The sequence below is a fragment of the Caloenas nicobarica genome, chromosome Z (genome assembly GCF_036013445.1).
Source record: "Caloenas nicobarica isolate bCalNic1 chromosome Z, bCalNic1.hap1, whole genome shotgun sequence".
In the NCBI taxonomy this organism is placed as follows: Eukaryota; Metazoa; Chordata; class Aves; order Columbiformes; family Columbidae; genus Caloenas; species Caloenas nicobarica.
The window spans coordinates 103,637,122-104,123,596 of NC_088284.1; the positions used below are offsets into that span (position 1 = coordinate 103,637,122).

The 486,475-nt window shown below is 41.3% G+C and overlaps 10 protein-coding genes and 1 long non-coding RNA gene across 14 annotated transcripts; 6 read left to right on the forward strand and 5 right to left on the reverse strand.

Moving 5' to 3' along the window:
- Positions 1 to 235: 235 nt before the first annotated feature.
- LOC136002001 (protein zyg-11 homolog B) lies at positions 236 to 22,753 on the forward strand. The gene is made up of 14 exons (XM_065656790.1): positions 236 to 344; positions 6,225 to 6,390; positions 8,735 to 9,489; positions 12,112 to 12,252; positions 13,472 to 13,648; positions 13,813 to 13,877; positions 14,495 to 14,594; positions 14,676 to 14,726; positions 15,375 to 15,536; positions 15,644 to 15,691; positions 16,305 to 16,502; positions 16,596 to 16,648; positions 17,265 to 17,362; positions 19,670 to 22,753. The coding sequence occupies exons 1-14, from the start codon at positions 342 to 344 to the stop codon at positions 19,858 to 19,860; spliced, it is 2,208 nt and encodes a 735-aa protein (XP_065512862.1). The 5' UTR covers positions 236 to 341; the 3' UTR covers positions 19,861 to 22,753.
- A 181-nt stretch (positions 22,754 to 22,934) lies between these two features.
- ECHDC2 (enoyl-CoA hydratase domain containing 2) lies at positions 22,935 to 30,280 on the reverse strand. The gene is made up of 10 exons (XM_065655701.1): positions 30,099 to 30,280; positions 28,582 to 28,649; positions 27,883 to 27,970; positions 27,250 to 27,336; positions 25,982 to 26,074; positions 25,284 to 25,340; positions 24,694 to 24,881; positions 24,208 to 24,258; positions 23,837 to 23,884; positions 22,935 to 23,194 (listed from the first exon to the last, which is right to left on the reverse strand). The coding sequence occupies exons 1-10, from the start codon at positions 30,217 to 30,219 to the stop codon at positions 23,117 to 23,119; spliced, it is 879 nt and encodes a 292-aa protein (XP_065511773.1). The 5' UTR covers positions 30,220 to 30,280; the 3' UTR covers positions 22,935 to 23,116.
- Positions 30,281 to 30,314: 34 nt separating this feature from the next.
- Positions 30,315 to 50,711, forward strand: SCP2 (sterol carrier protein 2). The gene is made up of 16 exons (XM_065655700.1): positions 30,315 to 30,459; positions 32,289 to 32,343; positions 32,915 to 32,986; positions 34,262 to 34,393; positions 35,350 to 35,414; positions 36,420 to 36,546; positions 37,417 to 37,480; positions 37,737 to 37,823; positions 38,440 to 38,590; positions 39,476 to 39,623; positions 41,552 to 41,659; positions 43,657 to 43,807; positions 46,265 to 46,358; positions 46,972 to 47,101; positions 48,508 to 48,587; positions 49,800 to 50,711. Exons 1-16 carry the CDS (start codon positions 30,418 to 30,420, stop codon positions 49,893 to 49,895), a joined length of 1,602 nt encoding a protein of 533 aa, XP_065511772.1. The 5' UTR covers positions 30,315 to 30,417; the 3' UTR covers positions 49,896 to 50,711.
- Positions 50,712 to 57,768: 7,057 nt separating this feature from the next.
- PODN (podocan) lies at positions 57,769 to 84,571 on the forward strand. Of its 3 annotated transcripts, none has more exons than XM_065655712.1 (12): positions 57,769 to 57,896; positions 58,392 to 58,456; positions 60,860 to 61,101; positions 62,803 to 62,896; positions 64,568 to 64,632; positions 68,849 to 68,958; positions 71,208 to 71,364; positions 73,325 to 73,440; positions 75,402 to 76,059; positions 78,509 to 78,657; positions 80,525 to 80,732; positions 82,013 to 84,571. In XM_065655712.1, exons 1-11 carry the CDS (start codon positions 57,874 to 57,876, stop codon positions 80,697 to 80,699), a joined length of 1,854 nt encoding a protein of 617 aa, XP_065511784.1. In that variant the 5' UTR covers positions 57,769 to 57,873; the 3' UTR covers positions 80,700 to 80,732; positions 82,013 to 84,571. The 3 variants fall into 3 exon arrangements, with proteins under 3 accessions (XP_065511784.1, XP_065511783.1, XP_065511785.1); XM_065655711.1 differs by lacking the exon at positions 57,769 to 57,896 and adding an exon at positions 57,921 to 58,296; XM_065655713.1 differs by lacking the exons at positions 57,769 to 57,896; positions 58,392 to 58,456 and adding an exon at positions 57,922 to 58,342.
- A 9,571-nt stretch (positions 84,572 to 94,142) lies between these two features.
- SLC1A7 (solute carrier family 1 member 7) lies at positions 94,143 to 144,113 on the reverse strand. The gene is made up of 11 exons (XM_065656074.1): positions 143,973 to 144,113; positions 142,813 to 142,892; positions 128,461 to 128,676; positions 116,877 to 116,919; positions 115,768 to 115,987; positions 112,889 to 112,988; positions 111,593 to 111,826; positions 103,674 to 103,868; positions 100,399 to 100,533; positions 96,459 to 96,558; positions 94,143 to 94,379 (listed from the first exon to the last, which is right to left on the reverse strand). Exons 1-11 carry the CDS (start codon positions 144,111 to 144,113, stop codon positions 94,143 to 94,145), a joined length of 1,701 nt encoding a protein of 566 aa, XP_065512146.1.
- A 1,489-nt stretch (positions 144,114 to 145,602) lies between these two features.
- CPT2 (carnitine palmitoyltransferase 2) lies at positions 145,603 to 153,771 on the forward strand. Its single transcript, XM_065655829.1, has 5 exons — positions 145,603 to 145,736; positions 146,561 to 146,641; positions 146,764 to 146,870; positions 149,065 to 150,369; positions 151,294 to 153,771. The coding sequence occupies exons 1-5, from the start codon at positions 145,603 to 145,605 to the stop codon at positions 151,623 to 151,625; spliced, it is 1,959 nt and encodes a 652-aa protein (XP_065511901.1). The 3' UTR covers positions 151,626 to 153,771.
- A 265-nt stretch (positions 153,772 to 154,036) lies between these two features.
- On the reverse strand, positions 154,037 to 161,292 carry CZIB (CXXC motif containing zinc binding protein). The gene is made up of 8 exons (XM_065655830.1): positions 161,086 to 161,292; positions 160,909 to 160,992; positions 160,282 to 160,338; positions 159,452 to 159,533; positions 158,924 to 158,955; positions 158,401 to 158,478; positions 155,131 to 155,196; positions 154,037 to 154,303 (listed from the first exon to the last, which is right to left on the reverse strand). The coding sequence occupies exons 1-8, from the start codon at positions 161,089 to 161,091 to the stop codon at positions 154,226 to 154,228; spliced, it is 483 nt and encodes a 160-aa protein (XP_065511902.1). The 5' UTR covers positions 161,092 to 161,292; the 3' UTR covers positions 154,037 to 154,225.
- A 1,014-nt stretch (positions 161,293 to 162,306) lies between these two features.
- Positions 162,307 to 163,998, reverse strand: MAGOH (mago homolog, exon junction complex subunit). The gene is made up of 5 exons (XM_065656761.1): positions 163,911 to 163,998; positions 163,738 to 163,796; positions 163,530 to 163,640; positions 163,154 to 163,236; positions 162,307 to 162,567 (listed from the first exon to the last, which is right to left on the reverse strand). Exons 1-5 carry the CDS (start codon positions 163,996 to 163,998, stop codon positions 162,468 to 162,470), a joined length of 441 nt encoding a protein of 146 aa, XP_065512833.1. The 3' UTR covers positions 162,307 to 162,467.
- A 107-nt stretch (positions 163,999 to 164,105) lies between these two features.
- On the forward strand, positions 164,106 to 194,325 carry LOC136001473 (uncharacterized). Its single transcript, XR_010607803.1, has 4 exons — positions 164,106 to 164,190; positions 176,357 to 176,453; positions 177,595 to 177,637; positions 194,253 to 194,325. It is a non-coding gene; the product is annotated as an uncharacterized LOC136001473 (long non-coding RNA).
- On the reverse strand, positions 187,286 to 370,177 carry LRP8 (LDL receptor related protein 8). 2 transcript variants are annotated; one of them, XM_065655815.1, is made up of 19 exons: positions 370,108 to 370,177; positions 369,137 to 369,256; positions 259,651 to 259,773; positions 227,680 to 227,808; positions 210,498 to 210,860; positions 203,914 to 204,036; positions 203,451 to 203,573; positions 200,450 to 200,569; positions 200,195 to 200,320; positions 199,154 to 199,325; positions 196,122 to 196,349; positions 195,485 to 195,603; positions 193,842 to 193,981; positions 192,314 to 192,455; positions 191,713 to 191,865; positions 190,809 to 191,039; positions 188,750 to 188,818; positions 188,348 to 188,520; positions 187,286 to 187,324 (listed from the first exon to the last, which is right to left on the reverse strand). In XM_065655815.1, exons 1-19 carry the CDS (start codon positions 370,175 to 370,177, stop codon positions 187,286 to 187,288), a joined length of 2,763 nt encoding a protein of 920 aa, XP_065511887.1. The 2 variants fall into 2 exon arrangements, with proteins under 2 accessions (XP_065511887.1, XP_065511888.1); XM_065655816.1 differs by lacking the exon at positions 203,451 to 203,573.
- Positions 370,178 to 444,142: 73,965 nt separating this feature from the next.
- Positions 444,143 to 451,490, forward strand: DMRTB1 (DMRT like family B with proline rich C-terminal 1). The gene is made up of 4 exons (XM_065657605.1): positions 444,143 to 444,545; positions 446,242 to 446,474; positions 448,153 to 448,297; positions 451,387 to 451,490. The coding sequence occupies exons 1-4, from the start codon at positions 444,143 to 444,145 to the stop codon at positions 451,488 to 451,490; spliced, it is 885 nt and encodes a 294-aa protein (XP_065513677.1).
- Positions 451,491 to 486,475: the final 34,985 nt, after the last annotated feature.

Sequence of the window (486,475 nt, forward strand, 5' to 3'; positions counted from 1 at the left end):
CTTAGGATGAGGGGCCCAAACCTGCAGGCAGTCGGGGCGGCCTCCCGCAGGCTGTAACACGCGAGGCCGATGCCCTTTGCTGCGTAACCGCCTCTTCTCCCCGCGCTTTCCGCTTTCCCTCCTCACACCTGGTCTCAGGGCTCCCGCGGCCCCCGGCAGCGCGTTCCTGGCGCGGCCCCTTTAAAGGAGGCGGGCTCGGCGGCCGGCTGAGGCCGATTAACTTCCAGGTCGAGGGGATTAAAAAAAAAAAAAAAAACAACGGGGAGAAGGCGAAAAAAAAGGGGGAGCTAAACTCCGGCACCCGGCTCACTGGGCGCTCGCCTCCGGCACCCAGCGCCGCGATGGTGAGTGAGCGCCGCGGGCAGCGCCGGGCCGAGGAGCTGCTGAGGGGATGGGGGGGGGTCGCCGTCGCACCGGTGGGGCCGGGCAGGCCGGCCTCCTCGCCCCAGGGTGACGGAGCCCGGCGGACGGGGCTGAGGTGAAGCAGCGCCGCAGCCCCGGGGGAAGGGGCCACGATGGCGGCGGCGCGATCCCCCCTCTGTCAGGCGGCGGCCGCCGCGCGCGGGCAGGTGAGGCCGTTGGCCGGAGCGGCGCCTCCCCCCGCCCCCGCTGAGGGGCAGAGCGGGAGCGACCCGGCGGGGCCGCGGCGGCTGCGTCCCCTCTCGCAGGTACCCCCGGGCCGGCTGCCCCCGCTCCCCCATCGCTGTTGTGTAACCGGCGCGGCTGCCGCCCTACCCATTATATAAAAGGGCGATCGAGACCCGGCGGAGGGGAGTTTCGAGGCCGGCGCGGTGCGGAGGGGCAGCGGCGGGGCCGCCCGGCATCCCCACAGCGCTGCGCGGGGCACGGCCGGCCTGGCCTGGCCTCGCTGCCCCGCTCCTCTCACAGCACCTTGGCGGGGCCGAGGGGAGCGGCTGCGGCCGAATCCCCGCCACACGGGAGCGGGGGCGGCCCGGCGGGACCAGCCCCTCAGCCGGCGGCGCGAAGGGCAGAGCAGGACAGGACAGGGCCGGGCAGCCGCCTCGGCGGCCCGGGTGCAGCGCAGCCGTCCGTGTCCCGCAGCGCGGGGTCGCGGGGTGCCCGGTACGCGGGCCCTGCTGCTCCGTGCCGTGGCCGGCTGTGTGCTCTCACAGCTGTGACAGGCGGGCCTGAGCAGAACCTGTGGGTGCTGCTCTGAGTGCCCCTCTCTTGGAGAAATGAGTGTGCATATTTGCCTTTAAAGGGCTAGCAGGAGCTCCGTGGGTTATCTAGTCTCATCGCTTGTTAATGAAAGCATAATTTCGTTTAATTCCCTAATAAAGCTGTTGATTTTTATTTCAAAAGTAGAGACCTTTTGCACCTGCTGTTCTGTTCAGTAGACTAGGTTAGAACGTTGTTGTTTGATACTGGTTTTGGAGCTATATACTGACATCTGAATTTATGGCAAAATTCTAATTAATGACATTTCAATGCACCTTTGTTGCTGTGCTGGCACTGTGTTTCACCTTAATAGTTTTTTTCCCCTGTGTGGTTTTTATTCGCTGTGCAATATTCATAGGCGGCATTCATATCTTTCACCTTTTAATCTGCCCAGCTAAGAAAAGCTGGTTTTGTTTCCTACTCCCAACATGACTCTTTCCCCAGAGCATTCTACATTCTGCTAGCTGTTATGTTCAAACTGAAACGGTGCAGATATCTCTTAACATAAATAGCCCCATGAGAACTCCAAGTGTCCTGAAAACTATATAATTCTTCCTATTTTTGCTTGATGCTTCTCCTCATACCTTCTTTGGCTGCTTCACACTGTTTTCTTGTGGTTAAGCAAGCCCTTCAGGTTCTTCTAATTGATGAACTAATATCTGAAGTTATTCCTGTTAATCTTGAAATACCTGGCCTTTCTATGTAGTTTTGATGTGGCACTATTTAACTTTAGACCTCTCGTGACCTCTGCTAACTTTGTACCACTAGCAACTTCAATCAGGGTGTTCCCAGTTGTTGTGCCAGAATAGTTAATATTAAATTTGAGTTTTGAGCATAATCTTTCCTTGACTCTGGTTAATAAATTGCCTACATCTCTTTCTTTCCATTTAGTTTAGGTAGAAAAATCATAAAGAACTGTTTATTTTTTGCTGCCTTTTCTTAATGAGCACTCAGAAGGATTTTGATAACTGTTACTTGAGTTGCTATTTCTTGAGCATTTTAAGAATGTTCACTTTAAGAAAGTAAGGAAACTGTTGGGGCTGTGGAGAGGTGGAAAACAGTGAGAAACACACATGGTATGCCCAAGACCAAAGATTAACTCTCTAAACTACCTCTGATTTGCCTGCTAACTTTTTGAGAGAAATAACTGCCACAATTTGAAAAGTCCCTTATCCTGTACCCCGTCTCCTTCTTTGAGACTTGGGAGAGAGAAAAAGGAACATGAGCCTGACATACACAGAGCTTACGCATTTGGGGTTTGTCATACTGAGTCTGCAAATTGGTGTAAAAATTGAGGAGTATATCATAGAAATGGTTCTGTTGGAACCGAAATTGGTATTTGTCTTAGAATCATAGAATTTCTCAAGTTGGAAGGGACCCATAAGGATCATCAGGTCAAACTCCTTCCAGTGTTTTGTAGCGGCTTATTGAGGAGGAAAAAAAATAATAAAATATTGTCTATGGAGGAAAAAAAAAAGACTTTTAAAGAGCGTCAGACACAAAGTCAGAAGGAACCGAATCTTTCAGGCTGGAGATGGTAGGATCTCAATACCTGTAGTGAAAAAGGCCCACACAGCAGTGAAAATACTTTTTGTGCGAAGTTACTTTGCAATTACTGATGGAAAACACTAGTTAAACCTGTCTCTTTCAGTTGTTGTATAAGCAGGTGGTTGTGTGGTGAAGCTCCCCCAAAGGAACAGGATTTTGGTTTTATACTTGTGCTTAGCTGGTTAATCTAGGCATAACATTGGGTTTAAGTAACTTATTCCAGCTACTTTAAGATGTATCCTTAAGCTCTTTTTTTGTTGTTGTTGTTTTTAACTGCATTTTGAAATATAAGGTAAACATATTCTAGCAATATTTAAAGTTCATTCAAGGAGTTTTTAGAAGAAAACATGGAGGATAGTGTTCTTTGTGAGAACCTTTCCAAGTGCACTCGTGTCTGAGCTGTGAGCTGAACTGGGGAACATAGCACTGGAGCTGGTGTTGCGTTTCAGTCCGCTGGTGTATTGGATTACTGGTAGATGGTGCTTCCCGTGCAGCTTCCTCCCCCCTTACCTTCCCAGACACTTTGTTTTGTTTGCCTTGATTGTATTAAGCACTTAGAAAGTTATATTTTCTTTTTAAATAATTGAAACATGCCTTAAAGTCCATCTAAATGAGAGCATTCTACTTTTTTTTTCACTCTTCCATAAATTAGTTGATTTTAGATGTGTCACATTACTCTTAGTAGTATGTGTGTTAGCTAATGGAGACACCCAGACTTGCATAATGTAATGCATAATTTAATGTTTTAGGGAATTAATTTTTCTATTTATTTTCTGGCCACTGAATTAATTTGATAGAATGAAAGAAGCTGTGAGGTTACATGGAAGTATCAGAGTTAAGATGGCTCTGAAAAGTCCAATATACATAATAAAAGTTCTAGTCAAATATTGCTGAACGATCTTTATTAAATTAAAACAAAAAAAAATTCCTATGCTGTGATTCACACACATTTACAGGGTTTCAGTAGAGTATTAGAACCACAAAGTGAAACGAGCTGAAAACAGATGCCAGGTTTGTTTCAAAAGCATAGCTAGAGAAAGGAACCACTTAAATCTGAACCTTGGAAGAGCTTAAGTACAACTAAACACTTCTACTATGAGGTCTTTAATGGGGCAATATTCTCGTTAAGTCAAGAGAAGTTGAGAAGCAGAATGCCAGGGCTCACATAAAAGGTTTACAGGCTGCATTCAAGCTGTTCTGCTTCAGTAGCAGACAGTCTAGGAAATGGGTTTTATGATCCTTGTTAAGGGACTTTATTAGATACAGATAAAAATGTTTCTCCTATCTGCCCAGGTTAGCTCAGGAGCCCGTGTTAGGTGTGTTTTATCAGCTTTTTTGCAGCAAGTTGAAGAAATATTACAGATGTCTCCTATAACTGGTATATGTGGAGTTAATAAAAATGATAGTGTTGTTTGCAAGTGTAATCTATCGCTGCTTGTGGATTTTGTTCCTTTATTGTATTGAGGTGTCCCTGTATGGACTTCCAAAGTGATTGTTTTATACAAAAATTAAAGCAATATATTCCAATTGTAGACTGGCCAGTTGGAGGTATTGGTTGAAAAAACCAGTTTTCTGAATCATATGCTAGCGGCCAATCTGCAAAGCTAAAAATTCTCATTGGAGTTTGCTTACTGATATATAAAAGTGTTCTAGCTTTTCTGGGAGAAATTATGGAATGGTGCCAGAAGAAATGAAGAGAGCCAGTATGCTGCTTTTGTCATATTTAAACATCGAATTAGAAGCCCAAGATGTAATGGGAGATGAGGATGTCTTTGCTTCAGTGGGAATAATTTTCATGTGCCTTTGAGTAAGGATTCTGATTTTAATTTGAATCAGCAGCTGTCGCGTAAGTCCTGGGTGTGTGTATTAATTTCAGGTTGAAAAGAAAATTTTCCCCTTTCCTTCAAATAAATGTACTATTTTAAAGTAATTAGTTGTTTTTTCTCTTTAGAACTATTTCATGCGTTGTTGTATGTTATAAAGAAACGAAAGACATTAACAGTTCCAAATTCTGCCCTTCATTTTCATATCAGCTTAAGTTTGGAGGCAGCCAAAATTGCTGTTTTCTGGTAATGCGAGCAAGTCACATCACAAAATAACTCCTGCTTCCTCAACAATAAAATATAGTAATCAAGCTTTAAAATAAATTAAGCACTTAGCAAAACTGGGTCAAAGGAGTTGAAAGCTGTGTGTCAAAAGCTGCAGAGCGAGCTTGTATTTCAATAATTTGGAGTTTCTGGTTCCCAAATCTGTAGTTAAGTCTTCAGGAGCTATTAAACTGCAGTCTTTGTTGTCAATACCCGATTTATTAAAGATAAGCTCCACTCCGTCTTCGCCCTGATGTGGTACCTCCCAGTCTTCAAATACATGCACCTTATTTTAGAAGACTTATTTCTGTCATTTTCTTTATATTTCTTCTATATAACCTTTTATATAGTTCTGTACTTCTGTTATGAGCATATTAGGCAGATGAAGCAATAGAAAAGAAGTTAAATGAGCTAGGAAAGACAGATGAGTTATCCAGAACTTTCAGTTTAAAAGGCAAGCTACAGTTTTTCCTGCAGATGAAATCTGGCAAGGGTTGGTGCTGTTATTTTCAAAATTGTCTGGGGGAGTAAGTACCAGTCACTCGGCTGCCTTTTGTGTAGTGCTGGGGATGACTCACAGTGCTGCGAGTCATTCTTTATGTTGATTAATCTATGTGACTGAAAACAGTAGGCTTTTATTAGACATTGAGTAAAAAAACCTTGGAGATTCTCATGTATCAATGTATGATCTCAACCTCTGAAGGAAAAGTTCCAAGTTGGTATTCTGCCTTGTCCTTGGCACCCAGGGTTCTACTATAGGTGATTTCCAGGTGCTTGGCTTAAAAAGGAGGGAATCAGTATCTGTAATCAGAAGGAATACTGTAATAGTTGTTACCTTAATTCTGAATTTTGTGCAGCAATATAATAGTTCTTTTTGAGTTTCCTTTTTTGACCTGAAGCACTAGTTGCCCTTTTCAGTACCAAAAATTGCTCTGAACAATGTATGAAATTTATCTACATTTCTCATGTAGGTTCCTGATAGACTTCAAGTGTGGGTTGACCTCAATCAAAGATTAAAATAAATAGTTTCAATTAAGAAGTAAAATTTGATTTAAATCTTCATTTGGTCTCTCTTGATTAATTCCCAGTAGAGTTCATAAATTCGAATAATCCTGTCAGCAATTCCTTTCCTTTCTCTGTGGACACAAGCCCAGCAGCCCAGGCTGGATGTGATTCTGGAGGAGGAGACTGACCATCAGTTTGGCCAGTTGGTTATTGTGTGACCTGACTTAGACCTTTCCGTGGCTCTAAGGGGGATGTCTCCTTTTGTAGTATTTTCCTGATCCAATGAGAATTCGACTAACAAAAAGAATGATTTGCCGAAACCTGACATTATAGAGAAATGAAAGATTCATAGACAGGATGATTTGACTAAATCTCCTTTGTTTCATTGTGTTTTGCATATGACAGGAGGAAGCTTCTCCTTATTCTTTACTTGATATCTGTTTGAATTTCCTGACTGCCAACCTAGAGAAGTTTTGCACAGAAAGGCAGGATGGAACGCTGTGCCTGCAGGAGCCAGGAATGTTTCCTCAAGAAGTGGCTGATCGATTGCTGCAGACAATGGCTTTTCATGGTAAGAACAATTATTTGTGGGTCATCAGTGACAATATTTTACTGGAATGTGACACTGCAATTCTGGTGTATTTTCTAGTAGATTATGCTGTTGCAGCTGTTAAAACTGTTCCTTAATCTCTTTATAGAGAATTTATGTTTGTTTTTTTTTTTCCGCCGTTTCAGCTGAATGTTCCATTGCCATGTAGATAGTTCTAAATAGAAAGTCCTTTGTCTTGGGTTTATTATTTTAATTTAATGTTCTTTTAATTTAATATTCTTTAATAGATCTTATTTCAATTGCTTTAAAAAAAGATTTATTTGATTTACTACTTCTAGCAGCACTCAAATATTTCAATATATCTCAAAGAGCAATTATTGAATTTTCTTTACTGTGTGTCCTTGTGATTAAACTAGGAGATAATCCTATGATTTTCATTAAAATAGTTTCTCTCATCTTTTGGTGCTTTTGTTGAAGTGGAATTATTTTCTCAATAGCAGGCAGTTCCAAGAGTAGAATGAACATCCAAAAGCACATTGTGCTGTTCTTACATTTTAGGTACTGGCCTATCATGTTCTCTGTCGGCACATCTTTGAGGAGGGAGCGTCCCTCTCCTTTCCTTGCTTTAAGCATGAGGAAGGAAAGTGTTGTGTCAATAAAAGCTTCTTAGCATGAAAAGAGTAAATGTATAGAGTACCCCAGAGAAGAGGCAGGAGACCCATTTCTGGAGATCCTGGAAACTTTTACTTTGACATGAGATGTTCCACTAGAAAAATTACTTTAAACAGACCAAGCACCCTCTGCTATAGGTGCAGATTTGATTGAATCTTATTGTGCGAATATTGGTGTTCTTGTTTTCTCAAGTTGTTCTAATCAAATATCACAGAAAGAATGGTCCTAAAAAAAAAAAAGCAGCAAACCAAGAAGCCTCTTAATCATCAACATACATGACTTTCTGATAAGTAATTATTTAGAGTAGTCCTGAGAAATCAGATTCAAGGAAACTGAATTACCAGAAACTTATTAGCAGTGCTAATAGTCAGGAAGGCTGTTCCAGACACTGCGTCAGGGTGCAGGATGTCAAAATGTGCGGCAGGTAAACAGGGTGTGGGTGAGGTAGGCCAGTGAGAAAGCCTACCTTGATCCTTAAATAAAAACGTTAGCAAAAATTTAGTAATTTAGCAATGCTTTACCAAATTATGATTATTTACCACACTTAATTTTTTTTGCTGGGTACCAGTTGTTTCACCCCATATTTTTGCTTTCTCTGCAAAAGAGGAATGTGACTTTGTCACAGAGGTAATTACTAGCTCATTACTTAAATCGAAACTGTAGTGGCAATGGTGTTTTTATTCAAATATATTGCATTTTCTGTGTTCGGTATGCTTGAAGGTAAATAAAAACAGGGAGTGTTGACATTTGTAACCCTCTAGAGTGAGACTTGAAGGACATGTTCTACTCCTTTTGTGTGCATGCTTGTGCAACCATACCCTTCTCATATGGCTTTCTATAAAGGAGTAATTCTGCTGTTGATAAGATGCAATAAGAAATCTTGATGTCAATACATTTTGCATAATCCTGTGTATGGAACCAAACGTATTACTTGGGTTTGAACGTTGCCAATATGCTGCAAGAGAAGACTGCTTTTGCAGTAGTCTTGCTACAGAGCAAAAAGATAATCTCAAACAAGACTATTGCATTTCCTTTTATTCATAGCTGTCTTTCTCTCCTTCCCACCCTTTCCTTGTCCTCTCCCTTCTTCTCATTGAATCACTTTTTAGGTTTTTCTCACATTCAGCTTGTTTCTGAGCAACACTCCTACCTTCTTCATGAGCGATAAAGGAACTTAATTGGCTTAGTTTAATGTATTGATCCTGCTTATGAATTCAGTCAAATGCTAAATTATTCAATTGAGTTAAAGCAAGATGAGAACTGGTCATTGATTGCTGGTATTATGTGAGGTTAACAGAACTGTGACCAGGCAAGAGTAGCTTTCAGAAATTTTTAAATTCTGTTTTTAGAACATTTCTAGCCAGTTCAGTGAGAAAATCCAGAAAATGCGGGCAGCAGTCTGAATGTTTTTGAATAATACGCACATTTTATTTATCGCATGTTCCATGTTCTGAACCAGACAGGTAATGTGTATATACTGTATCTTAACACATCTGTCCTACGTACCTGACATTTTTCCAAAAGTGAAATCGTAATCTTAAAAGCTGAATGCCAAATATAGAATTTTGGGATTCATGGCATAATGATCCAAGATAAACTACTGTGCAATTAAATTTCTTTGTTAATACTTGGTACCGTTTGGGTTCTTAAAATAAAAGTGGTGTTCTATAACACTAATGCTGTTTTCCAACAGGGCTTCTGAATGATGGAACTGTGGGCATCTTCCGAGGTAACCAGATGCGTTTGAAACGAGCTTGTATCCGGAAAGCGAAAATCTCTGCTGTGGCTTTCCGGAAAGCGTTCTGCCATCACAAACTGGTAGAACTTGACGCTACTGGGGTAAATGCTGATATAACAATCACAGACATTATAAGTGGACTCGGCAGCAATAAATGGATCCAACAAAATCTGCAATGCCTTGTGCTGAACTCACTGACTCTTTCTTTGGAAGACCCGTACGAGAGGTGCTTCAGTCAGTTGTCTGGGCTTCGTGCGTTGAGTATTACCAATGTTCTGTTCTACAACGAGGACTTGGCAGATGTTGCTTCACTTCCTAGGCTAGAAAGTCTGGATATATCGAACACCTCTGTCACTGACATAACGGCACTCCTCACCTGCAAAGACCGACTCAAGTCTTTGACCATGCACCACCTGAAATGCTTGAAAATGACCACAACCCAGATTCTGGATGTTATAAGAGAACTAAAATACCTGAATCACCTTGATATTTCAGATGACAAACAGTTCACATCAGACATAGCACTTCGTTTACTGGAACAGAAAGACATCTTGCCTAACCTTGTGTCTTTGGACATTTCTGGAAGAAAACATGTTACAGATAAAGCTGTAGAAGCGTTTATTCAACAACGGCCCACAATGCAGTTTGTAGGACTGCTAGCTACGGATGCTGGCTACTCAGAATTCCTAACAGGAGAAGGAAACTTAAAGGTTAAGTGGGGGGAATTAATTTTACTGAAAAATTACATTGTGTGGAAAAAAGTAGAACTAACAATTTCTAACAAATGTATGTGGGTGTTTCAGAAGGAGGCTGTAGGTTCATTTTTTTCAAACTGTTGATTGTAATTACTGACTTCATGTCAAATTCCTACTTAATTCTTGCACAGAAACTGCTAAATTTACATAATAGTATTGTAAGAGGCATCTGGTTTTTGTGTGTTTTCAGTGAGCCTTGGGTCCTGATTTAACATATCAGTTTTAAGAGAGCTGAACTTTGTCTAGTCTGAAGTCATCTACTGGAATGATATTCTCTAGATTCCACCACAGTAGCTAGTGCAAGGCAGCAATATGTAAGAGGTGGAGGTACAATTTGCATAAGCTTTGAGCAGTTCATGATTAACACAGCAGATATAATAAAACTTAATAACTGAGCTGCTCTTTCACTCCATCACTACTTCTATTTCCTACTACAATATTTCTACCCACCTTGAAAGGCCATTTGGTGATGAACATGTAAGAAGCAATTACTTAGGATGAAAAACTTCCTTTTGAATAACTCTTAAATTACTTAGCTCCTTAGGATGAGATGATATTTGCTGAGGTGCATTTATTTATATTTTAGTGCTGGGCAACAAGATGTCGTTCCCTGTTGTGTAGAATATGCATGCACTTACTAGAGAATGAGCCTATCCTGTCCCTGCTATGAAGGGGTCAGAATTAAAGAAGGAGAGATGTTTTAGTCATGTCAGTGGTATATCATCTTTGCCTCTTTGAGGTTGGTTGTTTTTGTTTTGTTTTTCCTACTGTGCCATGAGGATGATGGAAACTGCAGAGGGAATGAGAAAAGGTTTGCATAATGTGTCCGTAGTTTAGTCTGTCTCCCATGCAAGCTGAATTTTGCACTTCAGTTTTAAAATTCAGAATGCTCGTGTTATAGGCAAGTGAGGTAACACAGCCACACAATTTTACATATATATTTTTTTTCCTGGAACTTTTGACAGTTGTTAGTGGTCAAGTCTCTTGAGTACTTGGTTGTCACAGCTAATAGCTATGTGTATGAATGTTGAAATGTGTTGTTGGAGAAATCAAGTTCTCCTTTGGCATGATTGATGTACGGTATCAGGAAATTATACCTCATGTGGTATCAAACAATTCAGTGCAATCCTTACTATTTAGAATATGTGCTTCATACAAGTGACTGTGCTATGGAAAGGCAGGAAGGAACAAGGTTCTAGTAATGTGAAAATAATGATGGACTTGTAGCAGTGGAGTTAGCAAAAAGCAGTTTGCTTTTTTTGTTTTTTTTAAAGGCATAGTTTAAGAAGAGACTGTAGGCAATGATTTGGTTTCTTTGCTTTTTTTGTGTGTGTCTGACCTGAAATTCATTAGTGACTACACTGAATTATTCAGCTTCTTAGTCTAGACACTGCTAAAGAATAAACAGGACACAGCACTCATGGAGACAGCAGAAGTAAAATATTACTGTCTTTACAGCAGTCCTCTGAAATCTGATTATAGAAAATTCTTGAAAGATTGACCACTAGGCAGGCATTATGGTTGAGAACATGAAGTGGAAATTCTTCGTATAGTGTATAATTGGCTGCAATACATGTCAGTAAATGTGATTGCCCTGTTCTAATCAGTAGAGAATATACAATGAAATCCAAGATGGAATCAGTTCTCTCAGGGCTGTAATATATCCCTGATCTAGCAAGTTTAAAAAAAAATGGATCCATATAATACAGGCTGCACTTCGATCTATGAACATTTGCTTTCCCTTACTTGACACATTAAGTAGAACAAGTTCTGCATACTTCCCTAAGAATTTCAAAAAAATAGTGATTGCAGCAATGATTCATTAAATAGTAGGACTGAGGAACAAACCATCTGCAGTTATACAACTTACAGTTATAAAGTAGATAAAATATAGTTAAATGGAAAATATAGCAGACTGGGAAGTGGGAAAAAATTGCAGCCAGCTGCTGATTTAATATTCTGAACTTAAGCTCATGTAAGTCAACAGCTCATAGCTTCTAATGCAGCCTTTGCCTAAGTTAGCTCATTGTTTAGTTTTCGCATGTATTTAAAGTCTGGTTTTAAAAATTAGTTCTTTTGCAGAGAGCATGAGTTTAAGATGGTGCTGCAAAGCTATTGCTACAGATAGATCTTATAGGAAACTTGATGTAGTCAAAGAATGGATTTTTTGTTGTTGTTGTTAGAGCTAGAACGTAGAGCCAAAAACTTACAGGCAAAGTACGATCTTCATTGGTTTATCAGCTGCATTTGGCAGAGCATTCAGTTACAAATAATGCTTTTAGGCATTTGGTGCATCATAAGCAGCTTTTGTGAGTGAAAAAGCACTACTTTTACTTAGTGTTTTCATACTGTTCTTAAAGACATGACTGAAGCCTGATTTTGGCTTACAATGTGGTTCTTCTTTATGAAGAATGTTTGAAGACTGTGTAGTTCTGGATTAATATGGCCAGATAAAGTCATATTCCCTTTGGCTAAAAAAAATGGCACCTTTGAAGCTGCAGCTTTGCACTTGTCATCATTTTATTTAAAAATATTGTTCTTAACATCTTGAACTAAAGGTTATTTCTCGGTTTGTAGGTGTCAGGAGAAGCAAATGAAACTCAGATTTCTGAAGCACTGAAGCGTTACAGTGAACGAGCCTTCTTCGTGAGAGAAGCACTCTTTCATTTATTCAGCCTGACGCATGTAATGGAAAAAACAAAGCCTGAAATTTTAAAGGTAAAATAATGTAGTTTTGATGGTTGTCACACATTGTTCTGTAAACTGAGCCTATCTCCAAAACTCTAGTATAAAATATTTTATAAGCTTTTACATTTTTGGTTGTGATTTTTTTAAGATTAAAATTGCAATGTTGGATAAAAATTAACTATTTAAATAATAGTGATGTAGAAGATGCTCTGTAGTGTTTTATGTTGGGTAAAATTGATCTGGACTAATGTATAGTAGCTAAATTTAGTAGCATCTTTTTTTTTCATGTAATTTTGAATATAATATGAAGTTTTCTTCAGATACCGAATTCTGTCATGAGAACATATCTGTACTGGGTCAAATCAAAGATCTGTCTAGTCTTATTCCCCAGGTGCTACAGTGCTTTCTGCTGATTCTTACGAAACTGTAATAATAAGGAAGGCATTTAGTGACACTTCTCTCCACTGTCCCCTTCCAGTACGATAGCAAGTGAATAAACATCATTGTTAGTGTTCAATATTGGGCTCTAACCTGGAAAATCCTAGAAACTTCCTTAGAAATCCATTCTAGGCATTAGCTTTCCATGTCTAAACCACCAGAGATGGCTTAATTTCTGTGATCATAAAGAGAGACATCAGTAGGTCAGATGACTTTTGTTTTTTACTATCCTCTTTGACAATGAACAAGTGACCTTGATTTTGTTGGCTTCAATATCAAAAAGACTTGGTCAATCAATAATCAACAAGAAAAATATTTTGTTAGGTGAGATCACAACATACATAGCCAAAAACATAATTCAGGAAGAAGATGCAAAATATATCCTGGCCTAGCAGCTCAGGATGTGATCTGAAATGGCTGATCACCAAACAAACCACCACATCATTACCATTACCCTGCAGAAACTCTGTCCTACCTCTTTCATCTCTGAAAGGATTTAGTGACTTTTATACCAAAGCAAACCCTGGTTCTTTCTAGGAATCTCTTGCATCCTGTGCAGCCTCTCCTTTGGGAGGCTGCCATAAGCAGTGCAATAGGACTTGGAGAAATAGAAGTTGTCAGCTTTGAATCACTGAGCAGAAGGAAATGTGATTTTAATTCTCAGGGGGAACACCAGATGGATTTTTCACTTAAGTAAAAGGGAGGCAGAAATTGGGTGCTGTGAGTCTTTGTGGCCCAAAGCAACAGTGGATTTCTTTTGGGGTATGAGAGTAAACACACAACTAACGTGGGCAAAACTCTTATGTTTCAGCTTGTGGTTATTGGAATGAGAAATCACCCCCTGAACTTGCCTGTGCAGTTGGCAGCAAGTGCGTGTGTCTTCAACCTGACCAAACAAGATTTAGCAGCGGGGATGCCTGTGCGACTTCTGGCTGATGTCACTCACTTGCTCCTGAAGGCCATGGAACACTTCCCGAATCATCAGCAGGTAAAATATGACATTTCTTTATTTTCTATAGGATTCTCTGTCTTATGGATCTTAAAGTTTTCTCCACATCTCATTACCTCGTGGAAGTATATTTAATGATGCATAGCAAGGAAGTATTGTGAAATATGTATGTCTCTGAAGTAATTCTTCTTCATTTGTCATAGCTGCAAAAGAATTGCCTGCTTTCACTATGCAGTGACAGAATCCTTCAGGATGTTCCATTTAACAGGCAAGTTTTATGTCAGTTAAAATGAGTTGTAGCATTGCAGAATATTTTTCTTTGTCTGTTCCTTCAGAAGGTTTCTTTCTGTTCTCAGTTTTAATCATTTCACTGTGCTGAATTTGTCTGGCCTATATGACTTTGGGTTTATAATTCACAATGGAATATAGGTCTGAAAAAATCCTTTTGTATACAGGTATTTTTTACTATGCCTGGATGGGGGTCTATCACTAATTGTGTGTAAGAGAAGTCAGGATTTCTCTGGGGAACTATGGGATTCTTTCTGCAGAGGTTTTTCTACTTCAGTGTTTTGCCCAAATGCTTTGAAGTGTGTTGGTCTGATGTTTGAGAAGCTTGTGCTAAATTTTTCTTCCTCCTTTGGAAACAATTCCTGTGCACTTTGATATATAATTATAGAAGGAAGAAACCCTAAGCAAACAACTCAAAACTGACTGAGGCTCATACAATACCTGTAATTTCATTGTATGTTTCTACTTCTTTTTGGTATGAGGCATACTTCTTAAAGTTTTTCTCTTGCATGCATTTTTATCTGGTGTGTTGTCTGTGTAATCTTTCTCTTACTAAGACTTAAACTTCTGAAAATTAGATTTATCTTTAATTTCCAGGTTCGAAGCAGCCAAACTTGTTATGCAGTGGCTATGTAATCATGAAGATCAAAACATGCAAAGGATGGCTGTAGCCATAATTTCCATTCTTGCTGCAAAGGTATGAAACTTAAGCTTTAAGATGACAGGATAATATTTCTGAAGTCTAAAAAATTGTTGATATGGTTTTGTTTGTTTACAGCTTTCAACAGAGCAAACAGCTCAACTTGGTGCAGAACTCTTCATTGTTAGGGTAAGTCACATATTTTCCTGACAATCAAAAATACCATCTTCTCTAGCTATTCATGCTAACGCTATTCCTAAAGATGGAAAGTGAACGTAAGGAGATAGAATTCTAAGAACACATTACCCTGTATTCATTTTAAAGGTCTTTAGAAGAGCTTAGAGAATGTTAGAAGTAATAGCAGAGATGGTAGCCATGAAACACATTAGCATAGATGAAAAGAGGCCAAAGTGGAAAAACTTGACACGATTAATACAAAGTAAAAAAATCGAGAGACCTGTTGATTTGAAATCCATTGTATAAGACAAAGGATGCTAAAAAAAAAAAAAAAATTGAAGTATGTGGTTAGTGCTGTCAATGTTCACATGGGGTCCAGAGCTCCGTGGATGGCTTTGCACCATCCGCAATAGTACTGCACATGTAGTTACAGTGAAAACAAAGGAGTTCCTCTAGCAGGCAACTATGTTCAAAGAGAAAGTAGAAAGTTTAATAGCTATTTTGTTTTGTATAGTTTGACCCTAAACGTTTAGATCTTTACTCTGCACGTAAATGGTAGCTATGCTTTTACCCCAGTCAGCACAGAAAGAAGCAGAGGAGCTAATACATTTTTTCATATGCAATTGTATGATATTTTGACTGTTTCTTTTTTTTCCCCAGCAACTTCTACAAATAGTTAAACAGAAAACAAATCAGAATCTTGTAGATACTACACTCAAGTTCACACTGAGCGCGCTTTGGAACCTCACCGATGAATCTCCGACAACGTGTCGGCACTTCATTGAAAATCAAGGGCTAGAACTTTTCATGAGAGTCTTAGAGGTGAGGAGTGCAGTTTCAGTGGTGGATTATCAACATAGGTTTATAATTAACATTGTTTCAATAATAAGTATCACTAGTTACCTGTAGTTTGTTTCTTTTTTCCACAGTCTTTTCCATCTGAATCATCTATCCAACAGAAAGTTCTTGGACTTCTGGTGAGATGAAAAAAAAAGTCTGAAATATATACTTTTCAAAATGGATTTTTAGAATTTTTTTACCCCATGTTAATCTGAAAACTTGCCTAATAGTTTTACATTCTTATTTAATCTTTATAGTGTGCAGTATTCGCTATTGACTTTTTTTACTGTTTTGCCGATTCTCTGAAAGCACTAGTTGCATTGAAATTGACTGTTACAGAAAACAAAAAGAGCTTTTAAGAAAGGATGGTGAGTGAGGCTTCAGATGAGTCCAAATGCAAAAAGTAGGTTTAAAATCATTGGAATTCAGAATTGTGCACTGCAGAAGTTTACTGAAATTGTGGTTGGGAATGTTAAAACTAGTGTTAAATGTGGTGTAGTCTGCATGCTAATGGCCTAAAACTACTTGCGCGAGAACCTCTTTGTTTTGAGGCAAATTCTTGCATTAAACTGGAAAAATTTTCAGAAGTAAAAGTAGTATTTTGGGCATCTGGTGGTAACCTGGATGTGTGGAGATCTCATCCTGGCATTTGTGTGTTTACTTAAGCAATGTAGTTCAAGCTTATGTTCTGTCTTCCTCATATCCTATTCTTTCTGTTGATATTTTCTTTTCTTTCCCCCCCACTTCCAGAACAACATAGCTGAAGTTAAAGAACTCCATTCTGAATTAATGTGGAAGGACTTTATAGACCACATCAGTAAATTATTGCACAGTGTGGAGGTGGAAGTTAGCTACTTTGCAGCAGGGATTATTGCTCACTTGATATCGCGAGGAGAGCAGGCCTGGACATTAAGTCGCAGCCAGAGGACATCTCTCCTTGAACAGCTGGTACAGAAATGATGGTGAATTTTATCATACTCTCTTCTATTTTTTTTGATGTTTATATTTAACAGTGAGTGTTCTTGGTTCTGTATTTTGCAGCATTCTGCCATTTTGAATTGGCCAACCCCAGAATGTGAGATGGTGGCTTACAGGTAACTGTTCTCTGGATTTAGAGTTTGGAAAATAAACTGAACTAGATTTAAAACTTGTTCCCAAAGTGGAGTGAGCTGCTAATCAGACATGGTTTTGTCCAGTGGAAAAACACCTATCAGCCTAAAATATAAAACAGTGTGTTAGTTATCCCTTTGTGACCAAAGAAGGTTAGATACTCCTGGGTCAAAAAACAAAATAGTGTTCTTCTGCTGCTTTTCTATTAAAGGTATTTGGCTGCATGCCTAAAAGAGACACAAAGATTAACCACTAGGTTAGCACTATCTGTCCTAGATAAAGAATCTTGAGGCCAAAAAGTACGATTAGATAATTACTGGCCATAGAGTCCTTGTAATTTCCACTGTGTTTACTCCTGTTTTGAAGGAGCAGGAGGTATCCAAATGCTATGGTAAAAGCATACCACATATCCACTATATATGGGTTTTGCTAGTAATTGTCTTAAACATTAAAAGGCTCGCCTGCTGCGTCTAAAATTCTAGTTTATCAAGTGTGTCTCCTAGTTAAACCCGTAGCTGAATGTGTAGGCAACATGTGACCTCTGAAGTAATAATACCTAGTAGTAAACAGAGCTGCTGTTCCTCTCCTTTTTTTTTATAGGTCTTTCAATCCGTTTTTTCCACTACTTGGCTGCTTCATGACACCTGGTGTCCAGTTATGGGCAGTGTGGGCCATGCAGCATGTCTGCAGCAAAAATCGTATGTACTAAGATAATATTACCCTTAAAATCCTTATTTCTTAGCATGTTACTCACTGCTGTGAAGTGGGGAAAAATAAGAATTCCTAGGATATTGACTTCTAGTCCTCTGGAGAAACTACACTTGGGCTTTGACTAAATGGGGCAGGAAAAGGGGGTAATAAGTTCTTTATATTCTTTTTATTTACTGGAATTTTACTGTTAAATGCACAGTATTAATTCCAAATTGTGGACATGTTTTAAGATTAACTACATTTTTGGCTTGCACAGGTGTTTTTATTCAGAAATATAAATATTAATAATGGGCAACAAATTTCTTTTAAATTAAAAACAATGATTGTAGCAGGTAGCTATGTCTTATGAGAACAGAAGTTTTGGGTAATCCTCATCTCTTATCACCTTTTTGCAATAACTTGCTGTGACATGAAGGTCAGTTTTTTCATCTGTCCCATCTGCAAAATGAGAACAGCAATGTCTTGTTTGTAAAATGATTTGAGAGCATGTGATGAAATGCACAAGTGTTGGGATAGGAAACAATAATGTGCACATACCTGAATATAAGACTGGACAAACCTTCCTGGCTTTTAATACCTTTTTTTTTTAAATGTAAATTTGTATGACATGAATGTGTGTATTGTCACTAACTTCTACTAGATATAAAGCAGCTTTCCTCTGAAGTATGGAAAGTATTTTCTCTGCCAGTTTTTTAATCTTGACAGCAGCGTATCTGTGCTTGTTTAGCGCTGTCCCATAAATCGCTATTTCTACAGTGAAAAAACTATCTATTCAGGACCAAACAATAACATGGCATAATAGAGTTGCACAAAAAATACTGGTTTTCTGCTCTTTATAGAGCTCGTAAATGTAGTGAGACGCTGTTTCCCAGGGTACACTGTCCAGAGATCTGTGAGGACTTTTCTCATGTTAAAGGACTGTTCTGACAAAGTCGATTTACTGGTCAGACTCTGGATAACAGTTTTTGATTAAGACCTTGTGATTTCTTTTTGTGCCTCAGTGCTGTTTACTTAGTATGGTCCTACTTGTTCTATTTATTTTTTATGTTTATTTTGTGCTGCCCTAACCTCTGAGCTTTCAACATGCCACAGAGGTTTGTATTGACAGTGATCAAGCACTCTGCAGAATGGAGAGGCTGGAAATATTTGCATGGCGTACTCCTGATTTGAGTTCAGGACGGTATTCCTGAAGTTGAGTTCTGACGGTAGTTGAAGCTTCTGGACAAAGCTGCAGAGAAACCATTTCCCTCTGAGGGGAAAATGTGTTTAATTCTGAAATACGAAGATTTATTTAGGGGGAAAGTTTTTGGTGCTTCACACCGAGAAGGTATTTTCTCCTGGAGATGAGATGCATTTTTTGACCTCCTCTTTTAGATGAGGGTGAAAAGTAGTCTGGAATTAATTGGATTAATTTTTCTTTATTTTTTTTTTCCTCATCTTGCTGCTTCTGTGTCATATCCACCTTAGCGAGCTAACTTAAATATTAGCAGCACTGCAGTAAATGTGATCCCCAGTGTAATGCTTAATGTCAGCATTTAAACAACTCTGGCGTTGCTTCACTGAGATGAGTGGTGAAATGGGGCACAGTTGAGGTAATGCTCTGCGGATTGCGTTACAGTCATCCTGACCTTTTTGTAACAACTTCTGAAGCTTGCATTAAACATGCGGCTCTTTATAGCTGGTCCTTGCACGTAGTAACACTGGAGCCAATGTAGGTGCACTTTCAACGATGGAACTGGAAAGAAAAGTATAATTTTATCCCTGAAAAGGCATTCATAGCAACTTATAATTAGTTAAAGGCCACCATCAACAGTATTTGGCAAACTATTTTGGAAGGAGCTAGTTCCTGTTAACTCTACAAGCCTGTACAAATGATGTGGTATATCTGATACCAGTTTTGGCAACTGTTCTGTACTGAGGTTTTTGCTAAAGGTGATATTTTTACCTGGATGCTCACAGATACAGTACTTCTGATTCCCATTTCTTAAAATTTATGTGTGCGCACTTAAAATGGAGGAGGTGGGAGGGGAGAGAGAATGCTGTGCATGTTACAAGGCACTTCCCAGTCAGCTGAGGCAGACGTGGAAACAGACCTGATTACAATTGGAGTCCTGTTCAAACATCTCTGTTCTGTTGTCACTTGTTGAAGTGCACTTGTGTAGACAGTTTAGGGAGTGTCCTAAATGCTGCCTCGTCTAGGAGATAAAACTGGATTTGAATTAGCATTTTACACTATCTGCTACATTTATCCTAGATAACTTTCAAAAAATTCCCTTTCTTTAATCTTATTACAGCTGCCAGATATTGCAGCATGTTAATTGAAGAAGGTGGTTTACAGCACTTATACAACATCAAGGAAAACGTCCAGACTGATCCACACGTCCAAAGGATTGCTATTGCCATCCTAGATAGTTTGGAAAAACACATTATGCGTCACGGGAGACCACCGCCGTGTAGAAAACCGCAACAAAATAAACCAAACTGAAAGTCACAGGTATAGGAGTGTAAAGTACTGTCTCTGTAATAATCCTTTCCGGTGTGTGTGTGTGTGTGTAGTTGGAGTAACTTGTAATATAGTGGTCACCATTAAAGTGATTTGCCAATAATTGTGGTACCCAGAACCATGTACGGTAACCTTTGGTGAATGCCAACTTTAATGGCAACTGCATATGCAACTTGTAAAGGGTCACTCGCTGCTTGAGCTGGTCACACCTCTAAGATTTCTGCTGGCTACAGAGAGATGGGACTTGTACAGATCAATATGCACATCTGAAAAAGAGACTTCTAGGAATATCTTGTTTGGTGATTTCTGGGACAGAAAATTATATCATCCCTATGATTGCTGTTGATAACACTGTTTACTGGTTTGGTGTTTGAATAGAACTGTGTGTGGTTGTGAGATTCAACACTTTTACTGACTAAAACAAAAGTACATGCATGCAGGTTACAGTGAGACTTGTAACTAAGGCGACCAAAATGTCCGTTGTCTCGTAACCCTTCTAAACACAAATGGGGTCTTAATTTTCCTTTTGCCTGCAAGTGTGTTCTTTTGTTTTCCTTACTGCTAGGAATGCCTTTTTGCAGTTCTGCTCTGAATCCTCCCTGCTCTTGGTAAGGTGGGGATCAGCATTGCATCAGGGAAAAGGGAAACCTGCTTAACTAAAGCAATAGAAACAGGATTAAAAGGAGACACAATACTAAAAGGATAAACTAAGCTTGAGATTTTAAACTTGATAGCAAGAAGGGGGTTTTGTTGTTGTTTGACTGCTTTAGATTGCGTGTGATATCTCTCTTTCAATTTTAGAATACAGATAGGGAAGGAGAAGGCTTGTCAGAACAAAATACTGACTTGTGTTCATCATGAGGGGGATTGCATGTCTTCATAGGAGGCCCAGGATATTTGGTCACCTTATTTATAAGAGACTAATGATAGCTCTGTTTTCTGTAAATATTCTGTCAGTATTGTGCAGTGAGTTATATTCCAGGTCATCACAGTGCAAAATATCACCCAATGTCCTATGTAAGCCCCGCGTCAATTGCATTGTTTTGTGGAGTGTGAAATTTTACATGAAGATGCTAATTGTAACAACTTCTTTCTTTCTTGGTTACCTATGGGTTTCAAATGATGTGTTGAATGAAATATACTGCACAGCATACAGATGCCTGATAAAATACAAGTGATGGAAGCAAACTCCATGTTGGTTCAAATTTGGTTTTATTTCAAGTGTTTTTGTTTAGCTGGTTAGTCTCCATATTTCTGTGGCAGGTGATTTGATATTCAGAGACTCTTCTGTAACATATTGGTGAGTTTAAAAAGAAAACTCCTGTTTGGTAGCTTACTAGCAGGGGTGGCTTCTTCATGATGACCATATTTTACTATTTTTAACTCCTTCCCTCTCCCACCTCCCATCCTTCAAGTAAAAACATCACCTCTAATCTTCAATAATCTAGTTATTTTGTATTTCAGCAATTTCAAAAGGTACTGATCCAGTAATTTAATCAATGTTGTGTAATTGCTTTTTGTATTAAGGTATAATTTGACGAGCATCATTTTCATGTGTGTATCTGGTTATATACAGTTTTCTTGATTTGGAAATAAATTAAATTGGCTGTAGCTTTGAATTATGAAGGTGGTTTTAAAAGTGAAAAATGGCCTACAAGCCTTTACCCACCACCCTTCTGAGATGTCTGCTATGGTACTTCTGCTACGAAATTTCCGTTACATGAAATGGAACACAAAGCTTGTTGAAATTGGTGTTAATAAAATGAATAGAAATCAATTGCTGCAAGATTTTAAAATAAAGATGACAATTCTCCTTTACAGTACTGGCTTTTTATAATACCAGGAGAATGTGCTGAAGCATCTTAACTAAAACTGGAGAAAAAAAAAGTTACTACTCCATGCAGCACAAAATGAATATGATACTGGCATCAGCCAGATGGTGAAGATGTCATTTCATGAAGTTCTGCAGCCAGCAAGCACAGAGACTGTAAATTATTTTCCATACCCTTCTTGTTTTGTTCCTACATGCTTCATGCAAACAAGCTTTTAAGCTGAAAAGTATGAATGCCTACAAGGTATAAATAAACTAAAGTTAGTTGCATGTGCCAGTTACAGAAAGGTCTGTTCCTGAAGCTGCACAGGAATGTGAAGTCCTGTCAGGGTAGAATAATTCTGGAAGCAACTTTTTAAACTCTTGTATTTTACCTGTGGCATTTGCCATCTTTTTGTGAAGGCCTAAGAGTGTGACTATGCTTCACCTTTGCAGATCTTTTCATAGGGAACTCATTTATGTATAATCTGATAAGATTATATCTCAGAATCATTCAGTTAACTTTTGGCACAAGTGAAATTGTGGCGTGCTGCGAGACCCTCATAGCATGAAGTGACACTGTTGCAGTGTGGTAAGCCATGCTTTCTAAAGTGTATTTTGATAACCTATAAAGAAATTACTGAAAATACATTTCTCTAACTATATTAATTCTCTTTTGCTTGAAAGCCCCAGTCTAGGGAAGTAAGAAGCCATAAGCTAAACTGTGTGGTGTGTCTTGGTGCTGGAGAACCTCTAAGCAGGTGGAGAAAACAACTTCCAGTCAGGCAACAAGAGGCGAACAGGTCATGGGAGAGAAGTGACATGCTCAAGATGTCTGGGATAGACCAATAACAGTGGCCATACGTATGTACACGTACAGGCCTTGCCAAAGAGAAGTTCTGTTGGCTGGGGTGATAACTTGATGTTTTGCACTATTCACAGCAGATCTGGGGTCAAACACCATTGCTCTGTTAATACCACTTGTTCTGTGTGATTAGTTGGAAGAGCACTGATAATGGAAAGCAAGCTTAGGAAGGTTTTTTTCTTTGTAAGTTGACTTTCTCTCCAGAGTGATTTTTTTTTTTTTTTTTTTTTTGTATCAATGTTTAGATGCAGCATGTTGTCTGCCTTTTTTTTTTTTAATTTGCTTATGGTGAGCAAAAGCTTCTCCATACTCCTTACTTGACATCTATTTGAGAGCCATAACCAATGACTTAAGATGTATGCTCTTGAAAAAGATCAGATGTACAAAGTTAAATCTTTATTTGGGAATTCTTACAGCAAAATGATCCAGTGGAGTACAGATCCAGTCCAAGGCAAAGAGCTAAGTACACAGAATGCAGTCACAGAAATAATAATAATAAAAAAAATCAGTAGGTCCTCTTCAGCCCTCCTTTACCTTCAAAATGAAGGGGAAGGTAGGAAGCATTATTTGCCAATAAACTGAGGTGGTCGTTTCTCCCTGAAGGCAGCCATCCCTTCCTGACGGTCTCTTGTGGGAATGTTCTAAATTAAAAAAAAATAAAAGTATGTTTTTTCATTCACAAATCTGACTTAGGTGCTGACTAATCTGGCAATAGTGGTCTAAGACTAAGATTGCTTTTCTTTAATGATACATTAAGGAAAATAAGGAGACTGTCTTGTAATGTAAATCACAAGCAAAGTGACCAAGACCATAGAACTATATAGGAACACAGTTTTCCATTTTTAAGTTTACCATCCTAATGATGGACCAGCGACTACATTGTTCCAATAACTGAGAAAGGTCCACGCTCTCAAAACTTGTCAGAAAGAATGACTACAGAAGAATGTGTTGTGTGGTTGGTTTTTTTTTTAATTTGTTAAAGCTATTGGTAAACTCATGTTGTAATTAACATATGGTTGAAACTAAGAATATACAATTATTTCAGACAGAAGGGTATTTAACGAAGGACTCTGGTCTTGGGCAGGCTGAGAGGCAGCTATGCATGACATAACAGTTAATATTCTGAAACAGGAATCTGGAACTGCACTCGAGTATGTTCTCAAAGCTTTAGATTTAGCTGTGAAGTGTTCCATCATAGGAAAAAACAAGAGGACACTCTGAATATCTGGCTTTAGAAAATGTACGGTTGTTCCTTTCAGGAACGTATTCTGAAGGTAACCTACCTGGGCATAACACATCCCCTCGATAGCCATCCCTGATGCAATGTCAACCTGGGGGTGAGAGGGAAGGAGTGAGATCTGTCTGAAGTACAGCCCTCAAAACTATTTCATAGCCCTCAAATCAATAAACATCCTCTTGTAATGAGTGACCTTCACTCCTGTATTAGAATTACACTGGTAGCATCTGTAGAAAAAAAAACCCTGCTGTATTAATTTTGTCTTTAAAGAAAGTCTTCAAAACCCCTGAAATGGTTTTAAATGTCTTGTCTAAACAGGGATTATAAACTCGACTATTCTAAATGTTTTTACTGCAGTAATTTCTAAGAGCTGCCTGTCTGCTTCATTTACCTCAGTATTTAAAAAAAAGTTATTACCTCTATTCCTCTGTTTATTGCCAGTTTTCCCATTTTCACAGCAAATGGAGCCTTAATTAAAAAACAGCACACATTTTAACATAATTAAAGCCACATCAGTTCATAGTAGTGTAGTTACATCATTATCCTACCTCCAAATGACCTTTTAGTCTATAGATATTTGCAGTAAGTTAATAAGTATTTAAAAAAACCCAATTTGTTGTTATCTACAGTCAACAGATGTACGTGGTGCAAGGTTACAATATGTCCTGCAGGTCTGCATAACTGCAGCTGGGAGGTAAAACTGTCCTATGGGTTAAGGAGCTGGATGTTAACACTTGTTCGTACAGAAATTGCATTCACAATAAAGGACAGAGTTAAGAGGCTTAAACATCAGGAACCAAGACTTTAATATTTCATAGAATGGAATTTTGAATGTTTGTTTGCTCTCTCTTAAGGGAAGCAGAAATGCCTTCTTCGCATTGACCATGTGAATAACCCGCTTACCTGAGGAAGGATTTCTTTAGCCAAAGTTAGTGCTCTCCGGTAGGCTGCATCTCCCTCGCTGTTTTGTGGCACTGTGTGATTTACTAATCCTATTGAGGCAGCTTCTTCCCCATCAATTTGTCTACCAGTGAAAATGAGTTCCTTTGCAAGACCTATTCCAACACAGCGAGGCAGGCGCTGGGTTCCACCTTATGACAACAGCAAAAACACCATTTTCCACTTCTGAGAAATACCCCCAAAAATAAAAGTATTTTTTTTCTCCTTATATAACCAGGAGATTTGAAAAATAAAGGGATCACATGTTTCTTTAATAACTGCTACCTGAATGTGTCAACATTTTGCAAGGCATCTGCAAGGCATTAGCATCCTTTCCAGGATTCTGATAAGCCAGAAAAGGTATAAAGGGACTTTACAAAATTCATAGCAAGTCCGAGACAGGGCTTGGAACAGAACTGTGGATTCATAAATCTCTTGGGTCGCTGTAAGATGCTACTTCCAATTTACCTTCGAAACACTCCCAAGTGCTCTAGTGGCAAAATATTTACTATATAGCTGAGAAAGTACGAGACTGAAGATTTAATGAAGGTTACCTGCTCCTGGAAGAAGCCCTCTTGTAGTCTCAATAAGGCCCATTTTAGCTGATGAAGCTATTAAAAAAAAAAAAAAATTATAGGGTTTAGTTACTTTTTGATCCCTGTAACTACAACTTTTCCATACTGAACTGATTAATAAACCTACAAGCTGTCAGTACTGCACTGACACTCTGTTTCTCCAGGTAGCTACAAAGTCTGAATACTACAGTGCTTAATGAACATCTGTCTCAAGTCAGATAAGGGATGCGTAGTATGACTCTTTACCCCTCATGTAGCAATTTTATCTAGAAAAATGAACCTTAGGTCCATCCTAGATAAAATGCAATGCATGGAAGAATGGAAATAGAAGGAGGAAGACTTCCAAGTCCAAACTGATTTAAGTAGACAAGGTTAGATCTAGCCAGAGTGCCGATCCAATATTGCATGATAACTATTTAATTCTACCAATAAATAGCTTTCTGATGGAATCCTAATCTTGTCTAAAAATAGGCTTTAATTTTTAAGCAAGGAAACTGCTTTCCCAATAGTAACTAAATGTCACAGTTTCTGGACAAATACTTACTCATTTCCTGAACAATGAAGTTTCTCTCTTAGCCTACTGGATTCCATTAACAGCCAGATATTATGCACATAAGTTCTCTTTAAAATATAGTCACTAGTTACAAGAAGAATCCTATATTAAGCAACACACAAACCTGCTACTCGAAGGTCACAAGCTAACGCCAGTTCTAGTCCACCACCCAGTGCGTAGCCATCTATTGCGGCAATTGTGGGTACAGGCAGGGCAGCTAGAGAAGATAATAGAGATTATATAGTTGTATTCCAGAAGTTCTGCTCTGTTCATTTCTGGAATTTAAATACTGTAATTCTAAAGCTTTTCGTAGTTCTCCAGTTCAAAATTGTTCAAGAATTCATCTTCTGCCACAAACTTTCTGTCTCTAAAGAGCAGAAAATGTCTTTTTGCACTTCTCCCTTCTTTTCAAGAATGCAAAATATTCTTCTTACGTGCAAAGCTGCATGCAAATACAAAACTGGATGGATTGTCTCCTTGCAAATTTATGATGCAAATATCCAGCTGTTGCAGTTAAACAGTCAACACAAAGACACCATCCCTAGTCACTGTTAGAAGTATTGGCTTTTCTGGTGCTTTTGTTAGCCAGGGCTCCTGAATTTGGTCAACACTTGTCACCTCACAGTTGAGGAACCTGAGATATCTAGTGATTAGTTGCTTGGTAAGATACCTTTTTAAATACTCAGGGAGCTGGAAGCAGACTTCAGACACCTGCTAGTTCTGTGCTCTAAGTACTCCACCCAACTGCTTCTGTGGTTTGGGAGACAGGGTCATTATCTCTACATTGTTGTTTAATTACTGCAATTCTGATTGGTATTTTAGTCAGCTTTCACTTTGGTATTCTTCTCTAGTGAGAGCAGAATAATTCATAAATAGGGGAAGAAAATAAATTGCAGAAGTCCATATTCCTTTCACAAAAAAGGTGTGTGTGGGAGAATTCTAGGTACAAACCCCCTGACATTCAACAAATCCATTCAGAGATCTAAATCTATATTTTTAGGTCGTTGCTGTATCGTGGGTGTTTCTGAGCGTGTATTGAAAGCAGGACAAGCAACATGTCTCATTTTGCCTGGCACTGTCTCCCAAGGATCACACAGAACTACGTAGAATGGTTTGTTATAGCAGGTACTTATTATGTGTGTGTGTGCTGCTCTTTGTCGTGGAAAAGGCAGCACTGAAATGCAGCTTGGCCTTGAAGTAGCAGCAGGGTAGTTGATATTTAATTCTAATTAAATCTTTGTTTCAGGCATAAGCTGGTGCCCTTTGGGAAGCTACTCCTGAACGGATAACCCACGGGGATTATCCAGCTGCATCATTCCCCTCCTGCAGCAGTTCTGCATGTCTCAGTACAGGCAGTCTAGGATAAACGTCCCACCTGAGATAATAATTTACCTATTTCATCCATGAGATTTCTCAGCCTTTTAACGAAGTGTCCAACTTCCGCATCATCCATCTTTGCACGTTCCTTTAAGTCTGCACCTAAATAGAGGAGCAAAAAAGTTAGAATCCAGGAACAGGGAAAACACATCTGACCTATGTTCCCTCTTGCCCATCCCAGAGGACAGACCACTTCAGAAGTCTTGAAATAGAGTGTTCTGGTCAAGTAAGCTCAATAGAACTTGGAGCATGGACATTTGGGCTGGAGCAGTGGCTAAGGCTCTGTGCCCTTCAAAGATTCTACAGAGGAGCACCAGTCATTGTATATAAGGATGATAATCTATAAAACTGGAAACCAAGGGCTCCAACACTAGAGGTGCCTGTGCTTGAAGATGGTTATAAATAGAAAACAAACAGCAGCAGCTTGCGGCCTGTGTGGCTCACTCCATCACACACATCTTCAGCACTGAACCCGAGAGGCAGACCGGCAAAAGAGATAGCGATGTGTTTGTTATTTGCTACACAAAAGCCAGCCCGTTTTTCTTTTAGCAGGCATTTCCAACTGCTTTTCTGCACAATCTGATCAGCACATAGCCCTAAGAGCCACCAAATTTTTCAACAATAGTTTGCAGAGCCTTTGTTACTTACCAGCACAAAACACACCCTTCACCTCACTCTTGAACACCGCCACGCGAACCTTCTCATCAAGGCGGAGTTGTTCCAGAGCACTGAAGAGCTGTGAGGGAGGGAGTACAAACAAGAGGAGAAAAACCTTAAGCATATAGATGTATATACCTAAATTATAGCAAGCTCCTAATCTATGATTAAAGTTTGTTTGTTTTTTTCCTGCAGGTGCCAGGAATTTCCTGGAAAATATATATATGGGGCCAGCAGGATCCTTCCATGACAGCCTCAGAATGACACATTTCCCCATCTCTTTTTTTCTTCTATTCCAAGATGAACTTTAAACCTTAAACTGTACCTTCGACTCCCCTTCCAGGCATGAGCCAGACTTTCCTTAGAATGTATCAGCCTTGAACAGATCATCTGCTAAGGTCTGACAATGAGTATGTTTTTGTTGTAATTACGCAAGTGAGGATGTTAACTTGCATCCGAGTTAGCTAACTTAATTAACTCCAATATCTCTGTCCAGTCCGCATCTGAAGTTACTGCAGTATGGACAAATCACCATCTTTTTCTTCAGGCCAACCTGCCTCACCCCAATGCAGTCTCCCAGACCTTCAGCAAGAGATTAAGTTTTTGTTTCAGATCTCCCACAACTATTCTTTGTGCACTTAGTTATTGATCATGATTCCAAACATGTTTACAAGCCAGGCCCATACTCACTTCATTTACAAATACTTTTCCCAATGAATTTCTCGCGTGGGGTCGGTTCATTAGGATTTCAGCAATACCTTAGTAATAGGAGACAATTTCAGTTATACTTCATTTAATTCTCTGACACAGTAATTCAACTGGGAACAATATCTGCATATGCTGCATCTTCTCTGTCCTGAAAATGCATATAAAGTATATTCTAAAACAATCAGTTATTTTAAAAGTGGAGGTGGTAGACCGTGTCTTTTAAACCCAGTTATGCAGGACAACTGTAAAATTCAATAGCACTGTGAATAATATAAATAAGCAGACTTTAAAAAATGAACATGACATCCAAGAATATATGTCTTAAAATCACTGCAGGAATGGAAGAAAAAATTATCCAGATTAGGTTTCTGTTTTGAATATTATTTCAGTTGTTATTGTACCATCTTACTATGTTTGAGTATATTCCTTAATGAAGGAAACCATCCGCTTGGGATTGCTGTTTACATGAGAATAGCACAAACTGGTCACTCTCTGTGTTCCAGAACCATTTTGAAATTGCAGCTCCATTTAAGTTAATAAGCCCATCAATGGAAAGGACTTCACTAAAAGATCCTAAGTCCAAGCAGAAAAATCAGACCACAGCATCTACCTACTTCCTCCTTGCACTTGTGTTTTGTAAATGATTATCCAACGGTTCCTGTATGCTTTGGAGAGAAAAAAAAAACATCTCCAGTTTCCTTGGCTGGACTTCTACTCCCTTCCCAGGCCGTAACATTGTGAGATGCTGCTGCTGTAGGTGCACAGATGCACCTGTATCTGCCGTCCCTGGTCCTGCTCTGCCAGCAGGTCTCTGTCTTTATACCTCCAATGCCAGCAGCTGGTTAGTGAACAAGAGATGTGTCACACAGAACAAAGACACAGCGGGCACTGGCAAATACGGGAAAGTCACAATTCTGGTAACTACATTCAGGTATATGTAACTAGCAAAACTACCAAGAGTCATTCATACGCTCCCACAATAGTTGCCCTTAGCAAAAAGTAATTCCGTTGGCAATGTGGACCAAAACTCCCGTTGCTCAGTGACCCATAAGCACAGACACATCCTGATGCTGTCCTGCCTTTAGCACTGTACATCACTGGTACCGGAAAAACCTGAGGAATGCAAACCAGAACTTCTTGTATTGAGATCTCCTGCAGACATGCCTTTTTCTAAAAATGCATCTAGCTATTTATTCGGTAGCTGTGCTCTTGAGAGAAGTACCAAGGCATAACTTAGACTCTTAGCAACCTGCCTGCTATGGACTCCACAGGCGGTCAGTCCCCTTTTGGGGTACACGGGCAGCAGAGCAGGGGACAGGAGCTGACGTGTTTTTTCCAGGAATTGGCAACAACAGGTCGATCTCCACGCCCCCTCCCCGCAGCGCCAAAAAACCGGCTCCGACACCCTCTCAGCTCCACGACCTCCTCAGAACAGGCGACAAGCGGGCGCGGCGGCCCCGCGCCGGCCCCCCGCTCCCCCGGGCGGAGCCGCCACTCACCGCTGCTCCCCCCGCCGGCCGCCCCCACCAGCACCTCCGCCCCCCGCCGCGGGGCGGCCCCGGGGGACCCGCCGCGGCCCCAGCGCAGCAGCTCCCGGCCCGGCCGCCCCAGCCGCATCATGGCGCCGCTCCCCGCGTCCCGCTGCGGGCAGCGAGGGGCCGGGCGGCGGGGCGGGGCCGCGGGGCGCTGCGCCTCTAAGGAGGAGGGCTCAGAGGGGGGTGGTTCTCCACCTCCCGCCCCTCGGCTCGGCTGCCGCCCGCCGCCGTCCGTGCGAGGGGTCTCGGCGGAGGAGGGGGGTGTGCGTGTGCCGCCGCCATCATGCAGCGCCGGGTGTTCGTGGTGGGCGTCGGTATGACCAAGGTACGGGGAGGGGCAGAGAGAAACCGGCGCCTGTGCGTGTGTGTGTGTGGGGGGGGGTCGGCCCCAGCGGGTCGTGTCTCGGCGGCGATGCTGAGGCGTCTCCCGCGGGGGTGTCCCCGGTCGGCGGCTGCGGGGGGCGCTGTGGGAGCCGTTCTGTTCCCCCCCGCAGCGGGCGAGGCCCCTCACGAAACGCCCTCCGGAGGACACGGGCGGGGGGAGCGCGGGGCAGGCCCGGCGGCAGCGGCCCCGCGCAAAGTTCACCCTTGCGCGGCGGGTGGGGAGGACGGGCCGCCGGGCACGTTAACCCGGGGGGGCCGGGTCGCGTCCCCTGTCACCGTGCCCGGCGCCGACACGGAGCTCGCGCAGCAACGCGCGTTTTCAGAGCAGCAAAAGCGAGAGGAACGTTTTTTATCTTGGGGGCGAAACTTAAGGTGGCTTTGATGTTTGCCAGCGTAGTCAGAAAAAAAAACCAAACCAAACCAAAACAGAGTGACACTTTTAAAATAACTTTTTGTTGCTACACGGGTGTTTCTCCAGCACGTGATGTGAGACGGGAGGAAATAAAAGGGAAAAGACTGAATTCCACCAGCTGTGGGCCTCACCTCAAACTCCTTTGTGATGTTCTCCAGGAACAGTAGCACGGGAGAGACACCTGAAACCTGTCAGACACCGTATTAAATGTTAAACATTTTATTGTGAAGTCTTCTAGGATTGCGTCGTTTCTCTTTTTTTTTTTTTTTAATTCTTAATGATGTAGTGTCTGCTAAAAATTGATACACCATCCTAACACAACCGCCTGTGTTCCCTGTGTGTGCACTTGTCAGTTCCACAGGCCATGCCTTTCGTTTTCAAAAGCGGTTCATCTCAGTTACCAGTTTAGTGGTAACTAAATGACAGTTCAGTGTCACTTCAGAAATTTTCAATACCCTTTTTAAAAATTTTTTCCTGTCTTTGTCAGCCCAAGTAACATGAGTTGCTCTTACAGACTTTGACAGTGCTCAGTTCACTGACTGATTTTTTCTTATGACCTTCGGTATGAAGGTTCTCTGGCTAAATTAAGGAACGGAAGCGCTACAGAAAGTACAGCTAAGTGTTGTGAAAGACTGGAGTTGGGGAGGCAAGCATAAGGAGGTACTAGATTAGCTCCTATATACTAAACAATGTCGAATAATTTGTAGAAATGTAAGTAGTTAGTATGAAGGTGGTTTTTTTTTTTTTTTTTAGCGGTCACACTTTTTCTTAATCTCGTAGCAACGCAAAACATGTCGGTGGACTCTAGTGAGTCGTAGTACTAAGAAAATTACCACCTCTACTCCAACAGTGAGACGTAAGGTAGAATATGATTTGTAACAAAGTGAAATAAGGCTTGGGAAAGGGAGGCTTATGTAGAATTAAGTTCCATACCAAGAACAAGCATTTTCCTGTTACAATTAGGATTATAACAAAATGAAGTGAAACTATTTATCAAAGCTTTAGTGAAGATTAAGTCGTCTATTGTAATGGATCGGTGAAGGTGACAGTTATTCTCCGTCCCAACCACAGGCTTTGGACAGGGTTATTTTGCATCTCCATGCAAGTCATGGATCTTCTTTAAGGCTGAGCAAAAATGGCCCTCAGCTTCCATAAGGTTGCACTATTTTTTGCTTTTAGGCATCACAGAGTGTGGCAGTATTACTTGGGAATTGTGCAGATTTTGTCAATTAAATTGTTTGCATTATTTAAAACTGGTTGTTACAAACCTTTTTCTAAGTGAAATAAAAGCCTTTAAATATACCAATCTGAGCAAAAAATGTATTACATCTCACTGTGATATTTTTTTTCCTTGTCAGTTTTCGAAGCCTGATGCAAACAGTGTTGATTATCCTGAAATGGCTAAGGAGGCAGGTAATTTAACAATAAAGAAAGCATTTAGTTTGATTGCTGACACTTATTTTAAGTCTTACAGTTAATCGTTTTATTATACATATGAAGGAACAGCTACTGTTCAGTAAATAGATACATAAAAAAGGCAAATCTAAAACTGATAGAACACTTTCCCAAAATCCATAACTGACCGTTCGTTTCACTGCCTTCCAGAAGTGAAGTCAAAAGGATAGCTTAAAACTGAATTGGATGTTTGAAATAATTTCATAACTACCTATATTATTCAAATGTAATTTTATTCGAACAAAGAACCTTCGTGCGTGAACACAGAATTGATTGCATGACATTTTCTGGTAAAGGAGCTTGTTCAGAACTCAAAATACCACAAAATTGTTCTTGTGAGAATTAAGGTGCAAGACTGTATTAAGCATTCACTTAATCTAATAAGGAATTTTGGCAGCTTTCTCTTTCTTGTTTGTGAATGCGCAAATCATACATACCGAGCTAGGTTTGCTTGTTGTGGTTGTGACGGCTGCCTTTTTTTTTTTTACCTTCAACTTTTGAACTTTTTTTCAACTTTTAAACATTTTAGGCCAGAAGGCTTTAGCTGATGCTGGGATTTCTTATTCAGCGGTGGAGCAGGCGTGCGTGGGTTATGTTTACGGTAAGTATTGTCATTTGATTGGGATGTGACATCTGTGACATTTGCAGACATCTGTGTAGATAAAGTGTGAGGGATCCCATTGGTTTCAGGTTATAGTATTTAATCACGTGTCAGTTTGTAGAACTGTCTCAAACTTTAAAAAAAGTATTATTTTTAGTGATTACAGATCTGTGTCCATTTATTTGTGGAGTTTTCAGTTCTAGTCATGGGCTTCATCATGCGTAATGGTTACTTGGGAAGACAAACACCATCACTTCGAATGTCACCCGTTCTTCCTTCTTCGCCCAGCTTTATATACTGACCATGACGTCATGTGGTGTGGAATATCCCTCTGGTCCGTTGGGTTCAGCTGTCCCAGCTGTGTCCCCTGTGCTCTGTGAGGAGCAGAAAGGGCCTTGGCTCTGTGCAAGCACCACTCAGCAACAACAAAAACATCCCTGTATTATCAGCACCCATTTCAGCACAAATCCAAAACGTGGCTGCATACTAGCTACTAGGAAGAAAACCAACTCCATCCCAGCCAAAACCAGCACAGCCCTCAAACAGATTTCTAGTCGGCACCCTCAGCAGAAGCTTTTAACTTGCAGTCACTGCTCCTTGTAGTGAGAGGAGATGGTGTTAAATGACTGGTTTGAACCTTTTCCTGTCACTTCAGTTCACAGATGCCTGATGTATTTCTCAAAGCAGTCCAAATCAGATTTCTGTTATGGGGAAATCTACTTCCATTCCTAAGAGTTTTCCATTTACTTTCTTCCTGTTTCTCTGTTAATGACTGTGTTATGGCAACTGAAGCGGGGTCAATCAGCTGTGACATCTGTAGCATCTTCCAAGCCACACCTCTGAGATGTTTCTGTCCAGTCCAGTTACCTTCCATTGATTCATGGCCTGTTGTCACAGAAGCAGGACAAACTTCTGTTTTTAAAATCTGATTATTTTCGTCTTATTTCTAAGGTTCTTGTACTGTGAACACTTGAGAGAGACACTCAGGACAACAGTTCAAAAATTCAAGTTACAGTTCAAGTGGTAGCATTGCACATAGATGGTGGGATTTCTCTTCGCTGGTGAAGTCTGAGTACGCTCCTCTGGGAAGTGGTTGAGTCACCATCCCTGGGGGTGTTTAAAAGACGTGTAGATGAGGTTCTGGGAACATGGTTTAGAGGTGGACTTGGCAGTGTTAGGTTAGCAGTTGATCTCGATGGTCTTAAGGGTCTTTTGCAATCAAAATGATTCTATGATTCTCTGTACCTTATTTTAATGTTGTGTCTCTGTATAAAGGTGACTCGACCTGTGGACAGCGGGCTATCTATCACGGTTTGGGTTTGACTGGCATCCCTATCATTAATGTTAATAACAACTGTGCTACTGGGTCAACTGCTTTGTTCATGGCCAGACAGCTCGTAGAAGGAGGTGAGTTGTTTTGCTCTGGGGCTGGGTAATATGTATTCCCTATTTCTATAAATATAACGTGAGTTAATGGGACTAGTGAAAGTGTGAGTACTCTGAGTGGTAAATGTCCTATCCTGTCCTCATAGGCAAAGTTGTGTCTTCTGCCTCACTCAACTGAAAAGGTTGTTCAGTTGTATATAAAAATGTAAGACCAAGCACTTAAAAAGTAAGATGATCACTATGAACTAGAGTGTTATGTGTGCACCTAAGAGACTATGTCTGTGATGCACTAAGATGAGGTATATGGATATAAATGTGCTTTCCCATGTCTTAAGCTGTATGAACCTAGTAAGTTGTAAGCCAGTTAATTTTTTTTTCTGGAATAATTGTTTGGAGTAGTGCAAAGTGTAATATTGTATTAATATTATAGTACTGCAAGACACTAGACCATGCAGGGTGGAAAGAAGAATCTGGTAAAAAGCTTAACTTTTTTTTTTTTTTTAACTTAAGATGAGTGTTTGACTAATGCATTTTTGGAAGGGAAAGGAAGAGAGCAGTGCCTTGGAGCAGACTATGCTTTGAACTGACAGATGAGTGTTTCCTTCTGTTTCTGCAGTTCCTTTGTGGACTGTGATACTTCCTTGCACTTAAATGCTGATGTTTCTATAATGAAAACTATAGTAACATTCTGTATGATTATTCTAGTATTTGTAGCAGAGACATAAGTGCTTGATCATCTAAGATAATCTATCAAACATTTTAATAATAAAGTGAAACCTTGTAGTGATCTCTCATTCTTCGGTATTGATATGTTTGTATCAATACCATTTGCACCCCAATTTGGCTCTCAAAAGTGAAGAAAGGAGGAAGAATAGCTGGTAGGCCTCCATGCTATTTCTTGTGATTGAATAATTGTTAGTACATAAGGTCATTTATAATTACCTTGTGTTCTAAATAGCCACAAATTTTATTTTAAGGTTTGGCAGATTGTGTTCTGGCACTTGGCTTTGAGAGGATGGCAAAAGGATCCCTTAATTCAGGTGTAAGTGTCTGAAACACGTTATATTTGTACATCAAATCCACCTCCTGATTTTCCGAGACATCTTCTCATAAATACCAGTTGTTTTAAGATGTTTCTGTAGATGATTACAAAATAAACCATTATTTTGATCCACAGCAACCTTTAATGAATTTCATGAATCTGAGTGCACCTATGATACACAAATTTTGCATGGAATGTTTTAGAATTAATTTTATTAATTTTTAAATTAATTTGTATGTCATGCTTTTAGTATTTTGCCAAGAATACATTAAAGGCAGGGTTAATAGGAAATAATGAAAATAAAAGAATACTGAAGCATTGAGCAATTGAAAAGTCTCTCAAAATGACACAGCGAATCAAAGAAAAAATCTGGGTCTTTTGGGTTGATGCTCACTCAGTTGACCAGTTAATACACTTTCCCAAAACCTAAAGGCTTCTGTAAACCTTTCTTTCTTTTCTCTTCTGTGTTTTTACTGGAGAGGTTTGGGGTTTTGTTTGTGTTTTGCATTATGGCAAGCAATATTAGACCCCATATGTTGTTTAACTACAGAAATGCCAAGTTTGATAATGTATGCAGAGGTTTGGGTGAGAAGTGTTAAATTTAACAACTGATTGAAATGGGTAACAGTTAATCCTTAACATGCTTTATGATACAGTATTGATTTTATAACTTGGAACTATATTAAATGTAGGATTTTAAGCTGAGGTGAAAAATACGTGAAGTTGTCTGCTGAAAATCGTGACTGTGGTAGAAATTACATTGGGGTGGTTTTGCAGTGCATCAGTGCAGTGATTATAATGTTAAGCATTTTCTGCTTATTTACTCTTTCTTACACTTGGGAAATTATGAATGCTTCGAAAGATGTCACTGGAGTACAACATGCTGTCCGGTGGAATTGTTAAAATGTCAGAAAAAGCACTATTTTGCTTGAGGGCACTTTTGTGCTGATGTTGTAAAGAAAAGGAAATTATGAGTTGCTTTAGAACTATTTATCTTCTTTTTAGTTTTCAGACAGAACTAATCCAATGGACAAACATTTGGAAATCATGATAAATAAATACGGCTTAGCAAGTGCTCCAGTAACACCTCAGATGTTTGCAAGTGCTGGCAAAGAACATATGGAGAAATATGGTATGTGAAATACGTATTTTCCTTGTCCTCTTTTAATTAAGTCATTTAAAAATACGCATACTAGTATTTAAGTTTAAAAAAAAATGATAGCATTCAGGGCTCTTTCTTTTACCCAAGTACTACAGCTAACTCATATGGGAATACATTTAGATAAAGAGTTATCTATAGAAAAGGTGGTGATGTGTGGGGGAAAAAAACCCCAAACATCGGGAGACAAAATTAAGGCTGTGATACAGTGTGCCTGGTAATCATGCTAATGGTGTTATGGTTTGTGCTTCTGCAAGATCTGGGTGATAAGGTTGTATGATTTCCTGCATTTTTCCTTGTGTCTTAGGGTGGGTAGATAGACTTGGGACTGAATTGTTTGACAAAGGCTTTCAGATATTCAATATATAGTACTAGGCGGCTGCTGCTGCTGTTTCTTACCCTCTTGCCAGACAAGGGAGTTGCCTCCAAGGTAGGAGGTTGGCCTGCTAAGGATCTTTATTTGCACTTAGTTTTAGACTAGTATATGGAAACATTTTAGACTCTCAATATTTCACTGCAGCTGTTTTGTACTGATGTGAAAATGAGCGTTCAAGTTTCAGTAATATAATACCTCAAATAAAATGCAGTTATTTTCTGTATTTTTATGTTAGTAAGTGTTAAATACCTAAGTAGGATGTTCTGTTAGCTGAAACTCAGCCATGTTTAGTAGTCTTTATCTAATCTTTAGACCTAAGTGAAGTTCTAAAGGAAGCCTTGATAACAATTACTCTCCTGTAAAGATGCTTGTAAAGGTCAAATTCTTATGACACAATATTCAAAATGCTCTGTTAGCACAGTTTGTGTAAACGAAGTATTTTAACGCTGCTTTCTTTCCCCTACCAGGGACGAATCCAGAATACTTTGCAAAAATTGCATGGAAGAATCATAGCCATTCCACTAACAACCCGTGAGTAGTGTACCCTACCTCTGTATTGAACTACGTTGCTGCTACAAAATTCATGCAAAACAGAGTATTATTTTCAGAAGTACTTTGCAGAGTGTATTCTTTATTATGGAATGAGAATTATACTCAGCATAAATTCAATATCCGGTGCCTTATACTTTGTAAAAACCAGCTCTGTAGCTGCCTAATAGTGTGATATTAGTATGTTGACTGCTAAGGCTGTGCTAAAACTAAGATGGTATCTGTGTGTTTTTCTCAGGTATTCCCAGTTCCAAAAGGAGTACACATTAGATGAAGTTCTGAATTCTCGCAAAATTTTTGATTTCTTGACTGTCTTACAGTGTTGGTAAGAGAAGGACTTAGCATTGTGAAATGAATCTTGATGTTAAGATAAATATGGTAGAACATTTATTTAAATAAAAGTCTGTGTTTAAATGAAAATTTACGGATTATGTGAAGTAAAACTTCTTATAAATAAAATGAATGCGGAATTTCTGTCTTGACCAAACACTGTCCAGATACTTGTTCACAGTATAATACAGTAGGCTGAAATGAGTTTTGTGCTTTAGGGCTCTCTTGTCATTTTCTATCTTTTACCCACCTGCATATGTTGCTGTTAAGTGTTAATTCTTCTCTTCAGCCTTTCCTATACACCCCTGGAAGGCTTGTGGCTAACACTGTTTATAGCTAAGTAGAGGCTTTTTTGTTCTAAATTGAAAACCTAATGATAACATTTTTGGTTTGATGTCATGCTTTTCAAATGTCTGTTTTAAATATTACTGAAAGTGTCCAGAAAACGCCGATGGAATTTATAGTTTCGGTGGCATCAGCCAAAGAAAGTGGGTTTTTTGTTTGTCCTTTTTGGTGGTGTGTGTTGTTGTTGTTGTTTGCTTTAGAAGATAATTCTATGGAAGATTGACATGACTAATTTAGAATTATGACGTTATTTTTCTTTCAATCAGTCCAACATCAAATGGTGCCGCAGCTGCAATTTTGGCTAGTGAGGAGTTTGTGAAAAGGCACCAGTTGCAGCCAAAAGCTGTGGAAATTCTGGCCCAGGTGATGGCTACTGATTATCCAAGCACGTTTGAAGAGAACAGTTGTATGAAGATGGTAGGTTTACAATTCTGTGTTCCCTTATGCTCCTCAGGGTGGTTTTTTTAACACCTGCAAGTCCTAATGACACTGTAGACATTTCTATGTCAGTAAGCAAACAAATTATACTTTGTGGTAAATATAAAATTAATTTCATTTGGGCAGGTGGAGTGGGCAGAGTGTGGTTGTGGGATAACAGTAAGAAGTTGATAAACAGGCTATAAAAAACCTAGTTTTTAACAAATTATTTTAAGGCTACTTTTTAAACAATTTGAACACCAAGAAACACATTTCTTTAATTTTTCTGTTTATAATAGTAATGAAACTTAAACCAATTTTACTTATGTCTGTGTAATACTGGAGCTGCAATAACCCATTGGGTGTAGTCACGATTACTTGCTTAAGTAGAATGAAGGGAAAGACCTGAACTGCAGAACTTGGATCCCACTGCAAATTGACTAAAATAATGGGATGTGAGTCAAACCGTTAGAATACCCAAGAGTTTTTACTTTGGTCATGTTCTGTTCGGGTTTAGAATACAATTCTGGGCAGATGCCTGATAGAAAAAGGTAGCAAGACAGTTTGAGGGTTTGTTTCAATGCTATTGATTGGGGTCATGCAAAGGAGTGATCTGGCTTGTGAGCAATGTTGAGAAAACAGGATATTCCCCAGAAAAAGTTTCCATATGCCAACAAGGAGACTTAGAATGTATTATTTCTTTCTGTTCCTTCATACTGTATGAATATTAAAGGCTGTATGTGATTCATTGAAATAAATTAGAATGACATCTCCTACAGGTTACTTTCACTTACAGGACGCAGAAAAGCACATGTAAGTGTAGAAATGAAATTGTTAGCTATGTTTCTTTAATGATGTTTAATACACCATTTCTTCTTGTTGCAGGTTGGCTACGACATGACTAAAAAAGCTGCAGAAAAATGCTTTCAAATAGCAGGCCTAAAACCTACAGATGTTGATGTGATTGAACTTCATGACTGTTTCTCCGTTAATGAGTTCATTACCTATGAAGCCCTGGGACTCTGTCCAGAAGGTAATAGCATCACTGGAGATCATTGTTTTCTTAAAATGGAAAGCATTAAAAATACCTTTTTATCTGTTCATATAATTAGAACTTTGAGTTGTTTACTGGACAGATCTTCTATGTTTGAAACTCTTATTAGGTAATCTCATAAGAAGGAAAAGCAAGTTACCACTGTAATAACACACAGACCTGCAAACTCTAGAATTAGTTTAACAAATGAGCGTGTAACTGTGATTTCTGAAGACATATCCAAGGCAAATTCAAGTGTTGGGCAAGTGTGTGAAATCAGATGGCTAGCTTGTGCAGGGATGGCTCTTTGAAGCAAGAAATCCAAGATTTCCATCTATCCTTGTGTTACCTTTTAGGAAGAAAAAAAATGGACAAGAATTGCCTACAGAGGGCATGACCAAGTTACTTATCTTTGATATGACTTTAAAAAAAAATCTTGAAATATCTTTGCCTTTGAAAATACAGAGTTGTCAGCAAGCTGTGAACATGGCTCTAAAGTCAACTGTGTAACAATGCACAATCTGTCCCCAGATTAGTTTAATGTCATTGGAGTGGATTTACAACAGGTTAAATTGTAGTGGCATTTAGTTCTATGTATGTAAGTCAGACCATTAAAATTTTCTACTGAAGAGATTTTTGTTTGATTTGAAATAAAAAATGCATTGAACTGCTACTCCAGTATTTGATATATTGAAACACTAAATGTATTCTTGTTTTGCATAAATAATCATCTGATGTAATCTTTCCCTAATTCGTTGGTTTTAACTAATTTTGAGAAAATATCATATTCTGTCACTAGGTGGTGTATTGTGTTAAGTCTAAGCTTTCTCACCAAAACAGAGAAGTTCATACATCTTCAGGAAGACTTTTGATGTATTTGTAGGTCTTTGAGTATCTGACTTCGAATGCTTGCTTTTTACTGTCGTCTTTGCTGTGTTTTTATGGTATCTGCAGGAAAAATGGTAATTGGTTAACATTATTTAAATAGGTACATTAAGCTTTTTAGCTTCATTCATTTAATCAAAAATAGAGAAGAATCTTGATGGTACTTTTCTATTTGACCAATATGTCTTGTATGTGGCAATCTCATAGTGCAATTCTCACCACCTTTCAGTCAGTCTGACCTTCAAAGTATGTGAAGCTTATCTTGGGATAGGAGGCTAATTAGACATAGAGATTAGTGAAATGGCATAAACCGCACTGTGAGTTTAGATGTGCCAGACTAACCTGGTATTCTCATTTAATGGGGAGAAGTAAGTTACAAATACAGGATATGTGGCAGATCATTATTAGACCTGGATGTTAATAATGTAGGCTGAAGAAGCCGGTACAAGAGTAAAGGAGTAAGGGACTGGTTAGAGGGGAGAACTGCCTGCTCAAGGCACAGGAGCTAGTAGTCTGGAAAGTGAATAAATTCTAAGTGTTAGTCTTATGAGTGGTTTTATTTACTATCTTAATGTCTTAATGCAGCCCAGGATACCATTAGCTGTCTGTGGCAAAGGCACGTTGTTGGCTCATGTTCAGCTTGTTCACCAGGACTCCCATATTCTGAGGGTCACAAATTACGACTAACCGGTTTTACAAAAAACATAATTATCGCTGCGGTTTCAGTAACAGAATAATGAGCGGCTTCGTGTTATTTATTGTAGCATAATACTGTACATCAATGAAACAGTTCAACAGCAAATTTTTAAAAGCTTTTGTAACAAACACTAGCCCTTTTACTTCTCTTCCATGTTACACTTTCTCCAGTGGTATAAGCAATTCTCATTAATTTAGTTTGGCTACTTCCAGTCTGCTCTTTGTAAAGTCTGTGGTGTGGTATTTTCTAGGTTTTGACTGACATGCACCATCTTCAGTAAGTGACAGTAGAACTGAAAAATTGCTTAAAAACAAAAGGAAAACGTTTTATAAATACTGTTTTATAGGAAAAGCATGTGAGCTGATTGACAGAGGAGACAATACTTACGGAGGAAAATGGGTTATTAATCCTAGCGGTGGCTTGATTTCAAAGGGACATCCACTTGGAGCTACAGGTATGCAAAACCACTTCATTTAGTCGTGCTGGTTAGATCCACAATACAGGTCTGGAGAAGGGCAGATGCTTCCCCCTTGTGTTGATCTGTGTGAGACACGAGGGCCTGGCAAGGCTGGAAGGGATCGCTGGAGTTGATTCTCATTTCCACCTCATGCAGGCATGTAGGATTACCCAAACCAAAAGCACTGGAGTGTGAATTTAATTACTTATTTAATTTTATGGTGCTGCTTTTTTTTTGTTGTTAAAGCAACCTGCGAACAGTTTAACTTTTTTTTTTTTCCTAAATAATTGCTTAGTAGTACAACTTCTGATGAATGTAGTTTGAATAACCACTTTTGAATGTTGTCAGCCTTTAAACTTCAGATCTTGGAGATTTTTACTGCATCTGAATAGCCCATGCCCTTGTTAGCTGTAATAAAAGCTATTTCTCTTAAGCCCTAGATGTCAAAATATTTATCTGGTGTTCACAAAAGAAGCTTGGTTAGTCGCCATTTCCCAGCAACATAGATTTTCTTTGTTTTTTGTTTTCTTTAAACTGCTATGCCAAATGAGGTGGTTCTTGGCTAAAACGTGTTTGGATTTGTGAAGATAATTCACCTTCTTTATTTGGAAATGAGAAGTTGTCAAAAAACTGGAGAAGGGGAAACCTTGTAAAACAACAAACCTTAATCTAAACAGCTGTAGCAGCTAGATCATCTGCAGTTAATGTAGAGGGGGGAAGTATCAGGAAATTTTGGAAGAAAAATATTTCAGGTAAATACTGTGGGTATCTGCAACAGGATGAGGGTGTCACTTTGCTGGGTGTGTGTTACATTTTTGTCAGTTACAGAGGAATAAATCCAGAGGCAATTACTGGTGCTGGTGCCTCTATTGCCAAGGGATGGAGGGGAAGAGTCATTAAAATGCAGGAAATGTCACATCTGCTTAATTTCACTATAAAACAGTCCTGAGGCTACCTATATGCTAATCAGGGGTCATATCGGTCATCTTCAGTTTCCAAACCCTGCCAGGGTGCGATGTACCCTCGCACACATTCTCTCCTTGGGGCTGGGAGAGTGCAAACGAAATCTGTTACTTCTCATCTATGACTGGAATTATCAAACTTGTTACCCTGGTAATGTTTCATCTGGCAATGCGTAAAATTCTGTGCACCAAATGCGGATTCTTCCTCTGCCTTGCCCAGAGGCCTGACAGGGGCAGGGGTGGAGGTCCGTGGGGGATGGAGGGAAGAAGAAATGTGTGCGTGGTGGAGCGGGATCCTAAGTGCAGAAATCGCTGATAGAAGAAGGAGACTGAGACTGGGCCCCTCATCATAAGAAGGACGTTGAAATACTAGAGAGAGTGCAGAGGGGGTGACAAAGCTGGTGAGGGGCTGGAGCACAAGTGTGATGGGGAGCGGCTGAGGGAGCTGGGGGTTCAGCCTGGAGAACAGGAGCTGAGGGGAGAACTTATCGCTGTCTGAACTGCCTGAAAGGAGGTTGTAGCATGGAGGGGGTTGGTCTCTTCTCCCAAGCAGCAAGTGATAGCACAAGAGGAAATGGCCTCAAGTTGTGCCAGGGGAGGTTTAGATTGAATATTAGGAAAAAATTCTTCCCAGAAAGGGTTGTCAGGCATTGGAACAGGCTGCCCAGGCAGTGGTGGAGTCACCATCCCTGGAGGGGTTTAAAAGACATTTAGATGAGGTTCTTAGGGACATGGTTTAGTGCTAGAGTTAGGTTAGGTTATGGTTGGACTCGGTGATCCTGGGGGTCTCTCCCAATCAAAATGATTCTATGATAGATTATAATTGGAAAATCAGGCATATATGAAAGGGATTCACTTTGGCCCTCCCAAGAAAAGACATTTCTAGGTATCTGAGCTGTCAAGAATTCATTTTCTCCAATCCGATTGAATGTATTAACTTAATATCTTGTTAGGAAAAGATGTTTATGGGATTTATCTGCAGAATGTTCCGTAGCTCGTGTAAGCAGCCCCGCTCTGTGCTCGATTCCCCAGGCCTGGCGCAGTGCGCCGAACTCTGCTGGCAGCTGCGCGGCCTGGCCGGGAGGCGCCAGGTCCCCGGGGCGAAGGTCGCGCTGCAGCACAACCTGGGCCTCGGCGGGGCCGCGGTGCTGACCCTGTACGGCATGGGCGTCCCCGGAGCCAGGTGAGCCCCGCACGGGCACCCCGGGGGCCGCTGCCACCGCCCGCTGCCCCGGGAGGAGCGGTGGTGGGACAGCGGAGGGGTGCGTGAGGAGAAAAGCAGCTCCGTGTGTGCTGAGAGAGCTCCCGCAACAGTCACCTCGGCCGGGGTCTCTGTGGAGAAACGCGCTGCCGAACGGAGACGCTCGTTCGGCGTTCGTGCCTTAGTTACACCGTCACTGGAAACTTTCACTGAGCGTTCGGTGGTGGTGTAAAATAAGCTCGCTTCACCGTGTTCCCATATGTTTGCGTTTCAGTACCAATTTTCCTGTATTTTTTTTAGAAATCTTGTTTGTGCAAGGGAGAAATTGCACTGTGAGCTAAAACTTGCTCAGCAGCTGGACGTGTTGTGGACCTGCAGCGCTGCGGGGTGTATGCAGACATTATAACTCCAAGTGGCTTGTTCTTGGTGCTCACTATGCACTTTGAGTTATTGAAAAGAGCAAACTGGCCTGTAAAATGGGTCACTTGATTTCCTGTGTGGAGAAGTCTAACTGGAGGAAAATAGCCAACAAAACACAACAGCCCTTCCAAGAACAAAACAGACCGCGTTAATACGAATTAATTGAAACTAGGGGCTTGCCAAGAAAGCAAGACGTGCATGGGAATGTTAAAATCGTTACTAGTCTGGTTTCATGAGGAGCTGCTTGCAGTTGTATGTGTGACATGCGGTATTCTAAGTACTCATTAGAATTCAGGCATGTTACTTGTCCAGTCCTGGTTAAGGAATTTGCACTTGCAGTGAGAGGAGAACCCTGCTATGAAGCTGTCTGCTGTAGTTCTGTGCTGGGATGGACAGGAATTGAGAGAAAAATACTTAAAATTTGTAAATATGCTGCAATTTCAGGAGAAACTTTTAAAATACACAGTTCCTTTATGTTTTCACTTTCAACCTTGCTTAGAAAGATTGAGCAACTCTTTATGGGTATTGTGGTTTTGGTTTGAAAGCTTGATGCCAGTGCTTTATATTTGTTCTGAAAACTTATGAACAGTAAGATTTATCATCTTCTGGACTTAGAGAAATAAATATTCCCCTTCGAACTTGTATTTCTAGTGTATATTTTAGCTGGACCTGTACAATTCATGGGAGTATAATCTGTGGAGGAGCTAATGAGAGAAACAATTGAACTTTGAGGGGCTGCAGCTTTTTATAGTACAGAGTCAGCAGTGATAATCCTATTGCTTCTGTAATCTGTAAGAGGTTAGACCGTGTGAGAAAATAGGTGTGATATAGGAAAAAACGTCTTCTCATGTGTTCGCTTTAAACATGCTCACAAAACTTGGCAGTGGGTGTTGGTACACAGTTTTAAATCTGAAGGGAAAAGACCTACAGAGAATGTACTATTTTGCATTGCTTTGAGCTTTCTCTTTTAAAATATTGTAATTTTATGAAACAAGGAATCGTTTGCTATTTGTATGCTGTTAACCTTGAGATACTGCTCCAAGTATTGCCTTCCTGTCAGGAAAAGCTTTGCATATATAGATAATGTTTCTCCTGAAGAAGTGAAGTCTAATTTACTATAGTTCACTTCACCTTCATTGGTATTGAGAAGTTTTTAAGTTCCTTCTTAGCCGTATCCTAAAGGAGAGAAATCTTAGCAATACTGTTTTCATCTTATATTACAGAAGCTTGAAAACCTTAAGTTCTCCCAAAGGCTTTGTGTGACACAGGGAGTTGCAGTAACCTGTATTGGACTTTAAAACGGACCGGTGCAGCTAATCTGTTCAGGCCCCACTTATGTAATGTCATGATGTTGTGTATTGCGTAATTAGTGGAAAGGTGGTGGCATTTCATGTTTATGAAGATACTTCATACCATTTTTTCTACAGCCATGCATGTAGACTTAATTATTGGATTCAGATCTAGCCTGTAATTAGTGGCTTCAGGAACAGCTGCCAAGAATTTACATCAAAGTAAATGGCAGCAGGACTTGATTCATTTTGGATTGGTCTTTAAAACAGTCCTGCTCTCTTTTGACACCTTACAATTTTACGTCCTGTTAGTACAGCCTTGGATTATTAGCAAAATTGATGTGTTGTCTTCTTCAGATGAGTTCCTGCTGTTGCTACTTTAGCAAATATCTATAGGGTAGTGTTAGTGCCACACAAATAAGTTCTAGCAACATTTCTTAAGCATGAGGTGTGGCATTAGTGTTTGCTTATTTATCTTAAGATTAATGATTTACCTTCATTATAAAATTAGTGTCCTGTCCATACATATGAAAACATCTAGATACTTGATTGTCATTCAAGCTGTCCAGCCCATGAGAGAGTAAGCTTCACTTTGGTATCATGTAGTTGCTCTGTACTGCTAAAATGTTTCAGTGTGACTGTTCTTGCTGGTGTTAGGCCTATTCACGATAATTTGAAGATGCTGAAAATGTGATTAAAGATATGCAAATTAATGGGGTTTTCATTTCAGCACCGGCCGTATTGCGGCTGTGCCTCTCAGCGCAGCTGTTGATGGATTTAAGTCACATCTGATCTTCAAAGAGATTGAAAAGAAGCTCCAAGAGGTATTTGACTACTTCTTTTACCTGCAACAGGATTTTAATTTATGACAGGACATGTGTGAAACCTGATGGGAATATAGTAGTATTAATCACTTCCTCAGTGCTACTCATTGAAACAAATGTTGTAGCTTTGAATTTCACTGTTGTCAGAAACCTTTCTATGTTGTGCTGTGATTTTAAGTTTTTTTTCAGGCAGTTCCTACCTGCATAAATATATTTTGGTAAAGGAAAGTTTAGATTGTATGTGAGGGGCTTGCTAACTAACACAAGAAACTTTAAGTTTGGTTTTGGTGTTTGTTGCTTTGTAGGTGTGATTAGAAGAAGTAGTCACATTTTGTCAGACTTACATCAAGACAAGACTGTTAGGACAGTGGTCATTTTTCTTACTTGGTAGATTTTAATATAGATAGCCATCATTTGTATTTTGGTTTTTGTTGTTGTGTTGGGTTTTGTTTGGTTGGTTTTTTTAATTGTTTAAATGAAGCCTAGTAGAGGGAAATAGGTATTTCTATTCTAGTAGAAAGGGTAAAGTTTTAAAATTACTTTGTTTTATTTAAACTATTTAAAAAATATCTTGAAGTAAATGAATAATTTGCACATTACATGGTCATTACAGGAAGGAGAGCAATTTGTCAAGAAAATCGGTGGAGTCTTTGCCTTCAAAATAAAAGATGGTCCTGGTGGGAAGGAAGCAACTTGGATAGTAGATGTGAAAAATGGTAAAGGCTCTGTGGCAGTTAATTCAGGTTAGTGCTATTTTATTATGTCATTGCAGAAAACACATAAAACTAATGAAAAGAAAATAAATTCCTATTCTATTTAAGCTATAGTGACTTTGAGGAAAGGTGGTGTGGAGCTGCCTTACCTTTAAACTTTTCTTATTACTGATGCTTTTAATCCCTGATATTTTAGACTGAGAATTCAACATCTACTCTGAATTCTCTCTAGATAGTTGCATGTTTTCTTAGAGACTCCAGACAGATCTGTCATACGACTTTTATAGAAATCAGAACCGAAAAAAAAAATAATTCAAACCTCAGGGATTTTGTTGTTCTCACCTCTTAAAATTTTGGCCAAAAACGTAATTTGTAGCTGTTCCTTCAGTTTCTTTGTTGGAGACACTAGGAGGGAGTAAGCTGGTCTATTGTCAAGCTACTTCTCTGCTGCTAGTTAAGTGTAAAACTTGACTGATTTCAGTACTGTACCAGCTGACATAAACTTTAAGTTCTGTTTAAGAAAAGGCAGGCATAAATAAGACACAGAATGGATGATGGTGGGGAACCCCGTAAAAGTATTGGAAACAAACAATTTGTGCCCTTGCCATGAAAATGTCTCGTATCTGAAGTCATGCATCCTAGTAATCTAAATAAAAAGCCAAAGACAACAGTCTGTCCTCAGAATCTCATATGTGCATGAAATTACGTCATAAAGGTTTTAATTAAAAACATGATAGGGGATTTGATTTGGAATTCATTGATCTAAGTTATCACAAAAAGACAAGCACTGTTTTCTGTTGTATGGACACTACTTCATCAAAGAGTTAAGTTTAATAATGAGTGTAGGGGAAGATGCGTGTCGTTTTTAGCCCTATGGTATATACATTAATATTTTTATCAGAGCTTATTAAAATAGTTTTTCAGCTTATTTCTGATAAGAAGATCCCCAAAACTTCTGGATTTTAATTCAAATGAGTGTTTTTAGAATGCATGTGTTGTTCCCATTGGAGGGGAGGGCAGGAAATGCCTGAAATTTCAGTGATGAATATTTTCAGAGTGTGTCACAGGGGAAGATGCATTTATCCTGAGTTTATTTTAATCAGGGCAAATTTTAAGGTTGATAAAACTTGAGATGATTGTCAATGTTTGCAATTAACATTCTGGCTGATTACAAGTAGATCATTATTTCTTTTCAAGGAATGAATTTGCTGAGCACCTTTCGGAAAGGCCTGTCTTTCTTCAGTGCTCCAAGGTGGCGCAGACGCCTGTTGGCTGTTGGACAATCTCTTGCTGATATTTTTATAATGACCCTTATTTGTATGTACTTCAGGCACCATTTTGCTACCCTGTAGTGTCAACAGATTCTTCATGGAGTTGCAGCTTCTGTTATTGTTTCATCTCCCAGTTTGAATCTTCATAGCAACTCTGTCTTACAGATCAGAAGGCGGATTGTACGATTACAATGGCTGACGCTGATCTGTTGGCTCTCATGACGGGCAAAATGAATCCTCAGACAGTAAGTATAGCAAAGATGAAACGATAAGGGAACTGACTTGTTTGTTTGGTTTGAGTGTGTTCAAGCTGAAATAATTTGAATAAATCCCCTCCTCCAAAACTGCCATGGCTGATCTGAAAAATTACAAATCTTGACTTTCTCTGAACAAATTGGCCAAAGTAAGATTAATCAGGAAAGACAGTATTTATTCTTCTGAACAGGTACATGTTATCTCAGACATCTGTAGGTAATCCAGAAGGGGATATAATAGTGCTTGGCTTGCAGAGAAGAGGGGGAAAATAGTGTTTGCAGCGTGACTTAAGAAAGGAGGAATGTTTGCCCTCTGTTTGGGGGGCTTTACACTCATAGCTGGCATTAATGTAACAAGTAATCTTGATGCTGAAAACCAGAAATTGAGGTGAGCATCCACTGAATGCCTATTATTATTTGGGGTTTTTTTATTCCTCTGTGTGTCAAAAGCAGCCATAGTGTACAAGTAAACTGGACATTTAAGTTGCTGTTCTGTACTTATATATTTGAAATGCTCTGTGTAATATTCTTTCGACTTTTTGGTCTAGTACTCAGAGGGAAAATTTTCACAGCTAAAGTGTGTCTACAAGAAGCTGAAACTAAAACACATTACAGAAATGTTGTACCTGTAGGAAATTCAGAAGCAATTGCAATTTTACATCTACAATGTGGATATTTTGGTGCATGCAGTTCATCTTTTTACAAGATCCAGAGAAAAACCCAAACAAATCTTTAGTGTATCTGCATCACAAACTAGATTTGTAAAATTGAATTAATCGGTAACAAAACCAGTAATGGCTGGGAGGGATTTCAGTAAGAAATCAGTTGTGGCACCTACTGTACACTGTTGCTGTACTGTCTTCAATAGAAATAGTGAACTTTTATTCCATGAACTTCCATCACCAAAATGTTTGGTATTCTGCCCTGCTTTGTATACAGATCAATCAATATGGTAATCCAAGAAATGAGCAATACCAAGTTGATTCTCTTTAGCTATCACAAATGTAATAAGCATACAACTTCCTCAGTTTACTGTCCTACCTTCTGGTGTCCGAAAATGTGTTTGTTTGATGAATGTGAAGTGTCTGCTACAACTGTAGGAATTGTAAAACTGCAGGCCAGGACCTGCACGTAACTTTTGGGAGGGGTGCATTTGGGATAGTACGTTGTATTGCATTTCATATAATCTATCTTTCTTTTTAGGCATTCTTTCAAGGCAAGTTGAAGGTTGCTGGGAACATGGGCATGGCGATGAAACTTCAGAATCTACAACTTCAGCCAGGCAAAGCTAAACTTTGAGCTCATTAGAGTAAACAGTCAGTACTTGATATTCTTGGTAAAAAAAGTAGGATGAAACTAGATATTCTCAATAATATGGCCCAGGCTGGGTTTGATTGGACCTCTCTCACCTAAATTCTGTGGTTAGAGACCTTAATAAATTCCATCTGTTTCTCTACAGCAAAATTTGTTTAGGCTAAGCCTGAGGGACTAACTATTACAAATGGTATATGGTGGATATTTGTGACAATTTTTCTTTTAATCAATGTGAAAACTTTTATAAAACTTAGAGTTCAATGAGGCTGCTTACTCTCATTCAGTTTAGTTGGGAAGAGAGTGAGGAAGTTTATAAATAGACATATCAAATAAATGAGTTTCATTTTTTAAAAAATTAATAGCAGGTTAAACATGGAATATATACAGGAAATGCTTTCAGACTTTCATACTAACAAATTTGCCGCTGCTTCGATTAAAAGGGTCTTATAAAGGGGATGTCTAAAAACATTTTTTTAGAATAGGCTTTAGGAGTTTGCTATCAAATACTTTTCTTATTACTACTTTGGAATTAAAAAAGTAAGCAAAATATCCAGAAGTAAGTAGGAACTAGAACGTTGTTTTGAGATTCACAGGATTTGCTAATACTTCACCTTAAAGATCAGGTTCTCCAGGAGAGCAGAGAGGGACTATAACGAACATTTCACCTGTTTTCTCCTCAGAAAAATCTGATGTTGATCATTAGGAAATTCTTATCAGTAATATAAAAGCTTTAACTTCTGTTTTGGGGAAAATGTATTCTGGTTGGAAGTTTAATAGAAAATTAAATATACTTTTCCTGTTCTTCTGTGTGTCTGTTCCTCAGATTTGTAAACATGGATTTCATGTTAATGCACCGAATTGACTATTTTATACAGGTTGTCACAAAGGGCACCTCCAGTTCTCCATTTTTTTCCTCCTCAGGCATTGTCAGTAGATATTCCATAAACTACATCTCAATGCCATACATACACCTCACATCCTCACATATGTGGGCCATGACTGCGGAACTTGTGCACAGACTTTCACTTCCCTGGTGTAACTAAGATCATAATAAAAATGAGCTAATTCAGACCAGTCATTCTGCTTATCTGGTGTGAAAGGTTAACAGATTGCTGAGCAGTAAGAACGGCTGTACTGAAGTCGATTTAGCCCATGATATTTTCTGACTGTTGATAGCTTGGAAGGAACATTAAGATAACACAAACATCTGGTTACCCAGAATACTCTCCTAGCTGCCAGTGACTTTACATTTTTTTCAGGCTCACAAATTCAAGCCAGAAGTGGTATATCTGAATCTAAAGTTCTTGTTGGATACTCTCTTATGAGTTTGTCCAGTCCCTGTATGAATCCTTCACAGCTTTTTTTAGCATGCGCCAAGAATTTCTGTAGCTTACCTACACATCATGTGGAATCAAATTTATTCTTTTTTTAATAATATTTTTTTCTTATACATTGCAGTTTTATTTTATACGTCTTGGTTGCTTTTTTGTTGTTGTTTTGGTGGGGCTTTTTTTCCTTTTTTTTTTTTCCTCTGAAACAGTGAACAGCCTTAAAGCACTCCTGGTTTTATAGCCTTGCCCAATCACCTTCAGATTTCACAGCTTGAAGAGGACATTCTATTTAACTGCATCACATGGAGAGATGCTTTGTAACCTTTTGGGCGTCCACGTGTCTTTCCTGTATGCTGCATTCTGATTGTCCTGCTAAAAAGCTTTCAAGATACAAGAGCATTTTCTTCTTTCTTTTATTTCTTTCTGGCCACTACTAGTTTTGAGCTGATGTTTCTTAGATATCTTGAAATTGGGGACTTACTAGTTTTACAATAATTCTTTGCTTATTTGTGCACTGCGAACCGGAAACATTTTTTTCAATTACGGTTCACTTTTATACTGAATTTCAACTATCTGTTTCACTGTCCGGGCACTCGGTGTTCAGACCTGTCCGCAGCTCCTGTACTCAGCCCTGGTCTTTTAATATCTGGATAAATCAACTGTTATCACCCCACTGTTCTTTTTCAAGGCATTGGTTTGGTTTAAAATAGGACAGATAACGGCCTTGTTCCACTGTAAACTCCTTAAAATACAATTTGGTCATATGAATCAGGTTTCTTCTTGTTTACTTGTTTATTGACTTACCCAAGTAAAGTAGTGAGGAGTCTCTCAAATGAAAGTAGGATTAGCTCTCTACAAAACGACGTTTGTTAATGTATTCGCTGCTTTTTTTCCTAAATTCTTGCCATTTGGCTTGTGGGTTGAAATAAAAGGGAAATACGGGATTGCAACAGTTATTCTCTATGGAAAACAATTTATTCCTCTGCACAGAGTTGCATATACACTATTTTATTGGCAACATTTGCCCTCCTTTTGAACCACTGATACTACCAGAAGAACTTTGAGTAGATATCTGTTATGCAAGCTTGGAACCTGCCTTTTCCAAGAGTTTTGAGAACAGCTACAACATATTATTGGCCACTGATTGCTTAAAGAAGCAAACAAATTTTTATATGTAAACAAACTGGCATAGTTCACAGTAGTCCATACCCATAAAAGTTTAAGATGTGCTCACCTGCAGGCTGAGATAATTTTTCAGGTGTAAAAAACGTTGCACAGCGATATTAAAAAAAAAAAAAAAAAGTGTTAAAATAAGTTTGAAGTTTGTTTGCTACCAAAGGAGGAATATCCAAGTCTGAGACCCTGGGGCCTCTAAAGAAATCTCTAGCTTTGTACAGGCCCAGGACTTTCAGGTTTGGGTACTTGCAGAGATTGTCATTATACTAGAAAAATCCCAGATTAAATATAGATGTTTAGTTCTCGATTGTAGCTAGAGGGAGTAATGCTGTTAGCACAGCCTGCTTTCTCTGCCTGGAAGTAAGAGAACTAGTCAGTTTTGTATTTCTCCTTTCCAGTATTTTTAAAGGCCAAAGTTGTATATTTACCCCCCCTACCGGGGATGTCTTTTTAGACATCTGTCTTGTGTTACTCTCAGCACCTTCTTTGTGTCATAGGTTAGTATTTTTTAAATATTCTATACTTTTTCTGATTTTCCTTTTTCTGGAAGTGAGGTGTGGGGGCAATCTTTTCTAAAAATCCCAGATCTTCCATTTACATTCTGCAGTCTTAGAATCTGGTAACTTTAAATAAATATATTACACAGTGGGCAGAAATAACTTAGCCTGTTCATCTTGATAAGGAAGTAGGCAAAGCTCTGTGATACAGAGCAGATTTTGGCATTATCTTTACGTTCTGTTATTGATTTTTTGCATAACTCATAACATTACCTGTGTTTGTACCATTTTAGAAATCTCTTACAAAAGTTTTCTTTCTCACTTCTTAGTGTTCTCTTGACCAAGAAGTATTAAGCATATCTTCTCCAGCTAAAATCCTCTGTAACTTTAGATCAGCCTTTCTTATGAAGTTTATGTGTTATTTCAGTTCTGTTACGTTAATGTGAGTCCTTGAGGGCAGAATTAGGTAGCTGGAGATACCAAGAGGTGGCCAGTCATTGAACATAGCGAAGTTTAGATTTTTGGTTTCAAAGGCGTTGTGCAAAGAAAGAAAAAAAAAAAAAAAAAAAAAAAAGTCCTAATCCTCCAGGCAGAGGGTTCAGTGTTCTCAGACTCCCAGTTCACAGGAGAGGAAATTTCAGCTTTAGACATTAAAATGCTTGGGAGGGCTGTTCTTTTCATGGACTCTGGTGAATACCCTTTGCAGCTATTGCTTTTGTTTTGGTTTTTTTGCCAGCTATGATGTGTAAATCACTTGTCAGCCAGAGATGCTGTCAGGTTGGAAGGGATATCTTATCTTTACATTCTTATGTAAAATTCATGTATTTCTTTCAGATGTTAATTTTCATACTGAAGAAAAAAGGTAAAACATGTTTCATTGCTATGAGAAAAGCAATTTGAAGGATTTGTCAGAGTTGGGGCCACTGAGCAGAGCAATACCTGACTCAGCAGATCTGGCTTGCAGGAATTCGAGTGAATGCTTTGGGTTTGGAGCACACATTTTCTTTTTAAACTTTTACTTGAGCTTCATGTTTCAGTCCTGCTTAGGTACAATGCAGTACATTACACTTACACACTTCATACCATATGCATTTTCCGAAGTGATTGCTGCTTTTCTTACAATTAATTTGAGTCATTAGAAGAAAAGCTGAGGGTCAGAACATGGCTCCTTTACTTAAGAAAATGTGCTCCTTCAAGACATCTCAGTTCCCGTGTAGATCAGGATAACAAATAGGAATTTGTTACGAAGTTCTGAATTTGGTATAGTTGCGAGAGCTCCCTGTGGATAAGTGAGGGCAGATGAGGCAGTCTCGGGGGAAGGCAGTTACTGCAGCGTTATTTTGGTACACCGGCCTGCCCTTACTTCTTGAGTAATTCCATGGGGGTGTGTGATGCAGAGCACCCAGTACAGGTGTTGTAACTGCAGATGTCAGAAGGGGAATGGAGAATCTGGCAGGTGGCTCATCACAGCTTTATTTGTGTAAAGCGAGTCCTCCTAGCAGGAGGTTATCTGGGATCCCTTGGGTAAGCAGCAGAGAGGGGTTAGTTTGTGCAGGTGAGGAGGTTGTGAACAGCCGAGTGTGATTTGTGGCAGCTGGGTAAAGGGGGGGCTATTCCTTCGGGTGACAGATCATTTCAGGATGTGGGAGGATCCTTGACTGCGTCTTTCCTCACAATAGAAAAAAATTGGGATAATCACAAGGCTGAATTTGTCCATTTCCTGTATGTCCAATTCATCTGAGGTCAGTTTAAACTGTTACATCCTTGGAACAGGAACTACGTCGCTTCCTGTTTTATAGAGCACTGATCTGGATGTCAGCTCTCGTTAAACAGAAAATAATAAGAATGCAATTAGCCTGGTGGATAAAAGGCAGGAAAAAATCTCTTAACTATGAAAAATCAACACTTGAAGGAGGCAAACCACATGTGGAGAACAAATGCTGGAAAAAAACCCAACGGTTTGGAACAAATTCCTTTATTACTTAAATAAACAGCAGTGTAATTTGTTAGATTGACAGTGTGAGCTGTTCTGTACCCTGTATCTGTAAGAAGAATTAATTGCTAACTTAAAAGCAGATGGCTTTATATGGCCCTGTGTGGGTTCTCTGGGAGATGTTACTTATATACTATGATATAGGAACAGAAATATCCTAGTAATGTTGCAGCAGGCTAACAGGAACATGGATAGTATAAAATAAGTACAAAATATGCTGTGTCTGTATCCCATATTTCAGGTAGATTAAAAGCAGTCATGGATTTTTTTTTTTTTTTAAACAGTACATGTCCTCTGGGAGAACAAACATCTTAAAAGTTCATTCAGATCAAGGCGCAGATGCCAATAGGCTCATGGCCAGGCTCTGTTGTGCATTCTTAGGTTTGAAAAATACTTCCCTTCCTGCTTTGGAGACAAAACCCCCTTTTACTCTTTCTGTTTTGATTATTCGTTTTTTGAAGCAAATGATGGCAAGTTACTTAAAAGAATTTTAATGGGCTTTTTTCTCTCCTTTCAAATAAAGGCACAGTTATCAGCACATAGCAGTGGACACTTGAAGAATGCCAGTATTTTTGTAGAGTCTTATTTAAATCAGATAAATAAAGGTGAGAGTAAAGAACATTTTATTACCTTTTAAGATACAACTAAAACTTAAAATCTCCTGAATGCCTCATGCCTCACTCCCTGCTGATCACAAGTCAGTGGGGCTACAGGCATCAGCTCTTCTTGGAGCTCATGCTTCAATAGATCTGCTTATACCTTTTGTTCTCTGACATGTTGTTGCTTGACTGGAGTGTCTGTTACTTGAGTTTATCATATCGTGTAAATTTTAATCTCTTCAGGACAGTGACAATAGCTGCAAAGTCAGAGCTGAGCTGGTCTCATGGGTTTGAGCTACCCCTGTACTGTCCTGATCCTCTGTGGTTCCATGAGGCAAGTGCAGCCTTGGTGTAACTTAAGTCATCTGGCTTTCCCAGTTATAGCAGTGGAATACAGCGTACTGCAGCTTGGTCCTGGATGTGTCCTTATGCTGAGGTCTGCAAGAGCATCTTTGAAAAATGATAGCTCAAGTTAGCAAAGTCTGTCCTTGACCACCACTGGGCTTTTTCCTGCTGGAGCCAGCACTGGATCTCATGCAGAGCTGTGTGCCAGGCCTTGCAAAAGCACCGTGGTGTGCCGGGGCACCTGCTGTCTGTCACAGCTGCCATTGCAGTGAAGTACCCCAGCAGCTCTCTGCCCAAGGACCTGCCTCTCTGCCACCTTCATCATCTGAAGGTATGATCACACCAAAGTTTAAACTGAGTCTTCAGTTTTTAAACCCCAAAATTGTTTATGCTGCAACCACTACTCATCCATCAGCAGGGAACACGCATGAGTACAAAGGCTCGAGTTTGACTGGAAAGATTTCCTGCAACTAATTCTGTGTTGTGAGTCTTGCAGTGGAAGTTCTTTCCTCTGAAAGCACCAGGAAGCTGGAGTGAACAGAAATAGAGGTTGCCTGAGTCCAGACACCATGCTAGGGCACAGCCTTTGGCTTAGTGGTGGGTCAGGATGCTTTTAGATAGGTTTGACTCCAGCTCTGGTTTTCTTGGGAATTTGGGTGGGTTCTGCTGATGGAAATGCAGCTCTGGGCCTGGAGACAGGAGGTGATGCGTTTGGGATATGTTGATGTAAGAGACTAAGATGTGGAGGAAGTGAAAGCTTGGAAAAAAAATAGCCTGTGTAGGTAATTTGTGTAAGGGTGTGTTACCTTTGCCTGTGGGATATCTGGTTTCTAGCACTGGCTCTGTCCTGCTGGATAATCCTGGGTTGGGTGTGACGCTTCTGTGCCTCTGTTCCCCACTAAAGCAGGCATGAAGCCCCTCTTATAATGTCCTGGAGTACCTCTAGGTGCTACTTGACAGCTAAGTACAATACTTGCACAACAACCTCACATATAAAAATGCACTTTCACTCCCTTCTGGGCTGCTTTGGCATCAAGTGAGCCGGGTAATCACCCTACTCTTCTCCTGCCTGCAGGCTGGGTAAGATGGGTGGTCCCCCAACATACACTTTTTTCCTCCTCCCTGGAAACACTTGTGTAAATTTTGTTGTATGCACTCAAGAGTACTGTAACGTAAAAAAAGTAGCAGGCAAATGCATCCTGGATTGCTGAATCACTAAGAGAAAGCAGCTAGCTTTGTTTTGTTTTTATTTTTGTTTCAGTAAAAACTTTAGTAAAGACTTCCCACACTAACGTTTGGAACTTACACGTGGCACAGAGGGGATCAGCTCCAGTTGATATGAGCCTGGAAGAAGAGAGGGAGGAAATAACTTAATTGCTTTAGACTTCAGTTCAGCTGGAGTTGAGAGGGAAGAATCAGTGTCCCTTTTTTGGAATTCAGCAAGAAGGTCGTGTTCTGGGTGAGGACAGACCCTCTGCAGATTTTCTGGAGGTACTGTATGGAGCACTGCAGGGCATCCACAAAACAGGTGGTTTTATATTTAAAATAGTAACTCTGCTGTCAGTGACAAAAAGCTGTCTTGCTGTCTTGGAAGTATTACTGCACTTAGAGCATGCTGTGTTATAAACAGCATGTTCCTGTCTCTTTTGCTAAGGGGGAAAAATAAGAAATGTGAGGCTTCTGGGCTAAACGTAACCATGGCTGGAGAGTATGTGTGTGTGTGTGTGGTGGAGGGTTGTTTTGATGTTTAGTGCTGTAAAATGGGGCTTAGAAGATAAAAGTGATTGAGTAAATGGGGTGTTATATCTAATTTGGGGGCTTTGCCTCTAAGACATTTGTAGTTGCAGCCTCTCTATCCCTGGTCCCTGAAGATCAGTAGATGGGTTGAAAACCAGGGGGAGTTAAACGGGAGGGAGATGAAATGCATGAAAAACTGCTGATCTGTCTTTTCCTGGCTAATTTGAACCAGACCCCCCAGGGAATGGAGGGACATTCCCACCTGGAATTTGGATTTTGTGTTGAATGTGGCTAAAATTAAAGATCTGGTAAGGACAGTGCAGCTCCGGTATCCTGCAACGAAAGGCTAAAGCACAGCCTGTCTCTGCGTCTCTCCTGTCAGTTCAGCGTGCTCGCTTTTGGCACCTCTCATGGATCTCGCAAACTGTGTTGACAAAAAGCAACGGGAGATTGTTTCTTCCCCCAGTCTTTATATTCAGACTATAGCTGCTTCCTCTTTCCTACTCACATTTTCCCATATGGTGACTTTGGAAAATTCCTCTCCGATTTCATTGGGAAGTGCAGGAAACTCTTGTTGGTAGAGGGTTGCCTATTACTCTCGCTAATTCTGCTGCTCACATCTGGAAAGGATCTGGCTTGGAAAGGAGAGAGTCGCTCTGAGCTCAGCGCGTGTAACGGGCATGGCATGAGCCGAGGCAGCCTGTGGGGGCAAGAGAAATGTTCTTCTCCATTCATCTGATTTCTGACAGCAAAGGTGAGTTTTTCAGCACTTTACCTTTTTTTTTTTTTTTTTTTTTTTAAAGCTGGATTATCAGACGGCATCCAGCAGCCTGCCTTTCAGCTGCAGCTTTTAGGAAGGATATTCAGTGTAAGTAACAAACTCGGTTAACCTGTTGATGTTGAAGGAAAGGATGTTTTTCTATCGGGGTGTGTGTGTGCTGTGAGAATGCATGTAGAGAATAACAGAGAGGTGAGATATTTTGAACATGATGCCGTTGTTTATTGAGGTAACTGTAATCACTGAGAAGCAGACGGTAACTCCTGAAAGTTCAGCTTACTCCTTGAGACTGTGCCTTTTGTAGCACTCTGCCTCTGGTGCTGTGTGGCAGCAAAGTGCAGAAATCAGTGATGGTGCTGTCTGGACTCAGAAAGATGCAGCCACAGAAACCCCTGGGCTGGTTCCAGTGTAGCTGCAGTCCTTGGGTGGAAGGACCTGACCCAAAGCCCACTAAAGCAGGAGAACGGGACTCCTTCTGGTGGGTTCTGAGCTACTCCTGTAGCAAGATTTCTTAGTAAGGCTTTGGATCGGGCCCATGGGAATGAGTTTAAATGGAGCGAGTTAATTCAGACTTTTCTTTGAACTCAGTCAAAATCTTCCCTGGTTTTACTGCCTGCGTTCCAGATGCAAGCAGATGTTGCTGTATCCAAAGTGTCTCCCTGTGGCACCAGAGCAGCGTTCACTTCAAAGGCATTGTAGCAGAAGTATGCATATTAATGACAACGGCGTGAGATCGCCTCAGAAATGTTAGTGTGCAACAGATACAATACTTCATGTTGACTTTTTAACATCTTTTCAGCTATATATGTGGAAAAGTCAACATGTCACAAATCCATAGAGCCCAGTACCAGCCATGAGGTAACTGTGTGCTATGGGAACAGTGTTGGTGTTGTCACAGCAGGGCTGGCTGTCACCTGCATATAAGAAGGTTTTTTTTGGTTTCTTTTTTAAGTATCTATAAGAGTAAGCTGATATATAGGAAGAAATATTGTTAGAGATCTGATATATCATACTTTCTGAGATTATTTTCTCTAAGATTTTTACAGTATCTTCTGAGACTAGGTCACCAAATACTAAGGATTTAACTAATCCACTGTTGGCATACTCATATGGCCAATTTTGATTTCAGTATCTAGCTGCTATATAAGGAACACCATCTGATCTCTGGAACGTTTAATAAAAGAGATTAATTGCATTATATTCAACTTTTACAGATATGGAAGCAGTGGTATAGTGCAGTGGGGGGAAGAGGTATTGAGTAAACAATGTTAAATGCTTAAAATCACCCAGCATGTTGGTAGCAAAGACCAGGACCATCCGTGTCTCAGGATGCTCTGTCCTGTAGTTCCACCTTCTCCCATTTCTTCAGGTGTAAATCAGTGTTTGAAGAAATTATTTAAGGTTTTCATGGCTGTGACTGAGAGCAGGATCTCTCCAATACTTCCCAAGCACCCAAAGTCTGTTAAGAGCCCCAGAGAGAGTTTCAGCTGGTGCAAAGCAGCAAAGCCCCATGGATGTAAAGGGAGATGTGCCAGTTTTGACAGCTGCCAGTCTGGCTCTGGGAGGTTCTTGTTTCTGATGCAAAGAAGGAATCTGGGCTGGCAGAGGTGAGCAGAGTACTTATTTCGTGTTAAGGTCATGAAGCCATTGTGCTTTTTCACCTTAAAAGATCAGCGTAAATAAGAATTTCTCATCACTGTCAAACACTTCTGTGAAGAATAGCCGAAAGTAAAAAAAGACCAGCCATTACCGGCTCTTACTGCAAGTAATTATATAAGAAATCTGAGAAGGGCAACAAATGAGACTGAAGGTGCTGGCTTAGGGCCAGCTGGCTGGTCCGGGAGATATTCAAGTTCTGTTTGAATTATTTTAACCTGCTGCCAGAAAGATAAAAGCTGAAGCTTAGCCAGGCCTGCAAGGTTCAGATCAGCACTGTCCAAAATCAATAGGAAGCCCATTTTCTTTTCAGTAGCCAGGAGATTTTGTTATTATTCGATGTACGTGAAGCAGCCCCTCCCAGAGGCATCCTGACCCGTGGGTCGCTCTTTTCCAGCACACCTTGTTTATGTTAACGAGAAGAGTTTCTCCCCTGTGCAAAACTGCGGGGAACTGTACGACCAACAGTTACATAGAAATAACATTGCATAGCCTCCTCTATAAATATCCGAGATCGTCTGGCGTTTCTCAATACGAAAATCGCAAGAAATAACCGGGGGACTCGGGGACGGTGCGGGGGATGCTGCCAGGCCGCCCGCTGCAGCCGGGGACCCGCTGGCGGGCCGGGCCGGACGGGCAGCTCCAGGCTGGCGGCCCGGCTCTCATCCCGCTCCCCGACCCGCCCTGAAAGGCCGCGAAAGCACCCAGGGAAAGCGGGACCGCGGCGGGGCTGGCGCCTGGGGCTCCCGGGGCGGGAGATGCGCGGGGCTCAGCTCATGCGGGCCGGGCCGCCCTCTCCCGCCGGGCCCTGACCGCCGCCGTGCTCCGGGCTTGCAGGGGCGATGCCGGCCGGCGGCCGGGCGCTGCTGGCGCTGGGGCTCCTGGCGCTGGGCTGCGCCGCCGCCCGCCCGCCTCCCGCCGACAACGACTTCCCCGAGCGGCGGCGCCCGGGCGGGCCGGCCCCCGCCTGCCCCCGCGACTGCGGCTGCACCCAGGAGGGCGTCGTGGACTGCGGCGGCATCGACCTGAAGGAGTTCCCGCTCCTGCTGCCGGAGCTGACCAACCACCTCTCCCTGCAGGTAAGGGGCGGAGCCCGGCTCCCACACGCGGCCGCGGCCGCCCCCGGGGTGTCCGGGCCGCGGGGCCGTGTCCTCCCCTCGGCCTGAGCCCGGCTCCTTCCCGCTGCTGCCGCGGCTCCTCGGCCTCACGTTGGAAGCGGGCGGCGCGGCAGGCCCAGCGCTCCCGCTCGACGCGCACACCTGGTTATCGGCAAAAGTTCTCTTCCCCACAGACCCAGGGAGGAAAAAAGACAAGAAGTTTTACTCCTTACTCTCTTCTCGGCTCTAGGAGAAAAAATTTTGTCCAAAGTAATAATTAGTGTTTCTGGTGAAGGTGCAGTGTACAGCTTCCGCACAAGGCGCTGAACTCTTCTCTTTAGTGACCAATGACAGAACCGGAGGGAATGGCAGGAGGATGTCCCAGGGGAGGTTCAGGTTGGACATCACGAGAAGGTTCTTCACCCAGAGGGTGCCGGAGCACTGAACAGGCTCCGCAGGGAGGTGTCACGGCCCCAGCCTGACAGTGTTCAAGAAGAGACAGGACAACACCCTCAGACACACGGTGTGAACCGTGGGGTTGTCATATGAGGGTACAGCAGTTGGATTCGATGATCCTTGTGGGTCCCTTCCAGCTCAGGACATTCTGTGATTGTATGATTTTGAGGTAACTCACTTCATTAAAGGGAAAATTTCTGGCAGCACTACGCGTTAGCTAAAGCGTTGTGAACACAACGTACCAGTCCCGACACAGACCCCACCAGTGTCCCCCAGCCCTGCCTCCCTGCAGCCCCCTCCCCGCGGCACAGGGACTCGGCAAGGAGCAGAGCCCATCACCGTGAGTGCCATCGCCCGCGACATCCCGGCACGGATGGCCGTACCTCCTCGGAGCAGTGGCATTTCCAGGCTTTTCCCTCATGCTTCTGTGGCCTTTAACGCACCGCTTTTTGTTTATCGCTCCCATTTGCCTGTTCTGTTCAATGGATAAATTGCAGATTTTGTTCAGAGCTTTCTATCCAAGTGAGCAGAGTTAGAAAAAACTGTAACGTAAGCCGGCACCTTCCTCAGTAGATCTGCCCCGGGTGTGTGCTAGCCATGGCTTCTGCCTCTGCTGCCAAAAGCAAAGAAGCTTTTTGGAGCAACAGCTGTCGCTTTCTGTGTATTGGCCTGGCTTCCAGCACAGTGGGTCCTTGACTGGTTCCCTGGATGCTAAAACACTAGAATCGCTCATTAATGGTCTAAAATGTTAGTCAGCATGTTAATGAGAGTCTGATGGCAGTCACCCCTGACAGTAAAACCAGAGAAAGTGAGCCCAGTTTGACTCTCCTGTTTCTAAAACAACACATAAATAACAGAAGTAACAAATTTGGAAACCCACAGTGCCAACCTTGTAGCAAATGCTTTGCTGCAGCTACGAGGTTTGGTGCTGGCAGATGGATTATGGGCCTTGCCAGATGTAATCACATTCTACGTGCTACCAGTGCATAAAACAGATATTTCTGGAGATGAGCATAAGCTACAGAACTTGGTTCAGGCCTTCAAATGCTGCTGGGTTTGGATGTCTTGGTTTCGAGATCTGGGCTTGACTCATTACAGAGAGAAGTCTGTTGACAATGATTTGACACGGTGGGTTCATTTCCAAATTTTATTGGAGTTCACAGTCTGGGTTTATTGGGATCCTTCTGGGATCACATTGCTGATGATTAATACTCTCCATTTTCTTAGAATAACCAGATAGAAGAAATCTTTCCAGGAGAGCTTGCTCGTCTTTACAGGCTGGAAACTCTCAATTTGCAAAACAACAGGCTGACTTCAAAAGGTAAGCTGGCAGAGCCCTCGAATGGACAGAGCCTGTGGCTCCACAACACCAATTTATGCACTGAAGCCAGTGACAGCTGATCAGGGAAGCCACAAGGAGCGATGGGCTGGCTTGGTTGGGGTGGTTAGCTATGAGCCTCCCTCCTTTGGCCATCACACAGGTCATGGAGGCACTTTATAATCCGAAACACAATACTCAGTGTATAAGAATGCAGCTTTACTGAACCAGTGGAGGAGACCTGGCAGCAGCTCTGCGTGCTGTGGCGTGAGATCGTCTCGTCCAGGAAACTCCCTCTGGTCCCACAGGCACATCAATGCAATGCACTTGAGAACCAGAAATGTCTACATGCTGAATGATTTCCTTCTGACTGACCTTGTTTCTTAATCCACTTCTTTGGTTCAGTCTAGTCAGTCAATGCAGTTTAGTCCTGTTCGGTCCTTGTCTAATTTAATATAACATATTACAAATAAGGCAACTTCTGCCCTGCTTCTAGAACCATTTTGACTTTCATAGGCAGGTTTTGCTTGCTAAGTCATATGCTTATTAGAGAAACTTGACAAGGAGTTAGTAAGGAAAGCCAAAGAAGAAACAGAGGAGTTGGAATAAATAGTAAGAGAGGAGGATATGCGATACAAAAGATGTAATGGTTCTTAACTTGTGTGTCACAATACGAAAGATTTAATGGTTGTTAACTTGTGCATCACCTCGTTGGTCTGATGCTGTTGCTGTCCTTATCCAGTGACACAGAACAACCTTTCCTGAGAACGTGGGCATGTTATGTGTGGGACTCAAAACACGTCACTCTTACATAGCGCAGGGAAGGTTGTGCTTAATAGATTCAGACTTTGACATTATTACTTTTGGAGCTTGACGTTTCTTTCACAAGCTTCAGTGCAGCCCTGAGTTTCTAACATGTTTTGACATGGGAAAAAGCTTCACTTTTGACTTATGGTTATCTAAGTGCCAGGTGAAAATGTTATTTGCAGCCTTTCTATTGTGACAGCAATTGTGCTTATGTGATCAGCTGGATGTGGAGTGATTCAGCTGAAAATTAATTGTTACTGGGGGGAGGTAAGCTCCGAGTTGGATCAGCTCCCTGAGCTGGTTACTATGTGGACATCTGGATTGTGGGGGAGCAGAACAAGGGAAGGGTTATGACTTGCAGATACTGGTGTTATTTTGGCAACATCATGGTCATAGATCAGATTGATCTGATCATTAAACAACCTCTGGTTATGTCCTTCCAAGAAAAATGATTTACAGATTCCTGAGCAAATGACAAAAGAAACTTCTCAGGTAGCATGGGTGCTGCGAGCACCGATAATCAGCCGTACAGCAAATCTACACAGCTCTGTACCTGACCCTTCCCAGTGGGGCTGGCCACGAGTCTTGCATGCTTAGGATTTTTAGTCGTCTTCCATTGCTCTTAACAGTTTGTGTTGTTTTGGGGGGGTTTGTTTGGTTGGTTGTCTTTTTTTTTTTTAATTAAACAAACAAACAAAACCAAAACCCACAAAGATGACAATAGGTCTGAGTCAGATTGTTTCAGTGGTAATGAAAAATATTTAAATCACACATCAAAAATATTATCTGAGAGAGAAAGCTGCCCTCTGGTATTTTCACTCAGGCAATAAGGTGCCAATGTCACTGATTAGTTATTCCTGTTTTAAGGGTTGCCAGAGGAAGCATTTGAGCATCTGGAGAACCTGAATTACCTGTACCTGGCAAACAATAAGGTAAGAGGCTCACAAGGCCTTCAGAGTTCTTTGATAATTGGGTTCTGAAAGTTAAACAAGCAAGTCTTCAATTATTTTAAAATATGTATCCTACATAAGTAAAGTTGTGCTAAGTGATATTCTAATGCAGGTTCTTCTAAGGTCAAGACAATCAGTATGCTAAAAAATTAGAGACTACACGTGCCAGTCTATTTTGAACACTTATTTATTTGTGCAACTGATGAGAAAAGTTTCTCTTATGTGTGTCGGGAGGCACAGAGGGCCCCTGCATTTTTAAATTACCTGTGTCTTCAGCAGGCTTTGGATCAGCTGCTTGCAGATTTGGTAGCTGCCTGTATGCAAATAAGTGGTGGCGTAACGATGTAAAATGCTGCATATCTTATCAGATGAGGCTGGTTGAAAAATTTGTGAACAAATGCATCCAAATACTGGTGTTTGAGCCATCAAGATCTGTAGAAAGCTATCCAGTTTTGCCTGACTCCCATTCTTATTAGGTTTGATATGGGGGGATACTCACACACAGGGAAACTGAGCAAGTAATGGATTTATTCTATTAGCTGCGGTAGGAGCTGAATTTATTTTTTAATGGAGAAGATCCTGGGTGCTTTCCTAGCAATGACCCAAGCTGGATGTCGTGACAGAAGCACATCTGTCATGCCAAGGCTAGGAAATGAAATAACCTTTCACATATCCTTATATCTGTGTGGTTCCCATTATGGCTTTCTTTTATCCCAGTAATTGTCTACAAATATTTGCTACAGATGAAACTGGGATGCCACAGAAAAATATAAAGTAATACATCAGGGAGAGCTTCTTTTGTCTACAAAACCCCTGCCTTTCCATCATTCCCTCCCTCTCCCCCCGCCCTCTCTCTCTGCATGTCTGTATATATATTTTATTATCCTCTTAAAATCTGTGACCTTTTGATGTTTTGTTTATATTCATGTGGCCACATCCAGGTTTCAGTCAGGCCAAGACAAATCCGGAATCACTCCATAGATTTCTGTATGGATTGATTGAGAATAGAACCCATTCCTTAGTACAGTAACATTGTGTTCTTTTCTCCCTTTCAAGCACCATTTCCATATAACAATCTTGGCAGTTAATAACTCCATAAAAAGGAACAAGCCAGACTGTGACTAATATTCCAGAAGTTTGCACTCCAATTTTCCCTCTGTGACAAAACAAAAGTGTTTGGTTTTTCTGGCTTAACTGCAGAGAGAAAAGGATCCCAAAAGAAAATGCAAACATCAGCGAATGTCAGAACTAGTTACAGTGAGAAGTTATGGACCCACAAAAATAACACATTTCTTTATAAATCACAAGCCAGGACAAACCAGATTGGCTTCAAACTGCATCCACTCTACAGCAGGAAACACTGCGGATCAAGTAACAGTGGTGTCTGGAGGAGAGCAGGGATTTGCTGGTAGTTTGCTCCTTGTTTTATGGATTATCTTAATGCTGCTTTATCTTCAGTTGCAATCCCATCAGATGTAATGAAATTATTTTTCATCAAACTAGCATAGTTGATCAGAAAAAAGAAATTTCATAATAAGCTAAAAGTCTTCTGTGGCTTATGAGTAGCATGTACTTCAAGTAACTAACAGATGCTGTAGTTTCCTTTTAAATTTTTCACCACACTCTCATGATTTGTATCTATCAGACAGTATCCCCAGTAAGCCTTGTTAATAACAGAGATCTCTCTCACCAAACTGGAGACCAGGTCCTGAGCTCTCATTATTATTTACTATAAGCTAGTGAATTTGGTGTCAGGTCTTAACATTTCCTGGTATCCCCAAAGTGATATGAGATTTACCTGGATCCATTTCTTCTGTTTACGTCAAAGCTTGTTATAAGCAAGAAAACATTTTCCAAAACTGGTCATAATTTTGCGCTTTGGAGTGCATTGGTTAATTCATGAGTTAACAGTAGAGAAACACTGTCTACTCTATGGAAAGGAAAATCCAGCAGTAAAGCTGCAAGAAAATTGCAGTTGGGGAAATGCAGATTGCTACTTACTAGGCAATATACTACACAAAGCTACTCAGTCAACTTTATTTTTGCTGACAGTTACAACAATCCAGCGTTAATCCTTCAAGCAATCAACCAGTGGAGATCAATTAGTCTCATGACTAAGTGCTGAAATGCCAAAGCAAAGTTCTGAGCAAGTGAAAACTCTTTTTGGATGAAACTTCTCTTTCTCTTTGCTGTTCCTTGTGGTTCTGGTGGCTTTCATTTCGCATATCTGAGCCATGCCCTTTGTTTTGTAGAAATGTTATGACCTAATAGACCGTGTTTCAGGAGAAGAGCTTTAATGTGCCAGCGTGTATGAAAGTGATTAAGTCTCTTTCCTGTGTCTGAATTCTAAATATTATGTCACAGTAGAGACTTATTTCTTTCTGAGGCACTGTCAGACCTTCCTAGTCAGAGATCAGTGCCTTTATCAACTTCCCTGAGATCGTATCTCCCAGGTCAGGAGATGACAGATTACTGGTAAAGCCAGGAGCGGTACTGTGGCAACTGTAGTAATACGTAAAATGCCTTTTTCCACTGCTTATGTGTTCTCTGGAAATACTGATAGGAGTGTGATCTGTGGGAAAGATCTTTCTTGTGTTTGTGACCACTAAACATTTGAGACAGTTTAAGGATGGAGGTTTTGGCACAGGTGAAAAGGAAAAACAGTAAATAATGTAAATAGTGTACTTTCACTTTTTAAAAAATAGGACTGGATTGTGAGTCGAGTAACTTGCAAGTTCATGGATATAGTCCATCAACGCACACTTGACAAACCAGTAGAGAGAGATGTAGGCACCCTTTAGGTAAATAGGGAGTTTAAAGCTTGGTTTAGGCAGTTCTCCAGAAAAGTATTTATTCTCTCACACATTTAAAAAATATTTTTGGTTTTACATTATGATTAATAACCAATTGCACTTTTATTGTAATAAAAATTTGAAAAATGTGTTTTCTCATCATGAGTCTTGCTGTACCTAGCTGCTGGAAGAACTAGGTCCTCTTTCACACAACAGTGCTGGGAGGAAGAAGCTTTACAGATTCAAAGGATTTCAAGCTAGAAGGCAGATCTCTTCCATTGTCTGGAGCTTCCCATCCTCATCTCAAAGCTTTAGGTGAAAAATACTTCAGTATCTCCCTAGAAAAGTTGTTCTCTCCAGAGCCTTTCAGAGTGTACACAAAATATTTTAAGAGTGGTCTCTTTAGTACTGTAGTTAACATCTGTAACCATGGTGATTGCACCTGCCTGCGGCAATTCAGTATTATTCTGCTTGCGTACTCAAGGATCATATCTGCTACAGCACCATGTTAACAATTTGTTTCCCAAGGATTTAATCTTGATGCATATATCTTCTGGGTTTATGCTTTCCAGAAAACTGTCTTGTAACCTGTATTCTTGCTTTCTGTCAGTGGACCTGGCTATTGTATTATCTGCATGCTCTGTAAAACTGAGCTTTTTTAATCATTAGTTTTCACCCCACCAATTTTTGTTCAGATACAAACATTCCTAGCATTATTTTTTCAAATCACTGATAAAAACAGCAACAGGCCAAGAGCAGACCCGTCAAATCCTAAACCTCTGGTCAACTATAAAGTTTTGGAGGCAGATCTGTCCGTATTTTATTTCTGATACATCACTTGTGTAATGAACAAAGTCTCACTGTACAGTAAGTAGGTCTTTGCTTTGAAGTCCCATTTGATATTCCATCATTTGGCTCAGCAGCATCCCAGTCCCTTGGGAACCTGAATCCTCTGTTGAAAAGATCATTGTAAATGGATGAAATATTGGAACAGACATATAAAGTGACACTTCCCCCCTCTCCCCAACATACTTTCATATGGGAGTAAGTAGTAGGCCACTGTGAGGTGGGTGAGATTTTTTTGGCACAGCAGACTGAGGAATTAGGAACAATAATAAGCAACGTGCTTGCTCTTTGGATAACAATTTCTTGATTTCTTCCACCAAAAAGAGACAGGACTCTTCCAACCAAAACAAACATTCACATATCTTGGAGCAAAAGTCAGTCTCCTTCCTGGAGAGATTAGTGAGTGAGGACAATTTGGTTTTGTTCATGCAATCTGCATTCAGATTCTTTTATTCTTGCTCGTTTAGAGAAAACAAATTTTCAAGTGTTTTGTTGCTAGTCTAATACTTGGTTAAAACATTTGTTGCATTTAATTGGAATTCTATCTATTTCTTGTACAGCTAACAGTGGCTCCGAAGTTCCTACCAAATACCTTGATCAGTGCAGATTTTGCAGCCAATTATCTCACTAAGATATATGGGCTCACATTTGGACAGAAACCAAACTTGAGGTAAGGGATCGGGAAGTAAAACAATAATAGTGTTCTTCCACTGCTTGGAGCCAGTTGGTGAGTGATAAGAAATTATCTGACTAAACCATGTTATTGCCTACTTGTGTTCTTTGGAAAGAAGCTGACTGTTTATTATTCTCAGCATGAAAAATCAAATAATCTCTCAGACAAACACATTCCAAGGGCTTTTACTAGCTGCCAGCCACTTTTGCATAGATGAAAATTAAATTGTCTCCATTTTATTTGTGTATCAGTTATGAGTTGAAAGGAACAGCTTTGGTTTCCCAAAATGGAGATTAACTCTTTAGAAATCCCTAGTTTTATTATAGTGCATTCATTAAGGAAAACAGAATCAGATTGAGAGTACGGTACTCAATGCAGTTGAGTATTACTCAATGCAGTTGAGTATAACTCAAGAATATTAAAGTTAAGCACTTTAGCACCTTCAGAAGTGGTTCATACCCTCAGGTCTGATTTCAAAGGTCTCTCTGCTGTTTTCAAGTTGTGATTTTCTCAGCTGGATCCAGTGCAGCACATTTGCCCATCTCAAATTCAGATGCACACAGACCACCTCCTGTGAGATACGGTCTTTTCCAAGGGCATTTTGAGTGATCTGTACGGACACTGCAGTGCCTAAATGCTGCAAAGACATCTCAAACGCTGTTGGTAGCAGTAACGCATCCAACTTTGGAAGCGGTTAATAATGGCCAACCCAGGTGAGTTCCTAGAGGCGTCTTGTGATGAACTGAAGAACACTCAGTTCCCACTGAATTCATTGAGAGCTGAAGCTACTTGGTACTTACGAGGCCTTTAGTCTCGTAGGCTCTTGGTAGCTGAAAAAGCTGAGTCAGTCACTGATTTCTGGCAATATCTCATCATGCAAGAAGGTGGATTTATACATCTGTTCTTCCTTAATCTGAGTTGCAGAAGCTGCTGTGTTTTGATTTCACATTAAAATTCTTGCACTCTTCTGAAGTGATTTTCACACTTTCCTGTACCAACACTAATTTTAATCAGAACAGTAACTGATTAATTTCCAAGATTGCTGGTATAAAATCCTAAGGCATTTGTTTCAGTTGGTTTATTTGCCCCCAGCAGAGTTCATGGTCTCAGACTGATTATTTGGAAAGCAAGGTTTTCAGAAAGGAAAATATTTGTGAGTGAAAAGTACAGCTGACTGTGCAGGGTGAACAATATTTTCAGTGTGGCTCTGAACTCCCTGGAGTGTGTGATCACACAATTGAGCCTTTCCTTCCTTCCAGAAATATGTTGCCAAATTCTCTGCAACTGGTTGGGAATCCAAGAACAAGTTAAAAAAGCAAACTTTGACACTGTGCTCTTTTGCAGTTTTAACCTGCCTCCACAATTTTAGCTGCCTGCTGCATCTGGGGGTAAACACGGGAAAGGAAGTAGTAATTGAAGTCAGTAAAATCTTGTAATTTCTTTGTTAAAAAGAAATCACATGAATTCATTTAGCAGTTAAGCCAATGAAAAACAGGAATAACTTCATGGGGTCAGTTGTTTCATACAGAATTAAAACCTGTGTAAAAAAGAAGCAATATTTTAAAAAAAATCTGACTGGAAAAACTCTTCTGTGAATATTAAACACTAAAAGTAAGAAGGGCAAAGGGAGAATAAGAAACCCTCTTTATCTCAGTCCCAAAGGTTCATTAAAAAACAAAATTCTTCCAGATTGAATAAATCTGCTCTGTGTTTCTGTCAGTCCTCTGTGCCTTTCTGAATTCTAGGAGTAGAACAGAAACTATTTCCCAGGGTATTTCCAGCATTCATGGAAGCAGGAGAGGGACAGCCCTTTCCTGAGACCTACAAGCTGATTTTTCAAGCCCAAGGAGTCCAGACTGAGTTCCAAGTAGAAGTTAAAATTGGGGGCATATCTATTAATCAGATACGAATTCTGACCTTGTTGAGTGAGGCCACGACACCGACAATCCCAGACTTGCACTCAGTTTCTTGCGAAGAAGATAAGGCTACTTGTGAAATTTGTATTCAAACACAGGTTTGGATTTTGAATAGACCTAAATTTCAGAGAGTGTTTGGAGCAGCCATTTGGTTTTTCATCATATATCTCTTGCTGAATCGAAGGGCTCATTTTAAAAACAAATCTAATTATCTCAAGGAAAGACAAAAAGATTGAAATATAGTCTTTAAACAGCTTTCTCTTGGTAAATAAAAAAACCACCAGATCTCACTATCTGTTTTATGTCATCTTTTTTTTCTCCTTCCAACAGATCTGTGTATCTTCATAACAACAAACTTTCAGATGCTGGGTTACCTGATAATATGTTCAATGGCTCTAATAATGTGGAGATACTCATCATGTCCAGCAATTTCTTGAAGTATGTTCCAAAGAATCTCCCTCCAGCACTATATAAATTACACTTAAAGGTAATGACAGCAAGGTTTTTTTGTTCCTTTACGATTGTGACCAAGTACTGTGTTTGTGTGGGACCCAGACTACACAGCCGAGCCCTTTCAGTGCACCTGGCTGCCTTCCCAGGCCCATTGCAAGTCTCGTGTGCTGTATCCTCCGCAGTAGCTGCCTCCCATGTCCATAACGGTTTTGTTCATAAGTAATAGTGTGTTTTTGCAAAACACCAAAATGCTCACAGGAGACAAAAACCCTTTCACGGGAATGTATTGCAAAGGCCTGCGTGGTAGAATTGTTGTTTCTTTCCTGCATATAATGGTATTAATGCATATTAGTACAAGAAGGTAGATCATTCTCCATGGCCATCCAGTGACTGGCTTCCCCCTTAAATTTGCCACTGATGCTGTTTCTGCTGACAGCTGCTCACCCGCTATGTACTGGCTTTGCTCACTTACTCATTTCACACAGACTACTGTTGCCTAGAGTCAGTGATTTTGTTTGCTACTGAACTGGCAATTCAGACAACACAGAGAAAGTCTGGATCAGTGATTCTTCACTGCTACAGCTTCTCCAGCAATAGTGCAATAGCAGAAGTTGTGGTATTAACTAGTCTCCGCGTTTTTAATTCCATGTCATCTGATTTCGATAAAAACACTTTGTCATGTCTGTGCTAGAGACCTCAGCCTTGTTAACAATGGGAGAGCTGCAGTGGTGGGGAATCCTGGTTCTGCTTGTTCTTGGTGTTGACAGCTCCTTGGACGTGTGTAAACTGGAGCCTGTTATCAGCCCCCGGACTGAGGCAGCTCTGTGTTGCCTCCCAGCTTTCTTTTCCCTTGGAAGTTTTACCACTAATTCCCATTAAATTCTTCTAGAAAACAGGCTTCTCCAGCTTGAAGAAAAGTCAAGGCGAACAGTCTGATCCGTTAAATTGCTGAAGTGTCTCTCCAAAGTGTGAAGTTACTAGTCCCCTGCATTTTATTGCCATTTATAAGTAATCATTATCTCCCAAAGGGGTCTCAGACTTTGAAGACTACACTTTGAACTCGTATCCTTCCCTGCTGGCACCAGTTGTGTTAAGGGCAGAGGAGCCGAAAAGAGAAATAAGCATTTTGTTTTCAAGTGCACTGCCTGTCAGTAGTAACATTCACCTTGATATTTTGGCTGGTAAAAAAATAGGACAATGGGAAATGAGAGCCAATAGTGGCCCACAAGGGTCCTAAAGGTGTACTTTAGAAGTGGCAGATCTGGTTTTGGTTTTCATTATTCATTGAGACATGCAGACAAATCTGTAGTGGTATCCACTTATATTAGTTGGCACATAGATCCAGTCTGGTCTGTCCATCACATTATTGCGTATATATGGATTGTGGGAAGTTCAACAAATTCTGTGTCGATGTTTTAGATATCCTTTTATGATTCCTACACTTCCTGTATGGAATTTCTAAGTGGAATTTAATTTTATATTTTCTTTGTGTCTGCTTGCTGACTACTCCAAAGCCATACAAAGGCAATAGGAGTAATTATTTTGGAGTCTGCATTGCAGGAACTGTACCATTTGGAATTACATTAATGCTGAAAGGATGGCTGGTTCCCAGCTTCCAAACTAATTCTTCTTTATGGTGAAATTTGTCTTACAAAATCCAGAAATTTTGAGCAAAGTCCAGAGGTAGTTGCCTAGATTACATTATATATTTTCACATAGGTGGAAAGGACTAAGAATACAAAATAAAACCATCTGGTGGGGGAGGCAAATTCTGACTCCTTAGCTGAAAGATTCCATGGGGAATCAATGAAAACAGGTTGTATTATTTCAGTCTAGTATTTGTATTTATTTCTTAAGCAGAATTATAGTGCCTCCTGAAATATGTTATGTCTAGCCCTTTTGAAGCTTAATTGGCTGGTGTTGGTTGAGCAGAACCTGGATGTCCTGTGTTGTTTCATGTGGAATAATGTGCATTGTGCTTTTGGTGACTCTAGAACAACAAGCTAGAGAAGATTCCCAAAGGAGCCTTCAGTGAACTTACAGGTCTGCGGGAGCTCTATTTGCAGAATAACTACTTGACTAATGAAGGAATGGACAATGAAACTTTCTGGTGAGACTGAGATCTGCAGTTTGTACCTCTGCTTGTGTCTGTCTCTCTCTTCTGGTACAATAATATAGCTACTGAAAAAGGTACATCTTAGAAAGCACATTTATTAAAAGCTGCACAATGTTATGCATTTCTCTGTTAAGTCTATATGAGAAGACTTAGACTCAGATGCTGCTATTCAAAAGAAAAGGGCTGGGTGAATGGTTTGAATTCACATTGCAGAAGACTTTCATACAAATTACGCAGCACTGAACATCAGAGTGCACCACTCTCTGACTGCCTCAGATCCGGTTACCCCAGGGGAAAAGGCCACCCGGAACCATGTTGAAAGCTGGTCTCTGTTCTTCCAAACCAGTCAAAAGCAAGGTTACTTGGGATTTTCCAGTTTCAAGGGCAGTTCACTGGAAGTTAAGGCCAGACTTTCTTCTTCACTGAAGCCACTTCTGTGTTTCTGTGAAGGTGACTTGAAAGCAGCCACAGACGCAGGGTTGTGAATTCATCTGGCACAGCTGTACCCCAGTGCAGATGGATTGCTGGGGTAGGGGAGGATGCAGTGGTGCTGCTCAATAGCCAGATGGCTGCAAAAGCTTTGCTACAAACTGGTGCAACAGAAATTGCCTTTGGCTGTCCTAAATTTAGCCTGGGACTTAGGTCTTCAAAAAGTTAACATTTGTGTCTCTGCTTGCACTGAGTGCTGCCCTTGTTCTACCTGAGAATCCATATAACATAATCTGTCCTGCCCATAGTTTAATTCTGTAAACTTTTCTCATCTCCAGACATGAAAATGTGTCAAACAGCGCTTTCCTTTTCCGCATCCCACTCCCTGAGATCTCCCTTAGTAATTTGCCATAGCTGTGCTGTGTCTGCCTCCAGGTCATGTTGGACGTATCATTTCTGTTCAGATTTTGATGAACGGAGTACAGTGACTATAGCTGAGGCACCGGTCACAGTCGGCAGAGGGGGTGGATATTGTTCCTTACTCCATGATACTGCCTGTAGAGCACAGCACAGTGCTCTTGAGATGTACCCAAGTGGGGGAAGCATTACAAGAGTGTATTTGCTCATTCAGAGCATGCTTGGATAGCTGTGAATACCAGTGTAGTAACCAGTAAGTAATGCCTGTAATGCGTTAGTTCTTGTATTTCCTGAAAACTTTCTAGTCATCTGCAGTGGTTTATGTAGTGCCATGCAGATTAAGTGTCTTACTTGAACTGAGAAACTGACTGGAAATACAAGGAAATAGAGGGCTCCTCAGTCCTGGCGTATAATACCATTGATCCACATCCAGTTGGTATAAGTGGCTGGTCTGAGGATTTATTTTAGCTTCAACTGAGTCCATGGAATCCAGATTCAGTAGCTTACACAAAGCAGCTCTAGCCCTGACTCACTTCCATAATGCTGGAGGGTCAGGAGAAGTTCACTACCTTAGCCTGGGACACTGATTTAGCATTTCTGCTTTTCATAAGAGTGGTATTTCACCATCTAAAAAGGAGGCCTGCTTTTCCATTTCAATATACACTTTCAGAGAGACAGAAATTACTTATGTTCACGCTACGTTTCTGTTTTCTAATGGTGCTCCCATGGCATCTTTCTTGTGGTATTAATTCGCTGAGATTGCTCATATGTTGCTATCTGTGGTGTCAAATGAGAGAACAGCAGACTGCAAAACCGATCTCGGGTCTCAGCCTGGTGGCGGTGACGGTGTCTGGGGACTCCAGCAGATTCTCTTGCTGGTGTGGCTGGGGAGCAACGGCAGCGCCCGGTCCTAACCCCTAAGGGCAGTATGGGAGCCCCTCGTTTTGCTGTCCTCATCAGTCATATCATGAGGCAAAAAAGGGCAATAACTGTAGCTGCGCTGGGGAGAAAGACTCTAAAGCAAAGATTATAAAATCATAGAGGAAGCTGGTTGTCATTTCAATTTGCAGAATCTAAATGGAGAGTGTTTTCTTTCCTGCTTTCCCAAGGAAATTGTCTAGTCTTGAATACCTGGATTTGTCCAGCAATAACCTCTCAGAAATCCCAAGTGGTTTACCTCGAAACATCGTCCTCCTCCACCTGGAGAAGAATGCAATTAAGGTGATTGGCAGAGATGTCTTGACCCAAATTAAGAACCTGGAGTACCTTCTGCTCCACAATAACAAATTAAAAGCCCGAGGTATTCACCCATTAGCCTTCCAGGGCTTAAAGAAGCTGCACACTGTCCACCTGTACAACAACATGCTGGAAAGGATTCCCAGTGGGCTGCCCCGGCGAGTGAAAACACTTATGATCCTTCATAACCAGATCTCTGAGATTAACAGGAATGACTTTGCTACCACTTATTTCCTTGAAGAGCTGAACTTGAGCTACAATAAGCTCAAAAGTCCCCAGATCCATCGGGAGGCCTTCCGTAAACTGAGGCAACTAAAGTCCTTGGATCTTTCTGGAAACAATCTCAACACACTGCCCTATGGCTTTCCAAAGAACTTGCAGATTCTGAAGCTGAAGGAGAACGAGATAAGCATGATCCCAAAAGGGACTTTGTCCGGGATGACAAAGCTGCGGGAACTGTATTTGAGCAACAATAAACTGAAAGTAAATTCCATTTATTCAAGAGCATGGAGAGAACTCAGCAGTCTCCAGGTAGAAACATCACCTTCTCTAATTGTGTTAGTAACGCTGATGTCTGTGTCTGTCTGCCTAAGACAATTCGTGTAGGACCAAGACTAGATGTGCTTTGGTCATGTTTTGGGCTTGCGTTGTACGTGCTACACCTTCTGTTTCCAGAGTAGAAATCATGTGCTGTTGTGCCAGAGGTGGGAACCTCCCACTGCTGACCAGGGTGTGGTCCACCAGATGCTGCTAATTCTGGGAAACGTAAAGACATCTTTGCTTCTGAAACCTAATAATGCCCTATGTTTTCAGATAAACATTAGTGAATGTTGTCATTAAAACTGAAATTATGCATTTCAAATAGCTTGTCTCCCAAAAGATTTAAAATCGCCTCTGAAGAGAGACAGCAGGAGGAAGGAATGTATAAACAAAAACACTCTTAATTCTCAAAGCCCCCACATCAGCTTATAGCCAGACAGGCCAAGCTGTAGGATTTAGCAGCTCAGCTGGCTCAGGCACCTGGATAGCAGCTAGGAGGCCTGGATTCAATCAGCAGTCTTCTCATTTGTTTAATTGTTGGAGAAAGTTAAACACAAACCATAAGGCAGGCAGGAACAGTCACAATTGTGCTGTGCAAAATGACCTTTCAGAATTGTTACACTGGCTGAAGGATTTGCCTCCATTTCCTTTTAGGCAGCAACCTGTTTCCTGAATAAAGGTATCACCTGTATCACGTGGCAGCCATCGATGGTGCAGACGGTCAGGCCACTGCACAGGCAAAGTCTGTACATCTCAGCGCAGATCAGGGTTAAGGGACACGGAGCGTATGTCCCACTGGCCCCCAGTGTTTTTTCAGACAGTTCAAATGCTTATCTATGTGAACATTTCTCTTCCTCGTGTTTCTGGGAATAAACAATAGCTTGTTTTTCAGTTAACAGAAATCAGTAGTGCAGCAACAGTATGTGTAGCGCTCCTGGTTTGCGTCAGCTGCAGATTGGGTCCATGGCTTTATTATTACATTTTGCGTGTTTGGTGCCTCAGTGAGATGTATTGATTTACAAATGTGTGTGTGCACACGTGTGTGTGCAAATACATCTAAGATGAAAAGTAGTCTGGAAGGAAGATGCTGTTGAGAATTATAGATTGGCCCATCAGTGGTACCTACCCCACAGTAAACACTGTTCACATTGAACAAGGTTAAGGTAAATACCATGTACATAAAATTCTGTTAAACTAACGCTGCATTTTTGGCTGTTGCTTCTTTTCTGAAACAGTGTTACTACTTGTTAGTTATTTCCATGATAGCACATATGAATCTTTTTTATCATTAAGGGTTTAACTGTGCAATTGGTTTATGAGTTGGTGCACTGTGGTAGATTTGACAAATAACCATCACATAAGATCCTCATCATGCTTGTACTCAGCATACATTTCAGTCCACACTGTTTCTGTGGAAATCACTGAAGACTATCTGCAATTGCAAAGCTAGACATTTACATAATTGCTAGCCAGACTGGGATTACGTGGGGAATAAAACCCCTGAAAACCTGACAATCATTTGCAGAAGTGTAGCTCTGAATAATGTGTGACTGGTATGTCAGCTTGGTGCTAGGAAAATGCTGCAGTACAGGATAACAAAACACTTATTTTCATCCATTTCCTTGCTTAAAATTCATCTGAGAAATGATCATGGCCTTTAGTCCTGGTATCCTCATACCTTGGTCCCTGTTAGGATATTTGCAGGTGTTTTTATGTGTAACTCTAACTAATGCAACCTTAGCTAGTGAAGTGTTTGCAGTAGCAGCCTCCAAGGAATTCCTGTGCATGTCTGAAACCGAGTCTGCTTTTAATTCACTTTAAGCAGACGTGGGCTAAAGCCTGGGGACAGAGATAAAGAAAACATCATGATGTCTCATGTGAAATCATGATGCTAAATAGTTGTCTAAGAGAGCAGAATTGTTGTGGCCACACTTACCTTGATGCAAATTAGAAGCAGATTAAATTAGTTTATGCTACAGTAAATATCACTTCAGTTTTCCACCATGAACTCCAACTGAGCCTTTCCACATGGCTGACAATTTACAGTTTCTCCTGCACACACGGTATTTGCCGTTTTCCTGCCCTCACCAGAGGGAGAGGTTCTGAAGCAGCCTCACCGAAGTATGATGTGAAAAATAGAGCCCATTTCCAGACGATTTTCAAACATTACGAATCCTGGATAAGCTATGCATAAACATCTCATTTCTGCACTGTTACAGTACTAAGTTTTTTTATAAGTGCATACACATATATTTGTGTTTTTATAGACTTATATGTGGGTGTATATATAAAAAAACAATAGATAAACTTCCAAAGGGGGAGGTGTGTATACAGCCATCCTTTGGAAGCTTATCTGTTGTCAAACTTAGATCTCTTTTTGGACTGCTGCTAATATTTAAATATTATTATTTATTTGACCCTTGTTGTCTCTTCCTTGCAGTCACTAGACATGGCTGGCAACCAGCTGACTTCTGTCCCGTCAGGCCTGCCAGAGTCTCTGGAGTATCTGTATCTTCAGAACAACAAGATCACAACAGTTTCAGAGAATGCTTTTGAATCCACACCCAAAATAAAGGGGATTTACCTCAGGTAAGGTCAAGTTTCCACTTCTACACACCAGATTTTTTTCTTCTTTATCCACTTTATAATTGCTTACTTTTTAGAAAGTATTTAAATCTTTGACCTCCCAAATAAGCAACTTTGTTTTATAGTCATGTATGATGAAACTATGTTCACCTGCTCAGAAAAGACATGGATACACATAATATGCTCTTCGTCTTTGGAGAGTTTGTCCTCTCTGTGCTTATTAGAATGGCTCAGGCATGTTAGAAATTCTGGGAAATTAATGTTTAACATTATGTCATGTTTCAATATTCAGCTGTGAACTAAAAGTTTACACTGCACTTGTAGGATTACAGCTTTGCCTGTGCCTGGTAGCCCTGGATTTTGACAAAATGCCCCTCTAGTGAGGCGTGTATGATTAATCTTGAATTCCCTTGATAGTTTTGTCTAAAACAGATGACAAGTTACAAGTGTGACAGGTATGGAGCTAAGTTCAGAAGCTTCTCTGTTTTTTTCCTACTCTGTCAGCTGGATGAGGACTTTGTTTTTAGAGGTGACAGATACTGACCTTTTTTACATGTAATGTAAACTCACAGTAACGTAACTGAAGTAAGCAAAGATTTGTACCACAAGAAGTGAAGCAAGAATCTGGACCAGTATAATATATTCACTTTTAATCTGATTGAACATTACTGAACATTTCTTAGAAGTGATTTGTGAACCCCTACAGAATATTTGGTTAAGCTGATCCCATGGATGTGTTCAAAAAGCCTAGGCTGCCTGCCGCGCAAGACTAAATATGGCTTTATTGTGCCTGTAGGCAGCTAAACTGTTCTTTAGTTCTGAACCATACCTTTTTGGATGAATGATTCCATACCAAGCAAATAAAATTGTGAAGTCTGGTGTAAATTAGAGCAGTCTGTCTATTCAGCGGCTCACATTAATGAGATTTTAGTGAATGCTTGGACACAAACCAGAAACCACATACCACATTCTATATTTCTATATAAAGAGGAAAAAAAGGAATTTGCAAAACTGTTTTGTTAACGTATTTAGGAGACAACTCCACCCAAGCTAAATTGTCTTTCATAATGGGAGGCCATTAGTCAGTGCAACGCTATGAAGCAACAATATACATATGGAATATTAAACAGATATATTTTAAGCATGTTTGAGAGTAACAGACCAAGCAGCATATATGAGAGGTTCTTAAATTGCAGATTAGTTTACTTATGTTCTTGGAAACCCAAATAACAGATGAAAAATTATTGCACTTTCCTTTGTTTCTAAAGGGATACTTTGTACCGGTATTTTGAGTTTTGTGGGAGAAAAATTAAACTATCAAGGGATGGCACAGAATCTCATGAAAAACCAAGTTACACTTCGAAGTGTGGGCTATGGAGCAGATGCCTTTCCTCTCTAGGAAGGAAAAAGCACAATACCGAGAAGAAGAATTTGTGGGGGAGGAATTCCAATATTATGATTTTTTTCCTTGCAGAATATAGTTATAGAAGGGGGAAGAGGGGCTGGGGTAGTTTTTTGAAAAGTTTTTTGAAAGCTTGGTCAGTGAACTTGAAATCAGTGGGAGATACTTAATATTTCACAGTATTTTCCTGCAAGGTTCTGTGTGAGGACACAGAGTTCTGTGAGCAAACTTTGTTCAGTCACTGCACTTGCCTGCTGGCTAATCAGGACCTGCGTTCCCTTCCTTTCTCCATCCAGAGGAGTCAGTACTCCGAGAGTGCTGCTGTGGGTCAGTGTAAAGTTAGAGTAACTTAGGTCAGTGTAAAGTTAGAGTAACTCTACAGATTGGTTTCCATCTAGTGTCCTCATTTCTGTGTTGGGTATAAAATTGGGTTGATTTTAACAGGAAGGCCTTTTTGTTTGTTTAAAGGTTTAATAAGATTGCAGTTGGAGCACTGAAGGAAAGTATCTTCCAAAACCTAAAGCACTTGCAGGTACTGGATATTGAAGGGAACCTTGAATTCAGCAACAGTTCAAAGAATAAGGATGACTCAGAAGAGGAGGAGGAAGTGGAAGATGAGGAAGAGGAAGAAGAACTGAGATAAAACGTGAACTCACACAAGCACATCATGTGGGAGGTAACGGCTGTAGTTTAGTGAAATCAAGGACCCGGTTCTCAGACTCTTGTGTAAATCCAATTTGCAAGTATGATTGCAACATAACAAGTGGATGTCTGAGCCCTAGACTCAAAGACTTTCACTAAAACATGACTGGGAATTACAGAATCAAAAAGGGTTGAAAATACATTATTTTTAAAGTGAAACAGTCAGTATGTTTTATCAGAGGCAGTGGACTGTTCACAGTGGCTTCTACTTATAGCCACAGCAGACACAATGGGTAAATGTGGAGGTTATTATTTACTAGTTCTGATAGCAAAAAATGAAAAGGTATTTCATGATATTTTTAAGCAACTAGTTCAAAAGGAAAACGAACTGTGAAGCTTACTGATGCAGAATTAAAGGAAGATGGACCTACCAGTGTCTGTTACACATGGCATTAAGATTATGACCTCTATCTCAAGCAGTCCTTAAATCACTGACCACTCAGAGTGGGAAGATAATACTATACTTGGCATATTTTTTCTGGAAAAAATATTAACTTCAGGTCACTTTGGGAAATGGTGTTCCAGGACTGGATTGATGCCTAGTCCAGGGCAGCCTGTGATTTTGTTACAGATAAGTCTTGGTGAGGTTTCATTGCTCCATTCATTCAGATTCACTGAAAGGCCTCTGGCCAGTTCTGGGTTGTGACTGCTGCTGACTTTGATTCCACACTGGTAATCTTGAAATTAAGATTTTAAGTATTCCATAAACAATCTGGACAGCCACACAGTCTCTCTAGTTGAACCTCTTTTCAGCTGCAAAAGGAAAGATGAAGGGACAATGATATTGGAGAATATGCATTTTTCCATAAGAACAATAGGGATCTGCTTTATGCATCTCTTAAGCATTTTATGTTCAAAGATGATGAGGTTCAAGACACTACTCTCTACTTTTGGAGAGCTAAACTCTACAACTTGAAAAAAAATGTTTCGTTTTGTTCCTAATCGACATTTTGTCATGGAGGACACAAGCAAGTTCTAGCAATAGTGCTAATACACTGAAAAGATGATGGGACTTGAAAAGGGCAGAAGCTACTTGGAAAGTCAAACATTAGGCCTCCTGTCTGGGTGATATGAAAACTTTGTGAGAAAAGAAATTATTTATGTCTGCAGACTTAGAGCACATATAACTTCCAAATCAACACATCTCTGGTTTGGTTTGGGGCACGTGTGACATGTCAGCAGGTACTAAGTTTAGCATATTCTGAATTCTGTGCTCCATTATGTAACCGATTTTGTTTTTCTGATGTTTTGCAGGAAAGCATATGGAAAATTACATATATGTCTATGTGTATATATCTATACAGATATACAGAGAACACTTAGCAAAATGTGCAATGAATTACACATAAACTGTCATGGCACTGGGCCAGGCTCATGGAAGACAGTGTGCTACAATGTCTTATTCAGGGAGAGACCCTGAATGCCTTTCCAAAGCTTCCAAATCATCTTACACAAGACCAAGGATCACAAGGGATTGCTCTGGAACTCACAAAAGCTGGCTTTTGTTTCTTCTGTTTCTCTTCCTTCGCTGTTTCCATCTGTAATAACAATATGGGACTGTTTTGAACATGTGCCTTCAAATGCTGTTTTTGTCACTGTGTTTTAAGTGAACCAAGTATATGCTTCTTTTCTTTTCCTCCAACCCCAAAGAAGCTGTTGTTGATCAGGGAAGACGGATATTTGCAGTAGTTTCATGTGTGGAGCAGTATATGAGGCATTTTGGTCATCAAGCAGCAGTAATAATTCTGGATGCAACCATTCCTCTGTTATAACAATGTGTATATTTGGATGAGGAAAACAAAGTAAGGCTGGATCCCATAGTATTTTATCTCTACTGCCAAAGCCTACAGTATATGCCTCTTTTAGGAAGGTTTTAAGATAGAACAATTGCTATTGTGAATATATATATAAAAGCTGTATGTCTGCCTTCAAGAGCTTCGGTAAAGTTTCTGTCTTGCTCTTGTTTGCCCATGTGGCAGTTGTGTGAATATCTCTGAAGGTATGTCCAGAAGACTGAGTAACAGAGTGCAGTTTAATATGTGTGATAGAATTTTTCACATATCGTATATCATTCACATGAAGAGTCAGAAGTGAGACTAATGAAGAAAAGGAGATGAGTGAGTGTGGGGTGTCTTAGGAGAAAACTGTTAAGGGTCAAGAGAAATTTTTTTGTTTAGTTCAAGTCTGGAGACTCACCTATTTTATGGTGTTACGTATTCTCAGGTCTTGTTGGAATAACGGAAAATAAGGAAACCAAGGAAAAGACAACCTGGATGGCAAGCTGCCTATTTGATTATAATGTCCTTCATCTGAGGTAGCTAATCTGCTTGAGGAAATGGTCTTTTATTTTGAGGGTTTCTGATTGAACACGTGTTATTTTGCATACTGCATTCCAGGATTTACTTGGAAACACATTTGGCTGAATTTTTCACCAGCTGTTTTTCCTAATGGAGACGTTCTAGTTCTACACTCTCCCTTTGGGTTCCCATAGCACATGACAGTAATTTCAAGCTGCTATTTCCTACCTTAGACAATTCAACACGATTATGAATCACAGAAGGAGAGACTGCTTCCTGAAAAAAATAAAAGCTTGACCCTAAAAATTGCCAAAAACCCCCTTATTTTTGAATATTAAGACAGCTGAGCAATAAAATAGCTTTCCAAATGCCTTTCGGGACAGATTTCAGTGTAAAATGTTTACAGAATATAGATCAAATCAATTAGCTATCTTCAGCAAACCCCAATGGAAGTTTTGCCAGTCTTTGGTGAAACAAATCAATTTATTATACTCCTGAACAAGTTGAGAATATGCAGATTTGTACAGTTTTATGGAGAACTGTTAAATTACCTTTAAACTTCAGTCCCTTACGCTGCAATTCTGTGAGAAGTGTCCCTTTGAATCCCCTGAGCGTCTGATGTGGTGAATGCAGGAGTGAAGGTACATTTTTAGCACCTTGTAGAATCAGGCTCAAAAATTCAGGATGATGGATACACTGTTAAACCTCTTAAATCAAACATCAGCCTTTGCCAAAGGAGACCCACCTACAGTCAAAGGAGAATATCTCATAGACCAGTAGAGTTAAGAAACCCTTTTCCAAGTTTATTTCAAAGTAGTTGCACACTGAATCTGTCCTTTAAAGGGGATAATGTTTCCCAGCAGAAAAAAAAATATATATACCCATTCTCCCCAATAAAAGCCTTGATGCCCCCCCAAGAGGAATGTCTTTTGATTGTAATGTAAGAGATCAATGAGGTAGAATCACAGGCTTGATTCCTCGCTTATCTGGTATCATCAGCTTCAATGACATTGGACATAAAATTGTCAAACGAAAATGGTAGTTTGTTTGTTTCTTTCAAAGGAATAAAGGCTCCATGAGAGATGATGAGGAAGAGTGAGGAGTCCACGGGACTAAGCCTACATATTTTTCTTGGCTGTGGGTGGCACCTGCAATCCCAAGGTCCAGCCCAGACCTGGGATGGAGCAGGACCCAGGAACAGGGTCTTTATTATTCTCTTCAGTGAAAATGAGGGGAGTTGGGAAGTTGGCCTCTCCTTAGGCCATGAAGTTGGGCCAGAAAGAAACAAAATAACTTTTGTTGCCTTGTAACTTTCTTCCTGTTAATTGCTTGGATTTGAGAAAGAGACAAATAGAAAGTTTGTAAGGCTGAGATAGAGTATGGATAATGAAAACTCGAAGTTTAAAGCATTCAGTTGACAACTTTATTCCTAAGTATACATTTGCACATGCTTGGTATTCATGTGTGGTCTGAATGCAAAATGAAGTCCAAGTTTATTTGCTGTTTTTCTTTTAAAGGACATGTTTCCTCATTACAAGGACACCGCACGAAACAGGGGAAAAAACGGGATTTTTCTGAGATTGAATACAATTTTTCACAGCAACAGAAGTACAAATGCAGCATGTGAGCTATAAAGAACTCGGCGGGTGCCAAAAATAGCCCCTGGATAATGAGCTTTTATTTCAGACGGTGGGCACGTCGCCCTGCCGTGTCTGCGATGTGGACGGGCCGTTCTGCAGCTGTCCCTGTTCCTTGGGGTTCCTCGTCCCTATGGTGTCCCCTCCCAAGGACTGGGGCACCCGCTCCCGTCTCTGCACGCCCTCCCCTCCCTCCTGCCCCACACAGCTCCTCTGGGGGTAACCTCAGGGGCTTGTTCTTCGGGGGCCTCTGAGAAAAAAGGCCACAGATAATTGTGTCTTCCACCAGAGGTTTATCTCCCCACAAGGGGGTTATGGCCCCTTTTCCCTCCCTGGGTGCCACGAGGGGCCTCAGGATCTGCTGAGGAACTGGGGTCAGGCTGGATCTGGGGAGGCTGCTTCCCTCAGCTCCCCACGGTCACGGACATGGAGGGTTCCTCCTGCGCCTAACTGGCAAAAATGCCTCACAAAGGAGCTGGCGCTGTCCTGCCTGCTGAGAGGTGGAGAGGAGGGGAGAGGAGGGGAGAGGAGAGGAGAGGAGAGGCGAGGCCATGGTGACTCCTCTGTGGAGAGGGAGGTGGCTAAAGGCCAAGGCTTTCCCTCCTCCAAGATGGCACCCTCCAAGCTCTGCTTCAAGGGACAACAGGACCTTGCAGGTGACCAGCAGCCCCAGCCTCGGCTGGCAGGAGGGGTGAGTTGCAGGTGACAGCAGTGGCCGTGCTGCTGGGGGGGAGGCAGGGTGAGGGGTTGGGGGGTCAAGCTCCTTTGTGGTGTGGTGAGGGGGCTCCAGCTCTGCCTCAAGGGCTGTGCAGACTGCACTGTGGTGTTTGGGGTGTAAGTGTTCCATTTAATGAAAAAAAGATGATTTACACAGTAAGTAGATACTCTTCTAAGGAAACAGTAGTTAAGAAACTGAAAAAAAAAAACCTCAGAAGGAAAACTTTTGACCAAATTTGAATGGGGATGTGGGAGGGCGGGAAGGAGGCTGCAAAGTGCTCCCCTGAGGGGGCGGCAGCAGCTCCTCAGGAATGGCCGACTCAGACCCCTGGCAGCTGCCAACCACCCTCCTCGCAGCCGGCTCTGGTCAGGCAGCCATGCCTGGTTAAACATCTGCCAGATCTTCCGAGCTTTGGGGATCTAGAGATTATTTTCTTTAGCTCCCTCCTGTAAATACTACAGGGTTGTCCAGTAAAAGGGCTGTTGGGGAAAGGATCCTCCAACTTGTGCAGGTGCTGAAGAGCTGGGCTGGCAGGCCTGCTCCTGAGGTGTCTGTGGTACAAACTCCCTCCTCTTGTTGCTTTACAAAAGGGATAGTGGGGGCTTTTTCCTGGAAAGGCTGAGGATCTGGAGTAGCAGAGGTTAAGTATGTGAGGCTATGGACCCACATTAACAAAGTGAGTGAGGATGAGAAGTGTCCTCCTCCCTGGGACCCAACTGCCATTTCTTCTGCTCCTCAGTGGTCCCCACAGAGGGGAGGTAGGAAGGGTCCGATCAAAGCTTCACAATTGTTCTCTTTTGACATTGGTTCATGATGCTCAGTGAGAGTTTATCTTACGGTGCTATTTGTCACCATGTTGACCAAGTCCATGAATATTTTTACAAATTTTGTTTACAAAAAAGTGACAAGAACAAAGACACATTTTACAACTCATATATTTGATGGGAAGCAGCCTCTGGGGAAGCTTCTATGATATAGTCCAATATCCTATTAATTGATTTCACTCTATAATATTGGTAAGTCTCCCTGGGTTTGGGAATAGTTGTTCTAAAAACTTAAATATATATATAGTTTTATATAATATGAATTTAGCCTTGTTTTTGCAAGATTTTTCCTCTTATAGAATTAATTTATGGATATCATTGTAATTGCTTTATTATGTTGCTAATATAAAAACAGTGAGTAAATCCCCTAAAGAAACTCCATTCCCTTTAGTGGGGAAAATATTGGTGTGCCCTGTAGCTCTGATTCATACTGCTATTGTAAAGTCAGCCAGCTGTGAGATATATGTGGAGGCAGTGGATGATAAATGTGTTCTAATAATCCAGTACACAAAGTGTTTCCATAAAAATTCTTCAGTAGTATCCAAGGACATTAAACAGTCCATCAATAAAGTCCTTCTTTAAATGGTTTTGAATCAGGCAAAGGCTGTTTCAATGCACAGTTGTACAGGCTATCTCAAGTTTTCCCTTTGGTAGTTCCAGAATCTGTTTTTAGCATATGATTATGATACCATTGAGAATGTTGCTGCCGATAAAAATTTAGATTGATCCACAGTATTCTCAGCTCCAGTTGCAGACAAGAATGAGTCTCATGCTTTTACTTCTTAGCATATAATTGCCTGTTTGTTGACAGTCATTAAAGAAATTAGCTTTAAAAAAAAATCTTTACCTAGGGTATATATTTTCTACAGGATTGAAATTAGCTTTCATCACTTATATAGCACTCTAGATCTCTCCTGTGGGGTGGGCCTCTCTTTCAGGGCTGTTTAACTCAAATGCAGCAGTAGCATAAAACTCAAAAGCACTTTACCAAAGTGCTGAGGACAGTAGAGTTGCTACACCACAAGGCACCACAGCTTAAAAGATTTGGCACTGGAAAGCTCACTTTGGTTGTACCTACCCTTCTCTGTAAAGCAGGTAGGAAGAACCAAAGCGACTCTTCCACTTCCAAACCAGGCAGGAACAACCTGAGTCTTTCACGTTGGTCCCACCTGCTTTCAGAGAGAGGACGAAAAAACGTCTGGGATGCAGATAATGTCTAACAACTTTTGTGAAATTTACTCTGGAGAGCTGCAGGTTACTTGCGCAGCAAGTATGGTATGGAGCTATACATTAATCCTGTGCACAGCACCGGTGAGAAAACCACTGAGAATGAGAAGTCACAGTGCAAATTCTCTCCATCGAGGAGCTTTGAGTCTTCCTTTCCACACTTTTATGCTTACGCTAGCTCCAACCACAGTGGTGGACTGAAATCCTCCTGTCCTCCTCTCCAAGTATTTGATTAGGAGTATTTAATGTCAGAGAAATTATTTCTCCTATTTAAAACAAACAAACAAACAAAACACAACAGAAGATTGGATGATTCATCCTAAAACAAAGATTTACTGATTAAATTGTCAATAAAATATAGACTAACCCAATCTCTCTCCTTTGAGTTTGTTTTCAAGAAAACTCATGATATATAAAAGAAGTATTTAAAGTATTTAAATGGAAAAGAAGATGGAAGATTAGGGTTGAAAAATACTCATTTTGACTTAGTTCTGTAAAATTTCCACATGTTTTTAATAGCTTAGTGGTAAAACCCAATAAAACCACTAGAAGCAATGAAATCATAATGAAATATCTCAAGGTCAGTCTTGTTTTTCTTTTGGTTTTGCCATCTAGCCCATACAGTATTTGTAGCAGATGTAATGTGAGATATCTGTGAACATAAAACACTTCTTGTTTTGCTTCCCCTGCTTTTTCCATCCTATTAAAATGCCCTTCTTTGGGGGCCGGGGCAGAAAGCAGCTAGAGATATTCTATCCTTATTAGGAAAGTTCAAAAGCAACAATTAACTACAGTAGGTTCCATGTGGTGGGTCAAATCCTGGCTTTCAGTTAGCGTTGTGTGCGGACACATGCCAGCATACATATAATTCCCAAATGAAATGCAGATTCCTCTTGGTGACGAAAGATTACTCCTTTTAAAGCAACAGATGCAGAACTCTGTACCTTAAAGAAGAAAAACTCCTATGATGGAACCTGAAAAGCAGAACTGTGACATACTCCGAGCACATCTATAATCCCCAGTGGCATGGGAATACCAGGGGTTTGTAATGACTTAATTGAAAAGGCTTCAGCAACAATATTTGCTTGTTCTTGTGCTGGACAGAATGCTCTATGCTAGTTTGGAAGGAAGGACAGTGTGCCCTACCACCAAAAGTCTTTGTGGGAGTACAAGTAAGTTTTCATCGTATCAGAAATAGGAGAAGGAAAAGAGTTGTTCCATTAACTGCATAGTCTGTTCCAATAGTTCTCAGGAATTAGCTGTGAAGGGGTGAGCAGTGAGTCACAGATGCCGGTGGTTACCTGCAGTCCTGTCTGCTTTGTGTTTAGTGGCAGCTTTGCGAGCAGAGGGGTGTCTCGCTCCATCCCTGCACCTCCAGCTGTTGGTGCCCTTTCATCTTGGAACCAGCCAGGAAAGAGGGTTTGATTCTATTGCAGAAGTGACTCTGCGTCTTCCCCTAGCAATACTCACCATCTTGTCTTCCTGAAGAAGCCTCCTTTATTCCTTCCCCAAAATACCTCTTCCTCAGTAACAGACTGCTATGATTTTACTTTGACAGCCTGTAAAATATTTGAAATGTACTCTGACATAAATCTGTCAAAAGTCTCAGCTGTGCCAGATCCATTCCCATATATCATTTTCTAGGCAATGGAGATGCAACTGTTGCTACTTTATTTTAAATAATGGAGTCTGAGGTTTTGTCACTTAAAACAGGAACCTGGCAATTCCTGTGAATATTGCAGATAGTGATATTCTGCTTCCAGAGGGAGAGAAGTGGCTAATCCAAGGTAGTCATGAATCCTGTTTAATGTGTTATGTAGCTGTCTCAGTCTTCAGCTGATTTATCCTTACCATGCAACACCCTGTTGAATTAGAAAACCACTTTTTCTCTGTTTACAGATGGGAAGCAAACCTTGCATTTTTGTGGTCTTTTGACCATGAGATCAGATGAGAAGTCTGAGATAGTGAATCATGAACTGAACTTAAGCAGTGACCAGCCTTCCTGTTCTATTGATCTCATCTATTTTGGGTTTTGTGGGACAAACTCTTATAGATTCTAGAAGTACCTATCAGTATGCTCCAAAGTAGTTAGTGATGAGTGTAATTTTGAGCACATATTGTTTCCTTAGTTGTATGTGAAACCATAGGTTAAAGTGAAAAATTTCATACATGGATTTCATTTGCAAATTGGCCCTTATTGAATGGATGCATTACATTTGTCTATTTTGTGGCCTTTTTTTCAAATGCAGCAGACATTTTCCAGCCATTATGACTGCAAAAATATGTGTGCCCCCTCTGCAAGATAGGCAGTAGTAGCATCCCTATGGAAAAACCTACAGTGCTTTCTCTCTTCACTGTATTTAGTCCTCAGCTGAAGGGCTGTGATCTCAGCCAGCTTAGTGCCTGGAGGGGAAACCACCAATTCCTCATTGCCACTGTGTCAGTAATGAATGAGAGCTGTCTTGATGTAAAAACGCACCTGGTCGTTCAGTAAAAACAGACACAGGAGTTCTTAGCACTGGGCAAGATCAAAGGCAGCCTGAGTTTTCCAGATTCAATTCATTTCCCAGGTTACACATTTTGCTTGCACACATCAACCATCTTCTGCTAGTAGTTACCTCATTTTTATGGAAAGCACAGAAAGGACTGAAGTCATTTCCAAGACTGTCCATCTGGCTTGAAGATGAAGCTTCCTGTCTGCTTTGAAAGTATTACAAATCACTTTGCTGTTGTTAAAAAGGGACTAAAATAATTGTTTGTTGTAGGATTGAAAGAAAGAGCTCATCAAATGGTGATGTTGCAGAGTTACTGTATTTTCTAATTGCTAGTATAGCATGGAGGGAGTCTGTGATTTAATGGTTTAGCCAATTATTTAGATCATCTTATTGGGATACATATCCAGGTGACACAAATACACTTAGCTGAAATTAAGTCATTTAAATGGCATCAATTAAGGCTAGCTGAGAATATGAGTAACTGTATTAGTTCAATAAATTTCTATATTTGGCTTGGCAGCCAGAAGCTCTTGGGAGTTAGTGGGATGTGTTTCTTTCTCCCAGTTTTAATTCATGCGCAAGGATTTACTACAGCAATTCAACACTTCAAAACTTCCTTGGCATTGGCAAAATCCTCAAGAAACTGTTTTAAGATGTCTTTAATGATGTTTTATGCCACAACAATCTGCAGTGGCTTCTTTCCTCTCAGTAGTCTCTCTAGAGCAATGCAGTTGCAGATTAACCAGCATAAAATGACTGTCTCTGATAAGTTTGTGTTAATTTGGGCTACAGCCCAAATTATTTCTTCCGTAGCTGTATACAATGCATCACACTTCTTAATTATCTTCTCTCCCTCTTCAACACTCTCTCCTAGTGTGTCTTGAGTATACTTTAATTGGCTAAATTCCCTTTCTTTTTAGCAGAGGGAGGCAACTTCAAAACACGATTGAATGTTGCCAGTTAAGAAATATGTTATTTCCACATATACTTGCAAGTATTCCATGCAAACTGTTGTAATTAGTGATTGATGGGTTGATTGATTTATTTTTTTTAATATAAAAGTTTCAAGCCTGTAAAGGTCACGTTTGTTTTTATGCTCTGAAAGTAGGACAAACATATTTACCAACACAAAGCTTGCACTCTAGCTTGATGATCAACAGCTTCATTATTTTTGTTGGAAGGAAGCGTGATTATAGCTGGAAAATGTGGACAGATCTATATGTGAAAATACAGTATGGAACCTACTGATAGCTTAATTGCACCGTGTGTCAAGCCGCTTGACAACAAACACTGTGAGACACAGAAAACAGCTAACATGGAGGAAAGCTTGCCGTAAAAATTATTTTAACTTCAGTGTTTGCTACTCCACAGTTAACAGTGGTGTCTTGCGTTCTTAGTACGAAACGACTGTAGTAGCAGTCAGATGCTCGAGTCCAGGTCACACTACACTAAGCAAAGTATATTTGCCAGAACAAAGAACTAAAGTGCTGTAGGTTTCTGGTTTGCAGTACTCAATACCACACATGAAAAGGGGCAGGTGAGAAACTGGACCACTGCCTTCCTCCCAGCTGGTTCACATTGCAGCTGCTGTCGCAAGGCGCTAGACAACATCAACAGGAAATAGACTTGCCCTGAAAAGAACTTCTGAAAGCAAAACTTCAGATACCACACAGCAGCTCCAAACTACAGGGGACAGTGACTCACAAAGATAATGGTAAGTTATGATTGGTGTCATTTCTAAGATGAATGGGATACACATATTTGTGTAAATCCCAAGTTTTAAAGATCCAAACAATATAATTTAAAAAAAATAATGCATTTCAAATTTGCAAAGCAAACCTGGACAGTCTATGAATAGGGTTTGAATGCAGAAGGCTAATTTCAAAACAGTCTGTTGCTTCCATAAAAATATGGCTTCACTCAAGACTTCTGCATTCCCTACTTGCCAAATAGAGTGTAAAGGGCAACATTTTTGTTTTCTTTATTGTATAGCACTTGTGTAGCCCAACTGGCTGCTTCTTCTGGTCTTTGATGCTTTATCTCATCTAAAGTTCTCCTTGTAGAAGTCACAGCTTCTTAGCACTGGAGTTGGCTTAACTTACACTGTTTCATCCTTGGCTGCTGCCGCTTGTCCCTGTGTCACCCCTTCATTTGTGTCGACACAACTGTCTGTTAGGACTGTGCTGAAAACATATGTGAACTGGTTTGAATTAAAAATACTTCTCATCTGATGCTTCGTCTGGCCTCATAAATCATTAGGTCTGTACAGCTGGGAGAGGAGAGGAGGCAGTGCAGGGAGGGATGGACAGCTGGGGAAGGATGAAGGGGACCTCCTGGAGCTCCCAGTGCTGCTGAGATGGAAGTATCAGATACCATGTTTGTCAGCCAGTGCTTCTGCCATTCAGAGAGGCCTCAGCTCTCCCAAATCGCTCCTTTTAATGGTACTCTGTAGAGCAGGCCCATTATAGGACTTGGTCAGGAGCAAATTGTTCTGAATAATTTCAGTTCTTCCTTATTCTTTGTGTTCTGTGTTTGTTGTTTTCATTCTAGGATAAAATTGGGAAAACAGTTACCAACTGTATGTATTCTCAAATACATATTTTCTGAGGAATTATAGGCAAATGTGTTGGCGGTTTGTTGTTGTGTGTGTTTGGGTTTTTGTTTGTTTGTTCGTTTCCTGGTTTTACCATTTGATATTTAAACTACCAACACTACAGATACTACAGCAACTCATTAGTGCATTACAAAATTACTCCGAACTCTTGAAGAAGAGCTGAACATGCACATCCCAGGAAAGCCATTAGTCATGTATGCATGAAACACTTCTGGTGAGTGCAGAAATTGTCCTTTTTGACTTGGTTATTTTTTCTCTACAAATGAGAGAAGTATGTTATAATACCGGGCACATGTTATATGAAATTAATGTGCCACAAGTAGCTAAATATAATATGTCAAGTGTATTGGTATGAACTAGTATGTAACCTCTGGATCAAATCCCAACTTTTGAAAAGGTCTCGTCACTTCCACTCTCCATTTCAGCAGAGAAATAAGAAGGCACTAATAGTAAAAGTGCACAAACAGCCTGTTTTTGAAATGGCAGCTTTATTAAAAATGTTCTCTATCACAAACATTGGAAACAAACTCAGCAGATTTTATTGTAACTGAAAGATTCAGTAGGTAGTAGAAAGGAAGTAACTGTTGATGAGAATTACGAGAAATAGTGGGCCAGTTTCCACAGCAAACTCCTCACAAACCCCCAATATTACTTAGCATCATCAGGTTCCAGTTTATGTTCAGTCTGCCTGAAGCATATAGTTCAAGAGCTTGAGCTTTGGGTTTGTACGTATTTACAGTAGAACAGCCTACAGATTACAGGAGAGGAAACATTAGCACCAGTGCTTATGGATTAGGGCTCACATTGCCTCTGCATCTGCATGGTACTGTCTCTACTGAAGAGTTAGGTTAAAAAAAAGGTTAATAAATCTGGCACTTGGAAGGCAAACTGTGCTCTGCAGTGACCTACAAATTCTTTTTGTTACCTACCATACTTGAATGCCCGTCTTTGAAGGCTGCCCATCAGAATTTCCTTGATGTGCGTTCTTGCAAAAATGCATGCTTCACTTCACCTCTGCTTGACTTGTTATTTAGTAATATGTGGAACCCCTTGAGACCAGGAAATCAGTGTGATTTTCTTACTGCTGTTCTAAAACTAAGCTCAAACTCTTTATTTAGTGAATATTAGACAAAATTAGTATCTTTAGCAGTTTTGGTGAAACATTTTCACACAGCAAAAAATCTACATAAATACAGTGTTCATAGTTACTGAGATTCACAAAAAAAAAGGCTTTGGTTAGAAAATCAAAAAGGTCAAATAAAAAACACCTTAAAAAAAAAAAGCAGCCGAAGGAGTGTCAAATACTATATTGGAGTCAACTGAGTGCAGAACAAAACAGTAGTCATCCGTTAGTTAATTGTTCAGTATCAAAATCTTCCACCTAAAGAAGCCCACGTCCTTTGCAAGCTGTGTGCCTTTCCTGACATTCACAGCTGGTCTCCTAGCTCCAGTACAAGCAGGGTGGTGATAATTCCACATTTTCCTGTTGAAGGCAAAGAGTCCTTCTTCCAGCTGTGAGGTAGAGATTGGCTATCAGGTCACTGGGGTATGAGATACCACCGAGAGCAGCCGTTACACATTTGTTTCTAGTTCATTTATTTCAATAGTGCAGTGGTCTTTACTGTTGGATTTCTTAGTGTGATTCTCCACTGGACTTTCTTCTTGCTCCACTTGTACAGGTATGTTGTGCTGAAACCCTTTCACTGTTTCTGGTCCACGAGATTCATTCATGGTCTTCACACAGCCATTTCTCTGATAAGCCACAATCTGATGGACGTTAATAGGCTTAGTTTCACAGATCAATGGCACCTATGTGAAAAGCATTAAGATTTGGAATACTACCAGTGTTTGCTGTATACAATAGGAAAGGAATTCTTACTTTGAAAGCCTGTGGTCTGCTTTACATTCACCAGGATTATCTCAGGCCTCCATAGACTTCCAAGACCTGTTTCTCATGTACACTAAAGCATCTTTGCACCATCTGGGCAAAGTGAAGGTGTCTCTAAGTATGTAAAAACGCACATTCTGTCACAACTCTAATTTAACGTATACCCACAGTAATAACTGCTTGTATCAGTAAAACAATATAAGTAGGGTAAATAAAGACTAGAATGTCAGGGCTAAGTTCAAAAGATAGGGACTCTCAGTGACCAGCATGCTGAGCTTTGGGCACTGCTTGCTCTTGAGTGCAATTACATAGACCAGTAAGTATTTGTTTTCTGCCCTTCTTCTAACTCAATAAATGAATATCTGGCTTTTCAGTTTGCACTATTTCAAAAGAAATAGAGGATTTTATTGACTGATTCATAAGTTAAATATTGAAGTGTCCTTTAAATCAAACCAGTTCTGATGGGGAAAATAAGATGTAAATACTGGCAGAGAAAGAAGGTGGGCTTGCAGCTGAGAAAATTTGGCCTCTGGGTATACATTACTAACTCCACAAATTATGCAGCCAAAACATACAGCAGACTAATGGTATACTTTAATACAATTATAGAGCACGATGCAAAGAAAAATCTCATAATGGACGACTAAATAATCCCTTAGGAGGGATTTTGTATTCTTGAAACTTCTTGAGTTCTGACTGAGTTCTAAATACAGTAATGAAAGTTCAGGAGGCCCGTGTTATGCAGGAACTCAGCCTACACTTCTGGCTTTGTAACGAGTGACATACCTTACCATTAGGTTGTATGTTTAGGTTTTTTGTAGCTAGCTATATGTATAGCCCATATATTCAGGCCTAATCCTGTCATCAGTAATTACTGCAGGTGCTAAGTACCTCAGAGAATAAGGACGGTCTTTCAATATAAAATTTGAAAGAGAAGGAATTTTAAATGCATGTTGCAGGAATGCATGAGAATGGGATTTACCAGAAAGATCATCTGTAAAATAGGAGAAATAATAACTGAAATAAAACTTTCCTATTAATACTCTTATACTTTGTAGAATACTACAAATGATGCATAGGAATGAAACGTGCCTTGTGAAAAACAGTCCTGTTGAAGAAACTTTTCTGCAGAAACTATTCTGTCTTTGTGGAAGAAAGGTAGTGGGTCTGCCATGAGTTGAGATATTTGGAGATTAGCACCTCCAAGCATGATGGGCTTGTGGAATTAGGAATCTCCTTTGTCAAGGACCTGAAGGAAGAGCATGAGAAGGAGTTCCTCGTACAAGGAACACCTGAATGAGTCATGCCAAAGAGGAAAGAAAACAAGTACAGGTGTGGAGGGAGGCAGAGGCAGCATAGGGAGTGCATGGAATAAAATACAGAGAAGGAAAAAAGGTGTGAGGAGGAACTTGAATTAAATGTAGGAGGCATGAAGATATCTGCGAATGAAGTCTAGAATGGAGCAATGCGCTTGTGCTTGTCCAGAAAGGAAATTATTGCAATGGTGGCTTCAGATTATGCTAACGCACCCAGGATAGTTGCTTTTGTTGTGATCTTATGGATTATGCATATATACACTTGTAGATACCTTTACTTCCCCCTACACACAAATACTCAAGGACATTTGTCACCCTGCTCTGTTGCCAGTCTTATTTTTAGAAAGACAACTTACCAGCCGGTCAGAATTTGGGTACTGAGTGTGAGACTCACAGTTCCAGCATCTCGTGCATTTGCAGGACAGTGCAGCCACTTCTCCTGCTCCCAGCCCCGGTGTGCCAGACATCTGGCTGGCAAGCTTTGAACTCAAGTGGCTTTTTGCATGACCTCATGGAAAAGGATCCCTCCACCCCATCTGGCTGAACAGCACATTGCCCAATTCTGTCCCCTCTCTGAAACACCTTTTATAAACTAGGTGAAACAAATGTGGGAGGCTGAGAGCTGGCAGGTTCTTTGCCGTGATACGGCACACGCTGGCACACCCTGGCTCATGGTGGTGTTACCTCATCACCGTCCTTGATGAACTCCTTCCGGCAGATGTGGGCCATGATCCCAGCAGCCAGTGCGTCTCCCAGGACATTGATCATTGTTCTAAATCTGTCTCTGAAAAATGAAATAGTAATGGTGAGTTGTTGGCTCTTTGGGTACATGCCTATGCCTTCAACACTGCAGTAATTATAGCTGAGGGCCAGTTTGGCTGTTTTTATGAGCTAAGAAGTTTGAAATAGTAGTAAGGGGTTTGGCACTGGGCAGTCATGAGTTACTGAGCTGCTCAGTTGGGTTTTCCAGCCTTTTCAGACCTCAGTGCCCTGTGCTGCCACATACTTCAATTTGTAAAGGAGGTAACCAGAACAGCTGTGCGTCCCTTTACATGCAAGCTGATTCAGCGCTGAAAGGGTTTAACACACCAGATCAAGATTGCATTTATGTCTAAGTTTTTATGTTAAGGTCCAGTATTACAGCCTGATTGGAGGCTGCTGCTGCAAATGTCTTAATTCAATAAAAGTAGAGGGCAGCCAGTATAACCAGTACCTTGTATTAGTTATCAAGGTCCCAATCTCAGCAACCAAAGTGCTAGTTGAGGTTATTGTATTGTTAGAATGTGCAGAATACAACCAAAATTATTCAGAAGATTGCTAAATAACTACACTCACCAACCAAGCAGCAACTGACCGCATTTAAATAATGTTTGTTTCTGAAAAAGCTATGGTTGCTATGGCTTCCATTGGCTCTTAAAGATTCTTAATTTTCCGTGATCATCTTTTCCAATTTAAATTAGTATGCTTGACAATACTTTGTATATATATGGTTTAACTATTTTTAATTTATTCATTTATAGGTTAATTTCTTCCCTGTTCATACTTTCTACCCACTATCTAAAAAATAAATCTATTCAAATACACACTGTAAATACACAAAAGTAAGTCATTGTAATAGAAAAGTGTTACACTTAAAACAGCTTGGAATCTATTAGTTAAAATTGATGAGATTTCAAATAGACAATATAGCTTTAAAGTCTGAAAGATATCATGCCTTTTCCAAGAAAAACATACACATCTGAAAACTGTGTCATATTAGTAACTTAATTTATAAATGTGGGTTATAAAATGGAGGTTCAGAAATCTCCAGATGTTTGGCTTATTGAAGTCAGTGACAGTCCAATATCAACATTGCCCAGATTTCTGATCCTGTATCTTAATATAGAAAAGAATTGTAACTGTGCTGATTATTTTTTCTGATATTTTAGGCATGTACTCTGTGCATGCAAATGTTTATGCAGTTGCTTGCCTAACTAGCTTGAAAGTTCCTACATGAAAGGTTATTTGCGTGTGCAGTTCCCCGAATTGTACTTGCAATCTCAAGTAACTTCAGCAATAATATTGCACAGCCTACACCTGGCTGTGCTTGTTGACTCCAGGACCCAGCCCTCGCTTGTTTGCTGAATCCATTTTCTAGTTCCTGCTGGTCTGATTTGGGGTTTTGCCTTGAGAAAAATTCCCGCTAGGGAAAAATACTGTTACAGCACATATTGATAGTTGTTCCTGTTACGCACAGACTTTTTTTTTCTCCTTGGTTGGACATTGGATTTTGATTCTTGGAAAGATATTCTGAGTTGTTAATTTTGCACTGTGCAGAGAGTCAGCTGTGGTAGAGAAGCAGCTGTACGGGCAAAGCTCAAGAGTGTGTACTCCCTTTGGGCTCTGATGAGCATCTCTTCTGAAGACAGAATGTTTCTGAGGAAACTGCACCACACTGAAACTCCTAAGGAAACGGATTGCCTGGCACATTGCTTGACCAGCTCTATTCTGGGTCTGTGTGTGTGTAGGGGGCAGTGTGCACTGCGCGGGAGAACCACAGTGCACATCACTGACATTTCTCCTCTAAGAGGCCAACCTGCTGTCAGTGGCATTTCTTTCAGTGCAAACACGTGAGTCAGGTCTTGCAGTGGGATTTTAGCTTTAGATGGTATTATTAAAGATGCAAAATTAAAGGTGCAAAACTTTTACCTTGCGTTTCACAAATTAGCTGAGAAACATTTTTATTTCCTTCTTTATATCTCTAGGCACTAGCTAAAGGTATGAAGTTCACACACATTTTATGGCTACCTAAATGAGTTGTAATCCCTGCAGTGCATTGTAATGGGCATTTCAGTCTCGTGAGATCATCTAACCAGCTTTCTTTTAGCATTCTTCATACTCCAGTACTTCCAAAAGTAATATTGAAAGTATTCATCATGTCAACCCTGTTGACACTTTGCATCTGCAGGCTCTTGAAATGACCAAGTGCTGAAATATAGAAATATACTTTCTGTATGAAAGGTCATTTGCAACAGACAGAAAATTGGGTCTGTTCCTTGCTCACTTCTTAATACCATCTGGAACCATAGCCTGAAAAGGTTTTTTGTCTGTTGTTTTCAAAAGCTTTGTAAGACAAAAAGAAGCGTAATTCCCATATACGCTGGAAGACTTACTGGAAAAACAATGAAATGTTGATGTTGCAAGAGCTGGGCAAAAACTGAGCAATATAGAGGGAAAAGGCTTTTGTAATACAGCTTAAAATACTTTGATTTTATTGTGCTTCATTAACTATTGAGCTTCAGTGACTAGCATTAGGAAGGCTGCTTTATTAAAATCTGAACTGCCATTCCCAAGTTTAGGTGCATGCAGCAGAAATTATTTATGCTTCACAGAAGAATATTCCTGATGTTCCTAAAATAAAATGTGTTAAAATGTGCATACAATACAACACTCATGACTCCTATTAATAACAATAATATTCTGTTACACTGAACAAGAAAGTAAACATTTTCTTCTCACAATTCTTTGTACAGAAGATCACTCACTTAAAGTTGAATAAAATAGGATATCTAGTAGAATAGACTTGTAACGCATTTTTACCAACAACCTTGATGTAATGAAACTCCACTGTATTAATGGAGATATATTTTATATAGATTAAATAAAAAATAATTTGGAGTGTTTCCTTATGGATGCATATGCTAGTTATGTAGTTAATTGAAATGCTAATGAGCTAGGGCCCCGTATTTTATGATTCATCTTCCTACACTGTTCAAAATTGTTTGATTGATTTATGGACATTTATATACAAGTTAAGAGTTCAAACAAACCATTCCTTATGAATTTTTAAAGTGGCTCTTCTCATGGGTGACAATCTCTCATATTCTGAGTGTGTTACGTTGTAGCCTCTGCCTCTGCCATTAAATCCTCCATGACTAGAGATGCAGCAAAGTAACATCTACAGAATGGCTGTGGCTGCTAAACATGGCTCCGCGCAGGGAGCTACAAATTGCTGCTGCCTGTTGAGAACTGAATTGCAGAATTGCATCAGGATCCCTGAGAAAACGAAGACATTATTAGTCCTAACAGAGTGTATTGCAAGTATGACATTCAAGTGGGCTATATTGTGGTTCTAGTTACAGCAGTAGTAGCTATATACAGCACAAACCATTCCTATACTGTTTTCATGGCTATTTCAGGTAGAGTTCTTAAGTTCATTCTTAAGTTTTCCTGTGATCTGACTTAAAGTAGTTACCTTGGTCTACTTCTGCATGCACCCTCTCTCCCTGTGAACGTGAAAAACAATCACTGTCCTCTTCAGGACAATATTGTCTATACCGGAAACTGCTGTGGTGACCTCTTTCAGCCTGCTCTGGTTTTAGACTAAATGAACTCCACTTCTTCAGTAGGTCATATTGCCCAAGTCTCATCTAGAGTCTCTCTCATTTGCCTATGTCTTTTTTCAATATAATGCCCGCTTCAGCAGAGTATTTAATCTGAGGCCACATCAGCACCATTTCAAGCAAAATAATTACTTCCCATGCCTTTTATGCATATTTGTAGAATTATACTATACTCCTGGAGACCATTTGCCTTTTTAGCAATGTTGCCACACTGGAAACCTCAAAAGCTTAATGTTACTTACAGTGCCCAGTCGACGGCAATAATCAACGTGATGTCATCTGTTGGGAGCCCAACTGAGGTCAGAACAATGACCATGGTTACCAGGCCAGCTTGCGGGATACCTGCAGCACCTATGCTGGCGGCTGTGGCTGTGATACTTGAACAAAGAAAGAAAGGAATAAGTTTTACCAGTGATGGATTGCTCTGCAAGAAACCACACCATGTTTCTACAGGAGCTTTCCTAAACCATAATCCTTTGTACACAAGCCACTGCACAGAAGTGTCAGCATTTTGTGGAGAGAAGCCAGGTCAGAGAGCAAGAACGGGCCAAACTGTCTGCCCAGCGCTAAAATTCTCACCCGTGCAGCCTTGGCGCTGGTGGGGCAGTTCTGTTATCTCTTAATATCACAAGGGCAGAGAAAGAGGGGCAGCCAGGCTGTGCCTTCCTGAGTTCTGCCATCTCCTTGTGGGTGATGGCACCACGCAGCACCGTGTGCCATGGATCTGCCAGCACTCCTCATCGCTGCTTCCCCTTGGCAGCAGAGCTCCCAGCAGACATCTCTGAGTCACCATCGGCAGCTCCCGTGCCAGGCAAATCTGCAGCTGGCTGCGGCCAGGGCCTTTCATGTCAATCCCTCACAAAGAGGCTGGGCCAAGGGTGAAGTCCTTGCATAGCACACAGCTTTGCATACTTGGATCTAAATACGAAGCAAGTGTGAACGTGACTGTACCTCTTCAGTTTCTGGGAAGTATTTTTACTTGACCTTCACACCATTGTTTCAGCCAGACAAGCAGCAATGAATGGGAGAACAGGGCAAGAGTGGACCTGGCAGGCTTAACATTTTTTTCATAATGCTATTTTTAGGGGACGGATTTAATTCCTTTTTTCTAGGAGCAAAAGCAACTGGATATATTCATTTCCCCCCATCTGGCCACTTCCAAGAGCTAGGCCATCCAGCAGGAAGACAAAAAATGAATGTTGACAATTGTAAATCGATGACATAAAGCATATACACCAATAATCCACTACATTCACCCATCCAGAATTTCGGAGCTTTTGGCAAACACCTAAGCCTCATCAGCCTCCTGTGATGGAAAATGAGGGTAACAGTATTCACCCATATGGAAACCGAGACAGAGATATCCAGTATCTTGTTCACAGCTATACAGTGTACCAGTAGAGCAACACCAGTATTTATAACTAGAGCCCTTTCCTGCAATAAAAAAATACATTTGCATTTGTGTGTGATGGGGAATAAGAAAGATTTTAAACTACATTTTGAAAAAGTTAGCTTGTGTAGCATCCTAATAGCATTGTAATAGGCAGCGTATAGATAGAAAGGAAGGGACAGAAGCTCAGTGATTGAATAAGAGATTTATATGATGAACATTAAAAGGCTCTGCAGTTAGTGGTCCAAACTGGCTGGCTGATTAGGACTGCTTCTGCCTCATAAGACAGTTCAGGCCACAAAGTTTCATAACTTAATTGAGAGCAAAAATGTTTAACTAAGATTATACAGGCAACCTGCTATTCCATTGATTTTTTAGCTTAATATAGATGTTTCTTCTATTAATAAGCTCAAATGATGGGAATAGGATCTTTATTATCTTTTCGTGCTGCATCTAGGTTTGCATAACCACATTGACATAAACTGTCAACCTGGATTTTACAAATCAGGAGCAAAGCAGACTGATCATTTTCCAAACATTTTTTTCCCTCTGGCAAAAATATCCCGGCACTCAGAAATATTTGAATTTCAAATCTCTGGATCCTAAAGTATCAAGATCTGGGGAAAGTTTGGCCCATAGGATACAGTTGGAATTTGGCTTCAGATATTCAAGGTACTGAATCCACTGTGACCTCCTATAAATCCCCTTCTTTTGTAAGTCAGTCTTTTTATTTATTTTCATTTCTTGGATTTTCCCAATCTTCATTTGTATTTTCCTTCTACTGTCTTTACTTATGTCTGCTTCTTATGTACTAGCACTTAATATGGGCAGTGAAAATAGAGACATAAAATAGGGTTCTGCTAAGAGGAGTCAGAACTTACCTACTACCCATTTACGATCACCCTCCTTCTCCTTATTTTTTTCAAGTCATCCTTCTCTACTTCAAGGTGTATGTAATATCTGCCCATGCTCTGGGCTGTACTTTGAGACCACATTCTAAAAACATCCCTGAATTCAAAATCACAAAAGCCTAAATTTTAGCACAGGGTCATTCCAATAGTTTTCAGAGAGAGAGACAGCCTGAAGCAAGAGCTCATATGGGCACAATTTATTTCTTCTGCTTCTAGTCTCCCCAGATGTTGCCAGAAGCCCGTCAGCAAACCCCAGCTGTCACCTGGGGTTAGTTTCAGGACTCTCCTCCTCTTGTGAAGATTTTGAAGTCCAGCAGAACATGGGCAAGGCCCGGCAGTGTAAACAGGGTGGTGATGAGCTCACTGGGTGGGTAGGTAAGCGGATCTCAAATGTGTTGCACAAGGCTCTAGCTATGAGGAATGTTTTTTCTAATCATTTGTTCCCTGCTGGAAACCTGCAGGTTTCAGTCCCTGAGGCATTCTTTGGCAGCCACTGGAGTCATTCTGGCGGTAATTTTTCAGTTGGATCTTCTACTCTTTTGGATACATTACAGTCTTTTCAAGGATGGAGTACGCAGCTCTAGCAATCTCTGCCCACTGAGAGCATGATTGTTTATTAAGTTTTCTGCTTTAACAAGCAGCAGAGAAGAAATTTTTAAAAAATATCTCAGTGATATGACATCTTCATGAAAACTTGCCCTGATAGTAGCATCTGTCCTCCTTCCCTGTTCCCCCACTCCTCCAAGGTTTGACAAAAAGCTTCCTAGCACACACTATTCTCTGTTATTTGATACAGGACTTCTAGTTTTCTAGTTTTTTAACCTTTTCCTCTCACGTAAAGATGCAAACCAGGGTTAAAGTTGAAAACAGTTCTGACATTTAAAATTGTGCTTTAAACACCAATAATAATAGTAAAATGTTCCAGTCCTAGTCAATGATAAATGAGGTGCCAAACAGTGAAAATTAGACAGTTATCCTCAAACGGAAACATGTTTCCTGGTGCCCACATGCTTATGTTGAATGGTACCAATAAAATTTCCTTTTGCACAATCTGTGACCCCTACATTACTTAAAAATAACCATCCCATGAGGAATGGATCCTTTGATAACAGCACAGATGTGTTTCCTCTTGATCAGTGCTACATACGAGAATCCTAAGATGTGTTAGATGCAGCAAGACAAGCGATTCGCAGCCTGTGGAATTTGAAGTTTATACCTTATAGTGATAATCTGCCCAAAGTCCAGCTCGTAGTTGTTCACTTGCGCGATGAAGATGGCAGCGACTGCCTCATAGAGAGCTGTCCCATCCATGTTGATGGTGGCTCCCACCGGCAGCACAAACCTCGCGATCCTCCTGTCCACGTGGTTGTTCTCCAACAAGCACTTGAAAGTGATAGGCAGTGTGGCTGAGCTGCAAAACAGCACAGAGAAGCACACATTGACTTATTTTTATTTCTGGGGGACAGAATGAATTGCAGCAAACCTTCTCCAGGCAGGGTGAGTTTTACAGTAACCATCGAAGCGCTGCTTCTCATTCCTTGGTCTGCATGTGTAACTCACTTGCCCTGTAACTCACTCTGCTTGAGCAGGGATAAAGCCAGTTACATGTATAACTGCTAGAGTTAGTGCAAATTTTGCTTCCCCAAAATGAAAACTGCTGTTCTCTCTTTCACTCATTCTGAAGAAAAGAGACAGAAATCCCGCAGAGTGAGTATTGTACATTTAAATGCAAAACAGAGGAAACATCCTGTGCAGCTTGTTAGTAAAATCTCTGGAAACCGTTGTGCACTCATGGTTTCTAAAAAAGTTTCCTTCTAAGCCTTCTGAACTAGAAATCAATTTTTAAACAGCAAGAGTAACCATAAACCAAGGAAAGGTATAAAGCAAGAAAGGCTCTTAACTCACTGTAAGGAAATGATAGAGAAATGCCCTTACAGATTGTTCCAGTTCTCACTGCACATTGACAGTAATTAGATGACCAGTTTTGGCGATGAATTACAATGGTAGAGAGAGCTCACAAGAGATTGGAATGCTGCTGGGGTATATTCCTTCTGGAGTTCTAATATTTAATCAATACTTACTTTGAAAAACAAACGCAGGAAAACATAACCCCCCAAACCGCACATTAGATGTCATTTCTCTCTTGGGCATGCCTATCATTTTTTACCCATTTGTGAATAACTGAAATTCCATCTTGTTTACCATAAAATGTCCATAAAATGAAAGGATGAGGCTGGGGCTCATAGATGATGTAGAACTGAACCCGCTGGTGTAGCTATAATTGGGAACAAACCCCCACAGTAACACTTCTAGATGTTCTTAACTACAGGCATGGCCAGGAAGCAATTATAAACTTACTATTCATTGTCTCCCTCCACTGCAGCTACTTCAGTCACGGAAAGTTACTTGTTTAAAAAGACAGTCTTTCCTCAGCCATTTGCCTTTTGTGCAACAAAACCCTGTCTAATTTCTTTGTGGGAAAAAGAGGAGAAAAAGGTAATCTTACAGGTCCTTTTCCACCTTGCCCATGCTTTGACATACCAGAATTTTACACCTAAATGTGCAAATTTTAACTGACCAACATCTTCAGATTTGGCTGAGATGTGACAAAGATTGTGAAAACCCATCCCATAATAACAATGGCACAACCAGTAAAATCTATATTTCCATTGTTGTACATGGAACATACAGCACTGTATTTGCAAGAATTCAACTTCTAAATGTGTACATTTTCTCACAGAGTCAGGTGTTGCTTTCATTTTAATTTTGTGCCATTAGAAGTAACATTTCTAGGGCACATAACTAGATGCTGGTTTTCTTGTTTATTAAATATTATAATAAAAAAGAAAATGGGCAAAATGTAAGTGCAATGGTGATGAAAAACATTCTGCAAGATATTCAAAGGAAGCAAATTTCCAGGTCACAGATTCTTGTACCTTCTTAGCACAGGCAACTACTACATACAGACTCACTCAAATTTATGAGACCACATCTTAGAGCTTGTAGACTGTTTGTCCTAACTATTCCTATTGAAAGGCTTTCCAGAACTCCCTATTCAGATGAGAAATTTAATCTATCATCTAGATGTACTCTTTTCAATTTACATTAAATCTGTTTTATATGCTTTTTGTGTTTCTCCTTGCTCAGATCAGTCCAGTTGTTGCAACACGTGTTGTTAAAAATTGGTTTTGTCCTCTCTCAGCCTGGATTGACACAATCAGACTTCTTAAAGTATTCTCTTAGAAAATTGCTACTTTACATCCCTGATTACCCTTTCAGCACCTGAATAGAGGTGACAAAAATGATGTGGAGTATCCAAGAGGTTGTCTTGTTCAATCGTGGTGCATATTTACTCATCTGGCACATAGCAGAAAATATGTGTCTTATGTAAGGCTTTGGCTGTTGCTGACTTACAGGTGGCAATGAAAATAAAAACCACCATTCCTACCGTCATTTTTGAGTCATATTCATTTCAATGGCTGAAGAAAAAACATTCTCAAATAAATAATTCCAGTTAAATTAAGTTTGTTTTCTTGAAAGCTGCTTTATGTAGTGTTAAACACTGGAGCAGTAACATGAAAGCCTGATATGTAACATTTATTAGGAGGAAAAAATACTCCAAAGCACTGATCTTAATCTGTTAAGTCTTTTAAAAACTGTCCTAAAGCCTTCAGCTAAGAGGAGAGGCATCTTCTCCCAGCACTAACAATTAAAAATACATTTTTAGAGTCTTATCTCAATTTTGGGATAAAATGCTGCAGCTGCAGAGACTGAACATAAGCTAATGCTGGATCAGGCCAAGCTCTTACTAGTGTGAGCCACAAAGACAGCTAGTCACGGTGGAGCAACAGCTGTTCAGCCTGCTCTGTTTATCTTATCGTTCAAATGCATTTTGATATTTGCTCCAAAAAATCAACAAACTGATCTCATCTCCCTTTTGCTAAATCTGCCTTTAATTTACACTGTGCAATAGCCAAGATCTGAGTGTTTCATAAGCAGCAAAATCTTTGAAAAACTCATGCTTTATCGTTTGTCTTCAGAGAAGATGAAAATTGCTTGTTTTGATGGGATGTACCACTGAGAAGATGCTGCTTTAATTCATTAATGATATGGAAAGATGACCTAGAAAAATAAAATTCCCTCTTGCCATTGGAATGAGGAAAGCTAAAACCAAGAGGAATTTTGTCTGTAGGCCCAGTGCTGCTTTTTCAGTACAGTAAGTGGTGACAAGATCAGGGGCGATGTGGGGAGAAGATCCTGGCAGGGCAGGGTGGGCAGTGACAGCACATGCTGCACACACCTTCCTGATGGAGGGAAGAGGAGCTGCATACATCGCTGCAGACGCCTGTTGGCAAATCCAGCTCATACTGGAGCCAAGGGTTTGGCGCCAGGGGCTGGCTGGCCAGGGGACTGGTGCAGGACTTTGTGCTGGTTGTAGGAATCGAGTTAATTGTGTCCTACATGGTGCACCAAAAGAATAAGAGATCTCCTCCTTCTCTGTCCCTGCCTCTCCAGTAATGTGTGTGCAAACCAAAATATTGTTGTGACTGGGATCTCTGGAGAAATATAAGAGGGCTGAGAATGGGGTGCAGAACCTCCCTCCAAAGGGAAATGTGTTGAAATAATGTTCAGATTCAATAAAATCATTGCCATGAGACAGCTGTTTAGCGGCTTTCATATTCCCTTGTGTTACATTCTTGGGTTTTGCATGTGGTGTTGTTTTTGATTCTTGCAGTTTGACTTTTAGCTTAAGAAGAAAGCTTTCCACAGGTGCAGACTAGCTGGAATGAGTATCAGGACATTGATTTGTGATTTTCTTTCTATCTTTAGATGTAGACATGAACTGACACAGAAACATTTCCAAGAAACACATTGGTACACTTTAAATCAACTCTTTGTTCTCCTCTAAGATGATCTGAAAATCCAATACCCACATTATGAGTGTTATATAATGCCCCTGTGGCAAGCATTATTTAACCAAATACAGATGTGTTGACTGTCAGGAGAAGCAGCTCTCCTGTCCAGCCCCAATTATTTGTGCATGTTCTTTTGGCAACAGCTCAGTTATGTGCAGTATCCATTCCTTTCAGTGTAACGAAGGTGAAAAGTTCAGCTATCTCAACACAAGGCACTGCTATTTGAGCAGAAAATTCTTAAAAACCACATTGGGCCTGTATTGGCTTTGCAACATATACACGCTATTAAGAAGGGGCAAACAGAACTAAAGCCATCAAACATGTCCAAGCCCCAAATCTGTATGTTCAGAACCTTTCCTCAGGACTCACCTTAACTTTGGTGGTACAGCTTCTGACAATAAAGATACTAAATCTGGCAGCAAATCCTGCTGGTGATTCTGGACAGGCTGAACTGCCAGCTGGTGCCAGAGCTCTCTTCTCAAACTACACCCTCTCAGGGCCTATAAATATGTAATTATTCCTTGCACAGTGGAAGGGGAGAGAGCACTATCTTGAAGTACTCAATATCCCCAGGAGACGAGCTCTCCCCTGGGAGTCGGGGCCCAGGAGAGTCAAAGTCAGAACAGGCTTAAGAGAAAGCTGAACTCCCCATGTATTTCCCACTGCCAGTGGGCACTCTCGCATCAGCTTGGGGTAAGAAAACGGGGCTGGAGAAAACCTCAGGTAAAGATTGGTTTGTCTGGAACAGACTCAGCAGAGAGAGACACAACTTTCTCATCAGTTCTGTAGGTGAAGATTTTTTCTTTCCAGCCATGCCTGATGCCTGCCCGGCTCTCCTTACCACGCTGGCTTTGGGGGCTCTTTCCTAGGAGCCCAACTCTCCCAGTGATGAGCTGAGTTCCAAGATGAACCACAGGCAGCCTATGTGGTCAGGAGCTGCCTACAAGTTAAACTTCGCAATGATGATCCCTGTGATCTGCAGGTCTTTTTTAAAAGAGCCAGCTCACATTTGCTAGAGAGCGTGCACATTCTTTCCTAATGCTTCCACAAGTAAATGAGAGAAAAATAACTAATCTAAAAATGCTCAAACCAACTGATGTTGGACTTTCTCCAACTTAGGCACTCATGTAGAACAGGGAATGAAACTCCTGCATCCCTTTGACGATCTGGTTGTGTATTTTGGTGACTACATATCATATCTGACTTTTTGTTTTATCACTATGATTGATCATACTGGCATTGGAACATTTCTAACCCTGAAATATACCACAAGCAGCCTGGACCTGCATATATTATGAACTGCAAAGAGGGCACTTTGTGATTGTAAAGTGGCTCGATACTCTCATAGCTAGAGACAGAGTAGGAACATGAGATCCAATGAAGAAACAATAAACTTCCTTGATAGAAATGGGAAATCACTATTTAAAAAAGCACAGGCCCTGCAAGTTTTCAGACTAGTAAATCAGTTATAAAATCAAAATGCAATGCTGGTGCAAAGTAAAGAAAATTAAGAAAAGTAATCTGGTTTTGAAAATGGTGGAATATGTGCTGATCTTTTAAGTCTTGATTAAACCTCATTGATAAAGGGATCTACACTGGAGAAAAGGTTGGTTATTTTTGTTGCTCATTAACACAAAAGAGGGGAAAAGGACAAACTCTTCTATAGATGCTAAAGGTAAAATGAGGAACAAAATTTTTTCAAAATTCAGATTAGAGTTTTAAGAAAAATTCTTTTTTTTCTAAAAAAAGAGAATGACTTGAATGGCACAGATTAAAAAACCCTGAGTTGTCATCAACAGAGTTCTTCAGAAACAGAATTCTTAGAGGAGCAGGGCAGATAGTCAAGTGTGTCAAATGTGAACTTGATGAGCCTGTTCCAACATTAACATCTTTGAGTGCAAAATTAGCATCTCACCTGAATCTGGGGATGTGACAACATCTCAAACTACAAACTTTTAATGTTCCAATAAAAAAGCTTCCCTTAATTATTTAAGCCTAATTAGAGTTTAAAACACCACCCAGAACATAATATTTTCTTGACTCTGTATGTCACAGTATGTTGCTCTTTATAGGCTGGTTTGGAGCAAACTGTTATATATGAAAATACCTTGTAAAATGAAGCATAGTGGAAAGCCAATACCTTCCAAATGTGCTGAAATAATCACTTTCTCCTCTCCTCTAATTCCTATACATTCCTTCTCCTCTGCTCACTCCTGCCCTAACCACTGTATGTATATTCATGAGAGAAACAGCCATCTGCACTTGACCTTCCTGCCCCAAATTGCCTTGTCAGACCTTGCTAGAACTATAATGAGCCTAATCAGGCCAACAGGCTGGGGATAAAAACTTTAGGCTCTTTTCCCAAGTCTAGCACAGCTCTAGTACAACCGAAGTTTTCTCTTTTTCAGTAAAATAGAGATTATTTCTCTTTTAGTGTTGACAGTAATTACTGAATTACAAGTAATGTTTTGTAACAAAACCAAGTTTTGCACAAGATTATAGCAAAAATGAATGACATCAACTAATCTGAGGTCAGGAAAGCAGCATTGTTACTTCTCCATGTATTTATTTACTCGGATAATTCGCAGAAGAGTTCCAGATCTCTGCAAAGTTCACATAATTATTTATCAGTGATGATGCCCTATGCAAAGCCATATGTGCTGATTACATAACAGCCCATATTAGACTATTAAAAATTAGTTATTTAAATCAATATTTGTTTGACTGCTTTCCCAGAACTTTTAATCTAGATGTCATTCCTGCCCTTTCCTTCTGTAATCCCACCAGTTGCAAATGCACTTTATTTCTAAGTGGGTCACGCTGTTGTAGGAGAGATTACATGAATTCTTCCTCAAGGAAATCGGGAAGTTATAGAGAAAAGTAAGATTAGAGGCACAAGGGATAAGAAGCTGGTGCAATACTATTGCCTGAAAGGATATATTAGTCTTCAGAGCTCAACTTATAGAAATTATTATAAGATGGAAGAAGGAATCAGTATTAAGGTATAACTAGATTAAATATTCAGTCAGTATTGTTTATTAGAATAAATATTTGGGGGTTAATAAAGCCTTTTTAATTTTTCATTTATAAATATATGTTCCCAATTTATCATTGATTTTGTACTAATTACTAATTTGAAGTCTAAATTAAGTAGATGAAGGTAGATGTTTGTCAGTAGCTGTCATCATTTCAAAATCTGGATAAGAATTCACTATTTTCCAGTCTCTCTGTAAAATAACAATAATAACTAAAAATCCCAAAGCAAAAATGAGGTGAAAGAAAGGTAGCTTTTCCTTTCGTTAGCCCTCTTCCTTTACAGTTGGCAGTAGAAATATTAAATGCATAAGATGTGCTAAATAGACCTATTTACATGGCATTTTCTGCTTGTACTGTGGCTTTTATTATGGCATAAGAAGTGGTAGGTGTGGCTGCTCTTGTTACTTCAGAGTAAGAAGCCTTCAGCCACTGATGCCATGAAACTGTGTTTTGGTGATGTTGGCTACACAGAAACGTGATTTTTATTGTTGTTCTTGTCTCCTCTCCACGCAGGTCTATTCCAGCCCTTTCAAGAACTTCTCACACACCAGTTTATCTGTGCTTGGAGTCATTTTCGTAACCAGTTCACAAGCTGTTTCCCATTTTCACTGTACCAGTGTTCAGCTATGGTTAAAACTCAATGTACATCCTCCCTAAAAAGGATGCAAAAGATATTATTCGTTGAGCAGAACAGCTAAATACTTTCCCACTGCTGGACAATAGTTTGCAACCACAGTCTTAATGCAGCAAGAAATAAGGACTAAGAAGAGTAGAAAGGGTAAAACATTTCCATATGACTGAATTAGGAGGTTCTCCACTAATACCAAAACCAAATTCTGGATGAGCTGTGTGTCCCTTGTATATATTAGATTTGTAGAAGTACAATGTTTGTTTTTATGAAAAAATACCCTTATTTCCTTTCTAGTCCTCAAGAAAAAACATTTTTGTCCAATAATTTTTAAACTGAGGGAAGACAATGTGACAAACACTATTGTCAAATGGCTCCCACATAACTTCTGAATGTTGAGAGACACATCTTTCAAAATTACACTAGTGACACAGGCCATTGTTCAGATACAAATATATCTGCTCCAGTACTGCTGTAACGTGCTGTTCCTCAGAGAAAGCTGTAGTAAGGACCTAGCAGGTATTTTGTTGCATCTGTCTAGAAACTGTGTAATACCTGGAGGACGTGGCCAGAGCAATGAGCAAGGCTTGAAGAATCCCTCTGATGAAGACAATGGGATTCTTCTTGGTGATAAAGAAGTACATCATTGGCAGAATAAACAGCCCATGCACCACCAGGCCGCAAACCACCGTAATGGCGTAGAAACCCAGTTTCTTCCCAATGGCCGAAGGGTCATCCATTTCTAAGATTTTACCAGCAATTAGGAACACAATTCCAAACGGAAAATACCTGAGCAAAAAGAAAGATAGTCAATATCAGGAGATTGCTCACTTCCACCAAACAATATGAGAGGGGAAATCCATGTATTATACTTCCAGCAGCAGAGCGGTACCAGCCACCTGTCTGGTAGCAGCACAGCTGGATTCTCTTGTTTTATCAAACTAAGCCCCACTCTCTCACACCTGAGGAGCGTTCCCAAAGCACTGAGCTAAACAACATTTTGTGTGGCTTACTCATCAGCACAGCTGAGGTTATGGTGCTGGGCAGGAATGACTTTTAAATGTTCTTGTTCAGAAGGCAGCTCTGACGTTTTAGCTTAAGGCAGGTCATCTGCTGGGGAGAGGAGGAATGAATCCTAAGCTCTGCTCATATGTTTATGCTCGTTTAACTGCTCATGGATTTTAGTTGGAAGCTGTTAAGTAAATATTTATGTTGCCTTTGGAAGACACAGGAGAAAAATCAACATGAATTAGACATGCTCTTGGAGAGCCTGGGAGTTTGCTTCAGGGCAAATAGATAGGCAGAAGAATAGTTAGTTTCTGGACTGGATGTGGGACAGGTACTTTATCAAAACTGTTGTGCTTCTGTCCATGGCTAGACACAAAGCCATGGGTGCTGAAAGAGCTTAACATTAAAAAAAAAAAGAAAAAAAATCTGGAGGCATCCAGCCATCTTCCACTTGCAGCTGTGCCATCTTCAGAGACTTGCTACTTCCCCACATCCTTCCAGAAATTACAACCCACTTGGACCCATCTAACCAAGTGATCATTCCCTGACACAGTTCAGTCAAACTGGACCAGGCTGAGTGCTGGTAGTGGGATCCCCCCTACATGGGGCTGAGCCACATTGGGGACCTGAAGGGTGGGGAAGATGCTAAGCTGATAGTTTTGGTATTGGCGGTCACCTACTGTTCCTCTGATCTTTGAGGCAGCCCCACGAAGCTAAGGATCGTTCACCCTCATCTATTTCCCTGGAAAAAAAATGTTTATGAGGTTTCTGTGCATCCTCTTCTGCTGAAATTTTCTTACTTTTTAAAAAAATGTTGATTTTCTTACTAAAACAGTTACTTACCAAACAGCAACTGCCACTATCTTCATGACAGATTCGTTTAAGCACTGGCAAAAGCTGACCAAAGGAACACCACTGTTCCCCATTCTTCCCAACATTATACCTGCAAACAAAGGCATTCAGGTTCAATTTCTCAAGTGCCTTAATCCAAAGCCCCCGTGCTTTCCCTCCCTGCTGTAATTCAAAGTGGGAGATGACTGGATGAATATAGATCTTTGTGCTGTATAAACAGACATGGTATGTGGAAATCTCACCCTACACAAACACAAGAGCATGGGGGAGCCAGGCCACAGCCTTGTGCTTTGGCTCCAAACAGGGTGCTCTCCCCTGGCTCCCTTTTTTTTTTTCATTTGCAATTCCCTGAAAGCTTCCCTGTGGAGGTACAAACTTTTGTGCTGTAGATTTAGCTCCCTGGTAGCAAGCCTGTTTCTTTAAATATCTTTCATAGAGCCCTGAGAAGGAATTACCTGCTCTGAGGGACCCTTTGAAGACAAACTGGAAAACATTTTTGTATCAAAGGAAGCTGTCTCTGCCTCAGTCTGCCTTTCCTGTGCGCTGTGTACAACCAGGCAGCACACATGAGACACTCCTGGGGCAAAGCCACTATTTGAGGTTCGTTCTGGTAACAGGGAGTTAGTAAGGGAGTCTCCGTCTTATTTCTAGTAGTTATTTGTCTACAGAATAACAACCAACCCTCATAACCAGTCAGGCTTACTTGGAGGAAGTAAGGAAATGCAAATTCATGGAAAGAAAAGCCTGATTGTTATACAGACTAAACAGCAAAGAAGAAAGCAAAGAAAACCCACTTATGTGCACCCAGTGCTCAGAAAGTAAAATACTACAGCTCTGGGATATCTGGGATTTTCCAGATAGTGTTAGATTCCAATAATGCATATAGACGTCATTTTCCTATATTGTTAATTATCTGCCATCCCTCCTTGAAAGGTTTGTAAGAGATGAAATTAATTGCTCAAGGAAGCACTTAAAAAACTACTTGCACCAAGCGAGACTGCCTTTGAGGGCATTTTCATGGGGAGGCAGGGGGCTATGAGTGGGGTGCGTGCTGCCACTTGCTCTGGATTCACAGTGTCCTCGCTTTGAGCAGGAGCCCGGGTCGGTCCCTCAGAGCCCATATTTGCACTCGTGAGCAGCGCCGCTCCAGGGCAATCCCCTCCCGGGGCACGGAGGGATGCCTTCGGCTGTCTTAGTCACCGATTTCACAACAGCTGTGCATTCAAGATGTGAGTTTGTAGGCCTGTTAATATTTATCTAAGCTATAACTTTTAGGTCAGAAAACAACACTCTTTCATTCAGCGTGTTGCCCATCTTTGGTAATAGAACATTAAATGTAGTTCAGCTCTTGTAGCCTGGTCGGTGGCAGTTTTACAAGAGTCTTGTCTTCTAATTCTGTATAATACAAAAATGAAGAAATGCTTTTCATTTTATGAGAATAACTGAAATTTACTCTTTAAAATGCTGTCCTGTCTAAGCATGTGGCTACTGGTGGGGACAGACAGGGGAGCAGGCAGGACTGGGGCCTCCTGTCTGCAGCCCTGATGAACCAAGCTCCATTTCAGTGCAAACATTTTCCTTGTAATGAATAAATAATAAATAAATGAATAAATGAATAAATAAATGAATAAATAATTTGTGCCCCTCCAAGAAAAAAAAGATCAGATGTCTCAGCACTTAGTTGCTGTCATAATCCCTAACAGAAATTCATGCCCACTGTGTGAGAAGAGGTAGGATAGCTGGTCACAGCTGAGTTCAGCATCAAGCCTTTTAAGTGTCATGACCTCACAAGAGTGAGGCCTGTCAAATGCTGCCCATTTTAATGCATGCCTGGCAAAGAGGTCCAGTCTTTCATACACAGGATTTATTCCTGGACTGAGATTACTAAGCAATTCACCTCCCGTTTCAGGAAAAAAGAGGTCAAGTCTAAATTCTTGTCCTTTTATGCTATTATGCTGTTCAAGGACCTTAAAGAAGCTGTAAAAGGAACTCATACTCACCCTAATGCTGTTTTTCTATAAAAAATTGTGTTAAAAGACCTTTCTGTAAATAAGACTCAGCCAAAGTGAGCAAAACTGTTACAAAGCACCAAGGATTGGAATAAATAAAAACTTTGGAAGGATGCTCTTCTTTCATAGAGATTCAAGCCAGATGTCTTCTGTTCCATTGCTTCCATTTTTTTTCAGGGGTGGCAGAAAGCTGAAGACAGTGAGAAATGCAGTAGATGACAAGTTTTGAGGGTTCAGTGTCCCAGGTTTGTTCACAGCTAACACAGTCACAGCTGACCCCACAGCAGAGGCTGTGCTGTACATGGCAGAACTGGCAGAACATTTTCTGTACATCAGCCGTGAAGAAACCAGCTCTCAGCTTCTGCCTCTTGAGCCCCTGGCCAGCAAGACTTAGGGTCATGGTAAAAGTAATACATTCAGTTCTAGGAAGACAATGAATGATCTTCTATGTTCAGAAGTATGAAATTGCCCTTGATCCTAATAAGCACATGCAATTAATTCATTCGTATCCAATACTTTTTGGCTGGCATAGTGTCTCCTGTGACATCGTACTTTGGGAATTGACTGTAAAATACTACAAACTGGGGCACAGTCAATTTCCAGCAGTGTTGTATATGGAATGCCACCCTCTGTGGTATTGTATATGGGATTCTACCTTCTGTGGAATGCCACAAAACGGCGTGGAACGAAAGCCACCAAGGACTGGGAGAACGGCTCTGTAAGAGTTTTGCCTTTTTCCCCACCAAGTTGAGATAGAAGCAGTTAAAAAAGATGAATCAAGAAACCAAACAACCCAACCCCTGTCTTTTCCTCTTAAATGGATACTTGTATTATTACAAACCAAACATGTCTGAAACCTACCCATTGTAGCAGAGAATATCACAATCCCCAGTACATTCATGCCATCACTAGTGCCTGGTTCTGACTTGTAAATCACTTCAGGAGGGGGAGTGATGTCCAAGGCAAAATTCTGGACATTGGATCCATTCTCATCCTGGACTCCATATATTATTATGCGACGAGTGGTGCTTTCAGATGATGCTTTGTTAGATTTAATGATGGGAATGCTCTTGGTACGATACTGAAAGAAAACAAAATAGTTTTTCTTATAATATCCCAGCAGGAATTAATAGTTTAATGAGATCTCCTAAGTGCTCTATTTCAACAAGGCTGCATGTTAAAGGGACAAGCATGAAAAGAAGAATGATTGGTGCTGTCACTATGGTACTAAAATCTGTAAAAACAGTTGAGTTTTTGGAAAAGCATAACAAAACCAGTGTTTCATATAATCAGACCCTTGTGCAGCAAACACACCATCTCCTGATAGACCTGCTTTCCTATAAGAAACAATCAGGAATGACTCTTTAGAGGTTCTGAGTGCCCTTCTCTTTGTCTCACCCGAGGTAAAGTTGCCATGAAATATTTCCCCAGGTGAAACAAACACAGCCATGCCTCTTGCTCACTCAGAACTTTTAGATTAGGTTTTCTGGTGAAATTCCAGTCTGGGTAATTAGATTATTCCCAAACACATTGTTTTATTGCTTTAAGTGGACATGGCATTCTGTTCTTCCTTTGTGCAGCGTTACTGCTTGCTCTTAAAGCGATTCCAGCTACTCTGTGACTGCAATCCCGTGGTAAGAGCAATCGCGCTATGGGCATACTGGCATAAATTGTTCTGCTTTTCTACAGCAGCTTTCTCAAGGTCCTAAAACATCAGGCCTCAGGAGGAGGTGGAGCTTGTCTATTCTGTAGCCACACTTTGCATTTTGTGCTTGTTTGTTTTGCCTTCAGACACCAAGGCTGCTGAGGCTAATAGAAGGGGACTCGTTAATTCCTAAATACTGAAGGTACTAACAGTATCTGAAATAATATGCAATCTCTGTATCTGGATTCTGGTTTACTAAGATACATGTTTTCTATGATGTTGGCTCATCTCTTTCATCAGTGGTAAAAGGAATATAGCCACTTACCTGCTTGAACGTGGCCTCAACAAGATTGGCTGGAAACATGTTCCTAAAAATGAACAAATAAAAGAATAATTTCTCTGGAACTGAAAACAACTTCTACTTTTCTTGGGTCTCCCATGATAGATTGGTTATTTACCCTCCTAGAGAGCAAAGTTTGCACGGGTGCAGAAGGTTGCCATATAGATGTACCTGACTGAACAACGGTCAACAGAGAGACAGTTCCTCAGAATTAATGCTTTTGCTTCTAAATACCTGGAATGAGACCCAGGAGCTCTAACCTCAGTTTCTGGCTCTGCCACAGTGTCCATGTTGTAACAGGGGCAATGTAATTCCTATCATTCCCTTCCCCATCTGTTAACTGGGGCAAAGAATATTCTGCTACTCCATATTTTGTCTTCCCCGCTCAGATAATGAGCTGTTCAAGGCCAAGTCAGTGTTCAGGGATGTATTCCTGAGATTCCTGGGTCCTGTAATCTACTTCAGGATTTCTAAGTACTCCTGTGAGATGACTCATAAACTGAAGTACCTCCTGAAACATTTTCTTCGCTAAAATTATAAGTGATGTAGGCTTTGCAGTGGCTTGGTCAAGAACATTTTTCTTTTCAAAAAGAGCATCTCGTTCCTGATTAAAATAATTGCTATTAGAGCTGCACAGTCTCTGGTAAATTTTGTTTTAATACATTTCCTAAGGCTTTGGAACAAGAGTCTGAAGTGAGGCCAAGAGCTAGAGAGTGGCAGAGGAAGATAATGACCATACCCTGCGAGATCTGCAGTGGACTGGACAGATTTTTAATTCCAAAAGGGACTCTTGTTGTCATATTTTCTGACTTTCTGCTAATTTGTAACTTCTGTTTGAGCTAGATTGTTACTTTGCAGAAAGACATTCAATCCTAATTTGACATGGAGAGCACACCCTCTACAGGCTTCAAATAGGAATCATAGTATAGTTGGGCAAAAAAGCCAAAAAGTCATCTCTTTCCGCGTAGCATTTGGGAATCAAGATTAATGTGATGATTCTAATAGGGTCGTTTTGAGAACTGATTTATTTTCAGCCCAAAGCTGCTGAACCTATGGGCTGCAGACAGTGACAGCCTATGACCCAATTATATGCTTTCATATATGTAAATTCATGCAAGGAGAAACTCCTGAATTCTCTAACCAAAAGACTTTCTATTCAAAGTCAAGCTCAAGCCCTAAGACAGGACAACACCTAAGAATATATGAAAAGCCCATTCTCATTCCAAAGAGAATTGCTATGTATATATATACACAGTTAAGTGAGACATTTTCCAGACCTGCTTTTCTCTTGGCAGCAGCAACAGCACATGCCTGCTGCTGATGAAGTCGCAGCAAGAGCTTGCTGTGCAGCACTGGCTTAGAGAAAAAACAGTTTTATTGCTATTTTAAGTGATCATAATGTGACATTATGGTCACACTGAAAATTATGAGGTAGAATCTGTTTCAGTAGCATCAGGCACTGAGAGCAATTGCTACAGAGAGATAATTAATTATCCTTTTCAGGGTAAAGCAGAGGGAGAAGAGTTTCAATTAAAGAGTAATAGTATTGTCTAATGATTGAAACAGAAGATTGAAAATGAGGGGGGGTTTTTGGCCTGCGCAAAGCATCGAGTCATCTCTGCGAATCACCCATAAAGCTGATGATTCTCTGGTTCAAATGTCGAACATGTAGCCAAAGCGAGACACAGACAACAGCCAGCTGTGCCTCGCTTTCCTATCAGACACACACAACCTCGTGCCTGAGCCCGGGGGCTTGGCTGACACAGGGACTAACCGGAGAACAGCTGGATGGGGCTGGAGATGGAGGAGATGTTTATAGGAGAGGGAAGCACTGGAGAGAAAAGATGGTTACTGCCTTGTTATGCCTCATAAGGGAATTCTGCTTCCAGATTGTTAAAGGTTTCATTAATATCAAATTGTCTTTGTTTTGTGATTTGAGATGAGCAGATGAAAGGTGCTATGGCAGCGCACAGTGTTAGGGTGATGATCGTGCTCTGACCTGCTGCGTGAATGTGCATTATTCTGAAAGCACAGATCCACACTGAGGACTCCTGCACAGCTCTGAAAATAAATGTCATGTATGAGCCATAGCTTTACAAGGAAATATGGATTTAATTGCTGATGATTTCCACTTTCTCCCTTAGTTTTATAGTCCTAATTAGTAGAATTAAGAATAAATTAAGACTGTTCGAGAAAGGAAATATCATATGGTTAGTAGCTAGATTAAATATTAGACAAATCTTTATCATTCTTTATCCTGCAGGAATTACAACTACCCACTTAATACTGGATGCTGGAATTCTCCCAGTGTTTTTTAATATATAATGCACTGTGATCCAGTCTTTGGGACTAGCCTTACCAAAGTTACACAATTTATCTAGCGAAGGGCTGACCTGAATGTGTTTGCCAGAGCTTCGGCTTATTTTTTATCTTAAGCTGGTTTACTTGGATTGAAAAAATCCAATATTAGCCAAAATATAGTTTTGTTAATTAAAAACATTCAAGAGAGCAATTCATGGACAAGAATTCTAATGGACCGAAAATAAATAATGAGAAGAACATATCAAACTGTCACCTAGAGCTGGGGGATGACTGGGAGCGTGTGTTGCTTTAGTCAGGCCTCTTCAGAACCACTTGAGAAATTCTCGCTTTAGGGGTACATTTTGCTGCACGTTGATATTTCCAGCCACGAGCTGGATGTTTGGCAGGCATCATTTGGGAATGTTTCCACTGGGAGTGAGGGATTTGACTTTTATCCATGGGACTGGGATGCGGAGGGCCGGTGGGATCCTCAGGACTGCCAGCCAGCCTGGCCGCCTCGGGACAGACCTCCTGTGGGGCTCTGTACCCCCAAACCTGAGCACTGGGGAATGCCAGCTGGGGTGGGAGCTTCTGTCTGGCACAACATACACACACATGCATTTGTCCAAATATATTACAAAACTAACGGCCAAATTAAGTATCAAATTAATCACAGCCTGCCGATCTCTCCTTGTGCCACCCGCCTATCTTCCAGGCATCCAGCCTGCAACCAGCTTGGCCCCTGCAGATCAGTAATAGCTTCACTGCAATTCTGCACAAGATAAAGATCTAGACACACATGTATCTGTTACCAGGATCATAACGTGAGGCTGTCCCTCTGCTCGGAAGAGGCACTGTATTTATCTCTGACATATAATGAATTAAAGACACTGTCAGTACTTAAGAAGTAATAGTTCAAGCTGAGCTACTCATTGCTGTCACCACCTATAAATGTTGCTGTGTTTATTCATTTAAGAGAGCTAAGCAGATAAAATACTTCTAAATTTCCAGCATTACTTTCAGATTGCTTAAAAGATACAGGACACAAAATAATACTGTAGAAAACTTCAAGTGATCTGGAATTCATTTCTCTAGTACAAGCAACATTGTCTCTAACCTCAGTGGCACAATTCAGCATTCCTGACAAAAATAATTTCACATAATAATAGGGAATTAAATATAGTCAACAACAGCGAGTGAGGCTGGTGTGGAACATAGATAAATTTAGGTCTAAGACAAGGATATGATTGTAAAACAGAAACTGAGACATATGGTTTCTGGTTACGTAAAAAATTAAGAGCTAAATACTGTCTGCCCTGAGGAAGAACATTTCCCAGAGCACCTTCTGCTTCAGGAATTCTGCCAGACAGAGCAGGAGTGTTCAACACAGGCTAAAAGAGCGAATGTGCATGAAACTTCAATGTCAGCTCTGTGAACCTTCTACAGACCGTGAGCTATTGAGCCACAGCTGGCACAGCACACCTGGCCTGCATTTGCTGTGACAGCAGCAGATCCAGACCAGTGACCTCCTAAAAACCTGCTTTGTGGTGTACAAGGTGGTTCATTCCACCAGCAAATTCTGGAATCCTTCCCTAATTCTGTATGGGATAAGAGGATTCAGACGTAAGGATCTATCGAGTTAGAAATGTGTATGTATGTATGACTAAAGCAACGTGTTCTGCAATTTGGTAGCCATGGAATTTGAAGAAAATCCTGAAGACTTGTATCAAATGTAGACAGCACCTGGTTTAAGGAGCAACTCTGAGGGTGCAGCTTCCCATTACATGTAGGACTACTTAGCACCTTACCACTTCCAGAAGTGGGAGGTCCTCTTTCCTTCTCCATTTTCTCCCCGAAATAAAACTACCAGTTAACACTAATTTGCCCAGCTTTCCTCCCCTAGTATTCCGCTGCTTTAGGAAGCTGAATCGTGTTAGGAAGCCATTTTTCAGCTCAGGCCATGCCTTGGCACTGCCCCCAGGATGTCGGAGCCCTCTTGTGCTTTTCAAAAGGTTGCTGACTCTGAGAACTACAGTAGTGATACAAATACCAGCACTGTTAAAGTGTTTTCCTGCTCATGCTGTCAGCTAAATTGTCCACAGAACATTAGCCTACAGCTGCTAGAATAGGCAGTTTGATGGCCCCTGGATAACTTCACTTAGAAATAATAGGCTAAATTTTGGTTGCAGTTTTACTACCGAATATCTGAAAAACTCAGGAAGAGTCCTGAGTAGAACATCTGTTGATTCAAAGCATTCAGCTTTTGCAGATCTTTCTAATGAGGAATTAGGCCAGCTGCTCTAGTGTAAGAGCAGCCACAGGTACAGCAGATGCTGTTTCCTTGACTCAGAACACTCGTTCCCACTGGGGCATGCTGTGCTCTGCAGCGGCAATCTGGTTTTGCTCTCAGACTTTGATGTTATCAGTATTTAATCCCTGCCACACCAGACAGTCTTCGGCTGCAGTCTCTCACGCTGTGGAATTAAAACCACTAGACTGGGTTTTCGTTACATGCACGTCCTCATAACATCTTATTGGCCTATATTTCCACTGGGCATAAAACAGCTTTGGACACTCTACTCTCAAATTTGAACCGGCATAGCTGAGCTTGCAAGAACGTTATTTTAAGACTGAGTATTTGACAGTGGTTGAGCTCTTACCCTGTCACCGTATACAGTAGGGGTACAGAGAGAGTAAAAATGGAGTTGGAGTAGCTTGACACGACAACTGTAAAGTTTCCAGGTTTTACAGCCATCCACAAGAATGAACAGCACTGCGGCTCCTGTTTACTATAGGCTGTGGTCAGATGATGCTTCTTTCTCAGTGACTTTGTCTTAATCTCAAAAAGTCATTTGCTTTTGCTGCCCTCTGCATGATTTCATCATCAGCTCTGTAGACTCCTGACTACTGTTACTGTACTGCAAGTCACAAATCCTGTCCTTAGTCATATGAATATACATCTGAAACACCTTCCTGCTGGTGTCAGTGGGCTCCATCAGGGTTTGCACTCCTGAAATCAAGGTCAAAATTTAATTCAGCAAGAATGAACAAATGATCTATCTCAGGACCCACAGGAGACTGCATCTCACACATCGGGAGTCACCTCCAGTGCGTCATCTCATTTTTCAGTATCAATCTTACTACCTCCTGCTTAAAGGACCAAAGAAGGCTTCTGCAGAATTAATGGGGCATTTAAATCCTCATTATTGTGATAAAGGATACTAACAATGCAAAAATCACTAATCGGGTCTAAGCCATTTTGTCTTGCTTGTCTTTTTTGCAGATCAGAGCAGAACTCATACTGTGGAATCATTTTGCCAAACACATAGACTTTTTATCTGTCCGGAGGGTGACAGTGTTGCATGGCCTTTCCACTCCAGGAAGGGATCTGGAGGGTGAATATCCTTACCCTGCTGCTTCTGAAGCAAAAGGTCCTGACACAGCCCCAACAGGGCTGTGGCTTTCTGAGAAAATAATTCTTTGAGGTGAAAGCACAAGTACATCACATCTTTAGGAATCTTGAAAGGGCTATATCATATCAAAGGTAGCATGACAGGACCAGTGGATTTCCACTATGGTTCTAGCAAGGCAAAGTTAGCTCATAAAAAGTGTACGTTTACATTGGAAGATGTCCAGGGCAATTGTCAGGAAGATGAATGGTTTATTTCCCTTTAGAGCTGGAGCTTTCCTAATGCGGTTTTAACTCCTGGCCCCCAAGCATCTCCTCCTGTGTGACTAAGGCCTCCTGACCAGAGAGCAGAAACTGCTTCATAGTCAATCTCCCCAGCCTTGTTTTAATCAAGGAATTATCTTTTTTCCATGTTGGTTTCCTTTTGTGCCAAATAGGAACAACACATTTAGGGGCTTCAGAGTCTTTTGTAAATACAGAATAAAGATTCAGGCTTCTACACAGCTTGAACTGCTTAAAATCAACCAGAAGCACACATCTGGTCACATACCATGCACAACAGTGCTGGTATCAGGCTGGCTTGGTGAGATAAAAGAAAACTGGCAATCTGAAATGAGTAAAAAATGGTAGTTTGCCATAGAGGACAGATAAATATTTCTATTGTACACAGTGGCTTTTGGCAAAAGACACATGAGTGTAGGGCGAAGTTATTTAAAAAGTTATTTCATAGTTTAAACCCTGGATCACTTGACGCAGTCTTAAATATCTTATTGTGTGTATATACAATTCAGTCTTCAGCTGTAAACATTTTAAAGTGTGATTTCTGGTTCTGCACAGCCTGGACTTTTTCCCAACTAGAGCAGATATTGGGTTTCTCTTGCCCTATTTTCAAGAAACACAATTTCTATAAAATAGAATTTAGCCCTTAGCTTGAAAAGAGGGAAAGGAAATTATTTTAAAGAGTGCTCAGGATTCCTATGAAAACATAAATCCTCTACAGTGTTTATATCCTCTTCTAACTATAAATGGCACAACCCCCCTGCCCCAAGTTCTCTCTTGGTTAAGCCAGATTGAGTTTCCTGGTACCTGCTATTAAATTGGATATTAATGGTAAAATGCTCTGACTTATCCTTCCAGTAAACTTCAGAAATGTACAAATTTGTGTGTCATGGTTCAAGGCATGATTTGACACGGACTATATTAACTGAATTGTTTGATTTGGACATTTTGAATTGAATAAGCTTGTGATGTCATGCTGTCTGGTTAGACTTGAGAAATATTAAAAATGTATGTGAACCCTGCACTGGCTGGTGCCCAGATTTGCACACAGAGTCAGTCATACATAAAACAGGAGGGAGAACCCCCAGTTTGGCCAGGACTTGTTTCCTCCTGTGAATGTTAATGGTGTTTACTTGTTTGTTTTTATCTCATCAGCTAAATGTTGTTTCCCTTGTGACAAATGCAAGTAGCATATTTTAAATTACAACAAGATTTACGCTTCTAAATTAAATGTATTTTGATAACGGCAACAGAATGTGGTGGAAATATTAACTGCTAAAGTAAACAGTGTGATCCTGAGTCATATATCTTGTTTTACAAATGTTCATTCCCAAATTATAGGCATTTTCTGTTCTGCTTGTCAGGTGAATATATGTTGCAGAATGAAACAAACCTAATATTCTAAATTGAACGCTATCCCTCTAAGTATGTCCCTTTTTGTGCTTTTGAATAAAACACTCAAAGTCTGAATTATTTTAAAAAATTGATATCTTGCCTTCCTTAATTTCTTAACTCACAAAAGCCTGCTAAAAATTCACTCTTTTATTTTTGGGGACATAGACCAGAGTTAATTTTGATAATTCACACAGGAAAAAGAAGGTAAAGATGTGTATTGATTCACTGCTATTACTTCCATTGTAGTGCCCCAAAAGCCACATTCCTAGAACAAAGCCCCTACTAGATCTCATACAAGCCTGGGATATTTCCTCTAACACCACAGATTTTTCAGAAAAATCGTCAGTGAGGTGATTTCTTTTCCATATGTCTTGGTTCTCTAGCTGTAAGAAAGAAGAGTGGTCCTTGTCTACCTCACAGAAGTATTGTAAATCACAAGAATAAATCCATTTAAATTCATAAAGCACCAGGTACTTTGGTGCATTAAAGAGAACAAGATGATCCTTAGCCTGAGGATTTGTAGTTTTAAATATGGAAGAAAATGCACTTTCATGAGCTTTGCAGTGCTTGCACCAGAAACCTTGAATATAATCAAATCATATTTGTACATCTGTCTCAATGTAGTAGTAAAGTGGCAGCTGAAGAGAGAAGCATCTTCAGAAAAGCATCTCCTGCACAGCTGCTTACTCACGACTGCCCTCGGAATGATTTGTCCTTAGCCCGGAGCCTGGCACGCTGCCGACAGAGGGGCAAGTTGTGCAAGGGGAGATTCCTGCACGGGTACGAAGGTGAACTGCCTGCTTAAATGGATATCTTTCACAGACAGCTGAAGATGTATTTGGTTTAAAGCTGGCTCAGATTCAAGCAAAAATTCAGACAATACAGGCCAAGGCAGCACTAAATATTTTAGGTATAAAGACTAATTGAATGTTGAAAACACTTCTATTTTGCTGCATTTGGTGGCCTCACTGTCTAGACTGAATTTAGGAGGAAATCAGTAGGGCCACAGATCCTGCCTCCAATCTCTCGAGGTTCCCTCTAGAAAAAAGTCTTTCAAGTACTTCTGTTTAGCGTGGCAGAAAATGGTTGACTTGTGGATACAATTTTTGAGGCATTAAATTCAGTATGTTGATGAGATTATGTATGTCCTGCTTGATGTGAGGTTTAGAGCCATTTCAGAATTATGCAATACAGTGACTGTTATGTCGTAATCAAGTCATATACACTGGAGGATTTATTGCTGTTGTTTTTTACATAATAGACAAATATACAGGGGAAGTATCATCTGCAATATAATGCAGAATAATAATTATTGATTAATGTTGCACGTATTTAGGATGACCATGAGGCTCTGCAGTAGTTCTTGGTTTCATTTATTGCTAAGTCATTACATTCTTTAACTTCTGATTAAAACCACTTCTAAAAGCAAAATCCTCACCCAAAGTTCCAGAAATTGAATTTCTAGCAACATCCTCCCTGCCAAAAATTCCAGACCTGACAATGTCATATATAACATCACAAGAAATAATAATGCATTTCATAATTTCAAAGTGGCTTCAAATGCGAAATCGGTGAGGGTGAATACGGGTATTATCATGCCCAGATCCATGCTTTTAAAATAAGCTTCACAATTATGTCACACATATCATCTCTCCACTTGTACATTTAGGATTCTTCATTTGCAGAATACCAGATGTTTCCTGTGTAAACTTCTGTGCACATGTGCAATTGATAAAGTGAGAGGAAATTAATGAATTGAGAAGATAAGCCAATCTGAGCCTAAAGAGATGGTCTCCAGCTGTGAATGGAAGTGATTTATCATTGAGCTAAAGGATCAGCTTTTCTAGCTCAAACCAGCAGATACATCATTACATTTAATCCAGACTTCCACACAGACACTTAGGAGGTTTGCAATCGACTTCAGCAGAGCCAGGATTTCACCCATCGTGTTTGCCTAGGCTGAAAGCCCACTCCCTACAATTTTGTTATTCTTATTTATTTAGTTAGTGAATGTGATTATTTCTATAGTGGAGGAATAAAATCCATCAATTTGTGCACTTGGGGTAGAAAGATTGCAGCTGTGACTGCTGTTTAGCACAGCAAAAGGAGAGGGAGTTCTATTCTCTCATTCTCTCTTTTTAAGTCTCGATAATAAAAGTAGCTTGTTGGCTTGTTGTTGTTGACATCTGCCCAAACCAGTGAAGACTTTAAGGTTTTGCAGACTAAAAGCATATGCCTGGGTGGAAACATGAACACCTGAAATATGCATGCAAACTATTACAATTTGTTCAAGTAAATGTTTGTAGGAAGTGAAATTATAGATGATATTTGCGAATGTCTAGATAAGGACATAGTATTTTACCTGCAATGAGGCTCAGCAGAATAAAGGGTTCCCAAACCTCAGCACTAAACCCATAGTGTACAGGGACTAGCCAGAGAGAGGTGAAGAGATGAGATTGTAACTCAGATCTCAGGTTCCAGCCACACAGACGTTTGGTCATTTTACGCAAACATAATACTACAGAAATGAATTTAAATTTTGCACGCCCAAATTCCTTTTCATCTGGCTCATCTCCATGAACCAGCTTACTCTGGGCCTCAAAAGCAACTGGGCTGGTGAGAGGAAGGGGATGGAAACCTATGGCAAGGGAGACGGTTTCCAGACACAGCTGTAAGGTCAGGGTGGATGTAACATTGCACCAAAGGTCTCACTGTGCCTTTACTTGCCTAAGACCGAGGCCTTAGAAACAGCTCAGCATGCCAGAAAATGTTTCAAAAAAGTGCCACTATGAAGACAACCATTAAGATTACAGTTTTCTTAAATTCCCTTTTATTTCTTACGTTATTCTGTTGTACTAAGGGATTCAAAGCTCCAGCAACTTGCTCAGTTCCTTCCTTTTGGTGTGAGAATTCTAGCCCTTTATGCAGCAGAAACAGAATAATGTGACTTAACATTCTGTCACAAACTTACACGTGTGGATTCCACTGCACATACATCACGGCAAAGGCACTGGGGAGATACAGATGCCGTGAAGTGGGCATCTGCCTGTTGCAGATGAAGATGGTGGTTTTGTGGAAAGCTACAGAAGAGAGTGCGCTCAGCTGCCGCTCAGTGACTAATAGAATTTGGCTCATTGTCAGTAAGACATTGCTACAATAGAAAAACATGCAGGTTTCAGATGACCTGGCTAAGTACAACTTGGAGGAGAAAAAAATATTTTTATAAGCTTTTCATCCCAGTTCCTTCTGATTTGAGGTCCAGATAACTCTAATTAAAGCACTTGGTGTGCTGATGCCCTGTCAGCATCAGGAATTTGGGTTTTTGAAAGAAAAACTGTGCAACATTTTTTAATTTTAATAAGTCAAACTACAAAGAGAACACTTCGTGTTTTAGAAACACACTGGGCCTAGACATCCCTGCTCAATATCGTATGAGATCACTGGCTTGTGAAACTACCAACCAAAGGCAAAACTTGGTCTTTCTGCATGAGCAATGTAAATGTGAGCAATGTAAATGTTCAGTCAGGAAACTAACCCCACTAGTAACTGAAGTATTGAGACAAAGAGGGATATTCAGGCAAAGCTACCAAAATACCATCTAACGCTGGTCTAAAAGAACAACCCTCCCTTTTGCAAAACCAAGTAAAACAAACAAGAAAAAGCCACAAAGCAGAAGAAATACTGTGACAAAAATAAGGAATAAAAAGATCACAACAGTGGTTTTTCTAATTATGTCTTTCATCTGAGAGTTGTTATGAGCAGTTGTAAAGGCACTTCTAAGAATTATTTCCTGAAAAAATGTATATTTCAGCTCCTAAGGTTTTGCCTATTACAACTGCCCCTATTTAAATTAACATTTCATTTTAATACTGCCTTGGCCTTAATAATAGATTTCATTATGAGCTCCACAGGCCACCTGTGATTCTGTGGAGGCAAAAAACCCCAAACATACCCCAGTGTTTGTGAGAATTTCTGATACACTTGGTGGCCATTCATTTTACTAGAAACAGCCAGTATAAACATCTGATAACTTGAAAATCATCTTCTGAAGTTTCCTTGATTCTTTTTCCTGATTTGAACAGAGCGTTCATCCTTAGGTTCAGAACTTATCCTCAAGCCCCAGTCCCTCATGCAGTTGGGTACAAAATGCTACCTTCAGAAAGCAGAAAGAACGAGTGTAGTTACCGGATTAAGTCAAGCAGTGCATCCGCAGAGCTCATGATGGGCTTTCCGCCCTCTTCGGTGCTCTCCTTCTGTGCTGCTCCACCAGGGTGGATAATGGAGACCATAATTATGCCCACGATCACAGCCACAAATGTTGTCCACAGGTAGTAAGTGACGGTGATGATACCTAATCGACTGGAAGTCTTGGCATCCAGGGCTGCTAGCCCAGACATTAAGCTGTGGAAAGAAATCACAACGCATATACTATCTTTTGCATAACATTAATGCAACTGAAAACCTAATTTCCTAATTATTGCAGTTTATCTGCTTCTCTCAGGGTTGATCAGTGTTTTTAGAAGCTCGCTGGTAACACTAAAGGTGTAGCCTCCATGTCTAAAGGGATGTTTCTCTATTGCCATGGAGATTCTGGTTACCTGAAGGAACTTGCAAGCTCAGGCTGCACACATGGGGACAGAATCCTATTGACTGTTCCCTGAAGCTCGAGGGATATTTTTACACAACCTACACATGTGATGGCTCAGTTCACAGGAGCAAAGGCAATAACCAGTCATACAAACTTATGTATGAAACTCCACATCTAATGTTACAGAATCATAGAATAATTCCGGTCAGAAGGGACCTCTGAAGGAAATGTAGTCAGGACCCTTACCCCCTTCTGTGTGTAGCCAGACCATGACTTCAAAATGAAAACCACTAAGGGGCAATTTTGTCATATAGTCAATTTTTTAACCTAAAATAATAACTTTTTTTCTTTCTAAACCAATACAAAGCACAGTATATTTTTGCTTCACCAGGGGGCACATCGGGGAGCGGGCTGTGATTCATTTTGACTCCAGCTGAAGTGGAGACAGTGTCAGTGAGCAGAGGAAACTCCTTCATGGGCAGGGGTGGCTGCACAGTCGTGAGCAAAGAAATAGCTGTGGTCACTTCACCCTTTTCTTTCCCCTTTAGGTCCCTGCTCATCACTGCAGGAGGTTGACCAGTAGTCATCCCCTCGCTTGTACAGCCTCCTCTTCCAAGGTAGACAACTCTCTGCCAAGTGCTTTAGCTCCCATCAACCATCTTTTATAGGCAAATTAGACAGCGCACTGTTTGGTCCCTGAACTTGCTCCAGGCTGCTCTGACATACACTCTGATGCTGTTTCCAAATGATGCAAGGCTGAGATTTGAGTGCTCAGTGACACCAGTGTTGCTTGGGGTGTGTAGCTTGTATCAGCACTAGTGTGGCCAGCAGGACCAGGGCAGTGACCGTCCCACTGTGCTGGGCACTGGTGAGACCGCACCTCGAATCCTGCGTTCAGTTCTGGGTCCCTCACTACAAGAAAGACCTTGAGGTGCTGGAGAGATTTCAGAGAAGGGCAACGAAGCTGGTGAGGGGCTGGAGCACAAGTGTGATGGGGAGCGGCTGAGGGAGCTGGGGGTTCAGCCTGGAGAACAGGAGCTGAGGGGAGACCTTATCGCTGTCTGCAACTGCCTGAAAGGAGGTTGTAGCATGGAGGGGGTTGGTCTCTTCTCCCAGGTAACAAGTGATAGGCTGAGAGGAAACGGCCTCAAGTTGCATCAGGGGAGGTTTAGATTGGATATTGGGAAAATCTCTTCCTGGAAAGGGCTGTCGGGCATTAGAACAGGCTGCCCAGGGCAGTGGTGGAGTCACCATCCCTGGAGGGGTTTAAAAGATGTGTAGATGTGGTGCTTAGGGACATGGCTTAGTGGTGGATTTGGCAGCATTGGGTTAACAGTTGGACTTGATGATCTTAAACGTCCTTTCCAACCTTAAATGATTCTATGACTCTATGAATAATTATCTGTAAACTCTTCAAAGCATACATCTCAGGAAAACTGCAGGTGAAATAATACACCACATTTACTGTTTTGTGTGCCCCACTGTCCAGCTTTCCCATCAAAACAGAACCGTTTATCAGGCCTTTCCTCATAAATAGTCATTTACTAAGCTGCACCTCCTTGAATGAGATCTTGACCTCACTCTGCTGAGTGAGGTTGTCTAGATCCAATGCTAAAGTGCAGCTTAAGCTTTATAGTAGATTTAATGAAATCAAATGGGTGGGATTTAGTGCTCAGGTTCCTGCTATCCACTAGATTAATTAAGAAAATGTACTGCTTTTCTGCACTGCCAATCTCTTGTCTAGTATTGGTTTTGTTAACTCTATAGGAGCAAGGGGAAACACTGGTTGCACTGTAATATGGATCATTTAGAAAATAAGCATCTTGATAACTCTCACTCTTGAAACCGTTATTCTTCCCTCTCTTTTGTCATTGTATTTGATAAAAATTCCACCTTTCTGTGTGTCTGTAAAGCACTGTGTACAAACAGCACTACATATTAAAAAGCCAGTAGCAGCAATGATACTTAGTTGCTTGGCATTTCCCTTGGGTGGGTCCATACAGAAGAGTAAATATTCTAAAACATTTCTTTGATAAAATAGTTGAGTTAAATATATTTAATTCAGATTCATTGTTAGTTTTCTGTAAAACAATCTCTATGTTGTTATTATATTTCTAGGACTGAACTCTTATAACAGGCTGAGTTTTCACAGGCCATTGAACCAATTCAGCAGCTCATTGATGCCCAAAGGAGCTCCCTGCATTGTGCTAGACTTCAGCACTCTTCTACCCCCCACCCTAACCATCCCAGAAAAAAAAAAAAAAAAAGGAAAAATGAAAATCAATTTGATTTTTAACTACCTGGATGTTTTTCATGGTAATAATTTTCAGTGTTCTTTAGAGATACATTATGCAGGGAAAAAGACACCAGAGGTTTGATGGCCTGACCATTGACCAGCAGATCTGTAACATGTAGGTAGGACACCATGCAGTGATGGCTTGGAGAGGGCACTACCAAGGAGATGGACAGTCCACTGCTCTTCCTAGTACTGCCCTGAAGCCACTACCGATGTGGTAAAGCCACACTGTTATTGTTGTCCTTGATGCTGCTGCATTATGTTTGCTCTACAGAACAACGGAGAAATGAATCCTGCACATAGTGCTTCAACTGTCTTGATTGTTCACCTAAGAAATATGTCCAGAAGTACTGAGGGATAAAAATCCTAATTAAATATGTCCAGTGGATCAGGTGCCTTTGGGGGTGTCACCTCAGCCTCGGGACATTGGGCCGTTAGGATCTAGGGGGTGTTGTGCAGCTAGAATCTAATCATACATTGGCTCTCAGGTGACAAATCCTGAGGGGGCTAATAATGAGATTGCTCTGTCTTGGGGATATTCATTAACAAGATCATCATCTGTAATGAGATTATCCTGTCACCAGATAAAGTCATGCTCAGTTCATGCTGTGATGAGAAAGTCCTCAAAAGTAATTAACTATGGAGGTGCAACGGGGTAACTGTGGTGTGACAGAAGCATGATCAGAGGTCTGGGTTCAGACAAAGCCCTGGGCTTTTCCTCACCTGCAATGCTCCGTTTTAAGAAGGGACTGGCGGAAGCAAATCTCCAAAGGCTGATGGGTAACACTGGTCATATCATTTTAAGCAATTGCTCAGAATAATTTTCAGAAAGAAACACCTGTAACTAGTATGAGACAGTGATCACTCATTAACTATTTTTCATTTGGCTTCATACATTTGATGTCAGAGGGAACAGGACAGAAGACATAAAGATTAAGAGACATATTGATTATCACCGTTATTGTATGAAGTAAGTAATACACAGTTGCATCACAGGAGTTCCTCACCATTGATCTCTAGAGCTCTAACATTCACATAATGTAGTCAAAGAAAGACAAGAAAAAGTACTTTTCTTATTTCCTAGGGAATAAGGAAGTCAGGAGGAATAAGCTTCCAGATGGTTTAACTTAAGATCACTGTATCATATTCAGGTTTTCCCTTTAAATCTAATTTTCATCGGACACTCTTGGCTACATAAAAACTTCGCCAACAGTTTCCCAAGCTGCTTCTAAGACTGAACAAAGATGTCCCCAAGCCATCCACTACTAGACTCTCATGAAACACAATGGAATGAAAAACAGTGTACTTTTAAATCTTGTCAAGCCTCGGAGCCTGGTTAGGCTTGGAATAATATTTGATTCATAGATTAAAATAATTTGACTTACTGTGTAGCTAAGTAGCTTCCACACGCACGTTTCATGCAAAGCTTCCATAACATGTTTTAATGATTGCCAAATGGACAAAGCAGGATTAAGACAATGAAAAACAATCTGCAGCTCTTCTGATTAATTACAGTACATCTCATTCATTTAACTGGCCTGGCAAAAAAATTTCCACAGAAGTGTAATTTCATGTTCAGGGACCATTTCTTACTTTGTAGAGAAAAAAAAGAAAAAAAGTGTTAATGAGTTTTAATGAGTTTTGGATGAGATATTAAATCTTGTAGTGTAGAATTTAAAAGAAATCTCTGATTACTATGATTTAAGAGGTTTCTTGCACCTTGCTTTGAAACATCTGGTGCTGGATAGAATAACAGACACCACAAAAACTAAGTAGCCCCATGACCTCTTTATCTCATGCATAGTTTGTTCCAATTACATGAGAAAATTATTTTCCTGTGGCTTTTCTTTCTGCTGTCTAGAATAGTATGCATCTTTTTTAAATTCTATCTTGTTCATCCAACAAATCTTGGATTCAATTGTGTGTTCTCAGTGACTACACATGATTTGAAGAACAGCCTCCAAAACTGTTGTATCTGCTGTAGATCTGTGCAAATCTCTGTCCTATGGTCCTTATATGACTGTGGTTTTCAAGCCTCTTCAAAGCTGTGTTTTGATAATATGAAGATCTCTACGCAATGCAAGCCTGATGCTCCACGATATTTTCAGCTTTATAGTCTTTCTAAGGTTTATACTTTTATTCTTAAGAAGTAAAAGGTTTTTGGCTTTTTCATTGGGACTTAACTAATTCTAAATCTACTCTGCTTTGTTTTCTGGGAAATAAGTTGTTCTGATGCAGCCAAACCTATCTTGTCTCTTCTCTGGACTATCTACGCACGTTTTTATTGGAGTAAGAAAGTCAGAAAACCAGTAAACAAAATAGAATTTTGTCAAAAGCTAGATATGCCCAATAACTAAAAAAAGTTTATTCAGTTGCAGATATTTAAGACATTTTTTTCACTAAGATTTCAATTGCTTCATTGCTGATTGTTAGTAAAAAATTCTAGCTAAATTCTTTTATCTAGGATGGCTCGATTAAAGTTTGTTTACATTTTTGGACAGTCTCCATGTGATTTATGAAAGGTTACAATAAATTATTTCCTCATGGTGTCTTTGTTGAGGGAGGAAGGTGGAGAGCAAAGCCAGGATCTGTGGAAGATCTAATGAAACCCAGATTAAGCTTTTAAGGGGAAACCAGAAGGGAAGAGGAAGACCTCAACAACTCCAGGAATTATTATTATATGTGACTCATTCAAAATGTAAAGTTAGTTACTAGGTTGTTTAAAATACTGATAATAGTACAAACCACTGAAACTATTAAGTAGTAAGTTTCATATCTGCTTTGAGAGAAATCTGCGCACTTCCCCTGCAAACTACAATAGCAATTTTGACACAATGAGGAAGGGAATTCTTTCAATATCTTGGCAATCTAAACCCTTATGAGCACCTCTAGGCTTGCTCTGGCTGTCACTGATACGCATCGGAATACTTATGAGGTATTTTATTTACAAATAAACCCCAGAACTTTCTATCTTCTCTGCAATTCTCTATCTTTTTCTGTTGCTCTCTTATAAAAACCACATTTTTTGACCTGTCTCAAGATCAAAACCTATATCCCCAGAATGGGAAAATACAAGAAGCTGCTGTTAAGACCCCATTCTGCATGTTTATTTTGTCTTCCTCTCCACCAGAAGCCATCTGGATGTTGCTTTGAAATAGATGGATTATGGATAAAGTTATCAGAAGGGATTAGTGTGATTAGAAAGACATTAATCCTGTCAAGAAGTAATGGTCAAGTATTAACCATCAACAGTTGTTCCTAGAATCATGTTTGTTTTCATTCATCCCGTACCCTGCCTCGCGTTCTCATTTTGTAATTGCACGCCGTAGAAAAGACCTTCCTGAGCAAGTTCTCCCAGGGAGGCTGGGAAGCTTCTTCAACAGCCACATTAGAGATGATTATATGACAACTGAGCATCACGAAAGTGAAGTGCTGGCTTCACTAATGCTGCTTCATCGGGCGGGCAGGCTGTCGCTTACCTTTTTGTCAAGGTCAGTGCCTTCAAGTCTCAACATGGTAATAATCTCCATTTCCATAGCACAAGCCATTTAATCATCTAAAAATGCTTTACTAATATAACCTAATATCATACAGGAAGGCAGTATCTCCATTTTATAGACAAGGGAACAGAGAAAATAAGGCACTTCATATATTTTGCGTAGATGAGGTCTTTAAGGACATGGTTTAGTGAAAGTGTTAGGTTAATGGTTGGACTCGGTGATCTTAAAGGTCTTCTCCAACCAAAATGATTCCATGATTCTATGAAGACAAACAATCTGCAGTGAAGAAAGGTATGCCTGCAGCGATCTCTGTATTGCAGTGGACCATCAGACTTTTCCTCATCTGCGCCCAGCTATCTGTGTTTTCACTCAAAGATGTCAGACATGGTGGGAAGTCTGGCTCTTGATCTTCAAACGGCAAGAAATGACCAGTATGTTAGAAGATCTCACTGCCTGCAATACACCATTTGCAGTGATGGTGTTTAATTTTACAGACAGGCTGCTGGAAAAGAAACTGAAATCTGCAAATGAAACCAAATTGTATTTCTAGGACATCATAACATGCAGCTTTTTGAGATTCTGGTTTTTAAATAACGCTTTATAAAATAGTAAGAATTTTAATTTTTACCCAAAATGTGGAGATCTCCTTTTCCTTATTATCTAACGCTTAATAACTGTTAATGATAAACTGACATATACAGTAAAAATCCTGCCAGGAATTCACATCATGCATTGTAATTTCTTAGTGTGCAAGAGGAAATCTGTTTTTATGGACTTGTGTAAACAAGGCAGGACTTTGTACAGCACACAGTGAAGGTCAATGTCCAATGACTACTCTGTCACTGCTTCCTCCCCAATAGCTCAACATGCAAGGCTACTGCAATATATCTATGAATGCTGGAAGGGATAAACAGCAACCTTTGATCACTGACTGATAAAGGAGATCTGAGACACTGCAGTATAGCGCACACAGAATTCAGGCTGGCTTGTTGACTTTAGCTGTTCTGATTTTAAAAAATCCTAAATTCAAAGGTCAGGATGCAAATGAAAACAAATTATCTATTAAATATGGATATGCAGCTTCATGTGTGGAAAGAGCCAAGAATCTTCATATACTTGATTTTCTCTTTTGTCAGTTCTTTCAAGTGTTTTTAGACTAAGAAAAGGGCAAAATTATTTGAAACATAAATTTGGATTATAAAGAAATGTCAGATTTATTCAACTGTTTATAGTTCATACATGTTTCTCTCCTAGGGAAATGGAGGGAATCCAGCCAGCCCCTCAAGCTTCACATGTCATTGCCTTCTTTTGCAAGACACTAAGTGCTTTAGAGCTCTCAGAGGACTACAGAAAAATTCTGCCAGGTCACAAACTGCTCATATACCATCTGTAATCACTTCAGTGCTTTCCACACCCATTCACTTTATGACCATACATGTCTACTGCACATCACTAGATCCCTACTGATACTGCCTAAGTAATTTGTACTGAGTTGGTACAATTTTGTCATTACAACACACATAACTGTGCAACATGGACCTCTAGGTTGAACAAGCAGAAGAAAACACTAGAAGACAGTATGAGTTCTGACCATTAGACTCCATATTTCTAAACACAGCTAAGAACATCGATAATGTTACAGATGATAATGTAGTGAAGCTTTCAAAGATGTCTGGGGCACAGAGGAGGGATTCTTAATCAGGTTTCCTAAAAAGGTAGAATGGAATCTTCCTCTACAAACTCAGGCAACCTCGGGGAATCCTTCGGAGAACTTTTGGGGTAACCTGACATCAGTTCTGCAATATAATAGCGAGATGGATATGTTAAAGTAGTATAATGGTACTGAGATTGTTTTCTTACCAGGTCTTCTTACCTTCAGGTAATCCTTCCTTTTCAGTTTCATCCAAGTACAGTTTTTCTTTTCACTCTGAAAGTCAATAGATTTATCCCTTCTAATCACCTCCTTAAAACTCACATCTCTAGAGTGACTTTCTCCACTATAAAGACTGTAGATCATGTATCCTAGGAAAGGGCTAACAGCTTGTTCTCACTGTGGTGGAATGTATTTTATTATTGTTTACATTACAGTGATACATGACAGGTAGTTCAGAAATGGAACATTACACACACTTCATGTTATCATTCAGGTACCCCGTAGATTTTTGCATACTAACCCAGCAGAAGGTTTACCCTCCTCTGGTGGGGAAGATCTGTTCCTGAGTGCCAATATTTTTCTATGGGCAAGGTAAACCAGGTGAATAGAGGGAAAAGTCCAGAGACTAATAATGTGAAGAAAAAGTCCTGTGCTTCCAAGAGCAATTTAATTCTATGTGAAAATACATCTGCTTTGGTACATTATAAAACGTTGTTCTGAGCAGCTCCTCAGAGACCCATAGGCAGCATTTTGCAGCTGCTGCTCAACACCTCACTAGATAATATTGTACATAAATTTGATTGTACTTGATTATGCCACAGTTTGGCAGCTGCACGAGCATAAGAACAGAGCAAATGGTGTTTAGGAAAGAATGAACAGAGGGAATAGTTTAACTCATACATAGCAGAAAAGAACAAGCCAAAACTGTCCAGAAGCTTATGTTATCTCTCCGTTCTCATTCAGCCTTCAGTTAAATTATATGAATTTGTCAAGACGACATAGAAAGTATCTCCCAGTATGAAGAATGGATTAGAATAGTACGGCACTTATTGTTATTCATGTGAACTAATTCTGGTCATCCTCTTGGTTTAAATTTAATGATAAGTAAGAAAAAGATTTCATAGCCTTTTAGAGATCTGCATTTTCCTTCTCAATAGACATGTTGACCGTATCAGGCACTGACTTACAATCATGGCAGAAGACAAATAATCTCCAGTCTGTCCACTATTGCAGCATGTTTTTAACCAAACCCTAAACTCCCATAGAATATACTGTTGCTGTGAACTTTTTTAGGGTATGTCTGGACAGACAGCTGCAGACAGACATGAACTCGCTCCACCTTGGCCCTGGGCTGCCAGGGCTGCTCCGGAAGCCATACAGGCACATTAGTCCTTCGCACACGAGCTTGGGCGCAAAGCCACGCTAATGCGGCTGGACGGCTTCCGGCACGGACCTGGCACCAGTCTGCCCAGTTTGGCTCGTGGGCTCAGTGAGTTTACACCTGCTTGCACCCAGAGTATCTCCTCATCCTCTTGCAGACTTTATACAGGTGTCAGCTATTCAAATGTAAATAATTGGTCACGAGAGGCAAAATTTGGTATGGCACAGGACAGCTGAACAATGACAGAACGAATCATATTTTTCATTAGTGGGATGGTAAAATGCCAATGCATTCCCCAAATGAGAGAACCGTGAAAAAAAAAAAAGATACGGGAAAAAGGGAACTATAATGGAGTATGTTCTAATTAAATATTAGGCTTTAACAGCATGAGTAAGAATGACCCACTCAGGAACCTGAGCAGAAGGATAAGGGATTACCAGAACTGATGGCATTATGGACAGGAATCCCCTTAAAGAAAGACAGTTCTATATTTAGCATATCGTATTTAATTCAGCAACAAAACCTCAATAATAACAAATATTTATTACTACCCCCAAATGAGCCTTCAAATAAATATAATTTTTTATTAGCATACACTTGCTTGTATCAGGCACAACATACTTAGCGGAACAAGCTTTGTATTTTTAAAAAACACAGGTCAAATCATTTAGATTTGACTATAAAGGGAACAATCTTTCTTTAACAGATTCTGCACATGGAAAAGGATCAAATCTCTGCTAAACATTATTTCTCAATTGTCTAGAAAAGCGTTAGTGGTAAATACATTAAAAATGCAATAATTATCCTAAGCTTAAACAAAACAAACTGTTTTTTCTAAAAGGAATACTCATTAGGTTTACAAGCCTGTTAGACAGTTCTGCCCTGACAACTCCTTCCAACGAGCAGTCCCAGTGCTTACTGCTAATTGTAGTCTTAGAAAACTCAGCCCTATATGTATTACCAGACAAAAGCTTCACCTTATAAACAAGGAGGGTGTTGAAATATGGGATGCAATTTTATTACATATACAGGTAGACAGATAAGACAAAGAGAACTCAACAGGTTCAGCTGGTGTAAACCTGTGTAACTCTGGCTTTAGCCTGCTTTGCTGAAGAAGCAAGGCCTATGCAGTCAAATCTGTGTGTGAGGGCCCTTACTCATAACATTTTAATTTATTTTTCTCTCAAATCATGCAGAGGGGATGGAAGGCTCCAAAAGAAAGATTTAGGTTCCTTTAAGGTCTGTGAAACTACATGGCTGAATACAGGAAAGAAATAATCTCTGCGCTTCTAGTATTATCTTTGAATAAGGACCAGGAGCTGCAAGCCCCGACTCTCTCCAGCCTGCCTTGCAGACCTGCAGCACACACGTTTTGCAGCTTCTTCAAAACCTCAGTCATGACGAGGTATGAAGTTGTAACAGAGCAGGGTGCAGTAACAACCTCCCCCAAAAACTTAAGTCAATGCAGTTACAGTTACTGAAAACCAAGTCTCTGGTTCACTGCAAGTTGATCATTACAAAATTGGTAACCTCAGATGAAGACGATGGGGCAGGGAACTGGCAGAAGGACAAAGAGGTTCTATAGGGAGGTGACAGCAAGTGAGTTCTGGGACAGGAGCTGCCAGCACGGCTGGCACTGCTGGCACAGATAGGATTCCGTCAGAGAGTTTATCTTTAGCAAATGTGAGGAGATATTAATGGAAAAGCTGAGTGTTCCTCTCCCAGATTTTGCTTCGTGCAGAGCACAGACATTGACATCAGAGTTGATTATTTCAGGCATTTAAGAAGTTGAGAAACCAAAGTGATGCAAAGCTGTCTCTGCCAATTGACGTGGGGGAGGCAGCAGGAAAAATGTTATAATTAACCATATTGAAAAAGAGTAGATATTTTATCATTTTCTGGGTAGGCAGCAGTATTGGAAAATGCCTCGGATAAACAGCCTTCTAGACACACACAGGTCTTCCCTGCGCTGGAGAGACTGGACACCCCCAATGACTCGGGGTTCCTCAGCATTCCAGGCAGAGCCGCCTCCTGGCCAGAGGCTGCAATACAGCCTGAGCTTCCACAGCCAAGATATGCACCAGGTGGAAGGAAAAGATGGTTTAACAAACCTGAGCACCTTGGGCCAGCTGATCAGCAGATGTCCGTCTGAAGACCTGGACCCATGGGTTTTTAAATGTATCAGAGGACTCAGGGCAGGATGCACTGAGATTCACCTCTGCCACTGCCCTGTATGTGTGTGCCTGTCTGAAAACCTGAGATATGTGCTGAAAACTTTTGCTTATAAGGGAGAAAATATATTATTTGCATTGCAGTTGTCATATGAGGATCAAGGCTTCTGTCCCAAAGAGAAGCAGGGAACTTCAGATCTCCTGCAGTTGATCTTTCAGGCTTGTTGAGAAGATCCCCCTGTCCAACTGCAGTAAGAGCTCAGGGTGTGCAACTACAAATTCAGATTTGGCTCCTGTTCTCTCTGAGCTCTCTTCAAGTTCCTGTTCCCAAATTTAAAAGTAGTATCCTATGTTTATACATATAAGTACTGTACATCTGGTAACTGCAGGGCCTAAACTTTGATTTTGTAACACTCCCCTGCTGAGTATTCCTTAGGCAGATACAAACCATCAGACTATTTGTTATCATTTCTTTATGTTGCTGATAGAAGCAGCATCCTTTGTTATGCAGGCACCTGTTCTCATCACTGAGAAGTGCAAATAATACACAGAACACTTAGTTGATACCAATAGGTATGACCAGGGCTAAACCTCAGGCAGCGAATCAGAGAAATCAATATATACTTCTTTTAGAGTCATTGTAAGATGCTGTGAAGCTTGGTTTTGTAACCAGACAAGTGAAATAATATCAACCCCCATCCTTAATGAAGGTCCACATCACAACAAAATCAGAAGCTCATGAAGGGCTCAAGCTGGAAGGCTAGTGTGGTTGCTTTTTCAAGATTTTTCTGCCTGTGGGAAAACAAAAAGTAAGACCACCAGTGATCTGAGATGTCAGAAACAGGTACAGGAGCTCTGAGGTACAGCACTTCCAAGTGCTGGGACAGAGTTGGGTACAACAAGGAACTGTGCACTGAAGAAACAGTCTCCTGTTGTTCGACTGATTTCTTCTGGATTCAAGGAGCTTTCAAAATAAACACAGTTCAATCAGAGATCTCTGACTACATCATCGGTTTCTCTTTCCTAATGGATGCAAAGTTCCTGTTCCAACTCTTTATCCATCAGGTCAAAGGAGGGAGAGTACAAATTTTCAGTCACTTCTGTATAAGGTTGGATTTGTGCTAGTGATCTACAAGTGCAAGATTTTCTCAACTATTATCAGTCTTCTGAGCCACACACTTTCCACCTTTGACTTCTGCCACAACCCTTCGAGATAAAATCTGGACTTGGAGACAGTATGTTTTGCACTGAGTGCCTCTTTTAACCCTCCTTTCTCACCTTCCCTTTTCTCTACAATTTTTTTTTTTTTTTTTACTTATTAGTTCATGGAAATCTTGCATTAACTTTGACTAGGAGAGTAAAATTAGAGCTTGGTGCTATACTCCTGGCTTTCGTAAACAATAATACAGAGTAACGTAGAAGATAATTTAAATGTCATTGCTCCCACAGGACAGGTTGAGAATATTCCAAATACAAAAGAAATTTAGTTTAAATGTGCATGCAGACTGGTGAAAACACAGAGCACTGGTTTACTCATTTTATGAAATACATGTGTGGGATATACTGTGCTTGTTGTGAAAAAAAAAAAAAAAAAGACTGTACAAGAACGTAATTATACCTGGAGTATTTTTTGTTTGCAAACCCCTGAAATTTCAGTATGCAATAGCAAGTGATGGTTAGTTTGTTATACAGGGAGGTAGACTCATGCTGTCTTACAATGAGAGCTAAGCTCTGTAAAGTTTCTTCTCTTTCTTCCTCAGAGGATGGAGGCCAACAGCTCTAACAGTGCAGCTCAGAGGTTCATTCCTGGCACATCTGTAGGTGACCTAGAGCTGTCACAGACTGTTTCAGAGCAGCTCTTCCCTACTGAGACGCTTCTCCTCCTGGCATCTCTAAAACGCAAGGGGATTTAAGGAACTACACATTTTAGGGAAAGGCATGTGACTCAGCTCCAACACTTTTCTGTCCTTACTACATCACTTCCTTGTGTGAGATTCTTGTTGTCCCTGGAAAACTCTCCTTTCACCTCTGAAGAAAAATCTAACGTATTTTGTCCTGATGTTCTCCAGCTGCGGGGGACAGAACCAGGTATGAGTCTATGCTCAGATCTGGTTAGGTAAATTTAGCTTTGTTACTCTCCATCTCTCCTTATCTCTCCTCTCAGTGTTGGACTGAGAGCTTTTGGCCATCCAACTGGCATTTGTGACTGTAGCCAGTTGGAAGACAAGACAAATTTAGAGGAGAGAAAAAGCTATCCTAAGTTAAGCCCATCCACTGCAAAAGCAGCTACCATGGACCATCCCTTAGCACAGAATCTAAATCACTAATCCTGCCACCAATAAAGTCGCACCACTAAATGTTCTGCCTTTAATACACTAAGAAATCACTTTCACTTCCAGCTGAAGCCAGGCATATACTATTAGTTCACTGAAGACCCCCTTTTTTTTTTTCAATATTCATCATACTACAGCACACCTCTCAAAATACTGCAGAAAACTCTAAATTACTGTGCTTCTTCATCTTATTTGTATGGTGTATTATTTCAATTGTTTAGATTTAAGGTAGGCTTTTTGATAAGGTGCGATATTTATTCTATATATTTAACCTGTAGTTAGCTTAAAGAAAAAAGTCCTCCCATTACAAGGAAAGAAGACAACATCAATTAAAAAAAAAAAACACCAACAAAACAAAAAAACCAAACCAAACCAAAAAACAAAAACCAAACCCGAACACTAGTTTTAAAGAAAATAACACCTATATGAGGTATTGCATAGATGTTCCTACTAATTAAAAACTATGTTTATAGCTCCACTATAAATACAAATGTACAGCAGTCAGTAATGGTCCTGGAACTTTGACATTAATTCAGTTAAACCCAAAATAGTGGTGATGATATGTCATTTAGGAAACTTCAAAAGTTATTGGAACAATCATTGTCCTCACTTACCTTGAGACAACCAGTGGGAGAATCAACATTTTCAGCATCCTCATCAGTAACTCACCAGGAAACTGGAAATAACTAATTTCCTAGAAATACATGGAGAGATGCTTATTGTTTTGAGATATAGACTATCTGCCTCCATGAATCCTGCTAGAGTTGTGGACCAGACAACATTGGTAAAATCTGCAACTTCAGTAGATAAGGTGGCAAAGATAGTAGGCTTTAAAAGATAATTTTAAAATTAATTAGATTACATATTGTGTTTTAATTCGACAAAACCACACCACAATATTTGTTCCTTTACAAAGGAAAACAAAACTAAAATATGCCGTCTCTTGGGCACTACTGTTAATAGGTTGCTCTGAGTAATCTCTTCATTCTGCATTTAGTGTGTTTTGCTAGATGTGTATGAAGCTACTGCTTGGACATAAAAGATGTTCAGACTGCAGTTAGCAGTAGCAGAACAAAGAATTGGTTTAGTTTAGTTACATTTACTAGGTGCCATATTTTTAAACTGCGATTTATATTCTGCACTCAAACAACGCATTCAGTAATGCATGTTGCTCTATTTTATCTGACTAACACAGCAGAAAGAAATGAGTACCTGCAAAGAGCCTGGCTGAAGTTTGCTGGAGGAGAAATCCCCAAGTGACTTTAAGAACATGGTCTGTTAATCATGGGAAATCTCAAATTTATTAATACAAAACACCATTGGTATAATATCAACATCTGTACCTCTGTACACCTGATGATGAGAAATATTCCCAGTGTTTTCTTTAGACATATGTGTTCTGAAGTAGTATAAAATCCAGTCAATATATTGCACTACCAGTTTTTAACAGGTCTATATTAGTTGCTACATTTCATCTAGCTTAAACACCCACTATTATTATCATCCATACTTGCAATATTATAATATGCTTATGCTAGATTTACTAGGTGTCTTAAAGGCCAGAACCCTTTGCAAATGTATTGTCTGAGAACGTGTGAAAAGACCCAAAGAACAGCATAGGTGAACTGACAAATGAAATTAAACAAATTTAACAAACACACAGACGTGCTTTTTATCTTCAGAAGTCCACCCTTAAGTTCCGCAGGTGGCTCTGTCTGTCGTTACGTAAGTGGGGTATTTTCTCTGCAGTGATACACTGCCCTGCCACACATACCTGCTGCGAGAGCCGCCTCGTCCTCAGGAAGAATCCCAGAAGACAGCCAATGGTGACCGACAACACCGAGAGAATGAGCAGACCGTTCCTTTTACAAACATCCTTGATCCGGGCGAGGATTGCATCAAAAGCCACTGCCATGCTGTCCTGCGTGCTCTTTGGAGAAGAATCAGCATCCCATGGAGGGAGAATTCACTCACTCCTCTCGTTCGGGTGGGCAGATGTAGCTCTGGATAGATCAGATCAAAGCACTTCCAGTTCTGCTTAGCTGACCTGCAAGGTCACCCCTCTGCCAATAGCCACCAAGCAAGCAGCTGGCATTATTGTTCCAAATTAATACCAACAATCCTATTAGCGACTACATCATTAAGAGCCTGGAAGAAGATTAGGAGGCTCTGGAAAATTAGAACAGAATGCAGTAGTATTTCTAAAACAAGACCGGTTCAAAACAAAGTGACACTCCTGGGAGAAAGATGGTGACTGAGTGTGTTCCTCGGTCACCCCAGTTTGGGGTCTGGACATCCAAACCTGGAAAGGGAACAGTGAGAGTCATGGATTGAGATGGGTTAAAGCAACGTTACTGCAGCTTTTCTAAAGGGCAGAGCAGGTAACATTTTGAACTGGACTATCACAACAGGGCAAGCTAGGTGAAACTGAGCTTCATTAATTAAAGCAGGCTCGGGCTTTTTGTTTTCATGGCGAAAACAGGCTGAATCAGTAGCATAAGAGACACACATTGGACAGAAGATAGCTGTATACTGAGACATGCAAGGACACCTTCTGGCATTTGGCATTTATTATCTTGGAAGTGAAATGATTTCACTTTTCTTCCAACTACTATGTTGATTAGAGTAGGGCCAATTTACTTTCAGAGGATTATCAGACTAAGCCGTGGGGATTGCTTTCCTTTCCTTTGCCGTGTCTGTGTTCAATCCCAACGCTGATTTTTATGCTAGTGAGCACCTGATAAAAATACACCACCTTAACTGCCCGCCATGCCAGGCTCTCCTATTGAAACAGTTCTGTGATTCCGGGGTTATTCAGTGGTTTTATGGAAAATATTCCACACAGTACAACAAAAACGTGTGTTTACAATATTGTATTTTATACTGTAATATGGTGTTTGTCGTTACATGGTTGTGTGTGAGTAAAAAAGCTCATGAGAGATAAAACTGTTCTCTTTGGCGGCAGGATCTGCATACTGTACGGTCAGTTAGACATACAGACACCAATAAAAGAAAAAAAGGAGCAAAAAAGACGTGGCGCCTACATGCCGCACAAGAGCACTGTCAAAACAAGAGGATCACAGAAAATGCTACTAGTTAAAGGCCGAACTAATGTTCAGCAGTCTGCATGTGACTCCCCGCCATGCAGGGCACAGGGCCCGCTGTCACCGAACCCCTCCGGGCCGCCCTCCGGCCGCCCCCCCTCCCCCGAGGCGCCGCCGTGAACGCGCCGCGCGGTGCCGAGCGGCCGCACTGTGAGCCCGTCCCCCGGGGCGGAGCGCGGCCGCTCAACGGCACCACCGGGGAGCTGAGCCGGGTGGCGGCAGCCGCTCCCTCCGGCCCCGGGGCGGCAGCGAGGCGAGCGGCGGGCGCGGGCGGCGCTCCCGCTCTGTGACGCGGGCAGCATGGCGGCGCGGCAGCTGGTGCTGCGGCGGGCGGCGGCGGCGCGCTGGCGGCGGGGCTACGGCAGCGCGGCCGCTGCCGAGTTCCTGCACCGCAGCATCGTGCCCACCATGCACTACCAGAAGAGCCTGCCCAGGTACGGCGGGGCCGCTGCCCCGCTCCCTGCTGTGTCCGCCGGGACAGCCCGTCCCGCGGCCTCCTGAGGCGCCGCCGGGCGGGGGCCGGGCCCGGGGTGAGCGTCCTCCGGGGGGCGAGAGTCAGCGCCGGCCCCGGGGACGCGGGGCGGAGGGCGGCGGCCCTGGGGTGTCCTGTGAGGAGACGGGACAGAAATGCCCTCTGCCCGGGGCTGTGTAGCCATGCTCGGGGTGTGCTGCTCGGTTCTGTCGTGTGGGTGCTCTTTTTTTGAATCGCAGTGGAGAGCGATGGTTTCATTTTTTTAAAGTGTAAATATGACTATAATCCTACTACTGCAACATCCCTTCAGGTTGCAAAGTAACCTCCGTGAGCGTAATTGGATTATTAAGGAACAAGGAGCATTTTCGCGTTTAGGCTGAGGAAGATGACAAAGATACTGACCAGGAAATTTGCAAGAAAAAGTAAATGTTGAACACCCAGCAGTGAGTGGAGGACCCAATGCTGAATCAAGCCTTCCTTCTATATAGTTGCTTCTTGCAACGGTTCCTGTCACTGTATTCCGTGTAAGGTACTAAGACCCTTCACTGCAATACCTTTGTAACAAGACAGTCAAGTTGTTTTTCCAACTTTTTTTCCAAGAACCTTATGCTGTGGTGATATTTGTCCATATCTTCCCATTCTTCCCACAAACAACTTTTGAGCCATTTGGATAATATGGGGTACAAGGAAGGACAGGAAAGAGGGTAGGCAGAGAGAGACTACTGTGTAAGAAACTGAGGCTTCTTTAATGCTCATAAAGTGCCTGTCTCTCTGTTCTTCCTTCAGACTGCCAGTTCCCAAACTAGAAGATACAATTAGGAGATACCTAAATGCCCAGAAACCGCTTTTAAATGATGACCAATTCAGGTATGGACAGACAAGATATGCATGTTGCAGTGTCATGTGCTGCTTCAAAGCCAAGTGTTACGTATCAAAAATATGGCTTGTGACAGGTGACAGCATTTCGATTCTTTTATTGGTTGCTGTAGGAAAACTGAAGAACTTGCACATCAATTTGAAAAGGGAATTGGAAGAGAGCTGCATGAGCAACTGGTTGCTCAAGACAATCAGAACAAGCATACGAGTTACATCACAGGTATGTTGGCCTACTGGATATAGAAGGAGTCTGTAGATCATCGGGCTTGATAATAGACAGCTCATAATGCTACAAATAAAACAGGCTGGAGTTTAAGTTGACTACTCCATAAACTTGCAATAGCATGCTGTGAGTACTGCCTGTGACTGTATTTGAGCAAGTTCTGAGACTGGTGGAAAGAAGAATCTGCATCATCTAACTTGTATATACCAGAATTCTGGATATTGAAGAAGGAGTATTTTTTCATGAGTTACTGTATTTGAGTTTACAGGGTTTATCTTTTGTCTTTTTTCATTGCTGTCTATTTGTTTAGGTTAATAGAGGAGCTTAGCTGATAACTCCCTTAAGGAAACTAAAGCAATCATTTTCAAATAATTTCAAGTTATTTAGCAAGAAAACTGAACTCTGAGGGGGTTGTGAGAGAATATGACTAAGCTTTGGGAGACAGAAGTGGTCGGTGCTCAGACTTAAAACCCCCTAAAACTACGAAACCGTATTCTTTTAGAGAGCAAGAGAAAAGGAGGGACAGACAGAGAAAGATGAGAATAAAAACAAATTAAAGAGGGAGACTATGCATGTAGTTTTTGATTATTCTTCCTATTGTTGCTTATACCGACTTTCAAATACAAGTGTCTACTTATGAAAGTATTGGGTGGACAGCAACAGAGGTGGAAATATTTAAATACCTATGGAAGTTGAAGTTTGCATGTTGTCCAGCAAATGCATTTCACTCCTTGCTGTCTGTTGAGACTCCCTATAAAGGTGTTACCTACCACAAATTCTGTAGAGAATACCAGATTATTTAGCAAAAGCTGGTGTCCAGTTTGTTATCTTTTACTTTGTCTTCACTTTGAACAACATCTGGGGTTTTAAGTGGTGGCTTTATGGTGTTTGTCAACACTAACCATCATGCTGCTTTTTGTCTGTGAACTGTGGGGTGTTTGTATTTCTTTTTGTTCAGTTATTATTATTTCTTAGGCCTCATGAAAGACCTGTTCAACTTGAAATTGGTTTTTGGAAGCATGTATAGTTGCCTCCGCCCTGGACTTTAAAGTCCAAGGTTAAAAGGGTACGTGATGGCAACAGATGTGGTTTTAAAACTATAGATGAATGCTCGTTACTCACCTGTGAGGGCCTGAAATTAAAATTGTAGCTTAGGTTCTTGAGTGACCTGTTGCCCTTTTACAGCCCAGCTTGAAGGTTCTACTTGGGACTGATCCAGGCTTGGAATAATAGTGTTTTATACATCAGCTGCCTTGAGATGGAGTTGATGTGTGCTTGCTTCCTTGGTCTGCATCCAGTCAGCGTGCAATACCAGAGTTTGCTGAGTTTGAAGTTGTTCAAGATGATGAAATAGAACCTATTTTAAAAATCCCTTCACTGTCTATGCCTCCTGGATTTTTGTTTGCTCATAGACAGGTGTAAAAGTGTTACTACTTTTTAGAGCTGTGATTGATTCCATTGGTTTTTGCAAGCACGAAACATTTGGGTCACATTCATGCTTCTTGATATGCTGACAGTCTGTCTAAAATATAATTCTGCTTTCTGAAGTCTGTTCTGGGCCTGGAAGAATAACCATGCAGTCCCTTCTAACCTCATATTCTTGCCAGCTTGAGAGATGGATGGTGATGCATCGGTGTCAAGGGTTTTGTCCTGTAGTGGACAGAAGGAGGTGGAAATGCAAGACAGTAAGTGTAGATGGAGGAATGCTGCCAGGAATGAGGGAGATACCAGATCAGAAACAAAGGTGGTTCTGAAGAGAAGTGTGCCCTCAGTGACAGAGAGCTGCAGAAATGAATAGCTTAAGAGTAGGTAAAGGCATGTTCCACTCCAAATGTGAGGTGTGCATGAAAATTTAGTGCTGAAGAGCTGCATTTTAGGTTGCAGGGGTTATGGTTTATCACTGAGCCATACAGAAAACCTGGAAATTGGCCCTTGTTGCTGATGACATTGATGCTCCTGATATAGATTGCTGCAAATACAGTATTTTTATGATTAGCTGACAGTACCTTTCTTCATAATTGGAGGTTGGGAGAATCCTTGGGGCAATTACTGCATTTGTTTGCCTTGTTTGTATGCACTTCAGTAGGTGTTCATTCACTGTTGGAGGCAGGATGCTGACTACATGAACCTCTGGTCTGACTCAGTAAGCTGCTTTTATGTTCTGACCTATTTCTTAACTCTACATTTTCAGGTCCCTGGTTTGACATGTACCTAAAAGCACGTGAACCTGTTGTTTTGAATTTTAATGCATTTATGTCTTTTAATCCTGATCCAAAATCTGAATATAACGATCAGCTCATACGAGCTACGAACATGACTGTTTCTGCTATACGTTTTATGAAGACCTTCAGGGCTGGTTATCTTGAACCAGAGGTTTTTCACCTCAATCCGGAAAAAAGTGACACTGAGATTTTTAAAAAAATTATACGATTTGTGCCTTCTTCAATTTCTTGGTTTGGTGCCTACATGGTCAATGCATACCCCCTAGATATGTCTCAGTACTTCAGGCTTTTCAATTCTACGCGTGTGCCTAAACTCAACAGAGATGAGCTTTATACAGATGAAAATGCAAAACATTTACTGGTACTGAGAAATGGGAATTTTTATATATTTGACGTTATTGATAGAGACGGAAATATGTTGAAACCTTCAGAAATACAAGCACACTTGAAATACATCCTTAGTGACAACAGTCCAGCCCCGGCCTTCCCTCTTGGCTACCTCTCCAGTGAAAACCGAGATACGTGGGCATTGCTGAGAAAGAATCTACTGGATAACGGCAATGAAGAAGCTCTTCAAAAAGTAGACTCTGCTCTGTTTTGTTTAAGTTTAGATGATTTTCCCGTTAAAGACTTTGTGCACTTGTCCCACACCATGTTGCATGGAGATGGTGCTAACCGCTGGTATGACAAATCCTTTAATCTTATAATAACTAAGGACGGCACTGCAGGAGTTAATTTTGAACATTCCTGGGGAGATGGTGTGGCTGTGCTCAGGTTCCAGAATGAGGTTTTTAAGGATAGCACCAAGGCACCAGCCGTCAGCCCCCAGTCCCAGCCTGCTTCCGTAGACTCTTCTAGAGCTGTGCAGAAACTTGACTTTAAGCTGAATGATGCCTTAAAAGCAGGAATTACCAAAGCCAAACAGAAATTTGATGCCAGTGTGGAATCACTGTCTCTTAATCTGATTCAGTTCCACGAAGGGGGCAAGGAGCTTCTGAAGCAGAAGAAGGTAAGCCCAGACGCGGTGGCTCAGCTTGCCTTCCAGATGGCTTTCCTTCGACAATACAACCAGACTGTTGCTACATATGAGTCTTGTAGTACTGCAGCCTTCAAACATGGTCGTACAGAAACTATACGTCCTGCCTCTATCCATACAAAGAAATGTTCGGAAGCTTTTGTCAGGGAACCGTCCAAACATAGCACAGAAGAGCTTCAGAAGTTGATAGAGGAGTGCTCAAAGTACCATGGCCGTTTGACAAAAGAAGCTGCTATGGGTAAGTAGGAATATGTCAAACACTCTTGCTTTTGCACTAAAATGTCTATTAAGGTTGCTGTAAGCATTTACTTCATAACTAAATAATTTAATTTTGACAGAGGTCTAATGTTAATGTAAACTTGATGAAAACAGTAACAGAAGGCTGCAGTTTAAAATGTGTTCTCTAAGACTCCTTTCCTGATGGAGGAGAATGCCTCTGTGCTTCTCTCTTCACTGTTAATGTGTTGAGAATTTTTTGTACTTTAGTTTTTATCCTTATAGCAGCTGGGCTATTTGAAGATTCAATAATTATTTAGTGCATGTCATACTCCCCAACACAACCAAGAACTTTGGCTTTATGTCTGATGAGTTACTATCTTATCCCTGCAGGGGATAAAGGCTTCAAGAAACAAACTCATTCTTTGGTTGTGCTTCTCCTGGTATATTTCTAAATGCTTGCTTTTGAATTATCCTTCCCAGAAGCGTAACTTGTTGTACTGTTCCAGTAAAATTGACTGTTGAACATTACCCCATAGAGTCTAAAGTTTGCTTCCTTTTGTTGATGCAAGGTCCTCTTCCTCTTTAGATTTATACATTCTAGGGAAGCCTTTCTCTGTTTTAAACAACCTGGATATGTTCAGATAAACAGTTCATCAAAGAATGTGATGTATTATTAAAACTGTCCATTAACATTGCACTTTTGTTTACTAACATGATTCCTGGTTGAGGCTGGCAGTAAAACAGCAAGCTCTCATTTCCTCAGATACATGCATTTAAAGTGCAGAATGCCTGGGTTCTGAAAAACATTTCCTCCTAATACGAAAATAAACCCCAGCTCTGTAGACCTCCTTTTTCGTGACTGAAAAACAATGTGATGTCAAAATAAGTGAGTTTACTTCCCACAAAAATAATCTCTCTAATACTTGTTATTTTATTTTAACAGGTCAGGGATTTGACCGACATCTCTTTGGCTTGCGCTATTTAGCCTCATCCAAAGGTGCCGCACTGCCTGATTTCTATCAAGACCAAGCGTATGCTCGGCTTAATCACAACATCATTTCTACAAGCACGTTGGTTAGCCCAGCCGTGCAGTTAGGGGGGTTTGGCCCAGTGGTGTCTGATGGCTTTGGATTAGGATATCAGGTACACGACGAATGGATAGGTTGTAATGTTTCCTCTTACCCAACTAGGAATGGTAAAGAGTTCCTTCAGTGTATACACAAGTCACTAGAAGATATCTTTAATGTTTTAAAGGGCAAGAAAATCAGTAGTTAAGACTTTAAAATGTTGGAACGCTTTACAGTTGCAGTACAAAATGCAGACTATGCCTAATTGGCCTACAAATCAGTGTTCAATGTGTCTGAGACTGCCCAGCTTAATTGGCTTCATTTATCTTCATTGAACTTGAATACTGCTAGATTCTATTAAATTTGTATCTATTTTAAAGAAATCAAGTACAGACTTTGAATGCACGTTTCAGGAATTGACAGTGACAATGTCAAAATTAAGCAACAGATCCATCTGTTCCAACAGATCACATTATTTAAAATACAAAGCACTGTTACCGAGTTTATGAACTTGAACTGTCTGTGTTCCATGAGTGTTCAGACAGACTACAGCACTTTGATACCACTCCTAAACTGTTAGCTTTTAAAGAAATATATGCAATAATTTTAAATATGAAGGAGTGGTTACATTTGCATTCTTGCAATAAGTTTGCTTACTAGCTTGTCACACTTTCCTCTTTAAACTTGAATCGATATTGGAAATGAGTGTGCCTCAACCGCTTGAAGTCTTTCCACTGTAACAACTTTTTGAGAAAAAATGAAGTTGGAGGCTTTCAGTAACCTGAAATCACCAACTGTGTTGTTAAATTGATTGGAAGAGAGACTATTGTAATAAAACTATATTAATAACCACAAAGTTCCCTTATTGCCATATCAAAATTATACAGTGTGGGTAGTCCCTTTATCAATAGCTCATTTCTTACAAAGGTTGAAAACAATACTACTGAAAACATGCTGCAGTGTTGGCTCTCCCTTTCCATACATCAAGTCTGTCCAATAATCTGCTTTTGTTTAGTTACATAAACCTGTGCTCTTGTGCCTTAAAAAAGAAAACACACTTGTCTTTTGGGATTTTCTCTTTCCAAGTGTCCTCTTACTGTGGAAAAGTAACCTCAACAGCATGTTTTCCTGTTTCCTTCTAGAACTTTGGATGTCATTTATTGTAGCAAATGCCAGTCTTAGTGTCTAGAGCTGTGTCATTAACGTATTGGGGCTTGTTGCAGAAGTTCTAAAGGATTGTAGGAGAGCTTAAGCAGAGACATGAGTAAAACTTAATGATGCTGTGGATGTGATGTGAAGCTGATGCAGACTTGTGTGCTGTTCACAACTGGGACTCGCCAGCTACAAAAGGGGAAGGAGCCTTTGTCAGGCAAGACACCAAAGGTGCTCAGAGTTGCTGTGATTCCAACACAGATGCCCTTTTTGCACAGAATTCGCTACGGTATGTGTAACTTGAACTCCTCTGCCTTCTAAACCCCTGATGTCTTCCACCCTGTTTTTCTTCTGGGAAGACGAGTCTTTCTCTGGAGCTGAACAGCACAGCCGCGCTTGCTTCTGCAGCTCCGTGTAATACTAATGCAGCTCGTGTCTGTTAGCACAGCCCACCATGACCTTGGCAACCAAATATATCAGCAGAACATAAAAGTCTGAGCATGTTGGTTGGATATGACAAATGAGGTTCAGAAACCTACTTGCCTTTACTCTTCCTCTGGGTATCTTACCTGCCAGGTTCTCCCAGTGTCTTTTTATTGTCACAATAAGTGTAAGCAATACCATATCTTGAAGTATGAACTGCAAGTGCTAGGAAAGGGAGAGGCATGCTTTAAATATGTAAGCCCAATGGCTTATAAACTTTTCCTAGTCAGGGCTGCTTCCTCTGCAACCTGTAATGTGCTGTTCTATTTTTCAGCTGAAAAGGATTATTGAAAAACTTACTTTAAAACATACCATGATCTTGCTCATTTAAACAAAGAAAGGACAGTGATCATTTGTGGGGGATGAAGGAAATAATATATCAGGAAACAATAATTAGACTAAAAGCCTTTGAATGAAATTCACTAAAGAAAGTTTTGGGGTTTGTGTTTATGATTGGTTTTGTTGTGTGTTTTGTTTGGGTTTTTTTTTTTCAAACCTGAGAACAGCTGGCAAGATTGTGAGCACAGTTGCCAAGAAGTAGAGAGTCTGTCTTTAACTAGAAATGAGTGAGGTTTACTTAATGACATACTCAGATTTTCAGATGTAACAGCTGTGTGTGTCAATAGCAGTAAAGCTTATTAAGTGTTCTCAGTAAACTCACCTCAGTGTCTTTACCTGAACTGGCAGAAAGCTATTAAAGATGTACCTTTTCACTTGAACAGTTAACGCAGTTGCTTTACTAATACTCACTGCCATTTCCTGATGATAGGAATGGTGAGTGAAAAAACCTTATTTGCATATGTTAGAAAATCAGATGTGGGTACTTCTTGGTGACAGGCTATTAAAAACTTGAAGGCAGTAAGTCTTTTAAGTACTTACTGTTGATACAGTGGTTAAGCTACAGTCCATCACAACCATATATATTCCCAAAAAAGACAACATTAAGAAAATGACACAGTTCAGTCAAGTGTATATGCTACTTCAATTTGTACTGAGGCCATCTCAAAAGTGCTCTGTGGAAAATATTTTATTAGGACTTCCTGGGGACAGTAGGTACAACTTAGGTTTCCATTTCTGAAGTACAGCCATGTGAAAAGTAACTCAGATGAAACTGCATCTCTGGTTAAAGCTCCTTCATCAATAAGCATGTCAAGATTTATCAGGGGTATGAGCTTAGCATTTTACAAATTTATGGGTAACTTCATAGATTCCAACAGATTCCTTTGTTTTTTCATCATAGTCATTCCAATCCTACAGGAAATAAGATTTCATAGTATTAGTCACAGAGGATAGAATGCAATCATGTCTAAAACACAGACTGGAATTCAAACTGAAACTAAGCCTCACTTAAAGTTTGTAGTTTAGATTTCTGTGGAAAGAACTGTGCAGTGACTAAACTAAATTCTGATATCTGACAGAAACAAGAACACTGACTTGAAATTAAATGTCTCAGTCTCAGTGTTCGAAAAATGATTTTTTTTTTTTCATATGTAGTTCACAGCCTGTAGTGGACAAGACGGGAACCACAGCAGATGAAAGGATTATCTATCATTTACAATACCCTGGTCAGGTGGGTAAGCAGACAAGCAGATCCCTGCCAAGTAGGATACCAGGGAACAGATTTGACCTTGAGATTCTTGCTCACAGCCAAGGAAGATTTGCAGTCCTGGAGTCATTATCCTGAGCTCCGAAGGACAGAGTCTGTATATTCTTTTTTAATATCTCTACACAGGAAAGAGAGCAGGCATCTTCCTAGAAGTATAAGTTCACTACTCTGAATAACCCCAGCCATTTAATATTCCAGGTGTTTACTCTCTGGAATTCCTGAGTGACTTAAAAGTTGCATTTCTACCTTCGCCAGCTGCTAAGCTACCAAATGCGTACTTGTAAAATGACTCTGTTAGTCATGCTGGTTGTTCATAGTTGATCTAGTTTCTCTCTCCATCTATGACCTTCCGGTGCCTACATGAAAGAGCAAAAACCAGTCTCTTGCATGTGCAGGGTGTGTACTTTAGATGAAGGACTTAGAGAAAGAAAGCTAGATAATTAGATTTAGTAATGAAACTGAGACAACATACCTTTTCTAACAAGTTTATGTCATTGAAAGGTGTGCCAGATTCTGCACCTTCAGCAGCAAACCCTGCCTGCAAACACATTTGCAGTAAGTTTTTAAGAATAAATTGTACCAAGAAAATAATAAATATGATCATTGAAACATGTTTGAAAGAAAGTAACTCAGTACAAACTTTTATTGTATTTCTTTTAAATTAGGTAGAAAGGATGGTCAAGCTCTTTCCTGGTTAAGAATCAGTATAAGGTTGTGACCCTGTTTGTGAACTGGGAAAATTCAATCTAAGCAACCACAGAGTACAATGAGGGAACACCGCTCCTCTATTTTTCCTGCCAAAAAGGTATTTCCAAGTATTCTAGATAATGTTAAACCTACATTTCTAAGTTTATGTAGCAGCATCCAACCACTAATAGTTTTAATTTGTGCTCAGAGTCCATACAGGCATTATGTATAAAACAGCTTCAGAATATACTTACACTGCAAGAAAACAACAGAAGGAAAATGTGGAAGAGAGTTAATAGTTTTGGCTGAAATATTGTCAGAATGCAAGATGCTCTAGAGGAGGCACAGCCTGCATTGGATTTAGGTACAGAAGTGACCAGCAAGCCTTGCATGAAAGGAGGATCAGCTGGTGGAATGAACAGATTAGGGCACCCAAACAGTCATTTGAAAGGGGAGAGTTGTCCACTGCTGTAACTGTTGCTGTTTCTAAAGAGCTGAAGGTAAGGACAGCACTAGGAATGAAACAGTGAATTGGGTATGGCATACAGCACAAGAACAAGGTGTTCTGTTTTATCTTCTGTAGGAATAGCTCTCTCATTTTAGGGTTCACAGTTATCAAGCTGTAAATTAAGTTGTATTAGTTTTAAAAGTAAACGTACAGATCCTAGCCACCTCTGTAGCACATAGGAAGGTTTCTTACATTGCCACTGCTAACTACAGAATTGTATTAAGAACCAGCTAAAGAGCAGAGGTAGCTGCTGCCTGGTTCTCTGCAAGGGGTCCACACTTGCATTTTGATAAAGAAATCCCCACTAGTGCCGGTCAGACATTTAACTGCGTAAGAATGTGTGAAGTAGGCCACATGATTTTAAAATATTTCAGGATCTGAATATAAGGTTAAGCACTTGGGAGTTAAATAAACCACAAAGTGTGGCAGACATAACAACAGGAGACCTATCTGCAAGGCACAGTGTGAATATGGCCTTTATATAACTGTCAGAAGCCCCTCTCAAGGGAACTGCTTGGGGTGGAGAGGAAGATCAGCATCATGGGACAAAAGAGCAGAGCTGCAGCATAGAACAAACACAAGAAAAACAAAAGCAGACCCTGCTTTTGCCACCTGGAAATATTCACCAGCCCTCCAAGGAACAAGAAGCCATATGACTGGAATGACAAGCTTCTGTACCAGACACTCCGCAGGACTTGCATTCTTACAGCTTTGGCGTCAGAGACCTGTTTAATCTCTGCAGCAGGGAGCTGGGACATGCAGTGACTTCTCTGCCCTCTGCTGACTGGCCAGGGACCAACAGCTAAAGAAGGTTTAAGAGAAATTTTATAAAGAAACCTCAGTTTTTTAGTTGAAGCATTCACTTGAGAGACAAGGACAGAAAAGGAGCTGAACTATCCTCAAGTAACACCAAAAATTATATATCAGATTTTCAGCAGATGTGTCAAGCACACTAAACAGAGAAGTAATTGAGGGGAAAAGTTTGTCCTTACCCATTATTAGAACACACAAGTACCTAGTTTGAATTTATTGCTGCTACTAGGCAGGAAAAGAGGGTTTATATCAGAGAGTCAAAGAATACTTTCTCCTCTTTCAGACTCAATTTTTTTTTAATTTGAGAAAACTGCTATAATTTAAATAAGATGTGCAAGCATTAAGCTACTCTAAATTGACTTCAGGCATGGTTGTATTATGGCTATCAAAAACTACAAAGAAAATAACAGTAATGCTATGTCCATATGCTATGTTTGGTGCTAATCAAAAGCTAGATTAAAAGTTGTGGAGAAGCCAGGCTGGCTTGGATCATGTCAAATACATAGCAGTTCATAGAATTGTTTGGAACTGCAAAATTCTATATATTTACTCATTTAGGCATCAGAAAATTCACTGAAGCATCTGCTCAGGGATTCAAGTGTACTCTCTAATAGAGTGCACTGACGAAACTTTGAGAATATTAAATTAAAAACTTTATTACAGCTGTAAAGTCTTTGCAGATAAAAATAAAACTGACAGCTAGGATGCAGAGCTATAAACATCTACATTTGGTAGCCTCCTCATAGATTTTTTTCTTGAAGTGCAAGTTCCTAGGTCTGGCTGCAAAGCTTTCAAACATGAATAAACTAATAACCATTCTGTTCCTCAAAAAGATGGGTTCCACTTAATTAAATAACTAAAAAAGTTGCTCCTGGAGCACACTGCAGTGGTGATTTTACGTACACCAAATTTGTTGTAGGATCAGCTTTTTTGGTCTGTTTCTTAGCATAGTGTCACAGTCTGAGGGAAGGATAAGACAAGTTTATATTTGTCATTCTATTTACACCTAATCCGACTGGAATAATAGGTTAAATATAGTAGGGAGTTAACTTGCATACAACATGACGATTCACATGCAAATGAATCACTGAAGACTGCCTTGGTCCTGAAGAAAATCCTTTAACTCTGGACCTTGAGGTGTGCTTTACAAAAGTCTTTAACTGCTGTCTATCTTCAGTCTGTGTCTGACCAATTTTCAAATGGAAAAACGCAAATATTCATTTCCTATGGCGTTAGTGATGTCACGTCTCAAAGAAAATTTGTTTTTTTCGAGGCCGTATACTGAAGACTGTTAAACTTCATTTACTCTCTGTAACGTGCCAAGAAGCAAAGTGGCGCTCTCCTGAGTGAGGCTCTCTACTTACGCACTCTCAAAATTCCCCTTTGGGAAAGACTCCTTTGCAATAACCTGAGCAATGAAGACCTTTCAAATTAATTGAATGAGCAGTGCTGAGTCACCTGTAAGGCAATTTGAACAAGACTCGGAGGCAAGTTTAATTTTAGATTTTATTGCCACAAAGAATATCAGAGTTGTTAGTGTTAGCTGCTTGTGGTTTTTTTTTGTTGTTGTTGAGTCACATGAAGTAAAAGAACTGTGGAAAGGATGGAAAACTGGGGAGGTCTAGGATGTTCCAGGAAGAGCAGTACCATTTTCAATAGTCTGTATTTTATCACTCTAGGGTCTATAAGAAGTGCTCTTTAAAACTGTGAAACAAATCACAAATAAGAGCTCACCTGTGGTTGAAAGTCAACTGGTTCCAGACCACGGCATTCAAACTCCACTATCGTTTTGAATTTCTCGCTGTCTTCAGCCTATAATTGAATGAGAATACCATTAGTTTTCATCTAACAGGGAAAGACAGTGACAAGCATTCATCTAGGAATTAATTGCTTTAAAGGCAGGACTACCAACTCTTGTCCCAGGTGACAGCAAAATCCTGGGACTCATTTAATGGGTAGTAATTATCTAGAATTTCTTAATCTGCCACAACGAAGCCTTCAAAAGGAAGCTATTAAAGCCACTATATAATCAACTTCTAATTTGAGTGATACAGTTTTATGTTTTGCTTATGAAATGTATCAGATTATTCTACACTTCAGACTGTGTGCAGGAGCCTACAAGAGACCATTTTCCGTCAGGGAGGAATACCAGGTTTTTGTGCTCTCGAAAGATGAATGTGATGATAAAGCAAAAACTCAAAATATTATTATTGCTTATTTATCTTTCATCAGCTGTATAAAGAGAAAACCAACTTACATTGTAAGGCTTGATTGTCTGACTTAAAATATCTAAAAAAAAAAAAAAAAAAATCAGAAGTACAAAAGTGAGTGGCATCATGTCTAAAGTTTTATTCAGCACAAACCAAGCACCAGCTGCTTCTTTGGAAGCAATTTCCTTATACAAAGTAAAACAAAGTAACCAAGCAGTTCCTGCAGTTGGCCCTCAACAGGTAGAATTTAATTTTTCTCACTTCTACTGAGAAATTTACATTACACCACTTTGTTATCCTACCAATGCAAAATAGCATGCTTCTGTAAAATGACATTATGGATATGAGCTTTGTTCATGCAGAAACCTGGACTCAGCAGGCACAGAGGCCTTGCTGTCTCCTTCATGAGCATGATGGCAAGTACATGTACCTGCTGTGAATTCAAGCACCAGCGTACAAAGTCCCTGGTGAATGCTCTTTACAAACAGTGTCAAGCAAAAAATGGGGACTAAAAAATAAACTTAGGAGAAAAAGTGTAAAACGGATGATACCTCTTAAAATTTCTAAGCACATACCAATGGAGTTCTCCCTGGAGCACAACTTGCACTTCTGTACCATGGTGGCACTTCCTCTGCCTCCTTTCAGGGGAGCACTGTCCTAAAAACCATGACAACAGCGACATAATTTTTAACAGCACTGAGCCACTGGAAACCTCTGCAAAGGTAAAGTAGTTTTTACAATCGTCTTCGACTTTTAAAAATGTTGCAACAAGAAGGCTTTTTTTTTAAACTAGAGAGATCTATAATTCAGAAATCTGTGATTATCAAAGAATAATTCTGTTCTAGACTTAAAATAGTGAATAATAGTTATGTCTTGTTCATATAGGCGTGTCCCATTAATTCCTCAAAATACATTCTTACCACTCAGTAGTATGCAACAAAAAAAGATGATTATTCCTAAAAACAGAACCTTCTTTCATCCCTGACAAATATTATCCTGCTCTTTCAGTTTCCAAATGCTAAGTTAGCATGAGTAACTCACCTTGCGTTACCTAAACTCCTCCAAAAAAACTCGAGTGACATCAGAAGAATATGCTACAGGCACAACCTTATTCTGATATCACTTCAGAATTTGTTTTCAAATGATATTTTTACAGAAAGACAGCTTTTCCAAGCAGACGTAAACACTTTGTCACCAACAGTCACCATTCCAATGGCATATTTCAATTAACAGTCTCCAAATATTATTTTAAATATGGAATATGATAGCATTTCCTGAATACATATAGCTATTAAAATACTGTTTCATCCAAAGTGCAAGTATTCACATCCCTGATGCTAAAATATAAGAGGCAGGTTTGTTTTCCCATTTTTGTTCTGCTGCGGGTTACAACGGGGAAACGTACCATCAGTCGCAGATACTGCCATTTTTCTGAAACTTCACCACAGTTCCCACATTTCAGCTGAAAAAGAAACACAGAGAATTTAAAGCTGTCAATAACTGGGGATTAAAAAATGGAATTAAGCCTGGCTCTGTGAGAGCGCGCTGTGTAGCCCTGTGAGATCCGGGGAGCTGATGTGAACCCTGCAGATGCGCGATCCCCACCGTTCCGCAGCCCAGCTGGAGCCGGTACCAGCTGCCGTCCATCCCATCCCAACCGCCCGTGAGGGTCTGTCTGCCCTTCGTCATGTTGGGTGGAAAACGTGTTCCAAAGCACAGTCACCAAATACAAGGTGGGAACAGCGCGCCTTGACGTTTACCTGGATATTGGATTAGCAACCACCTCACTAGCGGGGGCACTGACCAACACCTGAGCGTAAGTCTTTTCATTATTGCAAACCAATGTATAACGTCATACATTTACTAACATATATGTGTCTATATGCTTATAGCACCACGTTTGTTGCTCCTGTAGCAGCCTGCTTGCGCTGTGTGGAAAAAAACACATTGGTTTTTAAGCGGAGCGATGTGACATTTGTACCACCACAGGCCCTCACCGCCGGCTGCCCCCGGACCTTCCCGCGGCCCGCACCTTGAGGTACCAGCGGAAATCCTGCCCCTCGGCCCGCAGCCGGGTGATGTTCTCCAGCGTGGCGCGCAGCTGCAGCCCGATCCTCTGCAAGGCAAGAGGCAGCGAGAGAGGCCGTCAGAGCTCGGCCCGGCCCGGCTCGGTTCGGTTCGCTCCGGCCCGGCCGCGGCTCCTACCTACCCCCATGGCCGCACAGCCTGCCCGCGGCCGCTCCACCCCGTCCCGCCTCTCGCGGGAGCAGCCGCGGGTTTCAAGCCGCTCCTGCGTGTTTTTGGTGGTGGTTTTTGTTGTTTTTTCCCACCCCCACGGCGTTGCGCTGTGCCCTCAGCCAAGCTGGCGGCCTCCTCCCGGTGCTCTCGGCCGCGCTGAAGCCGACGCGGAAGCCGCAGCTGCCCTCGACCAAGATGGCGGCCGCCGGCACGGCCTGTCAGCGCCGCGGCCTGTCCCCGCCAGCCGGCAGCCGGAGCGGCCCCGGGCGGGACGGGCCCCGGGGAGCGGGGCGGCCGGGGCGGCGGTGAAGGCGGAACGGGGAGGGTGGCGGGGAAGCGGGGCAGGCGTGTGGGGAGGGCGCTAGAGGTGGGTGCTGGTAGAAAGGACTGACGGGGCTTGTGATGAGGGAAAGCAGGAGGTGCTGGCACAGGTAATATGGGTTAGATGTTTCCACCTTAAAAAAAGTCAATTAATTACAATCTGGTTTTAATCACAGCGGTTACTAATTTAGGAAAAACATTAAGAGGTGCTAGAGAAAGCAAGGGCACAGTTTGGCAGAGCTGCCGTGGGGAACCCCCTCGGGGCCTGTGACCAGCGTGGGGCCTCACACAGCACATTACAGAAATTACCACCTTGAAGTTGTGACATGTCTGGTTCTTTAAGTCTCTTAATCAATTCTGCACAACAGATGAGCCAGTCTAGAACTTAACTAAATACATCCTGCATTGCTTTTAATTTCAGTTTTTCTAAGGCTGGATGAGAACGGCAGTGAAGGTCCTGGATGGCTCCCAGGCACCTGTTGTCTCCCGCTCTGAAGGCAAACAGGTAACAAAGCAGCACTGGCTGCGAAGCTGACGTGTTGTCTTTGCCATAACCACTTGTCATGTGCAGAGTCAGGGCTTCAGTTGTGCATATTTGAGCTGCCTAACCACTTGTCATGTGCAGAGTCAGGGCTTCAGTTGTGCATATTTGAGCTGCCTATCAGAATATCCAACTCAGGGCAGCAACAAAAGTTTATCTTGACAGCTTGTAAGTTTCATATCACAAAGCCAGACTTAATCCCATTTTCTACTGCTGCCTAGATAGATAAGTGAAATACAGCTTTGTGTGGTACATGACAAAAGAAGTGTTAGGAAGTCAGTTTCTCACCAGAACATACAAATTAACAATACAGATGTCACCATTTTATTAAGACAGTCACTGACAGTTTGTAAAAAAGAAAAAACCAAAACAAACATTCTAACATACATAAAAACTTCAAGGCCAGAAAGAGCCAAGGAACTGAAACAGCTTTCCTCCCTGCCCACCCCCCCTCCCCCAGATACTGCAATACAAACTTCAGTTTGTTTAATTTAAATTGGCTTAATCTTGAAATGTAGTCCAATAAGACTGAAGACTAGACACTTAAGGTCCTGGACCAGGTAGTAGAACACTCTCAAGCCTTCTGGATCCCTGCAGTGCACAACAGAAGGAAGGGGAAAAAAAAAGTTAGATTGATGTTCTAAGAGACCAGTTTATAGAACTAACCTATTAAAAACCAACAAAGCCTATACAGAGACTTTTCAGAAGTCATCTTAGACATTAACAGATTTGTTTCATCCTGCATGGACTGATAAAAACATTCTACAATTCAAGTTTGCAAGTTGTAAGTCTTGACAAAATGTGTGTTTTTATCGCGAAAACAAGTAGTAACATCACTTTGGATTTACAAAGCACAATATCCAGTATTTTCAGCTGAGCTGAACTACAGAAGTCTTGGTTCCCCCCAAGGACACTGGTGTGGACAGGCCAGTGCGGGTTCAGTTCAGACTCTGCCTGTGCCTGACTGGTTCCTGCAGGCAGGTTACCTGCTGGAGAGTTTGAAAATACAGCGTGTAATGACACAGTCTCAAAGCATTTGGTTCATTAGGTGGGAACACAGAGCACTTGTGCCCTCATACTTTGAAACAATATAAAATACAAGTACCTCGTAACCAGCAACTTTTAATATAAATTATGACATAAAACGAACAGCAACATAAAAAAGCAGAGTACGTACTTTGACTGATTTACATCAATAAGCGAACCTATTTTTGACGTGGTAAAGGAGATGTGCTCATCACCGATTACTATTTCAAGCTCCTGAAAAGTAAAATATTATAGGAAGTCAAACTACCACTTTGTGGTAAGAAATAATTAAGTACTGAGAGGATGTTTTTTCCTGTTTTATTACAAAGGTTTTGAATGCAGCAAGTCTGTGAATCATATTAACTCTCACAGCTAAATTGCCTTCAGGCGTTGCACAGGTTTTAAAATAGCATTTGTTTCCTTCTTGGCTAGAAACAATAGGGATCTGAAGAAAAAGTTCAGTGATGCTCTAACAAGCTAACACAGAAAAATTAAAGCAGCAATTAGAAAAGACCCTGTTCACCAACCTGCCGGCCAACTCTGTCCGGAGGAGGCCACAGAGCGTCGTCTTCTTTGGTGATCTCGCTGTCGTCGATTATTCTCTTCAGCTCCTCCATCACGCTCTTGTGCACATAGGCCTACGAACGACACCCGGCATGACCGCCCGGCCCGGGCCGCGCTGCCCGGCGAGCTGCGGGCACAGCCCGCCCCGGGCGCCCGGCCCCGCTCCCTCACCTCCTTCCGGATCATCACGTCGTTCTTGTAGTTGCTGTTGTTGGCGTAGCGCAGCTTCCCTGCCCGACACAGACGGACGTTAGAGCCCCGCCGGGCCCGGCCCCGCGTCCTCCCGGCAGCGCAGAGCGCGGGCCCCGCCGCCCCCCACCCGCCCGGTCCCGCCCGGCTCTCACCGTCGGGCCGGAACTCGAACTCGAGGAACTCGTGGCCGAACTTGCCCTTGTGCCCCACGTAGTACCGCAGGTAGAAGTCGCTCGCCATGGTCCCGCCACCGCCCCGGCATGCACCGCGGTGGCGCGGGCCAAGCGCGTCACGGCGGGAACGGCGGCGGTTGCGGCCGCCCCCTGGCGGGCGCCGGTGGCTGCAGCAGGGCAGGTGCGGGCGGAGGGGCAGCGCCTCAGGCCAGGCCCGGCCCGGACGCGCCGAGTCACCGGGCGGCACGAAGCGGTGCAGGTGAGGAGCGCCGCCTCACGGGCTGCCCGCCTTCCCCGGGACAAAGGCCGGTGCCTGCGGCAGGGGGTTATGTTTGCAATGTCTGACAGAAAAAAGTCACCCTATTGCCCGATTATCGCATCCGCTGTCCCCGCACCGCTGCTGCGGCGGGGACGGCTCGGGTGCCGGTGCTGAGGCACAGAACGGGCCGAAGCCCGTGCCGGTGTTGGTCCGTCACCGGTGAGGGGCACGCCGCATGCTTTGCCCTGAAACTTGGGATTTATTTTTTCTTCTGGGTGGAAAATGAATATTTCCTACTTAAACCACAGAATCACAGAATGGTTGGGCTGGAAAGGACCTCTGGAGATCATCCAGTCCAACCCGCCCACTTGTTCCTAATAAAGGCTCGCTTGTAATATTTAGACGTAACTAATAAAAGAAAGCTGAGGTCCAGTTAGCCTTTTGTTATGAGTCCGGATATTAGCATGTAGTGTTACTGTGCTAGAATTTGGAGCTCTTTGTGCCTCGCTGGGACGAAGGCTGTAACCCCGCCGAGCTCCTGGGCTGGGTTTGCCCCCAGCGCACCCGGTGCCTCCCCACTGGTACCAGAAGGGAACATTTTACGAAAGGGGCGCGTCTCCTGCTATTTCTCTCAACAGTTCCCCAAAGAGCAAGGAGGTCGATGACTGAAGCCTGAGACTGGTGGCAATATCGACCTCCTTGCTCTTTGGGGAACTGTTGAGAGAAATAGCAGGAGACGCGCCCCTTTCGTAAAATGTTCCCTTCTGAAAGAAAAAAAAATTAGAAATGAGGTGTCTCATGCTCATCACTAGAAGGGACACTTTTTATTGAGGGCACTGAATGGGGGAGGACATTTTGTGCTGTGGTAGCACTGAAAATGAATTTTACGCTGATGAAGTTAATTTCATTCAGGTGGTGCTGCATCATGTCCCAGGTGTAGGCAGTAATTACAGGGCTACCGAAGCTCACTGCTTGCTTAGAGTTATAGCAGGGTTAAGTCTGGCAGTATTTACTGTTACAAACTGAGTGGAAATTGCTGAACTGCTTCCAGATCTAATCTGTCCATGAAAAGAACACAGTCTTTGGTATGGTATTGTGTAAATAATCAAATAAACCTTTTGATCACAGTTAATTCTGCATGGAGGAAAGCCCTAGGTGTTCACATCTGGACATCATTCGTATGTAAACTGACTAAACTCCCCATTGACAGGTCATATTTGGCTGTAGTTTGTTTTTCAGGAGCCCTGTATGTTTTGTGATCTAGCTTCCTCTTCTGACTCTGTAGGAGCTCTAAGTTTTCACTAGTATAGTCAAAACCAAACAATGTTTGGATTTGTGGTTGATTTCTTTTACCATGAATTGTTACAGTGACAGGCAATACAGTTTTTTTCTGGAAAAATAGGAATAGGCACTCATAAATTAGGGTTAAGTAGCTACTTTCGACATATTTTAGGACTTCATTGGATTAAAATAGTGGAGCAAAGAAAGTGCCTTGTTTAACTGAAATTACTATTTGCTTGGACCTAAAGACACTATTCACTGAGCACATGCAAAATAAAGAACAATTTATTATATACTCACCAAGAGTGAGAAAAGAAAATAAAAAGATAGGTAGAGAGAGGTGAAATATTGAAGGCTCACTCTTGAACAGCTAATGAACTCATTCACTGTGTGCTAATAGGTCAAGCTCCTTTTCCTCTGCCTAAGTTAGACGTGCTTTTCCCAAGGGAATTGGAGGATATTGAGAGACAATGATCAGTAGTCTGGAGAATCTATTTATGAATAAAGATTAAAAACGAAATACGTACAACTCAGCTAAATTATGAAGTACAACACTCTTCAGTCTGATATGGCAGTACTCATTGCATTTGTATTGGAGTTTGATTGTTCAGTATGATGTGGCTTGTGACACGCTGTGATGTACTATGTCTGCTCGGATTAAATGTAATCCTTACCTGTAGTTAGAAGTTAATGGAACGACATCTTCAGAGTTCTGCCAGATGTCATTACAAAAGTAAAGACATCTTTAGAAGTCAGAGTTTTTTCTATAGAAAATCAGAATTATGATTCATTTTGAACCAAACTCCACAGAAGCACCTCAGAAGGTGTCAATGAAACAAGACAGAAGTTTCGTGAACTGAAATGACATTTGGTTAAAGATGTTCACTAAAGAAACTAAAGGGTTTTTCTTTAAATTTCGGAGTTTAAGAGTGTAAATTTTAATATAAATGTTAAACCACTTTTCTTCTTGCATTTACATTGTGGTTAGGAATACTGGGGATATTAAATCTGGCCGGGTTTCACTGGAAAAGGTATTTGACTTCAGAACATATATGAGTCTTTTCTGTTCACAGCTGAGATGCTTGGAGGCAAAGACAGAACTTTAATGAAAAGCTGACCTGCACAAGGCAGTTAGTGTATGCACTTTGCCTGGATTTACATCTAGTTTCCTTCTCATGGTTAAGTGACTGGCACATGTGCACGATACATACTACACTCTCTCCTCTTTAACAAATACTGAGGTTACACTAATCCAACTGAATGACTTTCCGTAAGCCTCATAGACTCTGGTTTACAGCTTCCTAACGTTCAGTCTCTTTGGGTGCCATATTCCCACTAAAGCAGTTAGGGTAAGAAAGACCTCAACTTCTGTGAATCTAAAAAGTTAGTAATTACCCTGTTCTGCATATTAATCCTAAGTGTGTGCATAAGCTCAGTATTTTGCAGGAAATGTTGGGAGTCCTTTTTTTCTGTTAAAAGTAAACTGGAGTTGTAGTCTCTCACAGCATGTAAGGATCAAACATGTTTTTTTATTTTATTTTTTCCTGAGTTATTCCATGTAAAAAAGATCTAGTGTGGTTATATTGCCTTATTCTGTTACTGTCTATCCACTTCAAGCACTTACAGGGAGTCAGCGTGTTTCATTGCCGTTCATCTGTCCAGTAAGAAGCACTTTCATTGCCACTCCATGTATAGTGTGAATCTTTTTTTAAATAGTATTGTATTTTATAGGTGTATTGTTATACTGTTATAGTGTTATACTATTGTTATATTTTGAGTTTTTCTGCAGTCCTCTTACAATTTAAATGGCTATAGATAAGTATCAAAAGTGTATTCATTCAAGAAAAAGTGTTCTTTTGGAATCTCAAAGGGCTCTTCATAGTTAAAAATCACGGATTTCTTGGCCATAGTTTCCTGGGTTTAGGCAGACTCTTGGTAGTAGCTGTATAAATGTGAAAAAGGATTCATTATTTTTAATATCTTAGGGCTTGAATATCCACAGCTGCATTCTGCATTCTTTATGAATTTCCATTCTATAAAATATCTGAAAGTTGGCGCTTCTGTAGAAGAGTCCTGCTAATTCAGCAATAGCTAACAATTGCTTTCTTAACATTTCCAGGTAGTGCAAAGAAATTTAAACATGAGCCTAAAAAAAGTAACATTCATATTTATACCAGATTGAAGGATTTTTTTGCAGAACTATTACCCTGCTTATTATATGAACTTGGTTGTCCAATCTAAAGGTAATACCAGGTATAAACTTTGTATGTTCCTCTTAAGTACTATCTGGTTTGACTTCAAGTTCAGAGGGTTTTTTGTTTGGTTGGTTGTGGTTTTGTTGGTTGGTAGGTTGGTTTTTGTGAGAGAATGACTCTACTGTAATTGCCTAAATTGTTTTATGAGCCTTTTCAGGAATATCAGTGCTTAATGCATTGTTGTTTAAATTACTGAGTTGGAAGGAAGAGCAAACTGGAATATGAGTTATCCTGAGAACCTGCATTTAAATTCATCTGGGAGGTGTCAGCTGTCTTTGAGTTCTGTATACTAATACTAACATATTTTATGACGAGTGCATATTGTGGGTGAGATAAAAATGGTTTTTTTACTGTGTGTATATTAGCTTTTTGTCTTCTTAAAATAGATGTCATGTTTGATGGCATTACAATAGATAACATTTTGCTACCAGAGTGGTGTTTGGGTTATCTTGACATATTTATAATCAAAAGGCACGCCACGCTTGAATGCATTGGCCTAGGGTTGTGTTTGTGAAAGACAGAAATGTGTGAATTGTAGTTCTTTTCATTCTGCTTAGCAGCATGTACAAACAGTAATTGTTCTGTCTCTGAAGAAAACAGCGGTATAAATCCACATTTTTAGCATTACAGAAACACTGTAATGTAACAATGTGCATATATAATCTTGATACTGATATTGCTTTATAAGGTGGGGTTTGTTGTTGTTTTAAGAAGAGCAAAATTCACATGATTTAAACTTCTGACCTACGGGGAGCAGGTATCTATGGGACTTGGCGAAACAGGAGAAATCAGGTAAACATGCTCTGAGTATGTCTCTTTTTTTTTTTTTCCCTCATGTCTGGCAGAAAACTAATAAATAAACCTACTTTGGATCCCTAATTTAACTTAGTTTTAAGGTTGCAAGATATGTGAGTTATTTGTATTTTTCTGAAAACCTGCTTATGCCATTGAAATAGTTGTATTTCTGCTATTTTTTTTCTTGTCACTAGAAATGTTGAACACTTTGGAGAACTGGGTGACAGAATTTTTTTCACAAATTCCAAATAAGACAGGTAGTCTGATATTTTTCAAATGTGTAGCTTGTGAAACTGTTCTAAACATGCAGAATTTAATGCAGTTGCTTTTCCTTTAATTCTTCATGATTCCCTTATCAAAGAAACTACTTTCACTGACTAAATTAAGACAAAATAATCTTTGGAAGTTAATAAATTCATAATTTTTTAAAAAATGTATTTGATAGCATTTAATGTATTCTGTGGTGTGGATCTTGACTTTGCATGTATATCCCTGTTATATCTGTGTTACTTCTTTAGTTGCTGAGAAGAGTGTTATATTCTAGTTCTGAAGAATATTAATTCCTACGTCTCTGCACTGTGTGAAAGATAATTAGTATCAAAATATAGCTGAGTCAGGAGTCCGGTGTGGCTGCTGGAGACAAACTGACTGTGGGTTTCTATGTCAGTACTAAGCTATGCATCGTGATGTGCTGTTTAGAAAAGACATCACGTTTGGTATCTTTAGATTGCATTATGGATAAGTTTTATCTACTTGGTTAAAATTACAGCTCTGTAAGAAGTAGCATCTACTGTTTTGGTGCCACATAAAGTGACGTTACTGCTGTCTGAGGTGAGGTTTTCCCTGCTGCGCTGTGCCGCTGTTGCCAGCTACCGACTGAAGGATGTTCTTTGCAAACGCACATCCCTGCTTGCAAGACAATAATCGCTGAAGATGACTAAGTAAACAGAAATGTGGTGTATTGACATCTGTCTTACAAGAAAAAAACTCCTAAGCCTAGCACAGACTCAGATGTGTAAATGAGTGTCTGAAAAGGAGAAGGATTAATGGAAATTAATAGAAAACAGGGCTGGGAGGGGCTGTCACAGTTGCCCTGTTCATCCCCTTGTCCCCATACAAAGATCAGCTCTCCTTCATGTGAATCTTTTTGTGAATTCTAATGAAGCTTTTTGATTTTGATTGCTTTTGATTCTCTGCTTTTTCTCTAGATTGTTTTTGTAGCAAATACAACTTTATCATGTAATTTACTTTCTCATGTGAAAAGTCAGCCCCCCTATAAATCTGTTTGGTTCTAACCTGTTTGGTTTGGCAATGCTAGAAGTCCAGTGTATTAGAACTGCTAGCCTTGAGGAGTAACAGGGGTGCAGTACAGATGAATCCACCTCATTAGAGTTTATTTCCACAAACAACTCTAGAAAATAAATATTACTGATTTAAATTGGGTGTTTTGTCGTGGTAGAATTGTGGCTTCAACTTACAGAAAATATTATTTGCTCTTATTTAAAAAATAGATGTGTGTTAATTCTCACTTCAAAATTTTGCAGAGATATTTATGAGGGCTGACATGGAGAGGCTTGTCTCCAGTGCCAGGTTTCTTCTGAGATGCAGAAAGAATCTGGCACAACTTGACAGGAGTTAGTGTTCGTAAATTGTCCTCCAAGTTGTTCCCCAAAATGTTAATATTATATAAGAAAGAGGTATCTTATGTCACTGCATGTTTCAAGCTCTTCATTTAGAAATTAGCCAAGTGCTGTATTTCTGTGGAAGCTTATTTTGTTTAAACAAATCTCCCAAGCTCTTGGAAGGTGCCCCAAGTGGTATTTATTTAACCTTTATTTAACCTTTAGCCCATGACCTTCCCATAGGGGCGGGTTATGTCTACAAAAGGGCTGTATGTCTGTGGAAATAATCAAAGGAGTGTTGAACATTTTACCTCTTTGCTTGGAATGTCCAGGTTCTGGTCCATGTCACTTGAAAGGGGATAGTAGTTGTGTTGAGCTGCTCAAGATGATACTTCAGACCTGGGCTACTAAGCAACTTTTGCTTGCTTCCATGTGGCCTTGCTTTGTCTTCAATAGACATTGTACTATTTTTTTTTTCTTTTATTTGTAGTGGTTTACCAGAAGTTTTGATCATCTGACAGAGCCTGTTGACACACCATAATTTCACAAACTTTACAGCGGTGAGAGAGCTGGGGCAGTGCACGTATGACAGAAACTTTTTAATTTTACCTTTAGAGACATGCTTATGCTACTCTGAATGGACCCTATATTCTCTGGTACGCTTTGACAAGAAGCTGAATTGAATTTTATTTATTTGTAACATCGTAACATTAATTTCTGCATACCTTTTTATTGGTTTTGCATCTCGTTTTTCCTCATGCTTATCATCTCCTCTAAACAGCCCATGTTCTTCCAGCATCTTTGATGCTGATATTTAGCTCTTTGCTTTTCCCTTATTCTATAAAGAAGGAAATTAGTCTAGTAGATCAGGAGATCCAGACATAAGGGTTCATTAGCAAAAGGTAGAGAGACCTCTGGCATGTCCTGTTTTCTCACAGAAAACTGCCAGGCCTTACTCGTCCCCTGCAGGCATCAGATTTTCCACTCTTTACAGCCATTTGAAAACTTATGTCAGGAAAAATACATTGCTTTCTTTTCACATAGGTAATTGTACCTTTGGGCAGCCTTTGATCTGTGGATGCAAAAGTACCATCCATTGCCTGTGCAATCCTGATTTGTTAAACCTTTGTGTGATTTTCAGGGATCCCTAGCAAGATGCAGACAAACCCTCAACTTTCAAGACAGCCCTTGCAGATAGACTTGATGTGCAGGTGATGTGCTGAATTCATTCAGGGTTGCCATGGCAACCATTTTCTTCTTTATCCAGAAAAAGACTGCTTTATCAGTAAATGCGCCCTTTCACAGTACCCTGTGACTTTTGTTCAGGGCTCTCATAGCTATTAGAAGCGATAGATAGGTGGGCCCTGGAATCAGCAGTGTCGTAGGTCCCTTATGCATCTTTGCTCACTAATGCTCTTTATCCTTCATCTTTAAATATACCAGTATTTTTTCCCTCCACCTTCTCTACTGCATGGGGGCATATAATTTCAGATTCTGGGTTTTGAGCACTGTTATTTTATAGCGAGGAGATATAATTCTCAGTCCTGCTGTTCTCCTGTCCACTTTCCCTGATCTCACAGAGTTCTTGGTCATCTTTTCCAAGAGTCTACTTTGTTGTGCATAACTGCTTTCCTGCCCCTAGGAGCCATCAGCTTGGTTCTATTTCACGTCACTGGCAATTTTTCAGTGATAAAAAAGAAAATAGGAGGATGGAAACCCAAGCCAAGGTGAAAATGATGAGACTGACTGTAATAAACTAATCCCCTTCCAGAAGCGAAGGAGATATTTCTCTGTGTGTAGATCTCATAACAAAGTGATTTTATTCTCTCTCAGAAAGTTATTCTTGATTTCCAGTCAGTCAGGATTACTGTGACTCTAAGTCTATCCCATTAAACCATGGGGCTGGTGCATAAGCAGTACCTATTGACAACGGTTTTATGGAGTGGTGGATGGCAGCTTAATGAATTTATGTAAATATTTTTATATATTTCGCATACTCAAGTGCATATGCATATGTTTTTTTCTACATCAAATAAAATATCTTGTTCACAGATGGCTCTTGGGATTAAAAGGATTTGAAATAATAACACATTTCTATTTTCAATGAATAAACCTATTTTGCAGTTATCCCAGTCAGCAGCATCCATCTGGTGAACATTACTTAGGCACTGCCCCCACAAGAGAAAAATCACAGGTAAACTGATGCTTAGACTATATTTACACTAATTATGTAATTATCATTAATTTATATAGTATTTTGATTTCATACTGTCTATAATCGTGTAGAGAATTTAATAAATGATCAAGACCTCATCTCATGGTAATACCACAGAAAAGGATAATTTCAGGAAATATATTTTGTGCTTCTGATTCTTGGAGAACAGTATAAAAAAATGCTATCAGTATTGGGTATAATACCTCAGTATTGACATAATGGATATAATATCCCATAAACATATCTCACTTTTAATGATCTTCATTGTTCAGAATCATTGTAGGATCCTGAGGAGATGCAAGATCTGGGTTGGATGGACAGTCACATCCCAGCCTTTGAGGCTTGCTAGTCTGTGTGGTCTTTGACCAGCTTTGAGGGAGATGTTACCTGCAGAAGCTCCTGTGTTGAGGTTAGGAAAGGTGTGCATGTTTTCCCCTCCATGGTCACCCAAAACTCTGATTTAGGAAGAACAAAAGAGGTTGAATGCTTGCCCAATCGTTTTGCATCCTGCAGTGGAATAAGAAAGGTCAGGCAATAACTTAGGTTCAAAAACCAGACTTCAGCAGAATGGGTTTGGTTTATTTAATAGTAAAGAAAAGGTCATGTCTTTTGTTCTTTTATTCTCACATAAATTGATTTTGTAAAGTTGAAGTTGGTTTATCACTGTTTGTGTTCTATGGCTTTGTTATTCAGTACTGGAGAAAAGGTCATCTTCTTAGTGGGTACCTGATATTCCATGGTCCATTAAAACTGCATTATTTCTGCTGAAGTTGAAGTTCTTTTTTTTTTCTTGCATTTTTTTCTCCTAACTTCACATGTCCCAAGTCAACCCAGGTCCAGCTGGGTACTTTGTCATGCAGTCTAGTATATCAAAGGTACCTGCATATGATTATATCTTTGTTTTATTTGGGTTATAGAAACTTGAATGTCTTGGCTGTGATAGCCTGATATGCCATTTAGATTCACGTAGATTTTTTTCATGTTTTGGTCACTATGCACTTTAATATCTTTCCTTAGAGGAGTGAACCACATTATTTGTCTCTAAGTGTTAGTAGAAGACAGTGACTGAGTATTGCCATTTTTATTGTTTCATTGACCTCTAACTTCTCAACATGAAGTTGCTCTAAGAACTGAAAGCCTTTCTAACAATTCCATCTATTTCCTCTTTTTTTAAAAAAAAATAAACCCTCCCTGATTTCTAGTAGAGATCTAACTAAGAAAATATGAGGACATCTCTGGAGTCCAACTCACAACCCCAGGCAGTGCTACAGGCTCAGGGAGGAGTGGCTGGGAAGCTGCCTGGTGGAAAAGGACCTGGAGGTGTTGGTGGACAGCACCTGAACATGAGCCAGCAGTGTGCCCAGGTGGCCAAAAAGGCCAACAGCATCCTGGCTTGTATCAGCACTAGTGTGGCCAGCAGGACCAGGGCAGTGACCATCCCACTGTGCTGGGCACTGGTGAGGCTGCACCTCGAATCCTGTGTTCAGTTCTGGGTCTCTCACTACAAGAAAGACCTTGAGGTGCTGGAGAGATTTCAGAGAAGGGCAACGAAGCTGGTGAGGGGCTGGAGCACAAGTGTGATGGGGAGCGGCTGAGGGAGCTGGGGGTTCAGCCTGGAGAACAGGAGCTGAGGGGAGACCTTATCGCTGTCTGAACTGCCTGAAAGGAGCTTGTAGCATGGAGGGGGTTGGTCTCTTCCCCCAAGTAACAAGTGACAGGACAAGAGGAAATGGCCTCAAGTTGCGCCAGGGGAGGTTTAGATTGGATATCAGGAAACATTTCATCCCATAAAGTGTTGTCAGGCATTGGAGCAGGCTGCCCAGGGCAGTGGTGGAGTCACCATCCCTGGAGGGGTTTAAAAGTTTTAGTGGTGGATTTGGCAGTGTTAGGTTAACAGTTGGACTCGATCTTAAAGGTCTTTTCCAATCTAAATGATTCTGTGATTCTATGAAAGCTTCTGGGAGGAAGGAATCAGTTTGGGGCTTGCAAAACTGGTAGTAGTTCAAAATAAAACCAAAAAAGTCAGAAACCCCAGCCTAAAACCTTGTGACCCTTCCTTCTCTTTATATTTTCTCTGTATACTTGGAAAATACTATCTGGATTCACAGAGGCACAAACAAAATAAAACTATATTACCATTATTAATACAATGATATTCTGTAGGATGGCACTTTAGTTCCTGTTAGAAGCTTTTTAATGTGGCATTTATATAAGAGGATTTTTTGTTATTTTTGGAGGCTTTTTTATTGCTTTTGTCATAGAGGGGTAATACAGGTGTCTATTACGATAATGGCAACAGATAAAGACATTATTCCAGTCTTGAGCAATTTACAAACTGAATAAACATTACATCTTTTTTCACCAGAGGGGTGGCTTTTTCTGTTTTTAATGCAAAGTGACTACAATTCCACGTTCGCTTCAGTTTTAAATGTAGTTCAAAGTACGCAAGTTGGCGAAAAAGCGGAACAGTCTAGAGGAAAAGTATCTGCATACTGGAATTAAAGCTGACAGTGTTTGTTGTTGATTTTTTCCTTTTTTTTTTCTTTTTTCTTTTTCTTTTTTCCTTTTCTTTTTCTTTTTTCTTTTTCTTTTTCCCTTTTTTCCTCTTTTCTTATTTTTTATTTTTCCTTGTTATTTTTTCTTTTCTTTTTTCTTCTTTTTTCTTCTTTTTTCTTTTTTTCTTATTTCTTATTTCTTCTTTTTTCTTTTTTCCTTTTTTCCTTTCTCTCTTTTCTCTTTTTTATTTTATTTTTTTTTTCTCTTTCTTCCTTCCCCACTACTTATGTACATTTTCACCTGATTTCTTCACAGGTCTGCAGAGAGGTAAGAATAGCTCTCTGTAATCTGCCTTGTGGACCAAGACAGAAAATTAAATCTGTGATAAAGTAATGCCAATTAAAATGTCCAGTGCAGATTAAAATACAGACTTCCTTTCTTTCATTTAATTTTCTCTGTATCTGTGTAATTATTTTTTGAGGAGGTAGGAGATAGCATATTTTTGCAGGAGAAAGGAAATGCATTTTAGGTGGAGCTGGCTCAATATGCAAGTAGCTTATAACCCCTCTGGTAATCAGAAATACCCGCTAGAACAGAAAACAATCGGAGCCTCTGCTGGGACAGAGCATCAGCTGTGGACAGCACATTCAACCAACTGACCATTCTCCAGCGTGTAGCCGTGGAAGAACTGATACAGAGCAGCAGTGAAGTGTGTGTAGACACACTTATTACACTCTTCTGCTTGTAACTCCATGAATATATCACACTGCCCGCAGCATGGCTGCTACCTTTGATCAAGACTATCTGTTGTATTATAAACAATTGGGAAGTAGTTCTATTGTGAGATCACTAAAGAGCTTCCTGAAAGGGAGAAACATTTATTTGAAATATCTTTAAAAGCCTTAACAGTACAGGTTTTAAATTTTCAATAGAAATGCTTGATTTTAATACTCTGGGGCATTTCATAGTTTTTAGCCATGATGAAAGATTCCTTAAAGTGATAAAATACATTTATACCTATTTCGAGTTTATCATTGCCACTTCCATTTCAGATGAAGTTACGAGGTTTCCAAATGTCTTCTCTGCAGCTACCTCTAACACATTTTTTTTTAGCATTGTTAATATATAGCAAACACATTTTACTGAGAGTTAATGTAGTCCTTGAAAATTAATTATTTATTCAAGGTAGGTGTTATCATTGTATACTCTCGAGAATGGTGCAGGTAATCATACGCTGATACCTTTTTTCTTTTCCTCTGGCATACAAGATTTCTAAGTCTCATGCCAGAAAAATTACAAGACATCCTTGTATATCCTCTAAATGAAAAAAGTAATACCTAATTGTTTCAAGGTCTTAGCCTGAACAACTTCTTGTTTTTAGAACTATTGACTTGAATGTTTGTTTCTTTCCTATGTTGATTCTCACTGTATCTTCCTTTTAAATTTATTTAATGTGGTGCCTCTGGACACCTTGGTAAGCGTCCTCTCTCTGGATCTGTCAGAACCAGCATGTGGAGCTGATGTTGCTGAACTGGAGTGCAAACTGGCGGCTGCAGAGCATGGTTTGGTCATTACAACAGATTCAATCATAAGATACCTGTAAGTACGAACAGCACATTGTCCTTAATAGAGCTCAACAAATCATATGTTGAACATTATTTTCTACATTAGTCAGAAGCCTGAAATGCTTAGGTTTACATTGCAACTCATTAATTCCTATTTTTTCATGGTTTTAAAGAATACAGAGGGAGTAGTATAGTAGAGAACCATGTGCATTGCCAAGAACCTCAAAACTTGTAAGGTTAGTGAGGTGAAGACTTACGGTTTAAGGTGGAGATTTTATGACATTAATTATAAAATGAGTGTGGAGTAAAGAAGGCTAAATACAAAAGCAATTGGTCTTTGACTAAGGCAATGTTTTTTGTCTATAATAAGAAAGAAAATCAAATGAAGATGTTTAAAAATACAGAGGTCTGCTGTGAAATTTATAATGTGACTCTTCTACGAAGGAAATAGTGTTGTCTTTACAACCAGCTCATCACTGGCCATTTGTCTGACTTCAGGTTTACTCCAGCAGTCTTTGATGTGATTAAAGAGGAACTAAAAAAGACTTCAGTAAACTTATCAAATCAGAGGTGTTAGCCAAATGAGTGTCAGTGGGGAAAGGCTTAATTTTAGGGTAGAGGTAGAAAAAAAAAGCAATCATCTTTGTTCTTCCTGTGTTGTCATAGTAGCGTAAAGTAGTGGCTTGAGGAGCTGCCTGTCTTTTTATCAGAAATTACCGTGCAGTTCTTTGCATAGTCTTGTTGAATATAGTGAATGCCAGCACAATAATTATATGTGAGCACAGTTTTCAAACTGCCAAATATTTTTGCTTTCTACTAAGTACTAGTACTAATGATCAGGTGCCAAAGGCTGACACGAATTCACATATAAAAAGTTATCCTGTGTATTTTTTTTCTTATAGTTGCTTGTGTTTCTTCTGTCAGCAGCACCTGTGTGTATGCACTTGAAAGTTAAAATTCCTCCTTAGAGGATTAAATAAGCGTCACCTGGGGTCATTCCCCTCCCAGAGTTCCAGCCCAGCTGCCCTTCACTTCTTTCTAATTGCTCTTGGTCTCAAATTGCTCACATTTCATGCTCTTTCTTTACCAGTTCCCCTCATCCTCTCTGGAAGCAAACTCCCTTTGGACTTTGATTATAATTTGGACTGTTTTTCTTTCTTTTTTAAAAATTTTAGTGGAGAAGAGGAGATACCTGAGGCCTGCTGCTGCAGAGGTGGGGTAAGTAGGAAAAACGGACATTGCCTAAGATCAGTCACAACCAGCAAAATTTCTGCTGGATTCAGAAAGGATAATTGACTGGGGTCAGAGCTGCTCTGTAGCGCAAAAAAGCATGAGGTACCTAGAACCTTCTTCAACAAACTGAGGGAAAACACGTTGCTAAGTCTCTTGAGTAAAGACAGTAGCTAGTACTGCATGAATATAATCTGACATTTTATGTGGTATTTATTCAATCTGATTACATAAATATTCTCATAGCACTGTGTTTTGATTTTTCTTGAAGAAAATGTTAATCAAAATAATCTATGGCTGTAGACTTCTGATGTGCAGGAGCAGCTACAGGTTATTCCTCTTTGGCTTTATTCTTGTTATGAAGGTAGAGTGGAGATATTAAATCAAAGCTCAGGGTATTTTATAGCTTTCCTAGCACTAACAGCTATTGACACTACAAATCATCTTGTCTTCATTAGGATTTGTGCCTTGGATTGACTAACTGAAACTAAGAGGCTTCTGTATACCTGCTGATTAGAAGGCTCTGCTGCAGTATTTAGGATTCAGTCAAGCCTTTTGTAGGCTGCTTTGTAGGTAGCACAAAAGTGCATATGTTCCTCAGGAAGGAGGGAGGTAGCTGTGCATTAATTACAAATATAAATAGTATTATATATTTTTGTTTTGGTTAATATATGAGGGGCTGTTTCACACTCTGCTGTTTGTGTTCCCCTCAGGAAGGTCCAGTTTGCCCCCCTGGCCCATCCCTGCCCTGTTCAGAGAGATTTGCACATACTTGTTCATATTACCTGTAGTAGTTTGCAGTGCAGTCACAATTTAAAGCACAGTCCATCTAGAACCAGTTCGCATGATCACTGCGCAGGGAAAGTGAACTGAATGATAATGATTTTGTAAGCACGGTTCCTATGCACAAGACTTACTAAAATACTTGATGAAATTATGATTTATATCATTTTGCACATGATTATTTTGGGTATTTGTCTTTTGCTTTCCATATGCCAGCCACTGCAGTCTGGTTTGTCACCTTTCTTATCTTGCCAGCTGATGCTTTTCTCCCCTCTCAGTTAATTCAAGATAGTCTTCCCACCTGTGCAGTGGATCCCAAATGAAACCATTTGCTTTTTACGCTTTGATTGTTGGTTTATTGTTTCGAATGGTAACTTGCTGAGAATTTAATGGGGAAGTCCATCCAGGCTGGATTTGTTAGTTTGTTTTAGGCTGGTGTGAGGAGTTTAAGAGAATGTGTTCTTATGGGGTTGCTTGTTTTGAGTATTCCTAACAAATATTAAATGCTTATTGGTGTCTGTATAGGGTGCATTCATGTACTATGGGATACTTAATACTTGGAAAAGTAATGGTTAATATTAAGATAGGTCACAACTCTGACAGGTACATTCGTTACAGTGTACTAGAACTTTTATGGTGTGAGTACCTGTGGCTGCCCTGATATGGTTTTTCAAACAACGCAGTTTCACTTAATAAATATTTTTATTGTAAAATATAAGTGCTTGTGAAGGTTTATCTTCTGTCTTATCCTCTTGCAGAGACATAGATTTACCTGTGTCAATGTCTTCCTAAATCAGTGAGGATTGGGGAATCTGGGGGAAAGTTTAGTGGTTTTAGTCCATTTTTCCTTGACTTGACCGGGCTTGTCTGCGGGGTCTGGAACAGTGTGGCTGTGGTCAAACACCCGTCGCTGTGAGCAGGAGGACATTTTGGCTGAATTCAGGCTGTATTTCAGGTGCACATAAAGGAGCTTTGTTTCCATTTTCTTGCAAACCAAGGAACTGCTTGGCCAAGCTCACTGCAGGGAGGGAGGTGCAATTCCCACTCAGCTGGTTTTTTTGCACAATTAGTCCCATGTACCTTGTTGCTGTGGGAAACCGTGACTGTAGCTAATGCCTGGAATAGCGTAGCTGAAAGTCCAGAGTAATATATGACAAACAAATGCAGCATCATCGCTAGATGCTTCTGTCACAGCTTCTCAATTAATTTATCTAGGTCTGCAGATGGGCCCATGTCTTAGATTGTGTATAAATCAGGTTTGGGGTGTGTCCCTATCTGTGTATATTTGTGTTGCTTAGAGGCTGAACCTAGGCCAGTGGTCATACTTTGAATATCATACCTAATTGTTTTAGTGCCTTATGTATTGAAGTTATATGAGCTGCTCTAAACTGATATAATGACTGAATTAAAAACCAAAGTATTCTGTATTTGGTGGTTGTCTGTGTAAGTTGTAACGCTTAGGATATCACTGTTCATTTGTAGTTATGCCCTGGGCAAAGAGGGATGGCTAAGGCACAGGAACAACCTTAACGGCTAGCACTTAAATTGCCAACAACCCCCGCTTCCAAATCAACAAAAAACACAAAACAAAAAAAACCCCACAAAAGAGACAACCCCCCCCAAACAACAACAACAAACCTCTCCCCTCCCCGCCCCCCCCCCCAACCCCACAAAACCTCACAAACCTGAAACTATCTAAAATTTCTTGTTCTTACAGTGCTTGTGTTCATGGTACAGTGATACAGATCTTGGAAGCTCATGTGTATCTGTCAGTCTTGGAGAAAAAAAAATAATTTGCATAGTTCTTTAAAATCTCTGCTGTGCATATTCAACCATGTTTTGTAACATTGAGATTGCACAGACTGTCTTTTTTTAAAAATTCCTTTTAGTAAACAGATGCTCTTTTTTTCTCAAGTCCATTTCCCTGAAGATTTTGCTGTTCCCCTTTGCTCTAATATTGATAATAAAAAGGCCTGTGTGAACAACAAATCATCCTAAAATATCTATTTTGAAATTATTGAGGTTTTTTAAAAACCCAGTTGTTTGTTAAGCACTGTCAGTTTTAGTGGTCGAGCAAATCTCTGTGTCTTTTTGGGTCATGATGCTTCTGTTTTCGAGACTGCTGCTATTTCTTTTGCGGTTTCACAGAACTGTATTAAAGGAAAGTTCAACATCCCAGCCAGAGTATCTTTTTCATTCAGCTCACAGGGGTATGATTAACAATACTCTGTGGTCCAAGTGGCTCTATTGCGTTTTAAACAAGGAATATTGTGTATTTATTGGAGAAAGGTGCTCCAGAAGAACCACAGGGGGCAATGGAGAGGAGCAGGAAGGCAGGCAGAGCTGTACGAGTGCTGCTGGGACCTTAATAGCAGCCTAGAGGTAAAGGCTGTTGGTTTGGTGTTACCTGAAAAACTGTTAAGGTTTTCCTTCTCTTGTAAAGATTAAGGAATAGAGGAAGGAACGGTGTGTAATTGTCCGGTGTGGCTCCACATGAAACCAGAGCTGCCTTTGGGGTTCCTGAACTGCTTTGTTCCTATAGACTACATGTCTGATCAGTCTCAGTTATTGTATTTTCTAAAAAAATGTGCATGTTACATTGTAAATAAGGCAATGATTAACAAACAAACGAATATGAGAAATTACTCATCTGATCATCAGGACTGTTATATTGGATCAGACTAATTCCATTTACCCCATCTCCTATCTGATAGTAGCTGGTAATGGATACTTAGAAAAACAGTGTCTTTTCTCCGCACCATTAGTGATTTTATATGTAGGTATTGTACATCTCAGTTGTGTCTTTCCAAGTTGAAGCTTTCAAAAATATAAACTTTTCTTCAGTTATCCTTGCTGACCTTCTCAGTGTCTTTTCTCACTGCATTAGGCCTTTTTAAAGATGGGAAGATCAAGGCTGCATGCAAAATTAAAAATACATATTTACCGTGAGTTTCCTCTACAGCAACAGATCCTGTCAACCTCCTCTGCTCTTCTGCAGGCTTCCAGCCTCTGATGTGTTTGAAAAAGTTTTTATTTATTATCATCTTCACAACTTTTACTGCTGCTGATGCCTTTAGCATTGAAGTAATATGAAGTCCGTGTATGAGGGCAGGCTTTTAAATGTGGCACACATTTCAAATATTGCTAATAATAATTTAATGTAAATTTCCAATAATTTTGTGACACTTTTTTATTATTTCACTAAGTCTAAAAGTCAACTTAGCTTTTGTAAGAAAATTGCTGTCATCAAAACTTAGACCTAAACATTACTTTCCAAGTATTGTTTATCTTCTAAGCATTATTACAAGATGTTCTCTTTGCTTAGATCTTAGGTCTGTGCCTTATTAGCAAAATACGTAGATTCAGGGATTTTTCTTGAACATTTGGTCATAAGGCTTTCCATTATCCTTTGTGTGTAATGGCTTGAATTAAATGAATGTATGTGCTTTCAGCTAAGTCCCAGTGGGGGAATATATGCATGAAAAGAAATTACTACAGTTGGAACTAATTAATTCCTTGATTGGCAGATTCAGCAGATAAAATCCTGCATAGGGTAATGTGAAACATCTTTTGTTATTTGGCCTCAGCTGTATCTGACCAAGAACTATCATTATAACATCTACTCTTCCACTTGACTTTGTAGCCTTTAGGCAGGGACAGAACAGAACTGACAAAAAAAGGAGGGGGGGGAAAAAAAAAAGTAAACCATCTATGTAACCAGGCTGGGGCCTGTCAAAGTTTTGGGGAGATTTGGTTGTTGCGCTATGGTAACTTTAGCTCCTGCTAAGATGGCCGCCTTCCCGTGACCGACAAGATTACAATGGTTTCCTTAATAGTCTGGAGAATTTAGCAAACAGCTGCAGATAATCCCTGAAGAAAATGTTCTCCCACTGAGGTACGCAGTGATATTTGAATGCTGCAAATAATTTGAAAAGGATTATTTTAAAAATCATGTTAATTCTCATTCTGCTTGTTGCTGCATTGGGTGCAGACACACGTTAGCATGACTAACCTTCTGTGAGAGAGCTGAGAACAGCCTTAACTGGTGCTTGTTGGTTTCTTCTGGTAGATGCAACCACTGCGGGTATGAGATACACAAGTCCAGTGTCCCCAGGCAGGTGGCCTCACTTCTGGAGACACTGCTGTGAGCTCATCTTTTGTGTTACTGTGTCTGCTGCTGTGGTATCAAAAGCCACAAGTTCATCTTTATCTGTGTAAATTTGCTTCTGTGAGACTTGAGGACACGCTGACACATTAATCTACCAGTGTGCTGTTTGCAAACTCTTATGAGCAGTGCTCTTGTTACAGCTGTTTGAACAGAGGCACCAGGACCTGCGGAGTGAGAGCGAGGGAGTGAGTGTGGGTGTTTTGTTAATTAGCGTTTTGAGTTGGCCACTGAGCACCCAGCATGTTAATGTGCAAACGGACTGTGGCTGGAATCTCAAAGGTGGCTTATGTACCCCACGTCTAAAATCCTTTCTGTTGCTGCTTTTCTTCCTTTGAATCCTTCCCATGTTGACACTGTGCATTCAGGAGACAACTGAAACTGGCACTGCTGTACAATAAACCTCTGCATGGAAGCAGTGAAAAAGCTCCCTGTAGAGCGTGGCTATTAGCTCCTGTCTTGGAGGCAAGGATGGAAATTAGGAAGAAAGATTTAAAACTGTTTCACAAAGTTAAAAGACTGATTTGATGGAAAACAGACTCAGTGTGAGGAAACGATGCGCACATCCTCCTGTAGAAGGCAGAAAGGTAACAGCACTACATGTGTTATATAGACACTAAAGGGATTTATACTGAGGACATGTACAGCATCTTAATGAAAGGAGGCTGCATGGTACGGATTATCTCATACTGTACAGTTACTATGCGTAAAAAGTAAAGTAACAAGACAAAAAGAGAGAATTACAGCATAGAATCAAAAAAAAGAAAAAAAAAACCCAAAGAAACCAAACCAAACCACAAAACTTGTTCTGGCAGGCATACCTCAGTGCCCCAGATAGGTCTGAGATTTTCTTATGAGGCTCTTTCACTTTTTTTATATTTGTGCTGTCCTCTCTATTTAGACCTAGAGATATTTTTGTTGTTGTTGTTATCATCAGTTTTTCTATTTTCTACTATATTACTCTGCTAAAATATTTAACTGAAATGGAGAAATATTTTAAAGTAAGAAAAACCTATTTTCAGTCAAATAGAAAACTAAACCACCAATATTTACCAGTCCATAAGTTTGGTAGTAATTATTTGTGTCTGAAAAGTGTTGGCTGCTTGGCAGTGTTCCTTCAGGGACAAAAATCGACTGAAAGTTACTTTCAATAAAAACTCTGCTTCAAAAGGCTTTATAACAAGATGCGACAGTGAAAGGTTGTTTTTATCTTCGGCACTCTCATTTCTAATGCTTGAGTATATCCTGCAAATTACCCGGGGTAGGAAAAAGAATGGTCATTCCATGCACAGTTTGCTTGTCTTGTTTTCAAGAAGTACCTAGCAATGGATGGTGGTATTTATGGCTGCTTTATTCCCCTGGCTGATAACTGGAATTTTAAGTTGTTATGCAGTAGACTTCCCACAAAAAACTGACCGAAGAGCATATACAGCAATACCTAAAAGGAGAAGAGTCTTTCAAGCATTCGTCTGCCTGCTCAAGCATCTCTCTGCATGGGGAAATGTTATATATAAGTTCAATAGCAGCTAAACCACCCATTGCAGAAAATGCCTCCTGTTGTCCCTCCTTGTTCACAATATCCTTGTTTCTTATCTGGGATTTCATGTGTACAAGAGAAGGGGAAGAGAGCACAAGCTGACTCACTCATGTCTCCAACCAAAGGTATCATTGTACTTCCAGTACAGTGGATCTCATTTCAGCTTTAGTTCCACAGAAGAGATTGTTTGTATGTTTAAAAAAAACCCCAATAAACAAAAAGTGCCTGTTGTGATTCCAAGAATAGCAGTATTTCTCTTCCCCCCCCAGGATGTCAACAGAGTGCATATTTGGCTGTAACAAGTGGTTCAGCGTCTGTAGATTTGCTTTACCAAAAGCTTGTACAAAGAAATTTAGTGGTTTACAACTGGCCCTTGAATAGTCTGACATATAATAGTTTGGGTTAAAAACAAGACCAGTTTTGTTGTACGTACCGCTCACTCCTGAGACATTGTCTCACAAGGGCTAAGGACAGTGTACTTGTACCACTGGAAATTTTACTCACTTATTTCAGTTACAGCACTGATATAATTGTTCAGCTCATGGAAACCAGTACCAGTTCATTATTTCCTTGTGATTTGAAGATGACCAAAACCAAAGTGGCAGAGAAAGGTAAGTCAGAACACAATGGTCAGTTCGTTTACATGTACAATATGAACTGGTCTCAGTGTTGCTGTTGTGAAGCTGCAATTGTACAACATTTCCACGTCCCACTTTGGGTGTGGACAATTAAGAGCTAAGGAAAACTCAAATCAAAATAGGACACAGTCCCAGGTCTAGGACAGCATTTTAAGCACTATAAAGTAATTAGTTCTGTAGTCCCAGATAAAAAAATTTAATCTTTCTATAGAAACAGTGCACTGTTTTACAAATGTGTTCATTTGGTTTTCAGTAATCCTCATTGATGTAAGTACAGCAAGTGTTACAGAGAGCAGATCCCTCCCCCGCCCCACCCTGGTCCTTTTGTCATAACACAAACCTGGAACGCAAAAGGCACCAAGCAAGAACTTACTCTAACGGAACTTCAATATGACAAGACAGCGATCAAAAATGATTACAGTGTTAAATATCATCCTAACAATCTGAACCGTTATTTAAAATAATTAATTTCTTAAAAAACAAATTTGGTGGTTGATTTCTCAGTAGTTATAAATCTGTAAAGGTTGAAATCAGCACTGCACATAGAGTTCATTTACAATGGTTTGAAAAAAACGGCAGCCTTTTATACATGGTTTATACAGGTTCGTGTGTATGTGTTCTTAAAAAAGTATCAAAACTGTAGAACTTTTAAGTATATTTACATTCATCTGTTAGTTACAGTGTTATCACATACAGCCTTTTTTCAGTTTTTTCTCCACGCACACAGTGCATGGATTTGTAGAAACGGGGCTTCAAACCTCCATAACTGGGTATCTCGATCAGTTTTTCACTGTGTCAAAATCTAAAATTTGAATAGAAGGATGCTTGATTATTTATGTATTGTCTATGCAGGCCATGAAGTGTTTTGAGAGTGTGTGTTATGTTTAATGTGTACTAGGTCTTTAGACACTTCTTCCTTTTCTTAGTCAAGAATCAACTTCCAGGTCGTATTACACTGTGAATTTATTCTAAAAGAAAAAAAAAACAAAAGGGAAAAAAACCCAACCAAACCTCTTCAGGCTGAGTTTCTTCTGCTCACTTGAATACAAAAGCTTGGACTGATGTAAGAACACCAGGAGGGTTTCTCCAAGTTTTGGTTCAGTTCAGGGAGGTTCTGGTCCATGATGCAGTGGTAGGTAAGTACTCACTTCCCATAGAATTCCCTGGGAATCTTATAGAAAGATGAGAAAAACCTGTTTTTTCTGCAAGGTGCAGTCTGAGCCAGCCAAAGATATTTGATAAGTGTGTGGATTTGTAACCTCCTCTTACCTCTTTGCCCAGCGCTCTGTGCTATGAGACCTAACGGGGTGCAGGTTGTTCCAGTGGCAGTAACTTGGAAGGTCATTACCGCACTTTGAAGAATTCTACACATGGTGAATGAAAACACTGCCCTGAAGCATCACCTAAACTGGGACTAATCAGTGTGAGCAGGGGAAAGGGCAAGGAGGAAAGGAATTAACGTTGGTTTTGTGTTGGGTTTTTTTCCTGATGAGCCAGGTGAGAGTGCTCACTTTGGCTGTATGGAAGTATACAGCTAAATCTTAGTTTCTACTAATTCTAAGCTACTTTGAGAGATGCAAGATTTCCAGTGGGGGAAAACATTTAGATTTACATTTAGAAATAACCAACCAACCTAAATCAAATTTGTACCAAGCCGTGAAAAGCAGCAATACAAAACAAACAAAAAATTGGGTGCTTTAGGAGTTACTCCTGGCTGCGATGCTCTAAGTAGCTCTTCAGTTAAAAGCGCTGCAGAGGAGTTTTTCTGGAAAGACTGGGAAATGTAAACGCAACCCTCACAAACCAGTTTGGAAAACGTGAGCTCTGTTTGTTATGGGATACAGTATGGCTCTCTCTTACTTAGTGTCTTTAGATTTCAAAGCAAACTTCTCAAACATCCAGTAAAAATTCAATTATCCCTAATTTTCATAAACATAGGCTAGTAGTTTTAAAATATATGTATATATATTTATATATATGTATATATTTATATGCCTATATATCTATCTAGTCTAGATAGATATATACACAGATAAACTATGCACAGCAAGCCAAACATACAAAAAATAAATACTCTCACTCCTCTACTATATTTACAGAACAGATCTTATAGCCCAGATTTTGTTAATAAATATTTCTAAACTGCCTGTACAGAAGTAGTTTTACTTATGTTGATGGATAGCCACAAAGCATATTCAACATATTTACAAAATATCTATAAATATAATCTTAAAATAAAGCAATAGCTACTGAACCTTCAGCCTGGCTGGTTATGTACATTGAATTAGTAGCTCAGCTGTCGCTTATTCACTATCACAAATGGGTAGTGCAACAAGTTAAAATGTGTATAAAAGATTATACATACAAAACTCTCACATCCTTTGGATGTTTGCAGTTCATTATAACTTTGTGGTTACCCTTCTGCAACATAAATAACAATTACAAAGAAGAAGCAGGTTCTGTGATCCAAAGCAAACTTGTTCAGTGTGGTGCTTGGGGCAGCAACTTCATCCTCATGGCAACCCATCGTCTTCTAAGCTTAATGCTACACGCTGTGAAGGAAAAAGAACCACACTTGAGAAAATCTGAGACTTGTGCTACTGTTGCTAACCTGAGCTTCTTGTTAAAAATCTCATTGTTGTCCCTGGTGTATTGGTGACAAATCTATTTTATGCACTGATTTTTTTTACGTCCAAACAGGGTCACCCACTCAAGTGTTATTAAAGAGGTGTTGGGAAGTTTACTCCACCCATGTATTACGTGGATAAAGCTCCTCGTACAGGCTGACAGCTGCTCTGCTGTGATCTCTAGCAGGATGTTTAGTTTATATAGGGCATTACCTATATGTGTGCCTGCCTATAGAAGCTATACTGCCTTCACTCATTACTTATGGATCTTTATGGTCTCTTCTAGAAATATGGTGCAGTTATAACTGCCAGCACTTCATCTCGCCAGGGTTGGTGCTTTGAAGGAGGGTCCTTTACAGACAAACTGCTGTGCAGAACAGGTTCATACACAGGACTTGCTACTAACATCAAAACGAGCATTTGCTTTTTGTAAAGCTTAATCTTGCCGAGGCAAATTTCCTTAACTTCTTACAGAACCTCATTCATTCTTCCCCATGAGGAATCTGGCTCTTCTGTGCACTGCTATTGTTATACAAAAAATGTTCTCCCTGGTTTGTAGAGAAACTCAAGTTATCCTTAAGATAGTTTAGGTACTTGGTATCAGTCTAAGCACAGATCTAATGGAATCCAGTAGAGGGTGAGTCATCAGCTGTCACATACTGAGCTCTTGAGATTGCTGGTTTACTCTTGCTGGCTTACAGGGTACATTGATTTAGGACAATTATTCTTCATTTGAACAGAATATCTTATTATATAGACCACTATATGCTAAGACAACTGCATGAGCTGCCTGGAAGTTTAGACTTCTGCCTATTCAATGATTATTAAAGTAGTTCTGGATTTTGTCATTATATAGCAAATAACTGACACTGTAATTGTCTGGAGATAATTCTGTATCTAAACTCTCAATAAAATTAATCTTCATAAGCAGTTTCCTCAGATACTTACTGCTGGGTAGACATGTCCAATTTGGGCAGTCCGCCCAATGTGGATTTCATCTTCATCTTCCTCTTCTGTTGTCTTCCTATACACTGGATTATCAAAATTCATGCTTTTGGTATTCTTCCGTTTCCAGTTTCTCCAGATGAGGTATCCCCCCATGCACAGCAAGCCCATGACCACTAAGGAAAAGTGAAAATAAGGGCTGTTAGCCAGTTTGTGGGGAGTGCATGGATCTCCTGGGCTGTCCCCAAATATATACCCAGCCTGGGACAATTTTCTGGCAGCCAGGCTACTTCCCCCCAGCTCAGCAGTTCCTGAACTCCTTCCCACCCCCAACCTGAGAGTCAGAAGAGTGTATTTACAGCAGCATTTGGTATCGTCTTCAAAGGTTAAACTACATCAGCTTACCGACAGGAATGACTATTCCAATAACAGCCGCTGTCACAGTCGAATCAAAGCCTTGGTCATTATTTGCATCTGTAATTACAGAAGTAGTTCTGATCACTTAACTCATTTGCTGGTTTTAAAGCTACGTCTAAAGAATGTTTTATGTTAGTAACCATGTTGTTCTGCCTATGAGGAAGCTTTTGTAATCAAAGAGTTTATGAAAAGTTTTCTAATAAAATGATTACACACAAATCTGAGCTAAGCTGAGCTGTTTCTTCTTGGGAATGCTGAACAGCCGGGCCAGGTCACGCACTGCCCACAGGAGTGTGGGCAGGTCAGGGAGCGTCACCTGAGAGAAGCTCTAACCAGAAACCAGTAAATAACTGTATTTGTGCCTCAAATTTTCAAGCACAAAAAAGGAGGTCGCCTTTAAAAAAGGTAACATTTAATGGAAATTCCATTCACATATCAGGGGATGGTAAATAGTGCTCTTAAAAATCCACAGTAGAACACCACCTAGTAGTGACACAATTAATGATGTCTTGAGCTGTCAGAAGAAGAATGTAGTTCAAAGCTATCTGCACAGCTTTTCTTTTAAATTATTTTAAAATTTATTTACAGCTAAGGAGTTCTCCTACATATAAATCACTCATTGCTGCAGTCTGCCTCGGCATGCAAGAACGACCCCAAAACTCAATATTGTACTTAGAAGAGAAAAAAAACAATTATCGGGAGAAATAATTAAAAACCCCATGAATATACCTTTCAAGTTATATAGCTAAAAATGCTTGCTCTGAGCTCTTAAAATAGGGGATCAGCACATAATATTTATTTTTGCTAAAATATCAGGCATTGAGAGAGGGGGAACTAACTGTAGTTTGTCTTTTGATACACAATTCATTGAACTTAAAAGGCAATTTATCATTTTATATACTTCCCTGTGGCAGGTTGTTCTATTACATAGTTATTTACTTAATAATAAACCAGACTATTTCAAATGTGGACGATTGAAGCACCTTGCTTCCATGGCTTATTGATAAGCTAATTATTGCATTTGAAAGAAATTTGCACAAAAACAACTTAGAAGAATGAATTTTAGAGATTGGATTCTGCTTCCCCACATGCAGTCCAGAGTGCGCTGCACCACTGTCACTGCCAGCAGGCACCCGCCTCCAACAGGGATGGTTTATTTTTGCTTTCCAGACACAATGGAAATCGCCTGTTCTGCTCAGTGAAAGGTTTAGGGGGGGCGGAAAAAGTATTTTACTGTTTTTAAAGTGATCTAGATCTGTTTCCGGTCTTGAATGACAGTCCTGAAGAGTAAATGTCCTCACTCTGGACTAGAATTTTTTTTTTTTTGGGGGGGGGGAAAGCAGTTCAGCTTTCTGCTTTGCCTTGGAAGCTTGATCTAGAGGGGTTACCTGTTAGCTCTGAGATGGCAGGTTGGTGTTTCATTACTCACCCATTATGTAGAGTGAACTTGAGGAGAGCCTATTCCTGCTCTCCATTGGGAGACTCTTCTGATGTATAATGCAAAACTTCAAACCTATGTCAGGGACCAGGCCCCATGAATGTGCAGAGCACGGCCACGCAGAACAGACGCAGCTTGTCTTGGGCTGGAGTAATCCCGAACGTTCAGCAGGGCTAAACCTGGACAGGAGGCGTTTTTCACCCACAACTTGTGCTCAGTCACGTTAATAATTAAACAAAATAGGTGAAGCGCCTGTAGAATCACCCATATTATGGTATGCAGCACTACAAACAGCACTGAAGCTGGGATTAACCAGTACTAGGCACAAGGCAAGGACTAGTGTGAACCCTCAGAGCCTGATCTCTAGAGTCAGCTTTACGTGCTTTGGATGAAAACCTGACATCAGCTCCTTAACATCCTGAGTGGCTGGAATCACATCGGCCATCACAGCAGAGGTGTCTGCGGGAAGAAGACCTGCTGTCTGCGCCGTAGGACGTGCCTGCACCTCACCTGTTTGTAACCCACATGGCAGGTCAGGTCCCCACCAGCGCATGAGTTTTTGCGATACGGTCTATATGGGAAAAGAACAGAGGAATCTCATTCACTTACAGTGCTGTGATAAATTGCTGTTTCCGGTAGTCATCTCAGAATCTATAAGGATGGATGTGGTGGAAGGTAAATGAAAACTTGGGGTGGTAATCGTAGCTTCTGATGCAGCGTTGGGGACAAGCTCGGTGGTGTTATTGGCACTGCCAAGTACAGCTGCGATGGTCGTGGTACCGGCAGCACGGGATGCTGCGGTTGTAGAAACCAGTACAGTAGTTGAAGTAGTTGGAAGATCTGAAAAACAAGAGCAAACATGAAATTTGGTAAAATCAAGTACACAAATCAAATGACAAATGGTGAGATAAATCTGGGGAGGATTGTTGTGTTTACTGATTAGAAGCAGAAACCAAATTCCAACTCTATTTACCAGGTAGTCAGACTATCGAGAGTTTGCTGCCTAGAGCTATGGAAACGACTTCCTGAAGTCAAGCTTTATTTATTAATCGTAATAAAGTACTCTGGATGGAAAGCACTTAAGAAGTTAAAACACTTTTTTTTTTTTTCTTTTTTCCTTCAGAAGATAATGAATTTGTACCAGGAACTATTTGCATGTTAGAGAAAAGCACATTGAAACCACCCGCCACTTCGGGTTATTATCAGCAATGATGTGGTCTCTCCAGATCCAGCATCTATAGGGCAATAATGTGACAAATTTTGAGGATTTATTGACCATTCACACTTTCAGTGCTAGGCCTTATCCCTTTTTTCCCACTTCCTGCTGTATCTTCTTCTGGCTATGCTTTTAAAAATAAGCTAGTTTTCAATAAAGGGCACCACTATGCTGTGTTCAGAAGGTGGCAAGTCTGTGGAATACAAAAGCTAATGTTTGTGTTCCACCATCAGGAAATATATTCACTGTAAGTATGATTTTGTTGGAATAGTGCAATAGCGATGTGATTGTATTTACCTTTGTAACATTTTTTCATGTCAGGACCCAGCCACATGTTGTCAGGACAGGCACATGTGTACTTGGGAGAATGGGGAGAGATCTGAGGTGCAGGAAGACACAAATACTCGCAGCCTCCGTTTGGCTGGGGGCTGAGCTCACAGGAATCTGGAGCTGGGGAAGGATGGAAGAAAAGTTATTTTTCTAATTATTATTTTCTTGTTCTTGGCAAAAAAATATCAGGTCCTCTAAAATGACTCTCTTTCACTCCCTACCTCAATTAATAGGGCTGCTTAAACATCGTTACAGTGGAGTGAAACCTCACACATTACTATAAAAACTGCCCAAATACATACATAATATATACAATGAATGGCAAGCATCACAGTGACAGGAGTAACTCACTGTTATCAAAGATGCTAATTAAAAAGCTATTACCAAATTGCAGACTTTTCAATTAATGCTGCTCCTGAATTAATTATGCAAGAACTTCAAACATTAGGCATTGATTTCACATCATTACCTGTGCTTTCTCTCTCATCAAGAACCACCAGGAAGCATTTAATTCACCAGCTCAAATAAACCCGATTTAGGGCCAGCATGCCCTGAGGACATGTCTTACCTTTGGGCTGCTTTAATTCATGAAATACCACGATGTCATGAGGATTATTGAGATTTTCTGCCAAAACAGAGATGTCCAAGCCACTCAGCCTGTTTGCGCTGAAGATCGCTTCATTCTCCAGGTCAGTCCAGAAGACTCTGTCCTGCAGGAAATGCACAGGATTTCTGACCTAATCCAACTCAAGTTGGATTAAACCCCAGCAGTCACAAAGTCAATGCGCTGTGTTCCTACCGGGGGCACCTTCGGTTTGTGCTACTTCTATCTGCTACTTCTATCTATTTCCTGGTTTTTTTTTGGACACTGTCATTTCTAAGGTTCAAAAGCACAGCAATCCTACATGTTTATAAAGTGCTTACTAATTTTGAGGAGGTATGAGACCAAGATGAGGGAGCAGAAATTTGGTTAAGTACAGAAGAACTGCATCTGTTCTGTTTCTGAACCTTTTTCTTTTAAAAGATGGGGTGGATTTTGAGCAGAACCAAAAGGCCATACTAGAAACTTTCGTTATCTCCACTGATTTTCTTTTCCGTTCCAAAGATAAGACCTGCATTAAGCAGGTATCTATGAAGAGGCCAGTGACTAGGGCCCACCTGGAAGATGAGTATCTATTTCTCTTTTTTATTAATATTTTCTGCATGGCATACTATGATTGACAATACAAAATAACTTATCAAAGAGGCACACAGGAATTGCCGTTATCAGAGAGTATTTAGTTGCTCGGTCAGCTATGTATGCTGCTGCCTGCTAAAACACACATGTTTCAGTAAGGAAAGTCACATTGCTGGAGAACAAAGGCAAATTACTAAAAGCAAAAGGGTTGTCTGTTTTTCCAGCCAGCCATTCCAATGTGGAAGGGTGTACAGAGGTCAAATAACCCAAGAGATCCTTCCAAACGTTGCTGGTGAGGATAAAACCAGCAAGCAGCAATGTCTTGGGGAAGCCTGTGCCCACAATTTAAGGGGCTGTCCTTCTCTGAGAGTACTGTTGGCACCAGAAAATTCAACAAATGCAACACAGGTATACAAAGACGGTGTGAAACGAAGTGTTGAGAGCAGACGAGAGTTCCAGTGCAGGCTGGGAGGCTGCTCTGCGCCTGTACAGCTCCCCTCAGAGTCAACGTTCAAGAGGAGAGCTGCAGTGTCCCTCAGTGAATGGTTGTCCCACCTGCTGATCACTGTGAGTGGCTTCTCCCTTCCCTTGCTCATAGTTTTGGCCTTTGTATGGACAGGTGGCTCAATTCAAATGAAGGGAAACCCATTCTCCTGTTCTGTGGGAGGCATTACGCTGGGCACCACCTGCCCCTCACGGATACACTGGTACTACATGAGGTAAAATCATGAGACAGTGCATTGCTCCTGGTGAAGGGCTTTAGAAAATGACTTTCCCGGATGAACCCACACCAGGTTAATCCGTTTCTATGGCAGCAAACACCCTCGCTGAACTCTCTGTGCTATGCAAAAGGCGGAACTTTTAATTATGAGGAGCTTTGAGACCTCCAGTCTGTTCTGCATCCATTTTTGACTCTTACCTCAAACACGGCCAAGCCAAAAGGATGGCTCAGATCGTCAGCAGAAGAGATCAGAACTTTTCTGTTGCTGCCATTGACATCAATGCAGGACAGTGAATGCAGTTTGGAGTCTACCCAGTAGAGACGCTGATTCAGCAAATCTGAGAAGTGAAACACAATGAAGCAAAATTACACACAGCTCCTGCAACTCTCTCTCTCCTGCTCAGCATCTTCTTCCTGCTGGCAGCATGACTAATCTCTTTATTATTGGGCCTTTTTTTTTTTTTAACACTAGTTCTGATTTTGAATCAGTGCCCAGATATGCTGGGATAAGACCCTATAAATAAGATTTAAAAGGAGGAACATTCTGGGGTGTGTGTGTGGGGAATGCCTGACTGACAGCTTTGTACAATGAGGTTCTTTTGTTACCAGGAGGAGCAGGCCAGCAGCAGCTTGGGCTTCCCAGAGCGACTCCATCAATGCCTGAGCAAGAAGCTTCATCTCTCTCAAGGCTATTCAGTCCTCGGCCTCTTGCTGGAGAACAACAACTGTGATTCAAATGAAAGATCTCTCTGAAGGAGCTGTGTGATTTACACATTTTCAGTGAAGAAGAATCCTGGGTCCAGAAACCCTTCTTGTGCTGCAGTCTGGGGGGACACTGGTGGTGGGGACGCTCCCACCACAACCAGCCAGGTTTTGGGGAGGGTGCAGGTGAGAGTGGGAGGGAAGGATCCCATATTATTTAGAATGCTAAGCACTGAATTTTTCTTCCCGGAGCAAATTCACTCATTTTGGATGAGATTCACTAAACAGAATGCAAGTGGGTGAGTGCCAGCACAAAACAAGTTCTGTAATTAAACCAGTCATTAATTAATTTCTTAATTACAAAAGGATAGCATTATTTGCTCACAGCAGTAGCACTTCAACACTATGCAATAGTAGCAGCATTTTCCCCTACATCCTTGTCATGGCTAAAATTTTCAAATATAAAACCAAGCAGAGAACCTCACATCTGCACAGCATCAAACACCTACAGCTGTAACTCCAGAGGAGGCTGTTCCCTCCTGCCCCAGGAGGGCAGGAATCCTCCTTTCCATGCCTGCAACTTGGAGGGGCAGTGAGAACGACTGCAGCGAGAACGACTGCAGCCCTCTGTGTGCCAGCAGGATGCAGGACATGGGCCAAGATGGATTCCCTCTCGCTCCTCCCACCAGGAGTGGCTGGGCAGGCGTGCCGATGGGGAACGGGCTCTGCAGGCTGTGCCTCTGATGTACCGTGCATTGATCAGTCCAATGAAGTATCCTGATGCTGCTTCTGAGACAGCTCCAGGTCCAGAGACACCAGCACTGAGGACTCTCTGATGCTTCCTGGACTTCCAAAGGGTTGTTGCAGCTCTGCATCCTCCCCCAAAAATTCCCATTGCCTTAAGACACACTTAAAAGCAACTCGAATCTCCTGCAGAGATTCTGACTCTGGCAAGACTTACCGCCTATGCTTGCTACTCAAAAAAAATTGCTCATGTTGGTGAGCAGTAAGTGACAGAGTATCTGCAGGATTTGTGTGCAGGTGCCTTTGCGCATTTACAATTTTGTTTTCTTATTTAACAATAAAAATCAATTTATGCCAGCCACAGTGGGTGCTGTAGCTCTAACCTGGGCACTTACCAAGTGTGATGCCATTTGGCCACTCAATGTTGTCAGTCACCAGCACTTGCCGTCCCACACCGTTCAGGCCAGCTTTCTCAATCTTAGCTTTGTCTCCCCAGTCAGACCAGTACATGAACCTGAAAGAGATGCAAGGAAACAGTGAATAGGAGTCTAGTGGGAGAAATCTGCACTACTAGTTGGAGTAGGAGGTGCCCTGTTCTCTGATTATAACCTTTCAGGCACTTCAGGTTACTCTGCCACAAAACTTGCACCAGAATGCAAAATCTCACCTTAGTAACCCCACGTAAACCATGTCCTGGTGTGTCTGCTAGGTATGGGGATGTCACTTCTCCAAGCAGCCCATACTCATGTCAGACAGACTACTTCATTTCCCAGCACAACCTGTGTGCCTGGACCAGCTCAGACCCATTGAACACATGACCTGACTGTTCCCTTCAGAACTTTCTTTAACACAGTGGCCTTGCAAAGAGGTAGTTGAACCACCTCAGCGGTCCCAGTTAAGTTCAATGGATCCATCTTAAAGGGCATCTGAAGTCTTCATGAGATGGGAACCACCCACGAGTTTGTAGGAGAGGCAGAAAAAGACTGGAACATCTTTGTACCTGAACAGAGTGTCTGTGGGCTTTACACCTACCTCCGTGTGGGATCAACAGCAATGGCTCTTGGCTCACTGAGGTCTCTGTTGAAAAGCGTCCTCCTCCTGCTTCCATCTGCAGTGGCCACTGAGATGGTCTTGTTTCCGGAATCTGTCCAGTAGATGTTTTTATGAACCCAGTCTATTGCCAGACCTTCAGGAGAGTTCAGCTGGCTGTCTATCAAAATCACCTGCTCGGCTGTGTCACTCGCTTTGTCAATGTAGGCACTGCAAAGACAGGACTGTCACTGGACGGACAGGCGGCACAGAGCGGGCCGTGCACACACGCATGGGGTTGGACCTCAGACAGCTGAGTGCTGAGTAGCACCACTGCAACCCCCCGGAGAGAAAGTGCACGTGTGGCAGCATGACTGACACAGAAACCCTTATGGCTGCATGCTGCTGCCGCTTTCTCCTGCAACCTGTTCTTATTTCCCTGTAACTGCATGACAGGCGTTTCCGGAACAGGGAACTGTCATTTTATTTTCTACCTGCTTCCTCCTATAACTGCCCAGTTCAGCAAAACATTTGATGTCAGGCATGCTAACTTCAATAGCATCAATTAATGGGATTTATGGACATTAGAAATATAATCTCCAGTGCTCTACTGAACAGAGTTGAACTTAGAATGCAAATAAATGTGCTTAAATGTATTGCAGAATTAGGACCTGTGTAACTAATTATGATTCATCAAAGGAATTCATGGAGCTGTACTAATTTGGCAAGTGATCTCATTAGATACAAAGAAAATGGTCACTAAATATCAGTGGCAGCCTCAAAATCTTTCAAAACGCTTATGTAAGGCAGCAAATGCCACATGGATGTTTCATAAATAACTCAATGTTGCTCCTACAAGCAACAAGGCTGATTCTGCTCTGTTGCCCCTGCACCAATATCAATTGCACTGAGTGAACTGAAACTGGAGTTATTCTGAGTTTAAATCAGTATTTCTAAGAGCTTAGCCTGGCTCTTAAAATAACTTGGTACGTCTTAAAAAAGTTGCAGAACAGCAGAAAGTTTCTGCCCCCCTGAATGTTTGAAACTGCAAGATGGTTTCCATCTCCCATTCACTGGCCATCCTGCCTTTGCTCATGGAATGGGAAGGTAACTCGTACGGGAACTGAGCTCTCGAGTATCAGATTAGAGACTTGGAAACGAATGTCTAAACCCAGGAATTCTTGACACTGGTTTATGGTCTGTGGCCCAGGCTGGAATGGCTATGCAGAGTCAGCCTGGATTAAGAGCACACTACTGCACCTTCACTACAAGGACTGGGTTTGGTTTCTCTCTCACCCAACACCAAATGAACGGCGTCACTGGGGTTCTGCAGAGCATGTGAAAATATTCCCCAAACTCTGTTATTTCAGCCTGATGAGCACCACATGTTCTAACTACACAACTCCAGGTCAGTTAATTCCTCCCCAGTGAAACAGCCGTGTTCAGTACTTCCCGTCCACCACTGCGGTGAGCTGCTGTGCCGTACCCTCAGAGTGCCTCCCTGCACTGGTGGGGAAGCCGAGAGAGGCTCTTGTGGCTTTCAGAATGGGAGGGCTGAAATACAGGTGACGTTTCAATTCTCCCAAGTAACTAAATACTGTAAAATATCTTCTGACACCCCAACGGGGACATCACCTCAATAGGAGAGGATGTGGAAAGGCAAGTGAGGTGAGCATTAAGAAAGATGGGATCTCTTGCCAGCAAGTACCTGCTGTACCATCATTTTCTCCTTGCGATAGCCTCTCACAACTATAGACTTATTTTCCCCAGAGGACTCCTGCAGGTGGAGTCCCATTCTCTGCTGGAAGGACCTGGCAGCCTTTTGTTTAGAAGTGTTTGATATTAGTGATAATAGCAGTATCTTAAACAGGAACATTAATTGTAAGAAGTTATAATTGCACAGCATGCTCTGCAGAAAGGGTGGGACTTACGGCAAAGCCAAGACAAGCACGAGTAAGAAAGAGAAAAATTCTGCTCTTTGGAAAAAGAAAAAGGCTTGGTATAGCCACATTCAGGGTATGAACACTGCTCAGGGGCCCCCAGCGCCCCAGGGCATTCACTGTCAGAGCTGCAGAACGAGCAGTGTGTCTTGAATAATCCCCTGCGTATGAATATGAAGCCCTTACCCGCCCCTGCCTGTGCCTACACAATCAGACACAGTGGAAGCAGACGGATTTCTCCTGAACCATCTCCCCACTTTGAGAGCCCACAGGCCCGCCCAGGGTACCTGCTGGACTACTTGCGTGCAGAATACTCAGCACAGCCTGGGCAAGTTTCCCTGCCAAGGGCACGGGAGCCTGCAGAAACCCCAGCTTGGCTCCCGTGCACTGAAACCAATCAACCTTTGCCTGATCATTAGCTAAAATCCAGAACAAATCACTGTAGAAGCTGCAATAGAGTGCAATAGCTATGCAAATCAGAATATACATGAGGGATTTTCAGTGCATAAATTAAATGCATTTTTGAATAGGCACACTTACATGCCCCGGTACATAATATTGTGATGGATGCCATAAAAACAGCTGAAGGAGGAAGTAGAATTACAGAATGCGCATTGTGGTCAAATGCTGTGAATTTAAATCCAGTCTACCAGAGACTACTGTGGGCAGCTAGTATCTGCATTGCTACCTCCTTGCTCCCACCATTTGCCTCCTTTGTGCTTCAGATGCCAAGTCCTTTGTGGTTTCACGTACAGCAAGCACACAGCACAGCAGCAGTCTCATGCAGCATCGCTTAGCAATATTATGATTCAGTAAGTAAGAGTCTGTGTAATTGCACAAATGCAGCAGGATCTACTACTGAAGAAAAGCCTTCCTCTATGATCACACTAGATAACTGCGCAAACCCCTGATTTCTTTATCAATTCCTAAAAAAAGCTTACAAAGTCTGGGCCACAATAGCTAATCCGGTAAGGGAAGAAAAGCCCTCAGGTTCACCATACCCTGCGTTGTTCTCTGCAGACTGTCCTTAAGGGGCACAGATTGAACCGTAGGTTTGGAGAGGTACCAAAACACACATCGTCTTGTGCTCCTTACCTGTAGATTTTTCGGTAGAACAAGTCACACCAATATATTCTGTTTGTTGCCACCTCCACGTCCAGTGCCACGACATTCTTCAGCATGGGAATGATGCGAGAGTAGTCCCTTTTCACCAGGTCTATCTTACGGACCTCATGGCGATTGGTGAAGATCAGATATGGACTCTTGCCTACCACAGAAAATAAGCGCATTTGTCATTTTAGCAGCTAACCCAAGAGCGAGATTCAGCTTTCATTTCTCAAACGACAACAGAACTACCAGTCACTGATACTTCTGCTTTGCAAGGAAGCTTTACACCACACAAGAAGCAAGTGTAAATGGCTTCCAGAGGCAGAGCTATCAGATGGGCATGGAGGACCACACCACCTCTGTGGCAGCACAGCAGGACACTGTGCACACCATATAGAACCTGGGAAGAAAGAGACTACATGGATGTGCAGGACAACACTAGAGAAGCAATTCTGTATTGCAGGTAACTCACCCTTCCCCAAGAGACCCACTATGTCCATTAAAGAAACCCCCGACATGGCTAATGCTGAGTCTTGCACAGCTCAACTTCCTGTCCCTCTGACATTAACATTCATTTTTGCAATAACTTCGAGCAAACTGCTGCTGTTCACGTTGGTATTTGCATAAGAGGCTGGGAGAGTGGAGAGGTGGCTAACCTGCCGTGCTTTACCTGGGATGTTTTCTTCCTTTAATACTACCTACCACTGAATGTTTTTGCTACACTGTTTAATAACACCAGTCAAGAGACTTTCTTTTCTATTTTCAGCTTCAAACAGCCAACTAGTGACTGTAATCTTGCTCCGTACAGTTAAAATATTCTGATCTGCACGATCAGTAGTTCTTGCCTAGAGATGCATCTGCTATTGCTGCAGCAGTTCTGTGCTACTTGAAATGAAATGTCTTCCCTTGCTTGCTTTGCTAGTTTCCTTTTGTTTCTGTTCCCCTAGCCTCAAGCCCTGCAAGCATGTTTTCTTATCAGAGTTGTGATGTTGAGCAAGCAGAGTTTAAGTGCCTGTGGCGTTGTCTTACCTACAGCTTTGCAGTTCTTGGACAGGGTGTCCATCTCGTATCCCTCGTAGCACTCGCATTTGTAGTCCCCCTTGTAATTAATGCAGATCTGGCTACAAGCGTCTGGATTCTCACATTCATCTATGTCTGAAAGGAGTGTTTGAAACCCATCAATAACTTGAAATCAAACCATCTGTGATGGAGCAATGCTGAAGTGAATATAATCACATCTCTGTATGGTGAAACACAAGGGACTGCTGTTTGCATGTAAATTACCTCCACACGTTTTTTTATCCAGAAGCTTGTATCCGGGCGGGCATTCGCATTCATAACCGATCTTCAAGTCTTTGCATATGTGTGAGCAACCACCGTTGTTCATAGAGCATTCATTAATACCTGGAAGGGATATACAGATTATCTATGACAAAGAAGAGATTTTAATGGTGAGACCTAATAAAATTAAGAGAGGTCCTCAGAAATTTTCTCGTATCTATCAGGTTTTGGTAGCCAGGAGCTGGCCCCACAGAGCATATGAGTGACTTCACAGATAGAAGCCACCACCACATCACTTTCTTGCTCTTTATTATTCCAAACCAATGCTGCAGGATCATTTGGACTGAAAGCTAGTGGCTAAATGAACAGGGAGCCCTGGAGATACAGCGTACGCGAATCTCTGCATCTCATCCCATCAGAGAGCTGCTCCTTTGAGCACGTTCTGCCACATCTGAGAAACTTCCACGGGACCTAAGGGCTCTCTCCAGGAGACTCCTTCTTCCCCATGCGCTGCTTCATGTTGACTTTTCTGAACAGTCTCTCTGAGCTTTAATAATTCATGCTGGGGGAGTCTTATCTCCCAGGGGCCAGCTATTTTGAAATACTGTACTATTTTCCCATCTAGCTCCAAGGAATGATCTATGTGAAAATTCCAGAAAACACCAAAGTACAGTCTGGCAGAGATATTCCATTAGCACTGGGATAGAGTCCTCCTACAAACACCTCCCACACGACACTGCTGGCAGCCTGCAGCAGCCCAAGTGTGCCATTTGTGAAGCAAGAGCTCTCATCCTCTCCCGGGTCCCTGTCTAATCCAAGGCCACCTCGCTGATCCTGCTTTCAAGTGCTGAAATGAAAAACAGACTAAATGGATCCTTGTAGCTAGAACTGAACGAGAGGTCGAGGATAGCTGGTTTCCTGTCAGAAATAACATTTCTTGTTGTAACTAACGTACACAAGGTGAAGAGAAAGTCCTCTCCCTAAGTAAGACTGCTGAACAGAAGCTGTGGGATTTCAGGGATAGTGAGCTCACTAGAACAAGCAAAACTGATTTGCTTCAATCTATAATGCAATTTAAAGGCATATTTTTCATTTATTTTTTACTCCTTGCTTCCTTGCACACCACAGGTGAGCAGTACAGCAGAGCCACTAAACCAGTGGTCTTGGAAGAAAATGAAAACCACCACAAGCCAATTAAGTCAGTAGGACCATCCCAGAAGGAACCTCATCTCAGCTCTGGGATGCTTTCACCTTTCTGTCAGAGACACACACATACAGGTATCAATACATTATTAACAGTGCAAGTTCACTAGGCTCCAATAAGGTGTCCACCGAGTCACACGGTGTGCTGTCGCTATTCAATTATGTTTAAGGGATACCACCTATTCCTACACTTGCCTAGGCCTCTAGGAAATTAGGTCATAAACATGTACAACTGCTCTCTGCAAAATACTGCGAAGGCTGTTTTGACTAACAAGCAAACCCTCGCTCAGATGATTCCCACGGTTTCAGAGGTGCTTTGTGGAATGGATTTAGAGACCGTACATCAAGTGCTGGTTCACTTGCTGCATTTCTCAATGGGAGCTGAGGAGGAGCCAGGCAGCAACATCAGCCTGTTCTCTTTCTGCTGGGCAGCTGCTGCCCATTAGCCAAACTTCAGCAGTACCTTCACTGCCTGCCAAAAACATGACAGGTGATGTTCTGCTGTGCTTTTTTTGGGGAATCTCAGAGGGCACAGCAGTGTCTAGCACACAGCCAGACAGGCATACCACGATGAGGAGCATGGCCTGCATGTCATGCGTGGTTTACTTGTGCGTGGGTGTTACATTCACAACAATCCATATCATTCTGCACTCTTAAAGAGTCCTTTGGGGGCTATTCTCTGTTCAGCTTCCTAACTCAAATTACATTTCACTGTCAGCCTGGGACTGCACCAAGTCAGCCACGGAACCACTGTAAAGTTGAGGACCAGACCCAGCTGTGCCCAGTCTCCTAAGACAAACTGGGCTGCCAGCTTTATTGGGAGACCTTCACAGACAGGCAAGTTGCAACACCCACTCAGAAAGACAGGGAGATGTGGATTAGCATGGAAGAAAGCGAGGGCATACTGAAAGCACAAGGTAAGAGTGTCTTCACGAGGCATGCACACACGCTTCTTGTCTGACACAGAGGAGAGACTGACGGTTCTTCCTGAATGTGAGTTATTTAAGTGGCAGGCACTGAGCTCCATGCTACTGGTGCTCCATGTCCTGGAAGGGATGCCTGTCTGAGACATTTCTGCACTATGGAGAAAACCAAATGTGTTTGAGTAATGCTCCAGACTGGGGCTAGTGCCCACAATGCCTGGTGGGAAAAGAGAGAAGGGCTGCCCTGGGGAGACTGGCACAGCTCCCTGAACCAGGCTTTCAGTTCTGCTGGCTCTGACAGGCCTGATGCAGACCCGGCTCCTGTGGCTTGTGTGTTCTCACCAGCCCAGAGCTGGCAGGACGCTGCAGAGAGCAACCTGCTGTCATTTCTAAGGGAAGCAGCAACAACCTGTAAAACCCTGAAATGGCTGAAGTCATCTCTCAGTGATTGCTGCCACTCTATGTGTTTTCACCTTCAAAGCACGTTCCCAGTGCTAAATTTTTATGATGTTATCATCACTTTATGATTCAAACATAATTTAGGCAATGAAGCTAAATAAACTGGTCTGTGCTGTGGAGGACACCAGTATCTGGGGAGAGGAGGAATTCCTGGTTCCTAGTCCCGTGCTCACTTCATACACCCCTCCAAGAATAAAAGCTGAGCTGAGAAGGGCACAGTTCAAACTTACAGATGATCAGACAAGGCTACTAATTATATTCATATGCAGAGCGATGAGAGAATAAAGGCAAGGAAAGAGAAGCAGAGTGAGAAATAGCATTAGCAGCTACATGTGGTTACACTCAAAGCTGTGAGCACCAGATGGAGGAGAGGGGAAACAGTTACAACAGGAGCAACACGTAGAAGGCAAGTACTGTACCACATTCTTTCAGAGGCTCGTCAGACCAGTCCCTGCAGTCTCTATGTGAATCGCACACTTTGCCTCCGTCAATGCACTCTCCACTCTTACACTGAAACTTGCTGGGACTTTCACATGCTGACTCTGTCATGTCGGGCAAGAGAGGAAAGCAACTAAGTTAGACGAGGCTCATGACAACGAAAAGCCTGACATAAAGCTTCAAGAGGGTGTCATTAGCAGAAATGGGATGAGATTAAGCAAATGAACATTAAGCCCGAGTATCATGCAAGGAACTTTTCAAGTCATGCAGTCTGCCTGGTCAGCACAATCATCTCTCCCAAGCAACCCCACTGCTGGAACGGCTTGAAACTCTGCACAGAAGCAGCCTGCCATGGCCCAGAGGAGCAGAACAGGCCTCTGCCCTTTCCAGCTCTCGCAGGCTTCTACCATGGAGCATGAGGAGTGCAGAGCTGTCTGTACGCACCTTGGACGCAGCCTGCCTCGTCGCTGTTGTCAGGACAGTCGTGCACCTTGTCACACTGCTTTGCTCCGTGGATACAGGTCCCATCGCCACACTGGAATTCATCCGGCCGGCAGGTTACCAGAGCTTTAAGACAACACATTCAAGCATTAGCCACAAAGGACTTGAATCTTTTGTGCAGTCCCTTTTAGCCACATACCACTGGCACTTCTGGAGTTTCGCACCCAGGCTTCCAGGCTTCAGTAAATGGCACAGAGCTCTGGCTGCTTCCACCAAAGCAACAGTGGCAGCAGCTGCCTCAGCCACTGTGCTCCTGTGTCCTGTGGCATCCCAGATCACCCTCTTTGTCCTTGGGAAAAGCACCTCAAAGCTCATATGAGCAGAATTATTCAAAACAGAATCGGTGCAGGCTGTGAAGCTTCTCGGGTGAGACACAAGAAAGCAAGCAGGCAGCAAAACGATCAGCGGTGGAGCCCCTCTGGAGTCTTCAGTCTATGTGGGAGGCCAGGATGCTTTCCAACTAGGAGTGCAGACTGGCACTGGGTAGGCAAAGGCAACTGCTTCCCAGCTCTCCTTCCTTCAGTAAATTTATTTTCAGATATATTTCAAAACATGTCCATGCTAAGGGCATGGGCAAGAGACATGTATTGACTCTCTCTGTTAAAGCCAGCGTGGTCACAGCAGGGAGAAAGCTAGCGATACAGACATGATCACTGGGTTACTAAATGCCCATGAACTAACAGCCCACAGGAAGACAGAAGAGCTCCACTGCACTGTGGCTTGGTGTTTCTTGGGATTACAGGCCAAAAACATCTCCACAGTGTCAGGCCAGGTTTCAAGCCTGAAGCTCATTTGCCCAGGTCAAATTATTAAAGACTCAGATCTGATGAACAGCAAAGCTGGGGGAAAAGATAAGCCAGCTGCACTGCCCATACTAAAAGCAGTCATGTTTCCCTCACCAAGGCTATACCGAGTGAGAGGCCTCCCTAGCTGGGACCAGCCTTGTGCTGACAAAGGGCACAGGCACTGGGCTGCAGCCTGTATTCACTGGCGATACAGGCTTCTTATTCCTGGGAGACATTGTGTAGCTTACTGCTGAGGGGACCATCTTATAGATGTTTTCTTAAAATCCTATTAAGACAGCACACCCTGGAGAGCTCTTGATTCTAGCCTTTCCATCTTGCTGATTGCATCCTAGTATCATACAACATAAAATCACTGCCTCTGAATAGCTAGAGGAGGTCAGCACTGATGTTACTATATGGGAGATGAGAGCTATGTGGCAGACCTTCCCTGACAATTTGACAAAATGGTTCTAATATAAAAATTACTACTTTCAGATGACCCACGAAGAGCCACAGACATGAAGTGAGTTAGTATCAATACCAAAAAGTATTAGTTGCACAAAGGCTCGGCATTAGTGGTGATTGCATCCCACAGGATGTAGGATCCAGATTCATGACTGCTTCATTGGACTTAGCTCTAGTGCATCTTCAGCTGGCAAAGGGCACAAGAGACTCGAAAAGCCACAACTGCAGGGCTGGTGGGCGAAGGGGGAAGTCTTGCCTTTAGCGATACACAGTATTCACGTGAGGAAAGTTTGGAAATAGCACTGCTCCTCAGAGAGGAAAGCCATGTGCACTATATTCATAAAAAGCAACAAAGTCAGAAAAAAATCCCAAGCAATAAACTTAGTTATGGGACCAGCTGTGTCACCACATTTCAGCTAATAAACCCAAGAACAGAAATGGGAAACCTCAGTGGGACATCTGGGACAGCGGCCCCAAAACTAAGCATGCAGGAACTGCTGCTTCAAATGGAGAAAAATGAAGGAGAGGAAGTAAGAAAGCTGTGGTCTGGGAGAATCACAGACCACAGATCTGGAAGTGGCTCTGAGAGCTCCTGCAGGGAGGCAGAGGTGCTTCTGTTTGAACCCTTCCTGCCACGTGCAACCACCTGCCTGGAGAAGCCCTGACGATGGAGAGACCACCTTCCCCCCAGGCAATCCTGACCTCTTCCAGGCTAAACCTTGGCCATTGCAAACCTTCTCCTACTGTCTACTGGAAAAATCTCTTGCCGTAATTATTTCTTGTCTTCACTCCCAACACGAAAAACAGTTTACTTCACCTTTTCTGTAGGAACTTCCATATGTGGAGACAGGAAAGGATTGTCCTCCATTTCTGACTATAAGTATTAATGCCCCCCAAAATGGTAACATGTCATTAAAGCCAATGGGGGTCTTGTTTTCCTGGAGCAGAAACAGGTCTCCAGTTCATCAAATAAATCTGCTTTACAACAGCTACAGATTTGGAAGGCAGCCATGACAAAACCTACTAATTGTCCTCATTGTAACCTTCACAGCTCTTCTAAAAAGCAGTTATAGCTAGATGCTAAGAATAGAAAGGTTTCTAATCCTAAACCAAATAGAAATGAAGGAGAATTTTGCAGGAACTAAAAGACAATGTTGCACAAGCACCACAAGACTGAGAGAAAAATGACAGCACAGCCCTTAGCTTGGTTGCTACAGGGACTGCGAAACACAGGTGTGGGACTGTACAACATCATTGCACAAAGCTTCTGCTTCAAGAGACAGAAGTTTGGAGACCTGGCTTGGTTTCCCGGCTCACTTCAAACTCCAGCAGAGCTGTGGAAGTTCAGATCTTTGAGAAATGGCTACTGACCCTCTTAAGAGACATTTAAAAAGAGCAGATAAAGTAACAACTCTTACCGATCACAAAGATAATTAAAATGCATATACCGCATTTCTATTTTTTCAGTGTGCATTTTTCAGTATGAAGAGAGAGAATGCTGTATTTATGACCTGGAGAGCATAAGTTTGAGGGGAGAGGGCCAGGAACTTTTGTTATCCTGAAGCTGGGACACAAACCCATGTTGGCGCCACTGGCAGAGCTGACAGCAGGTTGCCGTCAGGGCCATTCCCAAAGCAGAGCGATATCTCAAGGACAGGGAAGAACTGTGCTGTTTATTTGCACAAGATGTTCAGAAAACTGGTGTGCTATTTTGGAGGGTTTAAATCAGTGAAATCTTAGCAGTTTTATAGCCATCTCCCCTGTTCCACAAATCAAATACAAACCAATTTACCAAAGCCCTGCTAAATTAACAGACGCACTCAAACAGAAACACTTCCCATTTGCAAATACTGGGCACAAAGCTGTATTGCTCAAATTCAGCAGCAATATTCCAGATGCCAAGTCTGAGCCTTTGTTTCTTCTACCTTCTTCTGTTTCCCTTCCCACCCTGAACCCCTCTAAATGAACTTAATCTCAAGAAAACCCCAGCATTTGCAAAATGCATCAATCCCATTTTATAGATGGGGAGACAGAGGCACAAAAGTGTGAGGTCAGGTCCCAAGTGATCTGTTTTCTGACTGACAGTTGTAGGCATTATTTATTTTCCCTCCTGGATGCCGTAAGTTGCAAAGGACCTTTTAAAATATAACCATTCCAGATTTGGAGACTAATTAACCTAATGTTCATTTTATAAATATATATACATATTTGAATATATATGCTATGGAAAAAAACAACCACTCAGTGTTCTCACACAGCTTTCCTGAAATGACTCATTCCCTCCTATTTATTTTCTGTCTTGCTGCCAAAACCTGTTACCAGTTGTCACCCTTTATTTCTGCTTTATTTGTGTATCACCCCAAAATGATTATAACAAACGACTGGTGATAGCCTCATGACATTTTTTCTTTAAAGCATTAGCTCCCATCCCTCTATTTTATACAATGCAAACCCCACACGATTCCCATTTGCAAGAGAAGACATAGTGCTGATATCTGCAGTTTTAATCAAGTCAAACCTAGTTGTACTTGTGCCATCCCTGTTGCTAAGGGGATGGAGCAGTGTCATGCGCCTGTAACTCCCTGCGTGCCGTGCGACACTGATCTCGAGAGGAGAATTTCTGGAGAGGAAAAACAATGATAAAGGTCAATCCCTAAATGCTACAGTCCAACAGATGAACAGTGATGCTGAGTTTCCAGAGCTCTCAAATGTCACTTTATTACTGCAGGCATGTGCACCCAAGCAGCAGCTGCATTTAGGGTGAGGAAACAACATCATTTTTGACTCTGACCCAGTCAACCCATCAGCAACGCGAGTGCTCAGTGCCACAAGTCCTCTCCTGGCTACTCACCTTACACATTCCCCTCCCCGCAGTGTAAACAGCAGCAAGCTTACACACTTTTGTGGCAGTGGAGTGACTCCTAGTTTGCACAGGTGTAAAGGGCAGAACCAGGCACTCCGATAGAGCAGCGCTGCAGTAACTAAAACACGGGGCTTTGAATCCCACTGTTTCCTGACCCGTAGGACTGAAAGAAGCAGAAGCAGCTCACGTGCTTGTTTCTCCTGGGTAAATAATCTGTACGTTGTGCTGTACTGAGACTTATTGAAAAAAACCCTCGGGGTACTAAATCTCTGCTAGTCAGAGATACAATTGCCTCAAGTCACTTCTGCCATATTTCCTCCTTCCTCCACTGGTTGTCAGCACTGTGCTGTGCTGCAGCGGTGTCCAGCTGTGTCCTCTGACCCAGGGAGGCTGCCCTTGGCGTATCTGGAGGTGCTACTTGGTGAAGCTGCTCTGTAGCTGAGGGATGCTGTCAGAGCCGTGCTCCTTTTGGGCCTCACGTCTCTGCAGTTTGAGCTCAGCTGGATATTGCTGGTGCCTGTCAGATCAAGGAAAGAAGCTGGGGAACAGATGCTCCCTCTGCCTCAGCAAGGTACATGGGCACAGTCCCGCTTCTCTCACCCAGCAGAGTGTCAAAGTAAACAGGGCATGTAAAAGACTTAAAAAAATTCAAGTTGAACAACAGCGGTTGAAATTTTAGAGACATTTCATCTGAAAGCACTACCTGTATGTAAGCTGCTACCCTCTTTCATCACTTGGAAGCAGAAGGGAGTTCACCTTTCCTTCCCCTGAGTTGTCTAAGCTCAGCCATCCTGCCAGGTTGCCATCGCTGCAAGGAATGCAACCTGCAGGACAGAGAATCCCCTGCGCCAGACACCGGTTCTTCACCTGTATTTGTAATGTGGCCTTACCCACAGCCTTCTGATTCAGAGGGGACACAAGTACAGGATTGAGTACAGGAGGTCTCAGAATACAAACAGGCACCAAACAACACAGGCTGTCGCAGGCAGTGCTGAACATCTCCACCAGACATGCTCCTGCCTGGCTTTCTTAAAGACACAATGAAACAGATGCCAGGAACCAACTTTGTCTCCCGACTTCACTCTCCCTGCGATGCTTCAGACTCTGGGAGTACTGCCTGGGCACCTGCTGCCCAAGAGCTCTGTCAGCTCCTGTATCACCTTGGAGATGAAGGAAAAGACATCCTACCTAATCCATCCCTACTCGGAAGGGGGCTGACAGCGATGATATCCTTATACCTAGAAGTCAACACTGCTCTCTTCCTAACAAAACATATTTGGCTTCTCCTACTCTGCTCTCATTTAAGAGAGTCCTTGGCCCTTTTAAAGGCACAGCAGCTCCAGGGTTACCTGTGGCTCATTCCCCTGCTCTCCTGAAGCGTAAATAGTGGTGTCCAGGACTTACCCAATCCTCTTCCTCTTGCTAAAGAAGCCACTGAATTTACATCTGCCTCTCTCTGCCTGGGAGAGAGTCTGATCCCCTGCTCCTTGAAGGGCATTCCCACACAGCTGCTCACCAGTCCAGACTCAGTGTTGTCATGGGTATGAAAAGACAGTGCTGGCTAAAGTGGTAAATCTTCTTACGTACCTTTGCAAAAATGTCTGGTTTCTGCAGCTGGTTAGTGCCTTTCTCCCCAGAGGTGGCCTAATGTCAGAGCTGCTAAGTATACACAGCTATGTAAATATTTTATTTCATTTCAATCTTATGATTATGAATATTTTAGCAAAACATTTTGCTCTTATTTTCTTGTCTTTCTCTCTCTCCCCCTCCTCAGCTAAGTGACCAGGTCGAACAGTTTAGTGGCTAAAACTGGATGAAACACTCAAAATACCAAGCACACCAACACCACCATGCTAAATGCATAAAACCAGCTGAAAAGAAATCCATTATTTATTAGCTTTGTGCCTTTATCAAGCCAAGCTCAAAGCGCATTTCAAACTGGATTCTTCAGAGGTGCTGCTCTTGACTGCCTTGTTCAGTATACTCTAACTTCAGAGGCAGAAAATTAATTATTTTTTATCTGCTGATCATATATTCCCTTTAGCATTGCAGCTTCTAACCTCCAGGTTGTGACCCCACCATGCAGCCTCAGGGCTTTGAACATTTTTCCCATTTTCCATTCCTTGTCTTTCTAGTGAAACAGATCTCATCAGAGGCATGGTACCATCCAACAACTCTTGCGCCTCCTCTCTGAATCCTCAAGGAAAAATCATAGGAGGAGTCTGGAATATACCTGACCTTGCTAGGTTGGGCACCCAGCCATGCCATTTGGGAAACAAATGCTCCTTGTCAGGCGCACAGGTGCTGCACAGACATTGAAGACTTGCCTTAAAACACAGCCCACAGCAGCCTTCTGGCCCCTCTCCCCCCAAACGGAGAGCCCTCAGCCCTGCCCTGCCCCTGCAGACACTCACGGCAATCCTGCTCATCAGACTTGTCCTTGCAGTCTTCGTCCCCGTCACACTTCCAGTTCAGATGGATGCATTCACCATTGCCACACTGGAACTCATGAGCCGCGCAGGTGTTGAGGGCCTTGGCATCGTAGCCGCATTTCTCTACGGACTCGTCTGACTGATCCTCACAGTCTGGCTGGTTATCGCAGACCCACAGCTCCGGGATGCACACGCTGTTGTTGCACTGGAACTCATTGGGGTTGCAGGTCAGAGGGGAGCATTTTCTTTCATCGCTGCCATCCCCGCAGTCATTGTCACCGTCACACACGAAGATGATGGAGATGCATGACTTGTTACTGCACTGGAACTCATTGGGAGAACAGGCTTGGGAATAAAAACAAACAGGTGAGCTGTGAGATCTCCAACCTCCCCCTCCCCACTGTGCCAGCTTTAGCACATTAGGCATGACTGAGACAGGAGGAGGGCAAGGGCACAAAAAGCATTACCTTGGCTATCCTAACCCAAAACATTTTTCCCAATAGTAAACTACATGGCAAGAAACAGGTGGAGACACAGTGGTTTTCCCACCACTGTGCCAGAGGATGCAACCTCTATGGGCCATGGGCAGCCCTAAAGAAGAAGGGGCAGCAGGGCTGTGAGAACTGCAGGTAGGATAAGCGGGGGGCCAGCTGCTGCTGGCGTTGGGGCAAGAGCAGCCAGGCAAGGCCGGGTGCACGGGGTGACAGCACGGAAAGAGCAGGGAGATCGCAGTGCGTGCTGGAGGTGCTGGCATGCGCTGGGGGACTCGCACGGCGCTTCGTTTTGCTCCGTGCTGACATTACCAGCTTCCCTGACTTTCACAACCACAGAATCAGGTTTCAGGATTTCACAGTGTGCCTGGTTTTGGACATATTAAGTGGGATGTGTAGGGTAAATATTTAGCGAGACAAGCATCAATTTAGCTGCAATCTGCCAGTAAGGCCCTTTACAACACACTGAATGCCTTCCCTGGAAATCACAACTCAACATTAACATACAAATGAGGCGTTTGTCAGATCGGAAGCTGAGTGGAGTACTCTCCTCTGCAAGCCTAATGGACAGCTGAACCAGAGAAGCCTGCTCAAACGAAGCTTTCAGGTATTCCAACAATATGCAGTTCACGGTCCCTTGATTTCATCAAGGTGTGGGGGAACCAAAGCCCAGGAAGAAATTCTCCATAAGCACTTTTAAGTAGCTAAAAAAGAATTCTGCTTCTGCAGTTTCAGTTATCTACGGGAAACTGAAGGCTTCAATAAATTACAAGTACAATAAATATATACGAATAAATTACTTTTTTTTTTTTTCATTGCCCTCGGGAGTCTTTTTGTCTTCAGAAGCAGAACTATTTACTGTCAGATCTGCAGAGCCACTATGACAAACCACACAGTTCAAAGGGTACCGATCACTGCAATGGCAAGTGCATCTGGAAAGCAGCAGAATTTCTGTAAAGGAGTTGTCATATCCCAGCTTTCAGCCAACCAGGAATGCAGTGGTATTCTACCAAAATATGATGTCTGTTTTATACCTGGGAATGAAACTCTATTTATCTAGCAATTGAGAATATGTTCACTTGTGCACAGATACTTATTTACATTCTAGCTTGCAAACTTGCTGGGCTCTATCTGTTAACCTAAGAAGCCTGTAGTTTTACATCAGTGTGACAATATACGTACTTCTCCCCCCTGGACCTGTGCTCTGTGCCGTTTAGTCCCAAGTTTCCCAGATGTTACTCTGTCTACTGGAGTAACAATCTGCCAAATTAGAAGAAAAAGAGGTTTGCCCTTCTTGGTACAATACTACCATGCACTGGCTACAACCCAAGCTCCCTCCAACAGGGATAAATGTCAATGAGAAATCTCAGTTGCACACTCCTCTGTGCCCAACTTGACATCAACAATTAAATGCAACAGAGCGTGGTCACTGAAGGAGCACCTGGTGTTAGGCAGCAAAGTATAGTCTGGTCCAGGTGGGTTACTCAGGCTCCTTCTGTACTAGGTAGAGTATTTTGGATATAGAGAGAGGCCCTCAACAGGCAACTCCTGCCACCTGCCTTGGGATAAGAACTCTCCCTTAGAGGGGCTAATGTTTCTGCTCTCCAAACAGAGGGAACTGAGATCAGAGAACTAATATTAGGTGATGAATACATCTCATAAGGACCTGAAATACAAGCAGTCTGGTGGGGAGCATCTAAAAAACCCCACTTTTGCATGGCAGAATTGAGACCATTTAAATGTTTTGGTTTTTATCAAAATTCTGCTCTTTTTCTCCATTGAGCATATTTTTCTAACCTTATCCCAATAACTAGAGATAATCTAATAAGTACACAGCTGTATAACCTAACACTCTCTTCAGATGATGCATAATATGGAACTGCCAAGTAGGGAACAGTTGTAATCTTACCAATCTATTTAAAAAAGGAAGTGAGAAACAGGATTATTTCTAGGGCTATGTACATTTCCTGTAACAGATCAAGGCTGAGATGAAATTGCTTTTCTGGCATTATTTTGATGAAACTCAGAAACAGATCAGTGAGCAAAATTTTGCATAGTCCTTTGATGCCTAATTTTTGGGCAAGGTTGTAATGAAATGCACACTCCAAATGTGCATTAATTTCCTTTCCCCCACAACTGTAATGAGCCCATCGTTTTCTCCCTTGTTGTTTCCCTGGTCCCACCTCCACCCCTCCTTCTGTCTGTAGGCATTCCTTTTCAGAAATCTGCTGCATTGGCAAATTAGTGACTGACAAACATATGTGTGGGATCCAGACAATGCAAGTTTGCAAAAAGCTCCTCCTCTGAACCTACTAATCTCAGTACAGATATAAAATTACTGATAATCGCAGCGAGAAAATAGAAGCAGTTCAGCTTTTGTAACCTCTCATGAGAACTTTCTCAGTGAAGCTTGTGAATTACTAGCTAGAAAAATCACATGGTCATGATTATTTTATTTCTTTTTAAAAATTAAATTTAGTGTGATGACAGCACTAGAGAATACAAGTTCTCCTTCTGCTGAACACGCACGGCAGTCTGGCTGTTGCTAACTCCTCCTTCCCACCACCGCAGCCCTCAGGTGGGATCAACCTGCAACTCACTCGAGCAGCTAAAGTCAGGGGCAGCGGCACCGGCACTGACAGGACATCACTGGCACTGGGACAAGAGCAGCTCTTTGCGCTCAGGTCTTCCTGCCTGTAATTACAGCAGCCACACACTGCCGGGGTAACCAGTAAGACCGATGGGCTGCTACCACTGGGCCATGATAAGGAGGCTGCTGGACAACCACCACAGCTGTCAGGGGCCACTGCAGTGCGTGCACTGGCAGCCAGTGGCAGTGCCAAACGGTGGTCCCTCACTACAGAAGGCTGCTCAAAGCACCTCCTGGTGAACTCAAGAAATAAAAATGCCCTTTTCTTAATTTACAGACCTAATGATCATCTTCAGGCCAGCTCAAATGGGACAGTTCCTTCTAGGTCACACATGCCTACAGCAGAGGCCTCCGTCTCTCTCCATGGGCAGCTGGCTCTCCTGATGGCCACGGGAAGGCAGATAACGTCCCAATTCCTCTCACCCTTCCATCATCCTCTCTGACAGCTAAAATCCGCGGGGCATGCCAGGATAAAGCAAAGTCTGCAGCTTCCAGCCACTCAGGGACTTGCTCTGGCACAAGCAGGCAAGAGAGGAGAAAAGCTGCTTACAATCCCCCTGTACCTAGGCAAGAGCCAGCACAATCGTGCTCATCAGGATCCCTGCTGCACCGTTTGGCGCTGGTTTGAAGAATCTAATAAAAAGCAGCACAACAAATTATCTTTCGTAGCACCTGGAGAGATGAGGATGGGGAAGTAAAGTCCCAAGGACAGTTTACTTCACATCTTCTTTCATAAATCTGTCAGCGTACCTTGGTACTCCCATCACTACAGCATTTCGCTGCCTTCAGAGCATTTCAGTAGAAAATGTGTGAATAGCAATCAAATGATCACGGGGGTATTTCTTTGACTTGAGCAATTTGTTTGCATTCTCTGATTTTGCTACCTGTCCTACTGTAAGCTTTTTTGTGCAAAACAAAGGAAACAAATATTAGCTTGTTTTCCCTAGTGCCAAAGAAATTAATAAAAGTCGTACTCTAAGGTGCAAAACCTACTTCGAATACAAAGTTGTCGCAGTAGAAATCCTGGAAATGCTTGTCAGGAAGAAGTGTTTAACCAATAGGCTTCAAAGCACTAAACAAGAATAATTACAAAAGCAGATTTGTAGAGTACTGTAATCCGTTAGGGTTCTTCACAGTTTTAGGAAGCAAAATGTCACACCTAAATGATACTGTACACGTGCTTTGGCCTATAGACAATATATACCAGAGGTGTTCTGCATTAATTTCTGCCTTGTACTATGTGCCAAAACATAGAGCACAACTGTCAGTTTTTGCTTCACAGCTTCCAGCTGCAATCTTGTCACATCTCTTGAGGGGAGCGGAGCAGAAGCAGACTGTGGATAGAGGAAGAAAGAAAAAAAAAAAAAAGGGAGATATTGATTGCAGTTGTGGAGTTAGCGTTTCAGAACTGGCTGGTTCTCTTTTGCCTTAAGCCAAGATTTAACCAGAGGCTTTAGTGAGCAGTCTGGTGCAGCACGGACAATCTTAGCTCAGGCACTGCACCGAAAAATTAAGATAATTCTACCACATGCTTTTTAAGTGCTTATAGAGAAAAGTAGAACACTCTAAAGATACAGGGCAGTCTTTGAGAATTGTAATTCCAAAAAATATATATTTGTACATAACAACGTTTCTACAATGGACATCTCTACCAAGCATGGATCCTTAAATCTGGATAAATCGCAAAATATTAATTAAACAGGATATCCATCATTAATAGGAGTTGGGAGTTATGTACAATGGACTATAACTGCTGCCACTGCTAATCTTTAATTAAAGATTTTCTAGCTTTCCCGGAAGAGTCGGATATTTAATTCATCTCTCTTCTCCAAAAAAAGTCAGTTTCACTTGAAATTGCATAAATGGCTTAAAGAATGTTAATTTGTGGTAAAATCTGTGGTAAAGTGGACAACAGCAATTACTGATGCTGAAGACAAGAAAAGAAGATGAATTATTACTCTGCATTTTTCTGAGACACTCCCCAAAGCAACTTAAAAAAAAGCGTGGCTCAAAATTTCTTGTTTGCTCAAATCTGATAATGGATCATCTAAAGAAGGCAAAGAATGATCTGCACGTACTAACATTTGCATTGGAGAGGGAGAGATCTGCCGAATTATCACCCCTTCAATGCTGTCAGGAGACGCTGGTGGACTTCAGAAACTCACCTAAGCTGCGAGGTTTAGGATCTGATCTCCGCGCGGCTGCAGGAGTGGAATGCCTGAGCTCCATCTGCCCAGGTATCCTGCACGAAGTGCAAATCCAGCCACCACAGCCCACATACATTAATCTCTGAGCTGGACCATGGATAAGAAGGTCACAAAGTTCAGACAGACTAAATTAAGTTGCAACTCACAGGCCAGTTACCACGGCTGTCATCATGTTGGTTTTATTTAACTAGTATTTATTATCAGGTTTAATTGTATCTAAATTATTTGTTTTGTCTGCAGACAATTGGTGCGCTTACCAAATATCTGAATACTTCATACAGATCTTCGGTCAAATGCCAGTCTTTAAGGCATGGATTCACGCCTAGAAGGACAAGTTTCCCCACAGAAAGCTGCCCTCCAGTAAGGACAGCAAGGATCGACTTTAATATTAAAGTTTCACTTAAATATGAGAAGAAACTTCTTAACAGTGAGGGTGACAGAACGCTGGAACAGGCTGCCCAGGGAGGTTGTGGATTCTCCCACCTGGACACCTTCCTGTGTAACCTCATCTGGGTGTTCCTGCTCCGGCAGGGGGATTGGACTGGATGATCTTCCGAGGTCCCTTCCAATCCCTGACATTCTGTGATTCTGTGATAGCAAAAGGGATGGAGGTAAATGAAGATGACCTTGATGCACATTGCTCTGAAAAAATGACAGGCCTCCTATGGAGGGAATAATGCAGCTGAATTGCAGTCTCGCTACTAACAGTGGTTGTTGCTATGGTGATTGATTCCGAAAAGCCCATATAGACGAAGACTGCAGAAGGAATAGTAATTCCTGATATTGTTCGAATCACTAATGTAGCTAAGGAGCCACCTCACGCACTCTTGCAAATTAGTATTTGCATGTGCTCACTGCCTTTGCCACACTGCTCCCCTCAAACACAAATGAGCTATTTTTCCATTCTCTGCAGTAGTATTTGCATAGTATTAGTTAATTATAATGGAGCAACCAGATGCCAAAGACCCTGCTGACAAATAATAGTTGGTTCAAAAGTGTATTTACTGATTTAGAATATATTTCCTGAGAATCACATATTCATTCAAAGTGGTTTAATTTTCTGAAAATCTAATTAATTATTACCCCACAATTTATGGAGAGAAGCAGCTTATGTACCAAAGGTATGCACACTGAATTTCTTCTCTGTCTTTAATCTTAACTATGTGCAATAAGGTTGCTAACTCATACTTGCAGTCTCCTCAATTTTCTTCATACCAGGAAAGTGTTATGAAGTTTATTGCAGGTTCTTCTGGTTGAGTGACTGAAAATGACCTCAAAATAAGAACAAGTGAGTCCAGTGTAGTGGGTTTAGGGGTAAAATAAAGCAGCTTGGGAGAAAAAAAAAGTCTGGTCAGAATGTCTAAAGTTGATACTGTGCAGCTTTTTGATAAAATCCAAGACACCCCATGGGGATCTTGTGGGGATAAAGACATCATTATTAGTCTATTATATCTTGACAGGAATATAATCAGCTGAATCAGACTGGAGACGTTTGGTACTAGCCAAAATTTAAATAGGAAAAAAATATGCTGGGGTGTGTTCAGTGGGTTTCTTTTCTGACTGAAAATTGGAATCTGTACGGGACAAGCTCAGTCCTATTCCCTTAGACATGACTTGCTTATTAAAATGGCAGTTTTACAAATTACACCAATTTGGCAAATCCCTCAGAAACATCTGATAATATCCATGAAACTAACAGCTGCTCTAATATGAACACACAAAATTCTGTATTTCTGAGGAATATATAAACATTCTTCCAGCAACCACAACAGAGCATTACTGAGCAGGGCCTTGGTCCTGTGACAGCACACACAAACCCCACACTACTGTGTACACAGACCTCTTGGATCCAGCGGGACTCCCTGCGGTTATGAGGATTGCCTGCACAGAACTTTTGGCATGACCAGGAGTTAATTTTGCCATTGCAGAGTTTAAATCACAGACACTTTGCTAGGAAAAGCCTATTCCATAGATGTCACCTTCCAGCCACTGGGCAGACTTCCATTCTGTGCTCATCTGCTAATACAGAGACACAAACTGCCTTATTATATTAATACTTGACTTTTTTCTCCATCACGTTCTGGTTTCTTATGTCCAGCTCAGGAGAGAGACTTCATCAGAATCTTAAAAGCTACAGGGATGGCCCCAGTTTAACCAGCTGGAAAGCTCAACCATTGCACCAGTACCAGTCAGGTCGTTTGGACTGCCATAACTAAGAAGGGAATCCTGGAGTTTTGTAACAACCTACAATACTTTACTGAACACAGATAAGGGACAAGGGAGCAGCAAGTCACACAACAAAGCTACGTGCACTGCTAATATGAAAACTGCGCACACCTCGAATGCGCTCGTAGAAAGAAAAAAAATCTTAGAATTAAGTAAAATTCTTTGTTGACGGAATCACTGCACAGGCCCATCTGTGAAAAACAGAGCAAAGAAAAGCCACACTGGCCACTCTCAGGATATGTTTCTGAACCAATGGGCCAAACAGGTAAGGCAGAGAGAAAAGCCTGGCTGCAGCGTGATAATCTCACAGCTACAGTAGCCGAGGGCTCTCGGATTTTAACTCAGCTGAGTTAAGAGGGACAAAGCAGTGCTCACATTGCAAACAATGTGGTCACTGCCCCATAAAATTTCCACTTCTACTAATTTACTTTGCTTAATGGGAATTCTCTGTAAGAGGAGAGATTTCCTCTTATTGCAGTTCGCTTCACTACTAGAGTTAAATATTCATTACATTTAGAACATGGCACTATTAACTTTTCTGGAGCACAGACAAAACAAAGCAACATTGAGAGTTGTCACATCTCCCCTCCTGCCCAGTTTACCCAACTGTTTCTCACATTTCTGCAGGAACACTGATCCAAAGTGTGTTTGAATGTAGGTTCAATAACAATTTAAAAGATGCTTTTGAAATAAAACAGTCTGCAAGGCAACTGATCCGAAGGGAGAAGTACCTTAAAAAAGAAGCACCAAGGATACAATGAGACAACCTTCAGAATTCAGTGTAGCCAGATTCAGGGTTACGAATATAAGCATATATTATATTGACCAAGTCTATAAAGACAAGAGCACTGTGGTGGTTTTGGGAGGGGGAGAGATTGACAGACTTTTCAGGAAACAATCAGCCCCTAATTATTTTCAGTTATGTGATATTAAGGGGCACAGCTATTATTTGATGTAAAAAATGTACCCACCTAATGTATCTACAATTCCACAAAAGAAGGACAAGCAGTTTTAGAAAAAATGTTTTCGATTTCCTAATCAAACAGAAAATTTAAGCATTGAGTGACACTCACTGCAATTAAAAGTGTAAGGGTCGTGTCTTAAGTGCACTCACTTTAATAGTAGTGAGATTTCTATGGCATTAGGATCTGTCATTCAGTTTCTACAGCTTTGAAATAGAAGGCAGCACTTTGCTGGATTTGGGATTTTGTACAACATTAGCAATTATTTTGAACTTGCGGGAAAAAACGAAGTGTATTGAAGTGCATTTTATTGTGACCTTCCCAGTCAGATTTTATCAAATAAAATAATTTATTTGCAACATATAAGCAAAGTTAATCCAATCATTATATTTTCCTCTGTATGAACATGATGTGTCTCAGCCACTAAGATAACTTTCAGGTGGTGGTTTATCCATTAACGTGACTCATAAAACAGATTTTTTTTTTTGATTGTGCATCAAGCATTATGCGGTCCTCTCCTGCGTAGAACTGTACTGAGTTCAAGCGAAATGATTTTGATTCAGTCTTCAGATCATATGCTCAGGAAGCATAACTGTTAAGCACTCGTTAATTAGCGTAACGCATATGTACCCGTGGCCACTGAAGGATGGAACTCCTACTCACGTATCTGCCATCGTAACACGATCATTGGCACTGACAGCTGCAGAAGATTTCCCTTAATAAAACTACACAGATTCTTGCTTTTTGGATGAATAGGCTCAGAATTATAGCTCCATTCTTAAGAAGAAAGCACTTCAGGGACACGAAATACAATTGTATTTGGCAATAAAAGATGCAATTTCTTGACTATTTCAATGCCAAGAGCTCTAACTGTTGAAAGGTAGACTGCCCAGAAGATAAACATTACTACAGTACAATTTTTGCTCCTCTGACAGTACAACATGTGAAACTGGAAAGAAGAATCAGAGACAACTTCTCCAGCTAAAGTACAGAAAGAGCAGCAGGGCAAAGCTTTTGCGTGTGCACACAGGTAACATGCAGTCCAGCAGTATTAGGCTTTTGTTTTAATTATCCACAAATCTTTGTATAAAAACAGTTCTTTCATACCACTTTTCCACAACTCTTTGAAAAATTATCATTTGGGGTGTGTAGGACTGGTGTGTGTGCCTGTTCTTTTTTAAACCTAAGCCCAAGAGACAGCAGGAGGGAAATCCAAGCCATTTTGCCCTAACCTTCCGCAGGTAGAGCCCGGGCACAGCTTAGGTTGTGGCTTTAGGATTTCATTCTTGACTTAAACAATTACTATCTCACCTCTAATTGCAAATTCATGCAGTATTTTACATTTAAGTACTACAAGCATGCAACATATTAAAAATGCAACTACCTCCATTTTTCCTGTAAGAGTGCAATTAAAGGTAACTATCAATCTCATTTTTCTTGCTGTTTCATTCTGAAGGAACTCAGGACAAATATGATTATGGGCTGAGATTTTTCCAAAATAACAACGGGGATTTTTCTGCAATTACTACTGCCTTTGAAGGAGCTCTAATACTTTAAGCAGTGATAAAGTGGCAGCTGTACATGTTTAATTTCTGAGAGCCAGGGCATAATGCACAAGCACTAATCCCTCCAGCTGTCCAGTAATTAAACATCATGTAAAGCCCAGAGGATATCATTGCTGTGCTACCTTATCTTATTTATGAAGGACATTCATTTGTTAAATCTATGGTCGTTTTCTTTCCATTCTTGGAAATAATTGCAGATTCCTCCACCGTGGCAAGTGTACTCAAGTTACAGCTACCTTCTATAAAATTACAGGAATTTCAGGCTAGCCACGTCTTTTCATCACATGCTGAAATAATAATGAATAGTGATAGCAGAAAAATATTTTCTCTACAGGCACAAATGCAATACCACAGGCTTTAACCCCAATCTCAGGGAGAACACATGGCAAAATCTGAGCCTTTGGGTTTGATTTCTGTCTGAGCTGACTGAGGAACAGTACATCATCGTGCACCTGGTCTGCTAATGAAGGTAATGAACAGAATTTGTAACTGACGAAAACATGTATTAGGCTGCAAAGGAAGATAAAATTAGTGCTACATTATCACCAAGTAAAAAGCTCTCAGTAGGATCTGTGGAGATTTGAAATGAACAGAATCAGCATGGTCAGCTCCCCATAGGTAGCACCTGAAGCGCGACTCATGCAAAACACAGGTACCTTTTACTGCATGAAGAAGAAAACGAGGCTGAGACAACATGATGCTCCTCACTGCTACAGGACAAAGATATAAGATGGTAAAACAATTTAACTGTCAACAGAAAGGTCACTTCCTGTGAGTGTAGGTGCAGGAGCAGCATGGAGGAAGGTGACTTTAAATCAGCTTTGTAATTTCCCCACTTCAGCTGGCTCATCATCAGGTGGATCCGCCAGAGAGATCAGATCAGCTTTAGCCTTCTTTAAATTCTGCTTTCTGCCAATAGTTCTGGGGTGACTTGAGGGCTACTGAGGAAGGCACTGGAAACAGTTGCCTCTGAAAGTTTTCTGCACTTGGACTTTCCAAGAAAAGGACCCCTCACTTGCAAGTACTGCTGGTTTTTATGGAGAATCACATCTGTGCCTGGAGCTTTGCCAGGAAAAAGTGAAAAGCTCCTGCCCTGAGGATCTTGTAAGTGATACATATATATACACTATGGATATGTGAAGGCTGTGAGCTATGACAGCAAGGACATGTGGCTTACAGCTGAGCAAGACTGTGCTTACTGTTGTTTCCCTTATTAATTTAAAAAAAAACTTTACCAGTTTGTTTTAATCTAGCATATTGTATCATAGGGCTGAAAATCTAGAACTTATTCTGAGAGATATGGTCAGCAATGAAAAGCTGGAAGACGAGGGTCCCAAAGAAGGTGCTCTCGCAAGTGAGGCTGTCACTGTCATGAGGCTCCTGCAGGATTTACTGGCTCTCACTCTTGGACAACTGTATGAGATCAGTATAAATATGTCCATTACCTGCATAAGTTCCCATGGATCACTGTCTCTGTAACACAGCTAGGCAGAATAAATAATGGTATGGGAAAATAGCTTATTATGCTATCACTGTATCAATGAATACATCATTTCAATGTGTCTGACTACTGGGAAGGGGAAAATTGTGCACTTGCAACTCCTCATCTGCAAGACACAATTTTCAAACTGGGTGCAGGAAGCGGTCCAGGTGAGCACCAGTAACACAGTCAGAATTCTGAGATGGGGCCGGAGTGTTGCGCTCTCTGTTGACCATCCCAGAGTCCTGCCAGGAAGAACAAGCCATGTGCGCATTGAAGCCGTGCAATGCTCATTTCGGCTTTTCCAGGATGGTAGCCCTTCTGTTTTAAAGCCAGGATGAAATGCTCTCTGCAATCCCAAGTGGCTGAAAAACCACTTGTTAGAACAAGTTCTGCAGTAGTTAGTAAAGTCCAGACTGACCCTGAGTTGTGACGCTTTAATTAGAGTCTCCCATATTAAATTTCTCTTTTTAGTCTCAGTAAATGCGTTTCTAAGCTTGTCCAATCAATTATGACAAAGGTTAGGTACACTGGGAGCAGAAAACCTCAACCAGGGAAGTAAGAAAAAGGAAGCCAGCACTACCAAGCCAGCAAATTCAAGACTGCTCTTACATTATTAACAGTTGATGTCTATTTTTGAGGATTAAACCTGATCTATGACTGCAAAACACTTAGTAAAGAAACAAATTATTTTTGCTCCAAAGAACTGAAAAATAACTTATTTTTGTTTTTATATACTAGTTTATTTTTAATAGGCAGATATTTGCATTTTCAAAAATTTTTTGTGCACTGGAAATTTGCAGTGGACTTAAAGCCTACCCACTGGAAGCAAATTATTTAGGCAGACAGGTGCTTAGCTACCTATATGCAAGGATTAAACCCCACAATTAATCCCTGGTGCAATTACAGCCTGTGCAGACACAAATCTGGATGCCTAATCAGTGGTGCTTTATCCACTGCAGGTTAAATAATTCACAGCTTCCATTGCTTCCTTGGAAAGTTTTTCCACAGGGTGTAAATCGCAACATTTTTCTGCCTTGTTCCTGGGTGAACAACAATAAAGTGCCTTACTATCCATTGAAAACAGCTTCCAAGCAGTATGATGGGGCCAGTGCCTGAGCTGCTTGTGAGAAGAACTCCTTTCCTAATATTGGTACCAGACCATGCCTAACAGGCCAGCAAAGGCGATTTTATACATCTCTGTGGAAGTTTTATTTTAATGGACTTCACCCATCAAATTGTTGTTTCTCACTCCAGACACGGCAAACAGGACCCTTATTTCAGATGCTTTGCTTACTCCTAATGCTTATGATAGGGCTAGATTGTGCAGGGAGAGATGAGGAACTCAAAGGATATATTTGACTTATCCACTGTTTGAGATGATGTATTCTTTTTTCAGTACAGCTAGACTCGGGTAATTCCAGAGCTTGTAATTCCAGAGCTTGCTAACTGCAGCGGAACCCTTTGTCTAAAGGAGGTTACACAAGGACGGCATACGAGACTGCAAATTCTCTGCTTCCTGGAAGGAAAGATCCTCTGAGCACTGCTGTGATAAACCTTTTTCGGATCACACAGCGTGCCAATTGAAACAGCACGTCTGCAACAGTGACCAAAAGCAAAGGAGAAGGACAGAGCACCAGTTTGTTTCCATTTGTGCAAGAGGATGCACCAGGGATGTGGCTGATACAAAGCATAAAGGTGAACTCAACCTAAACAGAAGATTCTCTTATTCATATTCTGTACTTTTGTTCCTGAATTTCTGAACAGCGGCCTTCTGACTCCAGCTGGCCATGCCAGTGCCTACACTGACTACAGTTCTTAAATTACACATTGATTCCAAAAACAGTTACAAAATTCTGAGAAGAAAAATCCATCAAGAATTACCAAATCCAGAACAGTATCTGAAAAGCAAGTTGTTGGAGGCCAGAAGCAGACATAGGAGGAAGAATCATAATACACTTGCACTGTTCTTACAGTCTTGGATGATTCTGCTACCATAACCATTGTTTTCCTCCCCTGCACTCTCCTGCAGTATAGCCTCCCTTAACTTGGACTGTGAATATTTTGACATAGGGACAGGCGCTTGCACAACCTCAGCACAACCAAGCCCTGCTCCTGTATCTTGATACCAGCACAATATGGTACAAACTACCGATGCAGAAATGCAGGCTCAAATAACATGAATAAACTCCATATTAAGTTATTTTGAAGAATTATAATACTAAGAGACAGTTATTCCTATCAAGAAATAAGAGTACCCGTAGCTAAAATATGTTTAAAGTGTTATATTAGCTTGAAGTAATAGCTTTATTAACGTAGATTTAGAAAGAGGTTAGGGTTTTTCTTCTGGACACCCTCACAATAGTTTCAAGTCATCTTCCACTAGTTTATTGCACATGCCGGCTCTCAACACAGAAATTATCTTGAGCACAAATAAACTCCCTTCCAAACATTTATCCAGAAAGATATGTTATTTATAGACAAGCCGGTCAGCTCTGTAAGAAGTGCAGCCTTAGCTATGACAGGGTGCTCTGCTCCAAGGGGCTGCAGGTGAAAAGTGGTGCTGTAGCTTCTTTTAAAATGGGAACAAACACATAAGTGCAGAGCTTAAAATAGAAAAAAAAAAGGTCTGAACCTAGGAACAGACTTTTTTTTTTTTTTTGGTCAGGATACCGTGTTCTGTTGAGATAAAAGAAAACAGATAAAGGAGGATTCTAAACAGAGAAGAAATGGGAATGTTAACAGAGTATCAGTGGATAGGCTTAGTGAGGTTTATCAGATTTGGATAAAAGAGAGGATAGCTATCAATCCTCCACAAGCTCTCAGAGTTTAAACGGCCAACACATTTGCTCTCATCCATGAGGAAAACACTTTAATTTGACAAGCAACCACACTGAAAACGCTCCCACTACAGCCATTCAGCAGTGCCTCCTGTTTCCTCCTCAAAGTGAGTTTAATGCCTCTGAAAGGTGCTGAGTCAACAGATTTTAGGACTGAAAGCTCCCAATGTCTGCACCCCCCAGGAAGCTCCATGTTTGTCTGTCAGTGCCTTTCCGCCTGGTCCGCTGGCCAGAGAATGGCCCATCCAACATCCCGACTCAGCGGCAGAGATTGCCAATGTGCACCCACCGAGGTGCAGCCTCTGTGGGGACAACATTCAGTCATAAGGAACTAGACAAAAATCATTAATTCATGTCACAGGAGTTACCCAACAGTAATCAGAAGACGGTAAAATGTCCTTGGATTAAATTTCCATTTTAAAAACCTGTATGTGTGCTAAAATGTGGAAGACAAGCAAGACTAGAGATACTGAAACATACAGAAGAGAAGCACTCAGCTATTTCTAAATCCATTAAGGACATCATTATGCTAAAATTATGTGGCATTCAGAACATATTTACATTCATTTTGGGGGTTACCTAGAGCCTTGAAAAAAGTTCAAAGCAATTTCAAGTAGACTTTTATTATAAATAAAAGACTCTGAGACAACTTCTACTGGTATAAGCGGCAGCAGTATTAAATTAGTGGAGGCAGCCATCACTGTAAAAATTGTTTTCATTTCACTAACTCATATTGGGAAAAGAATGATTTTTTCAATAGCAGTTACAATTACCTTCCGAACTTGTCTCTAATTCAAGCTTCCTATTCGAAGGAAAAAAAATTGCATATGCTATAGCGAGAACATTAAGAGTTTCACATAGAAAACAAATTAAAGACTTTTGGAAACTGCCAAAACATCGTAAGTGTAAAGGACACAAGACCAGGGGTCTAAGCACGTCACCAACTTACCACATCACAATAATTTATTATTCAGGAATTCTCCATGCACGTGCACTTAATTCCCCATGAAACAGGAGGTGATGTAAGGCAACTGATGCCTCTTCCTTGCGAGCCAGCTTAACTGGAACTATGCCGTGCAGGCTCAGCGCAAGCACAGTAACCTGTTACCATCAGCCCCGGACCTCCGACTCACATGCAGTATGGAATGGAGATGCTTTGTAAAACTTTGTGTCTAATCTGTAGTTAATTGAATTAGTGAGTCGCATGGAACCTTCATGTTGAGCTTCACACCTAACAAACTGCACACTGGCTTTCATTACCAAGATGGTTATGGTGCTGCAGCACATGGTATACGAGGAGGGGCTGAGGGAAACGGGTCTGGTTAACCTGGAGAAGCTTAGGGGGAGATCTTGGTGCAATGTCCCAATATCTAAAGGGGTGATACGGTGAAGCTGGAGACAAACTCTTCTCAGAAGTGCACAGAAAAAGGAGAAGGGGCAACGGGCACAAGTTGTGACAAAGGAAAAAGTAAAAAAAAAAAAAAAAAAAAAAAATTACAGTGAGTGGTTAAACACTGTAACAGGTTGCTCAGACAGTAAAGTATTTGGTAATATTTTGTCTGATAAAGCTGACTGCAAAGAAATCAATCTATCCACAGTGTTTTACTCAGAACCACAAAAATGTTCACATAAAACATATTTCACTACACAGCCCCAATGAAAAGACATAATATGGATTATGAACTGCCTAGGTATTAGAGTCTAAAATTCAGTTTTCAAGTGAAGAACCATCAATGTGTGCTTGCATGTAATCATTCAACCCTTTCACCACTGATCTGGAAGTAAAAATAACATTGCTGATATCATGTACAACACTAGAAATACTGATGGATGGGTGAATAACTACACAGAGCATGAGATAGCTTCTTAATAGCCTGAGATTGTTTGCACACAAATAATTTAATAATGACAGTTATGTAAGAACAGCAGTAGAAAGGTGATTTTACTTCTGCACAGACTGGTAAGACTGATATTCCCTATGTTCTGGTGGTCTGTATAAAATAAAATTTTGAAAATCACCTGGGATACCAAAGGGAGCCACAAAAGATGAGTCAAGCATCCATTCAAAACAAAATATTTGACAACAAGAAGCAGAAAGAACTAAACACGTTTAGTCTGTCAAAAAGACAATTTGAGAAATGGCTTGATTACACAGTGTAGGAGTTTTCACAGAGGGAAAACACTGTTAAAGAGCTTTTCCATTCAGCAGAGATAGGCCTAATAAAAGGCAGTGGCCGTTTAGGGACTGAATTTAAAACAGTTACAGTAAATAGTATATTATTCTCTCTCTGTCCAGAGAAACCAACAAGCTACTAATAAAGAAATGGCCTATATCCCAGGAGAAACTAGCCTTAGTCTCTGGGGCTGCACTCTCCTGGAGGAAGGACAAGGCCATAAGCTGCTGAGCTATCAGAGGAAAGTTTGAACAGTTATTTAAGTCCTCACCACATTATCTGGGTTTTCAACCTGATAATCACCTTCCAAACTCACTATTCTGCTACAGTTGTAAAAGAATACTTAATTCTCCATAGAGCTGTTTATATTCTCCAGCCAGCTTCAACTGGAGAATCCTTCTTTCCTTTCTTTTTCTAAAATTCGCTACTTAGTGCTGCAAGGGTAGAGCGAATGAGTTTGTTGGCAGGTAAACTCATCCCTTTACATGCAATTTGTAACATTTGCTCTAGAACTTTTATAGTTCTAAAGGGACATGTCTCATATGTATTAAAGTATTACTCTAACTCACCAGGAGTGCAACCAGCCTCATCAATACCACTTTCACAATCCTTCTGTCCATCACATCTCCAGGACGATGGGATACATTTGTTGCTTAAGTCTCCACAGCTAATTTTTTCAGCTGGACATACTTGCTTGGCTGGAAGAATAAAATAAAGACCAAAAAAAAAAAAAAGAAACCAGTTAAACATAATTCTAGACATTACTAACGTAACTAAATTTTTATTTTGTGTAGCTCAATCCTGAGACATATAGTAATGAAATCCCAAGTCAAGACTGATTTTGAGGTATGGCTGCTGACATGTCCCATATGAGATCCACTCCCCCCGCCCTCCCCAAAAGCAGCATCACTGTTTATTTCAACAAAATCCCAGAAACTTAAAGAAATTAAGGGAGAGGAACAGAAGCCACATTCATATGCAACTTCTCCTACCCACAGTTTCCTTGCAGGCAGGCTCTTGCTTCTGGCCACCCCAGTGACCTCTAGTTGCAACAAACTGTGCATAGGCCCTGTGGCTCTTCACACACTCTTGGGGGCTGGTGGCCTTTTCCCACCTTCTCTTGCCACCTCATGTGCACGGGCTAGAAGTGCCCAGCTTTGTGCTGCCACTTTCCTCTCTGCAACGTGCTGCTGCCTCTTGACTCTCCTCACACAGGCTTCTCCAGAACCAAGGACCTTCTGTCCTTCCTGCCTGTGCCTGACCCGGCCAGTCCCTTCCAGGAATGTAACTACAGGAACACGCAAATAAAACAAATACCTCACCTGTTTGTGACCGCCTCAACCCCCCAAAACTGTGCTTTTGCTATTAAAACACTAGCACCTGGCACACAGCAGCAGCAGTACTGGACAAACTACTATGAAAGTACAACCTCAAATTCAGTCAGGAAAAATGAATGGCATAATTTTAGTATAAGAGTTTACTTCATGTTCGGTACTGCAAGGAAATTTCTGAATTTAATAATCTAGGCAGATTATGTTCAGTAAACCTGGGGAAAAAGTGACAAGCACAAGTATGAACTCACACATGTTGAACAAACTTTAACTGCCTAAATTAAATACGACTGTGATCTAAGACATGGAGACACAGGAAGACCCACAGAAGCAAACCCCCCAGCACATGCAAGAATACAACTATGGGAAAAAAAAAATCTGCCAAATTTATCTGGAACCAAATAAGCTGTGAAGCTAGCTCTCTTATAACTGTTTTGCATTGCCAATTTTTTCTTCTTCATAGTAGTGTAAAGAGTAACAGATCTACATTTATTGTGACAAGGCTGCTCGAATGCATAACGTTCCAGAGTTTAAACAATCGTTTAGTATTCTGGAAATCATCATCCAGTTTGGCAGGATTTGCTTATTAAACAGACCAATTTCTCTCTTTAAAAAAGTAGATGTTTTCAAATAGTTCTTCCATTGGTATTAATGATGATAACACTCTATGTGGCTGTGGATCTACTGAAAAGGGAGGAACCTAAATTCTAAATTCAAACTTTCACATTAGGCTGCCCTGGTGAAGGTACTTATACAAAGTCACTCAGCTCCTCAAGGGCTGAGCAAAAGGGGATGAAAATTACACCCCTCCATTTCCACCTGCACAAGAAGGCTGCGGAGGGACATCTCACAGCCCCAGAGCATCAATCAGACACTTAGAAAGCAGTACCATTTAATCTCAGGATTTCTCTGTCTTAGCCCCTTGAAGAGCTATAAGAAGCAGTTTCTAGAAGCTGTGGGCAACCAACATATCAAAAAATATTAGGTCCTGTCACAGACAGACAGTTAATAAACAGATGCAACGAAGTTTTATAATCCTGAGGCAAGACAAAATTTTTGTTGAAATTTGCTCACTGCATACCTAAATAACATTTATGAATGTTGCATGATCTATAGAGTGGGGGGAAAAAAACACATCTTTACTTAGGCTTTTTGATAAATTTACCAGCAGGTTAGTAATAAAAATCACCTGACATTGGAAAGGCTCCACACCACCACCCCACCAGGATCAGCATGTCTGCCAGCTCAGGCCGCTGCTCTGCCCCAGGCCGGGACCCATGTCCTGCATTCTCCCCTCAGCCCCTGTCCCTCTAAGCTGCAAGTTTATAATGCACGACTGCAGGGACGCTCGGTGGCACTGAGCACTCGTGTCCTTCCGTACAAGTCAGACAGCACGTCTGAAAACCAGGTCACTTGCCAGCTGTGCAAAATGGTGTCGAATAAGGTGCTTGCCCTCACCCTCGAGGAAGCTGGCATTGCATCACTGCGGCCGAGCAGCTCCAGACACCATCCCCAGAGCTGTGTGCCAGGGCGTACCATCCTTAAACGTGCCCAAATAATTCAGGGATACAGAGGGAAAAACAAATTCTGTGGCTGCTCACTGGAAACCAGCAGCTCCCTCAAGAAAAAATGGAGCTAAAATGGTCCATTTGGCCAAGAAGCCCCACAACCCCTCAGCACAGAGGGCTCGCCACCTCACATGCATAGGTGTGAGCCTGGAGAACACTTCATGGAAAAAAACCATGCAGCCAAATCACTATATATTTTTTCAAATCTCCATAGAGAGGCACACAGGGATTACAGACTGCAGTCTGGCAGGAGGAGCCTGTGGGGCCAGGGAGGGAAGGCACCGGAGGCTTCACCTTCACCTCGCTGCCATTGGCCCCTCTGAGGAGAAAGGTGGCAATTCAGAGGAGAAAAGTGGCAATACTTAATAGAAGGCTGCAACTTCTGGGAAAGCAACAGAGATGGCCACGGGCTGCATGTCGAAGGCAGCACAAAAGGCCTGGGGAAGTGAGAAGTACAATGCCTGCCTGTGGGGAAGGGATCCCAACCCCAACAACACGGCTGCCTTGTTTTTTGAAGTACCCACCAAGCGGCATCAGTGAAAACAGGGCTTTTTGCCACAAATAGTGGACAGAAAGGTGACATGACTGGGGTCTCCAGCAGCTACCTGGGCTTTGCATTCCTCCATCAAGGCTTTCATATCCTCCCGGCTCTGAGGTGCACAGTTCCATGGCCACCAAAACCCAGCTGTCCCCTCCCAAATGCCTTCACTGCCAAGCCCTGGCTGCTGAGAGACGCTTCAGAGGGTTGGGCAGATGGGACTTTGCTGCTGGGGCAAGGAGGTGGCTGCTCCCCACCCTGCACCCGGTTGTGCGAGACAGAGCACTTGCACACCCTGCACCCCTCTTCTCCCCGCATTCAATCCAAGGTTGGGCCCTGTGATGAGGTTTGCTTCTAGGCCACCCCATGCCCTAAAACAGGTTTTTTACCATAAGCACACGAGACAAAAATAACTTTCTTCATTATATTCATTACTCCATATAGATTTCCATGCTTTTGCACTTTAAAAGTTTGTTTCCTGACTGTATTTGTGCTGTGTGTTCAAGGACAAGGTTTGTACTGGACAAATGTCCTGAGAAAACTGGGAGATCAAAAATAGTCAGAGAGACATTTGTTAATCAGCTTATTGGTCCACATCCCCAAAAAACTGTTCTAGTTCTTCTTGCTCAGGCTATGGTGATAGAAAAGAAAATTTGTTTTGATGGCAAGTAGGACCAGTTTTTTCATTCTCACAGTACATCTCCATTAAGAAGTAAGTGTGTCAAGACAGGTGAGAACACTTTCCACACACCTGATTTTGAAGGTGTAATATAATTATAAAATGGTATCATAAACCAGTGAGATCATTAACCAGCAAAAAGGTTATTTATTAGTCACAGTTTAAGTATGGGCATTACTTTCACTTGGCTGCTGTGGGCAGATGCTTAATAGCTTTAGGAAGCTGAAAGGTTTGAAAAGGTATGGTCAGAAGACTCCTATTTATGGAACGCAATCTCTGTGTTAATCATTTTGCTGACAGAGTAATTACAGACATTTAAAAAAATGTAAATCAAAGCTTGAACTCCCAGGGATGCAGCAAGAGAAGCCGCTGTTGGTCACAGTTCATCAAATCTCTGCGTTCCAATCTCTGCACTCAAGCCATCGTTGCAAGGAAGCCAACAACTTGTAAGCACTGGCCAAAAACAGATAGAGGATCTTGCATAAAACTCAAAGAAAAATTTTGATGAAAATACTTCTGCTTTATTTCAGAAAGTTGGTTTGTTTTTTTTTTCCCTCCCTCTTCAAGATGCTGCAGCATTGCAAGTAGACTCGATATTGTTGTCCACGCTATGAAACAGGCTTTTACTAACTGCAATCCAGACTTAATGTTTCTGTTTCTGCATGCTGCTTACACAAGTCCAGGTCTTTTGGGCTTCTGTGACCAAAATGTTTATTCTTACTTTCCTTGTCATCCACCCAGAAAGGAAAGGGTTAGCGCTGTACATGACGGTGACTGCTCTTGCCCTGGATGTATTCTGGACCAATGCAAGTTATAGCAAGATCTGCCTTTTCAGGAAGGCACCATTAAACAACTTGGTTGAAATGTCAGACACATCAAGACCAATTTATCACAATGAACTGCAAATGCCAAGGATGGACAACAATAGTTTATTTATATGGAGACAAGAGCAAAGAAGACAAGAAGGTTCCATTTACTCACTACCGCCAATGGCACATTCTTCTTTTTCTTTACAGGAGGCTACAAAGTCTTTCAGAGAACCATAGAGCCTAACTGGCGCCCCACTGTTTGCTTCCTCTTGTGCCACTGCTGTGCTTTTCAGGCTCCGGACATCATGTATATTCAAGAAAGCCCAAGAAAACAGAATTGATTTACTTTCAGAAGACCATTTGTCAGGTTCTCACCAAACAGGTACTCTAAGAGCATACACAAAATGTAATTAAGCAGCTTCAACTGGTGGGAAACCCTCAAAACTTTTCATGAGCAGACTGAAAAGAATGCCCTTTGTGGAAATACATCATCTTACAGGTCTGAACAGTTTTTCTTTCTCAGCTGAAATAGCTCCCCATTCTCTCCAGAATGACCCCTGTATTTTTCCCAGGTTCTTCAGAAGAAAAATCCCAACCCAAAACTTCATCCTGAAACACAGACAATGCCATAGTAAAATGGTTTAATTAATTTCATACATGCAAATAAATTGTTCCTGCAAAACTTCCACTACTACCTTTATTATGGAACTTAAAATTCCTACCTCCCTCTTTTCTCCAGCAATGGTTTAGTCATCATTTTTTTGTTTGTTTTTTTTTTTTTAAGGAAGAACCTCCCTTCCTCAAATATTGCCCTTAAATCTTCTTTTGTCATAGCTGGCAGTCCTATCTCAGAGATGTACCAAGAACAAAATAAATGCTCGTACCTGTCTATCTACAGGACTACTACATTTATATTTCCAGCCAAAACAAGCACAATTGTTCAAATGAGCAACTGTTCAGAAGAGAGAAAGGGAGCTGACAGGTAGAGGTTGCTTAGGAAAATTCAGAACTCAGAATATCCAATTCCTGGAGATTTGCGATTCAGAAAAACGCCTGTCACAAGTTTGCATATATAGTCATTTTTATAACCCAGCCTACACTCACTACTGCTTTATATCTGATACTTTCCCACTGAAGTATTTAGAGTGCATAAGAAATGCATCTCAAAACCCATCTTGTGACTTAAATTACTATCAGAGCTGAAGGTGTGTGTGCACTGGTATTTTCCTTCCCTTGCCTCTTCTCCCACCTCAGTGCAGTGCTGGGAACACTGGCTTCTGCCCTATTCACCCACTAGTTCACTCCATAGGCTCAGGGCAGGTGGCTGTTGCCTTAGTTTGCTTCACTTAACCCTGCAAGATACATCAGATTTTCTGCTAAGGAGTGTTATATAATCATATTTGTTATATTTAGTTAATCTCCCTCAGCTCCTCCTTGTGCCAAACCGAGGCCAAACCAAACAAAAGCCTCATTTACATTGTGAAGCGTTTGCATGGACGCAGCAACATCCACAGTGGATGCATCTCAGGAATTTCGTTGGCACCAGGGTAGGAAGCACATACGCTGTGACTACACAGGGACTCCCCCGAACCCCCAACTTCGCTTGTGTTAGCAATACAAAGGCAGAACACATTACAGGGAACGTTAATCAAACAATTGTTTCCACAAAGGTTAGGATTCTGCAGTGAACTTCACTTTCCGTCATATAAAGCAACACGCTACAAGCACCAGCCTGCTGGGATGGCAAGCTTTACGCAAACTTGTACCTTCTAAAGCTGGTGCAACTGCATCCAGTAGCAGTATTAGGTTTACTCGCCACATCTGTATTATGCATACACTTGAGATCACTGAGAAAATAAAGGCAACTTTACATTTCCAATTGAAACCAGCCCAGGCCAAAATGAATGTCATGGTTAGTGGCTTAAGTGAATTAAGATTACAGCACTCGGAGACTTGGAATGAGACCAAACCACCACCACAATTGATGCCTTTGTTGACAGAGGAGGCCGATTCATCCATCTGCTCACACAGGATGGTCTGTCCAGGTCAGAACTGGGACATGCTGACAACACTGGTTCCCAGGACCTGGGAGCTTGGATTGCTGCTACCTGACTCTACATTTTTGAGTAAGTATGCACTCATGTTCAATAACCTTTCTGGGACCACGTAAAGGCAGAGAAATAGTGAAAATCTATTCTTCCTGCACAAAAATATCATTAACTTATGGCTGTTACCATTAAACATAAATTACTAAAAGTGACTCAAAAGACAGACTAGGAAAGGCTACTAAGAAACTACACTATATAAAGGTCAAGAAGTCACGTCATAAACAGCATTAACAGTTGATACATCTGATAAAAAGTTAGATTATGTGGTGTGATTTGTTTGATGGCGACTTATGTTCAGAAGTTCCCAGGGAAATGGAAAAGGATTTACAGAGATTTAACTCCATTGCACTGCATAGTACAGCCCTTATTAAGTCCTTTCTTGTGTGCCTGTAAGAAAGGCTTCTTTACAACACCATGGGTTAGGAGCCTTCAATGAACATCCAACTCCTCCTCTACCTAGAAACTGGAGGGATAAAATAAGCTTAGCATACAAAGGATTCAGCATGTCTAACATGTACCTTGCTTTTGTGCAGATTATCGAATTGGTGATCATCACCTCTGAGATCAGAGTGAAATAATCAGGAATTCAAAAATCCCAGGATTAATTCTAATTACTGAAATATAGGCTCACTGTCAGAATAAAAGGCAGCTTTTCTAGGAAAAGTATGTTTCAAACACAGACACTACAAACAACCTTAATGAAGAAAATTATTCTCAGGGGTAGTGCCAATAGTTTCGATAGGCAATATGGCAATATAAACTGTATTTTAGCGCAGTGTAAAGAGGTAAGACATTTCCGCAGTAGGCTGAAAAGACAAATGGCATAAGGTTTTATAGTAACGAATATAGTTGAAGATGTCCCTGTTCATTGCAGGGGCTGGACTAGATGACCTTTGATGGTCCCTTCCAACCCAAACTATTCCATAATTCTATGAATAACTAGGCTTCACGTCCCACAACCTGAGTCACCCGCATGGGTCAGGAAGGGATTCTTTAGCCAAGTTCAGAGCTATCCTGGTTTGTTGTCAAACCTTTCTCAGAATACTGAATATTGGTACAGCTCACGATAGCATGTTGGACAGAAAATACTAGTGCTCTTGGGCTTCCAGCATGTGATTTTTCTTAGATTCCTGACTGCTATGTCTCACCCATTTTGAAAATAAAAATACCCATCAAACTTGGATAAGAAAAGCATTTCCTTCCCTCAGACTGGCAGGACTTCAGCTGATTTTGTCTTTCTGCAAACACAGCAAATGCTCACTTGCTGCAGTTGTTGGAATGTCTCACCTAATTCATTTCATAGCTTTGAAAGATACTGTTTTGATGGCACTTCTGTTCTCTACCTGATATGCCCAACAGGCCCTGCTGCTGACAACTAAAGTCCTTTAACTCTACAGTTTTATATCTTTCCTGACACCCCAGCCATATGGTCACTAGAAACATTTACTCAGATTAATCCAGAGAAGAAATTAATACAGCCCTGTAAGTAATGACAGGCAAATGCCTAGCTTAATCACTATGAAGCACATCCCTCATTGTTCAGGGGAACAAAAAGAGGATTTTGACAAACTGAAATCTGACGCCATCTGCCAACTTTCCTCCCATATTTCTACCAACTTTGGCCCTTTGCATGCCTCCTTTATGGATGAGACAAACCCATGATTTACCCTGAACTTAAAATGGATGAATGTTCAAGCATAAACAGAAAAAGCCTGGCTCAAGGAATCAGCTGTTGACTTCGCCTGAATCAGGAATCACATCGCAGATCACATTGAGCATTTGCCAAAACGTGTCCAGTGAATGTTCCATCGCAGCCAGTGTCCTGAAGGCCAACATTAAATATGGACATCAAGCAAAATATATCCTTGCCAATTATGCTACTTACTTGTTATATTAAGTCACAAAAGGATATTACTGCTATGGCGATTTTTAATAGGAGAGTAGCTATACAGAAGATTAATTTTGTACTTTTACCAGCAGTCATAAGGTAGACTACCCTTTTAAACTCAAGCATGATAAAACCTTAACTTATATCTGCTTACAGGAAGAGTTCAAGGTTCTCATTTAGATCAGCACAAAAGTAGCCTCTGTTGGTATCCACAAGTAAAAAAGTGCAATGTCAGAGACTTCAAACAGGCTGGTGCTACAAGTGCCACTGAAGCCAGTCACGTAGCCAAGCAGGAGGAATGGGCAAGAGTCACAGTGCCTGGATGCTTCACCCTGTCCCGTTGAAACCCCAGCATGGTCCCTCTCTGTGAAACCACCAAACCTTTTGCTCTTCTCTCTGCTCCACCTCTAAGCCAGAGCAGAACTCATCTTCAAGACACAAGTTCAAATTGTGACACTAAGACATTATTCTGGCTACTGAAAACCCAAGTTTCCATATTAGAGTTCTTCAGACCATTTTGCACTACTTAAAATTTTATTTTCTCTTCACTGATGAGCATCTCTGATCTCAAAGATCAGCTGGTCATGCCCTTATCTTGGCACAGAGGAAAGGAGAAAAGATATTAGTAATAAACACAGGGGGAAAACTTAAGACATCCAAGTAAGAAACAAGAACAGCTGAAGAACCACCTGTTCTTGGTGTATCTAAAGCAGCAATGTGCACTGCTGATCTCAAACGGTTTAATAATTTAATAAACTGACAGTTGACTTTGCTAGTTAGCAAATACATAGGCCTGTTAGCAAAACCCAGGACTCACAATTTTCTTTAGAGATAGTTTTCTAATAGCAAAGCTATTAAATATTCCCTTTTGTGAGAGGCATTTTTCATGCTTGAAAACAAAGACTAAAAAAATCCAACTATGACATGGCTTTGTTTAAGGTCAGTTAAAATACTCTCCTTTTTTTCTATCCTTGTCATAACTTCTTTAAGCTCTATTGTTTTTAGAGCTAGTTTGAGAGTGAGTGATGTACAACACTGTCCTGTTAAACCTCCCATCCCACCACTGTCTACATCAATAATTACCCTGTCAGTCTGTGTGCACATTGTCAGGTGTAATGCAGTTCAGTCTCCCCTCCTTTTCGCATTAACAGTAATGGGTAAGGTGAAGGGGGAAAAAAAAAGAAAGAAAGAAAGAAAGGGGGAAAAGAAAAAAGGGAATTTGCCTTTCCTATCGCCCAGAAATTTAACTGATCTCCAGTCTTTGGCATGGTCGAGAAGAGAGCTCTGTTCCTCAACCTCTGCTTATATCCAGGGACGCCTACTGTGAAAAGCTAAGTCTGGCTACAGCCGGTCTTTAAAATCTATCATGATCCACAGTGTTCCCCCATGATTAGTGATGCATGATGCTTTCAAGGCAATTCTGATTCAGACAAGCCTTAGGAGAATAAAACACTCAAAAGGTAACAGCTGACCCAGCACACACTGGCAGCAACGTAGCTGGGAAGCAGCGAAGTTCAAACGCAGACACGCTATGGGAAGAAAGAAGAGTGTCAAGGAAGAAATGAGAGTCAGGAGGTTAAGGCGGCACAAGCTAGGCGTGAATGGAAGTCAGCTAATTAACCCTGAGAAATGCAACTTTTGAAAGGAAAACTTGTTCACTGCCCCAGATCAGTGATTCCGAAGCCCTGTGGGCAAATAGATTTTTTTTTTTCAGAACAACTTTCCAACTTTCTCACGCAGCCACACAGCCGACAAATTGATGCATTTAGCTGCCAAATGCAGCTCGCGGGGCCTGCGATGGCCTCGCTGAGCAAAGGCGCGCAGCTGCGGAACAACCGCCTCAGCCTTCCTCCACCTAAGTGTCACTTACTACAAGTCTTTTGTCATCGATTCAGGTGTCAGCCTGGCCGCGTCGGCCGTGTGCTGAAGCAGCACAGCTTAATTCCCATTACCTGGGCATCCCATGGGCACTCCAGACCCCACTCTCAAGCCCTGAAGCACAACCCTCATGGCCTGACTTAGAGAGCACGGGAAGAGCTGCTCTCTACAGAAACATGGGTGATAACTGTATTCTCTCGATTGGTAGTAATACAGTAATTCTTCTTTCTTTATTCCTAGGCTTTTGGTCTACATACACTGCAGCTTTATTAACATCAACCTTCTTCACTAAAGATGCAGTGATAAAATACTCCAGATTGCAGCACACAATAAATCAATCATACCTCCCCGTGTGATTTGTAACTCAGCAGTTTGAAAGAATCTTGGAACAATTTCTGCACAGATACTTGTAGACAAGAGACACACTTTTTATTGAATCAAACTTTGACTGATTTTGGTTTACAGATACAAATGGAGACTCTCTTCAAATCTGTGGCACTGTGACCCTGCTAAAAATTAGTTTCTAAAAAGAACTGATTACTTTCACTAGCAGTAATCTTGCTTAGCACAAGCCTACCAGTCACAATCACTTTGGTCACTTGTCAAATTATTATACAAGCAACTGAGCACAACACCAGGGCCGATTTATCTATTTCTCTTCTCATATAGTAATTTCTAGATTCCCCATAATATGCATCCATTCCTATTACAGCAAATCCAGAAACAAATTCCAGAAGGTGGCTTATTTCATACTCATTCTGGCACATTTAAGCTCTCAACTTCTCCACTTCTTTTGAAACAGTTTAATGCTTAACTCAAAATTAGGTTTTTAAGCACATTTTAAACAACAGTTCACCAGAACATATCACACAATCAACAAAAATATGTTACCAGATGTCAGTGTGAACTTGAACACAGAAAAAATACCACGTTTTGTAAATACTGAAAGTAATTAAAAAAAAAAAAAATCACTCAAGTTAGAGAAATGCTGCTGCAAAGGTGGCTCTGCTTTACGGGGCCAGTACATAGACTGGAGTTGAGAATACCAAACAGATCAAAGCAAACGTCCAGAATGAGACTGGGATGAACCCACTGGCCAGCTACCTTGGTAAAAGGGGTGTTGTGGGAACAAAAGATACAAAAAACCCCTGTAATGATCCTCACAGTAAATGGCTATATACTGTTCCCATTTAAGAACCACATAAGCCAAGAAATAGGTGGGGCCAAGATCCATCTTGAGTTCCTCCCAGCAAACCCCACTTCCACCAAGGCAAGAGGAAAGTACTTAGCCTGTAAACTGGGATGAAGAATCATATATAAACCGACTGATTAAAAGATAGATAAACTCTATTATATAAATTTTCCTGTGGCGGTTCCTGTATCTTGCTCTTATCTCTTAAGCAATAACTAGGAAATTGTCAGATATTCTAGTACTATCCTGAAGATAAGCGTAGTTTGGTATCTGATGAACATACTGTTAATTGCATAAACTTCCTTCAGCACAGCAACTTTTCTGTTCATCAAGGGCATAGATTAAACAGCTTCTCTGCTCTAGAGCATCCTTGTAATTAATAATATATTCTCCCCACTTCTAAATATAACCTGTAATGAGATGCTTTAAAAAATCCAAGCTGCACCTTTCACCAAGTACTTTTGATCAGGAGAAAACGAGCTAGAGTTTGTTCAGACAAGGGAGCCTGCTTTAAGTGTGGCTGTCGGCTCACAGCGGGCCCAGTCCTGAAAGGCAGAAACGCTGCTTCAAGCAGCAAAACCTGCCAACAGCAGAAAACACCTTCCCCTATCTAAAACACAGTGTCTCTTTATCTCTGGGGATATTCTGTGCAGATCAGAGACGAAAAGAAATATATAGAGATATATTAGATATAGATGGTGTATAGAAGATAGTATATATGGATACATAGTAGATAACTTCTGCTCAGTGAAGAATAATTAACTCCATGAAAACTCTGCCATCAAGCTGTCTACCAGGCAGTAAGCTAACACGCCGTGCAAAATCTCAGCAACTACATTTTCCATCCATGTGACGTGTCCTCTCTCAGAAGTTCCTCCCAGTTTGCATTTGTTGAGGAAAGACCGATCTCCAAGGAGCACAGAACAGAAAAAAGGTTTCTTGACACCCATGACTGTCTTTGGAGATCTCCAAATGACAGTCCATGGCTGGGGAGGCAGGAGAGTGGCCCTCCCTTACCCATGAGCAAACTGTTTTCTCTTAACTGAACAAGGTTATTTTTGCCCCGAAAACTCCTTCCCCACAATCTGGATTCCCAGCTAATTATTCCCAGCTGGAATACCTCCCAGTGGCAGAGCTTACCTGGCTCGCAGCAGCTGGGCAAAACGTCTTTACATATAAACTGTGCAGATTCGCCGACATTTGTTTTCACCGGCTGAGGAAACTTCCCAAGTTTAAAAGCTACAGGACCATTAAAATCAATTGAATGTTTGCACAGCAAAAGGCTGGCGTTTCTACATCAACATCCCATTTAAATGATAGCATATCTCTAAAGACAGGTATGCCTTTTGATTTAAAGAATTTAATTGGTAATGATATTTGGACAAGTGAATCCACCTCTTCATTTACCACTACTGTTAAGAGCTGTATCTTATCTCTAGTCTTTTATCTAGTTGCAGCTTCTGTTCATTGGATCAAATTACTGTTTATTTTTAAGATAAAGAAATAACTGTGTGAGGAAGCCTCTAAGGAGACAGGTGTAAGCTGATAAAAGCAACTCTCAACCCTCTCCAATAAATCTAATACCCTTCTAATAAGGCATATTTTGCAACTCCACAATAATGTGAGCCTTGTAAGACTGTTCACAAGCCCTTGTCTAACCACCTTTCCATTTTATAGCAGTTACCCATGTCTTTTACCACCTTTCAGTCACCTGTTCTTCAATGTGTTTAACATGGCCTCTAATTATTCTATAAACTACATTTTTATAACCTTTATGCTTAAGTCGCACAGCACAAAATACACACAGTAGCTTATTAACACACACAGTATCTTATTCACAAGGTCATGAGTCAATCTAGAAACACTAAGTGAGATAACTCCTGTTTTCCCTAACGTGTTGACACAGATTTTTTTTTTTTTTAAATCTTGATGTATCATATGCATACATCAGCCTTTCAGTGGTTTTGTCCAAAACTACTACCAGCATGACCAGCACATACAGCTCTTGGAGACACACTGTGTATTGTTGTAGTAGCAGTTAGGAACTCAAGTTTTGGACTGCAGACCTTCTACAGCAGGTTCTGTACCGTGGTCTGTTTAATCTTTTAAACTATCATTAAAATACCAGCTTTTGCTAACTTACTGAAACTTCCACCAATGTTCCAACATTTGTAAAAAACAACAAACAAAAAAACAACCCCCAAACTAATAAAAGTGGTTTTTTTTAAAAAAAAAAAAAAATCAAAATACAGATCAGAAAACTCACTGGCTGTGTATTCCAATGAGAATTTGCCAGTATTTCTGTTTTAAAACCACAAAACTTTAATAGATGCTGTATAGTACCAAGCATGTTGTTAAATTGCAAATGTATCTTTTCCCTCTCCTTTCTGAATAGAAATTAGAAATACTCTTTGTATTTTCTCATTTTCTGCAACTGCAGCTTACTGTTTCATTCTTATTGACCAGGATCACACTATACGGATTTGCTTTTCATACCGCTAAATAATTTGCTACAATCCCTTAATATACCTGGCCATAAACTTTTCATGCATACTTCTGGCTTTCCTTATTCATTGTATTTGTTATCTAACTACTCTTTGTACCTAGACTGTAATTGTTTCAACCTTCAATATTACAGGTTCTTATACTGATTTCATATGGAAACAAAGTTTTCATAAATGATTAAACCCCCCGCCCCAAGAATCTATTTCTTTGCCCTCACAAATTCTAAATGCAGTGGCCAAATCAAAGGAAATAACTAAAAGGTAAGAGGTATCAGGCAGAGTTCCTATAAGGTCAATGAAAATACATGACTGGGCAGAATACTCTGACAGAACAAGCTCAACCATCTAAGCTCAACTTATATTGGAAGACAAAGAATCCATGCAGGAGGAAACTGAGGAAAATTATTAACTGGAATTCTTATTGTCTTATGCACCAAAAAGTCAATCAAGCCCAGGATATAAATGAGTGGGGAGGGGAGAAAAATCAAACTTCCCTAGTTCTGGTGCTCCTGAAGCTGCTATCCAGTGACTGAATTATCTTTATTTGCAAGAATCCCACCCACACAGCAAGGGGGGAAAAGCTCACAGAAATATAGTTCAATGCCTGGTACGTTCAAAGGCTGGTACGTGGCTTTTTAACTTTTCCAACAGGAAGACATTCTTTGAGCCCTAGCTTAACTAAAAGAGGTAGAATAGATCTCTGAGACAATGTTCTGTTGTCTGTATAGTAGCTAAGATTGCATTTGGTCTAGATAAAGTAATTTTTATGACTTTCAAGTCGAAAGTACACCTCATTTCCTATGCAGGTCAGCTATAATTTCCTACACAGCCACCTGAGACTTGAGGGAGCCTGATGTCAGAACTTTAAATAACTCTCTGCCCTCGCAGTGTCTAACCTTTCCAAAACCTCCTCTGACGACGAGACAGAGTTGTCTTTATGTAGGTTTTTCCATCTGCCAACTGCAGAAGACACACGGAGCTCAAGGGGCAAGGGTCTGGCAGACTGTAAGAGCTTTGCTGTGAGACTCAAAGCACCTGCCCAGCCCCGCTTCACACTAAAGGCAGGAGTGGCAAGGAGCCACCATATCCCTCCATCAACCATCCCACGCTTCACGGAAAGGTCGGCTGTACCACTGAGTCAGCTCCTCTGCAGCACGGGCATCTGTGCCATCTCTCCCAAAGAAAACAGACGCCAGTCTGCTAAATCTGCTTTTAGAAGAGGGAAAGAATAGCCTGGCAGAGATTTTGATGTGTCACAGTTACAGTCTAGTTCTGGAACAACACACAACTGTGATCATCCCAGGCTGGAGTTAATAACAAAGGCTGAGCTCAACCAGTATAACCTTCAAAATGTAAAGGAAATAATATCTTACATTTCTCCCTAAAAAGCAACTGGAAGTACAAAAACTGTCTGAATATCTAAACCTAAATGGAATACCTACTTTATCCTGTTGGGTTAAAAAATAAAACAAACCATATCACAGTAGCCATATGAAATCAGCAAAATCAAGTATCTATTTCCTACTGTTTGAAATAACCCTAGTATCCTGATTGACTATGCATGGGGAAGCGTGCTCATAACAGTGCTCAAATTATTTTGTGGCTACATCAGCCTTTCCAATGAAGGTAACACTGTGAGGCCACAGAACAGAATAAAACGAACCTAACAGTTGCCCCAGTGCCCAGATTCCAGCACTGTTTTCCAATAGCACCTAGTCTCAACAAGCCAGAAAACAAAATGTAAATTCTGTGAGCATATTCAAGAAGAGAATGTAACACACTTTTTTGGATTTTGGATCAACAGATTAACCTGACTTGCTCTGTCCAGCCTCTTGGCTGTGTAGGTCCAGTTCATAATACGGCTTTAGCTGACAACACCTACGTATTACACCATGTGCAGGAGCTCCAGGTTTAGCAAATGTTTTTTTAAAAGACAGATTCATGCATCCATGTATTGCATATACTGATATGTGTCATCCATGGCTACCATAATCGTGAACTGAATAATCACACTCAAGGACTGCATGTTAGTGTTCTGCCTTCTCCTCGTCTCGAACCTGCCCATTGTCTCCATCCAGTCAGTTTTGATCTCTAAAGATCTCTGGGGTTTGGCAAAGTGGTTAAGTAATTTCATTACGGAGGAAATAAGTCATCACATATGCAGGTTTGAACTATCAAAATCTTCCTTTCAGCTCAGTAGGGAGAGAAAATGTGTGTTGAAAGCCAGAAACACCAGCCCCAGTTCTCATAATATTTGATGAGCAGATAGGGATGTATTCACTCCTTCTGGGACGTATGTTACACAACAGCTTCCAGTGGCAGCTGCTTTACACTCCGGAAAAAACACACTTCTTCCAAGCCAGGACTATAGGAGATGAATGAAAGAATCCAAGTGACGGAGAAGAATATGCGGAATTGTTGTTCAGCTACAAAAAGGCAAGAATTGATCCCACAATTGTGAAGTTCCTGATTTTGCACAATTATTAGAACACACTTTTCTCAGAAACCCACATACTTTTTTTTTTTTAAATTCTTTTGCACAATTTTTAAGATCTCTCTTCCATTTACTATGTGTATCGGGGATTACTTTTTTATTTAGTTTAAATTGGCCTTTTCTAAATATCATTCTACAGCTTCAAGCTATTTCCCTTTGAAATGTTTTCATAGCAGTTGTCTCCCTGGTATTTAGAAATCACCATGACTAAGTTCTCACAGCTTCTTAAAGGTATGCAAAAAGAAAAGGACTTTAATTTATGTTACTGAGTACAGTCCCATCACAGACTGTCTCCTGGTCGACCTTTAAGAACAATAATAAATATTTTAGACCATACAATGAAAGCATCACGGACTCCCATCTCATAAAGAAAAGTCACGCACGTGGGAACTCCTTGCTGACTGGTCTGTGGAAAGAAACTGTAATGCAGAACTTAGACACACGCGTGTATAGAAGTTGGTATGCACAAGCACGATGCAATCGCCACTATTAGATAAACAGAAAATCTTGCACATTAGACTCAAAACTGTGCTCAGAGCTCAGGCCACCAGTGATCTGAGGCTACCTACAGTTTAGATCTGTCACTTGTTCCTCTTTTTCATTGCAAGTATCATCTACAAGGACAATTTTGCATCTCAAATAAAACAAGGTGTAATGTTTACACCAGCACAGTATGGCAATGAAAGGAAGGAAAAAGAAGAACAATCAAAATTCTGGTTTTCCTCCATAATCCTGACATATAATACTGCTTAAACATTTCTCCATAAACCTTCACAGCCAAAATTACTGGCTCATGACAAGTAACAAGGAATAGTTTAAAGCACACTAAACAATGCAATATGATTAGTACTGAGACAACAGCATACTGCTATTTTGCAATGACGTGCTGAGTTCCAGACAACCCAAAAATCCATGCTCTCAGTCCAACAGCAGTTGGAAGTTGCAATAATGACCTTTAAGTTTCAGGAAATAAAGTCCAGCTACAGCAAGCAGTAGCCCAGCAAGATGCTAAATCTGAGAACACATATGGAAGGGATGATCTCACAGAATCACAGAATCACAGAATGTTAGGGATTGGAAGGGACCTCAAAAGATCATCCAGTCCAATCCCCCTGCCAGGGCAGGAACACCTAGGTGAGGTTACACAGGAAGGCGTCCAGGCGGGTTTTGAATGTCTCCAGAGAAGGAGAATCCACAACCTCCCTGGGCAGCCTGTTCCAGTGTTCTGTCACCCTCACTGAGAAGTTTCTTCTCATATTTAAGTGGAACCTCTTGTGTTCCAGCTTGAACCCATTACCCCTTGTCTTACTGTTGGTTGTCACCGAGAAGAGCCTGGCTCCATCCTCGTGACACCCACCCTTTATATATTTATAAACATTAATGAGGTCACCCCTCAGTCTCCTCTTCTCCAAGCTAAAGAGACCCAGCTCCCTCAGCCTTTCCTCATAAGGGAGATGCTCCACTCCCTTAATCATCTTTGTGGCCCTGCGCTGGACTCTCTCCAGCAGTTCCCTGTCCTTCTGGAACTGAGGGGCCCAGAACTGGACACAGTATTCCAGATGAGGTCTCACCAGGGCAGAGTAGAGGGGAAGCAGAAACTCTCTGGACCTACTAACCACCCCCCTTCTAATATACCCCAGGATGCCATTGGCCTTCTTGGCCACAAGGGCCCAGTGCTGGCTCATGGTCATCCTGCTGTCCACCAGGACCCCCAGGTCCCTTTCCCCTACACTGCTCTCTAATAGGTCATTCCCCAACCTGTACTGGAACCTGGGGTTGTTCCTGCCCAGATGCAAGACTCTACATTTCCCCTTGTTATATTTCATTAAATTTTTCCCCGCCCAACTCTCTAGCCTGTCCAGATCTCGCTGGATGGCAGCACAGCCCTCTGGCGTGTCAGCCACTCCTCCCAGCTTGGTGTCATCAGCAAACTTGCTGATAGTACACTCAATTCCCTCATCCAAGTCGTTGATGAATATATTGAACAGTATTGGTCCCAGAACTGACCCTTGAGGCACTCCACTAGATACAGGCCTCCAACCAGACTCTGCCCCATTGATCACGACTCTCTGGCTTCTTTCCTTCAGCCAGTTTGCAGTCCACCTCACTGATCTGTGCCTGAAGGCTACACAGATTCAAAATTCTGCTTAAAAAACCCACCACACGCACCACAAAAAAAAAAACCCAAACCTTTCACACGGATGGTTTTGAAGAAGTTGCTTAAGCTCAGTTTTTGTCAGAACCTGTGCATCTCACTGCCTTCACTAAACTACTGATGCGTGTACACATGATATTAAAGCCTGGGCATGGCCAGATGCCCCACTTCCCACTAGCACTACAGAAGTAAAGTCTGCAAAAGAAATTGCTTCCTAGAAGCCACTAATGTAGGGCATTCAGCTTAGAAGAAACTGCCTACACTGAAGCATCCAAAAAAGGTGCATTTAAAAATTGGTAATCTTTTCCAAAGGCTCAGAGCCTACAGATATTTCCTTGCACACATCTGCAAGTCTAGGCTTTACTCCTTGACTTCATTTCTTAGAAAATAAATTTTAAAAAAACCTTACTAAAGAGGTATGAAGAAAATGTAAGTAAGGGACTGTGAGAGAGCAATGGTCAACTTAAAATGTCCCCGTGTTCTCAACTTTTACTCAGTTAATAAAAAAAACTGGTAAGAAATTAGACCAAGAAGTGTACTGAAGTTAAGAGCTTTTAACTCCATGGTAAAATTGAACCACAATTCATAGCCCTGTTACTAACTGGTGCCTATTCAAAGAGGAATACAGTCAAGAGACTTACTCCAGCCACCTCATAAGATACAGAGCACCCCAGTGAGCAGCTTCAACAAAACTACACCACTCTATTTTTGCAGATGGTGACTCTTCGAGTCACTTCATTCACCTACGGCTTCACCGTGAGGCAGCAGCAGAGCCAAAGCTCAAACCCGGCTTTCTTGACTGCCAGACCTGCATTTCACCAACTTTCCTGAGCAGTCAGGCGAGTCCTCTAAGAAGCACATACCAATATCTTAATTTCCTACCACTACCTCAGTGTGGAAAGCAGCAGTTGTGCTCCACCGCTGGCACCAGACTCCTGTTTCTCCCACCCCGTCCTTTCGCTCCTTTGCACAGAGCATCCTCTCGTACTTCCTGCTCCTGCTCTTCCTCAAATCCATCCTCACAGGCTCCTTTTGCCCAATCTATAATTATTTCTTAACAGAATTATATATCTATGTATCTATTATATATCTATGCATATATAAGGGTAATGCTCAAACCATGCTTGGCCTCAGATGAGGGACCCCTTCGACATTATTACTGTAATCTTCATTCCACTCCTCCTGCATTACTCTGTTTCATTAGTCGTCTTGCTTCACTTGGGTCTGTTCTGATACAAATCCACTCTGTAAGTGCCCGTATCAATAACCTCACCACGGCTGTAAGCTCCACGCTAGAAGGCAGCTGCACAGGGCTGGGCAGAACCCCACTGGCTTCAGCAATGCTCTGCTGCAAATGTAAAATAACTACTTAATTTTAAAGGAAATGGTGAATGCTACTACAAGACAAACGTTTGATATTTTCTGAAGTGCCTCATGTACCTCTTGGTGTTGAAATAACCACCAAGTTTATTCATGGTTTGTAAAGTGCTTGGTGGTTATTGGATAGAAGCACAATTCAGAAGGGGCTCATAGCAGAGTAGTTAAGTGCAAAAAGGATTTTTAAATATGATTTTAAGGTTGACAATGTTTCTTTAATCCCTTAAAAGCAGTTCAGTTTGCTGTCTGGCTTGAATATAGTGAATCAGAAACCGTTTCTCCAAATTTCACTTCAGATAAGCAGTTAGGTAATTATGGAAACAGAATGGAACTTTAATTATGGAAAAAACCATAGATTGTTCTATTGTGATCTTCCACAGCATTGCTGTTTCTTGTAACTGAACATATTGTGCAAGCTTGGAAGAAACTATTGATTAAAAGAATGAAAAGCCCTAATAGAAACTTAGACATGTTTTTCCTTTGTAAAAAACAAAACACTGTATCTGACTGAGAAATTTGAATTACCTCTTCCAAAGCCCATTTTAATTTTTCCTCACAGATTAATTTAATTAAATCTACTGTTACGGGGTGGGTTTTTTTCATTTTACATAAACTATATAAAAGCTTAGTGTACTCTGAGAAATCTAGACAACTAATTTTAACAATAGCTTTTTATCTTGATTTCTTCCCAGGCATTTTCAGCTGAAGCAACCTGTTTGATTAACATGCTGTTTTCAAGCACACCAGCAATCGAATATTTTAAAAGTGAAACATCAGTAGCTGCACTTACAGGTACGTGATAAGCAGAGCAACTTTTCAGTTCCTGCTCAGAAAAGTTGGAATATCATTAAGCAGTTGGCCAGAGAGGTCAGTCATAGGGAGGAGTCCATAACTGGAGTTCTCTCCCGTGTCAGGCTACCATTATAATTGAAAAGTCACCACCTTTTCCCCAAACACCTCTGTTCTGTCAGCGGAGCGGGAGCTCTGCCCTTGATGCCAGCCCAGGACAGCCACATACGTACCAATATTTCAGGGGAGGAGGGATCCAGCGGAGGCGGCGCCACTTCTGCAGACGCTCAAGTACAAAAGAGACTGGGGAGTTCATGTACAAGTGCACGTGTGCCTGCCCGCTCCTGCCCTTGCTTTCTCTGGCTAATCAAGAAGCAATTCTGCGCCCCGGGTGCTGGGAAGAAGGAATGCTCACAGACCGCACGCCAGGCTCCATCGAGAGCCCGCCGGTCACAAACAGTGATAAAAACACAGCCTCTTCAGAAGTCTCTCAGCTGTGGAGAGGAGTCCAGCGCTCACCCATGGGGGGGTCTCTGAGCCTCTGCATCAGCAGCTGCTCTTTCATTTTCCCTCTTCCCAGGCTCATTTTCTTTTTCCCGTTCACAGAGATTACTCCTATTCTAATCAAAACAGGGAGGAAAAAGCTCCACAAAACACTAGGGGGACAAAATAATACAAAGGACAAAGGAGTCAAGTAGCATTGAGACCATGTCCATTTGTAAAAGAGATTATTGTTGCGAAAGTGCTTCTTACCAGTAGGCAAAATAAAGGCACAAAAGGTCCCTAGATGAGCGAACATAACGAAAGCTACCAAGATGACCGATAAAAATTACAGAAAGAAAAACTATACATGTCTCCAGGAAACTGTCAGAATTAATTTTAAACACTTTTTTCCTGCTACCTGAAGTCTGCCCTTTTTAAAATCCAAATGAAAAGCTTACACAGGTAAGCACATCAGTATTTCACCTTGTAGGTGCCATTACAACATATCCTCTCTGTTCTATCAAAGTCTCAAGTATACTGAGGAGCATCCAGGACTTTTAAAAAATTCGTGCTGTAGAGGAAAAATGGAGAGCGGTGTCACGCTCCATGTTGTGGCACGTCCAGCAGCCACCACGGCCGAGGAGCAGCCGCCCTGCACCGCCACACAGGGGCAAGGGCTTCGTCGAGATTCCAGCTTGCACCAAGGGAAGACGCTGCTTTTTCTCACTAAGGTGACAACTTTTCTGAGGCGTTAAAAGTATCAGTAAACAAACTGTTGCTCTAAGGGACCAAAAGAATATCAAGAACTCAAGGGAAAAAAAGAATTCAGTAGACAAAGGCAGACTTCATGATTTCTAATATGGCCTCATTCTTACACGTGCAAAAGTAAGTCTGAAAAGGCTCCGCTGCTATTAAATAATTGTGTTTCTTATCTCGGAGTGAGCATTTCATCTTTTCTATACATACAAAGAAACCCCCACCTGTTTTCTTTTTCCGAGGATGGAACAGGCAGCTTAGATGGCAATTTTAATTGAACGTGTTCAGGCTGTTGCACAAGAACAGTGGTGTGCAGACCTGTGGCTGAGAAGAAAAGGCTCTCCCCTGCCACCTACACCTTTACTTCATTACAAATATCCCTGCTGGTTCACACAGCTCAGCTCCAAGTTTGACACTTGCAACATGTCTAGAGGCAGGAACTGACGCAGAAGCAAATTCTAGCAGAATTCAGCATGTTAATCGCTGTTTCTCATTCACAGTCCACAGAGGCCCAATATACCTGCTGAAATGCTTGAACAGCACACCTTTAATTTTTTGTGTGTGTGTATGTGCATTTCTATATACACGTGTATAATTTTACCCATATAAACACAAACAATGACTAGAAATGACTTTGTTGATTGTCAAACATGCTAGATGTGCTCCTCCCTGTACCAAAAAAAAAAAGGGGGAAGGGGGAGAAGCGTGGTTATGTTTGTACTAAAACAACTAGTGTTTGCAACCTCTATACCAAATCAGAGAATTCAGAGTCTTCATACAGTAACTTGAATCTTGTACAACAGCACACTTGGACAACTCAAATGCCACAGTAAGATGACTAACCCAGCAGTATTAGCCAGAAACATGGTGCAATAACTGGCATCAGTCCATTCACATGGGAACACATAAGCATGTGGTCTAACAAGGCTACTAAGCAAAGTTCTCTGTACTTTAATGGAAAGGACTCTTAACGTGTTTTAATATGTTAAAATACAAGACGGAAAGGGTGAGCTGAAATCTATCACTTCAAATACAGCCACTGAATACAGTGTCCCTGGAAAGGAGGCCAGAAGCTGTTGCTAAAGCAAAGCCCTGATTACAGCTCTCGGCAGCGATGGGAGCTCATTGCGTCCCACAAACGCACAGGGTGAAGATCCGCACCGTCCTCACACGTGCGGATCGCACCGTCAGCGACTGTTCCTCACCCCAGAGCGCAAGCTGACCGGGAGCATTTCAGAGAATTAAAAATCTCCAGTGCAAGGTTTAAATTACATAAATTATCTACCAAAGCATGCAGAGACTGCATATTAAACCAGTCTTAATCATGATCCTAATCCTCAAGGAAGCAGGATGGAGTTATCACGAGACCCTTATTAAAACTGCAAACGATTTTAGTGGGAGTTTGTCTTGAATGAAAACACAAAACAGAAAGAGAAGAAAAATACCTATCAAGGAAAAGGTGATGGAACTAGGAATCACGGCTTCAACATACAATTCATTATGATACTAAAACACAAAAGGTACTTAAATGTGAGATGTTAAAACAATGCCATTTGAGACTAACCTACTTTCCTCACACCATAATTCACCCATTTAAGAAAGGAGAAAAGGTTTGCTTTGTAGTGCTTCATTTGCTTTGCAAAACGTTTTGATTTTCAAATTATATTGCTTTTGATTCCCAGAAATTATTTCCTTTTCACATCAGCCATAGTAAGTAAACCAAATGTGAATCTATCTCCTCCCTCCCTGCCCCCAATAAACAAGCAAAAATATAAACGTAAAAATCAGGTAATCTGAATTTCAGAAAGCAAGCAGCAAGAGAATGGATAAAACGAAAGCACGAGGCAATGAAAAGCTGTTTGAGTATTTCTGAAAACCTCTTCAGTTTTCACTAGTTCAATATTTATGGCCTATTAAATAATTACACATACAAGAGCTTCACATACTCAACTTTCATTTTCCTGCTATTCTCTTCTATTGAAATAACTGCAAGACTAATGATAGCCATAAAAAGGCAGCATCAAACTCTTTTATGACCATTCCTGTTTATGAACGCATTAGACCCATCGGGAAAATATTTAAATGCTAGTGATTAAATATTTGTAGCAGTGAACTAGCAAAAGCTCAAAGTCAATCTGAGGTACAGGAACACTGCAAATGTCAAAGCTTGCCATGCTACATGAAAAAGTGACTTTCTCCCAAGGTAACATTGCTTAAGAAAAGAACAATAAAAACATTAGAAAAGACCCAATAGCTATTTTCTATTGGTTCTCCTATAGAACTCGGCCCTCTAAAAAGGTCACTTCTGAAATGTAAGCTCTAAACATCTTCCCTTGAAGGAAAAATACATTTTGTTTTGAACAGGTATTACTTAAAACTCTTTAGCACTGGTAGAATTGGAGCACAATCATTACATACCTAGAGATGTAAATTAATTTAGGGTAAGTAAAATGCTGAGACCACCAAAGCCATATAATCATCAAAAAGGAGATGTAAGTCACTGCCCATGAGCCACAGATAAAGTTGTCTCATGGCTGGGGATAAACAGCTAGGCTTTGAGTTCACTGCATTTCCTTTGATGTAAAAGGATAATTTCATGCTTCAAGAAAAGGAACAGGATGCAGGAAAAAAAAAAGGATTTGGTTCCTTACCCTGCCAAGGACTGCTTGTGTCAGTCCCTATGGTTTTGTGTCCTTTGGGACACTGAGGTCACTTTGGGGTTGCTCAACAAGGACACACCTGGAGGCATTCAATGCAGTTACAGTGGTTAAGGAATCAGAGGTACTTGGGAAGCAAGTGTACGCTGGCTGAGATAGGATGATTAAATCGGGAGTAAAGGTACATTTGTGAGAATTTAAAGAGTTATATACGCTTTGGATAAAAAGGATTTTAAAAATATGCACTGGACTATAAGTCACAATCTACAGGGAATTACTAGTCTGCTAACAGGCCTCCACAAGTCTTGTCCATCTCTAGTGTACTGTTCAACACTTTCACAGAAAGGGGTTTTCAAGAGTCTGGAACCCTCTGCTAAGCAGACCTGGAAGTTAAGTAGCGTACTAGAGGCATAAAATGAATTAAGCTATATTTTGCATATGCTAAAGCTTTAACAGAGGTGAGTGAACAATGCAAAAAACTGTATCCTGGTTGTAGCAATGTCATTGCCAATTATCTGACAAAATAATCTGAAATGAAAGACTGCATAGAAGGAGAGTTTGAGGGAGCATTTGTTCAGCCATCAGAAGAGAAGGCTAAAGGAAGATTTCATTGCTGCCTTCAGCTAGAAAATGGGAAGGACTTGAGAAGAAGGAGCCAGACTCTTCTCAGAGGTGCATACTGACAGCATGGGAGGTGATAGACATGTCCTGCAATAAAGGAAATTCTGGTGAGATACAGGGATATTTTTTTTTTTCCATTAATAAGGGTAGTCAAACATGAGGACAGTGGTCCACTTTGACCAGAGGATTGGACTAGATGAACACCAGAGGTTCCTTCCATCTTAAATTATTCCATGACTTCATGGAGAGATGATCATGGGGTGTTTTCATTTTACTCTGTCTCAATAAATTTGATTACCCTGACAAAACGAAGCTTTCATCATTAGCTCTACAAACCAGGTTGGGCATCTGGAAAAATGAGATTGCCTCTTTTGTGCCTTGTCACCAGAAAGATCCTATAGCTCCAGAAGTGTCCCCACATCCTGCACCTTGTCCTACATTTATTTTATAGATATGGTGGAAACCTGTTCCTTAGTAATTCAGCAGTGCTCCCAACGGCCTGCCACAGACAGTGATGGGGGGACAATTGCAGGGGGACAGTGACAATGCTATCAAAGCTGCTGTAATCTACCCTGGCAATAGCCGGTTAGTGTAGTGGGAGTGTTGTTAAAATGCACACCTATACATCTGACATCACCACCTTATTCAATTCCTTGAATGATCTGTAACAAATTAATCCATCAGAATGGTCCTTGATTTACAAATTCCCCACCATCTTATCACATATATACAAACAGATCTACTGTTAATGTTAGGGGGAAAAAAGAAAAGAAGAAGAAGAAAAAAAAATCCTCTCTGTTACTGCCCCAGGTCCTAGAACATGGTATCTGGCTGTACCTGGCTGGTTTGGCCTATTTTTTTTTCTTTTGTTTCTTAAAGTTCAGTGGCCCAGTGTATGTGATGCCCTGAATGAGACAGTCCGCTCTTCTCCAGAAAAAATTATCCAAGGCCAAGGAACAGTGTATTAAGTCACTTTCCACAAAAGTGAAGTAATGTCACCAAACTCAGTCATGCAGGAGATCTGGATCAAAGAAGAACAACAGAGATATAATACCCTTTGGGGTGAATGTGGAGCTAGGAGAGGGTTGTGCATTGAAGGGTGAGCAATACCGTCAGCACTACCACCAATCACAGAATTTTGCATTTGAGCAACTTCATAGAAAATGAGGACATAACTGATTACCACTGTGAGAGATCAGCACATACAGTACCTAGGACCATGGAAAATAACCCATTAAAAATACAATTGTCGAGTCTGGATACATCTCCCTGAACGACTCGTGACAAGTACTTCAAAATAAAAAGGACTGCATGAACTGGTACTGTATTTCAAACCAACACTCAGGGTTTGATTTTTATATCCCATTTCCATTTAAAAATCTATTTCCAGGACTGCTGCTTATTAAACCCGCCCTACTAAATCATTCCCCTATTAAATGCAATATGAATTCAGGTCTCTCCTCCTCTTTTTCTTCCTCATAACACCCTACTACACCTTTTTGTGTAATAATTTCTGCTCTTAACTAGGAAAATGTCACATATCTGATAAAGAAATAAGTGGAGAGTTTATGCTGCCTGCATTCCTTGATCTCATTATACATGCAATGTCCTAAGGCAAGAGTTTGCCAGCTTAGATTTTCACTTGCTCTACCCCTTTAAGTTGTGTTCCCATCAGTGCTGTTACTGTTCGTTAGCATTTGTTTTCATTTTTCTCTAGAGATTTTTTTATTTAAGTCTCTGGTTAAATAATCAAAATACTTCAGAGGGAAATTTAAAATTACATTCCTGTAGAAAAGCAGAATGATTCAGTACCTGTGCTGGAACAGCATTAGGTGAATAACATTCATTTTGCTGGAGGTCTCTGTTAGCTCAGTAAGGAAAATTACTTCCCTTCCCCCTTCCTCAGCTTCAATAAATTGGATAGGAAAATAGTGAGGAATCTTTACATATGCATAAGCAAAGCCTGTGTATATCAGCAGTGGGTGATCAAGTCACACTGAGTTGCTTTTAGTGAGAGCAATGACAAATAAGTCTGGGGCCCTGGCCATGGAGGACTCTCCGATGGCAGAGTACGCGTAGGCTACAAAAGATCTCCCTGCAGCTGGCATTTTGCTGCTGTATAACCTTGCAGCAAACAATTATAAGATCCTCAGCGTTTGAGCCTACACCGAGGTCAAAAATATTTTCTGTATCTCAAAACAGCTGCTGCTGAGGTACGTGGGAGTCACAGGTGTTGGGCTGACAGAGGCACTAACTCTACTCCCACTACTTCTAGATACTCTGCTCTCCTTTTTAAGGACTTGTGGGGCGCTCCTTGCATACTAGCAAGCTGGCATGAAGACGACGAAATCCATTATCATTTCCGAGCACCTTCCAACGATGGCAGTTTTGCACCTGCTCCGGGCTCTTCCTCCTGGCAGGCAGGAGAAGCAGCGATGGCCGACGTCAATCAGGACGAGTCTGCTTCTCCCCCGGCTATTTTCATGGCATGTAAACTACAAGGCCATTTGCTCGACATGCAAGCAGCCAACCTTTCGTTAACAGAGGCTTGGGCCAGGCAAACGCTGAATCCAAAAAGGCTTTCTCAAGGAAGACAAGGCTGGAAGCTGGCATAGCCAAGTACTAATTCTTCCCCTTCTCCACCAGCAGCACAGCTGCAGCAAAACTAAATGGCATTTCTTTGTTCCCTCTCACCCACCATCCCATTTCTTTTCATTTATTAAGTATGTTTCTCAAAATAACTTTCTTCTCTTCAATATTAAATTCCTCCTCCTCTCTCCTCCCTTCCCTTCTCAATTGACACAACTTCTTAAATTGTGAATCCAGTCACTTCTGCGCCTTGTACATAGCAATAATTTCTGAGTTCACACGGTTTTGCTTTGCTTGATTTAGGGGCTCATTATGCTTCCACACAGAAACAAAAAATAAACACATTTCTCCCCTCAAACAGACAATATTTCTAATGGCGACTTCAGAGACAACAGACCCAGCCCACAAGATGCCCCTGAATAGATCAGCTCTAGAAAAAGGGAACACATTTCTTCGAAACCTTAAAATAAATTAAGTGAGACAAAATAAATTTAGCAGCCAGATAATAGCACTGAAAAACTGACAGATGGCAGAACACTGAGGTTTAGTGGTGACACTCACATGTTACATGAATAACTCACATGGACAAACCTATGGATATGAGAGCATGTTTAGGTTAAGGATCTGCCTTGAAGAAAAATGAAGAAATACAAGCAGTTTCTTATTCATAACAACCCATTTAAAACCAAAAGCCTGGGTAACCAACTTTTCCAAAATCGGCCCACGCTAGAAATTAACCCACCTTCAACTAGCACTAGCACTCACAACAGGGAGAAGTCCTGGAGATCTCATCATTTGAGAATTGAACAGCAACCACTCTCAGCCACATTCAGTGGCTTGAAGAAAACACAGTCTAAAAACACAATTGCATGAATAGCAGAAACCACCACAGACATCACAGGTCCAACAGAAGTCAGGCCAGCTGTGATGCTGGCTAATGTATCCAACAGGAGACAGGGCGTGCTGTCCCAAATGCCTGGGGATCGGTAACATCCCTAGAGGGAATATTGTTAGGTACAAAGCTGAGCAACTTCAGTGATCTGGGAAACAGAAAATGCAAAGTACTGTTTTGGTTTGGCAGCAGGGTTATCTAAAACAAGTAACAACAATAAAAACCAAACCAACCAAACAGAAAAACAACAAAAAATCCCAAACAAAAACCCCAAACAAAAAACGCCAAAAAAAAAACCCAACAAAAAACAAAAAACCAAACCAAACCAAAAAAATAAAACCAAACCAAACCCCACACACTGTTACCTTTAACCAAGCATTAGAGATGGGGATAAAAGATCCCTAACTACCAACCAGAGAGCATATTTTAAAACATACCACAAAACATTCAGAAAATAAAAAGCCATTTAGCAGGTGGCTAGAGGCTGCAAGGAACTGCCTTGTTTTCATCACATTCTAAGCTGGAAATACTCCTAAAATGCAACAGTGAGCATTATCAATGCTCTTAATCTCCCCAGTTTGAATGGACTATGGACAGCGTCCCAGTGTTGCACTAATCGAGGAATAACCCTAGATCCTGGAGGAGGTGCTGGCAATTATGTGGCCTGTCTGAAAGGAATTGATTTTATAAAGCAGTTTGATCTTGCCAGAGGTGAGAAATCTCCATTTCCCAAACTGCCCCTTCCCCAGGGAAACTCTGCAGCGCAGACTCCTCCAACGCAGAAAACAGAGCGTCCTGAGGGCCTGCAGTTGTTCCTCGGGCAGGGGAGAGAGCTCAGCCTTGCTTTCACCAGGAACAAAGAACACGGGACCGGAGGGAGGGACCATACAGGAATGTCCAACTATACTTTTTGCCTCTCACTACCTTTTCTGTCATTACAGCCTCTTCGTTGTCCTTAAATAACATTTACACACACAAAGAACTAAGCATTTTACATTAAGGGTACAAACTAAAAGCAAAGCATAACACTCCAGTTTCTTGATTAATAGTCCACCAGGTTTATAACTCACTGCTGTCTTGACCAGCGGTGGAAGGAAAACCAGCAAACATACGTGAATTAAGCCCACAACCAGCACGGGGCTTATGTATTACCAGGTTGATTTTGTTTCTTCACAGAGCAGATGAGATCAGCTTTTGAGACGACATGTACTTTGACTAGGACACAAAGCATCTGGAAGGAATGTCCTCAACGTGCAAATTAAAGCCTATAGCTATCAACATACATAAGATTAAAACTACTTGATCTTCATCTGATTAAGTGCGAACTTCAAATCTGAATAATCCTATAAAACAAGTAAACTTCCAAGTTCTAGTTGCAGAAATGTTCAAGATTTGAAGGCAAGCTTTTAACTGGCACAGAAACATTGGCTTCTCCTGTGAGCTAGCGACAAGTCAGACAAAGGCTTCTATCAAGTATCCTGTGAATGTCAAACACAAGTTCAAGCATCCATCACACAAAAATTGATCTGTTTTGGCTAAAACTCACAACAAAACGTAAATGTCTTATACTGAGGCAAAGCATAGTAAATCTGCTTGAGACAGCTATAAACAAACAAAATATGACATGTTATATGCCATAGTCTTTGACCTGGTTTCAAAGTCCTTCTATTTAAAAACCAAATTAAGAATTGGTCCATACAGGTACTGCTAGTTTCACCAGGAATTCCCAATTCACCTGTTAGGCATATACTACAGAACAGGAACAAACTTCCCCCTGTGTCAAGGTGACACCCATTAGCACTCCCATTAGCACCAAGGAGATTTTCAAGGACTATGTATTTTTTTGAAAAGACGAACCACCACAGAAATGCAGACTTCAGTCTCTTAGAAGGTTTCAAGCAGAAAAATCATACAAAACTGAACAAATTACTTTCCTCACAGGATGGCAGTCCCGTGCTGTAACAGAGGCACAGGTCAAGTCTCTTAAGATACTTAAGTTTTAAGGATGATTTCCCCAGATGGTGAACATAAATGGGGGTAAAATTGAAGGTAAAATGGCTAGAAAAGGAATGAAGGATGATTAAGAGAAATCGTTGGGGATCTTAGCTCTGCATGGTCCAGGCTATGGGCTCTGACAAGAGATTTACAGACAGAAACTGCAGGGAATGGAGCTGCTTACTTATGCAGCCCCCCTCCAGGCAATCAGGTAGTGGAAACAGCATTAATAAGATAGTTCTTGACTAAGGAGGATGCAGGGTGAAAGACCAACACATACAGTACATAAATATGTTAATGTAGTTACTGAAGTAATTTTTTCTGTAACCTATATATGGCTGCAAAAATGATTCCATTCATTTTACGCAAGAGAAGAGCATTCATCTTTCTTAATGAGGGAGAAAGCAGGACCGGCATTAGGCTTAAAAATAAAAGTATGGTTAATTTTTAAGTCCTCTATGTGCCCCATTCTGGTGAAATCCAATAAATACTTCCTCCAATATCACTTCTGGCTCATGACGATGTATTTGTGAAGTACATGACTGGAAATTCAATAGCATGGTTTGTACTAGTTTGTTGGTCTAAGAACAAATCTGCAGATGTAAGTAAGCACATAAATAGAAGTCTACATATCAGTTAGTTTTTTTCATTAAAATATTCCTGGGATTCCCTTCAACTCAGATTCAGACAACTCTTAACAGTTCTAGAACAACAGAGCCCAAACAGACCTCCTCAGAGAGTCAAAAGAACAAAATAAAATGCACTACACAAAAATCAAGCATGTCCTTTTACTGACTGAATCAATGGGTTTTTAAAAGGTGTTACATGCAGTTAACATCTGCCATACTTACTCTCAGCTTTAGTTATATTACATTGTTCATCTTTCATCTATTCTCAAAGGCAAAAAAAAAAGAGCAGTACTCTAACATTGCAAAGTTCCTCTGTAATGACAGAAGTGCTGTCTGCAGTGACAATAGATCTCAATATGCTACCATGTAAACGCTGCAAATCTGAGTTTCCAAAAGCCCTGACCCCAGGTGACTGTGGATCTTTGTGCACTGCTGCCGATCATGAGATTTACAACCAGATAAACTGCAACGGAACTAGAGATGTTTCAATTCCATTACAGACAGAAGTACACACTAGAAAGTGCTGCCTGTACCATAGTCTGGAAAACTGGTACATTTGAAAGTTTAGAAAACATCTGATTTGAATGACACTTTTGTGTGCTACTCACTGCATGCTGCTTCTGATTCATCTGAGCCATCAGGACATTCTTCTTCACCATCGCATTTCCACCTGGCTGGGATGCAGTGGCCATTGTCACAAGTGAAATCTGACTCGGCACAAGTTTTCTTTGCTGCAAGAAAAAAAAAAAAAAAGTACTCAGCATGAATATAAGCACTGCAGAAGACCTCCACTGCATGCATTCCCACTAAGTGCGGTACCAATTATCCTGTAGTGAGAGGATTCATTTCACGTTCAATATTGCTTCTTCATGACAGTCAAACAGGTATAAAAGATGGGTGTTTCTTCTTGCTAGAACTCTTATCCCTCCATTGTTTAACACAGATTCACTCTTCTATGTCTCTTTCCAGACATTCAAGACAGGGATGTTCTTTTCCAAAATAATTTTCTAAGGCTTTTACTACAAAAAGTTGCTGCCTATGTGGAGCTGAAAGCATGCTGCATGATTTACAGACCAGTAAGATAAACAAGTCTCACCTTTGGAGTACTGTAATCTAAGCAATAATGTTTTCTATCTATGCAATCTATTCATGGCTTTTTAGTACATCTGTCACTAGAGCAGATTATCATAAAGCAGTCCTCCAAACACTAAAAATAATTTCATTAAATGTCAACCACTCCGTGCTCTTTGCTTTGCTTGCATTAATCTAGGGCTTGAAAAAGATGCAAGACATGAACTCAAGCAACTAATCAGTCAATTCTTCTGTGCCAGTGGCGCAGCACCACCAGTGCCCCGTAATACAAATCAGCATCTTTCCACTGCAGCAGAAAGCGAGCGATCTACAGATATCCATCCCCTTCAGCCTGTGGCCTCAGTGTCAATGTGATTACCCATCACTCACTGCTTTTGCAACGGTGACTTCCATGGCTTTTCTGCCAGGAACAGGACGGGACCACCACGCCATGAGAGTCACGAGCAATGGCTCAATGTAACCACCCTCGAAGTACAAGAGTCTGCGACTAACTGCTATCTACCTTCGTTAGCCAGCAATTTACATAGGAAGTGGTGGCAGGGAGGAGATTTGTTTCTTCCCTTTGCAAAGCTGCTCACAACTTAATAGGATCACAGGAAAATTCAGGTAGCAACGGACCTCAGGAGGTCATCAAGTGCAACCTCCTCCTCAGGACAGGGTCAGCTCTGTGGTCAGACCAGGTTACTCTGGGTTTTATCTAGTCTGGTCTTAAAAACCCTCTAGATGCAGACGGCACAACCTCCCAGGGCAATCTGTTCCACCGCTTAGCTGCCCTCACGGCGAGGTGTCAACTTCATATCTATTCTCTAATGTAAGTCATGTGCACACATCATTGCTACATCAATGTTTCTTCCAGCAAACATTTTCAAAGCATTAAACAAAGAAAGCGTCCAGGTTTTGATCTTTTTTCCTTTCTTTTCTTCTTACATGAGCTGCTGTCAGGGAGGGAGCCGTGTTAGACATTGCTCACGTGCCCATGCAGGAAACAAAGGGCATTACTGGGTGAGGTGCTGGAGAGGTCTACATGGCACAAATCAAGTACTCATGTTCTAATACACAAAATATGCAGCTTCCCTGAACAGGCATCCAGCAGGAAAACACTGCAAAGCATCGCTAAGCAGCTGTACAATCTCTCAGGATGCACTTTATAAAGAGAACATGCATTTACTCTCCTCCTGTTGCTAAATGAGCCAGATTCTATTAAAAAAAAAAAAAAAGGATAATTTTCCTTCAGTCATTCAGAACCAGATATTACAAACTAATATAGGAAAATAAACCCCAACCCCATATAGAACAAGAGTTTTACAAGAGATCAGTCATACTAAGAATCCAGTCTGGTCTTCCAAAGATGTTGCACATCCGTTATCAGGGGGAACAGACCTTCTCTTGAACATCTCCAGCGAGAAAACCAAAACTTGTGAAACTGGCTATCAAGTATCACTTCCGATTTATTTAATGTAAGGCTGATTTAATTAATCTGATGTATATAATGGTCAGAAACTCTGACCAGATACAGATGGGATATGCACGCGTAAGCAAAGTCAGAGCACTCTGCAGCTCACAATGAAGCTGACTGGGTAAAACGTTGGTGTCTGCTATTAGGGGAAGATTATGGCATCTACAAATGAAATAATCACATCTTCATCCAGAAAGCAGAGACTAGTTTAATACTGAAGACATAAGAAACTTACATTTTAAAATGTATTTAGATTTATACTAGCTCTCTCAATGTCCTAATATCGTGTTTTCCATAGCAAAGCTGCCCCTTGACTCATTTTCTAGAGATCCAGAGAGCAACACAACTACCTTCCCACCTCAAAATAAATGTCCACTTTTTCCCTAATCACTGATGTTTCTGAGACATGTGGACACAAGCCTGAGCGAGGGGGTCAGCTGGGGAAAGGAGTCTTACAGGCATTCCCTTCAGCAGAGCCAACCTGCTCACAGCAGATGGTGGCACCGATAGCTTTGTTCCCCTGACGCCGCAGCACAATTAATAGATTGCCAGGATTCACAAAAGGGGGAGAAAAGCATTACTGACGGTCCCAAGGCATCATTTGGAAGGTGTTAATGTGCTCTCCAACCGCAGCCCATCAGCAGTGGCCTAACGGAAAAGCGTCATCCCTGTCCACATGCCCACCCAAAGGTCCAACAGTCCCCTGTCAGACCAACAGATACAGCAGCAGAATGCAAATGCATTTGGTCCTTTGTTTGAATCTAAACTGTCTAATCTCTTAACGGAGCAGCATTAAGGCAAGGGAAGTTCAAACCTATGTTTTTTTTAATATTTACCTCTACTATTTCTTTGTTTTTACGGTTTCTACCTTTTATCATTTATATTTTATATACTATATTTTGTTATTACTTTTTACTACTACTCTCCAACACGTTGGGTCACACCTTTGGAGACTGTCCTAATTCCAACAAATTCTGCTTTGTGTTACAAATAGCAACTTGTATTATTCAAACTGCGAGGACACTGAAGCACTGCCTTATTTCTCACCTCTAACGCGAGACTGGAATCACTTTATTTCCAAGCAGATTTACCTTCTGGCACTCAATCGTCATGTCTCTGGGATCACAACACAGGCAGGGAGCAGTTAATTAAAATATCATCTCTGTGTCTTTTTCTTCCTTTTTCTCTTTCAAGTCTGATAACCTTTTCTATTAATCTCCCATGTTATACACCTTTCTTCTATCAATTCTCTATTAAAAATTCATTGAGGCTCACACCATAAATTGTCAGTGGTGCAGTAAAATGTAAAATAAACAAACACATCCCCTTTTAGACAATGGGGAGGACAAAGGTTCAATTTTACGGTTTCACCTGGCTCTAAAATAGCCAAGCAAAATTTATTGTTCCCCTGAGATCCATTTCCTTTGCCGTAAGCAGCCCAGGCAGCTCCGCTCCCATGTCTCCTCAAAATGAACATAAAAAAGCAAGAGTAAGTAGTCACAGCATCCCTGTGTCTCTGCTCCTCGGGGGGCAAACCCATACCTGGAACAAGAAAAGAGGCGGCTACCCAAGTGTTCACAGAGCCTTTCATCTTCTCCCCTGCGTGGATGCAGAGAGTGACACCAAAGGGACTGACTTTCCTTTGACTCTTGCTTCATTTGCCTTTGGTACCTGCTTTTCCTCTCTCACATCTGCAGCTGGGCAGATATGTCAGAAACTCCAGGGTGGAAGCTGGTGCCTGTGCGACCGTGGGGCGACATTCCTGCTTCTCTCAGAAAGAAAGGCAAAGGGGAGAAAGCAGGTTTCAAATTTAGCCAGCCATAATGGAAAAATACCCTAATACACTGAATTTTAAACTAAACTGCATCACACCAGCGTGGTGTCTCATTTTGCAAAATGTCTTTTTCCTTTCCATTACTCGCATCTCTTACCCTGAACTGCAAGTAAGGATTCAGGGTTGATCCCTGCAGCAAATTAAAAGCAGAGAACCCAGGGAGACTGGTTAGGAATATGAACATTTATAGAGGAAATTCATAAAAAAGCAATCACAGGGGATATGTATAATTAGACCGGAGGAAATAAATATATACTGAAAGGAACAAATCTTGTACTGGCTAGGAGCAGGGAATGGATGATCTAAATGTGACTTCTAGGTTCCAAAAATATCTCTCTTTGAAGGGCCAAATCCCTGACCCTAAAGCCAAATAGGTATCTGAATCTAATAGAACAGTCCAGGATTTATTCTTTCCTCCTCTTTCTAATAAAAACCAACATCCTCCTACCAACCTCGCAAGACTTCAGTCACTTCATTTAACCTCACTTAACTTTTGCCTCAGCTCTAGAGACTTTATGGGCCAGGAACATCTTTACAGTTACTCTTTAGAAGACACCAGGACCTCTGGGATTCAATTTCCACTTCATTCCTCTTGTTTATTCCTATTTTGCACACCTGTAATATTAAGAACTCTACAATAGCTTCTTTTATTGCTACTCCTAATTATTCCAAACTAACACAGCTGATGAGCAGATTGAATATGTTTTCTCTCTTATCTACAGTTCTGCGAGCAAAGCTGTAGTTGTTCAACGGCAGTGGCAATATAAAAGCACATGCAAAAGCACATTTTCTGTTTACAACTTGCCTGTAAAGGACAATTAATACAAAGATTCTCCCCCCCCAAAACGAACTCCTTTGTAGTAATAACAGACTCTAAACGCAGGATGTTTAGATTAAGGGTTTTGTTCAATCTCTGCATCTGTATCCAAACAGAAAACCAGGCTGATGAGAGCATCCTCGAGCGTTAAACCATGAAGACCCTGCAGACTGTGTTCTCTCCCCATTTTCTCTCCTCAGTAACTGTCGTCCAATATCCACCAATTCTGAAAGGGGAGGAAAGGATGTGAAAAACAAGCCTACTCCTACGAGTTTCATAGAATTGGTAGCTGAATGGAGAACAGTCAAAATTGCAGCTTTGCAGAGGGAGATGAGGGCAGAAAGTGGCCCTTGGGCTGGTCTCCGGCATGTGCTGCCAGCTGGGGCTGCACAGCTTCTGCACCTCGTACTCGAGGCAGGTTTATTGTAGAGGGAAGAAGGCAATTAGATTGAAAGACAAATAAGCAAAAAACCCCAGACACTAAAACAATTGAAAACTTTGATTTCATTTGTTATGCTGTCCTCATGCCTTTACACAGATCCTGCTCCTATTTCAACTTTTGAATCAACACCAAACCTCCCGTCAAACTGTTCTCATCTGCAGCCAGTATTCAGCACTCTTGCAGAAACCAGTTTCACCCAAGCCGCTTTAAAAATAAAATAAAATAGAGTAACAGGCCATACAATGGACTTTTTGCTGTGATCCTTCTGCAGCAGCTACATAGCACAACTCTGTAGGATGTGAGAATGGGGAGATAATGGCAGGCCAGAAAGAGAAATTGAAATTCATAAAACAGGGTTTCATTTCATGCTGGGAAACTTCAATGGCAACTTTGATCAGTGGTTTATCAGAGCTGCTGACAAGACTCCATATGAGAAGAAGAAAAGCAGCATGACACGAGTTCAGGAGCTTAACACAGACCATCGCCATCACTCAGCCCCGAGGTGCCAATGGCAGCTTGAAGTGTAACACGGGACACGAGCAAGCTCGTCCCAGAACAAAATACATCATCATTATGGCTCACTCTGCACTTCTTAAGGACCCCAATTAATCCAGTCTTGCAGAGAGCAAAATACACGCTAGCTGAATAATTTGCTTGGGCAATGAGGCTTTTGCTTACCAAGAGAAAAGTAGGGGCTGGGCTCATTATTCAGCTTGAGAGAGATTCTGGGCTACAAATGTCACTCCCAAACAACAATTCCCAGCAATACAAGAAAGTAAATTATTTTTTAAATATTACGTTACGTTCACCGCAAACTTGGTATGTACTCCCAAACGCAAAAAACTCCTGGAGCAGGAGACTGAGCCCTAACCAAGTACCTTGTCAGTGTCCCTGCGCTTCAAAAGGGACACCTTGAAGTTATGAAAGGGAATATTTAACTGCTCTCTGAATCTGGCCACTTTTTTTTGATGCTGCCATCTCAGCAGGCAATTACATTTATAAAGCAAGATTAATCAGATCACCTCAAACAGCCGTGCTCAGACACAGACCACAGTCCCTTTGATACTCCACCAGAAATACATTTTAAAGAAACTTCTCCCCAAGACCCTCTGAACCAGCCCCAGCAAACAACACCCAACTGACAGAAGCCAAGTCAGAGGGTTTGGGACTGCTTGAAGCTGCTATTACAGTAACCAAAACATAAACATGAAGCTGCTGAGCCTAAACTAGCCCCTCCGATCCGCCAAATCAAATCGAACCAATTCAAATCAATTAAAGGGAGTAAAAGAGATGGCACCTGTGATTTTCATTAGTATCGAAGGCATGTACCTTTGTGCATTTTAAATGATGACAGGTATAAGCCCCCTATTTAGAATTATTTAAACCATTTTAAATTATTTTTAACACTTAAACATTTTAAAATATTTAACACTTTCATGTTTAATGCTGAGTTTAACGTGAGGAAAATGACAGCACCTAATTGCAAGTTTTGTTCTCATGTATGAAATGAATGACTTCAACTAACAAATACCTGCCTTCATTGCTAAGTTTAGTCATGTAATCAAAGCAAAACTGAACAAAATTTTTCCCCAACCTGTCCTCAGTTTGCTGCTGCCATTTCAGACTTCAAGAAGGGGCTGTACACTCAAAAGTCACTCTGTTTTTTCCAAATATACAAGTTAGTCCAATGAATGCAGCATTTGTCCCTACAAACCGTGCTTCACCAGTAGGAAAAGCAGGAATCCCAGAAGAGAATCCAAGGACTAAATTACCACGTGGACTGGCACGCTCCTTTGAGGGCATGAGAGGTCTGTAAAACGTACTACGTGGGTATTTAAGAGAAGTTCTTTGGGGCTCCGGCAGGGCGCTGGGGTTTTGTCTTGGGGAGCTTCACAGCTGGGGACAGCCCGTGCAGAGAGCGCCAGCGCTGCCCCATTCAGAGGAACGTTCTCCACACTCCTTCAGGCAACGCTGCCTCCAGTTTTCCTTTAGCTTTCTCAGGTTTGTTAAGTTCCACTCATAAAGCATCGGGGATCTTTTAATCTGCGCAAATCCAGGTTTTGTGACAATTTTCTCACTGCAGTTCTCCAAGAAGCCGCATCACCTCAGCATTCAAGTCTGTGGTGTTTAAAACCAAAAAACAAACCCACAAGAAAACCAACCAAGCTCCCACCTATTCTGCTTGTAAACTGGAAAATCGTGCCCTTCTGAAGAGGAAAGGGGAGGAAGGGACAGATTTTCCTACCAGCATCTTAAATACACCCCCAGCTTTGCTCAGAAATAGGCTGACAACCCTGTGCAGCCGGCAGTCGCCTCTGGATCAACCTTACTGCAATGTGGCAAGTTGGCAGGTGCAAAAAAGTACCTGCCATTCAGTGTCAAAACATGCCCCCCAACGAAATCCCACTGACACTCATACAGCAGCAACAGCGACAAGGAGGCTGGCAAGTGTACAGACAGGGTCAGGCTTCAGAAAATGTAATCTTTATCACAGCAAAGGTTATATGAGTACAAAGGCGCTGTGCAAAAGGACTACCAGAAAGGGATCTGAGGACTTGAAATGCACAAGGCACTCATGTCCTTGGTTACAGGTACATGGACACAGAGATTAAATGGCATGCCAAAAGTCACATAGCAAATCTGTGGCAATGGCAAGGGCCTGACCTGCATCTTTCAGCCATAGCTGCTAGTAAGGTACCTTAAGCTCAAATCAAAATTTCTTCTTTACAGAAAAGAGCAGCCATCACTCTGCTGTGGAAGTGAAACGTTTCCAGAACTCCATATTGCTGCAGTCAAGACCCCTTGAAAGGATTTGGTATGATCTGAGCTTCCAGTTTGTTTCTAAATATTTCTTTGACTAAAACTCATCCGCACTGACTTTTGCTGACAGAACTGCCAGCTTTGTCTGCCTGCTCTGGATTTTGTTTTCCTTTCTTTTAAGAAGCACCAAGACATTGTTGCAGACACAAGCTCTTGGGTGGCACCTACATGTGTGTTATTTCGCAATGAGAGATGTCTGCAAACTCCCCAAGAGGCACTTGACATTATTCTGTCTTTCTATTTCTGGGAATTAAACACTAGGGGCCATATTCAACCCTGATGAAACACAACCAGAGCCCATGAATAATTATTGGCCTCAGTGGTCTTTGTGAAAAATCGGACGCAGATGTTTTTATGACACCCTATGATGTCTGTTTTCAATGTAGGTTTTACAACCCTCACTTAAGTCAGAGCTATGGGCCTTGAGGAGGCACCTTTAAATACTGCTGCTCAACAGGATGGTCACAGAGATGCAAAAACATTCCCAGACAGAAAGGTGAAAATAGGGAAAAACTCCCCAGACTCTGAAACCTGGGAGTGATCACAAGCATTGGACTCTCCAGCCAGGTCCTGGAACCTGAAAACTCTCCATACACCCAAGTTATTAATGGCTAACCCTCTCCCTAGAGAGGCTAAACAATCAACCTCCTGATGAAAAAAGCCAGGCTTCCCAAGGACAAAACATACTGAAGGACATTTCTGTGAGCAACTTTATTAAGGCAAAAAAGCAGAAGCTGTTAATGCAAGTTCATGGAGCAATTTTGGTTCATACCTACAAACATGCCTATAGCTCATCAGATAGGCAGCAGGGAAACACCACAGCCGTACTTTAAGGTTGAATTCGCCTTCAGTTATGCAGAAAATAAGAGAAAGGAGGAGACTAAGACATGGGAACACAGATCCTTTCGCTAAGTGATACTGAAAATAGCTACCAGGAAAAGGAGGGCCTCCGTACATCGTCACCATTGAAGATTTCTGCTCTATTTGATGTTTTTACGTATAATTTCTTTTTCACAGGTGATGGTAACAAAATCTCCAAGACCAGTGGAGAGGACAGCAAAGAACAACGCCAAAGCCTGAAGGGCTAGGATTTCTTGCCTGGGTTATGCTGTTGCATTGAAATGTTACACCACTGGAGTTCATAGGGGAGATACCACGTTGCAGAAGTTGTCTTTCACAGCTTGGACACAACACTTAAGTTCTCATTGCCTGAACTTAGTATACAGACTTGCAAGGTTAAAGTACATCACAGCAAAACATAGCACCTTCAGCAGAATTTTGTGCCAAGTTTGCTGAAACTCAAGTTTGCATGTGGGAGGTAAATCCAGAAGTGCTAAACTCTGCTCAGACCCTGTGGCAACAATCGTGTTGTGCTCCAGCTGTAGTTGCGCGATATTATGCTGTGTTTGGGGTTAATATCAGCACGTGGCATCCCTGGCAATCCTCAGGCCCCGGCTGCGTTTGCCGCTTCACCGCCAGACTCTGCCCTCACACAGCTGCGCGTGTAAAACGCATCTGCTGGCACACAGCAGCAATGTCACCCATCACCTTTGCCACCGACAGCCGAGCGTGGGATTACACACCAGGAGTCCCCAAAATTGCGGGCAAAGTCCCTTCCTCTGCATCTCAGCCTTAACACAGCCAAAAGGGAAGTATATACCATTCAAAGTCGTTTTTGCAGAACTTGGCATGGGTCCAGGCTGCATACTGCAACTGCGTGGAAAACCAGTAACCTGACAATTTGCACCTGCAAGCTCTGTGTAACTGTGGTACAACACATGCACACGCCATTCCTATGAACAAGCATCATACATTCCCAAAAATGTGTTAGCTGCTAACAGTCCAGGTGTCTCTGACCTGTAATATAAATTACCCAAATCCAGTGACACACTGGGAACCCAGCAGAACTCAATGCAAAACTCACAATCTGTAACAAAATAAAGGGGACGGGAAAGGAAAAAAGCAAAGGCTCTTCAAGAATCAGGATCAATGACCTAAATCACATACTTGAAGACTCAATCCTCTCAGTGGCAAGGGGATGCCTTCCGTTGGTAGGAGCTAGGGAGAGGGGACAAGAGAAGTGCAACAGATGTGGAATGACTGATCGGATATCAGCGTTTCTGAGCAAAAATCCACGTGGGTGGCCAGCAGGGAAAGGCAACCTAGGTCTGCACTCCCAATTAGGGAATTACATGTGTAGTAACACACCTGAGCATTCTGTTTGGCAGCCAACAGGAGGGGAAACGAAGCTGCTACTACACTTGGTTCTGCTACATTTATTTTTTCATTAGAAGCAACACCACTTTTTATGTCACTTCTATACATGGTCCAGTTGCCTAATATTGGATCAATGTTTGCTCTTTTTCTCCTGTTCTTACTTAAATCAATAAGTTGCAGGGTGAGAAATGCAAGAAATGCTCTATGCAGTTAAAAAACCCACCTGGAATGGCTTACTTCTCTGGGAGGCTAAAATACTACAATTAAAATATCCACTGCATAGTCTTGGAAGAATGAAGAGTCAATAGCAATGAAAGGAGTGCAGATTTTTCTGAAGACTTAATCCAGTGTTTTCAGCTTTATCCTCTTTTCCCATTTTATTTTTAGCAAAAATATGGCACTTTTTGGAGTAAAAATTCATTGCTAGGATTATTAAAAGTTCCCCTTTCCGACCATGCATTCATTGTCCTGAATTCTTTACCTGCTTCAGACACCAAAAATTGGAATAGAAAATGGAAAGTAATAATTGGTATACCACAGAAGAAAAAAAATATACACAGAAAACCCCTGTGCCATAATAAATACTACTGAAAAGCATTCTTATGTCACACCAATATGTATGGTATAGGAACTTGCATCAAATTAACTGGGTAGCAACACATCGGGACCGTCCAACATGATAAAAACAATTTAGATCCTGGCTCTTAATGATCTTTAGAGAAGCCAGTGCCACAGATGTCCCTGCGTTATGTACCTGTGAAGATACATTTTCTACAAGCTCTGTTAGTGCTCTGTAAAGAAGACATGAATTGTACCCAATGACTAATTTGCCAGGAATCTTGCTTTTTACGACCACTGAATCAGAGCTCTGCGAATTGTAAGGGATTGCACACAAAAGCATTTTCAAAAACGTCTCCAAAGCCAGAATCGTTTCAGACTGAACAGCAGGTTCATCCTCTGATCCAAGTCTGTTACGGCGGAACAGCGCCAAACAAACGTCTATTAATATTCTGCCAGGAAGCAAGAGCGGATGGGCTCTTGCATTACATTAAGTGAAGTGGTCAGGTTAAGAGTTAGGCATTGGTCATGCGGTTTCTCCATTCAAGCACAAACCTCTTCACCCATCACTGTGCGTTGTCAAATGCTTTTGTGTGTTGCAATATTAAATACTAGTACCCTGGGGATGGGAAATGAATAGGCACAACATGGAAATTATGATGCATGCAATAATACCCTTTAACCTATTAACAAGTATGACGAAGCTTACTTATTCCGAGCTCTCTAATCACCAAGGCAAGAAGACATCAACAGCTACTGTGTCGTACTGACAGGACCTTCAATGGCAAGTGTGGTTCAAAGGTCCATAGGAAACATAAAGCAGCTTTGTCTTTTGATGTAAAGAACAAAGCTACCATGTGGCACAGCATCACACGTGCAATTAGTCAGGAAAGTTAATACAGCAGAAGCAGATGGTGGAACTATGTCAACATCTTTAGTGGGCACATTCCCCCTTACTCTCGAGTTGCTGTGAACCGAGGTCAGGGGGGAGCAGCAGGCAGGCTGTCGATACGCCAGACCGCACCAGGGACCAATGTTACCCTTTTATCCACCCGTCCGAGGTACCTGTGTGCTCCCACCTCTACTGGCGTAGCTCCCATCTTTCAACACCTCCTCTCCACCATGTCCCCACACCACAGGGCAGCACCATTAACCTCACTGCACACAGAGGGAAACTGAGGCAAAGAGAGACAAACAGTCTCTAACCCTGGTTGTGCTGGGAGATGCTGACAGGGAAAGGCATTAAAAAACACACCTTGGGTGGCCCTTACACTGGTCATGCTATATGATTCACTCATACAGCGCAGCTACAGGACACGTCATCCCAAAGTATTTTATACATTTGCAAAGAGCAGCTGCTCCTCTGATGCTTCTCACCTGCTCAGCTAAGACAGGACAGGAATGAAAGGCTTCTGGTTCACCACCAATCACACTGAATGCACAGCACATGTAAAACCCAAACCAGAAGGACCACACAAAGAAACACAACACAGGAAACACTGTGAATTTTTATGACTTTGAGGAAACAGGCCTGCACAGTCTTCAGACAGTCTTTTCTGCTCTTACTGTCAACCAGTTCTGCCCAATTCCCCAGCTCTGTATCTTGTGGATTTCAATGGTACCCAGGTGAGGATGGCAGGAGCTTTCAGCTCTGGAAGTCATTTAATTAAAATAAAATTAACAACCGGCAGTTAGTCAAACTGCATGTCTGCTCTAGCCAATACATCTGCTGAATTCTGCAGCCCTCGGTCCAATCTGATTTCCTTTAAAGCTCCTGGCAACCCATTAATTAAAAACGCATTATTTACAGCTTTCAGGGGCTTGAAACCATGGGATCCACTTGATGGAATTTCTGCAATTACATACAGCCAGTCCTAGCGACAGGATCCATTCTTGGTCTTGCTCTCCTCTGCTCCCACACTTGGCCGTTTCCTTCCCCAAGGTGCCATTCGGCCTGGACCAGCCACGGCGCGATCGGCTGCCACGGAAATGAGCAGAAGCCAACAGAAGAACCGCGAGTCGCTCACTGAAGGTGAGGGACCCACCCCCTTTGTACAAGGAGATGTTGACGAATCGAGTGTTCCCCGCATTTAAGAAACCAATCCCTTCCAGCCAAATGCAACCAGGCTGGGTGAATGGAGCATCATCCTGCCTGTGGTCCTACATAGCCGTCCATCCATTAGTGATTTGTGGTGAAACATTGGTAACGAGTTGATCCCAAAGCAAACCAGGGGGATGTGTAGTTTAACTTACTTAATAAGCAATCCCCAAGTCACTTGTACTGTACCATCAGCTGCAGACAGATCTTTACTTTCAGAAGGAGATTTTCTTTTTTAACTCCATTATTAAGTAGTCATGCTAATCAGCAATTCCCTTGTCTTTGTAAGAAAAAGGCATCTTAAAACATACATTATAAGGAATGACTGACAAGCATAACAAAGTCTGTGTCTTTGAACTGATTTCCAAAGGTGTTTTATGAGAATAAAGGGAACATAAAGTTCTATGGAACAATGAACTATTTACTGCTTAAAGAGTCCCACATGAACAGTGCTGAAAGATCAAGTACCATAAGCCCAAGACACACAAACATCTAATTCTCCCAATGATTATTACTCTTCCCCCTCCATGTGTTTCTCATTTTTTTTTTTCATGAGACCAGTGACTTACCTATGTAAAACCTACAGAAACCATCTTCAATGAGACATAAAAAGCAAAAAACTCTGTGAAAATAAGCCACTATCAAAGCCTAATAGCTGTCTTTCAGCAATACAAAAGTGGATTTTGGCCTCATTCTCTGGTGGTTCATTCACAATAGGAAAGGCGGCAAAAAGCGGAGAAAGCATTTCTTGCATGATGCGGAAGCAGCTCTGCAGATTTCAGTCTGTAATTCCAAATAACCCACCTGCCTGCATCATACGCTCAGCTGGTGTGAGAAATGGTTTATCTGTTCTGAAGTCACTGCAGCTCCTCTAATTCAGATTAGCTCTAAAAGCCTCTTTCACCAAGATGTATTGCAATGGTGAATTGGCGTTAAGTCCAGAGTTAAATGTACTACAGAAGAGGTATTTTTTTTTCTAACCACAAAAAGCCCAGAAACACAACAGTTTGTATTAATATTTGGTGCCTGATTAAGTCTTTTGTCACTCTGATTTTCATAAGAACAGCTATGAATGGTTTTATAGGAGATCAGTAACCATTATAATGTCCCCAGATAAGCGTTTTATTATGTTTTCTCTCTTTTCCAGCATTGCTCATTCTGTACTGGGTGCTTGTAGGTGATAAAGTATCAACGTCTTCTATTCAGGGCAGCCAGAATGAAATGTCAGACACCTTTTAATAAGAAAGACAGCAATATGTTTTCAGACTGTTCAAAAGAGAAGTTTCTAAAAGTCTAGCACTTATAGAGTATGGAGTCCTAAACTTGCAGTACCTTCAGTAATTTTCTGGGTCACCAGCCCTAACATACACTAAAACCATTAATCCACATGTACAATTTGAATTCAACAAGATATTTTTTTTTTCAAGTTAACTTTTAAGTCTGTTACATCACTTATACCGCAGCTACCACTGCAGTACAGCGAATGATCTCTAGCCCCCAGCTAATCAATACCCTCTAGAAACTAAAAAGTAGCATCAGAACCAAAAAGTAAGATTCAGGGCTGAGAATTCTGTCTCCAGTAGGAAGGGCAGCGTCCCCAAACTCAGCATGTCAGAAATTAAGAAACAAGCATAGGAACCATTTTCACGTGTTCATGTTTCAAAGCTCCAAATAGCAGCACAGGTAAGACCCTATATGAAGACTGTGGCTACAAGGTAAAGTTAAAAGGTTTTGTAACTACTAAATACTGTCCAGCTTGTCACCAGTGAGCAATATCAGAATTAAAACTTCCCCTCTACAAATGGTTTCCAGTCACCTAAGTGTTACCAAGACAACTCCAGCAACCAGAATACAAATTACCTTTGGGGTACCAAAGGTAAACTCCAGGACTTACCAACTCCGCATACAAATTTAAATCACAACAATTTAAATGACAACTGTGTAAACAGCAGAACTATTAAACTATCACAGGAGTCAATGGTACTATAGTCAGGAAAAATGTTACTGGAGGCAGCAACAAAACAGAGCAAAAGGAGGAGGAGACACACACATAAAAAAAGTTCAGCCTTGTAATTCATGGGTGCCAGGCAAGGGCTTCTCATTCCCTAGGAAACATCGCTTTTTCTTTGACTTCTTCTTGTCCTGGATATCAACCATCAATAAGTCCCGGTGTTGAGGCAAAACTTTACGTGTAAGAAAGCCAGGCAGCTTTGGGTGTTGAGAGATGCCTGATTATAAACAACCCTGGAGCTATGCAATTCAATTGTTCTTTTTCAGACAATTGGAAAAAAAAAAAAAAAAAAAGGAAAAATGGCAAAAAAAGAAATATACCTTCTTTTGCCTTTGGCACTGATGTGTGAGGCAATCTTAAAACTCAAGAGTGTTAAAGAAATGCTCTGGATGCACTAGTTGTACTGCAGAAATGCTGATAAACCAAGCGCAGTGGTAGTTACGTTACTGGCCTGAAAAATTAAGTTAGTAAATAGCTTCACTGAGTGTAATTCTAAGGACCTAGGCAACATAACCAAGAATTTTAAGATGTGTGACAAGCTCAGAGACTGAAATCTGAGAACGAGGGAGGGATGGGAAACACTAAAAGCTGCACTTCCATTAAAGCTAAGTAACATACAGTGATTTTTTTTTTTTATCCTGTCAAAATAATTTTCATTGGAAAGTCACGAACACTTTACAAGCAGAATAGTTACAGCCAGATTTTCAGGAGACCTGGTGGTGCCCTCAATTTTAGGTTTCCATCAGAAGGTAACTTCACCTGATGCCTCTCATGACCAAAGAGAGTCAAGAGAGTTCTGGGCAAACTCCTTCCTTACCCTTCCATCCCATCTTCATGCAGAGCGTAACAAAGAAACAAAAACCATCACAAAACCACAACGAAAACCCCAAAGTCCTGCATTCTGGTGAGAGCATGCTAAACTGGATCCCTCAAGAGCAAACAGTGCGGCAATAAGAATGAGAAAGACAGATAAGTGAAACAAACTACTCAGCTACCAGAGCATCAACAGCCATTTAAGTTGTAACTTGTTATGTTAGATATCTAGAATAAATAAGATTTATTATTAGGCTCCATATTGCTCCAGTAAGACTCTTGATATATTCCTGACAGGAGGTGTGGACCCTCTGGCAGCTCTGCAGATCCCCAGACAAACGCAAGCCAGCTCAGAAGTCCCGCTGTCCGCCGCTCACGTAGCTGCTCGGGTGCTGCTGAAGTGTTCACACTCCTGTACTTTTCCTCCTACAGTGACACTTTATCAAGTGCTTGGCTACAAGAGGATTTACTGATGAAAGTATGAAGTGCAAGCAGCTCAACTGCAGAGGCAAAAGCAAGGCAATGCGAGTCTGACCGCTCTGTTTCACCTTTCCTTTTGCTGAGGTGAAGTCCTTTCTACCAGATTAATAAAGTGCAGCTTTTAAGTAAAAATTCTCATTCTCCTGACAGCTTAAATTACTGTTGGATAGTCTGTATGACCAAGCAGGAGCTTCTGTTGAAGTATAACAATTTGTCTGGTGGGAGCCTCTGGGCAGCTAGCATGTCTCGAGACATTGATCATTCCATAGAAGATGACATGGAATATGACCTCCTGTTATAGGCCTTTCCTTGCCCAGCTGGGAGCAATTGATTACATCCCAGAAGAGTTTACTTCAAAAATCAAGAACTCTCTTCGTGCCTATGCATTGAAAAATCCTCATGTCTTATAGTATATTAAGATTCGGAAAAATATTTTTAGGGCCTACCACATACGACGCTGACTGGCCCAAAGTATGCTAATTAGAGAGGGCTCCAAGGGGTCATGCACACAGTCAGCAGGAAATCTCTAATTTATTTTGTCAAAGTGATGTGACAGACACTGAAAAAAACCAGAAGTTTTCAGTTAAAATCCAACTCATTCGATACTCAACTTGACAGTAAAAGAAACAGACTATATTTCCCCAAATTCTGTAAACTCTGAAGCCTTCACTGCTTGTGTGAAGAGCCAGGAAAGGCAGCTGTGCCAGCACACAGTGGTCACCGTGACATGGATCTGATGGAAACCCAGGTTTTTAGTGACAAGAGAAGATAAAAATGAGATCTAACTGCCATGCTGGGCTACATGAGCCCAGTATAACTTGAATACTAAGTAAAGTGAAACTGGAGAGGAGGAGCACAACTGAGTATGACAATCATCAATCTTAATGACACTGTGCTGAGCCGGCCGTGCCATGCAGACCTTCCTCTGCAAATCCCACAATTACTCCAGTCTGTGCCTCACCTCGTGTGATCACCAGAGCTACGAGAGACAAATGGATGTTTCAGGCCAAATTCGCTGAGCAAAATAATCAATATGTAGTTAAACCCATTGCCAAGGCAATAGCAGCTCAATCCCAGGTCAGGTAATCACCTAACAGGTATCCCTGGCCATGCACGTGGCACTTTATCTTGAAACGAATTATTTATGAGGACAGATGTCTAAAAACCAACCACACACCCCTCCCCTCAAGAAGCTAACAAAAAACCCAACTCTGAAATCAAATACAGAGCAAATGCATCTCAAAAATGTGTCAGTAGAAGCAGGTAACACACAGACCAACCCATCCTCCTCCTCTGCCTTCGGCTCTTCATTGGGACAGAGGCGGAACCGAGGTGGCAAAATAATTATTAGGGAAGGAAAGGGGCCTACACATGCACATACACCAACTTGCAAACTTCCTTTCTCGTGAAAAAATAAACGACTCAAGCATGTGAAGCTGCCAACACGTAGCAGAGCAACACCACTTAAAATACTTTACTAAGAAAGCTTTTATTCCCTGCCTTGTGGGGAAAAAAAGAAAAGAAAAGAAAGTTTTGTTTCTCATAGATCTGGTTCCATTCTTTTCCGTTTTACTTCTCAGGTCTCAGTCCGTGGCTGCTCATTATGAAGTTGTGAATGTTTCACTTTGTTCCTGGGTCAGCGAGGTCCTGTCATACAATTCAATTGGCAGGTGAATTTTAAATGGGTCAGAACTGATAGTAAGCTGCTAAAATGAAAATAAGCTGATGGTCCCTGCGAATCGAAAAGAACAAAGGGGAGTTTCAGTGTATCCGTGTCTCCAGGTAACCTTCATTATGTAATGGAGCTGCCTTACACTGATTTTTAATTTTTTTTCCATGGAAGCAATGAAGTCAAGGTTTGCTAACAGTGGCATGGCTGTCTATCAAGGGGTAAGATGGGTAAATGCATATAATGCCTGGAAATACTGTAGGCTGTAAGAATCACAACCTCAGAGTCCTGCAGCCACAGGGGTTGTGCTCCTTTGCATGTGCAGGACAGAGGCTGCTCACGGTCCCTACAAGGATGTTGCTCAGTGAGCAAGGACCAGCCACGGGTCTAAGGCTACAACACACAGAAGCACCCAAATCCACATTAAGGACTAACAGTGGCCTGTCCTGCACAGCAAAGATTTACCGGTTTGCTGGCAGTCTCCTGAAGACTAAATATGACTCTTTGCTAAAGCCAGATGCACCATATACAAGAGTACAAAGTTATTTTGGAGACAGACAATTTTATAACTTGTTGCTTAGAAATATTCAAGCTCATGCCAGTTTTCTGTGAAAACAGCGAGTCCTTTACTAACAAATTCACACACAGGCTCAAGATTTAGACTGAACCCTCATCATCCTTTCCACAAGTCATTCAAGACCAAATGGAGACCAGTCACTAATATTTAAAACATAATTGATGATGGTTACTGGCTGCTTAGAGAACACGTTCAAAATTATATCCTCTCCAGAAATCCTCAAGAATTAAAATCCAAGTCAGAAGACAAAAACCTCCTGCTTCCCCAAGTCAAGCTGTGCTTCCAAACACAATCTGGAAAAGCTCTCCTAATGGGTTAATCTGAATTTATGCCAGCTCAAATGGAGAACAAAATCTGGTCTTCTGTGTTCCAGCTGCAGTAAAACAAGAAAAAAGGTGGAAAGCCATAGACGTCTGCTGTTGCCCTTGTAGGCAGGCCAGATTTTGTCTGGACCAGCTTTTCTCCTTTGAGACCCAAACAGTTGACAAGTTTTTAAATAGCACAGAAATGGAAAATCTGCAGTTATTTTAGCTTCGGGCTTTGAGATTCAATATTATCTGAAAACTAATAAAAACATTCAGAACAAACACACACAACGAAACTACAATTTGAAATATTTTTCCATAGTCAGCAATGAGACTACTTAAATTTGATTTATGTAAACATAAAATTGTGGAAAAATATACAGCCTGCAGTGATATTTCTATCTTCTTCCGAATCACCACTTTGAAAGATATGTATTGTTTTCTGCTTTATTTGAATTCATTCTTAAAACTGGACGTTTATGTCAGTTTTTATTAGTTGTTTTCACTGCCGTTTCGCAGTGTGATTTTACTGTACAACTTGCCACACTGCAGAATCTTTTTTTATTCATGCAGCAAAGAGGCTGACAGGAAAAAGCTTTAGTTTTTAGCCTAGTCCTTTTATTATTAGTCTGTATTTTTGTGATTTTTTTTTACCAAAAAAAAAAAAAAAAAAAAAAAATCAATAAAATATTTTATAACAATGAAAGTGAAAGAGAAACAAAAAATGAAAACCTCCTTCTAACCTTGGTAGGACACAGAGTCCTAAATAGTGACACCTGAGGTGCATCACATTCGGTCGAACGCTCATTCTGGGTGAGATGCCATTCCCACACTGCAGTGCTTTGCAATCTATATTATGACAAGATAATAAATCAAGAGTGTCGTAACATTGCGTTAAAACAGTGATAATGCTCCCTGCCTGCCCCCAGGGCACCTATAAATCACAACCTCTCTTCCAGAATGTGTGCATCTGTAATTTTACAGATTCAAAAGGTCAAAACTTTACCTGCATTTACTTTAATGCTATTCATACATTATTAAAAGCTTTTAGGAATCACCTACTTGCTCCAGGCCCTCCCATAGGGCTGGGCAGCAAGGGCAGCATGCTACATAGGGAATTATTATATATTCTGTGTCAAGGGCAACAATTCAAAGTCAAGCGCAGAAAAAGAAGATGCTAAATAAGGTAATGTCTTATTATTTCTATTTTAGCCCTAAAATGACCATTTTTATTTAAATTTGTGTACATTATACAACTAACATTGGAATCTCTCATTTTAACACATACGACCCTCTATCCAACAGTATTAAGATGCTCTAGAAATCTTCCCACGTTAATTGTAAGGAACAAGCAAGAAATCAATCTACCTGTGTAAATAGATTAGAAGCAGCTGAATTTTTTATGAGATGCTAAAGCACCAAACAGCCTATGCAGATGGAATAATCCAGCATTCATCTGAAACTGAGAAAAGATCAATCCCAAATTGTCACTTCTCTTTCCCCCATCAGCTATATGTATTGGAGAGCCAACACCTGACATAGCTTTACACTCTCTTGCCGGTACAAAAGAACATTGATTTTTGCCCAGGAGAAAGGATGAGAAAAACAGAGAGACAAACAATATTTAACAGCAATTCCTAAAGGTTGGTGGGGTTTTTTTTGTAAGATTAATAACTAGTTCATTCCTGATTAGTTTGAAAGATTTAATTCAAAACACAGCAGAAGGCAGCATGACAAATCAGATGTTGAATTTAAAAAAAAAAAAGCAAAAAAAGCACCAACTTTTCAAGCGATGTCTTATCCAAACAGCATTTCACAGTTGCTAACAAGTACAAAATGCTGCAAACTTTAGGACTGAGGTTGGTCATGATTATGTGTGACAGCACCGTCCACACCTTAAAAGGGGAACAACTCATTAGCAGAAAACACAACACTTCCTGAAAAGTTCAAACCTGCTTGCTGGAAATCAATCATCTAGCACACGTGTGCTTGCACACGCACACATGTGCATAAATATACACATACATATTTATTATGACATTCACTGCCCATCCTCAGTTATTTGGAAAGTATGCAACTCCAACTGCTACAACCACCTATTTACCCGAAATACACCTTTCCAAGCATCCTTAAACTCCAAAATATTACTTAGGTGCTTTTATCTCCTTGGTTTCCAGGAGATACGGTCTATTTATGAGCCAATAAACACATATCTGGTCACTGTTTATAATGCTCAAGCACCTGTTACTGCTTATTGATTCAAATGTTGAGTGCACCAGAACTGCGACGTTATAACCAAAGGATGCGGATATGATATATATGCGGAGAACCTGCCGGCTCCCGCGCCTTGGCAGCCCCTCCTTGTCGCTTCTGGAATGTCATGCTCTGACGAATGGAAACCTGGGCTCCACTTCGAGTTGCCAAAAGTCACTCGAACAACTGTACACAAGACAAGCCAGGACTGAGGATGTAGGATTATTCAGTCTTTGTGACACACCGTTAAAAACTTCACTGGGGTCTTTCTTAGCAATTCAAATCACCCAAGTAACATTACGTTTTTAAAACGTACTATTTAGAAGAGCTGCCAGAAGCCTCAGCCTGATGCTAATGGCAGCAGGTATCTGAGCACTGAAGAAATCAGATTTCACTGGAAGTCTGGGGAATTCAGAGACCTGAGGTTAGTGCTTCTTCCTCCCCTGCTCCCACCAACAGACACGCGCTGGTACAGCACCGAGGGCACGGACCACCAAGCCCCGCTTGGTGAAAGTAAATAATATCTTTATGAAAATAAATAATATCTGAAGCCAGGTTCAGACCATGCCCTGCATTTTGACCACCCTCTCATCCATTTGAAATTGCAGATGGGAATCCTGCTCCTTAGTAAGAAATCTTTCTGGCAATAATGAGGAATTGGGAAGCATCTGGTCTGCCTTCCCCTACCCTAATCTCATGGGAACAGTAGCTACCACTCAGTAACGTGACCTTTCAACTGGGTTGTGCTTGAACTGTTCTGGTAGGCTCAACCCTTTCAACCCATCTCCTGCTTTCAGTTCATCTTAATTTATTGCCTATTTCCATAATGTGCTCCTTCGGTGACCTGTATATAAACAACAGTCACTTATCCAAATCATTTTTCTCATTTGGTTCAAATGCTTTCATATTTACCCAGCATCTGCATAGTATTTGGGACTAAAAGGGTCTCAATTCAGATACCCCAAGTCTTATGCTAATGTTATATTTCCTTCTCATTTGCAAGAACAAATCATGAAAAAACCTGTTAAGTCATAGTGCTGCTTCTGTTACTGTGCTTGGAACAAATAGACCTTATCATCGCAACAGGCTGAGCCACCCTAACAGCCATCAGCACCCCATAAACTCACCACACGGCACTATCACACATCCCTTCCTAAGGGTACAGGCTGAGGTTTCTCCAAAGCCTGAAAACTCTCAACACACGTCGTTTTTTAACATCCCTTGAGATGTCATTTTCCTGTGAACACTTCCTATGAACAGTCAATACCAATGGCAAAGCCAAACAAGTTTAACTCCATTCCTAAGAACGTTCTCCACTTTTAAGACATTCATTGAAAACATTTACTGAACTGCCTCCTCCTCTAACTCACAGGACACTCTGAGTAACAGCGTGATGGACACACTGCCAGAAATGTGTCTCTATCAGAAATGAGCAATGTTTAGACTTTCGTGTTCTACTAACATCAATTATGAGTTCTTGTACACTTACAATGTATCATGTTCACTGGTCTATACTTGTAATTCTGCAAATCAATCATTAATGTAGCATCAAGACTACATTCATGTCTTTGCTGTAGAGAAGGACAGCACAGCATCTACTATCAAAACAACAAAAATATTTTCCCAGCGAAATAAAGCAAATAAACACATTTCACAGAAAAGATCACCCCCGCTATGATCTAGCCTTATTGATGCATATTGGCTCAAGTTTGGAGCCACTCACCTCTCTCCCCCACTCCCTTGCCACACAGCATGTATAGCACACACTATGCACAGCCACTGAGAGCTTTACGATATTATACAGAGCTATAGGCAGCGGAGTTCAAAATACACCCACAAGAATCTATAACACATAAACCACTACGAAATTCTGGAGCAGTCGTGGAGTCACCATCCCTGGAGGGGTTTTTAAAAGACACACAGATGAGGTTCTTAGGGACATGGGTTAGAGGTGGGCTTGGCAGTGTTCTGTTAACGGTTGGACTGGATGATCTTAAAGGTCTTTTCCAACCAAAATGATCCTATGATTGCACAGATTGTCTCAGGTTGTAGTGTGAGGCACACAGGAAGCTTCTGCATTTTACCTTCTTTCTAATAAGTAGAAAGCTTCATTTTATTGCCTACCCTTGAATAATTAAGACCATTCGCTCAACGGTGCAGCACCTCAGCAGAAGGATAAGACTAAACAAACTTATTTCTAGTGCATCTCCACTGACTTCACTAAGATTTATTGCATGTAGATCTCAGACTGGCACAAGTATGAACAGGCGTGAGTGTCATGTTCTGGGTCCAGATAGTCCAGAGTCTGCATTCTAAGCTGGCCCTGATCCCACCAACTTTAACTGAATCACTTAACCTCTCTTCGTGCTTTCCCATCTTTCATCTGGAGCATTAATATATACTTCACAGCCCTGACTTAAAAAAAAAGTCCATTATTTAAAGTTTGCATAGTGCTTTGAAGATGAAAAGGGGTATGTTTTGTTACTAGCACAACTTCAACAGAGAGATGTGGTTTATTTTTGCTGGGGAAATTTCTGCCATTGAATTCTGTTTGAAGAATGTACTTATCTAGAGAAAAATCTATTTTATACAAAGTATTGTATTTAATAACATGTCTTAAAAAAAAAAAAAAAGGAGGAAACACGTCACAACAGGAAAAGATGCTGGACATTAAATGTTGGCAGGTTCAGAAAGCTGCATTGTCTCTCCAAAGCACCCTGGAGATTTAGGGGATCCCTGGAGTGATCCAACATATCCACGACAACAGCCAAAGAAGGAATTGTATTGCATCAAACCTCAGGGTCCTAAGCATCAAGAACTGCTTGCTTTTTGATTATTTCCCCTCACTTCATACTTAGGTTAATAACGTAGCAGACCTTCCCTGTGAAGTCAGAACCTCACCTACTTGTGTCAAGAGAGATTTTTCTGTCTGGATGAGCAGTTCTCACTCTTTAAGTGGGTTCCACTTCAAAGCTGCATCAGTACATATTGCCATAATAAAGTGCATGCTACAGAATGTGGCCAAAGGGAATATCTTGTATGCTTCCTTGACTTCTTGCAGGTCAGAGGCATACGGCAGCTGGGGCCTGAAGCAAGGAGGCTACAAGGATCTAGATTTGCCTGTTGTTTCCATACACTGACCCAATCCTGCTGTACAAACTGCCAACTTTATGCTACTTCCACAAAATACGACATCATGTGATTTTTTTTTTCCCTCTCTTTCTTTCAAAGACGTGGTTTGCTTTTGTTTTGTTTAATTTGTTGTAGCTGCTGGCATGTGTGAGGAGAGCAGCATCCCAGTTACAATAGTTTTGGAAGCTGGATTCATTGTGTTGTGACGGGTTGCTCTGGGCTCTCTACATTTTTCCATTTCCTTGGCAGAGCTGCAAGCAGTAAAACGTCAGAAGACAAATTACAGAGGCATTTACCCAGTTCTAGGGCTTGTTGTTTGCTATTCAGCCTTGACCGAACTGGCATGATGTACTGAGTGCACTCCACTGCTTGTGGGACAATTTTCTTGGCACTGCAGAGAGACTTGTCATTATATTTTTGGACAAATGCACTGTGTTAAACATACCTAAGTATTTTAGAGCGCAACCCTACTCGACGTAAACTAGCGTAGCTTTACGGAGATCACCACAGTTGTTTACATTCACTGCTGCTAAGGATTCAGTCCTTCAACGTCACATCAGTTTGAGAACAGGGATTTAAAAACATACAGCACTGCAGGATTTGTGTTTGCTTATTACTGTACAAGCTTTAAAGTAGTCACCACAAAATCTTCAAATACAATCATCAACCAGCACCATTCACACAAAAGCAATATGTGAACTTCGTCAGCTTATAATTAATGAGCATGTGTATTATATGTGCTGTTACCAGGTGTATTTGTAAAATCACCTACAGCTCAGCAACGATAGAAGTCACACCAGGGCAAGTTTCGCAGAGAAACACACTTCACACCCAGTAACCTGAGTGGCTCTCACATCTCACAGGGTGTTAATTCTCCTTCAGTAGTCTTGTCCCTAACGCTCTTTCTTTTTTTCCCAAAGCATTGTTATCTCTACCACAACAGCCATTTCAGCCTCTGACTCCAACTGCGTCACTTTGAGAACTTCTGAGGCACCAGCTCCTGACTACCCGATTTCACACATAACCAGCCTGGGCACCTCTCCCTGCCACTCATGCTCCATCTCAAGTCTGAGAGCAGTTCACTGAAATCTTAGCCAAAGTACTCGAGCTTGGTCACGGACTCACAGCTTTGCACGAAGACCATTAAAGCAAAAAGGGACCTATTTTTCATGTTTAAGTGAAATATGTGAGAAAAGAGACAGTACGAACAAAGGCTCAAATTCTTCCCCCTTCCACATATCTCCTCCCATTTGACCTTTCCTGCACAATCAAGGCAATGCTGCATCTAAGGCTGGGACAAGGCACCAAGCATCAGAACGAGGATTTAAAATTCACTCTGAAAGTGCGGTGGTGCTATGGCATATCTCCAGGTCGATATTGTTATTTTAGGATCCAGTTCTTTTATCCCTAAAACCATTCAGAGGCAAGGAGAACATAAGTCACAGCTCTTCTCTCAGGGAAGAGGGGATTCCTCCTCTTCTACTGCTGTGGAAAGTGCTTTTGGGGCTGGTTGACAAAGGAAAATCCCAAACACAATCCCTCCCTCTTTAGAACAGAAGAGCAAGCAAAAATAAGTGAACTTCAGTCTAGATGCCAGGGTCCCTTTCAGCATCAAAAAAATGCTTTTGAGAACTAGACATACTTCTAGGACAATAACAAGGTACCTGGTAGAGCCCTGAATGACACTCACAAGAAGGGCTGGGGTGAGAAACAAAATTAAAAGCACATTTGTGGAGATGTAATGGATCGAATCCACCGTGGCAGGTGCACTTCTAGAAATCAAAGTTGAGCTATGTTCCCTTATAGCAGTCCTGTGTTCATACTCACCTCAAGAAATTCTGTCACGCATGCAGCCCTGATGCAATGGAAACACATTTTCTCAAATATGCAGCACTGTTATTCACTTCAAAGCCCTTCCTAATATGCCATAAGGTTCTGGAAATTATCCCTTAAACAGGTTAATTCATTAAACAGTTGGAATACTTTCCATTCTTTGCTTACACAAAGAGTTTATCCTGTAGTTTTGCTTTAATGATTATGTGTATAAGGTATTAACTAGTAATAGACAATTTAAAGAAAAAGATATATTGGCTAAATCTATTTAAGTTAAACTAGGTTTCTGCACCAAACATGGAAACATAATGCAATTCTGCTTCTTTTCAGCACCAAATTGATGGATGGTGATATTATGTAATAGGGCTATTATGGAGGAGGAGAAACCTTGTATTAGCACAATACAGCAGTGCATAAATGCTTCAAAAAAGAGCTGCATTGTTGAATCTGGAAGAGTAACAGCTGCTATTAGAAGGAAAAGCCATTACAGGTTATTAGAAGGAACAATCTAGCTGTGGTTTCAAACTAAGGATAATGGCTACTGGGTTCATTTTTCCAGCTGCCACCTTTACATGGAAAGGCTTAAAATTAGCAATGTCTGCATTATCTCTGAAGCCCTCAGAAATACCAATACAGAAACACAAGGTCTGGGAGAGAGCTCAGTTTTAATGTGAACCTCTCATCCTCTGTTCTCTTCTGTTCCTCACCGCGCCCCCCCCCGCCCCAGCACCCCCCTTTGCCCAAATCATTGGGTCCCTGCACCCTGTCCCACCCAGCACGGTCACAACTGGGGGACACATTCACCCTTATCACATGCCTGCACGAAGCCCTGAACTACAGGGTCCTCATCTTTCATGACAGCTCCCTTGGAGGCTGCATCCATAAAAATTAACAGTTATTAATCCCCAACAAATCTATTAGGCTTCTAGATGTCACGTGTATGGCCACACATGTGTGTGTACAAAGAGAAAGACTCCAAAAAAAAAACATTTCCTGATTTTGTTCTCTGCTGAGACACAGCCACTGGAAACATTTCTGTTTGTCTGGGCAGCACTAAGACAAAAGATCAAGGAACGCAAACATGCCAACTCTTCTTAGTTTTAATCCTTTTCCCAATTCTTTCTTCTAATATATAGTGTCATTTTGCACCTAAGTGAACCCTACCAATGTCATGGAGTCTTTCTTGCAGAAAATGTTAAAGTCTAAATCATAGAATTTAGGAAGGAAGTGCTGAAGATGAAAAGATAGAGAACTGCACTACTGTCTCAGAGCCCAGAAAACAGTACACGAGACTGCAGCATGCCCAAGGGGGCCTTGACAGACTAACACTAAGAAGGATGCTTTCTGAATTACTTGAAGGAAAACAATTGGAAACCAGAAGTATAGAGGCACCGAGCCTTCATCTGAACAAGTCTAACACCTGGGATATCTTCTCATCCCATGAAGAATGCAGGAGTGTGGGGGGAATAAAATGTCCTGCTTTCTAGGACATGAGAGTTGGAAGCGGCAATGGGAAGTATGCTGTTTACTGTCTCAAATACTCCTTTTTCACACAGAAGAGTTTGCTCCTATGCAAACTCTTTGCTATGCCAGGGATCTCCCAGTCTTTCAGGTACCATCTACATTGTCACTGCCATGAGACAGGGACCATCACTTCAGTGTCACGCGTGTCCACAGTGACTAATAACTAGAGCCAGCCAGTCTTGCCCCATCAGACTGTGCGCGCACAGCCCAGGTTGAAAGCTGCGTTTTCTTATCAAAGTCTATTTTCCTTCAGGCTAAATCCTTCACCATCTTTTCTCTGACTCCTGCCATATGCAAATATCACAGGGTCATATACATAACAGTGAGATGGAAAGGAATGAGGACAGAAACACCTACCAACCAGGATGGTGCTGCCTGTAGACTCAGTCCCAGAGCACAGCAGTTTTCCTTCTCGTTGCCATTATAAAGGAATAAGCACTGTGCAAACAGACAATGATAAAGGAGATGCCGAGATGCAAAAGGATTTCGACTTTCACTGGGATCCTGATGAGGTTTTGCTTGCACTGCTTGTCTTGTTTGGAATAATGTTGCATCATTTCCCTGATAAAGAGAAGGAAGAGTGCCAATCTTCTGGAGTCACTGAATCTCAGAAGATATAGATTGTTCTCCAATTTAAAGAAGTGGCACTGACAAATTTCCTAGCAGCTATTCAGGGACTTAAAAGAGCAGTCAAGCTTCCACACTCAAACATATCCCCTTCCCTAAAAAGATTTTGTAGGCCCCCATACCATTTGTGTATTTGGAATGGATTTCCATACTTTTGAACTGAAACAGATGGAGATTAAGTGACATGCATAAAGGGCCCAGAAAATTTTCGTTTAGCAATCATATTCAAGAGTTTTGAGGACTAATTAAAAAAATACTAAAGAAGCCATGACAAGGCCAAGGCTGTTGCTGTTTGTGCTGCGTCACGACAGAGCTCGCTGCTGAAAGTCAGACATGAGACTGAACTTCCCAGCTTCAAAACTCAGGATCATTTTTTCCTCCTGGACTTTACCCTTTTCTTTTTGCTCCAAACACATCTATGTTTATGCATCAGACATAAGCAACCTTTTAGAGGTTTGAAAGGACAGAAATAAAGAACGATAATATTAATAACTGCTCAGACACTGCAGACTCACAAGCTGAGACACAGACTCTTTTCATCGTGTGTTATGTCAGAGTATTTCTCTACCTAACTGTACAGGACAAATTAGCACAAAGATGCCATTTCTGCTTGTCAGACGAGCAACAGCCTGTTGAGCCACTGTAACTTTACCTTGTTTCACTACGATCCTAAAAGAGCTTCATTATTTCTACCTAATTTCCATGAACACCACTTCCGGAGATCCAATTGCTCTCTAGCTTCCTACTTCAGTGCCTCTTCTGCCCACCTTCACACTTCAGATGGGCAGGCTTTACACCAGCAAACTGCACTCACTGTTGCTCTCTCTCTTCAATGCCAGCTTATATTATAAGATCTATCAGGAACAAAATGCAAAGGCCCAGATGATGATCCTAAATTGCAACAGGGCAGGAGTTTCCCATGAGTGCTGGCTGCCAATCACCCTAAAAGGAGTCATTCTCTTATTCGAAACAAAGTTGGGTGAAGAAATACAACTTTAGTAAAGGCTGCTTGGGGCTATATAAACAGCCTTTGAAAAACTTTCAAAAATCCTTGTGAAAATTACCCATGATATACATAGTTTCAGCTAACAGACACAGCAGCTGTCTTAATGTACTAAAATTCACTACTGGTGCTTAGGGCTCCTTTGCTGACACTTTAGCCGATGTTTTGTTTCACATTTATTGCAGAGGAGGCATACACACACCAGGAATCATCCCACAGCACCGACACACAGATGTGCAGTTCCAGTGCCCTTGAATCCTCAAAGTCTCCAAAGGGAGAGCCAAACCTGGCCGGGCTCTGGTACTTGCGTCCTTATGGAGTAACAAGGAAACCTGTACAACTCCCAGGCCCTCATGGGAATCCCAGGCATGGAAAAGCAGCAGCACTCCCAAGCAGAGGGACAGGGCAATGGGGACCTCGCACAGCTGCCCGGGGTGACCTTACCCCCCACGCCGCTGGCTCCAAGTAACACGACCGGCTCTTTGAAAGAGTCTCCGCAACTTTAAGAGCAAGTCGGGTTGAGAGCAGCTGTAGAGAAGAATAGAAAAAGGTCTATTTCTCAGGAAGATCAGCCTCCTGTACAGGAAGGAGAGGATGCCCAGTGTGCCAGAGACGTGTTCTTTGCCAAAATGCCAAAAAGAAGCAATAGAAAGCTGTAAGTCAGTCTGCCAGTTCCACAAGTACAGACTCCAAAGCTAACACCAGATTACAAAGAATTACTTTTCTGTTTGTGTTAAGCAGCCCTCTCCAACATCACTAAAAAAAGCTCACTATTTAAACAGGGAGTGTTGAGACCACCTGACAATTATCAGCAGAGACAACAATAGTTAAAATAAAAGACAAATCTAATTAAGAAGGGGCAAGCACTTTGGTTACAAGTTCCCCTAGAAAAAGTATGTTTTCTAGACAGAGAAACAAGTGTTCTGGTTATGGGAGGCATTAACCAGCGAGGTGGGGGGTGGGGAAAAATAATCAGAGCATGGAAATCACAAAGCAAGTGAAACAAAAGCAAAGAATTTTCAACACCCTGACACAAGAGGAAATATTTAGAAGAATAGAATATTTAGAATTAGCGCTGACCACTGTACATCAGGCTTGCTGTTTCCCAAGGGTCCTGACATTTTGGATGCTGCGTGAACACTGAGAAATACCAGCTCTTGCAGAAAGCACTGTTGTTAAAATCTAAAACCCACTTCAAAACACAAAGACTATTTGCACAGCATTAAAAAAATAGCTGGAACTGTCAGTCTGCGCTTAGTGAGAGCAGAACTACTCAGAGGAAGCACGTGAACCTGCCAAGTGATGCACTGTGGAGATTTTTGCAAAAAGTTGCTTTACATCCCTGCACCTACAGCTGAGAGTGCTGACAAGAGCAGAATTGCATCTACTCCAGCACAGCCACTACTAACTGGCCTGCGTTTCTCCACCTGCCTTCAGAAAGTCACCTCTGCAATGTAGTTTGCCACCCTAAAATCTCCTGCAAATCCCAAGCACAACTATTTCTCCAAGTCTTTTTCCGTTAATGTCTCCTATGGAGTCAACAAGCCACTTGCAAGCGGCAGCACAGCCACGGATGGTCTGCAGACATGCAAGGCACACAGAGCTGCTGCTTCCAGATTTGGAGAGGAAATTTCCAAAGGAACATCCTGGTTCCTTGGGAAGATTTTCTCTAGAGCAAATGTACTGGTTCATGTTGGTTTTCACCCCAAGTGACACACAGCCTCTTTCTTTCTGCCCTTGTCTTTGATCCATGCTGAATGCAGCCCCAACGCCTCCACATGAGTCTTGCTAAATCACCCTTTCACTGCGTTTTTGCACCAACCAAAAGTTTCCTTTAATGCTCAGCTATCAGACTGTTTACTGGAGTCTCCTAATCTCTTTTATCTGCTCCAATCTGCCTACAAGTCTAAGGATCTTGAGTACTATTTTCTGTGTTTCCCCATTCCCAGAAAGCCTCCACTAAGTGTCTGCCTGCTCTAGTACTCCCATTCAAATCCCTCCAAAAGCCCTGGCCCTATCATAGCACTGAACAAAAACCTGGTAGAGGTCACACCAAACAAGAGTTTTCATCATGAACAGCAAACTATGGACACTGAAGCCAAACTCAGCATCAGAGACTTGCCTGAGGCACTCATGACAAGTCATTGTATCGCCTTCTGAAATAAATATGGCATCAGACATGACAAATGCTCTCTGTGACTGGTCTCCGTATTTTCACGTAAGTAAAACATGGGGTTTATCTTCTTAAGGTCAATTCCCATCACATCAGTTTATATTTGCATCATTTTTATTTTCTTATTTATTTCACTCACTTCGCATTCCTAGAATCCAAGGTCTTCACGACAAAGACCTCAGTGTCTTTTTTGCTACAGAAATAGTGTTCAATTCTGCTGGTGTAAGCACAAAGCCATAGCTACATCCATCCAGCTTTTCAATGCTGCACAGCTCTCCACTGTCACGGGGGTCCGGACACAGTCATTAGCCCTGTCAATCTTTAGGACCCAGAAATCAAGAACCAGCTTTATCATTCCGCTCTTTGATGAGCTTAGATGTTGTGGCCCCTGGAAGTAATGGCAACCATCTGTGTTTGCCTACGGTTATTACAGGGTTACACTGTATGAACCAGAGATCACTGGAAAGGTTCACTGACTTCAGAGCCTGTGTCAACATACACCAGGTGAGAATTTGACTCTTTCTTTGCCTAATGGTAAGACAAAAGCACAGAGCTTCTGCTCCTGAGCCCGCGAGACGCAGATTTGTGCACCTTGGCTCTCCTGGTATTTCCAGCTGGCCAAATGAGCTGAATCTGTGCTTAAAAACAACCAACTCCCCTCCTGAAAAAAAAAAAAAAAAAAAAATCAATATTTGTCACATTTATCATAGAAAAAAGGGACAAGTCATAAAGATACCTCTGTCTGGACAGTGCCAGTGCCAGCCGTAGAGCCACAACCACTTAAACAAAATACAGAAAACAGCAGGCAGATTTTGTACAAAATTCAGACCTGGGCCAAATGCAGACCCCAAAACAGGTGACAAAATCTGCATGGAAGTGATACTGCTTTGAAATGCTAGATGTTTTTTGAAAGCAGTATGCGCCAGTGTAAATTCACCCTGCACGTTAGCAATCAGACATAGAGCCCTCTTAAACTTTGAGATGTTTGTGGTTGTTTCCCGCTCGCCCCGGCCCCAAGTGGCATTTCAGCTGTTAGGATGCAACCATAGCAAACTATCTCCTGTCCCCTTTGACTTGAGAGTAAGTCTGAAATAGGAAATTTATCACCAAAACCACAAGCAACGTAAGCTTTGCCAGATCCATTGCTGCTAGTAGCATGTTCTGTTTCTTTATAGTTACTAGACTAAGATTTGTAGTATCTACTTACTGTTAAATATTATGGAGTATATACACTAGAAAAGTAAATGTCTGTATGTTTTCAATTAATTATTGAATTCAAGCAAAGAAATGCACAATCTTTCTGGTACTTCATAAAATAGAACACCTTTTTTCTCCTCAAATACAGCATCTGTATTTCAGCAGAAACCACACTTGTTAAAACAAGATGCTTGTTTATAGAGTTAATTTAGGCAGATAATCATCACTTTTCACACAGAATTCATACTATACAAAGACACCAGGTTCACAAGTTTATCACAGCTAGAAAGGGGCAGTGTTTATTTAAACTGCAGCATCCTAGAGATTTCCAGCTTTCTCACAGAGCTTTAAATCACCAGGAACCACCACCATGCAGCCCCTGCCTCTTGATCCTGCGCTACTCGGAAAGGAGGGAAGAAATAAGCTTGCTGTAAGCAACAGCAAGTAACTAAAGAGATACCAATTTGGATGTGCAAAAGTACTTTTAAATGGCAGGTTAGAGAGTTGGGTGGTTTTCAGCCCAGCTGACTGCCAGCAAGTCTTCGTGAGTTAAGACATTGTGAAGCCAAAGGAAGCTCTTCTCTCATCTCCTCCAATATTACTCCTGAATGAGCCTTTTTGGTCCAAAAATATTTTCACCCCAGGTTCCAGATGAACACTCCGGCCACCCCTCTAAGATCACATCAAGTTACACCTGCTACAAAGAAATCAAGCAGAATCAAATCTGTGTTTCAGCTTCTAAATCACTTGGACTGAAACTAAAATGCAAGCTGCATTCATCAAGGGGTTAAAACATGCACCCAGCTCTCGGCCCTGTAAGCTCACAGTGCTGTAACTTTGATTATTTTTAGAGTGCACAGTTTTTGTCATTTATAAAAAGAACTTAAACCAAAAGTTGTTTTATAGCTGCTTATTACTCATACTGTAGTAAAATATAAAAGCATCACTTTTTACCATCTCAGCATACTGATGCCTTACAATGATCCGTTACATTAACAGCAAGAGAATTAAAAGGCAATAGCACACTTGTGTCAAAAGCTAATATAGACATCTGCGTGTACTAAGTGCTGTTATATTTAAGTGGTCTTCACAAGAAGAGCCAAATCTTCTTTACATACAGTACAACCCTTGTTTATGTGCCTGTTCAGAGCAGCACGATTAACTTGACTGGGCTTGGGAACACAGCAGCACTCTTTAGCCCGAAGAGCAAGACACGATATAATTACTCTCTCGGGAGAAGGCTAAAGGCAAAACCTCAGAGCTGACCTTCCCAGACACTCACATATGATTGTGTCTTAGTATTTAATTAGTCTGATCTGACCTGAAAACATTTGCTATCACATCAGCCCTGTGAAAGAATGTATGGCCAAAAGCCAAAGTGGCAGTGACCCAAACCAAACCTACCACTGCAAAACATTCAGAATTGAAAATAAAATATATAATCAGTGTTTTGATGGTTTTTAAAATCACCAAGTGTTGCCCAATACACATTTCCAACAAGGATCAGCAGCATTGAGCAGAAGACACTGAACTACCTCCGGGTCCCACAGGCTGCAGAAGAGCTCATTAAAAATGCATTCAAGAAACAATTTTCTCATGCTTGCAAGTCAAGTTTTATTTAAACAAGTTAAAAGCCAGACAACTAAGAAACTACAGGGAACCAGGCAGCACTCGCATCTCAGTCTCGCAGGCTTTGTGCTGCTGGGCAATCACTCACCCTGAAAGCCCAGGCTGGGCTCTGCACAAGAATACAAAGAGGTTTCCAGTTCTCGCACAAATCCTTAATTCCCCAACCTGGGAGAATGCTGTTGGGAGCTTCAATGATTGGCATTTGAAGCCAAATGCAAGTTATTAAACTCAAAGAAAACGCAAGCTTCTAATAAGTGGTTTTCTGTCTTGGCTCATGCTTTGTTTCCATGGATATCAGCAGATATGGCAGAGGATGGTTACCTTGTGCTCGGAGTCCAGTGATGGATGACATGAACCTATAGGGCCACATCTCACTCAAGATGCATTCTTTCTTCAAGTTCCCCAGCTCCTGAGATTTTCCTCCATCTGCTGACTGCACTCACCTCCTAAGATGTGGCCCTTTGAGCACCCATTCTAAATGCTCAGCAACCCCAGTTTCAAATCCCAGGCCTGGTCTTGTCCTTTCACTCCCTAGGTTTGCTCCTCACTATGGAGCTTTCTGCAGTTTATTTGGGAGGTAATTAGGCAGCTGTATTACAGTCCTCACACAGTCTGAGAACTAGACTCAAAGTTGAACAGTGAGTGAACGTGGTGGGAAATGGAGCAAGTGAGGTATGCGTGGGGACAGAGGAATCACAAAGCTTCCTATGGTGAAGAATCAGCCTTGTTTCTTTGTTCCCCTTGCACACATTCAGGTTTTCACCACGGAGTCTGTATGTCTAAACCAAAACTCTGATCTTTACTGCTGGCCCATCTACCTAACCATTTCTAATACCACTCCAAAAATTGTGAGTAATACCTTTTTGACTAACTAAAATGAATATGCTTATCAGCCCTATGTCTGCATTCACCATGAGCCTGAAGAACTTCCAGAAGCAACAGAAAAAGCCAGGATTGACCGAAGTCCAATACCATGGGGCATGAAACGCAGGCTACATTTCATTGTGCTTTTACTTTTGCATCTTCATTTTGGTAGGACTATCCCCAGAGATGTCTATTCATATGCAATGTGAGGTCTCCTTTTCCTTCCCCATGCCAAAAATAATGCATTACCATCTGTTCACAACTAACAGACATGAACTGCTTCCACAATGATCCTGTGTAAGAGCTGGAAAACTCACGCCAATCTCTGCCCAACACAAACACACTGAGACAAAACAGATGAAAACACAACAATACCATCCCCTTAACCATGCATGTCCATCTCCTTTCTTGTGTCACTGGCAAAAAGATGAGAATTAATAAGAATGCTGTTTCCCAAGAGCTTTGCCGCACAGAACAAGGAATAGAACTCTCTCGTTCTGTTTTATTATTTATAACGCCCCAAATCTCCCTCATATCCAGCCAGTGCAAAGGCAGTGACAAGAAGTGAATATGAATGGAAGGCTTCGTAAACATACAAGAAATAATGCCAAAAATCTGCAACAAATATCTTAGAAATGAGAACTCAGAACTTCAAAGTCAACCGAAAAGCAACCTGTCAGGGCAGTAACAAAGGCAGTCGGTGCCACGTGCACAGCAATTACTCCATCTGCAAATCCTGCTGAAGAGCAGAACTGACTACAAAAAGAATCACATCCAGCAACGACGGCCCTTCCTGCTAGTCAAATGAAGGAAACACATCCTTCCAAAGACAATATAAGCAAATGAGGGGAGAAAGCTAAGGGAACAGAACAAAAGGAACATCCCAAAATACTTCTTACAGTCTGCCTCCTGATTTCACACGTATAACGGAGAGCCAGCAGAACTGCGCAGTCACTGTTACTGCATGGTCATCATTAGCTCAAAATGGTGCTTCAAGTTCCTTGGCTCAGAGGGAAGAAAAAGAAGATCAAGGACACACACAGGTGTGCTGCTGGCATCAAAATGCTGAAATATAACGAGTATATAAGGAGGATTTCTCTTCTTATACACAACACTGCTGTAAGTGGAAATGGAAATAAAAAGAATTCTGCCTAGAGTTTGAATTACCTGTTGATTTTAAGACCTATACCAAATAATGGCAATTGTTTTCAACTGACTTGTGGAGAAGCATATCCTCCAGCATAGGCCTAAACCTATATTAATATGACAAAAAATAGCACTTTTTTCACTAAGATCTGGAAGTATACTGCAATTCTGACACAATACCGTAGGACTATCCAAGTAAGATTTCTGGTTCAGAGCACTGCTAATCTACCCCCTCCCCAACCCCAAATTAAAAGAAGATGGAACTAAAATGATTTGATACTATCCCAGAAACAGGAGGATGCTTATAATACTTGTGAGGCTGCCAGCTGGCTTCTGCAGGTTTCCACTACAGATAACTCCTGAAGTTGAACTGGCAGGCTATCTGACATTCACTTGTGAAAAGAGCATACAATGAAATATCGTGGTTCTGGTTACCAACCTTACACACAATTCTTACCGCTCAGACAGTGGCTGACCAAGCAGGCGCTCGAGTGATTTTAGTGCTTAAGTTGGTGCTCCTATTCCAGACCGAACTTCCAAATATACCCTCAAAATGGAAAAGAGAGCATCACCTCTTCAACTCTCACTGGTACCTCTGGGCCACATGGAAGACAGGTTGGCAGAAGAAGCAGACAAGCACTCTTGAAGTGTAGCTGTGATTTACTACATTCTCTCTCATTATACCTAATTCTTTGTTTGAAACAACTCTTATTCAGGGGTCTGCCTTACTTTGGATGCTGGATTTGAAGGTTCTCCTTGTTGTTTCCTATGCTGAAGAATCACTAGCAAACATCAACCAGTTCATGGAGCAAACTGATGCATAACAGCACTTGCTTTGTTTTTAGACAACCTTAGAGAATTTTTATAAGATCAGCTAACTCACAAGGAAGACCAACTGTGTGTTTCTCTACTGCCATCACATCTAAATGAAATTATGCTCTTTTCCAGATTAAACTGATAAATTCATATCCCTGAAGACGCAAGTCAAACCACTCCTGTTTACTTCAGCCCTCTCAAGGTTTTACCTTAATATATTCCTGCCTCCATCACCATTTGAACTTAACAAATACGACTTTGATTAGGAAGCTCTCATCTTTTTGAGAAGGCAATGGAAGGGCACTTTCCACTTAATCCTGCACATATTGAGGTAGAAATTAGTTCCTTTGCTCCATTAAAATGAAGCCTCAAAATACTAAAATTGTATTTTTTTTTTTCTTAATTATTCCTGCTGTTGCAAAACTACCAGCACATATGTCACTGGAATAGAAAGATCAGTCTCGTAGGTAATAAGTTTCATTGAGTTCTCAGAACCGTATCATCCATCCACCAGACTTTTTAATTTGCCACATGAATGGTTCAGTGTAACACCAGCTCTTGGAGTATTTGGGTAGGACGGAATTCATGCCGAGTGCTTTCCTGAGCCAAACAGAAGGATTCTCCAATGTGTACGCAGATTAGAGAATACTTTTTTTTTTCTCCCCACAACAGTATTTACATCACTTTTGATCACTCTGGGAGCAGATGGCTAATTTATATATGGCTATTTTCATGCAAACTTTACCCACATCTTGTTTGACCACACTAAAAACAAAAGGAAAATCTCCAGGTTTGACATCCACAGCATGGCAGGGGGGAATAAAAATCTTCCATATTGGTGGGACCAATTATTGGGGAGTTTACAACCCAGCCCTGTAAAAACCACACTCCACATGAAGGGAAGTACTCAGCGCTGAAGGCCAAATCTTGTACTTAGTGAACTCAAAACAAAACAATAACCTATCAAAGAGCTAAACTCAGTCAAAATGACAACAGAATGAATCACAGAACCCCACAGAGTTTGACAGACGTGAGTCCTTGCAGAAGCCTTTAGCGTTTTCCATTTTACCTGCTTGTGTGAATCAATAGTGCATAATCAGGACAAATTCTTGCTCAGCACTCCATGTGTCTCTTGAGGCCAGAAGAGGTCCTGGGGTGAGATAGGAGAGCAGGCAGCGGTACAAGGGGACAACAATTAGTGGCAGTTCTGACAAGCTGTGATACCTCGGGAAGTGATAAATCCCGGGACTTGCATATATATTCCCTATTGTTAGGAAAAGCCAAGCATCCTCAGAGTCAACTGACATTTGAAATCTGTGACTGGTTTCAATGGCCATTGTTTAGCTTTACTTTCCTATCACACCCCATTCCTCCCAAAATTTTACCACAAAATATAACCAAACACAAAGTTTGAAAAAAATTTTAAAAATATATTAAAAAAACCCCAAACACAACAAAAAACCTGAAGTATATTCAACCTGTCACTCCCGCTATCAGTAAAGTCAGTCCACTTGAAATACCCAAAGTATTCAAATAGTAACTGGTATTCAAAACCCAGGCAGGAGCATCTTTGTATAAGTAGATTCCTGACCCCTCTTCCTCCCATCCTCACCACCTTCAGTTTTACCTTTGGTTCTCACTCTTGCGCTGTCTTAACACATTTAAAATGTGTAAATGAATCTAGTATGAATATCTCAGTATAAAACTCAGGGGGAAAAAAACCCACTCAACTGGACATTTGTAATCTTGATTTTGCAGTATTTTAATTATGTTCAATGAGGAAATTATTTAAACTCCGTCAATGTAAGCCACATTTAATTCAAATTAAGGACATAAACACAAACTTCTATAACAATTGGCTAGAGGGATTTAATTGAAATGGATGTAACTTCTGCCTATGCATAAGCCTAGGGTAAGTAGAATACTTCTGTACTAAGTGGAATATTTATCTGGAAAAAAGGGAAACATTTAGCTGTATTAATTCTAAAGAAATGACAGAATTCTAATTGGTTTTGTGGAGGAAAGAAGGCAAGAATTAATTTCAACTTATATTGAACAAAATACATCAAGGCAAAATATTGACAAAGCAGAAGATTCTGTTCCCCTATGTAGAATGCCAACTGGCACCCAGTTTCAAAATGCCGGTTTAAAAAGCAAACCAAAATAAGAATAAAGAAATCAACCATTTGAAAGGGTACATTGCACGTAACTGGATCACAAGCACACTACTTTTCTCTGCAGGAATATGAGAGGAGAAACACTCTACTGTAGTTAATGGAAGCGACCACTTACTTCTGTAAAACACACGTGTATAAATATGTAAGAATCCACATGTGTACGTACTTCCCCTTTGTGACCTCAGGGACTGAACACAAAAGTCAGAAATCTGGACATTTCACTAATCCTGTGTTCAAAATACACAATAGCACAATGCTTGGTGGTGCAATACTTTTTTGGTATTCTATATTATTCTGTGATAACAGAACTCTGTGTTATTAACAATTTGAAGGGTATCATCCCTCACTGCCCTTCCAGCTAACAGGTGAAGGAAATCTATAAAGGGAGGACAGGGTCACCTTTAAGCAATGCACACAGTTGCAACTATCACAGACACAGCCCAACGTTAACTGTCATTGCAGAGCCTTGGAAAACAAACAGGCCAGAGTCCTCGTTTGCCATCCAGCGATGCTCCTACCAAGAAGCTGGAGCCAACAGCCAGGTCTTGCCAAAAGGTATGACACTGAATGCCTTAATCTGCTGCCTTTGCACGGGTAGGGAAGGTCCAGGCCTCCACCTTTTACCCACACGAGGTTTTTAAACATCTTGTGGATGGAGCAGCGGTGGCAGCAGCAGTGGCCGGGCTACACAAACCACCCGATTGCTGCCACCACCAAAGATCTACGCAGCTCTGCACAGCCCCTTTCCACTCCCATTACTACAACACCCAGGTTTGCAAGAGCAAACCGCCTGAATAAATTCAGTGCCGAGATTTCCCTGCTCAGTAGGACCCAGGTACGATCAGGGACCACACGATGGGTCCTCTCCCGACAGCCAGAGAGCTGCACACACCAGGGCTGGCGTTGGACAGACTGGCCAGCACAACTCGGACTTCTCTAGTGCAAGATCAGCGTCTTGTGAGATCTGTCCTCGTGGGAGCTGAACGCGCATCTCACAATTCTTGCTTGCAGGTTCCCCCTGAGGCAAGTACGTTATACATTTCTTTAGAAAACACACAGTAGTTTAGAAACTACTGTTCTAAAAGCACATTAAGTTTATAAAAATCACACATTCAAAGCAAACTGTCAAGCAAGAGATCCTGAACAACCTTAATTGAGCTCCCTTGTGTATTTACAGTATAATACAGACTTACATGAGCTATTTTCTTTCCCTATGAGCCATGCCTCATTTACAGAGCAGGGAGTTACTGAGTATTTCTCTTCACCATTTTAATTTTATACCTGGTTATTTGATCTTCAGTAAATATCCAGCCTCTCCACTGAATGCAAAGCTGGCAATTCCCTTGTGACATTTTCTAGTGCTCTCCCAGTACCCTCTAATTCATTTCAACTGAAAATTTATATGTAATAATAATAAAATGCTTGAAAAACACATCAACTGCACACGGAAAAGGTCAGACTAAAAGGTCAGAGTTTGGCAAATGTTAAAACACAGGAAAGCTCGTCGTATAAATCAGAAGCATCAGAGAAGTCCTTGCTATGAAACTACTACCAACTATGTGCAATTTTAAAAAATGATGACCCGCGAGACTTGAGGCAGAGGCAATTCCAACTTTTGCCGAGGAGATACGACGGGCTCTGCACTCAAACCCAAAATGCACCAAACGACATGTTGTTTCCAGGCAATCCAGCGTCAGCAGCTCCCACAGTCACTTGGGATTCATTCTTCTCTCACTGCCTAGGTTGCAAATACATTTCTTTGTGCTCTCTATTTTTTTGCTGAAGTCAGCAATATGGTAACCCTTGGAGAGTTACCAGGCTGCTCTTTAGGAAGTAGTTAAAAACCCCAGTGTGTTTGGCAAACAATATTCTTGCTATAGGTCTTTAAATAAATAAATAAATAAATAAATCAGAAAGCAAATTTCTGTAATAAATTTTGAAGCAAAATTATACTGTTGTTAAAATATAATCACATCACTGTGTATAAATTTGTAAGGGTTTTTTTCACGCATTCTGCTTCAGGATTCTGCTTTAAAAGGAAGAAAATTTATTACCGCACCCTTTTTCTCCATCTTCTTGTTTTTATGAACCGCAAAAGAAAGTTTTATCATACAAAACCCTTTTTTTTTCTGCTTTTCTTTTTCGAATGAAACATTCAAGTCTCATCTCGTTCTGAACATGTCAGAACTAGCAAGCTTATATTATCACGGGTAGCAAACAAAATGTGATTAACTGAAATAGAGGGGATTTCTTTTTAATAGTATTTAAACCTATTGGATGGCAACGAGAAACTTCTGTTTCATTAAAAACACTCGGGAGAAGCAGCTTGTTGCTCAGTATTCAGCGACACTGCTCCATCAGTAATGCACTGAAAGCTCTTAATCCATAACCATGGATCACACAAAGAAACCCTCCCACAAGGAAAAGATGAACCAGCAACAGCCCTGCTAGTTCAAGGTGATGTGGGGGGTGAAGCTGCAAAAGTTAGACAATGAAAATAAAAAAGAAAAAAAAACTTATAAAATATTTAAAAGGTTGGTGTGGCAGAGTTTCTTTGTTTGGGTTTGTTTGTGGGGGTTTTTTTCCCCCTTTTTTTCCCCAGTCACAAGCAGAATTAAACTAATTTCTATTCTATAATGTACTTTCTTTTGTAAAATGTGTTCCAACTTCATCTGTTTTCAACAGAAGTGCTAACAGGCTGTGTACAGAGTGGAAGTGCACATGTAATTTAGATACAATTTAGCAGCTCAATTATTTTGTGGTAAAGGTCTGTTACTAAATCACTTCCCTGGAAAATTAATAATAATGAAATAGTTATTAGCAGCCCTTGGACATACATGCCACCCTCAGCATGTTTTTGATAATAAAGTGGTCCTTAGCCCTGAGCCAGCTAACTCAGTAAATGCATATTAACTGGCTTCAGAGCACACAGGACACTTTGCTTGAAAATTACTTAGAAACCAGAGATGAACTGAAATCTTTGCCTCACACTTAAAGGCTAGAACATTTTTCTGATGCACATTCCATAGTCAATAAAAATGCAGGATGAGGATTTAAAAAAAAAAAAAAAAAACAAAACCAAAAAACAAACCACCAACCAAGCAACCCCTAACCTATACAGAAAGAGAGGAAAACCCAAAAGCGAAGCTGATAGCAATAAATACAGGGCAGGAACTCTTGAAAGCAACATTCAAACAACATGACACAAGAAGAAATACTCCAGGCAGCAAAACTCAAGACTAAAGACATTTTACAATATGCTAAAAGTGACAGTAATAACATAGAAAGTGCTCAAAAATAATTTCAATTCCACAGTAGAAGATAACGAAATACACGAATTTTAACAAGTAACACAAAGCTGTTAAACAATAGTTATTTTGACTTTTAAGGCCAGTAACCTGCACTCACAAGTTCAAGAGAGCTGGCTGAGGGAAGGTAATAAAATTACCGTTTATTTTCATTAAATCTTAGAATACTCATGTTACTCTAGGAGACTCAAGGTAAGCTAATGCTATGTCAGAATTTAAACACAATGAATGAGTGCTTATCAACCCGTCAACCTAATATCAGTTCTAGCTAGTCTAAGAAGCGAATTACATTCATCTTTAATTTTAAGACAACCAACATAAGTTTATAAAAATTCGATCCTGTCAAATTAACCAGTTGTTTTCCTTAGAGGGCTACAAGCACTACCAAAATAATGCTTTTTTTCAGCTTATCAAAGCAGACATTAAAAGTGATTTGATTACTGCCTGGCAAACCAAACTGGGGTATTAGAGGGTTCATTAGGCCTAGTAGGCAAGTCTATCGTGGTCCAGTGACTTTAGGTTGAAGGTAAGTTCAGACTGGAAGTGCAACATAATTTCTAGGAGCTAATACATCTCAGAACAGTGTTGCAGAGTCCGCTGCCGGTTCTGCAGCAATAAACTGTTAAATGAAATTCAGATTTTTGAAGGGATGGAAAGGTGAAGCAAGTGGAACTACCTATCCATGAAGCAAAGAGCAAATCCTGGGCAATGACACATGACAGCTCTGCTCTCACCTGTGCCCAAACCCATTTCAAAATATAAGTGTTCAAGAAAGATTTATATTTCCACATATGCTTCCTTCCTTAGGCTGCGCACACCCAGACTGAGGGCAAGACCAGGCCCCCCCAGACAGAAGGACACGCGCTTCAATGAGAAACAGATGCTAATGCACCACTAGTGCTGCCAGACTGCTGGTATTAGCCTTCTAGAACAATTATTAAAGCAATAAAATGAAAATGAATAGTTATCTAGTTACCACAAATTGATATTATGAAAATGAATCCTGAAGTTATTACAAAATTTCACGTGCTTCATAAGCCATTAAATACCGAGACGTAGTGAGGTCGCTACCAAAGTAGTCAGGGAATGATTACTGGAAAACAAACGAACCAACTGTTGAGCCCAGGCCCCGATTACGCAAAGCGGTGTCCAGCCAGCCTCGTCAAGCAAAACTCACCGTCTATCACACCAAAATGCCCAGGAAACGCGAGATGGAAAATAAATAGGTGAAAATGTATCTCCATGGGCGTCGCATGCAGCAGGCATAACCACAGTACTTGCCATCAAACCCTATCAGGCAGAGCAGCACTGATACACCCCGCGATGTTTAGAAAGGCAGAAGCGACAGTGCTGGTGTCACACTAGGCTGGGCACAAGACAGAAAGCCCCTGCAGAGGAGCATAAAACATCAACCCAACTGAGCGAATCCGGCTCAAAAAGCATCGTGTCCTGAGTGACATGAAACCTCTTCAGATACTCGCAGGCCAGTGCAAAGGGAACAACACAGCTGGGGGAGACGGGGCTGAGACCGTTTTGGGGCAACAAGTGGAAGATGCTGTTCATATAAGGAAAATATTTAATTCTTAACATCTGACAATAATTCAAGAGATTATGCAATTAGCTCAGTTACACTTTCAGGAATATCCTTAAAGAACACAAGTTTCCAAAGGACTGGCCCGTTTTCGCTTCCACGGAAGTCACCAGAGTATTTGCCATTGATTTCCGCAGGGAAATGCTCGCAATCGCTATCAGCGAGTATCGCGTCTCCTGCCCACTTACAAAGAAGACAGCGAACATGTGTTGTGATGGGACACAAGCAAAAGGTATCGCCCCTGTACCACCTCTCGGCTGCTCTGCTGCCCCTCTTTCAGCTTCAAACTCCTTGAAGACATCCAGAATATTTGTCTACGCACCAGGTATGCTGCAAAATGTCCTCAAACACCAATTCTAGCAGAATTCAGGGGTGTTTTTGCCAGAATCAGGCCACGCAGCTCCAGAACAACTGAGCAGCCTTTGTACACTACTAACCAGGTAACACTAACGAATTTCTGAGGAAAGATGAAATAAGACTACCTATAGGAATCAGTAGTGCCCCAATAAACAGAAATACAGCCAAAGGCATGTTTGAGGCTTTGCTAGCTTTAGGTTACATTTTGTCTCATCTTTCCATGTGTTCAGAACATTAATGCGGTTTCTCTGTAACATATATAAAAACTTGCAAACACAAGTGGGTACCTTACAGTACTGAGTTATTTTTACTTGAACTTGTTTGGAATGGCCTACATAACTTATGGCTAATGTAGTAACTATTGCAGCTTCCCCAAAGGCATTTTGATAAAACCTTGATGTTTCATCACCTGTAGTGTATGTATTGCGGTCTGGACTTTCAATCATTTACAACTTTGCCAAACAAATAATTTCAGCTGAAGTATTCTACCTATGGCCTATAGCACAGGCTGCACATTTAATTCCCCCACCTTGAAGTCAGACATATTGAAGCTATACTAGTCTGTAAAGTCAAAAGAAGTCTGGTTCTCTGAATTAAAAAAAAATAGGTTTAAAATTAACATTTCGCATTCAATTTTAACAACTACTTCCTGTGTTTTTACAAGTACTTACGAACAAGCTAAGGATGAAAACCAGACTTTGCTTCCACTCCTCTCCTTGCAGGAATGAGGAGCCAATTCAGGAGACGTTACAATATACACAGTTGTGTCACAAATATTTGCATAATCTAAAAGGGCAGAGTTCAGTGTGCAATAGTCACTCAAGTTCCATTATTCATAAATGCTCTGATAGCATTTCCACAAACGCCCAGTAGTTAATGAATCCTGAAAGCTTTTAGTTCAAACAATTATTCCTCATGAAAATGCGTACCAAAACATATTATTTGTTACTCTATTTGCTTCTCCCCATTTAAATTTCAATTGCTGAGCAGGAAGCAGAAACGAAACCTTCACCACAGTAGAACAAATTATGAAGGTGAACGAGCTGATGAGCATGCACTGAGTAAGTCCTTCAAAGCACATCACTGCGAACACCACAAATGCGCGTAAAATAATGGTCAGCTTATGAATTATTTACAAGCCAAAACAGGGATATGACTAATACATATTACTTGCTATTTTCATTTCAAAGCAGCTGCAATTAACTCTGTCTTTGCTATTACCCGAGTGGTTAATCTACGCAGTAGTGACACTAGGTAATAACGCAGTGATGCCCAGTCCAACCGATAACCATGGGATTTGCATTACAAGAGTCACTTCGGCGGCGTCTCTAACCTGCCTCCGACACGAAGGGGCTGTTTTCGGGGAACGCTGCAGCTCAGGGCGTGCGGCAGCCACGGAACCCCCAGCCCTCCACACTGCACCGGCCAGCGCCTCAGAGGGATGTTCAGGAACGCTGGAGGCAGATGCTCAGCATCCTCCCAGCTGCTCACAGGGGGAGCAAGACGCAGTTTGATAAGAAACATGTTTTATGCACAAAACTTGGATTGAAAGAAGAGTGGAGAGGGGCAAGTCAGTTCGACTGGCTTCGAAGTCTGACCTGAGTGATAAAGCAGTTTCTGCCACACCAAATAACGTTCTGTGTTCCCCCAGGAGAGGCTGATCATCACACATCGCAAGGGAGACAAATCTGGTCGCCGTGCTTGCAGTCCGCTCCTTGCCACGGGTGAAAGGTGCATCAGGAGATGTTACAATCTGTTTCCATCTGAATTACTTGAACTGATAAGCATTTTCAAGTGCCTGAGTTTCGCCTCCCAGGGAGACTGGATCTGAGAGCTGCCCCATTGTATCTGCATCTTCTCTCACACACATACATCCTCCCTCTATGGAGGAAACATTTGTTGTAAACATATGGAGACGCCCTGCCGGAGGCCAGCATTTAATGCTCTAGTTAATAACATTTTTCGAAGAAAAGAAAAAAAAAAAGGTGGGGAGGAGTAGGGAGAAAAAGAGGAAAAATATAAATTCAGTAGTATGTGAACACAAATGGGAAGTACAATGGCTCTCAGGTGTAACAAGATTTGCCAAGGTTTGAGAAAGCAAGCTTAGCGACATCCTAGGGCTCGAATAAATAAGAGACATGGCCCACACACAATACGTGAAAGAACTGGCTGCCTATATATACACACACAGAGGAAAGGGGGAAATCAGCCAGTTTGTGGTCATTTTAGGTGCACTGATAGCAATTTGCATTGGGCTGGGGTTTCTTAACAACATTGTCAAATACAACAGAGCAGTTGATTTTAAATGTCAGGCAATATTTAGCTGACTTGTCTTGTATGGTCCTTCTCCTCTGTACAGGGAGTAGCAGCCGTCTGGCTGATGCTCGGGGTTGTTTTCCTCCTGGCTGGATTTCTCGATTTAGCTGCCAGCATTTTTGTTCTTTGATGACTGGGTTTTTAAGCTGGTACCCACTGCTAATGATAATGGCTAGTCAGGTCTATTACAGCAGTGTAATACTGACAGCCCACATCCTAGAACCAGGGAAAAAAAAAAAAAACAACAAAAAAGAAACAAACCAAAAAACCCACAAAAAACCAAGACGGTTGGATCGCAGAAAGGCAGAATGTGTGGGTATGGATTTCGCTCCAGGATCAGCTGTGCCTTCCTTGACTAATTAATCTGCGAGATCTGAACAGTCGGTAGAATGGAAAAAAAAAAAAAAGAAAAAAAAAAAATGGGTCAAGCTGGCAGCATGGGACTTAAATAAATAAAAATGAGGCATTGGCTTAGACTGTCTATGCTTTGTCCGTGTTTGAAAACAATGCAATATAATATATAGTCTTAGAAAATGAGATGAACTGATGACAAATTAGATGAGGGCACACTCTGTGAGGCAACTTGTTCTACACACAGGAAAGACATCATCAGTAATTTTAAAAGAGACTGGATCTGGAGATGGACAATGCATGCTTAATGTAAGAAGATGAAATGGGAACATCCAAAAGATAAAGGTAGATCTAATCATACAGCTACTGTTTTACTTTAAAATGTGCACTTCTTTTCCAGAGTCTGGGAAGCCCAAGACAGGCAGTCCCAAATGAAATAACCCATCATCCTATTTTGTGTGTTACTATCTGTTCTGCTCATTTGGTTTGTGGCTTGTGGAAGCAGAGCTGAAGGACTGACGAGCACGGCGAGTCTCGTCATTCCTGACTGCAAAGTGAGCAGGTGTCTGACTGAGGTGAAAGCTGACTGCTCGCCACTGATCCTTGCTCAGGAACAAGAACTTTGGTTTCAGTTGCAGAAAGCGAAGTACTTCTTGAAGCTCCATTTTCAATGTGGAAAAGGTGTTCAGGAGATGAACAAAGTGGTTTTTGAGACCAGAATACCACTCCTCTGTGCAGATTCTGTCATGTCTTATGCAGTTACATAAGATCCTTTTCCCCAACCCCCTAAAAACTCCAGAAACCTAAAAAAGAGAGGCAGGAGACCTACTTCCTTACAGCTGTGAGAGCTCCATCCCTCATTCAAATGCCTTTAAAATCAGCCCACAAATAAAAGAAGCCAGACACCTACATGCCAAGAGTGAGTGTACAGGAAAACAAAGTAAAACAAAGTAAAGCAGTTGAAGACACCTTGTGACAAACTGGACATAATCCTAATCTGATTAATTATAGACAAGCCACCTCTCCCAGGAAGGGAAGCTGTAGCGTGTACTGGGTCAGTCAGATGATGCCAGCTATGCCCATGTCTAGGCACTAAGTTCTTCTACCTCTCTCAAACACAGCACTGATTTAATCTAAGCAGGTTTACAGAAAATAACTTGTTCTCGCCTTTCTTCACAGAGTGTCTCTCTTCCCACTTGCCTCTGCCCACTCCCTTCCTACCCTTAGAGCACAAGCAGACTTAACTCGATCTACCACCAGCTCTCGTTTGGGAGAAATCTTGCCTTGTACAAGGTATAATACCAAAGAGCAAGAGCTGGGGGCTCAGGAACATTTTAAAAGGATCACTGAGCAGGACAGCATTGTGACACAAATTCTGGCTCCCAGTCATGCATGCAGACAACTAAGCCACCTGCCAACACTTAAAGCAAATGAGTAGAACAAATTTCTTTGTGAATTTACTGACTACCCTCCTCCTCCACAAAAGGGACACTGTGCTCCATCCCTGCCCTCTTTGGGCAGCTCACTCCCATCCCTTGCCCAGGATTTTATTTTTGTCTTGTAATTGTTGTCTGCTACAGGAGTTACTTACAGCTACAGAAGACAAATGGCAGGCAAAACCAGCTAAGAACCACTGAATTTGTCCAAAAGCATTACATGGTATATATTTCATTCTGTAACTTAACTAGGCAGGCACAATAAAAGCCCCAGACTTCTCTCCTTCTCCAGAAGCAATTTGAGCCCTGAGGAGTGATCGTGAATAGTGGCTAATGTGGGTGATGCCATCTCCAACGTAACAAGGTCAAAATATATAATTAGCATTTTTCTCTCAGGGTTTCTTTCTCTTGCTGTAGAGTTTTCACTCAGCTTGCTTTGCCGAGCTGGGGGCCATTCTTGCTGCAGGGTAAATCAGGAACAAGCTCCAGTGAAGATAATAGTGATACCCCAACAAAAAAGGAATCCAGCTCTCAGTTTCAAAGGGTACTTGGCATTCACTAAGTGCAAACTCAAATGTTACAATGAAAACTTAACTTATCCATTCAAGAGATTGGTCTTCCATTCATATTGGAAATTATTAGGTCAAAATGCACAGCAAGGAAAAAAAAAACCAAAACACACCACACACATGCAACCTTGATCCACATTAAAACAAAAGCTAAGAGCAGAGCATGTGAACTGGGTGAAGGGAACCTCAGGAGAGCCGTTAGCGTACCAGGAACACAGCAATGAAATTTCATTTACCAGGAACACAGCAATAAACTCTCACCGGGATCTTTGCGCTTTTAGTAGAGTCTTAAAGATAAGGAAAGGGTCAAGAATTGCCATAATAATGAAAGAGAAAGACATATCTATAGGTTAGGGCTTTACCAGCTTGGGTGGAGGGTACCTGTTGCTGGTGCCAAGGGACAATGACTATATTCACCTCCCTGGCCAAAACCACTGCCCTCCTTTCCACACACAGCAACGGCAATAACTAATCATTTATACATTTTGTGGGCATCTCCAAAGGATGGATTCCAAATGGAGGCTGCTGGGGAGGCAACCAACACTTCACGGTATGGTCCAGATTTGTTCTCTATATAGAGACCTGCTATTATCTTCAGTAAGCTCAAGCCCTTTTCTCCCAGCACGTATGTTGCAGCGCTGCCCTTCCACCTCACCTGCCCGTACATCTGCTGTGTCCCCTGCAGCGGGGTGAACCTGCTGGGTGTGTTTTGCTGTGACCTCCTTGGCAGGAAGGGGAAAGTTGGGAGGAGGAAAGGGTCACTGTGCACCGCACGAGAGCCTGTAATGCATTAACATAAATCTTCCACATTGTCACCCAAAGTAATGAGCATATCTTTAATTCTGTCTCACAGTAACCACCACAACCTGTGATGTCCCCTTGAGTCATGTGTGTCTCCCCTCGCTTCCCTCCCTGGAAGCTTTCTACTCTTTACCTGAAACTCACAGAACACTAGAAATCTGTCAAATGTTTTCCATTTGTATCCAGGAATCTCAGTATTAATAATGCATTTTTACCCTATTATTTCTGCTTTCAGTGAAACTTCATAGCAAGCTGACAATTTCTACCTTTTAAACACTCCCATGACATGATCTCATAAAGCCTGGATGGCACCTAAAGCAGCAACAGGAACTGCAACTCAGCCACATGAGCCTCTGCTTTGAGGAGAGATGCTTATTGTGGTTCCTGGGCTTTGTTGTCATCAAGTCACTTAAAGCAGTTTGAAAGGTGCACATTTCAAAGCCCCATTACTGGGGAAAGGCAAGTCCAGCTGTCTCAAGAGCCGAGCCAGAAGATCCCTCTCCCTTTCTTTCCAGCCCCTCAAAAAGAGAGTGCAAAACAGCAAAAGCAAGAACCAGCAAACAAATCTGGAAGGCAGTGTAAGGGAGACATAACGTGACAGGAGACCCTCCAAAGTCCATGGCTAATGAGGTGACTGATTAGTCATTACTGCCCAGATAATGCTGGGACTCTGCAGTGGGCATGGGGGACAGCTTTCCATGATACAACACAAAAACTGGTGGTTTCTTTGAGGAGGAGAGGATTGATTATATTCGGACTAAAGCCAAGGGATCATAAAGAGTGAACTTCAAAGTCTGGAAGGCTGGTTTTAGATTAAATTCAATGTTCAAAAGATTAACATTCCTTTTCAAGTTTTTTTTTCTTCTTGCTCTTTCACAAAGCCCCTCGATCTCCACAACATACTCTGCTGCCTTCTTGAAAATCACAATGATCCAATTTCACCTACCATGGTTTTTATTGCTCTACCCCAGCTCTCTAGTCCTCTATAATCCTGCTCGATGGGGACAAGCAAAAATCTCAACCCCTTCTCCCCGCTTCACCTTCCAGAGCATTATCTTAGATAATACTAAATTTGGATTATACAACCTGTATTGACTCTGTTCCTGGCAACATTTCCTCGGCTGTTCCTGCACTGACAGAGTTGTTCACTTCCACTTGCATAAACTGCATTCTCTTTTCCTCGAGTTCACCCAAGTCCCTCCTGTACCAACACTTCCAGCAGCTCAAACACACACCAGCCCCGCAAACACATGATCCCAGTCTCACAATTCAAGCCATCACTTAAGCTGCTTTCCCAAATCCAAATCATCTGACCAAGAACGCCGCAGCATGCAAACACGATCCACCTTAAAAATCAAGTTCTGCGACCAGGCATCGTTTGCTGAAGGAAATTTCTCCCTTGCTACTTCAGAACACAGAATTTCTAGACAATTTAAGTTCTACAAAAACGCCTCTGTGGCCCGAGTCCATCCTACTGCTTCGACTCTCCTGCCGTGGAAATGCTTCTCTTCGCAAGATTTATTACTTCTAGTATCCCACGTGAAAATTAAATATAGTGTGGAACAAATTAATCATAGTACATAAGATATACAAATTAACCTGTTACTGACATGAAAACTAAAAAAGACAAAGCCAATTGCTGCTGGCAGCCAGATTTGACATTTAAGCATCATGCACAGCTAGAGCTGCTCTTTTAACGTGAATGCAGACAAGAAATCCTCACTGTGCGACAGATGCGTTCAGCAGCTCCTGGGGCAGATGGAACCATGAAGTAGATTTTAGTGCGGTCCAGTCCCACGGTACAGCAACAACAGGGGATGCACAGAAACACATGCAAAAGCAATGGCAATTCCTAAACAATTGGAATATGGATAACTGTGGGGATACCAGCAGAGCCAAAAAGCTGTATTCTGGAATCATTATATCATCAGTAAACACAGGGGGCCTAATTTTGTTCTCAACTATAGTGATATAAAAAGTTACAGTGGAATCAGAGTAATCACGCTGCAAGAAAAAAGTGTTAATAACAGAATCAGGTTTGCGCTACCTGTGAATCAAGGGGAACAACATTTGCTGTGCTGCTCTATCTTATCTTGCTTCGAGATTTTATGGCAGTCCCTACACTTACAACGGGAGGTACAGCAAACGATCACTTCTGTTGGTAGTAAATGATACCCTTTAGCAGGTGTTGCAGAAAATCTTATGAATAACTGTCTGAGCGCTTCTCAAAAAGAAAACAGATATTGTAGGGTTTTTTTTAAAAAAAAAAAAATAAACAGCTAAATAACACAATAGCCTTGTTTAGACATATCCTTCGTGAACAACTACCAGTCAAAATTATATGAAGGTGATGTTCAATGTGTTCTATACTTGAGATTTTAAATAATATCATCCATTATTAAAAAAGCAAATATGTTTACTGAATTGCTAAATTTTCTTTACAACTTCGACCCACTCACAAGCTTTGGGACTCTGAGCTCATCTCATTGCCAGACCAGAAGCAGGAGCTGCTTGCTTGTTCCCATCATGTGCTACCACAAGCTAGAGGGACGTTTCCTTTTACAGTCTAGTTTTTTAAGTAAATGTCACAAAAAATTTCTGTCTATTTTTTTCCCCCTAAATCATCTGTCATACTCTATTCTAGCAAAGTACAATTCCTTTTAAGGAGGCAGAAATTGTGTGACTCTGTCTCCAGGTTCAGATCACATGTAAGATACCTAATGTGCAGATAAAGAGTTAGACTAAAATAGTATTGGAGGCTGCAAAAACCAGCTCCTATTGTCAATTCTGACAATACCTAATTTTTAAGTGCTTGACTATGCCTTCAATGTTCTTTTAATAGAAATCCTTGAAGATTATTCTCAGGTTTTGTAAAGAAAAGAAAAAAATCAGACAGAAAAATTACAATTCCAGGATGGAAGCTAAATGTGCATCTACAGAGATTTGCACAAAGGTTCATGCCCATCCAAATTTTAATGGGGCTATTAAAAGCACATCCTCAACACAAAGGCAAAGTCGTCACAGATTTCAAACCCTTAATGACTCAAGTTCCTCACTGAAGACCAAAAATACACACAAGTAAGACTATTTTCCTTATTTCTCTCTGATAAATAGCTCATCTTCTGCTTTATCAACAAAGCCTGTTTTGTTGATAGTAGATGCAACGTATATTTGTGTCTAGATAGCTAAAGTAGGACAACTGAAAGCAAGGGTTTAAAGAGGGAAGTTTTGAACAGTGATCATCACAACCAGTGCTTCTGCTATAATAGATCCATTTTACTCCAACACAATTCTGGTGGCAGCGATACACAGTCTCCAAGACAAACCCTACAAAAGGATAATATATGTCTTTGTTAAACAATCTATGAGAAAAGAAAGAATAAATTGAAAGGTAAACAGTCCCTATACCTTTTGTGAATTACAGCTGCAAAATGCTGTGAATAAGAACAGAGTACCCAGCTATGTTCATTATACTCTCATTCTCCTCATTCCCTTCCTTTGGGGGCACGCAGGAGAGCTGGACGCAGACTGCACAGAAAACCTCATGCTTACACAGGCAGCCGTGTGTTCCACAGGCTTCTGTAAATACCCAGCAGGATCATTAAATAAACAATACCCATATGTATAGCACACACCACCTAGGAAAAGTCACTATGCCTGGGAAGACAGACATGTATCGACGTATCAAACGCTTGTACTCCTTTATTCTCAGACTGCAAACTACGACTTCTCAATACTACTGCTCCTCTTACCTTAACCTAGTACATCACTTTGTTTTTTGCAGTATTGGATGATTACTTCATTTACACAACCTACAGTCCAAATATTGTTATCAGAAACCTCATATAAACTCACGCAGCCAAGAGTAAGGTCTTGCATTACATTATTACACTTTCTCCAATGCCTTTTTTTTTTTTTTTTACATTAAAAACCAAGCAAACAAAAACCCCCACACGCCATAGCAAAAACATACCACACCAAACAACCCACAAAACCCCCAAACACATTCATTGTGATGATGCAGTTCTAACTTGGCCGCAGCAGCCCAAAGGAAGGTGCTGCGGGCCAAGGTGTGGGGTCTGCACAGCAGGTGGGCATCTGGCAGGACAGGAACTTCTTAAGGAAATTTTTTCCACCTGTGAAAGTGTAACATTTAAATTGCCCATAATCGTTTAGCCTCCAGTGTATTTCACACATAGAGAAGATCCATTACTTCAAGTCCTAAACAGCACCTCCCAAATTAGGGGAAATAAGCCCCCACAACCACATCTAAACCAATCAAATCTAGAAATCATTAGAACCATGTCTTTCCACCCTCCTCCTTCCAATTTAGTTAGTGTCAAAAGAGTAACGAGTAATCAGGAAAATTCCTGCTAGGCTTATCTCTCAGTCCAGTGGGATCTCTAAGTCATTTATCAGCATTCACAATGAAAAATAAGATAACACCCACACCTGTTTAGCCCAGATTACGACATACTCTGATGTGCATTCACTGAGTGACTGGAATTTACATCCTGCAGGAACCCAATTTCCCAGGAATCTTCCTGCACCCCAACTGTGCTGAATTTTGTATGTAAGCATCCAGACGACCAACAGCATCTCACAGTTTCCAGAGACCTTCAGTGACCCTTGTTATAATCTGCATTTCATCCACTGGTGTATGACACACACACCACCCTCCCTTTAAGGTAAATGTGTTATTGGTCTATAACTTTAGAAACACAAACTGCCAAGGCCATGGGGGCTTTATGATAATATTTGTATTCTGGAAAAACCCTTGTGCCACTTAAATTCACGTAAGACTGCAGCTTTTGCGGGTGTCACTGATTTCTCTTGGCGTGATATCAGAAAGTACTGCGGAAGCAATAATACTCCCTTGCTGACATCAGCTGCATCTGTACCAAAGGTTGCCCGGGCTCAGCAATGAGTCATTCTGACTCCGCAGAGCCTTGGTCTGAGGCTCCCAGATGGCCACAGATTAAAATTTGTTATGCAGACTGGTATTCACACACTCAGTGACCTCTGTGAATGAAATTTGGAGACCTTTTGTCTTTTGACAGTGAGAGAGTTTACCATTAATGCTAATCCCAACATAGCTGAATGAACAAGCTTTCCATATGACAGAACAAAGACTTGGAGAAAAATAAAAATTCAGTAGGCTGGGATCCTCCTACATCATGTGGCAATAGCCGCTTCACACCTTTCCTCCTGTACACCAGGAAGGTAGAATAGTCACAATGCTAAAGGAACAGCAGCTCTCCCCATCACACACCATCCACGTGGTGGAGCATCCCCTGCATCGCCACCACGAAGAATGCTTGGCTTTCTTCATTCTTCTCATACCCACCTGCTCAAACCGAGAGAGACCACACATCACATCCCATGTGAGCCAAAATACAATTTTAACTTTACCATTTTATGCATCTCAAGATCAGACCTGTATAATTAGTTGCCAGCATTCAACGCCTAATTAAAAAAAAATCATAAGAAAAACACCTAACAACCTAAACCAACCTAAAATTATTAACAAAAATTGCAACATTGATTTGCATAAGAAATATTCACAGGAAAAAGTTATAAGGAAAGAGTAACATGAGTATAAATACTCTGGAAACTCGCCACTTGGTCATCTAATGAATGAATTTCCACTAGGCACAAGAAAGCACTGAAAGATCTGGAGAAACCACAAACTTCAGGAAATTCTGCAGAGACCAAGTCTCCTGTTAAAGTCTCCAGAAAAAAATAATATATATGAGAGCTCATTCATCTTACATACTTTGTCTAGAAAACATAAAATATAGTCCCTGGGTTAACATGAACCACAGCAGAGTGAAAGGGTTCACAGAGGAGAAATTATTCTTCTGGACACAAACCGGCTTCAACAAAGCAAGAGGGGAAAATTTTCTGTAACAGTCTGTGCATATTACTCCAAGGGCAGAAAGAAATATGTTTTGCACTAATATATCCAGCACTGGCTACTGCTGGAGGCAGGGTGTCAGCCACAAAGGGCCAGTAGACTGATCCCATGTGACAATCCTATATTTCTGTGTATTTAACCATATAATTAAAGCCTTCTGCTGCTATGCATACTAATTAGACAGACAGCATTAATTTCAGCAGTCAGCACCCCCTTGGCTGACAGCATGGCAGCACCAGGTGATACAGCAGCTATACAAACACTTCGCTGTCCGGAGATGTCAGCACTGGCTCAGCAGAGCACGCCCTGGTAGGGCTGGATGGGGAGTTAAGGTGCATCTCCACTGGACTGCACAAAGCATCCTTAAAATCACAAAAGACCGAATTGCTTCAAGCATAAGAGACACTGCCTGTATCCCCCTGGCAAAGAACCAGTGCCAAAAGCCAGATCCCCGGGACATCAGCAGAGGATGCTCAACAGTAAGTCTGAGAAGCCCTAACTCAGGACTTGAGCTGACTAAAGCTTCACCTACCTGTTCCCAGCGACAGTGAAGTCTCTGGTCTTGATCATTCCTACAGACAGTGCCATTTGCAGTTTGGCAATACATCCTACAGCAGATCAAGAAAGTCTGCACTGAGGAAAGAATATGACTTAGGCTGACACAGTTGATCTACCCCCTCCAACAGCACAGGCGGCCGGTCTGCAACCAAATGCAGATAAAGTTCAATCTTGCCTCCAGGTGCACCTTATTAAGCACATCCCCCACCACCCACTGCACAACCTCAGCACCAAGTGCAAGACTCTCCTGCAGACCTTCAGCTGGTCTTCTAACGGCCACTGATGTTCGTAATTAAGTCTCCCAAGTTCCCAAGAAAAGACAAGACACTTCCACGTATGACACAGCAGCCACAACCCACACAAAAGCAGCATTTTCTGGTTTGCAGAGCAACAAGAGCTCAGGGAAACTTCACCACTCTTGCACACATAGAAGCTCACAAGGTAGTACCCAGTCTGAATAAACAGTCACACTGACCGCACACATTCATTTACTCATCATCCTGTGCTGTTAACCTAATTGCCTTCTGCATACATTAGCAATTTTTCCTTTGAATTTATCTCAGACCTCAATGACCGCAGCAAACACCCCAAACCCTGTGGGCTCAGGCCAAGGCCTGTCTGGCTGCTCGGGGGAAAGTGGGCTCCACACTGCAGAACAACCTTTGGTCATTAGATGTAGTACAGTTGCCTCGTCCTCGTTAATCCCTGCCAGTCAGCTGCCTTCAGGAAATTAACATCTGCAATCATCACACTGTCTTTTAACTGAAAAGACAGCATTAGATTTCATCAGCTATTTCACTGTCATACTGCATTGTCCGCAAAGGATAATGAGCCCAAAGGCTCTGCCACTCCAACCACTTTAGTTTGATAGCAAACATATTACTTCATGGCACACAATGACAGGCAACTGTCCTGGAGCATCAGGAAAGCCTGCAGACAATTCTGGAGACACGGCACACCTGTGTCTCTGCTCATCTGTTTGTTCTTATAGATTTGTGTTGAGGCTTGGCCTTGAGTTCTCCTAGTCCTCAGCAGAAACTTGCTGCCCCCATGGAAACTAAGACATAGCACAGTTCTTTAGGGGTTTCTCTGGGTAAATAAATAAATGAAAATAAATATTCCTTGAAAAAAGAAGAAAACCCACACACCTTTGTTATATTTAGTAGGAACTTCTAGGTATCAGTAAGGGAAATTATTTTAGATTGTAACTCACCAGCCCACATCTATGGTTTTAGCTTCTTTTTGGTTCATCCTGGATATTACAAAACTGTGTTTATATTCTACACTCATTTTTCACATTCCTAAGACATGATAATAGCTGGGCTATAAGCACTGCAGTGAAGTGTTAAGTGAATTTTTCCAGCACCTCTCTTTACCTTTCCGTTCTCCACTGACAAAAATCTTTTCCAGCTGCATTCAGCAAATGTGCATTTCTGAGCAAAGGCAGCAAGACCCCATGCTGCGTCACAGGGGGTTTAGGTACAAACAGTTCCAAAGCAGAATTAAAAAAAAGATAAACAAACAAAGCCAACAACAAAATTTCAGATACATATTTAAAGCTACAAACTGTTGATCTAAAGAGCTGGTGCTGAGTAGGGGGATAATGGAGTCAAAACATTTTTGATCTGTGAAATATTACTAATATTTACTGGTGGGGGATACCAAACTAAGCTATGCACAATCACAAGGCTCTAATAAATACCGGTACAATGGTCTAGGCTCCGAGCTCAGTGACACTAGGATAATTTCAGTCTCAGTTTACAGTGGCATCACTAGGAAAGCTCGGTCCTCCCCAATCTATCCAACAGACAGCAGGCAGGATTTCAGTTGCAGAGAACACGAGCCAAGCAGGACCCCTCCATCTGTACCACTCCTCCCTATTCTGCCTGGGCACAGTTTAACGACAGCATCATTCACATACCACAATCACCCCCCGTTTTGCACCACCACATAATATCACAATTATTTAATCCTACATTATGCCATCTTGGGCTCCCTGCCTACACATGGCTTCTAGAAAGCAACTTACATGTTCACCATACAGCAACTATTAGTCCATGCATTATGTAAGTAATAATCTGGAGGAAAAAAGCCAACCAACCAAACAAAAAAACCCCACAACAACAACAAAAATCCATAACATTAGTAAAATGGCTAAGTGCCCTACTTCCAAATAAACTAATGTCAATTTGCTGGTTACCTGAACAGCACAGGGATTACAGATTGCACCCATGCTGACAGATGGTATTTTACAGTCTTGATCCATGACACATTTAAAGAAATGCATTCATGAAGCAAGACACGTGAGAAAGAGTAAAGGACCTGAACCAGGAAAAAATGGACTGTATTGAGCATGCAAGATTCAAGCATGCAAGGTTTCACTCTGCTGTCACGCCAGGATTGATCTCATTAACTTCCATGGGGACAGGCCCGATTTACTCAATTGTAAACAACCAAAAAGAGGCCTGTGGATCGAGTCCAGCAGAGCACTTCATCTGAAGCACGGCGGGCTCCATCGGGGCCATAGCCCTGCTCACAGCCGGGCACACGCTGCAGAGATGTGCTGGAGCGAGCGTGGCGCGTGCGGAGAGCCCGTCAGCACCGCAGCAGAGCTCCTGGATGCCAGGCTAACCCTTACCAGAAGTATTATAGGGCAAATAAGGTAACTTACGTGGCAGCAATTAACCAGCACTGGGTTCAACTTGTCCAGCTCACTGGTTAAACAAATACAAATCCCATGAGGATCAGCATAAATACAACGCTGTATCTTACTGTTCCCAAGGCAGCGAAATATCGCCCTGAGAGCTGTTCCTATCTAGTGGTGAGCAGGCAAGGGCAGACAGAAAATACAGCATCGTTAAGGACAAGGAAAAACACATGAATTAGAAGTGTGCTACTGAACATCATGTCCTTACACAACAAGGAAAATTTCCAAGGTTCCTCATTGAAATCTAAACAAAACACACCCTTATTTGCACTTAATTCCTCTGTCTCACCTTCCTCTGTATTCTCAACGACTGTACAAAAGCTACTAGCTAGAAACTCTCTGCTCTCATGACCACATTTCCCTTACTGGCTTTCAGAATAGTTTATATTTTTGTCAATTTTCTTAGCTTTACGTAAGCCACAGTGATCGATCATGAAGTAAAGGATATGAAATAAAAATGCAATAAATATTATTGCTTGGCAGCTGCTTGGTGACTCATGGGAGACTAGCTGATGGCATTACTCCAGGATCTCATACACAAGCGTGTACCTTCAGACTAACATTAATTGGCATCCTTGATGGCAGCGAGAGCAAAGAGGCCAAGGACTAAATGGGCCACGAAAATTCAGCAAAACCACTTCTCCCGCAGCTGAGGGGGTGGCAGAGAGGCAGCCTGCAACAGAAACTCCTGCGTTATTCCCAGGCAGATATACAGACAGTGCCCTGAGAGGCCTCTGCAGAGGGTGACAGCTGATTTCACAGACAATGAAGTTTTAAACAAAACAAATAACAATAATATAAAAGACAGAGAGCGCGGATTGTCTCTGATGTGACCAGAGACATCCTTCGAGGATGCTAATGGAGTAGAGAATTGATTTTAAAGCTTGCCTTTTTGCACCACACACAGGAAGAACAAGTGCTTGAATCGAACATGAGCAAGCATAAAGAGCCCTTTCCCTGGAAGACAGTTTTAGACTCAGAATTCTTGGCAACGCAACGTGCAAACCACTAAAATATTTATCAAGCAATTTTAGGCCAAAGACCCACACAAGGTCTCTGCACTATTTTGACACAGGTCTCTTGCGGAAGACCAGGGAGCTCTTGATACATCTGAAATCATGAGCTCCTCATAGATTGAGCTCTTTTTGTTAATTCCAAACTAGAGATTTTATTTATCCTCGCTGACGAGATTCATTGTAAACTCAGCTGTTAGGAACCTAACAACACTAGTGACTTCTCCTTCCCTGTTTATTTGGAGTTAGGGGTGGGGTTTGTTTCATTTCTTCTCAGAAAATTCTGGCAAGAGGCAGCACAGTAATATGTGGTATTGTACGTCAACACCCAGGTATCACATGGAATTTCTCAGAAAGTCAGATCTTCTCATGCAAAAGCCTGCCACCCTCCCACATACACACACAATAGGCTTTTTATTAATGCATCAAGCTGTTTAAAAAAAAAAAAAAGTTCAGACCTCCTTGAGCTCTCAGGATCCAGGTCTGTCTCACAGTTTCCCAGCTCTGACATGTCAGCTTTTAAACGCTCATGGCAGGAGCCTGCCTGCAGCTGTTGCCTTCCGCTCTCCCTTTGGACCCCACACCATCCCAGAGGCAGCGCTGGATTCGGCATCATGACACAGAACAAAAACCCACCTTTTCCTTGGAGTCAGTGCCACAGCACTGCTGGGGATGAACGGGAAAGGTGTTCCCAATATATTTCACTGATTGGGTTTGCACTTTGTGAGTAAAGTTAGCACTATGAATTCAGATACATGACTCACCATATATTAGACTGGACATTTTTACATAACGCATGTTCGCTGCAAAGTCCGCAGAGCCCAGGTAGGAACCTGCTCCCCTCCGCACCTTCCTGCGGTCAGCTCGCTGCTGACACAGCCCAAAGAAAAAGGGTAGCACAAAAATAAGGTGTTGGACTCAGGGCAAATCGATCACAAGGCTTGCCACCGATTCACAGGACATTCAGATGGTCTCATGATGTTTTCAGTCTGTTACTGGAGGATGGGATAGCTCAAAGAGGGTCTTGGGCTCAGTGAAGGAAAGATGCATCAACCAACTGCTTCTAAGTGTAATAAATGGTCCAGGGGAATTGTGTTGGCAACCCCCTCAAGCTGCACAAGCAACACCATCTCAGCCACCACCTCCCTATGTCCTGGTCTTGTTGGGAACAAAAGCCCACTATGTGGGTTCAAACTGCAACACAGGCAACTAAAAGAGCACACAACGTGGACCTAACCGTTATGGTCAACAGAAAAGCGATCCTCGTTACCTAAGAAGTCAGGCTCTGCGCACATCAAATCAACAACAAAAAATACCAAAAAAAGCTTGCCAAGAATCATTCTCCAAGAACTACTTTGTATGCAAGTGTGTATCAGATCAAATTAATTTAGGAGACGGAGTACACCTTGCAAAGAAACCAGCCCCACGGCTAGTGATGCTTGTACTGAGGGATCAGCAGGGGAGGTGGGGAAGGAAAGAGGTTTGGGAGAGTTGCCAGGTTGCAGTTCAAGGACAAAGCTTTGATCTAAGACAGATGGGGAAAGAAAAAAAAAATCCTTTAGACTATTTCAGCATGGTTTATTTATCAAGCTAGAACCTATTATGACAGTACTGATTGCTTTGAAGTTCCCTGGCCTATGTCAATTGTTTATTTATGATTCCATAATTGAGCTATGTCAGAAGTGCCAGCCTGGGAATTAGGCTGCTTCCAAAGAGACAAGGAACACGAGTACATTTTAACTCCACAGTGCTTCAATGTGTGCTGTCAGGATGCACAGGTTTCTGTTCCAAACTGGGCTGCTCTTCCCTAAGGGCTGAAAGATGTTGAGTGCTTCACAACAATGACACTAATAACTTGATCAAGAAAGGAAACGACTGCCACTGTAAAAACCAGCATCTGTCAGACCGTGCGAAATCAGGAATGCTCATTTCACCCGTGACATCGAGAACATATGGAGGCTGATGCTGCTGGTCAAGGGTGGGAATTAAGCTTCACCAGAGTCGTGATACCAAGCAGTGCTAGCTGGAACCGAAATATTATGTATTAAAAAAAAAAAATATTACACCAGCCACAGGAAAAACAAACAAAAAAACTCCCAACCCACAAAACAAAACCAAACCCCATCACATTCAAGCCACAACAAAATGCATCTAAGTTAAACCCACAGAAGATTTGTTCCTACAGGTGATTTATTTCTACCAGTCCTAGGCAGCTCCCCACAACACATCCGAGGGCTTTTTAAAAATATTTAGCCAGAAGCTGTATTGTAAAGTATGCTGTTTCTAAATGAGGAATTTGGAGTCAGGGAACAAGGTATCTGATTAGTGTCTCATACAGGAAGGAGTCCAGGTTTGTAGTCTGAAAAGAATATTTAAAACAAAACCGAATAATTTAAAAAAATATTCACAGAATTTTCTCTCAAGCACTTTGTGTTCACTAATAAGACGTCAGTTAAATACCTTAATTCTAATTAAATCCACATCATTCACGAATTTTAGCTAGTTTCCTCCTTCAGCGAGAAGATGCTTTCTGCTCCACCTGAGTCCTATTTCCAAGGTAAAGCATGATCAGGGCATTCGGAGTCACTGGGTACTACACCAGCAAGGGAAGCTGAACACGTTAAATACAGCTCTTTTAATTGTGCCTCATTCAGTCTTCAAAGTCCACAGCAGCTGCCAAATGCAATTTCTCCTAAGCTTTGAAGTACTTTTATCCCAACTTCAAAAATATCTCTGCCACAATCCCTCATTGTCAAATCATGGCTCACCAGCAACAAGTGTCATTAACCCGCCTTCCCTCCTCTTCTCCTTCAGATGGCATGACGCCATGCTTGCTTTTAGGTATGTCCACTAAAATATCATACTGTAGATTTTAAAGTATTTCAAATTCTTATAATTTATTTTTTTCCATATACCTTCCATTACCATACAATATTTCAGTACATCAACACTTTTCTAATTTATCCTTCATTAAAAAATAACTCCATCTTCAGTCTACCTTTCTGTACAGGAGGAAGCTGCCAGAATTTAAAAGCTTGCTCTCCTCTCAGCCAATTTAAGAGTATATTTGATGAGCACTGGCACATCCAAACCCAGCATAATGCTTTGAGCTTGAGCCATTCTGCATATTCTAGAGTGTAACTTTGAGTGTCACAACCCTGGACATCCTAAACCTGATGTTTTCTGTGCTACGACTGGGTCTCCAGTATTTGTCACCTCCTTTCTTCATGTATCTTTGGCACTAGAAACACGTCTGAGAAAACTGCCTTTTTCTTAACCACCTGGATGACATCCCACTGCTTATTTCCACAAGCGATCAAGAGAAGTCCCGCCCAACCACCTCTCCCTTTCCTAGATTCATGAGTAGCTCTGTGCCGCATCTTAACGCCAAGAGGTTGCTGCTGCTGTTTGTGATGCAGGGCACTCAGAAATGGCTTTGCTCTCTGGGGCAGGCTTGCAGTAGAAACAGTGATGAACCAGAATTCAATTATGTAATGAGAAATTGCTTTAATTAGCCAGTAATTGACTCCTCAATTGCAATAAGTAAAATAACTCATTTTTACAAGGCACAATTTTTTTTTTTTCCTAAGGGCTCCCAGGAATCGGCTCCGCATCTCACATTCCTCCCCCGGATAGAAAGAAACCTGAATTTGAGGCAGGATGAAATGCAAATTAATTGAGCTGCCTTAATGCTGCCATCTTTTTACTTTTGTCCAAAGTGACCCAACTCAGAAGGACACGGACTTTTCAACACAAGTGAGATCCAAGACCCATACACATGATCACGAGATCTGCTCAAACGTCAAAGAGGGGAACATAGTACCTTGGCATATCTCCCAAAGACACAGTCCAGGGCTCCAGATATCTCAAAGATGTGCAGGAAAGGCAATCTAGGCCACTTCTGCAGCACACTGAACACAGTGCCTAGACTGGAATTAGGATACTGCAAGTCAAGACCCAAGATCCATGGCAGAATTTAGTCAAAGAAAGCCAGCACCAGTTTACTGCAAGTTTGGATTTGGCAACCCATTTGATGGGGATGTAAAATTACATTCTCTTTTTCTCTGAAACAGAGTAGGACTCATATGTCAAGCAGCATATTAGCACATGGGAATTCCCTGATCTGGAACAGGACGTATTGCTAGTGCAATGAGTCACTGAACTTCACACAGCAAGGACAACCAAGAAGAGATAAACAGTCAGACTGGAACGAACCATCAGTCTCTCTGTCCCAGGCTACTACATTCTTGTTATCCTCTAGAGAGCTACAAGGGCTTATTCTAGCACAGAACCATCACCACACTGGTAATTCTCGAAATCTTCCGCCTTCTTCCTCCTCCTATCCTATCCCATAAAGCTTCTGTGACAAGGTTCCCTGGTGTCCCACAATGTATGCCTCTGCCTGGATGTCTTAGACATGGTGCATCTTCACAGAACAAGCCTCTGTCTGTGGAGCCAGTCTGCCTCGACAGACATTTGTCCCCTTCAGCGAGAGAAATACAGATAAGTCTACAGGCCAGCAGGGTTCTGCAGCAGCTCCCACCAGTAAGACTCTCTCAATGCTCTTGCTGTGCTAGTGACCTTCCATCTGGGAGGTGACCTCAGGTCTCATGCGATTCACCCGCTTCCCTTCCTCTCCAGTCTTGCAGCAGGTCATCATCAGGAGGCAAATAAATAATCATAAATGAACTGTGCAAAAGGCAGGGTGGTAAGTTCTATGACATTTTAAACATCTGTTTAATAGCAAGGGATAGAAACTTGGATGAACACAAAGCAGCAGGGCACATTGCCTGGATGGAGGGCTGAGTCTGACAGCACTTCTAAAAAAATAGAGAAAATATCTTACTTTGTTGAAAGAGGAGATAAAGAGAATAATCAGTGGTGTGATACCTTCACTGGGGTTCACACAGGACTTGAACAGCAACGTCAAATATTATTTATAAATAAACACCCCTTGTAGGAAACCTTAGATACGGTCAACAGGGAATATCTGTGTTTGATTAAGGCTGACGTTTTAAACTAAAGCCAAACACTCCGCAATAACACTAAAATCAGCAGTAATAGAGCAAGTAAGTCCCTGCTTTTGATGCACATACGCCAGGCACAATGTTGGCCCAGCATTCTGCACCTAAAGCAAGAGTAAGTATCACCAAAAGCATGTCTGTCAGGATTTGAGCAGCAGCTAGAGCCTGCAGAAAGAAATATACTTTTATGAGTGTCTAGGCAAGTAGCTCCCCAAACAGGGGCAAGAATCCCAGGTTGGATCACAGGTCAGATGAAATTCAACTGCAGTACAAGAGGTTGCAACAGAAAATGGAGACACAAGCCGAGGAGTTTGAGAGCCACGTTTGTATAAATCTTCCACTGAAAAAGCTATCATAGCTCAAATAAAAAAGCAAAATCCATCAGCTTTTGAAACACAATAGACTGCAAAAAGCCTGGAGAACTGGCTTTCCAACAAAGCACTGGATTTTAAATGAACCAGACAGCTTAGGGAAACATATGTTGAAATGGATGGCACACCAAACCAGATACTTACAGAACCAGCACAGAGGAAACAGGCCCTGGATACAGAAGAGTCCAGAACCTGCCTGATTCCCTTTCTTACACTGCTGGTTGGGGTCCCTAACACATCTGGCTGGCACCAAAGAATATGAACCACATTCTTCTTGGGAAACTGTTGCCAAATGTCCAAAATACACTAACACTAAACTGAGTAAAGCAGGCTTAATTACTAATTACTATTAAAATATGTTGCAGACCTTAGATATTTTTCTGTTTTGCCTGATGATGTTCCTTTGTTTGACAACAAGACCACAGAATTTCCATGACAGAATTACAATCATTACAGCTTTCCTTCAACTGATAATATACTGCCAGGACTGGTTTTGCACTCCTAAGTCAGTCCTTTAACCTTTGTAACACCAGATACTCCAGGATGGACTGCGGCAGCCTTTAAAAACAGTACAGCCATTGCCAGACAAGAGTTAGACATCGGAGTAAGTGTCACATCTGAGGTGGTTGCATGGAGACTTAAAGTAGGCAAAATTAAATTACCCATGAGAAATCCAGCATCATAAAACTCTGACCTGAATTTGCTCGGAAAGTTTGCTTTGTCCAACTTACTCAAATCAGGAGCTAGGCATTCAGTGCAAGACCAAAAGGTATGAAGGTTAAGAGGATACAAACAAAGCATGCAGGGTAGCAGAGAGAAAGCACACGCCAAAATGCAGAAGGTGCAATACTGTATATGCTAAAATCTACCACGGGATCTTTGCAAGAGAAAGGTGTTTCCAAGAACCCCTGCAATAGCCTGGGAGACCAAAACATCCAAAACAATCAATATTCAGTGGATGACCACCAAGGGATTAACAAAACCATTTAATCTCAAGAATCTCAAACATGGTCAGATTTCTTCAGTAAAACGTGTGTATGCCTGTATTGAACCAAGCTGTAACCTGCAATAAAACAGCACTGGCGTTTTTGTGAGAGAAAAATCTATTAGATGACACAAGCCTGAATTAATTAATAGCTCTGTGATATGGTCAGCATATGAAACAGGCCAACCCTCACCACACTGCTTAATAAAGTAGAGGTCCATCACTTATGGGACAAGCCACAGTGTTCGAAAATGCATGGCCAAAGGCGTCCGTCCTCCCTCGGTATAACCCCACATGCCATTTTGTACACAGCACACAGTCTCTTCCCATGTGCACCCTCCTCTGTGTGAGTGTTTCGAGGCAGACCCTGGGGGCTCCATCATCCATCCTGCCCCTGGTACCATGGCACAAACAGGCAGCAGCAGAGCAACTGAGTGCTGGGGAAGAGGAACGAGGGTGTGTCCAGTTTCTTACGAGCATTTGTAAGGGAGCAGAGATGCTGGGTGCACAGACGGCGCTTTACACTTCACGGCAAAGCCCTCCTCTGGGAAAGGAGAGCCGGCAGACGACATTGTATGTACTGCAAGGGGCCACATTCATGGAAACAAGGAAAGAGAAGCAAGCAACCCCTCCAGAGCCGTCTGTTCATTTCCCTGTTTGTTTGCTCTTTCAGACTTAAACGCTTGAGCAGATTTACACAAGTAAGTGCACTCCAGAAGTGGGCCAACTGAATATGAGCACTAGGCCAACTGGCTGCAGCGTCCAAGGAACAGAAAGCGGTATTAATCCCCTGAATTGGATGGCAAAGCATTGCCTGCACCCCATGGAGCTTCTCACCCCGGCCCTTCTGCAGAGCTGCACGGCAGCCAGGCTGCAATACCCACCAGATCTGTCACTGTCCATCCCATCACCCCAGCTGCCCTCCCATATGCAAGGGATGGGCAATTGTTAGCAGGAGCCTAAGGCAATAAGTGGAGAAGGAAAATAAGATACTCGGAAGTAATCTGCACTTGGAAGTTTACCAAAACAGCGCTCTCAAAATACTTACTCCAGAAAAACTATCAACAGATTTTTTAAAACACAATCTGCCCCTTAGCTGGACAAACTCTGGGTTACCTCAAAAACTTGCCTCTTCTAGAGCCAGCAGTCAACAGATATCCCACTGGGGAAACTGTGGCACAGGGTATCCCTACGCTACAGAAAATCTGATATTGTTTGAAATGCAAACAGCACAATTTTAGACTTCTCAGCCATCAAAGTTGGAAACTAGTTTGCAATGACAACACTGCCTTCATGGGTATTTGTGCTTGTGCACACAAAAGGAGAAAGAGTCCAGAAACAAAAATAAGATTTCAAAACTGCTGAAATCCTGCAGCTTGCATGTCCTCCCCTGTCTGTCAAACCCAGCTTCTTAGGAATACATTTACAATGCCTAGACAACTACTCATCAAACCCAGCACAAGTTTTTGCAATTTTTGACAGTTAGAAGAGCATATATTTGTTCAAGTTTATTTTTATAGTGTTCAAGATTCATAGTATGGAAACCAACAGCATTTTCTTCCACCCAGCTGTAACTTTCATCCACTCTCAAGCCTGCATAGGAAGATGGAGAAAAAGATACCTATTCACATCTTCACGTCCTTCTGCTTTCTTCAGGCAGTTCTCATGCCAGAGAGAACAGAACTTCTCCTGTCCAACCAGAGAATACAAGCTGAACCACCTACAGCTTTCTTAGACCAATGAAGTTACATGACAGATCCTCACCACAGATAGAAGCAGTTGCTTAATGTTCGTGTAAAAATGAATTGAACTGTAAGATAAAGCACATGTAGCCATTACTCACATCTAACCACATGCTCCCTTATAATCCACCAGTACCCTCCAGATCTGCCAGGGGCAGTGAAGAGTTTGCCCATTTTGTTGTTCCTGGCAAGGATGCAGGAAGCTTTCCCTTTAGCACATAACTGCTTTCAAGTCCCAATTTCAAGGGATTTCAGAGTCCATCCCTATTTTGTCCCCATCATTTTCAGCTCTCTGACAGCAAAGAGACTTCCCCTAAGTGTCATAGATATGACTGTATCTTTTAGTTTTGCATACCACAATCTGCAAATTCTTATAACTCTTCCTACTCCTATTGCTCTGGGCATAATCTTGAAATACGTGCAGCCATAAATAGTACACACTGCATTATCCAGACAATATTTTTTTTAAAAAAAGTTGTGCTGCAGCATCAAGCAACACACAAGACTTGTACAATCTTCGTTCTGCCCTCTTGGGTGTCCAATACATTCACCAGTAAACACAGGAATTTTATGGGACAGATCAAGACACATCATATAATTGAAGAATATAATAACACCAGAATAGGAGAACGTGTAATTGCAAGAGTATTCACAAGCACACAGACATTCTTGCATATGTGTTTCTTCCTTTGGCAGCAATATAGGCCAGCATTTTAGAAACATCCTGCTAGTCTTATAAAAAACACAACAAAAGGAAAATACAAGTTTTATCTCAACAAAACCTGAAAAGAACTTTATAGTTGGACTTTTTTGGTCTGCAGGCTTTCTTCCTGTTAGATTTCAAATGCCTGCCACAAACAGAGGAAGAGGGAAAAAGTCATTAGCACCCTTCCCACAAACCACAGGAATCCTTTAAATTAAGTTGAAAAGCATGAGGCGTTCAGAACAGAGGAACTACTGCTGGGCTTCCCTACAGCAGCCTTGCAATGTTCCGCAGCTTCTTTGTCCAGCTGCCTCAAGAGTTTCTCCTTCTCTGCTCTTCCAGTTCAGCAGCAGACAGCTCTCTTTAGCCACAGCTTGAGACATGCTACACCAGGCAATCCAAAATCATCAGGTGTTTCACACTGTCACTGCTACTGCCTTCACCTGGCTGGGTTTTCCCAGAATAAACTCCTTGCAGTAAATCCTAAGGCTGGGCTGCAATCTGACGACGAACAATAACTCAGTCCCAGAAATGCCACAGCAAGCAGGTTCTCTTTTGCTTTTAATAGCTAACTTGATACCTTTGGTCAAGAGTTATACCAAACACAGAGTACCAAAAATGCAATTTTTCTGATTCTCAAGGAACTGCATAAGAAGGTGGAACATCAAGATGCGTAACTAAAGCTGCAGACACCGTAGTGCTCTACCCGTCCCCTCCTCTCCAACGTGAAACACCCTCTGCTCTCGCCCCAGCTCCTGTCTTGCTGTGTCTGTCTCCTCAAATTTCTTTCTGCTTGCCAAAGCAGTCTCCTGACACAGCCAACTTCCATTCACTCCATCTGTCACCAATCCAAGGGGATGGACTGCACAAACTGAAACCAAGGTGTCCTCTTAACTTTTTACCAAGCTGCACTTTACATCCTCTCATGCTGCTCTTCCAAAACCGTAATTATCCTATTCCCACCAACTAGGCTCAGCCAAAACAGTCAGATTCCAGGTTGCATCCCAGGGATGCCCAGAAAGCTGCTGCTATCTCCAAAAGCAGGAGGTGGTGAAAAAGGACATGAAATTCCCTCAGTATTTCTCATGGCTCCAATTATCATGACAGATGTACATTTATCCTCCCTCAAGGGCCAACAGAATAAGTCAGCCAAGGGAAAGAAAACCTAACAGAGACCAGCAGCCCTGCAAACAGACTATAAAACTCTGCCCATCCTAAAGCGACACTTCAGTTGGGTTATGCCAACCTAGCCCAGCACAGGCTGAAGATATGGGATTGTCTTCCAGCCTGAGAGTTCAGAACTTGCACACCCACATTCCTGCGCAGCTGCAAACGCACGGCTGCTTGCACGGCAGTAAGGTTTTCAGCCCCTTCGGCCAAGTGCATTCAAACCAGCAGGGTTTGAAGATCCGTGGCTTCTTTTTTCTCAACAAACAATAATTCTTGGCTTGACTACAGGTCTTGACAATATACAACAAAAGTGACTCAAGTGAATTAAACATTTCAGAGCAGCACAGGATGCACAATGTAGAGATGAAGATCTGCCTATAGAACGTATAATTTTTTTAAAAAAAGTAATAATATTTAAAAAATAGGGGACCTTTTAATCATTCTTTTGAAGCCAAATTCAGTAGTTACTGGCATGTTTTGAAGCACTTGCTTACAAAAGGCAACGAGATCCCAAAATGAAGAACAGTGCTTCCAAGACTCAAACAGCCTCTAAGTTCATACAGTACAATGAGCAGGTATATGTCTGAGACTGGGCGGGAAGAATCTTGAAACTGAAAAAAAACCAACATGCTTCTGAATATAGAAAAAAAATTGAGAAGTGATAGAAAATCTAGTAGTGTTCCAGACTCTAACTCAGAGCTATTAATTTTTTCCTAGTAGTTTCCCATATTAAAAGCTTTTTAGCACTAAAGTGTGTTTTGCGGTGTCCTCAGAGAGCAATACATCATACAGTAAAAAAATACATCACACAGCAAAATATTTTCTGCCTAATGGACAGCCAGCAATCAATCTCATTGCTAAAAGTTGTCCTTCCAGTTAGCAGAAATAAGCAGCACACAGAAAAGACAGACCATAGGATACACTGTGCATCGGGATCCTGGATCTCAGTCATGGGAGATTTCATACAGGTTTTATTTTTCCAGTTCTGCTAGTTGCTTGCCCAGTATAGACTGAGAGGCACCTTTACCCTCTCTCTCGACTCAGACTGGGCTTTCCTAAAAGCACCAATGATTTATTTCACAGAAAAGAAAAACTAAAATCTGGTTTAGGATCTCGAGTTTCATTGGTGTCCCTGCAGTGCCCCACTCATGCGGCTTTCCTCTGGTGAGCTACAGTCTGCTGCATTAACAAGCAACATCATTTTATGTCTGTTGTAGGATTCAAGTATTTTTAGAAACGAAACAACCCAACAACAAAAACCAAGTTTAAACATGCTGAGCATACAGGCAGCAGTAAGGACTCCTGGTAAAAGAGCCCTAGAACAGTGCCTAACATGAGAAAGCTGCTGAAGACAATCCCTCGATCTGCCTTGCTTTTATTCTTGCTAAAACGGGGCGGAGGGGGAAGGCACAATGAACTACGACTATCTAAGATGAACAGACTGGTGTCTTTTAAATATGATGACCCACCAGAAAAGGCTCATGACTGTTTCTGCCTCACTCTGTTGCAATTAAGGCACACATCCACGAGCTCCTTCTCAGGAGCTACCAAAATTGTGGGTTTGCCTTTTAAAGATCTGATTTTGCTAGGGATCAACTGTAAAAGCCTCAGTTCCACCTTCAGATAAGAAGTCAATCACAGTTTGATCCCAGAAAGGCACAGAGCATCAGGGGGCTATACAATTTAGAGCCATCTGTTCCCACACCTTTTTGCTCATGGCTAGGGAGAAACCATCCGCCATCCTCCTCACCTTATTTCCACTTGGCTTTTCCAGCCCTCCCCAGCTTACCTGGTTTGTGACTTCTCAGGCTCCACCATGAGGCTCCTATGCCTGTGGGCTTTTTCTCCCTCTCTCGCCACCCCCTCCCACTGATCTATTTTATTAAACACACCTGTCTGCCCCTTCATCCAACTGTTACTGCCATTTGTATTCACACAAGTATCCAAGCACACATGCTGCAACTAGTTAATACTAACTATATTAAGCCACCACTGCTAGATGCACCTATCAGAAAGTGATGAGCTGGAAAGAAAATAACATTGTCTAGCTGGGATAAGACTTGCCAAGCAGGGACAGTGAAAGCTGTGCATCAGCATTTCATTCACGAGACACCCCTGGGAATCTGGGTCACCCCGTCACCGCATGCTGAAAGCGGAGCCTCAAACGAGACGGGAGGAACAAAATGGGATTCAGCTCCTCGCCACCACCAGAGCTGAAGGCAGCTTGAAATGAAGCTACAAAGAGGCATAAATTATAAAGACAACTGCATAGTGATGCATCCAAAGAAGTTTTTCTTTCCTAGATGTTTTCAAATGAGAATACGTTCTGTGTGCTGCATTGACAGCTTATGCCCTAAGGTAAAGAAATCTGAGCATGACACAGAACCTGGCGAGATACTTGTTCAGAGATTTTGCAGACCCTCCGATCTTTACTGCAAAGTGGTGAATAAAATCCTGTCTAAAGAGCACATTTCTCTCCAACACGTATTTGCTTTACTTATCATTATTTTAAAACACACTTCCCTCCATACTCTTAACTAAAACTGGGAAAATTATGCAACGTTTTCTTTGCTGTCAACAACTGTTCAAAATTCCACGTTAGTACTGTTGAGAGCCTTAATGTACCAGCTCCCTCTTAATATCTTAAGCATCAAGCAACAAGATTAGGTAAGCAATACAATACAAACAATGGGTACATCAAAATTCCCAATTCAGGAGAAACTGACAGAGCTGAACTGGTCTTAAAAACCTGGAAAAATCTGCAAAACACACTTAATGAGCAAACATTCATTTGCTCATCTTTCTATCCATGGTTCTTCTTTTTAAAAAGAATTCAATTATCAGTGTGCTGTTGCTGTTCTCCTTATAACTGCCCTTAGGAACACCAAAATAATGAAAATCACAGTACAGATGAATACCCAGAAGAAAACACAAATTAAATTAAAGCAAAACAAGGAAAAGCACATATTCAAAATCACTCTGAAAACAGACTGATTAGGTAATTAGTATATGTTTAGGTGCATGTGTGTACGTACATATATAGAGATAGTCTTTTCCCTTAAAAAGGGAGAACAGACAGTTTGATATCAGTACTTGAAGTATATGATACCACCTTTTAAGTGAAACAGTGGAACACAGAAAGTTAAGCTTAAATGGGAATTTAATCCACAGGATAAATACAATAAAAAAACCTGAAGTAAAGACAAGATGGTCAGAATATTTTTTTCCTTGCAAGGCAAGATGGTTAACGCATGACACGTCTCATTGTAAAACGTGGAAGGGCTTGGTTCTCCCATGTGCTACATTGAATATATGCATAAAGCTTGCCTACCTACAAAAATGAACCGTGTCTTGTTGCATTTAAAAAAAAAAAAAAAAAAAAAAGACTACAAAAAAAAAAAATCACACTTTTCTGCAGTTGTGATGCAGCCATGGAGTAAAAAAAACGCACAAAGTTGTAATCTGCCTCAAAGGAAACTCAGGGAGGCCTTCTTGGGCAGGTTACTTATCAGAAGTGTGCAAACAAAGTGTGGTTTAGTTCACCCAAAAAACCAGCAACATTCTGCTTGAGAACAGTGAACACTAGAAGTGTATAAAACTCTGGCTATACTATGTCCATTAAATGTGTGTAAAGTGCGGAAAATAAATTACACTTAAGGTCTCAGAATAACATTGTTGAGTTCCTGCAAATTTGCATTTTGTCACATTCAAACTTCAAATTTTGTTAAATATAATCTTTTTAAAAACTCTTTCAGTTTTAAATTAATTCTTTACAATATTTTCCTGAAACTACTGCAGTACATTTAAAATACAAGCACCAACTTTATACAGTTTTCCCAAAGATGTTTCTAGACGTTTTTAATATTTATTTGCTGCTTAGTGATTCAAAGACATACTACTGGTTTGAAGGATTAAGAGTGTTTATTCCCATTACGTTTTTAGTGGTATAATCCACTGCAGAATCCGTGAAGGATTTCAAGGCTCCCCTTTGAAGAAGGTGAAGTCTCCAGCAGCCCTGCAGCGCTGACAAGCACGGCCGCTGCGCGAGGCCTCACGGACGTGGAGCGGCGAACGGAACGGAACCGCCCGTCCCTCGGAACCAGAGTGCTCTCCGAGAACCTTCTCCTTTACTGTAATTTTCATTATTTTGATATTCCTAAGAGCAGTTATAAAGAGAACGGTAACAGCACACTGATAATTGAATTCTTTTTAAAAAGACAAACTGTGAAAAGGGGTACCTATAAAGTGTCTCAACATCCTCAGCTAAATCACATTAACTGCCTGTGGCACCACCAGTAACCACCCTAGCTCTGTTCTGCCTGCATGCAAATCACTTCCCTTTCATTTAGTATTTAATCCTCATTAAATTTATATAACAAAAGAGGTTTTCAAAACTTTCAATTTATAGTCAGCAGGCTATAAATTTGATATATTGCTCATGCTAAAAATGCCATCATACCTGGAATTTACTCTGTATCTTTTGGCATATTTTGTTCATTTCTTTCTATTACCAGCAGTAAAGACACTGACACATTTTTGAATGTACAAGAGACCTTGTCTGCACGCATCACTTTCGTCCACAAACTCCCATGTTATGTTACAAGTGTGAATACAGCTGAGGGACACTTGCCAGTCAAAACAGATGCTCAATTCCTATACCAGGGAATGGAGCACAAATACAGGATTCGCTTTAATGTATTCACAGCACGTCCTGCCCCAACTACTTCCGAAACTTTTCAGTATAAATTGCAGCACAAACTGGCTTAGAAATCAAGTTCCCATTTGGAAGCTAGCACAGAGCAAGGTACTTGGGAGGCAAAAATCTGTCCATTTAAACATAAACCACGTTTTGCACTAAAAGAAATATCTAGGTAGGTAAACAAGTTTTCATAGTGACAGTTTTCTCTGCCAGACTAGACAGATTAAACTAGAATGAGTCACAGAAAGCAAGTATTGCATCTCAAAAGTGGTCATGACCAAGAAGAGCTCAATAATTTTGGGGCTGATGTGTAATACAGCGATGGCTGTGGAGTCCCCTTGGGGGCAGGGGAGCAGCTGGGGAAGGGAAGGAGAAGACCAAGTACACCAGAGATGCGCAAGGATGACATTAGACAGCGCTAGAGTGATTTCTGGACAGACAAGTGACTTTTCCAGATGGCACAGGGCGGAGCAGCCCTCACCTAAAGGTCCGGCAGGAGCTGGGAGGCTCTGGTGCCGCTTGGGGATCAGTGTAATGTAAAGGCTAAACCCTCCCTTCCCAGAGCCAGAGAAAAGTGCTGTACATCAAATATAAGGCACTCAGTGGAATACACTGAGAGGTTAGAATTCAAAAGCAGATCCCACAATAACTTCTAATACATATCTTTTGTTCACCAACAAGCTATATCAGCCCAAGCCCAACTGGCATTTTAGAATAAAGGATTCTTAACCTTTCCAGACAAGAAGATTTGTTTCCTCAGAATTTATGGCCCGTTCCCTAGAATATAACTAAGGCTCACAATTGTTATGTTTATCATTCTAAGCTTTGCCCTCAAACTGGTGAATATGCTACAAAATCTTGTACTGTACTAACACTACTATTCCTGGGGTGAAAAAAGCATCAGGGTTGTTCTTTTGGACAGCACTGAACAGCAGCAACAATCATCCGTTTCCAGCCATGTTCACAGCTCCAGGGTGTGAACCTTCGCTTTGCCTCCGAGCACAACTTCACAATAAGCTTTATCTTACAAAACACAGTAGCCAGGGCCTAGCTGATGTTTTATGTAAAACCATTATCATTAACATTTGAGAGCTGCACTAACAACGCCAGCTAAGTCATCAGGAAAAAAAAAAGAAAATCTTTTGATTATAGCAGAAAACTTGCAATGAAAAACAAACACTTGATTCACAAGTGCTATAGTTGGAGAGGGAGAGAGTCAAGAACTAATCTACCATAGTAATTGGATTGGAAGATTCTGAGTTGGTGGAATTTAGTGGCTGTATTAAAAAGCCATCTCCTATTCAAGGCAAGGAGCCAACATAATGAAGAAAAGACAGGAAACAAGTTAGGGAGTGCCAGCCAAGGTCAAAAGACGACCCTGTTATCTTTAAATGGAAAGGCACCCTATTTCCATGAAACTGAGTTTCTCTGTCTTTTGCAACCTAGGGCTGTTTTTATTACCAAAATCAGCAACTGGAAAATACATTTACCAGAGCATTATCTCCCTCATTATAATAATAAAAGGGTCAATTAAAACTCAGTTAAGTGGTAAATCTCTTTGTAGTAGACTGACTTTAAAAGAAAATTTCAGTTACTTCAATAAAAACTAAGTAATACCAGGCATAGCACTGGTTACCTTCCCAAATTTTGAACCTCTACGGCTTAAAAAAAGTCTAATCCTTTTTTATATCCCTGTTCCTCCCCCAAGAATGATCAAGCAATTCTGAACCATTTCTCAGTTCAACAGTGGTATAAGTTTCCAGAAAGAATTGGTTTTCCAGAATAATTAAATAGAATTTTAAAATGCAATTTTGTGTTTACAGCAGTAAATAACCAAACTTGTCTCTGATTACCAAGAAAAGAAAATATAAGACAGATTTAACAAATTGGTGTTCATATTATGTCTGTTAAAAGGGAATCAACAGTTCTAAGAATCTATTGCATGGCAAAAATAGTAGCGAGGGCCCAATTTTTGCACAAATAGATTACATTACAGTATGCCAGTCCTTGCTGCAATGTGCAAACAAGTCCTGCTTTCACACTTCATCTGAGTTGTATTTGAAGCTCACCTTTGTACATCCAACTTTGTACACCAACAAGCTTTGTACACTCAACTGTCTAAATGAAATCCAAGGTAAATTTTGCACATTACTTACAAGGACTCATCCCTTTACCTGCTCCAACACATGACTTTCACAGCCAGGGCCTGTGTACATATTCTTCGATGTGTATTTTCTTTCTTTTTCTACTAAAAGAGGATGAGAGAATAGGCTTTGCAGGGTGAGAGAAGGTGGGATCACATCTTCGCTCCTTCCAAGACAGAATAATGACACAACAACTATTAAGAACGGTGACAGAAATAACTTCTCTTGATCACTTAGACTGAAAGGTTAATAATCATGTATTTCAGATCTTACCACCAAACAGTTGCTTTAAAATTCTTATGAGGAAGAGTCTGCAATACCATTTACACTCTAGACTTCCCTAGTAGGAAGAAAAATTTCCTTTAAGTTTTATTTCCTAATTTCTCTCTCTTCTCTGTTTCAGCACTAGAACTGCTCACTGGCCAAACCCCAAAGCTCAATACTGCCAGTTTCAGGAGAACTTAAAATATACACACAAAACACGCTCTCAACCCAGGCCTGCATTCTGCAACACGGGTCCACTTTTAATTAAAAGCAGAAGCTCAGATTATCCCACTCAACCACCAAGCAGTGTAATGAGTTTTCTTAGTGCCACTTTAATAGCCTGCTTTAAGAAGCTTTTAATTCTGCATTCAGCTTCAAGACAGCAAATGCTGCCAGCACTGTCTCATCTCAGCATGACAGAGAAAAGTACCACTAGGTCTCTGCTCCAGTATATATAACAAACATGGCTGAAGAAAATTATTTGCCTGGATTATGAGGCCAACAAGTATTCCCCAAATCAATCATGAACTGTATTCATTTTATTTTTTGCTCTTGCTGGTAAAAAACCACCAAAGCTTTCTTCTCAAAACTCCGCTTCAGCCACAGCAGGGATGGCTAATTATAAGCACCCTGTCTGGGGCAGAAAGAAAAAGAAAGAACTAGTTTGTTTAAGCTTATGGAAATGTTGCTGTGTGCTTCACTTTCTGTCTTTTCTTCTTGTCAAGCAAACAAAGCGGAAGGGTGGGAGGGGGGATGGCAGCACAAGCAATGAAACAGCCTCGGAAATTCAAAGCTGAAAAGATGCTTCAACTGATGAAAGGCAATGAGAGGAGGCTGCTCAGTTCTTACTCTGCTGTACCAGATAAGAGAACTTAAGATGGGCAAAATCTGTTCCCTAAGCGTGGCTCATCAGGGCATATCAAGGCTTCAGAAACATTATTGCATTTTTAATGATTCAGGAATCTGCCTCTGTCCCTCTTGATTAACATCTATGTAGCAATTGTCCAAGCTTCACTGATGTTGTCATTTTGCTGTATGGAAATATCTGTAATTGCTTATACCAGCTAAAATGGTTATTTGAGCATTTCAGTGTCTTTTAAATTTGGTATCTTAATGAATGGGCACATTTTTGACGGCATGCCAAAACTGTGCCTGGGAGGTAAAAAAAATAAAATAAAATTGGGAGAGGAGAAGGAACCAGGAGGAAAGAGAAAAAATCATCTGCATTCATAGAAATGCACATTGTACAGAAGCCTTTGAGAGTACAGACTTGGCCGTTTGGACCTGTAATCAGGTCTTGTAATGCTTGCAAAACAGTATCAAAGAGCAACAATTTGTGCAACACTGTTGCCTAGTTCAGCAGTAACCGGCATATGCATGGTGCAGCTTCCACTAAAACGACAAGAGAGGGAATGAATGTCCTAGAACCAGACCTTGATCCAGATTTATCTAATGGCTGCAAAAAAGTGGTAAAGATTCTTATATACCAAAATCAGCAGGGGAACGGAGCCCATTAATTTTCCTAATAAAATCTGCTGGTCTAAGCTACACATATGTTACAATCCTCAGCTCTGTTTCAGAAGTTTACCTGTCCAGATGTGCTGGGACAGTTTTTGCCACATCGTAGCTCACTGCTGAGCTACTTAGCTTTGAACCAAATTCTTCTGCTAACTAAGGTCTGCTAACAGGACTGAACAGTGGTCCAAATCCAGCACAATTACCTTAGGCCCACTTCTGACGGTCTCTAGAGGAAGATTCCCTCTCCTCAATGGATCTTGTCTTCATTCAGAGTAGGCGGATCAAGTTCTTCTGCTCACTGCATCAAAATAGTTTGGTTTATACTTAAATGAGACTATACAGCAAGTTTGTTACTCTACATAATATATCTTTCTAAGACTGACAGGTAAGCAGCACTTTTTTCCATGGCAGCCCAAACAAAGCCAAGCCTTGGAGCCATGAAGACATCAGACATGCAGAGATGGTTGGTAAGACAGGCTCCAGACCGGGAAGAAGGACAGACACCATCTATCTTCAGCAGTCTGGAGAAAGATATATATCCTTCTGTACGAGCTACAGCTGTTTAATCTGCCCTGCACCATGAGGGAAACGACAAGGCCCCTGCATTCTTACCGAGAGGCCTAGGAGGTCTTGGTGTCTCCCAGGAGAAGAGGATTTACATTCAGTTGAAAACTACACAATGAGAACAATAGGAACAAGACATGTGGTAAGCAAGTTCCCCACGACACTAGTCCTTCGCATTCTCCTGAATCTTTGCGATTACTAAGGGGGAGACCATGACAACAGCAGAAAAGCCATTCACTGCTGACACTGGAGACACAACGGCCAACTAGTACTCTGGGTGAAATAAATCACCCACTAGCTGTTTTATTAATGACCCAGCCAGAAATCTCATACTTCATTGCAGAAGATGAAAAGGACAAGTAAACCAAGCTGTTAGTTGACAGGAATGCATTAATATTCATTTAGCTTTTATATGCTGCTGGTCAGATCAGAAGAGCTGGGCATTACTGCTATGTCAGCGCTTAGCAGGTTTTAGGTCTTGATTATATATTGAATTCCCATTTAAATTCAAGATAAACAGTGAAGCCAAAAAGACCAACGCTGAAAACCACATCCACACCAGACTGATGGCTACCTGCTAATTAACACAAGCACAAGAGTCACCACAGAGGCATCCTGAAACTCTGCTGTCTGCTCCTGAGTGTAAGCAGTGCTGGGAAGCTCATCCATCTAAAAGGAACCCCTATACCATCAGCGAGTATGTATATACTTTAGTGAGCTTCTCTCTAGGAAGCAAAGTTTTGCAGACAGCCCGGTCCACATCCTTACATGTATTTGTACACACACATGAAGACTTTGTCCTCCATGAGAATTTATTTCTGCAGTTGTTCACCCACAACCAAATTCTCATTTCACTTCACAGTATGACTGCAAAACAGAGGACGGGGAAGAAAAATGGAGAAAAAAAGGTCACCAAGAAACTAGGCTTCATTATTTTTTTCCCTTTCATGCTTTCACTTTTTGGTTACCTGTCTCCCCCAAAGTATAAATCCACAAAGTCAGCATAACAAATTCACCGGACGTAAAATTACAGCATTATCATGATGACTTAGGACAGCATCAAACCTGTCATGTTATCCAGCTATAACTCCAGGACTCGAAATATCAACGTCAATGATGAAAAGTCAATATTGTAGTAACACATAACTTAACTACCTGTCATAAAAAGGCACATACACACCCCTAGCGCTGTTGTTTAATTTCAAGTGTGTACATGCTTAAAGAAAACCTGCCACCTTTGATTTCAAGCTCTTCAGGACAGACACTTCCTAGAAAGTCAGTTCACTTTGCCCTGGACAAGATTGCATGTGCGAATTTGCAAGTCATGATTACAATGCAACACTACTGGGTACAGGTTTATTCTACCTCTATTAGGAGGCTGTTCCTGGGGGAGGGAGGGCTCTGGTTTGGGGTTTTTTGGGGAGGGGTGGGAGGTTGTGTGTGTTTGGTTTTGGTTTTGTTTTGTGTTGTTTGTTTATTTTGCGGGGTTGTTTTAAGAAAGCACAAAAAACTCTACACAAACATTCATGCAATGTTCTGCACGCTCAGAAGAGTATGCATTGCTCATGAAATGTGCCAGAACCAAGGCTTTGAAAATTTAAGTTCCCAGACTAAGTACACCACAGACAACAGCAATTCCTACATCCCCCCATTTCCTCCAGCGAGGAACTGTTTAATGTAGAAGGGAGATGAAGAAGGGAAAGTATAGGAAAGTATTTTAATAAAGTAAATGGCACAGAAAAAAAAGGATCTTAGGAACTCTTCAGGCTCTTACAAAGCATGGATCACGGCAGACCATGAAGCTGAAGAGCCACAAATAAATCCGTGAAAGATTTTAAACATCATGTGCATTTCCAGTAGAAATCATGACCATATATCTCCAAGATTTGATGCAAGAAGAAGGAGGAGGTTTCTGTGGAAAGGGAGAAAAGAAATTAGATGGCTATTTTGACCATAAGTACTTTCATAGTTTTTTTAATAGGAATTCTAGTTTTAAAGGGATATAACGTCTTCGGTTTCAGAGCCTCAGATAATCACTGAAGGAGATTAGGTAGCAACTTTCACTGCTGGTTTTCTAACTGGCTTCTGGCACTGTCCCTTTAAGCCCACCATACTGGGCTCTTTCTTCACAGGACATAATGAGGATGGGCCCCTGCGGCAGACTCGCTCTGACAGGTCCTGCATGTCCTGCACCACTCCCAGGATGACCCACTGATGACTAATTTCTGTGACCACAACCTTCCCACCCTTAAAAAACATTTTAATCATGATTAGAAAAAAAAAGATTAACAAGGATACGTTAAATTTCAAATATTGATAAGTTTTGTTTCCAGTTTAAAAATCATTTCTAGGCATTGGAAAGTAAAAAAAGATTGCTGTGCAAGAGGCCTGTTTGATTTGTCTTCCATGCAGTTCTCACCACTCTATTTAAAACCATTCAACCAAACACAAGGTATTCTCAGAGGCACTATTGATAAAAGACTGCACAGAAGCCAAGCGCCGCAAGCAGCTATTTTTAATTATCCGAACTGTGCACTGAAAACATGCACAGCTTTACAAGCGAACTTAAGGTCAGAGGAACAAGCAGGGGTTAATAAAAAATAAAAAAAAAAAAAAAAATCACAGCAACAAGCTACATGCTAAGAAAAATCTCCCTATGGAACCTCCCTGTCTGGCCTAGGACTGTATATCAGTCCAGGTGAAACATTTTGGGCTACTGTAAATGAAGATAAAACATGTTGGCATCTGTGTGACAGACATGGCCACAAATAAATCAAGCAATAAACAGCACAGCATGCTATTTCTGGCTTTGTGCCTCCTTTTTGTCACATTAGGGTAAAAAGTTGCATTCAAAGACCACAACTGCCTCTGAAACAAGAAGTCTCCCAAAACCCCCCACCATCTAGGCAGAAAAGCAGACAAATTCAAGTGTCTGAAGGGATTACGGGACAACAGGGAGGCCTGCTAACAAAAGCAGACAGCCGTTGTGGCTTAAGGAAGCAAAATGAACACCCCAGCATCTTCCTCCTAGCTTAGTGCAAGGGTTTTACTATGACAGTGCTTGGCCTAAAACACTGCCAGCTACGGATTCTTTCCTGCCTCAGCCCTTCGTGTTCTTCATTTCTGAGTCCCAGGCAAACCTCAACAAGCTTTTGAAGGGCGATCTGAAGGATGGTCCTTGCCAATCACAGCTTGAGTCACATCACGTTTGCCACACAAAGTTTTTCCAGCAGTGAGCAAACATGGTTCTAACAGTACTTCCAAGAGGCTTGATAAAGAAATAGCAAAGGGTGACACAGACAAGGAGATGGACTGAGATTCACAGATATTTGTGCTGCTGTCATTGTACCCTGCTCCTGCAAGACACTGTATCTTTATGCCTCTTCTCACTTCTCAGCTATCAGCATTTAGCAGAGAATTATAAACCTCAGAGACAGGTCTTCGCTATGCGTTTGCAAAGTGCCCAAACCCGCGGTGCCCCTGTCCCATGCGAGCTGCCAATCGGTACCGTATGAGCCAGATTTCTCAGACATGTTGCCCTGACTCGTGTTCACTACTCTCCCTCCCTGGCTCCTTATTTCCACAGGCTGTTTTGGCTGAGAACAGCTAAGAATCGCAGGCCACGCGTTTTTCCAGTGTAACTGCCCCCCAGAACAATGCTGCAACATCTTCAAGTCACTCTGAAATAGTGACTGTCTGATACGGTAAGATTTGTCTGACAGCACAGCAAACAACCATTTCAGAACAAACACTGTAGACATGAAACAACCCAACCCACTGCTTCCAAGAACTGTCTGGGGGCTGAACATCAGCTCAGGGGTGGAAGCAGCACGGCTGTAAGCAGGAGGGCCGAGCGGTGGTTCCACAGCAGCAAAGCAAGAGGACACTTACATGCCAGAAAAACAGCGTAGGGGCACCCTCAGAAACAAACAAGTCCAATGGGCAGGGTTCAGTGTGGACTGCTAATTCTAAGTACACGTGTGCATAAACAAAGATCTTGAACAGAATCCAAGATGACTCCCCCCCTCCCCAATTCTTAATGATCTAAATCTAAACACTGTTTTAAATGTCCATGTTGGAGGCGGGTGAAGAAACACCTCATCATAGGGAGACACCATCACACCAACCGATCTTCAGTACCCGTCTGTGTACGCTGCTCCTCCTGTGTGGAGTAATCTGAATTACCTTCCCTTTAAAATACTTTTTCTTTCTCTGCGACAATTTGTTATTTTTCAAATTAAGATTCTTTTTCTCACTAAAGACAGCCAAAATGTAGTTAGATATTATACTTATTGCAATTCTAAATATTGTAATTATAATGAAAATGCACAGGAAGAGTTTGCTTAAAAATAAGAAGCTAAAGACAAAGATCCAAGGAATTTAATAAATAAAGCAGAAAAATGGGTTATTTGGAAGTACAACAATGTATTTTCTCTTCCTCTGCCTACCCAGGTTTGCTCACGTCAGCTATGGTTGTCAGTGGCTACGCTGTCATCTTCCTAAACAATTTTTGAAAGCATGGAGCTCAGAGAGTCCATTAGAGAAAGTGAAGTTCTGTACTACATCAAATTTTGAACACTAAATAAACCCTATTTAAAATATGCTTCTACGCCAGTCTCAAGAATTTATAGGTAACCTTAGTTTTGGGGCTATCTTGACTCAGGCAAACATGGTACGTCCCCTCTCACACTTTTGGCAGTTGTGACACTTCAAGGTAGCCCAGCTGCTTTGCAAGTAAACAAGATAAAACACATCATAAATGATGCTTAGACTTTATACAGCAATTTTTATCCATTAATCCAGTGATAACTCACAAAGGTTGGCAAGAATATTGATGTTTCCATTTTAAGCAACAATGCCCAGAGAGGTTAAGCAATTTGTCCAGTGTCACACAAAAATTGAAGGTGAAGCCAAGGACAGACCAATTTCTGAAAAGCAGCGAAGCTCAGACACTTTGCCTCAAATCACTGAAAGCTCTGCTATCACAACCATTCCCACTCAGTTGGAGTCTCCCTTCTTCCAAAAGCTACGAGAGGTTGCAAATGATTTACACCTCTCTCTACATCTGTATGTGCTGCTACTCACTACCTTTCCCTGGCATGCAGACCTGTAACAGGACAGTGAGTTATACAACCATCAATCCCATCCATTTGTGTACACACACCGAGTCCCGTTGATTTTTCTCATTGATTACATGGACATATCACGATTTTGTGAACACAACCCAGTCCAGCAGAGCTTCAACTGCTTGATAGCTCAGACCAAGCCATGGGCTACTCAAGGTTCCATATCCTAAATCCAACCGTGAGATTTACCTGGAGCAGCCATATCCAGCACAAGGGCACAGTGCCACACTGACCTCCTAAATCCTACCCAAATTTGAGAGGTTGCACTTTGGATGATTTTGTGAACTAGTCAAAGCTTCGGGCTAAGACAACATGTAGAAGACTGGACAGAGTCACAGATTGGATTGGCTCACCAGAAGCTCATGAACAGATTTGTTTCCTCTAAGGCCACAGACTGGCTGCAAACTACTCAGAAGCCAGTTGTCTTCGGCTATTTTTAGGGCTGGGTGTCCAGATTTTCTTTAGGAAATGCATGCCAATCTTCAGAAAAAGTCAGTAAAAGAACTAATCTTTGCAGAATAACCAGACTGTGACAACCCTGCACGTGGACGTCTGACACCATCACCATCTCCTTTAATGAACACATTTCAGCACTGACAGACACCAGAAAATCCCAGCATGGAGTTAACAGCCCCCTTAGACAGAGCCTGGCAGCAGGCAGGCACATCCCCAGACCCAGGCTACTGAACACCACAACCAGTCTGGCCTTTTTTCAAAACGAAATTAGGGCCTACAGCCTTTAATTGCCAGGGCCTCCGTCTCAGATTCAAATACAACTGGATTTTCTGTTCAATGAGCAGACTGGACTTTTACGTTCTTACTGCTTTTTGTCCTCCAGCAGTCAAATCAGAGTCCCACGCATGCATATTTTCTGAGGCCACTGCAATTTGACCATCCTTGCATTTTCCTCTCCTTTGTCTTTCTGAGTAGGTTTTCCTAACACATCTGTATCACAGAATCCAAGTGTCTAAACACCCCACATCATCCCTGAATCACTTTTACTGCAGGAGACAGACTCATCTTGCAAATTCCTGGTAAAGAGATCTTATCATGGCCTTTCAATATAGAGTGGCTTGTAAGACACATAGAGAGAGACTTTTTATCAGGGCCTGCAGTGATAGGACAAGGAGTAATGATTGTAAACTCAAAGAGGGTAGATTTAGATTAGATATAAGGAAGAAATTCTTTACTACGAGGGTGGCGAGACATTGGAGGGAGTTGCCCAGAGAAGTTATGGATGCTTCATCCCTAGAAGCGTTTAAGGTCAGGTTGGATGGGGCTTTGAGAAACTTGCTCTAGGGAAAAAAAATGTCCCTCCTCAAAGCAGAGGGGTTGGACTAGATCAGGGGTGTCAAACTCATTTTCACCGGGGGCCAAATGAGCCTCACGGTTGCCTTCAAAGGGCCGAATGTCATTTTAGGATTGTATAAATGTAACTACTCCTACATTGATACAGTCTTAAAATGACATTCGGCCCTTTGAAGGCAACCGTGAGGCTCATTTGGCCCCCGGTGAAAATGAGTTTGACACCCCTGGACTAGATGACATTTAAAGGTTCCTTCTGAGCTAAACCATTCTATGATTCTATGATTATGTTCTCACAGCTGAGATCTCTGAAGCTTGGAGAGAGAAAAATATCCCATATTTATTGTAATTTTTTTTTAAACTGAAATACAGCAGCAATAAATGTCAGTTGAAAACTATGTGTATTTTGTGGATATCTAAGATTTAGTGTGGTTTTCTGTGTGTGGATCTGACAAATTGCAAAACTCATTAAAACAGGCAGAACAACTGCAATATCAGAAGAGTTGCACTCTCTGTAAGTAGGCAAGCTTACTAGGCAGCTGTCGAAGAATAACCTGTAATCTCCAAAAATAAACTCGCATTATTTCAGGAGAGCATCTCTTTCCCACATGGAGATGACCAGTGTTGTGACTGGTTTTATTATAAACAATTGCTCAACCAAAAGCAAAACAATTCATCACTATAGCCTTCTATAATTTTCTTCAGTAATTGTCAACCACCTTATCTACTTAACAACAAAAGGAAAGTACATAAATATACACTTTTTGCTCAGCCCTAATATTTGCTTGGCTCTAATATTTCATGAACACCAGACTACATCTGCAGGTCAATAACAAAAAACTCCAAGAATACACTTGACTTTTCTATCAGTCTCATCCTTGGAATGACCATTTGCAGCTTTAATTCCTGCTGTAAGAAATCACACAAGTTTTCCAGTCCAAACTAAACAGCTAAAACATTAAAATGCAAGGGCTTGTGCCCAAGGGCTTGAGCTTAGTCATTTAAATTAAGGGCTCCATTAGCCCAACAGGAAAGGAAGAATTGTTCAGCAACTTACACAATCAGAAACAAAAAAAATATAAAACGTGGTGATTTTCTCTACCTACAGCTTATGCATCCAAGCCAACACCATGGGCCCACCAAAGGCTGCAAACTCTTCTTTGCACAGTAAAGAGAAGAAAACACAGCTTGCAGAAACAAGATTGCCGTGAGGAAATCCAGATCAACAGAATCAAAGAAATTAGATCTTTACAGTGGAATAAGGTAATTCAAGGGAGCAGTCACAAGCCTGAGACTTGGTACCAAGGAAATGGTACCAATTTCGTAGCCAGGGTGAAGCCTCCACTGTCAGAGGGGTGTCACAGACACCAAGCCTGAGCCTCAAGGCAAATGTTCCAGGATTAAGGCCAAAAACTGCCTAAAAGCTGCTCTATCCAAGCTTGAACAAAGTCAAGCCTGGGTCGCCTCACAGCAGTCTGGTAAGTGTCCCTTGAACCAATATGGGACAACTGCACTTCAGGGATAAGCAAAATTTCATCCGCATGTACATTAAATATATCTATTATAAAGATAAAACATAATATGAAATCAAATCAGAGGAAGTAAAATGTCTGTGGTTTACAAAAGATGAACAATAGAGGGATATCTGCAGCACCATGTAAACCAATTAATATCCCACGCCAAAAACTGATCGCTTTCCTCTGATTCTGAACTGCATTTCTTACAGTGACCTTAAGCCCTGAACTTACCCAACTACTTCTCTGTAACAAAGACCCACAATGGAAGCAATAAATCTGCTCCCATTGGCAATCTACCAGCTTCATGGGTATTACAGGGGATTTCCGCATCGATTCCCACTCTGCAGAGTGCAACCAACTGCGCCTATGAAGCAGCTCCAATTTCTCATTATTCTGGAGCTGTGAGCGTTGATAGGTCTCATATTTTGGAAGTATCTTCTCTGTACGACACCCACACGGAGCCAGGATCTGCCAGAGGCACCTCGATTCGCAGTACAGTGTTCAGCCACTAGATGTCTGTGTTATATATCTGTAATTTACCCCGGTACTGGCAAAGCTGGAACTCCAGTTAAGGAGACATCTAATCTGTTCGTAGACTGGAATCTTAAAGACACAATGATGACAAGATCATGCTGGTTCTTTGTCTGTTAGACCTCTATATGACCAAACCAAACAAGCCAAGCAAAAACAGGGACAATGAGACACAAACCTACAATGAGAGCAGAAACTCAAACAGACAATTTATTTAATTTTGTGAAATCGAAAAGATTCCCTCTGTGTTCATGTGTGACTTAAAGACTTTATGCTTCCAGGCAATGCCAGGGTGCTCAGAGACCTAAAGAAAATCTGATGTCTATGGTCAAACTTTGAAACATTAAATTTTAAAACTTAAAAATATAAAAAGCAATTAAAAAAAACAAGCAGTAGCTTGAAACTTCGCTAGGCTGTGTTTGGATTTGCTTGTGAGAATGTTTTAAAAAACACTCATTAGCCATAATTAGTGGCATTAGTATCATGGATGGTTATGCTTTTCAGGTACTCATCTCAGAAGCATACTGAACAGGAGGTAATCAGATGAGGCACCAGACCAAAGGTTTGTACAATTTATTGCAAAATACGAAAGGCAAGTGGAAGAGAAAACCATTAGAAATCCTAAAAGCAACCTTTCTGTGAGTGATAGGACTTGGACTAGAAAGATGGAGATCCAGTTGAAGACTTAACACTCAAAAGGTGGATAGCTCTGGTTCAGTAACTACCTGTGAAATATTTTGCCCTTAAAATGCTGCTTCATCGCAAGTCAACTTAAACAGTGGTCACAAAATATTATTCCTACTTGGGAGGGAAATCGTCAGGATCTGAATTCACCCAACAGCTGTTTATTTTTTAAGTTCTGCCACAACATTTACACCCTTTCTGCAGGAGGATTTTAAAAGCAAAGAAAACAAACCATTTTTTCCCCTCCAGTTTTGGTGCTGCCAAAACAAGTCTGTAAAGATGATTTTGTCACCACTCTGTTTGCAAACGTAAAGGCAAAGATGGTACAAAGGCCAAAAAATCCTAAATGTAGGAAGGGAGCAGGAACACAGCTGTCCTTCTTCAGGCCACACATTCATTATCTTTTCTGGTCTGGCTACACCTGGGAATACCAGCATAAATTACCCTGGGCCACTTGAGCTGAATTCCCGGCAGGTGTGTAAACCTGTCAGGTTGCTGAGTCACCACAAGACCAAAGGGGAAGAGGCAAGCCCTTTTGTCATTTCTACAAAATATGAAAAGCATTTAAAAAAAAAAAAAAAAAAGATGAAACATTCAACAAAACGACCAAGTAGTACCCACCACGATGAAATGGAAAAACTGAATTTAAAATGTCCCACGAGTATAGGAAAGTCATGAGCCTAAAATGACTTGATAGGAATGCAGTCCCATGCCAAAAACCTTGGGGAGAGAGAGGAGAGCATGAGCATGTGCCATGTGTTAACGGAAAAACTAATGTCCCCACAGCTCCTGCGTAAACCCACAACCACATGATCCCACAGGAGCAGCAGCACTGACTTCAAGACGTGAAAGCCACGCAAGTTCAAATTCTGACTGAGGATCCAACTGGACGTCTTATACTGACCAACAGCACATTAACACAGCAACAGATACTCCAGAGGGCCCACAGGTTAAGTCAAGGTCTTGTCTGCTCAGAAGATTAACAATCTTGTATCTGGAAACATCCCACTGCCTTCAAAAAAATCACTGTGTTAGCCTCACACACCTTTGGCTGAATCAGATTTAAAGTTCAGCTCTCAGTGCTGATGATCAGCAGCTGACTTTCCAAACTTTAAGTGCCTTACAGCTTGGTGAGACTTGTCTGCCTCAGAGATAAAAAGAAAATCAACTGTCCCAGCAGGTACTAAAATATTACAGTGCCCCTTACAAGATTTTCCTGCTGCTGCCAGCAGAAGGGAACGGTGAACTGTTCCCTCTCCTCCTTGCAGCAGCTGCCGTCGCATACGGGAAGCGCTGTAGCACTTTGGGTTTTGACAGTCCATCCAGCATCCTTGGAGCGCAGGCCTGACAAGATATTAGAACATTTTGGAGGGATTCTTTGGAAGTAATCAAGGGAAAATGGAAACGGACTTTGAACTTTGCCAGCAACAGAAATTGTATATATATAGCAACCCTCTGCTGTATTTATTGCTTTCTCTCTGTTGCAGCAGCAGCTGATAGATCACTGCATAAATTACTGGAAGTAATTGAGAGGAAGGAATTGAACCTTCCCGTGCATCAGGAACAAGGAGGATCCATCCTGCACTGAAGATGAGGGGGGAGTCACTCAGATGACACAGTTGTCAGGATGTCTTCCTAATTATTGCAGTATTTAAAGAGGAGAAACGTGCAGCTCTCAAACGTGACTCTGCCAAAAGTGATAGGAAAATTAGAGGCCTCAGAACAGAAGAGTGCTGTGACAATGCGACCTCTGGAGAAAGAAAAAAAATTCTCTGATCAGGATTTTGCACAGACTTAGATTTCAGGTGACTCTTAAAATTCTGACTGCTGTTGCAAGATCAGCATTAATCGTGAAAATTAACTAGGTCTTCTGTGATTTATATTCTATATGTGCCAAGAAAAGAACAAAATATTGATTGAGTGAGCTGCAAGTTTTATTTACATAAGGATCTGATTGCCAGGTTCATTCTTATGCAAAGCAGAGAGAGAAAGCTCTTTCAGCAGGCATTTTTAAAAAATCAGATCTAAAACCAACATTATCCTTTGGCTTTACTTGTGAAATGCCTGAGAGTGCGTGCCCATGTTTCTTCAGCAGTCACTGTGAAACACATGAACTAGATCGAGGAAATCCCTGCAATTTCCATTGACTTCGAACTGGAGATGAGTTTGCTGAGAACTGCAATGTCACTGACCTCAACTCAGTAGCGGTAAGATGGAAATAAGAAATAGTGTCCATTTCTGATTCTCAGTTGAAAATGTATACCCTTCCCTCAAAAAATCTCCTACTATATCTCTTTGAATGTGTAGTATGTTTTCCCCACACATGCACACCTGTGAAGCTTTTACTTTTTAGTGCTGTGTCTCCAGGTCCTTCCTTGAAGCTATTTGTGTTTCTCATGCCACATCTTTTTGAAGTTGTAAAAACAAATGTGTGTGCTGTATTGGACTAATGCCAGAAGGAATGACCTAGCAAAACCCTTTTTGAAAGAGAACTGTCCCTTCTGGAATGAAAGCAAACTGGTGGCCTTTGAAAAGCACATCAGCTGCCTAAGCCCTTGTCTATGGAAAGCACAAATACCTGACAAAATGATGAGGAAAGGCACATGTGCATATCATATCTGTACAGTAAAAAGTCAGATTAATTTTCTGAAAAAAAGGCTACCACTGTTTAATAGCTTTTTTTGCATTTAATCCTTTTCAAAAGCAAAACACTGTCTTGCTCTTAACAGCTGCGCTGGGAGAAGTATGCAGCCTTGTGTGATGTGATAAAACTGAGCAAAACCACATCTCTAGACCTAAAAGTGCCATGAAGAACATTTTGTATTTTATAAAGCTAGTCCTAGGTAACTCTTAGCACACATCCGTATTCATCATTCACATCCTTGTTCTTATCTGGCTATTTACAAAATCCCATTTCTTCCTCCAACAGGCAGCACGGCACAATGTAGCACACAACAGAATGCAATTCTGGGATAACAGTCTAATTCTACTTTCCCTGGGGGCACTTTTTTTTTTTAATTGTTATGCCTCAGGAGAATGGAATGAAAAATCTCACCATCATTACTTCTTTGCAAACACTTCTGCTCGTTTTGAAAAAGCCACAACACATTTCAGTGCGGAGCAAAAACTCAGTATTAAGCAGCTGAAATAAAATCTTGGGAGCAAAACTGTTTCTTCCTAAAGTGCTTAGCAAAGCATATACTAATTAAATCTGGTATGAGATCTTGAAGTCCTTACTGGATACAGAAGACTGTTCAGGAATTTGCAGTTCTCCTACATAAAAAGGAAACAAGTGCACCCAGGAGGAAATATCTGTAGCCAGCAACAGCCTGGCATACTGCAGTGCAGGCTTCCAGAACAGCTGCTCTACAAACCTAATTATCCCTCATTGCACAGACGCAAAAGCCATCCAAAATGTTATCACCTGAGACATGGAGATGATTTCAAGTCCTTTTAAAATGGACCAAAAAAAAGAGCCATGAAGAAATATTTCTGTAAGCCGATGCACATCCTGTAAGCCAATAAAAACTGGTCTCATTTCATTATACTATGAGATAAGACACATTTCTACAGCTGCCCCATAATGAGTGATGACTCTTACTGCTCTTTAGACTAAGTTCTCAGTGGGATGATATGAAACTGTGGTTTCTACCGTGGTACTACAATCTACTACAATGCAGCCAGTTTTTCAGGGATTTGTCAGCTCCTTTTGAGTCCAGAGTGCAACAACATTTAGTCTTAACCTGCCGTAGAAATACCCAGTCCTAAAATCTAGATAAAAACATCATTTCCTGAAAGATATTTTAAATTAAGTTCACCTGCTAACAGGTGCAAGGGCACTGGTCCAGCTATTGGTGGCCCTTTTTTTGCAGATTGCTTCCCAAGAAGAGATTACATGTGAAATTTGAGAGAAGTTTTAAATGGGTTTATTTATGCAAATGTGGCAAGTAAATGTGTATAAAAGAGGCTGAGATATGTGGCTGTGCAAGAGCAGACAGCTTAAATCATCTAAGAAACAGTATCCACAAATCTCTTTTCTCAAGTGAAGACATCTTTCTCTTTGTCTCTCAGGAACTCTATTTCATCTCATTGCTCTTGAATTTTCACTAAGAGTCAAGTGGCAAGCTGCCAAAGAACTCGCAGTTGGCTGGAAGCACCGTCACCTACAAGCTAATTGATGCCACAAAACTTCCCTCCAGGATGCCATCTGGGTTGCATTCAATATTCTTACCGGATTCAGAAGTCCGTCCTTCTAAACTTGAAAGCTGCTTCTCTTGACCAAATGCCAATTCACTGATTTTGTTTGCAAGCACACACATTTAACTCAACACCAACACCAAGATCCTATTCCACTCTTTTGACCATTATCAACTGCACTATTTTACAAAAATAAAGACAAACCGTTTCCCCATCTTACAAGTAGGTAAACTGGGAAAACGAGAGCTGAAAGGGCTTGTCAATGCAAACTTGGAAAGGCACCAATATAAAATAAAACAGTATTTCATACCAAGTACCTGCCCCTGCCTGAATAAATAGCCCATATTTTAATAGACCTAAGTACCCTGCATCTCTTGATGGCTATAATGAGACTTCTTATTTTCATTTTTAAAAATAGGGCATTTACTGAATAACCCAAATATTACTTTCGGGACATATCTGCCCCACTAATAGTCAAACGAGTAAGGTGGACATTTTTATTTTCCTATTGCTACTTATTGCAGCAGAAAAACACTTTACTGACATGCAGTTGCACCTTTCCAGTTCTCTGCATTGACAACAATAGTTTTCTGTATACAAAGCCATTTCCACAGGAAATAGCCACAATAAATCAATGCAAAGGTCTCCTGCTTTCCCATTGCGCATCTGCTGCGTGGCAAGTTTCAGTACCTGCGCTGCCACCCCAGACTCAGTCATGAGATGGGGAAAGCCACTCACCTTTAAAGCATGACAGCTGGGATCAAACCGGCACCATCTGATGCTGGAAGGGAGTTACCCCCTCCCAAAAAGAACTGGTGAGCTCTGCATGATGCAGAACACACCATCACAATTATTGTCAGCAATCTGAGGCTAAGGAATGAACAGGCCTGAGCACAAACAGCTGCTCATTTCCGGATGACGATGTCCTCTGATGACATTTGAGGTTAAGTTTACACAGCTTCTTGGGGTAAGGAGAGGAGAGCATGCCACAGAGCCTGCTGAAGCATGGGCATGTTTTGTCATGCATTCAGCCTGCCTTCCCCATCACATCCTCTTTCTGCCCTTTATGGGTTCTCCACATCTGGCATATTTTCTCAACAGGCATCACACAAGCTCCGTTTATCAAAACCACAAAGTTCAGGCACAGCTGAGTTTCCGGGTAGCTCACCAGAATTTGCACATGGGTTTCATTCTTAGCCCTGGTGACGTTTCATTTCTCTTTAAGTTTTCCTTGTCTTGCAGTGTCTGAGCCCAATCAGGCAGGCTTACACTATGAGCAGAGAGGCACCTTTCCAGTGCAGAACTGCAGACAGAACTGTCCCAAGCATCCAAATCCCACAGCCAGGGCTGCTCTTAACCCTTGGGCAGGCCTGGCTGTCACTTGCATCTTCCCCGAGAACCACTGTCCCGTGGGGCTGCATGAAGCCTTCATGAGCAGCATCCCCTGACTCAAGGACCCTTGCAAGAGCAGCACAATTTTACTGTCTAGTCACCCTCCTAGAAAAACTTTGTAATACAATAGATTCAGCAGGAGCCAACCACAGTTACCTGCTCTTCATCCAGAGCAGGGACAGCGTGCTGCAAAATGCCAAGGAAGTTTATTTGCCTCACTTATTCAGACATAATGCTGTTTGAACAAAATTCCAACCTGGCAAAAGCTCATCAAAACAAATCTCCATTGAATTCATACACATATAAACAAGTGCACATCAGGGATAGAAATGCAGAGTGCACATTCACATTTGGCAATTGTGCCTGGCCATTTTCTGCAGTCAAACTAAAAATCTAATACTCTGGAAGTGGTTTAGTATCTGTGTATTACAGGAAAACGCTGTTAACATTATAGCTGAGAAACGGGTACTGAAAAAGCAGGACATAAGTTACAATACTGACATAACACAACTAGAGCGGTTTACAATGACTCACTAAACACCCACACAGCAACAATAAACTCACCTTGAACTCTCCAAGAGTTCTGCTGTGCAATGTAAGAGCATGCAGCTTAGCAGGAGAAACCGCCTCTCCAAATGGTTCAGGGTTTGGGGGGGGCTGGAGGTTTTGGTGTTTGTTGTTGTTGTTGTCGTCGTTGTTGGTTTGGGGTTTTTTGTTTTGTTTGATTGTTTGTTTGGGTTTGGTGGAGGGTTTTTTTTGATGTTGTCATTTTTTGGTTGGTTGGTTAGCATTTTTTGGGGGGGGTTTTAGGCTTTTTTTGTCAGCTGGACATATTGCACAATATCTAAACCAGAACATGAACTTAAAGTTTTCTCATAAGCAAGTGGATTAAAGCAATAATATTAAGGCTTTCCAAACCATATTAAGGCCAGGACACAAGACCATCAGGAAGGACAAGGAGCTTCGACTGGGGATACTCAACCCGAGCGGTGGTAGGAGCGTAGCCTGCACACCACCTTGTGGGACTGAGAAATGCTGCTCGTTTCCCTCAGTCCATCCCTGCTGTGAAAGATAAAGCTGCAAACTGTGGGCCAAGCCTGGAGACACCTCAGCTGCTGCAATGTTCATTGTCTAGGGCAGGGTGAACACCAGAGACACTGGCAAGTCAAAGCAACCGTGAGGATTTTACTCTCAATACAACTCAAATATTATGCCAACCCTCATGATTTCCTGCTCTTTTAGCACTCCTGTCTTAAAGTTCAGAGCTACGCACACCTATACCACACTGAGAACTCTGGGTCTTTCTGCTCCAAAAAGCAGAGCAACCTGAGGTTTAGTACATGAAGAATGTGCTTTAGCTGTAGGAATAACACACCGTATGTTGGAGTCAGCTTGGTCCCTTCCACAAAAGGGCAGAGCTGTAAAAGCAAACAACACAGCCTACCAGCAGGTGAGAGGGCAATTTTACAATCTCCAAACTGAAAGCAAGATCATTCTTCAACTAGGGATATCACAAAATAAAAGATGCCTGTGACTGATCTTCCTTTCAGCAGGACACTGGAGAACACAGACAAAAGATGTACTGGATACAGACTGAATTAACAGTCAATAAAATACGGATGGTTTCTATTTTCATGGCTTGCCTATGGCAAGTCTTCATACAATAGTGTAGCTGGGGAACGCACAAGATCAGGAATGGAATGAAACTCTATTTTCCAAGACAGAATTACAGAGGAGTTAAACCTCACTTGGAACACAACAGTGGCCCAAGCCCAGAAACTGCTGCCTGCTTTGTCAAGTCCACTCTGCACGTAACTAGGTGGGAAATGACTAACTGTGACCAAGGAGTAATCAAACACGGTATCTCCCCAGCAAACCTGCTCTTCTTCCTGCACACCGTTCCTCCTGTCTGCAGTACTTCAGTCTGTACTGCAAAGCACACATCACAAACCAGGATTGGACCTTGATTTTTTTTTTTTGAGCATCCACAATGATGCTCCATGCACTTCTGGAGGCTGAAAGAAAACAAGGCAATACCCTAGTGAAAACTACTGCAGAAAAGATTTTTGTGAACAAAACAGGACTGAAACCATTGATTTTTGAGTCTGGAAAGGTTCTTCATTGTCAGCTGTGACTGTATTACCGTGGAGGACAAAAGAACCCTTGAAACATCACTTAAAAATGTAAAGTTTTATCCAACATATTCTCTTGACAATGTTGCTCCCCTCAGTTATTTCACAAGGCTCACCTCAGGAGATCAACAAACCCAAGCTAAAGCCCTGCCTGGGTTGAGAAGGTGGCCCTGCGTACGCTGGAGGAGCCTCTGCCACGGTACAGCCCCGTGGGCACAGCGAGGCCCCTCTCTCAACAGAGCCTCACACACCACACAAACCTGTCTCCTTTCAGCTTTTCTGGACTCACCGCAGCCGTTTTTCCAGCTAAGAGGCATCAATCTCAACAGCTACGCCAGCAGGGTCTGGCCCATGCTATGAAGGTACAGGGCCAAGTTTAGTCAGCAATCTGAAATAACGGATCAGCATTTCCTCAGAGGCTTCTGCAGCAGCAAGATCAGGCTGAGGCATCACACAGACAAGATGTTTTCTTCAAATTCTAGCATCAGGGAATGGTGCTGTCCATAGACTGAAGTAATAAGGAAACCCCACCAAACGCCACAATTAATTAAAGCAGAACGCACAGCAAATATCTTCCCCAAATCTCGAGATAATCATTGTTTAATATTTCGATTTCTAACACTTCAGAATGAAATGAGATCCTCAATTTTCCAATTAATATCCAACAAGAAAGATAAGTCTCACACATACAGTGCTAACAGGTATGAATCTTCTCCTTCCCATCCACTGATCACAATTTATCCAATGTAAGACAGTGAAACCTGCATCATTCTTGTATGTCAAACTGCTATAAAAATCTCTACTATTAAAAAAGCAGAGAAAAAACCAAAAAAAACAAACAAAAAAACCCCAAAACCACAGTAACAGATAATCCCAGCTGATTACTGTAGAAAAATGACATTTACATATGCCCTTTTTCTATCTTAAAGGTCAAACCGATCCACCAAAAAGCTTCCTCTACAGGAAATTCACCTCCAACCAGCTCAAGGAACGATGACACCAGCTATCAGGTGTACCATGGTCACAAAAATTGGCCATAATTTCTAAAGAAAAGCTTTAGGGAATTTTGGTTTGTTGTTCTAGGACTCATCAGGTTTGTTCTTTCCTTCAAGAAGCCTAATCCCACAAGATTTCAGTAAAAACAAGTAGTAGGGAGAAAAACATATTCAAAAATGATACAGCAAGATTCTGCCTTGAACCAGTAATTGAATATGTTTCTATTGCCACATTCAAACTTGCAGAGAACTTTTCTCTCACAGAAAGAGAAAAAAGAAAACAAATCTTCTGGGAAACGGGCAAATGAGGTCCTGCACATGGCTGCCTTTCTCCCCCTCTGGTTTTCACTGCCAGAGAAGCACCTTTTTTGCACTCTAAAATTACCCCATGATATGAAAATGAAGACTGCACAACGTGGTACAGAAAAGGAACCTGTGAGTAACAAAGATCACTGACTGCTCAACCCTTACTATTATGGACAACCCACTGACTGCTTGCACAGAGAAGGGGAAAAAAAAAACCACCAAAAAAACAACAAACCACAGTGTCCTAAAAAGATATTTTGGTTTCAAGTTTTCTTGAAATACTTCTACAGTGCGGTGAGCGGGCAGAGATGAAGCTGCCAGGGCAACAGCCCTGTGAGCTGAGGACCCTGTGAACCCCAGCACAAATCTGACTTTTCCTGCAGGAATGCAACACTTTCCATGGTGCTGAATGTCTCAGTCCTGACCTTGAAAGCTGGAGGATCAGAACTGCTCGGTGACAGGTGATAGCTTCTGTTCTGCAAATACGCATCTTCTGGGTTTTGTTTGCCAATACACTTCACAATATGCCAAACAATTTGGTGCACAACTGCCCCAAACTGAATTAGAGTCAGCAGTGGGCAGGTGTGAAGCTCCATGTGAGCTCCGGTCTCTTCAGCACTGTCACCCTGGCAGATTTAACCTGCATTTCAGTCTCAAAGTTTAAAAATACTGTAAGCAAACTAAATAGGTTTGGGTAGGGTGAATATAGCAGTTTCTAGCCAGCTGAAGTACAGCATTTGTGCAGGAGCTATCAATCCTTTCTACAAGTATTTGCACACAATAAGCCCGACAGCATTCACATGATTGTGTGCATAATTAGATGTGAAGAAATGCCTGCTGCTCTCAGCCAAGCTTTGCAGAGTCTCCTTCAATGCCCGAGCCAGAGAAGGTGTTAACAAAGGCTTTGTGCATTGCTGCTGAGGACAGGCACTCTGCGAAACAGGGTCAAGGGAATTAACGGCTAAACTCACGCACCACCTGAAGGAAAAGGATTCTAGCAAGGCAATGAGATGCTGCATGCAAGCCTGGGAAAGGCTTCACATTGCTAAGGCAGGTGTTCATCCATAACCACTAAGAAAAATTAACTATGTTACTTAACGTTTCCTGCTAAAAGAAGGTGCCTGGGTTTATGCTGCAAGCCCCAGGACTTCTCCCCTGCTCTGTGCTCACCTTCTGAAGTGCTGAGCCACGATCAGAGTCCCTCCAGTCAAGAACTGGACAGATGCGATTCTTTACAGCACCTGTCAATGCAGCTCCTTAATCTTTATTTAACTCCAGGGATCAACATGCACTGGCACCTTGGGCAAACATACATAACACATTATTTAATAAAAAAATAGGAAAAAATTCTGTGTTAAAGAGCTCTTGTGTAAAGGGGAACACAAATCACAGAGCAAAGAGCAATTCCTTGAAGTAACACATGCAATTTCAATGCACCGATGTGATCCTGGCAGAGACTATTCCAGAGTTTCCCTTTGAAACTCATTATTTATCATCCACCAAACATTTGTGCCCATATAGGTTACACCTTCTAAATTGTATAACAAGCCCAACGGGATCACCCAGTAGTACCCAGCTAATGTAAATACTAGCTGTTACACCCACTGAGTTAAGGATGCAGCCCTGCTTATCAAGTGAGCAGAAATGAATATTGTTGCACAAACTTAGAGTTGTGCAACCTACATTGTATCTTCATTGTTTTACAGGGGAAAAGGGAAAAGAAAGGCAGCAATAAAATATATAATTGCAAATTATACTTCCCTAGTCATCTTGGTTCTTGTCAGCCAAGTCTACGTTACAAATAATTTATCAAGGCAAGGGTGCACTAGTGATAAATTACTTCAGTAGTTAGTGCTCAGATAACAGCAATGTATGGGCATGGAGGTAAAGGAGGTCAGGAGAGAGTGTCCCCATGTGAAATGGAAAGAGCCTCTTTAGCGATTAAAAATATCTGTCATGTGCAGTCCCAAAGCCAGGACTTTTGGCCTGCTGAAGAGGTGGCTGCAGTGGTGACTGCCTGTAGACAGGCTGTGCTCTATTATTCTTTAGGATATGTTAGAATGTACAAAAGTAAGTCAATTTTGACAAGCAAAACTAGTACTATGTTCCCTCTTAAACACCTGCATTTTGTGTGTCTGATACTAACTATAAGAAGTGATCCATTTGAAGTATTTCTTGGACTTCACCCAACAATAAAATTTTGAAACGGTGAGTTATCTAAACATTGATATTTTCCTGAATATTTTACAAACTGTATATGACAAAGTCTAAACCCTTGAGCAGTGACTTAATCCAAGGAAGACGATTATCTGTGGAAAACAATGTGATAACAGACCAGAAAACAAGAAATTGTGAACATTCTTTACGAGTCACTAGTGGTTCACAATGAGTTGCTGAATCACTCTGTAGCCTTGGGCAATGGATAACTTCTCTAAGCATCAGTTTTCACACCAGTACAATATAATATTTAGTCTACTTGAACAGTGAAGATTTACAGAAAGCTGCACAGCTAAACAGCCACTGGATGACAAATGTGAAGTCAGTGTAACACAACTACACTAACAAGAACAAAACTACTCCAAGACAGGAGGTACATTTCTTGGCCTATATCAGTCAACACTGACATTTTGTTATCAAAGAAATTGGGGCATTTCTTTATAAGTAGCTGCAGAGATGCAATTGTGATTGAGGATGAGAAGACTACAGGAACAGTTGTAAGCTTACATGTGAAATTCTTATTCTCAGTGCAAGTATATTCACTACTCCTGCTATTGCTGATTTTTATGCTCTTAACTACTCACCGGATCACACAGAGTAGCATCATATCTGGATGGAATAGGTCCAGTAAATCCAGCAAACTTTACTGAAACAATCACTGCTAAATCAGCAAGCCAAGCAGCTGGTATCAGAGGAGACCCATGCAACACATCTGGAAAGATATGTACAACCTTACTCACCTAGATCAACAAAAACAGAAAAAGCCTGAAAAGTCACCAAACAAATTAGTTGCATTCACTTTATACATAGAAAGCAAAGATGGACAGAAAACCTCTACTGGGTAATGCACAGCTGAACAAAGACTTGGGATCAAAAGAAAATTTTAATTCATCTTTTGAAATGAAGAAAAATGTCACCTCAATGAACACCATACTACAGGTAATGTCTCTAGGAAGGAAGCATGAAAAAAAAAAAAGCAGCACGAAACAAGGCCAGTTAAAATACAAAACAAAGTTAAAACCTGGAATTGAAGAAGTTATCTAAATGAGGAAAAAAGTACAGTTAAGAATTTCTTGTCAGTTGTAAACACTAGTTTCTTCAATAATTAGTTTTTTTAAAAAAATCGATAAAACTGTACTATAGGCTACTTGGAAAGGGACATAAGTCAACAACATAACATATTCCAAATTTTAACAAAATAAAGAGGAAATTTCCAGCTATTTCAATTGATTTTAAACACACTTTTTCCCCCCTTCCAGTGTTTTGCAAGTAAAAGAAATCACACCCACAGAAGCTACAGAAACCAAGCCAGAATTCCACAAAAGATAAAGAAACTTACAGCAGGCAAAATTCTCACTCAGGATGGACAAGATTCTGCAGCACTAATGAATTATATTTTAAATTATATATCCTTATTTAAGAAGAAAAAGTAATCACAGCACAGAAAGCAGTTGCCAAAAAAAGCCCTTCTGGTTGGGCAAGTACAGGACTGTGCTCCTGCTGCCATGGAAACCGAGTCCCTGGCTGCTCTGGTCCTGGTACAGTGCCACACATGCTCTCAAGCATTTAATAAATATTAATAATGCAAAAATAATATTGATGTATCAGAAACAGAACATCTAAGAAAAAAAATTGGCAATAAAGCTCACTTTACATGGCAGCAGCCCAAAGACTACTAGCCTTATGCTAAGCCAGCTGTAAAGCCTGATCTCGCCTAGTTTCTAACACTTGTTCTTGGCATTAACTGTAAGGTTAAGCTTAGCGTCAGGCCTTGGTTTAGACTGAAAAAAGCCAGGAAACCTGGAGGAAAAATCAAAACACTTCCACTAGTGTGATGTGTCCCTCTGCAGTAAGCAATACGGTTGCACGTATTGAGTGCTGGAGCAGTAGGTACGAGTCCTCATTTCTGTTCTTGGCTCTGCTACTGACTACTTGTACAACCACGAGTCCCTCAGGGCCAGGTCCCACCTGCACAAGAGCTCTAACACCATTTATTCACCTCTCAATGAGGAGCAAGGCGTAGGGCTGCCAGATTAGCCTCAGCTCAGGGGAAAAAGTCACTGTCCTTGCCAGGCACAGAGAACCAGTCTATCAGGACATCATTACTAGGGCAAGACACAGAGTTTCTCTCACCCTGAGAGACCATCAGAGATGGAGCTTGCATGCCTGCTTTAAAATTCTTCTGGCTTCTCTTAGGTTAAAATCTGGCTTTTTCAGTCTGGATGGGTTTAGTTTTATTTTTCAACTATCTTACAACATTATTATAACTTTTAAAGTCTAATCAGTTCGCTATCTCTTGGCTTTCAACCAGAATTTTTTCACAGAGCAGAAAATCTGCACTAATTTTATCACAGGGCCTTTTACCCTCTTCCCTTCCCTTGTGGCCAAGTATTAATAATTTTAATAGGAAACAGAGAGGAACAGAGAGAAATAGCGTAAGGTTTCCTGTGGCTACAACCAGCTGGCTGCTGGCAGCCAAGCACACTGGAGCAGCCAGTCTGCGTTTCTACCAAGGATGTGCCACTGCACAAGAAAACAAGCAGCAACACAAGTCTTCATCCCCATCCCTCAAACTCAGCTTCCTGATTTGTCTTCATGGGAAAAGCAAAGCAAGAAAAAAACCCGACATCTTATGGCATTTTATAAGGCATGTCATGACACAGAAAAGCAGAGCTGAGCAGTAAAATGCTTTGGGAACATCTTTGGAATTACCACAGGAAAGCTGCAGGTAAATGGGAAAGTTGTAGAGAGGAAAAGGCCATCAGAGAAACAATAATAGAGAGACCAGGAGAATTTCACACCAAATCAAATTGACCGCAAATACATCTCTAATACAGCATCACAGTCTCTGAGGCACAAAGACATGGTAAATTTGCTAGTGAATTAAAAAGGTTGGTGCCATTAAAAAAGCTAGCAGAAACAAATCTGAGTGCCTGCTCTATTAGAAACAGCTAAGAGAATCAATAATTATCAGACATTTTCAGTCTTTACCAAGTGTTTAATGGCCCTTTAGGTAGACATGGGAGTCAAGAAAACTCACTATTTCTAGCACTGGCAATCTCTTAGTCTAAGTGTGTCAGATAAACACATTACACTTGGTTCCTCCAGTCTCATAATTGTAATTTGTTCATTTGAAGTTCTCTAAACCTTTTCTGATTAATATTAAATTATCCTAAGTATCTTCCACTCTAACATCAACCAGTAAGAAATCACACCTCAAACCTGTGCTAATCCTGGGTCTGTAACACTGCAGATGAAAGAGAACTAGTCTACATCGACTTTTGCTTTACCTCCTCATACATGAAAATGCTCTGGACGAAGCTTGCCTACCTTGGCTCAAAATGTAGAACATTTTTATATCCTCTGAAATGAGACCTCTGAGCTCTTTGATAAGCTAAGACACTGACAGTTTTGACTGCACTTTCCTTCTTGAACTTCATAGTTAGTTTCAATCTTCCCATTCTCCTTGACCTTAGGAAAGCTTTTCAGATCACAGCTTGTTCCTGTAACTGTATCTAGAGCAACCCATGCGCTTTCTTGCACAGCAGTGCTCCATAAAAATCAAGTTCTCTTCCCTCTGAAGCCATAATGTCCCCTGGCTATCCTACACACCTGAGTTCCCTCTACTGTCTTTCCAGTGGTCCTATTCCAGCTCTCTCTCTCTTTCTTTCCCAAATCATAAGCAGGACTGATAGAAAAACACCACCTCTTGGAAAACAGTTTGCATCTAGAGATAATAAAACTCCTTAAGCAAATGTGCCAGGAAATGGAGAAAAGCATGTTTCCCACATGTACTTAGTGTTTGCTTTTCTGCACAAAGGATGCAGCACAGGGAAGATAACCCAAATCACGTGCAAGTTAGTTTTCTCAGAACAGACAATGAGAATATAATGAAAAATGGAAGATAAACAAATAACATTCAGTGTGGAACACAGGAGAACAGTAAACTGGTTTTCAGCCTGGTTTTCACATCAACACAGCACATACCAGGACAGGCAGGCAACAGGCAAGCAAATGAGCACCACTCTTCCCAGTGCTTCCAGTTTGGGGATGAGCATGCAAGCTCCCCCTGCAACTCAGTTAAACTGTCACTGACATAATCAAGAGCATATGACCATGCACATGTCAAGGAAACCTAAAACTCACTCCATGCTCCATGGTCATGTGCACATATCGAAGACACGCAGGCAACTCCACAGTAAGACACATCTATCACTCAGCACAGAGAATACTGTCTCAACACTGAATATGAAGAAAAATTGGAGCAACAGATAACGGAGGACAAAAAAGTCACAGAATACATGTGGCAATTGTGACTGCCTGCTGTTTCACTTTCTCATGTCCCAAAACCTGCAAGCAGGGCACACTATTACACTCCTGTGTTTCAAAGCCACTCGGGCCATATTTAACTCTTCAGAAGATCTAGATTTTAGTTCTTAAATAGGCTTTTGATATATTTTTATTCCCAAATTCCAGCTCTACTGAAATTCAAACTGAAAAGCAAGGAGAATATCAGGCTGCCTCCTGGGCTTTCGCATAGGCAGCAGGAATCGAACTCTCTGCAGATTCTCTAGCATGAAGCCAGCAGGAGAGCAGGGGTCTTGCTTCCTCCAGACAGCAAGGGAAGCTTTTCCCAGCTATACAGTCACATACTGTTGCCCCAAGGCAGGACAAGTGCTGAGGTACAGAAAAGTCTGCTTATACTACCTGTTTACCCTTAATTCTGGACATGTAGGAACAGCCTTTGAAACAGCAACTCCTAACACATTGCATTTCATACCTGAGACAGCCTCAATCCTGTCCAGCATAAAACATACCTATCAACAGTACTTACCAGAAAGGATCCCAATACATGGAAAATAGAGCTTTAAAAGAGAAATAGTAGCTCTGCATTTGCCTGTGTCCCCCCGCTGAAATAGCATTGAAGCTTGCGTTTCATTTTAGGAAAATCATTAAGCTTTTTGCAACTATACTCTTTGCCACGTTAAAGAATCTACCACCAGAGAAACATTTAAGCAGAGGTCTTCCAGGCTCTTTTACCCACTCTCAGGCCTGGGTTAAGATAACGTGAACCCTACTTACAGCAAAAAAAATAAAATCCTATCACACACAACCATCAAACTCAGAGCTCTTACTTTGTGTCAACTATATCATGTCTGGCTGCAATTTGCAAGTTCTTTCTTGTTTTCTGCTGGCTGCAGTGGCAAGCAAGGAGAAACTTGCAAAACTGGGCAAAAAGTCTCCAAGAGCTGCTCCCCCATCACAGCAGCTCTCTAGGATTTTCCATTCTGGGCAACATGTCCCACAGCAGCAGGGACCCCAGGCACTCAGCCTGTGGGCCCTGAGGCCAACCTGGCCCTGCAGCATCCACCTGTCCCGAGGGAGACATACAACAAAACCCAGTATCCCACATTCTGAGTATTTCAGCAACAAGTGATCCTTTGCCAAAACACTGTGCCTCGAAAATGGACATTTTTCCCCCATTATAAAAATAGCTTCAGTGTTTTATAATGTTGCTGCTATACCGCTAAGGAAAAGCCTCAATGACTCTGTATCTGCAAACATTCTCTCAAATAGGTTATAAAATTCAGCCTTGACTTCCCAGAGTTTCCCAAGAGGAAAAAACATTGCTTGTATAGGGAAGGAGTAAAATGCATCTAAAAATCTTGTTCAAAACCATCCTGAAGCCCCATCCTCACTGCGTGCACCACACTTAGTACAGATCATGACAGTGCAAGCTGTAAATTGCGACTGGGTTTCTGTCTTCTCAGGCCCACGCAGAGTGGATTGAGCTCAAGCAAATATTTTTGCATAGAGCAGCATCAATAGTCTTATACAGATTTAAACTCTGTAAGAGCTACCTAAAATTTCTAATTCTAGGGCTTAAGACTTAATTTCCCTAGCAGTCCAAACACCGTCACTTTCACTATTTTTCTCTTGGGCGTTTAGTTTCCTTTTAGTAGATACACAGTAACATTTTAAGGAATTTCTCTCCTCCCTTTTTATTTTCTCTCCCATAAAATGCTATAACTTTTTTAAAACATGACAGGAAAAAGGCATCTTCATATTTAAGCAATTTGTATACAGCTTTATGTATTTGCACCATGCACACAAATTAGTATCTCCTCTCTTGTTACCGCTTCACAAGCCCCATGCCTACAGACAAACGAGCACTGTCTCTGTTCTTCCTGGCAGCCTCCTTTGCTACAGTTCTTTGCCACCAGGATTTGTTTCCTTTTACTTCTTGTAAGGCAGTAACTACATTCATACTTACTTGCTACCTACATCTATTTGGTTCTTTTTTTACCTTTCCCCAACAGGCGAGGCACTTTCTGCAATCCCTATTTTCCTGCTCTTCCCTAAATCCTCAGCACTTTTATCTTCATACTGCAATAGTCACCCATTTTTTTATAGTGGCCCTTTGACTGTTTTATATCATCAACAGTACTAAAAGGACTTGATAATGTTGAAATATGCAATATAAAATATGCACCATATGCAGAACTGATACTTGCTCAAATGAGGACAAGCAGAAGCATGAAGTTTCAACTCTAGAGATGCTTCTTGGAATATGCTAAAATTGTAAAGACAATTTAAATTCAACCAAAGCAACATACACAGTCTAGTCTTTACTGCAGTGTGTATCTTACAAATGATAACCCAAGCAGCGTGAGCAACAAATCTCATTTCTCTGCCATGCACCTAGTCTCTACTGCTATCACAAGTCAACCGGGTGGCCAGAGAGCTTGTAAATTCTGCCTTCATCAGTAACATCAGTTAAAGTGAAAAAAAAAAAAAGGTTAACCAGCTCTTCTTTCCTTTTTTTTTTTTCTTTTCTTAAAGAAAAAAACCAAACTGGATTCCTTTCGTTTCATTCATTTCCCACAAGTAAAACCTCTAAAGTCAACTGCCACATACCAAGAAAGAATTTGGCCTTGTGATACACAAAAAGGTTATTGAGCAACCTAGGATAAACGTAACACACCTTACAGACCACTGCTGGGTAATCTGATTCGTGTGAGGGCTAAGATCATTACTTTTACATGCTTCAGTTCCATATTCACTCACACATCAATCCTATGGCAGAAAACTTGAACTAACAACGACCACAGAAAAGAACTGCTGAACAGAAAGCAAGTTCCACGGAGACCATACGGGGCGACTACTGAGATGTTCTCCTTAAGAGTCTAAAGCTCCTTTTAAAAAAGCCAACATCATATCAGCAAAGCTCCAGAGGAGGGAGGAGAAAAAAACAAAACAAAACAAACAAAACCCCCAAAAACACAAAACAAACAAAACCCCCCCCAAAATCAACCAAACACAAAACCCACACACAAAAAACACCTCTCCCCTCTCCCCCCAAAAAACCCAACATCAGTCTTTATGCAAAGCCGACTTCCAACATGAAGCACACAAACTGCCAGGTTGTAAAGTCCCACAAACAAAACTTATCTCCTTCCAGAACTGCTTAAGATACTCCTGGTTACAAAAATCTTCCAGGGTATATAGACCATCTACAACAGGGGTGTCAAACTCATTTTCACTGGGGGCCACATCAGCCTCGTGGTACCTTCAAAGGGCCGAAAGGAATTTTAAGACTGTAGGAGTAGTTACGTTTATACAGTCTTTAAATGACATTCAGCCCTTTGAAGGCAACCATGAGGCTGATGTGGCATCGGTGAAAATGAGTTTGACACCCCTGATCTACCACAAAGACAAGCTTGTTTCATAAACCAATTCTTAAAGCAGATAAAGACCATCCTGTCCCTTCAACACAGGAGGATATATACGAGCAGCAATGAGCTATTACAAACCTGTTATCAACTCTGGAAAAAGCATCAGCAAGTAATTACAGGGGTGACTAGGCCCCATATCAGTACTCATTGCCAGCAGGCTACCTGCATTTTCTTTTCCCTCTCCATCACCACCCCAGCATGATGAGTTTTCTCAAACAGTTTCTTCCATTGTATATGTTTATAAAATAGTTTTAAAATAAATATCTGTTTATTACAGCAGTAACAATAGAGGTGATATCTGGAAGCGAAACCACATGGAACATATTATTTCACCCAGTGGATATAACTCTAAACATCACATATGCTGAAAAGCAGTGTGCATTTTAAAAGAAAACAGTGTTCAGAACAATATAAGTGAGGGGAAAAAACTGTATGAAAAATGCCATTTAAATGTCTCTCAGGCTGCTTGGAGAAGCAACTGCAAAGTCAATATACATACGGTGGGTTGGACTAGATGATCTCCAGAGGTCCCTTCCAACCCCCACCATTCTATGAACTAAATTAACAGTCCATGAGTCATTTCTGTAGTACACACCCCTGTCAATAATAATTGCCAAGTTCAGAATAAAGCAAAGAACTCTTCCTGATGTCCCCACATCCAAAAATGCTCGCTCTTAACATCTCAAAAGTCACCATTCTATGACAATTTAGCAATCATATTCTCACCACCCCCAACCCAACAACTGTAAAAACCCTCTAAAATAAAACTACATCAGATGCAATTATCCATCTAACCATTCTAACACAGCACAATTCACATAGAGCTGCTATGCAACAGGATGTTGTTTTACACTCTTTTTTTCTGACAAAATGCTTAGAGGGCGGATCACAAGGAAAATGGAAAGACAAAAAAGCAGCCCAGATACGGACCCACTCACTCACGCTAGGCAAGGAGCTCAGGCCACAAACCTGTGGAGTGCGGGTTGCAGCATCTGTTAGTAAAGATGCTGCTCTAGCCATGATCCCAACCTCCAAAACAGCAGCTCCCAAAGCACAGGCCATACGTCACCTGCAGCTCAACAAGCCTTTGTACAACAGCACACAGAGGGACTTCGAAAAAGAAGGCTTCAAGAATACAATTATCAGCTTGCTCAGAGATTACCAGCATTTCCATAGATTAGTGTCTGTCTCTGGAAACTCTTACACTTCTGACAAAACTTGCCCAGTTACGACTACACACGTGTCCAAGCTAGTTCTCAGTCAGCCCTAGCTTCCCTGAGTCTTTTGTAATTTGTAAGATTCCAAGTCTAAGTTGCCTCTATCTAATGCCGATATAATTCCTGCATAAACCATTTTTATATCTGAATTAAGTAACGCTGCTAACTCCCCAGATCATAACCTTAGGCCTATATAAAGCTTACCAAGCCCTCTGAATATAAAAGCACCAGAAATAAGGGTTATGTTTAATGTTGTAAGACCACAATGTTTCCCATGAACAAGAGATTGGGAATCTCTCCTTTCCTTAAACTAATCTACTTACGACTTCACTCTGAGTATCATCTGACACAGATTTATTGGTGAAGCTGGTAACAGGACAATCACGTACTGGAAAACGTATAACCAGTGACTCTTCTTTCTTGATATATCCCTCAGGTCTACGAACTTTCAAGAGCTTCTTCAGTGAATTATAACCTGATGTTCATTCAATGTCTTTTATCCTACAGAGATAATTCAAGAGACATGGTACTTGCTAAAATATCTGCAACTTAAAACTCCAAATCAAAGACACTTTTCTAAGACTTAGACTCCATAACTTCTTTCACATGAGCACCTGTCACTGACCCTAAGCACAGACTCCTTCGGGCTCAAACATCCCTCCCAACTCCCCTGAGGACACAAACTGTGCCGCTCCCTTTAGACGCTCAGAGCAGAAACGCTGCCGGAGGCGAGGGTGGAACCTCAGGGCGGGCAGGGAGCTGCCAGGTGGCCTCTTCCGCGGGACTCGCCTTTCCGCATCGCTCTCCGGGTGTCCCGGCCGAGTCAGCCCGGCCTGGCCGGCAGCGAGGAGCCGCTACCCGCGGTGCGGAGCTCAGCCCACAGCGGGCCCGGCCGCCGCGTCACTGATCTGCTGCTCCCGGCAGCCAATCGGCGCCGGAGCCGGGGACGGCGCGACTTCATTCATTCATAAAAAAGAGGCGCAGCGCAGCTGGGAAGCGCGCCCTGTCAGGCTGGGCGCGGGGAGGGCCCCGGTTCCCGCCCCACCGTGCCAGCGCACGGACACTCACGGCAATCCGCTTCGTCGCTGTTATCCGAGCAGTCGTCGTCTTCGTCGCATTTCCAGATGGCGGGGATGCATCGCTCGTTCCGGCACTGGAACTGGTCCTCCTCGCACTCCTTGACGGCGCCTGCGAGACACGGGGCCGCGCTTGGGTCAGCGGGGCGCGCTCCCATAGCGGGGTGGCGGGGACACCGCGGGGCCGCCTCCCCAACCGGCCCCGCACAAGCCGGGCAGGGCCCCGGGAGCCGGCGGCCGAGGGTGGGGGCTGGGGCTGGGCTCGCTAGGGCAGAGCGGCTCGGTGCGGGGCGGGGGGAGACGCGCCTCCGCGGGAAGACGGCGATGATCCCGAAGCTGCTTTGTGCAGGGATGAAAGGGACCATTCCCGTGCTTCCCTGCATTGTTTTAAAGACAGAGGGGAAAGGAGCCTGGGAAGAGAAGATGGTTAAACTCGAAACGCAAAAGACAAAGAAAAATTATAAAGCACACCGATGCTGGGACCTCCGCGCCCGTTATCGGTGCAAAATGCAGATACCCGGGCACGCGGGAGGTAACGCGCACCGGTGCCGTCCCAGCAAAAGGGAACTGACCCAACTAAAGTTGAGGGCGGGGGGGGATACGGAGCAAATCTGCTTTGCAGACACAGTGCAGCGCTGCTTTGATAAGGCACAAATCTCCTCAGAAAGGGATTAAAGGTGGCAGCTCCTGTCACCAGCGGTCGCGTTGCATTCGCCCGCTACAGAGCGTGCCCGGCCCCCGCAGGTCGCAACCCCCGAGCGCACCCGACCCTCTGCAGGTCCAACCCTCCCGCGGGACACCGCGGCGAGTGGCTGCCCGCGGCCGCGCAACCCCCAGGTGCCCAGGCAGGCAGGACGCTCGCCCGCTCCCCGGGAGCGCCGAGGCGCGGTGTGCACTTGCCTCACGCCGCGGCCACCCCGGCACAGAGGGAAAAGCCGCCGGGCCGCGCCGCGCCAGACCCACCTTTGCCGAGGTGCAGCTTCAGCAGCAGCAGCTGGAGGAGCAGCAGCCGGGCGAGCGCTGGCCGGCACATGGTGCTCGCTCCCTCCGAGGCAGCGCGCCGTGTGCGGGGTGCGCGCAGCCGGCGCGCCGCTCGCTGCCCCGTGCCGACTGCGGCCGGCGCCGCCCCCGCCCCGCCGCGCGCCGCCGCCGCGCCGTGACGCGCCCCGCTGGGCGGGCCCCGCGCGCCGCCGCCCGGCACGGGCCCCGCTGCCGCCGCCCCCGGAGCGCGCGGCCCCCGCCCCGCCCGCCTGGCGCCGTACCCAGGGGGACACCTGCGGGACGCTCCTCCCGGCACGGCCGCTCGGCCGCGCAGCGGATGGCACACGGCGCGCTCCAGGCCTGTGTGCGGAGGCCGGTGGCCTTCGCCGCGTCGGCGGCCGGGATGGCGGCGGCCGAGCTCACCTGCTGCCGCCTCGCAAGGGGCGCTGGGAGAGCGGAGCAGGCCCGGGCATCCCCCGTGATAAACCCCGGAGCTCTTCACGGGGCCCGGGCCTGCGCCGCTCTGGACCCGGCACGCAGGGGCGGCCCTTCGGTCATAATCCCTCGCCATATACCCAGTTGCAATAACAGCCGCGTTCATGATCTTAATTTTATTAAGTCGATTTGCAGACACGGTGCAGCGCTGCTTCGATAAGGCACAAATCTCCTCACACACACATGGACTCTTTTAAATGGCCTTGAATCACAAATTGTGTGCTCCCCTCATTACTTCAGATCTCCCACAGAGGGATTTCATTATGACCACACTGATGTGGTCATCTCCAATTAATTGCGTTCAAATTAGTGAAACAAAGTATGGTAAAGGTGGTAACCACCCCGCACAGGAGCAGCTCGTCCTTGCTGCTGCTTAAGCACACGCGGTTTGATCAGTAACTGCAAAGGAATTGTTTTATAAGCTATCGGGCTGTGTTGATTGCTCCATTTGCACAGTGCTGATGAGACAGCAGTTCACTGTCTTTAATTAACACCACGGTGTTGTTCATACAGTCAGGACTAAGAGTGTTTCAGTAATCTTATTATGAAAAGATATTTTTCAGGAGTAACTTGAATTTAACATCACAACAGGATTAGCATGATTATATGTGGAGTGTTATTAGAAAATAAAATCAAGCACTAATTTTACATAAACCAATGTACTAAAAGTTTTCCATTTTCAACCCTGAAATGCCATTAATTTCAGAACTGGCCCACCATTTAAAAATGTGCCTGTGCCTTTAACAAAAATTTTGCAAGTCATTAGTAGTGTCACTATTGCGTATGAATCATGTGAAGAAGAGCTAATCATTGAGCTATTTCACTAGCAGCTTATGGAGTATTAACAATTTATTCAAGCCTTTTTGAACAATTTTTTTAGCACGCAAAATGTAGTGCATGTTTGTGTTGTTTGGTTCAATGTGATAGATTACAGTAATTGCTTAAAGCAAATGAGGTATTTATAATACATTAGGTCAAATTTCCCTTTTTTTAATGTGCCAAAACACAGATTCATAAAGCTACTATAATTCCTGGCCTCATTCTTGTCTTTTCTAAATTAGTTTAATTTGGAAGCGGCTCCAAAGGCAATAATGAAGCTACTCAGTATGAAACAGGTGTGAGTGTGCAGAGCATCAGTCACAGCAATGATTTGCTATGATTCCTAACAGAATTGTGTCTTAGTTAAAGAAAAAAAAAAAAAAAAGGAAAGAAAGAAAAAATTAAAAGTAACCAAAACCAACCAACCAAAAAATCACACAAAGTATTTTGGCCTGAATGCCTCTCACAGAGAACAATAAGCTTTTTTTCAGTAAATTGCTGTGATGACACCTGACCAACTGTAATTTCACCAGCCTTCACTAGCCATTGTAGGGGCTACTTGTAGCCTAGTACCATCTTGTGGACATATGTGTCTCCAAGGAATTGCGGAGGCAAGAAGGAAACTAGAGGTGCTAAAGAGAAAGTAAATTGGGCAAGGGAAACCATTTGGTATTAAGATAAATCTAGTTTTATCCATGATATTCCAATAGTTAATTAAGGCTCTTAATTTACCTCCCAAGGTGCCTCTCTTCCAGGAGCTCACCTCTTGAGTCAGAAACTGGAACAGGAACTCTTGCTTCGTTTATCCAGCCTGTGTGGAAACCTGTGAAGCAACAGCAGAAACATATTGGGCCAAACAGACTCCCAACGTTTAGTAACCCTCATATACAAAATACATTCTAATAGCCATTTGCTAGTTGGCAATTGAATTTGCTTGTAGATTTGACACTGATAAACCAGTCTGCTCCTAATCGCAAGACTGGCTACGGTAGATAAGACCACAGGTCTGTCGAGCTCATTCTGACCCACACTGCAGCTGACAGAAGATGTCTGAGAGCGACTGTGAGACCGGAGCCGGCTACAGCAATGTTTGCCTAGAAGACAATTCCAGACATCAGTGGCTTGAGATCTTCCTGAGCCAGTGGTAGTGTCTTTGTATTCAAATAGTCCTGAAAAAGTTTTCATGAATATCAGTTCCTTTTCAAATGTAATGTAAGTAAAAGTTTTAGCAGGTGTCACAGCCTGAAGCAAGGAGTTCCCCAGTTCTACAGGTTGTGTGAAGGATCTCTGCTTCAGGTTGCTCTGCCCCTGCTTGGTCCTTAGCGACTCCATGTATATAGTGTGCTCTTGCCATGCATGGAACAATTTCAGCTTAAAAGTAACATGAGTAAACTTAGGATTTTTAGAAGACCAGCACAGAGTTGAACTACATGTTCCTTATTTTTGCTTGACCTGTAGCATAAGGGTGACCAGCTTTATTTAACACTTCTCTGGCTAGTACAGAGCTCCTGCTGTAGCAGACTGTTTCTCTGCTGCATGTTATAATACGTATAGTTTTTATTAGGAATTAGCCTCAGGCTGCTGTGTCAACTCTTTTTTCTCTCCAAGTGACTGGTATGTTCTACTTCTATCTAGTAAATAAACATTCAAAGTCATCCTGAAAGTTCCGGCAGACCAACCAGCAATGGGGCAGCCTCAGCCCCAAGGCACAAAGAAGACAAGGGCAGGAGGCGCTCAGACCATCTCAAAGTGCTGGAAAGGAAGCGGCAGGTCACTAACGTGCTCTATGTGTAATTTCTTAATTTGCTTCTGCTTCTGGTCACATACCTCTGCATTTTTTAAAACACAAACTAGCACACATCAGCCTGCCGCTGACAGAGCAAGGAGATACATCAAAACACTGAAATGCTGTTTCTATAGAGTTCCATCCAGATGGAGCTTACCATCAGCTAGCTCTGTGTCTTTCATCATCCATACAATTTATTTGATCTATTTTACAGATTTTTATAGCTAGATAACTTTTTTTTTCCCTAACACAGAATCCAGATATTTCTTCCATACGTTTTGCAACAATTGGTTGCTTAGATCCATAGGTATCTCATGATAGCTACAGCTTATACATCAGGGAAGTCTCTCCAGTGTCATGATGAATAACTGGTGTTCTGCACACTGGATTTTCTGCAGGCTTGCATTAGTATACTGGGTTCTTTTGTTGTTTACACCAGCGTGCATCTACACACCCTCCCAACCACAAATTGGTTTGGAACTGGAAATGTCATTCAGAAGCATGTAAAAAGCAATGCACCAAACTTATTTTAATGCAACTTTATCTGGTGTTTCCAGCTTTTGTCCACTGTACGTACACTTGCCCGCATTTTGCAGAAGAACACTACACAGGTTCAGACCAAAAGTCCATCTGGAGCAATATGCTGCAAGCACTTCCACCTGGTGTACGATACCCAGAAGCATTTCAGTGTTCACCACATCGCAGCTGAAGAGGCCACAGACTACCTGTGCAAGACGAAGTGACCTACGCAAGATAAGGTGACCAACACCAACCACAATGACATAAATATGGGCAATAGGTTTCATGTAGCTTAACACTGAGAACCTGGGCATGATGGTGCCAGATAGAGAAGTATCAGAGTTACCCTGGCTTCTTTACTGCCACTCACAGTTGAGAATGCCAGCAAGCCGTGGATGTCCCTGCCCTGTGACCGCTGCCCGAGACACAGACTGCCAGCCAAAGACAGCTGAAGTATGGAAGAATGGCAGGTGTTTAATGTTTTTTCAATAAAATCTTGGCTAAAAAAAAAAAATAATAAAAAAAAAATTAAACTGTCAGGGAAGAGAAAGAACAGGACTAGTGTCCATGTACTTCCACTGAGAAGTCTCCAGTCTGTCTGCTGAAACCCTTCAAACCATAGAGACCAAGTTTCTCAAGCTATTTGTACTAACACCCTCCCCCTGCCTTATTTTCCTCCAAAGAACATAATGTCCTTCTACGATCTTTTTTGTCTTTCAAATGGACATTTAAAAAACTGTCCTCCTCTATTTGCATAATAACCTTTGAAAATATCTCCTGTCTATTAGGCTGACTTTTTCAGTCTTGTCTTTCAACCAGACCAATCTAATTCCTTCAATCTCCCCATGGCTTTTAGATATGCTAATGTAATATATTTTGCAAACAGATATTTGAATTAAACTTTGATTAAAAGTTAGTTGAGCCAATGCACTAGCAGCCACATCCCTTAAACTGCCAACTGATATGTAGGTGCCTGCAGCATTCTTTACATTTTAAAATAAAATTATCTTGCCAAAACTACTGTGAGTTTTCAGCTATACATAGTATTGTATATTACATTTAAAACTAAAATGTATTTTCTGCTGCTTCTACCAAGTGAGGCACAAATCCAGCCACAAACTCAGTGGAGTATAAATACAGGTTCACTTCTGATCAGGACTTGTCCCTGAGACCCTTACACAGCTCCTGGTTTTTACCTACTGTGCTCAAAATTACTAACACTTTTCACAGCCTGCCTTCCTGAGATTAACAAAACTACTTTTGTTTGTATTTTGTTTAATACTAGTTTCTAAAAATTTTCTGTGTACTGCTTTTAGCTGTTAAGATACATCAGTCTTTTGCTTTTTATTAATTTCTTCAAAATTTTCCCATTTTAAACTGCACAGAAAAGTTTCTTTTATTTCCCCTGTTTTCATAGGTTTACCTAGACCGATTTCTCCCAATTAAAAATGTTCCCTTACTAACTTCCTTAAATATTTCCACTCTTGTCCATGTGGCCATAGGAATTTCACCCAAATTCATGCACCTGACCACTGTTACTGTAGCATCAGTGTTCATTCACATTTTACCCTCCAGTCCTGTTACATTACTGTGACCATACCCATCTCTCTCTTTGTTAGGGCAGTGTTCATGGCAGGTATTATTACCTTTCATTTGCACAAATCCTCTTTTGTGTGTGTGAAAGCAAGTTAGGGCTCTAATTCTTCAGGCTTTTTTTCCAACTCGTATTTTTATCTGTATCTGGCTACGTGGTGTCTATACATTTAGCTTCCTTTTCTATGCTCTTATTCTTGGAATTTTTATTGTTTTAAAATGCTTTGTTCCATATCTTCTACAATCTCTTTCGTTTCTTAGCTTAATTTTAATCTCTTTTAACTTTGACTTCTTTCCAGAGGACTCCAATCTGCTAAGTCAGCTGTCTGCTGTTTTGCTTTTCATATCTCTTATTTAAATCCATGCTCTGTACTACTTTGTCTATTGGATCCATCTTCCCCTTTCACATTCTAGGGACCTTTCACAGCCACTGGGACTTTCCTTTTACTTGTTTTGTGACTAAAAGGTCAATTTAACCCCTTTAGCACACTCAAAGTCTTCTAACGACATCCTTATTTTTAGTTAGCTCATGGCCTGCTAAAGAAAGGAGGACATCACATAATCAGACTTGAATCGAACTACAAACCCCATCAGTTTATAATCCAAAAATTCTCCTACAAGCCAGAATCTCTCACTTCCATAGCCACAATTTTTTGTCCTAAAACTGTCACGCAGTTTTACTTTGTTCAAGCACGAGAAGCACTATGGTACAACACCGCCACACTGCTGGCCAAACAAAATCTTAGTGGTGCTTATTTTCCAGGTATGAGACTGAAACATTTAGTGACCGAAGCTTCCACATAAATGTAAACCAGACTGCATCACACATTCACTAACTGCATATACACATGCACAGATAGCAGTCCGTACCTCACACTCAAGGATTCTTGTCTTCAGAGCAATTCTGACTTAGAGCTACTGTCTTAAACTTATATATATTTTTATATATATATATATATATATATAAAAAAACCCCTGCAAACCTAAGTTACTCCACTTTGACTACCACCTCCTGGTTTTCCTTAGCAAATCAAGCGAAATATTACCCAGTGCCATTCAGCAGTATTCTGGCTGTGTAAAAGTAACTGGGGAGAGCAGCTCCCTGGGAACGTGGCTTCCAGAAGAGCGCTGTGTTACTCACAAGACTTTTCCAGTGTGGCTTCAAATCCATCTTCTTCCACTTCATGCTCTTGCTCCTGCCTCTCTAAAGAGGCTCTTTCAAGGGAATAGAGGGAAGATAAGAGATGTTTTGCAGTCCTTCGGTAAAGTTTTTATTCAGCTAGAGAGAAGTTAACACAGAAGACTTCTGCCTTTCTCTCCCATCCCAAGGCTGAACACCCAGCCATAGCAGTATCTCTAGACAATAGATCTTTGAGTGCAACCAAACCTACAATCACTATAGGGACTTTCCCCATTAATTTTAATGAGCATAGGAATGAAGGGACCAAGAAAAAAAAATGAGGATTAGGTGTCTGGCAAGATCTTTTGCATGCTGGAGGAGCGCTGCCATAGACCAATATGCTCTTTGCTGTCGTACAGTGACTAATCACTGTGAAAGCGAACAGAAATGCAGACTTGAGGCCATAGTGAGTAACAAGTACAGTGGGATTTTTTCAAGATGTTTCACTTCAAACTATTTATCCTATTACTACTAACAAAGGAATCATGAACTGGAGCAAAACTGAAGTTGACAGTGTCTCGTGTAGCTCTACAGTGGCCATATACCAATGCTGTAAAGCAGCAGATTAGTACCACAGGCTGCTGTTTGCTCTATAGCTCCCAAAGGGCTCAGACACAAACAGTGAAACCTAGTAGCAGCACCAAGCCTGGATTTTTTTTTTCTTTATAAAAATTCTGTAAGCTAGACACTCCATTTGTCTCCAACACCTTATTTGTTTAGGCATCAGTGCTACAAAGATGTGGTGTATTGTGCGTGGATGGCAGAAACAGAGACAAGGTCTGGTTCTGCAAGGTGCAAAATTCCCTCAGCTCCTGGCAGCCCTCTGGAAAGCTCTAAGCATCTTGAAGGCTCACAGACAAATTATTTTAGCATTAATTACAACATCAATGAGAAAATAATACCCAAATGGGAATTTAGGATGATGTCTGCATGGAATGTTTCTCGTTATATTTGTATGGATTTTGTATGACAGCAGAACACTTTAAAACACATCTTGCTTTCAAGCTAGTGCTGAATCTATGCCCTCGTGCTAAGCAGCGGGCAGAGCCTAATCTGTAAATTAATATATTTGTCTAAAATGTAAAAATTAAAAAATCATCTAATTTGTAAATTCTTATAGCTGCTACACAAGGTTGTCTTTCTTTATGAAGGAATGCAAACTAAATATTTGTTTTCCTTTTTTATTTGAGAGCTCATTAAAAGCAAATTTTTCAAGGTTGGATTATGAATATTTTTTCTTGCTTTCTCTTTTGATTTACTAGCTTGTCTTTAACATTTTTTTTATCCTGTTAGATATTGCCATCTCATCACTTTCAGTTCCTAAATAACAAGAGAATGAATGGAGTATTGCGCATAACCAAAACATATGAGCTAGGCCAGAGTGGAATTATTTATTTTTCGAAGTGGATAAAAACCAAATTAGTTTTAAAAATCTCCCCAAAATAGGACCAGAGGGAAGAGATGGGAAACACTGGGAGATCTTTTTTTCCAGGAGAGAAAAATAACCCAATTATTATTTTGCAAATGTATGCCTGGTGTTCAACTATCCCTTCACTTTGCACTGTGTTTTGCTTATTCAATGATAAAATACTTCTGGGTGTCTCTGTGCACAGCTTCATCAGAGATACATGACAGTCACACAAATGCAGTCTTGTTTACATTTGTCCATACATTTGAGAAGAGTTATTAATGTAACTGAGCTGTGAAAAACTTGGTTTTTTGAAGTTGAGAAACCTTTTCTCACAAATGTTAGGACAGAGCTGACAACGTGTAGAATCCGTGCTTGTATAAGTGATAGACGTGTGTGTGTGTGCACTCCCAGAGCTACAATCTTTTAAACAGTTTCAGAAAACATGTCCTTTCAGATTTCCTGCCTACTATACCATGTTGCAACAGCACCAGTTGATGGATCAATCCCTGTGGCATTTTGTCATATCACATAAAGCATCAAGCGATAGATGCACTTCAGAATAACATGTCCTAGAGACATAGTTTCTAGAAGCACAAAACAGCTCTTGTGCTACCCATAGTAGTACACCCTTCAAAATATTCCTCCATCCCCAGTTCTTCCTTCAAAAGCAGAAATGTCTCTCAGTTCCACAGATGTTAAATTCTAACCAAGATGGCTCAAGCCTGAAAGAATACAAGCAGATAGATATGTGTCATCTAAACCAACTCCTACTAATTCAACTGGTCCTTGATTTGCTGCACCTCTTGTGCTTCAGCCCTGGGTTCTCCTATGGCTCTGATAAAGTACAGTATTTATGCATTTGTATGGCTGCACAGATCTTGTCAGGCTCATGCAGTTTGAACCTCCACAAGCACTTCCCACAGCATTTGGTTAAAGCACTTTAATTTTCACTCATGACACTCCTGCTATTGTCTCAGATAGACCCTGTCTCCCTTTCCTTCACTCTTTAGAAAGCTTAAACATGTCCAAGCTAATCTCAGAGTTATTTTTTTAAAAACAACTTTTCTATTTCAATATAAGCTGTGCCACTCAGTACAATTGCCAGGTATTTGTTGTCCACTAGTCATCAAAGGCTGGTCTTGGTACTTGTGAAGGAGGCCCATGATCCCTAGGAGGACACAAGGGCAGCGCCAGGCCAACACAAAGCACTGGAGAGCGCTGAGGGGCTGCGGCCAACGTCACAGCCCTGCACTGCTCCCTCTGCCCTGGAAAATCATACATCCCATGGCCACATCAGGTTCAGGCAGCTCATGTTTTTCAGCTGGTTTAGAGGGCTAGAACCCAAACCACTCACCTTCTAGAGGGTGTAGGCCTCAAGGACTAAAGTGGGCTCCCAAAGATCATGACAAGTTCTTTGTAGTTCACCTGAAGCTTGATTTGTGAAGTGGATTGCTTTTTTTACCATTACGAAGCAGACATTGGAGATATTCAGATATTCCCACCCAAACATTTGGAGTCTGTTTTGATTTAATACTAGCCAACTCTGTGAGTCCTGAAAACATGGCATAGTGTTTGTAGCTCATAATTCAGTGTAGAGTAACACCTGCTTTCAGTCTGAAAGTAAAACTTCTATTCAGCAAATCACCCCGCTACCACAAAGACACAGAGGGAAGTAAAGGCCACCTCCCTTTGTACAGGTTTACAATCTTATCTTTGCCTTGCCAAAACACAATCAATAGAACAAAACACCAAGATTTGGGCCTTTTGTTAATCATTTGACAGCCTAAGTCTATAAATTCATTTCCCCATTTCATTCCTTTATTTATCCTGCTGCTCTGAAAGTCCTGAAAGGACAATGAAAACTGGCCTGACTCTGGCTGTCTCAGTCAAATAAAGCTGGCATGGACATGAAGTTACACTTAGCCACCCACCCACACAATTTTAGCTTCCCAGCCATCAAAGCACAATCAAAATTGCATTTTCCTGACTGTCAGCTTCTCTATGCATTTTTTAGAGCGCAGATGTAATAGGTTTTACAGGGAGTCCCTTTGATTCGTGCCAGCCCTGCACATTCTCATTCTGCCCCTAATCTCTCCTTTGTGGCACGCGGACTCAGAGCGGTGGGCATGGATCCCAGAGGACACTGATTACCATCCAAATTCCCTTTTGGAAATGATCCCATCTGGCAACTGCAGAACCCAAAGCTTCGACCTTCGGCCATTGTTCTTCTCCAAAATGAGCAGATTCAACTTCATTACAGATGAAACATTTGCTGTATTTTATGCTTAAAGCTAATTCCAAGGGCTATGTCAAAACACAGAAGCTTTCTCTGCTGACCCTCCTGTAGGGTTTTTTTTTTATTTTAAGGATGAATAAAAATTAAGCACTCTAAGCCTTTTTGTTTTCAGAATTTGTACAAAGAATTGCTCCCCAAGCTTAAATTTTGTATGTCAAGTTTCATCTGGGAGCAGATTCGTTTTTACAGTTCAGCTATCAGCTGTGCAAACAGGCTATTATTCATGTTCATCTAGGGTCTAACAGCATTATTGGCCTCTCAAAAATTTGCCAGGCCAGGAAAATACATGCAGGACCCATTTTAGAGAGGGAGGAAAAATGAGACAGGCCTCAACAGGCCCACAAAAGGCAACCAACAGCTTTCTACAAGTAGGCGGTCGGATTAGATGATCATTGTGGGACCCTTCCAACTAAAATATTCTATTCTATTCTATTCTATTCTAGTCTATTCTATTCTATTCTATTCTATTCTATTCTATTCTATTCTATTCTTTACCCACAGAGCTGAGAGCAATGCAGTTACCTCCTGTTGCACGGTGCCCACAGTGAGGCTCATATCAAACCCACACGCAGCTCTGCCCTGTGACCTCTCTCCCCATCTGTGGTCACATACACAAGATGCAGATGGTCAGGCTGCTCCGTGATCCACTGCGGAGAACACATGGTTTATAGGCCATGGCACTGCCTTGCAACTAGGGAGCGTACCAGGTCCTGTGTGCACTGAAGCCCCATCAACAGCCCTGTTCCCTATTGACTGAGACCTTCTTCTTACCATTCAGCCCGCCCAGCGTATCTGATGCATGGGTGGTGATAGGTCTCAATTCATGACTCACCTCCCCCTAAAATAGCCTAAGTGCAAAAACACAACCTTGAGAAAAAGCATTCGTTTCTTGCAGTGGTGGTCATAGTATAAATGTTTCATGGATAAACATTGCTCTACTTAAGCAAGGATAATCTGTAAATCTAGGCTGTGCAAATAAAAAATAAAATTACTGTGCTTTATATGCTCGTGTTATGATCAGTAGATCATAACATGAGCATATAATATACAAGAAAATATTTCATTTTCAAGTGTATGATATGTGTTATGATCTAGTGATGTGTTATGATCTAGTGATCATAACACATATCATACACTTGAAAATGAAATATTTTCTTGTATATTCTTAAGAATTTAGTAACCTGAGGTTACTTACCTTTCTGAAACATAAAAAATTGTGGTAATACAAAATCGAAGTTTTCCCTTAGCAAACAGAAATCCAATAGAGTTAAGTTCTCTCTTGTTTTACCTGCAGTGTGGGGTGGTAATTTCATGGATTTTATTACATCAGTTTTTCGCGATATCAAAATTATTTCCATATCTGAAAGCATTGTGTAATGTGTCTGCAAATCGAAACTAATCTTTTGACTTTGACGCAGCAACACTAGTGAGCATTGCATGGCAATATTTTCAGACAGACGGTCCTGGTGTCTTTATTGTTAACATCTGAACTGGTCACAATCCAGCTGGAAAAGTTTGTCTCTCTAGGTAGCTTAAACGACTCTTTACTCAGTCTCTTTATTAAAAATGCAGAAATATAGTATCATCCCTTATCAAAAATTAAACCAGCACGCTTGGCACCCTTATAAAATTTTTAAATTGTCATTGTTCTCATGTTAAGTTAAAGCCCCCTTGTTTGCTTTAGACAGCTCTGGGAATTCATCCATCTTCAAAGGAAACTCAAAAGGCAAGACAGCGTTCCTGTGATTAAATGCAAGAGCAAACAATGAACATAGGAGAACATGGTGGGTTTGTGTTTTGGTTTTGTTGTTGGTTTTATTTGTTTGGTTTTTAACCAAGTGCACAAGGATTCAGCTATAAGAGATACCAGTACTTAATAGAACTTATCTTGAAATAAGCCAATATTTGAGTCCTGCACCACAGAATGGGAATTTGTCAGTGGACCAAAACTGAAGAGTACCCCTAAATAAGGCTGAAAAGTAAAATTTAAGTTGAATTATAGCCTTTTTAAAATTATTACTGTGGGCAGAGCAGCTTATTACTTACTGAGTAATTGCTTACTAAGGCTGTTCATGGCTGTCAGTGAATCCCAAATTCTCTGTCTTCTGCTGTATGGGAAATCAGACTGACCATCATCTTCTGACACTTTCCTGTGTCATCAGCACTAATATTTATCTAGGTGGCAGTGAACTTGATATAAATCCATCCTCACAACAGCCTTGTGAGCAACCTGAACACATCATGATTCACTTCCATCTAGCTCAGATCTCTATATACTGCATTGCTGTCTCCCATGTCGAGTCTCCTTGAAATCCTACCGGTTTTAACCAGTATTGGTTTACAAAAACCACTTATGAAACCAGGCGATTCATCCTTACCACCTGGAGGCTAACCAGACTGCCTTTCTAGCCTTGAAGGTGGATAATTACACAGATTTTTTTGAGTAACAGCAGCATAGAATGTAAATATAAACAAGACTGGTGAGGCCACCATTGAAAAGACCGGTCTGGCATCTCCAGTCACTGCTGGTGTGAGGTGCAGGAACCACCACCATGTTCCCAAGTGACAATGGTACAGCAGGAAAAGCTCAAGTCACCAACTCTTAGCCCCTGCCCAGTACTTTCCATGATCGAATTCTGTTTTCACTTACAGTATTAATAAAATTCATCACGTGAGATACCTGCACGAGGCCGACTCTTTATTTTCATTCTTAGTTTCAGACAAAATAGTTCACTTATTTCAGAGAACTAAAGCAGGGAGAATGTATTGTTCGCCCACGTGAAAGAATAGAATAATCCTAGTACCATTTAACTGAAAAGGCTTCAGATCTTGAAGTTGGGATTTCAAATGAGCTGAAAACCATGTAACTTATTTATTGCACACAAAAACTATGCTATGCTTACATTATAAAGGCTGCTAATCAAGCACATAAAATGATGTGGTTGCCTGTGAAACAGTAATTTATGTGCTTCATGCACAGGCACCACGATAGCATTGTAAATGACACTGTCGCATATGCTGTTTTCCATGAGACCCTTACCTCATTCAGTGTGCAGAATGAACAACGTTCAACTAATGTGTAGCTTTCAATAGTTTATTTTCCCTTCATTATTCACTCTCACCAGGCATTATTTATTTCACACTATTCAGATTCTGCTTTGAAAACAGAATTATTCATTTCTTCATAGGCTTTTCTGTGGTGCTTATCAGAATAGTATGAATGCTTCAGACATCAATGCATTCATTTTTATAAACTTTCTGGGATGGTAAGGTTATAGTTTTTGCCATTTTTATGGAATATGAACTGAGTAAGAAGCACCAGCTAAACTTGGGTACCCAAGATCCTTGCGTCACTGGCTGTGTGCTCTTCACTTTCTGTAACAGGAAAGGCTTTGGTGCTCTTACACTACGGTTGTTGATTTTGCTCCAGAGCACACTTCATTATGCTGGTTTTTAAACAAAGCAAAGCAAAAAGTGAAGCAAAAAAATATAGTGTGGAATATTAACAAAGAAGATTAGTTTGGAAGACTAACAAAATTCGATTGTGTAAAATAGCTGAATTAAGACTGCGCCGGAAACATAGGAAAGCTCAATTTCTGTGAACGTTGTCATTTTAGCACTCCTTTGTCCTAGCTTTTCTAAACAAATTTATGTAAAGTCTGTGCTCATTTTTAGCGCAAACCATAGATCCAGCTGCTACCTACTCAGACTCTCGGTCAGACAGGTTGCTTTGCAGTTGTCAGACTGTAAGACAAAGAGGGAGGATGAGTGCCCAGTCTGACTTAAAGTATCCCATGATTGCAATTAAACCCTGCTCAGCTAGAGCAGACCCTGGTCACAGCACAGAGAGTCACAGGACATTTCAACAGTGATGATCTGGCAAGACTTTTTGGACCCAATCCGTATGGTCGTTGGGCTCTCAGCATGTGAATGATTATCCACAGGAAAATTCAAACACATAAAACTAACACTCCAGCCGGACTTTGAATGATGCCAGAACTATGCTGGTCCCTCAATGCCTCTACAGCTTACAGGTATCTCTGGATCCTGCTGTCCTCTCTGTTCCTGGGCTGAAAGCAGAAACAGAGTACTTGAGTAACAAGTAGGTTTGAGGGACTAAAATGTTTCTTTATGATGAATTCTAAGATTGTTTTGCTTGTTGGTAAATCAAGTCAGTCTTCAGCATAAGTGAATCTTCTCATCATACAGTCCATCTTAATACCCAGCCACAGGGAAGTTTTGACTGCATAAATGGCAGATGTGTCTTGGTTATGATGGCTGAGAGCTCATTTTGATGAGGAGGAGGTGAGACTGATGCAACAAACACCAAGATTAGTCCTCCTTGTAGGAGACTGACTGATGAACAGAATAGCTTTTACAGAAAAGGTACAGCTGGGTGCATAGACAACCTGGATCTGCTCTTGTAAACATTTGCAACTGTCTATGAGTCAGAAACTTGTATCTTGAGAAGTGCCCTAGGCTGTTGGAGAGGAAAGACTCCAACTAAGCTTGTATTATGCACCCACCACCATCGTCTCAAACTCGTTCATCATAAAGTAGCACATGGGCAACCAAAGCACAGCTCAGAAATGCCAGATAATTTCCTTTTTGCACATCTATTGGAGGGCTCCTGTTGGGAAACACAACAGCAGCTTTGAGCTTGCTCCAAATAGCCCTTGTTGGGAGATATCAAGTTTCAAAACAGAAGAGGCGGGGGAAGAAACCCAAACCCATCCATACCCCTTCCCTATACGGCACATGAGTCATTTAAACTAATCACACCAGCAAAGCTTAGACTTCAAAGCCTGGAGGATTCTCATCACTTCACTAGTTACTCTTTCAGAAGTACCTTTCATATTCCATGAGAAAGAAAATGAATTCTGGATGCATCCTTCTGCACAGCACAGATACAGGCAGTTGTGCATACAAGCAGACGATAAAGGGATGTGGAGCACCAGGAAATCGCACTTACATTAATGGAAACATTACTGTGTCATGATGCGATATTCCTGGCTGGTAGCTGGCATGAAGCGCAAAAAGGAAACACACAGCAGGGCACCTCATTAGGCAGGTTGTGTTGTTGCTTAAGAAGTACTGCGGCACAAAAAGCAACGTCCCGGTCTGGGCTTCCTTAAACTGCTGCTCGTGCTTCTCCTAGGGTGTGTGATTTTGTCCTGACTGAGCTCTCTACACAACTGTAATGATTTCCATGGAGGTGGTGAACAATCAGGCTCCTCACTCAAAACTGTGCAGACTAACGTCCCTGTCCAGTGGTAATACAGTATATGCTTCCCTGGGACAATATTTGGCTGCACAGATGTTGACGTGCTTGTTCAAATAAGAACTGATTTAGATTCAATGATTTTTTTTTTTCACACAAGGATTAGCTTCTCTGGGCATAGAATTAGTTAAAAATCAATGGCATGCTGTGAAAGACAGAGGTACTCAATGACGCTTACTTATTCTCCTAACGGAATGGATTCAGCCATCTATATATTTCCTCTCTTTTCACAAAAGAGAGCAAAAGCTTCTCTGTGTTATTGTATTTCTTATTAGTGAGTCTGAACAATCACATTTTTTTCTATAATATTGGTGCTTTCTTGCTGACACATTCCCTCCACTCTCCATGGGTATTTCTTTTTGAAACTCTTTTTTTACTGAATATAGTCATCATTAACACAACCAGAGAACTATCTGTTACAGTCATGGAACAAGGTGCATTTAAAAATCATATTGCTGGCTCAAATTAATTTAGATCATCTGGAACAAGAAGTTATCCTCAGCAGGCGGCTGATTTGAGGACATCACTTCTGCACTGGGCCAGGCAAGAATCCGCACAGCCCAGTATCCTCCTTCCATCTGTGGTCAGCAGCAGATGCTTGGGGAAAGAACATATCCTGTGTGATGTAGGCTTCGATGAAACAATACTTCAGGGAATTATGGGTCTACAGGTTTTCTCTAGACCATTATAAGCACTACCACGAGTGGATTTACTTTGAAGTAGAAACTGTTAATTTATGTAATGGTAGATAATAACTGATACTAGAAAAGCACCTGAACTACAGAAAGTCTTTGCCCCCCAGCTGGTATTATAATAACATTGGGTTTGGAAGATTCTGAGCCACTGTGCAAGAGGTTGAGAAGAATATCCATCATCACTGTCCACACTGTGTTTGATAAGGAAAGCATGTACAGTTTTCAGGACATCCCAGTACCTCTCATGAACAGAACACATGCGTACAGAGAGATTTATCAAATCAAAGAAGATTTACTGTGTTGTTGTCATACAAGTCCCCAAAAGTCACAGTGAAGGATGAAGTTGGGTGAATGCAGGAGTCTTATAGCAAGAACTGAAACTGATGATGTTGCTATGGACTACACAACCCATTTGATACGCTGTGCAGAAAGCATTGTGGCTGCTATGCAAATCTTAGAGCTCAAGTGCAGGAAAATAAGGATACAACTAAAGTAGGATAGATCATTTAGGCAGCAGGAGAAAAGAAAAACATAACGTCTTGGATATTACTTCAGAACCATTTCCTTTCAGACTGCAATGTTGACATCCCAGTGTAAATCCATGCCACTGAAGCATATCTAACTTAGGAATAACCTGCTGTTACAGACCTGCTAAGAAACAGCAGTACACAATTTATTGGAGTTATTTCAGTCGAAGGAAATGAAGCTCTGCATTGCACACATCAAGATTTAGCTCAGTTTGAATGATTCGGCCGTTAACAGGTACTCTTGTGTTGTGGTTTGACCCCAGCTGGCAACTAAGCACCGCACAGCTGCTTACTCCCTCCTCCCAGTGTGATGGGGAGAGAATCAGAGGGGTGAAAGTGAGAAAACTCATGGGTTGAAATAAAGGCAGGTTAATAGGTAAAGCAAAGCTACCCACAAAAGCAAAACAAACCAAGGGATTCATTCACCACTTCCCACAGGCAGGCAGGTGTTCAGCCATCTCCAGGACAGCCAGGCTCCATCATCTGTAATGGTTACTTTGGAAGACAAACACCATAACTCTGAACATCCCCTCCTTCCTCCTTCTTCCCCCAGCTTTATATACTGAGCATAGCATCATGCGGTGTGGAATATCCCTTTTGTCAGTTGGGCTCAGCTGGCCTGGCTGTGTCTCCTTCCAACCTTTTGTGCACTTCCCACCTTCTCACTGACAGGCCAGTATTTGAAGGTGAAAAGTCCTTGATTGCTTAGCAACAACTAAAACACCAGTGTGTTCAACATTATGCTCATACTAAATCCAAAACACAGAACTATAGCAGCTACTGGGAAGAAAACTAACTCTATCCCATCTGAAAACAGGACATCTTGCCAATGACAATGTCAGCTGCCGCACTAGGTTTCCTAATACCATGGTACAGGAAACACCTTTCAAATCCGTATGTCAGCATCACTCTCAGGAATGGAGCAGCACAGGATCTGCAGTGAAAAGACAAGGGCTTGTTTGCTTCAGATGCTCCAGATACCAGGCAGGGTCTGGGCACCCTCTTTAGCTGGCATTCGGCTGGCAGGCCTGGCTGCAGCTCTGAAAAAGATGCTCCTGCTCTGCAAGCTACACTATATAACCAATCCAATGGCTTCATGGGTGGTAGACTTGTTTGTTTGAACCATGGTGGAGCACTGATTTATAACCAAAAGTCTGAATGACAAATCAACCCCTTTAAAACAATTCTTTATGAAACTGAAAGAACAGTTTTTCAGAAACAGAGGATCCCAATCAGCACATCTCTGATGAAGTTGCAGCAAGCTGTTTTAGTTAGCCTTCTTTCCCTGCTTTATCATCCTTTCTATTTAATAATGGCCTAGATCTCATTTATATGGGGTGGGCATGTCAAGAGACTTTACTGCATTAAATTAGAAACTGTATTTCCATATTATCTGTGACATTCAGATGCACCTCTATTGATATTTTTTCCTTGGTTAATTAAGCACTGACTGGTGTATTAGCTCACATCCTGGCCTTCCTTTCAGAGGTGAGAGAAGCTCTACATTGTCTCTGGGAGCTAATATACATCAGCTGTGATAATAAGTGTATAATTTCTTTTTGCTATACCTTTTGGAGAGTCTGTCTTCTGTCCTGTATTCACATAGGTATATTTCGTATTTCCTTATTTCCACAACATTACATAATCTGCACCAAATTTTTGTTCTTTGAGGAATCACAGGACAGTTGAGGTGGGAAGGAACCTCTGGAGATCATCTATTCCAACCCCCTGCTCAGAGCAGAGCCAGCTAGAGGAGGTCGTCCTGGGCTATGTCCAGTCAGGTTCTGAGTATCTCAAAGGATGGAGACACCACAGCCACTCTGGTTACCTGTTCCAGTGTTCCGCCAACTCATAGTAAAAAGGGTTCTTACATCCCTGTGGAATTTCCTGCATTTCAATTTGTGCTCATTGTCTCTTTCCCTGTCACTGGGAACCAGTGAGAAGAGTCTGTGTCTGTCCTCCTTCCACACCAAGGCGCTTTATTAAACAAACAAAACCCCCAAGCCCCCAAAGCAGATTAAGTAGAACTTGCATTCTATCCTAAAAAAACATCTTTGATGACGTGACTAGCTCCTGGGTACCTGGGTGTCTAACTTTAAGCCTCTGAGTATCATACATGTTTGTGTGCTTTAAAATGCAAAGTCTGGTTGGGTATCAGGAGTCCAAGTAAAGTGTAGTAGCTCAGTACTCATGGTTCTGACATATCCTAATGTTATAGTATCTCAGTACTCATGGTTCTGACATGTCCTAATGTTATATTACAGAAGACGATTGGAAATGCCTTTTGTGTGCCTTAAAGTTTCATTAGTAAAATTACATGGCACTGTGAATCTCCAACAAGTATCTTCCACAGAATTAGCAACATATTCCAATGTCTTTTAAGGAGAAATCACCGTCACCCAGGAACATTGCAAAAAGAGCAACTGTGCATAAAGCATTATGTTATTTTCCTGAAGAGCTGAAGAAACTCATACTGATCACCATTTGCCGAGGTGCCATGTGGCATCAGATGTTAACAACAGCCATAGATAGTAATACCAGCTATAACATCTCCTGAGGGGATGCAAGTACACAGCTGCCCCTCACACTTGCAGCTAAGACACCTGGCATTAGGCTCAGCTCACCTGTCACAGTGCTTTAGAGGCAGTTAAAACAATTATGGCAAGGGAGGAGGGCCTTATCTATGAAAGCTTGGATGAGTCACCTTTCTTATGGCACAATTGAGCTATATGTGAACCACAAGACAATAATATTCAGCTACGGATGTCTTTAATAGTTATATTTAAAGGATTAGAGCTGAAGTTCTTAACAGTGTTTGGGACAGATAGGAATGCTGACGTGTGTATGAAGAGCCTTGCGAGGTAAGGCAGTGTCAGGGCACCGCATGGACCTGTCCTGCGCTGCACAGGTCTGCAGTGATAGGAGGGTGGAAGAGTCCCTGTCTTGTCATCCAAAAGCTCACTGACTAAAGAGAGCACGACCAATACACCTGCCATACAGCATCTCAAATTGCTCATAAGAATTCCTATAAAGAGGCATAAAGTATTATTAATAACGCTTTTGTAACTTAATAATGACTAAGATCCGAAGGCATTATAGCATTAATGCTTTATGATTTCCCTGGCACTTAATGAGGTTATTACTGTACTGATAAACTGATCTCTGTTAGACCCCAAAGGGGTTTGTATCAAGATGTCAGCAGTGAAATGACCATGCAAGTGGCCTTGCTGTATAACAAGTTTTATTTTTTTCACACAAGTCAATGAAGCATAGAGGGACTGTCATAGCCCTTTGTTTGAAAACAGCAGCAATAGGGCAGAATACATATGCAGCTTCACAAAGCTTTAATCAGTTGCTCACACCATTTAATTACTATCTATTATTTTATGTTTTTGATAAAGTATTCAATGGAACTAAATCCTGAGCATCACTTTTAGACATCGTTATCCAATTTGGATGTAGAAAAATGCATAAACAAGTACACAATCTCGACATATTTCAGCACGGTTTGTGGCTCCAGGGATGTAAGTTCCAGGAACAATATAATAGAAAATAAACATGATTATTAATAGAAGTGATAGAGGAGTGAGATGATAAAGCAATATGACTATCACACAAAATACCTAATGGAATAATAAAGTATCTATTCTTCTCACCCAGCTACTTAGATTTAAAATCTTTTTGTCCTCTGTGCTAATAATTGCTACAGTTTGCCTGCCTGTCCCCCTGAAGAGCAGAGAATGAGACTTTTATTGCTCATGGTTTTCCCAGACTTGTACAAACCAGCAGGTTACAGAACACACATTTACAGTGATGCCATAAGCAAAGGAATGGAGGAGATAGAAAGATTAAACTACCACATAACATGTTAAGAAGCAGTAATGTAAAAGCAAACAGTCCAGAATAGAACACCCATTACTTCTACTGTCAGAGCTATTGATAAACTGAAAAATGAAAGTGTTCTGAAGGAGGAAAAAAGACTGTATGACTGGCAAGCTCTTAACAGAGATTATAAATATATAGCTCTGTGATGAGATATTCAGCAGTGAATGTGCTTGAAGTTATGACTTTATTGGGACTGAAATGGCAACAAAATATCTAAATAACACTAATAAAACACACAAAGGAGACTTCAAGATAATTTTTATCTGTCCTATGAAAAGTGATACGGAAAAACTGCTCAGGACATAAGGTTGTAGTGTTTAAAACCCTGGATGAAGTATTCACTATTATCAAGCATGCAAAAATTGCTGTGGTCTCTTTCCTATGAATTTTTGGAAAGATATCTCAGAAAAGCTTATGAAGTACAAAGAAATGACTACATCTGTGAGTCCAGTAAATTGGAAATGTATCCCTCCTCCTCCCTCTCCTCCCCACCGCTTCCCTGAGTAAAGGGGAGAACTCATTTTTGCATTCTGAACCACCGGCTTCCTTGCCCTGGTCATCTGCTGGTGTGGCTGCAGGAGCTGAGAGCAGCCTGAAGTTTTCAACTAGCGTATACAGGAAAGTAGCTAGAGAAATGTCCTCTGCCATGGCCTGATCAATAAAATCTGAGGGAATCATCAGTGAGCAACCAGAGATGGCTTCAGCATGGAAGGCTGCATAAATAGCATCGCAGAAAACTGCACAGATTTAAGATTGCCCTTGATTAATTTGAAATATTTCAAAATTCTTGAAAGCAAGATCCCTTGAACGTGAAGGTCATTGTCATTAGAACAGAGCACTACTAGCAGTTCATTACATTTAGCCACCTGTAGTTGTAAAAAAATGGTATCTTTACATCCCAGTACACCCTTCTGTGTATATAAACCATGACCCAAGTGTGGGTACCCCTGGCAGGGTACAGGAACCCAGCAGAGCCAAGCAGTTCGTTCAACATTTCACAACCTGTTCCTTATGCAGCCACAGCTGGTAACCTCATCGTGGCACACACGAGGATGGCACACTCCCCTCTGCTGTCTCACTTCAAAAAACATAAAGGCTGAGGTTACCTGAGATTTTTTGGAGCTTTTGGTGTTTGTCCCACGTGAGCACTGTTCAGTGCCCGCCATCATCTACCTCAGTTGCAATTGCTCATTGCCACCATGAGCCAGATGATGGCTGCATGTGCCCTGGAGATCACACAATTTCCTTCATGTTTGTCTTCAGGACCATGACTAAACCCCTCTCTTTTTCTTCTTTTTCTTCTTTTCCTTCTTTTTCTTCTCCCTTTTTCTCCTTTCTTTCTCTTCTTAATGTGGCATGTGCTTCTCTAGTTTTATTTGAATACTCTTAAAAGAACAAGTGCTCTTTTAAATATAATAATGTTAGTTACAACTATGTACTTTTGTTTAAAAGTAATCCAGATGTACAGTAACCACAGCAGTCATTTTTAAGAAATTTAAATCAGAAATAAATTAGTTACATTTTTCTGCCTTTAGCTGTTACTTGACAAGTGAACATATCCCTTTGTCAGTCTTTTGCTGTTGCTAACCATAATTTCACAGACCACACGAATTCTGTCTGAGTACTGCACCCTTCCACACCAACCTGCTGATCTCCTCATACATGTAAGTAGAGCAGGTATGATTTCCAGTTGGTCCGGCTCTTCAGATGTGCACCGGCTCTGGGTTTCAGCAGACAGCTCCTTTCTCTTTTGCCAGGCAACAGCCCCTGCACATCCTCAAAAGCTTTTCAGGATTCAAACAGAGACGCTTGTTAGCCAGGCCCATTTTGAAATGGCATATGAATTGATGCTTCAATAAGGCATTGGGCCAGGGAATTCAAGATGCTTTTCCTTTTACACCAGTCTAGAAAATTAAGATTTCCTCAGTTCAAGCCATAAGACAGCTCTAACAGAATGTGGGAGACAATACCAGGATCCTTTATGTCAATCATCCATTTGGAATCTGCTCAGAGGCAGAATTTTTTTTTTCCTTTTGTCTTTTCCTTTAAAGGCCTTTATTTTCCATCCTTTCATCTGTTTCTTTTTTCTTTGGTTCCCAGTACTTTGGGCTGCTGTAGCAGGATATTAGTCTCTCACAGAAAATGTTGCTAATTAGTTTATTTCTGTATTAATCACAAGATCAACCTCGCATGGTGCAACCCAGCTATCAGGCTCTTTAGAATAAATCCTGCTCACCTCAATGTCTGCAACATGTTTGTACCAATCTGTCTTGTGTTTTCTTCAGAATTTGTAAAAGTAAAGCATTAAACCAGACTTTTCTCCTCCTGTGGTTTATCTCAAGACCAGATTTTACCGTCCGTACTCATACAGAATGGTCACTTATGACATATATTCTTTAATTGATTTCAGTGGGACTTCTTATGCAGTGTGCACAGCAAAATCTGGCTTAATAAGCATAAACAAATGCCCTTGTCCCTCAAGCAAGAAAGGGCTTCAAAAGAAAGATTCTTTATGCTCAGAAAAAGACCCCTACATTCATTCCAGAAAATGAATATACCAGCACTAGCAGGACCCCAGCTTCTAACATACAGAACCAAGATGTCAGTTATGTTTCAGTATAAGAACTGAAAGAGTTTAATGCCACTATTTCATCCAGTGCAACAGCCTCACATCCTTACCCTGCTCAATTCACCTTTATGTCATTATTATCCAGTTTGTTTAAGTACTTCTGCCACTCCCTTCTAACTTAATTAAAAGTTTAAATCCCTCTTCAATCCCACAGACATCCAAGCCTTTTGAAAGCTAAAGACTGCTTTAAAGTGTCATTGATGTTTAAACTACCCAGTCACTATCAGTAAATATGGTAGGACCCATGTTATAGCCCCGCTGTCAATTCATAGCTTTTGTGATACAATAATAACACATGTCACTGTTCGCTACACAGATTCCTTGCAAATAAATACCTTCAGATAAAATTCAGGCCCAAAGAACCACAGGAAATATTATCTGAACCTCAAAGAGCAAACTAAAAAAAATCCTGATTGTTTTTGGCTTCTGTCCATCAACAAGAAGCAGTCTGGGGTCATCAGAGCACCTGGCCCTGTGGACACCTTTTGCAGCAGATTTTGCATTCTAGCCTCCTTTAGATGAAAGCTCAGACTGGAATTTATTGCCACTGTAGCTTTCCCCAAATAAAAGCTCTTGAGGCAAGCAAGGGCTGCAGTTCTTACACCTCAACTAAAAAGGGAAAGGCTTTTCTACTATAACAACCCAGCTATTTTCACAAATTTCCAATTCTGTTTACCAGTTAGGTAGAAGGTGTACATCACGCTGAGATGGGGCTGGAGAGACAAAGAAAAATGGGGATGTCTGAATTAGCAGGGTAAAATTCTCCTCTTTTGCATGCTCCAGCATCCACATCTCTGAGCAACAGCAACAAAGATGTAGAGTCGATAGAGAGGTACTGCCGCAGTCTGTGTGTCTCTCAAGCCCAAGGCTACTGATAAGTGTATTTGTATTGATTGCAAAACAGTATATTCCAGGATTTCAGTTCTGAAGTTTCCTCCCAAGGAAAACTAAAATACAAAAAATCCCTTCGGTCCAAACGATGGAGGAGGGAGCTGGAAATGCCTGCTGAGTTGCACCCAGAGTGGGCTAGATCATGCCCACACCACACGTAGCACCGTGCAGGCTCAGTTAAGGTTTGGCCTGCCACACGTCCCTCGGCTCAGCACCAAATGCTGCTGCAGTGAGGCCGCAGAACAGCTGCACAAACACCTGGTAGGCCAGAGACAGGCAGGGAAGGCAACCTCTGAACCTTCTGCCTGCTGAGCAGCTTCCCAGGAGCTCCACGGCATAGGTCTCATCTGTGGAAGGAGCCAGGAGGGAGGGCAGCCCAGGCATGCTGGCACCTTCGTGGGAATTGGGAGTCCAGGAGTTGGATGCATGGAGATGAGTCTCGGGAAACCAGTTGTAGATGCACCAGCATTTCTCTGCACTGTGCCCTCCTGAGCAAAGTGCTCCCTGGAGGCAACATCGGCCTAAATGTCACTCTGGTTTACCCTGCTCTGCTCTTGGATCCCCAAGAAAGGATAAAGAAAGAAGTACTGAGCTAGCTGTGGAACATCCGGATGCAGGATGTTTAGCATTAGCATTCCTGCTAAATCACAACCGTCTTGTGCAAACCAAAAAAAAGAAATAGGGAAAGGACAATTCACTGTCAGTTAAGTTTCTATCTCTTCGCCTATAAAGTGCTACAAGGGAAGGCACAAAGTAGGCAACATAAATAAAAAGATAAATGATCTTATTCTAAGAGGTCAGTACAGCCTGCCTGTGCACCATCGCCCGTGCAATGACAGAGGCAGAGAGTGAGTGCTGGCGCACGGACACCACCGAGATGCTTTACAGCATATTGAGGCTTCCCAGCAATGCAAAAATACTCTGAAAGTTGTTTCCAATCATTCTGTCTTTCCGTTCTCAACTGAAATAGAGGGTTTGGCTCCAAAAATGTCAGTTACATGGAAGTGCTGAGATAAATACCAGGGTAACAAGCTCAGTATCATTAAAACCTGTGAAGTAGATGAGGAATATTCACATAAACACTGTAACAGATTTAAATAATTAGAAATTGATTAGGTCAAAGTAACGTCAGTCAAGATTTTGCAGAAATTTGCAATAATTTTAGAATAGTTATAGCCATCATGTTAGAATACAAGTAAAAAAAAATTAGAAGACTAATTTGTGACACCTTAGAAAAATTTTAAAGGGTGGTCACTCAGTACTTCGCTAAATCATATGACTTTTGCAGACTTGCCTTTCATGCACCCAGCCTTATTTCACAAAGCATTTGGAGGACATTTGGAGGGATTTTCAGAAGCATTCTGGATGAGGAGGGAGCTGCCAAACTTAGCCAGAGTGGAAAAAATGAGTAGAGGGCACATTTCAATAGCCTTGATCAAGGTTAGCTCTTCTACCCATATTTCAAGGTAATGTTTTGTGTCTCCCCCTGTCATATTATGCCAGAAAGAGAAGTGCCAATATGCAGAAGTAGATAAAACTCTGCAAAAAATCAGGAAAAACCAATATTAAACTTTTCCCAAGCAGCTTCTTCCTTTGGAGATTCCTAGACAAATTCTTTAAGGCTCAAAAACCTCTTGCTGGTTATCTCCAAACTCATAAATGCTTCCAGAAACCTACAGCTATGTCTTTTTACAAATACGTATCATGAAAATACTTTAAACTTATTATTTTTTTCTATTATTTATTCCTTCAGCACTAACAACATATACATAAGTTGACTCACAGAACAATGAACAAGGTAACATGGAGCCTTGCTGCTTTCTGGTGATGATATTTTTTTTCTCTCTAGACTAATTTTTATTTCTTGCTTCTGAGTTTTGAGCCTTACCATTGGGTTTGAGCTTCAAAGCAGCTCAGGAAGGAACAGGACATGTTTGCCATACATTTTAGCACCAGAGGCAGCTGCTCCTATTATCTACTGGCTAGACCCTGTTTTACAACACATGCTACGAAGAGCAAAATAAATTAAAACATTTCATATGGAAGACAGCATTGAGAACTTATGTAGTGATGGATGACAAAACATTAATTAGATATGGCAAGCTATCCAGGAGAATAACAGACAAAGAACAGGCAGAACCTGGTTGTCCTTCCTGGCTTTGAACTAGTGACACATAAAAGAGGAGCTTACGGCATTCCGAACCAAAGTCACCAATAATTTGACACTTCTCAGATGACTTCTGATTTTGCCAGACATTGAAGGGCAGTGAAAAGTTTTCCCTAATGACAGAAGTGGCATAACTGGTACTATAATTCAGGCTTGAAGTCCTAGAATCAAATGATTTGAAAGTCTTTTCAGTTATAGCTTTTTTCCTGCCTAAGCAATTATTGAACACCACCGCCACTATATTTCTTTTATATTTTATAAATATTTTATATTTATATTTCTTTTGTGTATTTCTTTCCTGCCAACTCCTCCTTTGCAGAAAGCAGCAAAAGATGAGCCTTTCATGAGAAAAGCGTGCAAGTTGCTAAGATTAGTATCATTATTTGTTGATCTTTTTTCTCAGCAAATTTGGAAACTAGCACAGTAAATATAACAAATATAAGCAAGCAAGAGAGGTGCATTAAAGAACTAAATAATTTTAATCAGTGTGACTAGATTAAACAGCTTCTTAAATATTTCAATGTGGCAATCCTTTAGGAAGTGTTTATGACAAGCTTATAACAGTGCCAGGCAAAAGACAAAGTGGAACCTCTCCAGGCTCATCCATATTTAAATGTGTGTGCTCAGTGCAAACATGGCTTAGGGAGAAGTGATGACATCTCCAAACTTACGATAGGTGGCAGGCCAGAATGCTGGCAGAAGCAACCAGGAGAAATAAAGGACATAAACAGGGAAGCTGACAGCAAGGAACCATTTAAAAGTGTAAAAAGCTCAGGAGAGAAAAACACAAAGACGATGCAAGTCCTGCTGTCCAGGATGGACTATAGGTCGCCAAATTATACCAGACTTCTTGCAAAATTTTTACTTGCCTTTTGAATATTGTGAGAAGCTAAATGAATAAAAGACACTAGCTATAAAACAATTTGGTTATAAAAACTGCAAACAAACTATTTAAGGATTAAGAAGGGGAAAAAAAATCTGAGATGCAAGAAGATGGCCAAATATTTCAGAAATATTAAGAGCTTCAGGCTGCCAGGAATGAGAGGAAGACTGTGGGCATGGATCAAGCCCTCACAAACAGCAGCCTAAGTGAAAAAGAAACATTTTTTTGTTTCTGAATTGTTCCAGGTGCTGTGGCTACAGCCTGTCTTTTTGAGGTGGAAACCTCTTCACCGGCTGCAGTCAGCTGACAAAGGGCAGTTCCAGATGTCCTGCCTGTGTGGCACAGACGACTTGAAGAGTCATTGCAGGGAAGTAGGTGTCCCCAAATTGCTGGAGGCTCAGGTTGGCAGGGTACACATGCCAGCCCTTCTGCCTTTCATTTCAGGCCAGTAAGTTAGTTACAGAAACAAAGTAGAGCTCATATCTTCTGCCAACTCAATTTATTCTCTCCATCTGGACCATAGTCCAGCATTACAATGTAAGATTAGCCTCTTCCACGGTACCCATCTGCAGAACATAAGCTATCAAAAGGTGAAGCTCCATTCTGTTTCCAGCTCCTTCCACTTTTAAACACTGACAAAACCTCAAATTTTCCACTCTATCATCTTGCAAATAGCCAGTAGAAGATTACATTTTTTTTCTTCTTCCTCTGCCAATAAGACCACTGCTGAGTTTCAGTCTCACAGGGTCCTTTTGGGATATCAGCAGATATCAGATGTCTGGAGGTAGACAGAACAACATACAGATAACTGAGTATGTCTGAAGCTGGAGTTGGCAGACTGTATTTGGGGGGGTCAATCACCATATCACAGCCCAACGTCAGGAAACAGTTGTCATCACAAGTCCCACTCCAGAAGTCACATCTGAAATCACTGAGAAATGGAATTTGCTTAACATGACCATTTAGTAGAGAGCTGAAGCTCTGGTAACAGTGACAGCACTAACCATGAGAACCACCACAAAAGCACTGAGCACACATGCCAGCAGCTGACCTGTATACAGGGGACCGAACATACCGCCATATCAGTCATGTGGGTTTGGATCTACCTGTATAATTGAAGAGGAACATGGAGCTTTGTAATATAAGCAACAACATACGGGATGAAAATGTGCCTCAAGGAGGAAGGGAAGAGGCCAAGCAAATAGAGCAGGAAAAGACAAAAAGGAGGAGAGGACTACCAAATCTGCCTGTATTTCTGCTTCTCGGTATTTCCTTACTGCCAATACTTGGCAAAAATGTTCTGCAGAGCTTTCACTCCTCTGCTTTGTCAGTTATACCATAAATTCAAAGACCTTACAACCCAAAGAGAAAACTATAAACATGCCAACAGTGGCATTTTCCATTTAAATCTACGTAAACTTTTAAGAAATAAAAAAACCCCAAACAACTTCTGAAATTGCCTGACCTCGCCTGACCTCTAGGTTTTGGGTTTGTTTTTTTTTTTTTTTCTTTAACACTAATTAAAGTTTTACATCAGAAAACTCTGAATGCCCAGTATTTGATTAGTATTAGGTACATGACCAGACAGCGTTGTGTCCATTAATAACTCGTGGTTTGGGAGTTACAATTGTAGGCTGTCCACCGATAGCATTTGTGGACTGTTACCCTCAGGAATTACATTTTCTTTGGTATGAAAACCCTCTCTGTAAATTGTTGTGTAATCCCAATTCTGTTTTTGAAACACTGAATGCAAGAAGAGCTGTTCCTCACGGTACTGTTACCTTAAAAACAGATTAGTTTTAATATATGTAGACACTGATGCTTTCTTTTGTAACACCGTATGCACAAAAAACTTTTTTTGTCCATGCCAATATCCCAATTTGCATGTTTTCTGTCACATCAAATGCTCATTGGAAATTGGGACATAAGCTACCGCTTGCATTCATGAATATGTGCCGCCCGCCTTCATCTAGCACTTGACATTCTAATGTGCTCTTGAGCAGTTCTGCAGGTGAAAAGGCCAGTCATTATCAGGAGCCATGGGAGATAAGAAATATATGGAAAAAGCTTATCTGGATCCAAAGATTTTCAGCTTTATCAAGTTTTTCACATTATTCAATCCTCAAAAATAAACCTGGAAGAAGCTTTTCTCCCTCTCTGCTGCTAGAGATGGATCTCTGCATATTCACAGCAACCTCAACAAAGGATTTCTGTACTGCAATTCCATTCTTTCCTGCATTGCACTTTACACAATAAGATGGTGATTCTCCCATAGCAACTACAAGGGGCTTCAATTTGTTAAAAGGTGCTTCAGCATGACAAGACTCAGAATAGCATGTGAGCACCGGTGCCTCTTCACAGCCACTCCACACCAGCATTAAACACTTTGAACCGTCAGTGTAACAATAAAGTTGTATCTCTTAAAGTGACCCACTGAAATAATTTGGGCAGTCTAACGTCATGATTTATTCATTTGCATTTTCTCTTCAAATACACACCAAACATAGCTACGGAAGTGTATAAAGCACTCTTCCCTTCCTGGTTAAACTGTACATTCTCTCATAGCTGCCGAGTTTCAAAGAAACAGCCTCGTTACAATTCTGTGGAAATGGAAAAGGTTCTCCAGCAGATCGGTCACATTGATTTTGCATGATGAACATAGATCTGGGTTAGAGCCCTGGGCTCTACGCCACCACGCTGGCTGTCATGTGTATCTGATCAACTGCATGGTCTGCAGGCTCACATTATATTTAGCTTAATCAATGGGCTCAGTCATCTCAAAGGACTCTGTTTCTGCTGAGAAATTACCTGGTAAGAAATATCTACCCATTTTCACATGGGATTGTGCTCCCATGGAAGACAGGCAAAACTCCCGCTGACTTCAGAGAATTCAAAGTAGACCTACCAGCAGTTTAGCCGAAGAGATTTTGATTTTATTTTTAAATCCAGGAGACTCAATTTTACACCCAGTTTTTAAGTTTTACCTTTCTTTTCCTCAGCGCTTTGTTCTTTTCATTGTCATTGTCATCGTCATTGTTGTTACCTGCCCTGGCATTGGTTTTCCAAGGAAACTCATTCATCTCGATATCTGTGGGACCGACAGAGCTCATCACCAGCTTGCAGAAATGATGGAGATAAACAACATGCAGTTTATTCAGATTAATGGGTGCGACGACAATGAGCTCATGACAGAAGCAAACAAAAGGTCTTTACCAGGCAGTGATGACTATCGCTGTGGTGAAATATGAGCGATTTTTACAGATTGGAAATTGGCAATAAAAAGATTCACTGTGTGCTAAAGGGATCTATTAATAACAAGCCTCCTTAAAGAAAACAGCACATTTTGAAGACAAATTGTCAGCCACAACTCCTTTATCTGGGCTGCTCAAGGAAGTGGTTCTGCCCACAGAGTCAGTCTGCAGCAAGGACAGCTTTCAAATACAGAAATGCTGCCTGAGAAGTAAGACTTAGCCTGCAGTCTGCCAAAAAACCTTACCATGTTAGCACACCTGCTAATAAGCATTTGTTAAGACAAAACCAAGTAAGGCAAGTTATTTTAATGATGACTGCCCAATAAGTAGCAGTGTTAAGTAACACATTATCCCCCAAATGCCAACAGTAACACATATGGTGCTAGGAACTCAGATTAGCTTCAGAAAAACCAAGGATGAAATAGTGCCGGAAATGAAACTCATGCTCAAATTCTCCATAGCTAGAAAAGCCCCTGTACAAGACATGACAGAAGTTATCAGCTCTGGTAAAAGCCTGTTGAAACTCATTTGAAATTAACTTCTGAGACATGAGGAAGAAAGGTTTTCTGCAGGGAGCCATATAGGGTTCTGTTCTTTTAAGGATTAAATTCAGTGGAGTTGCCAATCGATCACAGGATCAATGGATCACTGGATCGGAACCTACATCTTTTTATACTTATCCAAACTGGCTTCAGCAAATGAATCCATACAAGATGGCTCACCATTTTGAAGGCACTTTCTTTTATGAGAGACGCTCAGCAAACCTGATGCATAAAAAATAGGAATTCTTTAATAAAATACTCTTAGTAGTTTTCATTGGTAATCATAGAATCACAGAATGTCCTCAGTTGGAAGGGACCCACAAGGATCATCGAGTTCAACTCCTGTCCCTGCACAGGACAACCCCACAGTTCACACCATATTTTCTTAGGGCCTTGGCCAAATGCTTCTTGAATCCTGTCAGGTTAAACAGCTAAAAACCCAGATTTTTCCAAAGGCCAGAGGCACATCATGTCTATCCTTTACACAAATTGAGGTGGGTGGCTTGTCTTGCCCTCAGTTTTCACAAAGCTGGCAAACTTCTTCCAGGGTGGCACCAAATTCTTCTACCATGTTCACATGAAGTGATGCCCTACACACATGGACCACATCCAGGTGGGTTTCATATACTTATCTCCTTCTACTAATCTAACAGTCCAAAGGAGATATATGAGTGTCCTCACATATGCTTGCTGTAGTTCTCCAGCCCAGGCCAAAATACAAGCTGAAGCGAAGGACACGGAACTTCTAGGGGGAATCCAGGAATGCAGGACCAAACTCTGGTGCTTTATTTAATGAGACTAGTTTCACCTGCTCATAAAAGTGCAAGAAGAATTACAATTTGGAATCAAGTATTTGAATGCAAAATGGCAATTCTGAATATTTCAAGATGCCACATCCTGGTGGCGAGAATTTAATTTACCATTTGCTGGAACTTCAGGTTTGCTGGGAATAAAAATAAACACATCTAAAATCAACAATTGAGAAGTGGTGATTTTGTGTGGCCATAGCTCTACAGTATATTTTTGGTGGTTACTTGAAGGGCTGAGTTCAGCTGGATTGCTTTGGATTTGTATCACAGCACTATATTCTATTCTCATTTGAACTGGTATCATTCTGGACTACTTTCATTAACAATAGTGGGATTACTCCAGATTTGCATTGAAGGCAGGATTGCTTTGAACTACATCATATGAGCAGTATAAACTAGGACACTGGCTACTTAAACACATGACACTCATCTCGAAGCCTTTATACTGTTTTCAGGTAAGGCAATGAAGAGGAGAAAGAAACCAACGCAAATAGAGATAAGACAAGGTTATTTACAGGAACTTTCCAGATTCACAAGGATTAGAGAAATGCTTATGAAAACTATACTTTTTCTTATTGTTTCTGAAATCATTAATCATGGTGCTGAATATGAAAACAATCATTTAGATGCAGCTGGAAAAAATAACTTATCCACAGCTGAACTGGAACTGATTCCTTAGAAATCAGTAAATGAGCACATTTTTAATCATTACTAAGTGCAAAATTATGCAGAAGTGCTCAGGGTTCCCAGGCTGCACTCTCTCCAGCTGTCTTTAGCAAAAAGGCTAGGAAAGAGGAGGAATGGATTTTCACGGTAGCTATTGCTGTTTGTGCATCTCTCTCTTATCCAGTACACTATGACCCTTCCTACAGAATATGGGAGGATTCTCCAGCGCATCCATTTCAATCGTAGAAGTGTAGATGTGGACTGTGTGCCCACATTGAGATGCTCTTTCCTGTTCTCCAAAAATTTGTCTGTTTATAACCTGAAGTTAGGACAGACCCTTAGGGCAGAGTCAGTAGTGGTTAGCTACCAATATGTATTTTCTTGAAGAACTCATTTTTAAGCAAATAAACCTAGAACTGTACCTCAACTTTATTTGAGACTCAGAAATCCCCTTTGTTAAGTACATGGTGCAATCTGCATTCTGATGAGAATCCTCAATAAAATGAGCAGAGTGTACCATATAAGGGTCAAGAATTAATGGCGAATTTGTGTCCAAAAAATAAATACAATTCAGCCCAACCTTCCCTGAATCCCACACTGAGTTCAATAATTATATAGTTCTGAAGCTGACATATAATGGTTAATGGCAGTACCTCCAACGCATTAGATAATGCTACAGCAGTGAAGGGAAAAACAGCATTTCTTGAGATGATGGTTCTTTTCAGGCTGCATGCAAGACTACACTGAGCTTTGTTAGTAAGAGCTTATAAAAACTGTATGTGCAGTATAGCACGCCAAATGAGAACAGTCTAAAAAAGGAGGGGTTTTTGAAGTTACCTGTGCACAACTCTCCTCTGCCTAATATCAGTAAATCTGAGCACATATATTAGTACTTGAATAAATTTACAGTGGCTGTATTTCCTTTGCCAAAATCTAAGATGGAGAAGAAACAGTACTATTTCTCCAGCTGAAGTTAAAGCAGTATATTTTAGCATAAGAAAAACTATATTGACTCAGATGGCCAGGTGGGAGGAATTGTTGTGTGGGAAATGAGAGAGACAGAGAGAAGGGTCTCCAGAATGTAGACTTAGATGCATTCGTTGGTCTGTAAAAAGGGCAGGTGGGAAGGAGGAGGAAAAACATCTGGATTTTTAGTATTGGTTTCCTCTTCTGTTCACTGTTAAACCTCTGTTGCCCTGGCCAGGCTCAGTGTTAGTCAGTAATTTAAGTAACCGTTACACAGCCAGCTGTGCAGCCTCCCTGTGCTTTCCTCAGTGGGGACCTCTGCTCCAGGGGTGGGCTGAAGCCTGGGTGCTCAAAGACCATGAGAGCTAAACCCATAACCCAGGGAGGCTGAGTTATGCAGCAAATGTCTTCAACTCGGAAAATGTTTTCAAATATTAATTCTGGCTGCTTAGGGCTTCCCTCCTCACTGATCAGGCAGCAACTGTTTGGGGCAAATGTTCAGTCCAGCACAAAGGGAGCAGTGAGCTCCCTTGGGGTACAGAAGTGAATCTGAAGTCACCTCGGGTTGATGGGAGAATGTGCTAATGCACAGGTGTCTCTCACAGTATGACTGTGCCATTGCATGGCACCAGCTGCCTTTCTTTGACTGGCGCAGAGTTTAAGTCATCTCATGAAAAGAGAATGGCCTAAAGGTTCAAAATATTGATGTAAAACATTATATCACTCCTACACAAGCTTTTATACGCCTCCTTGATCGAGGCCACATAGTTTCTTGGCTGGGTTGCTAGCGAAGGCTTGAAGACCATGCCCCAGATTGGAGAAGGCAGTGAAGGGTGCAAGGCCTGTAACACAGAATGTCTGCTGAGTTTTAGTGAGGCTTTCTCAACACTAGCAAGGCAGGATCCACACAGAAAAACTGAATCTCTCCTTCTGCTAATCCTTCTTTCTCCTTCCTTCTCCCACACTGATTCCCACCACCTCTGTTTTGCTGCATTCCACCATTCCTTCTTGGGCTGAGAATTCCCCACTTCTTCTCCATGTCCCCCTCCATCACCAAGTCTCAGCTGCCCTATGATTTCTCCTTGTTGCCTCCTGAAAAGCCATCTCACTTCTCTGCCAGGCCCTGGCACCTTCTCTTGACACCCCAAGCTCTGTCAATCTGGGAACGTCTCCTAGATCCTAACAAGCCTCCTGCCTTTTCTGTCAGCCACTTCCAAACCCTGTGCTCTTTCCCATTCTCTGTTCCCTCTTTTTTTTGCTGTCTTCTCCCTTTTGGCTTTCGTCAAACCAGAAGAAGCTGCCAGCAGCATGAAGGAGGCTGTACCAGCACTTTTACTACTGTTAGGGGGATGTGGATTCGGCAATTCTCCATTGAGAGCCTCCTTCTAAACCACTCCTTCCAACCTCTCGCCCACTGTCCCCCAGAACACACTTGTCTACAGAAGCACTTTGCTAATTCAGTAGAGCAATCCTTGGACACACCACTGCATCTCTGTATGTATACAAGCACATTCTCTCCCATGTGTGTCCTTCTTTGGGACAGACAGTGCTTTCACTTTGTGTTTTAAAGCAGCCAGCAAACCCTGAATCTGCAGTGGAGATCCCAGGCACCACTTCAAATAAGCAAGGAGATTTGAGAATAGTTGCACTAGGGGATACCCTCTTCCCATTGCAGAGCACAGATGTGATCAGTCAGGCCTGTTATTACAACAGGCAGCTCTTGCCCTGTGGCAGGTTGGTCTTACTACAACAGCATCAAAGGGCTCCTTCCCATAAATACAACGGCAAGATTAAATTTGATTATCAGCCCAAATATAGTTTGAGAGAAATATTGCTTTCATTCATAAAACACAGCCATGAATCAAATAGCAAGTATAGAAACACGACTCCTGAAAAATAGGATAATTTTCATCTAAAATAACAGACAAAACTGCAGTAAATTTTCTTTGAATTTTAACTTAACTGAACTGTATCAAAGTATGTATTAGATATTAGGTTAATAAAATTTACCTACTAGAGTATTAACTCAAACTCTACAGGACCCCACTGAAGGAAAGCTGCAGACTTTTAAGATAGCAACCTATACATAAAACATGGCTAGTAGCAGCATTGGTTTGGATCTTTCACAAGCACTGTTTGTTTGCTAAAGCATAACAAATTTATATGTTTCTCCTTGTGCTGTACACTCAGGATTTCAAAAAGTGAATAACCAATCAGATCATGTTTAATGTTGGAGGAGCACCATTAAAATCCCTTGCAAATGACCATGTCACAGGTGTTTTGCTGCAGATTCTAGCCCGATGAACACACAGCTGATTATCATCACAGAAGGTAGAGTTCAGATAAAAGAAAGATGTGACACGTTGGTTAATCAGGGAGAAGAAAAAAAGTAAAAAGAAAAAAAAATGTTTCTGTCTCTAACTGTGTTTTCTACATCACTGAGCATTGAGACACAATGTCATTTATTTCAACCATATAAACCATGACCACATATTTGTGGATGCAATTACTTCAACTTTATACTCACTAGCTTGGAAACAAGCCCCATTTGTCTCGTTCCTCAAGGAAAATAAGAGCCATAATGCAGAAGTGAAAGCAGAGATGTCACATCCATTCAATTCAGCCTCGCAGCTTCCTTGTCTCCTGTACAAATCCCTGTTCCTGAGTTATTTGGGACAGGTTTGTATACGCCTTACAGGAACTTATTTGAAGTAGGATTAGTTTTGTGAGATAAAGCTAAGAGGAAGGAGGGGAAGATGAAAAGGTGCCAAAGTGGACAAGCATCCAGTATACAAACTCAGAGCCTCCCTAAGAAGCAGCTCTTGGAGACGAGCAACAGCTCTAATGATCTTTGTAAATATTATTCCTTTGCTGTTGGATGGCTGAATAGCCTGTTGAATGACGTTTTACTTATTCAAACTTAACCATATCAGAAAGCAGCAGTTAGCTACTTTAGAGTAGAACACTTCAAGCCAGCTTTTTGTTCCTTTCCCGAGTCATTAGCAAGGACACTATAAGCCCCTCTTTAGACAAATAGCAAATTTATGCAGTATGACAGCAGGAATCATGGTGGAAGGAAATGCCCTGGGTTCCACTGCTGCACCACTGACTCCCGGTTCAAAGCAGCTGAGGTATTTACAGTAACATGAAGTACAATGGCTGTTGCGTTATTTGAGCCCATGCAGGCCTGGCTGGGCTGCCTGCAAGCACTGCTGAAAGGGGAGAGTGAGCAATTCCTTAATTATTTCTCCCTCATACTCTTTTGCCGGTCCCTGGGGTCCAGTGGCTCAAGCTGGCCACCTGCATCAGTTTGGTCTGGTGTAATGGATGGCCTGGGGGAGCCCCATGCTGTGAGAAGACATAGTTAACCTGCTTAAAGTGAAAGACAAAAAGGAGGATTCAGGGAAATATAGGCCAGTCAGCCTCACTTAAGTCCATGAAAATATAAGACCATGTTCTCAAGGAAGAATTAAAAACTAGCGATTGCTCATGTAAAATTTCCAGACCTCATTCAGCTACAGGAAGGCAAAATCCAGTATCAAGATCTAGATTCATTTGTCCTTGAAGATTATTAAGTTAGTTTAGTGAGCAAAATGAAATACTAAAAAAGGGGAAAGATCAAACCAGAATATAAGGAAAGAATAATTTTCCTAAAAAGAGTATTGGGGAGAAGAAAGGTTCATCGCGTAAGTGCAGCATGAAAGATTTCAAGGCAGTATAGTACACTGAAGTTGGATGCATCTGTAATTATGATATGCACACTGGTCCTACCATGGGGACAGAGAATTATTTTAGTATCTTCACTGCACAGATACATTCTTGAGACATTTGAAGGCTGAAAAACTGATAAAAACACACACAAGGCATTAGCATTGTATTATATGTTGAAATGTATTTTCACATGGTCATGCTGATAAAAGCAGATTATCCAATTAATGAGAAATAATTACAGATGCACTTCATGGAAGAGAATGTTATTCTATGAAAACTGCTGTAATTACTGGAGGTGCCCTGCAAAGTATTATCCATTCCTAGCTGTTCGAATCTTAAAACTTTGATTCAGATAGTTCTTAATATAATATCCTAACCAGAAGTGTTTGCTATGCCCCTAATAACTGACCTTGGAAAATAAACGACTAGTTTATCAATGAAGGGCACTGTCTGTCTCTGTGCTGGCAAGTCAGGTCTATATGCCTGGACATAAATCATCAGATAAAGAGAAGGCAAGCCAAACTAATTGCTGGAAAAATACCTGTAATGTGAATGCATACAGAAGGGGCTGAGGATCATCAATAGACATTGACAGACAGAAGCTGGCTCTGCAGCCCTTCTACATTGCTTGGGCTGATACTTTAAATGCTACATAGGTGTCAGAGATTTGGTGGTGAAACAGCTGATGTTTGAAAAATAGTTAAATGAATTATGTATCACTCCATTAAAAATAATCTAAAAATTACATAGCTCCACAATCATTGATGTCTCCACATGCTTGTGCCAATACAAACATTCAAGGGCAGAATGACTATGATGTTCTGGGAGAAGAGTCCACCTATGTCTGCAGAATGGTGTGATCTCCTGCCAAAAAAATATTTCCCTTAATCTGAAAATTAGCATCAGCAAGGTCTCAGAAACTTAGAGCAGCAGCATTGCCCTGTTTTTAGGGGTTTTTTTCTTCATTCTGTACTTGGTTTTGAGACATAAACCAAGGAAAATAAATATTTTGTTTGTTAAAAGGGGAGAATGAAGTGCTAGTGTCCAAAGCGTGTTTTGCCAGCCTACCACTCTGGTGTCTGCAAAAGACCCCCAATTCCATCCTCTTCTGGAAAAGACAACAAAAAGAAAAATCACTAATGCCCTAGTTGGTGTAGACCCCAGAATGACCTAAGCAATATCATAAAAAAAACAGTTAAAATAAATGTGAAATGCTAACAGGTCACGTACTAACAGCATTAATAATTTTCCTGTTCCTGTTGAGCTAGATACTTGAAAGTATGGGAAACCTCTTTTATTAGAGGCAGCTAAATACAAAGGCTAATTCTAACTTTGATATTTCCACCACAAAGTAATTTTTACTGAATTTCAACTTTAAAGCCATGCTGGGTAACAATAAACAACAATATTTGAATTATTTCTGTCAAACTGGCCTAGAAAAATGGGACTTATTTGACATCCTCCTATCTACTTAGCCAGGAAAAGTGATATAAATATTTTTACACTGCAGGTAAGCAAAAAAACCTAAATGCTGCTGTCTCGAGATATTTCCTTAGAAGTTCAATGATAACAGAACATTACTGACAGAACACAGATATAAGAAAGAAGATTGTTATTACTACATGGCAATTTGTTTTCTCTGTTCCCCACCCCCATCAGCCATGACATCCTTGGACTATCCCAATTTCTCCAGTCTTTCCTCAAAGCCATGGCTTTTTAGACCTGCGATCTTTCTGGCTACCAGCATTCAGGACTAGCTGGTCGAAATCTTTCATTAAGTGCAATGTGCCAAATAGTCAAATTGTTCCAGCAGAGGTGAGGGAAGCATGAATGAAGTATTTACACACCTTAATTGCTGTGCTTCAGCCTGGACAGCTCAAACGGTATTTGTTATTTGCACAAGACTACAACACTGTTGACTGAAATCTGATTTATGACAGGCGTAGGTCCTCTAGACTCTGTTCTGCAGAACTCTCTCTAGCCAGTCATCCTGTATTTCTGATGCTGGAGCAATCGTTCCTACCTGTGTTGCACCTGTTCTTATCAAGTTGCCTTCACATTTTTTCAGTTCATTTCTCTAATTTATAAACATTGCTTTAAAAACTAATCCCATCCTCCAAAATGCTTGCAGCCCTTCAATCCTGGTGTTAATCTGCAAATTTAATCATCAGGTTCTCTAATCCCTCATTGAAATCATTCATGAAGTTATTAAACAATATTTTCAGCTTGAATAGCCCTGTTTGACACGGGGATGTAGCTCCATGTATGGCAAATTTAAGCTTCCTGATAATAAGGGGTTTTTAGCTACCTTTCTCATCTCCCAATTTGAAGTATATTCCACAGGAAATACTCCAGGATCCTGACTCAGAGCTCTATTCTCAACCCATGTGCGTCCTTTGCCTTCTGACGAACAGATAATAGTGTCTCCTTTTCAGTATTAGAGTCTTAGATCCTACAGTGAAACCACCAATGCTGTTCCATAGTGAATTTGTGATCAAACAGGCAGGGAATAGACAATGAAGGATTCAAAATATTTTTATGCCAGTTAGATAACTGATAAAAACACAAACATTTGTCTTTCCTGCTGTCTGGGAAGTTAATTTTGAGCTGCTATGTCAGTTCCTTATGTTTTAATTGTTGTTTATAAGTTGCTCATACCTTGAGACTACAGTAAACATATTTTGTTGAATAGAAAATAAAATATCCAGAAATCATGAAGTTTTATATATCACACCAGTGAAAGAAGATAAAAGCAAAAGATATACTATACAGCAAAATAATGAATTGCACTACTGGTTACTTCTGTTAGCTACAGGATCTGTGATAGCAAAAAAGCAAGATGCTGAAAATGTGCAGTATGCCCTTCAACTCTATGCCTTTCTGTCCATTAATCCCTGCATTTGTATGTGTTCTGTACCATGCTACACAAGTTCTTCCTGTGTTGCAAAAGACCTTTCCTTTTTTTGCCCGTTGTTGCCACATCGTTACTTACTAGATGTAAACTAAGCTATAAATGCCCTAATACAAGGGGTGATGGTTTTAAACTAAAAGAGGAGAGATTCAGGTTGGACATGAGGAAGAAACTTTTTACACTGAGGGTGGTGAAACAGTGGCCTAGGTTGGCCAGAGAGGTGGTGAATGAACCATCCCTGGAGACATCTCAGGCCAGGCTGGACGGGACTCTGAGCAACCTGAGCTGGGGCAGATGTCCCTGCTCATGGCAGGGGTGGCACTGGATGAGCTGGGAAGGTCCCTTCCAACCCAAACCATCCTATGATTCTATGATAATTTGCACATCTGTATGTCTTGAATAAAGGGTCTTAGAACTTTTATTTGCAAATCTTGCAATTGCTCCATATCAATCCTTAAGTCCATGTACTCTCTCGCTTGTCTTTCCAGAGACTCTTCATGTGAAGGTTTCTGTAAAGTTGGCATTGACTAGCACTACTAATGCAGGGCAGATAACACGCTTCTCATAAGGAAAGAATGGCTTTGGTCTCAATTTATAATTTTTTTTCTCTTTCCAATATGCTGCCTCTCAAGGACTAGCCATGACAAACCCTGTTTTATAAGACTTCTACATTTGTATGCCTCTGGTGCAGCAGCATTTGGAGCATGTCCACAACGTACTGCATGCAAATGGCTCTCCCGTGAAATGTTCAAAGAAACCCTTATGCTAGTGGCACATGAAGATGTGTTCCAGTAGTTCTGTGACAGGTGAAAACCACTTTTGCTCTGTGGTGATAAAGGGATGAGTAAATGCATATTATGGCAGGAAGTAAGACTCTGTCTTTGAGTCTGTATTAGCAGTGAAAAGGTTCCAGTGTAACAACTGTGTTGTTTTGCATGCATCTGCATCAGTAGAAGCTGGTCCTTTATTTACAAGTATGAATTACCTGCTGTTGCAGCTCAGTACTACTATTAAGAATTGCTTTGGCCAGCGTGATGGGGGGGAAGTCTATGAATGAAAAACTGTCTTGACTCCAAGCAGGTGTGAAGTCTGAAAGATGCAGATGACCGTTTGATCAGGCATCTTCCTTCAGGCTGGGTGCTTCAGTGTAATGGAACAGACTTGCTACATGGAGAACTTCTAATTCTGCTCAATGCTTATTTTCAGAGACCTAAATAGCTCGAGCTCTTGAAAATAATTAACATAATGTGAGAGTTCTTTTTATAGGACCACCTATTCTAGTCTGCATACATGGGCTACAAGAGAGACTTAGCAACCTCTGTATTTGATGCCTGAAAAAGTAGAGAAAAAAAAGTAAATCAGTCAGTGACACCAAATATGCTATAGCAAAGATGCACTTTGACTTCCAAAACGTGTCTCATGTGTTGGGATGCTTCCCTTTTTGAACATTCAACTTGAAAGGCAAGAGGGGGACTTGGCCTTCTGAAAGTGCTGAGCATGCACCATCTATAAATCATATCATCTTTAAGTTACTGTATGTCAGGCAAAAGAAAATTTGAGATCAAAGTTTTACTGGCCTGCTTTAAAATATCACTTTGTGGTAAGTTACTGCTGCAACAGAAAAGCAAAAACTAAACTTTCCTAGAACTTCCCAAAGACGAGAATGTATAGATTCGAATAGAAATCGAGGAGCTAGATTTTTTTTTTCAAAATCTCCCTCAGACAGCATTATTATATTGAGTCTTGACTTCGCAGTTCACCTGGGTGCTTTTTTGCAATAGACTCAGTCCCTGCACCAAAGGGATTGAACTTTAGGGCCAACATACAGCTCAAATCACACAAAAACATATATTTCATAGGTAGACATTTTGACGTATGAATTAGATAAGGGAATATTTTTGGTGAACAAGACAATTAAAACAAAGAAACAATAAAACAAACAGAATCAGAGACATTGCTGAATAACTTCAGGCATTAACTGCGTGTATCTCAATTTTTCTGTCTCTGAAGGGTAAAATAAGATTCCCCTACTGGTAAAACAGGGTGAAAACTCTAGAGAAAGGGGCTACGCTACTGAAAAAAAAAAAATCAAGGCATTTTTGAGAATGTAATTTAAAGACAGGACTAATGTTTGTTTGTTCATTCTGTTCTTCCCTATCTGCTCTCTTGCTCTCTTTCTTACACACACACACTCACACATAATTGCACGAGACAACACTGGAGAAAAAAGAGCACCAACCAGGCGAGACCTCAGCACTGTGCTTTCAAAGCAAAGAGCCACCAGATCTACTTTTCAAATATGGAATTAAAATTACACCTGTGACTAAAGACAGAATTTACAGTGGAAGCAGGGCTAATGAAAATAAGTAAGAGTTCTGGAGCCGCTGCCTAATAGGAAAAAAGTAGTGACCCAGAATGGACACAGAAACATTTCTTTGTTGTCTTTTACTGGCTGGCGTGATCTATCCCCATGCTACTGAGCGATTCCACTCTGCCAGAAGGCATCTTTCCAGTTTTGCTTTGAGTGACGGCATATTTTGTAGCAGTAGATTTTAGTGACATGGAAAACTCAATTTGTAAGCATTTCTTCTAACAATGTGTTCAAGGGACCTCCACAGGGCAGCTTTCATGTTTGTACATCAGCAATCATTGCTTTATTCTATTGAGCGGTTTCTACTTCTGATTTTATGCATCACGGAGTTGGTTCTTGTTTTGACATCCTGAAAGTCAGGTGTGAGATACAGGATATAGTATTATAGTACCCAACATGAGTAAATAGCTTGATAACATATATAAATTAAAGAAAAAACAAGATATGAGTATGTATATTTCCCATTGTCAGTTTTGATTTAGAGCGACAAGGATACAAACAAATAGAAAAATCCACTGAGCAGTTTCATCAAGTTACCAATCAGTGGCAGAAGTCCAGGTTTCCATGTTGTTCCTCAAGTCAGGCATCTCTTTATACCCACATCAAAAATACAAGTTACTTTCCATATTTATTGCAAAAAGGATTCAGTTAATAGGAGTGTCATATGAGCAAGGCATAGTTCTGATGCCCAGAAAGAAACAAAAGATGACTGTGACCAGTCAGTTGAGTCCATGAATTATAAATTAGAATGAAAGTAAGTGTACTAAAGAACAGATTTATTCCCACCAAAAGGGCCAATACTGAGCCCAAGGGATACTAAAACAGCGTGTGAGTCTTTGCACCGGAGTGAAGTTTACTCTGAGTGAACAGATGCTCACTCACTGGAGATGGTGAACACACTATTTCATTGGGTTTTAATTTCCATCCTAGCAACTTTGGAAAGAAGTGGGACTTTGCTTTGCACACGAACATTTCTGTCACCTGTATCATTGTTCGGTCTCCTCCTTCACCCTTGCACAGTGGTAAGGAAGAAGCGGGAAAGGGTACAAAAGGAATTGATGGCTTTTGCAGCCCACCAGCAGCTTTTCCTTCCTAACTCAAGAGTCTCAGATATTCATGGACCTCCAAAATTTTGTGGAACACTCTGCCCACTGAGAGGGCTTGAAAAGCAGGATCAGGCAATTAACCATCACATTAATAATATGAGAGATGATGCTGTTACAGCACTATAGACTGAGAATACTGCCCAAGACAGATGTATGCCAAAAGAAAAATGTGAATGACAGATTTCTTGCTGCCTGCAAAGGAAATGAAGTAAATTATATGTATAGTAGTCAGCAAAACCTGCATCTTATCAATAAAACATTAACTATGTCAGCTGCAAGTGGAAGTGCCATTCCACTGAAGTGTCGTTATTTTTTCCAAGACTTCTCTTCTTATATATGCTTACTGATTGTATAAATATTATCATCATTAAATATAAAAAGCACATAGAAATACATATCAGATGCCCTCCTAGGGCTAGCACAAAGTGTCTGCAGTGTTTCCTAATTTTCAATAAGGCATGAGTTGGATTTGCACTTCTAAGTACTTGTCTCTTAGAGGAATGATTTTCACCCACTCAAAATAATTCAGCTTTTGACAGGCTCCTGATTTTTCTTCTAACCGCATACTCCAACTAGCAAGAGGAACTGTATTGTCATAAAATATTGGGATGTTAAATATCACAAAGACCAGATACTCAGCATCAGGAAATAATGATTTTAATTGCTGCTTGTTAAATCCTCAGAGCCCCAGGTAAATTCTTATTTGAAGTCTAGTTCATGCCAGAAATAAGAGTCTCTGTCATGAAACAGAATTAATACCTTTAAAAATTAATTTATACATCATTTTAAAAGGACTTTTGTTTGGAAATTATGCTGTACATAACAATCCTGATTGAACAGCATAGCTACACATTAGTATACAGCAGGACATGAGGTTAAGCAGGTGTATCAGGTTAAGAAAAAATCGCTTTTCAGGTTTTTTTGCAGTGCTCTCAGACCTAATGTAGCACAACTTCTGCACTCACATCATTGCATTCGTTTCAGTGGAATTGCTCCACTTACACCGATGAAATAAGGAGTCATCTCAGGTGTCGTGTTTGCACTGGGAGCCAGGGCAGAGTGTTTGTCAGGATCATAGTTTGGACCTCGCTGTGGTGGGGAGAAAATGAAGATCATGTCAGGTCAAAAAGACAGTCTCTGATACAATTGGTATGGACAGCTATTCAGAAATCTGATGAAGATGGTTCAGGAGGACAGTCAAAGATACAGAGAAGGCAGAATTACTGAATGCCTTCTTTGTCTCTGTCTACTCTGCCGGAGGCTGTCCTGAGGAGCCCCGTACCCCTGAGGCCCCAGAGGAAGGCAGGGCAATGAAGAAGTTTGCCTCAGTTGATGAGGACTGGGTTAGGGACCAGTTAAGCAATCTGGACATCCATAAATCCATGGGTCCAGATGGGATGCACCCGCGGGTGCTGAGGGAGCTGGCTGAAGTCATTGCTGGACCACTCTCCATCATCTTTGCCAAGTCTTGGGAAACAGGAGAGGTGCCTGAGGACTGGAGGAAAGCAAATGTCACTCCGGTCTTCAAAAAGGGCAAGAAGGAGGACCCGGGCAACTATAGACCAGTCAGCCTCACCTCCATCCCTGGGAAAGTGATGGAACACCTTATCCTTGGTGCCATCTTAAGACATATCAAGGATAAGAGGGTCATCAGGGACAGTCAACATGGCTTCACCAAGGGGAAGTCGTGCTTGACCAACCTCATAGCCTTTTATGAAGACGTAACAAGGTGGATTGACGATGGCAGAGCAGTGGATGTGGTCTACCTTGACTTCAGCAAAGCATTTGACACCGTCTCCCACAGCATCCTCACGGCAAAACTGAGGAAGTGTGGACTGGATGATCGCGTAGTGAGGTGGACCACAAACTGGCTGAAGGAGAGAAGCCAGAGAGTCGTGGTCAATGGGGCGGAGTCTGGTTGGAGGCCTGTATCTAGTGGAGTACCTCAAGGGTCAGTTCTGGGACCAGTACTATTCAATATATTCATCAATGACTTGGATGAGGGAATTGAGTGTACTATCAGCAAGTTTGCTGATGACACCAAGCTGGGAGGAGTGGCTGACACGCCAGAGGGCTGTGCTGCCATCCAGTGAGATCTGGACAGGCTAGAGAGTTGGGCAGGGAAAAATTTAATGAAATATAACAAGGGAAAATGTAGAGTCTTGCATCTGGGCAGGAACAACTCCAGGTTCCAGTACAGGCTGGGGAATGACCTATTAGAGAGCAGTGTAGGGGAAAGGGACCTGGGGGTCCTGGTGGACAGCAGGATGACCATGAGCCAGCACTGGGCCCTTGTGGCCAAGAAGGCCAATGGCATCCTGGGGTGTATTAGAAGGGGGGTGGTTAGTAGGTTGAGAGAGGTTCTCCTTCCCCTCTACTCTGCCCTGGTGAGACCTCATGTGGAATATTGTGTCCAGTTCTGGGCCTCTCAGTTCAAGAAGGATAGGGAACTGCTGGAGAGAGTCCAGCGCAGGGCCACAAAGATGATTAAGGGAGTGGAGCATCTCCCTTATGAGGAAAGGCTGAGGGACCTGGGTCTCTTTAGCTTGGAGAAGAGGAGACTGAGGGGTGACCTCATCAATGTTTATAAATATATAAAGGGTGGGTGTCACGAGGATGGAGCCAGGCTCTTCTCAGTGACAACCAACAGTAAGACAAGGGGTAATGGGTTCAAGCTGGAACACAAGAGGTTCCACTTAAATTTGAGAAGAAACTTCTTCTCTGTGAGGGTGACAGACACTGGAACAGGCTGCCCAGGGAGGTTGTGGATTCTCCTTCTCTGGAGACATTCAAAACCCGCCTGGACGCCTTCCTGTATAACCTCACCTAGGTGTTCCTGCCCTGGCAGGGGGATTGGACTAGATGATCTTTCGAGGTCCCTTCCAATCCCTAACATTCTGTGATTCTGTGATTCTGTGATAAGATAGCACTAATTTCACTCTTTTCCATGTGGTTCAAAATTATTCGTCATGTCAAAATCATTGATAGACAGTTGTCAGTCACTGATTGATCAATGTTATTGATTATACCTATACAACTAGATTTCTGAGGCAACCAAAAATGATAAGTTTCCTTTTGCTGTAATTTCACAGTCAAAATCTATAACAGGGGCACGTTGGAGGTATCAGAACACAAAACGGCATTGCTTAGTGTGCAGAACAGGCATGTGGCAGCACATATGGCAAGATACATGAACATCAAACAATATGCTCAGGCCCCAGTGAGTTTGCAGGAAGTCAGAGAAAACACAAGTAGGTGACAACAATAACATGCAGTGTAAGAGGTAAGTGTGTACCCATCAGAGCATGAAAACGCATTCACTGCCCCTTCTCCCAGGATTAAATATCTAATATGTCTGAAAGCAAAGAGGATTGTCTTCAGCAGATCCATGGGCTATATCTGAGACTGCCAGGATAACTACAGTTGTTGGATTTATTAGTGTTTGTGGTCTCATCTTGAGCTTCTATGGATGTTCAACATACTCGGTGCTTCTAGAATGGGGAAATACTAGAAAGCAATAGTCATTTTTGACAAGCGGAGCTTGTACACAATCCAAAATGTACAGCAACAGGACAGAGTGCTGTACATCATGCTTAATACACTTCAAATAATGCTACACTATAAATATTTGAAGTAGCTACACTTAGAGTTTCACCACAAAGACAATGACTCTATTTCACAGAGGCATCTTGTACCAATGTTACTTCGGAGACTGAGATAATACTCTACCAGTAAGGTATTTGCCTTCTGAACTGCTATTCCAAATTGATTTTGAATTTTTGACATGCTTTCCCATTATTTCTTTTACTATTCGTTGCATTTTCTTTTTTCCACAATTAAAGCATAGGTATTTGATGTGTTAAGCACAGGCTGGCTTAAGATGAACAGATAACTAATCAAATATTTACATCACGGTGATTTGAACATGTGCAGTACCAACATACTCTGTGTTTCTTGTACAAGGAAAACACACAGAAGCTACAGAGCATGACTGAACACACTGCAAGTCATATCACACACAGATTTGCTGCTCAAGTGCAGTTTGGAATGAAGGCAATAACAGCTCCTAAATCAGGAGAAGCACTGGGACCTTGCTAGATAATTCTTGGTGTTTTCAGAATAGAAAAACTTTGTCTCAAAACCACAAGTGTACTCTTTACAAACCGGCAAGATTGCACTGTTGATCCAAGCATTTCTCACTGGTTGAGTTAAAGACTTCTGATAGAGAGTTAATTAAAGAGGGTTTGCTAGATGAGGACTGATAAAGAAAAAAATTGCGGGTGTCTCCCCTGTGTGGGGCTCTATATTGACTATAAGAAAAGCTGCTTGCAGGATTACAGCTGACAACACAAAGGGAAGGTGCATTTCAGCTCCTGTGCAAAGGGTATTGAGGAAAATTTGATGTTGGCTTTTCTACAACCCTGATGACAGGAAGTCTCTCTTCTTTAATGTTGGGGGAAGATTAAGATGTCCAACGTTCAATGGTTTTCAGAGAGCTGCCATAACAAGCAAGCTGTAAAGACGAACTCCTCACAGGTGGTAGGTGGAACCAAGTACAGTACATTCTCTCTCTGTTTAGAGTTTGTTCGTTTGTTTAGGATAATCAAATTATCTGAGAATTTATTCCCTGAGCAGAGAATAGAAAGATATTGCATGGGTAAGCATTTTTATGTCTGCAATATCTTAACAATATCTGAAGATTTAAAAGCTTCACATGCATGATAAAAGGCTTGCTTATGCCTAGGCAATTATTTTTCAAATTTAAATATTTTTTACATTCCCTAAAGGGCTTTAGCTAGCCTGAAGAACCAACTAATACCAAATTTCCCTTTTTAAAATGTAATACAACTATAATTTTAAAATGCAGTATTTACTTGGTTCCCATTTACCAGAAATTCGATATATGTTGAAGCATCCTAATTTATATTCAGGATCACCATTTCAATACCAATGATCAAAATTTCATACATATTTGTGCACAGCAGCCACTGTAAGCATACTGATGAGCGCTTTTCAAGGCATTCCTGTTGTACCAACACTTGCAAAGGATGTGCTGACATGATGGTCTTTCAGGTAAAAAGACTGCACACACACAAACTCTCTCCAGACCACTCCAGTGGCACTGTCAGCGCAAACCTAAGATAAAGCAGTGAAAAGGGGCTGCAAAATGCAGGAGGAGGGACAGAGTCCCTGGAAATTCCTGTGCGTGCGAGTCTGTCTCAGTTAAAAGAAGCCTCTGCTCTTTTTCCTGGAAACTGAAGTCCTAGCAGTTTTTGCTGCACCTTGTGAACACAGGATTGAGGAGTCTGTATTTTGTTAAACATGCTTCTTGTGGGAAGAAAAAAATCAAGGCTTCTCCCCAAAGGAAAGTAAATTCATGTTACCGCTTGCCTCAGATTTTATCACATGCATTTAAGGGAAGTACCGAATGTCACCTCTACCTTGGGATGGAACAAGGTCAGAGCATTCCTACCTATACTCACAAAATCTAGTGGCTACAGTTTTCACTATCAGTGAGACGTCAAGCCCCTGCTGAGATCAGGGTCTGCTGTGGGACGCAAAGCATGTAGACACCATGAGTGCTCCAACCTCAGAGAGTTCAGTCTTGAGGCAGATAGGAGTAAATGTGAGCACCTCCAGCAGGAACTGCTACAACCAGTCCAAGAAGGGTTTCTCAGGGCAGCCTGTCACAGCTTTTTGAAGCTCACACCAGAAATGAGCAGAGAGGGGCACTGAGTTAAAAGCTGTATGCATTGTAAGCCACTTGTGCCTTTGCCATGTGACTTACAAACTGTTCAAGTCTTCCTTCCCCAGACCCCACACATGCTACAGAAGGATCTTTCCTCCACAGAATACTGCTTGTGAAAACTCACATCAGAATGTTTAATGGCTACTTCTAAAATAGAGAATAACTACAACAGATTTTTGACTGTTTCGGGCTCTGCTGTGCAGAACACAGCCAAATCTACTCCCTATGTAATTTCAGATGCACTGTAGCATACGCAGCTTTGCGCTGTACATCTGTGGTTCTGATTCTCATGGACTAATCTATCAGCTTATCATCGTATCACAACTGGAATGATTTTTCGATTCTTCTCTCCCTCTCTCTCTAGCGTCTGTATCTCACTACATGAAGAATTTAACAAAAGACATTAAGCTGTTTGGGTGGCAAAAAGCATAGTCAAAACTGGTGACCAGCTTTTCTAGTTATTCTTCCCTTTAATTTCTAGAAAACATTATTTCCTTGGCCATACTAATTCCTAATACAGAGCTAGGCTGACTGCCTGTCATTTTTATTTTGTTTCAAAGCAAGGCTGGTGGAAAGAGGCTAGTACTAGGAACTGCACTCCAACACGGTCACTCTTACAGTAAGAGTGCATATTTCCTGAGCAACCTGATCTGGGTAAAGATGTCCCTGCTCATTGCAGGGGGCTTGGACTAGATAACTTTGAAGGTCCCTTCCAACCCAAACCAGTCTATGATTCTCAAGAGATGACCTGCTATGTAAACCATGCTGGGGATTTCTGCAGCAACTGCCTCCCTGTCACTCAGTGCCTCTTCTCATACTCAGTGCCGCTGATGTCCCAAGGTGGCTCTGCCCCAAGATTGCTGTTGTGCCAGAGCAGAGAAACATTAATGTATAAGTCAAGCTCCAGGTGTTTTGCAATCCCACCTGTCTGACTATAACCGCAGTGACAGGATCTTTAGGAACTGCTAGACAACGTTGCAATTTTTGTTCATTTGTTTGTTTTGGTTGCTTTACTTTCACAGAGGATTGCCCAAGTGCAATTCTTTACTTGCACGCTTGCTGCTGAAAACTACTATTTATGAGTTTCTTGAGACATATAAAAATTGAGTAATAGCATTGCCTGTGAACTATATGGCCCCTCTAATAAAAGTATTTACCCATTTGAAAATAATCAGGCATCATCTTCAGTTTTGATAGTTTCTTCTACAGAAGATGTGCTGGACAGGGGGAGGAAAGCATGTGCTGGTTTTGCTAAGGATCTTAAATCAATTACAAAGCCTCTATACATAAGCTGATGAGTCCTTTCTTGGCAAAGTTTCTAGATGTATGTATTTGTTCTCTGTGGATCTTTCAGAGGAATCTAGAATGATCTGGTATCTGGGATAAAGTAGAGGATATGGGGATCCAAAGTGCATCAAAAAGCCCTTCGTTTAGCAATTTATCAGTATTCTTCCAGATTTTCTTTTCAGATGAGTGTATCTGCCATATAACAAATTGTAACTGGCTAGTTAAGGTAGTTCTTCAGGCAAATTTTGCCTGTCTGTCTCAATAATTCAAACTGTCCTTCCATTCCCTGATATGCAGCTATGCTGACACTGCATAACATCTCTTTACAAATCACTCTGAGTAGCCTGACAGGCTCTTCCCAGTGGTGCAGAGCACACCTCTGTGTGGGGCACAACATTATTACATCCTCCATTTCTGATTCATAGTACCAGTAGTGTTTATACACTGGGAAACTGGTAAAAAGCTCTGTTGATCCTAACCTCAGACATGGAGTTGGTTAAAAGAACACTGAATATAAGGGAAAATATCTGTAGAAAATAATAAGCTCCAGAATCCAGCCTTAGCAAGGGTCATGCTTGCATTTCCTTATATTCCCCACTATTGTCCCACTCAGCTTTATTTTCACTTACTCTGCCTTTTCCTTGCATTTTGTACAGTCCCTTCTCTTTTTCACATTGCACAGCTGTTCTGAATTCTGCAGGAGCCTTAAATCATGTCTCAGAGGAAATAAAAATATTCCTGTTACATTCAGCAGAGGAACCCTGCCAGGTAGGGGAGGGTTAGTAAATACAAAGCAACATGAATTCACTTTTCCCCTCATAGCTGCTGTCCCTGCAGTGGTAGAGATGACCATATACCTGCCTGCCTGCTTCAGCTTTTCTGACAAGCTGGATTGAAAAAGCCCCCCAAATACCTGATCATTCTGTCCTGGGTTTAGACGTGCCATTCTGAATTCAAATCCGATTATTCTGCATCCATTATGTTAGCCAGGCAAAATATGTTATTGTCTTTGCTTCACCTTTCTCCTCTCCTAAGTTCTGCCTTTGTCTTTTAAAATTTTTCTTCACTGTGAGACACTCGTATCTTTTACCAGACAAATCTTGTGATACAGCCATCAAATACAAGTATCAAAGCCTGGACACCTGTTTTCATCTTCTGGTTCCATCAAATCGGCACACAATCTCTTAACATGGCACTTAGCCAATCAGATCATCAATGGCTCACGCGAATGTCAGCATCTGAGCTTGCAGAGCTATTTACTAGTGCAGCTCAGCAAGGCTTTCCTTTGCAATACTAGGTTTTGGGGGAAATGCAGCGTTTAGAGGACATCAGTGCAACGCTATCAATGTGCAAATGTATCAGTGCAAACCCTCATGTAGTTTGGAGAGCTGTAAAATAGCAATTATAGCATGTGCCATGAATAAGATATTCCAGTCCCACTATCTGATGTATGCATAAATGTGTGTGCATGTTTTCCCTCTCTGACTTCCCATGCTGTTTTTTCAGTGGCAGTGCCTTAGCTTTTTAGCAGCTTTTCCTGCATGGGAAAGATATCTAATAACTGTTGGGCTGTTCACCTTTGGATCCATTGATATGTTAGTGCCATGTTTTTTGCTGTAAAATCTTTGCATTTTATGTGACTGATACCTTGAGGATCTGCAAAATTAAGGTCATCCACATGCTTTCCCCTAAGAACCAGAGCTCTTGTTCTCTCCCTTGCATTCTATGCATTCTACCATGTAACAAACAAGCTGAAGAAGGAAATGGATGAAACAGATTTTCCTTTGCAATAGAAAGAAGCCTCAATTTGTTAAAAAACCTATCACAGACAGGAACCTTCTCATGCCAGGAAATCTCTGGTTGCTTCAGGAAAGAGGAACAGGTCCCTAATAAGAAGTTGCAGTGCTGAGCTCACAATTGAAGAAGATCAAATTTGCTACATCCTATAGGGCATAATAAGGAAGAAAAATCCCAGATATCTCCAGGCGAGGTATCTCCTCTTGCCTTAAACTTACATATAGGAAGAAATGTAGCTAAGTATGTGGCAAGCTCCATGCAGATCTGACAAGAGAGGTGTGGGAATAGGAGGGAGTGTGTCTGCTTGGTATTTCCTGATGGCCAGTTTACTAATCAATTTTGATTAACTTAGATTTTATTCAGTCCAGCCTGGGAGCTACAGTGTTTAGAACAAGGGCTTTGGCAGCTTGAGCTAAACAAAACAAGGATCGGACTTTCAAAATCATTTCAGAACACAGACATATGCATCTAGTGTCATAGTTTTCCTAGTAGGAAAGACATGCCTGACATCCACTGGAACTAAGTATCTCCTCTCCATAGGCATCTGGAAAAATTCACTATCTACCTAGCAGCAGCTTCCTGCATCTAAATACGACTGCAAACCTTGCCCATTCTACAGCTGCTTCATAAAACTCAAATATGGACTGAGTACATGGGGCCAGAGACTAATGTTTATCAGAGTGACACTTCCCTTGAGACTGGGTAGATCAGAGAACTGGAATCCATAAAGATTTTCTGTCCAGCACTGTGCATTTCCTAGCTGTCTTTTCTTCTGCTGGAAAGCACTGACTTACTTTCCTATACCTGGAGGCTTAGTGTGCACCTCTCACACAAGCTTGCCTGCATTGCCATGCAAATTTTCCACTGAGAAGGATAAAGCCTGTGGGGATGAGTGGGTTGTTATGGCAGAACTGTGCTGCAGGGTCTCCTATGTTCTTCGAAGGGCTCTGTGGTGGATGTTTGTTTTTACTTCTTTCAGAATCCATAATGACTCCATCTTTCTTGCTTTTCCCCAGCGTTACCTGCTGCACATGAAAGCAAAGTCAACAAGATCAGTGGAACTAATGTCATACTGACTTCCTGAGGATAAGTAATCAGAATTCAAGTCATCAGGAAACAGCCTAAAAAGTAAGATGCTCCAAAATATCTGGCAACAAAAGGTCTTCATCGACATAAACAAAGAGCTTTTTTTTTCTCTGTCTTTCACACATTCTTTTTAATCCTTAATGGGCAAAGATATAAAATGAGTTATCTCTGGGGAGAATCCTGGACTGATAAATAGTCTGATGTCAATTAAGCCCTAATATTAAGATGCTGATATGATGATTCTTCTCTGACTGAAGTGAAATAGCTTGCATGCTTATGCCAGGACAGACAGAGAACCTTTGTGAAAGCTTTTTACCAATCTTCCTGGAAAACGCTATTTATTAAAACGCTCGTTCACTGTTTGAAGTCTGGTGCAGAGGTAGGATTCTGTTCCTATTCTGAACCATATGGATATTTTTGCTTTAGGATTTCTTCTGTATTTTCTCTTTGCAAGGATGGATAGGATTTAATTTAAACTCAGGCAGTGAAGATTTTAATGCAGAGTTCAGACCTGGTTAAAAAAAGCTGCCAAGAGTACATCCATGTGGCCGTGATGAAAGAAGAGAGTTACAAAGTCCTGCCTTCTATTAGTGGATGAGTTTATGCTTCCCAGCTATCTCCAGGTTTTACTGACAGGACTTTACCCTTTCTGAACCTTCTAGCTAAGTTAAGCGGGCCAAATCTATCTCTGGTGGAGGCCCAGTAAAGACTGTGCTGTTAGCATACTGTGACTGACATGGTGCAAAATCAGATTCGGCACCAACTTCTTCCATGGCCAATGTCACTAACTGTCATGCTGCCACCCAGACTTACTGTGGCCCTGCTCTCTTCCTTGTAGAACTGCATTTTAGACAGGTAAAGCATCCAGTTTGGCTTTTCACTGAAATGAGCAGAACATAAGCTATTTTCTCTTCAAAACTGAGTTAAGCATTTTTGTCTAGTACGGTCACTATCTATAACATAGCTGCAGAGAAAATGCTTAATTGGTCTTTGGGATGTATGAAACAAAATACTGCCCAGTTGGAATACAGCTCGAAAGAAATTCTCCTGATTAGGAAGATAACCAAATCATGGTTCATTAGCAGATTTCTATCTGGAGAGGGAATCTGGAAAGGTATTTTCTAAATTACAGGGTTAATATTAATGATGTCTAGCCAAACAGACTGCCTGGCTTTATCTTTGTATATGTTATCATGATATCTGACAGAACAAAGCTATTTACTAGATATCTCTTAGTAATTACTCTACAGAGCGAGAGCTGAGGCCTTTTGCTTTTTTCTCCCTGCAATTTTCCACAGAAAATGGTATCATTTTACTTAATCTTTTGTACTGCAAAGTAGGATGGAGTTTTTGATCAGCCTTTTTATGACATCTTCTTGAAAATGAGCAGCTATATTGCATTTTTTTATTGTTCCAAACTGTTTTGAATCCTTTCACAGACAAATTTATTTCTCTTTCATTATGTCACTACTGTAGACTTCTACTTGTGACAGCTTCTCACCTCTTAGACACAAGAACTGGGCTTGTCCCTACCTCTCCCCAAGAAATGGAGTGGAGGGGATACAGTACTCAATTATGTTTTCACAAATTCAATCAGTCAAGCTATGCTGATTTACACTAGCTGAGGTCTTGGCTGACTATCTCTGAAATAAGCTGTGTCCTTGGTCAGAGGGATTTCAGGCATATTATTTTACATGGGCAGTTTCTCCAGTAAATGAGCCTAGCCTGTCTATCTTTGAAGTTCTAGTCTAAAGTCGATCATTTCCTGAATCATTCACTGTATTATCTATGCTATTTCTATTAAAAAAAACCCCTCACATGTCTATAAATCTTATCAGACCATTAGCATTTGCCTTGAAATTCTAGCTAAAGCTTAGGCCAGCAAGCAATTTATGAGAGGAGCTGGAATTCTGTTGCTAGATTTATTTCCTTATTTCTTTGCTCTTCCCTAATTCCTTTGAAATCTTTCCAGGGAGAGACTGCAGTCCTGAAGGATGATAAACGAGGAAATGACCAGAGGGCTCCAGGATTCCCAGGCAGAAGCTGCAGAAAAACAAAGCATGAAAAAGGAGCGACGGTTCTGTTATGCAGTTTTGTGCTACAGCTCTTTGCCTCTCTTGCCTTCTGGCCTGAGAGCATCTAATGTCTGTGGGTCCTGCTGATAGGGTGTAGAAGAAAGGACATGGTATATAGTGTAATTTTTTCTTCTATCAGTAGCACATGGGTCCCCTCCACTTAGTTTTTCCCTCCTTTTGCTTCTATATTTTGACTCAGTGCTAGATATTTGCTCGCATTAACAGATATATGAAAACACGCTCCCTGAAACTTCAGTGTCTGTGAGCAAACTGCACCAATTCAAGAAAAACCAAATAAGCTCTAGTTGGTTTTGACACTTATGCCTGGGATTGCTTGTTTAAAATTCTGGACAGGTTTGGCCTTGGGGCAGGTGGTGCTATGAAAAAAAATGAACATTCAGTATCTTTCCAGGAGAATTTCTCCTAGAGCACTGTTCATAATGAATGCTTGCTACCCTGGTGGTTTATGCCAGGCAGAAAGGGAAATGTCAAAGACTCCTGACTTATCCTTTATTTCCTTTTTTCCTCTGAAACTTCTTGACATCATTCTCATCCAGCTTACTTCTCCATCTCGTGCAACCAGAGTCAACTTGAAGGAATTAAATGTTTTACATAGAAAGTATTTCACTACCTACTTTTCTCCCTGCTGGTGCTGTTCAGTAGGTACATGGAGACTGAACTAGTTCTGATCATGGAGTTCACAGTCAAATTAATTCCCATCTGTGTTGGCTTAAGAATTCAGGCTGTGTTCCATAGCACTTTCTTACCAAAACTGTATGGCTTCTCTGCTTAAACTTCATCATTTCCATGTCTGTCCTTTCCTTTATTTCAAAAATTCCCAAAGGATTTCAGATGATGGACGTTTCACCATCAATGTATTTCAGATATGGGTTTAACTGAAAAGCTATACTTCTCAGCTCTCATCTAATTTACAATGCTTACCTTAGTAATTAGAAATAATAATCAACACTGAGAGTATTTCCAAAGGATTGTAACCACCTATGAAACTGTATCACTGAAGGCAAGGCCAAGGGCTATTAGCTTTCACAAGCTGCTCCCCAGCCAGTGCTCTGTGACAAGGTGGCTATTGCTATTTTAACCTCTTTTTTAAAAAAAGAAATCCAATATACATGTTTTGTGTTATTCCCAACTGAGCCATCTCTCCTTCAAGGCATAACGGAAGAGCGGGTTTTAATAGCAAAGCTGGACTGCAGTACAGAACATCGTTAAACCAATCAGCCTCAGTTCTGATTAAAGTCACTGTTCTGAGTACCAAGGGTTACAGTTACATGGAACTAAATTTTCAAACAGCAGAAGGTGTTTTGCTTTTCCCACCTAATTAATTTCCTTTTTTAAAAAGTTTCCCCTTCGAGGTGTTTTTCTTTTTTTTTTTTTCTGGATACTCAAGGATTTTGGTGAAAGTTAACTGCAAGGGGCATCAATGGAAATCCTGCATGCAGATCTCTTGAGGATTTACAGGGCTTCACAAGCTTAGCCAAACATTTCCATAAATATTGCAAGGAGGTCACAGCAGGGGAACCTTGCAGAACCTCAGAGAAAATTTCCACTGCAAAACTCTAGCGAATATAGTTTATGCCAAGCTCTTTATATGCACAGACTCTCCAGCATCCTCCAAGGTCAGTAGAAGGGGAAGGAGCTGGTCCCCTAAAGCACCAATATTTTGCAGCAGAGACTTGTAGAATGCTACAAGTCTGCATCTTCCTGCAGCAGCGCCTGCAGCATGGTGGAGCACAGAGCTAAGTGAGGGGTTCTGTCCTCTGCATCGCAGGATTGTTCCCATGGGAGGAATGTTATCTCCACTTTCACGGTCAGGTGTGCACTCTAATGATTGCCCTTTCCAAGAAACATTCATAATAAATCTGCGCCTGACCATTTTCACTGTCAGTCTGCTCCTCTCACAAAGCTGGGTTTCATTCTTCTAAGGGTACAGGAAGGTAAACTGGGATACGTGTGAGGTGCAGCCTTGGGAAAATCACCAGAAGGAATCTAAGTGAAGATGGAATCAGGTCCCCAGGGTGTGTGATTCATCATCTCCAGCAATTCACTTTACTGGGATTCACAATGCTAGTAAATTTTTCCAGCATTTTTCCATCACCTGCTGAAGATTACAACCCCTCTATCTGAGTTGGAAGAACGAGCAAGAAATCTTCCCTACTGCAGCCAACGTTCAAAGCCCAGCCTATTAGCTCACATCACTATTAATTTCACTTTACATTAATATATAATATTGCTAATGCTCCTCTGTGGATTTCTCACACACCAGAAGTAGCAAATACATACTTATTTAACTAACAGGATGCAGTCAAAGTCTCAATAAATTAGTACAGTAACCCTGGCTTCACTGGTACTTCATGAAGTTACCAGACAGTCAAATACAAGAAAAACCCAGCAGCATTTTCCATCCCACACTGTGGACAACAGGACATTAATTCAGACCTAATCCAAGTTTCCTATAAGAGTCAATCCTTACCTTGACTTTCATCTCCGAAAAGTTGGGCCTGTTCTCATAGCCTCCTAACCCTTCCCAATTTCACTTACCAGGAAAGAAGCTGCATGGCAATCTTCTTGCTATGTTCTAATTAGTTTGTATCTCTTTGCCAATTACTTTACTGAAGCTCAAATTCTCATAAAACAAATTGTCATTCCTATCATATCCTGGATCATTTAATTAATAACTTTAAGACCATTTATTTGTGCTCTAACATTTTATATTCTACTGCTGCCACAATAAAAATACTATTGGAAAACTGCACCTTTTATAGACACCACGATTTTAGGGGTAATTCTTATCGTTGATGTTTCTTCTGTTTTACTCAAAGCATTTTTGATCAGGCTCTCAGCAGCCTCCACTTCTCGAAGTTCTCAGTGATGCATTTAAACGTTGGGAACAATTAGCAAATCTATGAACAGTAGAGGCCAAAGACAATTCAAAGAATAATGAAAAGTGCACTAAAGTAGGGGGTCATATTTTTGAACAATGATTACAGCACTAGATATAGACTGTAATTTGGGAGACAAAGGACCAAAATGGTAAAGTGAAGAAACCATGGAAGTCAGCACTAACTGCTCGCATTATATGGGAAAAATGCAATTAATTTAAGAGGGTGAAAATTAAAGCACGTTATCATAAGCAGGTTTCTGCAAACTAGACCATAAGAGGTTGTTGAAGAAAAAGCACTGAAGCCAAGAGTACAGGTATGGCTTTGGCTGTCATGCAGAGCCTTCTAAACACTTGGAAAGACACCAGAGAGATCTGGCAGAGAGGCACGTAATGAATTTTTTTTTTCTCTCTCTAACAAACCTCTATGTATGTATGATAAGATTTTTAGAATAAGATGTATAAATCCCTGGTGATTATTTAAGGATATAATTTAGTCTTGTAATTACTGTCGTCTCTGAACAGCTGTATGTTTAATTGAGTGCAATGCTCCAGGGCTTGAACGATTTATCTTAGAGCTCCATCTACTGATTCGAAGGTGGCAGAACATGTTAGAAACCATCCCACTCAGCCTTCAGACACATCTCGGCTCTGGTTCAAACCACGATAAATCCCATTGTAAGGGCCAAATAAACAAGTCTGGGAACTGCTGGTGCATATAGCAGTGCTATAGCTATATTCTATGGGTGCAGCTGATTCACACTGCAGTTTGACAAGCATCGATCTTTGTAGTGTCAGCACAAACACTCCCTGCCCCCAATTGCACGTGCCCTGTTCTTATACCTCCCAGTGCCATACTGCTAGTCACACTGTAAAGCTACTTTCCAGGCTTTGTACAGGAACATAGGGAACTACTTCAGAAAATATCGCAGGTTCTGGGATGAAGGCAACCTTCTTCCAGGCTAGTGCACATCCCCTGCCCCAAGTTACAGAAAAGCACCGCACAGACTCAGCACATTTGAATTGAAATAACGTATGTCACGTACTGTCATGCGTCTTTAGAAAATCAATACAAATAGATTCTCTTTCTCTAGAAAGCCAAGCATCTTTGCCTAACATTTTGCTCAGATGGTTCCACCTTCACTTCAGTAGGACTAAATGACATACATCAAAGTGAAATCATTGCTCTTTGGTCCATTATCATTTTCATAAAAGATATTCAGCACTCTGTTCTAGAAAAGAGAAGTCACTCAAGCCATCACATTGGGTATTCAGCATGAAAAGCACCCAAAATAGGTTTAATGCCAACTCACTTTAAAAGGAACTGAATTGTTTTTTCAAATAAGCTATGCCAGATAGCTCACAGAGAGACCACAGAAAATTAAACCTGTATGAAGAATAACAGGGTCCTTGGAAATAGGCTGCATCTGAAATTTCAAACACTGGGAACAGTGCAGGCAGAACAAACACTTTTGATAAAATTAACTGTGTAGAAATAGAGCCATGAGTGTATATTGGGATTTGAGGCTAAATTTATCGAATTGTCTCCCTATTCTTGAGAAAGGATGGATGAGATGTGACTTGCACCTCCCTGACCTGGCATCTAGCACTGATTAGAGAAGTTCTGAGAGCTGCTTCATTTTGCAAGTCCGTTGCTTGTGCCTCTAGAGCTCTACATGAAGCAAAGTGCCTTTTGCCATCCTAAACACAGCTCCTGGAGTAAGAGTGGTCTCTAGAAAGGAATATGGAACATCGCAGTACATAATAAGGAGACAGCAGCCACACTCGCTTTCATAGCCTGGGGTGCCCTGCTGGACTCCGAATTTCATGAGGAATTCACTGCAGGAAAACCTCTGGAATTACTCTGGCTGTGCTAGCAGTGCACACAGCCTGCTGGCAGCTGAGGGAAAACGGGATTTGCAGGGTCAAAAATACACTATTTTGCCAAGAAAGAGAAAGAATGCTACAGGCAAGTGCAGTGACACCTGCCAGCAAAATGACCCAGCTAGACAACGTGTGTACTAACCTCTGTCCAAACTGGATTCCACCCAGAGGAATAAGAATATTTGAAGGGAAAAACTAGGACATTGTAAGTCTCCTTTGGAGATTTGTTCATATAAAAAAGCACAACAGAAATCTTTTTTGTGGGATTCTACTTCTATCCTGAGGTCTTTACTGGCTATTAATTAAAATCATATTGTCTGTTTATACAGACAAAGACATCCAGGGGCTCAAGTAAAAGATAAAAAGTAGACCCCATATAATTAAAAAGAAGTCTGAAAAATGTTTAATTATGTGTTTTATCCTCTCTGAAAAGCAATTTAAGTATGTTTCTTTCGCTATCAATAATGACATTAACTAAATGATTTTCAGCCATCACAAGGACCAAGTAAATCGAAGGCCCCTCAGGCATATGTACTGTACTCTGAAAATCAGGGCCATGGACATGCAGCATGAGGCACAATGCAGCAGCTTCTTCCGGACCTGGCTGCCCTTCCTGAAAGAGTGCTTTCAACTCAATTCTTTCCACATGTATTGTGCATTTACATTTTTCTTTATTAATATGCCTGATGCACTGTAAACACTAAAAGCTCTGTTGATTTTACACCAAGAACAGAACCAGCAGTAGGACAAATTAATCACTGCAGCCTTTTCTTTCTCATCACGAATTTTGCTTTGGTTCTGCCCTTGCACAGAAAACACCCACCTAATCCATAATATCCTGCTAATTAGTCCTTGCCAAGACTACTTTTATCCATATGAAACTTCCACATGCCACTGTGACAGAAACAAAGCATAAATGCCTGAAGTAAAGGAATAAGATCTAGCACAAGCTTATAACATTTTCTTGACAGAACTGTCTAGTTTAATTTGAATTTCTAGAAACAGCACTCTGTTGAAAAAACACACATACACACACACCCAAAACCCATTTCATGAATTATTTATCTAGATCCACCTGCAACACAGCAAAATTTTGTAATGAGTTTTAAGAGACAGCAAGTGGCAGCACATCGGTTCCAACCAGGGAGGGCCCTGGCTGGCAAACAAAATCCAGCAATGCCATGGACAAAGCTGTCCGTGCTGTGCTCCCGAGCAGGGCTAGTGGTGCCAGGGCCTGTTAGCCCTCCTGCCCTTTTATTTTCACAGGGGCAGAGTTTATAACCACAGCACATAAAAACTCCGCAGTGGCAGGCTAAGGGGGCCAAAGCAGCCTCCTGGCTCAAGAAAGGACTATGTAGCAGAGGTCTCTAGGAGACTTATTTTCTGAGAGGCTATAAGGCCCCAGGTTCAGCCCACCTTCCTCTCATTTTTGCCCCTGAGTTTTGCTCAGAATGAGCCACAGGAGACACCAGATGCTGCCACAACCCCAGGTACTGCAAGAGTACCAGGTGCCACGACAGAGCGAAGTTCGTAGCTGCATCTGAGACTTTTGCAATGCCAGAACGGCCACCAAAAACCCCCTTCTTAGTTGAAAAAACTAACCTTTTCCTCAGCAGTTTCTGCCCTTGAGACCAGGGATCATCCCAGCGCTGTGCCTGCTCCTGCTGGATGCTGCTGCCCTCCACCCTCTGCCAGGCTGGTGAGCTCTTCTCTTGCCACCTCAGGGACATCCATGTTGTGGTTCCCTGGAGCATCACCTCCATGAAGGATGGACTCACGCTTCCTGCACAGATCTCCAGCAATGGCAGCTGCTGCTTGACATGCTGGGGTGGCCCTCGGTGCCCTTCTCTTGGTCCATTTGCACAGGGCAGAGACACAGGGGTAAAGTCAAGAAGATGGAGGCACTTTAGCTACCTCACATTTTGCTGTCTTTTTTATTTCTATTTCTTTCTCTCTTCCTGGACATTTTTCACTTCAGGGGTGCTGCACACGGCTATCCTCTCCAGTCGCCGCATTAGGCTCTATGTTCCCCCTGAGGCAGCTGTGTTATTTTTCCTGCCTCAGCCCCTTTGCTGTGGTGCAGGGGCAGGATTGGGAGCAGGGAGGGTCCCACCGAGGCACCGGGTACGCAGGGACCCCTGAGCCACCCCAGCCCACACACGAGCGAGAAAGCTGCCATGAAAATCTCCATCGCCTTGCCCTGAAGAACACACCAGCCCCCAGACACCAGGGAGACTCAGCTGAAGGCAGTGAGTGCACCATCATCGCACCTCCTTCTGCACAGCCAAATGCCTGCTGAAAGGAGCACTGTGAGGGAGATGGGGGCACACGGCGGCAGGCAGAGCTTTCTGCTGCTAGGGTGCTGTTTTCTTTAAATGGAAATACTGTATTTGTTTAATCCAGGCTTTCACTGTTCAGACACAAAGAACAGCAGGGAGTGAGGGGACCCAGGCAGCGAAGCAGTGACATGAAAGGCAGGACCTGTGCTTGCCCCAGGTGATTTTGGGGGCTGAAGCTGAGGAGGAGCCAGCTGCCCTTGCGGTTTCCTCCACAGCATTTTGACTAAAATTTCCAGGTAATCTATGCCCCAGTTCCATGTTTACATAGAAGGAGTATTTTCTTTCAGAAAGTGCCACAGATCAGGATGTTCCTTGTCTTTACAGTCAAGTCACTCTGATATCTGAAAAGATTTAGTGATGCAGCAGTTTGGAAAAAAAAATCTGAGCATATACTGAAACCCTCCTTTCAGGTCTTCTGGGAAATGCAATTATGCTTTTAATAGTCACTGTATGTGCCTGAATATCTGTCTTGTACATGTGCTACGTATGCACGCCATCTGCCTGCACGTGAACATCTGTAAGCCAGATTCTGCTCTGTTGGAAAAACACACTGGTATGATTCTTTTATGAGTTTTTTATGTGCTGTTGACTATACTGATATCAATTTAGCATAATTTCATTAAAGTAAGCAGGGTTTTTCCTTTCTTTTTTCCTCTGGTGAAAAAACCAGAGCAGACTCTTCTGCATTATGTCAGTCTAAACTGATCATAAATAAGGCCAGATTTCATCTTCAATTATTTTTGCTCCTGAGAGTCTTTACTGAAGGAGATGCATATCAACCCGTTCAAACTTAGAATCTTCATTGGAAGAAGTTTATCCTTGCTTCTCCTTGGTTTAAGACTGCCTAAATTGCACATGGAAGTATTAACAGCACCAGGACTGCTATATAGCATTAAAGTGATGATTGCTCCCTTTTGACACCAGGTAACATGCTTTAGAGGGGAGTTCTTTCTAAGCAACAAGTCTATTTTTTCATGAATTGCTAACATGCTTGTATTCTTACACAGTTCCACGTGAAGAATGCAAAGGCTTTCTGCCCAATGAATTAAGATCATAGATAGTAACTTTTGTTAACAATACATTGCCATATTCTGGAAGCCTTATTAGGAGCATAAAGAAATTAAAAATAAAAATTCTCTCCTCCTTGAGTGCTCCACATAAATTTTATTTTTCTATTAATCAGCTACTGTAGGACTGATCAAAATCAGGCTGAAAACCCTGAGCACAATATGTCTCATTTTCACTTCATTCTGTGAATCTAACCTCCATTCTTTTTTCTGTTCCTACACATATTCATTCCCTCTCTTTCATTTTTTTCACAGGTATACATTTTCTTTCTAAAGTATTCCTCATTCATTCAATTTCTGGTCTGTTCTTCAACTTTTTGTTCTCATGTTTTTCTCCCTATGAACCCCACTTTCATCATGGAAATGAGCGTAAAAGGGAGACACTTTGCTTCATCATTTTTCATATACAAGTGCACAGAGTTAAAACTGAGAAAATTAATAATAATATTTCCTTTTCTTTAATATAATTTCTTTAGATTTTACTTTGAGGCTTACGTGTAATTTTCTGCCAAGCAACATAGTCTTGCAATTTTTCCTTATTTCCTTGTTATCAGGTATACAGTATGTAAACTTTGTCCATGCCATTATAGCTACTCAATAATTTGCACACATAAAATCAGATACAGGCACAATTTGAGAGAAAACAAATCAGGATACCCCAGGATTTCCTTATAAGGTCTGTATTTAATTTTTCTTTACGTGAGTTTCTTTACATTGGTTTCTCTGATAACCCAAGGCTGGTGGAGTAGCCATTTGCCCACACCTACTTTCTGAGTATCTAGTACTAATATACAGGTAGCTCAAGGTGGAAGCAAGTTATCATATGATGAATACAAAAGAAACAGACTGTTTACCAGTTGACCATTTGTCAGGACAAATTGCTAAACATTACACTGTCCTAATTCACAGCCCTAGCACAGTGACTCTTATGAGCCTTACTGCAGAAAACTCTCAGAGTAATTATAACCATTTCCTAAACAGGCCACAGGAACTCATCTTGCCCTGGGAAGTACCTCGCTTTAGTCCAGGAGAAGTCCCTCGCAATCCTAAACTCTAGGCTGTGAAGTTCCATTAATTCCCAAAAAACCTAACTCCATCCTGGGGTGCTCAGAGGGATATGGTGGAGGCTCCTGAATTAAATAGTCTGATAACAGACTGAAATCCCTAATCCTGCAAGTCATTTAATTGTGATGTTTTCTATTCCGTTCTGCCATTTGCACTTTGCATTTTCAGATGTATTTGTATAATAAAGAGTACATAGTTTGATAGTAGTAACATTGTCATAGCACTATTACATGCATGCATGCATAACTGTTTCTTTCCTTTCACGGTAAAGTTTATACATAGAATTGGCTGTAAAAGCCCCCACAAACCCCCAAACCATAAGTATTTTAATTTATTTATTTTGGCAAAATATAATAATTAACATGGATCTGTGATTTATCAAAGGACCTTTATTATGAAAATAAATCCTAATAAGAATTGCTTTGCCAAGCACTTTGCAATTAAAGATAACACTGTCCAGAAAAGAGAGATGAAAGATGTAAATGGAATGAGGATATAGAGATGGAAATTATCACATGCAAGGTAGAAAAAAACCTCAAAGAGTTTAAACCACTGAAACTGGAGGGACAGGATAATCTCTGTCCCTGGGTTCTGAAAGAACTGGCACATGAAATTGCATGTCCAGCAGCAAGGATTTTGAATAAAGCTGCCAACTGGTAGTGTGTCACTACTGCAAAGCAAACCTCTTGTCTGTATTCCAGAAAGGGGAAAGAAGAATAACCAGAGAATATCAGAGTGACCTCAACAATATTCAAGGCTCTGGAAGGTATTTTTAAGAAAAACATCCATGTAAGTAGACATAAACGAAAATGGGACAAAATGCAACCTAGATTTACCAAAGGTAAAGCAGGTTGAGTGAATCTATTTCTGTTGATTAAAACCACTGTTTTAATCAGTAGAAAGTGCTGTAGATATGATCTATTAGGCTTCTGTAAAGTAAGTTGTGAATAAAATGCTAAAGCAGGAAAAATGCTTGGTTGTGCTAGAAGAGGAACTGTGGTCTGGAGGAAGGGTATTATTATAATTATTAAAGGATTGGTATTGTAATCTGCCTTATTTAATATTTCCAGTAATGACTGTGACACAAAAGGAGTATGCTAATGAAATTTTGCTGAAAGCAAACACTCAGAGATATTACTAATACAGAAGAGGATTAAAGGCTCATATAAGGAAGAAATAGATACTGTGACAACTGGAATAACAGAAATAGAATGAAATTTAACAGCATACAATGTATGTATGAAAAACCAACAGCAGGAGCTCAGCACTTGGAAACCAAACGAAGAGATACATTAGTTGAACACAGATTCCCTATGAGTCACTACTGTGAAGGCATAATCCTAAAACATTTTGGGGTTGGTATTGCTAGTAGATATATAAAAATATTAATACCATTGTACAAGGCTTTCCTGAAATCACATGTCAAATACTCATTTTTATTCTCCATGTTTGAGTGGTAGGACAGGTGGAAAAGACTGCTATAAAAATAAGAAAGCTTGTCTTACTGAGATAATGAAAATAGTTCAGCTTTTTTCCCCAAGCTTATTACCGGTTGCTAGCAATCTATAATATTCACCAGTTCACCATTTCAAATCATAAGACTGATGGATAGATTGCTGTCATGATAATGTAGCAAATAAATTAAGTCTAAAATGTATAATTTTGGGAAGATGGCTGCCTAATTATTAGCCCTGTGTGATCACCCATGAATACCCATATTATACTTTATTTCCTGTCTCAACACAAATATTCATGATAATCTCTATTTTTTACAGTAACGGAAACTCATAGAGATAAGATTTCCTATAGATAATGATGGTTTTTATTTGCCTTCTCCCAGAAATACAATTCCTGTCATCAGTTTAAATAGGCAATGGAAGCCATTTTCATGACACTCAACCCTCCAGTATTTTATTTTAAACAAAATAACAACAGGTGCTGTTGTTTTAAAGATAAAGATACACGTGTAGAAAGATGGAGGACTGCTGCTGTTCAGCCAAAACTAGGACATTAACAGGGACCATTGCTCACCATCAGCCATCAGGTAGGAATGACTTGCCAGAACTGGTGACCTTATATATGTATTTTATATATATGTATAAATACATTTGTACGTAAAAGGCATGGGAGATAAGCCTAAGTCTGAAAGGTTTTGAGCAGCTACGTTACACCAGTGTGCTGGGTGGGTGAAGGCTGTTTGCTCTGCTGCTGGGCATTCAGCTGCCCTTTCGTTTCTCCCTGCCGTTGTTGGGAGCCCGCGCACACTGATGGCTGCTCTGGCTGCCCGGAGCACGGTGCTTTGGAGCAGAGCAGCCGCCCAGGGAAACAGCCCCTTGCTGAGGAAAAAGCTAAAGAGGGTCTGCCCAGAGGAGCCACTGCTGTGTAGGTCAAGCTTTTCAACAGCACAGCCCTGCAGCAAAAGGCAACCTTTTGTGACAGTTAGGTCCCACAGCTTCAGGGAAACCAAAAAGATGATTTGGTGTCTTTTTCTATTTGTTCTCTGGAGTTGATCAAACTAAACTTTCCTGACTTAAAATCAGCTTTGTTTTAGATTCCAAGGAAATATTGCTAACAATCTATGGTCTGATTCTGTTATTTTTATGCTTCATAATAACTTATTGTGTAAATAGTTCCATATATTGTGATGAAAGATAGTCCGATTTTATGATCACAAAGTATGAAATGCCAATAAAATGTGCCTTTTTGTTTTCCTTCTTGCTTCCATGGTGAAAGTACTTAAGTATGGCTTCACACCAGCATCCTCTTATCATGATACCGGTCAAAGATGCTGGTCAGCCCTCCATGAATTTCATGTTTTCTTTGTCCATAATCTGTGCTGCCATAGGTGATTTGCTGCCCACTGTTGAATAAGTCTCTCCTTTTTTGAATTTCCTGCGTCAAGGAGGCAGAAGGGGAGAATGCCCTGTCAATGCATCCATTTTATTTTCTATTCCATTTTTTACTTTCTACATTGTGTTAACTGGAAAGATTCTGTTGTCATTGTCCATAGGATAATTTTATGGAAATAACACAGAAAAGAAGGAATGCTTCTGAACAGCATCCTTCAGTATACCTGGATGGAATCAGCTAATGCAAATTCATCAGTGCTAGTGCTTGTTTTCTCTTCCCCACTACAAACCACAGTTTGTTTCTGACATAAGGCATTAAGGAGCCAGGAAGAAGCTCACCTCACTGCGAGTCTGTCGAGAATCATGGGCAGATGATGTGCTATTGGTATGAATACCAGACACCTTTTCTAGCATGCCTGCCAGAGGTTAATTGTCACTGTTCTTGTCTGTTCTCTCTACAAGGTAAACATTTTGCTGATAGTCTTCACACTATGTGAATAAGTAACTACCATTTGGTCACTTCATTTTTGTTTTCTTCATTGAAGTATCTGTGAAGAGTCCAGGCTGAAGAGGAAGAAATTATGGCAAACAGCTGCTTTTATTTATTTTGCATTGTTTAAGCTACTTCAGATATTCTGAAATCTAATTCAGATGTGAGGTGGAGAAATGCAGTTAAAAATGTGGGATATATACCAGTGTTGACAATCACAAATGGAATCCTGCCCACAGCAAGTACACTTGATGTTTGTAGTAATCTTTCAGCTGTCTCCTGCCTTATCCATCTATTAGCATTGCTTTAGGCTTGCTGACAAGGTAATATGACAATTTCAGCACAAAATAGGTGCTAAGCAAAGATGACTCTAAACGGGCTACCTACTTACTGTGGCAAGCATGACTGTTTCTGCATAAAATCCCGTTTTTGCTGTTTGGAAGAATTCAAATGTGATTTTGTGGGTTTTGTGTCTAAGAGAATATGACAAGAACTATAGCTGAGGGGAAGGAGAATGAGGCCACTGGATTAAAAATGTGTTTTTTTCTCCAGGCAGAAGACTGATTGACAAGCCTAGTGGTATCCAGGCTAAAACCCACTAAATTTTGGAGCTTACTAAAGTAAAATGGTGTTGTAACTAAGGCATCCCTGCAGCTGCCACAGCACTAACGGAGTGGACTATTCTGTGGGTTTGCAGTTTCTGTTTTGTATTAATGTCTGCAAAGGTGACCTTCTAAAGAAACAAAAGATTTCTTCTGAAGGGATAATTATTAAGTTTCTTAGGGGAATGTAAGGAAACAATCAGATTTTGATGATACAGTGATCATTATTTATTGCAAATTGACTGAACATCTTCCACAGAAAGTTTTTAGCATAGATCAGCTTTTTGTAGATAGAGATTTTTAAACACTCCATGACTTATTTGGGGAAAGGATTTGTGAGTGTATATGTATGTCTGTCCCATTCTTTTCCCCTTAATACATTTTATTTCCTGCTTATATGGAAGATACATTAATGCAGGATAAGAACTGTTATGTGTTTTGTTTCCTTACTGAGCTTGATTTCTCTCCTGGTCCACCCTGCCCTTCTGGTACTCATGAAGTAACCAGATCACAGACTTTCCAGTTTAATCACTATTGCTTGTTACAATAAACAAACAGCAGTCATAGTAATAAAGTCTCTATTGTTAATGTTTAGGAACAAAAGATCCACAATTTTAAGTACGCAAGCTTGATTTTAGTTGTGTTTGGTAAAGAAACCAGAAGTTCCTGATATAGCTTTTATAAATTTTTAAGATTTAAACTTATTTATGAACTCCATCCAATTTTCACTGATCATAGCATCGAGTTTCACCTTTTTGATACAGCAGTTGAAAATCAACATCTAATTGTGCTCCATCCAAAACTTGTGTAACAGCAACAACAAAATCCACCTCAGTGGCATTCCTGTTTGAATTTCTGAAGAAAACATTTTAAAGTAAAAGAATTGACACTGAAAGAGAATTGAAAAGGTGAATCTGTTTATATCCATTTGAACAACTTAACTGGGACCAGGTTTAAAAATGGTGCAGCCCAAACACATTTTAGCCATTTCAAATCTTAAGGTAAATACTATCTAATCACATTAAACTGTTCCTATACTGCACTTTTCCTCACATTTAAAAAAAATGTTTACTACACTACAATTTCACAGTGACTAGAAAGGTCAAAAATACACTTTACAGAGGGCACTCAAAGAACTTTGTTCACTGTCACGTAGGCTTGCTTTGGGCAGGATCAGACAACCTTATAATCACGTCAGCAGATAGCTGAACCTTGCAGTTCCGTGACAGACATCATTGATGGTTATACACTAATGTTAGCTCAATGGTGAGAGGGACATTTTGTCACGCAGGTCAGTCAGAAGATGTTTTTTGTAAGGAGCTTCTAAATATGAGGGTGACTACAGAAGCAAGCATGAAGGTGTGTTATCAATGATAGTAAAATGATATTCTGGGCCAGGTGAAGGTGAGAGTCCACATCTTGACAGTGAATGTGAACTGAGAGGTATGACGGAGATAAAATGTGAAAGGGTTTTTTCTTTCCTTGTGAAAGGGAAGCAGGATGTAACTAATCCAGAAGAGAAGTGGGAGGAAGGCGAAGGGATGCATGACAATATCCAAAACAATCCTTGCTGAAGGCTTCTGAGTGTGCAGGAGTGGGAAAAGATTGCACATGTGGAGTTCAGAGTAAAGAACACTGCAGCAACCTAATTTAGAGAGGAGGAGAAGGAAGCCTGTTTTTCTAGGCATGTGGATGGACTGAAGAGACATATAGGACTGCAGAACAGCGTTGAGATAACCAAGCTATATTTTAATGAATAAATCCACAAGGAAGCTGTAAAGAGGTGAAAACAGCTTCTTCCCAGCAACAAGACAGGGAAGGGAGTCCTGATGAAGATTTCTTGCCAGCCTGTGGGCCAGACTTGAGTAACGGATCAGTAAAGGATGGGAAGTTATATACAAGCTCATCAGGCAGTGCAGGAAGCCACTGTAAACCCCAAAGTGAGTGATTCCAGGAGATCAGTTACCAATCCACAGCTGGTGTGAAGGTACTTGTGAAGACTGGATGAGAGGAGGGGGCTGGGTGTGGAGTGGTGGGGACATCTGTAACCTGGCTAGTCTTCCTTGGGCAGTTCTGCCTGTAAATGTCCTGATATCCATTATACAATAGCTGATAGCCATAAACACAGCACTAATCAGTTATAATGTAGAAGAGCTGATAATATTATCACTAGATCGATTTTTGTATAATGACTTATGCCAGTACATAATGGACGCTTCCAAACTACTACAATAAGTTTTGAAGAGAGGATTTTATCTTCATATGTAATGTCTTAAAAATTCAAAAGATATTCTTCTTTGTTGTGCATACAAAAGCATTTATTTTGAACCAAGTTTGCAAATATTTGTTAATGGAGATCTCAGACTGACCAAATTTCTTGATTATGTTGCTATTGCTCTGTGAAATGTCAGATCTAAGCAGAACAATTTCCTTGCCAAAAAATATTTACTGCATAAAATGTTATCTGGAAAGTCTGAGAAGGAAGAAAAAAACAAACCCCAATTTTATGCTATTCAGTGGAAAGGCAGACAGTCTTTTGATCTGTTCCCTTTTAGCAAAATAACTGTTTTTCTTCAGTGTTTCATATAGAAAGCAAACTGCATACCAAAACCACACACTTTATACAATTCAGAAGTTGGAAAGAAGTAGAGACATTATTGCTATTCATTTCAATAACATGAAATCAGCAGGCTGCTTTCCTTTCATTTCGTCAAAATAATAATTCTTATAAATGCTATTTTAATACAGAACTGTGTCTGTACATACTTTATGTTACAGTCCCACCACATGTTACATAAAATGCTGGAGTAAATTGAGTAAGTTTTAGAGAAAAGAGTATTATGCCTCGTTTTCTTTCAAATATGTGTAAAGGTGAAAATGATAACAGACATGAAGCTGCATCCACATACAATTCTACATCTCATTGCAAAAGTTTGTTTTGAAATTGTTCTGTCTTCTCTATGTGACGATCTTGCTAATGGCATGTGATAACCTAACTCAAATAAATACATAACAGGATTGGAATAGCAGAATTCTTTGAACTGTCTGCAGAAATAACTATTTACCTTACAAGCAAAATAAAATGTTTACTTTTCTATAAAAAGCAAGTCTAGTTATGTTTGAAACAAACTATATGGAGAGTATAATAAATCCTGAATGCTTAGGAGAAAATTGTTCAATGTTCAAAAGAAAAATCCATATAACTTTGAAAGACATGGTTCATTAATAGGGAAATTGTTACAGCCCATGGCTGGTATATCTTTTTTGAGAGAGAAGAGAAATAAAGTATGTTTGAGTAAATATCTTGAATAGTAGTATTATGTGACTCAGAATAGAAAATTACTGGGGAAAATGTACATAGCCTACCTTTCTCCTCCATTGCTTAAGTATCCAAATGAACAGATTGTGTATCTATGGAATGATATAATTACAGTTGTTAAAAATGTGTCATCCATCCTGTTTTGTTCTACGGCTGAATATGCATATCCTCAACATATAGCAAAAATATGGAGCATAAAATTAGAAATATATTATCTGTCTATATTTAATCCAGAGTCAATGTTTAGAATGATTTGGGGAACATCAAGGCCCTTGCACGAATGAGCAGCACGTGAAGACTGCATTTAAGACCAGCTTCCATTAAAGGCATATTAACCAAGTACCTTTCTGGACTAGGAACAACTGGTAACATTTTTAGGTCAAATTTTCAAAGATATTTAGCCACAATGCATAAATGCCCAGGCACATGAAGCTGGCTTTCTAGACAACATTTTTTGGGGAAAATGGGCTGCAACTGAAGACAGGGAGCTGATTACATTTGCATGTGTGCTTTGCTCACAAAAGGAGCTGCTGTGCTTGCAGTCCAGCACCCAGTTTCTACAGAGCACAGTACTCTCCGCCTGCGCAGATTTGGCCTTGCTCCTGCACAGGATACCTCGATGCATGGGTGCAAAGCCACGGCTGAGAGCCCCTCACAAAAAGCACCTACCAAAGACTCAGTCTGCACCTGGGATAGCAAAATCTGCAGGCTGGGGTTGCTGCTGCACTGGGCAGTCTGGAGACTGTGCGCATTTGAGGATTTGGGTCTGAATTGCTTTTGAGAGCAAGTCTGGGCTTGTATGTCAGTATTGCATTAAGGAAAACATCTCCCCAGGAGACAAAATCCTGCTGGAAACCTGCAGGACTCACACACAAAATCCTACTGGGTCTTTTGCAAAGTGAGAAGCCTGAATCTAGGCTGAGCCTTGGGGCCTTGCAGGGCAGAGGGTCTGGCTGCTCACTGCTAAGGCAAACCAGACAGTTGTCAAACCTCTTAAAAGGCCTGCTATGCTGGGGCCTCACCCCTCTAGATGTTGAGGGGTGCACCCAAGTCTTGCACGAGAAGGTTTGCTCCAAGGGAAGGGCTCCTACAAGGCTGTTGTGAAACATACTCTGTTGCGTATTCTAATTGTTTCACAGCAGAAGAGAGATGTTACCTGATTCTCTTGAAATTAACCAGTAAAAAACTTCACAGCTACTTGGTGGTTTATGTTTATGGAATTCTCTTTAATGTAGAAGAAGCTATTGGCATCTCAGGATTTTACAACAGAGTTAGATATTGCATATGTGAGAAAAATCAGCAGTGTTGTGTCTTACATTTCAAAGTGGAGAGTTTTTGCCTAGATATGGGCTACTGTGTAAACCATGGGTTTGTAGCTACCAGCAGTAACAAATAACAAGTGCTTTCCAAGCAACACTGGAACTGGGGCATTCCTGTATTTCTAATCTTAATTCTGTCTTTGTTTCCAGAGAATGAGGAATTCCAAGAAAAGGAGACAGATCTTTTGAATGACATATGCTTTCTGCCTTCATCTTAGTACCTTGTTGTGAAAAACAGAATGATGAAACGTTGTTGTTGGTTTTTTTCTGCTGAGGCAGTCACTCTCCTCTTGATCAAGAGAAGCCTACCGTAAATTGGAAACAAAATGGAACTGAAATCCTGCGCATATTAAAAGCAAATGCATGAGAGGGATGAAAGTGAGTGTGGATGTTAAAGTGCTGAAAGGGAAAACTTAAGGTGGTAGTGCAAAGGACATAGCATTTCTCTCCTGTGCACACCCCCGCCTGTCCAACACTCCCCATCTCTGCATACACCAGCATAGGGAAATGTACTAAATTGTGGACATGTGCCTCCCTCCTCTGTCTCTTCAGCTCCAGCCTGCACCAAGGGGCTGCAGGGGGAGGTAGAAGCGGGGGCAGGTACAGCCATGGCTGAGGGAGGCCAGGGTGGCTCCTGTGCCACAGGCTCCCCAGAGCGGGGCATTCCCCACCCGCTGCCTTGGGCTCTCCTGCCACGCCTGCCCAGGTTGCTACATGCCAGCAGCAGTGGCCGTACCCTATATAAGAGCCTGAGGAGCCGGCCCACGCGTGCCAGGGTGGGTGGCCAGGAGTGGGCTGCCATGGAGGCTGAGGAGGCCACAGCAGTGGCGGCGAAAGTGGCGCTGCGGACGCCCAAGTGCTCCCGCTGCCGTAACCACGGCTTCGTGGTGCCGGTGAAGGGCCATGCTGGCCACTGCCGCTGGAAGCTCTGCCTGTGCGACAAGTGTGCCCTCATCACTGAGCGACAGAAGATCATGGCAGCCCAGAAGGCCCTGAGGCAGCAGGTGCCTGACGCCCTGGCTGGGGCAGCCGCAGGTCCTGCTCCCCCGGGTGAAGGCCCGGGGGTGGCTGGCGGGGCGGCCAGCGGCCCCGAGCAGAGCGGCCATGACGGGGTGAAGGGTGCCCAGCCCGCAGGCAGCAACAGCAAAGGAACAGCATGCAGGGGACCGCCGCCTCCTAACAGCCCTCCCTTCTGGGACTACGGTAAGCGCCTGTCCTGACCCCCCAGCCTCTTCCTCTGTCCCACCAACTTTCTTTTGGAGTTCATCCTTTTCCCCATCTAACACTGTCACTTGCGCAGTTTGCACCCGCTGGCTCCTCAGGCTCCAGCTCCCCAGAGAGCCATTCCTGCTGTCTGTCCTTCTTTCCTTCCTCAGCAGACACAGGTACTCAGCTTGCATGTTGAACGTGCAACCCTGCTTTTATTTTCCCTTTTGCAGAATCTGCAGCATGGGTCCCACGGCTCTGCGGTGGCAGGAGCAGCATGCTCAGCATTGCTGCTCATTGCAAAGTTGAAGCTCAAGCAAGTGGTGTTTCTCTGAGAGGGAAATTAGTGTGGGAGGGAAACCAAACTCTAATGCACTGTGCACTGCAGGTGCTCCTGCCTGTTTCTGACTTCTGTCTCACTGTTTATAAATTAACAGGCACAAGCCTCCAGCAACAAAAATGCTAAAAAAACTCAGCAATGGCAGGTAAATGGGGAAGTTACTGCTGCAGTTGCCTGAAGCTACAGTTTTATGGTAGCACTGTAAAAGAAAGAGACCTTTTGGCCTTAATTCTTGTAGCAAAGACTAAACTTGGCTGAGATCACTTGGTGTAAAAGTGCATTTGGTGTTTAAGAGGAGAACATAGATTTTGCAGGTGGAACAGTTGTATGGTCTGTCACCTCTTAAATTACTTCCTTTAATATAGTCTTTCATGTGACTTGTCTAGTTTATTACTATTTATTACAGTAACTTCATACTATTACTACTTATTATAGTAATTTTACGGAAATACATACTGACTACAGTAGTCATTAGTCTGAGCCTCTGGAGATCTGACAGCCTACAAGTCAAAATGCTGTTCTGGGAAGCCCAGAGGAAAGAGTCATTTCAGATATCTCTTCTTGCCACCCATCTGTCAATAACTGTTCCCCTTTTTTTAGCTTTGTTTCCATAGAAAATTATGCTTATGGATGACACTAGCTATACATATGCCTTTCAGTCCTTACCTTAATAACATCTTTAACTTGCTGACCAGTTTAAAAAAAGGTTAGCGACAAATAGTATAATTCTAGTACTCCAGGAGTTGACCTACTCTTGAAGCAAATTCTTCCATTTCTCTATCAACAAGAGGTTGCGCATACACGATGGACCCTATTCATATTGAAATAACCACTCTTTTTTTAAGACTTCAGAGAAGCCATAGAAGATTCCAGATGCAAGATAAAAACCAAAGGAAGTAACTGATTCCTGCATCTGAAATTGCCTCTGTATGTCCCTAAAATTGAGCCTTTGTCTGTAAATTAACTTAAGAAGTGACAGGACTAAAGTTAGAACTCTGTTATTTTTGTAGATTTTTTTTTAGGTCTGCTAGAGTTAAAAGTCTTAAGGTAGGTTGTTTTCCTGTTGCTGATGTACTGAAAGAATAAGATTCTGCAGCCAGTGCTTTACTAAGGACTAGCGGCACAATGCACAAGGCAGAAAAAAATGCAGATCATTCTGTGTTACAATATCATCTGCTGCACCTTTCCTTAGTTCCTAAAAAATTCACAAAATAAGTTCACAAGGAGCTAAGCATGAAACCAAAGGGACAGATTCTCCTGCCTGAGAGTGGAATTTGGTCCTGCAGCTACTTGTACTGAACTCCATAGAATGACATGGATACTTCTATTTGTTCTTTTCTCATTGTTTCCTAGCTCACCCTGCTTTTCCTCCAGAATATGTGGTCAACCCAGAATACCTGGAGAGAGAACCTCCAAAAGTGTACCCTGGGTGTTCTGGGGTATATCCTTACCACCCATTTCCCATGGGATTTGCCATCAATCAGTCAAGCTGTAGGGGAGCACCATCACCTTCAGGGATCTCACTTCAGAGAGGTTTGCGACACATTCCTAGCAACTACGGGCCAGGGAATGCAGCTCCTGTGGCAGTAAGTAGTGGTCTTTTAATTACTTCTGGAAATACTGCTGTCTTTACTTTTAGCTGCCTTCTTGCTGTTAAAGTACCCGTGAAAAGTTATGCTGCTTATCAGTTACATCACAGCATTTTGATATATTGTGCTAAAGAAAACATCAGCACATGGTGATGTTAATAATCTGACCTGAACCCAGAGGAGCAAACCCATGCACTTGCAAGGAGCCAGAATTTGTGAAGTGCTTTTGGGCTTACACATCCTGCTAACATCTGCAACAGCCTTTTGGAATGATGGCAGTTGAACACTTAATATGGTCACATTGTACCAGCACAGATGGCACGGAATTGGCATTGGGAAGTGCTCCTTCTTCCATGCAGGACGAATTTAATGGGGAGGGAGAGTGTCAGAGCTGGGCCAAGGCACCACAGCTGCAGAGAATAACAGAGGGAAGGAAGTCAGCTCCCACAGGGAAGCAAATCAGCATGGTCACATATTTCTGGTTTGAGACATTTGGTTTTCCAAAACCAGTGGACAATGTTTGTGGTTAACAGAAGTTCCAGATGAAAAATGATGTTTAGCATCATAGGACCCACACCTTCAAACCACACAGAGATGGTAAGAAACGAGAGGCTAGATTGCCTGTCAGTTGGAATGGTGCGTGTGGGCACTTTTCAGTTCCTTTCAGTGCTGTCAGTTGTGTTGGTTTAAACTGGTGGGGTCCAGTTTTTGTACCACAATTGGGCACATTATCAGATTTCCAGCTGTCATGCACCATTCTGTCTGCCTTGAGTATAGTTCATCAGTTCATGTTAAGGCAGAGTGATCTGCCTCAAGACTACTAGATTTATTATGCTTGCATAGAAATTCCTTGTCACATTTTAGGGGTTATTGAGAAAGAGAGTAGCTGGCAGCAGTCTGACGTCCAGATAAATTATCTTGGTAGGCTGGATTTACACAGGTTGAGAAATGCCTTGTCTAGAACATCACTGTATGTGGTTTTGTACTTAATTTTTAACTGTCCTGAAACAGATTGAAAGATCTTCTACTAGTTCTATCTGTGCCAGGGTGCATGGCCAGATCCAAGAGAAAAATGCTCCTGTTTCTCCGATACTAGTGTTTCTGAGGGCTAGAAATGTCTCCTTGCTCATGGAATGAGTTTTATCATGCTCTAACAGGTCTGGTGATCACAGAAGACCAGGGCTGTGGGGCAGCCAGTGGTGCACACTAGCCCCTCAGTATAGGTAGAGCCACTCATTTCACTGGGCTGAGGGGAGAATCCAAAACTACCCAGGAGGTGGTTGCAAGGAGCATTTTCCTAAATTGCCTCTCTGTTGCATGAACACTTTCAGACTTGTTCAGTGGCAAGTGCATGGGGTCAGTGGTGAAGGTGACCTGCTCCTGGTTTAAGCCAACTGCTCTAATGAGATGCCAGAACAGATGACAAGGACTTAGAAGGTCAGTTTCAGCTGAGATATGGTCTGAGAAGCTGCTACTTCTCAGTTTCAGTGTGTTATACTTTTCCCAGGCTTTGCACGTGCTAATACATGCATGGACATGGTAGCATATGGCCACCAAAAGGATAAAAAATGTAATATTCATTGGTAAAAATTGAAAAATAAATTGTTTGATACTCCACATGTATCTTGGAGAGAATCTTTATATGGAAGATGCTTTACTTTGTGTGTTTCTGCAGATTCCAGATGGCGGTGGAGATTTCCATCAAGGATACTACACTCCCCTGCCTCAGTTCATCCCACCAAGTTTTCTGCCAGGGATTCATTACATTCCACCTCCCCTATCCCTGAACATGTTGGCGGAAACAACCAAGGAAGCACATGGTAAGGAAGTATGAGATGAGCCCTGGGAGATCCAGTTTTAACCGGGTTTCAATACCAAACCACAGAGGGGGAAGCCCCAAAAGACCCTGATTCTAGCTGGTTTTCAGGGTTTCACAGGTCACTGTGATGGAGCCAGGACTGAGATCCTGGAGTCCCAGGACAGGTTGCCAGCTTGTACAGCTCTGGGAAGGGCTGACTTGGGGGAAGCAGCCAGGCAGGCTTGGGCTTTCCAGCTGACAAGCACCTCAGTCTCATGCAGATGTTGAAATTATTTGGCTCTGTTGCAATTTAGATAAAATGTTTAAAAAATGCGGACTGACATGAATAATACGAAATTTCTTGTTCATCTGAAAAATCCACATTTTAATTGCTGTAAATGCAAGATTGAATCTTCAAAATCTCAAGTTGTTTTATTGAATCTCACAGTATTTTAAATTTCTGGCATAGGTTAAGTCTTTGTGCCCCTCTCTTTTGGGTCTCTTTCATGTATTGTGCCTACACGTGGACTTATTCGTGATAATATTTGCAAGGTTTTATCTCACTGCAGCTAGCTGTGACCACAAGAGGGTAGAGCTGCTCAGAGAATGAACCACTAGCACTGCATGAATGAACAGCCAGTTTTAAGTTCTTTTGAAAATGCAGAGAAATAAATACTTTATTTCTCTCCTTGAACATGAGGAAAAAATGTTAATCTGACTGTTTATGAAACAGGTTACAATAATCATCCAGTGAAAAATCAAATCTCTTGTATAAGAGTGGGGAGAAATAGAGGTGTATAATTATCTCATTTGAACTGAAAAGATGATGATGGTGGTTATGTGGGGCAAAATATAAGTTAGGAGTTTTTTGGCCTGGTTTCTTGACAACATAAGGCTCATGCAGTCTCATTTTCTCTTAATGTCAGTCCTCTCATAAATTTTCAGTCCATTAGTTATTTTCAGCCAAACATATCTGTTGTGATCACAGGCCTACATAATATTGATCTGCAAGGGAAGCAGATGCCTCCTACAAAACGGTTTGTTTGCAGCCATGTCGTGGTGTTTGGCTGGTTGTCAGCTTGCACTCAATTCCTGACTGACGTGTGTGTATCTTGGCCAACAACCAAGTGCCTGCCAGTCAGCCCAGCAGCGGGCACGTATCTCCAGAGCAGTTCAAGCATATCTGCTGCTTGTCTGGCTGGAGAGCCAAAGAAAAGTAAGCAGAAGATGTGGTGGACAAGGGGAATAGGAAGAATAGGGCAGTATGGGGGGTGTACAGATATTGTAGAAATGTGAAGTTATTTTAAGATACTGACAAAGGCATTAGAACTTGAATGCAGTGTGTAGGAGATACTGGTGTGCTGGAGGTAAAATAATATCGACTGAGATTGAGGAAGAAAGGAAAATGAGGGCTGTCAGGCAAACCAGAAAGCATATGTGAGGATTAATGGGTTTTGTGATTTGGAGGGTACAAGAGATCTGGGGGATACTGCAGTGGCAGAGAACATGTAGGGAGCTGCAGCTATTCTGTTGAATTGTGTGGGAGTGGGAAGGAGCTAGGAGTAGCGGACAGACATGGGGGACATGGAGAGAAGTAGTGGTATTGAGTGAGGAAAACAGAAGAAATCCTGTCCTGTACTGGTAGAGTGAAGTTGTGCTGGCCAAACAATCATGAAAACAGGCAACTGGATAGAGAAGAGAGTTCATGAGAGCACCCCCCACAGAGAGCAAAATGCCATCTAATGACCTCAGCCCTTATTACACACCAGAGAAATCACAACCCAGGCACAAAGCCATAGGAAACAATGCATCATGGATTGTACTGCTCAGAGAACAACCCAGTTTTTTTAGTACTACGGAGAAAGTACAAATTAATTCCACTACATAGCATTTGTGCTCCAGGATATGTAGGAATTTGCAACTGTGACCCAGTGAGGGGGGATACTTCTGCATGAGGTCATGTACAAAATAGCCTGCCGGCAGAAGATGCAGATGTAGAGGGAAGATACAGTGAAACTAATAATTATTTTATTTTGGTATGATGCTTGAAAAAAGACAGAGGCTGTAACATTTAGTGTGTAGGGATGTGTTAGGATTGCATCATGTCTTTTTGCCCCAAGAAAGGAACAGACTCAAACCTGCAATTAGAGTTGGGAACATCCTTCCTCCAGAGGGACCTCCGGAATTGAGGCGAAATGGTCTTTCTGGCAAAACAGTTGCAGGAGAATGGATGGAGAAAACTCTAGCAGGGGACAACTAGTGAGAAGAAATGCCTGTGATCTCTGCCCCAAAGGGAATCTAAGATGAAGACAAATAAAAAACAACAAGCAAGCAAACAAATGAAGAAACCCCCACAAAACAAACAAACAAAAAGTCCCATCTGAAAAAGATTTTCCAAGGCTAGAAGCTGCTACCAGAAAGGTTTGAGTCAGTAGTTGACTGCAGTTGAATGACTGAGGCCAGTTAGGTTTACAATGGTGAAGTATAAGCCATGTTGTTACACAATTTCATGCAGTATTGATTAGTAATGTTCTGGAGATTTGACAAACACAAGGTATGTCCAGTAAAACAGCCAGTACAGCATCTGAGGATAGACCCCAATTGCAGATTGTTGGCTTTCTAAAAGAGCAAGCTACAGAAAAACAAACAAAAACCCTAGTTGCCTGTGAGGAAAGGAGGGAGCTTTTCATGCAAATTGGCAAGTAAATACTTTATAAAATAAAAATCCCTGGTTGGATTTTAAGAGGGCATTATTCAGACTGTCAAGACCTTTGAGAATTCACAGGAGTGTTAAAAAGGCATGGCATAGATTCACTCCAGTTAGGCGGGCAAAACAGTCTGCCAGTGCAGCTTCAATACTTGCCACCTTGAAGCGTTCTTGCTACATTTCTTTAAGCATGGCTGAAACAATCAACTGCTGCCTGAAGTTCAGAGAGCTGCAGCTCTTGATGTCAAGCACCTTTGAATTAACTGGGTTGAAAATCAAACCGGAATTTACCTCTGGAAATGAGATTGATACCCAGTGTAATGGAAACTGAAATACAGGATTTGGGGGTTTTTGCTTGTTTGTGTTTAACTCTGACCTTTTTCTATTCTTCATTTTTGTTTCAGCTACTGAAGCTGACAGTCAGGATTCAGGGGTGCTTCGTGAACCTGGTCAACCATCTTCCCCAGAAGAAACAAGCAGAGACCAATCTGTGTATTCTAAACAATAAATGGGCTGGAGAAGAGCTGAGTAGCTGGCAGCGCTATTTTTATACTGAGTGTTGGTTAATATGAGGGCAGAGTGACAGTCACTGAGCAGCCACAACAGCTAGAAGAAGGGGATTAGTCCCCTGCCTCACTTTGCAGTCATGTTAGAGCTACCAGGCTCACAGCTCTGCCTCCCTAGCACTGTAAAGCCCTTGTTCCTAAAAGAGGTTTACCAGAGACATGGTAAGTCCCTTCCCCCTTAAGCAGGTGGGAGCAGCAAATGATTATAACTCTGAATTTGTTTCCTTTGCTGAGGTTAGATGGCTCCCTGACTTTGGAGTGAGGTCTCCGGGCCATGTACATTCTGTGGCCTTCTCTTGCTCATGACAGTAGTCAAAAATGTGTTGTTTGTATATCAATTTGCTGTAAAGAAAACCTGGTTCTGAATATTACAGAAGAGTTAAGTGATGTAGAGGCTGAAGACTCAGTGAGAGAGGACGGGAAGACAGTCTGGGTTGCTGATTAACTCGACTGCCTAAGAACGTGATTGGCTGGGTTCAGCAGGGTAAGGGAACAGTTGGTGCTTGGCAGACTTGTCAAGAAGGGCATGGGAAGAATTTGCAGAAAGGGCTGGTACAGGCTCAAATCCAGTGCCTCTGCTTTGTCTTCTGGGTGAATTGCCTTTAGGGCACCTTCTGTTCAGGTTGGGGACAGACTGATTTGGAATCGCTTCACATCACAGAGGCTTCAGGATTTTGAATGTCCTTGATGGTTTATACATAATTTCATTGTTGTTTAACTCAGTACAGTGGAAACTAAACAGTGCTATTTGTTTCCGAAGGGCTCACATAGACAGCCTTATACATGTATATTGGAAGTGTGCTGTGGTGTATGGAAGGTGTGGAGAGATTGCCTAGGAAACTAGGACAAAACACCATTTAGAATAATAATTAGTCAAATCCATACATATTAGAATTTTCAATGATAATGTTTAATTAAAAATGAAAGGTACATTACTGTTTTGCCTAGAGGAATTGGTTTTGTATTAAGTGGATTGGTTGTTAATGTTTGAATAATTGGGGGGGGAGGCTTTTGTATAATTAAAAAAGATACATTAAATTGTTGGTATGGTTTTGATGATTTGAGGCTTGCATATCTACACTTAATTTTTCTAGCCAAATGTCCAGTGTTGCCCTGAACAGCTCTGTGTAACAAACTTGCTCAATGCAAGATGTAAAGAAATTATACTAAGCTGATATATATATATATTTTTTTAATGTAGTAGATGATCTGCTGGAATGCTTTCCAGCACACTGGGTTTTGGGAGACAGTGAGTGAAAGTGGCAAACTTAGAACTGCCAAAAGGAAAACTTGAAAACCACATGTATCTGTAGCAAATAATCTGATATACAACTTGTTATATACTAGATTTACAACAGCATCTCTGCTCCCAGAAGTGTCCCAAACCTCCTCTTAAAACTGCTGTTTGGGAAAATCTGGACGCTTCTTTAAGGTGTCTGGATAGAGCAAAGCTCTTTTCAATATGAAATAATCTACAAACAGAAATAGCAGCAGCACCCACAAAGCAGCTTCCTCTGTGGATGGAGGGTTGGGCTTTTGTATATATAACATAATGATTTAAGGAAATAGTAATATGCAAGATGAATAGTTGAATAGGTTCCTTCCCAGATATTTTTCTGAAGTCATATTCAGTGTTGGATTACTCCTTAAATCTCAAAGCAAGATGGACTCCAGCCCATTTCACTGACTGTAATGCACAGCCATTGTAGATATACTGCACATACAGTACTGGTTTCTCTCTGTTTTGCTGTGCCAGTGACTGCTTCTGGATTGCCAAGCCCATCTCCTTATTTTCCTTTTCCTCCATCTTTTTGAACTCTAAATGAGTGAACCAAAGCCTTTAGTTTGGCTGTTTGAACGATGGTACGACACTCCAGTAGGATCTCTCTCACTGCATTGCTGCAGATCAGTGCTCTTCTCCAGAGGGATGTAGCGAGTTTAAAGAAGAGCCGGAGAAAGTTGAGGGAGGATATGACTCAGTTTTAGAACATCATATCAGCTATGGCAAAGTAGATGAAAACCCATTAATAAATCCTGCTGCTTCCATACACATGAAGGACAGCCTGACCAGCCTGATTGCCTTCTGTAAGGAAATGATCAGCATCTACCCCAGTCTAAAGTCATAACAGTTGAACAGGTACAATTGACTTTCCTAGAGCATCAATAGTGAGGCAAATACTGTTTCATATGGAGAATCATATCATCAGCCAAACTTTGGTGCCTTTTCAGATTTTTACATTTTAGGAAATTTGTCCCCAAGTTCTTGCACCTATCCCTGCATGGAAGAGTTACTGACTTGGTAAGAGAATTGAAGTGATTGACTCTCCAGTTGACAGGAAGAATTATGTTCTGTGAATAATTCAAAGCTTCATTCTTCCATTTTATGCTCAGCTTGTCCTTTTTAACCAAGGAAAAATATTCCTTGACAACTGGCATTGTCATAGTATGCACTTAAGGACTTCAAAGTGAATAATTTTAATTCCAAACTTAGTGCCAACCAATGTTTCCAATAATTAAACTCTGTGATCTCTTCTAACTCCATTTATTTGAATAAGTGACTTAGGGATAATGAAATCAGTTTGGATGGAAATGGAATTATTTGGATTAGACAAGTCACTCAGAGGTTGTTCCAGCCTTAATTGTCCCAGAATGTTATTGGTTTTTATTAAGACTGAAGCCACATAGACTTCGGTCAAATTCATAAAACTTGGGGAGAAAAAAGAAAGTTAGCTACAATAGCCGCTTCTGAAATCTTTCTTGCGTGCAAGCTGCTACTGAATGCAGTAGCAATTCTGCACATGGCATTTGTCATCAATATTATTTTCTGATTTCTGAGAATTGGATCCCTTGCTAAATAGATCTGAACTTCTGAAGATGTGATTCCTAACACCTGATGCTTCTGTCAATCCTCTGTCCTCACTGCAAGCCCCTTGGTCATCACAGAGCAACAAGCTTTTTCTGTACACTGAAAGGGAAAACCTGAAATTAGGAACCAGTTCTCTGACGTTTACTCACACCGCTAATGTAATTACTTTCAGTGGAATTATTTGCCAGAGTACAGAGCTGACAACGTTGGTTAGGCATGCAAGTTTAAGATCCAAGTTTTCTACAGAGGTGTCTGTGACACTGTCCAAAACCTCAGATTATTGTAGATTTGCATTTTCTGTAGGAGCTTTGGAAAAAAGAAAAACAAACCCAAGGGATTCTAGAGGGATCATGTAATATGTCCATTCTGCAAACATATGTAAGATTCATTTGTCATTGCCCAGCAGCAAACTGCTAGATGTTAACATTTCTGTAGTATCAGCTTCTACATCTGCACTGAAGCAGGTTTTCATATGACAGTAATTATAATATTCTTTCTAGGTCTTTTTATTATTTTTCTTTTTGTTCTTGGAATTAGAAGCACCCAGTTGGAAACCTCTGAATCCACAGCAAGGCTATAGCTGTTTTTTCCACATTAATGAGTAATTAATTTTGAACAGCAATCCAAGGAAATATTTAATTGCCTACCAATAAAGTCAGCTTGCTGCAAACAAAATTCTCCCTCCCCTTAAAAAAAATAATTTTCATGACAGAAAAATTCTTTATGATGTGAAACATACCTATTCTGGAATAGTGGAAACTTTAATTAAATCATTCTTATGGGCAAGTGTGTCTGGTTTTCCTATTTTTTGCCCAGTATTTTACTACCGCAACATTAGTCACAGAGTTATGTCCCTCCTTAGCTTGCCAGAACGTAAGAGAGAAAACCAAATGTAAAGAAAGACTTTGTGGAATCTGGTCCTGAAATCAGAGTGTCACTGGTTGCTTTACAGTAGCCTAGACCATTGAGAGTGCTCCGGATCCACCACAAATGACCAGGCAGTGATGTGCCCGTTCACCCACCTATGCATTTTACTTACCTGTATCCTTACAGGTACGTCTGATCATACATGAGTAAGGCTCAAAGAGCCTAGGCTAGAACATTTCTGAAAAAGCCCACACCCAAGTCAGCGGGCTTATTTTGGTATTACTTCTATTTAGAGTGAGTAACATTTTTCTCCTGTTGCTCCTTGCTGGCCCTTCCCACTGGCTTTTTGGATATTGTCCTCAGCTGGGCAACATTAGTAGTGGCCTTGCTACTGACTTCATAGGGTGATCCCCTATGGATCCAATGATAGGCCAGTTGTGAGCTCACACTGTTTTTCACTTTTCTTTTACACAACTGTCTTTAGTGGAGGCATTTCTGGTTTCATTTACTAATTACTGTCAGGGTTTTATAGTCTTACTGGTACAGTCTACTCAAAACTGTCCAGGCCACATAAGCTAGAGCAAATACAAAACATTCCTTTTACCAAATGTAGTTTAAATAGCACTCATATGCATAGTCCTCTGGGAGAACCTTCCTAATTTTTCACAACAAGGTTTGTTACCCATTAAGAAATGTATTCTTTTGATTAAGGTGCAAATTTACTGTTTCTCATGCTCTTCCAACAGTAAATATGTACTTATATTCAAGTAATTCAAAAGTCTCACATACCTGGAGATAGCTAATTTTTCACATTCCCTTCCTCATGGACTGTCTCACATCATGAAATGGTTCTTTACTTCCTGATGTTCCTCAGTCCTGGGATTACAAATTTGTTTCCTCACAGACCGAGTCTGCAGCTGTGTTTTGCTTTTCTCAAAACACTTCGCAGTATTTTTTTCATGGCCACTGCAATGATGGCATACAAATGAATCAGAGAGATGTACTTAAAAAAAAAAAAAAAGAGAAATAACAACAACAAAAAAATCATCTAAAGAAGTAAAGCACCTGGTGTGTTCAAAGGGAATACTGTAGAGGATGATGGAAAATCAGAACCTGGACTCGTGTTTACTTGTAGGGTTGGGAGTGACTTATGGAGGAGAAAGCCACCTGTCCATCATCAGCACCCAGAAAAGTCCAATGGTGTCTACAGAGTGGGAGATACCCCGCAACTTTGTTTTTGAAGACCAAGGTGCTCTCAATACGCTTCAGCAAATGTGTGCTTCAGAAATTATGAAAGAAAGGAGGTGTCGCTGCAGCCTTCCCACAGCGAGGGGCACAACCCAGCCCCGGGCAGAGGGTGACCGGGAGCCCTGGCAGCACAGCTGGGGCAGCCCCGGCCGCCCTCCCCGCCAGCCCTCAGCCCGGGCCCGCCCCGGAGCAGCCCCCGACCCTGCCCCTGGGCGATCTCAGGGCATCAGGCTACGAGGGATGTTAACCGCCACCGCTCCCTCACAGCGACCGGCACTCACCCCCCGTCACGGGCTTGGCCGGCCCTTCATTAGCGGGTGCTAATGAGCGGCGCGAGGCGAGCGCTGAGGCGGAGCTCGCGGGGCGGCCGTTGCGGGTCTCGTGCGGGCTGAGGCAGAAGCGCGGGCGGCTCTGAGGCGGCGCCTCGCGCTGCGGGCGGCGGTTGGCGCCGTGAGGCGGCTCCCCGGGCGGCCTGTGAGTGTCGCGTCTTCTACATTGGCCCTGGGCGTAATAAGCCCTTCGCGTACTTGTAGGCATTAGACACTTAAGCGCTCGGGGTTTGAAGTTGCGATTCCCTTGCGGGTTTCCTACTGCAGTGGCTGCGCATGATGTGCAATTCCTCGGTGTGGTGCGTGGGCAGGGGAATGGAGCGCGATGGTGACTTCGTGGCCAGGTTGGGCTGCTCATTTGCTGCTTGTCATGCACGTGCCTAACAACAGTCTTAGTAGTGCAAAGGACAAACTAGTCCATGAAAAAGGTAATCTTGTGTTCCATTTGTGTTTGTTCACAGGTACCTAGCAAACAGCCGTCCCAACAAATTTCCAAGACAAATGTTTACCTGTGTTCAGAGGGTAATGGTGGCAGGATGCAGTTTGCCACAGCTCTTTACAGCAGGACTTGGGAGTACATCAAACTCAGCTCTGTTCATGGCAGGAAAAGCCACGGGAGATTTGTGTGTTCTAGCAGGTCGGTCATATTGGACATATGTATATAGTAGCCTAACTTACATGTGTAACTTCTTTCAGTTACCCTAAGTCCCTAGTAGCATGGAAGGGACAAGTTCATGTTCTAAGGAATCTATCTGACCACTTACAAAGTAATAACTACACCTTAAAACCAGGTTTTGGAAGGCGTATATGGCATTCCCTTTCACAGTATAAATCAATGCGTGTAACCAGTACTCGATGTAGCTTTACATTTGGTACCCATTTAAAAAGTTCTTGCTTTCAGAATACTTTTACCATTTGAAAAGCCTAGAAGAAAAACAAAAAAAACCCAAACAGACAAATTAAACAAACACACAAAACACAAACTACAACAACAGAACACAACCACCAAACCTGTAGCTTCAAAAGAGGAAAGGGAAACATTCAAGACTTAAGCCAAAATACCTTTATTTTAAAAGTAGTTCGACACAGTTGTTTGTGGCTTTGGATTCCTTGGAATTAAATTTAGCTATAATGGACGTTTTGCCCTGTGAGACTGGTGCTTATTCATGTTGAAGTTCTCTAGTCTAAGAAGGTTCAAGGTCAAATGAAATCTGACTCTTTCAGACCAATTTACACCTTTACAGTGCTTCTTACAGGCTAAACTAACTTCGTTTGTTTAGACCAGTTTCCAAGTTCAAAAGTGAAACTTCAGAAGAAGACAGTTAACCAGTGGAACTGGTGACTGACAGGGTGGTGTGAATTTTCCATTACTTTAAAACAAGTAAACATGTTTGCCTAGAAGAAATGCAGATGGGCGCGTTGAAGAAATCCAAGTGAAATGTGTTCTGTCTCGTGCAATATAGTTCAGAGTTTAATGACTTCCCTCGGTGCCACAGAATAGACTGGAGCTCAGGAAGGCACTTGCTTTTTAGGCTAGGCAACTCTGGATCTGCCTGCTAAAAGGACCTAGTACTCTAAGGAAGGGCACTGTAAGAGAGAATAATGCACTGTGCAGGCTGTCCATTTGTTTCAGTATGGCAGACAGTGGTATTTTTTTCTCTCTAGAGCATGTTCAGTGGTGTTTGGTGTAATTTGACCTATATTGTGTTACCTTCAGCTTAAGACCCCGTTTTTGAGGACCTCTCTGAACAAGAGTTACATATATTTATATAGTAATATAAAGAAATAAACTTCTTTGTGTAACTCTAGGGAAAAGTTTGGTCAAAGTTATTTTTATACCAAGCTTCTAGCTTTCCCCCTCTAAGCTCAAGTTTGTCAAATTGATTAGTGATTATTACAGTGTTTAAATCATACATTTTTTAAGTGGACCTTAAAAAAGCTAGCTCTTAGTGGATGATTCATGAAACAGGGTGGTATAGTAGTTGAAACTGAGTCAGGAAGGCTTTGTTCAATACCTGACCTCAGGCCTGCTGAGTAAAGTCAGGCAGTTAATTCTCTTCTTATCCTGGTTTCATCAGATCAGTGGTTTTACAGACCTTTTTTGAACTTGAAATGTTTGCAGCAAAATGATGTTTGAATTATATAACAGAAACCTGTGGAAGTACAGCCTGTGTACAGATCTGATTTGCATGGTATCTCATGTGTTAGTGTTCTAGAGCAGTAGATTATAATTAAGGCAATTCTTAAGAGCCTTTTTTTTTTTTTTTTTTTCCCCCCTAGGGTATAAACCTCCCTTCCAGAAAAATGATGTTCTGTTTTCAAACTTGAGAGCATGAGGAAATGAAGAACCTTTGCACATAGAAGCTAAAATGTATCACAATGGAGTTGGGGTCTCCAGCGTGGAGAACTAGAGGAAAGGGTAGTAGCTCAGAGACCTATTAGGGACCCTGTAGTGGTCACACAAAAACTTACTTAGGGTTGGTCACAGCTCAGTTTTCAACATAATGTATTTCAAGCATGATTTCCTGGATTTTGTCATCTTCTGATACCTTCAAGCACAACAGTTCTAGAATATTGACTTTGCCTACACCAGACACAAGACTTTTCCCCCTCAAATAGAAATGCTTTTACGTCTGACTAATTGAGAGCTACAGTTTGGAGTATTTAACTAAGAAACTGGAAACATGCAAAGAAAGTGACTGCAGTTGGAGAGCTAGTGTTTCGTCCAGTGAGTTTAGTCCCTTTTAGAGGGATGTGCAGTCAGAGGTAACAAAAACACGGGCTAGCTCTGAAAAGTGCAAAGAAAATTATACAGTGAACTATGATCAGAATGCAGACTCAGAACCTTACAAGGTGTTCTTTCAATGGAAGAAAAGCAATGTGATCCAGAATGCAAAGCCATAAGTATCTCTGGTAAAGGACAGTGTATGATGTTTAGCTAGAATATCCCAGCAGTGTTATTGTGAAATGAAAATTTGAAAGCATAATTTATCATTTTCAATAGAATCCTTGTTAAAAGCATTAAACACACATGCATGATGATGTTGAGGGGCAGTTTCTCTGTAGGATCAGGATTGAGTCACTGTTTGGAGAATGCATGCAGAACTGATGCAGTTCAGAAGTATCTGACTTGGGTGGAAGTGAGCTATGTCTTATATGAGAAGCCATCAAATTGCAACAGTGCAGCTTTCATTAGAACAACCCAAGAAGCGGATTAAATCTGAGTCACCGTGCTTTGAGGCTGCCTCCAGTGCTTCAGTTAACATGAGCTTCTGTACCTGGGATTGGTTCTCTAACTCAGGTAAGTGTTTTCCTTAACTCGAAGTCTGAGCATAACATTAACCACTTACCATCAAAGCAAGACTTTCACTGGGATTCCTGTCTCTGGCAGTAAAGCTTGAAAACACAAGCTCAATGCACTGCAGAGTTTCACCAAATACAACAATGTTTTGAGAGGCGATGATCTGTAGATTTTGAGTAACTAGTGACAGAATTGTTCAACCTGAGCAGTGACTGAAGTGATGGGAGGCCAGACTTGTTCTCTAGGGAATTTCTGTATCATCAGAAGTTAGTTTTGTCTTCCCAGCAAAGTGCTTTACCCTCAGGTAATACTACCTGTATGAATAGATACTGCTTGTGTTAACATAATCAAGCTCATGTTGGAGAGACTGTTTTTAGTGTCCTGACTGGGAAAGTAAGATCTTTTCTAATAGGTGGTTCATTTTTCTTGTATGTCTAAGCAAAGCAAGTAGCCAATTTTATTCACTGGTTTGGAATACTACCCATTAAAGCTACTGTATATTTTACTGCTCATGAAAAAGTCTTGTCAGAAAAAGCAGAATTTTTAGCTATCTTTCTGTTCCTTGGTAAGGAGTATTTTACAAGATGTAAATAGGATGAGAGTCATATACTGAATAATAGGTGAGAAGTGAATTAAAATGGCTTTGCATTTTAAAAAAAAATACTCATTTTAGTCAAATTTTCTTTAATGGTCCTAATGCTTGCAGAGGTTCTCACTGAACTGGTGCTTGTTGATTATATTATTTTTTTCTGGACCTTGGTTTAAACATGAAGTCAGGGCTCCATGGGCTTCAGATATGTTTCTGTGTAACTGGTGTATTAAGTGTGAAAATATTAAAGGAATAAGCATATGCTTTCTTTTGATAATGATAGTGACCAGAAGGACAATGGAAACATTCATATTGTTGTACAGTCACTTAGCCATTGAAATGGATTCTCAAGGTGACTCTGCCTTTTCTGCAGTGATCAGACTGAAGTTAGTATCCCTGTAGCAAACTAGATATTTCAATGCAAAGCTTGCTCTGAGATGAAGGATGCTTCTTCCCCTGTGGCAACAGGTCTGTTTGTGTTAAAAAGTAACAACCTGTAGCTAAAGGAAGTCACGTTTAGCATTTAATCTATTTGTGGCTGATACAGATACGCATTTGACTGCAGAAGAGCCAGTCTTTTAATTTTGCTTTTTTTGTTTGAGTTGAATATGATGAAACCTGAAAACATATATGGAAAATATGGGCTCCTTATGGAGGAAATGTACAGAAATACTACTGGTGTGTACCTCAGCACTCTTCTGCTGCCCTAGACTCCTCTTACACATTCATGTTGCTTGTTCTCTTAAACAGGTAAGGACTTGGCAGTTTAATGAGTCTGACAAAAGTTCTACAGTTAAATTAAAAAGCAAAGCCATTTTTTTCACTAATTAACCACAAGAAACACTGGCATTGGAAAGACTTTTCTCAAATAAGAGAAGTGTCTAACACATTTCCCAAATGCAGAGAGGCTAATGCTTGGCAATGACTGGAATCAAAAAGACAGGCCTACTGGTATAAAGAACATATTTTCGTGGCAATATTATCTTATTTTAAATTTCAAACATTTGTCTATTATGTTCATGTTGATTAAACACTCTGGAATATTTTGTGAGGTTTTCCAGCATTGTTGAACTAGGTTAAAATGTAGTCGACTTAAAACAAATAGAACAAAACCACTCATCTAATAAATGCCAGTTTCATGCTGACTGGAAAGAAAACACTGTGTTCCTGCCTTGTGACCCTGGTGCTTGTGTTAAAGCACAAAGTCTCCAATCATACAAATGGAACATAAAACCTTTCATTATTCACTTCTTTCTCCATGTAACCAAGCAAGTGTGAGGTAGTATGGGCAATATAAGAAGCTGGATTTTTATTTAGGTAGAAATTTTATAGTGCGTCTCACTGAGTAGCCTGTTAAAGGCTCAGCCAAAGATAAGACCCTGATGAGCCCCATGGACCAGATCCTATAGAGTCACTGATGTTAGGACTGAGCTACCCAAGAGCATGTCTGTGAGGAGCATGGGGCAGATGTCTCTGTGCTGATGATGGCAAGAGCTGCAGCTGGTGAGCTGAACGCAGTCTGCCTGCCTCAGCGCAGAGCTACGCCCTGTCTCGTCACCTTGCTCGGAGGTGCGCAGTCCTTCTGCAGAGCATGCCTGAGCTTAGCACATAGCCCTGGCAGCTGTCATACTCCGCAGAAGATAGACAGGAAGATGGTGGCCATGATAACAATGTTGTGATAAATGAGCCATGTCTAGCATGGCTGTGGGATAGCCAGGACATGCCTTCCTTTCCAGGGAATTTTGCACTCTGCCATACATTGGTGCAGCTATAATGGCAGGAGTGGGCAATTCCTCTTCTTAACTCCTGTTTCTTCTTCATTGGAAAGTGTATCTGAGTAAGCATTCATGCTCTTTTTAGTTGAAGTGGATCTTTGGAGACAAGGTGGTTGCAAAGAAATCCAGAAAGAGGCATTGGTTGAAGCTGTATTTAAGCATTTCAGTAGCATACTGATGAGTAGAACATGAAAGCCCAGATTTGTAAGCAAGGGTTCAACAAGTAAAACTTTTAACTGTATCTTCTGCTCTTGGGTTTAACCTTCCTCTCCAAAACCCTTGATGTTTGAGTTGTAGTGGCAGGCAGGTTAGTTTGCCTTCTTGCTGGAATGTGTCAGTATTGTTGGTGTTCCACTGTGCTTTTCTAATTTTCTTTTCAATGTAGCTCATTGCTTCCAAGCTAAAGCTAATTACCTTCACTCGTGCACTGTGCCTTGTTGTGTGCTTTCTCCTGTGCTTTGCACTTTCTATTTAGACAATAAAAGGACCAAAGGGAAAACAATGTTTCTTTATGCTACAAGTACAGTGGCCTCACAAGTCAATATTTCTTTTCCCCCTGTGCACTCCGACTTAGTTTATTTTTTTAAACACTTTGGCTTCTTTTAAGGAGATTTGAGTTCCAGAGCAAACCAGTTTGCACAATGTGTGCAGCTTCATGTTGCATTGGACTGATCGCATTTGTTATGTCTACCAGCTGATAGAGTTTTCTGAAAATATTTAGCCTGTAATGTAACCCTCCCTGGTCTTCTGTTTTTATTGCAAACATGCAATTAATCACCCTAATTGTTCAAATTACCCAGAAGCCCAAGTGATTATGATAAAAAATAAATAAAGATAGATAGTGATGGCATGGGGTGGCTGTAGGACTGAGAAGAACCTTCAGCACAACCTAGGAATCTACCACTGGTCCTTTTATGTCTGGCGAAATGTCCTGGATGTGGCTTGGTGCATGTGCTGGGTGTCACATAATGCAGCCTGGGTGCTGCCCATGTCTTTCAAGTGATCATTGCATGCTGCACTACAAAAAGTTGCCAGATCTGGTGCTACCAGAATGTGCTGAGCATCAAATAATTTTATGAGAAAGAGATGAGGCAATAAGCACACATTCTCTTAAAAAATTATGTTTAAGAAATATTAGAGCTGTGACTTTCATCAACAAGACCAGAATCATTTAGAGGCCAGGTATACAGGAATAATTTCAATTCCTGAAAATACCTGAAACCAAAATGCTGTTTCTGTTCTTTGTAAATTAAAAACAGTGTGGATTTTACCCCATTCAAATAATTATCATGGTAGGAGCTTGAGTCTGTAATAAGTTTCACTTGTTTGGCACATTATCAGGCCCATTTAAAAAATCCTTGGAAATGGTTCTAAAATTAATGTCCAAACACAAACCTGCAAGCAGTGATCCCAGTGGGTATGCCAGGGAGAGCTCTGTGCTTCCAAGACTTCTGAAAATCTCTGCAATGACTCTGACTGGCTCTGGGGAAAATAAAGCCAACCATAGTCTGAATTTGTTCTGTTTAAAAGGAAATGGATTTCTAATGTTCCAGAGAAGTGCAAGCCGCATGCTTTTATTTTGCTACTGAGAGGCTGTTTGAGCAGTTTACAGTGTTGTCTAAGAAATATAAATTTTTTATTTATATATATATATTTGAGTGTATATATACATATGAAGATGTAATTCTTCTCTCATACTAGAATTACATCACTGTTTATCTATTGTAAATCTGGGTCGCTGCTGAATTACATTACTGTGAATGCAGATGGAGCTTAGACTACAGCATGGGGCTGAAATGCTGGTTTTTAATAGGATTGGTGAGTCATTTGTGTCCAGATGTGGATTTGTTTTGGGGGAAGGGATGAGGGGAGTGGGGGGAGGGTGATAGTGGTGGTGTCTTGACTTCTGATCCCTGCAACATCCATGAGAATTTCCAGCACTTTGTTGCCTGTCCACGCAACTCTTCCTCAAGCACAGGGAGCTGGAACTGGAAAGAGCAGCTCCTGGGAGTGAGACACTCTTCTCTGTGGCTTGAGGCCAACCCAAAGAGAGGGGAGAGGTAGCCAGCACAACTGAGGTGTTTCCATGCTAGGACACATTAAGCTGATTAGGACTTTTGAGTCCTCAAAGAGATGTGGGAATAGACGTAAGGGAGGTTTACAAAATCCTAATCACCAGGGAGTCAGCAAATGCAAAATAAAGTCAGTTGCAAAAAGTTAGGACACCCCAGGGAACAGGCTGTTAGGTGACAGAATGCTATCAAGATCAAAAAGACCAAATTATTTCAGTAGGAATTGGACAAAAACTTGGGGAGAGGCCCATGAGGACTATTATGCACCACTATCCAGAGCAGGAGAAGAAGGTATTGAATAGGAGGCTTAATTGGTGCAACCCCAGAGTTGACAGTACTTCTCTCTGGAACAATGGTTCCTTTAAAATCTTTCTGCTGAGCAAGTGTGGGTTGGCTAATAACCTCTGTAGTAATTTCAATAGTTTTAACAAGGTTGGCAGAAGTCAATGTGTACAACAATCTTTATATATAGGTTTTTCTTTGCTTGAACTCTAAAGGCAGTTTCCCATAACTTGCAGCTTTAAGCTGGCTGTACACGGCTAGCTCATCATCTGACAGAAAAAAAAATTATATCCTTACCGATATGGACATGTATATTTTATGGGAAAAATTAGTCTGCTACCCTATTAAGTAAATATTTACAATGATCTGCAGCCTAGAAAAATCTAAGAGGGACAAAACAAGTGTCAGTTAGTTCTGTATACTTTAGATCAGATTTCAGCTACAGTCAGTGCCAATTATAAAACTGAATGGAGTGACACAGTTTATTAAGGAACATATAATTTGTCATACAGTGTCAACATTGCTAGCATTTTGTATTTCTTGAGGTAGCACTTTTGAGCCAACTCTTGTTAAGTGTCCCAAAATCTCATTTAGCACGTCAAAAAGTACTTTCATTGTTAATTCTCTGAATACAGGAGAAATAGGCCTTATGATAGACAGCTTTTGACAATAATAGCAGGGCTAAACCTCTTAATGGTGGGATTTAGCTTGTTACAAGTATGCAGTGTCTCAAGCCAGCCCTGCTAAAAAAAGCTGTTCACTGCAGCTGTCTGACTGAAATAGCATTTACTTGGAATAGTATGTGGCTATCTTCAGACTCTGACCTGCTGTATTCATCACTTAATCTTAAAAAACCCCACAACAAATCATAACAAATGTGTAGAAATTCACATTTTCTAAGAGCAGACCCAAAGTCATAAAATAATTTTATTCTTTATTTGGTGGCTACTAGAATTGGAAACTTACAGTCCTAAACACATCCGAAATATTTATTTTATGCCACTTCTCTGCTCCATGTCCCAGATATTCCAGACACTTAGCATGGAGTGTGAGAAGGCAAAGCTATTTGACACCTGAAGTGGCTTTGTTACCTAAAGCTAGGGCAGCTCTGCTGTGCTGTGGGAGTAAAGCTGCTGAGGACCCTCTTTTTGTGCTATAGATAATGCATAAATGCTGAAGTCAGCTGCGCAGCTTCAGCGATGCTCAGTGCTGGGAGGAGATGGCAGGTACAGGCTGTGTGCTGGGGATACAGCCTACTCCTCCAGGCATTCAGTGGCTGTGTGGAATGGTGTTTACTTGCCAGGAAAAGGTGGGATTTTATATATTTGATGTAATATTTTGAGACTTTGTGATACGAGAGTCAGATCCAACAAAACCCACTGCCTTCAGGGAAATGGAACTAGTGGAAGTGCTGACCAGTGGATGTGACCGGAGATGTGGGGTGGACCCACATGTCTGCACAGGTGAATTTTTCCTCTAAGCTCCAGGCCACTTCAGCTGGTTGTCTTCTGGTGCTGTCCTATATTACATGGCAGTCCTGACATCCCCAGGTAGGGGGAAAAGTGGCTTAGGTGGACTCAGTGAAGCCCTTTAGCTTGTGCTCCCTTTTGTTCATCAGCTCCCTTGAAATCTTGGCCTGCCCCAGTGTTAGGTGCCGTCACCTCTATTTCCCCACTCTCTGGTGATTTGGTTCCCCTGCATCTGTGAGAAAGCATCAGCTGGCACTGGAGTAGCCTCAGCTTTACTCATGCTTGTCCCTTCCATATACCTGCCTTTCTGCCTCTTTTAATTCACCAGTGTTGCAATGTGATTTCAAGAACTCAGAACATATTCTTCCCACATAAACTTAGTGAAATTGGATACCCTTTTTATTTTAATTAAAAAGATAAAGTTGTTTTGGCTGCAGTAAAATCTAAGAACAATGTTTTACAATGAGGGAGAGATGTATGACATGCATGACTTTTCTTAGTACACTGTTCTTACACAACTCATTAGAGGACCTAAAAGCCCCTTATATTCTGGGCTAAGCCTGATTGCTATGTTTCTCCTATATAATATTTTATAAATTCCCATAACAGAAAGAAACATTAGACTAAATTAATGTTTTTAAGTAGTAGGACTTTGACTGCAAATGAGGAATAGGACTTTGATTACTGCATTTTATGAAAAGTGTTCTAAAATGTTATTTTACATGCTATCCTGAGTCAAGGCTTATTTTAAAAACAAGCTTGTGACAGCAAAAGTAAATTCACATGACTATCTGCATAATGCTGGATATATTTTGTGATGATGGTTTAAATTACCGTCATCTTTTCAGCACCTTTCAATTCCATGAAAGAAAGCTTTCTTCACTGCTTTTCAACACAACGAGTCTGGCATACTGAAACATCAGCCACTTTTGCTAGGAAGATTTTTTTCTGCAAAGCAACTACCTGTAAGTGTAATCAATATTAAAAAGCTTTGGGCCTGAATTCTGCCAGCTGCATGTACTCACTGTGCAGATTATTCCATCGAAGCCAACACGTCTCTGCATAAAATGATTTTGGAAGCCACAGGATTAAATTCTGCAAGTTACTATTTTGACTATGGTTTGTGCCCCAATATCTGCTTCAAATATAAAAGATAGTTAAAAATTCAGACAAAAGAAAAAAACCTCTGAACTTGCATTAACTTTTATTTCATTTTTGAAACTTTTTAACAACCTGCTAAATTACAGTGAGCAGGAGTCTTCCTTGACATATGCTCTTTGAAATCACAACTGAGTGTGAGTATTTGGTTTAAGGAATTTTTACTGAGTTTTCATTAGTTTTTTAATTACTGTGTTTCTTTTCTGCTTGGCTGAAAGGAAAAAGCTGGTTCTAGTCAAAATACTGTAATTAAATGTTCTGTAATGCAAAGTCTTGCATAGGGGGAAGACCTGGCAAGTAGCAAGATACTTCACAGTTTAATGTTTGCACTTGACTATCTGCTTGTGCAACAACTGTACCCAGACACTGAACTCGGGTTTATATACTGAGTTTACTGAAGCTGCTGAAGTTTCTTTGAGCTTCTGACTTAATTTATGTCACTGTGCAGGCCAGCCTTTCTGCACATCCTGCTTATGTGCCCAGTGCTTCATCAGATACAGAAAAAACCAAACCACTACCAACAAAAAAAACCCCTTTCAGATGGTCAAAAGTGAAGTTAGTTGTGGACTTTTTAGAGATTATCCCTCTGGGATATTTAAAGCGAGGCAATTGCATCACTCACTGTTAACAAGTACTATGAAGAAATCTGGAAGCCTGAAAATGGAAGTTTGCACCTCATTTTTGGCCAGGAACATATCATTGATAAGACACTTGTATATCATTATGGATTATTATTTTTGTTACAGTAAGGTGCAGTGAGAGCGAATTCAAGACCCAGTTAAGCCACAGCTGCAAAAAAACACATCCCTTTGCTCTGAAAAATAGGCAAAATGAACAAAACCAGGAGAGGACTGAAGAAAGGAACTGGACCTAGACACAAATGGAAACCAAAGCTTGTAGATATAAAAAACATTTTTAAAAATACCATATATATCCAAAGAAATGTCCTCCGGCTGGACTAGGAGCACAAATGCAAGCCTTTGCAGGGACAAAGCATTGTCTCTCTCCTGATTTATAAAGTCAAGCTTTTTGACTTGTCTTTTATATGTCACCATTAATATGTATTTCTGTTACAGAAGACAAAGCTCGAAGCATCCTCTGCACTTGGGAAAGTCTGGGTGAAGGTTGTGGTGTTCCTTAGGCTGAGCTTCATCCAGACCTCCAGACCTTACCAACAAGGAGATGCAAGTTGAGACAAGCTTGGGGCCCCATTGAGGTGCCCAGGGAAATAATGAGGCTTTGCTGACATGAGAAACTTCCCAAATGGATGTGACCATCCCAAAGTAACAGGATGGGAATCTCTGGCAGCAGTCAGTGCCCAGATCTGCTCAGAGCAGGTTGCAGCTCATTGCCAGCCTGGGTATCACCTCGGGTTTTATTCTGTATGTAGTTTTGTGGAGTTTTCTTTGGGAAGAAGGAGGTTAGGCTTCCTTGGTGTTGTTTGTCAGTTTGTTGTTTTTACTGAAAACTATTTAATTTGCTACTTTTGGTAGCATCCGCACAGTAACCTGTTGCCCATCGTGGTCAGAGAATTGATGCTGCATTTTGGATTCACCCCTTTGGCTTTTTCCTCTGTGAGGCAGCTCTGTCTCTTTCCCCACCTTTCCCCCTAAGCTTCTCACAGCATTGCCGCTGTTCAGGGGGAGCTTGTGTTTGTGTCCCTGCTTTTCCCTGGCTCCAAACACCAGTGCTGCATCGACATTGCTGGCCAGGAAGAACTCGTGCCAGTGAGAAACCTACATTACTGAGAGGTTTCTCTTGGGCTTTCAGATACATCTCTTTCTTTTCTCCTACCCTTTTCAGTTCTTAGCCTGTTATCAGCATTGTCATCACCTGGTGACTCTGCTGGAGCCACTGGTGTCTATCCAGCCTTAAGCCTGGTTTATCCAGTTTGTTAAACCAGTTTTACAGCTGATTCATTTCACTTTAGAGGCAGGAAACTGCTGAGCGTGGGGCAAATTGCTGTCTGCCATGGGGATGGGAACATCTCCGCTAGCCAGGCACTGGCTGCTCTCCCTTCCTGACACATCCAGCAGCTGATGAGAAATTACTTCTGTTGAAACTTTTGGTGAGGAAGAGTGCAAGCTGGCTAAGACCTTAGAATTTTTTTTTTTAAATTTTATTTTAAAGTATCATGAGGTAATTGCTGAATAATAAACGGTCAAGATTTTGGTTGTATTTCTTATATGAAAGATTGTCTTTCCAGCAGCTCAATTTCTCCAGCACTGAACTGGGAATTAGTTCAACACTAACACAGAAGGAGAGTGTCATAGTCTGAAAAATCCCCTGCAGAACCTGCCGTTTCTTTTCGGGAGGGTTGTGGTGTTGACTGTGTTTTGTGCACGTACTGAATAAACTTAAAATTTGGGTTGTGACTAAAGAAACTTAAAAAAAATCTTAGATCACAGCCCTCTGCAGGCTGACTTCTACTGGGAAGCAGGGATCAGTCATTCGAGGTGGCTCTTCAGATGCCCACTTTGTAGGAATATATTTCTTGCTGCCAATCTAGCTCTTATACTTACAGTAATGCACAATATGGCTCAGTGTCCATTCTGTTACCTTCAGGTTTTGGACAATTCCCATTCAGATCCTACCTTCCTGCTTGTTCTGCCTCCTCCCGCCCCCAGTTGCTCTGATGTACTTTACCCATCACCTTTCTGCACCAGGATGGGTCACTTTGAGCTTCCCCTGCCTATGGAGAGCAGCTCCTCACTAGGACATCTCTGGCATCTCCTGCTCCTTCCATCCTATCCATGTCCTGCACTGTCTGTTCCTTTCCCTATGAACTGGTGCTCAGTAGCCTCTGTGAGTTTACCTCAAGCAAATCAGATTTCTTCCTCTGAATCTGCCCACCACGTTTTCAGGGAGGGGCTTCACTTTTCTGTTTTGGCCTTTAAAAACTACTGATCATGAGGGGCCTCATTCTGCAACCTGCATAGCACTAGGTTCACTGTAACTTTTTTCTTTTCAACTATAGTGCTGGGAATTGCTTCCTCACTTGCGTCACTTCTCATAGAAGCAAAAACTTGCTGCTGAGGCAAAGATGGTGGCTGTATTAAATATTGCTGATAGCATCATCTGCTGACTGTTCCACAAAGGCATTGATGACGTCTGTGTGTAACTGGAAACTGCCCCGTGAGCCGGTTTGGGATGCTGAGTCCCAGCATGCAGAGTCAATCATGTGTTGTATTATTCAGCTTAAATCTTATTAAGTAAAACTTCTAGAGATATTAATAGCTTTATTCAGTACGTAATGTTCAACAAAAGGTCACTGGGCAGCATAACGTCAGTTAAAATAATAAAGGCACTAATTAATTGACAAGATGTTTTCACTCTGATCTAATCTACCAGAATTTAACTCTGCCTGGAAGACATAAACTGTCTTCCCTTTCTTTTTGGCTTCCATACCTTCCAGTTTTAGCACATGTAAGGCTTTACTTAATCTAGTGATTATTGCTGAGGTAGTTTGAGGAGCCAGTGTGAAAACAAACAAAAGTATCAAATGCATCTTTCACCTTTTTCAAGTTGTGTGTTTTGCTTTCTCTGTTTGAAGGAGCTGGTCTGACAGCAGCATGTCTAAGCTGCCATAATATATTTCTAACTGTTTCAAAGACTCTCCAATGAGGAGAAACGTGGAAGAATACCACAGCACTAAAATGTCTTCAGCAATATTGTTTATCTTCCCACAACACCTCTTGAAACCTTCATGCATCATTGTTTTGGACTTAAATTAATATTAACTTGCTAGATGCGAAGCAATTGCTTTTAGGATAATTTCTGACATACAGCTATTACTAAGTTATGTTTAAATGTTGTCTAATAATATGTTCATTAAAGAAAGCTATTAGCTAGACATCATAAACTGCCACATATCAGTTACTGGTTATATTCCCTTGGTGTCTGTAATCCTTTTCCCCCCATCTCTCTTGCATTACCTTTAATCACCTCTTGCATTACATCCAGTGCCAATCTTTTCCCAGGAGATGACCATTCAGTATTTGCTTTTGGTGGTGTTTTAGTGTATTCTTGCAGACAAGCCTGGCTGAACAAGAGGAGTACTAGTATTTTGTTGGCTGATGATGTGTGCCAGTAATTTTGGAGGTAATTAGTCCATGCTTCTCATTAGTACAAAGCTCTGCAAGAAGCAAGGATTAATGTATTATACTAGAGGGCAGGTACAGTGAGATTTGTGGGATGCTGGAGTTTTTCTATCCATGCAAAGCTATTATTTGCAAAGGGGAGGTGGAGTCTGAAAGGAATAAACTATTTCGGCTGATGGGTTTCATTACTGTTATCTATTTTGCAGGTCATGTTATTTTGAATAGTGTTACTGACATTAACTGTTATTTTTAAGTGGGTGTTTAAAGACATAACCAGGTAATCTGACATGATGGGTAAACTGATCCTAGAGAGTATATAGAGAAATAATTATTTAAACCAATTGCTGAAAACTTCCAATATCACAGATGTTTAAATCATAAAACAAATAATATAGGTATTTTCCTGCAGTGTTTTAATGTGTTACTGTGACTTTCCCTTACTGAATGGCTAGTGAGTGAGAAAAGTAGGATATCTGAAGTGCATGCAGCCGCACAGCACTGGGGAACTACCTTGAGGACCAGCTTCTGTCCTCAACTGGCACACTGGACAGTGTCCAATGTTCCTGGGACCACTGACCTGCAGCTCCTGCCCATGGCATCAGGAGAGTGCCAAAATTTCTCCAGGGCCAATGGGAAAGTACTGCAGAGTTGCTTTTTTTATTTTAAAAATGTTCATTATGTTAATAGTTATTTGTTTTAATAATAATAATTTACATGGGGAAAAGCAACCTCTGCAAGTGTTACCCATTTTTCACTCAAACCCACGTAAATCCACTGCTGTAGAGGAGGAGAATTATTCACATTGAATGTTTTGCCTTGCAAAATGCTGCCTCTGCCTCGGGTGAGGGCTGCATGAATATTAAACAGAAGGAACATGAAGTGAATATAGTATATTGTATAGGATAAGCAAAGATTGTAGTGCACACCATGAATGTCATGTGTTTTCCATTAGCAAAGTATCTAAAAGTGAACTGGAAAATAACATTTAACAGATATTACCCTGAAATCAACCATAATTTTAATTAAATAAACATAAGCAGGCAGTTGAAAATCAGATCTGAAATCCTTAGTAATGAGCACCATAACCAGTTAGATACTGCATCAGTGTTAGTAATTCATTAACAATACTGGGAGAGATGAGATAAAAGTGACAGTTTCTTTTTCAGAAAGGAAGTTGATGAAATGTTGGCAAATACGCACTGCGGGGTTGGTGGGAGGAGGTGTGTATTCCCCTGTGGCAGCATAGTGACTAGAAATGAACTTTTTTCAAAGACTCAGATTAAAAATGAAGCCTTCGTTGGGGCTGTGCCTCAGGTACTCGATGCAATCCTACACCCCCCATATACTTGTCCTGGCACACTGAGCCCTGGGTTTGGGATCAAGCCCTCTGGCCCCTGGTCTGCTATTCCTTACCAGTGAGCAAGGCACAAGTCTCCTCAGACAAGATCCAGTAGGGGAAAAAAGACCCTTCCAAAAATTGAAATATCTTTTTCTGATGCGTCTTGGAATGAGTCTCCCAAAGTATGATGTCCAAGTATCTCCAGGTATCTGGTGTCCTCCACTCTGGCAGAGATGGACTGTGACCTTTTTGGTTTCTCTTTGTTGTGACACTGTCTCCCTAGAACAGTAAACCTTAAAAGTGGTAATAAGAAAACTCATGCTCTTACAAAAAGGCATTTTTTAGAGTCCAAGGTGTGTGAACTCTTCAAAGAACTACATCTTCTGCAGATCTTGAGCTTAAACCACCAGCAACTTGGGGGCAGAAAATACCCCCAAAGTAAAACAGTAATAGGAGCCTGTAGCTGCCTTGGCAGTGCAGGGAAAATTAAAACAAAACAACCCCCCAAAACAAAACAAAAAACCCCCACACACAAACCAAAACAAACCAAAAACCCACAAAACCCCCCCAAACGAAACCACCCCTCCCCCCCAACAAACAAACCAACCCAAACCAAAACAAAAATCCCACCACAAACAAAAAATCACACCCCCCCCCCAAACTCCACAGGAAACAGGAGAAAATAAAAGAAGAAAGAATAGTAGTAAGCCATCTGACTCTGAACAGCATACAAAAATGCCAAAAACACCAGGGGAAGTACCTGCAGTTTGTAAATTATAAGTATTTGTTACTTTTTGAAGAAAAATAGTAGGATTTAAGTACTCTAAAAGTACATGAGAAAGTGAAACCTTATTTTGTTGACACTGAGCTGTGACACAGTGATGTACACCTCCATCAGTACTTTGTGCTTGGAGACTGTCCTGTGCTGTGAGCTGTATGACCTGCGCCACCCTGGGTAGGAGAAATATGTCACCCTGTCCCACAGAGTCCTGCCAAACCCTGTGGGCAGAGCCAGTGTGAGATGGTGCAGTGCAGGACTGACTTCTGAACAGCTTGCAGACACTTCTGGAGCTGAGAAACGCTTTTGCCTAGGCTTGTCATCCTTGTTCTCCTGGGACATGATCCCTAAAGGATCAGCTAGGAGGTCTGGGGAGTGCTGGGCAATCTGCTAAGCTGCATTAGCTGTAAAATCCCATATATAGAGGGAAAGAGGTTTAATTTTTTGTGTTTTCCTTAGTTTAGCCAGTGCAGAACAGCAGGCTGTCCTGATTAACCAGCGTTTCCCCTGACACAAACCAAATGGCTTACAGCTTGAGTAACTGTCTGTTGAGTCCCATGTTTATTATAAATTCAGTAGATGAAAAAAATTATTTAAGTTTCTATGTTTTTTACAGCATTTCCCACCAGAGAACACTAACACTTGTAAAACAATAAATGCTATAGTATAACATAGCAAGACTAGTAAAATGCTGAACAGTAGATAGAATTATTTGCAAAAGACCATTTTGTTTTCTTTTGGAGAAATAATGCAGCATTTAATTTTAAGATACATGTGCCAGGCATAACTTTTAGATGCTACAAAAAGGAACATAAATACAGAAGTGCACACGTGTGGTAAGGTACATTCCCAATCTTAATTACTTCCTTCACCAAAAATAATTTGCCCCTGTGTTTGATCTCATGTCTGTTCTACCAATTTATGAAACGTAAACTACTTTGCTAAGCAGTTCAAGGGAAAAACATCAGTATCTAAACTTGTGTGTCCCACTTGGGCTGATTCTAAAACAAGGTTTCATGGGAGGGCTGGGTATGCAGAGGATGAGAAAGTTGCGTTGTTTTGGAGCAGTGCACGGATCAGGAACATTTATTCAGTTAAGCTAATTTGTTCCCTGATGGGGTTTTTTCCATTCTTGCTGTAATACTGAATTCCAGTGCGAATGTTGACTGCTGCTGTCACAGGATGATGGTTGGAAGGGAAATGCTTGGCGCTGCCTCCTGTTACTCATTTTGCAGTCAAGTCAGAGCCAGCTTACAATATGGGAAACCGCACATTAGCATAACGCAATTTCATCCTGGAAGCAAAAGACTGGCTGATGCAGATCCATCACCTTCCTGCATATTTCAGCCTCTTTTCTCCTTCTTGCTAGAAAAATGCAGGCCAGTGGTGTTAATGGCAGAGAGGTGCTAGCTGTGTTTCAAGCAGTGCTTGAACTCCACCAGCTTTTTCTATTGATACAGCCTGAAGGTGAATTTCTACCTCCGGAAAAGCAAAAGTGGAGACCCAACACAAAGGCTCTGCCACATACTAAGTCCACAAAGGTGTCTAGAAAGGTTTTCTGGTTGCTCCTGGAGCGCAGTTGTTTCCACCAATATAATCCCTGAATAAAGATTTTTCGAGGTACTTTCAACCATACTAGAAAATCATTAATTTCCCAGCATAACACCTCTGAATTTGCCAGTTTTCTTTTGATTTTCATTGCATCATTAAGTAAACAAAGGTGTAGTTTGCTTGGCCATGTTGCAGACCTATCTGGGCCTGCAGCTGCAAGGGCGGTTGCTGGTGGTCGGCACATGGTGAGCGCAGACAGTGCTGGGGCTGGCCGGCGCAGATCAGTTGTGATTGTGAAAACAGGCCTGGGCAGTACTGTTAAGTGCTGGGTTATGAACAAAAGATCTCTTGGTCGGGGAGTTTTTTCTGGCTAAAATACATTGGAACCTCAATTCAGAACTGACTTTAGTTCACATAGTGAGCTCAACGCTTTTAAAATATACTTTGATTTTGTATAACTAAAAGAACCACTTTGGCAAAAAGTTCAACATTTGACAGTTTTTATTTAGATGTCGATGTGTGATTTTTATATTCTTAAGTTTAGAGAGATGGAAAATTCTGTGTTTTGGATTGTTTCAAATGTTTAAGTTGTAGCTATTGGAACGTGCTGCATATTTAAAATGGATCTGAGAAAGGAAGTAAGGTATTAGTTTTATTGGAAAAAAACAGGAAAATTATTTTTAAAGTTCCTTTAACCAATATTTTCTGACATAATAGAGAAGACAATTTTCATGTTGTTCATAGTATTTGATACCGTGTATTATAAATCTCAATTCAGAAATATTGCTGCAATTAAATATTCTGTACTTATTGTATAATAAATGTTTAATAGAAATAGCATGTGATATTTAGAAATGATAAAATAGGATTAGAGGGAATCAGTTGCATGGCTAAAGGTTTTATGTGTTGCTAATAGTACTTCAAAAAACATACTGTATTAAATACAGTATTTTCAATAGACTATGAGCAAAATATATATTTTTAAAGACAGACTCTTATATATATTTTTAAAGACAGACTCTTACTGTCTGCAAGAAGCCTTTAGCCAATACCAAATTTGTGTTCCCTCTCACAGTTAATCATAGTCTTAATTAAACAAAGCTGAGCTGAATAGGAAGGCAGTGAGATAATTTTAGACTCTTAATCCACGGATGTAAAAGCATTTTCTAAAATTGGGAGTGAGCATGATAACCTCTTTTACATGTAGGGAAACTGAGGCAGACTGAAACTGCAAACTTCCATGGGGTTATGCAAAAGAAGGCAAGGCAGAGAGGTCCTCAGGACCCAGATCCCACGCTGCATGACTCCTGGGAGCCCTTGCTGGCTCTGGCAGAGCCGTTTCAGACCAGATCCTCCTTTCCCAGCCTGCAAACCTGCCCGGAGCCTCTGTGCTAGCAGGCAAGCATCAGCCTTTGAACAACTTGTTTTAATTATGTGAGGAGCATGCTAGCTTTCCACAGTCATCTTTTAATCTTTTTATATTTTTGTTCACACTGTGTCGCAAATATGTATTGCATTGAATTACTCCAACTTGGTTCAGTGTGCAATAGATAAAATGCGAGACTGTGAAGTGGCTGTTGCAATTGCCAAGCTGACCCCATGTTAAAGCTGCCACACAGCCTTTATGCCTTCTTAACCTTAGGCTTAGATGAATAAAAAATCCATTTGTTTGCTGGTCACAGAAAATTATATAGATATACAGATATCTATGCAGATATACAATTTTCAGGACAAATTTGTTGTTTGGAGTAAATTAGAAGGAACTGATCTGCCTCTGCAACCCAGACATGTCCTGGCAGTTCCTATGAGATGCCCAGTTGCTGGGGCCTGATCCAGAGCACTCTGCAGGGGGAACACACCAAGCCTCAGGCTGCACGACTGTTATCCCCATCACTGCTACCTGCTCCTGTGGTGTTTCAGAGATGTTTGCCCCTGTGTGAGCCCATCCTGGGTTGGTTTCCCTGGAAAATAGGAGCATTCAGCACGTTGCTCAGTGCCTCAGAGGAGCCCTGAGCATCCAGTATCTCACTGGGGATACATCTTCCCAGAGATACAGTGGCATTGCTATGATAGCAGAGCACTTAATATTTATGTATATGTAAATAGTCATGGGGTCAGCAGAGGGAGCTCAAGGACATGCAGTCTCAATTTTGGATTTCAGACCAACGTAGTATTCTGGGTGCTGAAGTGTTCTTGACATATACTCTTTGCCTTTAGGTTTTGCAATAACTTGTTTTTAAGCCCCCAAACTGTGCAGTGGCTGTGTGGGGGCCACCAGGGTTCTGATGGAATGAGAAGAGCTGAGTGGGAGAGGTGTTCCTAATAGGAATCCCCCTTATGAAGGGACTTTTTTCTCTAATATTGCTAATAATGAGATCAGCACAGAAATCCAAGGGGTGCTAACATGATCCTCTGGTGACACCAGTTCAGACTGAAAAGTCGTGTAGGAAAAATTGGCGGGTTTTGCAGTGTACACTAAGAGAAGTGAGGAGGAAAAGCAACAGTATACAGTGTAAAGCTGTGCCTATTGGCTAATATATATGCATACATAGGTTGGTGGTAGCAGACCATTGCTAAGCGCTGAAGTAGCAAAGGTATGGAACAAGCTTCCATACACAGAAGGGTCAAAAATACTGTAGCTACCAAATATCCCCTACTGAAACCCATGGTCACTGCTCACAACTTTGCTTTGCAACTGGGTATTGTTTTTTTAAAGCTCCCTCCATGGCTGTCAGTCCAAGTGCTGGCAGACTTGCAACCGTCCTGTGTAGGGGGGTTGCATCTGCAATGTAACCTGACCTAGGGACAGGTGCTTTTCCCTCTTCCCTCACCCAGCCTGATGGAAAGCAGTGGCCATCGCCACTGGTGCCTGTGCTCGTGTGCTTGTTCCCCTGCCCAGCCACAGAGGTGTCCGTGAACCCAAGCAAGAGGCAGGAGTGGACCTTGATAGAAGAGAGTTTAAGCACTCTGTGCAAAACATTACTTTAGCTGGGGTTTGCTGGGAGATCTTCAGAAAAATACCAATAATGGACATTGTAAGGATTATTGGTGTTTTTGTTGTCTAATTCCTTGGCCATTTTATTCTGACCTATCACATTTCATTGCTCAACCATATCGCCCATCAGACTTTTGAGGAAAAAAATTATTAAACAATCACTACTATTTCTGGCACTGTTCACAAACATCAAATTTGGTTGGAAAATTTCTGGAAAAGTTTATGACAATGGCAACTTTTTGATCTTTGAGATTCACGTTGAGGTTCAAGCTCTTGGTGATGGGTTTTTAACTGCAAAAGGAGCCCTATAAACCTGACCTTGGACAAGAGTTGGGCATTTTCAGAGGCAGCAGAGCATCAGTGTCTGGGCAGGATATTTTCATCCTGCTATGCCAGAGCTGGAGCTCCCTCTTGTGAGAAAAGAGAAATATCAGAAAAATCCAGGATTATTAAATGGAAATGTGCAGGGAAGGTGGTGGTCAATAGGCAAGCGATTTCTAGTAGCTTTTCCTGTAAGTCTGCACACACCTCCATCCACTGGGACAAGAAAACTTGACATTTGTGGCTACAGTCTTACCAAATTTGAAATTGGTGCTATAATTTGTATAATACATAGCTGTGATCTGTTGCAGAGTTTTGATGCGCAAATAATTTTCAATAGAAATAATTTTCCTGGTTTTTCTCCCCCTCTTTTTAACGACTTTTGTCTCTGACAAAAAGAGCCTAACTTTATGTCAGCTAATAAAAAGCAGAAAATAAAGGAATCTGTCAGAAGTGATGAATACTGTTTGCATTTTTGCGCTCGCTGTGCTCAGCATCAGCCGTGATGAATTGGTAACATTTCTGCCATCCTCTCGCATGGAGCCCCAGAGCTGGGCTCTCTCATGTCTGTGCCAAGACTATCTCCCTTTGAAACGCGAGTGTCCAGCCATTCACTGAGTGATCAGGGTATAATGGGATACATGTATATGATAGTCATATGTATGAAGACCCTATAGATGGCTTCAGGTGTATTTTAGCCTGAGAACATTTATGGAAAATACTTGCTATTTAGTGAGATCTGGTGCACTTTGAAGGGGAAAAATGCATTTCAGAAGTATTTTTATGAGCCCTAGCATTAAGTTCTTTATGGCAAGTGTGATTTAGCAGCAGCCAAAGGGGTGATGGACACTGCCAGCAACTGCTCTGACCCTCTCCTGGTTTCAGTGGTGAGTCCTGTGGCAGGGTCTGGGCAGTCTGTCCTGCACCCACTGTCTTCTTGTTACAAAAGCCTGGGCACTTCGGGGTCCTCAACACTGCTGGGGGGAGACCTTGCCCTGCATCTGCTGCCAAACGTGAGTTGCCCATTACAGAGACAGAGCAAGGGTTTAGGGAGTCTTCTGCAACATTTGTTGGGTTTATTTTGCTGCTGATAAACAGAGTACCCAGGTTTGCCATCAGTGCAGCTGGCATAGGACTGACGCACTGTTTTTCTGGGATGTAATTTATGAAATCAACCTCTTTTCCCTCTGCATGGCAAGAGTTAATTGTGCTAGTGTAAGAATATTATTCCAAGGGATTATTTTTAAAAAAATCATTTTTCTTACAGCGGAGAACATGTCCAATAATTGATGTGGGAATATTAATGCAATATGTGTGTGTTATCAATTTAGAAAAGCAGAAGACATATTTCCTTAAGCTTCTAATCATTTATACATACGACCTTCATTTATACAGCAGAAGGGCTCTTCCAGAGAGCTACAATTTGCTTCAGATGTTTAGCTTGGGTATTTTGCTTTACCTTCTAACTGCCAACTTTGGGATTATTTAGCAGTAAAATTAGAAATGTGGATTTGAGTATGTACCAAAGTCCTGACAGGTGTTAATGGAACTCAAGTTGAATATCTTACTCTTTAAACAGTAAAATGTAAACCTGCATTTGTTTAGTTTTGCCTTCCTGGCAAGTATATCACGTATCTTGTGTGACTGGAATCACTGTTTTTTGTACATGGTCTTCATGGCAGTTTCCATTGCCTGTTCTCAGCTCAGCCAATATTTATAATCCTAACAGATTTCAGCTCCACAGAGAATTCCTTAGGTAAATGTGGGATTCTCAACCCAAAGAGATAGGAAAGAAAACTCATTATGCAATATAGCCTATGTTTGCAGAATGTGCCTGAAGATGCAAATAGGCACCTAAGAGGATTGTCAGAAGGAAATAAAATCCTGGAGATGAAATTAAAGCAATTAAGGCAGTTCTGAAAAATCCCACTTAATGCCCTTTTTTCATTTTTAGGTATTCAGACATCCTTAAAAATCTGTTCCTCAGCCTGTTGCAATTCAGCAATGTTGCTTTGGGTAATATTCAGGGCAAACTCTGATTCAGAGGGATTTCTTTCAGTACCAGTGGTCCCCAGTTTTGCTCAGAGAGGTGGTGCAGATTGCTGTGTGGGGTCACGCTCTGTTTCAGAGAGGAGCACTGGCTGCTTAGCGTGGGATGTAGGATACTGGCACGTTGTTACAGGAGACATGCTGGGAGGGATTTATGTTGCCTGAATGCTGATGTGTGTCAGTGGAGATTGTGGCTCCTCAATGTGTTCCTGGGACAGGCTGACCACTCCTTTGGAAGCATCTTTCCTTCCCAGCACCTGAGAAGAAGCTGGGAAGCTGGTTTAACAACTCATGGGTGCCTGGAGGAGGGTGAAATGTAGCCATTCCTTACATATTTATGAGGAAAATCCTGAATCTGGTGTCTGAACCACATACTGAACTCGGGCGCTGGGAGGGGAAGAGCTGCTCGGAGGCTCTCTTGGTTACCACTGCCCTGAGGATGGGTGGTGTCATGCTGCTTTTCTGAAACAAAGGGAACCTGAAAAGGTGGAAGGTCTGTCTAACTCTCCAATAAACCAGCTGTCCAGTGCCTCCACATGTCCTGCCAGGTCTCTGTATTGTCCGTGTGTCCAGCAGCATGTGCCAGTCCACTGCTTGCCCCCCAGGCACACCATGTGGGTTCAGAGATATGGCCTCTCTCAGAAGGAAGGGAGAAAACCCTTTGAAATCAAGCAGACTAAAACTTGCAAAAGTTTTGAAAATTAACATCATGCTTTTTTTGCTGTCCTTGACTAATTGAAGAGAACTATATATCATAGGGCCAGAAATACACTTTAAAAGTTGAGTCACTTGATTTTGAATGAGAGTTACTGACTTTGACTAGAAAATCTGTCTCAGCACAGAATTATTTGATTTGTTTCTAGCTTCACCACCACTACAAAAATCTTTTTGCTAAAGGAATGGGCAAATTTCTTCTCATCTCAGTAATAATCAGGTAGAAAGCTCAGTCTTGTTAAGGGCTTTAGGTAGATTGGGACTTTCTATGGTTTCAATGCTTTAAAGAAAAAAGTCTGCCATGGTTTGACTGGTTTTGGAGCTATAGTGGCTGACAGGTCATGGAGTCAAGATATGCAGCCTTGCAAGGCTTTGACAATCTGGACATCTAGAGCTCTTTTTTCTGCTGACTCTGGCCCATGGACTTCTAAATCACTTAAGGGAGTTTGCTTTGAAATTCAAGTAGAGAGGAGCTTTTAGTGTAACTCTGCAGATCTCAAAAGGGCTTATCTCAGAAGGAAATATTCCAATGGCTTTCTGCTGTTAGTGAATTAAATGACACAGGCTGGCTGTTTTTTCATCTTCTGTTGCACTGATCTTCTAATTTAATACAAATACGTTACTGGAGAACTGAACTAAACTCGTGTAGTTTTTAATAAGATCATAACAAAAAACATTGAAATCTTTTACTCTTATGCAATTTAAATTCAATTTACAGTCACTGTTTATTTTCGCATAGTTGGTTGTTTTAAGAACTGGGGTTTTTTTGTTGCTCTGCTTGCGTAACTGACATCTATTGCAGTATCAAATCAGTGCTCTTAATGTGCCCTGGAATTTGGTTTTTTGGACTTCGACCATTTAGAAAAATGTATCCTGTTGAAAGGACAATTTCAGAAGCAGGGAAGCCTTTCCACAAGCAGCAGCTGTTCCTGCCGTTTGGTGTGTACATAACTAGATATTATGATCTGAAAATCATAGAATCATAGAATGGTTTGGGTTAGAAGGGACCTTAAAGATCATGTAGTTCCAACCCACTGCCATGGGCAGGGACACCTTCCACTAGACCAGGTTGCTCAAAGCCCCATCCAACCGGCCTTGAACACTGCCAGGGATGGGGCATCCACAGCTTCTCTGGACAGATGTAGTCATGGAATGTGTTACTTCTGTGGGAACATATCTGATACCTGCCACAGGCTGCAACCATTCCTACTGCAGAGCTGTGGCATTTGGCTTGCAGAATCCTGTGTCATGTTGCCACATGAGAATTAGGGCATTCAAATAGTGTTATTTTGTCACAATATGCCGTATGTGTACATCTCCTTTGCTCACTTGCAAAGTCACCTCTGTAGCACTGAAGGAATTATTACTTCTATAGCTTGTGAAGTACTGCAGCTAGTAAACGGGAACTGAACAAGCGTTTTGGTTTTCTATACAATGAAAAGCTTGATCTTAATTATATTAATAATTTAGAGGTCCTGCTGAATGTTTGGCTTGCATCCCAACTGGTGGAAAGCACAAAGAAGTGCTATAGCTGCTTCAGTGTCAACCTGAAATTCATTTTCTCTCTCTCAGCTTGATCAGCCACTGAAGGTCATCTTATTTCAGTCATTCCTAAAGTGTCCTGTGTACACATGGAGTGCGTACACAGGGGTAAATGAGGTTTTCATTCACTAGGGAAATGATTTGTAGCTATTTATAAAGTGGTGTTGTAATTTATTATTTGAATTCTGTTGCCTAGTTTGAAAAAGTATGTGACAGTCAACTGGAACCAGCAGTTCCATTCTAATTCCACAGGGTAATAATTTTCTACTATTATAAAGCCTTACTCCAGTTATTATATGTATTAGTTGGTGGGGTTTTTACAGCACCACAACGAGAAACTTGCCAAGCAATAAATTCCATTAAAAGGTTTCTTTGTGTCTTTAGGAAAAGCTTACATGAGATACTTCCTTACTTACATGTAATAAAGTGAAATAATGAAGTACACAAGCACACAAGTAACTGTTAACTTGTGTTGTTGTGTATTTTAGTGGTTTTATTATGGATAACTTTCCAAACTGTACAGACTCAAACCAGTGCCTTTCCATTTCTCTGAATCTATCCTTTTAATTTACAGAAAACTTGATTCACACAGATTCTGGAATTAAATCATCACTCCAGCTGCTATGCTTTAAGTTTCCCAGACCTTTGTGAATCATTGTGTGGTTTTGAACAGCCTGGTTATTGTGACATAAATATTTTTGTAATTGATCAAATATGTTTAGGTTTGGTTGGTTTGTATTTTTAACTAAAAAAAATGTCATTTTTAGAAGGATTTCTTTAATTTTTAGGAAATGAGATTAATAATGTTTTTAAGGCACAATTTCCTTTTAATGTCTCCAACTAATTGAAGCACAGGAATTATTTTGATTTTTGTCTCAGCCAAGCTTTGGGCTTTGGGTATGCTTTTTTTTCTAAGTCCTCCTTCAAAAGCTCTAGGGTTTTTACTGCTTGGCAATTGTTAAGCTACCTGCTTCCTTGTTTAATGTTCTAGGAAAGACTTCTGGCCACTTAGGTCTGAGACCAAAAAAACTCCAAACTCTGATGCATCAGAGTAGATAAGTAAAAGGACAGAAAGCCAAAAGTGGCAGTGATCAGAGGCAAAGCCACGTGCGTAGGCTTAAAGCACAATTTGGAGCCTTTATGCATTTTAATTCTAGGAGAGGAATGATGAGTCAGTGCTGCCAGGGACTGCTTGGGCCAGGCAGGGCAGCCACAATTAACGGGTTTGCAGCTGGGACTGGGTGTCCTTGAGAGCTAGAGATCTTGAGGAACAGTTTATAAAAGAGGGGGGTCGTATAACCCCATGCACCTTGTTCTGTAGTGACTAACTGTAAAATCTCCTGAATGTCTAAGTTTCATTCAAATTTCTTGACGACAGAAAGTTAAATTGAATACAGAAGCACCTTCATGTACACTAACAAGGTGCAGCCAGGCCCTGGAGAAAAAAGCAAAATGCATCCGTGTAGGTTTTGTGGTTAGCCCAGGTCAGCCGTGGAGGGATGCTAAATGTGCTGCTGTCACAGTATGGCCTTGGTCCCTTGAGAGCTGCCATTCAAGGGTTGTCTGCAAGCTTAGAACACCCTCACTGTACCCTTCTGATTCCCTACAAGTTTGCCAAAGCCGGAAACTGCCAGGAGTTATAGCTGGCATCTGCTGGTAGGGCTGCAAAGGACGCGTAAATACACAGAGCGGCTGAGGCACTGGAGACCTCCAAGTTTATGCTGCTACTGTGTTTTCCCTGGTATTTTGACTGCGGCGTTCACACGTTGCCACCAAACTGTGCTTTAAAATATATATATATCCATTTTGGTTGTGTAACTTTGTGACCGTAAGGGGAACCGCAGTCCTGTGGACCCAGTAATGCCACTTCTGCAAATGCCGCCAAAGAATCGCCCTATTCAGCTTGGTGCCTGCTCTTTGTATTCTGATTATACAGCTGCAAAATGTGGTATTTTCTTAATATGCCACTGAATTTAGCATTTTTTTTTTTTCCCTGTGGAACTCGCCATTTTGCTGAAGCCAGGTGCTTGACATTTTTCTGTCAGTCCTTTGTGGGTGGGGGAGACAAAAAGTCTTCCAGCAGCTTCTTGTTTTGGGCTGTTCTCTGGCTAGCAGCTTACTGGATTACAGGCCTGAAAACTGAATAGATGTGGCTTGGCACTGGTATGCCTGGCACAAGGGAAGGACCTTGGCAGGTCTGCATTGGCACACTGCTGCCCAGCAGCTCCTGGTAACAGGTAGAAGAGAGGAAAAAAAGAAAATACTGTCCTGAGTCACCAAGAGCTTTTAACCCAGTGTGAAATTTTCAGTGGTGCCCCACAGTAGCTTGGGTAAATTTGAGCTCTAAATGAAGGGGTATTTGCCAGACATGAATTGGTGCTCAGTCTGGACATCCTTTAGTGAAGATTTGCCTGGTGGTGAAAAACTTCTCAGGCATCAGCAGCAATTCAGGTATGCTGCCCTGGCTCGGGTGGACACAGGAAGATAGGTATTCCTCGGGCTGCCACGTACCTGGTGGGACACCACTGCTGCTGCAGACCCAGTCATGTGGGAACTGGCTTGTGGGAAGGGCTTGTCGTTGGTGTAGGCTTGGTCACTCTGGGACCTGCTGTAAAAATGTCCTTCAGCCTTTTCACCAGAGCTCTGCTCTGTGGCCAAGCTCAAGCCCTCTGGAATCAGGTGCAGGAGGCCCAGCCAGCCACAGCTGGACACTGCCAAGGGCAGCTGGTACATTCATTTTCATTTGTTTCCATTTACTGTACAAGAGCAAAGTTGATGCTGTCTTCCCAGGGATGTGGCAGGCTCTTCATTTAACCCAAACTGCCAAGGCTCTTTCCTTCGTGGGGCTGCACCCAGACCTGCAGGACAGCAGGTTCTGCATGCAGCAGCATTTCCTGAGGTTGGGGTTTGTGTGTTAGACAGATAAAGCTGTTCAAATAACCATACATTGCTCTTAGGGTGCCTTTTTAAGTCCAACTAGCAATGGTTTGTAAATAAGAACAATTTTATTCCTTTTTTTTTTTTTTAGTTAGTTTTTCCTTATTGTTCTCCCAAACCACCATGGGACATTTTCAGGAGCTCACGTCTTAATGTGCATGTCTTGGCACACGTTGGGAGCGTCTGTCCTCTTGCAGGATGCCTGCTTCTCCCCAGGAGTCACCACTGGGCTGGGAAATACAACCCAGTGGGGCCAGGGCCACAGACACAGGGATTCAAGCTACTGCAGGTGACCTCTGGAAGCCACTGATTACAAGTGCTTTGGATGGAGCAAAGTCCTCCTAAGGCGTCCTGCTCTTCTCTCAAGCTGGTGCCTGAAGTAGAGAGTTCACAGTGGCTGCCAGCTCTTGCGAATGGAGAAATGAGGTGACCTGCCCCATACTCAGTGTTTGTGCGGTGTGAACGTGCCATGGATCTCACATGGGATGAGGCCATGCATTTACTTGTGGAGGCAAAAAGCCAACCACAGCTGCATTTAATTTTCCCCTGTGCTGCTGGGACAGCTGCATGTGCTGATGTACCCACGATGGCAGGGGCAGCGAGAAGGCTGGGAGATGGTGCAGGACTGCGGGCACGCAGCGCCGG

Excerpts from the sequence above, each read along its gene's own strand:
- ECHDC2 (XM_065655701.1), bottom strand. The coding sequence starts at position 30,219 with ATGATGCGGCTGGGGCGGCCGGGCCGGGAGCTGCTGCGCTGGGGCCGC. Across the intron at positions 28,650-30,098 it reads GGCCGGCGGGGGGAGCAGCG|GTATTGCTGAAATCCTAATG; the intron begins GTGAGTGGCGGC and ends CCTATTACTAAG. Across the intron at positions 24,882-25,283 it reads AGGGCTTCTTCCAGGAGCAG|GTGGAACCCAGCGCCTGCCT; the intron begins GTAACCTTCATT and ends TGTTGTCATAAG.
- SLC1A7 (XM_065656074.1), bottom strand. The coding sequence starts at position 144,113 with ATGGCAGTGGCTTTTGATGCAATCCTCGCCCGGATCAAGGATGTTTGT. Across the intron at positions 116,920-128,460 it reads GCACTGCTTGACTTAATCCG|GAACATGTTTCCAGCCAATC; the intron begins GTAACTACACTC and ends GTTCATTTTTAG. Across the intron at positions 112,989-115,767 it reads GATATTCTCTGCTACAATGG|GTATAATGTTGGGAAGAATG; the intron begins GTAGGTTTCAGA and ends CTTTGTTTGCAG.
- LRP8 (XM_065655815.1), bottom strand. The coding sequence starts at position 370,177 with ATGTGCCGGCCAGCGCTCGCCCGGCTGCTGCTCCTCCAGCTGCTGCTG. Across the intron at positions 369,257-370,107 it reads GAAGCTGCACCTCGGCAAAG|GCGCCGTCAAGGAGTGCGAG; the intron begins GTGGGTCTGGCG and ends CGTGTCTCGCAG. Across the intron at positions 191,866-192,313 it reads TGAATTAAAGCAGCCCAAAG|CTCCAGATTCCTGTGAGCTC; the intron begins GTAAGACATGTC and ends ATCCTTCCCCAG.
- MAGOH (XM_065656761.1), bottom strand. The coding sequence starts at position 163,998 with ATGGCGAGCGACTTCTACCTGCGGTACTACGTGGGGCACAAGGGCAAG. Across the intron at positions 163,797-163,910 it reads GTTCGAGTTCCGGCCCGACG|GGAAGCTGCGCTACGCCAAC; the intron begins GTGAGAGCCGGG and ends TGTGTCGGGCAG. Across the intron at positions 163,237-163,529 it reads CGGACAGAGTTGGCCGGCAG|GAGCTTGAAATAGTAATCGG; the intron begins GTTGGTGAACAG and ends TTTACTTTTCAG.
- CPT2 (XM_065655829.1), top strand. The coding sequence starts at position 145,603 with ATGGCGGCGCGGCAGCTGGTGCTGCGGCGGGCGGCGGCGGCGCGCTGG. Across the intron at positions 146,642-146,763 it reads TTAAATGATGACCAATTCAG|GAAAACTGAAGAACTTGCAC; the intron begins GTATGGACAGAC and ends TGGTTGCTGTAG. Across the intron at positions 146,871-149,064 it reads GCATACGAGTTACATCACAG|GTCCCTGGTTTGACATGTAC; the intron begins GTATGTTGGCCT and ends CTACATTTTCAG.
- PODN (XM_065655712.1), top strand. The coding sequence starts at position 57,874 with ATGTGGCTAAAATTAAAGATCTG. Across the intron at positions 57,897-58,391 it reads TGGCTAAAATTAAAGATCTG|CTGGATTATCAGACGGCATC; the intron begins GTAAGGACAGTG and ends TTTTTTTTAAAG. Across the intron at positions 62,897-64,567 it reads CAACAGGCTGACTTCAAAAG|GGTTGCCAGAGGAAGCATTT; the intron begins GTAAGCTGGCAG and ends TCCTGTTTTAAG.
- CZIB (XM_065655830.1), bottom strand. Across the intron at positions 158,956-159,451 it reads CTCCAGGGAGAACTCCATTG|ATATTTTAAGTCAGACAATC; the intron begins GTATGTGCTTAG and ends TTTTTTTTTTAG. Across the intron at positions 158,479-158,923 it reads AGACAATCAAGCCTTACAAT|GCTGAAGACAGCGAGAAATT; the intron begins GTAAGTTGGTTT and ends ATTCAATTATAG.
- DMRTB1 (XM_065657605.1), top strand. The coding sequence starts at position 444,143 with ATGGAGGCTGAGGAGGCCACAGCAGTGGCGGCGAAAGTGGCGCTGCGG. Across the intron at positions 446,475-448,152 it reads GGAATGCAGCTCCTGTGGCA|ATTCCAGATGGCGGTGGAGA; the intron begins GTAAGTAGTGGT and ends GTGTTTCTGCAG. Across the intron at positions 448,298-451,386 it reads AACAACCAAGGAAGCACATG|CTACTGAAGCTGACAGTCAG; the intron begins GTAAGGAAGTAT and ends TTTTTGTTTCAG.
- LOC136002001 (XM_065656790.1), top strand. Across the intron at positions 14,727-15,374 it reads CAGAACTCTTCATTGTTAGG|CAACTTCTACAAATAGTTAA; the intron begins GTAAGTCACATA and ends TTTTTTCCCCAG. Across the intron at positions 15,537-15,643 it reads TTTTCATGAGAGTCTTAGAG|TCTTTTCCATCTGAATCATC; the intron begins GTGAGGAGTGCA and ends TTTTTTCCACAG.
- SCP2 (XM_065655700.1), top strand. The coding sequence starts at position 30,418 with ATGCAGCGCCGGGTGTTCGTGGTGGGCGTCGGTATGACCAAG. Across the intron at positions 38,591-39,475 it reads AGAACAGTTGTATGAAGATG|GTTGGCTACGACATGACTAA; the intron begins GTAGGTTTACAA and ends TTCTTGTTGCAG. Across the intron at positions 47,102-48,507 it reads CTCTGTGGCAGTTAATTCAG|ATCAGAAGGCGGATTGTACG; the intron begins GTTAGTGCTATT and ends TCTGTCTTACAG.